Source organism: Heloderma suspectum, chromosome 4, assembly GCF_057233095.1.
Source record: "Heloderma suspectum isolate Gila_16-S chromosome 4, 16-S_ref, whole genome shotgun sequence".
Taxonomy (NCBI): Eukaryota; Metazoa; Chordata; class Lepidosauria; order Squamata; family Helodermatidae; genus Heloderma; species Heloderma suspectum.
In genome coordinates, this window is record NC_139461.1 from 211086010 (window position 1) to 211627270 (window position 541261).

The 541261-nt window shown below is 43.4% G+C and overlaps 2 protein-coding genes across 2 annotated transcripts; one reads left to right on the forward strand and one right to left on the reverse strand.

Moving 5' to 3' along the window:
• Positions 1 to 56206: 56206 nt before the first annotated feature.
• Positions 56207 to 472360, reverse strand: ST6GALNAC3 (ST6 N-acetylgalactosaminide alpha-2,6-sialyltransferase 3). The gene is made up of 5 exons (XM_084852184.1): positions 472146 to 472360; positions 292916 to 293110; positions 211925 to 212334; positions 61500 to 61607; positions 56207 to 58709 (listed from the first exon to the last, which is right to left on the reverse strand). Exons 1-5 carry the CDS (start codon positions 472161 to 472163, stop codon positions 58523 to 58525), a joined length of 918 nt encoding a protein of 305 aa, XP_084708310.1. The 5' UTR covers positions 472164 to 472360; the 3' UTR covers positions 56207 to 58522.
• Positions 184716 to 206572, forward strand: LOC146348028 (uncharacterized). The gene is made up of 3 exons (XM_084852186.1): positions 184716 to 184957; positions 186134 to 186296; positions 202176 to 206572. The coding sequence occupies exons 1-3, from the start codon at positions 184726 to 184728 to the stop codon at positions 202183 to 202185; spliced, it is 405 nt and encodes a 134-aa protein (XP_084708312.1). The 5' UTR covers positions 184716 to 184725; the 3' UTR covers positions 202186 to 206572.
• Positions 472361 to 541261: the final 68901 nt, after the last annotated feature.

Sequence of the window (541261 nt, forward strand, 5' to 3'; positions counted from 1 at the left end):
TGCACATAAATATGTATTCTAAATAAACATAACTGCAGCATGAAACACACACAACAGTACAGATACATAAAGTGGAATCAAACCCTACCACTCTTAACAACACTGTATGCAGATTATGGAAGTGTGGCGGGTAGCTGGCCAGTTAAACCATTCTGTACAGAAAATTAAATACTGAATGTCTAATTTCTGTTAATGTGTTTTATGAACAACCTTCACACAAATGCTGAGCTCTTAATATCGAGTCATGGACAGACAGAAGACCTCTGCAGACATTACATAAGAGAGCAATTCTAGGGTCCCTAGGCAGCATCTGGGGTGCCATAGGAAGCTGCGGATCACCTTCTTCATGCCTGTGGACAGAGCACAGAGGAGGAGATTTGATGGTGGATCTTCCCTCTCCCACCCGTTTCCAGCTGCTATGGGAAGCTTCTATTATGAGGTCACAACTGAGACCTCGTAAGAGAAGTTGGAGAGATAGTAAAGGGGGTGTGCTGGTGGTGTGGAGGGGAGGGGACACAATGCACAATATCCTATGTTCTCTCCAGTCCTCTCCCCACCCTCTGAAAGGTAAGTCAGCTAGACAGGCTGAAGGTCTATCTAGCTGCTTTTTGCATTTTAAACAGAGGAACAGAGGTGAAATCACCTTCATCCTCTTCTCGCCTTGCCTGGCTGTTGCTAGAAGGGCTTAGGATAGGTGGATGGCTCTGAACCATAGCCCTCTGTTTGTCAGGAGCACAATGCGTAGGATTGCAATCTTAATGTATGAAGGAGAAGCCGTTTCACATGTGTTCATTATAAGGTCTGAAAAAGCCCAAAGGGACAAGTATACAAGTGATGGAGTGGAACTCTCTGCATCTGATTGGGAACCCTGCTACTCCTTTTCAGATGTTCAAAGCAGGTTTAACAAACACACCAGGAGCGGGGGGAATGGCAGCTGGCTCTACCCTGATCTATATGCATCCATTTCACATTTGGAAGGAATTCTAAACTGCATTTGCATAGACACAGCTAAAGTGAATTGTGGCCATGTCCCATTGAAAACAAAGTTGGGCTTTGGTGGCATCCAGTAGGGCTCCTTTTTGTTCCTATGTTCTTCACAAGTGTTTATCTGGCTAAGAACCGCTTCCATTTTCTGCTATTGGTTTGCATAGGTACTTTGCTCCTTCCCCTTTCTAAACTAGATTGCCTTCCTATTTTGCCCTCTTGCTTCAGATTTCATTTGCACAATCTGCAACATATAAATGCTGGATGGAAAACTCCTAGAAAAAGCCTTTAGCCTTTTGCATTCATTACCAAGGCAAGCTGCGAACAGATATGAATTTAAGTAGAAATTATCTGAGCTGTTTCACATCAGTGATATTAGTTCTCATGATTTCATCACTTTCTCCAGAGAGCCATGACAAATTTAGAAAAAGAGAGAAAGAGAGAGAGAGAGAAATAGTCAAAAGATTCTACAAAACTTGTAAATGAACCTTCAAAACCATTCATTCATGACACTACTGGTTGTGAAGAAGGCCATAAACCTCAGGATGTTCTCATCTTTATTTTGAGACAAAATGTTCTGAAAGGAAGGTTCAGGACACACATTTGCCCTGATAGTGAAGCTGAGACACCATTTTGGGGGGCAAAAAGCGGTTTTCCAAGGTCACAAAAGTAGCCTGAGAGGACTTTGTAGAGGTAAAAATATCTCTGTTTGAAGCCTTGGGATAAGCCTAGACATATCACCATTTTATTTGGGTATGCAGAGTGGAGGAAACATTTACCACCAGCTTCTAAATGGGCCTTAGTATGTGGACCTCTTTGTCAGTTCAGGAATATTACTGTCAGGGTCTGGATACAAAAGAAAGAAGTGAGATGGGATACTAACTAAACAGAGAGGAAAATTATAAGTAGGTTGTTGTTTTTTAAGATTCAGGAAACATGAAAGAATGGTTGAAAGCTAAAGAAAAAAAGTACAGATGCTGAAAGCAAGAATGAGGAAAGAATAAACAAGAAGGAAATGGAGGTGAGAAGACATGATGCAAGGGGTCAATGAATAATAATATTTAATACATAGTAACAACAATATCAACCATGAAAGATATTAATAAGAATAGATTTATTTGCCACAGTCACAGACAGTATGTGGCATAAACTGCAACTCCACTACTTGGTGTTAAATGTGCTTTTTAATTCCTTCTGATGTTTGTAAGCTGTTTCCAGTCCTCTGACATTTTTAAATGCAAAGGTTTTTCTTTATGTTTAAATAGCACAAGGAAATGATGGAAGTTATCTAAATTACAACCACCCAAATGTGCGATTCTATTACCTACCATGTCAACTCTTTCCCTTAGGTTGAGGAATAGTCTTGAAAATTGAATCTAACACTTGGCATTCTGATGAGAGACAGGAGCTGTTCATTCGTCCTTGGGGTGGCTGCGAAGAAACACGAGTGTGAGTGTGTGCGTGCGAAGAAACGTGAGTGTGAGTGTGTGCGTGCGTCTGTGCGTGTTAAAGTTTAGAACAATTCTGTTGTATCTTATCTGGAGCTTTAGAAGTCAGGTGAGAAACCCAGATGTTTATAAGAGGGTTAAAAACTATCCTTCTTCTGTAACAATACATACAGAGCTATCAGGAATTATAGCCTACAGGGTCAAAGTAAATGGTTTGTATTAAGAAAAAAATGGGCGAACACACTTTGTGAATGCAAATAATAATCAGACGTTACATTCGCTAACTCTGCATCAGCTTCCACCTGAATCAGTTCCTTAATCCCTGGGTGTTCCTTTTATGAAGACTCACATGTACTCCAAACTTTTGTAGGCATTAGCAAGGGTGTTTATTGCATGGCTTTGCCAAATAGTGCCTTAACATAAGAGCTGTATAAATGCATCCTTCACCCTTAATCTTTGCCAATGAGGATGTGTTTTGTCCTCCAAATTTCCTTCAGCAACTATGTGATGATATCCATAAAGGTTTCCCAGAATGGTTCCTGCTGTAGCCAAACTTCAGCAATTTGAGAAAGGCTAACTGCCTTTTTAATGTAACAAATTAAAATGAGAATGATGGATCTTGTACTCTCTATATTTTATGTGGGCATGCCCTCACTTTACTTTTATGAGAGGGCCAGGATTGACTAGCTACAGATAGATTATTTTATTAACTCATTTATTAGGCAGAATTCTCTTTGAAAGTAAAGCTCCACGTTAGCCTAATTTTAATCAGACTCTCATTAAGGTTGGGTCACAATAGTAATGATTAGGGATGGGTGAGAATGTCATTTGGTTCACATTTTGATGCAAACACACCTAATTTGCACTTTCCGAACCAAAACATGAACCCGAACACAATTGCATTCTGAACTCTGCACTTTCCTGAGTGTTGAGCTCAAGTTTGGTAATTAAAAGTATGCACCAAAAAAGCATATATTAAGAAAATGTGAACACAAATGCACATATTAGGGAAAAATATGCATAAATTCACATTAGTGTATGGGAGGAAATGTATACATTTAAAAAAATGCACATAAATGTATACATTTAGCAAATTGCATACAAAAATGTGCGTATTTGGAGAAATGTGCGTGAGAACATGTACACATTTTCATGTGGATTTATTTTTTCTAGCATAGTGAGAAATTGATTCAGCTGAATATTTGTGAAATTGACCCAGTAATTCAAGAAGAAATGGTTTTGTGAAATGGCCCTTCCCCAACTCTGTTTCTCCAAATCATTGTCTTGATTCTTCAGCCTGTTTACTTATATTTATTGGAAGTAAGATTTACTTGTCCCACTGAACTCAGGGGTTCACTTCTGATAACATGCATAGGATTGCATTGTTGATCTCATATTCCGCTCCCTGAAAAAAACAGCATGGGACACCTTTTAAACCTTTGGGTGTGTTTTTGAATAAACATAAAAATACATTCTTTTCCTCAGTAATTCAGCTGTAAAAATAGGGTTGAATGTAATGGCACACTATGAGTTTATATATTTTTAAAGAAACCTTCTTCAATCACTGCTCTTTCTTTGGAGGAGTATTTAACTGTACAGCACCGCTTAAATAAAATGAGCTGCTGCAGGAACAATTTGCCCACTCCGTAAAAGCACGTGTTTTTCTATACATATTCAACAGCTGCCCACAATAATGGCATTCCCAGCGAGTGATAAATGAGGCAGCCATTTTTTTATGGAGGCAGCCATTTTCCAAAACTGAAAAAGCACCTCAAAACATAGTTTTCTGGAACAAAAACAAAGTGGCAGATTCTCTTCTTTTCACAAAAAAATTTCACCTCACTCCTAAAATGTAGCAAAAGAAAACAGCTGAATTTGAGGTAGGTGGAATGACTGAGAAATGGCCTTGGCAACTTGGTTCAGCCCTAAAATTCTTCTTGCCATCTGGATCTAGGATCAGCAAGTGATTCTGAATACATAAAATTCAGCAAGCTGTAGCTTGTTCCAGATTACAGGACTTGAGTGCAATTTGTGGGTTTTCATGCCATTCGTACTTGGGAATAGTTGGCATGAGCATGACACATCAGGATTTGGGGCAATGTGATCTGTTTTGACTGTTAACACTTTCCCTTGAGTATGCATACTTATACTACCGAACGATAATAGTCAAGTTTATTTATAGTATGACTTTAAAGGTCATCACAACAACATATTACATTATATCAAACCCTTTAAAAGTCTTATACAGAGGATCTACTGTACCAAAATTAATACATGTAAATAATACAAAATTCCAAAGTAATCTTAGATAAGAACATAAGAGCCATGCTGGATCAGACCAAGGGTCCAATGCTGTTATAGCAACACTGATGAAAGTTGTTAAAACAGAAAGGCTCCATATTATTAGAGCTTTTCTACATGAGGCTGTTAATCCTTTGTATATTTTTGTTTCATTGCAGAATTGAGATCCAAGCTCTATATAAAGAGCTTTTCCTTTCCTACTTTCCCACTACATAACTTCTAGATGTCACTGTGCTATAGTGGAATATTGCAATTAGACAAGTAGGAAAATATGGGTTTCTTTCACTTTCACAAATAATACTCCATTTCCCCCACTCTTAAAAAAACTGGGGAAGCATTCATAAAAAACACAAGGGTCATGATCTTGTCTAAAGAATCCATGAACAACCATGAGTGAGGAATGGGTGCACAATAAATGCCTCATGTAGAAAAGCTCTTAGAAACAAAGAACTATGCTAATGACTATAAACAAAATGCTCATCTTAAGTGCCTTTATACCTTTCTTAAAATATTTCTGTTATTGTTACGCTAAAAAATCTACTATTCTAAACCAACAAACATGTACCAAGCCTAACAAGATATTTAGCTTGTCTCAGAATCCTGAACAACATTGCAAGAGGCATAAAATGGATCATTTTGTTACCATGACTGTAACTAACACCAGTAGCTAGATCATTTTTACCATGCAGATGAAAGCCCAGCAAATTTAACATGGGAAAAGATAAATCAAAGCCCTCAAAAAGCCATTAAGCTATAAGTGTTAATTTCTTTGGTTAAATCTTTGCTCTGTCACCTTGTTATATATGAATCATTACCTAAACTTAAGAAAGTGGTGTTTTAGAAATATTAGAGTCATACCATTATGTCTTCCTGAATAGGTCAGCTTCTTATGCTTTCAGTAAAAGCTGCCTAAATGCAGTTGCTATCTTAGGAATGGCTAAAAAAAGACAACCATACAGCCAAAGGGAGGGGGAAGACAGGATAGGAGAGGGATTATTTGGAAATCAAAAATCCCAACGTATTTCAAATGGATGTCATTGACTTCTTAGAAACAATTTGAACAATTGCTGTGGCCACTGGGGTACCATAATGATATACCCCCATTATAAAATGTAGCGCTAAGTAAATGTAGGAGTGGAAATTTAACAATTGGTCGTTTAATGGCTGCAATTATGGCAAAAGAATAATGAACCTATTAGAGAAGAGAACTGGCAATTACTCTAAGGCTTATTGCAATACAGCTGTGGAAAAAAGGAATACAGAAGCATGCTTAAAAATGGTTATTAAAGAGGGATAATGCATTCTGTTTACCTGACAGAAGGGATTTTTCTTCTTTTTGCTTTTCAGAAATGAAATGGGGCTTTTTGATGATCAGACATAGAAGTTTAGAAGTGATGAATCCTACTATTTAAAGGTAATATATTTTCAAATGTTCCTTTCCGGGTTTAAAATATCCTTGCCCTATAAAAGGGCAAGATTTACAAGCAAATATAGATGGCAAAGATGTACAGGCAGTGGCAAAAGCCACCAAACAAATAGTGTGCAGAAATTCAGGGATTTTTTTTTCAAATGGGCTATATAGCTATGGTTCATTCACAAAAATGTTAGATGTTGTCAGCTTCTCATCTCAAACAAAGATAAATAAGAACCCCAAAAGCATTATGAAGCCTACCAATGTTCCAAATTAGTGATCCAAATATAAGTTTTATTTAGTCTATTAAATATATGAATGAGATTTGTGTCCTGCTCTTAAGACCTGCAGTGACAGCAAATATGTACTTAGAACAGGCACAAGAATTTAGGAATTGTTTTGCTGGATTAGACCAAAGTCTCTGGCAAGGGCATGTGGGCAAACTCCAGTGCTGTCTTCAGCTGCCATGTGCCCCTGCAGTCCCCCTTTCCCAGGTTCTATCTCCCTCCTCACTCTTCCTTTTGCCACCATTTTCTCCTCTCTCCATCTACCTCCACCTCTGTCTCTTACAATCACTCTCCTCTTGTCCTCCCCCTGGCTTCCTCCATGGACTATTAAAATGGCCCCAATATTAGAGCCCAATGCGGTCATCCCATGAAGCTGACTGGTGGGAGATTCAGGGTAGATGAAAGAAAGTTCTTCACACAGCGCATAGTTAAACGATGGAATTTGCTACCACAGGATGTAGTTGCAGCCACCAATTTGGATGGTTTTAAAAGGTGATTGGACAAATTCATGGAGGAGAAGGCTATCAATGGCTACTAGCCCTGTTGGCTATATGCTACCTATGTGCACCAGTTGCTGGGGAACATGAGTGGGATGGTGCTACATGAGTGGGATGGTGCTATTGCATTCATGTCCTGCTTGTGGGTTTCCCACAGGCAGCTGGTTGGCTACTGTGTGAGCAGAATGGAGGAAGAGATGGACCCTTGGTCTGATCCAGCATGGCTCTTATGTTTTTATGTTCTTATGTTATGTTCTGCTGCCCCTATTAGCTGTCAGTCCAGACAGTGAGCACATAGCACCCACATGTGACATCATCAACAGGCACCGCAGTTCAGGCCAGCCTGACCTGCAGCTGGTTATAGGTATGACATTCTGGCAAGCCTCTGCAGCCTGCTATATGCAAAGGGAATGTACACTTTGCATATAGTCTTAACATGGCATATAGGTGCTTAAAGCCAGGGCCTGCAGGCTCGCCTGATTAAAGGCAGCCGCCGGCGAGATCACATCACTCCAGTGCTGAAGGAGTTGCGCTGGTTACCAGTTGTTTTCCGGGCCAAATTCAAGGTGTTGGTTTTGACCTTTAAAACCCTATATGGTTCCGGCCCAGCCTATCTTAAGGAGCGCCTCCAGCAACACCAGACAGGCCGCTTAACAAGGTCAGCCTCAGATGGCCTTCTCTCTGTCCCATCAGCCAGGACAGCTAGACTGGTGGGGACGAGGGAGAGGGCCTTCTCTGTGGTGGCCCCCACTCTGTGGAACTCCCTCCCTAGGGAACTCCGTCATGCCCCCTCTTTAATGAGCTTCCGTCGTGCATTAAAAACGTGGTTGTTCAGGCAGGCATTTGGGGTGGGTTAGGGTATTTTTTTTTAAAAAAAAAATTATGGTAAAATTTTATTGTTTTAAATTGTTTATGGTGGGTTGTACATCGCCCAGAGTGGCTGGGTGACCAGCCAGATGGGCGATTAATAAATTTAATAAATAAATAAATAAATAAATTAAAAATATGCATATTGTACAGCTACACTGAAATCACTGGAGCTGGCTGTGACTCCCTGTTGAATGTAGCATGGAGGTTGGATCCACCATGGAGTGGCGAATCCAAGTTTGTTACTATGTAATGTGTGAAACAACCTTTAGTCTCCTGGCACAAGTGACAATGTTGCCTTCGTGTCCATCTTTAAAGCATGATATGCTCATGTTTATGCTGCCAGTTTGAACCTAAACACTTGTTTTTTCTGGAAGGATACATCCTTTTTACAGATTCAGGATACGTTTGTCTGTTTGGAGACATAGGCCTGAGTATACTTAAGGGGCATAACCTGTTTGATTAGAAATGATGTGTGCATCAGAAACCAGCAACAAACAGAAAATCCAGGAGGGTGATTAATAAGGTAAAGTGAAAAGAAACTATGCCATGAAAATTTCCATTAAGGCAGGATGTTAGCCTCTGTTGTCGTCTGCTGGGAATAGATTTGTGCTCAAAGCAGTAAATAAACATAGCCTCAGGTTCTCAGCTTTGAAATCAGAGCTGTCAAAAGAAAAAAGAGAGAGAGCATTGCTGCTGTGATCAGGTTTAGGCTATCTACTTATTTATCGCTAATAAAGAGTATTAGTTAAATATCTCTTGAAGGAATGATTTATAGTATTCAGGGAAAGGAATCATTCCAAGAGACCCCCTCAAACCTGCTGCTTTCCCAGAGCTGAAGCGTGTTATGGAGATTAGAGAGGAATAAGTGTTGTCTTTGAAGTAGCATTTATATGCAGCACCATTTAAAAAATGTTTTAATGGCGAGGATTCAGCTATGGAATTAACAGGAATTCTAGCAATGGAAAACAAATATGAACATTCAGATTCCCCCCCCCCTTTGGATTTCTGTGCAGTATTTATCTCAACAGATGATAGAAAAAGAACTGGGATAGGATATCTGTGACACCTGAAACTCCTGGGACAGTTGGGGTCAGAAGAGCATAGGGGCAGATTAGGAGCCAACCAGGAAAGACAAGGGGTTGTATAGAATGAAGAGGCCACTGAACACTAGAACAATTAGTCAATACTCCTCTGCTCTGACAAATGATAAAAGAGGGTGCAGTTACAACGGCTATGCTCCATCATTTCCTTGACTGTGTTCATAATGGGTTTCGAAAAAGTTGCTATTCCCTTACAAGACTAACAAAACATGTCTGAAGATCTGCATTTTGTATGCCACAGCACCAATAATTCAAATTCATAAAACACACTTTTTATGTAATTTTAGTGATGTCTGATGCCAGATATACATCATTTTAAATAAATTTGGTAATGGTAAAAAATAACCCATTACAAAAGACTACAACAGACTCTCTATTCTATGCTCAACTGGAGACCTTTCTTGGTGTATTGGAGCCGCACTGATTTATATGAATTTCTTTAAAATGATGTATTGTGTGGTATCAAATTATCATTAAATTCTATTATTGAGCCTCCCTAAGCCATCTGTCTGGCTGCTGTTGGCAAATCAAATATGCTGCTGAGAGAAGAACCACTGACTAAAGAGACACTCACCCAGTCTGCATGATTGCTGGCACCCACTATGGCTTAAAAAAGCTATGGTGGGTTACAGCGTGTGCAGGCCACCATTGTGAATATTAAAGCCACGGTGGGTGGTCACCACGGCTTATCATAATGTCCAAACCTGGGCTGCAGTAGGGTTCTGGGGTGGCTTGTTAATAATGGCAACAAGCCACCCTTCCTAGGTTTGCATGTCATGATAAGCTGCGGCAATCGCCCTCTGCAGCTTGAATTTTCACAATGGTTGCTGGCACACGCCACAGACTGCTGTGGCTTATTTAAGCCATGGTGTGCACGAGCAATCATGCAAACCAGCGCACTATGACCTATTCCATACATACGAGTGGCAATTTCTCCCCTGAATTATGGAGAAATGATCATAGGAACCAGGGATTACACAGAGATGTCTACAGCCATTTCTATTGTTGAGGCAGCACCTTCTCCAGCTGTTTTGATCATGTGTGAGAACTGACTTTATAAAGGGATATTCTTTAGTTATTCAGCTCAGAGCAAGATTTCTGGAGAATATATACTTTGAGATAGACTGAAGATCTTAGGAGACATGGTCAACAACTTCTCTTAGTTGACAGCATGAATAATTTAAGAAGCAATTATAAGAAGTTACAATGGAAGCCTTTAGGTATAAAACAGGAGACTAATTAGAACTATGAGTCCAGAATGTATTTATCAATGTATAAGTTTGTCAATTAATGAGTGTTACAGCAGTTTTTCTGAACAATGCTAGGACTCGAGCAGACTATGAGAGTTAAATTCCCCAAAGATGCCACTTCAAAAGTTCACTGATAGAGTGTCTGAATATGAATGGCAGTTGCTGTTTTTGCTGCTTCTTTCTAATGGTCATGCATAGACACATACTTCAGAACAAGCCATACTAGTTTACAACAATCAGGAGGAAATAAAAATTCATATAGAACAACAAAGTTTCCATCCATCAGTATTCATCTTGCTTGCTCCGCTTCTCTGTTTTTGAATATTTCAGAATAATACTTTCCTCTGCAGAAACAGAGATAAATGGAAGTTGTCACGCCCATTTCTAGAGCAGTAGCAAAACTGATCTGAAACATTTATCTAGACAAGCTGGTTTCAAGGTTCAAGATCAGGACTCAGGTTGTCTGGTGCATCACTGATACGCTGTTCAAAGAAATAGTTGGTGTTGCTCAAGGCACTTTCCCTAGATGACAGTAAAGCAGATTAATTTTCATAACAAGCATCAGTTGTGACTCTTCTAGCTGGCTTGTAAGCATCTTTAGGCTTTCCTATTCTCATGTTACCAAGACACTCATGTTACTAACCTTCTTGACTGTGAATATATTACTCAAATATGTTGCGTATTTAGGTAATCTGCTGATACCTACATCCCCTGGTATCTACTACTAACTTGTACAGTAATCATCACAAAGGCTACAACTGGTTTGTCTGGCATAAACAACAATGCTTCCTCCCCATCCACCAGAAATTACTACTGGGATATTGTTAATCACAGCAATAAGAAAACTCTAATCTACTGAATATCAGAACATTTTGATGGAAAGCTACACATTTATGGCATGTGACCTTTGTAATGTTTTCCATGCTATAACGTAGCCTTTCCTAACCTGGTGCCCGCCAGATGATTTGGACTTCAACTCCTATCAGTCCAAGATAGCATAAACAGTGGTCAGGAATGTTGGGAGTTGTAATCTAAAACACCTAGAGGGCACCAGGTTGGGGAAGGTTGCTATAATAGTACAGAGTGCTAATGTAATGTAGTGAAAATAACATTAGGCTCAGGCTGGGGTTCAAATCCCTCCTAAGCCATTAAGCTCACTAAGTGACTTTGGGTCAGTCACTGTATCTCAGCCTAAGTCCACAGTTGGGAAACCAACTACTTCAGATGGAGGTTTACAACTGGTCTTAGATGGGGTTGCACGCCCCCTGAAAGACCAAGTGCTCAGTCTGTGAGTCCTCCTGGACTCTGAGCTAACTGGGGAAGCCTAGGTGACTGTGGTGTCCAGGAGTGCATTTTACCAGCTTAGGCTGGTATGCCAGCTGTGGCCCTATCTGGAGAAGACAGACCTTGCCTCAGTTATCCACATACTAGTGACATCCATGCTAGACTATTGTAATGCACTGTACATGGTGCTGCCTTTGAAGACAGTTCAGAAACTTCAGCTGGTGCAGAATGCAACCGCCCGAGTATTGGTGGGGGTGAAGCAATTCAATCACATAATGCCTATACTGTGCCAGCTGCACTGATTATCGGTGTCTTTCCAAGACCAATTTAAAGTGCTGGTTTAGACCTTTAAAGCCGTAAATGGTTTGGGATCAAGTTAATTGAAAGACTGCCTTCACCCATATCAGCCTGCCCAGACTTTAAGATCAGAAAGAGAGAACCTTCTCATTTGCCCACCTGTGAGAGCAGCCTAAGCTAGTAAAGTGGACCAGACTACCCAACCACTTTTGGATGAGTATTCCCTCCCCCACTCCCAAGATTGCCAAAGACGCTAATATTTGTTTGTTTGTTTGTTTATTTAATTTATTAATCGCCCATCTGGCCGGTCACCCAGCCACTCTGGGTGATGTACAACAATAAAAACAGTTTACAAAATAAAATTCAACATTAAAAACATCACATTTCTAAAATTACCCTAGCCCACCCCAAATGCCTGCCTGAACAACCATGTTTTTAATGCATGGCAGAAGCTCATTAAAGAGGGGGCATGGCAGAGTTCCCTAGGGAGGGAGATCTACAGAGTGGGGGCCACCACAGAGAAGGCCCACTCCCTCGTCCTCACCAGCCTAGCTGTCCTGGCTGATGGGACAGAGAGAAGGCCATCCGAGGCTGATCTTGTTGAGCGGCCTGTCTGGTGTTGCTGGAGGTGCTCCTTGAAATAGGCTGGGCTGGAGCTGTATAGGGTTTTAAAGGTCAAAACCAACACCTTGAATTTGGCCCAGAAAACAACTGGTAGCCAGTGCAGCTCCTTCAGCACTGGAGTGATGTGATCTCGCCAGCGGCTGCCTTTAATCAGGCGAGCTGCCGCGTTCTGTACCAGCAGCAGCTTCAGAACCGTCTTCAAGGATAACCCCACGTACAGCGCATTACAGTAGTCTAAACGAGAGGAGACCAGGGCATGTACTACCGATGGGAGCAGATGGTTGGGAAGGAAGGGGTGCAGCCACCGTATCAGATGGAGTTGGTACAGCGCTGTCCGGCTCACAGCTGACACCTGAGCCTCCATGGACAGCTGGGAGTCTAAGATGACCCCCAAGCTGCGGACCTGGACTTTCAAGGGTACCCGTACCCCATTCAACACTTTATTATATTGCAATAAAGCTTGTTGGATCTCTCCAGCTTGTTTTATTTTTTACTATAATATTCCTATGGCAATAAAGCTACAATAGGAATATTATAGTAAAAAATAAAACAAGCTGGAGAGATCCAACAAGCAGGAGGTTGTTGGATGCTAGACTAACTGTTTAGATGGTGTATTTAGGACACGTTTCTTGGAATACCATGCTGGAACGTAAGTTTCTTTAGAAGCATCCAATCAAGAATTATATCTACAGAAGACAAAAAGCAAGAAACTAGTGTTATCATTTACCTGACAGATGAAGCACCCTGCAAGGGAAGCATTTATTTAGCATATGACTAATAGTAATATGACTAATAGTAAAGCGTCCACAGCTGAAGGAACAGAACCACATTGTGAAGCTCCTGTGGCACTAAATGAAATTCAATTAGGCACTAATTAAAAATACAAATAATAGATACATTTCCATGCAGTCCACTATTATGTGTGTTTATTCAGAAACAATCCCACTGAGTACAATTAGATTTATTGCCAAACAAGCGTACATAGGACCAGTTCACATGCAACAACCATTCAGCCAGGGTTTTTTTTTAAAACCCTGGACTGTCATGAATGAGCCACAGTGCTGGTCACTGCAGCTCAATCACTCTTGCTTGGTTCTTCCTGCCAGTGGGAGTGGCTAAACAACCCAGAGATGCTGTGTCCCTGGGTTGTTTACCGTGATGTCTAAACCTGGAATTCTGACTTGTTTCTCCCTAGGTTCCAACTCTAGCTTGTTCAGGGGAGAGACAAGCCAAAGTTCTAGCTTTAGATGTCACAGAAAACAACTCTGGGACGGTATGTTCCTGGGTTGTCATTGTGTGCAAACTGGGCTTATTGCAGCCTTAGATTCTTAAATCTGACAGCCTCATATTACTGTAGGCTGTATACATCAGAATATCAAATGGTGGCTCCAGTGGAGATGGTTGTTTTGTTTCAAGTATGCAGTTTTCGGTTGTACATTTATAAATGTAGTAAACCACTTTGAGGACCATAGTTGAAAAGCAGAATTTAACAGCGCAATCCTATATATGTCTACTCAGACGTAAGTCCCACTGTTACTTCTATGTACAGTTGTATAGGATTGCATTCTAAATCTACAACAACAACAACAACAACAATACAAACACATATTTCAGTCTTCATTCTGTCAGTTATGAAGTGATCCCCAGAGAGGGGAAAGGAGCAAGAGAATGATTCCTATCAAACATAGATGCACCTTAAAAACAGGTGCAAAATTGTATGACTTCATGAAAAATATATCTAGTAAAATAACCCCCTGAACACACTACTGCTGGCATCCTTGTATTTTTTTTAAGAGTTGACTTTGAAGCCTATTTCAGATTGTATGCTGAAGAATAATGCAATTTGAATATAAAAGCTACAGAGCATTTGCTCTTCAGCTTTGCACAAAATAAACACATCACTTTTAGAAATGCTGATCCATTCAAAGTACAAAGGTGATTGTGATGAAGTGACACTATTATGATTTAATGCCAGGAAGTAGGTGGAACAATGCCGATTCCAGAAAACTCAACCCACAGTTCTCTTCCTGTTCTCTACCCCTCAAGAGTCACAGTGGCCAAAGAATCATTATTTTGAAATAAGGTATCAGCTTCTCTATTATCTCATGCCTACAATAGTTCAAGGCCCATTATTTTTCTTTTCATAGACTGCTAAAGGTGCAATCCTATGCATGTTTGGATAGAAAAAAGTCCTACAACCTCCAGCATTCCCCAGCCAGTCATGCTGGCTGGGAAACGCTGGGAATGTTTTTCTAAGCATACATAGGATTGCATCTTAATGCTACAATTCTTCTTATGTGCACTTACTCAGAAGTAAGTCTCATTGAGCTCAATGGGACTTACTGCCGTGTGTGTGTGTGTGTGTGTGTGTGTATATATATATATATATATATATATATATATATATATATATATACTGAGAGCCAGTGTGGTGTAGTGGCTAGAGTGTTGGACGGGGAGTTAGGATTTGCGTCCCTGCCTTTTGCTGTGATAGGCTACGTAAATGTATACGTGGCCTATCACGGCTATCGCAGGGACACAAATGGCGGCCGCTACACCATTTGCGTCCCTGCGTTAGCCGTGATAGGCTACATATATATATTTACGTAGCCTATCACGGCAAAACCCCTTCATGGATCACTGCCTTGTTGTGGCGAAGGGGCTTGCGTAACTCAGTGAAGCCATAAGCTATGCCGTGCAGGGCCACCCAAGACGGACAGGTCATGGCGGAGAGTTCTGACAAAATGTGGTCCACTGGAGAAGGAAATGGCAACCCACTCCAGTATTCTTGCCAAGAAAACCCCATGGAACGTATCACAAGGCTAAAAGATATGACGCCGGAAGATGAGCCCCTCAGGTTGGAAGGTGTCCAATATGCTACTGGGGAAGAGCAGAGGGTATTTCCAAGTAGTGCCAGAAAGAGTGAAGCGGCTGGGCCAAAGCCGAAAGGACACTCAGCTGTGGATGTGTCTGGTGGTGAAAAGAAAATCTGATGCTGTAAAGAACAATATTGTTTAGGAACCTGGAATGTCAGATCAATGAATCAAGGTAAGCTGGAGGTGGTCAAACATGAGATGGCAAGATTGAACATCGACATCTTGGGAATCAGCGAACTCAAATGGACAGGCATGGGCGAATTTAATTCAGGTGACCATCATATCTACTATTGTGGGCAAGAATCCCTTAGAAGAAATGGAGTAGCACTCATAGTCAACAAAAGGGTGGGAAAAGCAGTACTGGGGTACAATCTTAGAAATGATAGAATGATCTCAGTACGAATCCAAGGCAAACCATTCAACATCACAGTAATTCAAGTCTATGCCCCAACCACTGATGCCGAAGAAGCTGAGGTTGATCGGTTCTATGAAGACCTACAACACCTTCTAGAACTAACACCAAAAAAAGATGTCCTCTTCATCATAGGGGATTGGAATGCTAAAGTAGGAAGTCAAGAAATCACCGGGATAACAGGCAGGCATGGCCTTGGTGTACAAAATGAAGCAGGACAAAAGCTAATAGAGTTTTGCCAAGAGAACATGCTGATCATAGCAAACACTCTTTTCCAACAGCACAAGAGGCGACTCTACACATGGACGTCACCAGATGGTCAATATCGAAATCAGATTGATTATGTCCTTTGCAGCCAAAGATGGAGAAGCTCCATACAGTCAGTAAAAACAAGACCTGGAGCTGACTGTGGCTCAGATCATGAGCTGCTTCTTGCAAAATTTTGGCTTAAATTGAAGAACGTCGGGAAAACCACTAAACTGTTCAGGTATGACCTAAATCATATCCCTGATGAATATACAGTGGAGGTGAGGAATAGATTTCAGGGATTAGACCTGATAGACAGAGTGCCTGAGGAACTATGGACGGAGGTCCGTAACATTGTTCAGGAGGCAGCAACGAAATCCGTCCCAAAGAAAAAGAAATTCAAGAAAGCCAAGTGGCTGTCTGATGAGGCTTTACAAGTAGCTCACGAAAGAAGGGAAGCGAAAAGCAAGGGAGAAAGGGGAAGATATACCCAACTGAATGCAGAGTTCCAGAGAATAGCAAGGAGAGACAAGAAGGCCTTCTTAAATGAACAATGCAAAGAAATCGAGGAAAACAACAGAATGGGAAAGACTAGAGATCTCTTCAAGAAAATTGGAGATCTCAAGGGAACGTTTTGTGCAAAGACGGGCATGATAAAGGACAAAGAAGGCAGGGACCTAACAGAAGCAGATGAGATTAAGAAGAGGTGGCAAGAATACACAGAAGAACTATACAGGAAAGATCTGAATGTCCCTGATAGCCATGATAGTGCGGTCACTGAACTTGAGCCGGACATCCTAGAAAGTGAAGTCAAGTGGGCCTTAGGAAGCATTAGTAACAACAAAGCCAGTGGAGATGACAGTATTCCAGCCGAGCTATTTAAAATCCTAAAAGATGATGCTGTTAAAGTGCTGCATTCAATATGCCAACAAATCTGGAACACTCAACAGTGGCCACAAGACTGGAAAAGGTCAGTTTACATTCCAATTCCAAAGAAGGGCAACGCCAAAGAGTGTTCAAACTACCGCACAATTGCGCTCATTTCACATGCCAGCAAGGTGATGCTCAAAATCCTACAAGCTAGGCTTCAGCACTATGCGAACCGAGAACTACCGGAAGTACAAGCTGGGTTTCGAAGAGGCAGAGGAACTAGAGATCAAATCGCCAACATTCGCTGCATCATGGAGAAAGCAAGAGAATTCCAGAAAAACGTCTATTTCTGCTTCATTGACTACGCTAAAGCCTTTGATTGTGTGGATCACAACAAACTGTGGCAAATTCTTAAAGTGAAGGGAGTACCAGACCACCTTACCTGTCTCCTGAGAAACCTGTACAAGGGTCAAGAAGCAACAGTCAGAACCAGACATGGAACAACCGATTGGTTCAAAATTGGGAAAGCAGTACGACAAGGCTGCATATTGTCACCCTGCTTATTTAACTTATATGCAGAGTACACCATGAGAAATGCCGGGTTGGAAGAATCAGAGGTCGGAATTAAGATTGCCGGGAGAATTATCAACAACCTCCGATATGCAGACGATACCACCCTAATGGCAGAAAGCGAAGAGGATCTCAAGAGCCTCTTGTTGAGGGTGAAAGAGGAGAGTGCAAAAGCTGGTTTGAAACTCAACATTAAAAAAACGAAGATCATGGCATCTGGCCCTATCACTTCCTGGCATATAGAAGGGGAAGAAATGGAAGCAGTGACAGATTTTACTTTCTTGGGCTCCAAGATCACCGCAGATGGTGACTGTAGCCACGAAATTAAAAGACGCTTGCTCCTTGGGAGGAAAGCTGTGGCACACCTAGACAGCATAGTAAGAAGCAGAGACATCACCTTGCCGACAAAGGTCCGTCTAATCAAAGCTATGGTTTTCCCAGTAGTAATGTATGGCTGTGAGAGCTGGACTATAAGGAAGGCTGAGCGCCGAAGAATTGATGCTTTCGAACTGTGGTGCTGGAGAAGACTCTTACGAGTCCCCTGGACTGCAAGGAGGTCAAATCAGTCCATCCTAAAGGAAATCAACCCTGACTGCTCATTGGAAGGACAGATACTGAAGCTGAAGCTCCAATATTTTGGCCACCTAATGTGAAGAGAAAACTCCCTGGAAAAGACCCTGATGCTGGGAAAGACTGAAGGCAAAAGGAGAAGGGGACGGCAGAGGATGAGATGGCTAGATAGCATCACGGATGCAATGAATATGAACTTGAGCACGCTCCGGGAGAGAGCGCAGGACAGGAAGGCCTGGCGTGCTATGGTCCATGGGGTCACGAAGAGTCGGACACGACTGAACGACTGAACAACAACAATCACGGCAAAAGGCAGGGATGCAAATGGCATGGCGGCTGCCATTTGCATCCTTGCTCTTTGCCGTGATAGGCTACATAAATATATACATAGCCTATCACGGCTAACGCAGGGATGCAAATGGAGGCCACAGCCCAGCAGCAGATGGAGGTCCAGCTGCGGGCGGCCCTGGCCAGCAGCTCTGCGGACTTGCCGTGGAGCAGAGCCGGCCGGGGAGGATTCCGGGGGGAGGGACGGATCGCCTCCCCCCCACCATGAAAGCCCCGGACCGGAATGGAGTGAGTAGTCCGTACACCCCTAGTCCCCACTCAGCCATGGAAGCTCACTGGGTGACTTTGGGCCAGTCACAGGCTCTCAGCCCAAGCCATCTCATAGGGTTGTTGTTGTGAGCATAAAATGGAGGACTATGTACTTGGGTTCCTTAAGGAGGAAAAAAGGCGGGATATAAATGTAATCAATCAATCAGTTTGGGCTGTCCATATGCTTGAGTAAATCTGTACTTCACTTCAGCAGAGGCTTGCTAGTTTACATGAGCTGAGGAACTAGCCTTCTATTTTTCAAAAGTACTGTACCAAAGTTAAAAAAAGAAAAGGTTTGTCTCCCGATTAATTTAAAAGCCTGTTATAGTTAGGCAACATTTTTCACTTTGAAAAATGGATGTGCTTAGGAGACATACAGTCCAACAAAATGAGCTTTCCATCATTCTCTAGGCTTAACAAATTTTGTCTCAGTCTCCATGGACCAATGAAGTGTGCAAAGTCAAATGCCTTCACTACCCATTGCTCTCAGTGTGTTTTCCTCATGTGCAGCCTTCCCTGGATTCTCCTGATAAACATACTAAAATTTCAGAGTGCAAAGGACCAGTTTCATATTTAATAACACCGAGTTTTCATTTCATAGCACAGTTCCTTCCCTTGAGATATTACTGACACCCAAAATGTAATTTTCCAACTCCTTTCTTCAAGCATCAAGTATTTAACTGGCAGAATAAATGCTCTGTCAGCTGGATCTCTGAGTCACACTGCTGATATTTAGTAGCTGATTGGAGAGGTCTTAACGCTACATCTCATTTGGATTTCCCTTGAGTGCATCCCAACCTAGCATATTCTACACAATAGGCCGTAACCCAGATAAATTCAAAGTTTCATTCTATTTGTCATTTCACAACGTCCTTTTCCTCCTTATTGTTTTGATAGCTTTGTACACGTTTGGGGCTTTCAATGTTTTTTCTGCTTTGCACCCTTGGGTTCAGACAGAACCTGTGCAAACCTTTCTACCACAGGAAGGATATATGCTCCCTTTGTCTATCTTCTTCCACCCACCCAAAAATTGTTTTGTGGGCTGTCATCGTCATCATCATCAATGTATATCTTGCTGTTCCCTTAGAAAGGAAGCTCAAAGAGGCTAACAACATCATGCAAAATACAATAGTATCAAATAAAATACCAAAAGACAATATGAAAAATTATCTAAAAATAAAAACACTACAATAAACTTATACATAACCTTTCAATTCAAAACTTATACATCAAGTCAATTAATAAATACAAAATGCATAAATATATTAAGCAAAAAAAGGAGATAATAAAATATAACCCATGTTTTAACCAAAAATACACATTTAGACCCCACTCCAGGAACCAAAGTTGTAAACTGTGTGGAGAAAGCATTAAAAGAAACAACACTCCCCAACCCCTGAAACCAGAAGGAAAAAAACCCCCTAAGCACAACCAATTAATACAATAAATATTAAGGATGGCGGAGAAATCTGCCATGGACACCAATGAGGCCGGATTCTGTGGCGGAATGGAATACCCCCCACTGCCACCCCGAAATCCCCCCAGGATGGAACCTACCTGCCGCCGGCCAGTGGGGTCCATTCGCTGCCACCATCTGCTGCTCCGCTGCAAATGGCGTCCAGCATAGTGGATGCCATTTGCGTCCCTGCTTTAGCCATGATAGGCTACATAAATATTTACATAGCCTATCATGGCAAAGAGCAGGGATGCAAATGGTGTCTGCTATGCCATTTGTGTCGCTGTTCTTTCCAGTTAATAGGCTACGTAAAGATTTATGTAGCCTATTACTGCAAAGAACAGGGATGCAAATGGCGTCCGCTATGCGGACACCATTTGTGTCCCAGTGGCTGGAGCCGGCTGGCAGCTCCACAGACTCACTGCAGAGTGGAGCTGGCCGGGGCCGGCAAGGATTCCGGGGGGGAGGAACGGATTGCCTCCCCCCCCCGTGGACTCCCGCGGACCAAAGGTAAGGGGGTTTCGTACACCCCTAATAAATATAGAAAATATTAAAAACTACCATACCCTGAAAACTCCACATGTCAACTCTACCCTCTCACTGCAAGTTAATACCAAGTGAGAAAAAGGGAAGGCAGTCAAGAATACTTTCATACTGAAGACAGGTGGTAGTCACTTTATAGCACAGAAAGTGCTGATGATACTTTCTTCAGGTTGGAGGGTGGCCACAATAGTCTTAGCTACTCACCAGGCATGATGTTCCAGACAGGTCTACTTGACAGTCAGCTGGTCTCCTCAAAAGCAGAGAAGTCGGGGTTGGTGGGGGGAGGTAGATGCAATAGGGCTTCATCACACAAGTCTGAAATCCTGCATCCTTACTAGGGCTTTCTGCTTCCGGATTCTTTATGGGATTAAGATTGTCTCCTTTACACAGGTAGGGATGTACGAAAGTTCCGCCACGGATCTCAGGGAGGCCAAATGCGCATTTGGCCCCCCGAAATCGGTGGCGGAATGGCCCCCTGCCCCCCCGCTGCCCCGGGACGGGACTTACCTTAGGCGGATCTTCCTGGCGGCAGCGGCTCCGGTGGCGGTTCCGGTGGCGGTGCGGCGGCGGCGGCAGCTGGTCTTCCGACCGGCTGCCGCCGTCGCCATTTCCAGGTAAAACAAAAACAAAAACAAAAAAACGTGATAGGCTATGTAAAGATTTACGTAGCCTAGCACGGCTAGATTTTAAAAAAACACCATGATAGGCTACGTAAACGTTTACGTAGCCTATCACGGCTGATTAAAACAAACAAACAAACAAAACGCGCGTATGCAAATGGCGGCACCCATGGGCGCCGCCATTTGCGTTCCTTATTTTGGCACGTCTTAGTCTACGTAAACATTTACGTCTACGCTATTTGCGTTCCCCTTATTTTCACCGTCTTAGTCTACGTAAATGTTTACGTAGACTAAGACGTGCCAAAATAAGGAACGCAAATGGCGGCGCCCATGGGCGCTGCCATTTGCGTACGCGGTTTTTTTTGTTTTTGTTTTAATCAGCCATGATAGGCTACGTAAACATTTACGTAGCCTATCACGGCTGACTGCACGGATGCAAACAGCGGTGGCTACGGCCGCCGCCATTTGTGTCCCTGCTAGCCAGCGGCTGGATGTCCGGCTGCTGGCGGAGCCGGCCGGTGGCTCTGCAGAATCCCTGCAGAGTGGATCCGGCCGGCCAGGATTCTGGGGGGGTGGAACAGAGCGCCTCCCCCCCCGGCCAGGATTCTGGGGGGAGGGATGGAACGCCTCCCCCCCAGCATCACCATAATCCACGGAAAGGTAAGTACCTTTCATACATCCCTATACACAGGTGGACACGTGTTTTGAATTGAGGACTTCCTTTCTCGGCAAGTTCTATATATTTATATATGTTTAATTTTACAGCCACTAGATGGCCCTGTGGTTGTAGCGCAATGCTGTCATTACACACAGCTGATAGATTGGATTAACGTCCCTTATCGTGTTATCTCCGATCTTTTAAAAAGCAGGATAAAGGTCATAAATCCCAGGAGGGGCCCTGGAGGTTGACGACATTGTGTAAAGGAGCTGTAAAGTTCCCTGAGCAACCAATCTTGATTGCATGATATAAGCTCCATGTGGAGAAGCTCACAGTCCTTCACCCCACTGCTCTGCTACCATTGCTGCTGCTGCTGTGTATCCTTCTTTTCAGAACATGACCTTCATTTCAATGCATTTTTTTCATTTCTATACAGCCCAATAGCCAAAGCTCTCTGGGCAATTCACAAAAAATACACATCACAATACAAGATAATACAAATTTAATATAAGGTCTCTAACATACAAAATTTTAAAGAATTTAGGGTACAAGAGAAGAGGCCTAAAACTCCTAGCATTCCCCAGGCTGGCTGGGGCATGCTGGGAGTTGTAGGCCTTTTCTCTGTCTAAACATGCATAGGATTGCGTCCTTAAACAGCTAAACATTTACAATAAGCTACTGGATCTGATAGAAACAACTGACATAAATGCTCTCCATCATATGCCATCAAATGCCAGGGAGTAGAGGAGAATCTTCATCACTCTCATATGCCATCCCTCTAATATCCCCATGCCATACCCAAATGCTTGCACTAGTATCTGCTGGATATTAAGCATTGTATATGAAGGTCAGTATTAAACTCTAGGTAATGGCTGTTTCCTGTATGGGCATCCAATCAGAATATACATTTACATTTTAAAAATCCTTAACTTGTACAAACATTGCATTTGGAAAGGTTGACCAGCATTTTGATGAAACTTGTCTAATTTAAATATACAATCTAATGACCCTATGTAATCATATTACAATACTGGTTTGGAACATTTTGGCAACAATTCCCTGCAGTTCACTCCTACAAACATCTACATGGATATAAGCTCCTTTGGGTTCAATGAGACTTACTCTCAGATACATTTGTATAGGATTGAAACTCTAATTTACTTTGTCTTCGGTTAATGCAGGTGTTGACAGTTGCACAATAATATGGGCTTGTCTGTAACATGTAATAAATGGAAATATATGTATAATGTAATGGTATATTTGTCTGAAACCTATTTTCATAAAGGTACATACTTTCTCCTTGTTCACAGAAACTTGACATCTGTAGCATTTTTCATGACTTTCATATAATAATTTATTGTTTTAAAATTATAAGAATCCAAGGGCCAACCTACAAATGACTTTAGTCATGTAGCTCTGCTCTTAAGTGCAGGAATGTTTATTTTAGAAATTGCCAGTGTGGAGGGCCTGATCTGGATTGGGACCCTAGTGTGAGGGTTTGGGAGACTTTAATTCTTTAACCCCCAGTGTGGTTCCTATCTGGATCAGCCCCCTCCAACACCCCTGCAATTTACATTGTCAAAAAAAGTCCCATTGAGACGTAGGACCTTTTTTGGAAATGCAAATTGCAGGTGTCAGGAGGGGTAATCCGTATCAGGACTGTGGTGGGAAGGAAGGGGGTTAATGCCTTCTACCCCAGTGCAAGGCTACCAATCTGGATTGGAGCCCCCTTGCTGGAACTTAAGGGCAGAACTGTGTGACTAATCTCATGTGTAGTTTGGCCCTTACTTGTATAGATATAACTTTGAAAATGCCTATTTAAATCTGCCATTGAGTCAATTCTACTAAAGTTTTTTCTCGGCTACAAAAGACAAAACAATTCTGTTTGTCTGGGCATAAATTGATCATAAAAAGTGATAAACACATTCAATCTGGCCTTCAAAGCAAATGATGCCAGCTACTGCAGTCAGGAACAATACCCAGAAACACTCATGAGTTTTAATGACAGAAATAATTTGAATATAATTTGCTTGCACCAGTTTGAGGCCTTCAGAGTAACAAACCATGTTGCTCATTGCAGTCAGTATAATTCTTGGAAGTATTCATGATGGTTACTCAGAGAAATAATTTTGAATGTAATGAATCTACGCCACATGTTTTATGGCACGTCCTGTACATGAAACCCAAAGTTAGCCTCCTTTAAAACATGGCATTCCACAAATGAGAATTTTCAAATATTAGGACAGTCTAACTAATAGTTTAGGGATGAGTTAGCTCCCCAGTATGTGCTGGAATTAAATTGGATCGCCCAGAATAATCCTAGATGTGACACCAGCTTGGAGACATCTGGGCCCCTGTAACTAGGACCTACATTTGGGCTTAGAGGCTTCTGATGCTATTGCACTCTTCTTACATGGAGAAGCCTCTCCCTTCTACTCCAGCTGTCTCCTGTGGTCATATTTTAGGGTGGCTCCCTTAATGAAGACGTTTGGGAGCTAATGACACAGGGAGACTCCATTTACTTGCAAAAAAACAGCAACCCAGGGGCAGAAACTGCCGTTTGTTACCAAATTTGTTATGGTGCTTTCAGTGCTTTCTTAGTGCTTCCAATGAGTTGTCAGTGGAACAGAATACAGTTGGGACAGTGTGCACAAGACAGTTGTATTTCATTAGAACACTGTTTCTCACACATTGTATCCTTTATTGACTTCCATACATCTGAGTCATTAGATTTCACTTTGTAAAATGAGCACTAGCCATAGGGATGTACGAAAGTCCCTTACCTTTCACGAAACTTGATTCGCGGTGGGGGGGAGGCGCTCCGTCCTTCCCCCGGAAATTCTGGCCTGGGGAGAGGCGCCCCGTCCCTCCCACCGCGAATCCTTGCTGGCCGTAGCAGCCACCGTTTGCGTCCCTGCAGTCAGCCGTGATAGGCTACGTAAATGTTTACATAGCCTATCACGGCTGAGTGAGAAAAAAAAACCCGCGCGTACACAAATGGGCGCCGCCATTTGCGTACGCGCGGGTTTCCCCCCCCACTCAGCTGTGATAGGCTACGTAAACATTTACGTAGCCTATCACGGTATTTTTTAAAAATCTAGCTGTGATAGGCTACGTAAATGTTTATGTAGCCTATCACGTTTTTTTGGTTGTTGTTTTTTTTACTGGAAATGGCGGTGGCGGCAGCCGGTCGGAAGAATGCCAGCGCATTCGGCCCCCCGAAATTGGTGGCAAAACGGTATGCCACCCCCCCGCCAATCCCCCGGGACGGGACTTACCTTGTGCGAATGTCCCTGGCAGTGGCGGCTCCGGCGGCGGCGGGGCGGCGGCGGGGCGGCAGCGCGGCTTAATCCAGGAATTGCTGGGGATGAGTGAAGCGACGAGCACACTCTTTGTTTCTGCTTTCATTTAACAACCCAGGAACGGTCCATTCCTAGGTTGTTTCGTGATGTGCGAACCTGGAAGCTCTGGGTTTTACAGGATATGGGTTGATATGACAACAGGACATCCTTCAGATACCTTTGTCCCAAGCCATTTAGGGCTTTATAGGTTGAAAACAGTATTTTGAATTGTATTGGAAACAAAATGGAAGCCAGCGTAGAACTTTCAGTAAAGGTGAAATATGTTCAGTTTGGAAAAGACCTGTTAACAATCTGGGTGCCATATTCTGAACCAGTTGAAATTTCTGGTTGTGTTAAAAGACAGTCCCATATGCAGCACATTAATGTAATATAATCTAGACCAGAGGTAGGCAACCTGGTGCCCTCCATATGTTTTGGACTACAATTCGCTTAATCCTTAACCACTGGCCATACTGGCTGGGGTGGTGGGATTGTACGGCAAAATATCTGGAGGGCCACAAATTGCCCACTCCGGATCTGGACATTACTAGAGCATGAATTTACTACTCATGAAATAATATAAATTTAGACATTGTCAGAGCATGGATCTACAACTGATGGAGCTCACTTATCATCTTACCATGTTGAAAGGTATAACAAATTTGCCAACAAGATCCTATCTTTAATTGAGAAGGCATCTGGATGAACTCTAGCAACATAAAATGAAAATGTTAATCTGTGGTCCCTTTGGCTATGTGTTCTTTTAACAAAAGTTCTTTTAGCAAACGCTCATAGAAGTGACAAGATGCTCAGCCCCTATAAAATCTAGACCAAATATAAATGATCTACCATTAAATATAATGCCACATGTTCTACAGCTGTCTACTTCACCTGAGATCTTTCCTGGGAAGAATGTAATGTGCTAACGCCTTCAGAAAGTGAAGATTTCCCAAGTTATTCAACATGAGGCTCCCAAGTTTTCCATATCGGTAAGTTATTCCTAGGAAACCTGGCAACTGCCCCCCCAAATCACCTGTAATCATGAACAACCAGTAAAAATAATTCAAGGAATTCTTATTTGTAGATACCACTGTTTCGAGTCAGCCAGAGCCTTGGAAATGATATCCTTATTAACTCAAACATTTTCGGATTAAGAGATTTTAGTACCCTCGTTAACATCTATAGTGTGGAAGAAAAATCTTTCATTAAGATGATATTCAGTAACTGAGTGAAGAAGGCTCTAGAGAGGAAGATTCTCAAAGTTCAATGGCTACAAACCCATGTGATCTTCCAAACCTCGTTAAAGAAAAATTTGCCATTTTAAAAACAGTATCCAGTGCTCCAGTTCAATAAAACAGGATCTTCAGTCAGAGTCAGATGTGAAGATATCTTGAGTCACAGCTGATAGTGCCAAGGATATGTGGATGTTGCATGAGCAATGCGACCTACTGTTGTACACTGAGACTTACCGTTGGCACCTTACCTCTGTCCTGGCCAGTGGTATAGTGGAGCCAGGACTCGCAGGGGTGGAGTGTTGGCACTTTTGGATTAGCAGGGATGCTGACATCATCTGCCACCCCACTCAGAAGGCCCTTGAGAGAACTAGCTGCTAGCTATGGCTAGATCTACACTACTGCTTTTTGTTGGTATTGAATAACTGTTGGGGCACATCACTCATGCCGTATACCACTTTTTTAGCTTTATTTCCCACTTTTTGTCCCATATTATCCAAAATGCTGCAACAGATGTCATTGTGTGTGCTGCGATGCATAAATGCGCAAGAGGGGTATAGCATCACCGTGATGGGATCATATCAATAGGACACGAGGTGTAGATCTGGTCTCTCAAGTAATGTGGAGTGGGGCTGCTGGGCTTGAGGGGGCTCTCGGTGCTACCCTGGCTCCTCCAAAGCTGCTGGCCTATTTTGCCAGCCTGCTCCTGTTGCCCAGCAGCATTCTCTTGCTCCCGCATTGCTCTGGTCACTCTGTTCTCCCCTCCTTCCCACAACTTAGCAAGTGGCATTAGGAAGGGGTCCATTTTTCTTGTTGTTGCTTTAAAAAAACCAAGCGGCAGGTGGTCATGGCATGTAGAGCAGCCTGGGCTGGTGCTTCACTGAGCAGCACAACTGTTTTTGTGGGAACTGTTTGCATGGAGCTTTTATCCTGTGACTGAGATTGCTCCTTCATGGAAGTTTGTGGGCTCTTTCCATGATGCCGTAAACCTCCAAGGCGTCTCCTGCACTAAATGCCCTTTGTTCGGTTTTTAAATAGATCGCAGATGATGAGCTATCAAATCACCCTGTTGTGTTCCGCTTGAGTTCCCTCCGGGAAAAGAGGAAAAGCAACAAGAAGGGGAGTGAGATCAATGAAAGATAATGGAGGACTCGGATACGGGGAGAAGGGGAGCGCATGTAAAGGCAGCCAGTTGTGATCCTGCATTTAAAACAGAAGCAGAAAGCCCTGTTTTAAATGCAGGATTTTAGGCTGGTGTAGAGACACCCACTGTCTGGTAAACTGTGCATGGGGGGGATGGGGATGGTGGAGCAGATGCTGGGGCTGCCCTGGTTGCACTCCATTTCGTCCCTCCCAGTTTACTAGGCAGTTGTCTGGTAAGCTGCAGAGGGGCTTCAGTGGTCAGGCAAATGCTGGGACCACCCTGGTCACTCTGCTCTTCTCTTGCTCCTGGCCCCGCTAACCAGATGGCATTGGGAATTAGTACATTTTCTTTTTCTTTTAAAAAGACTGTGGAAGCAGCATGTGGGACCCAGAGGCACTCTGGGAAATGATGATAGTGGAAGGCACGGGTACTGTGGGCTCAGCAAATGCTTCACTGAGCCTTTTGCCTGTGACTGTGGGCATTTCTTTTTAAGGGATACTGCTGCCTGTCTCTTGCAGTTGTTTGGAGTCCCCCTGGCTGCAGGGCTCTGGACTTCTGTCCTGAACTCCATGGTTAAGGGTACCACTGGTAATGAGTAGTTTAACCCTCAGGTAGAGGGTTACACGGTCATCCATTGTGGCACAGGAATGCTCGATACTACTACTACAACAAAAAGGATGTTCTAGTACCCTGACCATTATTAGGTTAAATGTATTATTATGGTCTGGAGCGAGATTCCACCCTTACACCTTTCTTTCCAGTTCTAATGTTATTGCAGTAAACAGTCTGTTTTGTTAGCCTGCAAATAAGGTGAGTATGAGTTCAATTTATATATAAAAAGGTATTATATACAAAAGTTATATATGCTGGTGCTAATTTTTTTTAAAAAATATTATTTGAAGTCTTTGTACCTCCCCACTCTCTCATACATATCTCCCTTAAAAAAAAAAAAGGTAGCAAAGACTATCCCTTTATAATGGGGCTACCTTTCCCCTTCCCATCATAAAGTGCATGGGAAGAGAATATTGTGGCACTGGTCTTGATCAAGACTATAATGCTAAGAGTTTGGCAGGAAAGTCCTTTTGCTTTAGCGTGAGCAAATGATATGTTCAGGTTCCTTTTCAAGAAGTATCTTTATTAACTTTCTTCTTCCTGGTGATTTTTTTTTTTTTTTGAAGATGGCATGCAGAAAGATGCACAGACAAACTTCAAACCATCAAAGAGGTGAGGAGAAAAGACAACTTTAATCTTTCTTTGATGTTTTCCTGTAAGATTACAGGGAAGACACCCCCACCAAATGGGACAGATGGGGTATTTCCCCCAAGTATCCTGCTGACTGTTCTCTGCATACATATGCAGGCTTGTTTTTTTTAATGGGCTCACTCAGAGGTGTGGCATTAGGGAGATTAAGCTGTTTCTTTTATGTCTGTTCAGCAAATACCTTTTATCTGGTGAGCTTCCAGAATGATTGCAAGAAGGGAGTATTAATACTTAAGTGATGGTGGAATACCAATGCCGTCAGCTGCTCAAAAGAAGAGTAGATTATGTTGAGAGAGTTGCTCCTGTTTAATTATGCATTTTGTTTCGTGATGCATATAATCAGTCACCCCCTTCCACAAATTCAAGATTTCCCTCATGGCAAAAGTGTTAAAGATGGGATTTTTTTATTGCTTTCCTTCCTTATCAAAATGGAAGCACAGAGAACAGTGATTTCAGCAGCAAATAGCCTGGGAAACATAATTGAGGTCTGAGCATGCTTTCCCTCAAATTATACAGCTGCATGTAGGAAATAGTTTACCTTCACAAATTGGCACCAGATTGGCTGCCTGGTGGCTAATCTTGTACCTTCCAAGTGTAGTACGAAAAGGGCAGCAGTATAGCTATTGGATGGGGGTGGATTCTTTAGAACAATGTATGAGGCTTTGCTTCTTGGATCTCAAACTCCCCAAAGCTGCTCCAGGTTTTGTGCACCAGCCACATCGACCTCACTGCATCACAACAAGCATCCATGGAGCCAATGTTCAGCTGGGAGGGACAAAACTGTCCCTGCTGGTAGAAAGCCTTGCCCTCTTAAAACATCCATGACTAAGCTTAATAAACTCCATAGACTGAAGGAAGAAGAAGAAAGAAACCAAATCCAAACCACAGTGTCCTCAACATCATCATCATCATCATCATTATTATTATTATTAAAATGGACAGTTTAGAGCTTTTGTAACATCTGCTCTTCCAAATACTCAGTGTTCCACAATACAGGTCCTGGAGATATCTTTATTACTAACGTAGATATTTGTCTAAAAGCACTTTAAAGAGAATGAGACTCCTTTTGCAAGTTAGTGAAATATTTTATCAGGACTTGTGTCTTCTCTGTAGCTTTTGTTTTTGTTTTCCTTCCCCACCCCACCCCACCCCACCCCACCCCTATCTCCTGTTTCCATGTTTTTAATGATATTTGATAGTAGTTTAAGTATGATTTTTATTACTTTATGTAAAATATTCTGAAGGCTCACTTGAGTCAAAATGGAATAAATAAGTGTTTTCAAAGTTCTTCTATAGCATCTTGATTGGTTTTGATTAGATGTTCTAATGCAGCCACTAGTCCAAAGCATGGGAGCTCTGAATTTCTATGAATTTCTATGCAGGGTACACCCATCTGCATTCAATTACACACTATTCAGTTCAATGGAGCGCACTGTTTCAGGCAAGTAGTGGGCACATGGAATGGTCTTTTCCTTTGCAATGAATAGAGCAAGCTCATTCACATGAATGCTCTATAATGTGCATACAGAGCTCTTGATCACAATGAGAATGGATGTGTTAGAATAGCTTCATTAAAATTTCAATTATCTTTTCAATATTTGGTGTCATAATGCGAAAAAAGCAGAGTGATCTTTACAGATCTTTTTCTGTGTACCCTTTTAATTCTGTGTTGCAGCATGTGGATGGCACATCCAACTTGGCCACTGCTGCGATGAAAGATTGTTGTCTCACCAAAATCTCATACAAAGGAATACACCTGAAAAGATTTTTCAGTGTTTCCTGTATCTGTTGTATGACCTGGTAGTGCAGCCCTATGCAGGTCTACTCAAAAGTAAGCCCAATCTAATTTAATGGGACTTACTTCCAGGTAAATATGCGTAGGATTGCAGCCGTAAAGAACTTAAATAGTTTTTAAAATTCTAATTTTCTAAGAAAACTTATCTGTTTAGAAATGCTGTCTTAGAAAAAGTATTTTTTTAAACTACTGCCAGAGCAGATACAGATTCCATATTAGCTTGCTACCATATATTGAAAATCAGCAACTGCTATATTATACTCAAGGTAAAAACAAACAAACAAAAAACTAGTGTGTGTAAAATGTGAAAAAATATGTTTACCAGTTTTGTTTCTTTTACAATTTTAATGATGTTTTCCATTTCATATGTTTACAAGCCTCTTTCGATGAATGCCTTGGATCCAAAAATATCTCCAATTACAGTTGGCATTGGCATAATGCAGAAATTTAAATCCTTCTATAGGTTGCAGTTGGGCCATTATGAAAGTTAACAACTTGTTTTTAGTTGTATGTTGTTTGTGTATATGTCTGTGTGCTTTGATGTAAATGGCTTTTAAACTTTGTATATAGTATTTTAATGTTTTAATTTCTGTAAACCGCCCAGAGAGCTTCGGTTATGGGGTGGTATAGAAATGTTAACAACAACAACAACAACAACAACAACCATGCTCAAAAAATAATTATATAGAACTTCTGACATTAGTTCTATCCATACGGACTATGATGCTGTCACTAATATAGTTCTTCAGCATCTAGCCTGAGGATTATATAGAATTCAGGGACTGATATTTAATTCAGTTAGAAATATGCTTAGAAAGCCTATTAAACTGAGTTAAAGGTCAAATATCCATTTGGATAATTATATTACTTCCAGGCTATGGCAACTGATTTAAGTCTCTTTTGTTCTACGATTCTTATTTCTTTAACTCATCCTGATTGATGCTTCCTTCCCATGACATTTGGGTAATCACAGTTCTTAGTCCATGACCTCTCTTACCCATTTCCCCTGATAAAGGCATCAACAATGCTGGCAAGCTTGTTTCTTTGTTGTTTGCTATTGGGAAGAATACCAGCTGAGAGAACAAAACATATACTTATTTAAATTGAATTGCACAACTTTGCCTTGAAGATACATGATTTAATACAATAGCTGAGATATGACTCAGACAGAATACTTCATAAGTCTGCCCCCAAATGAACAGCTATTTAAATAAAACAGGTCTAAAACACAAACACAGAAACAATGACATTTAAATACTGTGCCATCTATCCACCTTATTATTCTGATTCCATTCCACAAATCTAAAAACCACACAAAAAAGTAATGAGCGGTATTTCCTTAAAACACATTAAATAACACTGTCAAAATGCATAATTCTTCATTAAGAATAAATGAGAGTGTTAAATATTCATGAATTGTTGCTCACGATATATAATTAATCCCATGGTCTGCATGTCCAAAAGTATTTAGAAGATAAAGAGTTGAGAAAATGCTGCTGTGGAATGATAATACTTTAAAAGATGTTGTTGAAAGCAAAGGAAAGAAGCTCTTTAGATCCTAAACTATTTCAGCTGTTTATAATGTCAGTATAATATCTTTCCAGTATGTATGTACATGCCAAGGTGTGCATCCTGCATCCTTGCTGTATGTAGTCCATCCAAGGGAATCCAGAAAAGCTTAACTATGGTAGATATTGAAGAAAAATCTTAGTACCAGAACATGCACTAAATTGATTGTAATGGCTTCACTTTTAATCTCCTGATATACATACAACTATTTTTCTTGCAAGAGTTAAAATGCTAGCAGTATACCACTGATGTTTACTTTTGTGAGACATATATAATCTACTAAGCATTGCAATAAGCTATCATTGGACTTGGACCAAGGAAACCTGGGTTCAAATCTCCACTCAGCATGAAACTTAGGGGTCATGGCACCGCTTTTAATTAGGGATGTATGAAAGTTCCGCCACGGATCTTGGGGAGGCTGAATGCCAGCGCATTCGGCCCCCCGAAATCGGTGGCGGAACGGCCCCCTGCCCCCCCCCGGGATGGGACTTACCTTAGGCAGATCTTCCTGGTGGCGGCGGCGGCTGGTCTTCCGACCGGCTGCCGCCGCCGCCATTTCCAGGTAAAACAAAAACAAAAACAAAGAAAGTGTTTTTTTTTGTTAGATTTTAAAAAAACACCGTGTTTTGTTAGATTTTGGCTAGATTTTAAAAAAAACACCGTGACAGGCTACGTAAATCTTTACGTAGCCTATCACGGCTGATTAAAAAAACCCCCACAAACGTATGTACGCAAATGGCGGCGCCCATGGGCGCCGCCATTTGCGTACACGCTTTTTTTTTTTAAAATCAGCCGTGATTTAAACATTTACGTAGCCTATCACGGCTGACTGCAGGGACGCAAACGGCGGCGGCTACGGCCGCTGCCATTTGCGTCCCTGCTAGCCAGTGGCTGGATGTCTGGCTGCTGGCGGAGCCAGCTGGCGGCTCCGCAGAATCCCTGCGGAGCAGAGCCGGCCGGCCAGGATTCCGGGGGGGAGGAACAGAGCGCCTCCCCCCCAGCCAGGATTCTGGTGGGAGGGATGGAACGCCTCCCCCCCAGCATCAGCATAATCCGCGGAAAGGTAAGTACCTTTCGTACATCCCTACTTTTAATGTTCACTCTGTCGTAACTGCGCAGCATTGCAGCTGTGAATTTCTTCTGCTGTGGTACACACACGATTTACTGCGGACTTCTCCAACCCAAGAATCCTCTGTGGCCTGACACATGGCCATTTAAGAGAAGTAAACTGTGGCAGTCCTGATGCTCTTTTATTTTACCATTATATTTAAATGCACAGCTGCACAGCCATGTGAGGCCGGGGATGTGACACTTTGGGTTTTAGTGGCTGATTTGTATTTTAGGGGTTATTTTGTGTCTGTCCATTCCTCTTTGGTGATATGTGGGTAGTCTGCTCCTTTGTTACCATGCCAACTGTTTGGCATGGTAACTCTCGCGATGGTTCGCACATGTGAAGGGGCGTGCCCACGTGAGAGGTACATGCCTACCCATCATTCCAAAATGGATACCTCTCTGTTCCTGCACAGCTGCAAAGGAACAGGGAGGAACAGGGAGGCGTGAAAAGGTGTCACAGAGTGATGCAATCACTAAGCATGCCTACCCCACACCCACTGCAGTCTATGAAGTCACTTCGAGGAAGGGATAGACAGCTCAGTAACCGTGGTAAACCTGCAGCAAGCTTAAAAGTCACAGAAAAACGCCTCTGTGGAAATCCGCATTTTCCCTGTGAAACCCATGGTTAAGCTGCAAAGTGGCAACTATGTCATATGTCCCAAAGGTCCTCGGATCGCAGCAGCCCCGGCATAAATGGCTCATGTAGATGGGGCCTTAGTCACCATTTCCAAGCTAAACAGGTCTGTTTTGACTGTAAAGTGGGAAATCCCCATTTATGTAACCCTGAGCTCCTTGAAGGATAGACAGTATGTAATTGGATAGCTGAATTTTTAAATATTGGAATGCATGGTGGACAAGAGTAGCTCTATATGCACAACCAAACATTCGTGGTGTTACACCATCTCTGTGATTAATCCTATAAGGAAGAGAGTCCACAATTATTGCCTCCGAGTACCATTGGTGGTAAAATTAGTACTTTGTGTGAGTTAAAGCAATAACTCTTTAATGGGTCTGTTTGCATGACAGGACAGCCCACCATGGCTTAATTTTCCCATGTTATGTCATGCTGGGTGCCCACAGGTGCCTGGCTTGCCGTATAGTGCGACTCCAGGTGGCAGGGGTTATTTGAGGGTTACACATCCCTCAAATAACCGTAAAACAAGCCATGGGTTATTTGAGGGTTGCCTGTCCCTCAAACAATCCTTGCCGCCTGGGTCTGCATGACACAAGAAGCCATGGCAAGCCAGGTGCCATGCAAAAATGGTGCCTGCAGGTGCCCTACAGAACACAACAGCCCACATGGTAAATTAAGCCATGGTGGGCTCTCATGTCAGGTCAGTAACTCTTTAATTTGTACCTCTGGAAATACATTCATAACCAGTGGAGATATATCACCATCATCATCAACAACAACTTCTTACCATTCATGAATTTTGATTTAGCATCTTGATGGAGACTACACTTTCCTCAGCAATCATATTCACATGCAGTATTTTGACTAGTTTTTCTTGCTATAGGTAGCAATAAGCTGACCTTCATATAAACTGGAGATGGGCAACTTGTGGCTCTCCAGACATTTTGGCCTACAACTCCCATCATGCCTAACCATTGGCTGGAAGGTCACAGTTTGTCCACCCCTGATATAAACCCATTCAGGGCTAATGCTCACAATGTGAAGAACCAAGGCAGAAGTGGTACTCTTTGCAGGAGCAGAGCCCCACAAAAACGAAGGAATTTCTGCACAGATCTAGGCAGGCCCAACATCAGTGGTCCACAGTATGATAGCTAATAATAACAATCCATAAACAGAGCCAGGAAGATGTGAAAAATCTGGACAAGGGGTTGAATAAAGCACAGAGCAGACTTCAACATAGAGTTAAGGCAGCGATAGGCCAGCATACTTGCAGCTTCTTCTTACTGCAGGAGAGTAAGCCCAATAGGGTAGAGCTGGGCCTCGTTGCCATGGCAGCTGTTCCAGAGGGTCCTGACAAAGTTGGTTCTTTGAAGCATCTTTTCAAACTGAGTTGCTTCATTTGTCAAAGCAGTTGGAAAACTAGCACACCAGCCCTTTCCTGTCATGTGTATGGTATGATGAACACGTGTAGGGGAGGGAGTGCTTGCAGGCTTTATGTCTACGACATAATGTCAGCAGACATGAATTCATCGTGTCATTTTCATGTCAGCAGACATGAATTCATCATATTGCCTGAAAAGCCTCCTACATGCACAGCTGTACCCGCAAAGGGCTGTTCTCCATGTGCTTGGGAAGCCTAGAAGAGCAGGGCTCCCAAATGTGGAGAAAACCATATGCATGTACTGTTATCGATATAGAAGTCTTTTCAGACAGTACTATACCATGCACACATCAGGAGTGGAATCTATTGTGATGATCTCTCCCCCCGATGTGCATAAATTACATGTGTGTTATTTTATTATATTTTATATTATTTGTATTGTTGTTGTTAGCCACCTTGAATGCCTAAAAACAAAAACAAAAAAACAAAAACAAAAAACCCAGTTACAATCAGAGAAGCTGAGTAATTAAATATTGACCTCAAAATAATACATAGTTCTAAACCCATATGTGCTGGAACTACACGAATTATATAATTTCTCCTGCAAACAGGAGTTGGCCAGGGGAGATGCAGTGGAAGAGGAGACAAAGGAGACAAAGGCAAAGAGGTAAGTGGGCTGGAGTAAGCCCAGGGGGCCGTCCTTTCCCTTCTGAGTGGCTGTGAGCTCACCAGGTGCTCCTGAGAGCTCCAACTGAATTGAGGGGGTGTGGCCCGAGTACTCCCAGCAGCTGTGTGGGCAGGAAGTTTCAGTCTGTTTCCCGCGTCCTAGCTGAGCAGAGCAGAGCAGAGCAAGCTGCTCTAGCTGGTCTAGGGACTATACAAGGAAGCAAGTTCCCAGAGTGCGAGTGATCAGAGCGAGTAAACAGGGAGAACAAACAGGAGTTGACCAGGGGAGTTTGGCAGGGGAGGTTAAGGGGGAGGCCTCTAAGGTTTTCCCCCCTGTTTTTTTTTACATTTCTTTTTCTTGTAACACACACGTCCATACCAGTGGGACTCTGTTTTTAACTTCAAGCGAGTAGAGGACCAAGCACAGGCTACTCTAGAACAATCAGAAAGCTAGACACAAAAAGGGAAAAGAGACTATGGAAGGACAAGACTCTCCAGTGGTGGTGACCTGCAAGGTGTGTACAATGTTTGTTTTCTTGCCTGAGAATATCATGGTCTACATGTGCAACAAGTGCAAGTTGATCACACTGCTGGTAGGGATGTACAAAAATCACTTACCCGTTCGCAGATTATGTTTATGGTGGGGGGGGAGGCGTTCCATCCCTCCCCCCGGAATCCTGGACGGGGGGGAGGCGCTCCGTTCCTCCCCACCGGAATCCTCCGCGGCTGGCTGTGCTCCGCGGCAGCTCCGCGAAGCAGCAGGCCAGGCCCAGCCAGGCCAGAGCCGTCTGTACCCGGATTTCTGGCCGTGAAGGGCTCTGGGGAAAAAAAGGAAAAAAAAAATGCGTACGCAAATGGCGGCGGCTATGGCTGCTGCCATTTGCGTTCCTTATTTTTGATGTCTTAATCTACGTAAATATTTACGTAGACTAAGACGGCGAAAATATGGGGAACGCAAATAGCGTAGCCGCCGCCATTTGTGTATGCCTTTTTTTTTTTTACCCAGTTGTTTTAGGCTACGTAAAAACTTACGTAGCCTATCACGTGTGTGTAAAAAAACCCAAAACCTGCAAATGGCAGTGGCGGCAGCCGGTCGGAAGACCAGCTGCCTCAGCCGCTGCTGCCACCACCACCACCGCCGCCGGAGCTGCCACCGCCACCCAAAAGATCCGCCCCAGGTAAGTCTCGTCCTGGGGGGATCCGCGGGGAGGGGGCAGGGGGTGGCAGGCCATTCCGCCACAGATTTCGGGGGGCCGAATGCACTGGCATTTGGCCTCCCCGAGATCCGTGGCAGAATTCTCTGCCATCCCTAACTGCTGGAAGAAAAAGTAAGAGGACTGGAGCGGCAACTGTTGACCCTCCAGGGATTAAGAGAACATGAAGAGTTTTTGGACAGAACAGTGGAACTACAGCAGCAAACTGAAGAACAGAAGCTTGAAGGGCAACAGCAAGCTGAGGCAGAAGAGGAAAATATTGAGGTGAGGAAAAATGAAGTAGAAGATACTCCTTGGAAAAGGGTGACAGTTAGGAGCAGAACAACTAGAAGCCACCTTGCACCAGTGGAAGCAGTGGAGCTATGGAAATTTTTCCAGGTACTTGAGGATGAGACTGGAGAACAGCTTGCAGAGGAAGAATTACAGGGGAACCTGCATGAGAGCAAGCAAGAGGCTGAAGGTCAGTCAAGCAGAGGTGATGAAACCAAGGCCTACAACAACAAGAAGAGTAGTAGTAGTGGGAGACTTCTTGCTGCATGGGATTGAAACCCAAGTATGTCGTGAAGACCTGTGGACTCGCCAACTATGCTGTCTTCTGGGAGGACGGATCAGAGACGTGACTGAAGGGTTGCTTGCACTCATAAAGCCTACTGACAGGTATCCCTTTCTTCTCATCCATGTGGGAACAAATGATACCGCCAAGCAGAGCTACGAAGAAATCACATCAGACTTTGAAGATTTGGGAAGGAAACTCAAGAACTTTGGGGCCCAGATAGTTTTCTCATCCATCCTTCCAGTAGTTAGAAGAGGGATAGAAAGGGAAAGAAAAATAGTGTGGGTGAATGACTGGCTATGAAGGTGGTTCCGATGAGAGAGATTTGGATTCTGGGACCACGGGCTATACTTCCTGGAAGATGGACTGTTGGCAATGGACAAGCTGCACCTCACAAAGGCTGGGAAGAATGTGTTTGGCCACAGCATGAAGAACTTTATCAGGAGGGCTTTAAACTGAATTCTACGGGGAAGGGAGACATAAACTTGGGGGTAACAATGGATGAAGGCTCATGCACTGCAACGGAGGGAACAGCTCTAATAGCGCCCAATAATAGTCTTCACAAACATGTAGGAAGAAAGCCAGACTATGAAGCACATGGTCTTCAATGTCTATATACTAATGCCCAGAGTATGGGAAACAAACAGAACGAACTTGAACTCTTAATACAGGAGGGAAATTATGACTTGATAGGTGTAACTGAGACTTGGTGGGATGACTGTCATGACTGGAATACAGCAATTGAAGGATATAACTTGTTCAAAAGGAACAGGAAGAACAGAAAGGGAGGTGAGGTTGTACTGTATTTTAAAAATTCATATCTCTGCACAGAAATACAGGAGGATGAGCTTGGTAGCCCCATCGAGAGCATTTGGGTTAAAATAAATGGAGCAAAGAATAAAAGGAACATGGTGGTTGGAATCTACTATCGGCCACCCAATCAGGGAGAAGATGAGGATGAAACTTTTGAAAAGCAAATAGCCAATGTTTTAAGGAAGCATGATGTAGTAGTAATGGGGGACTTCAATTTCCCAGATATTTGTTGGGAGACAAATTCTGCAAACATGGCCCCTCCAAGAAATTCCTGACTTGTGTTGCGGTTAACTTCCTCCTACAGAAAGTAGAGGAAGGAACTAGAGGATCGGCTATCCTTGACTTGATCCTAACCAACAGGGATGACTTAGTGGATCAAGTAGCAGTTACAGGAACTCTGGGGAAAGAGACCATGTTATACTTGAGTTCTTGGTTGTAAAGGATGCAAAAGCCGAATGTAGCCAAATGCGTACGCTGGATTTTAGGAAAGCCAATTTTAATAAATTCAGAACAATGATCAGTGAGGTCCCATGGCAAGCAGCTCTAACGAGAGAAGGAGTCCAAGATGGGTGGGAGTTTTTAAAAAAGGAAATTTTCAAGGCACAATTACAAACAATTCCAACAAGAAAAAAAGGTGGAAGACAGCAGAAGAAGCCAATGTGGCTTCACAAAAAGCTAAGAGATGACCTGAAAAGAAAAAAGCACACATATAGGAAGTGGAAGGAAGGCCAAGCAACAAAGGAAGAGTACAGGCAGGTAGCACAGAATTGCAGGGATGGAGTCAAGAAGGCTAAAGCTGAGAATGAGCTGAGGTTAACGAGGTATGCTAAAAGCAACAAAAAGGCTTCCTTCAGCTACATCCATAGTAAAAGACAGAGGAAAGAAATGTTGGTTCAACTATTAACTAAGGATGGCAAAATGATAACAGATGACAAATAAAAGGCAGAGGTGCTCAATTCCTACTTTGGCTCAGTCTTCTCCCAAAAGAAGGTCTATGACCCCGCTGGCAAAGGTGAAGTACAGGCTGAAGGGGCAGGATTGCAGCTTGAGATTGATAGGCATATGGTCAAGGAGCACCTAATTACTTTGAATGAGTTCAAATCTCCAGGGCCAGATGAACTGCATCCTAGAGTAATAAAGGAACTGGCAGAAGAACTCTCAGAACTGATGTCTATTCTCTTTGAGAAATCATGGAGGATGGGCGAAGTGCCAGATGAATGGAGGAGGGCTAATATTGCCCCTATCTTCAAAAAGGAGGAACCTGGGAATTACAGACCAGTCAGTCTGACATCAATCCCTGGGAAAATTCTGGAGCAGATGATAAAGCAATCCATCTGTAAGTAGGGATGTCAGAGAATTCCGCCACGGATCTCGGTAAGGCCGAATGCCAGTGCATTCGGCCCCCAGAAATCTGTGGCAGAATGGCCTGCCACCCCCCCGCCCCCTGCGGATCCCCCCCCGGGACGGGACTTACCTGGGGCGGATCTTCCAGGAGGCGGTGGCAGCGGCTGGTCTTCCGACCGGCTGCTGCTGCTGCCATTTCCAGGCTTGTGAAAAAAAAAAAAAAAGACTGTGATAGGCTACGTAAAGATTTATGTAGCCTATCATGGCTAGGTTTAAAAAAAAAGGAAAAAAAAGACATGATAGGCTACGTAAATCTTTACGTAGCCTATCAAGGTTGGGGGTGGGTTTAAAAAAAACAAACGCGTATGCAAATGGCGGCGGCTACGGCCGCTGCCATTTGCATTCCTTCTTTTTACCGTCTTAATCTATGGAAATATTTACGTAGACTATGATGGCGAAAATAAAGGGGAACGCAAATAGTGTAGCGGGCGCTATTTGCGTCCTCTTTTCATTCACCGTTTTAGCCTACGTAAATATTTACGTAGATTAAGATGGCTAAAAAGAAGGAACGCAAATGGCGGCGGCCGTAGCCGCCGCCATTTGCGTACGCGGTGTTTTTTGTTTTTTGTTTTACCCAGAGCCCTCTGCGGCCAGAAATCCGGCTGCGGATGGCTCTGGCCTGGCTGGGCCGGGCCTGGCCGGCTGCTCCGCAGAGCTGCCGTGGAGCACAGCTGGCCGTTCGAGGATTCCAGGGGGAGGAACGGAGTGCCTCCGCCCCTGACCAGGGTTCTGGGGGGAGGGACGGAATGCCTCCCCCCCCACCATCAACATAATCCACGAAAGGTAAGTCACTTTCGTACATCCCTATCTGTAAGCACCTTGAAAACAATGCAGTGATTACTCGAAGCCAACATGGATTTGTCAAGAACAAATCCTGCCAGATGAATCTGATCTCATTTTTTTATCAGGTAACCTCCCTTGTGGACTCTGGGAATGCTGTGGACATAATATACCTCAACTTCAGCAAAGCTTTCGACAAAGTGCCCCATGATATCCTGATGAGCAAACTAGCTCAAAGTGGGCTAGATGAAACAACTATCAGGTGAATCCACAGTTGGCTACAGAACTGGACTCAAAGACTGCTTATCAATGGGATCTTCTCCAACTGGGGAGAGGTAACAAGCAGGGTACCGCAGGGCTCAGTCCTGGGCCCAGTGCTCCTCAACATTTGTATGAATGACTTGGAGGAGGAGGTGCAGGGAATGCTGATCAAATGTGCAGATGACACAAAATTGGGTGGGATAGCTAATTCCTTGGAAGACAGAAACAAAATTCAATGTGATCTGGATAGACTGGTGTGCTGGGCAGAAAACAACAGAATGACATTTAATAGGGACAAATGCCAAGTTCTGCACCTAGGAAAAAGAAACTATATGCTCAGTTTCAAGATGGGGGATACTTGGCTCAACAATACTACAAGTGAGAAGGATCTTGGAATTGTTGTCCATTACAAGCTGAATATGAACCAACAATGTGATGTGGCTGCAAAAAAGGCCAATGCTCTTTTGGGCTGCATTAATAGAAGTATAGCTTCCAAATCCCAGGAAGTACTCGTTCCCCTCTACTCAGCACTGGTTAGCTGAAGGGGGTTCAGAGGAGGGCAACAAAGATGATCAGAGGACTGGAAACAAAGCACTATGAAGCAAGACTGCAAGAACTGGGCATGTTTAGCCTCAAGAAGAGAAGACTGAAGGGAGATATGATAGCGCTCTTCAAGTACTTGAAAGGTTGTCACAGAGAGGAAGGCCAGGATCTCTTCTTGATCATCCCAGAGTGCAGGGCACGGAATAATGGGCTCAAGTGACAGGAAGCCGGATTCCGGCTGAACATCAGGAAAAGCTTCCTGACTGTTAGAGCAATACGACAATGGAACCAATTACCTAGGGTGGTGGTGGGCTCTCCCACACTGGAGGCCTTCAAGATGAGGCTGGACAGCCATTTGTCAGGGATGCTGTGACTTGGATTCCTGCATTGAGCAGGGGGTTGGACTCAATGGTCTTATAGGCCCCTTCCAACCATACTATTCTATGATTCTCCCATGAGAACACTTCCCATTGAAAACAAATTATTGCAAAAAAAGCTCTCCCGCTGTAGTGGTTACAGTCCTCTTCCCCAACCTGGAGCTTTTTCTCTCCTTACAGTGAAGTTCAAGGAATTAGAGCCAATCCTGCAAAAATGCAACCCAAGTATCAAACTCAAACAATGGAATTGTGTAAATTCTTTGGAAGATAAACAGTTCTTTTTTCTTCATTTTCAGCCTCAGCATTTGTGCCTTCAGTTATGGTCCAGGAATAAACTTCAGTAAAATATATCAGTGCTGTCTGGATTTCTGTATATGCACAGTTTACAGGATAAGAGATAAGGGTGAAAAGAAACGTGCTCAAATTCCTGAATAGCATGAAAATGTTCAAAACCAACGTTCAGCAATAGGTGCTTTAAAGAGTTGCTGTTATGTATGCACAGGAACCTCTGCACATGCTTGTATAAGGCTTGCACAGTATGAAATAGTTTAAATAATTAAGCTTTATTACATAAATAACAGGTAGATCCATAGTGTGGAATAAAATTTAGACTGCTGCTGTACAGGAAGAGTACAAATGAAGAATAACATACCAAATTTACTGATCAGCATGGAAATAGGGATTTACCCAGAAGACTTTATCATGCTATTAGCATTCGTGCCTGCATACACTGTAATGACCCTGAAGAGAACATAAAGAAAAACATTTGAAAAGCAACAGATATTCTTAACAGATCCCTTGGCTAGATGTAGTTTGAAGGATCCTCAGAGCTGTAGTAATACACAAGATTGCCTAGAGAGTGGCTTGCATTGAATCAGAGCAGGCTGAAGATTGTTATGTTGTACTTATCTGACGTTTTGTATGGAACCTTGGCTTATTTAAAGGAACAGATGAAGAGATGCAGTTAGTCAGCTGGGCTCCTTAAAAGCTGTATGCTACATTTTCTCTCTAAGAACTGCTTCTTACAGACATGAGCACCAGGGCCGTGTTTCCACGACAATGGAAGGAGAAGCGAATGGAGGAGTAGCAGATTTTTTTTTAAAGGAATCAGCTTTGCTGCACTTTGGTCCATGCAGGGCTCCAACAGCAGGTTCTCCGCACTAGTAAAAATCACTTCATAGAACATATTTCCTGGTGGTGGTGGTGGTGGTGTTGAAGTGAACATCATCTGACCGGCAGGGGCTGCTCAACTAATAAGAGAGGCTTCCCCCCTTGCCCCACTTTTCTCCTTTCCCCTGAAAGTCCAGATGCACCTGCATTTCAGGAGCAAGCTTTATTGAGCACAATGGGAGTTACTTCCGAGCAGACACACATATGCTTGTGCTAGGAAAGGGTGGAGGGAGAACACAAAGACAGGAAACCAGCCCCCATTTGAATCCGCAGGATCTGTATAACGAAGGGTCGAAGTAATTACTTCCTAAGTCAATAAACCAAACAAAGGAGAATCGGAGCCTTGACATTGTGCTTTACTGCACTTAGGGAACTGGGCTTTAAACTGTGCCATGTCAATTGAGGGGGATCTCTGTAAGTTATGATGTTGGCATTCAGAGGGCAAGCCTCATTTACTTCTGAGGAGACAATAATGGGTTTGTGCAGGGATGGGAAACACACAGGAAATACCCCTTGACCGGGGTCACGGTGAAAGGCACACCCCTGGGCACGGCTAGCATACCTGAGGTCAAGGTGGGGGTTGAGGCACACAGCACTATACTGAGGAGAACCTGACTTGAGGAAAAGAATCGGACGTTAAGCAGTTTCAGAAAATCTGGTTTTTCCCTGATAAGCTCCAGGGTCGCTGATGGATGGTCACGATGTCATGTACCCCTAACGACTTCAACATGCAGCCAGCTCAGAGTAAATTGCTGGTGGAAACACCCCCCAGGAATGGCCACCGTGTTGACTTGAACTGCAGCTGTAACATGTAGTGCCTGCCCTGGTCATGATTTTTTTCTTCTGTCGAATATGAACAGTTTCTATTCTAAATGGGTGGAAATTGTCCACATGGACTGTAAAAATCACATGCTGACCAGTGCTGCACATTATGGTGGGAACATGGGAAAGCTAATAAGCCATCTGGAGGAAGACTTCCCAGCTTCCTCTGTATGATAAATGTAACATGTAGAAAGATCCTTTTGAGTACAGTAATCCTATTGTTTTGCAAACTATCATGTACATTAACACTTAAACTACAATTTTTGTGAACGGCCCAGAGAGCTTCGGCTATTGGGCGGTACAGAAATGAAATAAATAAAAATAAAAATAAAATAAATGCCTGCAAAAAATGTTGCATAATGTTCTTGATTTAAAGAATACAAACAGAAAATCTGGGGGGGAAGCCCTATACATTTATTGTTTAAGCTTTAAAATATCCCAAGCACATTTTTTTCAAATACAAATAAAGCAAATAAAACTAAAATCCCCATAAAATGTTGAAATGGAAAATGAAAGGCAAAATAACTTACAGTTAGAAAACAGACAAATGGCAAAATGTCAAAAGTACATTTTAAAATGCCGATGGTAAAAGTGATTCCAAACTCTAGAGGGAAATCTATTATGCGTACATCTGTCAGCCTTGCAAAACTTCAAAGAAATGTAGGAACATAATTGAGACTTGTAAATAATTTCTGTTAACAATGCATATTAGCAATTTAAAAACACACAAACTGGATTGGATATATAATATATACAAACACAAATAAAAAGGAAGAAAAAGAAGCAATAAAACCTAATCCTGGAAAGTAATGAGTGAGAAAATTCCTATTACACAGTGTGGCTAACAGGGTAATCCTATCCTAAACATGTTTACTCCAAAGTAAGGATTTCAATGGGACCTACTCCCATGTAAGTGTGGATAGGATTGTGGCATATGTCAGTGAAACAGTACAGTAGAGTCCCCCCCCCCGCCCCTCGGCTCCCCCATCTCGGTTATCTTGAATGCCTGTTGAGCTCAATTCACATTGGCCCCAATTAGTTCCTTCATGTTAACCCTGGAAATTCAGAATTCCAAACCACTGGAGAACCATGGATGGAAGAGGCTCTCCACTTCAGAAAGTCTCCCTCCACATGTAGAGGGTGACAAAATGGAGAGGGAGGGGGGCTATCATGCTCCCTCTCCTTATATGTTTAGTAAACTCCTGGGTTGAACGCCTCTCTCTCAATCTTGCAGACAAGCCTGTTTATGATATAGGCCTGTGCTGGAGTCTTTATGACCTGTTGACCACAAGCAATCTGTAGGCTATACTGTAAGTGTCACAAACATTCAAGCAGGATTGAGCCAAGTACTGCTCTGCAAGCACAGCTATGCTCACTTGATCTCTGTCACTGCTGCTTCTCTCCCATATTCTGATCCCAAGCCCAAGAACCTACCTTTGGGGCAGAGGAAGGGTAAAGCAAAGTAAGTGGCAGGCATTCCCAGTACCCCACCAGAGCATGTTTCACAATAAGGATGGGCGTGGCACTGATATAGCACATGGACTAGTCTGAGAGAAAGGTATCTAGGGCTGGACCTTTTAAAGACTGAGTTGGAGTGTACTTTGATGATTGTAAAGCCTAGGGCAATTGCTCCCACTGTCCTCCCCCGAAAATGGCCTTGTCTGGAGTGATGGTTTGCCACGAGATAAGGCAGGGAAGAAGGGATTTTTTGGCTCCATAATTTCAGTTAAAATCAGACATAGATGAATAGGGCCGAAATCCCCCACTTTTTTGTGGGATACTGTTGCAGGAAAGGGCAATGCCACCCCACGGCAGGATAGGTGTTTGGTAACAACCAACCACAAAGTATATTCCCCCTAGGAAAACATCATGTAAATAGTACAGATACTGCCATTCCTACTCCAGCTGCTGCTTCATATTTATTTCATACAATGTTGGAAACAGTGAAGCAACTCTAAGACAGATGGGAGAAAGATAAAAGGAGGCAACAGAGCTTCATAGAGCATCAAGGATGGGACAGGAAGCAAACAGAGTTAAGCTATTTATTCATCAAGAGATTCTTCAAAAGTCACTTCAGCTTTGCGTCCTTCAAGAAATAAAAGATCAGAAACAGCTAGATCTGCTGAAAAGGCAATGCTTCCTAGTCTGAAGTCAAATAAGGGGGGCAGGGGAAGAACCCTTTTTAAAATAGGTGTATGTAGCGATGCCCAAGTAACCTTTTACTTGCTTTGTGGGGCAACAAACACAAAATTCTATCCAGTGCTATCAGGCTGAGAACCATCAAAGAACGAGAACATTTTTCGCATCAACAGCATTCTATTTATGAGGTACCATCAGAAACTATTTTAGACCGCGGACTAGTTTTATAAAGTTCCTTTGATATTTATCTTCTTCAGGATATACACATCTATAATTCATGGGAGGCTCCCCCACCCCACAACTTTAAAGGACATTTCTCTTTGATGAGCATCTGTACCCTCACATCATTTATTTTATAGTCTTCCTGCATTTCTTCCTGACTTCTTTCAGGCCACAGTCCAATGTGGATTGCAATAAATGGGCTTATTTGTCTGTGTTGCATTGTGGCCTAAGTTACCTGAAATGTGGCTGGAATCCTAAGCACCCTTACCTGGGAGTGACAGTGCAATCCTAGGCAAGTTAACTCAGAAGTAAGTGCCAGTATTCAGATGCATTTGAATACTAGAGGTTGGGGGACAAGTAACAGAGTGTTGCCCCTGAGTCTTGCGAGGCAATTGGCTGGCCGCTCTTGGAAAGCGGAAGCTACATTAAATGGAGACAAGTGACTTGCCCAAGCTCACAAACTAGATACAAAGCAGAAATGAGCTTCTAAGCCCCAAACACTAAACTATGCATTTGCCTCCAAATTTGCTGCTGCAATATCCAGAAAGCCAACTAGTGGGGCTGATAGACAAGACTCATCCCACAGACCTAGTCCAAGGCAGAGGTGGAGTTTGAGCTCCAAGCATCAAATACTCCCGAATAATTTCCTCTTCAACTCTGCCTCCCCATGCACTCCCCTCCCCACCATTTCAATATTCCCCACCAAATGAACTCCCAAATTAATTTAACTTAAAACACTTATTTTTCTCCAGATCTGTCTAAATCAATTCCCTTTCAATTAATATACCTTGAAACACTAATTTCTCCTCAGATCCCTCTAAATCAATTCCTAGCCAATTAATTTCCCTTCCAAATCAATTTCCCACCCAGATCCCCACAAATCAAGTTCCCTTCCATTAATGTATGCTCAAAACAGTCATTTCCTCTCTGCTGCCCACAAAAGAAAGAAAAATTCTAATTGTTCTTTTATTCATTTTATTTTTTTATTTATGGCTCTCCAGAATTGTTCTTCGGGGCAGCTCACTCCTAATAGAAGAAGCCCGATCATAAGGTTGCAAAAGAGATCCAGTTACAACAGAAAGAAGCTTGATAATCTGTTTGTCTGCCTCGAGCTTAAAGGGGTGGAACACAGAGCAGAAAAAAAGGCACAAAATTTAGACAGCAGCTGTTTTATCAGTATCTGCCAGGCTTGTCCATCTAGCAAAAGGTCAGGCACCAGTGTAACCATTCTCCTTCCACCACAAGAGCAGGCAAAGAGTGCTTTTTATGCTTTTTATGCTCCTCAGCCAGCACACTGGTACAGAAACCTTGGAGCATTACAATTCCTGCCATCTTAAGGGCAAAAGAAGATGCGACCAGCTGTGTTTTTCTCCTTCAGAGGAAGGTTTGGTGTCCTCTGTGCTCTTTATAAGGAGCCACAGGTGACAATAACTGTGTGAAACTTGCAATTCCTGGGTGTATCATTCTCATTTGCCATACAGTATTCATCCCCAGAATGGATTAAACCATATGCCCCAATATTCTTGGAATAGGGAACTGTGCCTGTGGGAATGCCTAGGCATGTGCCTTCCATATGCAAGCCATATGCATAAATAGAGTATGCAAGGCTGACTAGGTGAGTCTTCCCAGGATAGATAGGCAATAAAAGCCTCTACTGCAATCACATGATGTTACTCTATTCCATATACAGCCTCTAATTAATAACATCCCCCCCCACACACACAAAGCAATTGTTTTATTAAATAATTTTGCACACATGCACAACAGTGTTCCTTGTTCAGGTAATATGAATCATGCAAATCTATATTGAGTTTATGCTAAAGTCTGGCTAATTTAAATAAGGGCTCACATTCTTCCCTGTGAATGTGGCTTGGTGCAATGTTTCTAAATGTGGTTTTCCTTCAACCAATACACCAAGGAGCCTATGGGAAGCCAGCAACATTCATTTCACAGTTTTAATGATGTGCACAGCTCAACTGCTACTCTTTCCCCCAGGTCTTTCCATACAGCTATTAAAGAAAACGTTGCATCAGGATCTGTTTGGTAACTGGTTATGACAATGACACTTCCATGCAGCATGCCCATCTATCAGAAAGGCCTAAATGATTCAAAACATTCTATACTTAATCAATTCTTTTTTCAAAAAGATTGTCTTAGAATGTTTTGAAACAAACATACGGTGTATTCTTTAATTATGTTATAACTGGCTACTGTAGAATACTACAACATCTCTCAATCAGTCATTGCTAACATCAATCAGACCTCCGTACGATATGTTACCATACCTTAAAGACAGCAGTCAAATTCAAAGCTACAATCTGGGACCCAATATATCTCATCCAAATGCAAAGCCCATGTCTAAGACTGCTTTTCATATATGAGGATTCCACCAGGATATTTTCTAAGATGCTTATTATTTCAGTTTACCCCAATATTATTATATCCCTCAGCTTAAGTCAATTGCATCTTTTCCTAGCTTGAATAGTCATGAAAAACAATCACATAGCATCCTTTTTAGAATAGCCTTTTAAATATATGACAACTTCTTTCAGTTTTGTTCGTAGCATTGCAAACTCTTAATCATCCTTGTGATTCAGTTGAGAGTCTTGCCAATTGTTAACAACTTTAACAGAAATCATGGCCAAAGGTGCTAGATGGGATGCATTTTTTTTTTGTCAGTTTTGTTACATAGGGATGTCAGAGAATTCCGCCATGGATCTCAGTGAGGCCGAATGCCAGTGCATTCAGCCCCCCTAAATCCGTGGCGGAATGAAGCCCCCCGGCCCTGTGAAAGGCACGTGAAACGGGACACCTATCTGCTGCCATTCGCGCTGCTTTGCAAATGGCGGCCGTGTCCGCGGCCGCCATTCGCTTCTTCATTATAGCTGTGATAGGCTACGTAAATACTTACGTAGCCTATCACGGCTAATGCAGGGACGCCATTTGCGTCCCTGTGGAAGCCGTGATAGGCTGTGTAAGTATTTACGTAGCCTATCATGGCAAAAAAAAAGGAATGCAAATGGCGGCTGCCGTAGCCGCCGTCATTTGCGTTCGCTGGTTTGTTTGTTTTTTGCTGTGATAGGCTACGTAAATATTTACATAGCCTAATGCGGCAAAATACAGGGACGCAAATGGCGGCGGCTATGGCCGCCGCCATTTGCGTCCCTGTGCAGGCTGCCCAGCGGCCAGATGTCCGGCTGCGGGTGGCCCCAGCCAGCGGCTCTGTGGAATTGCTGCGGAGTGGAGCTGGCCAGAGAGAATTTTGGGGGGAGGGATGGAGTGCCTCCCCCCACCACGACTGTCACCCTTCAAAAAGGTAAGTGACTTTTGTACATCACTAGTTTTGTATTAGAGACTAAGGGCACAACCCTATCCAGATAGGCAGCTGCCTCCGAACTCGGAGGCGACCAGCTATCCAAAGCAGGGCAGGAGAAGCACGGAGGGGATTGTTCCCTCTGCATTTCTCCTGCCCTACATTTTTGGCTAGACAGCCACAAAGCAGGAGGGCTGTGCAGGAGAAGAGGCTGCTGTACGACACATAGAATGCGTCCAACAGGCATTTCTGCCCTCTCTGCCCAGAACGCCCCCAGAAATGCCCCCTTTCAGCTGCTCCACACTTCTCTTGTGAGTACGGAGGATGGGGCTGTTCCGTGCTGCCTCAGAGGCAGCGCGGAAGTGGGGGGAGGTCAGTTCCCGCAAAATAACATATCCTATGGTTGTCTAGCCGCTGTCTAGCAGCCATAGAATTGCTCCCTAAGGCTTGGATTCCAACTTGTTCTCGCTGATGGGCGCATCCCCTAACAGGATTCCACCTGCTGCCCCCCCCCCCCCCGCAGCCCTGTGCACCCTCTGAAAATATGCTCTGAAGGGTTCGGGAACCCTCTTAAACAGTGGAGGCTGAGAGGGGAGGGGGGAATTAACAAAGATTACCTCCCCTCCCCTTTTGCCAGCGGGATCCTCTACCGGATCAAATGCCTTCTGTGGATGGAAGGAGTCCTTCAGTTTATGTATGACTAACTTAAGTTCCAAGTCTATGTATTGTAAACTGTCACATATAATGACGAATAACAAAAAGGAAACAAATAGTTATATACAGGAACACCCATAAAGAGTATTTAAATAATGGACATTTCCCATCAATCCTATTGTGATAGGACAGGTTGCCAAATATCTGGAAATATCCTTATTGAAAATTTCATAAATGTCTATAATAGATTATTTCATTTATAAGCATAATATGTGAACCTTTTCCTAGTTACTTTTCCAATGTAGGCAATGGGTCTAAAGGTGCTCTCCTGGATGTGTCATAGAAGATGAGAAACACTCATTCTAGGATGAGTGTTTTATACCTCACCCTAGAAAGTTGCAATGGAAAAGTGAAACTTAATTGATATCCTTCTACGCACATGAGTCTGTGCAACCTCTTGCAGAAGAGTGAGAGCACAATATGAACTGTTGTGCAAGCTTTCAAGTGTTTGTGGAACAGCACTAGAAGCTATTTTCCTTCTGCTCATGCTTATTTGGATCCAGCTGATTATCTTTTCTTACTAATATCTGGTAACTTAATTTCCCCATTATTATAAGGTAGGAATGTGTGCATACTAGAATTGTATGTTCTTTCTCTCATTATTCCTAAAGTGTCCTAACAGAATAATGAATGAACCATGACTATTTCATTAGCATTTATTTATTTTTTATGTTATACAGCACAATTCAAAGCCTATTTACTCAGAAGTAAGTTCCACTGTGTCCAGTGGTAGCTACTCCCAGTTAAATGTGCATAGGATTGCAGGCTTAATATATTTTTGGATTACAGGCTTAATATATATATTTGGTGGCATAATTATGATGCTACCAAATATATCTCAAATCAGCATTACCGTTTTTACAACACCAGGATCTATATAACCATCTTATCTGAAGGGAAACATTTTGTAGTCATAATCCTGATGCGTAAATACTGGAGGAGATCTTACATGTCTATATCATTGATCTTACATGTCTATATCTGTATCTGTATCTATACCTGTATGTAGATATAGTATTAGATCCAAAGCTTTGTTCCATGAAAAAGAAGGAGCCTCCATGAGCAGAACTCTTCTTCCATGAATAGAAACTCTTCCATTCATGGAGCAAAATCTTTGGACACAACCGATATGGTTGGATCCAGACTCAGTCATATTTAGAGCAGTTGCATTGATTTCAGTGGGTCTAATATAAGTATGACTAAGTCTGGATCCAACCCATAGTTTTGCTAGGAAATATCTTTCCCATTTGCTAAAGTCACTTAGGGTGCAGTCCTATGCCCACTTTTCGCCTGCTCTGCACTGCACTTACAAACATGGAGGTGGGGATGAACCATGCCGCCTATGAGGTGGCAGGGGCAGGGAGTGAGGTTTCTGGGAACCGAAAAATCCTATGGCCATCTAGACACTGTCTAGCAGCCATAGGATTGCTCCCTTAAGTAACTCGACTCCCGATAATGCATTTTTGAGGCCAATTGTGACCATAATAGTGACCGTTCTTGTCTAGAAGTATTGTGTACCTTTATTGTGGTGTGGAATAATGTTAATACTCATTCAAAATGGTTTGATATTGCTCCTACTTGCCTATCTAGACTCATGAAGTTAAATTATGTCTATGGGCTTCTCTACACGAGGGTAAAATCTCACACCCTTAATGGGGCTTCTGCTTCCGGATTCTTTGTGGGATTATGATCAGCTCCTTTACACGGGCTGACATGGTCTATTTTTCGAGGATTTTCTTTCTTTGCAAGTTCTATATGTTTCATTATGTAGCCACTAGATGGTGCTGTGGTATAGCAGAATTACTCTTTTTCACAAGGCTTCTATGGTGGGATATAGTGGGAGAGAGAGAAAATGCTAGACTTTCCTCATCATGAAAAACACACACGCAATAATGGTTACAAAGAGCAGGAGAGGCCCTGCAGGATGACGATGTAATGTAAAGGACCTGCAAATGTCCATGAGTAATGAATCTTGATTGCAGGATAAAAGCCCCATGTGGAGAAGCCCTATATATTGGTACTGAATACATCAATGGTGCATCAAATGGAGGGCTGCTAGCACTGCCAGTAAAAAAGGTAGCAGATATTCCATCTTTTCGTCCTTCATGAATTTTTTGTGGAAAGAAAAAATTCACTGATTCTTATGCAAGAGTGGGCCCAGAGTATTATTCATTAATTTAACTCCTTCCTTGACAATACTACCTCCAGGTACTCAAGACAATTTTCTCACTTGGCATATTCCACATGAGTGTCCTCCATTTTCATTGGAAGACCCACATGTATTGCTAAGAACTGTAACTTCCCTTGATTAACTTTATAGCTGAATTATTTAACTGATCTTGCAGGGTTCATGGGAGTGGGGAAAGGATATTATCAATACACAGTGCCAATTTATTTCTTTCATGCCCTGTGCCAAACCCTTTGTTGATAAATTAGCTAACAAAGGAGACAGTTGGCGACTTTGTCTGACTCCACATTTAGGAGAGATTTTCTCTGGCAGTTTGCTATTATCTTCATAGATGGCAGTCTAAACATTAAATTAATCAATGTATGGAAGTTTATCCCTAAACCAAATGCCTTCAGTACTTCCTTTAAGAAACCCAACTCATTTATATCAAATGCTTTCTCAGCATACACAAACCATGTAAGTAATTTATTAGGATTTTGCTAAGTCTTTTTTCCTAGATAGGTATCAAGTTCTTTGGTCTATAGGATTCTGCTTGTTCAAAGTATATTTGTTTTAGTAATCAAAGTAATTTTAGTATCTGTTTGAGGAATTAGTTTCCTCCTTGAATAAACATTAAACAAATCTATCAGTTTTAGTGTCAACTCTGCCTGAAAGTAAACATTTTGTAAACTTACCTGGTCCCTGAGATTTACTGCATTTTAAATTATCTATCACCTCTTTGATTTCTTTTGTTATTGCTTCCTCAAGCCCAGATTTACACTCCTCACACAATGTGGCACCTCCAATTTGGATAAAAAGTTTTCAACATCTTTGTGTATTAATTTCTGGAGGGTAGCTGTGTTAATCTATTGCAGCAAAAAGAACAAAGACTCTTGTGGCACCTTAAAGAGCATGCTTTCAGAATAAGCTTAATTTTTTTAGTCTAACTAGATAGGTGGCCACCTCCGAACTCGGAGGCGACCGCCTATCCAAAGCAAGGCAGAAGAGGCATGGGGAGGATCGTTCCCTCCGTGCCTCTCCTGCCTTGCTACTTTTTGCTAGACAGCTGTTTCCGGCTGTCTAGCAGTGGGGGGGCCGACCGGGAGAGGAGGCTGCTGTACGACATACTGGATGTGCCATACATGCAGCTCCACTCTCCCTGCCCCAGAACGCCCCCCCAGAATGCCCCTTTTCAGCCGCTCCGCTCTCCTCTTCTGAGCGCGGAGGACAGGGCTTTTCTGCACTGCCTCCGAGGTAGCATGGACAAGGGGGGAGGTCAGTTTTCCAGGAACTGACCTTGCAGGACGGGCTCTGAGGTTGGTTCCCGGAAATGAGCGTATCCTATGGCCCCCTAGACAGCGTCTAGTGGCCATAGGATTGCTCCCTCTGATGCCACAAGTCTTTTTGTGTTTTTTGTGTATTAGAAGGACTACCACAGTTACATAATTTAGGCTGCAATCCTATACATACTTACCTGGCAATAAATTCTATTGAATGGAATTAGGCTTACTTCTGAGTAGACATCTATAGGATTGCACTGTTAGTGTAATAGGACTTCTGAGCAATTTTTTTTTATCTCATAAACTGTCCATTCTGTTTCCTGTTACATGCTATAAATGTATATTGTCCCACTGAACCTACCAATTGAGCTAATCATTTTTCAGGCATTTCATTTAAATACTTGTTTTAAGTATAACCCTAACTTCACTGTACATATCAGTTAGTTTCAGATTAGCCTTGGTCAGATAGTTAATGTTTAAAGTCTCTTCTAATGTCTTCATTATGTATCTTTTCCAGTTCCTGTATTTCTACTTTGTTTCTCCAGTTTTGTTTCTCTCTCTCTCTCCCTTTAGTGTGCCCTTGCACTTACAAATTGCCCTGTCATTTAAGCTTTAAAAGTGTCCCCAAATACTGCCAAATTACTTTCGGATGACTTATGGATAGAGAAGGAAAAACCAATTTCCCATGTTAATTTTTCTATTAGTCTACTTTTTTTTTGTCCAACTATTGAGTTTCCAGTTTAGCCCCCTACATCTTTATTTTATTCTGAATAAAGTGGGGGCATCATTAGTGGACTGTTGTGACTCACTTACTTCATCTACGACTACTGAAGAAACAAAATAAAACAATCATTGAGTACATTTTGTACCTCCCTAAATACAACATATAATCTTGTTATGTGCTGTGGGCTCTGAAGTAAGTACCAAGCAGCCATGTAATGGAACCCCCTCCCCCTTGGCAGTTGGTGACCTGTACTTTTTATAAGAGGAGCTCCTCACCTTCTTTGCTTTTCCTAAAAGCTACTTGTAAGACATATCTTGATCCAGTATAAGAATTCTGTCCCCACCCCCCAGATTTCCTGTGTCATATCTAATGTAAATGTAAAGAAAATGAGAACATTTTGAAAACCATCTATTCACTTTTAAAAAATAATATGGTTAAGTGGTTTCACTGAAACCTATTTTCAATTAAGTATGCTAAGGATGCAATCCTATGCCCACTTTACCTGGAAGTAAGCCCCATTGAACTCAGAACCCTTACTTCTGAGGAGCTGTGCATAGGATTGCTCTGTTAAAATTCTAAAGTCAGGTTTTGACCCCAAACACATGTACTTGGAAGTCAACTTTGCTACAATCAATGGGAGTGGAATTAGGTTCTTCATTACAAATATCTGAGTTATTGAAACTTTCATTTACAATTTGTGTTACAAATACTATGCCTACCAGAGACGGCATTGCATATTATAGACACCACAGGAGGAACAAATTCATTCACAGAATTTGGGGGTACAAATACCAGGCCAAAAAAGTTACTTTCTACTGGGGATATCACCCCCCACCCCCTGATCTAAGCTCAAATGGAGATATTGAGATGGACAAAGAAACCAAGGAAGCAGGTAAATGAAAAAAAAAAATGTTTTTCTCCTTATGATAAAAATAGTAGGTATGATAAATTATTGCGCCTTAGGATAATTAGTCATGGAGCTGGCAAGATGAAAGGTGACTTTTAAGTTTGATATCATACTGACAGGTATCTGGGAGCATTGACCAGAACACTATAAAGGTCCAATTCATTCCCTCAGGGGTAATCTGTAGAGGGCTTCATGCCAGTCATCAACAGGGCTGAAGGCAGCAGAGAGCAGGGTCAGGCCAAAAGTGGGCAGGGCCACCTCTCTCTCTCTCTCTCTCTCTCTCTCTCTCTCTCTCTCTCTCTCACAAACACACACACACTCCCTCTCCCCCACTCTCTCTCTCCTTTTTCCACCCTGGGTAAGGGAAAGATCACTCTTGCCAGAGCTCTAAACTGATTGCTTACAGAAGGCTTTTGAAATCAGTCTGAGGGCCACAGGGCCGCAAATTACTCACCCATGAATTAGGTCAAATAGCAGACCAGGAAACTAGTAAAATGGGAGAAATTTGCAGAGTAAAAATGCGGGGTGGCTGAATAAAATATAGCACTCCTTTTTGCAGGTACCTACGATTGCACTTTTTGTTGAATGCTAAAATGTCCAACTAGCACTTTGGAAAGCTGCTTGTCTGGACATATTCTACCGATTTCATGGCCTATCCTCCCTATGGACTTAAAAATGATTTAACCATCAGTGACCTGGTTTGCACAATCAAAATAGTCCATGGTGGGCCGTTCAATTGTGCAATCTGGCCCATTCTGTCATCTCAAGGAACCCTGGTACTGCAAAGATGGATAGAGATCTCTAGCAGAGTATTCTTTGCACTCTCACTAATTATAATTCTGAAGGTTCTTTCAGGGAAGCCATACCCCCAAACTGGTATAAAATGGATATATGTTTGTACTATACATTTACTCATAGTTTCCTACATTCCAGCTTAGTATTTTAACAGAATTCTCATAATGCTATGCCTGTCACGTACAATACATACCTATATGGAGCTGTACAAAGAATAAAAAGCAAAATACTATGCTTTTTAAAAGATAGAACAATTCTAATAATCAGCAAGCAAGGACACAGTCACAGGAGAAAGAAAAACAGTGAGACTAATAAGTAGAACAGCAACAACAAAAAAGTAAGGTACTCAAGAGCACTGCTGGTGAATTATGTTTTCCTTACAAGGTTTGTGTACACATTCTGTTATAACCCTTGATTGCTGGACCAAGATAAACCTTTTGTATTTACTGTGAGGTAGTTACAAGCCCACAAATAAAGCAGAGGCTTGAGGTAATTTACTAGAGGTAAGTGAGAATCTATCTGGGGGTGGGGAAGAGAGCTTACCTCTAGTATACCGTGGGGAAAGAAGACAACTGTCCAAGGGTAAAATCACACAACAGTATGATGTACACAAATTCCCAGTGTAAGAGGGTGGCACTTTATAATGGTGATGATGGAATGAGAATGTATCCACTGTGGACATATAAAATATAGACCTCTATATACAAATATACAATAGGAAATACAATCCTTTTACAAATACTTGCATGTAAAAATATCACTTTGCTACTGCCTTTTCATGATTCAGCAAGGCAATACAAAATGTCTGGTGGTTTCAATGCTTAAGCTCTTTGAGAGTATTACATGTGTAAGGGTCAATAAACCACTTTTCAAGTTTTAGCAGTATTATTACAGTGTTGTAGTTCAGGTATTCTGCCATTTTTAGGGAATCGTTTGAAATGGTATGGAATATAAAATGTAATTTAAATAGTTAAAAGCAAACAAAACCTTATTTTGGTGTAAATTGAAATAGTTCCATAATGGGACATTGTACTGTAGAAACCTCATTATCCAAACTTTGAGTCAATGTTTGTCCCATCCTAATCCCTTACTTTTTAGATCCTTGTCTCTGTTATAAACCAATGTAACTACTCTTGTTGACCTAATTATCTAACACCTTTATGTTCCCCATGCCAGTGGATAAATTAGGGTGTGCTGTAGGGTGTACCAATTAGAAATGGGCAAGTACTAAACATTCCAGAGCTCTACCCTGTTAAAGGGATAATTTTGTGAGAAGAACCTTTAGAAGAAGTCAGTACACACTGAGAGATTGTAATAGGAATAATAGTAGTGAAGATGCTCCAAATTTCACAGTACTGATTTCACATCTTGGGTTCCATATTCCTCAAGTACCAAACACAGAGAAATGTGTGCCAAAGTCCAAATTGCAAAGTCCAAAGTGTGCCAAGTGGGTAGGTAAAAGAAATACACATAAAGCATAACTTACTGAAAAAAGCATTGTAGATGCATTCAGTTATTTTCACAACATCCTCATGAGGTAGCTATTATCCCCATTTTAAAACATGGAGAATTTGAGGCAGAGAGTTGAGCCAAAGTGCTCAAGATCACAAAGGATTCACTGTCCAAAACCATATTAGAGGTATAAGATCCTGGGCCTCTATTTCCACACTTGGACTTTCTTTCTCATACAGCAACTATAGACGTTCTGCTCTAAAAAGGGAATATAACTGAGAGCAGAACAAAGCTGCGTAAATCCGTGTCAGGAAAAATTGAGGCAATGTCCAGAAAACCTGGATTGTTGACTGCTATGGAAACAGGTTGTCATTCACAGCATATGATTTACCCTAGGATTCAGACATATACAATCCTCATGTGTAGAAATTAAGTGGAGTTCAGGAATCTTTTTTAGCCCATCTCTAATTTTCTTATATACAGTGAATTTGTAGCCATGTATATGTCTTAAAACCTCACATACATAGCTGGCTCTTAATAATTTGATTGTGCCTAAGACATAGATAGGGTTGCCTTAATAATGAAAAAACCTACAATCTAAATTCAAGTATTTATAGAAATTATCCCAAACATCCAGAATATAGAGATTGCATGGAATTGTGTATTTCCCTCCTTAAGAACATTATCATTTTGAAACCAAACTGCTGCCATGTTGAACGTTTTAAAAATCCAGTTAAAAAGTAAAGTGCATTATTCTGTCTTGACCCTAAGAGACAGAATAAGCATCTTGTATGTCTTCCACAGATTGGTAGGTTCCCCCACCCCACTTGTACCATGGTGGAACCATCTTGTTTATCTTTGATGCCACTACCTAAGTTGAGAAGATCCAGTCAGTTGCAAATATCACTGTAAACCAAGGCGTATAGGGAACATTATGCTACCAGTGGAAGACTGTGAGAACCAGCATCAAGACAATGTCCAGTTAGGGTGTGTAAATATTATTGTGTGCTTCTTAGCCCACTCAGCAAATACTTTCTTTTCTGTGATAAACCTGTGGCCTCCATAAGGTGCATTTTCATGCAGGAAGTACTCATCACATTCATCTCTTCCAGGTTCATAGTAGTGATAAGGAACCTTCCTAAAGCCTTCTGACCTAGAACAAAGACAAAACATGGAAGTCCATGAAATAATTTTCTGTACAACTTAAATGAATTCACCATAATGAACGAATTCATGAATGACTGAATGAATTCACCATAATGAATGAATTCATGAATGAATGAATGAATTCACCATAATTTTCTGTACAACTTAAATGAATTCACCAAATGAATTCACCAGTGAAAGCTAATGGACCAAAAAAAGAAAAAGAAAAAAAGGAGAAGATCTCATTATGGAACATACAGAACAAAGTATGCATTGTCAAAAAGTCAACAGAAACATTAACATGTCTTAGGGTGCAATCCTAGGCATGTTTAGACAGAAAAAAGGTCTATAATGGCTTGGGAATGCTGCGAGTGTTAGGACTTTTTTCTGTCTAAAAATGCATAGGATTGTCCCTTCAATAATGAAGCTTAAGTTTATAAACTGCTTCCACAGTCACAGGGCTGTTTTATCTTCTAGGTTTGTCATACCTAAAATGTTTTCTCTGTAAACCAGAGCATGTAAAATTTAAATACAGCAAACACAATTTTCACCTAGGTATGTCCATCAAGTTTCTTGCCATGTAATATGCAAGATTCCATAGGATTTTATAAGGCTGGGAGAAAGACTCCAAATTTCAACATGAGCGCACAGCGCATGGCTATTGCCACATTGTTTCTTGCCACATTGGCTCTGCTTGCTTCCCCACAAACAGACAATTATTTCACTGTAGTTTGAATAGTGGCTGTGCATTGTGTCATCCATGAATATTAAAAGGATCATGTGACTAGGCTCTGAGTAAGCAATTGCACTGCAGAAAAAGCTGGTGCCAACATGAATTTCCTTATGGCTGTGGCCTAATTAAATCTGATCCTAGGAATACTACTGAACTGGCAAACACCAGAAGTGTAATGCTGCCAAGAACCTTGCAAGAAAAACATTCACAATACTTCTGCAGGTGCTTCTGACATTGTCTCCATTTTCTGTTATTGTGCTTGAGAACACTGACACTCCTAAAAACATCTAGATAGTATGTTCTGTTATGCCTGTAGCAACACTACAAAAGCAGTGTTGGCACTAGATTTCTAACAGAAAGAATTTATACCACACAAATGTTTACAAAACTCAGCCAATTTATTTCACTGGGTTGGATCCAGCTTTAAGCACATGCAACTGGGCTGATGGAAGCAGACTTGCCCACTCCTCCTCCCCACAGCAGCTTCTCCAGTCCCTTGAAAATGTTACTCAGAGGGCCTGGGACTCTGCTGAATGGGGTGAGCTGTGGTATGGGGGGGGGATCCACAAAGATTGGGTGGAGGCACCTTCCAAGAGTGGAGCCCTTCTGTCTATGGAAGGCAGATCTTGGATCCAATTCATTCTGTCTAATACCAGACATGGTGGTCTAATGGTGGTCAGTGAAATGGAGCCATATACAGACAAGACAGGAATTTCTGCATACTTAGGGAATGCCCCAAGTATGCGGAAAAATATTCATCTATAAATTTAAAGGAGAAAGGAAAAAGCCCCACACCCAACAAATAGCCTGGAAAAGGATACATGCTCAGTGGCTTCCAAGACCTACAGAATGTTTCAGGCGGGGGGAGGAAAATGAAGAGGATTTGGCTTGCCCTAGAGGGGGTGATAAGTCTCTGAGGATGTGCACCATGAAGCTAAAAAACCTCTGACCCTTTCCACCCTATATGAGGAGGCTTCAGGATGAGGAAAATGCACATTAAAAAAAATATCCCTACTCCCACATTATAGCAACAAAGCCTTCAGGCTGGGGGATGACAGCAGTTCTAAACTTGAATTCTTTACTGCTATACAGCATGGCAGGGGAAAGGTTTTAGAAGGCTGGAAAAGAAGAAAAGAGTGTATTTTTTCCTTTTCCATCCTCACCTGAAACCTCCCCACTACAAATCTACTGGACCCCTACTGGACCCACTACAAATCTACTGGACCCCTGGCTAACTGGCACCTTCCAATGGAGCACTCCTGTTAGTACATCCCCATATTTTACTGTGGGTACCTCCATGTTACTATCTAATTGCAAACATCCCCCTTCTCTCTGCTATGTTATATCCAAAGAGTGGTACTTTAAATACATTTTTATCCTTTATTCTTGGTGAAATATAATTTCAAGTAACTATCCTTAGATAATTGCTCTGGTTCACCCCTAGCACTGTTTTCAAAGGTATTTAGTTACCCATGACTAGCTGAGTTGGAATTTTGAATGCATCCAGTTGAAAGCAATGCAATGCAAAAAGAAAGCACTCACACTTAGCCTGTATATTCTAATGCGCATTTTAATGTGCATCTGATTCATGCCTGTGGTCCCTGATCCAGTAAGTGATAGGTATACGCAAGCCTGCTCGTACGGATGCATCTCCTGAGCTGGATCAGGGCAAATCAGGTCATATTATTCCCAATAGCTTGCCGGATTCTGGGAGAGAATAGATTTGTGCTTCTTACACTGTACTGTCTTCCAGTACAAAAGCTGTAAAAAGCAAACAGAAATGTTTCCTGTTTTCCCAGTTTCATTTTGATTTGGCAGAAAGTCTTTGATTGTAAAACTTCTTCATGGCATTTGACATTAAACTTTTGTAAATGCTTTTATTTAATCAATACCACATGCCATATGGGGACTAAATACACTGACAATAAAGTGCCACATCAATACAGGCTGCTGGGGGATGCCTGCCTAATCCATTTCTTGGATTTATGGTATTAAAACGAATTGTGAAATTTTGACAAGGCATCAGAATTGTAGATGCATGAAAATAATTTCCTGTGATCTTACTTGCAGTAGGTGTCATTTATCATCCCATAGACATGTATTCTGTAGCAAGCATCCATAGCCAGAATTAAGGTAAACCAACCAGTGCTGAGATAGGATCCTGACTGGATTCTGTAAAAGATACAACACACAACAGAACACATTGAGAAATTGCTAACACTTTTTCAAAGACATATAATCTATTACATGACACAAAGGACATTCAGCAACTTGACAAACTGACAAAATATCTAATTTCTTTTAGCTATTTATCGTTGTCCTGTCTGTCTGATATGCTTGGGCTCTCTGGGTTAGCCTGCAAAAGAAGTGCTATGTGCGAAAGCTGCACTCTTTTGTATGCTCGCCTGGGAGTAAGTCCCACTCAGCATAGATGGACTTACTTTTGAGTAAGCATCCATAAGATTGGGCTATATATTTATGAAATCGGGAAATGTAACATTGTGCAATGTAGAAAGCTATGTATTTACAACATGGATGCAGAACTTTCAGCATAATCCAACCTGTGTATGCTCTGCCTCTGGCCCACAGATCCTCCTTGGGTTCCTCCAAGAAGTGGAGTGTGGCCTCCAAGCCCCATCCCATCCTGGAAGAATCTCTGCTGTTATCGCCACTCTCAAATTGGAGCTAACAGTGGGGATGTGGGCAGTTAGTGACCAGTGCTAGGGGGAGGGGCCACTCTTCCCAGTGCTGGCCATGTTTTTTTTGCACAGTGCATAGCGGCCCCATGACTGCTCTTCCCAATGCTGTCGAGGTCCTTTTGTGTGGCACACAGCTCCCTCATGGGGATGTTGCATGCTGCATGAACCTAGGGACTCAGCTAGTGCTGATGCCAGCCAAGTCCCTTTTTCTATGCTGAAAGAGGCAAGGACGTTCATGCTTCTTTCAGCACAGAGAAAGGCAAAATGGGTGGGGGCAGGGCAATGATGTCAGTGGGCATGGCCACATCGAATGATATCAACCAGCCCATGGAGAGCCTGGTTGGGGGGAGCGGGAGGGATTCAGCCTGCTCCAACCAAAAATTGTTCGGCACCCTGATTTACAAGTTTTTGGCAAATAGGTAGAAACAGAGTGTGGCTTCAGCACTTTGATGATGTAACTGAATATTAAAATGACAAACATACATACTCCCTCACCTCCAAACTTGGAATGGCTGGGATGCCTTTCCACAACAATTAATATGACTCCACTCCTGCTAGCCAATTCCCATTTCACACCACCTTGTTCAGGAACCAGCAGAAACACACTGGGCTTGCCCCAACCCCTGAATGCTGTTGTGGACACTGTCTACACTCCTAGCCAGTGTTTGATCAGCATCAGTCTAAAGATGGGCCTTCTGTGCACACAGAGCTTCCTCTATGGGGACAGAAAGCCTGGTCTATCAATGTTCTCAGTGGCCCCTTCACGTGATCTATACCCATGGGCACAGAATGATTGAACAGGATGTCTGTCTCCTGCACACCTTGGCTGCAAACGCAGATTTACTGCATAAAGCATGGAATGGCCCAAATCCACCAAAGCATCATATCTAGCTCAAATACACTGGATTTGTAGCTTTCCTGCTCACCAGCATCTTCTTTATTTGGTTTTTCTTTATTTGTTTTCATCGTATTTGTTACTTTTCATAAAAATATGTATTTACTATAATAAATATTTATTATTGTTATTGATATGATGATGATGGATCTTGCTTTAATATGAGGCTCATTGTGGTCTCTCATCCATAGGACTGATCACACCTGCTTAGCTTCAGAATCAGGTGTCCCCAGACCATTTACTGGGCCTGTCTTCTACGTTTCTTAACATCAAGTGGTCACTTATTTTTTCATGCCCATTATATTTGAGAAGAATGTGAACTAATATTTAGATGGGCAATGAATTTGCTACTCCTGCAAAAGTGCTGTCCCCTGCCATAAACAACGACCACAGATAATTTTGTACTTATTCTCATGTTAGTCCTATTTGGGCCCTCACTAATGCAATTAACAATCCCATTCACAATCCCACCTGCTACTCTGCCCCCACTGGGTCCACTCTTCTCATCCACACATTGGAAAAAAGTCTGTAGGTGGGAGCCTGCTGTGTGTCCATCGGCTCCCTGTGATCATACAGGGTTACAATCACAGGGGAGCCTATGCATTTATGCCAGCCTTCCCTCTACAGACAGTTCCCCCCATCGCATGGGCAGTGGGGAGGGGGGACACCATGCCAAGGTGGACACACCCTGCTCTCCACATCCACATGATTGCTAATTGTGTGAGCAAATGCCTGAATAGGGTTATTATGGTCCCACATGGGGGGCTGCTAGAGGACTTCTCCATGGTGATGTCTCTGTTGAAGGGTCATGGGCTTCTATCCAGTGCAATGCAAGCACAAGGATGCTCATGCAAAGACCCCCTGACCCTTCCTCCCTTCTGCAGTCCCCTCTGCGTCTGCCTCCCTTTTAGGAAATGAACTTGTGCAAAGCAGCCATGTTTATTCATCAGGACGAGCTTGTTTATATGTATGTATTTGAATGATTATTATCATTACATTTATATCCTGTCTTTTTTCCTCTTGCAAGGATCCTCCTCCTCCTCTTCAGGTAGGTTAGGATGAGAGTCAACAACTGGCCCAAAGTCACCCAGTGAGTTTCATGGCTGAGTGGGGATGAGAACCCGGATCTCCCAAGTCCCAGTCCAACACTCTCACCGCTACACCACACTGGCCCTTGCAAGGTGGTTTACATAAAAATAAAACTACAACCCACAATTTCAATACAATGCCATAATTTAACCTCCTACACATTGTTATTGATAGCCCATGTGTTATTACCACATTCCCTGTTTAATCCTAACTATTGATATTTGTCTCTTTATTTCCTTCTCTTCCTCTGAAACAAATGGTATTCCTTCATTCTCTGCTCTTTTGAGATTTATGCAGGCTACAATCCTAAAAACTCAAAGAACTAAGTCCCACTGAACTCAGTGGGACCTGCTTCCAAGCAAACCTGCTAGAAATTAGGCTGTAAATGTCCTTAAGTTTGATGTGAGAACTACTAATACAGCCAGGAGGCTGAGCTTTTTCTTACTGCTTGCAGCTGCCAGCTTTGTACCATTCTCTCAGTCTTTCTCTTTATTTATTCTCCAAATTTCTCTAGCCACTCAGAAAAACATTCTGTCCAGCCACCTGGAATACTTACTGCTAACTACACTCACTGTTCTCAACCAAATCCTGGAGAGAGAACGTAAAACAGTTAGTCTGACACAACCTTATTTAGCTGCATTCTCTTTAACCAGCTTCCTGTCTTAGCCGCAGAAACATGCTACCTTGGGCTTTTAAAGCTACCAATTTAGGATGATAATAGCCATTTCACCAAAGTACTATGAAGAAAGAATTCTTCTGATAATGGAGGTTTATTGGAAAGTACTATATTGACAGTAGCATCTAAAAACCTCTATACTCAGGAGCAAAAGGGAATTTAAAAAAAGAATTAATCAATATTTCATGTCTTGTTTTAACACCATTGGACTTTAGTCTTCTCATCAATATACTCCACTGGTAAGATAAATAAAAACAGACAAGTAAATTCTCAGATATCTTCCTTGGGAGATGGAAGGCATGACAGAATACAGATTCTTTTTAAAGCAAAACTCCACTTTTTACTTTTTTCTTTCTCCTGAAGATATTCAGTTAATGAAGGAATACAACAATGGATGATTTGTAACACCTTAGAATTCAATCTGATACAGTAAACATATTTATGACAAATTAATGAAGGTTGTGAAAAGCATTTCAAAATTTCCCCGAAAGGTCATCAGCCTCTAAATATCATTGACAATATCCTCTGAAAACATATTGTAGAATGGGGACGCAATAGCTATGCCTCTTTTCTAAGCTGTAGTAGTAGTAGTAGTAGTAGTAGTAGTAGTAATAATAATAATAATAATAATAATAACTGTCTCCTTTGCACAAGTTGATTTCCTAAAAGGAAGTCACATCTTTCTGAAAAATAGTGTGAAATCCACTTGAAGTTCATGCCGTATAACAAAATGCACGTGTATCTATTTTTCTGAGTGAATTCATCACACATGATAAATTACATGCGGGGTGTATCCAATTGCCTACATGGAAATTTGATGTTCTGTGAAGGAGCCCTAACACTGTGCAGTGAACTTGTTTTTCCAGAGATGTCCTCTCATGAAGTATATGCATAATGTGACAGAAAACATTGCTCAGGTTGCTATGATCATTTCCCAGTTGGTGGAGAAAAGGTAAAATGCAGCATCAACTCTACATGAACTATGTTACCAGCTGGTTTTGCATATGAGGGCAGGAACTTCAATCTACATCTGCTCAGGTCAACTCTTGGTTTGTAGTTTGTGCAGCCATTCTGCTGGATAAACTTTGGGAGGAAAATGGTGACGGACAGGGCAAGGGTGGCATGCATCACCATTCCACTAATTAAGTCATCATTTTCAGCTATTCAATTGCTGAAACCAGACATCATGGCCTGATCTATTCACAGGAGGTCATATGTGGCCTATTTATGTTTTCTGAGCCTTCCTCAAACTCTCTGCTCATTTCCAAGTTGTTCCACACAACCATAAGATCTAGAACCATGGTAATTTTAAAAGTAAAATCTGAGAGCCTGAGAATGCCAAATTCTGTATTACAGATTAATCTCCCTGCTAGTTTACCAAATCTACTGATGTATGGAACGCCTACATAATAGTACATATATTATAACATAAAACAAGGAAAGAAAGGAGCATAGCTTAGTGGTAGAGCACATGTTATATGAGGTTCAATCATTGTCATCTCCAGTTAACTGGGGCCAGATCTACACCAGTTCTACTGTAGCCTGAAGGTGATAGTGTCAAGATGACGCGTGCCCTTCTCTGTAGCCAGCATGCTGTTTCTAGCTCAAAAATCTGTTGTTTCTGAAACTGCTTTTCTGATGGATTATCCTGTCATGGCACTTTCATGGTGCTTTTGGGGTCTGTGTGAGCTGAACTGCCCTCTCTGCGGACTGCTGGAGCAGCACTGATTGGCAGAAGGGAAAGTGGTGGTGGTGGGAGCATGGGGAGAGCAGAGTCATGTCTACTTGGAAGTAACTTCAAATTGCACTTTGCTGAGTACAGGAGCAGAGAGGTCAAGAGAATTCCTCTGCCTGTTGTTACAATCTTCACTGAGCATGGCAGTGGGGAGGGAGGGTGGTAGAGAGCAAGCCTCACTATGTATCCCTACTTCGAAGTAGCTCGTCTTCTTTTGCAGTTCACCACTCATGGGTGGAGAGGTGGAGGGGAGAGGTGGAGAGCAAGCATCAAACAGAGGGAGAGGGAAGGAATGGAAGGAGTTAACCTTCAGCTTCTCACTATTGGGGGCTTGGAAATGCATATCTGTATCTGTACACCTTCAAATATGAATGGGGCTGGTTCTCTCCTTTCTCCCTTTTAATTTCTTTGCCTCAAGAAACAATGAGCTGGCATGGACAACCATGTCTACTCATAAGTAAATCACATTTTTTTCTAACGGGGCTTACTCCTGAGAAAGTCAGCAGGTTGCTTTTGGTTTCCCTTTGTAAAAATATAATAATCTCCAAGCAACATCATAGTTTTACAGTCATTCTTGCATTGAAGAATGACTTCCCCTCCCCCCTTTTCAATTATCAGGAGGGATGTACGAAAGCCTTACCTGGCTCCACGCCGGGCAATCTGTGGTGGAGGGGAGGCGCTCTGTCCCTCTCCCCGGAATCCTCCCCGGCCAGCTCCACTCGGTGGCGACTCTACGGAGCTGCCAGCCAGTGCCAGCCACAGCCAGAGTTCCAGCTTTGGCTGGGCTGCCACGGCCGCAAATAGTAGCCGTTGTAGCAGCCACCATTTGCGTGCTTGCAGTCAGCCGTGATAGGCTATGTAAGTATTTACGTAGCCTATCATGGTAAAGGCAGCCACGCAAATGGCGGCCGCTATGACATTTGCATAGCTGTCTTTACCGTGATAGGCTACATAAATACTTACGTAGCCTATCATGGCAAAGAGCAGGGGCACAAATGGCGTAGCGGCTGTCATTTGCGTCCCTGCTCTTTGCCGTGATAGGCTACATAAATACTTACGTAGCCTATCATGGTTGACTGCAAGCATGCAAATGGCGGCCGCTACAATGGCCGCCATTTGCGGCCGCAGCAGTCCGGTCGTGGCCGGCCGGGTGACCAGCTGGAGCCGCCGCCGCTGCTGCTGCTGCAGCATCTGCCGCCAGATAAGCTCCGTCTCGGGGGGGATTCTGCGGGGTGGCAGGGGAGAGAGGCCGTTCTGCCATGGATTCTGAGGGCCCAGATTCTAAAGAATCCGGCCTCACTGGAGTCCATGGCAGAATTCTCTGACATCCCTAATCTCAGGTATGCAGAGCTTTATTGATTTTAAGAGCTGATGGCCCCCAAATGACCCCTAATCCCACCAGGATCACTATTATTATTAGTAGCGCTGCTGCTGTTCAGTCATTCACAATATCGCTTTTCTGGAGGAGCATTGTTGCACACCTTTGCATTATTTCACCAGGGCTTAGAGGTGCCGCCGCCACTGGAAAGAGAGAGAAGGAAGAGAGAATGCCTGCATGTCTACTCAGAAGTAACTCCTCCACTGCACACAGGCAAGGGAGGGAAAGCCTGTTGATTCAGAGCTGCATGGCAGTGAGGGTGGGGAGCAGAGGGCTAAAAAATGGAGATACACAGGTATGCAGAGCTTTATTGATTTTAAGAGCTGATGGTTCAAATATGTGCATATACGGGAGTGCGGAACTACGCATTTGTACAAGCTCAAAAAGTGATTGTCCCCAACCCCCCTCATTCTCATCCATTTCACTTGACTGAACATGGAAAGGAGAACAGGGGTGAAAGTAAGTCGGTGTCTTCTATTGCCTTAACAAAGCACGGAGTGCAGAGAAGGGGAGGGGGAAGCAAGCCTGTCTGTCCACATGTCCACACAATTTAATTCAAGTACTTTAATTCACCCCGACTTCCCCTGAGAAAGGGAGCACATGAGGGGAGGTGCCTACTTGGAAGTAAGCCATGTGTGTCCATTGTACTTGACTGAGCCATTTCATTCACAAAGGGGAAGGAGAAGGGGTGGCCAGTAACGGGAGTCTGCAGCCGCAGTATTTCACAGTATCATTACTGTGATACACTGAAAACTATGTAAAGAATACACCGCAGAGGGGAAGGAGATGGGCAGCCAGTAGTGGGAGCACGGATAGGGCGGGGAAGAAGCTTCTCTCATTCGCTGAGCAGTGTTTCTGCGGTTGATGACGTTCACTTCAACTGGTGGGACTCTGTCCAACCTCAAAGTAAGGTGATTTAAAGTGCTCTTGTGTGATTTATGAAAGCAGGTTTTTAGGTGGTTTATACTTCTTGCTTCGTGTACTGCTGACAGACCAAAGCCAATTTCATGAAAATCTGGATGAAGCCATTAAGCTCTTCACATTCCATTTCCATGTAGATTGGGCGTGAGTATCAGACAATGGGAAAGATCTTTATCAGAGGCTTTGGAGAGCATCTGCCAGCCAGAGTAGACAATACTGGGCTAGGTGGGCATCTGACCTGGTATAAGGCAGCTTCCTATATTTCTAAAGGAGTTGTGATGATCCTGAGTATGCTTGGCAAGGCTGCTGTCATTTTACATTAACAAAACTCCACTTTGGAAAGCCAGCAAAGCAGACTTTGGATGATATACTATGTTGCATTTCCTTCATGTAATCCTATTTGCCTCACATAGTGAATGGCTTGTCATAATTTTTCCCCTTGCCAGGCCTTCCTGGGAACTCAACTGCATATTCTGTTTAGGGTACCTTTCCCACTTGCAATTCCCAAGTTAAATGTTAATACATATTGTTACTTAGGGCGTCTCTACATTAAAGAAAAAAATCAGCAGTCCTACCATTGTGGAGCCTTTCCATGTTTACCTCAGGCTCCCAGACGGCGACCACGTGTTTTCTGAGAGAGGAAGTTTTTAATTTTCCATGTTCTATAGATCCTGATGAAACAGCACCATCCAGTGGCTGTTTAATAGTGGCACAAGGAATGTACACAGTAGGGAAAATCCAGGATATTTAAATTATCTCTGGATCTTTTTAACATGGAATAACTGGGAAATACCCCTGGATGTGCCCTGGAGGTTGATAACATTGTGAAAAGGACCCACAAACTTCTGTGAGTGACCCACCATGAGTGCCCAATAAAAGCCTTGTGTGATGGCGCCCTTAGTGGAGGTGTGGTTAATCAGCTTGGCACTTGATATCATTCATGACCTGCCCAGCTCTAACTGACCTATGGCCCTGGGGGTCTGATTAGATGGACTACTGTAGGCATAAAAAGAGACAGGACTGAAAAAGCTCTTTCTTTCTGCTGGATTCTACATGATGGCTACATAGGAGAAAGGTGAACCTAGGGACCCTGAGGTCAGTGCCATTTTGGACACTGAAAAGGACTTTCAGAATCTGAATGCTTTGAGCCTTGGTAGGCGAACCGATTTTAGCCAAGTGATGGGAAAGACATCAAGCCCAACTAATCCTTTATTTGCTAATTCTACCTCTCCTCTTCACTACAGTAAAAAAAAACACATTTTTTTTCTAATAGATTCTGTCTAAATGGATATCTGTTTGCATTTACATTTTATGCAACAGACTGCCAAACTCTCTTAGTGGGGAAGCCTGAATATGTTCACATTCTCAATAGCGCATGATTGTTCCAGGCTTTCAGAGTTGCCTCTTATTTAGGATTGTTAATTTTCTTTATATAATTAGACATAGGCTGTGGTGGCAATTAAGAAATAGTCCTTGCCAGCAAGCTGTAACCCTGTATTGGCTCAACCTGAGTATTTTTTTTTCTGGGCGAACACTGCAAAGTAAAACACAGGTAAGATGTGAGAAAAACCATGACAGGAAGAGCAAACTCTAACAATGAAGAAAATATGGATTTGTCAAGATTAATTTGCCAAAAATCCATAGGCAAAGCTGTCAAAATATATGCTAGCATTTTACCAGTAACAATAGTTTAGAGTTTGAGAGCAGAGATAGTCTGTTCTGAAATAAATGAAACTCGATATTTGTTGGAGAGAGTATCAACACAACAAAAGAAAATGGTGTATCCTTTTTCAAAGGCATACTTTTTCTATTCTCTTGAGATTTAGAACTCCACAAAGAAATGAATAGGCGAATTTAGTTAAATCTCTAAAGCCTTTCCTTTAGCAAAATGCATAAGGCACCTCCCCCAAAGCAAAAGAATCAGTATCATCACCTCAGAAAACCAGATCTTGTGAACAACCTACAGAGACAGCTATGGCTATGTTCAAGTGCTTTACTTCAGAGAAACATGTTAAAAAGTCAACAGCATACAACACAGCAAATGGTCAAAAAGCTGCAATGTTGTGACTTGATTTAAAACAATGAGGGCTGTTTTAAATGTTCAGTTACTAATACAGTAGTCCCCTTATGGAATTGTTCTGCCTCAGTTTTTAACACAAGGGGTTCTGGGTTGCTTGTTTGAAAGCACTGCCATGTGAAAATTGTGCCCCAGGAATCAAGCTAATCATTTCAGGTCTTCAGTCTGGGATGGCTTCAACATGGGTTTACTCCCCATTTTACCAGTTCCATATGAGTGACACAAATGCTATTGCCAGGCTTTGGCAGATATTTATTCAGAATTGTACCCTTCCTTATTTGAGATCAGCTTGTAGATCAGTAAGTGTCCATAAAAAATCTGAAATAAGAAATAAATCAATTACTTGTCTAGTGCTTCTTTACCAGCAGTTCTGCTCTGCAGGTGCTACATAAAATCTCATATTGCATTAGTTTTATGATACAGACAAAAATCTTACACTTCTCAACCCCCCCTTTTAAAAAGAGGAATACATTATTGCTGAATAAAGAATGATCCAGCTATGTGCTTAATTGTCCCATGGAAATGAATGGCCATGTGCTTAAGTTTAATGTATGCAAAATGTCAAATGTTTGCAGGTGACAGTAGCAGTTTGGGGAGCTTTCGGGAAAGGCCTTCAGAGGTGCATTTGGTGGCGACATGAAAGATGGCCTTCTCAGTGGCCGCTCCCTGGCTGTGGCACTCCCTGTTGAGGGAGGCTAGCATGGCTCCCTCTCTGATGTCCTTCTGCCTGCAGGTAAAGACACTTCTATTCAAGCAGGCCTATGGCATGTAAGTGGGTCTGTTGTGCTGGATTCCATTTTTATTGTTATTGTTGTCTTTTTAATTGTGTTTTAATGCAGTTTTATTATTGTTTTAATCAAGGTTTATTTATGATTATAAGCCATTTTGAGTGCTTTTTTGTGGGGGTAGAAAGACAGGGTACAAATCAAATCAAATCACATCAAATCAATCAATAAATGCCTCTCAGAAAACTTTTCTCCCCATTTTGTTGCTTATGGCTGTTTGCAGCCACTGTGTTAACTCTCGCTGCTGTTCAGCGCCATAAAGAACATTATGACATCAAAGTGCCACATAGCCAACCACATTTGGCTCTGTCATGGCGTCACTGAGGGTAAAGGAAAATGCATTGCTCCCACTGGAGGGGAATGGGATCATGTTGTTGAAATGAAACCGCTGCAGTGGAGTGCAGCAAAACACAGAGTGTCAGTCTGGTTGCTATGGCAGTAGGGAGGCATTCCGACTCTGTCCCCACATAATATAGAAACAGTTGTGCAGCCCCCATGTAATACCCCCATGTAAAGACTGGCCAAAAGCAGGGGTGCTTTTTCAGGAGGGGCAAAGATCTTCATGAGTAAGGGGCAAACTTGATGGAGGTGTCTAACATTATGCATTTGTAGAGAAAGAGGATAGGGATATGTTTTTCTCCTTCTCTTGTAATACTAGAACTTGGGGTCATTCCAGAAAGCTGATTGGTGGGTGACTCAGGATAGACAAAAGGAAGTACTTCTTCACACAGCACATAGTTAAACCATGGAACTGACTACCACAGTTGTAGTGATGGCCATCAACTTGGATGGCTTTGAAAGGGGATTGTTGTTGTTGTTGTTGTTCAGTCGTTCAGTCGTGTCCGACTCTTCGTGACCCCATGGACCATAGCACGCCAGGCCTTCCTGTCCTGCGCTCTCTCCCGGAGCGTGCTCAAGTTCATATTCATTGCATCCGTGATGCTATCTAGCCATCTCATCCTCTGCCGTCCCCTTCTCCTTTTGCCTTCAGTCTTTCCCAGCATCAGGGTCTTTTCCAGGGAGTTTTCTCTTCGCATTAGGTGGCCAAAATATTTGAGCTTCAGCTACATTATCTGTCCTTCCAAAGAGCAGTCAGGGTTGATTTCCTTTAGGATGGACTGATTTGACCTCCTTGCAGTCCAGGGGACTCGTAAGAGTCTTCTCCAGCATCACAGTTCGAAAGCATCAATTCTTCGGCGCTCAGCCTTCCTTATAGTCCAGCTCTCACAGCCATACATTACTACTGGGAAAACCATAGCTTTGATTAGACGGACCTTTGTCGGCAAGGTGATGTCTCTGCTTCTTACTATGCTGTCTAGGTGTGCCACAGCTTTCCTCCCAAGGAGCAAGCGTCTTTTAATTTCATGGCTACAGTCACCGTCTGCGGTGATCTTGGAGCCCAAGAAAGTAAAATCTGTCACTGCTTCCATTTCTTCCCCTTCTATATGCCAGGAAGTGATAGGGCCAGATGCCATGATCTTCGTTTTTTTAATGTTGAGTTTCAAACCAGCTTTTGCACTCTCCTCTTTCACCCTCAACAAGAGGCTCTTGAGATCCTCTTCGCTTTCTGCCATTAGGGTGGTATTGTCTGCATATCGGAGGTTGTTGATAATTCTCCCGGCAATCTTAATTCCGATCTCTGATTCATCCAACCCGGCATTTCTCATGATGTACTCTGCATATAAATTAAATAAGCAGGGTGACAATATGCAGCCTTGTCGTACTCCTTTTCCAATTCATAAAGGAGAAGGCTACAAATGGCTAGCTATGATGGCTATACAGTATCGGAGGCAATATGCCTCTCAACACCAACTGCTGGGGAACATGAGCAGGATGCTGCTATTGCACTCATGTCCTGTTTGTGGACTTCCCGAAGGTATCTGGTTGGCCACTGTGTGAACAGAATGCTGGACTACATAGGGCTTTTGCCTGATCCAGCATGGCTCTTCTTATTTTTGGCTCAGTTTTACAAAAGAAGCATCAATCCTTTTTGTAACTTGGGTTATATAGGCTAAATAATGTTAATACTGTAACTACAGATCCTGGAAGGAACACATCAAATGTTATTTAGTTATTGGAACTGAAAGAGTCCATATGAGGTAAAACTGCTTCACCTAAATTCAGTTTCTAAGAGTCACAATTCCTTGGCCTTGTCAAAGCTGAATTCAGGATTCAATGCTTTTTTCCCTTCCATTTCCCAATGTGTCTTTCTCAGTACTATTAAGTAGGTACATTACAGACATTCTGAAAATATATCATTGATATATCTCTGAGAAGCCAAACAGCTTCTCTATGAACTTTCAAAAAGTACCTGGGAAAAATTTACAGCAACTAAACAGATACCATCCATTCAAGAACATATTTAAATATTTAAATATTCCATTGCATTTTTGCATATATACATGCCACGATTCTTCTGTACTGTCATTTTTCTCAGTTCTATTTATGTCTTAAATACAACATCCTCCCTCCCCACCAGGCTATATAGCAAAGGAGGGGGAGGGAGAAACCCCCCTCAAAGCAGCCACAAATCCAGGTCAAAGAACTGGCTCCTACTTTGTATAGTTTCCCCATTTCTTATTCTTTGACCTGACTTTGCTGCATTCCTGCTTATTCATGAACTCAAGTGACAAGAGAACATGGTTATTTCATCCAAGTGAGCAGGGCTGCTTAAAAGGACTGCATTGCACTCAGAGAGAAGTAAACAATCTTGTTTACCAAGAGCAGCCACAGAGGCCTGGGTTTAAAACCACAAGACAAAGAAAGGAAGACTTAAATATATCTTAGAAGGCTGCCATGCCATTAATACAAGTCCATATTTTCATTGGGAACACTGTGAACTTATTACAGAGCAAAATATAGGTTGCGGTTCAGGCATCCACTTCATCCTCAGAAGCTTCTTACTACAGTTGTCATTCTTTTGGCATTTTCAAATATAAATACTGAAACAACAACAATCACATTCTAAAAGCAAAGGAACTTCAGGTTTTAGCTTACAAAAACTGCCCATCCAAAGTCTGTGTTTATTTCTACAATGTGGGAGACTTTGATTCTAGGCAGTTTTCACAGAAGCAATCTCTCTTTCTCTCTCTCTCTCTCTCTGGCAGACTCCATCATGAGAAGACTGTTATCATGTGAACGCCTACACAGCAATCCCATGCATATTTACGCTGAAGTAGGTTCCTCTGTGTTCAGAAGGCTTATTCCAAGTTATGTGTGAGTGGGACTGCAGCTTTGGGGTGCAATGTTAAGCCTACTTACTAGAGAGTAAGTCCCATTGAATGTTCTGGGTTTTACTTCTGAGTAAATCTGCAGAAGATTGCACTGTTTGTGAATGAAGTGCAAAGGTCTAAGTGATATGCAGTACACTATAGATGCACAATAATTGCCACAAAACGGCTCCTTATTCCAAACAAAAATTGGTAACGATTTATCATAGATGGGAATGAATAAAAGTATTCCCAAGGGCATCCACCTCTTGTATCAGATACATTTGGTGCTGCTGAGGTGAGCACAGAGGTAGGAAGCAGAATGGGAATTTCCCGGGCAAGGGTTGGGGAAGACGTGTGTGTGTGTGTGTGTGTGTGTAAAATGCATGGGAGAGCATAAAGAGAAGGTAGAGAGGAGCCAGGGCCTGGGGAAAGAAAAGTGAGAATCCGGATGGTGGGGGGATGTCAAGAAAAATGAGGACCCAGAAAGGAGAGGCAAGAAAACTGAGAATCCAGAGGAGGAGTAAGAAAAGTGAGAATCCAGAGAGCGGGTACTAACCCTTTACACACCCTATGGTAATTTGTGGCGCAGCCTAGTACACTTTTTTGAAATGTTAGATGTGCTGTGGACCTGAAAAGGTTCCCTACCCATGAGTTAAAAGTATATGGAATAGTAGTGGTGTAAGAAAATGCTCTCCATGTTTTCAAATTACTTGATGATCTTGGCTATGATTCCTATGAAGGATAAAGCACGGTAAAGTTAGCTTAAATCTCAGTTATGATGGAGGGTAAGGAGAAAATGAGAATAGTATATTTGGTTACGTTCTTGTGGAGTTTGTATTTTAATCTAATGTTTATAATGAGTCAAAAGCATCATGGGACTGAGTTTGGGCTGATCCATACATACATATTCATAATTGGATCACTACTGCATCAGGGGTAACTTGCTTGTATAAATGAGCCATATCAGATCTATTGCCATATACTGTATAGAACTTCCACACCACTCAGGCTATGCTTCAACTGACTCAGTTCATGCACTGATGAGGTGAGAATCATCAAGAGTTGAGTAATGTAGTGGTGTGCATATTTGTGTGAACTGTCACTTCATAGTGTTCTACCATGCAAATAGAGAAACTGAGGAAAATGAGTATGTAGGGACCATGCATGGATAGATCCATTTGCATGTTGTCTGCGGTCTCCACCCAAAAATCTGGATAACACTGCAGGCAAGACAGGTATAACCTCAGTGACAGAATGAGCTGGAGAATTTTAAGACATGGCAATAATCATTCCCATCCAAAAAACTGGGAACAAGGAAAAGCAGGTTGTGTGAACAAGTCCTCAAATGAAAAATAAAAATACAAAACTCCTGCACTACATTGCCTCAGTACTGGTGCATTTGGATTATTTTGTATGTCTAGCATAATGTTTTTTTTAAATGTTTAAGGAAAAGCCATGTATATTCTTCAAATAATTTTTGTAACAAATATATAAAACAGAGTCTCAGTTCAAAATTATATTCAGATGAGAAAGAATCTGATAAACAACGACATGTAGTACTTTATCCAAATATACATTCTAATCAATACTTGCGTTTTTGGGTGAATTGTTGAGAATGTAAACTAAACAGAGCTCAGGTTAATCCAGAATCCCCTGAGAGAATTAATTAGGCAGCTTTCCTCACCTCTTTCACTCTTCTTTTCCTCTTCAAAATTAGAAGTACATTCACTATACAGCTGCTAGCAGCATATTTTATTGAAATATATGGTAGGTGAACACAGGAGAAATGTCAAGTCTAGCCACTGAAAAGGGTATAGTCTCATGAGTGGAAACCAGGGATTGTAGCCATCCATTTTTTCCCTATGAAGTACTCTAATTAAATAAGTGAACAAATGAACAGGAAAGATATAAATTTCTAAGGGTTTGTTTTATATATAGCAGCCTTCCCCAACCAGTTCCCCTTCAGATGGATTGGACTACAACTCCCAACATCCCCAGCCAGTACAACCATATTATTACCCACACTATTGCCACAATATTATTATTTGCATATTATAGATGAAGGAGAGGTGGCTAAGGCTGGGAGAATTGTGTCTTGCTTAATGTTACCTAGGGAGTCTCTGGAAGAGATAGAAAATTTAAAGTGGGAACTTTCCTGGCTCATTGTCCAGAGCAGAATGGAAAGGAGCAGTCTTGCACAGTGGTGCTGCTAGGTTTGAGGAGGCCTTGGGCAAGATGCCCTCTTTCCTCCCGACACTGCTGTCTCCCCCCTCCCGCACCATCCTCATTGATAACATGCGCCCCCCACTGAAAAAAAGAAAAATTGACCCCTTCATGACCCAAAAGAGATCAAATGGATTTTTTCTATTTTCAAAACATTTTACAGTGGTTGTTCAATGTGGTGGTTCCACCACAGAGCCCGCATGCCTGGCAAACTCTGCGAAAAGTTTTGAAACAATAAAAAGGGGCCCATTCTATCCCTCCTCACAATGCCACCCACCCTCCGTGCTTAGCAGGTAGCAGCATCAGCAGCAGCAGCGTGACATCTTTCCTTATTTTTCTTTTGAATAAGCTTTTGTGATGTTCCAGCCAGTTGTGCCCACCTTCTCTAAGAGGGTGGGCCCAGAGGCACTGGGAAAGATGGTGAGGTCAACTGCCTGGCCCTTCACTCCACAGGAGCACACTTGCTCTATATCATGTTTTCTAAAAAGGAAAGCAAAGAAACTGTGGCAACTGCTGCTTACAGGACACTGCAGTTTGGAAGCCCTCAAGGCTGTGGGGCCTCAGACTTGTGCACAGAAGTCCGGACTCAGCGGTGCCACTAGCTCAGCATCTCCTTCCCCTTGGTAATGACTAATGTAACAAATGTCACATTTTGTTGTTACCTCAGGAGTTTCTCCTCATGTGCCCTGCTTCTTTGGCTGCTACTTGTGAGGATAGAGAATTTCTCAGTCTGATCATGTTGTGTCATATGTTTTGTTAGGAGACAGCACTGGGGGAAAGGGGAGGAGGAAATGCAGGGCTGATACCTTCTGTTACAGCCACATCTTCTCCCATCTCTGTCAGGAGCGCCCTAGCTGCCTCTTACAGTCCCCTCCAATAGCCAACTCAAGACACAGATGAAAAGGATTCTTTCCAAGGCTTTATTCCTTTACACCTTAATGACTCTTACACATGCTAATCACCAGAGACTAAGCAAGGAACTGCACTGGGGTAGTTAGCAGAGTAGCCTAAGCTCCAGGTAAGGCAGTTGGTCCCCATTTGAAGGAGAAGAGCGGGAAATCTCTGAACTTATGGGCTATGGAGAGGTCCTCCCTCTTACCTGTAGGTCCTCGGGACGCGACCATTGTTTTAGCGCCAAGCGGGCAGAGCGCCTCCTCTCAGCGCCCTCCATCTGGTGCCACTCCCTGCATCTGCGCCGAGCATCCAGCAAGACCCCATCCCCCACTCTCTCGCTGCCAGGGTCACTATCTCTCTCAGGAATGCAGGCAGAAGGAATCTCCCTGCCGCTGTGCCTGTGAGCAATGAGCGGGCTCCTCTCCCACGGGTTGTTGCTCTTCCTCAGAATCAGAACTGCTCTGGGGCTCTATGGGCTCAGTTTCCACCCTGACAATCTCATCCAGTTCCCTCCATAGCTTCTTAGGCACTACAGTCCTTTTCAGGACATTTCCTCACATATAGACTGAACAAGTAGAGCGGAAAAGCAGGTTTGCACCCACAGGCCCTGCTCTCTGACCTTGTGTGTCCTTCCTGAGATCTGAAAGGGGCTTCTACATGAGCCACACTCTTACTTTATGTACATGTTTGTAAAAGTATGCTTAGGGCACAATCCTATGCATGTTTAGACAGAGAAAAGGCCTACAATTCCCAGGATTCCCCAGCCAGCTGGCTGGGGAATGCTGGGAATTGTAGGCCTTTTCTCTGTCTAAACATGCATAGGATTGCGCCCTTAGAAGAGGAAACTTTCTTTTTTTCAGAAAAAAACCTTCAGAGGGCAATAGTGGGGAGGTGGTGGTGGGGAGATTTTTGATGGAAATATAGCACAGGAGAGGGTTAACCCCCCACCCCCTCCATGTGCTGCAGTCCCAATTTTTCTGAAAATGTCTATGCTTAATGTAGTGTGTAGTTTGGCCCTTAGATAAATGGAAATGTGCCTGACTTAGGTCAAGGTTATGCTGGCAGCCATTCTGTGGAAACATACATAGAAATAGAATAACTAATGACTAGAATTCCAAAAACCATATTAAGGCAATACCTTTATTAGGCTGACCAAAATGTCACAAAAATAGTGTGCAAGTTCTTGAGTTCTCCAGAACACTTCATCAGGTGATGCACGAGTGGGGTGCATAGGAGAAAAGCTGGCTGAGGCTGAAGTGATGGAATCTGCATTTAATCAGAGTCTTAAGATAAGACAGAATGTGGAAGGCTTTATTATAAAGAAGTTACGCACTACTATAGTTTCCCCCCCCTATTGTATAATATGACTCTGCAGGGTAAAACTATATTTTGCTGCTGACAACGAACCGGTGGTGGTGGTCAAAGTGTTTACATTGGACAGACCTAGATCAAACTATTCTGTTTTGTTTTGCTTTGATTGTCATGTTGTATTGTATCTAGTGGGAGGAGAGAAGATTTATTTGGGCATGGCACCTTTCTCCTGTCCAAATGTATACATCAGAAGGAGGCTGTGCATTTTCAAATCCAAAGTTAAACCACTACAGCTTTTGTCGAGCACTCAAATCAAAAAGCTTGCGTTGGCTTCAGAGTCCTTACTTATCTACACAGGGAAAGAGATGAAAGGAAACCTCTTGTGTCATATAGGGTTTGGGAAAAGGAATAGGCAACTCATTTAGGACAGGAAAGCCACTGGCTATTGGTAAACGTTAACGGCTGTTGTGAATGGGAGACACAGAGCAGGTAAGTAATAGAAGCATCAGTCATGCATTCCGTAGTTACTCTGTACTCATGTACATAAGCAGTAAGGGAAATCCATGTGGATAGATAGGCTTCCATATGTGCAGAAGTATTTGGACCTCATTGCAAGAGGCTCATCAGCACTGTGATGATTTTTTTTCTTAAATGCAGATACCCATCTGAAATCCACTAGCTTGTGCACAATTAGCTTGACTGTGGCTATAAGGCCTCGTACTGGTCACTAATAGAGGGGATATGCTAGGCTAGGTGAACCATGGTGTGGTTACACTTGACTGACAGCACAATCCTACACAGATCTACTCAGAAATAAGCCCCTTTGAGTCCAGCTGGGCTTACGCCCAGGTAAATGGATACAGGATTGCACCCTGATTCACGCCTTGATACACTGATATTATTACTCATTTTAATTTAATTCTTCATTGAGGAGTTAAAAGGAAGTTTACTCCTTATTTTTTAGAATGAAAGCAATACTACCTTGAAAGGACAGTTATGTTGTAATGTTGCTTAGATTAGGGGTGGGAATCTAACGCTTGCAAATCAATTCCTTATACAACTAGATCTGCATAACAATTGTGTTATAAACCTAAAAAATGAACATATTTGAATCCAATTCAAAGAAGACTGCTTTTTCTATGCATTCCTTTATGTGCATAATTTTAAAGTTTTTTAAAAAAAAACTGGATTAACAATTAATTTTTAAGAATAGTGAGTTGAAATCAGGATAGATGATTCTGATATGAGAGAGGCAGAAACAGAACTTGCATGAATCCTAATTCAGAAATTGAGAGCTTTAATGCAAATCATCAGTCACTCCCTTCAGAGGAGCCACGGACTCAATTAGCATAGATGCGACCTTGCATCTTTTCTGCTTCTATAACTTTCTTCAGATGAATTTCCTTTTTTTAAAAAAAGAATAAAAAGAATTAGAAGATAGAATAAAGTTTCTGAAGTGTTTGTAACTGAGTTTCTAAATGTCATTTCTTAACAGGAGACCTTCATTTATCATCATGACAGAAATCATAAAGTTAGCTGTAATCACTGTTTCTTATTGCCAATTCAAACATACACAGAGAAAAAAAAGATAAAGCCCTCCTGGGACTGTACCGCTTGAAATTGCAGAACTGCATATTTTAGTTCTGCTCCATGTCAATGACTCCCTGTATGTGGAAATACAGACCATCCTGTAAGGGAAATTACACGTAACCCATTCTCATATCATGTCATAGCAACCCATTCATTCATTCTCTCTCATACATCTCCCTGCTCACACAGGGCAAAAATTGTTATAAGAATGCATTTAACATCTGCTTTTTCCTTTAACAATAGCAGCTGTGTAGTGTGGGGAGGGAAGCAGGCTTAAGAGGACCATAGTGTGTAGCAAGGTTTTAAAATCTCTTTTAGGTGTACCATGGTCCAGCCAAATGTTCCCTGCTGAAGCTGCTATTAGCCTTAGGAGGGAAGATACGCAAGGATGGGTGGGGGGACAGGATTTTAAAAAAAATCCTTCCTGCTATTGTTAAAGGGGAAAAAACAGATATGTTTAATGCATTCATGCATTTAATGCCGCATGTTTTGGCTCCTAGTCCTTCAGATGTGAGGCAGACAAAGTTACTTCAGACAAAGGCTCCTTTCTTTCCTCAGACAAGCAGCCAGAGCAAGGCATGTCTTGTGCGTTAACCAGATATCCTCCTGTGCAATGGCTGAAATTCTTCATGGGCACATCATGTTTATTTTTTTCATAGTTTACGTCTCTTTATCCCTTTTGACTTTTGCAAAGGTGTGCCAGAGAAAAACATTAGAAAGCGGCGGGGGGGGGGGGAGCATTGATAAGCAAAGGATTAGTGATTTTTTTTTTTTTTTGCCAAGGGTTGTCACACAGCACATCTTCAAATGCAGTCCAGTTTCCATGGTATGTAGCACAGAGGAAGTATTTTGATGAAAAGCCACTTTTTGAATCATGTCACTTTCTAGAGTAATATGAAGTCATATGAGTTCAAGGACTGCAATGCTGTTTTCACCTATGTTTCTTCTCAATGGAGAAAAGATAAATAGCTATTTTTCCTTAGGGATGTCAGAGAATTTCGCCACGAATCTCGGGGAGGCCGAATGCCAGCGCATTCGGCCCCCCGAAATCGGTGGCGGAACGGTCTGCCCCCCCACCCCACCCGGGACGGGACTTACCTTGGGCGGATCTTCCTGGCGGCGGCGGCTGCGGCGGTGGTTCGGCAGCGGTTCAGCAGCCGGTCTTCCGACAGGCTGCCGCCGCCGCCATTTCCAGTAAAACAAAAACAAAACAAAAAAAAGTGATAGGCTACGTAAAGATTTACGTAGCCTATCGCGGCTAGATTTTTAAAAAACACCGTGATAGGCTACGTAAATGTTTACGTAGCCTATCACGGCTGATTTAAAAGAAAAAAAAAACACGCGCGTACGCAAATGGCGGCGCCCATGGGCGCCGCTATTTGCGTTCCTTATTTTGGCACGTCTTAGTCTACGTAAACATTTACGTAGACTAAGACGGTGAAAATAAGGGGAATGCAAGTAGCATAGACGCTACGCTATTTGCGTTCGCCTTATTTTCGCCGTCTTAGTCTACGTAAATGTTTACGTAGACTAAGACATGCCAAAATAAGGAACGCAAATGGCGGTGCCCATGGGTGCCGCCATTTGCGTACGCGCGTTTTTTTTCTTTTAAATCAGCCGTGATAGGCTACGTAAACATTTATGTAGCCTATCACGGCTGACTGCAGGGACGCAAACAGCGGCGGCTATGGCCGCCGCCATTTGCGTCCCTGCTAGCCAGCAGCTGGATGTCTGGCCGCTGGCCGTGCTGGCCGGCGGCTCCGCAGAATCCCTGCGGAGCGGAGCCAGCCAGCCAGAATTTCGGCAGGGAGGGATGGAGCGCCTCCCCCCCCGCCAGAATTTTGGGGGGAGGGACGGAGCACCTCCCCCCCACCACGAATGTCACCCTTCGAAAAGGTAAGTGACTTTCGTACATCCCTATTTTTCCTACAGTCTTTTCTGGCTGCTTAGGAGTAGTACCACTATTACTTCCTGAAGACAGGCTTGCCTCATGTTCAGGTCCTGTCTATTATTTGTTGTTGTTCAGTCGATAAGTTGTGTCTGACTCTTCGTGACCCCATGGACCATAGCACGCCAGGCCTTCCTGTCCTCCGCTCTGTCCTGGAGTGTGCTCAAGTTCATACTCATTGCATCAGTGATGCTATCTAGCCATCTCATCCTACTCGCTCATGAATTTGACCTGCCCTAGAAAAGAATACTGACTTTATGGCTGGTAGATTGCTCACACTATGGGCTTCTCCACATGGAGCTTTTATCCGGCTATTGAGATTGGTTACTCATGAAAGTTTGCGGGTCCTTTAGATGATGTCATGAACCTCCAGGGTGTCTCCCACACTAAATGACCTTTATTCCATTTTTTAAAAGATCGGAGATAATGAGCTATCAAATTACAGCACTCGAGTTCCACTTGAGTTTCCTCGTGAAAAGAGGAAAACTCACAATAAGAGGAGCTAGACCACAGTGCTGTCTAGCAGCTGTATAATGAAACATGTCGGACTCAAATAAGGGGGGAAAGTAGGTGGAAAAGGGGGGAAGAAAGCATGTGTAAAAGGAGTCTGTTGTGATCCTGCATTGAAAATGGAAGCAGAAAGCCCCGTTTTAAATGTGGGATTATAGGCTGGTGAAGAGATGCTCTATATCTGCGGGGGAACAATAATGGAAGCCTTCATACTACACTTTGTGTAACAAATGTTTGTTGTCAAGTCTTATGGAATGGGTCTAGAATGCAACTTTATTTAAATAAATGGATTTTGGGACACCAAAAATATTACAGTATTCTTTCAAACAAGAATCCAATTTTAGAAACATGTAGAATGACAGTTGGCTTTTTCAGGGATGTACAACATACATAAAAACATGAAAATTGCCTTACTGGGTTATGCCAAAGGCCTATCTAGAGTCTACTCATTTGGATGTAATGCTAATATGTGGTTTAATGTTATGTGAATGAGCCTCAGGCTATTGTACTACTAGATGTAATAGAGCCTCCCACAGAGGAGACATAAGCTAGGCATCTACATGTGGCTGCCCAGACAATTGGGAGCACAGTATTTGCCCTGAAAGTCATTTATATTCCCACTCTTTCCAATAGTTGGGTCCAGAATTATCAAGGAGACAATCTTTCATGAGCCCTGTCAGACAAAGCCAATTATTTTGCCAAATCCATCAATGAATTTGTTTAATTGGCTCAATATTTCAAATAATTGAAAGGCATTAGAACATAATGATGTAACAGTGTACGTTAATATAATAATGGCAGGGGGGCAGGAAACTCCTTTCTTCTTCTGCATATTACATTCCATGGACGCAGGTTTCAGTTATCCAAAGAACCCTGCACAGGACAATACACACATATGTTCTCTGTTGGTTCTGTTTTTTTATGCTCTCTGTTTTTATCATGTGATGTTTTGTTATGTATTTTGTATCGTTAATTATTGAAAGCCACCTTGGGGTCCAATGTGGTCAAAAGGTGGAATACAGATTCATAGATAGATAGATAGATAGATAGGGCTGTCTAAGTAAATAGTCACTACACATAATTCAGAAGTGTGCTTTTGTGCAAATTCTACTTATATCTTTTTAACTCTGTTTACTGATTGTTCTTAACAATGAGAAGCAATAAACACAATGTCTTGGATCCTAAATTGCTCCTCTGTTCATGTAAGGGGGCTTCTGCAAACTTCTCCTGTATCTTCAGCCCCCTGCACAATATCCTATTCCATTCCAAATTATCACCCCAGCTCTAAGGAGCAGATGTGGGGTCTAGGAAGGTGCAGAGAAAAGGGGGAGAAAGGTGATCTGTGAATGTGCGCTTTCTTCTGATCACTGAGGGAAAGTTAAGATCCAAGCCAATAACTGATTGTACATTAAGCATTCCATAGGTAAAGGAAATACATTCCTGACTCTTCAAAAGGTCTTGGTTTAGGAGGTGTTCATGCAAATTGTGCCCACAATTTATTTGGTATTATAACTGCAATATTGTTCAAACTGTTACTGGTTGTGCTGCAGAATTGCTGGCCATGAAATTGAATTAGGATGCTGAATTTTACTGGAAAAAAAATAAAGTTGGTTCAGGAAGTCCACTCCCCCCCGTTTTAATTGTAATGCAGGTTCCTGCTTTTAAACAGAATATTTTTTGGTATAAAGAAATAATGTTCGGCCTTTGTGAAATATCTTCAGACGTCTTCTCAACTGCAGCCAAGTGTGTTGAATTCAAAAGTGGTAACTATTGTCCCAATAATTCATTATCCCATCTTGTTGCTGGGAAGCAAAGGTAAGCACTAATGGAGACACCAGATTAAATATTAACAATTCAGTCACACAGGATACCAGAAAGAACATCACAATTGACATTACGTAACTGCATTATGGTTTAGGAAGCTTTTTCGTGGCTTCCAAATCCTGCTTGTCTGATAAGCTTGTGCCAACAAAGGGATTGTGATAATTACAATTTACTACACAAACTGGGACAACTGATAAATGATTTACTGATTTCACCTTGCTGAAATAATCCTTCAATTTGTGTCCTAAAGAGACATTTAAAGAAAACAATACATGGAAGTGCTAGATCAGACCACAGCCATTTTTGAGATCCCTGTTAACAACACACAGATGCATTTCATCTGTTACCAAAACATTTATTTAAAACAGCAACAACTGGAGAGTGTAAGGGTAAAAATCTTTTATGGGTTTAAATAACTTTGAAATTATTTGATGCTCATAAAATCTAGCTGGCACTGAACAAATATTCAGTAGAAAGAAAGAAAGAAAGAAAGAAAGAAGAGGCCACTCACACATTACAAAACGGATGGGAGATTTAACTTGATGTGATATGATATATTACATATGGACAAACTGGAACCTGGCAGGGGGAGGATGTCTCCATCTATACGAGTAGGTCCTTAGATCTATTAAAATCTGTCTGGGTGCAGACTTTACTGAAATAATGGACTCCAATCTAGTGGTAATTAGTAATGTCAGCAAACTTCTCTTGAACCTGGCTTGGAAATGAACTTCAGGGATTCTTAAAGGTCTACCTCAAAGGAGAGGGAAGCTTAAGCTTCTTCCCCTGATCCCTGTTCTGGCCTGGATCAAACTCTGAGCTGGAGAAGGATTCCCAGCTCCCCCTCCCCCATCCCTATGAACCATCTCCCACCCCTCAAAGCTAGGGATGGACGAAAGTCCCTTACCTGTTCTCGAAGCTTGCTTCACGGTGGGGGGGAGGCGCTTCGGTTCTCCTCCTGAAGTTTAGGCGAGGGGGGGGAGGCGCCCCGCCTTGTCCGGCCGAAATTCAGGCCGGGGAGGAGGCGCCCCATCCCTCGCCAGCGAAATTCAGGATGGGTAGGAGCGCCCCGTCTACCCGGCCGCGAAAAAAAAGTAAAACACACACACACACACCCGTGATAGGCTACGTAACGATTTACGTAGCCTATCACGGCTAGATTTCCAAAGTCAGCTGTGATAGGCTATGTAAATCATCACGTAGCCTATCACAGGTGACTTTGAAAAAAAAAAAAAGCGCGTACGCAAATGGCGGCTCCCATGGGGACCGCCATTTGCGTTCCTTATTTTGACACGTCTAGTCTACGTAAAGATTTATGTAGACTACGGCGAAAATAAGGGCAATGCAAATAGTGTTCCCTTATTTTCGCCACAGTCTACGTAAATGTTTACATAGACTAGATGTGCCAAAATAAGGAACGCAAATGGCGGCGCCCACGGGCCACCGCCATTTGCATACGCGCTTTTTTTTTTCTCTTCAAAGTCACCCGTGATAGGCTACGTGACGATTTACATAGCCTATCATGGCTGACTTTGGAAATCTAGCCATGATAGGCTACGTAAATCGTTATGTAGCCTATCACGGGTGTGTGTGTGTTTTTTTAATTTACTTTTTTTTTTTGCAATGGCGGCGGTGGCAGCCGGTCGGGAGACCGGCCGCTGCCCCCGCCCCCGCCGAACCGCCACTGAACCACCGCCGGGACCCACCGCCGAGAGGGACATTCGGCCACGGTAAGTCCCATCCCGGGACCAACTTTTCCCCCGCTTGCAAATAAGTGAAGAGAAATGTGAGAAGGGTGCTTTGTGGGTTAGGGTGTGGGGCTGGTGAGGAGAGAAGGTATTTTAATTTTCTGAGCCTGTAGGTTTGGTTGAGAAAATTTGTTGTGAATTTGGTGGAAAGAAATTGGTTCATTTCCAGGTCAGGAGGAGAGGCAGAGGGGTATCGACCCAACTCGAATAATAATACTGCACACATTTAGCCAGGCAGTTAACAGTTTACTAAAGTGATAATAATGCTTTAAGCTATTTTATTCCTTATTGTAAATTATGCACTTTCAGCATATATATCTCTATCTCTATCTCTATCTCTATATCTGTGTGTGTGTGTGTGTTTTGTATACTTACATAATATACTTTCATAATCACCTGGTTCACAAGATCATGCTGGAGAAATATGCTACTGCGGATTATTTCCTCTGGCCACATGTGCTGGGATTAACATAATTACCCCTGGCAGCACGGCTTGTTGTGTCATATGAACTCGGGCAGGGTGGCTTGTTGCTGTGGGTAACAAGCCACCCAGAGTCCTACAGCATGACATCATCTCTTGGCCTATATTTTCCTCCACTTGAACTGTCTCTCTAGATAAAGCCCCTTTCCTTTGTCCCGTAGAACTCAAACTGTAGAACTCTCATGTTTCTGTGAGGAAGAACAGATGAGAAATTGAATATGCACTCTCACTAAGGTTGGTGTAACAATTCACACTGCAGACTGATTTGCGGAAAAGTCAATTTAAGCCTCACATGTGTAAATGCACTTAACACTTATAAAGAGGTTCTGAATAACATCAGACCTACCTGGCAAGCTGCACTGTGGCTTTGGAGTCGGAAGGAGACCAAAGCAGATAAAACATGTTGCTATATGATTATTTTTTTCTGACTTTTGTGTTGACCTCTATTTATGAGGTATGATTGTTTTTTTCCAACTGAATAAATTAAGTAAGTATAGTAACCTGCTTTATCTCTAACCTTCATACAAACAGACTTCTTCAACCTGGTCTCCTCCAGATGTTTCAGACTACAACTGTCATCCTCCTCCACCATTGACCATGGTGGCTATGGCTGATGGGATTCATAGTCCAAAACATCTGGAGAGTGCCAGCTTGGGAAAGGCTGCTTTAGGGTGCAATCCTATGCATATTTAGACAGAAAGAAGTCCTACAATTCCTAGAATGCCCCACCCAACTATGGGGAGTTGTAGGATTTTTTTTGTCTAAACATGCAGAGGACTGTGCCCTTAGTCTAACAAAACCTTGTCATGATTTAACTCCTGTCCTATTTTTAGAGATCATGAGAGCCACAAGCCCACCTCTTATTTGTTAATCAGTTGCAGCCTGATCTTTTGGGAGATCCTAGCAGGTTTTTTAATCAAGACTTTCAGCTTGTGGGGCTGCTAGTTTTAAGTCTATAGGCTACTTTTGTTCATCTAGATCTGCATTAGTGCCTTCTCCCTGCATGCTCCCTTACCTGTTTACCTATATTGGGACAAAAGATGATGTGACAGCAGTAGATCCATGCATTTAAACATTAATCTGCCCCCCCCCCAATCATGTTGAAGACCAGGGAATTGTAGTGTGTTTGTGACTTGAATGTGATAGGAGCATGCAAATGAGCTTTTACAAGTCTAGCACATTTCTGATATTGGATCTTGATTAAAGAGCAAAGCAGCCAGGAGGGAAGCCAAACTGTGGGTCGCTAAGCCATGGTTGTGGAGAATGGATCTGCATCCCTTTGGCTGTTAAAAATGGACCCCAGACCCTCTTTCTATATGACTGGGATAGAAACACATGCTGCTATCATCTCTGGATTGTTTCTTGGAGAGACAGAACCACATCCTATAATCTGCTGTCTGAAGTTTCCAAGAAATCATGCTGTAATGACAGTTAGAACCGGTGCTGGTGGGCTTGCCTAACAGCTCCATTCTAGGATGACGTCTGTCTCATGGCTCTGGGCTGGAGTTTTGCCAGCATGCCTTTACAGGCATAGACTGCTGAATAACTCTAACAGAAACATGTCCATTTGAAAAAAACTACAGTGCACAGGTGGGGAACTTGCAACCCTCCAGATGTTGTTGGGCTGGTGAGGGATCGTGGGAGCTGTAGTCCAACAACATCTGGAGGGCCATATATTCCCCACTCCTACTACACATAGTATATTGTTGTGCCACTTTACAGCTACCTCTCTTTCTACCTCTATAATCAGAATGTAACTATAGGACAGATAAACAATATCAACAGGATATTGAAGGAGTGCCTCTTCCCAAACCAGCCTCCCCATATCTTAAGATCTTCTGTTGAGGACCAACTCCAAGTACCTTCATTATTGGAAGTGTGCTATGTAATCATGAACGAGAGAGCTTTCTCAGTGGTGGCACTCCAGCTTTGGAATGCTCTCCCTAAAGAAAAGGACATAGTGCCTATTTTACAATCTTTTTGGCACCAGGTTAAGGGCACAATCCTATGGGGATCAGAGGCGACCACCTATCCAATGCAGGAGAAGCACAGAGGGGATCAGCCGATTTTGGCTGTCTAGCTGAGGGAAGGCAGAGCAGGGGAGGAGGCTGCCAGATGGCACATAGGATGTGTCATACTGGCATTCCGCCTTCCCCGCCCTGGAATGTCCCCCAGAATGCCCCATTTTGGCCACTCCATGCTCCTCTTCCGAGCATGGATTGCGGGGCCATTCCGTGCTGCCTTGCAGGCAGCACAGAAGGGGGGGAAATCAGTTCTCCAGGAACCAACCTCAGAGTGCAGGCTCCAAGATTGGTTCCCAGAAAACCAGATATCCTATGGCCATCTAGCTGCTGACTAGTGGCCATAGGATTGCTCCCTCTAATGTTTTAATTTATCCAGGGCAGCACTGTAATTTGTATGACTGCTCAATCTACCTTGTAATTTTTATTTGCTATCTTTTATTATGGTTGTTTAATGTCAGCGTTGTAGTGTATTGTATTAGGTTTTGAAATATTATATGACATTGTTGTACACTGCCCTGGAATCTGATTTGATGAAGAGTGGTATAGTGATGCTTCAAATGAATGAACAAACAAACAAACAAACAAATAAATAAAAGCTGTGGTAATAAACATAGTAGTCATTTTTTACTAACTAGATGTGGTGCCATTTGTTTTGTTTTGTTGAATTTATAAAAACAAACAAACAAGATGTGGTGCCAGCTTTCAAACAGGATGCTGTGAGCACTCGGCTTTTCAACCACTTTAAGTTTTGTCAGGCAGGAATATAACTTTACGCTGAAAAATAGGATAACAATTTTTGCTTGCGGTTCACAAGCCGGCATTATCTGAATAGGTCTCCTTCCCGTGGCTTCTTCAGCAATCAGACAGAGTGGAAAATATTTCCAATAATAATCCACAAAAATCAATCTCTGTATCTGGTGGTTGGTGTGCATCTAACAGAAATCTTTTCATTTTTGTGGTAAAATATTCTTCGTTCTACAAGCTGACTGCTGGCTGACACACAATCTAACCTAAAGGCTATGGATCAGCAAGTAAATGCTGAAATTCTATTAGTTTTCAGACCTGGAGTGTACGCCTTTCATTTCAAATAAAATCAAAAACCCACACATGAATAGGTAAAGCATGGCATACAGATTCTTTCCTAAAACCATCCGGCTACTTATTAATGGAGCACTAAGAAGAAAGCCATTTTGGCATTTTGCAGATAGTGTATTTCCTCTGCTCAATGACTGCCAAGGAGAGTAAATAGAAAACATAAAAGAGATCCAGTTGGAGGAGAAATTAAAACCATGATGAGTGCTATGCAAAAAATGAAACCTTGCAGAAGTACAAAGACAGACAGACTCCAATTGCGTTTTAATATTAAAACAATATATGGAGCATGTAGAAATCTGAATTCTTTATGTACAGCTGCCTTTAGAAGAACAGGCAAACCTATTTTAGACTTGACGCTTTGGCATTTATCACCAGAATAAGGAAGTAGATACACTAGCTAACTATTGAACCCTTCAAAATGCCCAGAATGTTTAAGAAAACAATGACTGTTTACCCAGGAAAATCCTTAAAAAACAGTGAGGCAACAGTCACATTTAATTCTGCAAAATAAGAAGTGTAGATAGGCGTGTATGTTCATCATAAGATTCCATACTATGGAATTTTTAAAAATAAACCAATAAGACTCCTGTAGTACATTATGGAACCTTCAGCCCATCTCAATGGAAATTAGGCTGCCTCTTTTTTCTTTAAATAAGAAAACATGATAATCTTATGGTGAGATGGGAGGTAACTATTTATTTCATGTATATTCCACTATTCTCTTTGTAATGGAACCAAGGGAAGTCTATCCTTTACTTATCTCAAATATTTTAGTCTCGTGACAACCATGAGAGGTAGGTTAGGCTCAAAAACAGTGATTTGCCATGGGCTACTCAATGAGCTCCATAATTTATTTGGGATTGGAACCTGGGCCTCCCATATCCAAACTCAACTCCCGGGCTGTACACATTCTGTGCCTCAGGTATGTGCTGGGAGCTGCTAGGGCTAGAAACAGGAATCTTCAGATCTGTGCTTTGTTGCCTCATCTGATAAGTCACCTGGGCTGCATGTCAAAAAAGTTGCCCTGGGCTATCATGTTCCCTTTGGCTCTAGAGTGAGCCCATCTAACCAGGCAGCCCATTGTCTTCCTTTGACCGGAAAGGGCTACAAACACTTCCAGGTCAGACTTGGCCTTTTTCTGAGCAGCAGTCAATCTTAAATATGCCCATCTGCTGCATGCATTGGTTCATCTGTCCTTACTGCATGCATTGGACCTTGCTCTGTTACCTCCCTTCCTGATGGATTTTCCATAACACTTTGGTCCTAAGGCCTCATGCCTTCCACTTTCTGCCCTGCCAAATCTTTAACATTGCCTAAGGCTCAGTCTGGCCCTAAATTTTGCTAAGCAATCTTTGCCACAAACTCAGCCCAGCTGCTAGTGTGCCAGTGAATGTACACAGCAGGACATCCCTACATGGCATGATGTTCTGGTGATTTGGGACTTTATGTCATTGAAAGGTGTGTTATGGAGTTGGAAGAGCCAACTGGGAATGGCCAACTGCCAGAAAAGCTATGGAAAATTGGCATTGTGAGATGGTGGTGGGATGAGCCAGGATGAAGCATTTTAAAACAGCATACTCTAACGATGTGCTTCAAAGTGTTGTACATTAGCTTTGTATATGCAATACCTTCCACCTTGAAAGACACAGAGCAATTTTGCTAGCTAGTAGTTAAGTACAGGAATGGTGTCACTGTTAGCCACTGTCCTAATGCTTTCAGCTTAAAAGCTGAAACATGCAAACTGTTTGTCATTATAGCAATGCAATATGATGTGGCATGTTAGGAAATTAAGGAGGACACTGTAGTCATTTGAGGCTCCCATTGCCATGCTGGGTGACTGGTTCAGTGCTGACTTAAAACAAATGTCACCTATTGAACTGTTTCCAAAGGGCATCCTGCATTTCTCTTGAGGATCTCTTATCCAAGTATTGACCAGACTTGAAATGCTTTGCTTGCAAGATCTGATGAGATATGTACTAAAGGTGAAGAGCTGCAAGCTTGTGATAAGGGTATTACCTAAAAGAAACTTGACAGTATGTAAACGGAAGAAACAATTGAGTAATAAACACAATAATTATACAGAACATCTAACTGTGTGCAAAAGGCATACAGATGTTCTAAAGTATGCCAGATGTCATTTGAACACATATTCTCTGCCTTGAGAACAAATGCATTGGGATGTAGATAATGTATATTTGAACCACTTCTCCCACACCTAAAAATGTCTCTCTGGATTCACCCCTAGTAATTCCTAGGAGAACCCTACAAGTTAACCAGTATTATCATCATTGTGCAGATGGAAGCTTGTGACATATGGGTGAATGGGTGTTTGAATAAAGCATTTCCAGCTCAAATGTGGATCTACACTATACTACACAATCTTCCAGTCTGGCACACAGTTGCTATGTTTGGATGTAACACTAAACTATGGTTTACTGTTACAAGAATAACCTAGACAAGCCCTGGGCTTGCCTACCCCCTCCCCTTTCCCCTCCAGCATGGCGTGAGGGGATCAGAAGTTTTTGATTGATCAGTGTTTAGTATTAGGATAAAATCCTAAACTATGGTTAAACTTAACTATAGTTTATTGAAACAAGCCAGCTTCATAACTGAAAGTTTCAGTTGGCTTGTTTCAACTAGGGATGTGTGAACACACCACTGTCCGGGTTCTCCGGATGCCTGCCCCACCCCTGCCCCTGCTCACTGGTCCCTGGACCGTGCTTGAGCCCCTCCCATGCTCAGCAAGCAGCCTGCACTCACCCCAGTGGCCTTTTTAAGATCCGCGGTTGCCATTTAAAAATAAAATAAAATGGCCATCACAAAAGTGTGCACGCTTTTTATGCGTGAAAATGCACATTTTTGCAAATGCACATATTCTCATGGGCAAAATGCGCATTTTTGTGAAGGCACACAGTGTGCGTGCAAAAATGCATTTTTGGGAAATGCGCATTTTTACACATGCGCAAATATGAGCATTCACAAAAATTCGCATGTTCACATGTGTTCAAATATGCACATTTTTGTGACCACCATTTTATTTCTCAAAAAATGGAGACAGCAAAGCTTGATGATGCTGCCAGGGTGAGTGCAGGCCATTCGCTGAGTGCGGGCAGGGGCGAGCAGGGGCAGGGGCTTGGAGAACGGGGCTCAGGGATGTGGGCAGGAGTGGGTCCACCAGATTCCGGGATTGAATTGGGTGCCTGCACCATCCCTAGTTTCAAGAAACCATAGTTAAGAATAGGTATGCCACTGAAACTTGAAATTAGATGGTTTGTTGGTAGGATCTATTATGTTCATAATTGTCAAGGGCTCCTTGGAGGGCTCTCTCAGTCTAATCCAGTCGCCAAATCCAGACACAGACAAAGGGATTCTTTTCAAAGCTTTATTCTTCTTTTACAACTTAATAACTCTACAGGTAGCAACTAGATCTGAGCAGCAGCATCTCTATGCCCTAAGTTGGAACAGTTGGTCCCCGTTTGAAAGGCAATTACTGGCAGACCCCTGAATATAAGGACAAGGGAGAATCCCTCCCCTTTTCCCTTGGATCCTCTGGGTGCAACCGTTCTTTGAGCGCGAACCATTTGGCGCCGCCCTCTGCGTCTGCGCTGCGCATCCCCCCCAGTCTGCTATCTGTGCTGAGTCACTCCCTGGACTGCTTTCTAAACTAGGAATGTGGGTGGGAGGAATCTCCGTCAGCTGTTGGTCCTGGGAAAAAAGGAGCGCGCTCCTCTCCCGAAGGAGCGACTGCTCTTCCTCAGCATCAGAACTACTCTGGGATTCTATGGGCTCAGTGTCCACCCTGACAATAATGTCTGTATGTGTACCAAGCCTGGGTGGCTATTTAAAAACTTTAGTATTTTTGTTATTCAAACCAAGATTGATCATGAGTTGATATCTAAGTTCTGCAACTGTGACATCTGCATGACTAAGCTTGTAATCTCTGTCATTTCTCCTCATGTCCTGATGTTGGTTTGTTGAAGCCTTTATTTTCTGGAGGAAACATCACATTTTCAGTGCTCATGCTCATGGAACGATGTCATGTTAACCTGTTACTAACTGTTTTACAAACCAATCAGTGTAAATGTTTGGATCTGAAATTCTTCAACGAACTGATCATGTTTGTAGAAACAGCCATGTAGGTTAGTATCCAACCCATGTTCAACATTTCTTTTTCACTCGTGGCCTGGTTTGATTCTGTATTCAGCTGGTCAACTGAGGCCATTTCTCTTGAGTATCAGACAGATTTTTTTTTTCTTGTTTGGTTTAGTTTAGACCTGGGTGCTGGTAGGTGGCACTGTGAGGGGATACTGGAAAGGGAATCTAAGCAGGAGGAGATCAGGGGAGTGGCGCAGGCCATGGCAGCTGGCAGATGAGGAGATCTGGGCTTCGGCAGTTGGAGGTACCTCTTCTGCAGCTTCTACATGCACCACTTGCACCAGCTCCAGTGACCCCAAACCAGCTGCAGGATTGGTATGGGTACATGAGTAGGAAACATGAAAAACAGCCAATTGTTGCAGAACCCAGAGTCAGAGAGACCACGGTGTGAAGGAAAAAGAGATTCTTTACTTAACGCGCGGGCTTAAGGCTGGAATCATTTCCAAAGAGCCAGAAGCCCCGATTTACATTAGCACATTGTTTTTATAGACATTGTGACACATATGAAACGGCTTCTCCTCCCCCTCCCGCGTGGGGTTGCAGTCCTCAACATTTCTTCTCTTAGCACTATTGTTTATAATACAAGAACTGGGTTATAGGGTAGCCATGATAAGGAGAGAACAGAAGAGAACAGCAGAGAACAAGATATACAGTTGTATGACCTTTGGCAAGATAAGGAATTCCTGTGTCTCGTCAGCTTACAACAATATATTCAAGGGAGAAAGAGCTCAGCAAGAACATGAAGCATGAGACTGCATGAGGCTACTTAGTCTGACCCCCGATATGGCTGCTACAGAGAGGGGAACATAATGTAGCAATACATGACATCATGGTGCATAACATAATGCCATAATACAGTCCACAAGATGCACTTTTGTTGATGTGCATGCACAAGAATTCATATAAACACAACAATTATATCTCAAAAGAATGGAGAACTTTCATCTAAGACTGGACTGAGGAATTCGTAACTTGACAAGCAAATTATGATTTTTGTTGGGATAAGTTCTCCCATCACTAGCTGAGATCAACTACAGTTTGTGAAGGTTTGGACATGATGCTAAACTGTGGTAAGTAAGCCAAAAATAAGAGTGAAGCTTCTGATCTCCTTGCAGTCATGAGAGAGGAGGAGAGGGGAGGGGGAGCATTTGAGCCCAAGGCTCATTCTCATAACTATGACCCATTGTGGCATCCAAATTAAAGACTAACAAATCTTTTATAACAGAACCTTCTGATGCATGCCCAGTTGTCAGCTGTATATACAAATGGGTACAGAAGAAGAAAAAGTAACAGTTTAAAAACACTCTTTTTGATCTTGCTAAAGGCCAAACCTACCTATAACTGAAATATGCTACCATAGATAAATATAGGGCAATGGTACGGGTTACATGTGATATGTCTACATTTAATCTATTGGTTAATGCCTGGCCAGTTTATTAATGACATAATCACTGACCCTCCACCCCCAAACAGTCCAGATACAATTATGATAACATAAGAGCTTCTAGAATTCCATGCTACTCTCTAATACTCCTTTTGCACTATGAAACTGGAAGCACAGGTTCGCTAATCAAATTATTCTTTCAGAATAACCTACGTGTGAGTTTAGTCTTACTTGTTATAATTGTTTACAGAGGAAATAGGCATTTTCAGTAGAAGAAATTATGTGGCTGTATCTCTAGTTAAACCACCTTGGGCCAGCGTCTATAAAAATATGGAACCACTTACAAATTATAGGGAGTTCTCAGCTAAGGTGAAAAAGCCCTGCTAACATGTTGTTGTTGTTGTTGTTCAGTCGTTCAGTCGTGTCCGACTCTTCGTGACCCCATGGACCATAGCACGCCAGGCCTTCCTGTCCTGCGTTCTCTCCCGGAGCGTGCTCAAGTTCATATTCATTGCATCCGTGATGCTATCTAGCCATCTCATCCTCTGCCGTCCCCTTCTCCTTTTGCCTTCAGTCTTTCCCAGCATCAGGGTCTTTTTCAGGGAGTTTTCTCTTCGCATTAGGTGGCCAAAATATTGGAGCTTCAGCTTCATTATCTGTCCTTCCAATGAGCAGTCAGGGTTGATTTCCTTTAGGATGGACTGATTTGACCTCCTTGCAGTCCAGGGGACTCGTAAGAGTCTTCTCCAGCACCACAGTTCGAAAGCATCAATTCTTCAGCGCTCAGCCTTCCTTATAGTCCAGCTCTCACAGCCATACATTACTACTGGGAAAACCATAGCTTTGATTAGACGGACCTTTGTCGGCAAGGTGATGTCTCTGCTTCTTACTATGCTGTCTAGGTTTGCCATAGCTTTCCTCCCAAGGAGGAAGCGTCTTTTAATTTCATGGCTACAGTCACCGTCTGCGGTGATCTTGGAGCCCAAGAAAGTAAAATCTGTCACTGCTTCCATTTCTTCCCCTTCTATATGCCAGGAAGTGATAGGGCCAGATGACATGATCTTAGTTTTTTTAATGTTGAGTTTCAAACCAGCTTTTGCACTCTCCTCTTTCACCCTCAACAAGAGGCTGTTGAGATCCTCTTCGCTTTCTGCCATTAGGGTGGTATCGTCTGCATATCGGAGGTTGTTGATAATTCTCCCGGCAATCTTAATTCCGACCTCTGATTCATCCAACCCGGCATTTCTCATGATGTACTCTGCATATAAGTTAAATAAGCAGGGTGACAATATGCAGCCTTGTCGTACTCCTTTCCCAATTTTGAACCAATCGGTTGTTCCATCTCTGGTTCTTACTGTTGCTTCTTGACCCTCGTACAGGTTTCTCAGGAGACAGGTAAGGTGGTCTGGTACTCCCATCACTTTAAGAATTTGCCACAGTTTGTTGTGATCCACACAATCAAAGGCTTGAGCGTAGTCAATGAAGCAGAAATAGACGTTTTTCTGGAATTCTCTTGCTTTCTCCATGATGCAGCGAATGTTGGCGATTTGATCTCTAGTTCCTCTGCCTCTTCAAAACCCAGCTTGTACTTCCGGTAGTTCTCGGTTCGCATACTGCTGAAGCCTAGCTTGTAGGATTTTGAGCATCACCTTGCTGGCATGTGAAATGAGCGCAATTGTGCGGTAGTTTGAACACTCTTTGGCGTTGCCCTTCTTTGGAATTGGAATGTAAACTGACCTTTTCCAGTCTTGTGGCCACTGTTGAGTGTTCCAGATTTGTTGGCATATTGAATGCAGCACTTTAACAGCATCATCTTTTAGGATTTTAAATAGCTCGGCTGGAAGACTGTCATCTCTGCTAGCTTTGTTGTTAATAATGCTTCCTAAGGCCCACTTGACTTCACTCTCGAGGATGTCCGGCTCAAGTTCAGTGACCGCACTATCATGGCTATCAGGGACATTCAGATCTTTCCTGTATAGTTCTTCTGTGTATTCTTGCCACCTCTTCTTAATCTCATCTGCTTCTGTTAGGTCCCTGCCTTCTTTGTCCTTTATCATGCCCGTCTTTGCACAAAACGTTCCCTTGAGATCTCCAATTTTCTTGAAGAGATCTCTAGTCTTTCCCATTCTGTTGTTTTCCTCGATTTCTTTGCATTGTTCATTTAAGAAGGCCTTCTTGTCTCTCCTTGCTATTCTCTGGAACTCTGCATTCAGTTGGGTATATCTTCCCCTTTCTCCCTTGCTTTTCGCTTCCCTTCTTTCGTGAGCTACTTGTAAAGCCTCATCAGACAGCCACTTGGCTTTCTTGCATTTCTTTTTCTTTGGGACGGATTTCGTTGCTGCCTCCTGAACAATGTTACGGACCTCCGTCCATAGTTCCTCAGGCACTCTGTCTATCAGGTCTAATCCCTGAAATCTATTCCTCACCTCCACTGTATATTCATCAGGGATATGATTTAGGTCATACCTGAACGGTTTAGTGGTTTTCCCGACGTTCTTCAATTTAAGCCGAAATTTTGCAAGAAGCAGCTCATGATCTGAGCCACAGTCAGCTCCAGGTCTTGTTTTTACTGACTGTATGGAGCTTCTCCATCTTTGGCTGCAAAGGACATAATCAATCTGATTTCGATATTGACCATCTGGTGACGTCCATGTGTAGAGTCGCCTCTTGTGCTGTTGGAAAAGAGTGTTTGCTATGATCAGCATGTTCTCTTGGCAAAACTCTATTAGCTTTTGTCCTGCTTCATTTTGTACACCAAGGCCATGCCTGCCTGTTATCCCGGTGATTTCTTGACTTCCTACTTTAGCATTCCAATCCCCTATGATGAAGAGGACATCTTTTTTTGGTGTTAGTTCTAGAAGGTGTTGTAGGTCTTCATAGAACCGATCAACCTCAGCTTCTTCGGCCTCAGTGGTTGGGGCATAGACTTGAATTACTGTGATGTTGAATGGTTTGCCTTGGATTCGTACTGAGATCATTCTGTCATTTTTAAGATTGTACCCCAGTACTGCTTTTCCCACCCTTTTGTTGACTATGAGTGCTACTCCATTTCTTCTAAGGGATTCTTGCCCACAATAGTAGATATGATGGTCACCTGAATTAAATTCGCCCATGCCTGTCCATTTTAGTTCGCTGATTCCCAAGATGTCGATGTTCAATATTGCCATCTCATGTTTGACCACCTCCAGCTTACCTTGATTCATTGATCTGACATTCCAGGTTCCTAAACAATACTGTTCTTTACAGCATCGGATTTTCTTTTCACCGCCAGACACATCCACAGCTGAGTGTCCTTTCGGGTTTGGCCCAGCCGCTTCACTCTTTCTGGCGCTACTTGGAAATACCCTCTGCTCTTCCCCAGTAGCATATTGGACACCTTCCGACCTGAGGGGCTCATCTTCTGGCGTCATATCTTTTAGCCTTGTGATACGTTCCATGGGGTTTTCTTGGCAAGAATACTGGAGTGGGTTGCCATTTCCTTCTCCAGTGGACCACATTTTGTCAGAACTCTCTGCCATGACCTGTCCGTCTTGGGTGGCCCTGCACGGCATAGCTTATGGCTTCACTGAGTTACGCAAGCCCCTTTGCCACAACAAGGCAGTGATCCATGAAGGGGTGCTAACATGTACATGTAAATAAATCCAGCTTTTGTGAGCTTGCAAAATGTGCAAGAATTGTGTGGAGTGAAAAAGCCCCGCTCCTTAACTGAGATTCTTACGAGCATGGACAAAGACATATCCTACGACTGTGGATATGCAGATATCTAAGTAATCCCACCGCCTCTTTCCTATTCAACCATATGCACAGCTTTCTTTATTTTCTTCCACTGATCTCAGCATGAGTGCCACACCTTCTTTTCTACTAATATCTTATCAGTTAAAGTGGATATTTAAATGTATGCAAATTATTGACAAAATCTGAACATTTGCTAACAACTTTGTTTAAGTCTGAGTAGAAATTATTTTGTGAATATGAGTAGCTAGCTATGTGGTGTACAGTTGTTCTGTGGGGACAACAGAAAATTTCCTGCACACTCTTTGCTATCCAAATGTAATATGGAATATGTTGTGCAGATTCCACAGTACAGAATTTAGGACACAATGAGATACTAGTATATCCTCTTTCATTGAGCTTCACTGAAATGCAGCTAACTAGCCATCCAGAGAGACCTAGTGCTCAAGTCTGTCTGAATGCAAGTTTGAAATATGAGGAGGTTGTTCACTCAGAATAGTGTGTTTTATTTGACTCCTATTCTTTCGGTCTGTTTTCTCAGTCATACATGTGCAAGGGTCCCACTGACATTATTTATTTGTGTCTCTTCTTGAAAATAAACTTCAGAACAGTTGTCATCATGTCAATGAGCTAAGAGATGGAAAAGGCCAATTAGGCTGATCCCTGGTCCTTTGCTCAAGTCAATCTTCCCGCTCTAGCATATTCCCCAATGCTCTGTCCAGTTAATACTTCATGTCCTCTGACTTTTCAGAAAGTTCCTTCTTCATAAAATGAAGGTAACAAAACAAAACAAAACAAAAAAAATCACAGCAGCCTAAATCAATAGCTGTAGCAAAGAGAAGTGTCTGATTTCCAAGGTCTAAAAGGAAATGGAACATTTTTCATTATATGATTGTATCTATGAAATTTTAATGTTTTAATTTTAGCCAACATAGTATGAATTAGTTATCTGTGGTTTCTTTCAGTCCTCCTTGTCAGATGTGAAGTCCCTTTGAGAGGGCAACGATCACACGCTTACATTTCCTGTGCCATTTAAAAGGGAAGATTTATTGCCAAAGCAAGTGAAAGGTAATGTAATAATGCCGACATTTCTTGGACCTCAAGCAGAAGTTCTTCAGGACCTTTGCTATTAACGGAAACACTTTTTTTGGGCAAGCAGTCTGGGGAAGAAATTCAACTGAGCATCTCCCCTTCTGCACAAGTCTAACATAAAGGAATGCAAACTTGGAGAATTATACCTGTAAAAAGCCATTCAATTGCTATCGTTCTTGCAGCCTAAAAAAGGATAATGATCATAACAAGTCTAAAAATATCGAGGTGTATAAAGTGGATGAGAGTTAGACTGATCAAATTTCCCCTTCTGGTAGGGGCTGGGTTTTTTCTCTCTCTTCCATTTGAAAACCAGATAATATATCTGTGACTGAGCCTTCTCCTGGGTTACCTCTCAGTAAGACTCCTGTCACCCACCTTGACCCTTCTTGTTAACCCATTCCCAGGGCTTTCCTTAAAGGGAATAAGTTACTTACTCAAATGGACAAGTAGGTGTATCTTTGTGTCTGTGATGGTGCGTGGCTGGGACCCAGTAAGTTCCCTGACAGACTAGGCTGGGGCAAAGGATTAACATGAACAAGGGCGGGGGACACACAACATTTTATTTACAGGCTTCTATTCCTCACAAGAACAGACTCCCACACATTTTAACTTGGTTACATTTGTATCAGTTCTTGATCCACCCACACAACCTGTGGCATTGTGAGCCAAGCTGGAGTGTTCTGTTGATGCCATGATGCTTCCAACAGCTTCTATTACCAGATGCGGCAGTGACATTGCTCAAAGTGATTGTAGATCAGCAAGTGAGCAGCATTACATGATTAGAATAGCTATGCTATGTAGCTTCCTAAACATGGCAAGCTGGTGTAGCTCAAGATGTAGAAGGGCACTGAATGACATGCACCATAAAAGCTGCAAAAGCACTCTGAGTGAGTAAGTGGGGCAGATATGATTTATGACGTAGCCTGTCAGTTGAGATCCTGTGCCTCTACTATCGATATTTCAGGTGAGTATGGGCCGCCGTTCATTCATTCCCCCCACCCATTCTCTAGAGCAGCCTTCCCAACCAGGTGCCCTACAACTGCCACCAGCACCCACCAACAGAGCCAATGGGAAGGGATGATGAGAGATGTAGTCCAAAACACCTGGAAGGCACCAGGTTGAGGAAGGCTGCTCTCACCACTCTTCACCCATTTAAGCATTTGCGTCTGATGGAGATGAACCATGTAAGAGCAACAGGCTGGTGCAGTGGAATATGTTGGGTTACTGCACCAGCATCTCTTATATTTGGATGGCACCTTACAGCTATCAGAGCAGGATATATTTTCTAGTATGCTTTTGCAAGCCAGTCTGATTGTCATCATAGCTTCAGATAGGTATAGAATCCTGGTGTATACCATTTGATTGGAGGGTAAGGGGAGACATGATAGAGGTGCACAAAATTATGTGTGGTGTGGAGAATGTGGATAGGGAGACGTTCTAGTATCTCTCAAAATACTAGAACCTGGGGTCATCCCATGAAGCTGATTGGTGGGAGATTCAGGACAGATTAAAGGAAGTACTTCTTCACACAGCGCATAGTCAAACTATGGAATTCGCTACCACAGGATGTAGTGATGGCCAGCAATTTGGATGGCCTTAAAAGGGGGCTAGACAAATGCCTTGAGGAGAAGGCTATCAATGGCTACTAGTCTTGATGACTATGTGCTACCTCCAGTACCAGAGGCAGTGAGCCTATGTACACCAGTTGCTGGGGAACATGGGTGGGAGGGTGCTGTTGTGCTCATGCCCTGCTTGTGAGTTCCTGGTCAACAGCTGGTTGGCCACTGTGTGAACAGAATGCCGGACTAGATGGACCCTTGGTCTGATCCAGCATGGCTCTTCTTATGTTCTGATGTTCTTAGGGTCATACTCATTTTGTTTGTCTCACGATCTTGGGAATTTCCACATTCCTCTACAGCTTGGGATACTTGCTTCCTAAGTTATCTTTGAAACATTTGATTAATTAGCTACCTGTCAAACTGCTCAGCCTTTCTTTCATAATGCTTCACAATTCCCTGTCATTATCTGATTTAGCCTGAATTACATGCATTTAATTTAACATGGAGCTATGTTCTAGGATGTGCTGGAAGGCTATTCATGGAATATTATTTTTCTTGGCTTTAGATTTGTTTGGTACAGAGGCTCTCAATAGCACCCAAGGACATTGTAAAACCTATATTTCTACAACAATTTATTAAACTAGGTATAGCTGGAAAAAAGTTCCCGAACATTCTGCACTATTATTAACTTGATTTTGAAGAAGTGGAAGATTATCCTCAAATGGCTGGGAGACCATTGAATAAAAATAAATAGTGGGTAGGAACAGATTAAAGTGATGCAGCACAGGTTTCACTGAGCCATTCTACTTGGCACCTGCCAATGCACACACCTTGGGGGTCTTCACTGAACTGCCAGCTGCACTTCATGGCATAATTGATACCTTCTTATGACACTTGCTCTGGCTGTATTTTCAATTAGTGGAAATTCAGTTCCAGCTAGAGCTTGTCACACTGAATGTAGAGCTGATCTGGGGCTATTATGCGCTGAAACCATTTATCCTCTTTAACCATTTATGGCTGTAATCCTATGCCCATGTAGGGGCATGAACTCAATGGGGCTTTCTTCGCAGTAGATATGTATAGGATTGCCCTGTTGATCATTCAACATTTTCTGAGATGGTAAATGTGGTCCTGCAGATATACTTTTGACTCTTGGAGACCAGGGTCCAATCTACATGGAGGCATCATCTGACACTGATGCAGTTTAAAAACGCATTTTCTTGAATTCGCATCTACTCCTCCCGTGGCACACACAGCCAATTAACGCAGGGTAGACTTGATATAAACCTCACTTTCATGAGGCAAATGTAATCTTAAACCACATTAATTTGGCTATGTAGGCAGAGTCTTGGGACATCAACAAGTTTCCTTCCCCTTTTTTACATTCATTATGCAAAAAGAGTGCAAAAAAGTGGAGATGATTATTATTATTTTTTAAAAGGTCATCCCAAAAGCAACATGCTGACTTTCTCAGGAGTAAGTCTCATTGAAGAGAATGTGATTTACATCTGTGGAGACATGTTTATCAATGCGTTTTCAGCTAGTTTTTTCCTTAAGGCAAAGAAATAAAGAGGACAAAGAAGGGAATGTGTCTCATTCATTAAGCTATTTCAAAGGTGTGATGATGCGCAGGTACGCAGCCAACAGGAAGGATTAACTCCTTCCATTCCTGTCGGGTCCACCCTTAGCTGACACAAGGTGAAACAACTCCTCCTCCCCCCAGAGTAGTACCGCAAGTTTAGGACACACTGAGTCCCAAAACACATGGAAGTTGCGGTAACGGGGAAATCCATCACAAAAGGACTTTACGAAAGTGAGGTTTTTACTGCAAGAAAATCCAGGACTGATACAGATTGGGGGTAATGTCATGTGTCACATCTGTGTGTGAGGTGCAGTAGCACCACAGTAAATTTCCCATGTAGATTGGGCCCTACTTTATATTCCTGCTCACCATTTACCTAGGGCTTCAGCATCACGTTACATTTTCAGCCACTGGCCAGGGTTCCCTGCCACATGTCGACATCTTTCAAAAAATGCACCTGTAGTTTCTACAAGGCATGAACTGGCCCTTACAGGGGACCCTTAGAAAAGCAATTTCTTGGCTTCAGTTCCTCAAGTTAATAAAAATATACAATTCTGCCTCATCAAAAGGAGCTTATGTGTGGACAAAGAATGTTCTCAATTCTCCATGTTGATGACGATGATTAAATGATGCCCAGAGACACTTTAGTGGTTGCTGAATTTTTATCAAAGGGCTAGTGCTTTTGGATGGAAGGAAATGGCCTAGAGCAGTTCTATGCCCCCCCCCCCCCCGGGGTAGCCAATGTCAGTTTTATATCTTATACAAGCAGCCTATAAAGCAGCAGAGGATACATTCTAAATAGGGTTTATGGATTAGGCTTTAAGGGTGCAATTTATTTATGCATGTTTAGACAGGAAAAAGTCCTACAATTCCCGGCATTCCCCAGCCAGAATGGAATTCTGGGAGTTGTAGGTCTTTTTTCTGCCTAACCATGCATAGGATTGCACCATAAGCCAGTCATGCCAAATATTTCATGAAACGAATATTTCTATTTTCCTGGAAAGTTCTTCACTTACACAAAAGTGCATGGCCAGATAGTCTAACAGCAGCAGGGAAAGGAAAAATAATAATAATTAGAGGTCAGTAAGAAGTAATTACTTTTACAAAGAACACTTCAAAGAAAAGATGTACTCACCAATCTATACTCAGTCACCCCAAAAGCCTGGGGTCTTTTTATTTTTCTGTGATGTCTATATTGTAATCACACCTGACACAACATAACACTCCTAAGGCTGACAACCTATGCATACTTCCTTGGGCTGAACTGGCACCAAGCAATCTAGTGAGAAAACACTAAAGTCTCTAGTAAAGGAAACAAGCTTCTTCTTACAGGTAGAAAAGAAGATCCATTCTGGATGTTACACTTATCACTTATACAACTCTGTTTTCATGTATGTTTGTAATGTCTATCATGTCCACTTTTCACCTCACAAATCTGCTTCCCTAATGTCATGGTAATTTGGCATAGTATTCCCTGTGGTATTATGTTTTCTCACTGTGTTCATGTGAGACATAGCTGCAAGAAACATAGCCTTCCTCAACCTGGTACCCTCTAGATGTGTTGCAGTCCAAGTGTCCAACACATCTGGAGGGTACCAGGTTGGGAAGGCTGATTTTCTATAGCTGTGCTTGAAAGAACTGGCATGAACAAATCCTTTCCTTTGTGAGGGTGTCCTTACACTTTACAGAGCAGATAATGTGTGGTCTGCATAAGCTCTGAAAGTGATATCTATATCTATATGGAAGAGAACCCCTTCTGTTCTGTGCAAAGATCTCCATCGCTGGATTGTCTTGACAGCACAATCCTACATACAACTATGCAGAAATAAGTGCCACTGAGTTCAGTGGAGCTTATTCCCAGGAAAATGGGTATGGGATTGCAGCATTACAGTGAAATCCTATGCATATTTACTCAGAAGTAACTCTGACTTCAATGGAACTTACTTCCAGAAAAGTGTGCTTAGGATTGCAGCCACTCTTTTTTTCTTTTCTTTTTTTTAGGAGAACCAAAACAATCCAAGGACACATTCAACATATTGAATTGTGATAATAGCGTAATCCTAATTACCTTCATCCAATTAAAAAAAAAGATGGGAGTCAAATAATGAGATGCTACACTAAACTATGGAAGGAAAAATCCCCGACAAAATGGGGGTGAAAAGCAGAACTTTAAACCTTTATATTTAGACATGAAGGTGCCATTTTGAATACAGGCACAAACTTTGGAAACATCTTCAGCAACTTCCCTTAGCCAAAGTCTTGTGGGACATGATCAGGGTTGCTGTCTTCTAGTTCTCCAAGTCTGGGTGGCCTAATTTGCATATTTTGTGAATTATTTTCTAATTAGACAAATCATGAGATGGATTGAGAAAGGGTTAAGCACTCCACTCCCTCCCCTGCTGATTTCACACTCCAAAGTAACCCTGAATTAGCTTGGCTAGATGCAAAAGAGGATGGGGCTTTTGTACCTTTAATAGTTGCATAGAAGAGGAATTTCAGAACTGGGGTTGGACTTGATGGTCTTATAGGCCCCTTCCAACCCTACTGTTCTATGATTCAGCACTGTAGCTTGCAATTCCTTCTTCTACACATTATTAAATGTGCAGCATCCCTGTCATCTTCTGCATTGGGCCATCTTATGCCTCATTTCAATTGCAAAGGCTGCAGTATCCTTCCTTTTCTTATCCATGGAAATTCCTTACATCTTCCTCTCTGTATGTAGTTTGGCGGTTGCTTTTTTGTCAGTCTTAACACTTTTAGCTGGCATTTTTTATCTCTGACTCTGATACTAATGCCATTGTCATACAAAAACAAAAAACATTAACAGCACAAGGCTCTACATGTCTACTCAGAAGTAGGTCCCATGTATTTAATGGGGCTTACTCCCAAATAAATGGGTAAAAAGATTGCAGCCTTTGGCTATACAGTGTAATGTGTAGCATATGTGCTTACCTGGGAGTAAGTCGCATTAAACACATGGGACTTCTGAATAGACATGCATAGGATTGCACTATTAGTTACTAACCTTTATGCAGACTTTCCACTTGCTCTTTCAGAACATGAACTATTATTCTTCTTTGCATGCTGTACTTAAGCATTGGGAGTTAGGGGCAGCATAGAGGGGTGGTGGTAGTGAGAGCAGGGTTTAAGAGGGAAGGGAAAAGAGTAGGCTTGGGGATTGTCATGGGGGTGGTGGAAATAATGGGATCTGGGGTTAGGAGAGGGAGATGGAAAGTATAGGGTTGACAGCCACAGGCTTATCTCAGGCATCTGAAAGAGTAGAGTACTTTGGAGACTCATAAGAGACATATCTCCCTTCCCTTCCTAGCTTCTTCTAACTCCATCTAAAGACCTTAACCAAAAGACAAGGCTGCACATTTGAACAACCTTTTTTTGTAAGTCCTGCAACATAAACATTTGGTTTTGACAAAGCGATGAAACATGTTACAGTCAGAAGATCTTGTCAACAAACAACTGTCATCATTCCACTTACCACAACAACTGTAAGAACTGTTTTTATAACAAGTGCATTTATATTATAATTGTACCCACTGTATCATCATATGGTTCCTTTGGATTTTTTTGGTCTTGTTTGTATTTTAAGACCCTTCTCCTTTGTGTTACTTGGTTCTGCAACATATACAGTCACAGAAGGGAACTATTCACAACCCCAAACAAATTGGCAAGTAATGTCTACAGGGAAAAAAAAGGTACTTTCTCCATACCCGTGAGTCAACAAAGATTAGTTTGCACCATTTGGTGATAGTACAAATATTCACTTTTAAAGTAACTTGACAAATACAACAGGTATGAAATCAATTTTTTTCCTTTGGGCTGTACTTCCTGCTCACTGTATGGGCATTCATTTTTGTCTTCCTCCCGTTTACAAAAAAGTGTGCTTGAAAGATTACAACCCAAGGGGGACTCCTTCTGGCCTTGTCCCCCAATAGTACTCAAATGTGAATGGACAGTTCATATGAAAAGTAATCACAACACAAAGCTTTACTTTACAAAGATTACTATAATATATATAATAACTAGCTGAAATAATTTCCACTGCTTCTATTGGAAATGAAGGACTGTTGTAGCAATATGCAGTACGTGCCAAAGTAAGTGACATGGGGAAACTTGTTTTTAGTAATGTTTTCCTGGTTTGCTGTTGCTGAAATGTACAGTTACATTAACAGGTGTATTTTGTTTAGTTAAAGACCAAAGGAGAAATTGAAATGCAAGTCCATTTTTGATTAAAGGAGTTATAACAGAGCTGTTTAGAAACAGCATTCACTATTTGGGGAAACTATTAGTGGCTGTGAAAATGTAGCCGTAAACCTGAATATAATAGCAGAACAGAATGTCAGTTCTGAAGCAAATGACAAAGGAAGTCTCCCTTTCTTCTCGGCTCAATGCTGTGGCATAACAAGTAATTCTGAAAAAATTGACAGTAGAGGAAAAAATGTGCATTAAGGCATATCCATGTGTCCTCTCCCAACATTTGCAAGTAAAATTTAGCAGCATATTTCCTCACAGGAAAACACATTTGAATTGGTGTGGCAAATAAATATTGCTAGTTTGGGAAATATCTGGGGTGCCATGGGGGTGCGGAGACAAAGTTCCCACGCTTTTTTCAGAATATGTGATTACACGTCAGGAGCGCCACATCTCTAACCAGCTCACTGGTTCTACACAGCCGGTTTTGTCAGTGCCAGGTCCAGGTTTTTAAGGGCCCTTGGGCAAGACACCCTCAATGAGCCCCCTCCCTTAATGAGCCTCCCTTCTCACTGGAGTGTACTGCCATTGTCACCAGCTGCTATTGCTCCTCACCCTCTTTCTCATCATTGCTACCACTTGCTCACTTGACAGGAAGATTGCCAGTGAACAAGTTGGCAGTGGCATCTACTGCTCCTTCTTTTCATCACTACTGTTATCTGGGCCAGAGCAAGAGGCAAATGAACAAGCAGGTCACAATGGCGAAGAGGAGGAGCAACTTCAGGGGGTTCTTGTTAGTGGGCCTCTGCTGGCGTACGGGTCCTTGGCAGTTGCCCAACCATGCTTACTCTTGATGCTGGCCCTGACTGTTGTTGTGATCAATTATACAATGTTGTTGTAAACAAGTATATAAGCCTAAGTATTAGGAATGCACACCAGAAGCAAAAAATCCCCATATTTTAATAAAAATCTGTCTGTCTGTTCTGCTTTCTAATGCTGCTGTAAAGAATTGTGTTTGTGCCTTGAATGTTAAAAGAGCAGGCTGAATCTCAACCCTTACAGAAATGGTGTCCCTGGGAAGTGCTAGAGAATTCTTGATTGGGGCTCCAGCTGTCCCTTCATCTTCCAGACCTTACTTGAGTAGCAGCTGTTAGAAAAAAAAAGGAGACTCCATAACCGTTGGCGTCTCAAGTTACGTAAGAGCCCGAGTGGCGGGAAAATATAGGCGGAGCAAAAAGGGCATCATACTGACGCGCTCATGACTAACAGCTTGGTAAGCTGATAGTGACTGCTTATTGGATATTGACTTAGTGAGCCGATGTACTAACTGTTTCATTGGTTACTGGTAAGAACAATAGAAGCGATATGATATAAAGGGCTTTTGCACACGTGTCTCGGGGTCCAGACTGCTCTGCACCCGTTTTGCAAAACGTTCAATAAAATAGTGTTGGATCCACTGCTGCCTGCCTGGCATCCTTTTCTTCTAAACCAAAAGCAAGGACTTTTTATCTAACAATTTGGTGCCGTGACTCGGATCCTGCTTCGGGGCGCGTCCCCTTCGCGCTGAGCCGAGGGGCCGCGGAGGAGAAGTGGCCACAGGCGGTTGTTTTACACTGCCTTCTCCTCACGACGGTGGCGGCAGAGGCACCTGGGGACCAATGCCAGAGGAAGAGGGAGACGTGATCACTCCTTTTAGGCACCAGCAGTGGATCAATAAGCAGCTGGACGCAGCTGTGGGCGGGACAGAAGAGGCTTTTGGGGTAAGTGAAACAGCTTACATTAGGGGATAAACGTGGGACGGTGGTGTGTTTGTGATTGTGTGAGACGCCTACGGGCGAAGCGAGTGGGGAGCCCCGATCTGCATTTCCTTACCCCGGAGATGGGCTAGGTCAGAGGAGGGCGAAGCGCAAGAATTGCTGATTGAAATGCCCACCGTCATGGGCGGGTCCCAATCTAAGTCTGCGAAGAAGTCCCATACGCCCTTGGAGTGTTGTTTGCGCAATTGGTCACGTTTTAAGCAGGATTATGGAACTAAGATGACAAAGGATCGTCTTGTCTTTTTTTGCACCTGGGAATGGCCAATATTAGAACCCAAATGGCCACCCGAGGGGTCTTTTGACCCAACCTTGGTATCTGATGTGCGAACAATAGTAGCACAGAGGGGAAGTTGGGACCAGTTCCCTTATATTGATTCGTGGGCAACTTGTGTGCCCCTTGGCGGCAGGCCCGCTCCGTGGGTTGTAAAATGCATGTCCCTTGCCCTTCCCATGGTGGTCAAAAGGAAACCGCCAAAATAAGGACCACCCAGGGTCGTGGCCACGGCACCGGAGGACCTACTGCTTCCTCCTCCCTACGGGACAGCCGTCGCAGGGCGACCACACCTGTTGCAACCACCACCCTCTCCTGAGGGGCCCGCCCAGCGGTTAGATGCCCCCAAGAAGGACCCCTCTCACGAAATAGTACCAGAGGACCCCACCCCTCTAGTTGAACACCGGGACACTCTCCAAGATCGTCTATATTCCCTAGAGGAAAGATTGGAGGTCCTACAGAGAGAAGCAAAAGGGGGACCTAACTACAACCTGCGAAAGGACCCCCAACCACTGGTGAAGTTCACCTTCCCCATCAGAGAAGTCCCCGACCCTACCACCCAACATCCTCAAGGGACAATGTTTGTTTATGTCCCATTCACAACATCTGATTTGTATAATTGGAAACAATTTAACCCCTCCTTTGAAGAGGATCCCGGGCCACTCCTGTCTCTGATGGAGAATGTGAGGCTTACTCACAACCCCACATGGGACGATACACAAATGCTATTGAACACTTGTTTTCTCAGCCAAAAGCCAACCATCCTTGCGGGGGCACGAGCCAAATATAGGGAGGAAAATCCCCAGGCAACTGAGGAGGAGACGGCGGAGGTTCTGCCCACAGGGCGACCCAATTGGGGGGTGGCCACAGCGGCACATAGACGCTTACATGCTGACTATTTTCGACTCATTTTAGCAGGCATGACGCAAGCCGCGAGAAGGGCCCCCAATTTGCAAAAAGTCCTGACTCTAAAGCAAGACAAAAACGAACCTCCTGCTGTGTTCCTCCAAAGGCTGAGGGAAGCCTTCGCTAAATATACTGACATTGACTTGAATGATCCAAATAATTTAAGGATCCCCACGACTCAGTTCGTGGGAAATAGCTGCCAGGACATCAGAAAGAAGTTGCAAAAAGTTGAAGGAGGGTTGGCAGCTGACCTAGGAGTTTTAGTTGAAGTAGCTCAAAAGGTTTATGAGAGGCGAGAAGAAGAAGGAAAAGAAAAAGACAAGAGGCAGGCCAAGCTCCTTGCTGCGGTTCTTAAACCTGACAAAGAGGGAGCTAGAAAGGGGAGGAAAGGGGGAAGGAAAGGATCTCCCCTGGGGAAAGATCAATGTGCCTTTTGTAAGAAAATGGGGCACTGGAAGCGTGACTGTGAGGCTTTGAAGCAGAAAGAGAGAGGGGAAAATACGGGAGGAGCAGAGAGAGTTCTGTATGAACAGGAAAGAGATTAGGACAGACCGGGGCCCGGCCCCCTCTTAGCCGTCTCTGAGGCAAGACGGGACCCCATGGTCAAAATAAAGGTTGGGGGCCGCTCCTACAAAGCCCTTGTGGACACAGGGGCCGCCCTGTCCATCCTCCCCCTCAGTGAGCCCCCAACGGGAGGTGGGGGGTTCACCACCATAATGGGGGTCGAGGGAAGGGCAACCCAAGTGCCCCTCTCTCGTCCCCTGTTCACCAAGGTTGGGAAAACACACCTAGAACATGCATTTGTCTGTACCCCCTCCTGTCTGGTGGCATTGCTAGGGAGGGACTTATTGACTAAACTCCAAATTGAGATTGCTTTTACTCCTGATGGAAGGATGGAGATACGGCTCCCTAAACAGCAGAGTAGTAACTACCAAATGGCCCTTTTGAAGGTTGCAGAAGAATCCACCCCAGAGGCCACCGAGGACTGGAGCCTAATAGAAAACAGAGTCAACCCTCTAGCTTGGGCCGGGATTGGAGGGGCCTCTCATGCCAAGTCGGCAGCACCATACCAAATTCCCCTCAAGGAGGGAGCAAGGCCTGTTCATGTGAAACAGTATCCCCTTTCCCGTCAAGGAAAGGAGGGCCTACAACCAGTAATAACAAAGCTCCGAGAAGAAGGCCAGCTCATTGAGATAATGTCCCCCTATAACACGCCCATCATCGCTGTGCCAAAAAGGGGAGGGGGGGCAAGGGCTACCGCTTAGTGCAAGACCTCCGGCTCATTAATCAGCAGATCGAGGCCCCCCATCCTGTGGTCCCCAACCCACACACCCTCCTTGTAGGAATTCCGGAAGAGCACGCCTGGTTCACTGTCATAGACCTAAAAGATGCCTTTTTCAGCATCCCCCTCCACCCTGATTCAAGGCCTTTGTTCGCCTTTGAATGGGAAAGCCCAGAGGGGGGGTCAAAAGTTCAATTAGCATGGACAGTCATCCCTCAGGGGCTCAATCTCTCACCGGTCATCTTTGGCCAGCAGCTCCAAAAGGATCTCGAACCCTGGGTCCAGCAGCACTCAGAGGTGCATCTCCTCCAGTACTGTGACGACCTCCTGATTTCAGCCAAGGCCAAGAATGCGTGCCTGAGTGGGACGGTTTCCCTCCTCAACTATCTAGCGGGGGGGGGGGTATAAAGTGTCAAAAGAAAAAGTACAGTTGGCCCAACCAACTGTAACATTCCTAGGCTACCACTTAACTAAAGGGACTCAGAGCCTAGGGCAAGAAAGAGTCGAAGTCATCCGTGACACTCCTGTCCCTAAGTCCCCCCGCGAATTGAGGGCCTACCTGGGGTTGACCGGATTCTGCCGACTATGGATAGCAAACTATGGGGAGACAGCGCGGCCACTGTATGAGGCGCTGCAGAAAGATAGACTGGATAAATGGAAATGGACTAAGGAAATGAATAAGTCTTTCCTCAGTCTTAAAGCTGCTCTTGTGTCACCACCTGCTCTAGCCATACCAAATCCCAGCCGGCCATTTAGACTTTATGTGCATGAAAATAAGGGCATAGCTTCGGGAGTGCTTTGCCAGCGAAAAGGGCCCTCTTGGAGACCAGTGGGATATTATTCCAAGGTCCTAGATGTCGTAGCACGAGGATGGCCAAGTTGCCTGAGGGCAGTAGCGGCAACAGCTCTGATCTGTACCGAAGCCGAGAAAATGAAGATGGGAGGACCCATTGAAGTTTGGGTGCCGCATGGAGTGCCACAAATTTTGGGATCAGGAGGAGGAAGCAAATTTCTCAACCCAGCCCGGCATTCCCAATATGAAATAGGTTTACTAACAAACGAAAACCTCACTTTTAAGGCTTGCTCTAGCTTTAATATCGCCACACTACTGCCAACATTACTGGGCACAAACGGATCAGGACTCCCAGATCATGACTGCCTTGAAGTATTAGACCTAGACACCAAAGGCCGACCGGACCTTGAGGATGAACCAATAGAGGGAGCCAGAGATCTGTTTGTAGATGGATCTAGCTATATGCTGGATGGAAGGCGCTATACAGGAGCGGCCGTCGTTACTCTAGACGAGAGTGTGCGCGAGGAAAGGCTGCCTCCTCATTTCTCCACCCAATCCGCTGAACTGGTAGCCCTGACAAGAGCCCTGCAAGCCAGCAAGGGAAAGCGAGTAAATATTTATACCGATAGCAAAAATGCCTTCGCCATTGTGCATGCTCATGGGTAACTGTGGAAAGAGAGGGGATTCCTTACAGCAAACGGATCTCCAGTGGCTAATGGCGGCCTAATAGTGGATCTTCTGGATGCCCTCCAGCTACCCTCACAAGTAGCTGTTGTCCACGTCCGAGCCCATGGGAAAGAAAAAGAGGAAAAATGGAGACAGGGAAACCAGAAGGCAGATGAGGCCGCAAAAAGAGCAGCCAGAGAGGGAATCTCTGCTGTAAAAGGATTGGCTGAGCAGCTAGATGCCACCAGCCAAATGGCTTGGGAAAATCGACGTGTTCTTGATATGATGTTAGCAGAAAAAGGAGGGGTTTGTGTCATGCTAGGTGGATGGTGTTGCACCTTCATCCCTAACAACACTGCCCCAGATGGCACGGTAACAAGGGCTTTGCAGGGCCTCACCGCCTTGTCTGAAGAATTAGCCGAGAATTCAGGGATTAACAACCCCGTGACTGCCTGGTTAGAGAGATGGTTTGGAAAATGGAAACACCTAGCAGCCTCAATCCTTATTTCGCTTGTAGTGATGATAGGAGTTTTAGTGTTATTTGGTTGTTGCATTATCCCCTGCGCTAGAGGCTTATCCCAGCGGTTAATTGAAACTGCTCTGTCAAAACAGATGCTCTTGCTTTATTGTGCTGATAAAGAAACTCCGTTTTAAATGCTTTGAGACGTGAATAAAGACTTAAAGGAGGGAATTGTTAGAAAAAAAAAGGAGACTCCATAACCGTTGGCGTCTCAAGTTACGTAAGAGCCCAAGTGGCGGGAAAATATAGGCGGAGCAAAAAGGGAATCATACTGACGCACTCATGACTAACAGCTTGGTAAGCTGATAGTGACTGTTTATTAGGGATGGTGGAGAATTTCTCCCTGAAACTTCGGGGGGCCGAGCGCCAACGTGTTCGGCCCCCGAACAAGTTTCGGGGAGAAATCCTCCGCACCCCCCCACCCCCCGCACCCCCCCCGGGACGGGACTTACCTTCACCGAATGTCCCTCCCGGTGGCTGGTCCGGCCGGCGGTTCGGCGGGTGTTCGAGCGAGGCGGGAGCGGCAGCCGGTCTTTCGACCGGCTGCCGCCGCCGCCATTGCAATGAAAGAAAAAAAAACAGAAACGCCCCCTGATAGGCTACGTGAATCGTCACGTAGCCTATCACGGCTGACTTTGCAGATCTAGCCGTGATAGGCTATGTGAATCGTCACGTAGCCTATCAGGGGGCGTTTTTTTTTTTTTACTTTCGCGTTCGCGGCCGGGCGAGGCGAGGCGCCTCCTCCCCGGCCTGAATTTCGGCCGGGCGAGGCGGGAAGCCTCCCCCCCCCGGCCTGAAATTCGCGGGGGGAGCAGCGAAGCACCTCCCCCCCACCGCGAACGGCCTTCGACGACAGGTAAGTGACTTTCGTCCACCCCTACTGTTTATTGGATATTGACTTAGTGAGCCGATGTACTAACTGTTTCATTGGTTACTGGTAAGAACAATAGAAGTGATATGATATAAAGGGCTTTTGCACACGTGTCTCGGGGTCCAGACTGCTCTGCACCCGTTTTGCAAAACGTTCAATAAAATAGTGTTGGATCCACTGCTGCCTGCCTGGCATCCTTTTCTTCTAAACCGAAAGCAAGGACTTTTTATCTAACACAGCCATACACCAATGCTGCTGCTGCCACAATGGTATGACTCTCTTGTATGCTTACAATAAGGACTAAAGGTACACATGTCTAGCAAGAGCACTGAGTGTTGGGGTTTCGCACAGTCCAGCACCAGCTCCAACTTTTGGGGCGGCAAGATGCTCTCAGTGGGGGCTCCTGTCTGAGTGGGCCCATCTCCTCCTTGCCTTCTTCCTTGGGGTCCAATTCACACAACCACCCAGAAGGAGAGTGCAGGGCTAGAGGAAGATACTGCTCCACTTCCTCACTCTGGTGATTGTTTGCATGCTTGGAGAAGACAGATGACTAGGCTGTGACAGCAAGGCTCAAAGAGTCAGCAGTTGTTCCCCTGCAGAATCGTAGGCCTCATGAGATGCCCAGCAATGCCAACCCTGATGCCTGCCTGGGCTCAGTACCAGAGTGGTTGGTTTGCATGGTTCAGATCTCCGATTCAGTACTCAACATACGTAGTTAGAAAGCAGGTGGGAAAATTCCTCTGCTTAAGAGCCTGGGGGGCACCAGTCAATTGGAACTGATAGTCTGGGTCTAGGTTCTCCCATGTGGTGCCCATGAGCACCAGTGTGCCCACAGACACTCCTCTTGGCACCTGACAGGTTCCCTCCCCTTTTCATTCTATTTTTAAAGATGTTTAATTTTTTATTATTCTTTTAATTGGGAGGCCTGGAATGGTGCAAAGGGAAGAACTGGGCATTTCCAGCTCTGAGCCCCAGATACATTCTTAGAAAATAAAAATGGTGGGCCCTGTTTTGGCATGGTGTGTGTTTTGCCTGCCTCTCTCTCTCTCTCTCTCTCTCTCTCTGTGTGTGTGTGTGTGTGTGTGTGTGTGTGACCTTCTAAGTCTCATCAGTTTACCTTCTGTGAAATGGGTATTTTGTTGTGCATTGTGGGGGCAAATATATGATCTGGCTTTTGGGGTTCAAACTCCCACCTCTGCCTTGTACTCAGTTCCTCAGCAAAACTTCTCATCTCTGAGCCTGATCAGTTTGCCTTCTGTGCAATGGATGTTGAAGCTGAAAGCTGTGTATTCAAAAGAGCGGTTTTGTGTTCTGAAGCTCAGACACACACACACCTGCCCCGTACCTCTGCCTTCTATTTAGTTTCTTGGGCAAATTACTTTTCTTTTAGTATTACCAGTTTGTCTTCAAGGAAATAAATGTTTTGTGACTGGCCATGTTCACCATGGCAACCATTTTGTGAATGGGCAACCCCTCCTCCCAGCCATGGCAGAGTGCCTACAGTATGTCAAAATTCCAAATGTGCCCACCAACCCCAAAAGGGGTCCCCTGGTCTGATGTAATTAAAGGTTTCTCCACACAGAGCTTTTATGCTGCTATTGAGATTGGTTAATGAAAGTTTATGGGTCCTTTGGATGATAACGCCAGCCTCCAGTGCGTCCCCCGCACTAAATGACCTTTATTTCATTTTTAAAAAGATTGGAGACAATGAGCTATCAAATTACAGTGCTTGAGTTCCACTTGAGTTCCCTCATGAAAAGAGGAAAACCCGGTATAAGAGGAGCTAGACCACAGTGCCATCTAGTGGCTATATAATGAAACATATCAAAGACTCTGATAGGAAAGGAAGGGAAAAACTGGGGGGAAAGGAAGCACGTGTAAAGCCCCATTTTAAATGCGGGATTTTGGGCTTGCGTAGAGATGCTCTAAGTCTGGCTCAGTAGAAGGCAGCTCTATATAACCCAGATGCGGTAGTGGTGCAAGTAGGATCCTTTGTCAGGGCTCTTCAGGATCCTTTGTCAGGGCTGTCAAATTTCTCACTTGCACAGAACCTCTAACCACTTGTTCAAATGTTTGTGTACAGGACAACCAAGAGAATGCAAATCCATCCTGCAACAATGATGATCATAGAATGAAAAAAGTCTAGCATTTTTTCAAATGAACGCCTGCAAATTAAGGCTAAAATCATTAACCATTGCTGATCAAATGAGTTAACCCATAATCACATAAGGTTTTACATGCATTAACTGAGGTTGCTTCTTGAAGAAATGGTTTAGGGTAGATGCTATACTTTTAGGAACAATCTAAGACAGTCTGATGAAAAATAAATGATTTGTTTGGTTTATTTAGTTTGAAAACATCCTCAAAATAGCAACTGTATTGATATTAATGGTTTAATAAAGCAATTAATCAGTTAAAAAGTAATTAATCAACTAAACCCACACTGAAATAGGATAACTTTACTTGAAAGCGCTATTATTCTGGCCACTGCAGTAACCTTTTATTAAAGTCAACATTTTTCTGTAGCCAATTACACTTTCCACGGATTTTAGAGGTCTTCAAGTTAGGAAGTTTTAGTCCAACTGCTGGATGCATTTAAATAGATTCTATTTCAGTTCTGCTTGAATAAACTGTCTGAAAGATTCATTACTCATAGTTCAAACCTCTGAACAAATCTGTATTAACTTAGGTAGTTCATTTTCCTAGGACAGATGTAGCTTTTTTTTGCACCTAGTTTTAATTTAAACGTATCACTGATAAGAATGTTTTGATTTGAATGGATTACAAAGGATACTAGAAAACGATAAAGCCTTTATTAGATCTACTCTACCAATTTTTCTAAAAAAATACAAAATGTCTAAAAGCAGATCAATGTCCCAGCATCCTTGCCTGTGTGATTTAGGTAGAAGAGAACCCTGAAAGGGTTGCTGCTTTGTTCTTATGATGTTTTCCTGTGCAGTGGTTTAAGGAAGTGGTCTCCAGCCTGGTGCCCTCCAGATGACTTGGACTACAACTCCCACAATCCCCATTGGCCACGCTGTCTGGGATGAAGGGAGCTGTAGTCCATCACATCTGGAGGACATCAAGGGGTTGTATCCAATGTTGGTATTCCACTGATGGAACCACTTCTGTCAGTGAAACTGGGAGGGCAGCAATGCTGCCTCTCCCTGCAGCCCTTTGTGCACCATCAAAGTCTACCCCAGAGGGCTGGGAAACCCTCCAGAGCAGGTTTTGGGGGCAGTATGGAGGGCTGTGGGGTGGGGTGGGGGAGAAGGAGAAAATCTCATTTAGTGGATTTCCACTAGCGTGACACTGAATTCAGCCCCAGGTGGTAGAAGGCTGGTTCAAGTTAAGAGATATTTTTGTCTTCTAATGCTCGTTTTGGTTTCCATAGACCCTCACACGCAGCAGCAAGGTGTATACATACTCTGAGCAAGGATCTCTGCTTCCTTACTGGGTTGACAGTCCCAAGAAAGTGGAATAATAAGTTCAGAGGAGGGTCCCTAAATACCAAATGTTTAAGAAACACTGGTTTAGGATTGCAATTTTTGATGCTAGTGGTACATATGCTAATGTACTGTATTACATTACATTAATAATGTAATGTAATTTAAGTAGATTTTAAGAATCTACTTAAAATAAGGGCTAAAACAGACATTACTTTAAATCGATATCTAGCAGCTACGGCCACCCCCCCTTCTTACTAAAGTAGGTGCAGGGGGCCTGATCCAGATAAGGACCCTAGTACGTGGGGTAGGAGGGCTTTTAAGATTCAGATTGGGGGGCCCTGTACATACTCTAGAGTAAAAATTAAAAGAAGACATAGCTGCTAGCTAGTGATTTAAAGTAATGTCTGTTTTGGCCCACACTGAATACTTGTTATAGACCAGGGGTTCACAACCTTTTTGGACCTGTGGGCACATTTGAGAACTTGAGAAACTGCTGTGGGCACCACCACAAAATGGCTCCCACAGAGGATGTGACTAGCTGCAGCTAGTGATGGCTGCTGTGAGGACCTGGCTAGTCAAAACAGAGCTGCTGAGGTGGAGGGAGGAAGAAATAGCTAGGCAAAGGGGTAAAGAAAGAGCAAGGCCTGGCTAGTCAAAAGAGGTGGTGGTGGGGAGAGAAACAGCGAGGCTAGAGGCTGGGAGGGCAGAGGAAACAGCGGGGCAAAGGGGTAGAGAATGAGCAAGGCTAGAGACTAGAAAGGGAGAGAAAGAAGACAGTCCTCACATTTACCAAGGTTTTTATTAGAAAATAGTTTTTGAAGGGAGCAGGGACAGAAGAGCTTTGTGGGCACTGTCAGAGCTTCCTGAGGACACCATGGCACCCCATGGGTGCTGCTCTGGAGGTCCCTGATGTAGACTGATATAGCTGCTGGGGAATACTGGTGCTAGACACACAGATGAAGCCGATCATCTGCACATTCTCAAGGTGCAGCACCTTTGGGATTTTAAATATTCCAGTCAAGGTGTCCTGACTGCCATCTCCTTGTGGATTCCCTGAGAGGTTCAGGAGACAACCCTCCTGAGCAAACTCCTCACTCTAGGTGGATAACAGAAGCAATTTTCTCAACAGAAGCAATTCTCTGAAGACCCAATAGAGCCACCACAGCAGCTTGAGCCTGAAAACATAACCACAAAGTGCATACAGAAGCTATCCAGGTCTGAACGGGTGATCGGTATTGCCCCTTTCAGTCTAACAAGCCAGGAATGGCTCTGCAGCAAGCCTCCTTCAAACGAAAGAGCTTGCATTGGCCCAGGCTTTTGCTTCTGTACTGTATCAGCTTCCTAGCAATCTGGGGCCTCCTGAGGGCCCCAAACCAGACACTTGTTTGTCAAACACTCTTCACCAGTTCAGCTATAAAGGTGGTTGCCGAGGGGTTAAGTTAGCACTAAGGGGAGTGCAAGGGGGATGGGAGAAAACCTCACCCCCTCCCCTGACTTACCTCTCCACACTAGGGTGGCCAAGTGTCCTAGTTTACAGAGGATAGTCCTCTATTTCAGTGGTGGGCAGAAGGTAGGTTTCCAGCTGTTTTGGACGTCAACTCCCAGAAGCCCCTGCCAGCATGGCTAATAGCCAGCAATGCTGGGAGTTGAAGTCCAAAGCAGTCTATTGGAAGGCTTGTCCAGTCCAAGTCTGGTTTAAAGATAAAGAACCCTAAGAAGAGAGAGCAAAGGCCTTGATGTTGCCAATTACCAGCATCAGGGTCATAGTCTTCCCCACTCTGGTCAGATTTATTGTATTTCTGCTTAAATGGTAGTAATTATTTCAAATTTGTCATCTACACATGGCCATTAGCATATGCAATTTTTTATGCAAATCTTTCCCCTCTGTTGTCTTCTCTTTTGATGATGTACGTCCTCTTTTTCTGCAATGTGTAAATGGCTCCACACACAACTGCTCTAAGATATTTTCCCTCAGCTCACTTCTGATATTGGAGACCGGCTGGGGGAAAAGGTGTTAAAGCAGTGGAGCATGGGGAGGGAAGGAGGGAAGGGAGTGAACTTAGCTCCCATCCCTCGTGCATCCCTTTTAGTGTTGGAACTTAACGGTACCACATCCAGCGTTACAGCTGAACAAGCAAATGTGTGTTTAATAAACAGGTGCATCTCTGGCTTGGCTCTGGATTTCTAAGTTTCCTTCTCCTTATACAAACATAGAAAATTGTCTTACACTCATGCCCAGCACCAGTATGCAGCCTATTCAGGCAAATCCTTGAGGCCCCAGCTGGGCCCACTGTCATGGCTGCTGGGCTGCTGCCACTACTGCATAACTCAGATGGGTGGCAGCGGTGACTGCGGAGATAGCTGGGCCAACAACACTCTGATGGTGCCAGTCTTTGAATTACAGTAGACCAGCTCCAAGCATGCACAGAGAACATTGGCTATTGGGTGGATTAGAAACGTAATAAATTAATAACTAACTAACACGTTGGGCCCAGGGCCATTCAGATGATGGAGCCCACAAGTTCAGGTACATGAGCAGGGAGCTGTGCTTAGCACCACACTGCCACTTGGCCACCGCACCCACTCCCTCCCTGAACATCAAGGATGGCCGCAGCAGCAGTGACCACTGGGCATGGGTGTGGCTGTCACTGAAGGGAATGCCACGGTGTTGTCCACCAAGGACAGGTTGCCCAGGGCCCCCAAAACCTAGAGTTGGGCCTACTTGCAGCAGGTCAGACTATTTGTCTGTCTAGCCCAGTATTGTCTACTTAGACTGAGAGTGGCTCCCCAGAGTTTCAAGCAGACATCTTTCCCATCGCTTATCATCAGGTCCTTTTTTAACTGGATATTCCAGATGTCGAACCTGGAACTTCTGGCATGCAAAGCATCTGCTCTTTTGGCATGCAAAGCTATGGCCCCTCCTCCTTCTGGTCTGAATGCACAACTTTGGCACTCATCCTTCAGCTGTTGATTTTACAGCCATTTTGAAGTGATGGACGTCAGCTGTGTTTGCACGGGGGGGGAGGCACACTATTCAAACCCTGGTCTCTCTGACTGCTATGCCATGGTAACACTATGGGCTGCTGCACAGGACATTCCTCAGCAATGGACTGGCCTTTGACACTAAGGGAGTGTGGAACATCTTTCAGTCTGAGGGCCAAACACAGTTTTGGAGAAGCTCTCAGAGGCCATGTTCCAGTGGTGGGTAGGGGCAAAAGCACAAAAAACACCAGCATATTGTAGCTTAAAGCTTTTACTGCCAGTAACTAAGTCCTAAGAGAGGCATTTAAACCTTTTAGAATGGGGAAAATGGCAAAAACTGGGAAACTACCAAACAATAGGCAGTCAGGGGAAAGGTGCTGGGGGAAGGGGCGTGGCCATCTTGGGAACCCCAGAGGTCTGGACCCCAGGTGTGTTGGATTTGACTTGCAGGCCTGATGTTCCTCATCCCCTGCATCCTGCAATACACCCAATGATTTGCTATTTCTGGTGCAAAATGGATTATAACATATCCTCTAGCCAAAAAAATAACATAAACAGTTGTGGAAAAATAGTTTAATGACAAAGCTACTAAATGTGTTTCTCATACATTGGGTTTTTAGGTTTTAAGTAATCTGAAGAGTTGATACCAGCTTTTAGTTATCAGCTCTGTAACTCACACAGCCATATTACTACAGAGGTTGTGCTTGTCCAAACTGACATTAATAAAGCACCCTTTCAAAAAAGAAAAAGAGGGGAAAGAGCATTAGCATGCTTTTGTTTTGAACTTGTCGTTTTGATTTGCTTTAGAGCCTCCTTTTGATATCCTGATGGTAGGGAAGGCGGGAGATCCCTTGCCAAAAGCTGACTGCAGTGGGATACCTTGTCACATAAAGACGTCGTCTGACCTTTCACTCAGCTTGCAGTGACCTGTCATGCTTTGGTTGTCTCACTTGCTTGCTTAAGCTGTTTTAAAGCTAATATTCAGCGGGATTCCCCTCTCCGCCACTTTTCCCATTTGTGTTAAACTAGGTTATGGTACACAGACCAGACACAGCTTGTCAAAGTACAGGCAAGCAACTCAAATAATAAATAAAATAAAGGGGGGGGGGAATCTGCCGTCTAGTTTTCCCCTTTCAGTTCAAGTAACTGTCTTGGTTTTGTGCATCTAAGAGTGGCATGGGGCTGCAACCATTTCAAAAGAGAGGCTGCTTGATAAACTCATGGCAAACTGTTATTTTATACAGCAAGTTGCAGGGATGATCTCTGTCTGACTAGCAGCACTCATTAAAAGAACATCAGCTGGCTTAAGGAAAAGTCTTGTTTAGGACTGAAGCAAGCCAGGGTCCCTTGGGGCTTTTAAGGGTATTTGTTATACAAACACTACCTTGGCTTGTCCATCACACACACACACACACACACACACACACCAGTGGAGGCTGGTGGCTCCAATGTCAGTGGGGTTTCAGTCCGAAGGGGGAACATAAAGAGCATGACAGCAAGTTGGGAAATCCAGTAGAAAATAACACAGAGCTATGTTACTTAAGTCTAGTTCTCACCAGTGGCGTGGTGCTAAACTGAGCTCTGGGTTTCAGTCAGAACCAGTCAGAACTCTAAAGGAGCAATCCAAGGTGCAAAGCAGCCTCCACACATACACACGATTTTAACATGTAAATATTTTGGCCAGGAGGCTTGAGCAGTTCTCTCAGTTCACCCTGCTTCGATGAAAGCCACAGCAGCACTATCAGCAGGCCTGGGATCTGAAGTAATGGCTCATTAATGCAGCTACACACTAAGGCCTAGTTGCTGAGGTGGTCAGCGCTGGATCACTTTACACTGAGGTGGCCATGGAGACTGTCATGATGAGCGACTGCACTACAAAATTTAGCACTACATCAGTGGTGAGAACTAGACCTAAGTAACATAGCTCTGTGTCATTTTCTACTGGATTTCCCAACTTGCTGTCATGCTCTTCATGTTCCCCCTTTTGGGTGGGTGGGTGGGGGTGGTGGAATAATGCCTCTACTCATCTTATAATTCTATTTGCTTGCAAACTGTCCCCATCAGCTTAGAACAACTGAATATTGTGTGTTGTAGCTGTGTGAGTTTGATATATACAGAGTGACTTGAAGGACTCTAATGATATGAGTTTGCCTTCCTGGAGAGAGATCCAAATTATGGTGTAGTTTCAGCAAGTTTATAGACATTGTTCATGCTGGGCTGGAGATGGACTGAGCAACAGAGTACACAAAACAGAGGTGCGCTCTTAATACAGCATGTTTCCACTGAATTCTACCTGATTAAACATACCTTAGAGGCATTTTTACACTATCCATCAATATACTGCAACCACACTGTAGCCTTTGCACATTACCCTTGCAAGTTCATTTTCAGTAACAATAGTACAAATAGGGATGTTGGAGAAATCCGCAACAGAATGAAATGAGTTCAGATTTCTATGAATCCGACCTGCAGATTCTGCAGTGGACTGGCTTTTCCCATGTCACACAGATTCTGCAGACTTGTGGATCAGTATTTTTACTTTCCAGAATTTTATGCCCATGTAGTCACAGAAAAGTATGTAAAATTAAAAAACACTGGCCGGAAATGTGCATTGTCACCATAGGCTAAAGCATGAACATGCACAATTTGGGGAGGATTTGTACATTGGGAGAGGGATATACACATTTTTGCAAGTGCAAATTTGTACAAATGCAAATTTGCACAAATCTGAATTTAACCAAATTTGAGAAATTGAAAAAATCAGATTACGCCAATGAGCGGACAATGGAATGAAAGGCACCTGACAATCTGTGAAACACAGACAGAATGGGTTTTACAAAGTATAGTACTCCAGTAACATTCAGGAGAGGGGCTAGCCTTGTTTTGTAGGATATCTGTATTGCTCCCCGCCCCCATATATAGCAATTGGCAAAACAGGGAAAAATATATGTTCTTTAATTTCTATCAAATGTTTCAGCTTCCGCCTTCATCAGTGAGAGTTAGTATAAGAGCTAAAACACCTCCCCCGCCCTGGGGGTGACAGTTATAGAATGTTAAGTGCTGTGGATGGAATTCCCAGGTTGCAAGAGAAGTCCAAGAGGTGGTCTTAAGTAACCTCCATGTTCAGACCATTTGTAGTCAAAGTGTCCAGTCTATAAACCCAAAAGTTTCCCCTTGTTTCAAGGACTGCCCAATTAGATGGTTGTTCAACTGGAAATATTACCATGTCTGAAAGGCTGTGGCCATCAGAATTAAAGGGTTTCGCCTGGGCTATGCTTAACTGTTTACTTTCAGCCCACACCACGTGACAAGTTTGACAACTCATTATACAAACAACTTACTGTGAAGTTAGGTGTCTACACGATTATGCTTTCTGGCAGGAATCATATTGGTGGGATTACATATGGAGCAGCCCCTAGAGATCATATTTATGAAGATCCCATTCCTGTCCCTATTGTATTTGCAGTACCAACAAGCTGTGGGTTAGGTTCATGGCACAGTACATATCTCTCAAGTTTGGCATGCATTAAGGTACATTAAATGTGTGCTGGACTTGTGGATTTGTGGTTCTACATGTTCTTCTTGAGCTCTCCAAGCACAACTGGGCTTACATATTCCATGCAGCTTGATTGTGCACAGGATTAGAAGGTACATAAATGTTATTTAAATTATTTTAGGGTGCAATCTGGGTTGTGCCCTCATTGGATGGAAGCCTCTGTTAGACTTTTAAGATGTTCACTGCAAATGTTTAGTGCTGGTTAGTGTAATATTTTCACACACACAAAGAGGAAGAAAGAAGTTGCATCCCAAAGAGGCAAGCTCAATTATTCCAATTTTATCTCCTTTTAGCAAGCACAAGGCATCAATATGATTTACTTTTGCTAGGTCTGTAACGTTGATAAAAATCATCTTTGCAATATTGAAAAAAGAGGGTTTCCTCTGTATTTGTTTTTGTCTTTCTTTCACTTAACAAACAGCATAATATTAAGGCGAATGTTTTTGACAATGTCATTAATGGAGTTGGCACTAATTTTGCTTGCATCGTTTGCTTACACTGCCTTGTGCTTTCTAAAACAAAAACACAAAAATGGGCTTCTGATTTAATTATGTAGCAGATTATCAACTACTTCATCAAAACCTTTCCGGTTGTTTTATAAATAATACATATTCAAAATATGTAAATAATGCAGAAATATGCACAATTGTTCTCTGGCAAGCTGATCCAGCAAATGCAGTTTGCATGTAAATAGGCTTCTACACAGGGCGCATGGGACAACAGACTGCACCTAATGTTGCATAATCCCTGCAGAAATGTATGCATTGCCCCCTACACAGCCCAGAGGTGCAATGGAGCACATGTCACCAGCTGCTGCTTCTGTGAGTCCCTGGACTGGGACATATTTGTCCGAATAGGTGTTTGCTCTCATATGCATCTTCATCCCTGGATGACTGCATCACCAAGTGATTATGTCTGTGTGAATGATATTGGCAGATATTGAACACAGATATTGACGTTCTGGTTGTGGTGTTATATCTTCTTGTGTCAGATCAAAATGAAATCCTTTTCAGTGGTGTCAATTCACAGCCATTAAGGGGAACAGAACTCAAGTGTTGCTTCGGCATGTGTGAATTGGGCTTTAGGATGTCACATGCTGTTTATATAGTATATGTTAGGGATGTTAGGATTCGGCATAGTTGGGCACTTGCCAAGGGTCCACACCCCTGCAGGAGCCCACTGATAAGAGCTCCCTGGAGTTGTTCCTCCTCTTCACCACTGCAACTTGCTTGTTCACCTGCCTTTCTCTGGCTTAGTGGGGAGAAGGAGGAGTAGCAGATGCCAACGCCTACTTGTTTTCTGGGTCTCTGCCTGTCAAGCAAGCAAGTGGTAGCAATTATTAGAGAGAGGAGGAGGAGCAACAGCAGCTGGTGACAATGTTGATGGTGAGATGGTAGACTCAATGAGGGAGGGGCCCATTGAGCGCATCTTGCCTAAGGGCTCTCAAAAACCGGGAACTGGCACTGATTAGCGGCACTCGAAAAGTGTTTGAATGCTCACAAGCAAGGCCCTGCTCACCTGTGCTCTGTGGGTTCCTGCCACTTCCCACTTCCCCAACAACCCAGTCAACTACTTTGGGGAGAGGAGGAAGACTAGTGGTGGCAAGTATTCCAGGGGCCCCATAAGAGCATGTTTCTGCACCGGGAATGAGACTCAGACCTGAAGTATCATCATCCTCAGCAGGAAACATTTGCGCCACTTTCCTGCTGGAAATGATGAGGTAGTCCCAGCCTCACCCCTGATGTGGAAAAACCCTTGCCTTCCTTTGGCCTAAGGCAAGGGTTTTTGGGATTGGGGTAGGTGGAAGGCACTTTCAGCACCTGCAAGCCTTTTGCAAGCACCTGATTCAGGTAGCTTTCATAACACATTCAGGTTGTTCATGCATCCCAAGTAAAACTACTTCCAACATCAATACCTTTTTGAAAATCATGTGTTTCATCAGAGTGGATTTCATAGGTACGCAATATTGTAAATGTAAATTCCAGACAGTGGCCATTTTAGTCTCTCTCTCTCTCTCTCTCTCTCTCTCTCTCTCTCTCTGTGGGTTCCTATTGCTGGCTGTTGCTGGTGAAGCTCCCCATATGCACAGGGCTTCTCCTGGGTATATAGCTGACAGTGAGAAAACTGCTTGTGAACCATAGAGAAACTAGCATTACAGGGGAGGGAGATTGTCTTGCTGACACAGCAGCTTCTTTGTGTGGGACATTTTTTTTTTCATGGATGACCATTCAGTAAGTGAGCCACCACCTGCAGTCAAAGGGTACAACTAAGATACAAGCTTACACCTTAGTGAGAACTAGGGTTCAGTCTGGGTTCTTCTTTCCATGCAAACCCACCAACATTTACAACATAAGAGAATTCAGTCAGAAGCTCTCACAGTACCTATCTGATTTGGATTTAGAGGGGAACAGGGAAGTGTAGACTAAGTTGAATCTCCTTCTTATCTCATAATCCCATCATACACTGAGAAAGGCTTCTATTATCCCATACTGGACAGTCTTCAGACATAGCAATGGCTATGTAGTTTCCTGTAGTTCTTTTAATTCTCTGAGGGCACAATCCTATGCATATTTAGACAGAAAGAAGTCCTACAACTCCCAGCCTGGCTGGCTGGGGCATGCTGGAAATTGTAGGACTTTTTTTTCCTGTCTAAACGTGCATAAGATTGTGCCCTAAATCAGGCCAGTGTTGTTGTTGTTTTGGCCATACCTCGCATTTAAAAATTATTTACTGGCTTACAAACCTGGAGCTTGAGGACTTGTTGTTCCAGATCATATCCTTCGGTATTGAACTTGCCTGTTGGTATATACTAAGCAGGGGCAATTTGAAAGAAAAGAGAAGAGAAGAGGAGGCATGCATCTATTGATCTAATTTTGTCTATTGTTCAAAGTGCAGTTTGTTTCCCTCTCTATAAACAGAGCACAAAAGCCTGCTCTGAGACTGACGGGTGCTGAACTGGAGAAGAAATAGATTGATTTCCTATTTGTAGCCAAACACAGCACTGTTGGTTGTATTATATTATTTAGGAACACTTGTTAAATGTTTAATAGATGGAAGACGAAGACGAAGACGAAGACGAAGAAGAAGAAGATCAGTTGTCTGTCTATAAGGTAAACACTGATTCTTCTGGCTGGGAAGGGGTCATATTCTGATTATGCAAAACGTCCAGATTATTAATATCAGCCCTTCTGTGTTCTGAAGAGGAAACATTGGTAAAAATTCAGCAAATCAGTTTTGTTTGATTGTTCATGGAAAATCCACATCACCTAGAAGAGAAATGCTCTTCTAGGTGATGTGGGTTGTCATTTTTTTCCTCCTTGCACCTGTTGTTGCCACTTCTAGTTCCCCTTCTTCATCCCCCACCCCTCCTAACAGTAACTTGCTCACTCTGGCCACATTGTTTGTGGTGGTAGATCCCTAAGCACTGGCACAGGAAGGATATAAGAGCGCTTGAAGTACGTTCAAGGAATGGTGACTTGATTTGGCCTTTGGGGGAAACACTTGCTCAATGTTTAATGGGATTTTCAAGACAAAAACTGGGGTTTGCCTAGACCATAAATGACGGTTCAGTTTGGTGGGAGGTGAACCCTGCTGCTGGGAAAGACTATTCTGAGTGGGAAAAGGGTTGGTAAAAAAAAAAGGGTTAAGCTTTCCCTACCCCATCCATCCTTGCTCAATATCCAGTTTCCTAAGATGGCTTTGCATTAAGGAAAAAAATATATCTGGAAGAAAATTACATTTAATGTCTTGTTTGGCCATAAGTGGCTAAACAAAAGGCTAAACAATTAACAGTGGTAGGCTTAAGGCACAACCCTATGCATGTTTAGACAGGACATGCTGGGGCATGTCAGGAGTTGTAGGCCTTTTTTCTGTCTAAACATGCATATGGTTGCACCCTTAGTTTTCTTTAGCCTTTTAATATCAGTTGGTTGGCTCCAACCTACACAAGCTCTACAGTCTGTTCCACTGCCCACACTATACTCTTGGGGTTTATAGTCCGCTCCTTCCCATTAAACTACCATTGTAGGTATATATATCAAGTCACCCAGCCTCTACATATGTGGTCTTGTTCATTTGTTCAAATTCATTGTGAAGACTATGTCAAACCACATAGTAGGTAATATAAATCACAATCATATTTCAATAACATGATACCAATAAAACAACGTGTCATTTTTCATCAGTGTGACAGTCAGGTGTGTTGACGTACCTAAGTACTTTGGTGAAGTTCTGCAAAACTACTTGTGATTCAAGCAGTTTACAGAGGGTGGCAATGGATCAGTCTAGGAGCTTTGCAGGCTGCCAGCCCAGCATGATATATTAGAAGCATTTGAGTAAATGGGCTCAGCTGCTGGATCCAGTAAATGGATTGGAACCAAAAGGCACTGGTGGGTCCTCGTTCTAAAATGTTTGGAAGCAGACATTGCACTACTTGCTAAGAGATAGATCAAGAAGTTCAGCCACCCCCAACCTTGTCCCTTCCAGATGTTTTGGACTACAACTCCCATCAGGCCCAGCTAGCATGGCCAAAGGTCAGGGATGATGGGAGTTGTGGCTCAAAACATCTGGAGGGCATACCAAGTAGGGGAAGGCTGATGTCGATCAACCTTTGCTGCATTGAGGAAAACAGTGCTGGGGAGAGCACTATGGGACCTAGACAGTGTTTGGGGGGGGCATAGGATAGTTCGGATTCCTGGATCCGAGGTCGGAGATAGCACTCTGACCTCAGACCCAGGAGTCTGAGCTCCCTGTGACCCCCCTTCCCCTTGCAGTCAGCGTGCAGAGAACCATGCCAGCTGCCTCTGTGAGCTTGCAAACATGAGCTCAGAGCGGAGGGAAAGGGGTGGTTCTGTATGCAGGGAGGGGAGAAGACCGGGCTGGCTGGCTTACGAACAATCCTCTGGCTGCCCCAGCCTCCTTCCCTCCTGCTCTGCAGAGCCCCAGCTAGATGGACGAAAATGCCCATCTAGCAAAAATGCAGAGCAGGCGGTGCAGAGGCGATGATCACCTCTGCGCTCCTTCTGCTCTGCATAGGAGGCCTGAGGTCAGAGGCTGATGGGCCTCCAGATAAGATTGCACCCTTAAGCTGCTACTACTTAATCAGGACAGAACCAGCTGGCTAATGGTTGCACCAGCTCATAAAGGTCCTCAGTTACTGTGGCTGTACTGGTGAATGTGTCCTTACGTGGGATTGGTACCCTTACTCCAGGTCTACAGATGTAGGATAGGCTTTAACAAATCTTGTCATGATCAAGAATAATGAAATCAAAGCAGTCTTTATGCTGAGGAATGTTTTAATTCCCATTTTATCTTAGATCTCCATAAAAATGGATTTATAAAGAACAAATATTACTGAAAAAATATGTCTGAATTAAAAGGCTGATAATACAATTCTAAGCCACATGTACTAGGGAGTGATACCAACTGAACTGAATGGGGCTGAGTAAACATGCTTGCAATTGTGCTATAATATAGGAAGCAATATTCTGCAACCAACAGCTAAGGAGTAGAAATTTTAGCCCTTTTATTTGTATTCTACCATATCAGATTTGCATCTTGCTTTCAAGGGAAATCGCTGAATTTCAGCAGCAAATTTGGCAGTGCAGTGGAGTGTCCCCTGGCTGATGTACGGGGAATGGGGAGGGAGGGGGAATTGGCTCTTGGAGCCTTGGACGTTGCCTACCCTTGACCTAGAATATATATCCAATAGTGTTGTGGCCCATAAAAGATTAACACATTTATTATGGCATGAGGACAAGAGCCCACTTTGTCAGATGTACAAAGTATTATTATCAACTGGCAGCTAAATACATAGGTACAGAGGAAACAAATTGTAATCAGAAGTCCCAAAATGCTATGAAACGCGAATTGTTTCAATTTTTCAATCAACTTTGCCTCAATTCATACACGGGAACATTCCTGTTGGGAAACAGGCTCTTTTTATGTGGTTGGGGAAACTGGAATCATACCTGTTGCCTCCACTCGTCTCCTCCATGCCCTGCCCTGCCCTGCCCTCCCATCCTTCATCAGTGCTATGTGTGGACAGAGCCAACAGATGAATGGAGGTCAGGATTGGGACAGCAGGCACAATCCTGCTCTCTCTCCACATGTAGAGCCTACATGGTTCCTGACCATGTGAAAAAGACTAGTCATTGCCCCATGTGAACCAACATAGTACACTATAATCTGACAGGGATTCCTTGAACAGAGATCAAAAACCACTGGCATACAGTGCAATGAACACAAATGCATAAGATAGACTTAGAATGCAATCCTATGCAGGTTTACTCAGACATAAGTCCCATTCTGTTACCTGAGCTTACCCCCAGGTCGTTGTGCACAGGACTGCAGCCTTAATGTACAATGCAGAAGTCAACAAGTCTTATTATTGCTTTTGCTATAAGATTCTATCTTGATATTCTGATATACATATATTACTCCTAGAGGATCAGACTGCTCCATTTGCTTCAGCCAGAAGAAAGAGGTGGAAGCTGTCAGGGATAACGGCCTGCTTTCCGCCATAAGATCGGGTCAGGCTGTCAGACTGGATGGAACCACCTGGAATTGTTTGTAATCTAGAGGCTCCTTGGCCCTTTACCCAAGGCCAGATGCAGCCCCTACTAACTAGAAAGTGCCAACAGCTGGAGGTGGTGGGGAGTTCCAGCCTCTTGGAGACCAGGGTGGTCCCCCAAAAGACTGAGCCAGTGATTGGTTGAGGCAAAATCTGCCCTGGGTTGCCAGGGCTTTGAAAGTGGGCTGAGGTCAAGGCATGGGGTCTCTCTTGATCCTGGTGGTTCTAGACCTGCAGACGGCTGGTTGCTATCCGAGGAAATCCATGCTTAGGTATGTAATGAAAGGCCAGTTTTGGCCAGTCCTGTTTTTGGGGAGGGGGTCCCGGGATTGGGTCCTGGGCGGTCCTCCCTCGCAGGGAGGTTGGGGCCAGTCTTGGCGGTGGGGATCCTCCTTCCCTGACAGAAGCCCATGTTCTAAGTGTGATATTTAGTTCTGACAATAAAAGAAAACCTTGTTATCCCCTGTCCTTCCAGAGTTTCATCCCAGTGGCTGCATTCCAGGCCCCTCAGCACACTCATAATAAGGACATTTTTCATTTTCCATGTGAAGCGTTGCTTGCTGATAGAAGCCTTGTAGAGAAAGCATCAATTTCAGGGGAGCTTAAATCAGTTTGTTTGCTAGTTTGTGCAAGCAAGCCATGCTGTGGAAACTGCTACCAGTTAGGGGTGCTCTTGCCATAGAAGACTAGCTGGAATTCCCTACTATGCCCATGGATCTTATATATGCAGACAGACCCCATTTGGGATCTAGCCTCTATAACAGCCTTCTGAAATCTAGTGCCCTCCAGATGTGTTGGACTTCCACTCCCATCAGCCCCAGCCAGCATAGCCAATGGTCAGGAATACTGAGGGTTGTAGTCTAAAAATTTGGGAGGGCACTAGGTTGGGGAAAGCTGCTATGTAATCTCAACTCAGTTAAAAAAAAATAGTACAAAGAATCAATTTAAGAAGCTAAATTAGTTCCAAATTGAACTGAATTAAAAGTGCAGAATACTAAAATATGCTGATTTAGCTGATAAATGAAAGCAGTAGGTGAAATAATGCAAAACAGAAGAATAAAAAGTGGCTGCCTAGCATATTAATTTCTTTCCTTGCACAATCCTCATAAAACAATGTAAAGTGAGTGATTATATTTTGCGTGCTACTTGTCTGTATTTCTGAATTTCACAATTTCCGATGATTCAGACGCTGATGTGGAAGAAGTCATTGATCTCATTCGGGCTGAAATCCTATACATGCTTCCTGGGAGTAAGTTCTATTGAATTCAGTAGGGTTTATTGCTGAGATGTGTATAGGATTGAAGTGTTAGTGATTGCTCCACCACGCCAGAGATAACCCATCATTGTCACATGTAAACTATTCATGAGACGTCAATAATACTTTTAAAGTCATAAACAATGCTGGATATCATTGGTCAACAAAAAGGTAGGTTTTTAAAATGTAGACTTTTCAGTATTATGAAATACATGCTCAGTTATCCTGAAGGCCTAGTAGGAAAAATACATATGTCCCCATGTTAGTAGGAAAAAATCATGGGTTGGATCCCGATTCACACTGGGGCATCTCTATACCAGCCTAAAATCCTGCATTTAAAATGGGACTTTCTGCTTCCGTTTTAAATGGAGGATCACAACAACTCCATTTTTCACCCGCTTCCTTCCCGCCTCCCCTTTCCCCCTCCTCCTCCCCCTTATCTGAGTCATCCATTATCTTTCAATGATCTCGCTCCTCTTCTTGCCGCTTTTCCTCTTTTCATGGAGGGAACTCAAGTGGAACACAACAGGGTAATTTGATAGCTCATTATCTGCAATCTATTTAAAAATGGAACAAAGGGCATTTAGTGCAGGAGGCACCTTGGAAGTTCATGGCATCATGTAAAGAGCCCGCAAACTTCTGTGAAAGAGACATCTCAATCGCAGGATAAAAGCTCTGTGTGAAGAAAGCCCATGTCAATTGCATTGATGGAAGGGGAGTTCCCTAACCCACCTTTGCACAGCAGTCCCTCCAGCCCCCTGAAAATGGTACACAGAAAGCCAGGAGACCCTGCTGAATGGAATGAACTGTGGCGTGTGTGTGCAGGGAGGGGGGATACTAAAAAATTGGGCAGAGGGACATTCCACAAGTGCAGCCCTTTCTCTTGTGGAAGGTCCAGAGTGGCTGGGTGACCAGCCAGATGGGCGATTAATAAATGTAATAAATAAATAAATTTAATAATAAATAAATAAATAAATAAATAAATAATTGTCCCTTCTTCTTGCAGAACACAGATCCTGGATCCAATCCCATACATCCGCATGTTTATTGTCTTGTGTTGAGGAAACATCTGTAAATAGTATTGTCTCTCTCTGATTATCCAGATTATACTGATATGCAATCAGGCCAATCATGTAACTGAGTAATTTATATGACACCCTTCTTTACTTATCCACTTATCTATGTAATCATGTCAAAATGACAAAGAACCATAGGCCCTGGCACTTTATTTATTTCAATTGTTCCTGAAATGCTAACGTTTCAGATAAAAATGAAATATAGGGTAAAATAGCAGGGCATAATCCAGCCAAATTTAAGTGCTATGAAGCGCAATTCTATATTGTTAATTCAGAAGTCGCTCCTGTTGTATTCAGTGGGGTGTACTCCCTAGCAAGTGTGTTTAGGACTGCAGCCTTAAAGCCCTACTGATTTGAACAGGAGAATTTAAGCATGTTTTTAACTCGTTCAGTGAAGTCAATGAACCTTAAAGTACTTAACTCGGGCCAAATTATTCACATACACACATACATAGAGATGTAAAATTTCTGGAAATTTTGAAGCCATGAAGAAAAACCATTTGTTCCTGTTTTTCCCCTGGGAAAACAGGGAATTTTGGGAAAAATTGAAAAATAAGCAATTCTTATTTTTGCAGCACTCTTTACAGATCTAAAGTCACTTTGTTGCTTTAGGACAACCTTCCCCAACCTGGTGCCCCCCAAATATTTTGGACTTCACCTCCCAGCCAGCCCCAGGCAGGATGGCCAATGGTCAGGAATATTGACCATTGTAGTCCAAAACATCTGGAGGGCACCAGGTTAAGGAAGTCTGCTTTAGGAATGTAAAGCAGCCTTTATGTTCCTAAAGTTATATTATGTATAACTTGGTTTGCTCATAAAATTATCATTATATTGGAAAACTTCAAAAAATGAACTCATTTAGTAACTCTGTAATTCTTGCCTGAATAAACTATACTTATTTTTTTTTCATATCAAACATCATTAATTTTATGAGCAAACCATGTTATGCACCACATATTTTAGGTTTATAGTTTATGTCTGTCCAGAGGGACCTTCAGCAAGTAGTCCCTGAAACATCTGAATCATCCTAGAAGACAGAAGAAGCAGGAAGAACTGGAGGCAGAGGAAGGCAAGTCCACACAGAAAGGACTCTGTAGAACAAAACCCAAACTGTCAAGAATGCACATTTTCTTCCATATTATGATATGGTGGCTCTATTCACATGCTGAAAAACCAAGCATGACTCAGAGCATCCCAAACTGTCTATCAGTGAAAGATAAATTAGAGCAATAGTTTTAATAAGAAATAGAAGAAATAATTATGCAATCCTCTCTCACAGACAGGATTTTTTTGTCCTCATGGCTTCATTATTTCCTGATATTTTACATCTCTAGTCTTTTTATAAAGGTCTTCTTATTACATAGTTTTAGGGGGAGTAAAGGCTTGGCAACAATATATAAACATCCTGTCTTAAAATATAAAAGAAAATATTTCATAATCTAAAGCTGTTCAATTTTTCCAGTTTTTCAGAAAAAAACAAAAATGGTGAAAAAAACAGGACAAAAACTTTTTTCCCCTACATTTTTCCATCCCCCCTGGGCCCGGGAGCTTTTGCATTTCTACACATACACTCACACACTTTAGCCTTATGCAGGCATTCAGCTGCTTGCGTGTAGGGCTAAAGTGAGTAGGGGGACGTAAGACCCACCCTCAGCATCCCCATGAACTTGGTACCCAAGGTCTGAAGGGGGTTCTGTAAATGCATTCAGTTGAACACATTTACCGAACCCTCTTCAGACCTTTGGGCCTAATGTGCAAAGGTCTACACAGAAGCTGAGGATGCAGGGTTGCTGGGGTGAGGGATTACATGTATGCCTACATCCCCTCCACATTTCAGCCCTACACGTGATCAGGCAAATGCCTGCATAAGACTTCTGTCACGTTTGTATCCTGCTCTTCTTCTGCAAAGTTCAAAGTCATATGCGTGGAGTTACCTCATTTTATTATCAGAAGAACTCTGTGGAGGAGGGTTATGCTGAAAGAGATAGACTTGACTGACTTGAGCTTCATGATTGAGTAGGAATTTGACACTAGTTCTTCCTATTTTTTTTTTAACCAAATTCAAATTAATTAGCCCAATATTTCCTTAACCTTTGCTGTCCAATAAAAAGCCATCATAAATAGTTTTGTGGTGCTCTGTAATTTTTTTGTGTCTGCATTCTGGTAATTTTGGCCAAAATATAAATAAAAACAGCCTCTCTCTCTGACCCTGTCATTTATAGACTTGAACATGGAGGGCCCCCGCAATGGATGTTAGAGATAATGAAATGTAAAAAAAGAAGAAATGGACCAAGGTTCTTTGCTATTAATGATTTGATATGTTATGCCTTCTATTATGCCAGTAAGCTATAGAGATCCATTGCATAATCTATATCAGCCTTCTCCAATCCGGTGCTCTCCACTACTTCTCATGTGCCTCTTTAGTGTGGGAATGAAAGTTAGGGACAATAATCCGCTAGCTGGAGAAAACTGTTTTGTGTGAATGCACCTTTTCTATTGTGCCTGTCCTCTCCTTGCACACCAGCTGAGATAAATAACCTTTATCAGAGGAATGTGGTTAGAAAAGCAAGGCTTTTCTATTCTTGTAAATATGTGGACAATCAATCAGAGTGTCATTTTAATGGGACTGGAATTGTAAAACTTTGCTCAACTGTAGCAATAGGTTTCTTAAAACTGATACATATGCTCCCTTTTCTGAGCCTGTAGGGGCGAGCCCAAACTATTCAATGTATTTCAGGCAGTGTATTAACACTGTATTTTGGCAGTGTTAAACAGCACTCCTCTGTTGTAGTGGAAACACGGAAGACAACTGTTATTTTGAGGAGTTTAGTGGTGTACAACAAATTGCTCCTTCCCGTGTCTAGACTTCCAGTTGGGCCTGTTGCTTTTAGTGGTTAGCTATGCTTATTCTTCCCAGGGCCAATTATGTGTTTGAGACTGTACAGCTCAAGAGGGTAGCAGGTAAGCCTCTGGCGAGATCTCAAGGCTAGACAGAGTAGCTGGGATAAGGTTATCTATGCTGGGTTACTGCCAAACATTCTCAAAGCAATTGGACTATATCCAGAATAGAGGTGGGGTTACTATGAGCATAATAGTATATATGAATCCCTGAGACACTCCCAGGGTGGGGATCTCGACGGAGGCAGATTCAGAAAGATGCTGCATTCCAGGCCAGTCTTGGAGTCATGTCCGGTGGGGTCCCCTGGGAAACGTAGGGACATAAGCTTATAATTTTGCTCTGTAGTGCTTTGCTTTCTTTTGCTTTATTAATTTGCTCCTGCTTAATAAAATCTTTAGCCTTCACCCATGAGCGTGTTCATTGTATTCTGAATCCTAAAAAAGAACTGTTGCCTCTTGACAACACATCTCTTTCAACAGCATTCCAACCATTTCTATGAAAATGTATGTCTGCTCATGTCGTGGCCCACCAGCACCAGCATTATCTCACTCTCTGGCTGCCTTTTGTTGACAAGCCTTCTGGACATGCACTCTGTCCCTTTGCTCTGTTTGCATGAGTGGACAAACAAGCCAGAAGATCTTGCATTAACTACTTTCCTGTTTCATACAAAGTGGGAAGCTATGGTTAATGGCTTTGGAACAAGCCAGGATATGAAGCTATGACTTCAAGTTGGCTTAATATCTTGCCTTGTTCAGAAGCTGTTAACCACAGTTTCCCGATTTGAAGAGTTCCTCGTTTGTTCACCTCTGCTGCAAAAGGAAAGAGAAGGAGCTGTGTGCTCATTCATATATAAGTTTATTAAACTGAGATTTGATCATCTGAACCAACCCAGTGCCTTTCTCTTGACATGAGTGAACTCATTACATTGCCAAATTTGACAGGATAGTTAGTGATGTCCTCTCATCCCATTTACTAAGTGAGCTTTCATTAGCTTGGGTTGCATATGTGACTAATCAAGGAAAGAAGCAGTAACTATAGGGGAAATGCATCAGCAGATAGGAGAAACCACAGCAGCAAGCAGAATCAGAAAAAAGGAGAATATTCTTACAATTAAATGGTTTTGAGGAGAAAATGTTTCTATCTCATACCTGAAAGCACTGCTTTAGGGCCAAAAATTGAAATGGAATAGTAATTGGTGAAGACCCAAATATGACCAGGTTTATAAAACCACTCCAATGTGTAGTTTTTCATTTTTTAAAATGAAAAGAAAAACAGAACTTGCATAAATCTCTTCACAAAATAATTTGCTGTTGTTATAGCGAGCACCCATTAAACCCTATTACAATTTAGTGTTCCCACTGGAAATCAAAGTTTTAGGAAATGCTGCAAGTTCAAATGACAAACGCAAAATTAATCCCAGCCATCCGCATGTGTAAATCTAGTTGTCTTCAGCACTTTTATATGATTTCCCTCTGGTCCTGGTCCAATAAGGAAATTAGTAATATTTCAAGATCTAGTGAGATGTGCTCTAAATACAACTCCTGTTTGTGAACAGCGAAAAGATGTGGAAGTATTACTGTGACCAATGGCTTGTGAATTTTGTCTCAAGGCACATAAAAATACATTATAAGCAGGCATACATGGGTACTTACAACCCAGTGAAGGTAAGCAGAACTATTTTGTCATTTCCAGATTGTTTTTGTAGCTCCATGCTTATTATCATGGAGTTTGCAGCTCTCTTTCATCTTAGCAGATGCACTGAAGTAGGTTTTACTACCTGCCACTCTCCGATAAGAGACCCCAACACTTTTCTAGCTCACATTTGAATTCTTGTAAAATTTCCTGTCTGCACTCACAGTAAAGACAAAGTACAGAATGAAAAGCAATGACTTTCTGCAATATGAATCCCAGATAAGTGCATTACAAATACACACAGAGATAGATAGATATTCTGACATGCTGGGATAGCAGGCAGAATTGAGTAGGCATTTGTGAAAGTATTTTTTTTAAAAAAACACAAAGTAGTAATCGATACAGCTGCCACATTACATTTGAAGAAGAGGTATACTGCACTCCAAGGATGACTTGTAGTGCAAAATTAACTGAATTACATACGTCTACAAATATGATGTTGTAACCAAGAGTGCAACTGTCTGTCAGGTTCAAAAGAAAATATTGTTATTTGAACAGGCCTCAAGAATAATAATTTCATATTTGTAAAAGCACCTAAAATATACTAGGCACCATGCATCTATTAAAAAAAAACAAAAACACAGGTCCCTGGCTGGAGGCTCACAATCTAAATAATTAAAAAATGATACAGAAGGAAAGAGGGCTTGCAGGGGAGAGGAAAACTTTCTGTTTGAGGTTGAGGTTAGAGAGAAAAATGGAATTACTGGACTTTCTACATGAGGAAGAGTTTCACACATCAGGCACCACGAGAAAGCATGCATACATTAAATAGCACTGGGCAGTGGAGGTTTAGTAAGAAGAGGAACATTTGCTGAATGGAAAGAATGGAGAAGAGAGAGAGAGAGAGAGAGAAGGCAATGGAAGATGGGGGGGGGGAGGCCATAGAAAGACTTAAAAGAAGTTTTAATTTACCATCAATTATTGTGGTGGTAAAATGCTGCTAGGATCCTGATTAGGCCGGCTATTTTGTGGATACTGTTTTTACTTTGTATCATTTAACAGAAGTTGAGAGAACTATGGCAATAAGTTGAACAAGGGTGACAAAAAGGTGATATAGCTGGGGATTATTTTTATTATTGGAAGGTAATGGATTCTTCTTCTCCATACCATTATTAGAAACATTTCAGCATGAAGGAAAAGCTCTTAAAGTATGCAAGTAAATAAGTACATAAATGGGCCATGATAAAATTCTGTACATATTCGTAGGCATAGGGGTGTGTGTAGGTGTGTGTGTGTTTTGCTTTGGAAGAGAAATGTGTCTCTTTGTTTGCTATTCTGTGTCCATGTGTGTGCATTAAATATTTATTTATTTATTACATGTGTATACCATCTAATAGCCGAAGCTCTTACATGCATGCGTACTAAAACAAGGATGTATTTGCTCTTCACTTCAGAGCTTTAAACATCAAGAAACCCAGGGAAGAGCGTCGAAGCCTGAAGAACTGTCATGCACCTGTGTGTAGTGTAATGAAAGTTTTGAAAGGCATTCCCAAGGTATTCTTAAAAGGCAAAATAGAGAATGTTTTCCCAATAGGGTCTGTACTTCCCTTGTAAATAAGGACCTATTACATTGTGTGGTGAATGACTTAGCTTTGAGTACTGTTTGGAAGCCTCAGTGATGCAAAGATCATTCTTTGGCATGAAGATGCACACAAACATTGTATAGTAATGAGGTTATTCATACTGTTGTGCAGTCCAACAGAAATTAAAAGCGAAGTTAACTTTTTCGATGGCCTTTTCCATCAGTTAAGCTAAAGGAACTGCATGCTGTGAAGCATGCATACTATTGCATTCCCCGACAGAATGATACTCTGTTGAGGAAATAGGAAGAAGCACAGAGTTTTCACTCTGTTCCTGAAGGTATATGTACAAAAACACACTGGCCCAGCCTTCCCCAACCTGATGTCCCCCAGATGTTTTGGACCACAACTCCCAGGTTTCCTGACCATTGGCTATGCTGATTGGGAGTTGAAGACCAAAACATCTGGATGTCACCAAGTTAGGAAAGAGGCTCTACTAGCCTCTCCAAACATGTGCCTGAAACCCTTCTCTGGGGAAAAGTGGCTTGGGAAGAATGATTTGGAGCAGAGAAGCAACAGGCAGGGAAAGGGTTACAGCAGAAGGGGGAACAATTCCCCCATCATTTCCTCAGAGGTAATCTGTTGGGGGCTACACGTGTGACTCTGAAAATGATCACCACCCCACACTGCACCCCCTCTCACACACAAAAAAGTGCTGATTGATTTTGAAAGCATGGATCCAGCTGGCTCTGCTCTTCGAGTCCAAGGCAGGCAAGAAGCTGCCCCCTTCCCAACCAGTCACAGGCGCCTTGTTCCCACCAGTCACCTGTTCCTCACCAATCAGATAATTCATGGGGAACAGGTAAACCATGGGGAAGAGGGGACTGTGGAGCAGTGGGGCTCTGCAACAATGCCTCCTTTTCCCCACTCCTCAGCTGATCAATGGGAGGGGATGATGTGGTTTGCATAAAATTAGGCCAAAGTTCCAGATCCACCTCCTGAGTTGATTTCCCCCAGTAAATCTCATTGCATTTTTCAGTTCCCTACCATGACCTGAGTGGCTACTTGTTCAAAAATTTGCAAAGCCTACAATAGCTCACACATTCACTATCAGAAGTGTTACTGTCTTCAGAGTGTGCTTTCTCTTGATAGACTAATGGATCAGATGTTACTTGGTATATTTGTGAGGCATGCTAAGAAGCTCAAAAGTGAGGCATGAGAATTTAAATACTGGAGGCTGAAATACAAAAGGCAATGAATAATTTAGGTCCAATAGATTTTTTAAACTAGATATGAATTACAGTAAAATATTAGAAAAGTTGGGTTTATAGAAATGGGCTCTTGAGAGAAGATCATTAAGTGATTAAGGAAAACAACAGGAAGAAGATTTGCTAGCTTTGGGATAAGATGTCCAGCTGAAGAGGGAGTTATTAACAGACAAAACTGAGTATAAATGAGAATTAAGGGGGCAATATTAACACAATTTTAAAAGCTGAGGAATGCTCTCAGATGGTGAAAACGCTGAGGATAGTATAAAAATGATATTGCTTAAGGAAAAGTTTCTTGGAGTCGTTTTTCAAAACTCCTTCATGTGAGTACAAAACTATCGTATCAGTTGCTGCCTCCAGAGCTAGATCTGTGAATAAGTTTGCTAAATGTTTATGACTGTGACACATATTTCTGCATAGGTCAATTGACTTCACCTTTATTCAGTTAAGGCCTATTCTGAAGTCTCCCTCACATGTTGGATGAATGCGTGAGGGAGGTGGGCCCCCCCACACCAGCTCCAGCCCCTGCATCACACATGCCAACTAGCCCCACCCTCTGGCACCCATGCATACAGTATAAGCATCTGGAGGGTGGAAGTCTTCACATGTACAGCTCTACATGTGAAAGCTTCTACATAATCTGGAAGGGGTTCCATATCATATGGAAGTCTTCATATGTACAGTTGTATGTGTGAAATCTCCAGGGGTGGGGCTAGTCATTGTGTGAGGTACTGGCAGTGCAGCCAATCATAGGACTGGGCCTTAAGTCCTAGTTAGAGTTATCTTTCCTGTATGATTGCACCCTGGGAGAAATCAGGACTGGACATTAGGATACTGTGACCTTATATTTTATTTATTTATTTATTACATTTCTATACTGCCCAATTGCCAAAGCTCTTTGGGCAGTTCACAACAATTAAAACCACAAAATCCAACACAATAAAATATAATACAAAAAAATAAAAATAAAACTACAGTGTAAAATAAAAATAAAAACCAAAGTAAATCCTAGGAGCAGTGCAAATATTTAAAATACAGTAACAGCTTTACAAAAACAGATACTGAAAGACTAAAATGCCTGGGAAAATAAGATCTTTATCTGGTGCCAAAGAGATCACAATGTAGGCACCAGGCATAGGTTTCTTCCTTTCCTCCCCAACTACTCTCAGCATGGAGAAAACTGAACAACTATTCTAGGAGAGAATTTCGTCTTGTGGGGTCATGTAAATATGGTGGTCTTTTTTTTTGGTTGTTCACCTCTCACTGCAGCAAAACAGCAGGGAAGAAAGTGAAAAAGCTTGCTGATGACTCTTGCTGATCTCTTTGCAAGGGAAAATACTATCTGGGCAGGTTCTAAGATTGACAAGGATATTTTCCACAAAATGACAAAACAATCTTGTGGTGGGGAAAAAAAAAAAGACTCATGTGTATCTCCACTAGGGAGATGCCACCTATAATAGATTTTGAAATCTACCCATAATAGGGTTGTTGTTGTTTTAAAACCCTCTCTGTATTAAGTCTGAGACCTTTCCTTTATAGGTCTGTGTTTGCAGCCCAACCCTATAATAAGAAAGAATTCTTTTCAAGAAGCCAATTAATTTCCCTAAATTATGTTCTTCCTGTAGAGTCAAGTCATTCCCTTTATTCATCCTCCTGTATTCCTCGTGACCGGGAAATAATAGATCTTCTTGGAATCCTTGGTGTGAAGCACCAATATATTTATGTTGAAAAGAAAGCTCTGGGGCTGAAGCATTATTACAATAGAAGCAGAGCAACAGGCTCTAAATGCAATTGTCTGTGAAACAGAAATATATTCTGTTCTATGCTTATATCCAATGATCTTTATGTGCCAAATGTAATGCTGTTATCGCATCTACTGGAATTTGCTCTCAGCTAAAGAACAAAAGCAAGAACTCCTTTTAAAAAAATCACGTGGGTATTATAGGGGTTGCTAGATGACAGAAGACTACCGTTTTTGTTAAAGGATGATGCTTTGAGAAAGGAAGTGAGGGTGGCAAGATGCTCCTTACTTCAACAGAATCCAGATGTAGAACACCATGAATGTTGCTGGCATGGGGGAACCAAAGGCCAAGCTGAGAGCTCTTTTCTCCTCATAAAGAGTGCTCTGCCCTAGCAACAGCACATCAGTGTTAGGTGACCAAAGCTGCCTATAGATGGGATATATTCGGCACGTGGCCTGGATTTCTTGATCACGTTGGGGGCAAAAAATGACATGTGGGAGCTGCTGCTTGATGCAGCATTTATTGTGTCGTTATAAATTCTGCTGGGTGTCGGAAATGCTACATTCCATATCTATGCCATTTCCATCTTATGTACCTAAACAAGGTGGAGCTCCTAGCATATCATGCTTTTTCTTGACAAGCATTTTCTATACTTTTATGTCAGAAACCCATGCCAGGCTTTGACCTCAAGATATAGCAATGGCCACCAACTCGGAAAGCTTTAAAATGGGATTACATAAATTCCTGGAAGATAAGGCTATCAATGGCTACCCATCATGATGGCTACAGATTAACTCCAGTGTCAGGGGCAGGTTGCCTCTGTATGCCGGTTGCTGGGAACACAAGTGGGAGGATGTTATTGCACTCATGAACTGTTTGTGGGCTTCCCATGGGTTTCTGGTTGGCCACTGTCAAACAGAATGCTGGACTAAATAGGCAGCATGGCTCTTCTTATGAGGGGGATATGAATTTAGCAATTTTTTATTGATCTCACTTTGCCAGCTCCCTATGTACATTGTTATGCTCCAAGCACTTTATAGCCTCTAAGCCAGGGATGCAGAATCTCAGGCCCAGGGGCCAAACCCAGCTCAATCTCAATCTCGGGCCTCAATCTGGCCCTTCAGATGGCCATGTCCTTTCCCCCAACCACCAATTGTTTGGTAGCTTCCTGGCTTCTGTGCAGTTTTTATCCCATTCTAAAAGGTTCTAAAAGGTTGAAGAGCCTTAAACTAAAATATCCTGGCATTTTTGGTATTTTGGGCTCTTTTGGGCTCTTCTCCAGCTGCACTGGCTGCCGGTCCATTTCCGGGCCCGATTCAAAGTGCTGGTGTTAACATTCAAAGCCCTTAACGGCTTGGGGCCAGGTTACCTGAAGGATCGCCTCCTCCCATATGTGCCTGCCCGGACCTTAAGATCATCATCATCAGCCCTTCTCCGTGAGCCCCTGCCAAAGGAAGTGAGGCGGGTGGCTACTAGGAGGAGGGCTTTTTCTGTTGTGGCACCCCGGCTCTGGAATGAGCTCCCTAGTGAGGTTCACCTGGCGCCTACATTGTACTCCTTTCGGCGCCAGGTGAAGACCTTTTTATTTTCCCAGGCATTTTAGCTTTCTAAATTTTTATCTTTGCTGTTTTAAATCTGTATTTTAAACTCCTGTACTGCTGCTAGGTTTTATTGTGGTTGTATTGTTATATTGTGGTTTTAATGTTCTATATATTTTAAATTGTTTTATTGTGTGCTGTTTGGTTTTAGTTTTTGTGAACCGCCCAGAGAGCTTCGGCTATTGGGCGGTATAGAAATAAATAAATAAATAAATAAATAAATAAATAAAATAAAATAAATTTTGCCTTCAGCCCTACCCACCACTGGTATGCACCTCCTCCCTTCCATTTCAGCATCTCTGAAATGGAATTCAGCCCTTTGGGCCTAAAGAGTTCAACACCCCTGCTCTAAGCACTTGGACCTGGTTGTGGTATGCAGTGTGGTTGTGGTTCTTCCTATTCCCATTACTGTTCTGTGCTTCTCTCTTCTGCCATTACAAATATTTTTGTGGTGAGCTTTGCACACTGGGCCACCAGGACCTGAAAGAGACGCATAGTGTATGTTTTCCACGATGCACTAAGCATCTGTCCCAGTCAATTTGGCAATAATGTTGGTGTCAGTGGATGCCCTAGGACAATCTCCATCGTTTGCAAGTACAGATTTGAGGCCTTCATTCTCTTAATGTTGAATCAGGTCCCCAGTGGGCATCCATAGCATACTGGTTCAAAATATTCCAGCTTCATAGCACTCTCTGGACCAGTTAACATGCAATGATGGTGCATCCAGGTATCATCCCACCTTACTCTTTGCAGGAGACAAAAGAACTCCGAAACTTTCCCCCACCCCCTCAAAAACTAGCATGTGGTGCCCACGGTCTACCATTTTCCATACTTCTTAACAGGGCATAGGGAAACATTTAAATAATACTTGAACAGCCCTTCAGATGGACATGATTTATTTTAACAAAAAGGGAGGGCAGGGTAAAAGTAACAATGTATAAACATACTATGAAGGTAAGCCTAATCATCAAAGGGGATATGGAGTCCCATTATAGCAGCTATAGTATATTTACATATAGCATATCCAACAGTTGTGCCTGCTGCTGTTACTGCTGCCATGCTAGGCAGATAGTATCAACGGATCCCAGTTCTCAGGGGCAATGTCTGTTAAAGGTGTTGGCAGTGGCTGCACAAGCTCTCCCACTGCCTAAGGCAGGAGAGTGTATGTTCACCACCGCCCCCCATTGCCACCCCTTCAGCCCCCTGCTGCTGCCAGATGCCACAGTGGGAGAGCGGCCGGCTCCTTCAGCCCCAGATGCCACAACGGGGGAATGGCTGGTGGGGCTCTCCAGAGCACCTGGCAGTGTGGGGCACTGCTGGGGGGGGGGTAGGGCAAGCACACAATTTGCTGCTCTCCCCATGCCACTGCCTGAGACAGGAGATTCACCTGACCTCATGAGAGAGCCGGCCCTGGGTATTGGCAAGAGAGAGAGGTATAAAGACCTCCCCCCAATTGGTTATTGGTGCTGGCCAAGAAAGGGTCTGGGGGCAGAAATTCTTCAGAGTGGTCTTCCCAGTCCAACTGTTCCTGCTGCTGCTGCTGCTGCTCTAGACAGATGTACTCTTGGTATGATCCAGTAGGCCTCTTCTTATTTTCATCTCTCTCTCTCTCTCTCTCTATCTGAGGGTTCCCTCTTCCATATAGGAAAAACATCATATGTGGAACAACCTCACTCTGTCCATTCAGAATCACTGCTTTCAAAATTATAACATTTCCTATTATAGGGCTGAGGCTTGTCATTAAACACTTGACCTGAGGCATAGCTGACAGATTCTGAGCGAGCCCTGGATTAGCTGAAGCTTTGTTAACAGGTAAATCCCAGCCTTTGTTCCAGTATGCAACTGTCCTAATTAAATTATGTTTATATGGATCAAGGTAGATCAAATGGAGACTAACTCAAACCTGGTGGATGTCAGCCTTCTTAAGCAAATGGTGAACACTGCTCCTATTTTAACATGCAAGGAATATGCCAGAATACACAAGTTTTATCACAGCTATTAATAAAATGCGATGTCATAAACAATAAAGTTTAATTAGTAACTGAAGTGTCTACAGCAATTAAATATGAAGGAAGTGTGCTGGAACACTGCAGGAGGGCTTATACTTATCAACAATTTAAATTGCAAATCAAGTTTGCCGGAAGTTTACTGAAGAAACTTATTTTGGGAATAATGAGATGCCACCCCTCCCGCCACAAACCAAATGGAAGGTGTTACATGGATTGACAGTTCAGAGGGTTCAAATGGGCATCTAGTTTACTATGCTATGACAAGGCAGAACTATCTACTTCACAGCTCCTCTTCCACTATCAATTAGCCTATCGAATCTAGACCAGCCTTCCCCAGCCTGGTGTTTCCCAGATATGTTGGACTACAACTCCCAGCATTCCTGACCATTGGCCATGCTGGTTGTAGCTGATGGGAGCTGAAGTCCAAAACATTTGGAGGACACCAGGTTGAGGAAGCCTGATCTAGACCATGATATGCATTACACTGAGAACATGTACATTACAAAAAAGTGCCTGTAGAGCAAAAGAGCTCTGGATGAGTCAAGTAGGTGAGCCATGTGAGAAGCAACACCAAAGCAAAGCAAACAACAAAAGACCCAGGGATGTTAGCCAAGCTGATGTGATGCCAAGTTTGGTGGTATTTGCAAGCAAAATCCATCCATCAAGTTTTCCCCATCCAAGTGCAACTTTACTCAAGCACAACTCCACACCTTCCAATATCCTTTCTGTATGGTAGTCTTTAATGTTCCACAACAGTGCCTTTCAAATGGTGTACTGTGGAACATGGGGGTTCTTGAGAGTCTTCCCTCAATATGCAATGTCACATAAGCTTCCTTTAAGATTGCTCTCCCCACTACTCTCAAATTCGTTTTACAATGTAATTGGTAAATGTTCTGTGCGTTCTGTGCTGTACAATCAATTCACATGGGATAATAATAAGGCTCAACAGGTCTGGCCTGTGCCCTGCATGGTGAGTATTTACCCTAAAAGAAGCCATGAAGTTCCATGGAGATCCAGAGGCGCTCCTTGGCAAATAAGTTGAATTGGAAAGGCTTTCCTAAGGGTAGAAAGTTTGAAAACCTATAAGATTTTTATTATCTGTGGAGGGATCCACTGAGACATAACAGACAGCAGAATTTTAAAAATGCACAATTGACTGTATAAATATATCCCACTGCATCTCTTGAAACCAATGAGCTTCTTTTGTCCCACAACTCCTTGAAGAACAAATGGTTTGGATTAACCTGAAAGCCTCATCTGGACTTGCTTACAGAACTAATGGAAACTGCCAACAAACTTAGTGAACTGCACTGAGGGACAATTTGAATCATCCTGAAAAAGCATGTGGCCATCTCATACCTGGACTTTACCACCTCAGAATCACATCTGAATGCTGCTCAGCTGTGTCACAAACTCCCTGCATGAGAAATGCTAGCATGCAAGGATGTAGGGTTCTAGCATACATATGGTCCATGTGCAAGAACAGAATAGAGAAGACTAAAAGGAAACGAGGAGTAAAATCACTTAAACACATTCTGATGAAATGTTCAAGTGCTTTGCTTTGTTTGTGCTTATATGAGAAAGGAAAGGACTAAGATGTTTCCCTTTTTCTCCCAATTTAAATAACTAACAAAATCAGGGGTAGACAGTTTATTTGCTTGATCTGGAATTGGAAGTTATCCTTCTTAGTCCCAGATTTCTCTGAATTTTGTGATGAAGATTTTGGCTTAAAAACATACCAAAATTCATAGAAGCATGTGTATTTTACCATATAATGCATATAAAATGCATATAAAATGCATACAGATCTTCATGCTGATTTTCCCCCAAACAAAAATGCCATGGAACCAGACAGAACAGACTTATGAATGAACATATGTGAAACTGACATGGGCCAAAAATAGTCTGATCTGTCAATCCCTACCTGTGGGTCACTTTTTAAGGATCTCTGAGGGCTTCTTCTGAACAAAAAAACCTTTCTTCTCATTCTCCTCGTTTGAATGACTGGCTCATGGCTGGGGTACCACACAACACAAGGTAATGTGGAGCATATAAGCTTTGACGGGCCCGAAGGTGAGCCATATACTACTTGTCTACAAGATGTATAATGGATAGATTTTCCAGTAATTTATTATAAGTGACCAACAGAGGTTTTCCTGAAGATCAGAATGTGAAGTTCCTGGGCAGAGAATACAGCTTATTACAGTACTGCTTTTTAACTTGTTATTTGTATTGAGAAATATGCCATTAAAAATGCCAAAACAATGCAGTTCTTCTCCAGTTAAAATTGATCTTGACTTGAGTCACATTGAAAGCAATGAGAATTAAATTTGGCATGACTATTGTGGTCCAATGATTGCAGAGGGAATAAATGAATGGCTAATTTTCTCCTGACTAGGGTCCCTATCAGTAATATTTTCTGATATTATATTACAACTGTTTGCTGTTCCTCTTTCTGTCACTGTTGGCTTTTCAGCCCAGAGACAGAAAGAATTTCGTGGTTTGTGTTTTTCTTTCTGTCCCCATTGGCTTTCCAATCTGATTTGTGTATATTGTCATATTTTAGACATGGTGACCTTCCCAAGAATCTGGCATGAACTCACGTAACTCGTAATATAAATCATTTGTTTTATTGACCTCTTTGTACTTCATGGAGAACTTGCTGTTCTCATTCTATTTGCACTTTATCTAGACATCAAGATTTTCCCCTAGTTTCTTTTTTGTTATGTCTCTGTAGTTTTAAGAAAGGTAAGTTAAAGAGTATAATTTTCTCTCTTTTCTAGATCAGTGGCTTTACTTCTACGGGTCTCTTTAATTGGTTATTGACCTGTTGCTCCACAGCCATTCATCAATTGTGTACTTGACTGTAACCAGATGACTGACTCTAAGACTCTCTATAAAGGGCTCTCCTGTTATGTCATCTTAGGTTCACCTACAGAGAAATTAGGGTTAATACTGCTGAGTAAACCTTACGGGTAGGTCTGAAGGCTGAAGAATTACTTTCAACCTACAGCTAATGAGAGAACTAAGAAAGGAAGAGGAGCCTGTGAAGGCAAGGTCAAAGAGGCAAGCTGGGTCTAGAGAATTAGCTCAGTAGCATGAGGAGTATCGACTTTTCCATATAAACATGTCTATCCCCCACCAACAGAAATATTCAGTTTCTGGACTGATTTTTTTAAGTACTGTTTTTCTGAAACATCTGTGATGTCCTTCAATTTGTTTTATCTGTTGTTTTTGGTTCTGGTTTTATAGGTATTGTTTTGATTGTAAATTTTAAGATCTGATTTGTATGCTATTTGGGGAAACGTGCTGGAAATGCAACATATAAATCATGTAATCACAATGTTAATCTCTCCCTTGAAACTGGCCATCTATAGCAGGCATCAGACCTTGTCAAATGTTGCAGGTAAAGGTAGAACATACCAGGGCTGTACCAAATTGGCAAGGGCCATTTTTTAGCCATTTCACCCATCTTGAAATCAGCTGTATTATTTTGACTACATTCTGGGGCTGAGGTGAAATTCAAGGTAGGGGTGGGAGAAAATTGGAGTGGTTGCCATTTTTGTTTTTCCCAGAGGTATTCTGAGATGCTTTTTGAATTTTGGGAAATTCAAAATGGCTGCTGCTTTTGTCACTCACTGTGGACCACCATGATGGTGGAGAGCAGCTGAATATTTACAGAAAACCACACAATCTACAAAGTGGGCAGATTGTTCTTGCAGCAGCAGATTTTATTTAAGAGGTTGCAGGGTTAAATACCCCCTCCAAAGAAAGGGTGGCAACTGAAGCAACTTTGTTTTAAAAAATTCACAGTTTGTTATTCCATGTAACCCCATTTTTAAACCTGAAGTACAAGGAACAACGTTTTTATGTTTGTATTTTATTAAGAGCATTTTGCAACCCCCCACCCCAAAATGCTTTATTTGAAAGCTGATCCAAAGGAGTAAAAGGCATCCCATGTGGAAGTTTTTTTTGGGGGGGGGATAATGGTGGGGGTAGGGGAGGAGGGAATCAGAGATGAACAGCCTGTCTGACACAACAGCATTTTTATTGAGTAATATGTCAACTGTTTAGACTGTAAGCATGCCATTTGGGACTTTACTGAGATAGTTTGTTAGCCATTGAAAAACTGTTTCTCTGTAGTCTGGTTCCACATTTCCTCAATATCCTATGGAAGTTCCATCCACATGAGTCATCCTGATTGTATCATTACTTCACACGAACAAGAAATCCAGCCACTGAGGTTGGGCATTTTGGAGAGGAAATTAAAGACAATCAAGGTGGCCTAATATATTGCTGGATGTGAACACACACATGAAAACAATGTGCGTGCGCGTGCGTGTGTGTCAGTCATGCCAATTTAGGGCACAATCTTATTCATGTTTAGACAGAAAAATGTCCTGCAACTACCAGCCTTCCTCAGCCAGCATGGCTTCATGGGGAATTCTGGGAGTTGTAGGACTTATTTGTTTTTTGTCTAAACATGCATGGGATTGTGCCCTTAGTTGTCAATGTGTAATCTGGAATGGAGACCTGCCAGTCAAGTGACTAAATTAAGATTATCTAAATTACCTTACCCCAAAGCACTTTGACCAGTGCCTGATTTTCAACTGAGATATCTTGGAGCTCAAAATGAAGGCAAATCAGGTTTTGAACATTTGATGGTCCTCTGTCTGTTGCTGCAGTGTAAAGAACAATTTTGTTTAGGCACCTGGAATGTCAGATCAATGAATCAAGGTAAGTTGGAGGTGGTCAAACATGAGATGGCAAGATTGAACATTGACATCTTGGGAATCAGCGATCTCAAATGGACAGGCATGGGCGAATTTAATTCAGGTGTCCATCATATCTACTATTGTGGGCAAGAATCCCTTAGAAGAAATGGAGTAGCACTCATAGTCAACAAAAGGGTGGGAAAAGCAGTACTGGGGTACAATCTTAAAAACGATAGAATGATCTCAGTACGAATCCAAGGCAAACCATTCAACATCACAGTAATTCAAGTCTATGCCCCAACCACTGAGGCCAAAGAAGCTGAGGTTGATCAGTTCTATGAAGACCTACAACACCTTCTAGAACTAACACCAAAAAAAGATGTCCTCTTCATCATAGGGGATTGGAATGCTAAAGTAGGAAGTCAAGAAATCACCGGGATAACAGGCAAGCATGGCCTTGGTGTACAAAATGAAGCAGGACAAAGGCTAATAGAGTTTTGCCAAGAGAACACGCTGATCATAGCAAACACTCTTTTCCAACAGCACAAGAGACGACTCTACACATGGACATCACCAGATGGTCAATATCGAAATCAGATTGATTATGTCCTTTGCAGCCAAAGATGGAGAAGCTCTATACAGTCAGTCAAAACAAGACCTGGAGCTGACTGTGGCTCAGATCATGAGCTTCTTGTTGCAAAATTTCGGCTTAAATTGAAGAATGTAGGGAAAACCACTAAACCATTCAGGTATTACCTAAATCATATCCCTTATGAATACACAGTGGAGGTGAGGAATAGATTTCAGGGATTAGACCTGATAGACAGAGTGCCTGAGGAACTATGGATGGAGGTCCGTAACATTGTTCAGGAGGCAGCAATGAAATCCATCCCAAAGAAAAAGAAATGCAAGAAAGCCAAGTGGCTGTCTGATGAGGCTTTACAAGTAGCTGAGGAAAGAAGGGAAGCGAAAAGCAAGGGAGAAAGGGGAAGATATATCCAACTGAATGCAGAGTTCCAGAGAATAGCAAGGAGAGACAAGAAGGCCTTCTTAAATGAACAATGCAAAGAAATCGAGGAAAACAACAGAATGGGAAAGACTAGAGATCTCTTCAAGAAAATCGGAGATGTCAAGGGAACGTTTTGTGCAAAGACAGGCATGATCAAGGACAAAGAAGGCAGGGACCTAACAGAAGCAGATGAGATTAAGAAGAGGTGGAAAGAATACACAGAAGAACTATACAGGAAAGATCTGAATGTCCCTGATAGCCATGATAGTGCGGTCACTGAACTTGAGCCGGACATCCTAGAAAGTGAAGTCAAGTGGGCCTTAGGAAGCATTACTAACAACAAAGCCAGCGGAGATGACAGTATTCCAGCTGAGCTATTTAAAATCCTAAAAAATGATGCTGTTAAAGTGCTGCATTCAATATGCCAACACATTTGGAACACTCAACAGTGGCCACAAGACTGGAAAAGGTCAGTTTACATTCCAATTCCAAAGAAGGGCAACGCCAAAGAGTGTTCAAACTACCGCACAATTGCGCTCATTTCACATGCCAGCAAGGTGATGCTCAAAATCCTACAAGCTAGGCTTCAGCAGTATGCGAACCGAGAACTACCGGAAGTACAAGCTGGGTTTCGAAGAGGCAGAGGAACTAGAGATCAAATCGCCAACATTCGCTGCATCATGGAGAAAGCAAGAGAATTCCAGAAAAACGTCTATTTCTGCTTCATTGACTACGCTAAAGCCTTTGGTTGTGTGGATCACAACAAACTGTGGCAAATTCTTAAAGTGATGGGAGTACCAGACCACCTTACCTGTCTCCTGAGAAACCTGTACGAGGGTCAAGAAGCAACAGTAAGAACCAGACATGGAACAACCGATTGGTTCAAAATTGGGAAAGGAGTACGACAAGGCTGCATATTGTCACCCTGCTTATTTAACTTATATGCAGAGTAAAAAGGTAAAGGTGTCCCCAACCAGTCGTGTCCGACTCTAGGGTGCGGTGCTCATCCCTGTTTCTAAGCCGAAGAGCCAGCGCTGTCCGAAGACGCTTCCGTGGTCATGTGGCTGGCATGACTGAACACCGAGGTGCATGGAACGAGTATGCAGAGTACATCATGAGAAATGCCGGGTTGGATGAATCAGAGGTCGGAATTAAGATTGCTGGGAGAATTATCAACAACCTCCAATATGCAGACAATACCACCCTAATGGCAGAAAGCGAAGAGGATCTCAAGAGCCTCTTGTTGAGGGTGAAAGAGGAGAGTGCAAAAGCTGGTTTGAAACTCCACATTAAAAAAACGAAGATCATGGCATCTGGCCCCATCACTTCCTGGCATATAGAAGGGGAAGAAATGGAAGCAATGACAGATTTTACTTTCTTGGGCTCCAAGATCACCACAGACGGTGACTGTAGCCATGAAATTAAAAGACGCTTGCTCCTTGGGAGGAAAGCTATGGCAAACCTAGACAGCATAGTAAGAAGCAGAGACATCACCTTGCCGACAAAGGTCCGTCTAGTCAAAGCTATGGTTTTCCCAGTAGTAATGTATGCTGTGAGAGCTGGACTATAAGGAAAGCTGAGCGCTGAAGAATTGATGCTTTCGAACTGTGGTGCTGGAGAAGACTCTTACGAGTCCCCTGGACTGCAAGGAGGTCAAATCAGTCCATACTAAAGGAAATCAACCCTGAGTGCTCATTGGAAGGACAGATACTGAAGCTGAAGCTCCAATATTTTGGCCACCTAATGCGAAGAGAAAACTCTCTGGAAAAGACCCTGATGCTGGGAAAGACTGAAGGCAAAAGGAGAAGGGGACGGCAGAGGATGAGATGGCTAGATAGCATCACCGATGCAATTAATATGAACTTGAGCACGCTCTGGGAGAGAGCACAGGACAGGAAGGCCTGGCGTGCTGTGGTCCATGGGGTCACGAAGAGTCGGACACGACTGAACGACAACAACAACTCTTGCTGTCTCTTCCAAAGCACATCTGTATCACAGCATTTGGGGCTGATTCACATATCCAGGAAGCTGTGAGGTGACCACTTCACAGCCTGCCACCTGGAGGCAGCTTGGCATGGTGAGCCATTTGTCGCAGAGAACCGTCGATTTTGTCACGCCACTGAAAGCCCTCCTAGATGTGGCTTTCCTGATGGTGTGGAGAAAATTAGAGTTTTAACCTCTTTCTCCTTCCACTTAAATCGGTGGGTAAACATTGGCAGAGAAGCTAATACACAGAAGGTCAGGCCCTGCTCCTCCGCTGCTGTCTGCTGGAAGACAGACCATGAAGACAAGTGCTGGTACCTGAACTTGGCATTACTCTAAAATGCAGCCTCCTCCCCAGCAGTTTCCATCTCACATGTCATCTACCCCTTTTAAAAGGGGCTTTATGGTTTTAAAGCCATGTGGAAGGTGAAAGATTAATAACTGTGGCATATAATTCCCTCTATCTTTAGATCCACTTCCAGTATGTTATTAACTTATCCACAGCCTCTTGATGTAATGTGCAGCACTGCAGCGGAGGCAGAACTCTGCCAAGCTGGCAGGATCAGCTTCTCAAGGGATGCAAGAGTAATTCAGCTTCCAGGTTTATGGAAGACTCTTGGGAGCAAAACCTGCTCATGGAGCCAAAGTTGCCAAAATATGTAGTGCATAGTACATGCAGAACATTAGCTCTGGTTAACATTAGCAATTTAACTATACGTTATACAGCAAAAGCAAGTTGTATAGCTTGGGGGATGTCTAAAATGCTTGGCTAATCAGACCTTAACAGCACAATCCTGTTGCGTGTCTACTCAGAAGTAAGCCCCATTGCGTTCACTGGGACTTCATTCACTGGTGAGTGGGTATAGGATTGCAGGCCCAGAGAGACAGGAATGTATTTACATACGTAATAATGGGGATACCACAGGATAGAGTGCAGATCGATAGTGAGGATTTGGGGGGTATATGCTGGGATTAGGGATGTCAGAAAAATCTGCAATGGATTCAAATGAGTTTTGATTTCTATGAATTCAACCTGTGGATTCTGCAGCAGACTGGCTTTTTCCAAGTCTCATGGGTTCCGTGGACCTGTGAACCACTTTTTCACTTTGGGGGGAATTTGTGCTAATTCGCATTAGCACACGTAGAATGAAATTCTGGTAAAAAAAATCTGATTCTGTCATTGAGCGGATGATAGAACGAAAGACACCTGACAATCTGCAAAACACAGACAGAATGGATTTAACAAAATCCATTCATCCTTAGCTGGGATACATTCTGAACTCAGGTTCTGCCAATGTTCAAATAAGTCCTTGCTCCACTGTTACTTATAGCTTGGGAGATTGTCTGTACTAGCCTTCCCCAACCTGGTTCCCTCCAGATGTTTTGGACTACAACTTCCAGGATTCCTGACCATTGACTATGCTGGCTAGAGTTCATCTGTCCAAAACATCTGGAGGGTACCAGGTTGGGGAAGGCTGGTATACATTACCTTGAAATGGCTTATCGATGGTGGTTTGTCCCAGTTGCTGTACTTTTGTATGAGGTTCTCGTATGGAGCATTTCCATTCTAGTGTTGTATAATATGACATTTTCCGGGACTAGTTTTAAACTGATGTCATAAGTGTCCCAGAAAAGTCTGAAGCTATTCCAGAAAGGAAACCATGTTGCAGCCAGGGATCTAGGTGGCACCCTGATGCAAATCCTTGTCTGCTTGTGCAGTTGACATCTGCATAGGATGTACAGGGGCATCTGAGCAATGTCACTGCCCCTCAATGAAGGTCCAAGTCCCATCTCTTTGTTTCTGCTGTGATAAAGCTGGATCCAAGTTGGCGAATCCCATTATAGGAAAGCGTTTTTCAAATAATTCCAGTGTCAAACCATAGCACATATCTGTTTGGCTTATGTTGGTGCTAAGATGCATATGTAGTTATATGTTACACCTTCCCCCTGCCCTTATAGATGGTGGAGCTCAAGGAACTCAGGGGTGGACCCATACTAGCTACTGTCATAGGAGGTCCATAGACCAGGCATGGCCATGGGGGGTGTTAGATGGTCTTAATCAAGCCTTTATATTCTTAAAGGGCTACTGGATTAATCCTATTTACCCTCCCCCATGGCCATGCCTGATCTATGGACCTCCTATGACTGTGGCTACTTGGATTCACCCCTTAGCTCCACATCTACATGGCAAGAGAAAAGTGTGATATATAACTAAATACACATTTTAGCACCACATAAGCCAAAAAGAGATGTGTAGTGATTTGATACTGGAAGCATCTGAAAATGTTTTCCTATAATGGGATTGGTCAACTGGAATCAGCCACTTGCCCCAATTTTACAAGCACTCTGCATCAGCCCACATATCCTACCCAGATTACAAACCGAGTGTCTGGTGTTCTCCTAGGGCTAGGGGTCTCCCCACCTCTGCCATCAGAAATAATGCCTTGTGTACTGCTTAAATGCATTGTAAGGGACTACATCAGACCAGATAGACTCTCCAAATGCCGCAACAGGACACCTTCAAGGCCTCTGTATCAGTGCAGAAGCATCTGGAAGGGCGTAGTTGAATTCAGAGCTGACAGAGGCTTGGCTGGGCAGTTCCTGATACCCCGGATTAGATTAACTGGCCATCTTGTTCTATGAATTTCCTCTGACTGTAGTTGGTTAATCTGTGTTGACTCCATGTTGTGGAAAGTGGAATGCATCATTCATGACTACTTTCAAATGGTATCAAAGTAGGACTGGGAATTTATCCCTCAAGCATTCTCCAGGGATTACACTGCATGGCTGCAACCCAGCTCTGTTTGACCTATATTACAATTTGAAGAGTAACCAAAGTCTTAAAGCTGTTTCATATCTTTGCACTTCCAAGCTGTTGAAAATTTGGTGCATTCCAGAATCTCAGCAACACAGCGTGAATAATTTTGCTTCTTTTGCTCGAGTTTCTCATCAGTATTAGTATCAGTGGAGTGACACTATGCAACAGACATATGGAAGCGTTATTTGTTTCTCATTTAGCAAACAGATAAGAATATGGAAATAGTTTCAGTCCATTTGTTTGATGAGCTTCCTAAGCCAGTAATAAACAAATCAATACAATTAGTTTTGGCTCATCATCATTTAGAAACCTTCACTACTGGGACACAATTTAATTATACCTCTTGCACTACAGCAGCAGAAAACCGTTGAAAATGGGCTACTTTACCATTTATTGAACCAAAGAGGAGGAGTGGAGGGGACACATCAGAGACAACATTTATCTTCTAATAGGGTGTGCAAGATAGGAAGCATATTGTGTAGTACCACTTTCCTGATTGAAATGATAACATATTCGTACCATAAAGGGCTCCTGAACAACTCAGTGTAAACCCAGCTGTATAGAGGAAGAAGCGTGTGACATCTGACACGCTGCATGCGAATGGTGCAATTAATACAGGATACATCAATCTCACTTGGAATTGATTACAAAGTACACTGATTTTACTAGATTAATTAAGCTTCAAAATGACATCCTGTGTTATAGGTGGGAGAAAAATGCCATGTTTGCATTTCACTGGCAAGACGAATGCTGTAGCTCTTCTTTTTCAATGGAGCATCTCTCTTGGCTAATATGAGGGGCTGCCATAATAGAACACCCTGCATCACATCCTTTTGACACAGGTCAAAGCTGCTTGCTTCGAAGGCTTTTCCTCAACCAATTGCTTTTAATTTATTGGGGGGGGGGGAAGGGAGGATTGAACATTGAATCTGGATTTTTGCACCTGTACCGGTCTCACCCTTGGAGCTGTATTACAAAACAAGATGGAAGCAAGGCAATTCAGGCAAGATACATGCACTTCATATCCCAATATCCCCATCAGCTTTAAAGTAGTGGTGGCCAACTTTATTTCCCCTTTTAGCAAGTGTGCCACTTTAGCAAGTCAAATCCAAAGTACAAAACTATCTACAGTTCACATGCATCCCTCCCCACATCTGCCTTGGGGAGCTTTTCTGTTTCCTCTACCAGGAAACAGGTAGTAGTAGTGAAGTAGTATAGTGTGGGAGATGAAAGAAGGTGTACAAGTATGATTCTATATGCTAGCAATGGCCTGAAATCCCAGCTGTTCCTGTCCAGACATGCTGAAACACCCATGTCACGCTTGTGGTTCAAGTTGGCTACAAAGGCTTTCAAGCTTTTTCTGGATCAAAGGCCTAATTGGCTCTGGAGAAGCACATTGGGAGGCTGCATGCCAGCAGTGGACAGAGCCACAGCTCAAAGTAGGTGGAGCCACTCCACTGCTGGCATGTGGCCCTGGCATGCTTGTCTAGAACCAATAACTCACATGCACACAACACATGTTGTGTGCATGTCTTTGCATTTCCACTGGGGAGAAGAAACATCGTGCGGGTGGGTGGGGGAAGGCTCTAATTATGTGTTTGAGTTGATTTGCGTTGGGTGAAAAGGAAGGAGGGAGAGAGACTGTAATGGGTGAGCAGCAGCAGCAAAAGTGAGGCCATCTGCAGCCCCTGTGTGCACGATTTGCCTTGGGTCAGGAGGAAAAGAGTGGCTGTGTTCAATGCTGAGCACCGGCAGTATCAGGAGGTGTGGAGGTGGAGGGAGGAATGGGGAGATTCAAAGTGGGTTACACTACCTATGGCATGTGGGAGAGGTTGTGCCGCTTTTGCACAGCTCTGGCAATGGCAGGATGGGATCAAGAGGAGGAGTCAGCTTGGTGGGGAGACCTAAAACACACACCGGACATTAGGAGTTGGGCTGGAAAAGAGGTTGTACTGCTTACCACTGGCAAGAGGAGAAGACAGATGGGGACTTAAAAACTGGACCATGTTGTAGCGCTCATTTATTTGCACCCTCCTGTCCCTTCACCAGCATGTCCATCACAGGTAATGTGTGCTGCCTGCATGTTTGTCAGGCAGGAAATGGTCCAAAGATGTACAGAGCATGTCGCTTCGTTGCTGTGCTCTTTACACATTTGCTAAATCTTGCAATGAATGAGGGAGGTAATGATTAAAATTTGGGTATATAGCAGAGAGGTTTCTGTTCACTTGGTTCCTGCACCCCTGCCGCCTCTCCTCTTTCCTGTGCCCCGAGAGCACATAATCTTCCCTAAAAATGTTCACTCCAAAGTGAGTTCTGCTGAGTTCAATGGGAGTTACTCCCAAGCAAGTGTGTGGAGGACTGCGGCCAATGTCCTCCGTGAACAGGAATATTTTGTACCAGTGAATAATTTGCAAGGAATCTGCAACTTGATGAACTTCATGTTGTTTCTGTTTGTTTAATATGCATGGTGCTGCATCTGGTTGGGCCCCGCAAACCAGGGTTACAGAACCACTTTCAGCCTGAGGGCCAAATTCCATTTTGGAGAAGCTCTCAGGGGCCACATTCCAGTGGCGGCTACAGCTGAAGGCAAAAGGGGAGGGGCCGAAATACCAAAAATACCAGCATATCTTAGCTTAAAGCTCTTACTGCCAGTAACTGAGCCTTAGGAGAGGCTCCTTTCAACCTTTTAGAGTGGGGAAAAACTGCACAAACCCTGGGAAAACATCCAACCATCGGTGGTTGTGTGAAAAGGGGTGTGGCCTTCTGGTATCCTGAGTCTGTGGTTCTGGACACTTGCCTTAACCAGTCCAAGGGGGAGTCTCCATGAATGATTTACTGCAAGCTTGCTGCATTTGCATTCAGGGCACATGACATCATGGCCATCCCGCAGCCACCCCAGAGTTTTGTGCCAAAAAAAAAAATAGTTTTTCCGAGACTACTTTTAGTCTGATCGTTTCCCTTAATTTGGCTTGTCTGTGCTTCTGTTGCAGTGTGCACCAACCCTCTGCATTTACTCTGGCATGATAGCCCTGCCCAGGGATGTGTTTTTCACCTGGCTGAGACCTCACTCACCGTTGTCAAGGAGTGTTTCCCCAGTGGTTTCCCCGCCTTTGTTTTCCCAATGTTTCTGCCATTTTGTGCATTGAACTACAGCACTATAGCACTACAACACTTTCATGAAATAGCACATTTGAACAGGAGTAGCTACACCTGCTATAACACTATCGTGAAATAGCACATCTGAAGTGGCTATACCTGCTATTGCGCTACTGTGGTTTTAGAGGGACAGTAATTAAAAAAAATGAGGGGAATTGGGCATAGGTTGTGGAGGCAGGCACTAACACACACTGGCCAGAGAAAGCAGAAAAGGTGGCACAAGGCAGGAGTGGGAGGGAGTGGGTGGAAGGGAACAGGCTCTCTAGGTGATGACATGGATGAGACTCCACCCAGTGGCCAGCCAAACAAGTTGTGGTAAGCTGCTGTATGACCTGCCGAGAGCCCCAGGCTAGCTTTGGGATAATCGAGGCATTCAAGCCCTGTGTGTCCCCAGACGGAGCAGATTTGACTCCAGTAAAATCCACAGCAAAATGGAGAGAGAACTAAACCCGTTGCCTTAGAGATCCCACTCCCCCAAGGCAGAACACCCCCTGAGTCCATTACTTTGCATCCTAGGCATCTTCCAGGTCCAGGCATCAAAGTGTCAGGTTGCCAGCACCACTATAAAAGCACCATGTTTTGCCCACACTATCTAGCAGGGAAGGACAGAGATTTTGTTGTTCTTAAGCATTCAAACCTAATTTGTTATTGAGTTACTACTAAAACATTTTTCCAAACCAACGGCCAGAGAGTTTCAGTGATGAGCACTCCAATTTTATGCCTACTTACTTAAGGAGTCCAGACTCCTATTCTTTACCAGGTGGTGTTTTCATGGTCAATGTGCTGCAAGCTGGCTCCGTTTTGAGGTTGTTTGGGGCACATGACCTTATGGCCATCCCGCAGCCACCCTGGAGCTTTTCGCGGAATAACTGGATTTCCTGGGCCTACTTTAAGTCTGATTCTTTTCCTTAAGTTGGGTTCTCCACAGTATAGTTGTTGTGTGCCCCAACCCCCACATTTACCTTGGGTATGCTAGTGCTCCCCAGGGCTGTGACTTTCACCGTGACCTTGGTCAAGGGGTGTTTCTTGTCCCTGTGTTTCCCATCCCTGTGTTTCCCAGCACAAACCAATTAGTGTCTACTAAGAAGTAACTCCCATTGTAGTCAATGAGGTTTGTCCCCTGAATGCGCACTTCAGAATTTATGCAATCCCCCTCAATCAAAATAGTGCATTTTAAAGCACTAATTCCTTAAAGGCTGTAAAGTGCTATCTCAAAGCGGTGATTCTCCATTGTTTGGTTTATTGCCATTTGGAAGTAACTCATTTGCACCTTCGACCCTGCGCTGCATCAGGTTAGAAAGGAGGCTGGTTTTCCATCCCTGTGTTTCCCAGCACAAACATATGTGTGTCTACTCAGAAGTAACTCTCATTATGGTCAATGAGACTTGTTTCTGAAATGCACACTCCAGAAGTTACCAAGATTCCCTTGCATCAAAATAACGCATTTAGGAGCCTTAATGTTTAAGCTGCATGTCTTTGATGTTTGCTTCCTTGTTTTTTGGAAACAATGAATTTGCCACTTCAACCCTTTGCAGCATCGGGATCTTTGGTGGAAAGGAGAAACGGGATTAGAAAGGGGGCTGGTTGGAGCCACAGTGCTTCAAGTATTCAGAGGGTTAACTCTCCTAAAGGCTGTGAAGCACTATGTTGAAGCTGCTTTCTCAGCTGTAATGGAGTAATTAATGCAAAGCTTTGATTGTTCGCAGCATCGGGAGCTTCAGGGGAGAAAGAAGGCTGCACCTGAAGCTTCAAAGCTTTGATTGTTCACAGGTTTGTCAGCTGTAAGGAAGGATGGAAAGCCTCTCACATTGGAGTGGGGGAAGCCTCTCGCATTGGTTGATCAGCCCCTGCCAGTCTGATGACGGTCACTCCAATTCCCCTACCTGGTTGTGGAGCCCTGTGAGGACCAAACCTAGCTCCTTGAAAAATCCGGGTAAGCCACCATTGGCTTCTCCTTCTGTTGTCGTGGAGACAACCCCAAGAAAAAACAAATATCTTATTGTTACAGAAGTATTGTGGTGAGATTAGATGTCATAGCTGGCTAGTGGAAAATAATGGTTGGCTACCATGCTCTGGCACAATTTGTTGGCTGCCTGATGATATATTCTGTATGCGCACGCATGCGCACGCATCCCTCAATGACAGTGCCAGTGTGGTGTTGTGCACTTTGGAAAAGCGAGCATGTATGTCAATCTTTGACCCATTATTTAAAACATGCCCATAACTTTGAGTTCAGATATGTGAGGAGCTTCAAGCCATGCCAGCCACAAGCCCTGGGAAGGGTTAGCACGGGACCAGTGATGGATATACAGCACCAAGCTATTATTTTTAGCTGTCAATGGGGGTATTCGGTGGCAATGGAATCAACTGTTTCTCTGCTTTGTGTTGTGCACTGCAGCACCCAACTAGGGTTCCATAATATTTTGGAAATCCTTGAAAGCTTGCCCCATCATCACTACCCGTTTTGACATTTTACCCTTGCTATCTAATTATGCAGAGGAATTTAACATCACAGGTAGGTTTCACAAGGATGGTTTTGGATTGCATACCTTGCAGAAAATGTGTGGCATTTGTTTCCTCTAAGGTTTCTGCTTTGAAAGCAAAGAGGGGTGGAAAGAAGCTTATGATTACAAATCTGTGTCATTGTGAAGGCTTTTAAAATACTAGTTCACACTGCAGTAGGAGAGGAAGAATTGCCCTAAGCCACCTCAGCAATGCCTGTGACATCGCCAGAAAGACAACCCCAGGGAGAGCAACTGAAGATTTTCCTACAACAATAGGGTTTTAGTGAAAAGCCCCTAACAACGCCCCTTTACATTTCACATAGCAAAGTCTGCAAAATAATGAAGCCTCGTTCATGTCTGTCCATAGTTACGCTTTAATTGATGGGATGTTGTGGCAATTCTAGCGTGCTTTAAAATTAGATAAGAATTATAAGGCACTTTGTACATTGGATGTGCTACAGAAATGAAATATGCATGGTTAAGTTTCCCGTGCTCTGGAAAACACACAGAAATGTGAGGGAGCACAAATTGTGCCTGATGCTGGGGATGGGGAGACACAGAGAGGAACAGGCCAAAATGGTGGGTGGTGTAGCCACTTGAAGTGTGACTGTAGGCTAGCCTGATGGCTATATTGCCTGCTAAGGACAGGCAGCTTCTTAGCCACCCTGCTAGCTTAGCACTAAGAAAATAAGAACATAGGAAGAACCATGCTGGATAAAACCAAAGGCCTCTCTAACCCAGCATTCTGTTCACACAGTGGCCACCCAGCTGGCTGTGGGAAGCCCACAAGTGTGCAGTTGCACTGTCCTGCTCGTGTTCCCCAGCATACTGCCTCCGATACTGCCTCCAGTGGCTAGTAGCCATTGGTAGACTTATCCTCTATGAGCACTAGGTAGCTGGGGCAGGGAAACAGGGACTGTATTATCAAGGCAGAGCAAAACAGATTATCAATGTGCCACAGTCAATGCTTGACATTTATAAAGGCCCACCAAATATGTCCTTTACCTTTGCTGGGGTGAGAGCCCTGGAGTGCTGAGCAGCAGCAGCATCACCAGCAACTATGATGAGAGGAAGGAAGGAAGGAAGGAAGGAAGGAAGGAAGGAAGGAAGGAAGGAAGGAAAGTGTTGGAAGCAGCTTTGGGTACCTCAGCAGGGATGATGAGCTGCAGGGGAAAGGGCTACTACTACATTTTGAAAAAGAGTGCAGAAGTTATTGGGAGCTTATATCCTCTGGCCAGAGTTAAGCATTTGGAGCCAGGTTGGTTCTCCAGACATGGCAGCCAACTGTTTTGCCTTACATGGACACCAATTTATTAGGCATGGGGGAGAGTTGCCAAGGAATGGGTGGTTTGGAGTGGGGCCAAAAGCATCCAGATATAGCAGCCATTTTCTCATCCACACTGACATGAAATGAATGACAGTACACCATTTTGGGCTCTCCCACACATAAAGTGCAGTTTTTCAGGCAGGGATCAGCTCCAGGGCTTCTGGAGGTAGGGCCTCTGTGGGAGGCACAGAGGGAGATGAGCCACTCTCATCTGTGGGAGATGAGCATGCCTCAGGCATATCCCTCCCAGGAAGTCTTTAGTACCCTACAGTATATTCATTACCATCTACAGGAGATTCTAGCCTTGATACCTTGTGGCTGGCTGATGGGATGGGCAACTTGTTACTGGAGCCATTGTTCAGTCAAACACTGCCACAATCAAGTTGCTGCTAGGCAATCAAGCTGCTGCTAGGCAATCAAGCCCATGCATCAGGGTAGGTAATCAAATTTGGAGGCTGGACATAATTTAATTAAGTTTGCTGTGGGGTAGTAACTTAATCAAAACATTTTACAGGGCAAACTCCACGGGGATAGCTGTGTAGTCGAACGCAGCAGAAAACCATGAAGAATCTTGTGGCACCCTAAAGAACTACAGATATATTCTGGCACAATATTTCATAGGCTAGAACGCACTTTGTCAGATGCATGAAGTGCTATCCTCAATTAGCATATATTTGTGTGTGCATGTGCGTGCACACACACACTGGTACATAGAAAAAAAAGCACATTAAATAGTGGGGCCAGAGACCATGAAGTGCAAGAGGTCCAGCAGGTTGTGACATTTCTATGCCAAGGGTCCACAAAGCTTTGGGTCAGCAGGCACATTTGGAATTTTGAGAGCAGGTTGTGAGCACTCTCACAAAATGGCTATCATGATGGCACTTGCCCATTCACAAAATGACTACCTTGCTGGACATGACCAGTCACAAAATACTCATTTCCTAGGGGCAACCTGGCACCCATCTACATGGGTGGTTTTCTCCAATGCTGCTGTGGTGTAAAGTCGTTAGGGACACATGATGTCATAGCCATTCTGCAACCATCCTGGAGTTTACCCATCGGGAAGCCACATTTTTACAGAGTACTTTCACTCCATTGTTTTTCTTTAACTCAGCTCCCCTGTGGTTGTTGTGTGCCCATCCCTCTGCTTTACATTTGGTATGATCAGGGCATTCCTAGGGGGTGTGTCTTTCACCTGGCTGTGCCCTTGGTAACCTAGGTAACTAAATTAACTCACCTGCCTTTCCAGCACATCAAAGTCCTAGAGTGCTCCTGCAAGCCTTCAGAATCACCCTGTACTTCCTTTTTTGTCAGTGGGACTAATTAGCCTCTGTGATGATGCACTTCTCTGATGTTTACATTACTTAGCTTTTGTGCTGTTGTGTGAAGTCACTTCTCTGATGTTGTGTGATGTCTCATAACTTTGCTTCTCTGTGATGCTTGCAATAAGGGCTTAATGGTGTAAGCCCTTATGCGAATGAGGGTTTTATCACTGTAGCAATCTAGTGAGGTCTTGGGAATATTGTTGAGAAGCCTGTCATTGCGAGCAGGGAGAAATGGCCAAGGAAGAAGAAAGGGGGGTTGGAAGCTATAACTCCATGACAGTTTGCTGGAATGGGGCAAAATTGGGAGGGTGGAATGCTGTCATGGGGAACCTTCAGATCCTGCACTGGAGAATCAGGGATTTTGGCTTCTTCAATGAAAAGTGCGCACATTGGGGAAAGGAGGAGCAATAACTCCATGACAGTTTGCTGGAATGGGGTGGAATTGCGGTGGTGGGCTGCTCTCATAGGAAGCCTTCAGATGCTGTACTGGATAACTGGGTTGTTTCTAGCTATCAGAATTGTGAATTAGCTACTCTCCATTCATAATAATGTAGTAGCAGGGGGAAGCCTGGACATGGGCCGGGAAACAAGCCTCTCTCATTGGCTGAGCAGCTCCTGCCCAGCTGATAACATTCATTCTACTCCCGCCACCCAACCCGGAAGTATGGTCCTTTCGAGCACCGTATAACCTGTGCAAATCAGATTTTAAAGGTACGGTACACTCAGCTTTTCTTGCTTCGTGTGTCCCTGATGGACCAAAGCCAATTCCATGAACATCCAGATAATACACCAATGCGCTTCTTATTCTATTGTTGTGAAGATCCTCCCTGGTGAGGCTAAAAGAAAAAATAACTTGCCCAAGAACCTAAGTACAAGGCAGAGGTGGATGTCTGAGTCCCAAAGCATAAAACTACTCTCTTGAACCCACAGTTTTCTGTTCCAACACCCATTTCACCGAAGCAAAACCAATCAAGCTCAGAGACAAGAAACAGAGTACAAGATGGAGGTGTGATCTGAGCTACAAATGCCAAATCACAAAATATGCATTTCACAGAAGGCAAACTGATGATGCTCAGAGAAACTCACACGCACAGGCAAAACAACAACCCAGAGATCACCTACACAAACATCAAAACAACAACCGGCAAACATGCACACACCACACACATGCACACACCCCAAAAAACAAATAGGCAAAACATGCATCACAAACAAACTAGCTAACACACACACACACACACACACACCACACCACACCACACCACACCACACCACACCACACCCAACATAGGCAAAACATCCCCCTTGCTCCCCAATACCCCTTTAGCCCCTTAGTATGCTCACTTCCATGACCCAGCTTAATTTTTTCTCTTTTCTAGACAGCTGGGTGTGCTTCAAAATAAAGCACTGAGTGGCAACCACCCACCATTTTTATTTTCTAAGGATGCCTCTGGGGCCCTCATGGGGCCCTCAAGGGGCTCAGAGGCATTCTTGGAAATACAGATGGGGTGGTGCTGGTGGATTGCACTTTGCTTTGCAGCATACCAGCCTCCTGGTTAGTTGTTTTTTTTTTTAATTAAAAACAAATCCAAAAAGTTTTTACAATCAGGAGAGACAAGGAGCTCGTTGGGTGTCTCAAGGCACATTGGTACCCACAGGCAACAGAATCGGGAACCCAGTACTATGTAAAGCTGAAACATATACAAGATAAGTACGATAGAAAAAAAGGATGATAATATCATTTAGGATTTTTTAAAATGTTTTTAGTGAGGTTCTGTTATCCATCACAAATTACTGCTGTTGTGCGTTCTCACTGTTCTTATGCTCATTTAAGCTTGAATAGAAATGTCACAGATCTACTGGCCGTATTGCATTACCATGGCCTTTTGTCCTGCTGTTTATATACTTTCCCCCCTCTGCACTCATTATATCTATTTCTATATTTGTGCCAGCTGAGGATAACATTTTATTTATTTATTTGGCACATTGGACTTTCTAGCCACTGTGGTGTAGTGGCAAGAGAGTTGGACTGGGAGCCGGGAGATCCGGGTTCTAGTCCCCACTCGGCCATGGAAGCTCACTGGGTGACTCTGGGCCAGTCACAGACTCTCAGCCCAACCCACCTCACAGGGTTGTTGTTGCTGTGAGGATAAAATGGAGAGGAGGAGGAGGACCATGTACGCCGCCTTGGGTTTCTTGCAGGAGGAAAAAAGGCGGGATATAAATGCAATAAATAAAATAAATAAATGCACCACACTGGCTCTGACAATGCGGGCTCTAGTCGAAGAAAGCGTATGCCAAAATAAATCTGTTAGGCTTTAAAGTGCCACCACACTTTTTATTGACCAGTTGGCTAATCCGCCGGTTGCCAGATAGTTGTGTTGGTGACAGCTGGTTGCTTGTCAATGGTTTCTAATCAAGCAAACTTCCATGTACTTCCATGTACCTGTTTCTGAATGGTTTAAAAGGGCTGATTTGTTATCATTGCATTGAGGGTGTTGCTGCTGCTGCTACTGCTGCAGCAATTCATTGAGGGGTGATCTCTTTGGAGCAATTACGGAAAGGGTAATCTAGTTTTGAGAAAGTAAACTTGCTGGTTTTAATTGAACCGTGGTAATGCCTCCTAAAAGGATCAAGGATTTTACCTATGAAAGCTGAAAGACGTGGGCTAGGGGGTGGGGCTGTAGACCCAGATTTGAGGAATCCAGCACGAGTGCATCCCTGGATGGGCAGCCTGAACAGGGTGGTTGCAGAACTGCCAACCCTGAAAGAGCATTTGGGAAAGGATGGTGTAGGCAAGCGCGATTGAACCCAGGTCCAAGAGAACCAAACGACCAAGCCACACAATTTCCAAAGGTTCCAGCAGCGAAAAGCAAATGGAAAGAAGGTGCCCAAGAACAGGAAAGGATATAGCAGGGTGAACTCTGAGAAGCATAGGCACAGGGATGAATCAGACTGCATTGATTCTTCTTCTGTGGGAAGAACATCTGGCAGTCAATAATGGAAGGTTCCAGAACCTTTCTCAGAAGAACTGTGGGTCTTTAAGAATGAACCATAATGAGAGCCATTACATCATTCAGGTCATGTTTAGCCTACATAGCGGCCAATCCCAGTATCGTTTGTGCTGCTGCACCTGGTATGCCATGGCTATACTACGGCCACGATTACCTTCTTCAGCAAAGCCAATGAATTTCCAGACCTATGAACATCCATCCTTGGTAGCTCTGAAGAGGGCCTTGTTCACCAGTTATGAAATGGTGCTATTCCAGACCACCTTTTCTTTTACCTTAGGTTCATTGCAGGTAGGTGTGCTGGTGGTTTTTCTTGCCATCATACTCCTGTTGCTGGGCCTTGGCTCTCAAGAATGTGCAACTGGCTGGGGTGAGCTAACCTTGCTTATCTTACAATCCAAGATGGATCAATACAGCTGGGAGTTGACATCCACCTGCAGGTGTCCCAAGAGGCCCCCATGTCCTATCTGGGGCGTCTTGCCTACGTTGCCCTCTGCCCAAATGCTGGGAGTCTCTTGTTAATCCAGGTTTCCCCTTACTGGCTACTAATTCTTTACTGTGTTGCAAGCTGGGATAACCTCCTTGGAATCCCTGGGTTGTATCTAGTGTTACTCCTAATTGGAGTACAGCCATTGAAATGAATGGGACTTAAGTCAGACTAATATTGGATACAACCCATTGATTCAGGACTAGAGCTACCATGTCTGCTGCTACATGTAGAATGTCTTTAACCAGTATTGGGGAAATGGCCTTCTGCTCACAAAAGATACATTTACCTACAGCTGGCTGCCTTTTTAAATTTATTTATTTATTAAAAATTTTAATCACCCATCTGGCTGGTCACCCAGCCACTCTGAGCAATGTACAACAGTACAACAGTTTAAAACAGTAAAATTACACATTAAAACATCGTATTTCTAAAAATACCCTAACCCACCCCAAATGCCCGCCTGAAGAGCCATGTTTTCAATGTGCGGCAGAAGCTCATTAAAGAGGGGGCATGGCGGAGTTCCCTAGGGAGGGAGTTCCACAGAGTGGGGACCACCACAGAGAAAGCCCTCTCCCTCATCCTCACCAGCCTAGCTGTCCTGGCTGATGGGACAGAGAGAAGCCTCATGCTAACTCCATTTCTGTGTACTTCCAGCCTTGGGTTTGAACTTCAAGGAAGGGTGTAACTAGGAGAATTTCTAAAATTAATTGCAGAGTAGGAGGATGCACAGTTTGCCATAGCTTTCAGTTCCCTCAGTCCATTTGCATCTTCCCTACCCTATCCTCTGTGTTACTAATATGCATGTGTACAGTGCCATTTTTGCAGTGTGTTAGCAAACTTGATGTGATGGTTGTTGTGTGACAATTTCCAAAAATAATACACACGAATTTCTGTGCACTGCTAAACCACCACACACGCACGCACGCACACACGCACTGCTTTCTGTTGTGGGAATCATTTAGAGCAGGCTTCCCAAACCTGGCCCCCTCCAGATGCTTTGGACTACAAATCCCATCAGCCCCAGCCAACATGACAACCGATCATGAGTGATGGGAATAGTAGTCCAAAACATTTGGAGGGTGCCATGTTGGGAAAGGCTGATCTAGAGCAACACTGAAAATCTCCCCCCCCACACGCACACTTTCACCCCATTTTCAGCAGTCAGCTTGAATGTGGCTGTTTGCTGGAGATGCTGGTATAGGATTGACAGCCATAGAGACAGAAAAAAAAAATACAAGAGTTACATAGGCCTTACTTCAGACACCCCTTTGAAAGTGTCATTTGGGTGGAAGGTCTGTAACACAGACAGGAGGAATTATTCTATCCTTGCCTCTCTATGGGGCAATGCCCTATTTGCTTGGTATTGGTTGCCATGCAAACAACTAATAAGAAGTGCTGAACAGACTGCACAAGGACATACCCGCCCACTCTTTTGACAGCACGCTTATCTGAGGTCTACTAGTCTACTGAAGGAAAGGTGAATGTTGTCTGTTTTGTGTAACAAAAGCCCAGAGCAGGAGGAGAGGTGACAAGCTGCTATTACAGCTGGGGCCAACCTTTTCAGCGAGTGTGCCATATGTAGAGATCAAAATATCAGAGAGTGCCACTTTTTATTTCATTGTATTAATTTAAATTTATTTTAGGCTGTCTTTAAGTGTGGAACCCTCTCAACTATACTGCAAACTATAGCGCGCACACACACACACACACATATATATATATATACACCCACACACATACACACACATACACACACATCCCCATAACAAGGTGAGGTTTTGCCTCAAGTCTACCAGGCAGCAGTGCAGTGTGGGAGAGAAATCAGGACAGGAGTAGATCCTTGCTGTATCCAGGCTTGGAGATGTGGCTGCTCCTGTGCTGTACAAATCACTGCTGTGTTTGCCATTTGTAGCATATATGCCAAGTCTCAGCTATTGTCAGGGTGCCTCTGAGCATAGGCAGTGGCAGAGTAGCTCAGAGTCCGAAGAGCAGCCACAAAACGTGGGGGAGAAACTTTCCTAGACTCTTCCAGACAGGGAGGGACAGACTCCTCAGGTTTCAATAGTCCCGCTGGACAGAGAGAGCCTCTCTTCATCCCGCCACCCGTGAGAGACAGTGAACAGGGAGAGGTGGGGCTTGGAGAGCTTGAATTCTTAGACGCCAGGCACAGATGCAGGACCAAGAGAGAGTTGGCAGGAGCGGAGCTTAGGCGATCTGCCCGACTGGCCCGGAGGGAACAGCTACGCATAGATTTCTCTCAAGACAGAGGGAGATCCCCACCCACCCCTTAAGTTAGGGAAGCGCGCCCGCCTTTTCTCAAACAGTAGGCAACTTCCAATCTTCCTGGGTACCCTTTGAAGTCCCTGAAGGCTTTTCCTTTGTAGACTGTGAGTTACTGACAATTAGCATCTGTACGACCCACTGAAGTAAAAGGATTAAAGAGTCATGGATAGAAGCCTCTTGTCTGTGTTTTGATTTGGCTATTGGAGTTCAGTGGGGACAAAAGGGAGACCTGACAGCTATCCCTGCACTGTATACTAAGGATACTTTTACGCACACAGCCCTGCAGAATGGGAATTGCTTCAGTGTGGTGCAATCTCATGTTGCAGATGGGCATGTGTGAACAGTGCAACAATGTGGGTATCAGTTGTGTTGGTCTTTCCCACAGAATTGTCACACCGCTTGGGATTGCAAAATATTGAAAGAGTGCCCTGCAGTGTGGGATAGCATTACGCTAAAGACCCTCTGAGGAGGATGGGCCTTACTATCTAGGCATGTGTGTGTGAAGTAAACCTGATTAACTCTTGATGTTATGCATCTAGGATAGCCTGGATTTTCATAGATAACGAACATGACAGTAAAACCTTGAAATTGTAGGCTATTCAGTGTGAGCAAACTAGCGCATTGAGAAGAGGTGCTTTATTCAAATGCCACAGGTGCTGATTCCAGGTAACTTTGTACATTTTGTATATACATTGGATTAGTACTAATAATACTGCATATGCACTTTAAAAGGGACTGTACTGGAAGTAACTTTAAATATCTTTACTTATAGGCTGTTAAAAAAAATTCAACCATAGTGTTACATCTACATAACTTCTTGCATTTAATATATGGTATTAATTCAGTTTGTCTCTTGAAAAGAACTGGAGATGAGATAAGGTGAGCAACGCATAACAATGCCACCTAATCGAAATCCCCAGTAACTATCATAATCTTGATTTGCAAGAAAAATAAAAACTTTCAAATGATAACTCAAAATTCTAATTTCTCTGTATAAAACGGAATTCCAAATAATTGAGAATAGCAATTCTTGTGCAAACCTATTTTAGTTCAGCTGCTGCATGTTAATTCTTGCCTTAATGAAAAACAAATTTTCACAATGCTTTCTACCTCCCTTCTGTGCTTAATATAAACTGGTGGCACAAATGGCCAACATCACAAAGACTTGCTTTAGGGATTATTTTCTTCTTTTTAATTTTAAATGTCACATTTTATCAACAGAAACTTAAGTGTGACAGTCATTCTAGTGTCTTCAATATTCAGCCATAGAATTGCTAGATATATCCTTAATATTTATTTTTTTGTTAGCCTTTATTTATTGGATGTCTAGTCTAGTACCCTTCTAAGAACAGGACTTGGGGGGGGGGTGAAATTGTGGCTAACTCAATCCAGTATCCTTTCAGATAGTACCTTTGTAAAATATCCCACAATATTCCAATCCGTAATCACTTCTACTGCCCACAGCAGGAAGTGTCTAAACTTGAGACTCTAAGAGCACAGTCCTATGGGTTGTGCTCCCGATTGACAGAGAACTCTGAGTTTGGAGCCCTCTGCCTTATCCTAAGCCCTGCTAGCAAGAGCCAGACAAGGTGAGAGGAAGATGGAAGCAATTTCACCTCCGTTCCTTTGTTTAAAATGCAAAAAGTAGCTAAACGAGCCTCTGAGCCCGTCTAGGTGACTTAGTTTTTGGTGGGTGGGGAGGGGACTAGGAAGCCCAGAAGTTATTGGATATGGTGGCCTCTCCCCTCCCCTCTCGCCAGCACACATCCTTTTTTCCATCTCCGACTTCTCTTATGAGGTCACAGTTGTGACCTCATAAGAGAAGCTTTCTGTGGCAGCTGGGAGGGGGGAGGGGGGAGAAGAGGGAAGGTCCACATCGGATCTCCTCCTCCATGCTCATAGCTCTGTCCACAGGTGTGGAGGAGGTGATCTACAGCTTCCTATGGCACCCCAGATGCTGTCTAGGGGCCATAGGGTTGTTCTCTAGAGCTTTTACTGTTGAAAGTCAGCATGAGTATGATGATATATGCACTGATCTGGTAAAATGTATTTGGTATGATTTACTCTATGCAGTTAGCTATGGGTGAAATGATTTTATACAATATAAACAGTGAGTTAACTAACTGTTCTGGAGGATGGAAAGAGATGATTTTCCATTCTTGAAAGTATCTTCAAGAGTTTTGAAGTCTTTAGCCACTTAAAGGCATCAAGAAGGCATCTGTAGCCACCAACATTGTGGTAAGCCCAGTGTTACCACTCCAACATCCCCTGATTTCCAGCAACAGATGGTAATGCAAGACATGACATGTGGCTGGAGCCTACAGTTGTAGCTCTAACACACTGTGCTTTTAAACATCTGCTCAATGGTTCTTCCTAGTTTTTTCTTCCCTGATGGAATCAACAATGTGAAATTTGAACAAAGGCATCATAACTGGGACATGGTGCTGCCCACCTCTATAATATACTTAAACAGTATTTTCAATAATCTCAAGGGATAAATAATAGTAGAGTTAGTCCCATCATCCTAATCAGACATTGCAAACTCAAACATTTGTGACCCTAGAAATGTTAAGGAAATAAAAGCTCATCATAGAAGGATATCAGTTACAGTATTTGACTTTATGATCCTAGAAATAACAAGGTACTTTACACAAGAATATTTGTCCCAGCTATTTCCTCCTAATCTCTATTTTAATGATGAGAACTTTCCTTGTTCAGTGCTATTGTATATTGCTGAGTTTCAGTTCCAGAAATGGCTGCATTTTATCATAGAATATAACTTCTGTGTAAGTACTAATGCTAATGATTTGATTTTGGCCTTATTTAGAAGGAAAGACATGCAAACTCAATACTAAAACAACATACCATAAAGCTTCAAGTACTTCCATTTGATTTCTCAATAGATCCATTCCCTTGCTCTCTCTTCCACAAAATCAAATGGAGTTTTCTTACCAGAAGAAGCCTTACAATTGTTCATTCAACTAAAATTACATTTTGGGGGTCAAAAATATCAATTGCTTGCAATAAATGCAAGCATAAAATGACTTGGAGATGCCAACAAATTATTTCTAGAGCTGCTGGAAAGACATGTGGTCTTCAGATCAATGAAAGCAATGCTGAAGCATATTCCCATTACTTCTGCTATGTGAAAATTCAATCTGTGTAGGAACAGGAGGAATCTAACTCATATTGACAAAAGAAAAAAGCACAGGTGGGCCCAACTTTCTTAATAGTAACAGAATCTAGGATGCTGTTTACTACTTTAAATAAAATACAACTTAATTTAATTTCTTCAGGCAGCAGCCTGATCTATGAGGCTAAAATATCCTCTGTGGAAAAGATCAACTATAAACTATTCCAGTTCCCTGTCCTTAGAATCTACCTCTTGGTTCAATATAAAACTCGAAGTGAGGGATGCATTGTTAGTGAATTGATCTGATTTGCACTTTCCAGACTAATATGTGGACCGGAACACACTTATGCATCAGTTTTCACACTTCTCTGAATTTTGTGATACTGTACTCTGCTCAAAAAAGTTCCAAAATGCTTATGAAATGCTTATTTTAGGTTAAAACGCAACAAAAAAGCATACCTTAGGATAATATATGCATTTGTAGTTGCTGTGGTGTTGTTTTTTTTAAAGATTTGCAGATTGATGTGGAAATGGGATGGAACACACTTATGAAATGAACACACGCAGAAGTGACATGGCCCAGAAAAAAGACTCACCTGTCCATCCCAACAGACAGCCATAAAAAATATAACATCTTTGCATGATATCCTTAGTTTGCATCTAGTGAATATAGGATTTTGCTTTATCAGCACTGATCAAAGTTGTCTGGTTATGGAAACAATCCAAGCAGTTGCTTGAGGTGGCATACCCCCGACCTGCAGAGGCATCAATGAAGTACCCTGTGAACACAGGTCCATTTGCCGTGTTACGACTCTTGGGAGTGTGTGTAGCTATATGCGATCTGAAAGTTGGGCCCAGTATCCTCTGCATCATTTCAAGCATAGTGCTCATGTCTTTGTGTCATCCTTGCAGACTTCCCATGAGTATCTGGTTGGCTGCTCTGGGAAACAGGATGCTGGACTAAAACCCCTTTGGTCTGATTCAGCAGGGTTCTTCTTATGTACTTATGGACCTGGTTCACATGTAATGACAAACATGGTTTAATTAACCATGGTTGCTTGAATCATGGGTTATTATGTGCAAACCTGGAACTATGGGTTAACTATGGGTTGTTAACCATGAACAACCCACAAAGAGAGCCCATGGTTTATTGTTGGGTTGTGATCTGTCGGTTGTTTAAACTATGAGTTGATGTTACGTGCAAACCCTAAATCATGGGTTGTTCATGGGTTGTTTTGCCAGGCTACAAAGACAACAGGCGAAAGCAGTAAAAAAAACCTCAGCCTCTTTACATGCCAGTACTGCAGTGCTGCAAAAATAGTTGGGATTCAAGGAGAGAGCAGGTGAAGGAGGAGGGAAACAAAGAATCCAGGGACTGAGAAAACAAACCATGGTTTATTCGATCATCTGTCAGACAAACCCTGGGTAGGGCAACAAAACATGGTTTAAATAAACCATGGGTTAGTGTTACATGCAAACCATGCCATGCTCTGACAGCATGATGCCACCAGGTAATGGTTTCGCAATGGCCCTGAAGCCCTTAACTTGTATCTTAAACATTTCTGTGTTAGTGCAACAGTATATAAGACCAAGTCTTATAATTGCTCTGGCAGTCAAAATTGAAATTGGATTTGCATTATTGGCACAGCTTCCCTATGCTAGTTTTTTCCCCTTTAAATGTAACATTTTACTTAGGTATCTATACTTTATATTCAAAATTATAAATATACTATGCAAGTTGCTGAACTTCACTTATTTCAGTCCCATAGAGAGAGCTCTGGGTTTTCGGGGGCTCGCCTTTGGCAATGCTAATGCATTTTACATTAATGCTCAGTGTCAAAAATTCATAACCTATGACATTAAAATGGCCTAAGCATTTTGTGCTAGTTTTTTCTAGCCCTGAAATGAAAGCCACTAGAGCAAGCGTAATTTATCATAACACAGTGCAGAGAGTTTGCTATAGAATAGTCCTCTGGTATCAAATATACGTACATCCACCACCATGTTTTAAATATATATCACCATTAGCTGCAAATTCTTACAAACCACAGTTAAGTGTCCCTTGACCTAGTACCACTCTCCCCTGTCTTTGTTGAAATGATGCCACACAAGAAGTTTCCATTGCTTGCAATTCTATGCACAAATCCAGTTCCCTGCTTACCAGGGAGCCACCATTGTGAGCACGCACAGATCCTGTGGTGGGAAAGGAATGGAGCTAGCGAGAGCCTCCCCTCGGCATGAGCACCAAACCAATCAAAAGGCTGGTTGTCTCCACTGGTGGGAACAGCAGCAGGCAGTTCCCTCTCTCGGCGGTCTGAGGCTCATAAAAGAGTGAGGACTCATGTGTTGGCTGGCGCCTTTGCTGTTGCCAGCTTCCCTACCCACCCACACCTGGTAATAGCAGATCTTGCAATGGACAGAAGTCAGTCACCAGTAACAGGGCTGGGAAGGAATTTTACCTGCCTTCTAATTGGCAAGAAAGGAGGGCAGGTTCTTCACCTTCCTCATTGCAGGCGTAGTCGGTATTTAGATAAGTTGAACTATTTGAGTGCTTTCTTGGTAGAATTGTATTGGTTATGTCACAACTTTGTGGGGTGTGATAGGCATTGGGCTGGATCAATTTGGGAGGGAGAGCGGGATTGGGCTCCCTGTTTCTCTGCAGTGGGATCCCCTTAAGGGGTCTGGGTGGGTGTGGCACCAAGACCAGGCCAACGTCGTGGCTGCAAGCGTGTCACATCCAGGGTGGAGGGAAAGGGTTCATGTTAGCAGTCTGCGCTGTGGTGGGTCTCTGACCCTTCCACCCATCACCAACACTCCTGGCAGGTGGGCCAGGAAGGAAGATCGGGCTGCCTGATGGGGGATCCATGCCCTATGTCTCCGCCAATCCTATTCAAATCAATAAAGTTGTGGCCAATGTAATAACCCATTTAAGTTGGTGTCCATGGTTCTGGTTCTTTCATCCACCACAAGGACACAATTAGACGCTGTGCCACACAATATATACAGTGATTTGCTTCACTAAAACATAAAACATGGTTGGGTACGTGCAGCGGGATGAACGCTTCACATATAGCCCTGTGAACTGAGATGAATAATTTTTTGTGCACAGGTCAAGCTATATGTTAGTTCAGGAATAAATAACATTCAGGTTTAATTTTTTGCTGATGGCAGCTCCTTTTGTGCTTCTCCCTATTCTTCTACTAATGAACTGAAAAAGAATTGTATAGGGATGCTAATATTTTGTGTTAGTCTTTTCTGCTCACTGCTTGTGTCATCTGAAGCTACTTGCTCTGCAGGGAGTTTAGCCTGGCTGGGTTCTGCGTGGTTGGCATGTTAGGATCCAGACTTTGTTTCAGTAGATAATGTATGGAGGGTGTGAGCTTGGAGGAAGAATTGGCCTGATGGCCTTCTAGGGCTCTTCCAGACATATGACTGCATTCCATTACAAGATGGAATAGAAATGCAAATAAATCAACAACAAAGCACACTCTTCCTGGGAACACCTTCTCCAGTATGAACCTCCCTGTTGCAAGATGGAGGTGCTGCCCTGGGAGTCCCTCCAGTAGATAATATGGGTAATAATAATATATAAAATATAATATAAAATGGGTAATAGGTGGGCCTTTTCCATGGTGGTAGTGCATTTTTGGGCTCCTTCCCAAGAAAGGCTCAACATGTGGTGTATCAGGAAACTTTGAGCTGCCAATAGCGCTACTGCTGGATTGAGTGCTACCTTGTTTCGTAATTGTTTTAATAACTTTCTATGTGTGATAGTTTTAATTGTTTTGGTTATATTATTTTTGTGATCTAACTTATTGAGGACTGGGCAGAACATAAGGCATAAATCGTAATCAATTCATCAGATAGGCAAGAGTGGCCACTTACCAGGATTTGAGCCATTTTCAGAAGTGCTTTTCCATGCTGGCCTTACTCCCCATGTTCCTGCCTCCCAAAGTACTAATGACTGCTATAGACTGATGGTTTACAGCAGCTGGTATACACCACCCCTGCCCCAATATCTCAATATCTCTGCCATCTCCGCCCCTGACCTCCCTGAGCCAAACCTTTTTAAAACAATGTTAATATCTAGTGTGGTGATAGTGGTTAGAGTGTTGGTGTAGTAGTTAGAGTGTTGGACAGGGACGTGGGAGATCTGAGTTCTAGTCCCCACTTGGCCATGAAGCTCACTGGGTGACTTTGGTCCAGTCACTAACTTTCAGCCTAACCTCCCTCACAGGGGTAATATGAAGAGGAGGGGGACAATGTGAGCCGCCTTAGGTTCCTTGCAAGAGGAAAAAAAGGCGGGGTATAAATGTAATAATAAAATAAAATATCTAGAGCAGCCTAGCCTAATCTGGTGCCCTCCAGTTGTGTTGGACTTCAGTTCCCATAACCCCCCAGCCAGCACAGCACAAGTGGCTACGGATTATGGGAGTTGTATTGCAACACATCTGGAGGGCACCAGGTTGGGGTAGGCTGATCTAGAAAATTAAACTTTATGTTCCAACTGCAATAACTGCAATAATGATTATACACTAGGGCTCCCAATCACATGGGAGAGGATACATGTGTACAGCGTATGCTCACAGACTTCCCGTTCAGACCTTCTGCTGAATGTGTGGAAGTAGAGGGCTGAGCAGCAGGGGCGTTGACAGATAAGGTACAGGGCTACCATACAGCACTGGTATCTAGGTCTAAAAAGTTCTTTCTGTTATTGAAGTGTGTTAAGTAATAAGCAGAAGAAGCACTGAATTCTAATTCTCAAGATATTAGCATTGTTTTAAAAAGTTTTATCTGAGGCCAGTGTTGCCATAATGTATAACAAAGAAAAAGGATTAGATATGAAACTTCTTTTCTGTATTATTCTTCATACACAGAATCATAAAAATACATTGATATACAAGCTAATGGTCCCTGTAGAATTCTGTGTTGTTGTCCCCCCCCCCGCACCAAGGTTTGCTTAAGTTGTGATGAAAAATAGGTTATTTTATTTCCCATCAGATAACTGCCAATTTTTTTCTGCAATCACATCAGAGAACCCACTGCCAGAGCATCAGAGAATACAAAAGGTTCATGTCATTATGATTTATCACCTTTTTTGCGCTGTTTTCATAATGGAATCAGGGAGACAGAGAGGAATACAGAGAAAAACTGTATGCTTGTTATTAAGAGAAACTTTGTGATTCAGGCAATCCAAGCCAGGCAATTTTGTAACTGATTCATTTTAACAGGAAAAAAGGGCTTAACCATTTTTCTTGGTCTGCAAGTCAGAAGACTCCTTCAGCAACAGACAGATATGACTTTCTACAGTGTAAAGTTGTAAGACAATTTTAAGTTTGATTGGATTGCAAACATCCACAACTCCCCCAGGAACTGCAAAAATCAATGATTGCGTATTGGATACCTCAGATATTGCTTTCATCTGAGTCTTTAACATTTGAAACCAATAAGGCTGCTCCTTCACATAAAACTCTAGGCTTTATAACCCTACATGTAAACAACATTTTGAGGCTGATGTTCAAATATTTACATTATATACTGGTGTAATACGGTATGCCAGTGACTCTCTCAGCCACTTCTGTACAGCTCATTCCTTTTGCAGATTGGCAGAATCCAATGCAGACTTTGTGTGCATGGCCAGCCCCACCAATTCTGGTCTGCAAGTGGCCCCTACCACTTACGGAATGGAAATTAAGTGCTTCTGGAGGCAAGCTGAAATGAGCGGAAATGTTTGTTTCTGGAAGGGGGCAGGTCGGCAGAGCTTGCATAAGGGAGCTCCGCTGACCTGCCCATTTCTGCACATTTCAGGACTTGCCTCCCAAAGCATTAAAGTGTTCTGCAAGTGGTAGGGGCAGCTTGCGGACCACAATTGGCGAGGCTGGCTGCGTGCGAACCAGAATCAGTGGCCACCTCTGCTAGCAGAAAGGCAGAACTGGATTTTGCCCAGCGGTTCAAACTGATTGTGGCTGTGTGTTCCATAGGAAACATTTTGAAACACTAGTAGATACTATAATGGTTTCATTACAGTACTGAATGGTGAGTCTCTTCCCATGAGAGAATTACGGTCAAATTCAGACTACATCAAGCACTGTCATTTAAGGGTTTTAGCAATCCCTAGAGAAAGTTTACTCATAAAGATACAGCATGCTTTAGCCTAAACAGCAGTCTTTACCTACGGAAGAAACAGTTGTTTTCTGTTCAAAAATTGCTGCACACTGACAGACCAGAAAGAAGTAAGTTACAGAATCAACTTAGCATTTCATCTCTGGCTATAGGTGATGGTTATGCTATTGTTTCTGCAGAAACTATGTATTTCAATGTATAATTATAATTTTTATTATTCTGAACCTGAAAATGCAGCACACTGGAGATCCATAATGGTAGCAAAGCTGTTATCCCTGGATGGCAGTCTGCCTGCGTGAGATAGTCTTACTACACATCAAGTAGACAGGTGCATCCACATCACAGAGCTACAATTCCACGGATAATAGCTTTTTTGAAAACCTTAGCAGAGGTCAAGGCATACAGATACCGAGGTCCTTGAGGCAATCTATCCTATCTAATGTTCCTGCTCTGGATATTAATGCACCTATCTCACTGGTATATTAGTCTAAAATCTTTCTAGCTGGGTAGGTGGGATATGCTTGTAATACATGGTAGGGCTTGCCTTCTCATTTGGGGGCATATATGGGGCATGATCAGTCTTCCTGATAGTGAATCACATATTGTAAATATGGTGTGTTGCCTCCATTGAAAAAATATTGTCCTCACATTTATTTCCATTGTATCGTTGTGAAGTGAGATTTGTATTAAAATGTGTGACACAAGGACTTTATAACTGAGATATGCAAACAGGTATATCTTGAGTCTTGTAGGCTACTGCACAAACAGAGCACAACTATTTTTCTAGGGTCAGTCCTATAACTCCAGGTTCAGTATAAAGTCTGGGATAGATTACAGAGCACACAGGGCTGGACCTTTCATTAGGCAGAGTGAGGCAGCTGTTGAAGTCTGATTCAGCTACCATTCTGCTCAGATTCTGAACATGGAATCAGGGGAAGGTGCCATCTTGTCCTTTGCTTCAGGCAGAAAAAATGTCTTGGTTGACTATGCAGCAGTTTCTGTTCAGCAGGTTAAGCATAAGCTGACAGTGCAAAAAGGAAACAAAGTCACATCTTCACCCATGACATTCCCCAGATAAATATTATGGAGTGGTCCTTTGAAGGGCTCCAACTGGGGGCCACCAACCTTTAAAGCCTCTACAAAACTGGGCTGCAAGGGCTGAATATGCACTGGGTGAATGTCTGAGGGCAGGGACTTTTGGATCGTATTTATTTTATTTATGTCATTTATATCCCACCTTTTTTCCTCTTGCAAGGAACCCAAGGCGGCTTACATTATCCCCCTCCTTGTAAGTCTGAGGAGCCTTTTTTCAGCTAAAGAATGGGGTAAAGATTCTTTAAATAAACAAACAAGTAAATCTGCCTTCCTTCTTTTTCATCTTCTGTGTAGATACACTCCTAGGCCTAGTGCACACAGACTGCAGATGACCTGGAGAACACCTTTGGAGATCCTTCTCGTGTGCCTGCCTGTAAGATCATTTAGGTTGGCAGGCATGAGGGATAGTGCTTTTTCATTGGTGGCCCCCTGCTCATGGAACTCTGTTCCTATTGAAGAATGCATGGCTCCATCATACAGGCCTTTAAGCAGGTTCTAAAGATTCACTTGTTTACAACTGCTTTCTCATGCTGTGCTGTCATCTGTTATGGTGCTGCAATAGTTTTAATTTTGATTCAATGTTATTGTTCTTACTGGGGTTGTTGTGATTAGTGATCGTACTGGGACCCATTCCAGAAGACTACTGTGATCACAAGGAAGGTGACAGTATTGTATGATGTTTCCCCCTTGTTCAAATCTCCATGCCTGAGTCTTCCCTTTCATTCATCCTCTGTGCCTGAACTTTCTCCTGAGCCCTAAGGGAAGAGTTTAGAGAGGATGTTCAAGGCAAGATAGCCAGGTGTAACAGATGGACTAACCAGGGATACCAGTTATACGTAACAACAGATTGCTCATGATTGATGCATTCCATAGATAGTCTGCCAGGTTTGTTAGAATGTAGCCTAATCACAGCTGTGGTTGATAGTGAATAAGTAATGTAAGCACGAGTTGGCAGAATGTATTGGGACCTATGGGAAAAATACAATATTAAAAGCCCCAAGGGAGCTCATAATGATGAACCTCTCCATGGGCAAGGATCACACCAAGGCTGACTGGCTATGGAGCATGTCTGTTACTGCGATGGGGTTCTGGGTAACTGAAGGCCTGTAAGTTTTCTGTATTTGCCTGTTCCTTTCAGTGTTTTTCTCTGCTGTTAATTTCTCGCCTCTCCCTCTAAATAAAATCTGGGAAAAGAAGCACCTGGTGTGATTATTGCCTTGTTCAAATCCTAAAGAACCTCTGTTCCTGGCAGAACAGTGATATTGCAGGTTTTCGGTATTTGATCATTGTTTTATTTTTCCAATTTTTTATGTGTGTAAATGATTTATATCCCACCCTTCTACACAAGGAGCCCAAGGTGGTTTATGACCCATATAAGACAGTACAACATATAAACACCACTAAAATCATCTCTAAAATTACAAACATAACAAAATACAAAAAACCATCACCCCAAAAGATAACCCATTTCTCTATACCCCCAACATTACAATTCTAATTAGAATTCTGTAATTCTGAACTTCTAATTACATGTTTGAGTTTCCATGGAGTGAAAGGAATATAGCAATGGTTGAAAAGTAATAAGCCATGTTTTTTATTCAAAGTTGATTAAGGTTTTCAAGGTTAGATACACCAGCACCTTTGTTGCTAAGTATTAATTTATTAATTGATTCTCTTGTTTCCCTCTTCTTCAGTCTTTCCCAGTTTGGGGCTTAGATACACAGCAAGAGTTCTTGTTGTGGCGAAGGGGCTTGAGTAACTCAGTGAAGCCATAAGCTATGCCATGCAGGGCCACCCAAGTCAGACAGGCCATGGCAGAGAGTTCTGACAAAATGTGGTCCACTGGAGAAGGAAATGGCAACCCACTCCAGTATTCTTGCCAAGAAAACCCCATGGAACGTATCACAAGGCTAAAAGAGATGACGCCGGAAGATGAGCCCCTTAGGTCGGAAGGTGTCCAATATACTACTGGGGAAGAGCAGAGGGTATTTCCAAGTAGCGTCAGAAAGAGTGAAGCGGCTGGGCCAAAGCCGAAAGGACACTCAGCTGCGGATGCATCTGGTGGTGAAAAGAAAATCCGATGCTGTAAAGAACAATATTGTTTAGGAACCTGGAATGTAAGATCAAGTAACGAAAGAAGGCCAAGTAACAAAGGCAGGTAGCACAGAATTGCAGGGATGGCGTCAGGAAGGCTAAAGCTGAGAGCGAGCTGAGGTTAGCAAGGGATGCTAAAAGCAACAAAAAAGCTTTCTTCAGCTACGTGCATAGTAAAAGACAGAGGAAAGAAATGGTGGTTCAGCTATTAAATAAGGATGGCAAAACAATAATAGATGACAAAGAAAAGGCAGAGGTGCTCAATTCCTACTTTGGCTCAGTCTTCTACCAAAAGAGGGTCTATGACCCCCCTGGCAAAGGTGAAGTACAGGCTGAAGGGGCAGGAGTGCAGCTTGAGATCGATAGCCATATGGTCAAGGAACACCTAATTACTTTGAATGAGTTCAAATCTCCAGGGCCAGATGAACTGCATCCTAGTGCATCCTAGTCCATAAAGGAACTGGCAGAAGAACTCTCAGAAATGCCCTACCTGGTGCCAGCTTGTCTGGCTGAAAGGGGGGGGGCATTGCGGGCGGGTGGGGTGATAAGACGTATGGGCCTCTGATTGGTGCACCCCAGTTGCACCACCAGTTGGGGAGGAGCAGGCCGAATTGTCTTAAACTTGACCCCCCTCCTTATCTCAGCTCTTTGGTGCGATGCAGCTAAAGACACGACGAGGGACTTTGGCCTGCTGGAGAATGGCTTCGTCCTCGTTCCAGCCGCCTGGACCCAGCGTGCTTCTGCACGCCAAAATCTTCGCTTCACACAGCTATCGAGTTGCCGACACTCGCGGCGGGCCTTGCGCACTCCGGCGCGGCTCCCTCTTGGACGGCGCCTGCTGGCCTCGGGAGAACCAATGTTGCTGCCTCCGGGGCTCCGGAGTTATTGGTGATTTCGTTCAGCCTCCCTCCCTCCCTCCCTCCCTCGCCGGCTCCTTTCCCCCCCGCCCGCCCGCCCGTCCGTTCTCCCCTCATTTACTTGCCCGCTCTCCCGCCCGCTTGCTCAACCCGCCCGCTCGCTCAATTGCCCACCCACCCGCCGTCCCGCCCGCTCGCTCGCTCAATCGCCCGCCCGCCCGCTCACCCACTTGCTCGCCTGACCGGCCCGCCGGCCGCCGGGCCGGCTCACAGCCCGCATGCCGGCCGGCCTGTCTATCTGGCCGCCGGCCTCGCCGGCCTCGCCGGCCTCATCCTCCTTGCCTTGCCGGCCTCCCGCCAGTGCCACCTCGGCCCCTGAGGTGTTGCTCCCGGCAGGGAGCGTCGGCGGGCGGGTGAGCGCGGTGCCGGTGTTTGCCAGCGGCAGCGCTCCAAGCGGTGGTCTGCCTGCCCCCCCCACTCGTCAACCGAGTCTGCCTGTTGGGAGGGGCGCCTGGCTGCTGAGCCAGAGTCGGGGCATGTATATCACAGCCCTGATTGGTCGCCTCCCAGGGGCTTGGGACGTCTCCCCCCCACCCACCCCCAAAATTAAATTACAATTATTAATTAAATATTTAATTAATAAAATTGTGTAACAGCGGCGGCTGCCTGTTTGGCGCCTCCCGAGACAGGGTGCTCTCGGCTGAGGGTGCCCGTGCTCAAACGCAGCTCCATCACCTCTGGCCCTTGGCTGCGCCTCTTGAAATCTGATTTTCTATCTAAACGGTAGTGCAGCGCTCCCATCTTCATCCCCAGGCCTCTCTGTCTTGGTCTGGAACTCGCACCCGCAGATCTTAAGACTGTGGGGTGCCTGCCTATTGTCCGGGGTGCCCAGCGGCTTTCTTAATTCTTTGATAACAGCTAGGTTAATTCACCTCCTGCATCATGCCTCCCAAGAAGGGCCAGGGTGGTAAGGAAGGGAAGGGGAAGGCCCCTCCCCTCCTCCCCAAAAGACCACTGCCAAGGCCCGATTCTGACTCTGATGAGGACGCAGACCCGGTATTGGCATCAATTCTTTCTTGTTTGGAAGCTGCTGAGCGTTCCTTGGGGATCCCTCCTCCTTCCTGGGCCAGGCACAAAAAATCCTCAGTGGTCCAGCGCAAGCGAACGCGACAGCAGACCCAACGCTCGTTGCTCCTTTCTATTTCAGATTGCCTGGACGCTATTGAGGCATCCACCTCCTCTTCCTCGGCTCTTCCAGAAGGCTCACCGCCTTCAGCGGAGCTCCTCCCTTCTGCGGCCTTATCTTCCTTGGGCGCACAAGCAACAAGTTTTTCCAGCTGGGGATCAGAGCATGCCCACGATTGGTACAGGTGAGACTGCTTTGGCACCTCAATTCGCCTGGCCGGGTATGGGGCAAATCAACCCCTGGGGTTGGGTGCCATGGGTTACCTTTCAAGGCGGCCCAGTCCCCCCTCATCCACTTTCTTCAGTTATTTCAGCCCCCGCAGCTAGTACTCCTCAGCCCGTTGCCTCGGCCTCAACTCCTAGTTCAGCTGCTCCATTGGCCAGCCCTCCCAGTTCTTTGGGGCCTGACGCTTCATTCCCCTTACTACTACCGGCAGGAGACGCCACCGCGCCTGCCCCGCCATTAGTCCAGCCTCATCCGCTTAACATCGCCTCCGCCAGTGTTTGGCAGGGGCCCGCCGGTTCGGTTAGTGACCCCCTAGCTTCCCTATCTCCTTCCCTGCTAGCCCCACAGTTGTCGTCGATTGACCCATGCGCCAACCTGAGTCGTGGATCTATGCCCACTGGTGCTACGTCCTCCCCTATTGGTTTTCACTTAACCATTGCCACTAGACAAAAGATATTGCGGGGTGAATTTATCGATGTCTTTGCCCTGCTCTTTTGTGAGCCCGAACCCAGCGACAAAGATAGGATCCGTGACCGGGATCCTGAGCGGAGCAAAGCTCACAAGGTGCCTCGCACCTGGGTGAACTGGTTGCCAGGCTTTTTAATTTACGCTGGCATCCTCCAACAGAGGTTCCCTGGGAGGGCTTGGGTTCTCAACAAGTACCTCAACATAATATACAGGGCTTACTCCGAATATGAGGGGAGCGCATGGCTGGCTTACGATGAGGCCTTCCGAAGGAGGGCCGCCATCGACCCCTCCATGCGCTGGGATCTGAAGGACCAGGACCTTTGGCTCCAATTCATGACCCCTTCTAGGCCAGGCTTTGGCGACAGGTCCGACAGCGGCCACATCCTGGCCAAGCTGTCGTCCGCAATAACCGCCAAGACTATTGCGGGTCCAGGGGTTCAACACCGCTGGCTGTGCTGGGAGTTCAACTCCAAAGGTTCCTGCTCCCATAACCCATGCCGCTTCCGGCACGAGTGCTCCCTTTGTGGCGGTCAACACTCCTGCTCCTCTTGCCCGAGAGCCAGAGGTTGGAGAGGTCCCCCAAAGGATGGCTGGGGTGGCAGAAAACAGGGCGGTGGGCATCCTCCCCCTCCCAAAGGGCCCCAGCCCAGTTAAGATTGTTCCACTCCTTCAACTTCTAGGTCGTTACCCAAATCGGCGGGCAGCGATCTACTTGGAACGCGGCTTTACATTGGGTTTCAGGATCCCCTTTACGGGCCTGCGCAGGCCATATTTGACCGGTAACCACCGGTCTGTTCTTAGCATGCGGCGCTTGGTGCAAGATAAGATTAACAAAGAAGTTCAGTCAGGTCGGGTCATCGGCGCTTTTTCCTCGCCCCCGCTACCCAACCTGAGGATTTCCCCTTTGGGAATTATACCCAAGAAATCGCCCAGTGAATTCAGGTTGATTCATGACCTCTCTTTCCCCAAGGGCCAGTTGGTTAACAATGAAATTCCAGATTACCTACTCCGTGCGTTATACATCCTTTGACGCTGCAGTAGCCATGATAAGAGCTCTGGGCCGTGGGGCATTGATGGGCAAGTGTGATATCAAATCCGCTTTTCGCATTTTGCCTATCAATCCTCTGGATTTTGATTTGCTGGGATTTTCCTTCCAGAACAAATTTTACATTGACCGTGCCCTCCCTATGGGATGCTCCATCTCTTGCACCATGTTTGAAACATTTAGTACCTTTCTGGAATGGGCCATACAGGACAAGACGGGCTGCAGCGATGTGGTCCATTATTTGGATGACTTCCTGTTTGCTGGACCCGGGGACGGCAGTCAATGCTCTGACCTGATTAGGGCATTCATATCCCTTTCCTCAGACTTGGGTGTCCCTTTGGCACACGAGAAGACAGAGGGCCCAGCTGTTACTTTGACGTTCTTGGGGATCGAGCTCGATACCCGCGCACAGTGTTCTTGTCTCCCTCACGATAATTTGCTGGTACTTAAAAACAAGCTCCAGTCCATCTTGCACCTTCATAAAGTCTCCCTTAGAGCACTACAGGAAGTAGTTGGCCATCTGAACTTCGCTTGTAGGGTGGTTGCCCCCGGCCGCGCATTCCTGCGACGGCTCTGCTGGGCAATGCGGGGTCTTCAACTCCCGCATCATCGCACCAGAGTCACCTCTGCTATGCGCATGGACCTGCGGGTATGGCTTAAATTCCTGAGGGACTTTAATGGCATCTCCTTTTGGAGACGTGAATTACTTCTGCGAGCTGACATGCAGATCCATTCGGACGCGGCTGGCACCTTTGGTTTTGGGCTAATTTGGTGAGACTGGTGGTGCCTGGGCCAGTGGCCAGAGACCTGGGCTGCCGGCGGTATCTGTCGGGACCTCACCTTTCTGGAATTCTTCCCCATTTATGTGGCTGTACATATTTGGGCAGACTTGATGGCCAACTCTGTCACCCTTTTTTGGTGCGACAACTTGGCTGTAGTGCATGTCATTAATACATTATCCTCTAGAAACCAAAGGGTCATGGAGTTAGTTAGAGCAATTACCCTCCAATGCCTACGCCACAAAATATGGTTCCGCGCCCGCCATGTGCTGGGTCTGGGGAACCCTGTAGCTGATGCTTTGTCATGAAACCAGATCGACAGGTTCCGTGCGTTGGCTCCGTGGGCACGTCCACTGCCAGACCCCATACCAGACGAACTGTGGGAGATTGGCGCTCTCAAGTCGTACACGCTGTCCTGAATTCTATAGCCCCCAGCACTAGAGCTGCCTATGAGAGAGCAGGTAGGGAGTTTGGCACCTTCAGGTGCGGGCTTCAGTTGCAGGATGTGTGGCCCTTACCTGTGGACCACTTGTTACAATTTTGCGTACATCTGCATAACAAGGGACTATCTGCTAGGACCATTTTGGGGAAGCTCGCCTCTTTGGCCTTCTGGGCCAAAGTGCGAGGGGTAGAGGACTCCACCTCAGATTTCCGAATTAGGAGGGCTGTGCAAGGCTGGGAACGGATGTTTCCTGCCCCGCCAGACTCCAGGCACCCTTTGTCGCCAGTTATTCTCACAGGGCTTCGGGCATTATGGCCCTCCCTTTGCTCTTCTCCATACGAAGCTTCCCTCTTTCACGCTGCAGCTTTAACAGCCTTTTTTGGGGCCCTCAGGATTTCAGAACTGGTCTGGGCCTCCAAATCTGACACCACCGGGAGGGCCTTGAGGTATTCAGATATCCAGATCCAGCTTAGCCTGATTCACCTCCATATTCGATGTTCAATATTTGATACCAGCAGCTTTCGATACCATCGACCATAGTATCCTTCTGGATAGGTTGTCTGGGTTGGGAGTTGGAGGCACTGCACTACAGTGGTTCCGCTCCTACTTGGATGGCCGATTCCAGAAGGTGGCGCTGGGGGATTATTGCTCTGTGCCATGGCAATTGTGCCATGGGGTTCCACAGGGCTCTATTTTATCCCCCATGCTGTTTAACATCTACATGAAACCACTGGGGGAGGTTATCCGGAGGTGTGGGCTGAGGTGCCATCAATATGCGGATGACACCCAGCTCTACCTCTCTTTCTCATCAAAACCAGGTGAGGCAGTGGCTGTTCTGAACCAGTGCCTGGGCACGGTAATGGACTGGATGAGGGCTAATAAACTGAAACTTAATCCAGACAAGACAGAGGTACTGTTAGTGGGTGGTTCGTCTGCCCGGCTAGGTGATATTCAACCTGTTCTGGAGGGGGTTGCACTCCGCCTAAAGGATCAGGTTCGTAGTTTGGGGGTGCTCTTGGATCCAGAACTGTCACTTGAGGCACAGGTGAACTAAGTGGCACGGAGCACTTTTTATCAGCTTAGGTTGGTATACCAATTATGCCCTTATCTGGACAGAGATAGCCTAGCTACAGTTATCCATGCTCTGATAACTTCTCGTCTGGATTACTGCAATGCGTTATATGTGGGGCTGCCTTTGAAAACGGTCCGGAAACTTCAGCTGGTCCAAAATAGGGCAGCAAGATTGTTAACAGGGACTGGCCTGCGAGCTCATATTACGCCAGTACTTTTCCAGCTGCACTGGCTGCCAGTCCATTTCCGGGCCCGATTCAAAGTGCTGGTGTTAACATTCAAAGCCCTTAACGGCTTGGGGCCAGGTTACCTGAAGGATCGCCTCCTCCCATATGTGCCTGCCCAGACCTTAAGATCATCATCAGCGGCCCTTCTCCGTGAGCCCCTGCCAAAGGAAGTGAGGCGGGTGGCTACTAGGAGGAGGGCTTTTTCTGTTGTGGCACCCCGGCTCTGGAATGAGCTCCCTAGTGAGGTTTGCCTGGCGCCTACATTGTACTCCTTTCGGCGCCAGGTGAAGACCTTTTTATTTTCCCAGGCATTTTAGCTTTCTAAATTTTTATCTTTGCTGTTTTAAATCTGTATTTTAAACTCCTGTACTGCTGCTAGGTTTTATTGTGGTTGTATTGTTATATTGTGGTTTTTAATGTTCTATATATTTTAAATTGTTTTATTGTGTGTTGTTTGGTTTTAATTTTTGTGAACCGCCCAGAGAGCTTCGGCTATTGGGCGGTATAGAAATGAAATAAATAAATAAATAAATAAATAAATAAATTCAAAAACCGATCAGGCAGGCAAAGGAGCATTGGTTACCCTTAACCAGGCCCAGGCTGACGGGTTATGCCCGGTCAGGGCCTTGCGGGCTTTCATTGAGCACCGCGGGGCAAGTGAGGGTCCCCTATTTTGCCATGCGATGGTTCACCACTGACAAAGTTCCAATTTTGGGCAGTCACTAAGTTAGCCTTGACCACACTGGGTCTGGGGCATTATCGTTTCGGGACTCACTCATTTTGTATTGGGGCGGCCTCTACGGCAGCTGCCATAGGTTTTTCATCCAAGCAAGTGAAAGCGGTAGGGAGATGGCGCTCCAGGGCCTTCCGCTCTTACATTCGCAAGTTGCCTGATGCTTCTTGATGATTCTCTTCGCCTTCCCCAATGTTTTATTTAGATGGGATTCGACCGACGCTGGTACGGGTGCTCATTTGTGGGCACAGTATGGTTTTTGGGGCTGCCCGCAGAGCTTCTACGTCAGCCTTCGGATCACGGCTGCAGTTTCCCCAACACGTGGCGATACAATGGCTCGGCCGATGGGGTATGCGATGGGACGGTCTTCTCCCCACACTCTTTCAACGAGGTTTGGTCAGTTTCCCTCCACAGGTCCTGGTGTTACACCTTGGAGGGAATGACCTGGGCTACAAGCCTGGAAAGGACTTGATTGAGCAGGCGTTGGCCGATCTGCGGCTGATCCGACATCGCTGGCCGGGGGTGACCATATTATGGTCCTCAATGCTCCCAAGAATCATGTGGAGGGTGCAGAGCAATGCGGCCATGGAAAGGGCCCGGCGCAAGGTGAATAGAGAACTGGCATGTGGGTTGTCAGAGCATGGTGACGGTTGCATCAACCACCAAGGAATTCATTGGACTAGGAGGGAGCTTTACAGGCAGGACGGCGTCCACCTGTCAGACATAGGCAATGACTTATTTTTGGCCGATCTGCAAAGGGGCCTGCGGGAAGTTCTTCTGCGCAGGTGGGGGGAGTTTCACAGGCAATAGGCCTGTGACTCCTGTGGCGGCTAGGACGGGCAAAACTGGAAAGGGAGTAGGGATGGTGTGCACGCAGAGGCACCTTATGGTGACAGGTGACGCCTGAGGCCCCCTGAACGGGTTGTGTGGCTCAGCGGGGGGATAAGGGTTGCCTGGGAGACCAACCCTACTCAGTCACCCAGGTGTTGTGTGGCACCGGGTTGGGGGTGACACCGGAAGGTCTACCTCCCCCAGAAGGGGCAGTCCGGAGGGATGGCGAGATCACCGCCACCCCTCAGGCCGGGTGTGTTTTCGCCCATGAAGTGTCAGCTAGCCGCTGACACAATTAGATGCCCGTCCTAGCTACCCCTTTGCAAATATTTCAATAAAATGTGGCCCAATTTTCGATCCAAGCTTGTTGTCTGCGTCTTCTTTGACCCATCTCCGCTCGCAACTGCTGTCTATTCTCTTTGAGAAATCATGGAGGACGGGTGAAGTGCCAGATGACTGGAGGAGGGCCAATGTTGTCCCTATCTTCAAAAAGGGTAAAAAGGAGGAACCTGGGAACTACAGACCAGTCAGTCTGACATCAATCCCTGGGAAAATTCTGGAGCAGATGATAAAGCAATCCATCTGCAAGCACCTTGACAACAATGCCGTGATTACTCGACACCAACATGGATTTGTCAAATACAAGTCCTGCCAGACGAATCTAATCTCATTTTTTGATCACGTAACCTCCCTTGTGGATTGTGGGAATGCTGTAGATATAATATACCTCGACTTCAGCAAAGCTTTCGACAAAGTGCCCCATGATATCCTGATGAGCAAACTAGCTCAAAGTGGGCTAGATGAAACAACGATCCGGTGGATCCACAGTTGGCTACAGAATCGGACTCAAAGAGTGCTTATCAATGGGACCTTCTCAAACTGGGGAGAGGTAATGAGTGGGGTACCGCAGGGCTCAGTCCTGGGCCCAGTGATCTTCAACATTTTTATGAATGACTTGGAGGAGGAGGTGCAGGGAATGCTGATCAAATGTGCAGATGACACAAAATTGGGCGGGATACTACTTTGGATGACAGAAACAAAATTCAAAGTGATCTTGATAGACTGGAGCGCTGGGCTGAAAACAACAGAATGACATTTAATAGGGATAAATGCCAAGTTCTGTACCTAGGAAAAAGAAACCAAATGCACAGTTACAAGATGGGGGATACGTGGCTCAGTAACACTACAAGCGAGAAGGATCTTGGAATTGTTATCGATCACAAGCTGAATATGAGTCAACAATGTGAGGTGGCTGCAAAAAAGGCCAATGCTATTTTGGGCTGCATTAATAGAAGCATAGCTTCCAAATCCCAGGAAGTACTAGTTCCCCTCTACTCAGCACTGGTTAGGCCTCATCTGCAGTACTGTGTCCAGTTCTAGGCACCACACTTTAAGAAGGATGCAGACAAACTGGAGAGGGTTCAGAGGAGGGCAACAAAGATGAACAGGGGACTGGAAACAAAGCCCTATGAAGAGAGACTGCAAGAACTGGGCATGTTTAGCCTTGAGAAGAGAAGACTGAGGGGAGATATGATAGCGCTCTTCAAGTACTTGAAAGGTTGTCACAAAGAGGAAGGCCAGGATCTCTTCTCGATCATCCCAGAGTGCAGGACATGGAATAATGGGCTCAGGTGACAGGAAGCCAGATTCTGTCTGAACATCAGGAAAAGCTTCCTGTTAGAGCAATACGACAATGGAACGAATTACCTAGGGAGGTGGTGGGCTCTCCCACACTGGTGACGTTCAAGACGAGGCTGGACAGCCATCTGTCAGGGATGCTCTGACTTGGATTCCTGCATTGAGCAGGGGGATGGACTCGATGGCCTTGTAGGCCCATTCCAACCCTACTATTCTATGATTCTATCAATGAATCAAGGTAAGCTGGAGGTGGTCAAACATGAGATGGCAAGATTGAACATCGACATCTTGGGAATCGGCGAACTCAAATGGACAAGCATGGGCAAATTTAATTCAGGTGACCATCATATCTACTACTGTGGGCAAGAATCCCTTAGAAGAAATGGAGTAGCACTCATAGTCAACAAAAGGGTGGGAAAAGCAGTACTGGGGTACAATCTCAAAAATGATAGAATGATCAGTACGAATCCAAGGCAAACCATTCAACATCACAGTAATTCAAGTCTATGCCCCAACCACTGAGGCCGAAGAAGCTGAGGTTGATCTATGAAGACCTACAACACCTTCTGGAACTAACACCAAAAAAAGATGTCCTTTTCATCATAGGGGTTTTTGGAATGCCAAAGTAGGAAGTCAAGAAATAACCAGGATCACAGGCAAGCATGGCCTTGGTATACAAAATGAAGCAGGACAAAGGCTAATAGAGTTTTGCCAAGAGAACAGGCTGATCATAGCAAGCACGCTTTTCCAACAGCACAAGAGGCGACTCTACACATGGACATCGCCAGATGGTCAATATCGAAACCAGATTGATTATGTCCTTTGCAGCCAAAGATGGAGAAGCTCTATACAGTCAGTCAAAACAAGACCTGGAGCTGACTGTGGCTCAGATCATGAGCTGCTTCTTGCAAAATTTCAGCTTAAATTGAAGAACGTAGGGAAAACCACTAAACCATTCAGGTATGACCTAAACGATATCCCTGATGAATATACAGAGGAGGTGAGGAATAGATTTCAGGGATTAGACCTGGTAGACAGAGTGCCTGAGGAACTATGGACGGAGGTCCGTAACATTGTTCAGGAGGCAGCAACTCAATCCATCCCAAAGAAAAAGAAATGCAGGAAAACAAAGTGGCTGTCTGAGGAGGCTTTACAAGTAGCTGAGGAAAGAAGGGAAGCAAGAAGCAAGGGAGAAAGGGGAAGATATACCCAACTGAATGCAGAGTTCCAGAGAATAGCGAGGAGAGACAAGAAGGCCTTTTTAAATGAACAATGCAAAGAAATCGAGGAAAACAATAGAATGGGAAAGACTAGAGATCTTTTCAAGAAAATTGGAGATATCAAGGGAATGTTTTGTGCAAAACCGGGCATGATAAAGAACAAAGAAGGCAGGGACCTAACAGAAGCAGATGAGATTAAGAAGAGGTGGCAAGAATACACAGAAGAACTATACAGGAAAGATCTGAATGTCCCTGATAGCCATGATAGTGTGGTCACTGAACTTGAGCCGGACATCCTCGAGAGTGAAGTCAAGTGGGCCTTAGGAAGCACTACTAACAACAAAGCTAGTGGAGATGACAGTATTCCAGCTGAGCTATTTAAAATCTTAAGAGATGATGCTGTTAAAGTGCTGCACTCAATATGCCAACAAATTTGGAACACTGAACAGTGGCCACAAGATTGGAAAAGCTCAGTTTACATTCCAGTTCCAAAGAAGGGCAATGCCAGAGTTTTCAAACTACTGTACAATTGCGCTCATTTCACATGCCAGCAAGGTTATGCTCAAAATCCTACAAGCTAGGCTTCAGCAGCATGTGAACCGAGAACTACCGGAAGTACAAGCTGGGTTTCGAAGAGGCAGAGGAACTAGAGATCAAATCGCCCACATTCGCTGGATCATGGAGAAAGAGAATTCCAGAAAAACGTCTATTTCTGCTTCATTGACTACACTAAGGCCTTTGATTGTGTGGATCACAACAAACTGTGGCAAATTCTTAAAGAGATGGGAGTACCAGACCACCTTACCTGTCTCCTGAGAAACCTGTACGAGGGTCAAGAAGCAACAGTAAGAACCAGACATGGAACAACCAATTGGTTCAAAATTGGGAAAGGAGTATGACAAGGCTGCATATTGTCGCCCTGCTTATTTAACTTATATGCAGTGTACATCATGAGAAATGCTGGATTGGATGAATCACAGGTGGGAATTAAGATTGCCGGGAGAATTATCAACAACCTCCGATACGCAGACGATACCACCCTAATGGCAGAAAGCGAAGAGGATCTCAAGAGCCTCTTGTTGAGGGTGAAAGTGGAGAGTGCAAAAGCTGGTTTGAAGCTCAACATTAAAAAAACTATGATCATGGCATCTGGCCCTATCACTTTCTGGCATACAGAAGGGGAAGAAATGGAAGCAGTGACATTTTATTTTCATGGGCTCCATGATCACCGCAGACGGTGACTGTAGCCATGAAATTAAAAGACGCTTGCTCCTTGGAAGGAAAGCTATGGCAAACCTAGACAGCTTAGTGAAAAGCAGAGACATCACCTTGCCGACAAAGTCCATATAATCAAAGCTATGGTTTTCCCAGTAGTAATGTATGGCTGTGAGAGCTGGACTATAAGGAAGGCTGAGCGCCGAAGAATTGATGCTTTCAAACTGTGGTGCTGGAGAAGACTCTTACGAGTCCCCTGGACTGCAAGGAGGTCAAATCAGGCCATCCTAAAGGAAATCAACCTGACTGCTCATTGGAAGGACAGATACTGAAGCTGAAGCTAAAATATTTTGGCCACCTAATGCGAAGAGAAGACTCCCTGGAAAAGACCCTGATGCTGGGAAAGATTGATGGCAAAAGGAGAAGGGGACGGCAGAGGATGAGATGGCTAGGTAGCATCACCGATGCAATGAATATGACCTTGAGCACACTCTGGGAGAGAGCGGAGGACAGGAAGGCCTGGCGTGCTATGGTCCATGGGGTCACAAAGAGTCGGACACGACTGAACGACTGAACAACAAGAATTCTTTTTCAGAGACTACTCTTGTGTGTCTTGTTTGATTTTTTTTAAAGCCTCAGTTATTGATTATTGATGAAAATACATTTAATTTATATGTTGGAAATGTAAATCAGATTCATATAAATCAAAACATTAAAATATGTATAAAACATACACATTAAATTACTATATTTAGGATCAGAGAGTCCTAAAAGGAAGCATATAAATATTTTAACTAATTAAAAAAATACTTCATACTGCAGATGTGGAGAGCTGTGGGTGAATGCTTCTCATTATTTAAAAATAAGCTTTATACTTATTTATAAGTATTTAGGGAGAAATAGCTTTATATGTGAAGGGTATGTCCCTTCCCCCACACACACTTGCAGTCTTAAGTGGAACAGTCCAGTGTGGTTAAGAGTATTGGACTAGGGCTGGGGAGACAAGGGTTCAGGTCCTACCTCTGTATTGAAGCCCACTGGGTGACTTAGGGCCAGTCACTGACCTACCTCATAGGGTTGCTGTAAGGATAAAATGGAGAGGACAATCATGTACACCACCTTGGGCTCCTTGGAGGAAAAGGTGGGATAGAAACGGAACAAACAACTAACAGTCCAAGAACAGGATTAAGGCTATCAATGACTACTAATTATGATGGCTCTTTATTACCTTCCAATATCACTGAACTGCAGACTGGAAGGTCAGCAGGACAGCAGTTCGAGACCCGAGTGCTGCGTGACGGAGTGAGCTCCCGTCTTCAGTCCCAGCTCCTGCCAACCTAGCAGTTTGAAAGCAAGAAATTGCAAGTAGATAAATAGGTACCGCCTCGGCGGGAAAGGTAGCAGCGTTCCGTGCACCTCGGTGTTCAGTCACGCCGGCCACATGACCATGGAAGCGTCTTCGGACAGCGCTGGCTCTTCGGCTTAGAAACGGGGATGAGCACCGCACCCTAGAGTCAGACATGACTGGTTGGGGACACCTTTACCTTTTTATCAGTTGTAGTACGCCTCTGAACTCTAGTTCCTGAGGAACACAAGTAGGAGGGTGCTATTACGTTCATGTCCCATTTATGAGCTTCCCATAGGTATTAGGTTGGATCTTGTGGGAACAGAATGCTTGACTAGACAGGCCTTTGATCTGATCTAGCAGGGCTTTCTTATGTTCTTTACCACCTCATCTACAGTACTTGTGTGTGAGGGAGGAAAGATGTGTGCGTGTGTGCACGTGTGGGTGGCAGGGAGAGAATGGGTGTTAGTGTATGGTTCTTAAGATCTTCAGGAGATACCCTTCTTTCAAGACCACCACTTTCAGAGACACGTTTGGTGACAACGCAAAAGAAGGCCTTCTTGGTGGCACCCAGGCCTTGGAACTTCCTCCCAAGGGAGGCTATGTTGGTTCCCTCTCTGCTGTCCTTCTGCCAGCTGGCAAAGACTGCTTTATTCAAGTGGGCCTTTGGTGTGTAAGCGGGTCTGTTGAGCTGGATGCTGTTGTTGTTGTTGTTGTTGTTGTGTTTTAATGGTTTTTTTAAAATTGTGTTTTAATGTATTTGCTTATTCTTGTTTTTATCAGTAATTGTAAGCCACCTTGGGTGCCATTTTTGGTAGAAAGGTGGGGTACAAATCTGATAAATAAATAAATCCCTGTGTGATTGAATGTATGTTTAGTGTGTGTGTGTGTGTGTGTGTGTGTGCAAGTGTGAGAGGAGACAAGGGGGATGCCAGCCCTGGCCCCACATACTGCCAGGTCCAGCCCTGCTCACTGGCATACTGCCTCTGGCTGACTGCCCAGTGCCACATGTGACCCTTGATGACAGAAAGCTTGCCCACCCCTTCATTAGTGAATCAATTATTAAAAATATGAACAATAGTTCAATGCAGATACTTCCAACCAGGAAGCCTCAGAGATTAACCCTACAGTTCCAACTGCCTCTACAGCCAATACGTCTGTGCATTCCTCCTGTGTATTCATAGCTAGTTTGGGGAAAGCAACAAAGAGTAAGGAACTGGCAGAGCTAACACCACTCACATGCACAAACAGTGCAATGAGCTAAAACCATGTCAATATTTAGAAGCAATATTTAGAAGCAATATTTAGAAGCAAGAAAATGGCCAAAATACAGCATGAGCACCCAGCATCTTTATCTGTAAACAAAAGGAGGAAGAAAAACACATTTTTTCTGACATTCACTATTTTGTTTTTATTTATATATTACAGTTCTATCCCACCCATCAGCCAAAGCTCTACCACATTTGGGACCCAGACCTCCAATATCCAACATTATTGTAATATGAATCCTCTTCAGTTAACATGTTACGGTGCAATCCTGTGCATGTTTAGGCAGAAACTAAACTCCCAGCATTCCCTAGCCAGCATGAAGAAAGAACAGGCATAGGATGTCTAAAAGCTCTTCCTTCCACAGATGGGTGAAAAAAAGCAAGTATAGTGATAGGTTCCTCCGACCAATGACTCAGCAGAACAGGGAAGCCTATTTTAAATAGAAACACACCTTGCCTGTTCTACCCAGTGACAGCTTAACAACATTTCTTTGCTTGAACTATCCATTCTACAGAAGTGAGGGAAACTCTAAGGTGTTTTTTTTAATGGCTTTTATGTTTATGGATGAAATCAATGTATAGAAGGGGAGAGACTACTGCTAAGATCCAACAGGGGCAATCAGTAAGTATGAAATTGGGTTCTTTGCATGGATTGCCCTTCAGAATGTGGTCAGCAGCATGGGGAAAAAGCCTTTGAACAGCCAGCTTTGATGGGTACTCTTCTCCCAAGTGATCAGTGCCATCAAAATGGACAGCACCAATTACTGATTATGCAGGGGTGGTTCTTGCACATCCAGAATCCCATTGCTGGGTTAAGAGGATCTCTTTATCCAGGCCTGCGATTCTATGATTTAAAAAAAAAAACATTTTCTTTCTAAAAATTCAGCTCAGAAAAAACAAAAGATACTGATAATATCCCTGATTGCATAGTCAGCCATTTACCTTGATAAATGTATTTGCCATCTACCTCAGAGGGGAAAAAAAAATGTCCATAGTTCATTTGGATCTGTAATTTCATTTGAATGTATGGGTAGTTAAAACTGTCCACTGACTGTCACTGAAGCTCTGAATTTTATAAGTGAGCATTTTCTGAAGTTGATGTAATTACTGTTAGAAAATGTGGGTATTCAACCAAATTGGCTTTTGACGTTTCTTCCCTCCAGTGGTAGTTTTTTGTTTGTTTGTTTTAATAAGCCTTCATTTAACTTCAGTACATGTTGTTTTTCAAAAGTAGAGAAGCAGCAGGAGCCAAGTAATGGGGAAGAGGTGGGGGGCGGAAGGAGGGATGAAACTACTATATTTCCCTCTCCCAATAAGGAGGAGAAATATCCTGTTCAATGGAGACTTCACAGTTTAAATTTCAAAGTATATCAGCTTTCCAGCATGCGGTGCATGGCACAATATGTTTGCTACTCTAGATCTTTCAGAGTTCCTGCTGTTTTCAATATGCTGAACTTGAAATGGTCCTACAACATACTATGAGAGATTCCCCTCCCTTCCCCATTGCCATCACTGTAGCCATTTAGCTATCCTAACGCATTTGCAAAGAAATAGCCCTAGTCTTGTCTTCCAAGTATTCTGGTGGAACAACGACCGGGGCCAGACGCCTCACAAAGGTGGTCTCTGAGGCAGCTCCATTTAAATCTGGATTTTCATGAATTTGGGTTTACTCCTCTGGCAGCATATATAGCCAGTAAAACAATGTATACATTAAAAAAAAACCCCACCACTTTCATGGAGCAAACAGCACCTGACACTGCATTAGTTCAGGGTTGGGTGGGTGGAGTCCCATGAGTAGAACTGAATGTCATAAACTGCGTAGGTGCAGGGCAGGGAATGAGCAGAAGCTTGCTCCCGCTCCCATACTCAGTGAAGTGCAACTGGAGACAATGAGTTACTTCTGAATTGACATGTTTAGCCAACACATCTCCTCGTGCTCAAGTCCACCCTTTCCCAGTGGGAATAAGGGTCATTTGTGGGCGATCAGCTTTTGAAATCATTAAAGTTATGCTGATCTTCACTCTTCTGTAAGAGCGGAGATTTAAAACAACAGGCTTGTTCCCTGCCCCTCTCCTTGCTCATGTGCTTAGTGAAGTGCAATGGAAGGCAACGACCTACTTCTGAGTAGACATGTTTAGCCAACACCTCGCTTTGTGTCCACCCTTTCATAATGCAACTTTCCATTCTGCCTATCAGCGCGGCTTCCCCCAGCCTGTGCCAAAGCCAATTGAGGCCATACAGACTCCCAAACTGTGCTAAAGCCACCATGATGGGGAAATCAGGCTTTTTCACGACTCTGTGAAAAAGTGGCTTTTTGGGCAAAAACATCCGTGCTTGATGCAGAGTGGGGGTAACATCATCTGTCATGATGGTCTGTGAGGCACAGTAGAACCAGAGTAAATCTCACATGTAGATGGGGCCCATAGAAGTAAGCAGTGGATTTGGATTGCTGGAATGCTTTAAGAATCAGAGCACAATGGCGTCATTATTATTATTAAACATTTTGGTTCAACATGATTGGAATAGTGATGGAGAGAATGAAGGGAGGGGAGAGACTACACAGCCAAAAGTTATTCCATTGGTTTTAGGAAAAATTGCTTAACCACACAGATTGTCATTGTCTTCAGTGCTGTATCTGAAGCATCTGAAAAGGATAAAGCCTCATGAGGATCCAGACCTATTGCCTTGTATAAGAATTAGAGATTGTTCTGTAAAGCAATTCATTTTTCTTTTTTTAAAAAACAAAAACAGCATTTTGTTTTGTTTTTTTCGGGGGTGGGGGGTTTGGTTAGAAAATAACAGCCACCATTCTATCCCTCTCCAAATTATAGCAAAATGTCTGGTTTCTACAAAGCCCACTCCGTCATGCTGCATTAACTTTTAAAAGAATCAATGTTGTAATGTGTAGCTAAGGTGTACGACAATCATAATCATCACAGGGAAATCAGTTCTTCCCATTACCAGGGAGGCCATTAGAGCACTATAAGCTACAGTGCACATACCTGACTAATAAACTATTCATTATTTATTCAAATATTTCCATTAGTTATTCTGATACTAAACAGTAACTGTTCCAACATACAGAGAGTGTTATAAGATGCTCCTCCTGATCCAGAGAACAAAATCTACACATTGGAACAGCTTTTCAAACACAGATCAGTTATGCAGGCATACAACAGGGCACGCATCCAGCAATCTGGTAATATATGAGTGGAGTGGATGGATACATACTAGGCACTAGGCACCTGGAGGCACAATGGACAGCATGCAGCCTTATTCTGCTCCCACTGCTTTTTGGATTTTGCAAGTGCCCATTCTGGACAGAAAGGAGGGATATCTCAGAGGTCTTTGATAATGTTGACCATGGTATCCTTCTGGATTGCCTATGTGGGCAAGGAATTGGAGAAGCTGCACTGCAGTGTGTTCTGTTACTACCTCATAGGTAGGCCATTGTTTCTTTCCACAAGATCAGTCCTATGAAATTCCAAATGTTTCTATTTTGTCTTTCACATGGCTTAATATATTAATCAAGCTGTTGCATGCATCTTTTCTTCAGATCCAGCTAAGGCAGTGGATTCCCTAAACAAGAGACTGAAACCAGTCACAGTTCTGGATGAAGTCAAATAAAGTTGAGCTCAATCCAGATAAGATGGAGATGTTGATAGTGATAATGAGAGATGGGGGAGCTCTCCTCGGATTGGTTTGAGAATTTTCTCAGAAAAATGAAAGCGAAACCTTAGAAAAAAATCTTTAAGCCTACTCGAGAACCCAGAAAACTGTCACAGAGTGCAGGAGTTTGACTGCAAGCAGGCAGGTATGAGATATCTGGTATGATGTATGCATTGGCATTTATCATGTTGATAGTTCCCTATCTCAGAAGCAAACTTGGGGCTTGTATGGGATCTGGTTATTGAAGAGTACTTTTACAAACAAGGCTAGAGAACCGTTGGCCAAGACATCTGAATGCTTCATCAATTAATGCCCCCTTGTTGGCACCATCTGACTCCTGAAGAATGATTTGCAATCAACACCAGAGCTCAGTGGCTGTTTCAGAATGACAGGGCATAGTAATGATAGCACAAATTATTGTGCAATTTCTATTTCTCATTTATTCAGGGACTTCACATCAACATAATTTCAAGTACATTTAATGGATTTGTCCTGAGTGAATGCATTTCCAATTCATTTAATGGAAAAGAATCAGTTACAGTTGATTATGAAATGGTCACATTTCTGAATATGTAAAAAATGGGAGTTGAGAGACACTCCTTATGAATGCACTATTCTGTGCTAAAGATTGCCTTTCGATGAAGCAGCCTTTGGTAATGTTGTTCAATTTAATTAGATATAATCTTTTGAGTTTTTGTTAGCTATTAACATTATGTAAAGATAAACTTAAGCATAATGAGTCCTTTCATTATCACATAATTGTTATTTTAATGATTACATTATGAGCAATATAATACTGTACATATTTCTACTTTTTCACATTAGTGGGCAATTATTTCTAAAGCCTCCTGTAATAATCCACCCACCCACAGAGGCCAAATTATTAATGCTTCTACATGGCCCCAGTATGTGTGTGTCAATAATATGGACACAGAAGGAGATTTGATTTAACAAGCTAGACCATGTTTATAACTGGAGCAAATACTATCTGGGTACAAACAAACAGGATGAGAGAGAATTGAATTAGGCAGACAAGTGACTGATAACTTCAAGATGAATTTAAGCCTGATCTAGTTTAAAATAATTTAAAGGATGAAAATGGTAGACTCCATTTATGCATGAGTTATCACACATACTTCTTTTTAATCATGAAGAACTGTTATGTCATCATATAACTGATAGGACCATTTATACTGAGTTAATCTAGTAGAATGGTAATACTAATATTGAGGAAATTAAGTATTAACAGTATGTGTCAGGAGCGCCCTGGCGGCTTCTTTCAGTCTATTCTAATAGCCAACTCAAGACACAGACGAAAGGATTCTTTTCAAGGCTTTAATCCGTTTACAATTTAATGACTCTATCAGATGCTAATCACCAGCGACTAAGCAAGGAGCAGCAGAGTGGCCTATGCTCCGAGCAGGCAGTTGATCCCCGTTTGAAGGACAGTCACTTGAAGACCCTGAACTTATGGGTAGGGAGAGATCCTCCCTCTTTCCCTTGGGTCCACGGGAGGCGGCCGTTGCCTGCGCGCCAAACGGGCGCTACGCCTCCTTTCTGCGCCCTCCATTGCTCGTCGCTCCCTGCGTCGGTGTCAAGTGTCTAGCAAGCCCCATTCCCACACTTTCTCACTGCTAGGATCACTATCTATCTCAGGAATGCCGGCAGGAGGAATCTCTGCCAGCTGCTGTGCCTGTGAGGGATGAGCTGGCTCCTCTCCCACGGATTGCTGATCTTTCTCAGAATCAGAACTGCTCTGGGGTTCTATCGGCTCAGTTTCTACCCTGACAGTATGGTCCATGGGGTCACGAAGAGTCGGACACGACTTAACGACTGAACAACAACAACAACAACAACAAGTATAACTGAAATATTAGGTGACTGGTGGGTAGAGTATGGCTACATACAAGCCTAACGCAGCTACAGTATATATGAAATTTTGATCTAATATTCTCTGTCCCAGTTTATTTTACAATAGTGAAGGAGTCTTAACTCTCCTGCAATCTGTGGACTTGTGTAGCACACTTCAAATCAACACTAGTTGTCCCAGGATATCCATTAACCAATTTTGCATGCTTGCAGACTGCACGCAGAACAAGCAGTGCAGGACTTACCTGTGAGTAAGTGCTCTAGCCTGCTACATCATGAACATTTACAACCAGAGCCTCTGTGTATTGCTTTAAAAGAAAGAGAAAAAAAAGAACACACACACACACACAGAGATTTACTTTTTTTAAGGAAAGCTTATGACATACAGAGTAATACACTTCAAACCCTGAAGTGCCCTTTTCTGGGGCATAGTTGCCAACTTAATGAGAGAACACATACAGTCATGACTTTCCACATCTCTCCCCACCTGTACTGCTCTCAGAACAGGGTCCTTCCTTCTGGCAATCAGCAGAAGAGGAGCAGCTGTCAAGCGTGCGGCTAGCACGTGCCTACTCTTCTTTGCTTTTCATTCCTATCACAAAAAGATCCCTGGGTGCCATCATACCTCTTCCTGCTGAACCTTTAGTAGGAAAGCAATATACCCCAAATGCCTTTAAAAGTGATAAAATTTCTTTCAAAGCATGTGCAGATGCTGCATACATACTCTAATTCAGGGGTAGGGAACCTGTTGTTGTGGACTACAACCCCCATAATCTCTGACCATTGGCAATGCTGGTGGGGGCTGATGGAGCTGGAGTCCAACAACATCTGGAGGACCACAGGTACATTACTCCTGCTTAATACAAAGCCTCCTCTTTCCCCAAAGAGAGACAGTCTTTGCTGTTTGACAGCGACAACTCCCATGCTCAAGGGCCTGCACAATGCAAATGTCTACACCCCAGTGCCCGGCATTCTACTCTTACATCATCCTATGACATAGCTATATACCATCCTGGGCATAGCTATTTATCACACAATTCTCTGAACAAAACCAAACAATTCTCCATGCATCCAAATTCTAGTTATCCAGGGGTGGGGTGGGGGTGGGGATATCTTTTGAAAGAACATCTGCAGAAGAACTGTGGAATTTCAGGCACTGTTTTGCAATCTGTGATTCTAGGATGTTGTTGTTGTTGTTGTTGTTATTATTGGTGTAGCACAGATCTATGACCCAACAACCCAAACTCAACCCATCAGCCATAGATGGCAATTGGCCAACCAGGATTTTGATGAACCTGCTTTTTTACAACTTGCCAGAGACTGCTAAAACAGAGGGGAGGGATTATTGTCAATCACATTAATGGCTGCTATATATGGCTGCTGGACTGCCTTCAGTGGATGAGTCAGAAGTTGTGGGGGTTGTTCTAACAGATCTAGTTATAGGCTTTCTTGGGCTCTGTGTATTTTCTGTAGGCTCTGCAATCTGTCATGTCCATCAATGGTCTTTTCCCTGCACATAATATATCTTTCTCTGTACCCATAGACAACCTGATGAGGAAACTGCCACATTTACTCTGAGGGTTGGACAGATCCATTGTTAAACTGGTCACTACTGTATAGCCAAGGGCAAATTTGAGATGTTCTTTCTCATCATATAGTTCTCCCTGCCTTCAGTTTATATGTTGTGTGGTTTGCTTGCTCAGACCTTTCATTTTATTATGAATACATTCCCTGATCTTAGCTGATATTCCAGAGTACTCTGAGGAATTGTAGGCTTATCCACTCTAGATTTTATACTGGGCTAAAAAGTCAAGAGGAACTCCAGGAATAATTACTGAGTGACTTGTCTGTATGTACATGATATAAAAATATAAGAAAAGCCCAGCTGGTTCAGCCCATTTTGTTCAGTGGGGCTTACTCCCAGGTAAGTGTGCATAGGACTGCAGCCTTGGGTTTATATATGGAAACACAATCCAGACTTGGCCAGATGTTTTAATCATAGAACATGGATCAAGTATGTATTACAAAGATGTTATTTTCAATGTTAATTTCTGCACCAAGAGCTATGCTTATCCAAAACATCCATACATTTCCTAGCATGTAAGTGAATAGAATTCCATCTGCCTCATAGAGGTAATTGTTTATATTCATTAAAAGCTGCTTCATAAAGAAATATAAATGCACTCAATAATAAACTGCTAGGATTCAGTGTAGCCCATTCCTGGACTAAGTACATCATCAGTTAATTCTGGACTCCTAGTAGAATGTGCACCCAGCTATCAGCCATATTGCTGGCATCCAAAAGTGATACAGGATGAGGCTTAAGTGTTTTATAATGAAAAATCTATTTATTTCATTAACATTTTGTGCTTTATACCCTTTGTTTTTTCAACCAATAAAGAACTCTTAACTGACAATGAGACTATTAGTCATTCTGTGAATGAAGATGGACAAAACCATTAACCTTTTCCGAAGGAATTGCTTTATAAAAAGAAAGAACAGAGATGGCCACTGAATAGCTCAGGGAATGCTCACAGTAACTGTTTGAGGATACTTCCAGTTTATAAAGTGGAACTTGGCCAAGTTATGAAGTCATGAGTGTAATGCACACTTCCTTCAAAACAGTGTTTATTCTGGAATACACATTGATATTAACCATATTCAGGAGTTCTGAAAGTCTATCTGTGGAGAGGTTACAGGGCCATGCATACTGGCCCTACCCCCTCCACCTCTGCCCTTCTCACACTGGGACTGTTCACACAACATGCTAATCCACACTCAGTGTGGGTATCAGTTGTTGTTGAACCATGGGTTGTTTGTTGAAATGTGGGGTAGCATGTTGTCTGAACCCAGGACATTTTCCACAGGGTGGCTTGTTAACCGTGCAGTGTGGCTTGTTAACCACCCTGAACAACCCAACAAGCCACAGGTTCTCAAAGTGGCTTGTTTGAGAAAAATAAACCACACTGTATGGTTAACTAATCACCCTGTGGAAAATGTCCTGGGTTCAGACAACATGTTAGGCTGCAGTTCAACAAACTACCCATGGTTCAGCAATCCACACAGCCAAATCATTGAGTGAAATGGTCTGACAGGAGAGACTTGGTTCTCACATAATACTAAGCATGGTGTGGTTTGTTGAACTCTGCCTTGTGTCTGAACCCAACCCAGCAAACAAATCATGGTTGTTAACCAGCTACAAACCACAAATAGAAGCCATGGTTTGTTGTTGCCTGGCTTATAAAGTTTGGATTGTTTAAACCATGTCTGACCCTAGAACTGTGGCTTATCCCTGGTTTGTTTGTGCTGCTGTCTGCCCTGAAACAGAGGCGCCCAGCAAGAGCGGCCTGAAAATAAACTATTTTGAATGCTGGCAAAATGGGGGGGAGTGAAACAAACCAGAAACAGGGAAAGAAGAAATTTATGAATTTTTGTGAGTTCGTATAAAACAACAACAAACCAAGCAATTCTCCCCCATCCCTACTTTGGAATAAGCAGTCTGATGTCCTGGATTTCTTTGTTCAATGCTCATATGTGAATTGTCATGGTAACAAACCAATTACACTAATGTAGATGACCAAAATATCAGGTTCAGCAAACCAGATCCTTGAAACCTGACTTAGAAGTCAGTGAACAGCATGATACATCTCTCTGCCTCAAATGATAAAACATCTCTTTCAAAGCCAAATATGCTGCACCATCTGGTACACATACCAGGGAGACTAAGGACTCTGTGATGTGAAGCTCAAAAGCAATTTGTTGTCTTAGGAGCTATCTAAAATGCTAAATACCTTTCAAATTAGGTAACTTGTTCTGTGGATTGCTGGGTTCATTTTGGCCATTTCTCATTCCCAAAGATAGGCTAAGTGTCTTACACAAAATACTAATATTTTCATACAGATATTGCATTTCTTGGATTATCCTGGACCCAGCAGTGAGAAACATTACTTATATCCTGAGGAAACTAGCGACATAGCATAACTGAAAACAATGGAAGTTTATGCATGGGAGGGACAGAACAGGAGTGTAGTTGATAAACCTCTCTTCTACTATGAAGACTATAGTGATGGGGCTGATCACAGATAAAATATAATATATGAAAAAGTGATCCCAGGAGTTTCCACCATGAGAAGTGACTCAAATATTGACCCAGAAGTAATGACATAAGGAAACTTACATGCCCTATGTGAAACAGTACCCCATTTTAAGGAGGAGTAGATCATGAACACCCTTATGAAAGGTGCATTGTCAGGCCTGAACCTGAAACTAGTAACTCAGTCTGCCTGAGTGAACAGCTTGAACTTTATTAAGGAATCAACTCACCAACCCATTAACCAAGCAACCAGACAACCAACCAAGAAAGACACCATTTTGAACAGAGACACATTAGTCAAGGCGTTGGCCCTGACCACAGATTGCCAAGTAGCGTTTGCTTTAAGCACTGCAAAATGTGTACGACTGTGAGCTGTAATGTGCAGGATAAACAATGCAAGCTGGCTCAAATTGGACTGGCTGAGCAGAGAGCAGTAGTGCTTGGTGCTCATTTTTAGCATCAGTTCTGTGAAAGTGGCTTCTTTTAGAAAGGGCAAATAGTTTTCAAACCAAGCCTTGCAACCAAACCACTCCCTTTCTCTACATCCCTTTCTCATAAGGCTGTGGAGTATGGTAGCATTGATCTCTTTGCTCCTAACCTTCATTAATTTTACGCATCCCTGAAGGTGGAGAAGCTTTGGTGCCAGCTAATTAAATGCTATTTAGAGTTGCTCTCAGTGCATTTTATCAGACCAGAATGGACTCTCTTGTTTTAATGGAATCTACAAAGATTTTTCCCCCACAGCTATTACTAATTAAATGATGCTGTAAGATTTTTTTTATTATGTTTTTAAACTTCATGGTAATTCTATGGCACAACAGAATTCAGATAAACACTCAAAAGGAGTGAAAACATCCTTTTTCACAAACATCCTTTTCACATTTGGTTACTGGTTGGCATCCCTTTAAATATAGTTTAAATTCTCCGTTCATCTGACTCTACATACATAATACAGCTCTGAAAAGTGCTAATGAAGTACTGGAAGAAGCTGTCAGCTTTAGAGTACCTCCAAGATCATACAAACTAAAAGATATTAGTATGAAAGTGTGAGTGTCTGCCAAAGTATATTATTTATGCACAACAATTATTCAGAAAGAGTTCACACTGTCTTAGACACATAAATATTTTGCTAATGAAGGTCTCCAGAAAGAGCAAACCTGCCTTCACATTCACACTATTATGGTGTCAAGAACAACCATCAGCTTTTGGCAGCCCACTTTGGAAGGTATTTTGTGCTATGGATAAGATAAACATGGGATCTGCTTTGGAATCTGAATGGTGGATGGTCATTAGCTTCTCAAGATTGCCTGGCTTTGACTCTTCCAACAACTAATATTAATGACTGAATTTTAAAAGCTGAAGTTATTTGCATCACAGAAGTGGCTAGAGCACATGTCTATTAACTATTCATCACCAACAGGCAGGGCAAAATATAGACACACGTGTGATGGGAATATTTAGTTTCTCAAGATCATTTCACATCGAAGTGTCATAGAAAACTTGATAAAGGCTTGACAGAAATCTGTTACAATATTACCATACATTGGCAGTGTGTAGCATATGCACAGTTAATATTTTAGGAATAAATATCCCAAAATACCAACTCGAGCTGTACATTTTTCTATCATATAAGTGGCATTTGGCTTCTTGGCTCTAACTTTGTTTGCATCAAAATCAGAGCACTGTTTAAATCAACAATGGAAGCAAAAGTTTCTATTTCTCCAAGGAACTAGAAAAATATTTGGCTTAAGTAACCGAGTAAGAGAAACTGAGACAGGAACTGAGCGGGTGACCAATTGTCTAATGGTTTGGCAAGGTGCATGTAGCCATTTTCCTCACATATGGAGCTCTCTTACTCTTTGACAGTTCAGCCAATGGCTCAGATACAAAACACCCTTCACTGTCACACACAGACTCCTCAGTGGAGTGTGGACTGGAAATGTAGCATATGGAACATGGCAAAAGAGTCAACATGGCTCAATGGACAACTTCAGTCTAAAAACCATAAGTTTGAATTCTGCCTCTGCAATGGCCTCACTAGGTGGTCTGTGGAAAATTGCTATATCTAATCCTCAGCTCTCCTATCTATAAATGGAGACATTATCAACCTGCTTGAGAGGTGTTGTGAGTGATAATAGAATTAAAGCTTGATGCTGTGCTTCTGCTTTAGCTGTAACAGTGCAAATAGAGGTTGCTGCATGCAAAGGGCAATTAGGCGCACAAAAAGATATATCCTTCCCTGCAATGTTCTGCAACATTGCCTTGATTCTTTTAAGGCAGGGACTTTACACAGCCACACAAGAGGGCCTGAAGCAGCTCCAGTGTTCTCCATGGATCCTTTCATGGTACAGCTGTATTGCAGCACCAGATGCTGCATAGGGGCAAACTTACACATTACATAAAGCTGCATGTAATAAAAACCCAACACTGATTTTCTATCATGAAAAGCAAGCTCAGTAAGGGCAAAATTTGAGAGGAGAAATGGTGTGAGTGTGTATGCTTAACCTTATTCTTGCCAGCTGCCTTTCCACTCCAAACCATGTTGACCTAAGTCTTCTGTAGTTCCACGGTGTTCAGTTTTAGATTGTGATCTCCCTGAGGAAGGGAACTGTCCTCTTACTCTCTGTAAAGCACCATGCAAACTGATGGTACTAAATAAATAAATAACAAATATCCTCCCCACAAAATTGCTCCCTCTGTGTGGAACCCAATGCATGGAAGCTTTTTTGGTGGTGGTGGTGGTGGTGGAGATCTGGAGCAGACAAATAGCTGAGAGGGAAAGGGTTAAACACTTTCCTTCTTTTTTTCCCCTACTCTTCTTCACTAAAAAACAAACCATCTCAAAGCTCCTTTTCTTTATAGAAAAATGGCACTGAGGTTTGGTTTCTTACATTTGGGTGCAAAATGTGGTGCATTGCCCCACAGGCCTGATAAGACAGTGAAACATGTTCTACTACATCTGGAATAGAACACAGCAGTACTTCCTAAACTGGCCCAACAACTAGTTGCTGAAGCCATTTTCCAGTCTTCAGGTACTGATCTGCAAAGCCAAACATAAAAAATAAAAATAGCCAGCCCAGCTTGGGTTGCTGATTGGTCCATGCTTACAAAAACACTGTGTAAGGTTTGCAAACTTGCAAAAACCTTCAACAAATTGCCAATTTAAAATGACTTTGTCTCTTCATGTGTACGACCAACACAGTTGCAGTACCCTGACATGGTCAATTCCAGCTCAACCATCCCAGCAGGTGCCATGAAGGCAACCTGTCCACTTATTTTCAGCCTTCTCTGTAAGTAAGAGGGTTAACAATATGCTGTTAAAATAATACTACTGATTATGAACTGCTACTCCTCTTTGTGTAAAATGCCACCTTAATCAACAGTAAATTGAGCTGAAATATAACACAGTGTGCTGAAAATGCTTCAGGAAAGCTTCTAGTGTTGTTTGGGACCCGAGCCAACAAAAATGGATAGAACAGACAGCAATGGAGGTGGGGAAATGGTGCCTGGCTGATGCCTCATCAAGTGCTCACAGCAGTCAAAAAGCCTATAATAATCCATTTAAAATGCTGGTCTGGGGGATTCTCTTAATAGTTGGCATGTACAGATCAGACATGCAACACAACTGTCTCTTCTTTATGCTATATATGTTCAATCTGCAAGACAGGACTTACCGATCTTTCCCTGTTTCCCTTTTAAAGACTTCATCACAGTAACTCATCCGCTTTTCTGTGGTCACGTAGATTTTGGCCCCAGGGTAGCTGTCCACAGCCTTCTTCAGCATGTTGTACACAATGCCATTGCCATCTTTCCTCATGTTTCGAAAAGGTCCCCAGATGACATAGACTGTGCTGTTGGTTTCCTTGAAAAAATATTCGGGATTCTTAAGCAGGAGGGGGACACTGGTATGGGAGACAACTCTCACCGTAGTCCTCTTCCCCACATCATCTTCATAGCCCTTGGTGGGAGCATTGTTCATCCTCCATATACAGGAGGACTGGTCAATTTCAAATCCTACTTTCTGATCTGTCATCTGACCTGAATTTGAGATAATGGCGCAGAGGTCACAGTCCAGCTGTAAAGGCTATGAAAGAAGAAGAGAACAAAATGAGCTTTTCTCATGACCAGATCAGTAAACATCAGCAGAAGAAATGGAAGCTCAACCCTGATTGGAGGGCAGGACATTCCAAGAGACTTGTCCAGCGTCAGCTTGTCTTGTCACTGGAAGAGTACCAGCAGTAGAGGGACTGAGTAGAAGATCGTGCATGGCCATTCCAGGATGCTTTGCTGACTGCACATTCTGCTTGCTCCTTGTGGAGCTTACATATGGATATTACCACTGGAACTATTGGCTGCTAAAACATACCAAGTGAGAGAGGAATCCTGCTAATACATTCGGACATTCAGTAATGTATGTACCACTCTTTTATAGCCACATATTCTCTTCTCAATGGTTAAAGATTGGCAAAAGGTGTATTTGAGGGCCCAAACAGACATTACTTTAAATCTATATCTAGCAGCTCCTTTTTTCGCTTTTACCCTACAGTTGGCACAGGGCCCCAGTCTGGATTGGGACCCTAATGTGTGTGTATGGGCTTTTATGATCTGGATTGGCCCTCAACACATAAAGAGTGAAAGGGGGGGCTTAGCTGCTAGATCCAGATTTAAAGTAACATCTGTTTTAGCCCAAAAGTTATTAAATATGGATTGTTGGGAATTATACATTACCTCAAATGTTGTACATTCTTCTTACAAATGCCTACTTATCCCACATAAACACTAGAAACCATTTGCTGCTGATCATAATGCAAGTACTGCAGCATACACAGGTGTTGATTTTGAAAATCTGACAGAGGATGGAAGGAACAGCAGCACAGCAGAAACATGAGTCTGCTAAAATTGGGGAGGAGGGAGTAGCTGAGACAGAAGAGGAGCAAACCTAGAGTGGGGAGAGGAACAGAAAAAGACAGGCCAATTAAATAGTGGTGGAACTATGAAAAACATGGAAAAAAACCTATGAAAAAAGACAAGAAGGGGGCCTATTGGATTTCTTTCAGGAGCATGTGTCACTCATGGGCTTGAAGACAGTGAGGAAAGTTTGAACAACGATAGAAAGGCGGGGTGAATGTGAGTGCTCTGGAAGCTCAACGCTTGTAGAAATATATACTGAGGCAATGGAATCGGGCAAAACAATTCCTCTTAGCCTGTTTCAATACAGACATTATTATTAGACTAAAATTATTACATGCTGTTTTTAGATAATATGTGTTTGCACTGGTGGTGTCTAGCTGGAAGAGTGCTGTAAAGAAAATAAAAAGAAAGGTACAACTAAGTGGCAGCAGGAAAAAAGGGAGTCAACTCCCACAGGGGAGAGCTGTTTAATAACAGGATGACAACAACACCCTCAGGTAGATTTTTCTCCTACCAACATTATCACTGAACATTGTATAAGATGTATACTCTACTCTGTGATTTTAACTCAACCAGATAATGATTGTTTGCATTCTACTTCACAATTTATCTCTCCATTCCAAAAAAGACTTGAAATTAATACACGTAAATGGTCTAGATAGAGATGTTGTACTCTGGTCAGTGTGGTCTCCATAAAAACAGTTTTTGTTTGCCATGGAAACTTGGGACAATATCAATAAAAATAATGGATTTACAAAATCTAACATATTCTGGAGATATAAAAGCTATTTATTACTAAATGGGTAAGGAATGGGTTCATGAGAAATGCCGGGTTGGATGAATCAGAGGTTGGAATTAAGATTGCTGGGAGAATTATCAACAACCTCCGATATGCAGACAATACCACCCTAATGGCAGAAAGCAAAGAGGATCTAAAGAGCCTCTTGTTGAGGGTGAAACAGGAGAGTGCAAAAGCTGGTTTGAAACTCAACATTAAAAAAACTAAGATCATGGCATCTGGCCCCATCACTTCCTGGCATATAGAAGGGGAAGAAATGGAAGCAGTGACAGATTTTACTTTCTTGGGCTCCAAGATCACCGCAGACGGTGACTGTAGCCATGAAATTAAAAGACGCTTCCTCCTTGGGAGGAAAGCTATGGCAAACCTAGACAGCATAGTAAGAAGCAGAGACATCCCCTTGCCGACAAAGGTCCGTCTAATCAAAGCTATGGTTTTCCCAGTAGTAATGTATGGCTGTGAGAGCTGGACTATAAGGAAGGCTGAGCGCCGAAGAATTGATGCTTTCGAACTGTGGTGCTGGAGAAGACTCTTACGAGTCCCCTGGACTGCAAGGAGGTCAAATCAGTCCATCCTAAAGGAAATCAACCCTGAGTGTTCCTTGGAAGGACAGATACTGAAGCTGAAGCTCCAATATTTTGGCCACCTAATGCGAAGAGAAAACTCCCTGGAAAAGACCCCGATGCTGGGAAAGACTGAAGGCAAAAGGAGAAGGGGACGGCAGAGGATGAGATGGCTAGATAGCATCACGGATGCAATGAATATGAACTTGAGCACACTCCGGGAGAGAGCGCAGGACAGGAAGTCCTGGCGTGCTATGGTCCATGGGGTCACGAAGAGTCGGACACGACTGAACGACTGAACAACAACAAAGGAATGGGTATATGAACATTAGGATCTTTAATAATAAATTGGAAAAAAATAATTGATTTTTGGAATAATCATGAACTAATGCAGGGGTAGGAAATGTGGTGCTCTCTAGGGGCAGTATCCATTTTGACACAACTGCTAATGTAAATTATGTTGTGCTAGCACGAGCAATCTCTAGTGCAATGCCAATAGCATTTGCTGGCATGGGTTTTCTGAGGAAACTGGTCACAGCCAAGGTCACGTACATTAGCACAACATAGTTTACGTTAGTGGCAGTGTTGACTTGGATACTGCCCCAGGTGTTTTGGGCTACAACTCCCATAATCCCCACTAGCATAGCCAATTGTAAGGGATTATGGGAGCTGTCATCCAAAATATCTGGAGGGCACTGGGAGAGATCTTCACGACAATGGAATGAAAAGCACATTGGAGTTTTATTTGGATTTTCATGGAATCAGCTTTGGTCTGTCAGGGACACACAAAGCACGAAAAGCCAAGTGTACCGTACCTTTAAAATGTAGTTTTTATGGGTCACACAGTGTTTGAAGGGAACATACTTCCAAGTTGGCTAGTGGGAAGTAGAATTGAATGTTATCAACCTGGCAAGGGCTGCTGAACCAATGACAGAGGCTTGTCTCCTGCCCCTGTCCAGGCTCCCCCCTGCATCTACATTATTATGAATGGAGAGTAACTCCATTCCATTCCAGCAAACTGTCACAGAGTTAGAGCCCCCACTTTCCCCAATGTGTGCACTTTTGCATGAAAAAGCCAAAATCTCCAATTCTCCAGTGCAGTATCTGAAGGCTCCCTATGAGAGCACCCCCAACCCCAATTTCACCTCATTCCAGCAAACAGGAGTGGAGTTATAGCTTCCAACCCCTCTTCCTCCTTCCCTGGGCACTTTGCCCTGCTTGCAATGACAGGCTTCTCTGTTCCCAAGACCACGCTAGATTGCTACAGCAATAAAGCTCTTATTTGCATTAGAGAAGTGAAGTCATGAGTCGTCAGAGAAGTGACTTAACACAACATCGGAGAAGCGACTTAACAGAACATCAGAGAAGTGAAGAAATGCAAACATCAGAGACGTGCATAATCGCAGAGGCTTAGTTACTCCCATTGGTGAAAAGGAAGTACATTGTGATTCTGAAGGCTTAAAAGACTGCCCTAGTGTTTTGATGTGTTGGAAAGGCAGGCTCTAATATCTAGGTTACTGAGGGCATGGCCAGGTGAAAGACTCACCCCTAGGAATGCCGTGATCATACCAAATTTAAAGCAGAGGGATGGGCACAAAGCAGCTGAACCACAGGGGAGCTGAATTAAAGAAAAAAATAATTGAGTAAAAGTACTCTGCAAAAATGTGGCTTCCCCACAGGTAAACTCCAGTGTGGCTGTGGACTGACCACGATGTCATGTGGTGCAAAAGACCTCCAAACAGTCTCAGTCTGCAGCAAATCACCCATGAAGATAGGCCCCAGGTTGCCTACACCTGACCTCCTGTTACCAAGGTAGGTCTTGTCAATATTGTAAGCTCTGTGTGAATTTAAATATTTTATACTGATATAGAAAGTATAATTATTCATAATACACTTGAAAAAACAGATTTTGACAGTTATTTGAATGCATTGCTGAGCCATTTAGAGTTAACCGGCTCCCACTCATTTCTTCCTTTCTGAAACTCCAGATGTGCTTCAGTATAGACTTAAAACTCTTGCATACACCAATCATCCCAGATCATTTCAACATGAGCAAAAGAATCATATGTACAGAGGAAATTTAGTTAAGGCAGCAGTCCCTGCATTTTATGACCATATAAAATGGCTGGATAAAGGCAATTGTTGCAGCTGGTGGTGTGGCTGGTCCTTGTCATCTTTGTGGGGTTATAACATTAATTCTCCTGTGGAAAAATATGTTCACATTGTCCTAAGATGATACACAAGAGTTAAACTAGGGAACACTCAGGCCACAAGTCAATCAGTTTTATGGGAATTTATCTGCTCTGTATTCAACCTAGAAGTAATAGAGAGATAGCCTTCAGACCATATATCATTAAGTGAATACTTGGCATCAACATTTAAGTGATGAGCATCAGTATGGCGATCCCATTTGGCAGGTACAGCCTTTGGGTGTATTCATAAGTAATGTCTTTAATGTGATGGTCTCAACTATCCCATGATAATCTACTTGTATGGAATTTCCATCATGTTCTATTGATTGCACCTTCACTTCATGCAACACCCAATAATATTAAGAAAAGGCTCAGATGAGCCATAGTAGATAGGATTATAAATCTAAATGAATAAATAAATGTAGAAGGCTTATTAAACATCACTTCATAAATAGGGCATATTAATCCACGCAGAGTCTGAAATCCTCAAGCTGCTGTTCCAGTTCTGTCCCACTAGTGCTGCCGCATTGAGAACTGCATTCTTAGGAAGGGATCAAAGGCATTCCAAATCTGCTCTGGGACAACAGACAGTGACAGCATAAAGTCAAAATACTGACAAACAAGCCTAAAGGGGATCAAATAAAAACACTGACATCAGATCCTGTTCCATGCAACATAGATTTAAGATGGCAAAAGCTTCAATCTAGTAGCATTCTAAATTATTTGGATTGCCAATAGTAAAGGCTCGAACTGAACTGATTTTTATGGAGATGGCTATTCTTTAAAAACAAGTACCCTCCCTTTGATCTGGTTAAAGATGTTTGGCACTACACTATGCACAAATGTCAATAGTGCTTTCTTTGCATGGTGTGGTACGTTTAGGCAGTCTTTTTAATTTGTCCAGTGTGCTGTTTTTGAAACATAATGGGTTGAATCCCAGAAGAGCCAACTGAATAAGACCGGCCTTTCTCCTTAGGTGCAGAAATGATAACATTACATAAATGTTTTAAAATAAAGTTAGCTTATAGTTAGTAACTTTGGCATTAAGACAGATTTTGTTGGTTGCGTTATGCCCAAATGGACAATGATGTCTAGTAGAGAAGAGTTGCTAAGAAAACTATTTTCAAGCATTCAGTGCTATGAATGTCATCATTTTGGCATCAGGCAAAGACATACTTATTTTCCCAGGCATTTGGAGATTAGTGTCAGCATAGAAACTGAGCCGATAGAACCCCAGAGCAGTTCTGATTCTGAGGAGGAACAGCAGTATGTGGAAGAGGAGTGCGTTCATCTCTCACAGGCACAGCAGCTGGCAGAGATTCCTCCTGCCAGCATTCCTGAGATAGATAGTGACCCTGGCAGTGAGAAAGTGCTGGAGGGGGGCTTGCTGGACGCTGGACGCCGATGCCGGGAGCGACGACAGTTGGAGGGCGCGGAAAGGAGGCGTAGCACTCGTTTGGCACGCAAACAACCACGTCCCAAGGACCCAAGAAAAAAAGGGAGGATCTCTTCCTAGCCCATAAGTTCAGGGTCTTCCCTGAGTGATTCTCCTTCAGACAGGGACCAACTGCCTAACCTGGAGCATAGGCTAATCTGCTATTAAGTTGTAAAAGGATTAAAGCCTTGAAAAGAATCCTTTTGTCTGTGTCTTGAGTTAGCTATTGGAGTAGACTGAAAGAGGCAGCTAGGGCGCTCCTGACAATTAGTTATGTTCCAATTGGTGAGGACTGCTTTTGTGGTGTTCATTCTAGGCTGTGAGCAGGGGAGGATTTTGTGATTGGTGGATGAATGCTTTTCAGATTATATTGTTTTTAGATTATGTTTTTATAGTATTTAGTTGTATTTGTATTATTGTGCTGATTATGGTTTATACTGATTGTTGTGTTTTGTTTAGTACCCTCCCCCCTTATATCAATTATGGATTTCTGTATTGTGTGTGTGTAAGTCACTTTGAGACTGCTTTATGTGGTGGGAAATGACACATCAATTTAATTAAATAATGAATTATAATGCAAATATCCTATTTCCTTCTCAGAAAAATAATACCATCAGCAACTATGGGCCAGAGTCTGGTAGTCTTACTCATGTGAGGTAATGCCTAAGGGCCAGTATACAAAATATGACCAGCATGTGGAGACCACTGTGATTGCTGTCCCCATGCAGTAAGCCATTGTGTACACGGGCTTGCTTGAATTGCTCTTACAGAAATAGACATGGGTTTGTGTGTATAACTACAAACCAAAGCCAGCGTCAAAATTAGGCATGGTTGGACAACAGCCAAGAGCCCACACCCCAGAAGGGGACCACTGATGAGAACACCCTGGAGTTGCTCCTCCTCTTCACCATTACAACCTGCTCATTCACCTGTCTCTTGCACTGGCCCAGACAACGGTCTGATCACTTGTTCAGTGGATTTCTGCCTGTCAAGCATGTAAATGGTAGCAATGATGAGAAAGACGATGAGAAGCAAGGGCAGCTGGTGACAATGGTGGTGGGAAGGTAGAATCCACTGAGGGAAGGGCCTATTGCGGGTGTCTTGCCCAAGGGCCCTCAAAAACCTGGAGTCGGTGCTGCTACAAACACACCTCTCAACCAGACAGCTCAGCATAGTTCATGTTATTCTTCCTGTCTTTGGTGATACAAAACCTAGCAGCCAACCCTGCAAGAGTTAAATCCCCACCCCACCCCTGATCCTCTACATAGGTATTGCCAACTGCTCAAGTGCTGTAACACTAAGATACCAGAGTTGTCTTTGAATGTCTTCCTTCCAGTCCTTTTCTTTGATTGTAGAACTGTGCTTCTAAGCAGATCTACTTAAGACACTGTGACTCTGATTGACTCTGGGTACGTAATCGAAAAGACCCATCTTTTCTTAACGTCATATGTGACACTTGCAGAGAACTTTACATTTTAATCAGTAATGTACAATGAAATGTTTGACCTTTCCATTTTCTACAAAGGCTTACGGTCAATAGAAAGCATAATTAAAACTGTGAATTAGGTCTTGAAAAACAATGTGGTTTCTCTTGCAAAGAGATAGCAATGTAATAAAGGTCACTTATCAAGCAGTCCCAATTATTAAATCTTTGCATTTAGCACTCTAGTGGCTTCACAGAACCAAAGGTTACACTATTAAATAATGAAAGAGATGAAGCTGGAAAAGGTTATTCACGAGACCAACTAGTGCTTTCTAATAGCACCTATGTGTTTACTCATGTGTGTGGCCAGAGGTATTGCTTTAAATGCACGTGATTCCCATTTTCAGGGAGGGGGAACAATGAATTTGGTCCAAAAGATTAGCAGGGATCAGGGGCATTGCTAGGCCAGGACCCATGGGGCTTCGGCCCCGAATTTATTTCCCGCATCCCTGGATCTACTCCCCAGAGACCCAAGTGTCCATTATTGCCAATGGAAAGGTTTGTTTCTACCCTTAGCTTAGTTAATTGCCATGCAGGGGGCAATTTTCAAGGGGGAGTGCAGCTGTGGAGGAAAGGGTTTATCTCCCCCCCACTGCTATGTTCCCCAGAACCCCCTTGCATGGCAATTAAGCTTAGAAAAAAAATATTTCCATTGGTGCCAATGGGAAATTTTTCCTAAACTTAGCTGCCATGCTGGGGGGAGGATTTCTAGGGGTGTCAGAGTTGGGGAGGGAAGCATTACCCTCCCTTCTCTGTGCCCCAACATGGCAATTAAACTTAGGAAAAAAACCTTCCATTGATACCAATTGAAAGAATGGGTCCCAAATCTTTTGAGCGCCCAGCAACACCCCTGGCAGGGATCTGCCTCACTCGCATTTCCTTGATAGCAGAGCTTTCCATCCTCATTCTGGGTTTTACATATGAGTCTCACAATAAGATAATCATGGAAATTCAAAATTAAACCAGTTCAGCTGCTATCTGAAATGATGAGAATGTAATTTTTATAATTTAGAAACAATGCACTATTAAACCTTTTAATGTCTGAGAGGGGCAATTATTAACAACTCACACCACACATTAATTTACTCCTTTAATTTGAGCTTCTCTTGTAATTATCCAATTTGCCTGAATCCTAACAAAGCAGGTACCAATGCTCTAGAGATGCATACTTCATTTTAGTACTATTTATTCTCCAGCTCTTCCAGAACACCATCAGAGTTTTTTGTTTTTGAGAATACAACATGTTTAATGATACCAGCTGGGAATAGCATTTGCCTTGATTTTTCCTGATGTTCTTTTGAGGTCTCTCGAATGAAAGGTACAAAGGAGGCATTAACTGTCTGGCATCACTTTTATGGCTTTTCTGTGTTTTATACGCAAACAAAAAATGTATTTTAATTTTCTTGCATTTCAGGAATAATTAACCAAGCTGTTTTCATCCAAACATAGTAACTTTCCACATACCTCAACCTGAGAGCAAAGACTTTGCAGGGGAGAAAACTCAGCACATTTAAAAAGGGAAAGAAAAGGCAATGTTGTATCATTGCGTGTTCACAAACAAACCAGACATTCCAATTTTAATGCAGCTCTTAGGAGCACTATATATAAATCAAAACCTATAACCAACATGAAACACACGCACAAAGCTGGATCTGACTATTTATGTGTGAATTTCAATCCTCTGTTCCTCTTACATTTTTAAGCTATAGCAAACGAGTTGGCTGAGGTCCTTATGGTGCAGAAAACATTGCCGTCTTCATAAAATTTAATGTTCAGATTCATCAAAATTTTAACATTTGAAAATTATTTAACAATAAGCAAATTGTAAACATGGGTCTCAATTTCCAAAACCAGTGCAACACGGCAGTCCTTTGCAAGGCAGTTCTGACAAATGATCAGAACATGCATTGTTGCTGGGAAAGCAAAAGGAGAACTTCATCTCAATTGGTATTAGATGACAGCAGAAATAGAATTTCAATTAAGCATAAGTTCCATAAAGCTTTTGTTTAGTTTACTTAAGATTTGTACCCCACTTTTCTATTAAAATCATAACCAAAGTGGCTTACAATAAAAAATAGTTCAGTATAACAAAGTAAAGCAATAAGATTACACGTTCAATTAAAGAGGCAGCAGTAGAATAAGGTCAGCGGAAACAGCATAAAACAGTAGGACATTGATTAAAAGTTAGCCTGAAGAGAAGCCTTTTCCATCTGTCATATAGGACAGGAAGAGAGAGAGCCTGATGAATCTCCACCTAGAGGGAGTTCCATAAGTATCATGCCACCACCACCAAAAAGGCCCACCTGCCTGACATCACATTGGGGGTGGGGGTGGGGATGTTATGGACCAGGTGAACAAGAAAAAGATCAGCCAAGGGATGGTTGCCTGGCTGATGTTAGTACAGTTCAAAATGTAAATATTGTAAAATGACTTGCTCCACTTAGAAGGGCCCATGATAAAGGTAAATATTTAGATAATCTGATTTTCCCAGCAGAAAGGCATGTGTTTGTTGAGTTGTGTTTCTATGTGATGCCTTCAGCTGTGGTGGAAGGATGCTGCCCTTGGAGCGGCAATTGTACCAGAAATGCCCACATCAGTTTGAAGATTTGGTGCACATTGAAATGTCCCTTGTTCAGTGGCATTGGAGTTAATTTGATAGCTGGCATCTCATGAATTTGCTGGACATGTAGAAATTGTTTATTATCAGCTGTCATGTCTGGATGTGACAACTATAGATCAGGGGTGGACAACTTTGGGGGTCATTTCCACCCTCCCCACAAACCACCATGGACCACACTGTGTTGCACCACTGAATTTTGCAGCAGTAGCAAAGAAAGAAAGAAAGAAAGAAAGAAAGAAAGAAAGAAAGAAAGACAGCAAAAAAACAGTGACTGCTACAGAGGGTTAGAAGTGACAAATTTAGTTTGTTTTCTATTTTTGTGCGGAGGGGTTTGCCACCACTGTGCTGCTGAATTTTGGTGTTGTGATGGCATCGAGGCTGCACTAGAGCCTGGGGGGCTGCATGTGGACGCCGGGACACATGTTGCCCACCCCTGCATAGAGTATCGATGTTTGCACTATCAGCAAAGAAAATCAGAACCAGCTTTGTTGGTATGTTGGAGGAACCTGGGGCTTATGGTCCACACTGTACCATATACACGTTCCTCTTTCCCCTCCTTTTTTCTTTCCCAGTTGTGTGTGTGCACGCACACGTGCGTGTGCGCCATGACCTTTGAAATGTGTGAATGGTGATATTGGCTAGATGTCACAGAAGAATGTGACAAAGCAGGGCCTCCAAAGCCAGTTTTAAAGGCCGAGCATGTAAACTGATGAATAAACATATCAGATGACTATTCAGGGTTGAATCCAATGGTTGTACAAGTAGAAGGCAGCTCACACAATCAATCTTTCTCATCCCCTCCCCCTTGCAGACACTTGTGCCCCTCGAAAGCCCTCTGCAGAAGGTCAAGGCTCCTCATGAACAGTGGAAGTCTGGAGCTGCAGTGCAAGGGGAGAATTGCTTGAAATTGGGTGGAGGGATCATAGAATCATAGAATCATAGAATAGTAGGGTTGGAAGGGGCCTACAAGGCCATCGAGTCCAACCCCCTGCTCAATGCAGGAATCCAAGTCAGAGCATCCCTGACAAATGGCTGTCCAGCCTTGTCTTGAAGGCCTCCAGTGTGGGAGAGCCCACCACCTCCCCAGGTAATTGGTTCCATTGTCGTATTGCTCTGATACTTAGGAAGTTTTTCCTGATGTTCAGCCGGAATCTGGCTTCCTGTAACTTGAGCCCATTATTCCGTGTCCTGCACTCTGGGATGATCAAGAAGAGATCCTGGCCTTCTTCTCTGTGACAACCTTTCAAGTACTTGAAGAGTGCTATCATATCTCCCCTGAGTCTTCTCTTCTCAAGGCTAAACATGCCCAGTTCTTTCAGTCTCTCTTCATAGGGCTTTGTGGATCTTGTGCCAGAGGGGTGACTGAGGGGAGGAAGGGAAGAGAGACACAAGCTGCCTTCTACTCACACAACCATTGCCTATAAGTATAACCCTCAGGCCACTTTGGAGCAAGAGTGTTGATGATGTCAGCTCATGTTGAAGGACGGGATTACATTGTAGGGCAAAATCCAACATAAATCCTACTTAAAGTAGACCTATTGAAATAAATGGAACTTAAGTTTATCATTCATGACCAACTTAAGCCTCATCCATTTCAGTGAGTTTACTCTAAGTAAGGCTTATGTTGGATTTTGCCCATAGACTCCTAAGTTTAATAATATGCTATTTTATGTATATCGGGAAAGGCATGCAGTTACCTGGCAAATGTGTTTACTGGAAATATTTTGGCAGAGAAAATACAAGTTAAATTATCAGTGTTTCATTGTAAGTGGATATATCATAGAGAAAGTATATGCCTTTGAAATGGCCTGTCTCAGCTGTCATTTTCTTCAATTAAACATCTCAGTCTAACATAAAAACATAGGCTGGATTATAGTCAAACTAGACAGGACATTTGATATGTCTTTGTATTTAATCTGCATCTTTAATATGCAAGTAGCAGCACCCAAATGAGCAATATTTATCAGGATCACAGTAGACGGGGGGGGGGGTCGTTAATCTTTTCCTCCCCTGCTGTGGTCCTGATGAAAATCGTGCCTTTGAAGCTGCTATTTGCATTGGAAGGAAATGCCCCGTTGGCAACTTCAGAGGAATGATTTTCATCAGGCCCACAGGAGGGGAGGAAAGAGTTAACTTTTCCTACCCCACCTGCTGTGATCCTGATAATTATCAGTCCCCCAGTGGAGGCTATTTGCATTTTTTAAAATGACACATTTAATGTCACATCTAGTTCGGCCCTTGGTGTTTTGCTGAAACAATAAAATTCAGGATACAGTATACAAGCCTGTGTACAGTATACACAAGGCATAAATAAGTATCTGATGCATGCAGCATCAAGTACCTATTTGTGTCCTGACCAAACTCCCAATTTCCATCCTTGGTAACCCACACACAGACTAAGTGTGGAAACGAGGTATATATTGTATTAGTTTATCCCTTGTGATGTTAAAGAAACCCATCAAGTTCTTATGAACTTCATTTGTATTGACTTCTCCCTAAACCGTAGCAAAATAAAACCATTTCATAATCCGGACAGAGCATTCTAGTTGTGTAGACTATCTGTTCATAGCTGCTGGGACGACCATGCAGTTGGGAGACGACCTTTTTTAAAAAAATTCCCACAACTTGTTTCTCTCCCAAAATTTAGCAAATTGATTTTCTAGAATGTCCCTAATTTCATTAGAATGCCCTGGCTAACTGATGGAAACAAGCAAAGAGATTGTCCAAGTCATGTGCAAAAAACGACGACAGCATTTGGATAACTCTTGGGTTGCACAGTATTAGTTCAAGAACTGGGAGTCGTTCCAAACAAATGCTGCATGTTGAAGCCAAGAGGCCATTCATCTTAAAAACCACCATGTTGTTCACCTGCCATTCATTAGCATTGCACGGCTGTTTGGGCAAAGCCAACAATAATACACCATTTGAGCGAGAAGCAGTTCCATCAAATTGCACTAAGTAGGCTAAACAAAACATCATCAGCCTTCAATATGGGACATCCAACATCCAAAAAACTACTTAAAGCTTTTTAGCCACTTTCTTTAATTTGTTTGCAAGAATTTAGCTCCAAAGTACTTAGTGCCACTTAGCCACGGCATGCTGGGTCCAGTTAGCAATTAGCTGAGCAATTTTTAGGTAGCCTTTTAAGATTGTCCTATTACAAGAGCCTTGCCTTACAGCTTTTCGTGTGATTATTGGTAGCAGAATTAAATATGCTTTAGAAATCATGCAAGGGGAAAGATTCTTTCCTCTCTGTGCCAGGCGTATTAGGTTGACAAACAGCCAAAAACACCAGGAGGTAAAATGTCAGTTGCTGCTGAAGGGTGAATGGTGAGAAGGAACATACTGTTAGTACATGGCCTGAATTGCGAACGGTTCTCAACAGGAGAGGACCGAAATAGTTTCTCACTTCTAATATCTCACAGTGCAGCACAATATGTTTCCAACATACACCATGTAAACCTTGCTTAGACGGTATGTTACACAATGAAGACCCAACGCCAGGCTGAATTCCCTTTGCCTTCCCTGAACAATAGCCAGCTAGATTTAAACAGTGCAAAGAATGAAAGTGATGCTGCCATGTGCAACAAAACACAGAAGAAACCCCCACATGGACCACACATCAATTATTCAGAACTCCCGATTGCTTTAATCTGCTTTGCATTCCCTACTTGACCTCAGGGTGGCGTCACCCAGCAAGTGTGTTCAGCCTTCCTCAACCGGGTCCCCTCTAGATGTGTTGGGCAGCAACTATTACCATCTACTGACAGATGGGATTGTGCAGACATTATGAACATGGCTACTGAATGCATAGAGAGAGAGGAGGGCAGCATGCCCACTATCTTCTCCAACGTGTTCAAGCATAACCACTGAAAGAGCCTACGTGAAGCACATAAACCATACATGTGATCAGGAACCCCTCAGAGCACTTCCCAATCACATGTGCTCTTTGTATGCTTGCATAGTTTGTATTTGAGTAAGCTCAAGTCATGCTGAATGCATTTAGGGGCAGGGACAACAGGCATGATCCCACTGCCCTTTCCATGTGCATTCAGTAACCATGCTCATACAGTCTGCATAGTCAAAGTACTAATATTGCCATTAACCCACATTAAGTGATAGTAATTGTTCACTCTGTTCTAGGAGAGGCAATATAAGGTCCCCTTTTCCTTATATTGCCACCTATTTGCAGGGGAATGTTCATCCCAGGGAGAAAGAAGATTGACCCATCAGTCAACACTGTTTCTGCCCTTTTAAATAGCAGTAAGTGAGATATAGTTACCATTTGCAATGCAATCTTAATTATCAAATTGTGGGGTGGGTATACAAAAGGGTTAGATCAGCCCTCCCAAACTTGGTACCTTTCAGATGTGTTGGGCTGCAAATTCCAGAGACATTTGAGAAAGAACAAGCATCTTGCCTTCTCAACTTTTTGTCCACTGGGACTCAAAGCAAGCAAAATACCCAGACCAAAGAGCCAGCAAATCTGAGGGGCTCTGGGTATGCCTCCATATTACTGCTGCTTTGATAAAACCATAGTGTTGGAAGGGAACATGAGGTCATATAATTCTACTCTTGCCACCATGTAGGTCCCTCCGACTCACAGATCAGTCCATTCAGTCCAAAGCGCAGTATGCCATAACACACACACACATGCACACAGCTTCCAGCCTGGCATTCTTTGGGGCAGGTTACTTGTCCTTTGTGACTAGCCACACCTCCCATGACAGCTATTTTGTGTTGGTGCCCATAACAGCTTCTGAAATTGCCAAATGTGTCCACAGCCTCAAATACATTGCCTATCCTTCTTGTAATGGGTGTATTGAAACTATGAGAGGATTTGTAAACTGTGCCTACAGAACAAGTAGCATCAGAAGTCTTCATTAAATGAGCCCAGGTCACTGCTGTCTAATGAAAACTTCTTTCTGTTTTCAAATTCCTAATTTGAGTATCAGCAAACCCCATCCAGCAAAGCTCTCTGTGGGAACCCTTGTTGGTGTACAACTTCACACCACCCTACCATGCTCTGTGTAGGAACTTATCAGATTGACCTCTAGGTAACAGAAGCCTATCTGCCTTCCCCAAATTGATGCCCTCCAGATGTGTTGGATTACAACTCCCATCATCCCCAGTCAGCATGGCCCATGAAATCCAACATGCCTATAGGGGAAAGCTGACTTACATCAATGTGAATAGAATTTTTCCAGCAGAAATAAATCACTTGAATGTTTTCAAAGTAAAGTCTGCCTTTGGCTTCAGATCAATTTATTTGTGCTCTGATCTGAGAAAGCAATATTATATTAAGAAACAAAGCTTCACAAAGGAATTAAATTGCATAGCTAGCTATTAAAGCCAAAGGTGGGGAATACAGACCCACAAAAACTCAAGTGAGCCAGCTGGAAAGTGTAACCTTTAATTCACTTGAATTCTATTGCTGTCTAGACCCATTATTTAATTTAGTCATTCTTGGAAGGCCAACTAACAAATTGTTTTGTATGCATGGACAGAAAGTGATAAGCTAAAATGTTAATTATTCATTTTTTCTGAAATGAAATTAATCCATGTCAAGAATAACAATAAGGATTATTACAATATTATGCCTGTAGTGTTTTTTTTAAAATATATTTTACCCCTGCCCCCCAAAAGCAAACTTGCTGAGGTCCTGTTTTTAATCACTAGACATTTTATCAAGTAAACATATGCACACCTCTGGCCATGTACTTTTCTGTTTCCTTCAGTGTCATACTGGGACTGTTTATAGTCCCATGCAATGGCTGTACAGAGCTTTAAAATCATCCTTTTCACAGATGCTTAAGAACTTGCTGCAAAATTTAGCTTCAGGATAAACCTCTGTTTATACTCCAGACCCAAGAGTTAACCTGCTTTTAAAAGTTTGAATCTAAAGCCTGTCATCGTTACAAAAAATTGAGATCTTGGTGGTATCCCCCCACCCCCAAATCTGAGTCCTTCAACATCCCAGTGATGTCTGTTACAGGGTTGGGGAACCTTCTTGGTATATTTGTTTAGTATTCAGTTAAATTAAAGATTTACAATAGAAAGATACTGTCCACTCTAGCACCCCTCACCCATAAGATTCCCCTAGGCTTAGTATAGTCCTGTGCTTTGCCCTCATCCTGCCTATATATGTGAAGGACTGGGAATGGGAGGCCTGTGTGTGCTTTCTACGTACGTCTCACCCTTCCCTCTCACATGAATACAATTGGCAGAGGATAGTCTATTGCAGGTGTACAGAATCTCTTTCAGTCCCAGGGCCAGATTCCACTTCAGAGGAGCTCTTCAGGGCTGCATTTCAGCAGTGGGCAGGGCTGGAGGCAAAAGCGGTGGACAAAAATGCCAAAAATTCCAGTGTATGTTAGCTTTAGGCTGTAACCTCATAGCGTTAAAATAGCCTAGTAAGTGAAAAGGTAAACAGGAGAGCAATCCTATGGCCACTAGACAGTGGCTAGACGGCCATAAGATTGTTTGGTTCTGGGAGCCGACCTTGGAGCCCGCGCTCCGAGGTTGGTTCCCAGAAAACTGCCTCCCCACCTCTGCCACCTTGTAGGTGGTGCAGTTCACCCTGGCTCCGCATTCGGAAGAGCAATGTGGAGCAGGTCAAAAGGGGGCATTCCTGGGGGAGGGGCAAGAAGTGCAGAAGTGCTGGTATGACGCTTCCTATGCATTGTCCGCTCCCCCAGTCCGAAGTCCCATGGCTAGTCAGCTGAAATCGGCCAACTAGCCATGAATGCAGGGCAGCCAGAGCACGGAGGAGAGGTTCCCCTCTGCGCTCCGCCCAGCCTGCATTGGATAGTCGGTCGCCTTTGAGTTCAGAGGCGGCCAACTATCTGCATAAGATTGCACTCTAAGAAGATAAACATGCACACACATTTTACAATCCAAGTTTATTTAGGTTGAAATGCATTTGGTTTTGCTTGGCACTGGTTACTCCTGGTATTTTTGGATATTACAGCACAACAATTTCCTTTGTTGTCTTTTAATGTATGTTTTTAGCCTGCATAGATAAAACAGTATTACCAGATATTTCTGTATATTATTTATCTTCATCAGTTTGCCTATCCCAATTGTTTTATCACTATTTAGTTCAGAGTGGTAGGCGGCAGTATTGCAACTGAAACTCTCCCCACGACCTGAGTTCGATCCCAGTGGAAGCTGAGTCCCAGGTAGCTGGCTCAGGTCAACTCAGCCTTCCATCCTTCCGAGGTCGGTAAAATGAGTACCCAGCTTTCTGGGGGCAAAGGTAGTCACGACTGGGGAAGGCAATGGCAAACCACCTCGCTATAGTCTGCCATGAAAATGCCAGTGTAAGCGGCGTCCCTCTAGGGGTCAGTAATGACCCAGTGCTTGCACAGGAGGAACCTTTCCTTTCCTAGGATACATTTCCTCTTTTGTTTGGTGTAATCTTATACCTACTTAGCTGGAAGGGGCTAAGAGAAGGGGGCGTGGCCTTCTGGGGAACCCTGGAGAGCCAGATTTGGCCCCCAGGCCTGAGGTTCTGTACCCCTGGTCTACTGCAGCAAAAGCAACATAGACTCTTGTAGCATCTTAAAGAGTCTTCTGGCTCCTTACATTTGTTCATATTTAAGGTGCCACAAGACACTTTGCTGACACTGATGCAAATTATTCATGCTCCAGAGCACAAATAATTTGCCCCAAACCTGTGTGGTTGGGGAAAAGAACTGAAAAGGGTTGTTGTTGTTGTTGTTGTTGTTCAGTCGTTCAGTCGTGTCCGACTCTCCGTGACCCCATGGACCATAGCACGCCAGGCCTTCCTGTCCTGCGCTCTCTCCCGGAGCGTGCTCAAGTTCATGACAAGGGTTGTGCGAGGCCACAGAAACCTCCCATTCATCCTAATGGGCTCCTCATGTTGCCTGGACAAAGCTCAGGAAACAATACTAAATAAATGTATGTGCACTTATCAGTTCACACACGTATGTGAGTACATGTGCATACATAAGGCCATCCCATACCACTATTTATTTATGTGTTACGTTTATATCCCACCTTTCCTCCAGGGAGCCCAAGGCAGTGTACACGATCCTCCTCCTCTACATTTTATCCTCACAACAACCCTGTGAGGCAAGTTAGGTTGAGAGCCAGTGATGACCCAAAGTCACCCAGTGAGCTTCATGGCGGAGTGAGGACTAGAACCCAGATCTCCCCAGTCCTAGCCCAGCACTCCAACCAGTATGCCACACTGGCTCTCCAGTGTAAAAACTAGGCACAGTGTAAAAGCTAAAATTACAGTCTGAAGATGAGCTCAGTAAAACTTTGTACCGGGTACTATGGACAATATCCAACAGGCCCGCTGTACTTACACAATTGACATAGTAGCATAAGTGACCTTTACTGCAACGCCAATAGCATCAGCTGGATACTGCCCCATGACTGGTTTGATACTGCCCTATGACTGGTTTCCAGCACCAGCCAGCCAATAAAATTAGGAATGACTGCCAGTTGCCATGGAGTGATGGTAAAGGGGGAGGGGCTTCCCACTGATCCTTATAGGCACTAGAAATAGGCAGTGGGGGCAAGGTGTCATCAGCATTGTGCTAGCACATGGTTGCTGCGTAGGTGGGCACCCCAGTGATGTCAGGAGCTGGAGCAACCTCTCGCTCTGCAACCATTCAGCTGGCTGAGGCACCCCACACCTCAACCACTGCCTCCTGGCACTTACGTTCACAGGAAGAAGGACACTTCCCCTCTATCACATCATCTAGCAAACCACCTCACCAGCTGCCACTGCCAGCTTCCTATTTATTGCCTTATTTATTTTAATACTGATCAAGCACCTTTCTAAGAAAAAGAATGCCTTTCTAAGAAAAAATGTCACTCAAGGTAGCTCATACTTATAACAATAACATTCAACATTAAGATGTATTTGTTTGTTTCTTTGTTTAAAAGATTTTTTACTTTGCACTTCAGACGGAAAGGCTCCCAGAGCAGCTCCCAGAAGACTGTAACTGCCCTCAGGCTTACAATCTAAAAAGACACAACACAAAAGGAAAAAGGGATGAAGAGGGAAAAGGTGAAGAAGAAAATGCAGACACCGATTCTTAAGGTTATAAGAATAACATTAAACGTATAACATTTGCCTTATCTGTATTTATCCCTTGTTACAGGTCTCTATAGTTTTCCCATAATAAACTATGAAATTAAATGCAAACTTATTCGAGACAAAATGTTGGTCTGTTCACAGTCTCTGCTTTAATCTCACCAGTAAATGTTAACAGAGTCTCCTTCAAATCAGACTCCTTGAGCTTCTACATTTGGATGGGAGGATCTATGTTGTGCCACAATGCCCCCATGGACTTCTGAGTAGCTGTAGTGAGCAAAAAGGTGACAACCATGAAGTCCTAAATTTATTTATTTATTTATTGCATTTATACCCCGCCTTTCTCCCTCTCGCAAGGAACTCAAGGCGGCTTACATTATCCTCCTCCTCACCGTTGTATCCTCACAACAACAACCCTGTGAAGTAGGTTGGGCTGAGAGTCTGTGACTGGCCCAAAGTCACCCAGTGAGCTTCCATGGCCAAGTGGGGACTAGAACCCGGATCTCCCGGCTCCCAGTCCGTCACTCTCACCACTACACTACACTGGCTCTCTTTGAAATGAGTGCTGATTTGTTATAAATAATGAAGCAAAAATAATTTCACCCTGAAGTTAGGCAAAATGCCAAAAGGAATCTGTAGGAGGTTGATTTGAAAGGACAATAAACAACCCAAACAGTAGGCACTTAAAAATGATTATGTTGTTGGTTTGTTATTGGGTTTTTGCCAGTTATGTTTCCTCTTATCTTCCTCACTACTAAAATGGGGGAAAAACAGGAAACACGGGAAAAGTGCGCACACAAAAGTGGTTCCTTACTAAGGGCTTCATCACACGGCGCTTTTATCCTGCGATTGAGATTCCTCCTTCACAGAAGTTTGTGGGCTCTTTACATGATGCTGTGACCCTGCCGTGACCCTCCTGCACTAAATGCCCTTTGTTCCATTTTTAAATAGATTGCAGATAATGAGTTATCAAATTAGCCCGTTGCATTCCGCTTCAGTTTCCTCCATCAAAGGAGTTAAAGCAGCAAGAAGAGGAGGGAGATCTATGAAAGATAATGGAAGCCTTGTGATCCTGCTTTTAAAACAGAAGCAGAAAGCCCCGTTTTAAATGCAGGATTTTAGGCTGGTGTAGAGATGCCCTAAGAAACCTCTTGCTGAAATTCAAGCTTGAATGTGGTTCACATACATGTGGAGATCTAAATGGTATAGAAAAGAACGTGTAGATATTACAGGTGTGTGCTTGGGTAATACTATAAATTGTTTGTATTCCATGCACTATGGCAAAGAATCTTGTAGATGACAATTATTTGTGTTGGCTCTTCCTGTGACAACCAAATCAGTCTCTGGTCCAAATGTTCCTGCCACACAATCAATAGTGAAGCCATCAGCAGTGAAGCCATCAGCATGTCTAAGAAGTCATAACAGTTTCTAAGGGTTAAAAACTTCAAGTAAAACTTGTTTTTTTCGCCAGAAAGGAAAATTAAAATGTAAATTCATCTGATAAGCTTAAGGCTGTTTCTATCAAGCAACTAAACAAATGTAATATTTGAGTTTGGAAGTATATTACCGAGCTGGGTGATATTTTGAACTCCAGCCTTGCTCCCCCTGGACACTTCTTAAATGTGCACAAGAGTTAATGAAACCAAAGCATGTGTTTCGTGTTTATTCTTGTGCTTTACAAGTTACTTTAATGGTTGCCAGCACCAAACATGAACGACAGGGGAGAGAGAATCCAAACATGAAGCATGTGGGGGAAAGGACTCAAATCTGAGAGCAGGATGAAGATTTTGCTGGATATGAACATGTTCCCACAGAACCCTAGTCTGAAAACTTGGTAGCGTTGAAATCGTGTTTGCCTGCTTGCTTTCAGCTTTGGAGAATTACTCACTTAAAATATATGTGAGAAGCTGCATTTCACAAAGGTGCAATCCTATGCATGTTTAGACAGAAAAAAGACCAACAACTCCCAGCATTCCCCAGCCAGCCTGGGTCTCAACATGCATAGGATTTTATTTATTTATTTATGCCCAAAGTTATGTTGCTGGTTAAAACATTATTCTCTGTAGTTCTGTAGTGTGATAAGCAGCTGTATTCTCAGAATGTGCAAGGTATGTTATATAAAGTCGTAGTGCTCTGTTATGAATGATGGGGTCAGGCCTCTCCTTGCTGATGAGGCCAAATGATACCATGCTAAAATATAAATGATTTGGCACTAGGGAAGGCTGTATTGGTAAAACACATTGCTAAGGGCCATACGCGATGTGTAGAATTCCCCTGAATGTGTCTTTTTATTGTTGTTAAGCAGCATCTGTGTTGGGAGGGGGCAGATCAGCCCAGGACCATTGTGCAGAGGGAGGGGTTTAAACTTTTTACACACACACACACACACACACACACTCTCGCTCACTCACTCACTCACTCACACCACCGTTCTGACAAAGATCACCCCCTGAAGATGCTATTTGCTTCAGGAGCAAAACTGCTAGTGGTGCCAATAACATATCACTCCTGCAGTAGTGCAGCACTAGTATAGTGGTTAGAGTATCAGATTAGAACCAGGAATACCCAGGCTCAAATCCCCACTCAGCCATGAAGCTTCCTGGATGATCTTGGGCCAGTCAATATGACTCAGCCTAACCTATCTTACAGAGTTGTGAGGATAACATGGAGGGAAGATCCATGTATGCTGCCTTGAGCTTCAGAATAATTAACAAATGTAATAAATGAATAATAAACAAGTAACAGCTTGGGGGATTTTTGTTGCAGTTGTGATATGGAGGCAAACAGGTTATCATGCTGGGGTCCTGATCCTGATCTCCTTTCACAGCTGCCATTTAACAAAAACAAACAAGCCAGACATGTTGAATGCAACCATACCTTTAAAGTATCTTGTAATTTAGCGATAAGTAATCACAATGATGGCCAAAGTGAAAAAGATGCATTTTGGAAGTATTCTAGTATTCTTTAGTTGTAAATGTGAAAAGTCAATGGTCGCTGTCTCAAGTACCGATTTCCAACCAAAGCTGTATTATTGCACAGCTAGGAGTGAGGAGCTCTGTCTATATAAAAACCAAACGTCAATGAAACCACTCCATAGCCATCTATCATAAAGGCAGGCACCTAGCTAGGGAATGGGGAGTCATGGTTAAAAGGATGTGTTCAGTACAAAATCAGGACATGGTGTGTATTACATTGTGGGAAGATAAAATATATATTTCACACAATCAGAACAGTGAAGCTACAACTGTAACATAGTAGCTTGTTATGGAAGATTGTGAAAAAGAATAGATCCTGGAAAATATATTGCAAATAAAAACTGTGCTTGTTTATCCCACTCTCCCTACTAGCAAGCACACTCTAGTAGTAGGAATATTACAAATTCTGTCACACATCCTTACAGCCACCTTTTCCTTTCTTCCCTTTTTTCTCTCTCCAAAAGAGCAATAATGAAAAAAATAAAGTCCTGTGGTGCTTTCCCTCTGTTGGGCCTACTTACAAATTCATAGCACAGCGTGAAGGTTATTAAAATCCCATATGTGAGAACCACACATAGCATGAAGAGATATGAATTGGCATTCCATAGAGATAATGCTATCTAATGGCCAAAACAAGTAGTGTGGTTTCATTCTTATTCAGAGTACATTTGAAAAGGGCAAAGCACCCAGCAGCTGCTCTCAGGAACCTGATCAGTCAAAGGCCTCCTTCTCTGCTTTACCTATGCATGATTAAGCTAAATGCAGAGAGCATGTTCCTTATCTTGCCAGGCCTGGTTATTCCCATGATACTGTTCACTTGTACCCATTTGACATGAACTGGATTAAATGTTGTTTAGGCTACACAGATAGGGTGACAAATGATTCACCATGTTGCTTTTCTATTCCCACTCATTCGTACGTATGTAGTTCAAATAAAAATGTGATTAGCTGTGGTTATCACCGGTGTGTTTCAGCAAGTTTACAACAGAGTATGTCACATTTGAAAAAGACAATCATTGCCATAATTATTTATCATCCATTTTACAATTGAAACAAAACCGGTTAAATGACTTCCTTTGCTTTATTAAAAACAATTTTCTCAAGCTGGGCGGGTGATAGCTGAAGAGAACAGGGAGAGTCACAGACAATATTACCAGTTGTTTCAAGGTGGAAAAAAACACTGCTTTTAAGAATTATGGTTTCATCCGGTATTAAAAAAAAGTGATTCAAGAACTCTGAAGTCTCTGAAATTTCACAACCCCTGGCATGGTGCCATCATCAGGAGCAAATCCAGGTGTGACATGGAGGCGTCATTGCACTAGGTTTGCACCAGGGCAGGAAAGAAAAAATGGCATTGAGGACTGGAAGGTATCAACAGGCACTAGGACTCAAGGGAAGCAAGCAGAACAATGCACCATAGCAACAGTAAATGCAGTCAAGAAGTAGGATATTTGTCACAGTGCCAAATGCTGAGGGAAAGAACAAGATAACAGCAACTGTGTTAAAGCTATGAAAAGCAGTCAAGGAAAGGGCCAGAGCAGCTCTTTTCTGTTAAGAATGGTAGGTGTCAAAGGATGGCAAATGGATGTGGCAGGCCTGTGTCCTTCCTGAGATCTTTTCTCTTGACCAGAGTTGGGTGATGGGACACAGGCTAAGTGCCCATCCAACTAGTCTCAGGTCCAAGGCCTGCTGTGGACTTTAGTCCTGCCATCTGCTGAACTATCTCTTTGTGCCTTCAAGTATAAAATCAATCTATATATTGCCCCAAGTTTCTTTTTGAAAACTACATATTTATTAACATTTTAACATTCAAGGGTAACAAACAACAGAAGAGAGCACTATGTGCAAATAATACACCACATGTAGCATTTTCACAATCAGCAAGAAGATAAGAAACCAACACAGTAGTCCATTGCCATAAGAACATAAGAAGGTCCATCCACAGCAGCCTACCTCCCACAGCAGCCAATCAGGGGCCTCTGAGAAGTAGGATGTTAAGGAAGCCTCCTCTCCCATTGTTGCTCCTCAGGAACTGGCCCTAAGAGGTATACTGCCTCTGAAAGTGCATATAACCATCATGCCTACTAGCCATTGATAGTCCATGCATTTGTCTAATGCAGAGGTTTTAAGGCCTCATCAGATGGGTCCCTGGCCCTGACCAAACAATGGTCAAACAATGCCCAGACACAATAAAATAATGTTATGTTTACTGTGTGTGGTGCCAAGTGGTGCTCAGTCCTCTGTGTCAAGTCCCTGTATTAGCTTTCCAGATCACTCTCTCTTCCATTTTCCAGGCATACATAGTAAAACACCAAACTGGTAGCCATCTCCTCTTCCTCTCTGAGAGCACGTTTTGTCCATCCAGCAGCAGCAGCCATTTCCAAGACGATGGAGAAATTAAAATTCATTTTTGTTGACCACCAGTGTGCAGAGTGTGTGAGTGAATGTTTTTGTTTTTTAAGCTTTGTGTATGTGTATGAGTGTGACTGAGTGTGGATGGAGCCTCCAGCTGAAATTCAACTCCTTTGGGGGGTTTTTGGGGGGAGGAATCTCTGTTGCTTGGGCAATTACTCCTGAGCAATCCAGTCCTTCTTACTTGTGAGTAGAGATACATAAACTGGATTTTTGTACTGTGCTGCTTCTCACTGTTACTTCTGGGATTTGGAGATGGGTAGCTGTAGGGATATTCCGTGAAAGAGATGGATTTTGGATGCTTTTCCTGAGGATACCATTATGATTATCATCTCTCAGTATCTCCTTTTGCAATGGGCTGCTCCTGGGTTCCAAAGATTGCTTTTCTGTGTAGTTGCTATGAGGATATTATTATTGTTATTATTATTACAATAATAACAATATTATTGTTATTATTGTAATAATAATAACAATTATTATCTGGAGGAGGGCTAACGTTGTCCCTATCTTCAAAAAGGGTAAAAAGGAGGAACCTGGGAACTACAGACCAGTCAGTCTGACATCAATCCCTGGGAAAATTCTGGAGCAGATCATAAAGCAATCCATCTGGAAGCACCTTGACAACAATGCCGTGATTACTCGAAGCCAACATGGATTTGTCAAAAACAAGTCCTGCCAGACAAATCTGATCTCATTTTTTGATCAAGTCACCTCCCTTGTAGACCGTGGGAATGCTGTAGACATCATATACCTCGACTTCAGCAAAGCTTTCGACAAAGTGCCCCATGATATCCTGATGAGCAAACTTGCTCGAAGTGGGCTAGATGAAACAACGATCCGGTGGATCCACAGTTGGCTACAGAATCGGACTCAAAGAGTGCTTATCAATGGGACCTTCTCAAGCTGGGGAGAGGTAACGAGTGGGGTACCGCAGGGCTCAGTCCTGGGCCCAGTGCTCTTCAACATTTTTATTAATGACTTGGAGGAGGAGGTGCAGGGAATGCTGATCAAATTTGCAGATGACACAAAATTGGGAGGGATAGCTAATACTTTGGAAGACAGAAACAAAATTCAAAGTGATCTGGATAGACTGGAGTGCTGGGCAGAAAACAACAGAATGACATTTAATAGGGACAAATGCCAAGTTCTGCACCTAGGAAAAAGAAACCAAATGCACAGTTACAAGATGGGGGATACGTGGCTCAACCACACTACGAGCGAGAAGGATCTTGGAATTGTTGTCGATCACAAGCTGAATATGAGCCAACAATGTGATGTGGCTGCAAAAAAGGCAAATGCTATTTTGGGCTGCATTCATAGAAGCATCGCTTCCAAATCCCGGGAAGTACTAGTTCCCCTCTACTCAGCACTGGTTAGGCCTCATCTGGAGTACTGTGTCCAGTTCTGGGCACCACACTTTAAGAAGGATGCAGACAAGCTGGAGAGGGTTCAAAGGAGGGCAACAAAGATGATCAGGGGACTGGAAACAAAGCCCTATGAAGAGAGACTGAAAGAACTGGGCATGTTTAGCCTTGAGAAGAGAAGACTGAGGGGAGATATGATAGCACTCTTCAAGTACTTGAAAGGTTGTCACAGAGAAGAAGGCCAGGATCTCTTCTTGATCATCCCAGAGTGCAGGACACGGAATAATGGGCTCAAGTTACAGGAAGCCAGATTCCGACTGAACATCAGGAAAAACTTCCTGAGTGTCAGAGCAATACGGCAATGGAACCAATTACCTGGGGAGGTGGTGGGCTCTCCCACACTGGAGGCCTTCAAGACGAGGCTGGACAGCCATTTGTCAGGGATACTCTGACTTGGATTCCTGCATTGAGCAGGGGGTTGGACTCGATGGCCTTGTAGGCCCCTTCCAACCCTACTATTCTATGATTCTATGCAAAAGGGTGGATTTTGGATGCTCTCAGAACTTGCTGCTGGGTTCCAAAGACTGCTTTTCTGTGTGGCTCTGAGGATATCATTATCATCATTACCTGTGTGGCTGCGTGGATTCCCCCCACCCCCTACATACACACACTGTTTTGCACTCATGATCTTAAAGTAACTTGATTCTCTGTGCAATGGGAGCTGTTGGAGGAACAGGAGAATGTGTGTCCAAAGAAGTGCTTTTGTGTGGCTGTGTGAATTCACTCCCTTCCCTTGAATGAACAAAAAGTAAAAGTGGGTCCATGTTGCAGGTTGGGAATCAGAGGTCAGTCTTGGTCTGGATAGGTTGCAGAAAGAAAGAAAGGTTCCTCCTGTGCAAGCACCAAGTCATTGCTGACTCCTACAGGGATGCCGCTTTTGCTGGCATTTTCATGGCAGACTATAGCGGGGTGGTTTGCCATTGCCCTCCCCAGTCATGACTACCTTTCACCAAGCAAGCTGGGTACTCATTTTACCACCTCGGAAGGATGGAAGGCTGAGTTGACCTGAGCCGGCTACCTGAGACCCAGCTTCTGCTGGGATCGAACTCAGGTTGTGGGGAGAGTTTCGGTTGCAATAATCCCCGTTTAAGGGATCTAAGCTAGTGGCGTTCACCACATCTTGTGGTAGCAAATTCCAGATGAAGTGGCAATGTCTAACAACTCTAACAGAGGATTAGATAAATGAATGGATGGAAAAGCCATCAGTGGCTACTGGCTATTATGGCTATATGCCATTGTCATCTTCATCCCATCTATGGATCCACACAGTATTTCCATGTACTTGATCATTAAGGCACACCAAACATGTCACTATTTGGTATTACTGTCATTATTTGGTGGTGTTTATATTTCAAATGATTTGCCTTTACTTTTGTCAGTGAAATATCTGAAATTAGATAATTTAATATTGTGAATTGTTGTTGTTCAGTCGTTAAGTCGTTAAGTCGTTAAGTCGTTAAGTCGTGTCCGACTCTTCGTGACCCCATGGACCATAGCACGCCAGGCCTTCCTGTCCTCCGCTCTCTTCCAGAGTGTGCTCAAATTCATATTAATTGCATTGGTGATGCTATCTAGCCATTTCATCCTCTGCCATCCCCTTCTCCTTTTGCCATCAATCTTTCCCAGCATCAGGGTCTTTTCCAGGGAGTTTTCTCTTTGCATTAGGTGGCCAAAATATTTGAGCTTCAGCTTCAGTGTCTGTCCTTCCAAGGAACACTCAGGATTGATTTCCTTTAGGATTGGCTGATTTGACCTCCTTGCAGTCCAGGGGACTCGTAAGCGTCTTCTCCAGCACCACAGTTCAAAGGCATCAATTCTTCGGCGCTCACCCTTCTTTTTAGTCCATCTCTCACAGCCATACGTTGCTACTGGGAAAACCATAGCTTTGATTATACGAATCTTTGTCGGCAAGGTGATGTCTCTGCTTCTTACTATGCTGCCTAGGTTTGCCATAGCTTTCCTCCCAAGGAGCAAGCGTCTTTTAATTTCATAGCTACAGTCACCATCTGCGGTGATCTTGGAGCCCAAGAAAATAAAATCTGACACTGCTTCCATTTCTTCGCCTTCTATATGCCAGGAAGTGATGGGGCCAGATGCCATGATCTTCGTTTTTTTAATGTTGAGTTTCAAACCAGCTTTTGCACTCTCCTCTTTCACCCTCAACAAGAGGCTCTTGAGATCCTCTTCGCTTTCTGCCATTAGGGTGGTATCGTCTGCATATCAGAGGTTGTTGATAATTCTCCCCGCAATCTTAATTCCGACCTGTGATTCATCCAACCCGGCGTTTCTCATGATGTACTCTGCATATAAATTAAATATGCACATATTTAAGAGAGCCAGTGTGGTGTAGTGGCAAGAGTGTTGGACTAAGAGCCGGGAGATCCGGGTTCTAGTCCCCACTCGGACATAGAAGCTCACTGGGTGACTTTGGGCCAGTCACAGACTCTCAGCCCGACCCACCTCACAGGGTTGTTGTTGTGAGGATAAAATGGAAAGGAGGAGGATAATGTAAGCCGCCTTGGGTTCCTTGCAAGAGGAAAAAAGGCGGGGTATAAATGCAATAAATAAATAAAATAAATAAATAAGCAGGGTGACAATATACAGCCTTGTCGTACTCTTTTCCCAATTTTGAACCAATCGGTTGTTCCATGTCCGGTTCCTACTGTTGCTTCTTGCCCCTTGTACAGGTTTCTCAGGAGACAGGTAAGGTGGTCTGGTACTCCCATCTCTTTCAGAATTTGCCACAGTTGGTTGTGGTCCACACAATCAAAGGCTTTAGCGTAGTCAATGAAGCAGAAATAGACTTTTTCTGGAATTCTCTTGCTTTCTCCATGATCCAGCTGGCGATTTGATCTCTAGTTCCTCTGCCTCTTCGAAACCCATCTTGTACTTCTGGTAGTTCTCGGTTCACATGCTGCTGAAGCCTAGTTTGTAGGATTTTGAGCATAATCTTGCTGGCATGTGAAATGAGCGCAATTGTACAGTAGTTTGAACACTCTTTGGCATTGCCCTTCTTTGGAATTGGAAGGTAAACTGACCTTTTCCAGTCTTGTGGCCACTGCTGAGTGTTCCAAATGTGTTGGCATATTTGAGTGCAGCACTTTAACAGCATAATCTTTTAGGATTTTAAATAGCTCAGCTGGAATACTGTCATCTCCGCTAGCTTTGTTATTAGTAATACTTCCTAAGGCCCACTTCACTTCACTCTCTAGGATGTCTGGCTCAAGTTCAGTGAATGCAACATCATAAATAAAACTGTCATGCACTGAAAAAAATACTGTAATCTATAGAATGGGGATCGGGTCTTTTTTGCAGGGTGGGGGGTATCAACTCCAAATAAGGCTTTATATAGGTGAACTTTGTTGGACTCCTGTTTGAACAAGTCTGTTCTGAGGTTGGCAGTCAATCACCAGCCATTTTTTAGAAGATGCTAATATGTGCCTTGTGCTAATGACCACAGCTGCCACCATGGCCATGTGATACCCTTTAGTTCTGAAATGTCTCTGATCCTGCGGAATAAGAGCAGTCATTTTCTTTTGTGTGTGTATGTCTGTGATTTCCTTATTTGAACTTTTTTTTACTTCAGTCAAAGCTTAGAAGCTTCAATCTTCTCTGAAAATAAAAGCCTTCCCTCCACCCACCTTGCCCCCAATGTTCTCTCCTTGATTGATATAAATAGTTTATAAAACATGAGGAATCTGTTTAAAAGTTCCCTGCTAACTTTTGCTTTAAAACACATGAAGTGGTTGCTATGTCTATCACACCTAGGGATGGCGGAGAATTTCTCCACAAATCTCAGGGAGGCCGAATGCCAACGCATTCGGCCCCCCGAAATTGTTGGTGAAATTCTCCGCCACCCCCCCGGGATGGGACTTACCTCCCTCGAATGTCCCTCTTGGCAGCGGGTCCTGGCAGGAGTTTGGAGGCGGTTTGTCAGGGGTGGGGGCGGCGACTGGTCTTCCGACTGGCTGCCGCTACCGCCATTACAAAATAAAGTAAAAAAAAAACAAAACACCCGTGATAGGCTACGTAACGATTTACGTAGCCTATCACGGTTGACTTTGGAAATCTAGCCATGATAGGCTACGTAAATCATTACGTAGCCTATCACGGGTGTTTTTTGTTTTTTTCCCCACTTTTTTATTTCATGGCTGGGGAGACGGGGCACTTCTCCCCGGCCTGAATTTCAGCTGGGCAAGGCGGGGCGCCTCCCTCCCCGGCCTGAACTTCGGGGGGAGAACCGAAGCGCCTCCCCCCCACCGCGAAGCAAGCTGCAGGACCAGGTAAGTGCCTTTCGTACATCCCTAACACACCACGCACAAGAATCAAACACATGGGATATAATAACACATGTTTTAGAAAACATTTCTTCAGGTTCTCCCGCATTCTCTTGTTTGAATCACATAAGAAAATAACACTCCAAGGTATGTGGAACACCTAACTCTCATGATTATTGTAACAATTTGGGCAGTTTGAGCATCGGGCACTGTAATATAAATTCAGACAAAGTCAGAAATGATAGGCCTGTCAATGGGTATTAGCTATGGTAGCTAGATGGAACATCCCTGTTCAGAGATAATAATACTTCTGAGGACCGGATGATGGAAACAAGCAGCAAGACAGGGCTACTGCCTTCCTTCCTTCTAAACTTCCCAGAAGCATCCAGCTAGTAGAAACAGAATGCTGGACTAGATGGAGCTTTGTTTCATCCAGAAGAACTGTAGAACAGTTCTTGGGAATTTTAGGACTCACAAGCCCTGTTCAGGAATTATGCCTGAATAGGGTATATTGACGAATGTAAGGGGCCCAGGGCTGCACACACTGGCCCTGCTCCCAAGACTGGGAAGCCTGCACTCAAGCAAATGTGAATAGAAAGCCCTATCAAACCTTCCCCCTCAACATAGGAAGGTCCTTTTTTGCTATGTTCCTGCATAAAATATGCACCACTTACTAGCAGACGGTTCTCTGTAGCACTGAGCAGGTTAACATTCAGTTGCCAACATACTCTCCCATCTGCTTATACCCTCCAGCCCAGAATAATCCCTCCATCAAAGTGAAATTATGATTCTATAATACAGTTCTGAATGTGACCTTTGTTTTCTTCACCACCTGTCAGAAAATATTTTTCTGTTCTCTTTGCTGAGTGGCATAACAGGGTTGCCAACTTTTTGTCTGGCAGAACTCCTGAACACAGGAGGAGAAGCTATTCCTGTTACTGCATCTCTATCTTGGGGAAAGCATCAGCTGCTGAATTACTTCCTGAAACAAAGCTCTTAAAGGCACAGAAACCCTGCCACAGAGAATGTGAGACCTACCACTTGTGTGCTGGACCCTTGCCCTTCCTGGCTGAGGGACTGGCTGAGTGGTTAGGGGTAGTGGTGAATGCCTCTTTACAGCAAGGTGTGATGCTGTCTTGCCTAAAAGAGGCAGTGGTAAGATCTTTGTTAAAACAAACAAACAAACAAACAAACAAACCTCCCCGAACCCCACTCTATTGGATAATTTCTGGCCAGTCCCTAATATTCCATTCTTGGGCAAGGGGCTGGACTGTGTGGTAGCTTCTCAGGTCCAGAAATGTGTGGATGAGGTGGATTATCTAAATCCATTTCAGTCTGGCTTTAGTCCTTGTTATGTGACAGACTACCTTGGTTGCCTTGGTGGATGACCTATGCTGGGAATTGGACAGGGGGAGTGTGTCCTTGTTGGTTTTGCTGGACCACTCAGTGGCTTTCTATCGACCATGGTATCCTTCTGGCAGGTCTGTCTGAGATGGGACTGGGAGACACTGTTATGTGGTGGCTCCAATCCTTCTTGGAAGGGCAATCTCAGAAAGTGGTTCTAGGGGATTCCTGTTCAACACTGTGGCCGGTGCCTGTGGTGTCTCTCATAGTTTCATCTTATTCCGCATGCTGTTTAACATATACATGAAACCACTGCGAGAGGTAGTCCAGGGTTTGGGGGTTCGGTATGCTGATGACACCCAACTCTATCTCTCCTTTCCATCCAAATCCAAGGAAGTAGTTCTGGTTCTAGATCGGTATCTAATATTGGTAATGGACTGGCTGAGGGTAAACAAATTGAAGCTTAATCCAGACAACGCAGAGATGGTCCTGGCTAGTTCAAAGGCAGATCAGGGAATAGGGATTCAATCTGTGCTGGATGGGGTTACACTCCTCCTGAAGACTCAGGCTCACAGTTTGGGTGTACTCTCGGACTCAGCCCTGAACCTGGATGCCTAGATCTCGGTGGTGGTCAGGAGTGTGTTTGGGCAACTGAGGCTAGTGTGCCAACTGTGCCCATTCCTAGAGATGTCTGATATGGCCATGGTCCCACATGCCTTAGTTACATCACATTTAGACTACACGTGCTCTTTGTGGGGCTGCCTTCAAAAACTGTTCAGAAACTTCAGCTGGTTTAGAATGCTGTGGCCAGAGTACTGACCAGGATCAGTTACAGGGTGCTTGTGACTCCCTTATTACAACAGCTTCACTGGCTACCAGTCTGTTTCTGGGCAGAATTCAAAGTCCTGGTTATATAAAGCCCTATATGGCTTGAGACCAGGCTACCTGAAAGACTGCCTTCTCTCATACAAGCCTACCTGGCTTTTAAGATCTTTCGAGACCTTCAGAGGCATTTTTTTGGTGACGACGTGACGTGGGAGAGGGTCTTCTCAGTGGCTGTTCCCAGGCTGTGGAACTCCTTGCCGTGGGAGGCTAGGTTCACTCCCTCCCTGCTGTCCTTCCACTGGCAGGCAAATACCTCTTTATTCAAGTAGGCCTTTAGCAAATAAGAAGGTCTGTTGGGTTGGATGCTGCTTTTATTCTGATATTGTATTTTTAATTGTGTTTTAATGCATTTGTTTTATTATTGTTGTAATCAAGTTGTATTTATGATTGTCCTTGAGTGCCATTTTTTCTTGGTAGAAAGGCAGAGTACAAATCAAATAATTTTTTTAAATTTTTCCACTGCATTTAATGGTACAAACCTATCCTTAAGTATATGACTACAACTAATTTCCTGTAATGTTTACTCATTAATTTCATTCGATTTATATCCCACCCTTCCAAAACACACACACAAAAAAACCCAAACAAAAAACAAACCATAACTCGTTTGTCCAAGTTAGGAGAGTGTAGTGCCATTATGACTGCATGACCTTAGCTCATGCTCTGCCATCATAATAATGGGGGCATAAGAGGTGTGTGTGGAAGGGACAAATTATGGGTATAGTGGGGAAGGATCAGAGAAGTGACCAGATTACATTTGCATCCTATCCTCACCCAAGGCTAAGTTGCACCTCCCCACTCCTATGGGAGTGCAAATACAGTCTCACAGAAATTAATAGGGAGTCCAGGATAATTATATTCCCACACCCACTACACTGGAAGATAGGATACTGACTAACTTAGGAGCCAATCACAGCACAACACCAGGCATGTGTAAGCCCTGGCAAAGGCATGCAGGTCAAATATATCAAGATATGTGGCATGGGTAACTTGGTTGAAAGAGCATGTTGCACAAAGGACAGCCAAACAGTATAACATATATCGGATTAACACATCTTCACAGAACCCTTACAGTTACTCTTCCTCAGGACTCCAGACAAATACTCACCATAAATAGCAGGTCCACTGTTGCAACTGGACATCAACTCCACTGTTGCAACTGGAGCTGTAAGGTCAAAGAAATGCTCACAGGTACACAAGGGAGGGGACACAACAGTACCTCAGAACAGGACCCCAACACCTCCTCCATTGTCACTGTTTCTTTTCCCCCACAAGAAAAGAGATGGGTGAGCTCAAAATCTGTGATACTATTACATATGCAGTAATATGGAAGGCAAAATTTGGGAGAAGCAACACTCACCACATCCCACCCTATGGCTTCTGGCTCACAGCTCCCATGGCTTCTGGCTCGCAGCTGCCATTTTGTTTTTCTCCCTAAGCTACAGGGAGCGATGCTTGATGCTATCTGATGATGTCGCATCACTTGGGGCTGGGGGCAGCCTTTTGGTAGAAACAAAATGGGGTACACTTCTTGGCAGCTGCTGGGAGGAGTTGCAGTAGTAGATGGGGGATTCCACCAACCCAAAATTTCACACACACCTAAAAAAACTGGCAGAAAAACGCACCCAATACATATGGCCAAAGAGCATCTTCCTCTCCGCTGTGCAGTTAGGGGAAATGATGTACTCCAGTCTTCCCAAACCTGATGCCCTCCAGATATTTTGGACTACAGTTCCTTGGACTCATGATCATTGGTCATCCTGTCTGATGCTAATGGGAGTTGAAGTCCACAACATCTGGAAGGCACCAGGTTGGGGAAGGTTGGTGCACTGACTTAACAGCCCTTCTTTAATCAATAAGTACCAACAGTGCCCCCATGCAAAGAGCACTGGATAAGCATGATGTTCATAAGAAATGGAGCTCTGTTGGCCATAAAGCCCCAGATGCAGTCCCCACCATCTCCTGCAAAAGGCTATGGGTACTTCTGACCAAACATGTGCCTCTAATACATTATTTTATTAGAATTATTTAAACATTTCACATTACAGACTTGTCAAGGTGATGTATAATACAACATTTTAAAACACTAAATACAAAATTTTAAAAAACAAAATCTTAAACTGAGAGAAACATAAAATGGAGCAACACGCTGCATTCTGCCTTGGAGAATAAGAGCCAGGAGAGACGCAGTGGAACAAGCAGTTGCTTGCAACTCCCTGCAGTGGATGGGTGGGTCCTGTTCTGTCAGCAGCATTTTCCCATGTACAGAGATATCAGTGGGACTTCCACATGAGTGCACACCCTATGGGAGAAAGGGGAACTGGGCTGAGGCATGCAGAATGGGAAGGCATGGAGATAGCAACACCCTTTCACACTTACTCATTCAAGTCCTAATGAGCACCATCATAGGAACCATCTGTTGTAGCAGCAACCCATTACTCATTACCATTCCTGAGTTTCTCTTGTCACTCTACAGCCAAATGTGCATTCTCAACACTGAAGCAAGATCTTCATGCCATGAAGACTGCCAGCAAGGCCTCCAGCAGCAGCTGTGAGCAGCAGGAAGCCAGCTGTGTACCTCTCTGGCTTGCCACCTTTTTCTTATATGATAATACGTGACTCCAATGAAGAGCATTGTGTTTGAAGTGAAGTGATATAAAAGCACCGTCCATGGTATTTGATCTTATGGCTAAGGACCAAACAGACATTACTTTACATCTCTGTGTGTAGCTTTTTGTTATTTTTTACTGTAGAGTAGGTGCAGGGCCCCAGATCCAAATCTTACCCCACCCACCCACCCACCCAACTTGCTAAAGTTTCAATCCAGATCAGGGACCCTGTTTCTACTTTAAGGTAAAAATGAAGAAGAAAAGACATAGCTGCTAGACACAGAATGAAAATAATGTCTGTTTTGGCCCTAATCCAAACCTGGAAGCCCCGATTTGATGGTGCAGCCATTGTGTGATGAACATACAGTTGTGAACCAACTCACAGAATGCCACAACCGAAGAGCACCAGGGGCCACGTGTTAGGTGTGAAGAAAGGCATTTCTGCTTTATGAACAAATGTATGAGCAGCACAGTCAAACACTACCACTGAAATATTTAAGAGCAGCTTTATCATTGCACACTGAGGCCCCAAACAGATATTACTTTAAATCTGTATGTAGCAGCTATGTCTTTTATTCATTTTTATGTTAGACCAGGCGTGGGGGCCCTTATCTAGATTAGAACCATTTAATGGGGGGTAGGTTGGTTTTTAAGTTTTGGATCAGGCCCCTACAACTACCCTAGAGTAAAAATGAAAAAAAAGAAGACATAGGTGCTAGGTACGGATTTAAAACAATGTCTGTTTTGGCCCTAATACTAATGCACTTGATTCTCCCATTTTGAATGCAGATGTTGTATCTTTCTGTGTGATCAAAGCATAGCAGGGATGGGGAACATCTGGCCCATCAGTCAGGGGCAACCCACAAGGCCACAGGTCCCATGGTCTTCCCTCTCAGCCCTGTCTACTGCACAGAGCTTTTACAAAGCCTCCATAATCACTGTGTGGCCAATGTGTGCATGTGCACATCTGGATAAAGAAGGGTAACTCTGACCCCAAAACCAGTCCAGCAATTTGACTTTGAAAAAGGCTATGATCTGCATGGGAAGTGATGAGGATGAGAAACAGCTGGGGAAGGAAGGGGGCGGAGAGAGAGATGGAAGGGGAAGAGAAGGGAGAATGAGAGAGAGAAGGAGAGAGAGAAGGAGGTGACACAAGGGAGAATGAGAGAGAGAAGGGGGAGAGAGAAGGGAGAATGAGAAAGAGAAGGGGATTGACAAGGGAGAATGGAAGGGGGAGAAACAAGGGAGAATGGGAGAGAGAAGGGAACAAAGAGTGAGCAGGAGAAAGGTGGGGAGAGAGATTTAAATGAATGGAAGAGGAGTATGAATGAGTGTGTGTGTGTGTGTGTGTGTGTGTGTGAGAGAGAGAGAGAGAGAGAGAGAGAGAGAGAGAGAGAGAGAGGTTGTTTTTGTGAAAAAGAGCACATGAGTGGCACTAGTCCCTCCTACTTTCGGTACTGTCTCCACTCATGTTTGGTACCAGCCCTACTCAGTGCTGACATGCGGTCCTGGAAGGTTTCCCACAAGGAAAGGTTCACCACATCTGCTGTATGTAATCACAACATAGGCCTAAGTATAAGTACATAAGAAAAATACATGAATCGACATCTGCATGTGTAAAAGTTATTCTGTTCTTGCAAAGAGTTTCTGAAAAGTCTACAGTGAAACATTTGGTCCTGTGTCCAAATATTTGATTCTGTGTATGTCTATATTTTCCATTTATTTGTAATAAGGGAGATTTTTGCTATATTTCTTTCCACATCCACTTACTTGGACCATGAAAATAATAGTGGCAAAATTGATCCAATGTTATTAATTGCTTATGGAAAATGGAGTCATAAAGGTCACTGTTCAACATTTTTGAATGTGGAATGTCAGCCGGTGCATTACATCTACTTAGTGGGATTCTCTTAAAATGTTAACTATGTGTTTACTTTCTAACAGGGCAGTATAGGTATCTGTCAAATAGGAAACGTCATTTGGCAGCCAAAATATCAATTGTCTTTAATATACAACTATGCAGCTTTGAGCCTTTTAATATCACCGGGTAACTGTGCTACTTGACCTACAAAATGTTGATCAATATTACATTTGGATATCATGCATTGTTTGCTTTCAGGAAGGGATGTACGAAAGTCACTTACCTTTTCAAAGGGTGACATTTGCGGTGGGGGGGAGGCGCTCTGTCCCTCCCTCTGAAATTCTCTCTGGCCGGCTCCGCTCCGCGGCAATTCCATGGAGCCGCTGGCCGGGGCTGCCTGCAGCCGGACAACCGGCCGCTGGGCAGCCTGCAGGGACGCAAATGGCGGCAGCCATAGCCACCGCCACTTGTGTCCCTGTATTTTGCCGTGATAGGCTACGTAAACATTTAGCCTATCACAGCAAAAAACAACAACAGCGAACGCAAACGGCGGCAGCTACGGCGGCCGCCATTTGCGTTCCATTTTTGGGGGGCCATGATAGGCTACGTAAATATTTACGTAGCCTATTATGGCAAAAGAGGTGGGCGCAAATGGCGGCCACTATGCCATTTGCACCCCTCTCTTTTGCCGTAATAGCCTACGTAAATATTTACATAGGCTATCACAGCAAAAAAAAAAAAGGGAACGCAAATGACGGCCGCCATAGCCACTGCCATTTGCGTTCCCTTTTTTTTGCCATGATAGGCTATGTAAATACTTATGCAGCCTATCACGGCTTCTGCAGGGACGCAAATGGCTAAGTATTTACGTAGCCTATCACGGCTATAGTGAAGAAGCAAATGGCGGCTGTGGATGCGGCCACCATTCGCAACGCAGCGCGAACGGCAGCAGGTAGGTGTCCCGTTTCGCACGCCTTTCACGGGGGTGTGTGTTTCGTTCCGCCATGGATTTCGGGGGGCCGAATGCACTGGCATTCGGCCTCACCGAGATCCGTGGCGGAATTCTCTGACATCCCTACTTTCAGGCTCTTGAAAGCAAAATCAGTACATTGTTGCACACTGAAATAAATAAAGATGCCATTAAACTGGATATGGAAATGTTCAGGTGTACCAAGAGCAGAAAATTATGAGGGTATTCTGGAAAGTAATAGCAAATATTTATTAAATGCTGTGACTATGCAACATACCTTTGTATTTTCTACCTATTCCAGATTATTTTGCTACTTACTCCATAAAATCCTTTAGGGGGTTCCATGGAATTTGAAAATATAGATGCCATCTCCAAGAGCACTTATTATGGAATTCTTAAATATCTGTAAGTTAAGTGCTTCCACTATAACAGAACTTGAGCATCAAAGACTAGAATGTGGCACCAGCCCTTCTACAACAGTGTAAATGAATGTACACATTTGTGTCTATCATCTTCTTTCCACAATTAGATTCACAATAAAGCAACCACCTTGGCAGCCAAAGAAATCTCCCCCACCTCCAAAAGAGTAACCTTTTTTCTGCTTCACAGGTAGGAAGTAAACAACTCAAACCTTGGTGCCCTCCATATGTTTTGGACTACAACTCCCATCACCCAGAATGGCCAATGGTCAGGGGTGATTAGAGTTGTAGTCTAAAACATCTGGAAGGCATCTGGTTGGGAACAGCTGCTAAATAGAGCAAGCTTAATAGTCTTGCCATCAGTCAAAATTATCAAGTAGTACATATTTTAAGCTCTAAATGAAACGTAGAGAATGAAACTTCTTATTGCTGGCAAGCATAGCTGAAAAACATTTTGTAATTCCACTGGCCCAGTTTCGACTAGAAAATTCTGGCTCATTAAGCCAGGATATGCATGAGCTTGCGGCACTGACACACAGCCTCTTTGTACTCTCTTGGTCCTCCCCATTGGGCAAGTGAAGGAACAAGCCAGGAATGTCCAAGTTAATAATAGTGTCCCAATTGGGACATAACCGGAATGCCTTCCAAACAAGCCAGGATATGAAGCCATGGTTTAAAGATGGCCTCTAAATCTTGGCTTGTTTAGAACCCATTAACCAAAGTTCCCAATTTGGGTATAAAAGGGAGCTATGTGGCTTCCTGGCTTTTTGTTCCACTCACATGGAGGGAGGAGCAAAGCAGGATGAAAGAGGCTGCGCGCGAATGCATGAAGCCTGTGCATACATATCCTGACTTATTAAGCTAGGATATTATTTATTATTTATTGCATTTATACCCTGCCTTTTTTCCTCTTGCAAGGAACCCAAGGTGGCTGACATTATCCTCCTCTCCATTTTATCCTCACAACAACAACCCTGTGAGGTGGGTTGGGCTGAGAGTCTGTGACTGGCCCAGAGTCACCCAGTGAGCTTCCATGGCTGAGTGGGGACTAGAACCTGGATCTCCCAGCTCCCAGTCCAACACTCTTGCCACTACACCACGCTGGCTCTCACCACACTGGACACGATCATTCAAACATAGGCATTCTGTCAGATTTTAATATTTTAACTGAAGTATAGTCTTTTAACTGAAGTATATTCTTCTTCTTAACGTTGGCACTTATGAGTGCAGAGTTTGGGTGGTTACACATGAACATCTGTCACAGCGAGGCTGCTTTCCTTTGTCTGGAGCAGAGCACTCTTTTCTCACAGATGCACATTTAGATGTATTTGTACTGGCTTTTCTAGGCTCCTCCACCCAGTGGGAGACTGCTCCAGACAAATAAGGACATCATAATAAATCTGCACAAAACAGAGATGCTGTCGCCCCCCACCCCCTACTTCTCTGGTTGCCATTGTGCCATTATCAATCCTCAAGTCCCTTCCAGGTTGGAATGTTACTTTTTTGTTGTTGTTGCACAGGGATATTCCAAAATTCTGTTCTGTAGCCAGCAAATTGGCATAAGAAGTGATGGGCGATCTTTAGCAGGGGGTGGGAGAAAACTTTAAAAATCATTAGCTCTCCTCCTCTAGTCAAACCTGGATAGTTGGCAAATCTTCAAAAACTTTGTATTTACTTGTTTCTGTGATTTAAATGTAATCTTACTATAGGCCTACCTGCACAACAGAGGGTTGTTGTTGTTGTTTTTTTACAAGATCAGGGTACTCCCAAGGTTCATACTTAGCAAAATCAGTTGAAAGCTCCGCTTCAGGGCACTTTATCTTTGAAACAGTAGCTAAATTCTGGCCTGTTTTTAATGCTGTATTTAGCCTTGGAAACATCTATAGCGTCAGAGAGTTGCTCACATTCCATTTGAAACAATGCATTCAAACTAGAGCTGGGTCAGAGCAAATATTTATTATTGCATTAGTCTTGCATTAATAAATATGCAAAGGCACTTATTTACAGGTTTTGAAAAGTGAAATGCACACCGTAAGTGCAGAACTGCAAAGTGCTTTTAAAAAAAATGAGCGTGCCAGAAAACACATTATGAACTTTTAATTCCCATAATAGCTTCCATAAAGAATCAGGAATTTAAGCAGAGCTGGAGCTGTCAGATTTCAAAACAATCAGTAGTCTTGGCAATGCTTGCAGTCACATAGTATGTGTTTTTCTTGTGCTGTAGAAGTGAGAAGTGAGACATCTATGCAGTTTGTAAAAACAAGATCTGGAGCTGATTGTAGTTCAGATCACGAACTTCTTATTGCACGATTTAGAATCAGACTAAAGAGAATAGGGAAGACCCACAGATCAGTTAGATATGAGCTCACTATCCTAATGAATATGCAGTGGAGGTGAAGAATAGATTTAAGGGACTAGATTTAGTTGATAGGGTTCCGGAAGAACTATGGACAGAAGTTCACAGCATTGTTCAGGAGGCGGCAACAAAAAACGTCCCAAAGAAAAAGAAAACCAAGAAGGCGAGATGGCTGTCTGCTGAGACACTGGAAGCAGCCCAAGAAAGAAGGAAAGCAAAAGGCAACAGTGATAGGGGGAGATATGCCCAATTAAATGCAAAATTACAGAGGTTAGCCAGAAGAGATAAGGGATTATTTTTAAACAAGCAATGCGCGGAAGCGGAAGATGATAATAGGAAGGACAAGAGACCTCTTCCAGAAAATTAGAAACTTCGGAGGTAAATTTCAGGCAAAAATGGGTATGATCAAAAACAAAGATGGCAAGGACCTAACTGAAGCAGAAGTGATCAAGAAAAGGTGGCAAGAATATACGGAAGATCTGTATAGGAAGGATAATAATATCGGGGGGAGATTTGATGGTGTGATCAGTGAGCTAGAGCCAGACATCCTGAAGAGTGAGGTTGAATGGGCCTTAAGAAGCATTGCTAATAACAAGGAGGAGATGACGGTATCCCAGCTGAACTGTTTAAAATCTTGCAAGATGATGCTGTCAAGGTGATGCATGCCATACGCCAGCAAATTTGGAAAACACAAGAATGGCCAACAGATTGGAAAAAATCAACTTATATCCCCATACCAAAAAAGGGAAGCACCAAAGAATGTTCAAACTATCGAACAGTGGCACTTATTTCACATGCCAGTAAGGTAATGCTCAAGATCTTGCAAGGTAGACTCCAGCAATTCATGGAACGAGAATTGCCATATGTACAAGCTGGGTTTAGAAAAGGCAGAGGTACTAGAGAACAAATTGCCAATATCTGCTGGATAATGGAGAAAGCCAGGGAGTTTCAGAAAAACGTCTATTTCTGTTTTATTGACTATTCTAAAGTCTTTGACTGTGTGGATCATAACAAATTGTGGCAAGTTCTTGGTGGGATGGGGATACCAAGTCATCTTGTCCGCCTCCTGAGGAATCTGTATAACGACCAAGTAGCAACAGTAAGAACAGACCATGGAACAATGGACTGGTTTAAGATTGGGAAAGGAGTACGGCAGGGTTGTATACTCTCACCCTGCCTATTCAACCTGTACGCAGAACACATCATGCAACATGCTGGGCTTGATGAAGCCAAGGCTGGAGTTAAAATTGCTGGAAAAAACATTAACAATCTCCAATATGCAGATGATACCACTTTGATGGCTGAAAGCAAGGAGGAGCTGAGGAACCTCATGATGAAGGTGAAAGAAGAAAGTGCAAAAGCTGGGTTGCAGTTAAACCTAAAAAAACCCAAGATTATGGCAACCAGCTTGATTGATAACTGGCAAATCGAGGGAGAAAACGTGGCGGCAGTGACAGACTTTGTCTTTCTAGGCGCAAAGATTACTGCAGACGCTGACTGCAGCCAGGAAATCAGAAGACATTTACTTCTTGGGAGGACAGCAATGACAAACCTTGATAAAATAGTGAAGAGCAGAGACATCACACTGACAACAAAGGTCCGCATAGTTAAAGCAATGGTATTCCCCATAGTAACCTATGGCTGCGAGAGCTGGACCATAAGGAAGGCTGAGCGAAGGAAGATAGATGCTTTTGAACTGTGGTGCTGGAGGAAATTTCTGAGAGTGCCTTGGACTGCAAGAAGATCAAACCAGTCCATACTCCAGGAAATAAAGCCAGACTGCACGCTTGAGGGAATGATATTAAAGGCAAAACTGAAGTACTTTGGTCACATAATGAGAAGACAGGATACCCTGGAGAAGATGCTGATGCTAGGGAAAGTGGAAGGCAAAAGGAAGAGGGGCCGACCAAGGGCAAGATGGATGGATGATATTCTGGAGGTGACGGACTCGACCTTTGGGGAGCTGGGGGTGGTAACAGCCGACAGGAAGCTCTGGCGTGGGCTGGTCCATGAAGTCACGAAGAGTCGGAAGCGACTGACCGAATAAACAACAACAAGAAGTGAGAATCTGTGTGTGTGCCTGTCATGTGTACACCTGCAGTTTTAATGCTTTAACAAGTCTAATAGTATATCAGTACAAAGGAATGTAAGTCTGTTAAAATCTACTGTATAATAACCATCCTTATTAATTTTAGCAGGATTACTCATATGAAAAATATCAAGATATAGAATGCTGATATATCTGTAAGGCTACAATTCTATAGCAACTTACCTGGCAGTAAGCCCCATTGAACTCAGTGGAGGTTACTTCTAAGTAAACATGTATCAGATTGTGTTTCAAGAGTCTTTTAGGGCATAATCCTATCTAGATAGGCGGCCGCCTCCGAACTCGGAGGCAACCGCCTATCCAAACCAAGGCAGGAGAAGCACAGGGGGATCGTTCTCTCCGTGCCTCTCCAACCCTGCTTTTTCTGCTAGACAGCTGATTGCGGCTGTCTAGCCCTGGTGGGGGGGCGAGTAGGGGAGGAGACACATGTACGACACATAGGATGTGTCGTACAGGCAGCTACGCTCTCCGCACCCCAGAATGCCCCCAGCCCTGCCCCTTTTCAGCTTTCATGATTTTCCCCCACGTGGAAATGCAGGGTTGGATCCAACCCTCGCATGAGTGGAAGTCTGCTCACACAATGGGACTTTTGCTCACACAACAGGACTTCACCTTCACCTTCTTCCCCCCTGCAGCCCCCCACACCTTCCCCAAATGCTCTGGAGCAGACTTGAGGGGCACATGGGGCATGCAGGGAGGAAGGGAAAAAAAATTCTGCCATTGGTTCCCTTCCACTGGTGGAACGACACCAGTGGCTATGACCCATTCAAAGAAAACTCATAATATTTGAAATGGTACTTAGACATGATAGGATATTAAGGGACAGACTCAATAGTATACACAGTTTTCCTAGAACAATTCTATCAACAAAAGGCCTGGCTTGTTGGATCAGAACAAAGGCCTATCTAGTTCAAGGAGAAGTCTCTGTGAAGGTGATAAGCAGAACATAAACACAACTATTGGGAAAGATGTACACAGTATTATCCATCTTTGAATAGGCTTAAGATGAGGCTATGGAGAATCAAGCCACACACGACACAGAATAGCGCTTCTCTGTGCACATTGTACAGTGATTATGCTGAGGGATTTATGTCATAGTTGGTTCGGTAAGAGAGCACATTTCCCCCTCCTTCCCTGTTTTTCTAAAGCAGTGAGAAAGTCAAGGTGGAAACTGACCTTCATACATGGATTCTTGGAGAAATAGTTCTGCCTTCAATTGCTTCAGTAAGCTCTCTAACAGTGTCAGCACTATTGAAAAGTGTTTCTTTTATACAAGCTGCCCTGTGGCCTAAGAGAATCCATATGGTTGTCCAATCTAAAAAGCAAAAGACAAAGTGTATTTTTCACTTTCTTAGCCAGGGCAGAGCTGGTGTACCGTGTGAAAGGTAAAAAGGAGGGCTTGAATTGCAAGCAATGGTGTCCCTCAAAGACCGGCACCATTTTAGATTTCAGGTGGGGGAGGGGCAGGACGAACAAAGGCATTTCACAGGACAGAATCAAAATAATGGATCATGGTTAGATATATTCAAGATTAAATTGAAAAAAGCAGCATATTTTAATGCTGTATATCTGCAGATTTATTCTTGTTGTATCTTGTTGTTCCAGGAAAGGGACATAATTCAGTGGTAGAGCAGATGTTTTGCATGCTGACGGGCTCAAGTTCAATTGCTGGGAACTCCAGGTAGGGCTGGGAAAGACCCCTGTCTGAAACCCTGGAGAGACACTGCTAGGCAGTTTAGACCAGTAGTTAGGCAACTTTGTGCCTCCAAATGTTTTGGACTACAACTCCCATAATCCCTGACCCTTGGCCATGTTGACTGGGACTGATGGGACTGTAGTCCAAAACATCTGGAGTGCACCAGGTTGACTACCCCTGGTGTAGATAATGCTGAGTAGGATGAATCAATGGTCTGACTCACTACAAGGCAGTTTCCTATCTTCTTATGTTATTTTAACTAAATATTGCATAAGCCACCCTGAAAACAAATTATTTGAAGTGAGAGATACCTTTATTAATAAATAAGTAATTTTAAAGACTTTTCTGACATAGGACAGGTGCCTTTTTTGAAACATAGGAATGTATGTCTTTTGCATGCATATCCAATACATGAACCCATTCACCTGTTTTTAACAATATTTAGTAAGTAGAACCAATGATCATGGATTCTGAAACTTGCAGTGGGGAAGGTGCACTCCCCAGCCCCCTTGTTTTTTTAATCTGGAATCCCTGCAACTGATTTGCATAGATATGATAACTGAATAAGTATTCTCCTTCATCATGACTTTGCTGAGATTTCTGTATCTGCCCATAGAACACTCATCGAAGTGGGACACAGTCAGTTGCAACGGTGACTGTGATGGGTGCATTTGTGGATCCTATATATTGCATGCACACATTACATTTTTAGGAGTACATGGAGAATAATTTTTATGTGCAAATCTTAAAAATGTGATTTGCGAAGCAGAATTCAAGCCACTGAGATTAACTTTAGGAAAGTCCTGGTATTCCAGCTGGAATGGGTATATAGTTCTTATGCCAGTCCAGATTATTCCTGTTTGAGGAACTGTTAAGTAACTATTAACAGGTAGTTAAATATGTGATGATGCTGTAGCATTATCCTATTAACAAGTAGTTAAATATGGGATAATGCTGTAGCACTATTCTGGGATTAAGAACTAGAACGTAACTGAGATAACCTATTACAAGACTTGTGTGTGTTTAAAATCACAGCTAGGGTAGATCTTAATGGTAGAAGCATTTTAAACTCAGGGCCAATATAACATGGAGGCTACCATATTTCTCTGTGGTGGCACTCAGAGCATTGGACCAAATGTGTGCAATATCTCCATGGCAGCGCTGCACATGGCATAGCAACCTTAACATAGCCATGCATATACAGCACATAGGAAAAGGCTTTTGAACATATCCACCATGTGATGCCACCATGGCTAAGTGTCCCTTGCTGATCTCCACATGCCTTTTCTAAGAGGAAGGGATCTTCCATGAGAGGAAGGGCTCTGCTCATGGAAGGTCCCTCCAGCTAATTTTTGGGAATCCCTCTCCTTTCCACAGCATAAGTCACCCCATTCAGGAGGGTCACCTGACTCTCTGTGTAGTATTTTCAGGAGGCTGGAGGGGCAGCCATGGGAAGGAGGGGGCAGTGAAGTCCACTTCCATCAGTGCAGTTGATCCAGCATAAATCTGGATCCAACCCAAAGGTTATATAACATTTCAGTTGACTGTTAGCTTGGCCAACCTGTTGTTTGTGAAAGTAGCTCTTATAGAGTGTTCAAAAATGACAGAAATGAGAGTTTAAAAACAGAATGAACCTCACACACATTCTGAACTGTTCCCTCCTGTGGACCACAATGTGAGGATGCCAGCTAGAGGAGGGGACTGAAGGTGGTCCTGGATGAAGCAGAAATTATTGAGGAGGAGAACCTAGGCCCATGATGGGCCTACTGCAGGGCAAGTGCAGAGGTTAGGCTAGGGTTAAAAGAAGAAACCAGCAAAGGGTGAGGGTGGAGTCAATGGCTGCAGAGTATAATGGAAAAAGCAAAGCAGGAAGAGGATGAGGGGATCTGATTCTGCTCTTTGTGAGGTGTGTGGAGTGGATGAAATTACAGATCATCTTCTCTGGGACTCTGATACAGAACAGGGCTTTCTTATTAATGAGCTCCAGAGGTTGAATGCTTTTCTCTGGAGTCTGTTCTCCGACTTAAGAATCTTAGAAGAGCAATCCTCAAACTGCTATGGAGATTCATTAAAGTTACAGGCATCTATGCTCACTTGTTAAGAATTAGTTGTGGTTTTTTCTGGTTTCCAGCATGTGATAGTCATGGGGCCTTTTTGACCTTGATCCACCATTAAATATCAAAAGATGAACAAGAAGGAGGAGGAAGAGGAAGAGGAAGAAGTCCAGAGAGACAATGCTGAGAGACTGAAGGAAACCGAATAGTGGGAAAGAGAGCATGATGGAGTGCATGCCAGAATGTGGAGGCTGCAATTAGCTGGCCCCGTAAAGAAGCTGAAGGTTGTGAGAAAAGTAGTGGGTGCAACAATTGCCAAGTTTGGGGCAGGAAAATAAGCCACTGAAGCTTATTTCCTGCCCCACACGTGCTGGTTGCGTACCATGTCATTATAATTACCCTCAGTGGGTGCAGTTTGTCATGCTATCAAAACCCAGAGAGAGTGCACAGCAGGGGTGGGTTACAAACCACCCTGCAACCCTAGAACAAGCCATGGGTTGTGTGGTGGTTTGTAAACCCCACCCGCCATACACTCTCACCAGGTTTGGCTGACACAACAAATCATGCCCAGGGAGGGTAATTATGGTAATGACGCAGTGCGAGACCAGCATGCGCAGGGTGGGAAAATAAGCTACAATGGCTTATTTTTCTTCCCCAACCATGCGAACCCACTCAGTGTCTGGATTGGGAACCAACAAAATAATGGTGAATGTTAAGAAGTATAGCAGCAAATAGCAAGGGAACTGTGAGGGCAACACTGTTCTGAGTGCTATTCTGCAAGAAGCAGTAGTGGGGAGAGGGATATGGGTGAAGTTAACCCAAACCCTGTATGCATTCAATTTTATTATTTGTTTATTTGCTTGCTTGTTTATTTATTATATATTTAATCCGCCCAGTAACGAATGTTCTCTGGCCAGATTATAGACAGTTAAAAGAATAAAATACAATGAATAGTTCAAAGAATACAGAGCAGTACTGTACAATACAATACAAATTAAACCACAGTTTATGTTTGAAGTGCATTACCTGGAGTGTTCTATTTACCAAGATGTCTTCCTAATATGAAATCATATGATCCAGAGCAGCTTTTCATGCTCTCCATATGTCTTGGACTATAACTCCCAGCATCCCTATCCAGCCATGGTGGCTAGGGGTGTTGGGAACTGTAGTCCAGCACATCTGGAATGCACCAGACTGGGGTAGGCTGAGGTAGAGTTACCCCTGGGTAGTTCTCATTACCTGCATATTGTAGAGGTTGCTGCCAATTTCACCCATTCTAGTGCCCTTCGTTCTGAGACACAGTCATATCAGATTGTCTTTCTTAGACAGATTTCTGATTGCAAAATTTCAGTCATCAGTTGTCAAGATGATAAAGCATTATGGTATTGGTGAACAGTTAAGGGTCAGTGAGAATAGGTTACTTAAAGGGAGATTGTGTATGACAAATTTGCTGGATTTCTTGAGTGCATTGCCAAACTGGTAGAAGAGTGGACATAATTTATCTGCATTTCTAGAAAGGATTTTATACTGTTTCACCCACCCGATTGATTTATAATGAAAGAAAGCATGGCATTGAGGAAGAGGCCAAGCAGAATGCACCATAAATCATCTCACAAAATGAAGAAACTGAGGCTGTCTGAAAAAAACAAAACGCTTCAAGGTCTGAACACAAAAATAAGTTGCAGCACAAGGATCCTGGTATAACCACTTAATTTCAAATGGTGTTATTATTTTAAAGGAAGAAAACATGAAAGCATTTTACTTAAATATCTCAGTCACACAAACTGTAGGAGAAAATGGTGGTCTGTTAACTGCTTTTTAATACAGAAAACAGCAATCTTCTGTATAGGTTCAAAAGGTCTGCATTTGTTGGTTTTTTTTTTAGGATACTATTCAATAATTTCCAGCAAGCTCTACCTGGTACTTATATTGTTGTTTACATTTCACATGCACTTTAGAAGAGTGGCAATTGCATCAGGTTAAATGTGATACTTTATAACATTGTACAATGTGAAGCACATAGAGCCTTATTAGCATCCTACACAGTCTTGATATAATGGTTAAAAAAAATTCCTTTCATAGAGCGGGAAATCTGTGGATTGTTATCCAGTATTCAGGTGGTCAGCCATCACATAATGACAGTACACCATTTTAAAATAATGTCATAGGCCATAGTTCAGTGGGGCCATAGCTCAGTGATGGAGCACATTCAGAAGGTCCTAGGTTCAATCCCCAGCTTCTCCAGGTCGGGCTGGAAAAGCACCTGCCTGAAACCCTGGAGTGCTGCTGCCAGTCAGTGTCGACAATACTGGTCTAGATGGGCCAATGGTCTGACTCACTAAGCCAGCTTACTATGTTTCCTCAAACAAATATAGCAGCCATTCCCAACCTGGTGCCCTCCAGACGTTTTAGAGTACAACCCCCATCAGTCCCAGCCAGCATGGCCAATGCCAGGGCTGATGGAATATGTTTTCCTAACCTGGTACCTTCTAGATGTTTTGGAATATATATTCCATCAGCCTTGGCATTGGCCATGCTGGCTGGGATTGATAAGACCTGTAGTCTAAAATGTCTGGAGGGCACCAGGTTGTAGAAAACTGGAATAGAGGAACTTTGGAATGCTACAAATACCAGAAACGGTAGATGTACTTAAGCCTATTGAAATCAAGAGGTTAAAGCTTCAATCCTATACCCACTTATCTGGGAATAAGCTCCACTGGACTTAGTGGGACTTACTTCTGAATAGACATGTAAGTGTGCTTAACTCTGTGTTGAAGTCTTTTGAAGTTGCTTTGCTATGAGTCACACAGAGGTGGCTTATGAATATAGCACATTATGTTTTATCTGTGAAGTTCTTTACCTGCCTCAATATTCCTTATTGTGTTTAGTAATGAGATCTGTGAAGGATTTTTGTATTTACAGTGGCTGTACAGAAACAGAATCTAGTAAGGATTATTGCAGTTTTACAGAGATAACTTGAAATAACTATTCTGGGTGAATGCAAATTAGTGAGAGGACTGTATCTGCTGAATGCCAGGTAAGTGAACTATTCATGGTGACGTTTCTCTTACTGAAGTTCCAGGAGCAGGTATATTTCTATACAAATGCTTCTTCCCAAAGGGAACACTGCAAGCAAAGCAGGCATCTGTTGAGTAAAAAGATTATCAGCTGGATACAGACTTCCGCTTACAGAAGGGCTCAAGATATAGCGGAGGCTCCTACTGAAGGAAGCAAGGAAGCAAATTTTTCAGATTCCTCCTTCCACCTGCAGCTCCCAGCACCACCTGCCCCACTTCTCTGGGGGATCCCCAGGCCATCCAGAGCAGCTTTTCAGGGGATGGGGAAGGGCTGATCAGGAAAGGCAGCATCGATGAAAGTCACCTCCTCCTTCTGCCTGCCAAAATGCACAGTGAGAGGAGTTCCGCTCTGCACAAGTCTGGATCCAACCCATTATATTTCAAAACAGGTAAAGAGAAATCCTGAAACCCCAACCCTTCACTGGCTTAAATTGACTTGCCCTCAAGCTGCCAGCCCAGATAAGAAAACTCCACAGTGTCTCTGAAAGATGCTCAGGTTTCAAGGAGACTCCACGAGAACAATCAACAGCAACACCTATCTGTGTACCCTATCTTGATCTTAAGAGGGTATTCTGAGTGTACCTTGAAGAACGCAATAGGAAATGGGGAGCAAGTACTTTGGTCCATGCCATTTATATTGAAACCGGTACTTTAAATTGTGGCCAGGCAACAGTCAGCAGCTACAACAGACACTGGAGTGCCCATATAATATACCCCCTGCATCAGGAGGTGAGCTGCATAATTCTGCATCAGCGGAAGCTTGCAGACTTGTATGCATCCTCTGCATCCCACCAGTATGAGACATACACTATGGTGGGATGTGGGAGAGGGCCTTCTCTGCTGTGGCACCCCGGTTGTGGAATGCCCTCCCTTTGGGGGCCCAATTGGCACAGACATTGGTCTCATTTTAGCACCAGATAAAAACATGGCTTTTTACCAAAGCCTTTGAGGGGAAAATGTATTCCCTGGCACATTGTTTTAACTGTTTCATTGTTTTAAGTTTTAACTGGTTTTAGCTTGTTTAACAGTTTTAGGCGTTTATATTATTTATTGTTTTATACTGTTTAAATTGATTTTATCTGTATGCCACCCTGAGATCTTAATGATATAGGGCAGATAGAAATGTTTTAAATTAATAAATAAATAAAATAAATGTGTGAGAGGAAGACCTGTACATGTGGGTGGAGGCAGGAGTAATAAGAGTATCCCTGGACAAGAAGGAAGGCTTTCAGAGTGTTGCCCACTGTGTTTTTACTGTTGATGTCCATCTCCTCATGGTCTTATGGACTAAGCAGTCCATGGTACTTAAATAATCAATATAAAATCAGAATGGAAGCAGCTTCCAGTTACTCTGTACAGGCACAATGTGCAATTCCAGGTGAAATATTCTACTCAAGGCAATGATCTTATGGACTCACACCCTATTGGGCTCTTTCCTCAAATTAACACATATAGCTACAGGTGCCTTTCCTGCGCTTCAGTGACCTATTCCACAAATTAAAATCTAGACCACAGTACAGCTCTGCACAACCATCAATCTCTCCACTAATACCTTCTAAGCTGCAGCCCTCCCTCTGAAATCCAATATGTAAAATGTGCTTCTTACATAGCACTCATTTCTAAATTACATGTGTCGGTGTGCCAAGCTGGGATATAGAAAAGCACAGCACTTTGGTAGACATAACTCATGTCTTAATAAATGACTTTTGTAGAGCAATATAGAAGATTGTAAGCAAGTCAGAGGGGCAATAACAATCATATAAGCTAAAACATGAAAAAGAAAGGATGAACAATAGAGTGCCCTTAGCAGTGGGAAGATTCAGGAGCGATCATGAATTATATATCAAAACCATCTGCACAATGCTTTATACATTAAAAAACCATCTGTACAATGTATCTTTAGCAGAAGGGAGTCTAACTTTCAAAGGCATGACCAGGAACTCCACTCAGGAATTCGTGTCATATGTAATTTCATCCCATGGTTAGGGAGAAGTCAACCCAAATGATATAGGGTCTTGCATTGGGAATAACTTATGATGAATTTAAGCAAAATGAAACATTTGCCCCCTTCTCTTATGAATTAAAGTTCAGATTCAACAAAGCACCTATGCACATAAACATTGGCTTCTGAAATAGTGTCACAAAAGAGAGAGGGAGGGAGGACAGATGTATCCCATCCAAAACTGAGTTGTGCTGGAAGGGTCCTGTCAGTTCTCAGAGGTAATTAAAAGGCAAACAAAGGTATAGCTGCTTGGCTTAGCCTGGAGGAATAGCTAGTCACTCAAGTGCCAGAGTCTCCAATGTATCTAACCAGGGAGGCGCTCTCAGAATATATTTTTTTTTACCTGCATCTAAAGCAAGCCAGGCTGCCTGGTAGAGCCCTGAGATAAGGATGAATAGATTATTTAAGACACAATCCTATGGGGATAGTCGGACACCTCTGAACTTGGAGGCTGGAGGAGGGGGAGGCCAGATGGCGCATAGGAAGCATCGTAACAGTGCTTCCACCATCCCCTCCCCCCTCCCCTCCCCCATTTTGACCGCTCTGCACTGCTCCTGCGAGCATGGAGCCGAGGACAAACTGTGCCGCCTACAAGGTGGTGGGGGAGGCGAGTCAGTTTTCTGAGAACCACGTCGGTTCTCAGAAAATGAAAAATCCTATGGCTGTCTACAGGCTGTCTGGTGGCCATAGGATTGCGCCCTAAGAGAAAGTCATCTTACATGACTGAACCTGGGACAAAAGTTTGGTGGGTAGCCAGGACTGGGCCCTCAAGAACGTTCATTCTCCTGTCTTATGATAGTTAACTAAATTTAAACATGTATGGACATTGGTACTCACCAAAGCATTCAAGTAGATATCTGAATATTTTAATAAGATCAATGGGATATAATTTTAAATCTCACATGAAACAACTTGGCTTGGTTGCAAAGGGGCTCATGCACACAACTGCGGTGGTGGTGGTGGAGGTCTGAAGGATCCCCAACATTTGGGAACATCTTTGGGGGTCAGGGATAATGTAATAGGAGCCTACACCTATTAACAGATAGGTCCCAAGACATGGTCTGAAGGCACATGAGGTAGCCACCTTGCTGAAGCTAAGCAGGTTTGGGTCTGGTGAGTGCTTGGAGAGGAGACCAACTGGGAACCACAAGTAGCCACCTTGAGTTCCACAATGGAAGAAAGGTGGGATATAAGTGTAATAAATAAATACAATAAAAATAAACAGAAATATTGACATGGGCAGTGCTACCAGTCCAATACTGCTAACAATGTTGTGCTAATAGAAATGAAGGCAACCACAATGGGGAGGTAGTGCAAACAGGGCAAGTCAGCAGAGGTCCCTTCGGGAAGTGCTAATTTGGGCTACTTTAGGAACATAGGAAGCTGCTGTATACTGAGTCAGACCGTTGATCCATCTAGCCCAGTATTGTCGACACTGAGCGGCAACGGCTCTCCAGGGTTTCAGGCAGGATTCTTTCCTAGCCCTCCTAACTGGAGATGGTGGGGATTGAACCTAGGACCTTCTGCATGCAATGCATGTGCTCTACCACTGAGCTACAGCTAGGGATGGTCCAGGCACCCGATTCAGTCCGGGAACCCAGTGGACCCTCTCCTGCCCTCACCCCCGAGCCCTGCTTGCCGAGCCCCTGCCCCTGCTCGGCGAATGGCCTGCACTCACCCTGGTGGCCTCATTGAGCTTTGCGGTCTCCATTTTCGGAGAAAGAAAATGGTGATTGCAAAAATGTGCATATTTTTGCACACGCAAAAATACACATTTCCCCCAAAATGCACATTTTCATGCATACTAATGTGCGCCTTCACAAAAATATGCATTTTGCACATGAGAATATGTGCATTTGCAAAAATGTGCATTTTTGCGCATACAAAACATGCACATTTTTGCAATCGCCATTTTATTTTTTTTAAAAACGGCAACCACGGAGCTCGAAGAGGCCGCTGGAGTGAGTGAGGACTGTTTGCCGAGCATGGGAGGGGCTCAAGCACAGTCTGGGGACCAGCAGTCCGGGGACCAGCGAGCAGGGGCTGGGTGGGCATCCGGGGAACCTGGGTGGAGGTGAGTTCGCACATCCATAGCTACAGCCCCTCCCTAGTTTCTGGTTGCAGTAGCACTATTCACTGCACTAGCGTTCATTTCTGCTAGTGCTGTGGCAGCACTGGATACTGCCCTGTGCATCCCTTTGCATCCTAGTCAGGATCTAGATTCCAAAAAACTGAAAAGAGGCGAATGTTTCCAATTTGTGCAATGAATGCTTGAGTCATAAAAGGGGTTCTGAGATTCCAATACTAGTCTGCAGGTTAACAAAGGCTTCTTCTGTGCTCTTTTGTTCCTTTTACTATCAAGTTTCCTGCCAGCTGGACATCTCTATGTGGTATTTCAACACATTTCGAATTCTAATTCACATAAACAGCATGTTACATGAATGTGTGAGCCCATCAATCCCTCATAGCTATAAAAGCAGGGTGGGAGACATGAGCCCAAAATAATACTGCGACATATATCAAAATAATAGAGCAAGTGAAAAGCTTCCGAAGCCCACATTTTACTCTAAGGTTGTCAGAACCTGTATCAATGCAATCCTGGAAAAAACAGATTGCACAGTGCTAACGTTTCATACTTCATGAGAGATAAAACAATAATTTTGAGAGACACCATAACGTAATTTATTGTGATGTGATTTCAATCCAGTGTCAAATCCTTTCCAAAGTTAAGCACATGCCTTTAAAAAAAAAACTGCCATAACAGAGCTAAAAACAGGAATCAAAAGAATCAATGTAACATCATCATCATCATCATCATTATGTTGCCATCCATTTTCTCTGCCTACAAGTATCTTGCAGAGGTATGCATGTTTCAGACTCATGAAATGAACGGTATTCCTAAGTGACAAATAATTAATAGCAAGTTCAGCTGAAAGAGACCCAAAGCAAAGCAAAATAGATTTTAAATTAATTACATTAAAAATACGTTGTCAGGTTATTCTTCATCACTTTAGAAAGTATTTTATCCTTAATTGGTTAATTACTCCATTGAAATGGAATCTGCTTAGTCATGTGAAGCTGGGGACTTCGCTTTTTCCCACCCTACCCCTAAAAAGACCTGAAATTATTTTGAGACTACATTTGCTTGGGACACAATCCATGCAAGGTATTTATAAATGTTAAGCACACTGATGAACTTGATAATGCTTTTGGTCCACTCAGTAAAAGAACCAGGTGTACAAGGTACACAAGGACGTAGTGCAGTTGGGGTGGAGAGACAGGGACGACTGCTCTTGGCATAAGCTGGATAGCGCTACAAAACAGGCATCAAGGATCATGTAAGATATTGACAGCTTGTTGTTGTTGTTTATTCGGTCAGTCGCTTCCGACTCTTCGTGACTTCATGGACCAGCCCACGCCACAGCTTCCTGTCGGCCGTCGCCACCCCCAGCTCCCCCAAGGTCGAGTCCGTCACCTCCAGAATATCATCCATCCACCTTGCCCTTGGTCGGCCCCTCTTCCTTTTGCCTTCCACTTTCCTTAGCATCAGCATCTTCTCCAGGGTGTCCTGTCTTCTCATTATGTGGCCAAAGTACTTCAGTTTTGCCTAGGGATGTACGAAAGTCACTTACCTTATGATGAAATTGATTCGCAGTGGGGGGGAGGCGCTCCGTCCCTCCCCCCGAAATTCTGGCTGGGGGGGAGACACCCCATCAGTGGGGGGGAGGCACCCCCCGAAATTCTGGCTGGGGGGGAGGAGCCCCGTCCCTCCCGCCACGAATCCTGGCTGGCCGGGAACGCAAATGGTGGCGGCTGTAGCCACTGCCATTTGCGTCCCTGCAGTCAGCCCTGATAGGCTACGTAAATGTTTACGTAGCCTATCACGGCTGAGTAAAAAAAAACCCCAAAATCCCTGCGCGTACGCAAATGGCGGCACCCATGGGCACCGCCATTTGCGTTCCTTATTTTGGCACGTCTAGTCTACGTAAACATTTACGTAGACTACGGCGAAAATAAGGGGAACGCAAATAGCGTAGCCCATGGGCACCGCCATTTGCGTACGCACGGTTTTTTTGTTTTGTTTTACTCAGCCATGATAGGCTATGTAAACATTTTTAATTTTACGTAAACATTTTTTAAAAATCTAGACATGATAGGCTACATAAATCTTTACGTAGCCTATCACATTTTTTTTTTTGTACTGGAAATGGCGGTGGCGGCAGCTGGTCGGAAGACCGGCCACCGCCGCCGCCGAACCACCGCCGGAGCCACCGCCGCCGCCAGGGAGATTTGCCCAAGGTAAGTCCCATCCTGGGGGGCGGGTGGGGGGGCAGACCGTTTTGCCACCGATTTCGGGGGGCCGAATGCACTGGCATTCGGCCTCCCCGAGATTCGTGGCGAAATTCTCTGACATCCCTAGTTTTGCCAGAATAATATTAAATTATGAAATCCTTTCAGTTTCAAACAACTCAGCATGTTTTCAAGACAGTAGGTAGCAGGTCTTCATTTTCTTAGAAGCTTAGTGCCCTACAGAGTGGACTACGGCTGTTTTTCGATCCTCCTGTGCCTGCAGTGTAACACAGTGAAACACATTCAGCCACTGAATGTTACTAGTGAAAGAAGAGCAACTTCCATGCAATCTGATGTGTCTACTCAGAAGTAAGCCCCATTGAGGTCAGTGGGAGTTGCTCCCAGGTCAATAAGCACAGGATTGCAGTCTGAAAGATATCTAACACTGCATAGCAGCACCCATCAGGGTTTTTGCATACCAGCTTCTGAGCAGGAGAAGCAGTCTAGGTGATGATAACTTGGGGATTTCAGCAGCAGTATCCTTAGGAACATAGAACGGTCAGACTGTTTGTCCATCTGCCTCTGTAATGTAGTTTTCCAGGTAGTTCTCCAGGGCTTCAGACAGAGGCTCTTGCTCCCTGAGCCCTTGAACTGAAGATGTCAGGGATTGAACCTGGGATTTTCTGTAGGAAGGCGGATGCTCTACCTCCGAGCTATGGTACCTCCAAGGTACCCTTAAAGAATCACACCAATTCTCAGTTCTTCCTTCTGCTGGTTCCTTTGTGTGTAGAGAAGGCATGGAGAACGTCTGGCTCATGCACCAGGTGCAGCCTGCAAGGATTCCCCATCCAGCCCACCAGCTTCTTCCCTTGGCCCGGCCCCCTCTTCCCAGGCAGGGACACACTCTTCTCTCTGATCAGCTGTTAATAAGAGCTTTCCCCCACTGATCTCCCATTCCCACCACGGCACACTCCCAAGCATGCCACAATGGGGATGAAAGTCCCCCCGCCCTCCTCAACTGATCTGCTGAGGAGGGAGCTGAGAATTTCCCCTTCCTCAGTTGATCTGCATGGATCAGCTGAGGGGGTTGCTAGGAGTGTGGATGTGTGGATGGAGAGAGAGAGAGGGTGTGTGTGTGTGTGTGTGTGAACTGTGTATGAATGGTATGCATAGTGTGTGCATGTCTGTGTGAATGGTGTGTGAGAGTGTGGGGTGGTTATGCCGATTGCTGGCATGCTGCCCGCAGGAGGTTTCTTGGATGGCAATCCAGCCCTTGGGCTGAAAAAGTGTCCCTAACCCTGATGCAGAGCATAAATGTGTGTGGGGAGTGGGGTGCTCCTGGACCATAGAAATGACTAATAATGGCACTGTTAGTCATGAGGTGGCTAAGAGCGGCATGCCCTTGAACAGTAGATGCATTCATTTGAAGGGCACAACCCTATGTATGTTTAGACAGAAAGGGTGCAATCCTATGCATGGCTGGCTGGGGAATACTGGGAGTTGTAGGACTTTCTTCAGTCTAAACATGTATAGGATTGCACCCTAAATAGAAAAACGCATTCCAGCTGACATGGGTTATTTTCAGATTAGCCAGAGGAAAGAATATTCTGATTATATTGCCATCATCTTCCCAAGAAGTAACCCAGGTCACCTGGAGCCTATTCTGGTGAAAGGGGGGTGATTATTGGGGTGGGTACCAGATTTCTATAATCTGCTCCAGCTTACTTTCAGATGACCAGATTTTGTCATTGCATGGTAACATCTGCAGTCAGCATGTGTGAGACAATCTATGTGGCACTCTCACCTGAATGGGGCAAACCCAGTAAATTGGGGTGACTGCAAAACTGAGTACATGGTGTAAATCTGGTTCTCTGGATCCAGTCTTCAAGCTTCCCTTTTGTTCCTAACATTCATCATTTATGCTTCTTCTGAATACCATTATTAACAGTCCTCTATTCAATTGTATTGATCTCATTCTGCAAGCAAATTTTAGTATGGGTATCAGGTTCTGCATTATAAATAGTATACCACTGATTCTATAAGTTGTTCCTGCAATAGTACAAGCTCCAGAGGGCATATGCCAACACAGCTACCTTTGCTTTTTAGAAAATACTAAACTAGCCATTCAGCAGTGGGATCCTACAGTGGAGGAAGAGGATTTTTATGCCACCTGAAGCTGGGATTTATTCTCTGATGGGTACATCTCTTCCAACTACTAAGTAAAGCTACCCAATTTGACTTCTGTTTACCTTTTTACCTAGCATACCACCTAAAATTATCTCCAGCTTTGTTAATATAAAAATGTTGAGTTTCTCTTTACTTCTGTTTTCCACCTATCAAGAAATCTGCTTTTTATGCCTAGGAATGGAGACAATTCTGACTAACAACTGGATTTTATATTTTCCAAAATTGGGAATCAACCATGGTTTGTTTGTTTGGTTTCTTCATCCCAGCAGTCCTAGAAACAGTCCAAGGTGCAACCTGAAACCATCATAGCACCTGCTAAAGCCTAGTTTGAATGTTTACAACAATCTTGTCTAATCAGGTGCTCTCCAGATGTATTGGCCTACAACTCCCAGCATTTCTGACCATTGGCCATGCTGGCTAGAGCTGCTGGGAGCTGGTCCAAAACATCTGGAGAGCACCAGGCTGGGAAAGGCTGGTCTGCAACCTCCCATCATATTCCATCTTAAGACTGCAACTAAATACATGGCTTCAGCATTTTCTCCCCGCTCTTTTTTTTTTTTTTTTTTGCTTTGTTCCATCTAGCTTCTGGAGAACTTGAAGCTTGCACACCCTTTTGTAACCTTTGAGTTGGCTTAATAAAGGTATTACCCAATAAGGGTCTTAATTATTTTGTTACCTTCAGCAAATGTGTAAAGTAGGGATGGGGTCCCAGTCTGGCCCTCCAGGGTTCCCCAGATGGCCATGCCCCCCTTCCCCTTCCCCTTCCCCTGGCCCCAATCCCCTTTCCTCCAACCACAAATCATTTGGTAGCTTTCTAGATTTTGCGTGGTTCCCCCCCCCCACTGTAAAAGGTTGAAATGCGTCTCCTAAGCTTAGTTACTTGCAAGCAGAGCTTCAAGCTACAACATACTGCCATTTTTTGTATTCTTGGCCTCACCCCTTTTGTCTTTGGCCCCTTTGCCTTCAGCCCCACCCACTACTAGAATGCAGCCCCCGAGAGCTTCTCTGAAATGGAATTCAGCCCTCTGGATGAAAAAGGTTCCCCACCCTGGTGTAAAGTGTAGCAACAATACACACATGGTCACACATTTATTTTTAAACACATGTGTGGATAAAAACACTGAGTGGGGCAGTGCTCTCCCACAGACCCTTGGATGCTCTCCCACAGACTCTAGACTTGCCCTTAGGAATTTCTAGGCCCTTTGGGTATTTTTGGCATTTTAAGATCTGTTAAATTTTTGATGCTGCTGTGAGCTTTGTCTTGATTTTATCTACTGTTGCTGATTTTATGCTGTATTCAATTTTATTGCTCTATGGTCATCTTTTTTGTGTGTGTTTAATTGTTCTAATTTTTATTGTAAGCTGCCAGGGGACTTATGTTATTTGGCAGCATATAAACATTGTAAAGAAATAAATAAAAACAATTTGCATAATTGAAGGTGGAACATTCCAGGGAGGAAATCATTCTCTCTACAGACTTGACTGGTAGAGTATCTTTTGACAGCACTGTAAACATCTTAGATTTTTCTTATATAAGAAAGTTAGCAGAGCAATGATTTTGACCTCTTGGCCATTCACCTTCAGAGAATACAGAAAAGAAGGTGGAGATACTTCCATAAGACTGCACATGAAATTGCTGAAGCACTGGCTTTGGGTCTACAAGGTACTGTATATCCAAAATTAGCCCAGTTCCTGCATACATTCACATTCTGTGATGCTGTCTCAAATGATTTTGCTACACAATTTCCATAGGCACAATAATAAGTGGCAAGATTTGAGGCTGACGGACACTGTGTGTGCTACAGATGTTGCTGAGGATATATGGACATCTTAGAAATTTAATATAGGAAATTCCAAAGATCATTGTATTTCCCGCATTTTCTTCTAGAAATTTAGTAGAAAATAGATCCATTTGGCTACTCAAGAGTATTAAAGTGGCCACCCATACTGCCAGGGAAATATAATTAACTTGGCAACAAAAGCTTCTATGTATTGATTGTTGTCATTTTAGATCTTCGCTGAAGGGCCAACTGCAAAAACATATCTATAATCAGCAAAATCCTCCTCTGCTGACTGGTTATTTTCTCCATTTATGCTGCGAAATGTATTAAACCTAGAAGAGTGGTATTTCCTTTCAGCTTTGCATAGCAGTGTGTACAAATAAAAATGTTAACTGCCAGCACATAATTTTCAGCCTGCTTGTCTTATTTGAGATGTGTGTCTTCTTTTTGCTGCACAGCTGTTCGTGTTTCTGAACACCAGCCATGCTGTTGTAAATATCTTATCCGCTGAGGTCTAGATATTTGAATCACTGCACAGAGAGCAACATGTCAAAGTAGTATTCGTGCTGATTTGCCTTTCTGGGTATTGAAATCTATTTACACCCATGAAAGCCAGAGAAAATTCATAGATACATTTTTGCTTGAAATACCATATTTATATCCTTTACTGATTTACACACATACAGTAAGTACACATAGGCATACATGTTTCAAAATAAATAAACAAACCATTCATATGATACTACTCCATACACTAAACACGTCACCCAGTCACACACCCAGCATAGCAGATCAGTGCTCCCTTCTTACTTCTGGGCTCACCCTCTCACTGAGCTACCAGTGTAAGTGCTGGCAGTCTAAGTCATTTTCAGCTAAAGTATTGTTCAGCATTTTGTTTTCATGAATATGGCTTATTACATTTAAAACTGCTCAGTCTTGCTGTTTGGAGCACGGTAAAATGAAAAATCAAAGAAGCGCACTGAAGTTTGGTGGGTGGGGGTGGTATCAAGTGTAATACCAACAAACAAACAAACCTTACTTGGTTGCTATGGAAAAAATGCAAAAACATGTGAGTATGTTTGTTGTGTTTAAATCCAATTATCTTCTCTATTACAAAAATAATTCATGCAACTGAAAGCACTCCACAGCTGTCAGCACCAATACCTCATTGCTGGAATATCCAAGAAGTGCATTCTGTACTGTGAGGTGAGTCACGTCCTATGCCCATGATACAATGGAGTCATGTTCTTAGAATCTTTTACCCTCAGACCAGACATTCAGCCATGGTCATTTCTGTCCATCATTATGACCTTTCATATACTTTGGCCGTTCTTTTGTTTTTTGGAGCATATGCAGTTTTGTGTCAGAGTATGAGAAGCAGATCATTTCTTGGACACTTTCTATTATGTCTGTCTAAAAGGTACCCATTCTGGGCAGTCAGAGATTAGATGGCCTAAATATCCAAACAAACATTTGTCTTTTGGTACTGGACCCTTTCATTGATTTCCATTCCACGGATTTTGGAATGGAATTAAAAATCATAAGAACGGATAAACATGGTATTTAGACATTATGAATGTCTTTCATTCTAATCCTTCAAACTTCTCTGTGAGACCATGGGACTAGATTCCCTTCCACCCACCCAATAACAACAAAATCAAAACAGGTATCTAACAAGAGGAGACTCAGGCTGAACAAAACTGCCTCAGAAATGTTGCATACAGGCTTTTCTTTTACTTGAGATATGTGGATGAACAGACAGATGGATAAACAGACACTGGACAGAGAGCATAACTCTGCACAACAGGCAGAAAGACACACAATTAAGTGATAGATAATATGGTGCTTTGATGACTTTGTCACATTGGACTCAAAAGAAAAATAGGGTGTTTTATGTGGTAGATAAATAGGAATAGAAATATACAAAATAGAAGATTTATTACAATGTGAGGGACTGAAAATGAAGGAAGTACACAGGTGGGTGGTACAAATACCTGTCATGTGCCATTAACAGATTAAGATGTGGTTCCTGTGCAATGTACATGAACTGCCCCTCCAGCTTAGACTCATGATTTCTAAGAAGGACATCTTATAACACTGAATCAGGTCTACATTAATATCACAATTATCTTGGATAATGAAATAAATAGCAAATGTGATCTTTCACAGATAGAACATGTTTTTTCATGAGACTTCATCTTAATGATATGGGAACATTTAATAGCAAAGTAATTCAGCAAGATATTAGTGCATTTCATAATAAAACCATTTAATTGCCTTCAGATGTGTTAAGATCAAATGCAAGACAGGTTGAATTTCTAGACAGCTGCTAGTGTACTAGCTTCTCAGATTAAAATTCCACTGAAAGTGACACAGAGTAAGCCTTCAGGAAGCTATTATACAAGGATCAAAGCTCACGCCAAGCTTATTCTGAGGTTTAAAATTAAACTGGGCATCAAATAGCACTGGAGGATCTACATTAATATTACTGATTAACTTGAATAATCAGGAGATAAATAGAGAATTTCAAAGGCCACATGTAAATGTGACTACAATTCAAATGAATGTCCCCTCATCTTGTTACCTAATCCAAAACATGCAGAATCACAAGCTTAGCTGGGTCATGAAACGACTAACTGACATTAATGGGATTTTGGACATGCAACTGATGAAGCCCAGTGCCTTAATCCAGCTTCCATTCATATATCCCAAGCTGAATGGGAACTGCAAGCAAGAGGGTGATGCACATAAGATTTCACAGCCCAATCTAACATCTGGAGCTACATGAGTACAGTCCTTTACAGAAAAGTTGGAACCCTGCCAATAAGCTGCTGGGAGACAAAGACAGGGTGGATTCAGTGCAATGCCCCATGCTTTCCTCTCTCCACCAAACATCTACTTTCCTCCTGCATTTCAGAGCACACATGCCCACTCCCAGCTGTTGATCAGGCTCTAAATGTATTCAGCAGAAACAGAGACCTTCCAAGACTGATCTGAAAAGCTGTTGCTGTTGAACTGGCAAATTCTACGTTTCAAGAACTATAGGATGCTGGTGTAAATTAATGAAGCAGAAAGTAAGCCAAGGGAGTTGCAGCCTTTTACTGAAAAGACAAACGTCTAGAATAATCACACGATAAAAGAATATTCACACAACAAAATGCATGAAAACCAGGGGCCAACTCCATGGAGACACAGGATTTCTAATATTCTCCACAATAATAATTGCCTATTAACACCTAATGTAAGGAAGCCTGCCAATATATGCCAGCAGCAGAAATTACAACTATGTTTATAGTAATAAATAGTATGCCAGAAATCTTTCAGTACAGAAATTAGCAGAAGAGAATAAAGCAAGACATTTATTATTTATCATTATGTGTCTCTGTATCATAGAAAGTTAAGAACATAAGGGTCTTGCTGGATATGCTCAAAGGCCTAGTTCAGCATCTTGTTTCCCACAGTGGCCAACCAGATGCCTATGGGAAGAGTCTCCTGCTCTTATTCCACCGTAACTGGTACTCAGAGGCACCTGGTTGTATAAAGCCATACTGAGTAGTAGCCATGACAATCTTATCCTCCATGAATTTGTCTCATCCCCCTTAAAGCCATCTAAGTTGGTGGCCATTGCCACATCTTGAAGAAGCAAAATCCATTGTTTAACTATGCACTGTGTGAAGTACTTCATTTCTTCAGTCATGAATCTCCCACCAATCAGTTTCATGGGATGACACCAGGTTCTAGTATTATGAGAAAGGGAGAAGACTCTTCTCTGTCCACTTTCTCCATATCACGCATACATGTATAAACCCCCATGCTATGCATAATTTTAATTGTCCCCACCTCCTACTCACCCTTTTTCTGAATGTAACAGCCCCCAACATCACAAAATTTCCTTGTAAGGGAGTTGCTCCAGCCCCCTGATCATTTGAGTTGCCCCTTTCTGCACTTTTAACAGCTCTAAAATGTCCTTTAAGTGATGGGGCAACCAGAATTCTACACAGCATTTCAAGTGTGGCCAAACCATAGATTTGTACCAGAGAACATTTTTTTTCACCAGAAACAAAGTGTGCTCTTCATGCACACATGAAATATGATAGTCATAAAGGCATGATGCACTGAGAAGTGGCATACCTATGTATGCCTTACCCAAAACACTTGCTTGCCTAGAGAAAGTTTTGGCCCTTATTCTTTTTTCAATTGAACTCAATGATGGAAAAATGACACCAATTACATCTCTTACATCTAAGAACTCTCATTTATGGCTGCTGCTTCTCCCTCCTTGAAAGCCACCACAACTTCCTCTCACTACTGGCACTTCACTTTCATCCTATTCAAGAAGGGCAGCTTATGCAGCCAAATGCATCAGCACCATCTTCACCTTCTCCTCTTCCTCCTGTCCCCAAAGAAGGGGAAAATTGGAAAGGAACATCATCGGTGACAAGTACAATTTACTCTCTTGAGGTGTTTCTTTGTAGATTGGATGTTAGCCACAGTTACACTTTAAAACACAAGTGACGCCCACATCACCAATTGGTTGTCCCCAGTACCCATAGTTGTTTGGCAACTATTTTATATGTAGAAAGCACCACCACAGTTGTGCAAACTTTAGGATTGAACGTGCAAGTGCACTTAAGGGAGCATGTAGACTCTTTGAAAAGGTACTCTGACCCATGCGGAGCTGGAGAATACTGGAAACTTTTATTAAGGCCTTGCATTATTTTCATGGTCATGTTTATAAAATACATTCCCTAACTGAACAACCTCGTGCAAGGTCATTCCTTTGCTAGCAAATGGAAAAGAGGGTAACTAACACTGAACTGGAATAAGTACAAAGCATTAAACAGCAATCTGAAGGAGAACTGTGATGCTAGTTCCCAGACCATAATCAACAAACTGCACACTACAAGTATTTCAGCTTTTACTGACATTTAGCTTGCGTTCTGCCATGCAGCAGAGAACCATCATTTTGAGTGTGATACAATATCACTTTTACTGACTGCTGGGAATAGGGCTTAAGATGCTTTAGTTTTGTCACTTTCCCCATACTAATGCTCCAATATCACCAATCTTCACAACTATATAAAGCTGCTTTCTCCTCCTTTACAATTGCAACTCTACCCTGACTGCGCTCAGTCCCTATCTGTCAAACAAGCAGTGACCACACACCAAACTTAAATGATTGATACAGATCATTACATTATCATCCTACTATCATGATGCAAAGATGAGGAGATAATCTCAGAGTATGTAGTTCGTGCTAATTAGGCCAATGTTTTTTTCCATCTTGGAACATATATGAATTTATGGCAGACTGGTGATGTGGAGCAGAGGCAGCAGTACAATCCTCTGGGAATGTTTCCTGTACACTGAAACAGACTGGAGACACACAAGAGCACGGATGTTGACTGCCAGTAGCCTCTTTCCAGTATCAGACACTGAATATCCTTTTGGAATATCCTTTTGGGTACCATTTTGTGAATTCCCCTCATGAGAGACTCCACAAGGCTCTGTCTTTATTCCCCTCTTAGTTACGGATTATAAGAGACCATTAGGAAGAGGATTAACAACAGTGTTAATTGTTAATTCTTCTGGGAAGAAAAATTGTTCCTCTTCACATTCTCCTGTTACATGAAATAAACCTTGTACTTGAGCCTGATACAAAGACAAGGGAAACATGTCCAAAATGTCAATATTTAAAAATTGCCTCAGAAGAGTCATGTGAGTTCTGTTCCTTGTTCCCTTAAATTATTTTATAGGGTAATTGCTACATTTTAATCTTTACTTATACAGTCCTGTACTAACCTCTTCTTGGATTTCATTCTCAAAACAGATGCAATTACACTCTATGGGGTTTACTACTTGATGGGAAGTTTCAAGCTTATTGCAGAGTGGTTTGAACTCCACTGAGCTTGACAGGCTAATTTACTCTTAAATTAAACATCTCCAGGGTTATTTATTAAGACTCGCTATGCAACATGCACTACACTTTGCTTCCCCTCACCCCATATATACACAACTCATGAAGCATTCACAGGACTACATTTAGTGCAACGCTGTACAACGTACACTTCTGTCTCAATTATAATAATACGGAGATTTCTGAAGATAAAGAAACGTGACAGATGAACAATGCAGACTAGAGAGATGCCTTAGGGATGGGAGGTTAAATTATGAAAGATAATAAATTATGAAAGATGATTTTCCACTTCAGCAAAAATGCGTGAGATTTCTTAAAGAGCAACAGATATAAAAATGTTATAAGAAAGGGAGTGATTGATGTCAGCAAAGTGTTCCAGGTAGTATTATTCAGCCTTCCCTAATAGCAAGCTAAGCACATGTTTGTATTGATTATATAAAATGTCTAAAGAGCCTGCCCTTCTCAATTACACAACTGCATATGAAAAGTTGTTCCAATAAAGTCACCTTGAGTTACATGTAAAACAGACCATCATGTTTCAGTTTAACTAATCTTGATCTTTAACTGCCTCTCTGGAATCTACCTTGCGCACTGATGCACATTGATATTACAAACCATTATTATGATTGTCAGTAGTAGAAATCATTTTCTACGCAACCATTTGACAAGATGGCTATACACAACCTCCAGGTTCAAAGGCAGCATGTCTCCAAGTACCACTTGCTGGGAAGCAGCAACAGGAGAAGGATGTTGTTTTCACATGCCCCTGCTTGTAGGCGCCCTACCTGGCTGGCCACTGCATGGGGCCACCCCTACTATTAGGCAGAGTGATGCAGCCATCTCAGGCAACTGATTTGGATGTTGTGAAAAGGCATTCAAATGTTCATTATTTAAATCATTATTACTGCATTTTTTTTTTACTGCCAGGGATGGGGAGAGGTGGTTGTGGGATTTTCTGCTTCAAGTGCCAAAATAATTTGTCCAGCTGTAGGTATTATATATCTTGAATTAGGGCATGGTGTGTGTGTGTGTGTGTGTGTGTGTGTGTGTAGGGGCGGGGCATTGTGCTGTTTTGCATTAGACAGCAGAATATTGTGAGCCTGCCACTGCCCTGGGGAAAACAGAATGCTGGACTAGATGTGTCCTGTTTAGCTCACTGTGCAAACACACACAGCTAATTGCAATGGAGGAATCAATTAAGCAGGCCATGATTGAAGCAGAGTTTTTGCCAGCAAACAAGGATTTTCCAGAGATAAGTCAGGGACAGAGCCAAGGTCAAGCACACAGGATAGCAGGAAAGTATAATCAGAACTCAGAGGCAGTGTCAGGCAGAAGGCCAAGGTCGATAATACAGAGGTCCAAACATGAACTAAGATCCGTATACATGGAGTGGGTCAGGATGCAGTAAGACTGGAGCTGAGAACCAGTGTTGTTTTCAGCAAAGTCCCAACAGAAAATGCAGGCTTATATTCCCAGTGCCTCCTGAGCCCCACCCACAGCTCAGCTGCTATATGTTACAATCCTTTCTCCTGAGGAGTTCTTCTTTGGAGTCAGGTACTTCATCTTAAAGGAGTCTTAACTGTTCTGTCTCTTAAGGTGATGGCACTCTCTGGGACTTCAGCTCAGCCTGCTGAAGTACAACTCCCCTCTTCTGGCAGGGCCAGACTGTGGTCTTCTCCCCTGAGAGCCCAGGCTCCCCCATGTCTCCTGATATGGCTCCATGGCTTCATCAGTCTCAGAGAGTTCTAGTTCCTCAGAAGAGGAGGAGGATCCCTCCAGCAGGAGCATGACAAGACAGTCCTTTGGACTGATCTAGCAGAGCTCTTTGTATGTGCCCACCAGTGCACATACAAAGAGTGGGCAGTTAACAACCCTTATGACACTGTCCAGTCCATTGATTATTTCTTCCTTACCTAACAGAGCAATCCTATGGAGGTTGGAGGGAGTGGCAGGCAAGTATAATCAAGATACAGGATAGCAGGGAAGTATAATCGGAATCCATAGGCAGTGTCAGGCAGAAATCCAAGGTCAATAACAGAGTTCCAACTACAAGCTAAGGTCAGGATACAACAACCTGGAGCTAAGAACCAGTGTTGTTTTCAGAGAAGTCTAAACTGAAAATGCAGGCTTATATTCCAGGGCCTCCTGACCCCACCAACAGCTCAGCTGCTGTAGGTTACAATCCTTAATCCTGAGGAGTTCTTCCCTGGAGTCGAATACTTCACCTTAAAGGAGCCCTACTGATCTGCCTCTAGGGATGTATGAGCCCCACAACTTCCAGCCTGGGCGGGGTCTGCAGTGGGGAAATCCAGGCCACTTGGGCCCCCACAGATTTCCCTGGAGCCTTACTGGGTCCGTCGGATTTTGCAGAGCAGCTCTCCTCCATTCTAAATCACAGGAAAAATATCGCTGCAAATTGCATAGTTTATGGCATTTGCAGCCATAAAGCATAGAAGAAAGTGCTTTATGGCTGCAACTGCCGTAAACTACGCATTTTGAGGCCGTATTTTTCCTGCAATTGGCTAATGGCAGCTGCCATGAGCTGATCATACCATTTGGAATGGAGGAGAGCCACCCTGTGGGAAATCCAATGGACCCGGAGGTGAGAGGGGCCGGTCCACAGGTTGGATTCTTGAGAATCCAGCCTTATTTGAATCTGTAGTGGATTTCTCCACCATCCCTATCTGCCTCTTAAGGTGATGGCGCTCTCTGGGAATGGGAGGACACTCAGCCTCTTCCTCTGAAGAAGAGCTCCCCTCTTCTGCCAGGGCCAGACCTGTGGTCTTCTCCCCTGAGGGCCCAGGCTCCCCCATGTTTGACATGGCTCCATGGCTTCATCGGTCTCAGGGAGCTCTAGCTTGTCAGGAGGAGGATTCGTCCAGCTGGGGCATAACAAGATGCTCCTTTGGACTCATCCAGCAGAGCTCTTCTGATGTGCCTACCAGTGTTCCATCTCAAGGAGATGTGAGGGAAGATCAGACGCAAGTGAACAGATCTGTAGGTTTAAGGGAGATTTGGCAAGTGAAAGAAAAAGGACTAGGATGGTGCAATGAAGAATCACACCTAATGACTAGAAGTGGCGGACATATCTAGACCCTCCTATACATTTGGCATAAACTGCTTATTTGCATCTTTCATCTCCGTAATTTTGAGAGCAATACATTTGTTTTAAGGAAAAAAACTGAAATAATCACTCTATTAATTCCATGCTAGAAAGCCTGCATAGTGTATGATAACCAGTGTGGTGTAGCGAATAAAGTTGATGCTCTAAATACTTTTCAAAAAAAGTAATGTGTTTCATCTGTCCTTGTGTTTCATATTAACTATGCTGAATTTTCAAAGCTAGGACAGAAATTAAATTTACATACATATATACATACATAAATTCGGTTGACATTGGAAGTTTAAAATGCCAGTACAAATTCCAGCAATCTTCCATATTTCTCTTATAGATAATTTTTAGCTAGCTTCCTTTATGCATCTTCCTGTGTATCTGCAGGCAGAAAAAAGCCTGCCTTTAAGGGGCAAGTACTTTCAGATGGCACATGTCTGGCCTATATCAATGCCAGGTCTACTGTAAGGAGATCCTGGATATTTTCTTCATATCTATTCTCAAGAGCACTTTAGACAGGATGGGAGGGCAATTAACAATGCTTATGACACTGTCCAGTCCATTGAGCAGTGTCTGGTGTGTAACAGGGTTGAATGCTGTCCATTCAGTGATGGAATTGCCAAAGTAAATGCCCAGGAACAACAACTTCCCGCTAATTATTTCTTCCTTACCTAACTGACAGAGCAATCCTATGGAGTTTGGAGGGAATGGTAGAGTCTGTGTTGGAGGAACCACCACTTCTGGAGAAATGCAGAGCAGAAGGTGTGGGGTGGTTTTGCTGCAGGGCTGAAAGGGTTTGGATCTGCTGGATTCAAAGCCTTCCCCAAGCTACCTTCAACATACTCCAGAACACCCCCTTTTTGCATTCGCTTGCCACAGAGCATCACTAGCAGGGCAGCCATGGTGGTGGAGCTTTCTGCCATTGGTCAAGAGACCTATGCAGTAAACTGCCCTTTCCAGTTGTGGAGGGGGAAATCTGGAGCTTCCTGTGCCCAATATGATATTCTCCCAAGTTATTCTCCCATAGGATTTCAGCCTAATTTACTCTCTAAATTTTCTGATAATCCAATCCAGTCTGTTAGTTCCACATTGTTTCTGTATGTCTGCAGCACGTAGACACACAGCAAGATGCTATGCATTTTTACCCTGAAGGTACTTCAGTATGATTTACTCCAAAATAAGTATGCCTAGGATTACACCATAAACTGCAATCACATATCTGAGAGTGAGTCTAATTGAACTCAATGGCCTGGTTTCCATGTCACACTTACCTATGGTTTATTTAAACCATGGTTTGTTGCCTGATTGATTGATTGATTGATTTTATTCACATCATTTATATACTGCTCCACATCTAAATACCTGGGGTTTGATTGGCAGATGATTGAACAAACCATGGTTTGTTTTCTCAATGTTCCCATTCTCCTTCACCTGCTCCCTCCCTGTATCCCAGATGCCTTTGTGGCACTGCAATCCTTTGTGGCATGTAAAGAGGCTGGGGTTTTTTTTTACTCTGTAGACTGTCAAAACAACTCATAAACAACCCACAATTCTGAGTTTGCACATAATGACAATCCATAGTTTAAAAACCTTTGGTTCACAACCCAGGAACAAACCATGGGTTCTCTTCATGTGTTGTTCATGGTTAACAACCCATAGTCAACCTATAGTTCCAGGTTTACATGTAATGACAACCCATGATTCTACAAACCATGGTTTGTGATTATGTGTGAACCAGGTCAATGACACTTACTTCCAAGTAGACATGAAGAAGGTGTATGTTTAAATTTAAATGCAAAACACCTATTCATTATAGTGTTAATAATAATTCTTTTTCCGAAGTTCTACATAAAAAATAAAATTAAAGACTGATCTTGCCAACAAGCTTAAAATCATGGAAGTGTTTAGGGACAGGTACAGTACATCTACTTCTTTATTTTGAACAGCAGTAAACAAGTTTATGTGGGCCAGAGTGATCACCAATGTCCAATGAGGATACAGCACAGAAAGAAGAAGACAGTATAAAATGAAACAAATTTGAGGAAAATTAACATTAAAAAACAGGGGAGACAACTGTGTCTTCAAACTCTGTTTAAAAACCCAAAGTGATGGAGATGTTCTAATATCTGAAGCAGAGCATTTCAGAGATAAGGAATAGCAAGAGGAAAAGGGTGCAAAGAAGAACATATGAGATTTAGAGTTTGACAAGAAGTAAAGTACCATTAGAACATAAAAAAACAAGCGGGAGCATAAAGAAATAAATAAAGATAAAGATAACAAAGAGGCAGAGCGTGGAAGCCTTTATAAGCTAACAAAATACATTTAAACATGAATGTTAGAGGGAAATGGAAGCCAGTATAGAGCACTAAGAGAAGAGGAAACACAAGTAAAATCAGAAACAAGAAAAAAAGTGAACTACAGAATTTAAAAGAGGGAAAAGTAGTTGAAGATAATAAATATGAAGGTTAGATAAAAGAGCATTATAATATCTATAGTATTTCCTTTAAGGAAGTGCAAATTATCTTTCCATACCCACAATTGCGGAGTTCCAAATACCTGTGCTCTATTTCTACTCCTCTGGGATCTTAAAGTAAGGCCTAGAAGTTATATTTTTCTTTGTCTTTGTTCTGTGCTCCCTCTGAAGAAGCATAATGATGTAGAAATCCTAGAAGCTACTGTGTCATCTGGCGCATCAGACAATTGGAAAGTGTAGATGAAATCGTCAGGCAGTGCAAACATTGCACAAAAGGCAAGCCCAAGCTGTGTGTGTGAGAATAGCTCCTTAGGGCCCATTCATATTGCTGGAAATCTAGAAACCAAAAACACACAGCAGAGTGCAGGACCATGTGCACGTATATCACTGCATGTAGAAGCTAATATATGCATGTGTGTCATGTGCACAATTTCTGTGAACCTCTTAGCCTTTTTCAGACATGGGAGAACTTCAGGAGGTAGAGTACACATATGTGCACCATATCATACGTATATCTCACATCTGTAATGAGCAGTGACACATGCACACCAGGAACCACATGCCCCAGTATGTACAGTAGCATGTATAGACTTTTTTCTTTTTTGAGCCTCCACACCTGAACTGTGGGAGCCTGGTTTAGGGGTGTACGAAACCCCGCTTACTTGGCTCCACCGGGTTCTGCAGGTGGGGGGAGGCGCTCCATCCCTCCCCCCGGAATCCTGGCTGGCTGGCTTCGCTCCGCAGCCAAGCCGCGGAGCCGCCAGCCGGCTCTGGCCGCTCAAAGCTGGACATCCGGCCGCTGGGCAGCCCTGCAGGGACGCAAATGGCGGCTGTTGTAGCCACCATCATTTGCGTCCCTGTAGTGAGCCGTGATAGGTTACGTAAATATTTACATAGCCTATCATGGCAGGGGGAAAACCCCAGCGTATGCAAATGGCGGTAGCTGCCGCCATTTGCGTACACTGGGTTTTTTTCCCCCTTGCCACACGGCTACGTAAATATTTACGTAGCCTATCACGGCAGGAGGGAAAAAACCCCAGCGTACGCAAATGGCGGCAGCTACCGCCATTTGTGTATGCTGGGGTTCCCCCCCCCCCGCCGTGATAGGCTACATAAATACTTATGTAGTCTATCACGGCCTCCACAGGGACGCAAATGGCGTCCCTGTGTTAGCCGTGATAGGCTACATAAGTATTTACGTAGCCTATCACAGCTGAAGGAGGAAGCAAATGGTGGCCGCAGGACGGCCGCCATTCGCACAACAACATGGACGGGAGCAGGTAAGTGCTCCGTTTCGCGCGCCTTTCGTGGGGTGGGGGCGGCGGGCACTTCATCCCGTGCACCTGTCGTGGGTTGGGGGGGCAGGGGCTTCATTTCACGACAGTTTACGGGGGCATTTGGCCTCACCGAGATCCGTCGCAGAATTCTCTGACATCCCTAGCCCTGTTACCTTTGAGTGGCTAGATTTCTAGCCTTACACTGAGGTTATCAAACCATTCTGCTGACATAAACCACTTTTAACTTGGAGTGAAAATTACCAAATGGTTAGAAAATAAGGCATTGATTCACAGTGCTATATTCAATAAATCAGCACCTCAGTGTGGCTCTATGTTTCACCCTCTTAAGTGCTACATATATCTTACGGAAGATATACAATCTCCAGGCAAGTACTAAGTGTTACACAATTATTTATTAGGCATCTGTGAATTATAAATACTGTTGTTGATGGAAGATGTTAGGGTTCACAACCCAATCAACAAATGCTCTCCCATATACTAGTAACTGGCATAGCTGAAGGAATGGTGTTTGCCTGGAAGTCTCCTACAACTCCCACAGTGACAACAGTTTAAATCATGGGCTAAGATATGGGGAGTGCTCTCTCATACTGGACCCCAAATGTGTGGCCTTTTATCTAAGTCAGCGTTTCAGTGATGTGAGTGGATTAAAGAACCTAAGTATGTAAAAAGAGTCCTGCTGTATCAGATCAAAGGTCCATCTTCTCCAGCATCCTGCTTTCCTCACTAGCCAACCAGATGCCTCCAGGGAGCTCACTAGCAGGGTTGGTTCTACCATTCTCAGGCCTAGTCCCCCCCCCTTTTTGCATTACAGTAATGGGCCAACAGTTTGAATGAACTGTTGTGAGCTTGAGATGGCTCTCTTCCTACTTCCTGGCCCCCTTAGCTTTTCAATCAAAGAGCTTGTTTGAAGAGCTTAAGAATGGAGAGCTGGAAGAAGGGCTCTACTTATGGTGGCCATTTAAGCATCACCAAAAAAGAGGGCAAACGAGGATACCAATTTGCATAATATTTGCTTATGCTAATTTATATCAATAGATGCACATTTAGAAATAATTACTATAATTTAAATAGAAATACAGTACATCTCGCCATAGTGGGGAAGACTGTGACCAGGTGAGCTGTGTGCCTGCTCAGTCTGCTGTCCAGGTACTAACTGTTGATGAGCAACTTCAAGGCCCCTGCTGTCCACCCTTCTTATGGTTCTTTATCTTAAAACTGGACTTAGACTGGACAGCCCTTCAAATAGAGGACACCTTCAAACAGAAGTCTGTCCTCTGGCAGCCCACCAAACAGAGGCCTCTCCTCTGTAAAGTAGACATCTGGCCATTCTAGCTCTTCTCCTAATTATTCCATATTCCTCTACTTTGCCCAGCCCTGCCCCTTATTCATATTGTGTTGCTTCACTGAAGAACTAAGATGTGAGGAAAGAGAGTTCCTGAGACTTCCATATCCAGTGGCTCTTCAAATAAACAGTGGCAGTGGTGCTCTCTTTGTGTCCATGGAGGAAAGACAACCTCAGGGAACCATTCAAGGTGGCAGATATTGTCTGTACTGAATACTGCAATGTGCATGGGTCAGGGAATACATCCCAGATGTTTAGCATGACCAAAAGATGGAAATACCACATTGCATGGGGATAATTCCAAGATTCATCTACCGGATGCAACATATTACAGCCCTATTCAGGTATTCTACATCTCGGTACAATAAACGTGTAAGGTGAGGGGGTATGGTAACCCTGCCCCCCTCCTCCCATTTTTCTGTTGCCCTCTATTCATGGAGAGTGACTTTCTGAAAAGGAGAGACTCCTGTATCCATAGAGGATCTCCATGCAATCCGGAATGCTATAAAATCAATGATCAAAATTGCGTGGAGAGGATTCTAAAGAACAGCATTCTTCAAGTGAGGATCATTTTGTTTTATTTAAATTAACATTTGCCATCAGAATGAAGAAAAGACAAATAGTGAGGGACACATTTACTTTCAGGATGGGCTCAAAACGTTAAGATTCAAACTCAAAGTAGCAAAAGGAGTCTTCTGGCACCTGGAAACGAACAGATATCTTGTGCATAATCAAAGTTATAGGAGATAAACCCTATACCTTATAGTATAAGGTGAGATCAATCATTCCTCATAAAATGCTAGCTAATTTGGCACACATACTGCATTTGTAGGGAGTGGTGAAATTATTTCTAGACTTTTTCTTTTTTTCTCACTCTTTAGAGCAGGGGCAACATGTGGCCCTCCAGATATTTTGGGCTACAATTCCCATCATGCTTCACCATTGGCTATGCTGGCTAGGGCTGATGGGAGTTGTAGGCCAAAATATCTGGAGGGCCACAAGTTGCCCACCCCTACTTTACAGAATACGCAAAAAAGTGACAATTTGTCTTTCTCCTTTGTCTGGGAAGACAATTTCATTTCTGTCCCAAAGTTATACAACTATAAAGGAGTGATAGAGGCAGAATTATCCAGGGTTTCATGTGGTAGGAAATCTTCTGCTGTTGCAAAAGCATCCCCTCAAAAGTTAAAATATGAGACACAGGAATTCCACCTCATTGCAAACTGTGCTGGGCAGTGGGAAAACTGGGGAGAGGGGGATAGATCAGTGATCAAGACTGATCAAAGTAGAGACAATAAAGCGGGATTAAAAGCAAAACCAATGAGGAAAGACTGAGGGGGGATGGTCTGTTCAGCAAGGAAAAAGGACATAGAGGGGCAGGATAATAATCTATCAAATATATCAAACAATGTCAGGAAGTGGGGAAAACACATTTGTTCACCTTATCCTTTGTGAACATGTCAAGCAGCCATGGAATTACATTACAGGTCTATATATTTAAGCAAAATATTACAAAATCTGGTAACTGAGTATAATTCCTTTCTGCTCTTGTTGATTTAAAAGGGAGGCATGCAGAATTGATCTCAATTACAGAACTGACATCTCTGCAGCTTCAGACTTAATAATTGACATACCCTACCCCACCAAGCCCAAAGAAGCACTTTCAATGGCCACTTATTTTCAGCCAAAGCAGTAAGGACAGGAATGTTTTCCTATTCCTACACAGCTATACACATTCATCTCCAAAATACACACCAAATCCAGATGTGCTGGATCTATTTGTGAATCCACAATTTTGCCAAGGCATGGTCCAAAGGCCCGTCATGCAGTAACCTTGGTCTGGATCTGGTCAGTTCCTGGAAGGAAAACCACTTTGGAACCTCATGTGTATGTCACCTTAGTTCCATAATGGAAGAAAGTTGGATTATATATGTACTTAAATAAATAAATAATTTTCAAATTTTCCCAGAATAGTTCAATATTTAGATAATCCATATGATCTGCAACACTCATTTTCCAGCATTCTGAATCACATGGAGAATGCTCCCTTCTTCATAAAGTCACCCTCCATGTGAGGACGGCAATGAAAGTGATGACGTAGGGGGCAGAGCTAGCACGTGCCCCCTCCTCACATGCTTACTGTCGTCCTTTTCATAGTGCGTGAATAGGGCTCCTGTGTAAACAATAACTACTCTGCTTTGGTAGAATTATTTGAAAAATCAACATCACAGGAGGGTGAACCAGTTCGCCTCTGCAAAGTAATTTTTTAAAAGCCCTTGAATAGCTCCTTCAAGTGAAAACATTTTTGTATTTTAATTTCTTTTCAGTGTACCCATTTAGTCCATATACAATCCAACGCAATTAATAGGACACTCTTTCAGCACATCTGTTAAATTTTTATCATCAGAACATCATAACTGCACCCTTGAAAAAGCCTATTCCTAACTTCGAGATTAGAGTTGCAATCCTATACATACTTAACTGGGAGTAAGTATCATTGAACTCAGTGAAACTGACTTCTTAGCAGATATGTATCGGAATGTACTCTTTAAAAATGTATGCTAGCTCATGCTAGGAGGTCTTAACAAATTAAATATAATACAACTCTGACATTACCCTGGATTCCAACATACAGAACCCCCAAATTAGGGGAGGATTCTCATAAGCATTCCTAGATAAAACTTTTTTTTTATATACCTGTTACTATAGTTACGACTCTAAGAGGGCCATAGCAACAGCATTGTATCATGAATAGCTTTAATCAAAGTTAGCAAAGATAGGCTTTTTCTCTGCAGTTTATACAAAGTATGAAATGAGAACATTTTAATTGTATTTCATTAAGAAGAGGTTGTGCAAGGGCCACAGTAAACATTTGGCTAATCATGCATAGCTCTGCTATCACACTAATCATGCATAGTAGAGCCTTGCGTGATTAGCCAAATGCTTAGTTTGGCCCTGAGAGAAGTATTCGCAAGAAAGTTCACCTTCCCCAACTAAGTCAGCCTTTCCCACAGGCCATGCTGGCTGGGAATGATGGGAGTTGTAGTCTAACACATCTGGAGGGCACCAGGTTGGGCAAGGCTACTCCAAATGATCCCCTTCATGGATCACTTCCTTGTTGTGGTGAAGGGGCTTGCGTAGCTCAGTGAAGCCATAAGCTATGCCGTGCAGGGCCACCCAAGACGGATAGGTCATGGTGGAGAATTCTGACAAAATGTGATCCATTGGAGAAGGAAATGGCAACCCACTCCAGTATTCTTGCCAAGAAAACCCCATGGAATGTATCACAAGGCTAAAAGATATGACGCGAGAAGATGAGCCCCTCAGGTCGGAAGGTGTCCAATATACTACTGGGGAAGAGCAGAGGGAATTTCCAAGTAGCGCCAGAAAGAGTGAAGCGGCTGGGCCAAAGCCAGAAGGACACTCAGCTATGGATGTGTCTGGTGGTGAAAAGAAACTCCAATGCTGTAAAGAACAATATTGTTTAGGAACCTGGAATGTAAGATCAATGAATCAAGATAAGCTGGAGGTGGTCAAACATGAGATGGCAAGATTGAACATCGACACCTTGGGAATCAGAGAACTAAAATGGACAAGCAAGGGCGAATTTAATTCAGGTGACCATTATATGGGCAAGAATCCCTTAGAAGAAATGGAGTAGCACTCATAGTCATTAAAATACTGTGGGCAAGAATCCCTTAGAAGAAATGGAGTAGCACTCATAGTTAATAAAAGGGTGAGAAAAGCAGTACTGGGGTACAATCTCAAAAACGATAGAATGATCTCAGTATGAATCCAAGGCAAACCATTCAGCATCAAAGTAATTCAGCTCTATGCCCCAACCACTGAGGCTGAAGAAGCTGAGATTGATCGGTTCTATGAAGACCTACAACGCCTTCTAGAACTAACACCAAAAAAAGATGTCCTCTTCATCATAGGGGATTGGAATGCTAAAGTAGGAAGTCAAGAAATAACTGGGATAACAGGCAAGCATGGCCTTGGTGTACAAAATGAAGCAGGACAAAGGCTAATAGAGTTTTGCCAAGAGAACACGCTGATCATAGCAAACACTCTTTTCCAACAGCACAAGAGGCGACTCTACACATGGACATCACCAGATGGTCAATATCAGAATCAGATTGATTATGTACTTTGCAGCCAAAGATGGGGAAGCTCCATACAGTCAGTCAAAACAAGACCTGGAGCTGACTGTGGCTCAGATCATGAGCTGCTTCTTGCAAAATTTTGGCTGAAATTGAAGAACGTAGGGAAAACCACTAAACCATTCAGGTATGACCTAAATCATATCCCTTATAAATACACAGTGGAGGTGAGGAATAGATTTCAGGGATTAGACCTGATAGACAGAGTGCCTGAGGAACTATGGACGGAGGTCCATAACATTGTTCAGGAGGCAGCAACTCAATCCATCCCAAAGAAAAAGAAATGCAAGAAAGCCAAGTGGCTGTCTGATGAGGCTTTACAAGTAGCTGAGGAAAGAAGGGAAGCAAAAAGCAAGGGAGAAAGGGGAAGATATAGCCAACTGAATGCAGAGTTCCAGAGAATAGCAAGGAGAGACAAGAAGGCCTTCTTAGATGAACAATGCAAAGAAACCGAGGAAAACAATAGAATGGGAAAGACTAGAGATCTTTTCAAGAAAATCGGAGATGTCAAGGGAACGTTTTGTGCAAAGACAGCCATGATAAAGGACAAAGAAGGCAGGGACCTAACAGAAGCAGATGAGATTAAGAAGAGGTGGAAAGAATACACAGGAGAACTATACAGGAAAGATCTGAATGTCCCTGGTAGCCATGATAGTGCAGTCACTGAACTTGAGCCGGACATCCTAGAGAGTGAAGTCAAGTGGCCTTAGGAAGCATTAGTAACAACAAAGCTAGCAGAGATGACAGTATTCCAGCTGAGCTATTTAAAATCCTAAAAGATGATGCTGTTAAAGTGCTGCACTCAATATGCCAACACATTTGGAACACTCAACAGTGGCCACAAGACTGGAAAAGGTCAGTTTACATTCCAATTCCAAAGAAGGGCAATGCCAAAGAGTGTTCAAACTACTGTACAATTGTGCTCATTTCACATGCCAGCAAGGTTATGCTCAAAATCCTACAAGGTAGGCTACAGCAGTATGTGAACCAAGAACTACCAGAAGTACAAGATGGGCTCGAAGAGGCAGAGGAACTAGAAATCAAATCGCCAATATTCGCTGCATCATGGAGAAAGCAAGAGAATTCCAGAAAAACGTCTATTTCCGCTTCATTGACTACGCTAAAGCATTTGATTGTATGGATCACAACAAACTGTGGCAAATTCTGAAAGAGATGCGAGTACCAGACCACCTTACCTGTCTCCTGAGAAACCTGTATGAGGGTCAAGAAGCAACAGTAAGAACCGGACAGGGAACAACCAATTGGTTCAAAATTGGGAAAGGAGTACGACAAGGCTGTATATTGTCACCCTGCTTATTTAACTTATATGCAGAGTACATCATGAGAAACACCGGCTTGGATGCATCACAGGTCAGAATTAAGATTGCCGGGAGAATTATCAACAGCCTCAGATACGCAGACGATACCACCCTAATGGCAGAAAGCGAAGAGGACCTAAAGAGCCTCTTGTTGAGGGTGAAAGTGGAGAGTGCAAAAGCTGCTTTGAAACTCAACATTAAAAAAACTAAGATCATGGCATCTGGCCCCATCACTTCCTGGCATATAGAAGGGGAAGAAATGGAAGCAGTGACAGATTTTATTTTCTTGGGCTCCAAGATCACCGCAGATGGTGACTGTAGCCATGAAATTAAAAGACGCTTGCTCCTTGGGAGGAAAGCTATGGCAAACCTAGACAGCTTAGTAAGAAGCAGAGACATCACCTTGCTGACAAAGATTCATATAATCAAAGCTATGGTTTTCCCAGTAGTAACGTATGGCTGTGACAGCTGGACTATACGGAATGCTGAGCACTGAAGAATTGATGCTTTTGAACTGTGGTGCTGGAGAAGACTCTTATGAGTCCTCTGGACTGCAAGGAGGTAAATCAGTCCATCCTAAAGGAAATCAACCCTGAGTGCTCATTGGAAGGACAGATACTGAAGCTTAAGCTCCAATATTTTGGCCACCTAATGCGAAGAGAAAACTCCCTGGAAAAGACCCTGATGCTGGGAAAGATTGAAGGCCAAAGGAGAAGGGGATGGCCGAGGATGAAATGGCTAGATAGCATCACTGTGGCAATGAATATGAACTTGAGCACACTCCAGGAGAGAGCGCAGGACAGGAAGGCTTGGCATGCTGTGGTCCATGGGGTCATGAAGAGTTGGACACGACTTAATGACTGAACAACAACAACAACCCCAAATGATATACTAATGCTTTTGGAAAGACAAATAGTTGGTTTGCTGTTTGAAGGGATTTGAGATTATTTGGTCTTAACTCACTTATTCCTGTTGTTGTTCAGTGAAAATAGCTTAGGCCGCAATCCTAAACACACTAACTAAGGAATAAGCCCTACTGAACAAAGGTAGAGCTCTCTTTAAAACCTCAGGTATGGACCATATTTATTAGTCACCTTTTTTTAAAGCAGCTATTGTCACTTTTCACTGGCAAGACAAAATAAGGATATTCAGGCATTATTTTCTTTTATATTAATCATTAGCTTTATTGATAATATAATGTATTGTCTACATTAAAGGTGCTCTAATATGAATTCTTACCTCTTGTGTTCTCACATTAATATATCCATAGTGTGTCCTTTGAGGTCGTCTTTGTGTATAAGAGAATGGCATCCATTTGACACTGGTTTGTCCAAAGCAGTTGAGTATCAGAGGAAAGTTGACTTCATTCGTAAGGCGGGCAATAATCAGGAGCAAGAATGCTGCCACAAAACCTACCACAATAATAGCCTTGCGCTGCAAATAGGAGAGAAAGGAAAAAAAATTGAACTAGAAATAAGCATTTTTTCAGCTTTTGAGGTGGCGATACCTGAACCTTAATTCAGTGTTCTGTATGTACTTTGACACTCTAGTGCAACTGGAGACTCCCTTTCCCTATGCATTTCGGTAGAGGAAATCGGTCTGTATACACAAAGTAATGATTAATCCCACCACCACCATACACGCATTGTATAGGGAAGCCATTCCAGATGGGGGAACTTCATGCAGACATTTGAGTCAGTCAAATATTCATGAGGGTTTCCTAAATTCAGAAAGTGGTAGCAGTTTTTGAAACTATACGGTTACAGAGATGGGGATCTGAATACATTTCCATTAATAAATTTGTTTCAAAAGTTTGGGGAGCAGGATTTTGTGAAAGCGATTTCCCTTATCCTTTCTTGTTCATTTTTTACATTTATTTGTTTGTTTGTTTATTTCATTTCTATACTGCCCAATAGCCAGAGCTCTCTGGGCGGTTCACAAAAATTAAAACCAAAGAGCACACAATAAAACAATACAAAATATATAAAACATTAAAACCACAGTAAACAATACAACCAGAATAAAACTAGAATAAAACCTAGCAGCAATGCAGTGATTTAAAATACAGATTTAAAACAGCAAAGCTAAAAGTCTAAAGAGCTAAAATGCCTGGGAAAATAAAAAGGTCTTCACCTGGTGCCGGAAATAATACAGCGTAGGTGCCAGGCGAACCTCACTAGGGAGCACAGCTGGGGTGCCACAGCAGAAAAAGCCCTCCTCCTAGTAGCCACCCCCCTCCTTTCTTTGGCAGGGGCTCACGGAGAAGGGCCGCTGAGGATGATCTTAAGGTCCGGGCAGGCACATATTTTAATTTTTAAAAAAGGTTTTTAATAGTTAAAATTACGTTAATGCTAACTCCTTTTTTCTAGTATTGTTATACAGATGGGATGAATAGCTTCTTTCAGGGTCTTCAAATCCACCCTGAGCATGCTGAGTTTGTACTGTGTATGTACAAATGACTATAGATTGCAAATAGTGTTTCTTTTCAAACTAGCACCAGCAGTTTCCCATCCATCCTCCTACATCGTCATGGCTAGGGGAATCACTTGTTAAGAAGAAGTGGATTCTTTCTTTTAATGACTGTGTCCCAAGGGGACTGCTGGTTGAGAGCTTCTCATTCCCTTCTCTGAAGCTGGCTCATGATAAGACAGAGACCCTATGGGTGGGCAGTTCCTCAGGTCCAGGAATTGGGTTCTTTCCTGTTCTGGATGGGGTTGCACTTCCTCTGAATGTACAGGTCCATAGTCTGGGGGTGCTCCTGGATCCATCTTTGTCACTGGAGGCCCAAGTGGCCTCTGTGGCTTGGAGCACCCACTACCAACTTCAGTTGGCACCTCTTCTTAGATAGAGATAGCCAAGCTACTGTGATTCACAGACTGGTAACCTCCCGACTAGACTGCTGTAATGCACTCTTTGTGGAGCTGCCCTTGCACTTGGTTTGGAAACTGCAGCTAGTGCAGAATGCAGCAGATAGGATACTCAGTGGAGCACCTAACTATACACATACACCTGTGTTAAAAGAACTGCAATGGCTGCCTATTAGCTGCTGAGCCATGTTCAAGGTTCTGCTATTAAAATACAAAACCCTAAAAAAAACAACTTGGGATCAGGATACTTAGCAGAGCGACTTCCCCTGTATACACCCAGCCAACCTCAGAGATCTTCTGAGGAGGCTTTTCCAGTCATTCCACATCCAATAAATGTCACCAGGTAACAACACATAAGCAGGCCTTCTCAGTAGCGGCACGTACAATCTGGACCACTCTCCACTCTTACGGCTTGAGAAGCAGAAACTGTGGTAACTTTCAAATGCCTCTTGAAAACATATATATTCACATAAGCTTTCCCTGAACTGTAAGGGATTGTGTCACTGACCAGTTTTATTGTAATTCTTGCTGTAAAAGTTTTAAATTATTTATTATTTTATATTGTTTTTATATTGTATATAAATCTTAATATGAATCACTTGGGATTTTTAAAATAGTAAGCAGTATAGAAGTATCAAAAATAAATAAATAAATATGGAGTAGTGGGGACTATATAGAGAGGACGGTGCCCATATAATGTGGGTTTAGGATGATGTGCGAAGAAAGCCATGAGAGACACCAAGAGGACAAGGAATGTAGGGTTGTAATACTGAGAGCTGCAGGAGAGTTGAGTTGATGTGGGAACGAAGTGATATTGGGTGGCAGAGTGAGAATGCAAAGGGAGAGGTGTAAATTAGATCTGTCTATTTTTCATGTCTGGGTCAGTTGGCGTCCCTCCTCTTACTGCAATATTACATTGCCCGCTATTTAATCATTATACTGAAAGCAATTCCATGATTGCAAACAGCAGTAGAAAAGGAGCTGCAGTAAGAGAAAACAAATTAATGAGTTTGGAAAATCCTGATGTTCTTTAAAGTGAGTAGTATTGGGCCTTAATGATGGCTTTCGAAGCTTGAACTTCAGCCACTGCATGCATTACCACCAAAGCCGGGGTATACTGTGTCCAGCACATCCTCAGTTAGTAGCTTTGGGAGAAGAATGAAAGGACAGAATGACCCAGCTGGGAGACAATGCCAGGTGTTTTGGTGCCTAAACATGTCATGGAGCTGTTGTTGTTGTTGTTCAGTCGTTCAGTCGTGTCCGACTCTTCGTGACCCCATGGACCATAGCACGGACAGGCCTTCCTGTCCTGCGCTCTCTCCCGGAGCGTGCTCAAGTTCATATTCATTGCATCCGTGATGCTATCTAGCCATCTCATCCTCTGCCGTCCCCTTCTCCTTTTGCCTTCAGTCTTTCCCAGCATCAGGGTCTTTTCCAGAGAGTTTTCTCTTCGCATTAGGTGGCCAAAATATTGGAGCTTCAGCTTCAGTATCTGTCCTTCCAATGAGCACTCAGGGTTGATTTCCTTTAGGATGGACTGATTTGACCTCCTTGCAGTCCAGGGGACTCGTAAGAGTCTTCTCCAGCACCACAGTTCGAAAGCATCAATTCTTCGGCGCTCAGCCTTCCGTATAGTCCAGCTCTCACAGCCATACATTACTACTGGGAAAACCATAGCTTTGATTAGACGGACCTTTGTCGGCAAGGTGATGTCTCTGCTTCTTACTATGCTGTCTAGGTTTGCCATAGCTTTCCTCCCAAGGAGCAAGCGTCTTTTAATTTCATGGCTACAGTCACCGTCTGTGGTGATCTTGGAGCCCAAGAAAGTAAAATCTGTCACTGCTTCCATTTCTTCCCCTTCTATATGCCAGGAAGTGATAGGGCCAGATGCCATGATCTTCGTTTTTTTAATGTTGAGTTTCAAACCAGCTTTTGCACTCTCCTCTTTCACCCTCAACAAGAGGCTCTTGAGATCCTCTTCGCTTTCTGCCATTAGGGTGGTATCGTCTGCATATCGGAGGTTGTTGATAATTCTCCCGGCAATCTTAATTCCGACCTCTGATTCATCCAACCCGGCATTTCTCATGATGTACTCTGCATATAAGTTAAATAAGCAGGGTGACAATATGCAGCCTTGTCGTACTCCTTTCCCAATTTTGAACCAATCGGTTGTTCCATCTCTGGTTCTTACTGTTGCTTCTTGACCCTCGTACAGGTTTCTCAGGAGACAGGTAAGGTGGTCTGGTACTCCCATCACTTTAAGAATTTGCCACAGTTTGTTGTGATCCACACAATCAAAGGCTTTAGCGTAGTCAATGAAGCAGAAATAGACGTTTTTCTGGAATTCTCTTGCTTTCTCCATGATGCAGCGAATGTTGGCAATTTGATCTCTAGTTTCTCTGCCTCTTCTAAACCCAGCTTGTACTTCCGGTAGTTCTTGGTTCACATACTGCTGAAGCCTAGTTTGTAGGATTTTGAGCATCACCTTGCCGGCATGTGAAATGAGCGCAATTGTGCGGTAGTTTGAACACTCTTTGGCGTTGCCCTTCTTTGGAATTGGAATGTAAACTGACCTTTTCCAGTCTTGTGGCCACTGTTGAGTGTTCCAGATTTGTTGGCATATTGAATGCAGCACTTTAACAGCATCATCTTTTAGGATTTTAAATAGCTCAGCTAGAATACTGTCATCTCCGCTAGCTTTGTTGTTACTAATGCTTCCTAAGGCCCACTTGACTTCACTCTCGAGGATGTCCGGCTCAAGTTCAGTGACCGCACTATCATGGCTATCAGGGACATTCAGATCTTTCCTGTATAGTTCTTCTGTGTATTCTTGCCACCTCTTCTTAATCTCATCTGCTTCTGTTAGGTCCCTGCCTTCTTTGTCCTTTATCATGCCCGTCTTTGCACAAAACGTTCCCTTGAGATCTCCAATTTTCTTGAAGAGATCTCTAGTCTTTCCCATTCTGTTGTTTTCCTCGATTTCTTTGCATTGTTCATTTAAGAAGGCCTTCTTGTCTCTCCTTGCTATTCTCTGGAACTCTGCATTCAGTTGGGTATATCTTCCCCTTTCTCCCTTGCTTTTCGCTTCCCTTCTTTCGTGAGCTACTTGTAAAGCCTCATCAGACAGCCACTTGGCTTTCTTGCATTTCTTTTTCTTTGGGACGGATTTCGTTGCTGCCTCCTGAACAATGTTATGGACCTCCGTCCATAGTTCCTCAGGCACTCTGTCTATCAGGTCTAATCTCTGAAATCTATTCCTCACCTCCACTGTATATTCATCAGGGATATGATTTAGGTCATACCTGAACGGTTTAGTGGTTTTCCCGACGTTCTTCAATTTAAGCCGAAATTTTGCAAGAAGCAGCTCATGATCTGAGCCACAGTCAGCTCCAGGTCTTGTTTTGACTGACTGTATGGAGCTTCTCCATCTTTGGCTGCAAAGGACATAATCAATCTGATTTCGATATTGACCATCTGGTGACGTCCATGTGTAGAGTCGCCTCTTGTGCTGTTGGAAAAGAGTGTTTGCTATGATCAGCGTGTTCTCTTGGCAAAACTCTATTATCTTTTGTCCTGCTTCATTTTGTACACCAAGGCCATGCCTGCCTGTTATCCCGGTGATTTCTTGACTTCCTACTTTAGCATTCCAATCCCCTATGATGAAGAGGACATCTTTTTTGGGTGTTAGTTCTAGAAGGTGTTGTAGGTCTTCATAGAACTGATCAACCTCAGCTTCTTCGGCCTCAGTGGTTGGGGCATAGGCTTGAATTACTGTGATGTTGAATGGTTTGCCTTGGATTCGTACTGAGATCATTCTATCATTTTTAAGATTGTACCCCAGTACTGCTTTTCCCACCCTTTTGTTGACTATGAGTCAATCCCTTCTTCTAAGGGATTCTTGCCCACAATAGTAGATATGATGGTCACCTGAATTAAATTCGCCCATGCCTGTCCATTTTAGTTCGCTCATTCCCAAGATGTCGATGTTCAATCTTGCCATCTCATGTTTGACCACCTCCAGCTTACCTTGATTCATTGATCTGACATTCCAGGTTCCTAAACAATATTGTTCTTTACAGCATCGGATTTTCTTTTCACCGCCAGACACATCCACAGCTGAGTGTCCTTTCGGGTTTGGCCCAGCCGCTTCACTCTTTCTGGCGCTACTTGGAAATACCCTCTGCTCTTCCCCAGTAGCATATTGGACACCTTCCGACCTGAGGGGCTCATCTTCCGGCGTTATATCTTTTAGCCTTGTGATACGTTCCATGGGGTTTTCTTGGCAAGAATACTGGAGTGGGTTGCCATTTCCTTCTCCAGTGGACCACATTTTGTCAGAACTCTCTGCCATGACCTGTCCGTCTTGGGTGGCCCTGCACGGCATAGCTTATGGCTTCACTGAGTTATGCAAGCCCCTTCGCCACAACAAGGCAGTGATCCATGAAGGGGAGTGAAGCTACATGGAGCTGTAGGTACTTCTTTATATGGACACACCAGGCAGGATGTGAAACATATTGGTTGGATCCAGGGCCGGCATCAAGGGCAGGCACCTGCTCAGGACCTGCCCTCTGAGAAGAGCCCCTCTGAGTTGCTCCTCCTCTCTACTACTGCAACTTGCTTGTTCACTTTTCTCTCACTCTGGCCCAGATAACAGTGGTGGTGAGAAGGAGAAAGAGATGCCCCTGCCTACTTGCTCACTGGCTCTCTGCCTGTCAAGCAAGCAAGTGTTAACAATAATGAGAAAGAAGATGAGGAGCAACAGCAGTTAGCTGCAATGGGGGTGAGAAGGTAGACTTACAGAGGGTGGTGGCCCATTATTATTATTATTATTATTATTATTATTATTATTATTATTATTATCATACATTAACAATTTCTATACTGCCCAATACCCAAAGCTCCCTGGGCAGTTTAGAAAATATTAAAAACTTAAAAATACAATATAAACCATACTATAAAAACCATCACAAACAAAATACTCAACAATAAAAATCCTGGAACCGATTAAAACGTTATTGTATGCTGTCAAATGACAGGGAGTAGAAGAAAGTTGTAACCTGGCACCAAAAGGTGCCAGGCAGACTTCAGTGGGGCAGGTATTCCACAATTGGGATGGGGGAACCACTGAGAAGGCCCTCTCCCTTTTTGCCATCATCCGAACCTCCCTCAGAGGAGGCACCTGGAGGAAGGCTTCAGATGAGGATCGTAGTGTATGGGTATATTCATGTTGGGAGAGGCACTCCATTAGGTATTTTGGTCCCCACCATTGAGGATGTGTTTCCCAAGGGCCCCAAAAAACCTGGAACCTGCAGTGGTTGGATCCTAAGATGCACAAGTGAAGTTTACATGACTACATCTCTAAGCTTAAAATTAGAAATCAATCCAATGGTGCTGAAAAAAGGAATATTGTTGTTCAACGAGCCTCAGTGGAAATGTTTGTATCTTACTTCTTGAATGTTTATTGCTCAAAGTTGACATCTACGTATTGATGAAATATACATGTTGCTCCCATTTAATAAAGGATACTTTATCAATGCATATTTATGTCACTGTGCAATGTTAGTCTGAAGAATGGGTGCATAAAGATCCAAAAAAGAAATCATTTGGAACATTGCAAGTTGAATTTGTGTTTGCTAAAGGGAAAGAAACCTCAGCCAGTTTTTGGATGAACAAAAACTGCATAGCTCACTAGGGTCACCAGCTTTAATGTGCCATTAAAATAACTGGAAGATGTACAACAGCATAGCTTGGACAGGACACACAGGTGGACATTAAACATGATGCATCTAACATTCATTTCAATGGAGCTTTATACAGGGAAAGCTCTCGGTGAATTGTGCCATATTTTGTAAAACCAAAGCTGCTAAGAAATACAGTAAAATCCCTCATAGACATTTCTTTCAACAGATTTATAGCTCAAAGTCTTGCACATTATAATAATAATTTTCATATGCTCTGGTTCCTTAACATACATCACCATTCAACCTGTTAAAAGAAAATTATTATATTTAGAGATGAACTGCAGTTCTTTGCTTAACTTTACTGAATAACTGAAGCAGACATTAATTCAGAATTGCTATGTCTAATCTGTTCCATAAGGTAAAATTGGAGGAACATAAAGTTATTTAATATACACTATGCAATAACCTACAGGCATATCTAGTATGACTTGGTAATCCGTGTGGGATTCATATTTTTCTAGCAATTTTAAAAATTCAGTCTCAATAATAAGATAACCCTGATTCTTGTCTCACTTAGTTCTAAGCAATCAGAATCATTCTGCCTGGCGCGTATATCAAAATCAATAAGCAGCAGACATGATGAATCACTCTTTTTAGGATTAAATTTATGTGTGCTGAAGACAAAGAACAAGGTTGTCTAAAATCTGACCTACGATTATGCTGGTAGTTTTGCAGGGAAAACTGAGTAAAATTGACAATTGCGTGGGCACAGTTTAATCAATGCGAAAGGTTTGTGATCACATGACACACTTTATCGCTTCTTTTGAGCCAACATGATTTTTTTAATTGATGCAGATGGAGCTCACAATAAAACATAACAATAACACTTCCAGTCTCCAACTGATTCCCTGTCAACCCACAGACCGTTCTAATCACCACAGCAGAGCTGACAACGGAACATACCATTCTACTGCTCTCCCTCTCAATCACTGTGTGAGCAGGTTCACATATCACGCTAATGTAACCTGCGAATAAGCCACACTGGGTTGTTTGTTTGCAGAACAACCCCCAGTACCCCCAGTGGGCGATCGGGCTCTCACCGTGGCTTGTTCTCCCCCTCCTTCCTCCTCAGTCCTCCAGCCTGCTCCAGCATGTATCCCTGGGGACTTTGCAGCAAAACCCATCTTGTCTTCCCCTCCCCATTCCAATTGCTACCCCTTTTCATTCCCTGGCTTTTTTCCCCCCGGTGCCTCAAAAATGCACAATTCAGGTTGCAATTAAAAAAAAATTAAAACAATATTGTTTGTCTTTCGCAAGTGAGCTCTTATAGCTGTCCATGTGAAGCCTTGCCCAGTTAATTTCCTTGTAAGTTTCAGCTATCAAAGGCAGCAGTGAAGTGGAGTAGGTAACATACAAGCGGATTGACAAGATGAGGCTGCATATAGGCTAATTTGCATACAGTTGCAAAGGACCAGGTGAGAAAGAACACTAAGGGAAAGGAGAGACCCGGTGCGGCGATTCAGAAGCAACGAAAATGGGACTTCCGGCTGGGACCGATGTCGCTTTGGCAGTTTCCCACGGATCTCTGTGGGAGCTTTCTCAAACAGCTTTTTAAAAGGTTGAAAAACCTTTTCATCTCTCCCCTGGAATTGAAAGGGGGGGCAAGGCAGCTCTGGACAACATCTTGGAGAAAAATAACCCCCACAAGATAGTGGGGGGGGGGCTGGATTCCAGGATTATCTTCTCAGAGCTTTACCAATGCAAAAAGGTGTACTGAGACTCCTATTTTATAGGAGAAAACAGGGCTGACGTGTTCCATAATAATATATGCTTTAAGAAGTATCAACAACCTCTGAAGGATGATTTTAGAAACGTTAACAATATTTGAGAACATCTGAGGACCTGTAAGATCTGTTTGAGAGAAACATGTCTGTGCTGAGGAGAAGAAGGGAGCTGGCATCTACTCCCCCCGCATCCTCTGTGTCAAAAGTGTCGAAAACAGAAGATATAGGGGAATTATTTACGCTGATAAAGACTTTATCTTCACAATTTACAGAACAAGTCAAAAGGTTGGATTTAATCCAAAATTTCATCACCGCCCTGCAAGGAGCTGTAGATTTAATTAATGCATCAGGGCAAAAAATGGGGATGAAAATTAATGAGCTTGAGACCGAGTGGCAGGAAATGAAACTATGACACAAATTTGTTTTTAAAATATCTCTGATAGAATCTCTCAACTGGAGGCCTTCACAAAAAGATCCAATGTACATATTATTGGGATTAAAAATCTGCCTAATGATGTAAAATTGCCTATTTTTGTGGATAAACATTTGCATGAGATACTCCCTATTCCATCTGATTATTTACTTGATATTGAGCAGGCATTTTGTGTGCCAAATGCTAAAGGGACTGATTACACGATCATAGCTCAATTTGCAAAGGTCTCCACAAAGAATTATATCCTGCGTTTGGCAAGGGAGGCTGGAAGCCTTTCCTGGAAACAAGATAAAATTATGTTATTTCCAGACTACATCAAAGAGGTGGCGAATAAAAGAAGGCAATTTATCAAAGCAAAGAATATGGCAAAACAAATTAACTTACAATATTACTTAAAATATCCTGCTACACTTTGTATTGTGTCTGAAGGTCAGATGAAGAAGTTTCTAAATCATGAAATGGCAGAGGCATGGCTTAATGTAAAAATGCGTGAGAATTCTGTTACAACCCTATGAACTGGAATCTTTAACCAAGCTTTGTTAACTGTTTGTGTTTAGTCTACATGATCCAGGCTAATTTAGAAGATAAATGATTATATTTATATTGGTTTACTCTCTTTCATCTTTTATTTTTTCTTGCTTTTCTTTATATTTTTTATTTTAAAATAGGTAATATATCTAGTATAAAATATATTACTGATGGTTGAAGGTGTATATATATATATATATATATATATATATATATATATAAAGGTAAAGGTAAAGGTGTCCCCAATGAGTCGTGTCCAACTCTAGGGTGTGGTGCTCATCTCCATTTCTAAGCTGAAGAGCCAGCGCTGTCCAAAGACGCTTCTGTAGTCATGTGGCCGGCATGACTGAACACCGAGGTGCACGGAACACTGTTACCTTTCCCACCGAAGCGGTACCCATTTATCTACTTGCAATTTCTTGCTTTTGAACTGCTAGGTTGGCAGAAGCTGGGACTGAAGCTGGGAGCTCACTCCGTCACCCAGCACTCGGGTCTCGAACTGCTGTCCTGCTGACCTTCCGGTCTGCAATTCAGCATCTTAACCACTAAGCCACTGCGGCCCCTTTATATTTATATATATATATATATATATATATATATATATATATATATATATATATTTACCTATAATATAGGCTTTTGAGAATGAATTGTAGACCTGTTTCTTTGATATAAGATTGATGATATGATATAGAAATGTAACGTTGTTTATTAAACTGTAAGATTGTTAAGGTTATAGATATAGTTTTAGGGATGTTGGAGAATTCTGCCATGGACTCCAGTGAGGCCAGATTCTTTATAATCTCCCCCTCGCTCCAGAACAGACCTACCTGGTGGCGGCTCCGGCGGCAGCTCCGGGTCATCTTCCGGACTGCTGCGGCTGCAAATGCCATCCTGCGTAGCAGCCGCCATTTGCGTCCTGCTTTTGCCGGGATAGGCTATGTAAATATATACGTAGCCTATCATGGCCTAGCGTAGGGACGTAAATGGCGTCCCCTACACAGGACGCCATTTGTGTCCGCAGCAGCCCGGCAGTGGATGGAGGCCCTGCTGCAGATCAGCCCAGCCGGCGGCTCCGCGGACTGGATGAGCAGCGGAGCCGGCCAGACAGGATTCCAGGGGGCAGGACCGGATCACCTTCCCCCCGTCGAGGATTCCGGGGGGAGGACCAGATCGCCTCCCCCCCACTGCGGAACCTGGCGGAGCCAGGTAAGTGGGGTTTCGTACACCTTTATATAGTTTTTAAAATAGAATGGCATCAGAGGCAAGTGGGAGTTGGAGTTTAAACTCAATTCTTTTGGGGGAGGGAAGGGGAGGGAATTTTTCCTTTTTCTTCACTTCCTTTCCTCCTCCCTTCCCCCCTTTTTTGTTTTCTTTTGTTTTTTCTCTCTCTCTCTCTCTCTTTGTTATTGTGGTGTCCTCATCAGAATATTGTACTGTTGGGAAATTGAAGTTGTTGTTCAGTTGTTCAGTCGTGTCCAACTCTTCGTGACCCCATGGACCATAGCACGCCAGGCCTTCCTGTCCTGCACTCTCTCCCGGAGCGTGCTCAAGTCCATATTCATTGCATCAGTGATGCTATCTAGCCATCTCATCCTCTGCCGTCCCCTTCTCCTTTTGCCTTCAGTCTTTCCCAGCATCAGGGTCTTTTCCAGAGAGTTTTCTCTTTGCATTCGGTGGCCAAAATATTTGAGCTTCAGCTTCAGTATGTGTCCTTCCAATGAGCACTCAGGGTTGATTTCCTTTAGGATGGACTGATTTGACCTCCTTGCAGTCCAGGGGACTCATAAGAGTCTTCTCCAGCACCACAGTTCGAAAGCATCAATTCTTCGGCACTCAGCCTTCCTTATAGTCCAGCTCTCACAGCCATACGTTACTACTTGGAAAACCATAGCTTTGATTAGACGGACCTTTGTTGGCAAGGGGATGTCTCTGCTTCTTACTATGCTGTCTAGGTTTGCCATAGCTTTCCTCCCAAGGAGCAAGCATCTTTTAATTTAATGGCTACAGTCACCATCTGCGGTGATCTTGGAGCCCAAGAAAATAAAATCTGTCACTGCTTCCATTTCTTCCCCTTCCATATGCCAGGAAGTGATGGGGCCAGATGCCATGATCTGAGTTTTTTTAATGTTGAGTTTCAAACCAGCTTTTGCACTCTCCTCTTTCACCCTCAACAAGAGGCTCTTGAGATCCTCTTCAATGCTTTCTGCCATTAGGGTGCTATCATCTGCATATCTGAGGTTGTTGATAATTCTCCCGGCAATCTTAATTCCGACCTGTGATTCATCCAACCTGGCATTTCTCATGATGTACTCTGCATATAAGTTAAATAAGCAGGGCGACAATATGCAGCCTTGTTGTACTCCTTTCCCAATTTGGAACCAATCGGTTGTTCCATGTCTGGTTCTTACTGTTGCTTCTTGACCCTCGTACCGGTTTCTCAGGAGACAGGTAAGGTGGTCTGCTACCCCCATCTAGGGATGGCGGAGAATTTCTCCACGAATCTCCGGCTATTTGCGTTGCCCTTATTTTCGCCATAGTCTACATAAATCTTTATGTAGACTACCCCTGCCCAAACAAGGGACACAAATGGCGGCGCCCATGGGCGCCACCATTTGCGTACGTGCTTTTTTTTTTTTTTAAGTCACCCGTGATAGGCTACATAAAGGTTTACGTAGCCTATCACAGCTGACTTTGAAAATCTAGCCGTGATAGGCTATGTAAATCGTTACGTAGCCTATCATGTGGGTTTTTTTACTTTACTTTTTTTATTTCATGGCCGGGGAGACGGGGCGCTTCGCCCCGGCCTGAATTTCGGCGGCGAGGGATGGGGCGCCTCCCCCTGACCTGAATTTTGGCCGGGTGGGGTGGGGCGCCTCCCCCCAGCCAAGAACTTCGGGGGGGAACCGAAGCGGCTCCCCCCCACCGCGAAGCAAGCTGCGGGACCAGGTAAGGGACTTTCGTCCATCCTTACCGCCATCTCTTTCAGAATTTGCCAGAGTTTGTTGTCATCCACACAATCAAAGGCTTTAGCATAGTCAATGAAGCAGAAATAGACGCTTTTCTGGAATTCTCTCGCTTTCTCCATGATCCAGCGAAAGTTGGCGATTTGATCTCTAGTTCCTCTGCCTCTTCGAAACCCAGCTTGTACTTCCGGTAGTTCTTGGTTTGCATACTGCTGAAGCCTAGCTTGTAGGATTTTGAGCATAACCTTGCTGGCGTGTGAAATGAGCGCAATTGTACGAAATGAAAATTGTACGAAATGAAATTTCAATTGAAATTGAAGTATTGATTAGATTATTGGTAATTTTGATATTGTTTATTTCATTTATAAAAATAAAATAAATAAAAATATATTCAAAAAGAAGCACCGAAAATGGGTAGGTGGGGAGAGCCAGAGGAGTAGGTGCACCAAAAGGGGGGGTAATCTCTTCCCCTTGGTGATGTGATCCTCTTGATTTTAAGTGTTGGACCTTTTCAGCCTTTTCAACACTGACTCTCCAGCTATTCCAGAAAGGTGGGATATTAAATCCCTTTTTTTTGAAGCTCCTTTTCAATGTGTGAGTTTCAATTAAACAGGCTTCTTCCAATTAAAAAAATGTAATTGAATTCTTTTAAACAAATTAACTTTGTATCTATCATAAACCATCCATTCGTTTCATTTCTGGGGTGGAAACAATGGTGGTTTGAATTACTGAATTATCAGTCTTTCAAGACTTGTTATATGCTACAAATGACAATTATATTTTTTCAATGTTCACATTTACGGCAGGTTTTCTCTAAAACAACTGTATTTCAGTTTGTGCAGAACACTGTGGCAACAATTCAAAGGTCTCTGCAGAAACTAAGCACCTTCAGTATGGCAAAACAATCTCACCGGTGTGGCAGATGTTGTTGAGATCAGTAATAAATATATGTTGCATGGAGAAATTAATGGTCTCTTGCACTGACTTGCAGTGCCAACAGTGTACCTACAGCAAGATAAGCTGTAGCAAGGAAATGGCAGCTGAGGGTTATATCCAATGTTAGTCCTCCTTAGAGTAGACCCATTGAAAGGAATAGGACTTAGGTTAGACTAACATTGGATACAGTTCTGAGTCACCTTTTTATTATGTGCCCAAATAGTTCCATAAACTAACTGTAGTCTTGAATATAGAACTATTGATTCTATCTGAACGCCCTGCCAAGGTATTTTGATCAGGAAACCACTAGTTCAAATCCAGTAGAGGCTGGTGGCTCTGATTTCGGTGGGTTGATAAAGCCATTCCGGGTTTCAGTCAGAACCAGCAAGAACTCTAATGGAGCTATTGAACCCTATCCCAAAATATGTACAGCACCTTGGATAGCTCCTTTAGAGTTCTGGCTGATTCTGACTGAAACCTGAAATAGATTCACAGCCCCATCAAAATCAGAGCCACCAGCCTCCCCTGTTCAAATCTTGGCTTTGCCATGAACTCAGGTGCCCTTAGACAAGCCAGGTTTTACCATTTACCCCTCCATCTTCACCCGCAACAAGGCTGGGAAAGGCACTTGCCTGGAACCCTGGAGAGCTGCTCTAGACCATACTGAGCTAGATGGATCAACAATCAGACTTCTGTGCTACTTCCTATACTTCCAATGTTCCCAGTATGGAAATAAGAATGATGAGCTCCTTTTCTTGGGGTTGTTGGAGATTGCTGATATGAAATGCATATGTGAAATGGTTTGAGCATTATGAAGGACAGTTAGGAGTTCTAGCTAACCATAACTGAGGTGATAGGGCAGGGGTAGGCAAACTGTTACCCTCCAGGTGCTTTGGACTACAACTCTCATAGGTCCCAGCCAGCATGACCAATGGCCAGGGATTATGCAAGCTGCAGTCTAAAACCTCTGGAGGGCACCAGGTTCCCTACCCCCATCATAGGGGTTCTACTGTCTAAAGGAAAACATCATATGATACTTCTAAAGCAATAGTAAATGTATACTTCCAGGGGGAGCGGGAGGCGGAATAGTTTCTTATACACCAGTTTACTGAAATATTAACATTTTAAAATGGCCCTTTTCTTAACTTAGTGGATACAATAAATAATAGGCAAATGCCCGCCCCTCCGAAAAAAAATGCAGCCTATTTTGCAGTTAGGTGAAATCAGTAAGAACAGGGCCGCAGAAGGTGGGGGGAAGAATATCATTTCAGATATAGAATGGTTTCTAAGAAGTGCTGTTGGTAGCCTTCTTTTTTCCATTAAATGCCAACTATGACCTGGGCAAAATGGAAGCAGTTACAGCCCCAACAAGCAGCTTAACATGCAATGCAGCTATTACTGGTGTTGGAAGCGTGTTGCACACACAGAAAAAATGTGCTGGCTTTTATGGGTCTTATTTTATCTGCTATTTTCCTGGATATATGATAACAGCAAACCTAGAAGGACAATTCAAAGGTAAAGATTAATGCAAAAATGTTTGAGTCTCTTGGATGACATGATATGGTGTAATATTGTACTGGTTTCACAATATCTATTTTTATGACTGTAATGAAGAACTCAATCACTTTTTAATACTCCTGCACATTATAGTACTTTTATGATCAAACTGGTGCAGGTTTTCAGGCTTCATTTGATTTTTACTCATGTGTAATATCCACTGAAAACAATAATGGCTGCACTTAGTAAATTTGTTTCATTTCAAGAACTACTGTATGTAAAACCTTGTTTTATTTAATTTTGTCCTTTGGAGTTGTCTCACCCAAATGCTACCACTGATCACAAAAAGATGGAATAAAAAAAAAAGTGTGAAATGAAATGCCTTCATAAAGAGACATTTTACCTCAACCCTACTAATTTTCATTTTGTGGATCATCTTTAAATGTTCAGATATTCAAATGGAAAGACTACTGTATTCTGACTTGGAGGAAGAGTAAAGCGGGGAGGCATAAACCAAGCCATACTGAATATAATTTCATCTTATTAAAAGAGCATTGGCATTTCCCTACCCTTTGCCAACTTAACTCTAGGCCTGAAGACCTTCAGCCCGGTACTCAAACTGGTGTTGGGCTGAAGAATTGGCACAGACCTTTTCTAGAATTTTTTTTTTTTTTGGAGGGGGCGGAGGAACAGCCCCTGAAGATGTTTGCAATCTTTGGGTGTTCGGAGCACTTTCTCATATTTTTCAGGAGGGTCTTTCCATGACAGATGTGGCAAAGTGTTGCAGTCTGTCTTTTCTTTTTTTACTGGTAAAAAAGAAGAAGCTTTACTGCCACTTCAAACAGAAGAAGAGATGCCATAAGAAACAGAAGCCCAGTGTTATTCCTCATGAAGAATGGCCCAGTGAGAATGTCACTACATTCACAATGGCAACACTTTGGGGGCTTCTTCACACAGAGCTTTTATTCTGCTATAGAGATTGGTTACTCATGGAAGTTTGTGGGTTCTTTAGATGACGCTGTCAACCTCCAGGGCATCTCCCATGCTAAACAACCCTTATTCCATTTTCTAAAAGATCAGAGATAATGAGCTGTCGACTTACAGCACTTGAGTTCTGCTTGAGTTCCTTCAGCAGAAAAGGAAAAGCTGCAATAAGAGGAGCTAGACCACAGCGCCATCTAGCAGCTGTATAATGAAACATATGAAAGATTCAGATAAGGGGGGGAAAGGATGGAAGGAAGGAAGCACATGTAAAGGGAGTCCGTGATCCTGCATTTAAAATGCAAGCAGAAAGCCCCATTTCAAATGTGGGATTTTAGGCTGGTATAGAGCTGTTCTTTCTGTTCATAAAAGAAACACTGACTGCAGTCCTCTGACACCTTATCTATCATGGTAAGCTCTCCTTCTCCAAAAATGAATAATGTATTCCCCCCACCCCAAAGTCTCTGAAATTTTATTCATTCATTGATTCATTCATTCATTTCATTTCTATACCGCCCAATAGCTGAAGTTCTCTGGGCGGTCCCACACACACACCCAACACACACTTTTGCAAGAGACAAATAGTCTCAGAAAAGTGGGGGCAGCATTTTCAGCCTAGCCTGAGCTCAAACACATACAACAATCCCAGTCCTTTCAACAAACCCCAAAGCTGCTCGGTGTTAGACCAGTCTCAGCAGAGGGAACTCTATAACTTCAAGGACTCAGGGAATGCATCTCTTCACAGCCGCAGTGTCTGAATCTGCACACATATGGTATCTTAAAGGGCCAGAGGTGAGGTGGGATATCTGCAAGTGGCTCTCTTGATGACTTAAAAAAGCAAACATTCAGATTTGACTGGATTTAGCAGCATTGAGAGAGGTGCTTCATCCCACGTCATTTTCCTGAACTAAATAGTGCCTCTAAAGATGCTATTAACTCCTCGGGGGGGGGGCAATATAGCTCTTCCCTACATCTGCTTAAAGGGTTTTTTTTAATGTCAGGAGATGCAGCCGTGGGCTTCATGCATCATGTCTCATTTTTCCCTTAGAGGATGTCCTCAGTGGATCTCAGATGGAATGAGATGGTATGTTGGAACAAACCATTTGGGCTTTACAGGTTTTTAAAATACAGCTCCTGGAATTATGCTTGAACGAGAACACCTTTCTCTTGGTCATGTGCTTCTGTACGCACCTTAAATCAACAGCATATATAATATTACTTTTCTTTTTTTTCTCTTCCTTCAGTCCATAATGGGAGTTGTTCTCTTCTGATTTAGAAAATCAACATAAGGGGCATTCTAGAACATGAGAAGAAACTGTGTCCAGGTATCATGCCCCTTAGCTGTTCCAAGTATAGTGAGAAAATACATGTGGGTGACGAAGCACCTTTTGATGGCGTCTGGTTTGTACTTCCTGGGGAAATGGTAAGAAAAGAAAGTGAAGAAAAGCAGAACTCTCCAGCAAGTGAAATTCAATTGCCTATTGCCAGCTGGACACGATTGCTTTTCCTTTAAATATTCTGGATACACTTACGGGCAGACATGTCTGATTTATAGCTAACAATAGAAACCAGCTTCCCAACTCTTTTTTTTTTCCTTTTAAAAGCCACTCAGGAATAAGGACTTTCACAGCCTTTTGTTTGGCAAATTACTGGTATACACTTTCCCTCCCCTGCCCCTCACAAAAAAGGAGAAGCAACGACAAGCAAACCCCCCCAGTGCCCATCCCAATTTTGAGAAGCCAGGACTTGCGGAAGTGAATTATGTCAGTTTGCACAATTGTCAGCCAGAAATCCTGTATGTATGGTTGTTAGCCAGCTTATAACCAGGCTCCTGCAACAACACATACAGTGCCATCTTTGAAGTCAGTATACTGGTATACATGCATATGTGTAATTTGCATGATATTGTTCCCTTAAAAGAGTGCATCAGGGCCTCTGTACACACAATGAGCCTGTTGGCACAATCATGGAAGGAGAAATAAGCCGCGGTGGCTTATTTCCCCTGCTGTATGTACCAGTTGCATGCTGGGGGATTTGCATTATTACCCTCACCAGTACACCCTGTGGTGTCATGCAAAGCCGGTAAGGGTGGCTTGTTGCCATAGGTTCTGCGGCTTGAGTATATGTGCATATACCAAGTGTCGTGCTGTGCTACAAACGGGTGTGTAGATGTGCACTGCGTGCACGGGTAGTAGTGTGAGCTAAGCATGGATGTGCACTGCGTGCACGGGTAGTAGTGTGAGCTAAGCATGGATGTGCACTGCGTGCATGGGTAGTAGTGTGAGCTAAGCATGGATGTGCACTGCGTGCACGGGTAGTAGTGTGAGCTAAGCATGGATGTGCACTGCGTGCACGGGTAGTAGTGTGAGCTAAGCATGGATGTGCACTGCGTGCACGGGTAGTAGTGTGAGCTAAGCATGGATGTGCACTGCGTGCACGGGTAGTAGTGTGAGCTAAGCATGGATGGATCAGACTCCTGATCTGTGCCACTTTTGCAGGTGTTCATTCATACGTGCTTTCTATCCTGTTTCCGCATCTATCTGTGGCTGAATTATTTTTAAACCGTACAAAAATCACACTGTTTTTGAACTTATTTTGAACTAAAAAAAAAATGCACATCTTTGTATGCATTTTACCCTAAAATGTGCATTTTTATATGCATCTTGGCACTTTTTTGAGGTGAGAGCAGAATCACAAAATCGGATGAGAGCTGCATCACAAAATTTGGAGAAGTGCAAAGCCCAAAGGATAACTGCATTCCAATCCATGTATTGGCCTGGGATGTGAGGATCAGGTCAATCGGCTTAAAGATGTGTACTGACTGAAATCCTCAGCAACCCTAGTGGGGGCACATGAGGGTCTGATGCTCCACTACACGGTATGTGTGTGGTAATCAGCACTGAGAAGGAATAGCATCAGGTACTCTCTCTCTCTCTCTCTCTCTCTTTCTTATGACTCTCATATCCCTCAGTCAACACCACCCCTGCTAAAAAGGGTTTCGAGTGTCCATCAGATTAGCAGGCCAAGAGAAACGGGCTATTTCAGCAGCACCCATGACTTGAAAGAAGAAATAAAACAAAAAGATTATTATGGCTTCAAGAAGAATTGGCAGAGCCATATTTCTCTGACAGACAACCAGATTTAGTAGACGTTCGAGGATAAAAACTGCCATATTTTGCTTGAAATATAGACACTCTCTTTCATTCTCTTTCTCTTCTCCCCCTCCCTTCCCGTGTGCACACACACAAACACACACACACATCCAAGGACATTTCATCTCTCCTGGCCTGACAGCATTACCACTTCTGGTCCATCTGCTAAAGTCATAATTTGCAGCTTGTACAAAGAGGGTATTTATAGCGAAACTCTAAGTGAAGCTGCTGTTCATGCAGGATTTGTATTTTTCATGCTATTTGCCACCCTAACATGCATAAGCTTTGTAAGAAATAAACAAATGAATGGTAAAACTTCATCATTTACTTTTTAAATTTGGAATGTTCCCTGCACGTTAGGACTGTAAGGCTGCAATTCTATGCACGCTTACTTGGAAGTAAGCCCATTGAACACACCGGGATTTATCTCTGAGCAACTATCCATAGGATTACACTGTGAAACTCAGATTGATATAAAACAAAAAACAAACCCGCCAGAATCATTTCAACTACTATCAGTGGAGGCTGGTGGCTCCGATGTCAGTGGGGCAGTGAATACATTCTGGATTTCAGTCAGAACTAATCAGAACTCTCAAGTTGCTATCCAAGGTGTGAAGCAGCCTCCACTGACTATTATAACCATTTAGGAATGAGAGCTGTTTAACTGTTTCACAGAAGTACCACACAATAGCCCACAGGGACTACAAAAGGGAAAAGAGTCTTACCAAAATGGGTCAGGATTTCAGATCCTTGGGAAGCTTATGCGTGTAGGCCAGTCTTTCCCACATCTAGAAGTTTGGTGGTTTCTAGAAGCTTTGGACTGCAACTCCCAGCATTTCTGAATACTGGCCATGCTAGCTAGGGCTGATGGGAGCTGAAGTCCAAAACATCTCAGGGCACCAGGCTGGGGAAGGCTGGTGTAGGCTTTTCTTCTACAGACATCCAGTCAAAAGTGGTCCTGCTGCTCCTTGATCTCCTGAACATTCCTTCATGCAAATAACACACAGAGAGGGCTCTAATTCCAGCTTTTGAACCTCCTGGGACTTTTTCTGCAGGCACCATGAGGAGATTAGGAGCAGCATCCCATGCCGCTGTCTGCTAGTGCAACGAGAAATCGCAGTTTCAGAAACATCAGGAAACAAGTTGCAATGCTTGTTTATGGTAGGGGGCAGGTCAGCAGAGCTCACAGAACAGTGCCCTACTGACTGCTCATTTTTGGAATATCTAATTCAGAACTGAATTAATCTTATGGCCACCCCCAATCCGCGGCTAAGTGTATGACATAACCAGTGATGTGGGTGCATTTACAACCATATTCAAATATAGTTGATTTGTACGGTGCTTCCCCCTAAAAAGGAGATGGGAATAATCACAGGCATCAAGCATACATGTAGATGTCCTGCATCATATTATGTTAAATGTTGTAGTATACAGCAGGTACATGTTTGATGTGCAGCACTGGTGTATGAGGAACCAAAGCTCTAGTATAGAGACGGAATTTCCAGCTGGTGATTGCATGAACTGGCCCAAATACTGAAGACACTGTCTCTGAGGATCCCAAATGGAGCACACCTGACATTTGGGGACACAGACACCTTGAAAAGGAGACATATATGAATTAAAGACCCACTGTTTGAGGCCATCTGTTAAATTGTATCTGCAGGCAGTTACCTTTTGCTGTACAGCATCCACTAACACTTTGTCCTGGACTGGCAGCATTGAGAAAACCACTTACTGAATCACCATTTCCTGAAGCTTCTACAAGTTCCCTGGAGGTTGGCTGTTATGTACTGACATGGCCTGACCTCCTTAACTTGTAATAGCTGATATATTCACAACAGCAGGAAGCCATAATGGTAAGAGTGCAAAGCATCGTTTTCTGCCTGTTGTGCACGCCATTCCTTTTGCATTTAAATATCTACTCATAATTCGTCTCAGAGGATTTTGATCTAAAGGTTATCGCTGGTTGCCTCAAGAAAGACTCTCCACAGATTTTTTTTTTTTGGGGGGGGGAATGCAGTATTATAGCACTTTAATGCTACTATCCTAACTGTGCTGTAGCATTAGTTCTGGGAGAAGCCCAACAGTGCACAGAAACATCACACAAGTCTTTTTTGAGGTGGAGGTTGAGAGCCAAAGCTACATCCTGTGCAAGGCACATGCCTCTTAACATCCCATCAAGTCCCTTGCTACCCTTCTATGCTGATGTTGCACTGCTATTATGGACATGGCTCTTGGGATACCTCGCCCTCATCCCCAAAAGTCTCTTGCACAGTGCTCCTACACCATGTAGGGCAGTTTCCGCCAGGTGTTTTGGACTTCAACTCCCATCAGAACCAGCCAACATGGCCAATGGTAGAGAATACTGGGAGCTGTAGTTGAAAATATCTGAAGGGCACCAGGTTGGGGAAGGCTGATGTAACAGCCTTTCCCCCGTGCCATTAAAGACACTGGCTGGGTTCACACGGTGGGGGAAGGAAAAGAAGCCATCGTAGCTTATTTTACAGCACCGTGTCATTACCATAATTACCCTTGCTGGGTGCCGTTTGCCATGTTACCTGAACCTGGTGAAGCTGCATGGCAGGGGTGGGTTACAAAATACCCCACAACCCTAGAATGAGCCATGGGTTGTGGGGTGGTTTGTAAATGCCACCACTGCGCACCCTTTGGATGACACAACAAACCATGCCCAGTTTTTATGGTAATTAATTATGGTAATGACATAGTGCAGTAAAATAAGCTACGATGGCCTCTTTTCCTTCCCCCATTGTGCAAAGCCAGTCAGTGTGTGCTCCTGCAGCTTCTGCCTAAAAGCAGGGCATGTTCCTGGAATGGGGGAATGGGTTGGCCCTTTACTAAGTCCAGCTTGAGATTCAAGATTTATTTAACAATTGCTTCATACAAAGTAGGCGATATCAGAAACTGGGGTGGGGTGGGGGCAGCACATGTACGTAAACTCCCTTGCCATGGAACAGCATAAAACTTATCTACCAGGTTTATATGCATCCATCCACACAGCTCTGATTTCTGCTTTTTTTTCCCATGAAAAAAATAACTGTTTTTTTCCATGGCTTCAAAATTTCTGGGAAATGTTATCTCTTTCTACACAAACATGTAGTGGTACATATTGACGTATAGGTGCTCAGTCATGGCAGTCCCCATAGCCATGCCCCCAAGGTGCAAAATGCAGGCAGTTGTGTTGCTCTATATCAACATGTCACTTCTACCAGTTTTCATCCCTGCCAGAAGCAGGTCTTTTGTAATGCTAATAGGTTTGAATTGCCAATTCAAGACCAAGCATCCCAAAATGTTTTGCATTTCAACAGGGGTAGCTCATAACAATATACCCTTAGTGGAAAAATCCATTTTCCACCAGCTACTGTGAGGATTGCAGAAAGGCTCAGAAGGAACAGGGAATTCTGATGGAGGGTGGCAGATCATGTTATTATCCCTGCTAATCAAAAACTCCCAACGCTTTGACCCTACAAGCCCTGGCTCCACTTCACCACTGGACAGGCATTCCCATTTAGAGTGCATGCAGTCAAACTGCCTGTACCTTCCATCTGGCTGTTCTGAAGGGCAACTAATTCTTATAAGGGTGAGAGGGAATCTTTACAGCCTCTACTTCAATTCCCCCAGCAACTACTTCTACCATAAGTTCTATCCATATACTTTCACAGAACCTGAATAAAGGTGTTTTACTGTGATGTATGTTTCTGTGTATAAGAACAGCTTTGGACATCACAAAATATGAGAGAGATTTCCACTACCTCCTTCCCCAGTTCCTATGTAAGTTTGAAACAGATCTTGCATCTACCCTCTGCCTCCAAGGCATGCATATGTCTCCAGATGTGGAGGCAGCTCATGCATTTCACTGGACTGGGGAGGAAGAAGATGTCCAAGTTCAGCTTTAGGACACATTTTCCATGCTTGGAAAGTGGAACATAGGTAGCTACCTTATACTGAGTCAGAACATTTGTCCACTTAACTCAGTATTGTCTCAACCAGCCTTCCCCAACCTGGTGCCCTCCCGATGTTTTGGATGACAACTCTCATACAAGCCTCAGCCAGTATGACCAATGGTGAAGGGTGGTGGGAGTTATAGTCCAAACATTCTGGAGGACACCAACTTGGGGAACTCTCTACACTTGGGGAACTCTCTACACTTACCATCAAAAGATCTCTAAGGTTTAAAGCCTACTTGAAAATGCCAGGGATTGAACTTCTGATCTTCTGTATGCAGACCATGTTCTCTACCACCAAACCATGCCCTTTCCCCCTTAACTGGAAGGTGCCCCCATGAGACTTGAACCCAAGGAAGGCACACTGGGAACAAATGGAAGCATTACTCCTCTAAAAGAAAATCTTCCACAATAGGTAACGAGGTAGGAGTACCAGCCTGACAGACAATATCTGGATCTCTTTCAGAAAATATCTTAATTACACCTTCAGAAATATTCTAAATTGCTTGTTTTCTTCACTTAGCTTTATTTGCGCTATGTCAATAACTGGTTAGTAAGAGCTGCAGCTGGTTTTGCCAGCATGAAATGCAGTAAAATTTGGCACGTACAGCCAGAGTCCATATTCTCATTTGTTTTAATAGGCGATATATAAGCATATTTTCCTCCATTATTATTTATTAGTTTATATGTTTTCAAAATAACGAGCCTGAAGGCCCAAATCAAATTCAAGATGCCAACATGTTAAGAAAAGCGCAAACACGGTTTCCTTATTTCTCATAATGATTTCCGTAGAACAAGAGAAAATTCAACATTTAATAGAGTTTTCCCAGAGAAACTCCTGGAGGTAGTGACGGCTAATCTCTCACTGTTTCTGACAGAGCAGTAGAGGACTGTAACATATATATCCCACCTAAACACATATTTGATCATCATATCACACCACTATCCTTCTGGGTGAGCTAACTGAATTGAACTTGACCTTCAAAGCCCTTGGAATGCAACAAAACATCTCTGTTTCCTGACATTTATGGGTGGCTTTTCTGCATGGCTGCCTTTATTGCCTTGAAAATAATGGTGAAAGCTGTGTGTACAAACCTGCTATAAACTCTGACAAATCACGCAAAGGAAGACAGATTTATTCAGCGTGGGTTACAGTAGAACTAATCTAATCAGATACAAGATTTACATTTACATTTTCCAAAGAAGATCACAACTTCCTGAGATGTTTCTCTTCATAGCATACAGCAGACTTGCTCTGGGATTTTATTTTAACTGAAATCGCAAATAACAAAAGGCAACTCGTTTCACCTGGGCAGAGCCAGCACCTGTTCTCCCTGCTGCCCACCTTCTTCCACTCACCACAGCTACAGCTTCTTCTGAAACACTGGGTACAGCAACATTCAGAACAAATAACCCCCCAACCCAGCTACATTTTGCTTGGGGTTTTAGCAACCAAAAGATATTTTGTCAATTCTGTGGTTTGGTCATACTGACCAACTTTCAGTTTGCCCAAGTAATGGAGGTGCTGTGCTATCTTACTCTCTACATGGCTCTATTACCTTTCCTTGCAGGCTATTAGCTCAGAGAACAGTTCCCTGTACCAGTTTAGAACAGCCTTCCCCAACCTGGGCCCCTGTAGACTTGACCACTGGCCAAGCTGGCTTGGGCTGATGGGAGCTGTAGGTGAAAACATCTGGAGTTGGCGGAGGCTGTTTTAAAACATTAGTACCCTGTATTTATTTGCTAGTAAACAGACCCAGCTTCGCACAGGTTGGGAAGAGCCCCCAACTTGATACAACAAGCTTTACACAACCCTTAGAGTTGGATACATTGTGCCTGCTCCATCTGAGTGAGGCCCTCCCCCGCCCCCGCCATGGAGTTACCTGTGTATTATATTTATATTACTTTTAGCCAATTTCAGTTTTTGTTTACTAAATGCTATTAATTTTAGCATTTAAAATTTAAATTTAAATTTAGCATATAAAAAATACTAATTTTTTAAAAGGCCACAGTAGCTTAGTGGTTAAGACGCTGAATTGCAGACCGGAAGGTCAGCAGGACAGCAGTTTGAGACCCAAGTGCCGCGTGACGGAGTGAGCTTCTGTCTTCAGTCCCAGTTTCTGCCAACCTAGCACTTCGAAAGCAAGAAATTGCAAGTAGATAAATAGGCACTGCTTCGGCGGGAAAGGTGACAGCGTTCCATGCACCTCGGTGTTCAGTCATGCCGGCCACATGACCACGGAAGCGTCTTCGGACAGCGCTGGCTCTTCGGCTTAGAAATGGAGATGAGCACCACACCCTAGAATCAGACACAACTGGTTGGGGACACCTTTACCTTTTTAAAAAATTAATTTTATAGTGCTTTTTGCATGATTACAATTTGCTTGCTGCAATGCTGAAGCGTCATGCCAAGTTTGGTTGAAATCGATCATATGGGATTGCAGCTATAAATATTTTAAAAGAGCCAGGGCCTGCAGGAGAAGCCACCACCACCACCGGGGAAGAGGCATGCCTGCTGCTGCTGTCATCACCAACACCAGTCCTCCCTGTGGACTTCTGCCTGGTGGACCGCCAGTCCCTGCAGGACCAGACCCCCTGGTACTGAGCCAGCTGTGCTGACTGTTCCATCTGCCCCTTCCTGGAGTCCTGCCTGGCAGTATTTTTAAAGGGGATTTTTAAATTGTTTTTAAATTTTGGGCGGAGTATGTTGTGTTTTTAGGGGTGGGTAGCCTGCCTGATAGGTGAAAGCAAGGGGCATGTGTCCACCTGATGGAGGCATTGCGGGGAATGTTGGGGGCCAGAACATACCGAGACTGGGCGGCAAGTGCTAGCAGAGCACTAGGGGCAGGCCATGCCAGGTAAGGGGAACAAGGGAGAGATGTGCAGTATCTGTCCCTGCTCCAGGCCTGTCCAGAGCCAAAGGATGGCTGGGGGAGGTGTGACTCCATCTTCTGGCCTTCGTTTGGCTCTGCAATGCCAGGTCTGTTACCCAGAAAACCTCCTTCATCCATGACATGATCCTGGATGAGGATGCAGACCTGGCATGTATTACGGAGACCTGGCTGGCCGAGACCACTGCTCCAACTCTTGTGGCCATGTGTCCAGCCGGATTTTTGTATGCACAGCAGCCAAGGGCTGGGGATTGGGGAGGGGGAGTGGCTGTTATCTATCGAGAGTCCTTGGTCTTCACCAGACCCCCTCTCGGGGAGACCAAGGTTGCTGAGTGCATGTACTGGAGGTTGGGCCTGAAGGGCAGTCTGGGGATTCTGCTCGTGTACCGTCCACCCCGCTGCACAACTGACTCCCTGGCTGAGGTGCTTGAGGTGGTCTCTGATGTGCGTGTGCAGTCCCCTAACTTATTGGTGTTGGGGGACTTCAATGTACATTCGGGGGCCATCCTCACAGGGGCACATCGGGACTTCATGGAGACCATGGCTTCCTGGGAGCTGCACCATATTCCAACTGGGCCCACGCATGTAGCCGGTCATGCACTAGACCTTGTGTTTGTTTCTGGAGAAGCGGAGAGTGATCTGGAAGTCAGGCGTATATCCACCACCCCCTTGTCAAGGTCAGATCACTGTCTGGTGACATTGGACTTCTCGGTTCCACAACCCTTCCGCAGGGGTGGAGGACCCATTAAAATGGTCTGCCCCAGGCATCTTATGGATCCGAATGGATTCCTGAACGCGCTTGGAGCGTTCGCTGGAGCACGCCAACGGCCACTCGGTCGAGACCCTGGTGGGTGGCTGGAATGCTGCAATCACTGGGGCATTAGATCGGGTGGCTCCGAAACGCCCTCTCCCCCTGAACAGGGGTCGGACTGCACCATGGTTCAATCCGCGGTTACGAGCTCTGAAACAGGAGGTGAGACAGCTAGAGCACCGGTGGCGGAAGTCTCACTCCAAAGGTGATCAGACACGGGCTAGAGCTGTATCTTCACGTGGCGGTGAGGGTAGCAAAAAAGGACTATTATGCTGCCTCTATAGCGTCTGCAGAGTGCCGTCCCAGGAGGCTGTTCCAAGTGGTCCGGAGCCTAGTCGGTCCAGTTGCTCCGGAACTGCTGGAGCATTCTAAGCCCTCCTGTGAGGCCTTGGCAAGGCACTTTGCAGATAAAATTGATCGGATTAGGAGTGTTATCCCGTGCACTGTGGATACAGTTAGTGAGCGGTCTGTGGCACACTGGTTTTGTGGGATCGGTTCCAGCTTCTTCCTTCTGATGAAGTGGACAAGGTGCTTTCATCTGTAAGGTCAACCCTAGGGATGTCAGAGAATTCCGCCACAGATCTCAGTGAGGCTGAATGCCAGTGCATTTGGCCCCCCGAAATCCATGGCGGAACGAAGCCCCCTGCTCCCCCCACGAAAGGCGCGCGAAACGGAGCACTTACCTGCTGCCGTCCACGCTGACTTGTGAATGGAGGCCGCGTCTGTGGCCGCCATTCGCTTCCTCATTATAGCAGTGATAGGCTACGTAAATAATTACGTAGCCTATCACGGCTAATGCAGGGACGCTATTTGCATTCCTTTTTTTTTGCCGTTTTAGCCTACGTAAATATTTACATAGGCTATTATGGCAGGGGAAAAAAAGGGAATGTAAATGGCATAGTGGCCACCATTTGTGTTCCCCCCCCCCTTTTTTTTTTTTTGCTGTTTTAGCCTACGTAAATATTTACGTAGGCTAAAACAGCAAAAAAAAAAAAAGGGAACGCAAATGGCGGCCGCCATAGCCGCCGCCATTTGCGTCCGCTGTTTTGTTTTCTTTTTTGCCATGATAGGCTACATAAATATTTACGTAGCCTATCACGGCAAAATACAGGAACGCAAATGGCGGCGGCTACGGCAGCCGCCATTTGCGTCTCTGCAGGCTGCCCAGCGGCCGGATGTCCGGCTGCGGGTGGCCCCGGCCAGCAGCTCCATGGAATGTCCGTGGAGCGGAGCCAGCCCGAGATAATTTCGGGGGGGGGGACGGAGCGCCTCCCCTCTACCGCGAATGTCACCCTTTGAAAAGGTAAGTGACTTTCATACATCCCTACCGACCATCTGCTTACTTGATCCTTGCCCATCTTGGCTCATTATGAGCTGCAGAGAGAGGCTGGGTGAGGGGATCAAGGTGGTGGTGAATGCCTCCCTTGAGGAGGGAATGATGCCATCAGCACTCAAAGAGGCAGTGATAAGACCGCTTATTAAAAAGCCCTCCTTGGATCCCCAAGTTCTGAACAACAGTCTCGAATCTGCCTTTTTTGGGCAAGGTGATTGAGTGGGTGGTGGCGATGCAGTTGAAGGCACACTTGGAAGAAGCTGATTGTCTAGATGCATTTCAGTCGGGCTTCAGGCCTGGGCATGGGACAGAAACGGCCTTGGTGGATGATATGAGGAGGGCTCTGGATAGGGGCGAACGCTCCTTCCTTGTTCTCCTCGACCTCTCAGCAGCTTTTGATACCGTTGACCACAGCATCCTCCTGGACCGCCTGGAGGGGTTGGGCATTGGAGACACCGTATTACGGTGGTTCCGGTCCTTCCTCTCTGGCAGGTACCAGAGGGTAGCACTGGAAGAGGAGGTTTCAGACCCGTGGCCACTCACTTGTGGGGTGCCACAGGGTTCCATCCTCTCCCTGATGCTATTTAACATCTATGTGAAGCTGCTGGGGGCTATCATCAGGAGGTTTGGGGTGCGGTGTCATCAGTATGCGGATGACACACAGCTCTACCTCTCATTCAAATCTTCACCAAGGTTGGCCATAGAATGCCTGTCCAAATGTCTGGAGATGGTGAGTGGCTGGATGGGGAGGAACCAGCTGAAGCTGAACCCTGACAAGACCGAAGTACATTTGGTGGGAGACAAGAGGAGGTTGGGGGATGTTGACCTGGTGTTGAATGGGGTACAGCTACCCTTGAAAGACCAGGTCTGCAGCTTGGGGGTCATCTTAGACTCCCAGCTGTCCATGGAGGCTCAGGTGTCAGCTGTGAGCCAGACAGCGTTGTACCAACTCCATCTGATACGGCAGCTGCGCCCCTACCTTCCCGACCATCTACTCCCATCAGTAGTACATGCCCTGGTCTCCTCTTGTCTAGACTACTGTAATGAGCTCTATGTGGGATTACCCTTGAAGATGGTTCGGAAGCTGCAGCTGGTACAGAATGCAGCGGCTCGCCTGATAAAAGGCAGCCACCGGCGAGATTACATCATTCCAGTGCTGAAGGAGCTGCACTGGCTACCAGTTGTTTTCCAGGCCAAATTCAAGGTGTTGGTTTTGACCTTTAAAACCCTATATGGTTCCGGCCCAGCCTATCTCAAGGAGCGCCTCCAGTAACACCAGATAGGCCACTCAACAAGATCAGCCTCGGATGGCCCTCTCTCTGCCCCATCAGCCAGGACAGCTAGGCTGGTGAGGACAAGGGAGAGGGCCTTCTCTGTGGTGGCCCCCTAGTGCTCTGCTAGCACTTGCCGCCCAGTCTCGGTATGTTCTGGCCCCCAACATTCCCCGCAATGCCTCCATCAGGTGGACACATGCCCCTTGCTTCCACCTCCTCCCTAGGGAACTCCACCACGCTCCCTCTTTAATGAGCTTCCGCCATGCATTAAAAACATGGTTGTTCAGGCAGGCATTTGAGGTGGGCTAGGGTAATTTTAGAAATGTGATGTTTTTAATGTTGAATTTTATTGTATAAACTGTTTTTATTGCTGTACATCACCCAGAGAGGCTGGGTGACCGGCCAGATGGGCAATTAATAAATTTAATAAATAAAAATAAAAATTTTGATTGGCTGCCATTCTGTTTCAAGAAGGCGGAAGCAATCTCGCATGGTTAAAATCTTCTCATTTTTGTGCTGAATCATGAGGCGAAGTTTAGCTGAAACTGATCAAATGGTACTGAAGCAGTAAATTTGTAAAAAAAAATTGATTGGACGCCATTTTGTTTCAAGATGGCAGTTGAAATTTTCTCTGTGCCTAAAACCATCAGTTTGATACAGCAAAGCCTTCAAGCAAACGTACACAGCTGCCAGAGTTGGACGCATTATGCCTGCCCTAGGCAGAGCCCCTGCCATGGTGACCCCCATAGCTCTTTGAGGGAGGGGCCTGTCCACTTCATTCCCCTGAGGGTGAGGCTGCCCAACAGAATTGCAGAGGGGGCAGCCATATAACTCTTTCCCTCAGACTACTTCCTCCTGGCTTCGAACTGTACAAACTGCAAAACTTTCTTCTGGTTAAGAAAGTCTGCCACATAGTAAGTGAATATGGTACTGCAGGCTTCAACCTCACAGACACATTTAAAGTAATAATTATTAATACATTTTCTTTAAAAAGAAACAAACAAATAACTCTGAGGTGTACACCTGTAAGGTCTGCTGCTTAGTCTGCTTGGCAAGTTTCAGGTGCCTAGATTTCACAGAACTGGAGCTTCTGGTATCTAGGTTTCATGGTCTTGGAGGACATACAAACCAACACTAAATCATTTAAAAATTTGATTTTGAAACACCATTTTGTTTCAAGATGGCAGACCAGATTTTCACTATGCCTAAAATCATCTGAGACAGAGGTATAAAAAATCCTTAAAAATGTCATAACTTATGTTGATACATTAAAGCCTTCAAGCAAACTTACACAGCTATCAGAGTTGGAGACATTGTGCCTGCCCCATCTGAGTGAAGCCACGCCCACTGACACCCCCAGGCATAGCCCCTGACATGGTGCACACCTATACTCCCCTGAATGAAGGGTCTGAGGGGGGCTGCCCCACAGCAGGGGGAGGGTCAGGCGTATGACTGTGTCCCTCAACCTACTAATCTGTTGCAGTTTGAAACTGTATGGAGCGCAAAGCTATGTGCTACTTAGTGAAGTCTGTCCCTGGTGGCTGAAAATGTAACTACAGGCTTCAACCATATGGACACACTTAAATTAATTTAAATTAATGCATCTTAAAAGCAAAATAACCCTGAAGCACACAAGTCTTTGGCTTGGACAATGTCTGTGCAATAGTCACATGGTTGCCGACCCAGCCCCCATGGCTCAAGGTTTCAACCAACCAGGTTGGTGCTCTGTAAATCCCTTTGCTAAGCATATACTTGTTTGCATTTTGCCTTGTAAAATTCAGCTGCGTTTCAAGTGAAAATTTGGCTCAAAATTTAGAAACAGATTCAACGTGCATAATTCCAGCAACAGACCATGATGCATGATAAACCTTTTATGGTCTTTAAATCATGGATGGGCAACGTGTGTCCCTCCTGAGGTCTTTGGACCGCAACTCCCATAGCCTCTCACTATTGGCTATGCTGGCTAGGGCTGATGGAAGCTGCAGTCCAATAACATCTGGAGAACTACAAGTCACCCACCTCTGCTTTAAAATGTTTATCCGATCCATCATTGCAATAACTCATCAGTATTAGCAAAACAAGAGTTATGTCAATCTCACACATCAAACTGATGCTTTAGTTCACTGAATGGAGTTAATGCAGAATCACAGGGCTGCTAAAAACATGTTAGTTTACTCTCAGCCTAATCATATGAAGCTGCCTCATACAGCAGCTCAGTAGCTCAGTTGTCTTCAGCCTTTTCAGACCTGGAACCCACCCTTAGTCCAAACATGCATTTGGGGACAATTTCTTTTTGTCCATAAATTTGTATGGTAGCAGTGCTGATGTTGCAACTCTCCTTAGGCCAGGCTGAGACCCAATAGTAGGTTCAGACCAAAATCACCAGTTGAAAAACAACGATCTAGCCCAGGAGAAGGCAACCTGTTGCCTTGAAGATCCTTTGGACTACAACTCCCATAATCCCTGACCATTGGCCATGGTGTTTAGTGCTTATGGAAGCTGTAGTCAAAAACATCTGGAGAGCAGATTGCATCCTTAGAACTTTTATTCTCCTTTTTAAAAAAACCAATGTCTTCATTTTTTATCTGATCGTTATCACCGTTACCATCCTGCTGCTGAAGCAGAAGTTCCAGATAAGAAAATAAATCTTAATAGGAAAGCGGGCTCTTTAACCTCCTGTGAACACAGGTATTAGCAATTTACCGCATTCAATTCTGTTGTCAAATTATTAAGATTTCAAATGAGTTTGCACACTCATTACCAGTTACAGAAGTGTTTAATGGTCAGATTCTATCACCACAAATCTTCAAAAACTACCTTCGGGGCCTAAAAAATAGTAGCGAAGATTTCCTTTGTGGGTCTGGAAGTCTCTTCTTAGTCATAAATCTCAACAAATAACACTGTTTATTTAATTTAAGACTACTCCCCTGGGAGAGATTAATGAGAGAAGTTGTCCACTAGTCAAGGGAAAGAACACAAGATCTATCCTATCTTATTTCATCACCAGGTTTAATCATTGTAACTGTTATGTAATGTGACATTCACACATTATTAGAGGAGTTAGAGAACAAATTGCATATCACTCATCAGCCGATCATTTTTCATTTACTTGCAAACTTCCAAAATTAATGAGGCCCTTCCTTTTTCATTAGATCTATCTTTTTAGCTTGAAATTGAATATGTTGGCAATCAGGATCTCTTTTTGTGCAATTTTCTTGCTTTCATATATGCAACAAACCCCGACAGAAGTAGAAGATAAGCTTACGTAGTGACCATATTTTCAACAAATTCTCATATTTTTAATTTCTAAAATAGTGTTCAAATTAGCATTTTTAATCCTTTAAAGAAGCAAAATTTAATATTTGCTACTACAGATATTGGACATTTGGGTAGTTATTTTATCCCCAAATATTATCAACTTTTATATGCTCATCCTAGGGCACACAATTCAATTAAAGTTAAGCACATTTAAGTCCCATTGATTTCAGTGGAAAATAACTGAGCAAGAGCTTAACTTTGGTTGAATGGTGTGCCTAGGACAATCATAATAACAGTAACATTTGTACATTACATGCTCATTTTAAAAAGCTGAAGTGGATCTTATCAGTCAAGGAAAATGCAACAACACCCAGCACTGCAGCTGCCTTTTACAGTGCCTAGTCTGTGGAATACAGACTGCACAGATACAAAATCAGCATGTGTTTGTAATATTCTTGGTTAAATTTACAAGCAGAGGACCATTTTCAGGTGTGAGAGTACTCATTCATACACTGCAAGCTAGGTAATTTGCAGTTCAACCTCAATGTATTTTCAGACATCAGCAGCATCACTAGCCATTTATGCACACACTTCCCCATTCAGGTTGGAATTAGGGATGGCAGAGAATTCCGCCACGGATCTCGGTGAGGCCGAATGCCAGTGCATTCGGCCCCCTGAAATCTATGGCAGAACGGCCTGCCACCCCCCTGCCCCCCATGGATCCCCCCCGGGATGAGACTTACCTGGGGCGGATCTTCCGGGCTGTGGCGGCTGCAGCGGCAGCAGCTGCAGCGGCTGGTCTTCTGACTGGCTGCTGCCGCCGCCATTTGCAGTCTTGTCGGGATTGTGTTTTTTTTTTAACAAGATGTGATAGGCTACAGAAGTCTTTACGTAGCCTATCACGTCTGGCTTAAAAAAAAAACGCGTACGCAAATGGCGGCGGCTATGGCCGCCGCCATTTACGTTCCTTATTTTTGGCCATCTTAGTCTATGTAAATATTACGTAGACTAAGATGGCGAAAATAAGGGGAACGCAAATAGCTTAGCGGACGTAAATATTTACGTAGACTAAGACGGCCAAAAATAAGGACTGCAAATGGCAGCAGCTGTAGCCGCCGCCATTTGCGTATGCATGTTTTTTTGTTTTTTTTAAGCCAGACGTGATAGGCTATGTAAGTCTTTATGTAGCCTATCATGGCTGACTACAGGGACACAAACAGCGGCGGCTACGGCTGCCGCCATTTGCGTCCCTGCTAGTCAGTGGCCGGATGTTCGGCTGCTGGCAGAGCCGGCCGGTGGCTCTGCGGAATCCCCGCAGAGTGGAGCCGGACGGCGAGGATTCCAGGGGGAGGGACGGAGCGCCTCCCCCCCCAGCGGAACCTGGCAGAGCCAGGTAAGGGGAGTTTCGTACATCCCTAGTTGGAATGTATGCATGGAAATCAATTTCTGAATGGGTAGGACTAGGGATGGTGGAGAGATCCCCACTGGATTCAAATGAGTTCAGATTTCTATGAATACATCCTGCAGATTCCTCAATGGACCAGCTTTTTCTGAGTTACACAGATTCCGTAGACTTGCGGACTGCCCCCCCCCCCCAATTTTGGGGTGGAGTGGGGATTTGATCTAATTTGCATTGGAGCTAATCCACATTAGTGCTAATCTACATTAAATAATGCACATCGGTGCAAGTGCACATAGTGCTAATGAACACTTGTGTTAATGCACTAATGCAAATTAGCGCTAATGCAAATTAGCACAAGTAAAACAAAATTCTGGTTTAAAAAAATCTCATTCCATCAATGAGCAGAGGACAGAGCAATCCCTGAAACACAGATGGAACAGTTTTAACAACGTCCCTAAGTAGGACCTATATCTGGGTTAGAATTTAACCAAATAGAAACACAAGTTGCTTTAGAACTTTCTCAGGCTTGGGCAACCATGGGTTGGATCCAGTTTGGGCCTTGCACACACGGCTGCTAAGCCAGCCTAGTGGATAAAGTAAAGTGCGCCACCGTCAGGACCATTGGCAGTGAACCTATGGGCTTCCAAGTCAAAACCTTGGAGGAGGTCTTGTGTCAGAGGAGATCTGCGTCTGCTCTTCTGTTACACAAAGATTGTGCCACACAGTGTGAATCAACCAGGTCACAGTCTTGTCCTGTGTTATAATGTAGATACAATGGCATATACCTCAAATCTCTAGAAGAGATGGAAGTTTATCATCAAAATAAATTCAAACTCCATATATCTTTGGGTACCATCAACAGAAACACCAGTGAAGAAAGGATAAGTGTGTGTAGGCAGGCAGACAGAAAATGTCTGTAAGTAAGGAAGCAGGTCCAAAGCACACACATGGCAACATGTTTTTGGACCTTCTGCACCATGGGAACCTGCCACAATTTTCTGGCCATTTACCCACACACATTTTCAGAATACAGTTGGGCTGACAGCAGTCCTGTGCTGGTACTGAACAGGGACCATTTCATTTGTTTTGGATGGGTGCTATGGTTATTTGTGTCTTCATAAAAGTGAGCTGAGACTGACAGTACATTATAATATTGCATGACTCTACATCATATCATTCTGGTTAGAGAAGTATATTCAAATTACATCTCAGCTGGGTATTAAAAACTACTTTGATGGAATGGTAATTACGTTAAAATCTCATTCCAGTGAAGTTGGAAGGTTTATATTTAGGGAAGAGACATTAAAGATGAATGGCTCTCATGCCATTAATTACCAGGGAATATCATAATTAAAGCATTGTTCATACTTTAATTCAGCCTTGAAAAAAAGAGTTGAGGGTAAGGTTGCCAACTTCTTCTTTTTTTTCTTTTCCTGGCAGGGTTTAACACTTGCTTGACAAAGGAAAAATTCATCAAGTGAAGAGTTTCTGGCCTGCAGTTGCAAAGGTGAGAAAAGCTTCACCTCCTGGATTTCTGCAACTAGAAGTACAGGAGAAAGTGTTGGCAATCCTACTTGGAGAACAACCATCCACTTCTGTTGTAGTTTCCTGATTTTCTGAAGAACTCTTAGAGAAGTGCGTGTTTATCATGTGAATTCAGTGTTGCACAGTGAGAAGAGAAAGCAAAGTGAGATGAGATGAAGGGGTGTTCATATGACCCCTCCTCCAATTAGGGTGGCCAGGGGGTCCTACTTTACAGAGGACAGTCCTCCATTTGAAGGGCTGTCCAGTCCAAGTCTGGGTTAAAGATAAAGAACCATAAGAAGGGTGAGCAGGGGCCCTGAAGTTGCCCATCAACAGTCAGCACTCAGAACAGACTGACCAGCTCACCTGGTCACATCCACTATGGCAAGATGTATTTCTATTTAAATTATAGTAATTGTTTCTAAATTTTCATCTGTAGATATAAATTAGCATATGCAAATGTTATGCAAAATGGTGTCCTCTTTTTTTTGGTGATATATGAGTAGCCAGCCAACTTCCAGTGCCTGGAGGGAGAAGCAGAACTGTATCCACCATCTCCATCTCCAACACTGACGTCCCTCTTGGTACTGCCATCCCTACTTGAACCTAGATCATCCAAAAGCAAGGAGAACAAAGCAGAGCGAGCACACAATGCAAGAAGCTCCTTGCTGAGCTGAGAACTCCAGAAGAATTAAGATGAAATTGTTTGAATGGGGGAGATGGCCAGAATGCCTGTAACCACAGGACCCTACTGCAACAGCAAAGAGGTGGAGGAGGAAGAGGAGGAGGGTCATGGGGCTCTGTGGGTCAGTAGTAGGACCTCTGCTGGGAGGTGGGCCTGAGCAGGTCCCTGACAATACCTACCCCTGACCCCAATCCTGTGGGCATCTGCCCAAATCCTATTCACAATGCTGAGGATGAAACACAAGACATGTTGTAAATGTGGAAGATGAATGCTACTAAGCTGTGAGAGAGAAAAGGAATTGTGGTAAGAATTAAATCACCCTTGGTCTAACTGTGTCAGGAGTGGTTAAAATACCAATGAATTAAAATGAGAAACTTTCTCAGTCAGTTTAATCATCATCCCCACCACCACAATACCAATAATAATACATGATGCCATCAATGGGACATTAGTTACATAGCCTAAAAGAAAAATCCCTGTTCTAATGAGCTTACTACCTACATGCCAGCGGTGGGTAAGATAAAAGAGGAGAGCAAATTTCCTAAGTACAGGCCTTCAGCCAGCAGGAACATAGGGTTGAATCCAGACATAGCAGTACTATGAACTGTTAGTCATGACTAACTAGAGATGGATGAATCTATCAGATTAGGTTTCTCTCTGCTTCTCATTTTTCCAGTCTTAAGTTCAGTTCACCTCTGGTCTTAAGTTTCAACTTTTTTTTTAAAAAAAGAAAAGTTCACATGAAAATTCATAAGTGGTTTTGTGCACATTTCTCCTACTACATGCATTGTTGCCTAATATGCTTTTTTTTTTTTGCAAGCAATATTTTTCCTAATGAATTTTTGAATGTGATTTCCCCTAATATATGCATTAATTTCTAATAAAATGTGTGTGTGTATAGAGGGTGCAATTTAAAATGCAGCAGGGTGGGACAGATTGAACCCTTTCATCAACCAAGCTTCCTTTCCCTGAAATTGCTTCTTCTATAAGAAGAACGAAACACACAAACGGGCAGAATGTTGGCTGAATATTCTCCTGGCTCATTCACTTTATAGTGTGTTTTATGATACATGGTGCATAATTTGATGGGGGGGGGTTATGTTATTAGAAGGCTGGGTTTTGTAAGCCACCTTGAATTCAACGGGTAAAAAAAAGGAGCAGAGTATACGTTTTCTAGACAAAGAATAAAATAAATACATAATTTGGCATCCCCTTTTTGCTACCCATGCTGTGTTTTAAATCTTACCAGCTCCAACTGATGGGGCTGTGGCTCAGTGGAAGGGGCCATGGCTCATTGGTAGAGCATGCAGGAAGTCCAAACTTCAATCCATGGCATCTCCAGCTAGGGCAGGAATTGGAAAAGCTCCTGCCTGAAACCCCGGAGAGCCACTGTCAGTCAGCATTGACAGTACAGGGCTAGATGGATCAAGGGACTGACTCAGCTATAAGGTGGTTTCCTGTGTGCCTATGATCTTGCTCTACAAATACTCTTTATTGGGGTCGTTTAGACCCATTCCGGTTAAAATACAAAGACAAATGCACAAATACCAGGACACAGGCTACAGTTTCTTCAATTTAGCTAATACAGTCAACCAGCTGCTGCATGGTGATTACAAAGAAATTAGCCACCTGTTCAGCAATATGTGGGACCTTATCTGAAAGACAACTGGTTAGCAATCTTTCATCTGGATGCCCTGGGAAGTTAGTCAGAAGAGGATAAATTATACAGCATCTCAAATCAAAGTATAAGAGTACACGTGTCAGAGTTTCAGGGACTCTTGCTTTACATGGACCCACCTGCTTTGAAGTGGGATTTTCAGAAATCTGCCCTGGAGTACTACTTTTGGTAGAACATTATGTCTTGTAAGTATGAATGTTCTGCGAGCTTGTATATTCCTAAGAGATATCAGATAAGAAGGTGAGTTACTATAATTCAGCAGAATCCCATGGGAGAACAAGTTCTGATAGGCAAAGGGTACACATCCTATGATCTTGCTCTAGTGTTAGTTTACAAAATGGTGCTGGGACCATATGCTCTGGCCTGAAAGCTCTGATTCTTTTAACTTAGCAGCACACTGTGATCACTTGGTGATTAGGGAAATGCACACTGCACAAACCCAGAAGTGCTTTCTTCTCCTTCTCCTTCTTCTCCTCCTCCTCCTTCTCCTTCTTCCAGGACTAAGATGTGACATCAATAATCATTTTCTACAAGTAGAGTCCTGGGACAAATTAAATATTTTCTTTCTCATGTGATTCCACATCTGTGTATTCAAAGCCCACTTATTTGGAACACCCATAAAAACAGATAGAAAAAGGTTCAGAATGGATATATGATCTCATTTGTTTTAATACAGAAAATAAAATCTTGAGTTGCAAAACTTTTATGAAGTGTTTATGGGCATTTTAACAGGATTCTTTCTTCTGTAAAGCAATCAGAATCCAGGATGCATATAAGCAATACTTGAAATTTTGAACCTACTTTTAAAAAAAAATCTTTTGGCCACTGCGGCTTCCATTGTGACCAAAACAAAAAGCATAAAAAGGGAATGTGTAATATGCAGTAAAATAGCAACATCACACCAGTCTGTCAAATTGAAGAATTAGTTCAGTGTATCAGTTGTTTAGTTTTGCAGCTCTTCCCACTTTCTGGTGACCCGATTCTGGGCTGCAACCCATGGTTCAAGAATCTTGGCCCAAGGCTCAGTTTTAATTCTGACCCCCAGGACAGCATGATGCTAAGCACGCTGTTTTGGCTTCCACTGCCCTTAAAGGGCTTGGGGGACAACTACACAGATAATTATTTTTAAAACAGAAAACCCCAACAGATGTCTAACGTTACAAAAAATAATGCAACTGCATCGTTCATTACACCATATTTTCTCTAGCAAAAGTACATATATCAATGTCAATCTGACAAAGGATATATGGGATTTACTTAACAGAAGTGAAATGGTGGGATAACAGCATGGGAACTGTATAAATATTCACTGTACTGAGAGCTAATGGCTAAGAAAAAATACCCCCCAAAAATCATTTGATTTCATTCTGATGTGCAATGCACACCCTCCCCACACCATCCAGTTGTCTTCTTTTTACACTTAATTAACAAACTACGAACCCTGATTTATATCCATGTTTCAGCTGGAATGAATGGGATCAGAGTCCACTGGTCCACCTAGGTCAGTATTGAGTAAGCTGTTTTTTTTAAAAAAAGAAATCTGGCTTACCATGAGCACACCATGGCTTGATTGCTCCTCCCTGGTTCCTCCTGCCAGTGGGAGCAGTTAAACAAGCCAGGAACTCTTCATCTTGGATTATGACTTTGGCTTGTCAGGGGAGAGATAAGCCAACATTCCTGGTTCAGATGTCACACTAACCAAGCAAGGGATGGAGAGTCCCTGGCTTGTTTAGCCACTCCCCCTGGTAGGAGGAGCCAAGTGGGAATGATCAAGTTGTGTGCACTAGCATGTTGGCTCACTCATAGTTTTTTCTATGATTACATAGAATCTAACATACATTTAAAACACCTGAAGTCTTCTGAAATTAATGCAGAACCGGGTAAGGAAAATGGTGTGATATGCTGCTGATATAAATAAGTTCTTCTCTGAAATGAGATGAAGAAAGGCAAGGGGAAGCAGTCTGAAATAAAAGGCAAGGGGAAGCAGTCTGAAATAAAAGACTGTGTAAAAAGCAAGCTTATTTCTCTGAAATTAAATGTAGAGCTTGGGGATGATGGTGAATACTCTGAAAGAAGAAGTCTCTTTTAAAAAAACAACTTTATGCATGTTCAAAGGGTAGTATGCGCCTTGACTTTTCTTATATGTGGAATTGGAGGGTTGGTATTTGGTGCTGTGCTTCAGGCTGCAAAATATCTTGAGTGGGCACTGTCTATGGATGCTTCCAGACGGATAGCTATGGATGCTTCCAGATGGATGACTCCTAGTGTTAACTGTCAGAATATATTGTACAGCTATTTCATCCTTCCCTCCTTTTCTTACCATTTTTTGTGGTAAGTAAAAATATGGGGAAATGGTGGGAAAACATGAGAGGGTCACAAATGGAAGATGACAATGTCTGAACCCCTTTAAAATTCAGTGAATGAGGCAGGGCAAAAAGGCTTCTAGACAAAAGCCTTCTCTGAAAGCACCCTATGAATCAGGCTATGCTGCTGTGGTTCCCAAATGATGTGCAGGGGTATATTGTGTAACTGAAGAGAACTGCTAGTGTGACACAAGAAATAAAGGCTCTGGGAGATGTATGAATATAAAACATTAACTTAGGGCACAATCCTATGCAGATAGGCAGCCACTTCCGAACTCAGAGGCTGCCTATCCAATGCAGGGCAGGAGAAGCACGGAGGGGATTGTTCCCTCCGTGCTTCTCCTGCCCTGCATTTTTGGCTAGACAGCTGATTGCGACTGTCTAGCTGCGGGAGGGCTGAGCAGGGGAGGAGGCTGCTGTATGACACATTGGATGTGTTGTACAGGCATTTCTGCACCCCCCGCCCCAGAACGCCCCATTTTGGCCGCTCCGTGCTTCTCTTGCGGGTGCAGGACATGGGGCTTTTCTGTGCTGCCTTTGAGGCAGCACAGAAGTGGGTGAAGGTCAGTTCTCCAGGAACCGACCTCAGAGCACAGGTTCCGAGGTCGGTTCCAGGAAAACCAGCTATCCTATGGCCGTCTAGCTGCTGTCTGGCAGCCATAGGATTGCTCCCTTAATTGGATACCGAACATGCTTCCCTAATCTCCTCCATGTTTATCTTTCAGGCTGCCATTCCCTTCCAACTGAAATCAAGTAAACATGGTGAAGATCAAATGATGGCCTTGTAGGCCCCTTCCAACCCTACTATTCTATGATTCTATGAATAACTTTATCAAAATTCATGTCACACTTTTCTTCTCCAAAGTAAATCTTTTCAGATGTAAAGAGTGAAGTGTGATTCCACTTTTCATTCAGAAAAATAGTGTACCTCAATTATCATAACTTTGAGAAACTGCTAGAGATAACATATTTTGGCTGTGATTGCAATTGTCATTTGGAGGTAGTCCATTGACATCAATGGGACAATTGGTTTAGGATTTAGAGCAAGGGTGGGCAACTCATTGCCCTCCAGATGTTTTGGCCTACAAATCCCATCATCCCTCACTGTTGGCTATACTGGATAGGACTGATGGGAATTGTAGGCCAAAACATCTGGAGGATCACATGTTCCTCATCCCTGATTTAGAGATTCTAATTAGAGGAATGTAACAGCAAACATACTGGGTCCAAACATGAATTGTGGCACATTTTCAAGATGCTTTAGAAACTTTTAAGTAGGACATGTTCCTAAAGGAGTATACTACACCTGTATACTACTACAGTAAGATTGCTAGAATATGGACTCTAAATATGAAGAACTGTATTAATCATTACTATTGTGCATCAAACCTAGCAATAATTTAGCTCCTCAATTCTAATCATGTTTACATGAGTGCATGGTATTGATTTCAGTGAAACTTTACTATCATATAAGTGTATCTAGGGATATTGTTGTAAAACATTTATTACTAGAAAAACTCTTCTTGTTTTTAATCCTGAATTTAGGGCTAAGCAAACACACATTGACCATTCCCACAAATGTTCAAATCCATTTTCAAAGCAATAATGTGTTTACAAATGCCTGGTGCATTAAAATGTTTTGAGAATGGTAGCTGATCTAATTCAAACAAGGGAGAAATGAGAACACTACAACTGTAGACTATTGAATTAATGAAAGAAAAACAGTGTCAATTCACCAGGGGCAACTATTGTGTATTACCCAGCTTCGACTAGTAGGTTTCTTAAATGCTCCCACTGTTAAGACTAATTTAAAGAGAATGAAATGGGAACAGTAGAGCCTGATGCACTTCAGTTAGCATTTGAGTGTAGAATGTTTACAGCAAACTATTGGAACTGCAGGACTGAAATTTTATGCAGTGGAAGGCATGCACTTGCAATCGGGCTGGGCATGTTCTCGAAAGCCTGGCTGATTATACCTGTGCCCAGAAGATTGAGAAAGCTGTCTTAAAGGATTACATCCTGCAGGCATACATTTCCGATTTGTACAACTGCTGAAGGGCATCGAGAAAAAACATTTTGTGAAGATACAGTACAGTATATGAATCTCAAGTGCCGCTTCTCAGCATGTATGAAAGCAGGACACCAGCCTTAGTGTATAACAAACCAGGGACAAGAGTCTTTTAAGAAAAGAAAACACTTTTCTATACCCTGAATGAAAAAAAAAGCCATCCCATTCTTCAGGAACTGAACAGCTTGTTTTGATAAAAGAACCTGATTGATAACCATGCTGGCCCTCTGAAGACCATAACACTGAGACTCACAGATGGTGAAGATAACTTCAACAAAATTCGCTAAAAGGACCCTTTTCTGCTTTAGAAAGAATGCTGCACTTCAGTTTCTGATTACACACATCTTTTTCTGCTACAGAGAGGAATGTGTTCTGCCTTGAAGAGTCGGGGTATTTTTATCTGGACAGTTCTACCCTTGGTTTATATACTAATGCCAGGTTTTGTCAGCATGAGTAAGATGATGGGAGATGAGTTAAAATAATAAGCAGCTTAGTAATTGCCTGAATTAGGAGTCTGTTCTAGTAACTGCATGTAAATATTTTATTTATTTATTTATTTCATTTCTATACCGCCCAATAGCCGAAGCTCTCTGGGCAGTTCACAAAAATTAAAACCAAACACACAATAAAACAATTTAAAATATATAGAACATTAAAACCACAATATAACAATACAACCACAATAAAATCTAGCAGCAGTGCAGGAGTTTAAAATACAGATTTAAAACAGCAAAGATAAAAATTTAGAAAGCTAAAATGCCTGGGAAAATAAAAAGGTCTTCACCTGGCGCCGAAAGGAATACAATGTAGGCGCCAGGCAAACCTCACTAGAGAGCTCATTCCAGAGCCGGGGTGCCACAGCAGAAAAAGCCCTCCTCCTAGTAGCCACCTGCCTCACTTCCTTTGGCAGGGGCTCACGGAGAAGGGCCGCTGAGGATGATCTTAAGGTCCGGGCAGGCACATATGGGAGGAGGCGATCCTTCAGGTAACCTAGCCCCAAGCCGTTAAGGGCTTTAAATGTTAATACCAGCACTTTGAATCGGGCCCGGAAATGGACTGGCAGCCAGTGCAGCTGGAAAAGTACTGGCGTAATATGAGCTCACAGGCCAGTCCCTGTTAACAATCTTGCTGCCCTATTTTGGACCAGCTGAAGTTTCCGGACCGTTTTCAAAGGCAGCCCCATGTATAACGCATATAAAATATCAATACCATATATTGAATAATAAGGCTAGTATCACTTACACTGTGTCATTCAGTGCCAAGCTAGAATAATTGACATCAACTGCTTCCATAACAGATCCATGGAGTGAAATGGTCATGATCTCTAGTAACATAAATTGCATACTGCTATACTGACTTATTAAATAAAGAAAGAAAGTCCAATATTGTCATCATCCACATGATTTTTCCCTAACATTTGTGAGAGATAATTCACCAAGATGATCCAGTAAGTCTAAATCTTGTTCTAAAACTCTGCATTTATAGGTCTCTCTTCATTTTAAGCATGAAAACTGTGTACTATGGCAAGACCTTTGCAGTAGATTTCCTAAATTAAGTCAACCACAAGTGAAGCTATGTCCTCTTCCTCTTCCTGGCCAAAGTTTCCTTGAAACCATGGGAAGCCTCAGGAATCTCTACCACCAGAGCAGTATCTAAGAGTTGGCAAGAAGGATATGAGCCATACAAGAAGAGATCTTGCAGCACCTTAAAGACTAACAAATTTATTATGGCATAAGCTTTCATGGATTACAGTCCACGTCATCAGATGTATGAAATGTTTCCTGAGTTACCTATATACAGACATATGGTGGGGTGGGGTGGGGTGGGGGAAAGTAAACAGTGAGTTCAGATTAAGAAATGCAGAAAGTGCAGACAGTGACAATTACCGCAACATATTTTAATTCCCTATGGCCTGTTTACTGTCTCCCCCACCCTACCCCCACAACCATGTGTATATATACTGGTAATTCAGGAAACACGTCATGGATCTGAGGAGGTGGACTTCAAATTGTCTGATCTAAGACAGTTCCCTAGTGCAGCAGTGCCCAGTGTCTGTGCAACATCATTCTTTAGTAGAAGGCTAAAAGACCTTTGCCCTCCTCCAGTGACTTCCTTGCTAGTCAGCACAGGCAGTCACTGTCAGGATTGAGTCTGAGAGTATGGAGATAGCTAGCAGTTCAGATTCAGAAGTGGAACAGCAAGAACCGGGGGAGGCATATTCCCCAGCCAGTTCATATATAGATAGGTGTGCTTCTCAGGATGCTAGCACCCAGATGGCTGGGCCTGAAGCCCCCCCCCCATGAGAATCCAGGAGGAGGAGAGCGTAGGGTGTGACCTGAGGGATGCTAGACTGCGATGCAGAGTGAAGCTCTACCTCTCATTCAAATCTTCACCAGGGTTGGCCATGGAATCCCTGTCTAAATGTCTGGAGACGGTGAGTGGCTGGATGGGGAGGAATAAGCTGAAGCTGAACCCTGACAAGACTGAGGTACTTCTGGTGGGAGACAAGAGGAGGCTGGGGGATGTTGACCTGGTGTTGAATGGGGTACGGCTACCCTTGAAAGACCAGGTCTGCAGCCTGGGGGTCATTTTAGACTCCCAGCTGTCCATGGAGGCTCAGGTGTCAGCTGTGAGCCAGGCAGCATTGTACCAACTCCATCTGATACGGCAGCTGTGCCCCTACCTTCCCAACCACCTGCTTCCATTGGTAGTACATGCCCTGGTCTCCTCTCATCTATACTGTAATGTGCTCTATGTGGGGTTACCCTTGAAGACAGTTCAGAAGCTGCAGCTGGTGCAGAATGCAGCGGCTTGGCTGATTAAAGGCAGTCGCCGGCGTGATCACATCACTCCGGTGCTGAAGGAGTTGAACTGGTTACCAGTTGTTTTCTAGGCCAAATTCAAGGTGTTGGTTTTGACCTTTAAAACCCTATGCGGTTCCGGCCCAGCCTATCTCAAGGAGCGCCTCCAGCAACACTAGACAGGCTGCTTAACAAGATCGGCCTCAGATGTCCTTCTCTCTGCCCCATCAGCCAGGACAGCTAGATGGATAAGGGAGAGGGCCTTCTCTGTGGTGGCCCCCACTCTGTGGAACTCCCTCCCTAGGGAACTCCACCATGCCCTCTCTTTAATGAGCTTCTGCCATGCACTGAAAACTTGGTTGTTCAGGCAGGCATTTGGGGTGGGTTAGGGTATTTTTAAATAATGTTTTAAAGTATAATTTTACTGTTTAAAATTGTACCATTGTACATTGTCCACAGTGGCCACCAGGCAACCAGTCAGATGGGTGATTAAGAAATTTAATAAATAAAAAAATAAATAAAATAAGCAGGAAAAGTTAGAGGTGGAGCTCAGACGGTCAACTGGGTTGGCGATGCGTGAGGGTCAACATAGGGGAGCATCACTGGATGGGAGGGGTTTCCCTCCCTAAGTTATTCTAGCCAGCAAGTTCTTGTTTCAAACTGCTGGCAACATAGTGGCTCCCATTTGGATCCCCTGCTGTTATTCCTTTGTAGCCTGAGAGTCTTTGGGGATTTGCATCTGTAATGAACCTGTTGAGAGTGAATTAAAGACTTGAGACTGAAGCCTCTCTTCTTGTGTGTGTGCATGAGGAAAGCGGGGGCCAAGGGAACGTGACAGTCCCTTCCCTGCTGAACCAACTCAAGAGTCCAAGCACACAACCCAAGAGGTAAGAATCAGCAGTGGTACTGGCACCCAAGAGATCCAAGTGTCCATGTGTGTGCAACTGAGTCCTGGCGCCCAAGGAACAGAGGTGTGTGTGTGTTGGGGGTGCGCATGTGTGTGAGGCAGGGGCAGTGGCAACAATGGGAATTAGCACGCGTATGTGACAACATGCATACATAGACACATAGCACTTCAAGGTCCAAGTTGATGCACAACTAGCCTTGCTCCATCGCCAGACATTGCACCACCGTCGGAATGTGCTATCAGCATGACACTCTTGCCACTCAGAGCCAGCTCTCCCGTGAATCCCCCACCTCAGGTGGCAGACCAGGAGGAATGATGAATTGCACACTCTCCCTACCCCATCAGGAGGGGCCGCCACGGTGGGTGCTTTGGAGAGCCTCACCGGATGCTCTCCCGCCATAGAATTGGCACAGCAGGAGAGTAGTGTTGGCAGGGCTCTCCACAGTACAGGCAATCTCCTTGGTCACCCCTCCCACAATGCTTGGCTCTGAGGAAGGACCTCCACAGAGCCAGGCATTTTGTCCTGCCTCTCTCTCTCTCTGAAGAGCCATGTCAGCCACTCTCTCCAGCTGATGAAGTTCTCCAGAGGGCAGGCAGTGACAAAGGGTGGAGTGGGGGCCATGATGCAGGGGGAGGCAACAGCAAGGGGGTAGGGGGGTATGCAGTGGCAGCAGCATGGACATGCTTTCCCACCTCAGAGCTTGTGGTGGTGCTGCGAGTCCCACTTGCCACTCTAGGCAGTGACTTTAGAGCTGGTGTAGCGCGTCAGCTAAGAGAGCGAGCTATGAATCAGAAAGTCCCCTGTTTGAATGTCACTTCTGCCATGAACTCACTAGATGGCCTTAGCAAGCCACACTCTCATCCTCAGTCTTTCATCAACAATAATACTCACAGGGTTGTTGTAAGTATTACAACTAGATTGTGCATGTTGAGCACTTCAAACACAAATGTGGACTGTTGCTGTGATTTTTGTTTTTGAGCTGGCTCTGCCCTCAGCACGTCAAAGAAACGGGGGGCGGGGACCCCTTTCTCAGAATGCCTCAGTTTGCAATTCTATATAAAAATAAATGTTGCTGCCCAAACTATGGGTATTCTGATCTGCCTTTCCAATCTTCTACATTGTAATCAAAATGAACAGCTTCTCTGAGAAGAAAGACTAAAGAATTTGGGATTTTGTAGTTTAAGGGAGGTGAGAGGTATCACAAGGGTGATAATTGCAGTTGATAAAACTATGAATGCTGCGGAGGGATAATTTCTTTTATTCTTAATTTGGGGTCTCTGAATGCAATTCATTGTCAGTATGCTCAGGACAAATACACAAATGCATTGTGTTTGAAAACAGAGAATTAATATAGGGAACTCAGCACCCCAGGGTTTGATGGCCACTACATTTTTTTAAAGATCGGACAAATTCATGGAGAGTAGATCTTTAAAACCTTTGCTGGCTATTCTAGCTAAATGGAACCCCCATTTAGTATACCTCTGAACACCAGATGCTGGAAACAAACACGAGGGGAGGACTGTTGCCTTCATATCCAGCATGTCCGTATCTCAGAGCCATCTGGCTGGCCATTCTTGGAAACCAAACACTGGGCTAGGCAGGCATTTTGGCTGATCAAGCTGATCAAGTTCAGTCCTTTGTATATGCCTACGTTCTAAGCTCAGGGCTCATCTTGGAGAACTCCATCCCTCTTTCTTCACACTCAAAACTATAAGAGGGATGGAAACACATTGTAGGACAAGGAATGGTTCATGATGGCACAATGAGATTTAAGCCTAGTAAGTGTATGGGACTGCAGCCTGAGACTGACCCATCTCCAGACTTTGGTATTTCCAGGTTCCATGGGGCTTGTACAGGTTAAACATTTCTTTAAAGGCCAGCGGTTGGATGTTGTTGCTTTTGTTTTATACACCCAAGGAGCAAACATGTGTCATGCTATTCATGCCTCAGTGATTTCATCTCCTGGAAGACATTCTATACTGTTTTTATTATGGTAAATAATGAAGAATAATCTTCCTGAAACACATCTTCAGGCTTAACACTGCCAAATCCTATTTTTCTACATTTTTGTCAACGGTTGGTTATTTGCTTTCAGAGTACACTGAAATGCATATAGAGTCCTGCAATAAAAATCTCACGAGGTGGCCCTGCTAGTTCGGAGAATATCAATGGAAAGAAACATGAATAGCAGGATGTGAAAAGGAGTCACAGCAAGAGGTAGCCAACTTAGGACTCTTTTTTTATTCAGGATTTGAATCTTGTACATTATTTATTGTCACCATCAAACGTTCTAATCCTTAAGGCATCATTCTCCATACAGTCCCCTTGTCCTCTTTGAAAGCATATAGCACCCCAGGTAGCTTAATTCCAATAGAACCACATAAATTTTTAACTTTTTCATCTCCAAATATGACATGCATTGCCTTGAGCCCAAAAGTTTGCATTCCTCAGTAACTTATAGACTCAGTGTCTTTTCAGGAGCGGTGCTAAGGGACATTCCCTTTGAAGAACACACAGGAAAAAAGTGATTTTGTAAACTGGAAGCAAATCTGTAAAAAATAAAATCTTCAGATAAATTACCTGATGCATGTACATTTCTGGTCTTGTCATATGGCTATATTTATGAACCCTTTCTGCTCCACTTGATAGATCACACACACACGCAGATACAAAAATGCACATATACACAACTAACTGTAATATGTCTAGAGATTTGTTTACTTTCATAAAACAAAGCCTAGATGTTGATAAATCCCTCACAAAATATCAATACATGAAAGATTCCCTTCTGAAATTAATTTCCTCACTATCATATCGGGTGTTCTGTAAAGGACTAATAACCATTCCTGCCCAACCCCAACCATCCATAACTTTCACTTATCATTTCTCAGCTACTAGGCATATTTAAAGTCAAGTCCCCATTTTCTTTTATTTACTTGACACATTTCAATCCTGTTTTTTAACCCAGATGTGTCCACAAACAAACCTTACCAACCAAATAACAAAGACCAAACCACAAACCACAAATGCCAGCAGCTAAATAAAACACCAAAACTCAGTTGTTCCAGAACTTGACCTGCAGCCTAAAAACAAAGATTTAATGCAGATCTTCTTGGGGAACATTTTCCCCAATTCTGAGCTGCCACTGAGAAGCTGCTGTCATATATAGTCACTCTGTGCACCTCAGATAGGGGACAGCCATAAAGCAGGGGCCTTCTCAGGACCAGCCCTGTCATTAAGCAAAGTGAGATAGCCACCTCAGGCAGAAGATGTTGGGAGAGGAGTGGAAAGTAATGGCAAAGTGGTGGAGGATACAGCAGTGTGTGCCAAATGACTTGCCCTGCAGTCCCTAAGGTAACCTGCTACCCTCAGGGGCAGAGGAAAACATCACTGTCCTTTTACCAATGTTGAAGTATGATTCAGCTGTAAGTGGAAGTGGGTTTCCATCAGTGGAAGGAGGGGCACCATCTTGTGCTTTGTCTCAGGCAGCAAAATGTCTTGGGCCAGCCCTGGGTTCCCAACATAACCTAAATGTATGGGTAGGCTCATACAGGACAAAGTGGTTCTTGAGGTACCCTGGTCCCAAACCATTAAAAAAAAAAAAGGCACAATGCAGACAACCTATTTAACTATGTGAAGCACTATTTATGGTTTGTTGCCTTATCTCAGGTTAAATGAAACCATGGTTTTGCTTACCGAGCTTAAGCCTTGTCCCTGGAAATGGAAAGTATGTGTAGAGACACCAGTCACCTTGTAAGTAGAGAGGCTAACCAGGCAAGGGTGGGGTTTTTTTAAAAACATGGTTTGCTCAGTGGTACATATGTAAACACTTAGCTATGGTTTATGAAATCAGTTCAAACCATGGTTACACATTCTGATTTAGAGCCAGTCCTTAATCATGGTATCCAGATGTAATGCATACAAGTGATTAAGGAAAGCAAACCACCTCAATTGATGGGGTGACTAATGTACCCCATTACTAATGTTACTTGTGCATTTTTATGGTAAAGTGGCATACATTTTTAAAATAAACAACATTGGGGGCTATTTCTTCTATCTGAAAAACAAACAAACAGTAAAGGTGCAATCCCAAGTATGTTTAGACATAAAAAAGTCCTACTACCCCCAGCATTCCCCAACAAGCATGATTGGCTGGTCATTGCTGGGAGTTGTAGGATGTTTTCTGTCTAAACTTGCTTAGGATTGTGTCCTAACCATGCCTATAGATATTTACTCAGTTAAATTGGACTTACTCCAATGTAAATGTGTATAGGATTGCAGCCCAAAACAAAGTAAAGTGTTTATGTGCTACTGGCAGAATTATTTTTCATTCTCCTTTTGCCCTCATCAGTCAGATAGATGTTATTATGAGTATCTTAACTGAGAACAAGGGGTTCCAGTGAAACTCTGGATTTATTATTTTTAATTATCTTTCTGCTTCACCTTTTACAGCAAGCCTCTATCCTGTACACTCTTCCTGTGCTGACCAGACAGCAGCTCTGGTTCTAAAAGTTGCTGATCTTATCTTTTCCCCAAAAAGGGGCCTGATGCTAGAAGCAGAAAATCAGCAGACAAGGTTTTATCCTTCCTACACGCCAAAAGATATGAAAAGTATCACCTGCTGAATTTCTGCCTACTTCACAGTAGTAGCCCCTGACAGAGAAAACCTGACAATCCAATACTTTTATACTGAAACATCACCTTTTTGTCCTTTATACACCTCTTCTCATTAATTTATAAAATATTTGTCTTGATTTCCATCATTAGAAATATGAAGCTCTTTTCCTCTCTCATATGTTGCCTCTGGGGGTTCCTTCTGATTATTTTCAGTCCTTAAAAGAGAACATTGCTTTGCCTTTTCTGGGCTCTTTATTCTCTGTCTTGGTTTTGCTCATTATATGCCTGACAGTTCTTTTATTACAAGATTTCATTCTGAATCTGGTTTTCTCCCTATCTCATTATGTGCTCTGTGAGCTCTGTGTCTCGGAATTGTTCTCTTTCCCTTTTCCTGTCTGACAATTCCCTTATTAGTAGATTTGATTCTACTTTTGTTATATGTTTTCTGGCCTTTTCCCAGCACCTCTTTTGGTCTGTCACCTTTTTTTCCTCTTTTGTTTTCAAATCCTAGATCCTCTCTCAAATAGCGGGCATTTTGATCCTGCTTACCAACAGCTTGCTTGTCATTCTAGAGGAGGTTGATGATTGGATACACCATGCTGGAAAGGTTTGTTTTTAATTATATAAATCTGCACTGTCAGTCACTTTTATATCACTTTTAGGGTGCAATGCTATATATGTTTAGAAAGAAAAAAGTCTTACAACTCCCAGCATGTCCCAGTCAGCCACGCTGGCTGGGGTATGCTGGAAGTTGTAGGACTTTTTTCTGTCTAAACTTGCATAGGACTGCACCCTTAGTTTGCAAAATTCTTACCACATTTACTCCCTTCTGAGGCAAATGTTTTAAAATTTTATTTTACTGATCAGGAAGTGAGATAATCAAAGGCACCCAACAAATTTGTAGGTGAGTTGGGAAATATGCCACTGATATTTCATCTTTCCCTCTTTTTCCCATTATTGGTGTCTTCCTTCTTTTTGTTTCTCTATACATAATGGGTTGGATCCAGCCTAAGACACTTGAACTTCATTCCCATTGAAATCAATGTGACAAGTTAGTCATGAACTAACTTAGTTGGGATCCAACCCAATAGAAGTGTTCACACGTCTATTTCCCAGGAAAGAGAAGCATCTTCTGGACCAGTTCCCAGAGTTAAAATGGATACATATCTTCTCCAAGGCCCAGTGCATAAATGGAAGTAGTCATCTGTGTGGGTACTTGAAATACCACCAGGTGGAGGTTGGTCCACATAACAAGCCATTAATATGAAGTTACCTCAAATCATCTTTTTTCTCCCCTGAAATCACATGCTGAGGAACTGCTAGAACAGCATGGAGCAGCCTCTGCACAACTGTGTGTGTTGCAGACTGCATCTACACCTTTCTTGCATGTATGAATCAGAACTGTCCTGCCTCTGCTATGTTACATTTCTGTGCACCATAACACATGGAATGGATCTTCAGAAAAAATAAATAAAAAGCAGTTTTTAATCTAGATTTTTTCTGTTGCTTCTAACTTTTCAAGGTTTTTCTATTACGTTTTATTGTATTTTATGGTTTGGGGTCTTGTTTTGTGAACTGTCAGAAAGCTCTGGCAATAAATAAAGTCAGGGCATGCTGGAAGGGTGGAGCAGACTAGGGAAGCATGCTCCTGTTCCCCTGACATACCCCCAATAAGGGAAGATGACTACATCAGCCTTGGAGCTGGTGTAGTTAATTTTCCTCCCATTGGAAGCAGTGGGAGGATAAATTTTTAAAATTAACAAATGGGGAAGGAGAAAGGGGGAAAAGGCACCATACTCACCTTCTGACCTGGCTGGCGCAAGCCCAGCAGGACCCATGAAGTGGTGGTAGCTCTCCCACAGATTTTCCCTGACCCAACCCCATAGGATTGCTCTGCCAGGCATTTTAACAGAAGCTTACTCCAATGTTCAGAGGCAATGTACCTGTGAATATCAGATGCTGGAGAAAAACAGCAATGGGGGGCTACTTCTGTCATGGCTTGCTTATGAGTTTCCAGGAGGCAGCATCTGGTAGGAATTAGATAAACAATTAAGGATGAAATCCTATGCATGTTTATACAGAAAAAAGTTGTGGGACTTTTTCTGCCTAAATATGCATATTGCACCCTGTGGTCTAATCCAACAGCGTTCTTGTTGTTTGTAATGATATATATATATATATATATATATATATATATATATATATATTTTAATCATACTAGTGGTTGGTTGGTTGGTTGGTTGGTTATACAGCCATTAGATAAGGCTCTTGAAAGGCTCCATGTTTCAAAATATCCAAAACATGGTGCTGGCCACTGTGCCTACCATCTAGTTTCACTCTGATCTCTTCCATCATCAGAACTTTTGATTTGTTTTTTTAAAAATGTCCTTCTTACAGGGCCTTCCTCGAAACTCTCAGATGCTCAGTGAAAATTACCGGTTTGGTTCAGGTGTTATCTCTGTGTGTATTTTCTTGTAAAGTGGGAATTAAGACAGCATTCACAGAGCTTGGGAGGGAAAGACAGAGAGGGCTTTCAGCTGATTGAATGGAAGCCAGTGTCACAGTCCTGAGCAATAATGATCTTTTAAAGAGTGCCAAGTCAATACTTTCTTTGCTGGATTGCAGCATCTGTATTCACCGCGACAACCATCAGTGCTAGCCAATACAAGCTTTGCAGTGTAATGAATGTATATATTAAGCATAGGTTACTCACGCACAGTCCTGCCACATAATGGAGTCAAGTGCTAGAATATATAGAATCATAGAATAGTAGGGTTGGGAGGGGCCTTCAAGACCATCGAGTCCAACCCCCTGATCAATGCAGGAATCCAAGTCAGAGCATCCCTGACAGATGGCTGTCCAGCCTCGTCTTGAATGCCTCCAGTGTGGGAGAGCCCACTACCTCCTAGGTAATTGGTTCCAATGTCATATTGCTCTAACAGTCAGGAAGCTTTTCCGGATGTTCAGCTGGAATCTGGCTTCCTGTCACTTGAGTCCATTATTCCATGTCCTGCACTCTGGGATGATTGAGAAGAGATCCTGGCCTTCCTCTCTGTGACCACCTTTCAAGTACTTGAAAAGTGCTATCATATCTCCCCTCAGTCTTCTCTTCTCAAGGCTAAACATGCCCAGGTCTTTCACTCTCACTTCATAGGGCTTTGTTTCCAGTCCCCTGATCATCTTTGTTGCCCTTCTCTGAACCCTCTCCAGTTTGTCTGCATCCTTCTTAAAGTGTGGTGCCCAGAACTGGACACAGTACTCCAGATGAGGCCTAACCAGTGCTGAGTAGAGGGGAACTAGTACTTCCCGGGATTTGGAAGCTATGCTTCTATTAATGCAGCCCAAAAGAGCATTTGCCTTTTTTGCAGCCACATCACATTGTTGGCTCATATTCAGCTTGTGATCAACAACAATTCCAAGATCCTTCTCACTTGTAGTGTTGTTGAGCCACGTATATTCATCTTGTAAACATGTATTTGGTTCTTTTTCCTAGGTGCAGAACTTGGCATTTGTCCCTATTAAATTTCATTCTGTTGTTTTCTGCCCAGCACTCCAGTCTATCCAGATCACTTTGAATTTTGTTTCTGTCTTCCAAAGTATTAGCTATCCCGCCCAATTTTGTGTCATCTGCACATTTGATCAGCATTCCCTGCACCTCCTCCTCCAAGTCATTCATAAAAATGTTGAAGAGCACTGGGCCCAGGACTGAGCCCTGCAGTACCCCGCTCATTACCTCTCCCAGGTTTGAGAAGATCCCATTGATAAGCATTCTTTGAGTCCGATTCTGTAGCCAACTGTGGATCCATTGGATTGTTGTTTCATCTAGCCCACTTTGAGCTAGTTTGCTCAACAGGATATCATGGGGCATTTTGTTGAAAGCTTTGCTGAAGTCAAGGTATATTATGTCTACAGCATTGCCACAGTCCACAAGGAAGGTGACCTGATCAAAAAATGAGATCAGATTCATCTGGCAGGATTTGTTCTTGACAAATCCATGTTGGCTTCAAGTAATCACTGCATTGTTTTCAAGGTGCTTACAGATGGATTGCTTTATCATCTGCTCCAGAATTTTCCCAGGGATTGATGTCAGACTGACTGGTCTATAGTTCCCATGTTCCTCCTTTTTACCCCTTTTTGAAGAAGGGTATGTAAAACTGATGAATTGCACTCATTTCTCATGCCAGCAAGGTTATCCTCAAAATCCTACAAGCTAGGCTTCAGCAGTATGTGAACCGAGAACTACCGGAAGTACAAGCTGGGTTCCGAAGAGGCAGAGGAACTAGAGATCAAATCGCCAACTTTCGCTGGATCATGGAGAAAGCAAGAGAATTCCAGAAAAACGTCTATTTCTGTTTCATTGACTACGCTAAGGCCTTTGATTGTGTGGATCACAACAAACTGTGGCAAATTCTTAAAGAGATGGGAGTACCAGGCCACCTTACCTGTCTCCTGAGAAACTTGTATGAGGGTCAAGAAGCAACAGTAAGAACCGGACATGGAACAACCAATTGGTTCAAAATTGGGAAAGGAGTATGACAAGGCTGCATATTGTCGCCCTGTTTATTTAATTTATATGCAGAGTACATCATGAGAAATGCCGGGTTGGATGAATCACAGGTCGGAATTAAGATTGCCGGGAGAATTATCAACAACCTCCGATACGCAGACGATACCACCCCAATGGCAGAAAGCGAAGAGGATCTAAAGAGCCTCTTGTTGAGGGTGAAAGCGGAGAGTGCAAAAGCTGGTTTGAAACTCCACAGTAAAAAAACGAAGATCATGGCATCTGGCCCCATCACTTCCTGGCATATAGAAGGGGAAGAAATGGAAGCAGTGACAGATTTTATTTTCTTGGGCTTGCTCCTTGGGAGGAAAGCTATGGCAAACCTAGACAGCTTAGTAAAAACCAGAGACATCACCTTGCCAACAAAGGTCCATATAATCAAAGCTATGGTTTTCCCAGTAGTAATGTTATGTATGGCTGTGAGAGCTGGACTATAAGGAAAGAACTGATGCTTTCGAACTGTGGTGCTGGAGAAGACTCTTACGAGTCCCCTGGACTGCAAGGAGGTCAAATCAGTCAATCCTAAAGGAAATCAACTGAGTGCTCATTGGAAGGACAGATACTGAAGCTGAAGCTTAAATATTTTGGCCACCTAATGCGAAGAGAAAAGTCACTGGAAAAGACCCTGAAGCTGGGAAAGATTGAAGGCAAAAGGGGAAGGGGACAGCAGAGGATGAGATGGCTAGATAGCATCACCGATGCAATGAATATGAACTTGAGCACACTCCGGGAGAGAGCGGAGGACAGGAAGGTGTGCTATGGTCCATGGGGTCACGAAGAGTCGGACACGACTTAACAACTGAACAACAACAATGTCAAACTGATGGTACACGGGCACTGAAAGGGCTATAAAAAGAAACTTTGTTATTTATATTTAGTTTTAAAAAGGTGTACAAAACATTTGAGAATTCAGCTTACATCACGGAATTCACATTAAGATCATTTCAAGCAAGATGCCATATATTTAACCTTAAAGAATAATCCTGAATAGAATCTTTTCTTTTCGTTTTTTAAACTCACAATTGTTTGGTGGGGAAAATAACAACTCCTAGCCCACACATGCACTCTTCACCACAAGTTTCTTTTTTCTGGATAAACCAGCACAGCTTAGGCAGAGATAAAGCATCTATGAAGCAGAAAAATGCTTCGTTGCAATACCAAATATTACATTGCTCATGCTCTAATCCATGATAGAGCATCACAGCTACAGTATCAACAGCTACTAGCTATGTCAGGTCCTTGGAACCTTCATGTTTAGAGGTAAAAGAACGCTGCATACCAGATGCTGTGGAAACAAACAAGCAACCAGTGGAAGTAATCGGCTTCATGCCGTGCTTGTAAGCTGCCAGAGACATCTGCTTTGCCACTATTGGAAACAGAACACTAGATTAAATGGAACTTGATCTGATGCAGCGAAACAATACCAATATTATTATAAATCTGGTCTATTCTTCCTTCCAATCTCATGTCCTGCAGACAAAACAAAAAATCTATAAATAACTGGGTGAGGACTAGCAGGGATAGATGACTTTGGGGTGGAGCAGGAACACTGATGTAGAGGGGTAGCTAGAAGATAGCAAAGGATTAGATCAGCTGAGGAAGGGCTAAAGTGAGGAAGACCATTTCCAAGGGACAGGTTTTTGTGGAGAAACTGGGGCACTGAAGGGTTAACAAAGGAAGAAAGGAAAGGGGGGGGTTCTGACTCCAGGAGGGTGTGGCAGTGAGAGAGGAGGATAGAGAAAGGAAGGAGGACAAGAAGTGGGCCCAGGAGGCGCAGGAGGTGGAAAGGGAATGAGATGGTCTCAAAGCTAAGGAGTAGGATTGCTGGAGAGGCATAGATGGTACTGCCGGCCACACCCACGCCCAAAGTTGGAGGTGGAAGGAGGAGGCCTAGCTAATGTTCTGCTTTGGGTGTGAGTCGACCCAGTGAAGTGGTGATCCTGCAGTGGAAGAAATATGATGCTGCGTTGCTCAAGGCCTTCACAAGTGACACTGAGCACAACCTCGAAGAACAGCATGAGAAGGAATAGGGTCCCAGGATCCCACCACTGCTCGTAAGTGCAATGAAGAAATCATTTTGTTATAACATACATCAAGTAGTGCTGTGTTTGGGAAACACATGGAGAAAGTATAGAACTGCATAATGTAGGGTTTGCCCCTGCTAGCCCTGAGGCAACAATGGGGCAATACATACTAATGGTGTCATTTCAATAACCTTTCCATAATAAGCATCATCTTTCTGACCAGAATCAGTTAAAAGGGAAATTAGGGAAGCCAAGAATTCTCAACGAGACATTATGTAAGTTTTGCCGAATCCTGAAGTTTGGTTTCCCAACATTCCCACAATGTATGGTTTGGATAAATAATCCAAATACAAAGAACAGAAGATACAACTGCTATAATAGTAATTTGTGAACCAAAATGTTAGACAACTATGGTAAAAGTCAGTTTTCTGGTTCTGCTTATGAAGCACCTTTGCCTGTGAAACACGATCCTTTGTTTTGAAGCTGGTTGCCAAACCAAAAATCCTTAGGTCACCCTGTCCAATACTCACTTGTGCTGTCAATGCTGAGAAATCACAGATGATTGGGTAAGAAGGGACACAAATACAGACACTAACACCCTCACACAAAAATACTGCACCATGCAGTTGAATCACCTGTGTCTATTGCTAACCTTTTATGCCTTTCAATCTAGGGATGCTTGAAGATTTCATCTGGTCCATATTTTTAAGTAAACGTACCTTATTCACACTTCCTAGACTTGTACACAGATCAGAAAGCAGTTATCTGATTTTCACACTTCTCCAATGTTGCGGTACATTTCTCAGCTCACACAGCATACCAAACTTACTTACTTACTTACTTATTTAATATCCCACCTTTCTATCACAAATGGCATTCAAGGAAGCTAACAATAATAACATACAAAATCTTAATTAAAACATAACATAAAAGCAGATACATTACAACACAGTAAAAAAACAGCAACAAAAGAAATAGACAGCGCCCAGCTTAAAACCCACTTCAGCAGCAGGCCACCTTGCATGCCACCTTGCATGCCAAACGCTTGCCTGAATAAGAATATATTGCCTGCTGGCAGAAGGACAACAGAGAGGGAGCCAACCTAGCCAGTTGTTGTGGAACATGGGCAGGAGGGTGCTGTTGTACTCGTGTTGTGCTTGTGGGTTTCCTGTCAACAGCTGGTTGGCCACCATGTGAACTGAATGCTGGTCTAGATGGACTCTTGGTCTGATCCAGCAGGACTCTTCTTATATTCTTAGCCTCCCTTTGCAGGGAGTTTCAGAGCCTGGGAGCAGCCACCAAGAAGGCATATATACATGCATATTTTAGGTTAAAGTGAGTATAAAAATACATATTTTAGGGGAAATGCATGTTCAAATGCATATTTTAGGGTAAAGTGCATCTGAAAATTTGTATATTGTGGGGATTTTCTTTCAAAAATACTTTTTTGCTGCAGTTTTAAGGAAATCACAGATTGGTATGGAAACAAGACATAATGGACTTATGAATAAACATGCAAAACTGACTGGACATGGACTGATCCATCCACCCCTATTTCGGCCACTGAGTTTGGCCTTAAGTCTGTAACAATCATACATTCAAGCTACTGCATCTTTCTAGGCATTCTCCTCAGTTGTTTTTCCACAATAAAGAAAACATGTTTATAAGGATTTGCGTTTGCCATGGCCAAGAATAGCTGGTTTTGTGGCAATATCACTGAGCTGTGAACAAACAATTAAAAAAAAGGAGGGAAATCTATCATGCACAGAAATATTCCTCTCATAAATATTTAAGATGCACTCAACCAGCAAGTGAGAAGCAGCCAAGGGTGTTAGAGGAGCGCTTGAGAAGCAACAGTGGATGCTCCTGCCAAATTAAAGGACACAAATGTGGAAAAGCATTTAGTAAACATACATAACTTCAGTCATATTGGTAAACCTTCTCAGGGACTTGTCACACCCCAAAACTGGGCATTATATTAAGAGGCCCCTAAGGAAGGTTTGTGTTTTCACTTCCAGTTCAAATATTTCAATAAATGTAAAGCCTGAAGTAACGTTGATTAATTTCCCCTCCCACTTGATATTCAAAAGCATCTTGGGGCCAAACTACATGTTTGTTGTTGTTGTTCAGTCGTTCAGTCGTGTCCGACTCTTCGTGGCCCCATGGACCACAGCACGCCAGGCCTTCCTGTCCTGCGCTCTCTCCCAGAGCGTGCTCAAGTCCATATTCATTGCATCAGTGATGCTATCTAGCCATCTCATCCTCTGCCGTCCCCTTTTCCTTTTGCCTTCAGTCTTTCCCAGCCAATATATATGGCCAATATATATGGCAATTTATATGCCAGGAAGTGATGGGGCCAGATGCCATGATCTTCGTTTTTTTAATGTGGAGTTTCAAACCAGCTTTGCACTCTCCTCTTTCACCCCCAACAAGAGGCTCTTGAGATCCTCTTCGCTTTCTGCCATTAGGGTGGTATCATCTGCGTATCTGAGGTTGGTGATAATTCTCCCAGCAATCTTAATTCCCACCTGTGATTCATCCAACCCGGCGTTTCTCATGATGTACTCTGCATATAAGTTAAATAAGCAGGGCGACAATATGCAGCCTTGTCATACTCCTTTCCCAATTTTGAACCAATTGGTTGTTCCATGTCTGGTTCTTACTGTTGCTTCTTGACCCTCGTACAGGTTTCTCAGGAGACAGGTAAGGTGGTCTGGTACCCCCATCTCTTTCAGAATTTGCCACAGTTTGTTGTGATCCACACAATCAAAGGCTTTAGCGTAGTCAATGAAGCAGAAATAGACTTTTTTCTGGAATTCTCTTGCTTTCTCCATGATCCAGCGAAAGTTGGCGATTTGATCTCTAGTTCCTCTGCCTCTTCAAAACCCAGCTTGTACTTCCGGTAGTTCTCGGTTCGCATACTGCTGAAGCCTAGGTTGTAGGATTTTGAGCATCACCTTGCTGGCATGTGAAATGAGCGCAATTGTATGGTAGTCTGAACACTCTTTGGCGTTGCCCTTCTTTGGAATTGGAATGTAAACTGACCTTTTCCAGTCTTGTGGCCACTGTTGAGTGTTCCAAATGTGTTAGCATATTGAATGCAGCACTTTAACAGCATCATCTTTTAGGATTTTAAATAGCTCAGCTGGAAGACTGTCATCTCCGCTAGCTTTGTTGTTACTAATGCTTCCTAAGGCCCACTTGACTTCACTCTCGAGGATGTCCGGCTCAAGTTCAGTGACCGCACTATCATGGCTACCAGGGACATTCAGATCTTTTCTATATAGTTCTTCTGTGTATTCTTGCCACCTCTTCTTAATCTCATCTGCTTCTGTTAGGTCCCTGCCTTCTTTGTCCCTTATCATGCCTGTCTTTGCACAAAACGTTCCCTTGAGATCTCCGATTTTCTTGAAGAGATCTCTAGTCTTTCCCATTCTGTTGTTTTCCTCGATTTCTTTGCATTGTTCATCTAAGAAGGCCTTCTTGTCTCTCCTTCCTATTCTCTGGAACTCTGCATTCAGTTGGATATATCTTCCCCTTTCTCCCTTGCTTTTCGCTTCCCTTCTTTCCTCAGCTACTTGTAAAGCCTCATCAGACAGCCACTTGGCTTTCTTGCATTTCTTTTTCTTTAGGATGGATTGAGTTGCTGCCTCCTGAACAATGTTACGGACCTCCGTCCATAGTTCCTCAGGCACGCTGTCTATCAGGTCTAATCTCTGAAATCTATTCCTCACCTCCACTGTATATTCATAAGGGATATGATTTAGGTCATACCTGAATGGTTTAGTGGTTTTCCCGACGTTCTTCAATTTAAGCCGAAATTTTGCAAGAAACAGCTCATGATCTGAGCCACAGTCAGCTCCAGGTCTTGTTTTGACTGACTGTATAGAGCTTCTCCATCTTTGGCTGCGAAGTACATAATCCATCTGATTTTGATATTGACCATCTGGTGATGTCCATGTGTAGAGTCGCCTCTTGTGCTGTTGGAAAAGAGTGTTTGCTATGATCAGCATGTTCTCTTGGCAAAACGCTATTAGCTATCTTTGTCCTGCTTGATTTTGTACACCAAGGCCATGCTTGCCTGTTATCCCGGTGATTTCTTGACTTCCTACTTTAGCATTCCAATCCCCTATGATGAAGAGGACATCTTTTTTTGGTGTTAGTTCTAGAAGGTGTTGCAGGTCTTCATAGAACCGATCAACCTCAGCTTCTTCGGCATCAATGGTTGGGGCATAGGCTTGAATTACTGTGATGTTGAATGGTTTGCCTTGGATTCGTACTGAGATCATTCTATCGTTTTTAAGACTGTACCCCAGTACTGCTTTTCCCACCCTTTTGTTGACAGTGAGTGCTACTCCATTTCTTCTAAGGAATTCTTGCCCACGGTAGTAGATATAATGGTCACCTGAATTAAATTCACCCATGCATGTCCATTTTAGTTTGCTGATTCCCAAGATGTCGATGTTCAATCTTGCCATCTCATGTTTGACCACCTCCAGGTTATCTTGATTCATTGATCTTACATTCCAGGTTCCTAAACAATATTGTTCTTTACAGCATTGGATTTTCTTTTCACCACCAGACACATCCACAGCTGAGTGTCCTTTTGGCTTTGGCCCAGCCGCTTCACTCTTTCTGGTGCTACTTGGAAATTCCCTCTGCTCTTCCCCAGTAGTATATTGGACACCTTCCGACCTGCTCATCTTCCGGCGTCATCTCTTTTAGCCTTGTGATATGTTCCATGGGGTTTTCTTGGCATGAATGCTGGAGTGGGTTGCCATTTCCTTCTCCAGTGGACCACATTTTGTCAGAACTCTCTGCCATGACCTGTCCATCTTGGGTGGCCCTGCACGGCATAGCTTATGGCTTCACTGAGTTACGCAAGCCTCTTTGCCACAACAAGGCAGTGATCCAAGGCATGCTTATACTGGCCACTTTTATTTTGAAGAAAAAGCAGCCATGAAGCTCTGATTTGGAATGTGCTCCTGATCCAAATCAGAGCTCACCACTTCTTTCCCACTGAAACAGTGGAAAACAGGTGGAAAAAGCACCTTCAGGGGCAATTAGAAGGTGGCTAGGGAGGTAATTTTCAACAGGAAACTAGTGTGGACCCCAATCTAGAATAGGAACATGTTCCAGGTTAGGGCCCTGTGGCTGCTTTTTCTTCAAAATAAAAGGGGCCAGTTTAAGCATTCTTTCTAAAACGTGTGAATAATCTGGGCCTTGAGCATAGGTGATTGGCTGACTGAAGACATCCTCTCTTCTTAAAGGCTTCACCATGAGAAAAGAAAAATGTATGTGTGAAATGCTCACAATTGTGCTAAATACACATCTGTTTCACCATATGTATACATGCTGGAATGAGGTGACCAGCTATGAGGTCCTAGCATGTACACTCACAGTGAAATAGGTACATTCATGACGTATGGCAAGATCTCACGTATGCAGTGCTTTTCCTTACCCAATAGTGACATTGATGTAGGGCAGCAGGGACACACATTCCGGTACTGCCTCCTCCACCTCTGACCTCCCCATGTTGACAGGAAAGGTCTGCAAGGGAGCTGTAACCCCATCTGGCTGAATGCAGTTACAGAGCTCCGCATATCAGGACCTCTGCCTTATCAGGCTTCTCGATCTTGCGGAGATCTGTAACTGTATTCAGCCAAATCCAGTTACAGCTCCCCTGCAGACTTAGCAGGGAGATTAGCTCTGTACTAATCTGCATACACAGCTTTGCCATATCATGAAACAGAATACAACAAACAGAAGAAACAACAGCCATCTCCCCAGCTATGCTGTTCAACACTGGCGCACAAAATCAGTTCCTCATTCCACTGGGCAAAAGTTATACCAGAGCTGAATAGAGAAATAGCAGCTTCCCAAAGTGCCAAGCGCTAATCAGGTCAAGGTGCTAGCAGTGGGAAAGCACACATATCAACTCCAATTAATACGAGAGTCTATTTTTAAAGCTGCAATCAAGCCATTCACTACCTAATCTCACAGATTAATTGATTAGTGCTTTCAGCCCAGGTTTCTGGCTACTGGACTATTTCCATATCTAATTAGGTGATGCCCATAAATACAACTGATCATCGTCGCTACTACTATTTATACTAGTAGTACTACTAGAACTACTGCTAGTAGTACAATAACAACACCTTAAATAAACATCTTCAGTTAAGAACTTGAACAAAAATTGTTTCATTTGTTACCCTTAATAAGGTCTATTTTATTATGACTCATGGCTAAAACACATATAATTCTAAAAACCTGGTATAAGTTCTATTAGAACTTATCTATTCACATTTTGATTTCCCCGCTGTCTCCCTCATAAACGAACTCCGAACATGTAAAAGCTCCATAGAATAAAAGAAGAGTGAAATATTCATTAATTATAAATTGGATACTTGGGTGGGGAACTATTATTTTCAATTTTTTTACCAGGCAGTGACATTTTTATTCTTGGAAAATAACATAAAAGTCTAGTTGTTTATTACATACACTTATTTTGATCATTTTTAAAAACAGTGATTGAATTTTGTACAAACTGCCTCCTGGTAGATTTTACAGGCAATCTTCTTCTATTAGAGATTGCTTATGATACTGTATTATTCAAAATCTAATTTCAAACTGAATGCAGTCTGTGAAACTATTTATGAATTACATTAAGATTTCCTACTGTAATTCAAGTGAGAATTGGAGTGAAAGATAACTCCAGACATTTTCTGCCTTTACAATAATGTAGATGAGGGGTAGGTGAAATCTAGAAAACGGTCCACTGGTGAGCCACTAGTCCATTTCTGGTGAGCCACCTAGAGCCTGCTGGTTGCTGGGCTTCTTGGAAAGAATTCTGGACTTTGGTCTGATCCTGCAAAGTACTTCTTAGGTTTTTAATAAGAGTGCATACTTTTCTTAGATTCTTACATTAGAATCACATGGCATGGAGTAGTTTGGCCTTTAAGAGATCATGTGTGCATTCAGCCATTGCACATTTAAACCTCAGTGGTTAACTACAGGGATCTAGTAAGAAAATATATCACACAGGACTGAAATCAGGTCATTCTTGATGCAGATGGTCTTTAAATTGTCCTTAATGCCAGTTCCAGGATTTCAATTGCTACACAAAGTTCATCTGCTTTGTTGTGCCGTTCTCCACAAAATCTAACACAGGAGATATATATGTCTCATTTATGCAGGTGTTTAGATCAATGGGTCTGTAGATTTTTGAGCTGATGGCAGTGACATCCATGTACAGGAAGAAAACTCCAGGGCTGAATTTATAAATGAAAGAAAGGTGAAGAAAAATAAGAAGGATGGCAGGAGGATCTTCAACGGGAGGTGGATTGATCGTGTACCTGTCAAAGAATGTCTGAAAAAGTGCAAGTAGACCCAGGAGCTGGGTTTAAGGTGGGGAAGGCATTCTAACGTTTCACAGATAATACCAAGATCAACACTATGGATGGCTCTGACAACATTGTCCCATTATTTGTCCACTGCAGATTGCTAATAATACTTATTGCTTCCTATTCCTGAGCAAGTGCATTGCACAAGTGTTTACCAGATATGGAGGTCAACACAAAATATTGAAAAAGAAACATTAAAAATCTTTTATGTAGTGCTTTTCCTAGATGATCAAAGCACTTAGGAACGTAGGAAGCTGCCTTAGATAGAGGCAGACCACTGGTCCACTTAGCTCAATACTGTCTACTACGCTGACTGGCAGCATCTCTCCAGGGTTTCCAAATATGAGGCTTTTCCTACCTGGAGATGCCAGAGATTGAACCTGGGACCTTTTGCATACAAAGTATGTGCTCTGCCACTAAGCTACAGTCTTCCGCCTTCACATAGATTATTTCAGAAACACTGTGACAACACTATGAGACAAGTCTATAAGAACTGCTGTCTCAATATTAGGAAAGGAAGGGCTGAGCTGGAGGAATAATGGGACAGAAACAGCTTTGGGCACCTTGTTGGATGACCTACACCGGGAACTAGTCAGGGGGAGTGTATCCCAGTTGGTTCTGCTGGACTTCTCAGCAGCTTTCGATACCATCGACCATGGTATCCTTTTGGGTTGCCTCTCTGGGATGGCACTTGGAGGCACTGTTTTACAGTGGTTCCATTCCTCCTTGGAGAGACAGACCCAGAAGGTGGTGCTGGGGGACTTAGGTTCGACTCCCTGGCCATTGGCCTGTGGAGTTCCTCAGGGTTCCGTTTTGTCCCCCATGCTATTTAACATATACGTGAAACCATTGGGAGAGGTTGTCCGGAGTTTTGGGGTTTTGTTTCACCAGTACGCTGATGACACCCAACTCTACTTTTCCTTTCCATCTCATTCCAAGGAAGCTGTTATGGTGCTAAACTGGTCTCTGTCAGCAGTAATGGACTGGATGAGGGCAAATAAATTGAGCTTTATCCAGACAAGATAGAGGTTCTCCTGGTCAGTCAAAAGGCAGATCAGGGAATAGGGATTCAGCTTGTGCTGGAGGGGGTTGCACTCACCCTGAAGACACAGGTTCGCAGCTTGGGTTTACTTCTTGATGGCCAGGTTTCAGAGGTGGCCAGGAGTGCATTTGCACAGTTAAAGCTAGTGCACCAGCTGCGCCCATTCCTCGAGATGTTTGATAAGGCAAGTCTTGATGTTTGATGTTTGGCAACATACTCTTTTAGGACTCCTTCCTCCCTGACCTCTCTGTGTCTCCCTCCCTCCCATCCCAATGCCAGATGCGACAAAATGCTTGAGGTTCTCAGTTCTGCTACTGTCAGAGCTGGGGTCCAAAACAGACATTGCTTTAAATGTCTTCTTCTCATTTTTACTCTGGAGTAGGTGCAGGGCCACTGATCTAGATCTTAAAAGCCCCCCTACCCATAGTACCCATATGAACTCTATATGGAGTTCAGTGCCACCAATATGCTGATGACGCCCAGCTCTACTACTCCTTTCCACCAGATTCCAAGGAAGCTGTTTCTGTCCTTAACCAGTGTTTGGCATCAGTAATGGACTGGATGAGGGAGAACAAATTGAAACTTAATCCAGACAAGACAGAGGTGCTCCTGGTCAGTCGAAAGGCAGATCAGGGAATAGGGATTCAGCCTGTGTTGGACGGGGTTACACTCCCCCTGAAGACTCAGGTTCGCAGTTTGGGAGTGCTCCTGGATTCAGCCCTAAGGCTGGATGCTCAGGTTTCAGCAGTGGCCAGGAGTGCTTTTGCACAGTTAAAACCAGTGTGCCAACTGTGCCCGTTCCTGGAGATGTCTGATCTGGCCACGGTGACACATGTCTTAGTTACATCCCATTTGGATTACTGCAACGCGCTCTACGTGGGGCTGCCTATGAAGAGTGTTTGGAAACTGAAGTTGGTTCAAAGAGCTGCTGCTAGACTGTTGACTGGGGCTGCTTACAGGGAGCATATAACTCCCTTGTTAAAACAGCTTCACTGGCTTCCAGTCTGTTTCCGGGCACAATTCAAAGTGCTGGCTATGACCTATAAAGCCCTATACAGCTCCAGTCCAGGTTATCTGAAAGACCTTATCCTCCCTTATGAACCTGCCCATGTCCTGAGATTTTCTGGGGAGGCCCTTTTCTCAGTCCCACCATTGTCACACTGGCACGTTTGGTGGGAACCCGAGAGAAGGCCTTCTCAGTGGCTGCCCCACGGCTGTGGAACACCCTTCCCAGGGAGGCTAGGACGGCTCCCTCCTTGATGTGTTTCCGGAGGCAGACTAAAACATTCTTGTTCCAGCAGGCCTTTGGGACATAGCTGGAACCTGGGGGTAAGCTGCTAAAATGCCAGTTTTAAAATGCTTTTTAATTTTAATATAATTTTAATTGTATTATTGTTTAATTTATATTTTTTGTATATTTTCATATGCTTTAATTGTATATGTTTTAATTTTTGTAAGCCACCTTGTGTCCCAGTACTGGGGAAAAGGCAGGTTATAAATATAATAATAATAATAATAATAATAATAATAATAATAATAGGGTCCCAATCCAGATCCCCCCTGACACAAGGCAAATACATGCTCGGACTGCAAGTTCTGCAATTAGCCTTGTTTTCGGCTTCTCTGCAGCTAAGTGCCAGACACAGCTTCTTCTTCCTGACCTAATGCAAATGCCGCCATTGAAGGCCAGGTCTTATGCATAATTAAGCATTCCTGGCCCATTGTCATCAACTAGTCTCAGGGGCTTCTAAGTTGCTAGTCAAAAACAGATGCTTTTCTCTGGCGACAAGGTGTGGGCCATTGTCAAAGGCTACTCATGCTATCTGTAGGATACCAGATATCTTAGTAATGCTTTAAATTTCCCTTGTTCCGTATGATCAACAGTCCCAGAGTAAACTTGACGTTCTTATGAAAATTATCCTTGCTTCCATGGACTCAGAAGATTACTTATTACACAGTGGTGCCACTCAGTCACAAGATTCTACTTGCATGTCTACTTGCAACAGTTCCCCATGTGATTTAGAACCTGTGACTGAGAAAGCACAAGGGATGTGCACATTTTCTTTTTTGGTGTTTCTAGCATAACGTGTACTTCAGGAACTTATGCATCTCCCCCATGGGGAGTTGCATGAACTTTGCTCACATCTGAAACACATGACCATTGTCACGGGAAGATGCAGAAGTTCCCTCTCATGCTCAATGGAATATATTATGAGTTATTCTCATTCCTTCTTCTCTTGTCAGTTCTCCACACCCTGAGATGCAATGCTTAGTTTTCACTATCATCTGTTCTATTGATCGTGCATTGAGGCTCCTCCGTTACTTCGAACTTTGTTTTTCATACTATAAGCTTTATGAATTGTTATTGTTATCCATCTTTAAGGTTAAATTTTAAAAGATGCATCTGTTTGATGTAGCTTGTTAATTACATAATTGTATCTGGGTTTTGTTTTTGTTTTGTATTGGCTAGATATGTCCTTAATGGATTGGGCTCCAATGTATTCTTTTGAATTATAAATGTGATTGACTTAACATTGTGACATATGTTATTCCATTCACACAGTGCTGTTGGGATTAAAGGAATGAAGAAATTATTGATTGATTGATTGATAAATGGATCTTGTGATACATACCTCACACTGAGCTAACTCACTCCTTTGAAGGTGCAAATCAAGTGATTCTTTTACAAATGTACAAATGTATTCTAGAAGTATAATAGAAAATTCAATTCTGAGATATAGGAAATTACAGGTGTTTGTGGCAGAAGTGCTGCTAAGTCATCTTTCAAAAGACAGAATATCACGAAGGCAGAACCTCACCGAGCAAAGCCACAACTTTTGCAAAAGTTGCCTCTACAGAGCACTATGATATTAAAAGAACAGTAGCTTTAGCTTCTCATGACAGTACAGGGGAGCAAAAGGTTAAAAAAAAAAGACAGGGTAATTTATAAGGCTGCAGTTTCCAACCTAACAATGGAACTGCCTTTGTGGTGAACACAGAGGAGGGAACAACACTTAAAAGAGAAAACCCAACTACCAGCTGTGCTAATCTAATTCCATATATTCACATATTTAGTACTAGGATAGAGCCACATTTACAGGTGAGCCACATGAAGTGGGCATCTTTGTCATGTGTGGCAATGAACAAAATCCACAGAATATAGTTATGCCTTATCAAGACTGTACTAGGCTCCCCACATGGCAGGGGGAATGGAAAATATTGTGGACACTACTTTTGGATGACTCCGCTAAGCAAGGCTAGAGCCGATTTGTCAGATGCATGAAGTGGTCACTTAGGTGGGCAAGTATAGATGCTCCCTGAGTACAGAGGGAAGGGGAAAAAACATGACTTGTTTTCTGTTTACAAACAGAGCCCAAAATATCAAACAACAATGCAAGACACAGCAGTGTCACAATACAGTGCAGAGCATATGTTTATCCAGAATCCATTCAAATTCATAGAAAATCCAGTCAGTATGTGTATGACCTGACCCCAGCTAGTGGCCACTACTCGCGATGAACAAGTATAGCAAGATCAATAGTCTAAACATGCACCTAAAGAATCACTCTTACTTAGCCCAGACATGAGCAACTTGTGGCCCTGCAGATGTCGTTCGACTCCAACTCCCATCAGCCCTAGCCAGCAGAGCCAATAGTGAGAGACAGTCCAACAGTGGCCTGGGAGTTGCAGTCCAACAACATCTGGAGTGCCACATGTTGCCTCTGTCTGGGTCTTAGCCACTCCCCAAACTTGTTGAGATCCAGTTCCACCATGTCAAATTTGCTTTTCAGTTTTAACTTAATGGCAATTTTACATCCAGTCTCCCTTTGAATGTTTTTTATTGCATGTCATGGTCCCCGGCTCAGACATGCTCTCATGTTCTCTGAGGAGGTGACAGAGTGGGGGATGGAGTTTCATACAGCACTTACCCTGGATATTCCCGCTTCCTCAGAAGCCTGAGAGCATGAGAGGCCCATCTTGCAACCACCTCTCTGGCATGAGGAGGTCACACTGCCTTCCTCAAATCTGAGGACTTGACCCTAAAAACCACAACGGAGCCACAGTCTCCCCAGTGCCGCCAGAACCAATGGTTGCTAATAGCAGGCAAGATCCTTTTAACTACCAGTGGCTTCTCCCAGCAGAGGCAGAAGTAGCCACCCAGACGAAGATGCAGGCCTGTTTATGTTTTAGTCTAGGGTTTCCTAATGCTGAAGCAACAATTAAGGCTTCTTGTGGAAGTCTCCAGCCTGAGCGGTCCATTTGGAGCTGTCCAGGGTGCTGCCTTGAACTGAACTCCTGCTGGAACCCCCACTTGGGCTGGAACTCCCACCTCTTTAGAAGATTGTGTGACTATATTACACCCACTCACATAGGACCAAAGAAGGCTTGGTGTGGGCAGAGTGGTAAAACTCTCCCCCTGACAGTCCCAATCTGGCTGAGGTCCATTATTTGTGTTTTTTAAAAGTCATACACGCTGATGCTAAGCAGGTGACTAATATCATAACTAGTTTGGCCCGTAGTCAATCACTTCGGGCATCTGATAGGGTCAGATGCCTGATCTGAAATCAACGGGACTTGAGTTAATCTATGCTAACTCTGGATACAACTCTATGTGTGGAAGGTAGAGCTTCCCTTTAATAACCTGCTGCTGGTTCAAAATATAACAGCTCACTTCCCAATATGGTTGGGTTAATGTAAGTACACCACATTGGTTCTCTGCCACAGCCTTCCCCAACCTGGTTCCCTCCAGATGTTTTGGCCTACAACATCCAGCATTCTTGATCATTGGCCATGCTGGCTGGGTCTGATGGGAGTTGAAGTCCAAATAATCTGGAGGGCACCAGGGCAAGGAATTCTGCTCAATCCTCTGCATTGGTTTCTTTTGACCTTTTCTCATATCTCCCACTGTGATGCCTACAATCCAGCAGGGCTTCTTGTTTTTTTAATCTGTATGTAACAGCAGCATGTAGATAAGTGTTGTGAAGCTCCCTTTCCATGGAAGATCACTGAAGTATAAAGCTGGGTGTTGAAATAATGAAAGGCTGAATCTGTACATTCTTTTATTCCAATGCAACAGGGTAAATTTTACATCTAAATGCTGAGTCAGCATGGCAAAGGAAGTCTAGTGGTATCATCACTCTGGATTATATACAGACTAATGCAGCTGTTGAGCCAGAGATTATACTAATCTATCTGTGCAGACACCATGGTTTAGGTTCACGTTATTTTTACTGTTTATTATAGCATTTAGCTGTTTCTTTTCATATATCAGGATTTCAGCAAAGGTTTCAGGGGTTTAGCCTTCTCTGGGGAAGGAGTAAAACCTAGTGTCGGTTTTTCCATTTTCACATTTTCATATTGTGGTTACCTGCTCTGAGCTAACATTAAAAACCTAAGTTCAGCCTTCAATCAAAAATCCAGAAATAACTCCAATTAGAGGTGTGGCTTAGCTATTAATTGTTCAAATAGAAGAAACTACTATGAAAGATAATTTAATATTCTTAGAGAAATTAAAAAGAGAGGAAGAAAATCGGAATCTCAGTGCTCCTGGCATGCAGAGAACACTAATGAAAATCTACTTCCAGCAGTAAAGGTTCCCATGTACTATGGAAGCACTCAGCTAAGCTGACACAATCCAGAACATCTCACTGATTAGAAAAGAAGGATTCAATTGTTAGCATGAAGATAGACAGACATTTAAGTGTGGTGGAAATTATTTGAACACACATTTTCTGCCTTTAAAACAAATCTCTTGGAATACAGTGGATCTGTTGAAATTACTTTCTAATCCATTTAAGGTGAAATTCCATGCATGCTTAGACAGAAAAAGTCCTACAGCTCCCAGCATTCCCCAGCCAGCCAAGCTAGTTGGAGAATGCTGGGAGTTGTAGGACTTTTCTTCTGTCTAAACACACATAGGATTGTGCCCTTAGGCTGCAATGCTATCCACACTTACCTGGGAGTAAGTGCCATTGAATTAAATGGGGCTTATGTCTGAGTAGACATGCATAGAATTGGACTGTTAAAAGGTTACATTGATCTTCAACCTTACATTGTTGGGAAGAAAATAGTTCCAGTGTGCTGCCGTCTAGCTCCACACACACATTCAATACAACCAATTTCAGGGAAGATTTGTTGTGATGCCTTCCTGGCACCACTGTACTGTAGAGGCACAACTGTACTGCAGCAAATGCTTAGTTTTAAATTTAGCTAGTAAGCCAAGATAAAATAATCTGTACTAAATAAAAATGCTGGGGCAAACTATTCTTTGATCCTTGTATCCTGTCTCCAGTACTGGATACTACCAATTTCTTTAATTGCTGAGAAGACAGAAGGCAGTTATGGAATGACTGATCTATATGTTATGACACATATCATCATAGACAATGCATCAGTGAAGTGGAACAAAGTCAAGGATGTACCATGAATCCTATTAAAATAAATGGCAAATTGGATTCCAACTAAAGGCTGTCAGAAAAGATGAAACATCCATCTGCACAAGTATGATCAACCCATAACACACTTGGAGTTGCCAGGTCTTCAGGTTTAATCTGAAGTTTCTAGCATTTAGCATCCTTCTCAAAGTTTCCAAGGCAAGGAGCATAATCTCAGTGTCAGGAACCAGTAGGAAAGAAGCTGGGTATTTTCTCCAGGGCCCATCCCCAGCCACCTTCTCCAAGAATATCTAAAGAATAGGAAAAGAGAACTAAGAGATTTTTCTGTTGACTTCACACCCTGAATGTCCTCTCCAGACCTCAGCAAGCTCATATCCAACAGGCCTCCGACCCTTCAAATGCCATCAGTTCCCACCAACTGATACTAGAAACAACTATCTGACCCATCATGTGTACCAGATTGGACCCCAATTTATAAAGCTATGACATTCATACAGGAGGAGGAGATTTCTCAGATACTCTGGCCCCAAGCCATTTAGGGCTTTATAGGTAAGAACCAGCATCTAGGATTGGGCTTAGAAGCAAACAGGAAGCTAGCAAAGCTGTTTCAAGACTGGTGTGATATAGTCTATAAAATGCATACCAGACAGATGTCTGGCTGCCATGGTTTACACTAGCTGTAGTCTCCAAACATGGTTCAAGGACAGTCCTATGTAGAGCATGTTACAATAATCTAAAAACAAAGTAACTAAAACATAGACCACTGTGGCCAGATCTGCCTTCCCCAGAAAGGGACGCAGCTATCACACCAGCCAAAGCTATGCCAAGGCACTCTGGGCAACACCACCAGAGGAATGGATCCAAGAGCACCCCCAAATAGCATACCTGACCCTCCAGAGGGTGTGAAGCCCCATCTTCAGTTCTGTACTCCCAGTTCCAGATTGGCCTGTTTATTGAACAACAGGTCCTCTACCTTATCGGGACTGAGCCTTGCCTTATTCACCCACAACCAGTGCCTCACTGAATCCAGGCAATACTTCAAGACTTCCACAACCTTCTAGGCATTTAGGAAAACAAAGTATGCAATGATCAAAACTAAGTCTGTTTAAATTCCCATTTAATTGTGTTGTCTGACTGATGAACAGGATTATGAATTTTATTTATTTAAACATATTTGTAGACTGCCTTTAGGGGCAAAACATGAAAACATGTGAAAAATAATCTATGTCAAAAGAGAAAGCTGTTCGCTTGCTTCCAGATCCGATATAGTTTGTTTGTTTGTTTGTTTGTTTATTTACAACCATTTGTATGCCACCCCGTAACATACAAGTTATCTGGGCAACATACAATAAACAAGGCTAAAAACAATTTAAAAACAAAATCAAGCATAAAACTATAAAATACAACAACAAAACAAAACAAAACTCACAGCACTAGGTTAGGAGCAGTAGATGTAGCAGCAGGTTAAGGCAATCTTATGTAAAAAAATCTGCCTCTAATGCATTTGGTCTGAATTTATTTATTTGGTGGAAGATAACTCAGCAGAATTTGATCATTGCTTTGAACTCAATGATTCACTATCAGCAGCCATTGAGAAGATTTCTATAGCCCTGTGATTGCATTGCTGTTGATCAAGCAGCCCTTTTAATGGCTCTTCTCTCAAATAGATAACCCATATTGTTAACATCCAAAACAACCATCTGTGTCCCTAACATTGCCACATTTGGGGCCATAGAATACCACCATGAGCAGAAGAAGTAGATATCTGCTTTCAGCTAATTCTAACTCACTGCGCAACCAGTTCATATGGAGTATCAGGGAAACTATATTGTTTGTGTAACCATTTTCCTTCTTATTCCTCTTATCCCTAGGGAGATTCTCCCTTCAGTAATACGTACATGGATGCAGGAATATATTGGAGCAAGGAGCTGCAGCTGGTTTGTTAAGTACTTAGCACATTTACAGTGCAATCCTAAACACATTTACACAGACATACGTCCCACGCGGGCAATTGGGCTTACTACCAGGTAAATAGGTATAGGGTTGCAGCTTAGCATGTCTCAGACAGCAGATAGAAAATCACATCCATTTTAAGCCTTCAGGGCAACACAAGAAGACAGAATGCATGCTACAATATTCTGATAATACTCCAAATACATAGAGGTTTATTCTTCAGTTCTGGTTCTCCTTGTTGTTTGTTGGCTTTGGGATATTAATTGCCACTTTGTGTATTTTTGTTGATATTGTTTATATTTTTGTTTGTATTTTTATCTTGCTGTTGTTGCTTTGGTTGCTTTATGTTGCTTTTATATTTTGTTAGTCACCCATGGCATCTCCATTTTGGAAGGGAAAACCAGATACAAATCTACAGATAAATAAACACCCTTGGTACCAATGGCCGCTCCACTGGGCAAGATATAATTCAGTTCCTTGCTTAAGTTTCTGTGAATGTCTTTGTTTTGAACACAGTGATGCACCAAGTGAAACCCCAGTGAAGTCAGTGATGGCATTAGTTGACATTAGTCAACTGAATGCACTTTTCACTTTGCCCTAGTCTTATGACAGTGAGAAAGAGCGGGCCTCAAGTCATAAGGTCGATGTTTTGCTCACATCACTGAAAAGCTAATTACTAACTCTCCTTCTTTTCCTGCAAAGACATTCATTGGGCTTTTAGTCTGGTGCTTTTAAGAAAAGGTTTACCCCATTGATCTTTGTCTCACAGCAGATTCATGTGTTGCTTCTGTTCTTTCCCACTCTTATCACAAAAAAGAGTACATTTTCTGAATTGTAATGTCTCAATGTATTCACTGACATTTAGCAAAGAGCTTTACTACTCTGGCCTTTGCTATTTTTTCCTTCCTTTTTTAATTTCAACTAGCCGGTCATCTTTCCTTTTTCCCACAGGTCAGCAATGTTACAGATGAGAAGACTGTCAAATAATTCCTTGAACTAGAGGAACAAGTATTTTTTAATTTTCTTAGCAAAAATTATTTTCTTGAAATACATTTTATGAACAACATAGGAAGGCCTCATATAAGAATTCACCCTGCTAAACTTCCAGTAAATAATTAAACTTTCTGGTCTAATTTAGGAAGGTCTGGAAACCTCAATAGAACATAAAAAATAGTCTTGCTGGATCGGGCCAAAGACCCATATGGTCCAAAACTATTTTTCTAACAGCCTCTGAAATCTCACAAGCACAACCAGAGGGTGACAGTTTCCTATGTTTATCCACAGCATTTGCAACTCTGAACTATATCACCGCCAAACATGCAAGTCCCATTTAGCTATGATGACTACTAGTGCTCACCAGACCTCTCCTCTACAAATGTTTCTAAGTTAGTGGCCATCACCATATCTTGTGATAATGAATTCCATAATGAATTATTTTATGTTATTTTGTTTGTTCGATTGATTCTTATCCCCCCCCCTTCCTCACAATGGGCAGTATGCAATGGGGCTGCTCTGCTTCCACTAGTTCTGTAGCACTCGCAGGGTGATTGCTTGCACAACTGGGCTTTCACACTTCTAAAAATAACTCTGGAAACCAGCGGAAATGCTCATTTCCAGATGGGGGCTGGGCAGCAGAGCCCACTTCTGCGAGTTCTGCTGACCTGCCTCTGCTGACCTGTTTCCACTCCTTCCAGGTTATTTTTAGAAGCACAAAAGCCCTGTTGCATGAGCAGCCACTCCCATGAAGGTTGGGCCCAAAGGATACTAGCTGAATTGCCCAGTGCAGCTTACAGCCTACATAAAACACATAATTGTTGTGATTGCCCAGACAGCTTCGGCTATTGGGTGGTATAGAAATATAATTAATTAATTAATTAATTAATAAACAATATTAACATCATAACTTTAAAATCACAAATATATAATTGAATGCAATAAAATCATTAATACAATCAATCAATCAATCAATAAAACAAAAAACAAATAGAACGCTTGCCTATGTGTTTTTACCTGGCACCTAAATGACAACAGCATTTTTAACCTATTTTCAATTTCCTTAGGTGACCCTGAGATCTAGCATTATCTGTGCTGTTCAACTTAAAACAACAACACAGACCTCTATGCAAGTCCTACATATCAGACACTGGCTCCCTGCACTATCAAGGCTAGTGGTTGGAGGAAGGAACTGCAGTCAGTTCCATCTGCCACCCTCTCAAAAGTCCCAAATCCTCATGGCCTGTCAGTGTCAGCTTTGCTGCTTTTGATCTCCCTGCCCAAGGTACTTGGCTGACCTAGGACCTCAGCACCGGACAATGCCAGCAGCGCAGCTTAGCTGCTCTGGGTTTCCTAAGGACCAAGTGCTTTCTTATATCACAAAATCAGCCCAAAGCAGGTCACTGGAGAAAAAGGGAGGTAGCTAACTATATTGTATCAGAAGATAATTTTGACACCAGCTTTTTAAAAAAGTTCTAAACATGGTTAAGGTCACCATGGGGGTGGCAAAAGGGACACACATTTCTTGAAGCTCTAACAATTGGATCGTACTTTGACACCCTAGGTGAAATGTCAACATTTTTCTTACTTGAATTCCTTCAGTATATATTAGAATCTATATTTTCCTGATTCATACAGTCCTATGTTCCTCACCCTTAGCCTGAGGTTTGCCACCACCAGCAGCTAGGATGGTCGTGTGTCCTCCTTTACTGAGCACAGTCCTCAAGTTGAAGGGTTACCAGAGGGCTGTCCTCTATTGTGAAGGCATCCTTTATTTGCAGGGCTGTCAGTCCATGCCCAATTTAAAGAAAATTATCATCAGAAGGAAGAGCTGGGCCTTGAAGGTCCCCAACAACAGCACTTGGACAGCAGACCGAGCAAAGCACACAGGTCACCTGGGCAAAGTCTTCCACAATGTGGTGAGATGTAATGTATTTGTATTTAAATTACAATAAATTTGCATCTATATATCTAAATTAGCATGCACAAATATTATGCACGTTGTCCTCTTTTTTGGTGATGTGTCCTCCTTTTTTGGTGATCCATAAGTAGCCATCCTACCAGCCGCCCTGCACCTTGGGAACAATGTTGGGAACAACTCAGTGGTAGAAGCAGGATAGGCCTTGCTGGTGGCAGGTCCCAGCTATCATAGCAAACTGGTTCCAGCCCAGGCATAAGCTATCATATGCCAATTTCTGCTTTGGTACACCTGTGCAAATGCACAAAAAGCCAATAAGAACAGGAGAGTAACCAAAGTCTTCCTAATGTCCATTCAATCCAGTGCAGCAGAGCAGGGAATAAAAACTTAGTGGGCCATCAAATGTTCCCTTGGTGTTTGCTGTTCCAATGTATGAAGAAAAAAACCCTCACCACAAGTCACATGTATAGCAGCTGGAGGGAACACCATGACCTCAAGGGATGGGCTCCATTCCTGATTTTAACATTCATCCATAATTGCAGTTTTACCTCATTCTAGAAAACAATCCCCCTCAGAACAAACAAATTACATATGTTTTAAATATATGTGTATTTATGTGCATTTCCTTTACACAAAGGACTTAAAGAATTTGTTGTAAGTGTTTTGGAATAGTAAATCATTATAATGACGGCTTTTGATGTAGCTTCACAGTTGGACAACATTTCTTTAAAAACCCTTCTGGGAAATATCAGGAGACTAGTGAAACCAAATAGATGGATTGACATTGAAAACCACTATTGTGCACAAACAAAAAACATTTGAATAGATTTGGAAGAAATGCCTTGAAATCTAGCTTTGGCAAACTACTTAGCAATATGCTTTCTCCATGCCTTCTAATCATAGAAATTTAGGCCTGCATAGCAACATGTATATTTTTATATGCTTCTTAATTTTCTCCTTGTTTCATAAGCATCTTCAGTTAAGGATTACTTTTTGAAAGAGCCATATTGATACATGGTAGGTTGAGGATCTATTGTAAAGATCAATTAATTCAGCTTACACTAAATCTCAACATAGGCACAGCTGTTACTAGCACGTAAATCTTTTAGTGTCAGTGGTTCTATTCTGTGCTAGTTATCAGAAAGGCGGTATTCAAACGTTTAACAGAGTTAATTTACACAGAAGATGACAATATGCTGGAGTTCTATATGACCTGTTGACCCAACGATAAGATTGCCAGATCCTCACATGGAAATATTGTGTTGACTTTTAAAATCAAAGGATGGAGCAAAACTATATCCAGTCTTTCCATTTACCTACTGGGAAGAGTTCATATGTCAGAAGACCAGTGGAGGACTGGTGTGGGAGGTGAACCAGCTTCAGCCTCAGTCAGTATCTTGATACATTTGCAGCTATAGACACTGGCTCTGATCCATCTGAAGTTAGTTCAACTTCAGTTTCATTGAAATCAATGGATAATGAAGTCATCATAACCAACTTATACTGCACTGATTTAAATGCGATTTAATGCAACTAATTTTAATTGGACCAAGTTCACTGTTGTTGTTGTTGTTCAGTCGTTCAGTCATGTCCGACTCTTCGTGACCCCATGGACCATAGCACGCCAGGCCTTCCTGTCCTGCGCTCTCTCCCGGAGTGTGCTCAAGTTCATATTCATTGCATCGGTGATGCTATCTAGCCATCTCATCCTCTGTCGTCCCCTTCTCCTTTTGCCTTCAGTCTTTCCCAGCATCAGGGTCTTTTCCAGAGAGTTTTCTCTTCACATTAGGTGGCCAAAATATTTGAGCTTCAGCTTCAGTAACTGTCCTTCCAATGAGCACTCAGGGTTGATTTCCTTTAGGATGGACTGATTTGACCTCCTTGCAGTCCAGGGGACTCGTAAGAGTCTTCTCCAGCACCACAGTTCGAAAGCATCAATTCTTCGGCGCTCAGCCTTCCTTACAGTCCAACTCTCACAGCCATTCGTTACTACAGGGAAAATCATAGCTTTGATTATGCGAACCTTTGTCGACAAGGTGATATCTCCGCTTCTTACTATGCTGTCTAGGTTTGCCATAGCTTTCCTCCCAAGGAGCAAGCGTCTTTTAATTTCATGGCTACAGTCACCGTCTGCGGTGATCTTGGAGCCCAAGAAAATAAAATCTGTCACTGCTTCCATTTCTTCCCCTTCTATATGCCAGGAAGTGATGGGGCCAGATGCCATGATCTTCGTTTTTTTAATGTGGAGTTTCAAACCAGCTTTGCACTCTCCTCTTTCACCCTCAACAAGAGGCTCTTTAGATCCTCTTCGCTTTCTGCCATTAGGGTGGTATCATCTGCGTATCTGAGGTTGGTGATAATTCTCCCAGCAATCTTAATTCCCACCTGTGATTCATCCAACCCGGCATTTCTCATGATGTACTCTGCATATAAGTTAAATAAGCAGGGTGACAATATGCAGCCTTGTCGTACTCCTTTCCCAATTTTGAGCCAATCAGTTGTTCCATGTCTGGTTCTTACTGTTGCTTCTTGACCCTCGTACAGGTTTCTCAGGAGACAGGTAAGGTGGTCTGGTACTCCCATCACTTTCAGAATTTGCCACAGTTTGTTGTGATCCACACAATCAAAGGCTTTAGCGTAGTCAATGAAGTAGAAATAGACGTTTTTCTGGAATTCTCTTGCTTTCTCCATTATCCAGCGAACGTTGGAGATTTGATCTTTAGTTCCTCTGCCTCTTCAAAACCCAGCTTGTACTTCTGGTAGTTCTCGGTTCGCATACTGCTGAAGCCTAGGTTGTAGGATTTTGAGCATCACCTTGCTGGCATGTGAAATGAGCGCAATTGTGCGGTAGTTTGAACACTCTTTGGCGTTGCCCTTCTTTGGAATTGGAATGTAAACTGACCTTTTCCAGTCTTGTGGCCACTGTTGAGTGTTCCAGATTTGTTGGCATATTGAGTGCAGCACTTTAACAGCATCATCTTTTAGGATTTTAAATAGCTCAGCTGGAATGCTGTCATCTCCACTAGCTTTGTTGTTACTAATGCTTCCTAAGGCCCACTTGACTTCACTCTCGAGGATGTCCGGCTCAAGTTCAGTGACCGGGATAACAGGCAAGCATGGCCTGGGTGTACAAAATGAAGCAGGACAAAAGCTAATAGAGTTTTGCCAAGAGAACACACTGATCATAGCAAACACTCTTTTCCAACAGCACAAGAGACGACTCTACACATGGACATCACCAGATGGTCAATATCGAAATCAGATTGATTATGTCCTTTGCAGTCAAAGATGGAGAAGTTCTATACAGTCAGTAAAAACAAGACCTGGAGCTGACTGTGGCTCAGATCATGAGCTTCTTGTTGCAAAATTTCAGCTTAAATTGAAGAATGTAGGGAAAACCACTAAACCATTCAGGTATGACCTAAATCATATCCCTGATGAATATACAGTGGAGGTGACGAATAGATTTAAGGGATTAGACCTGATAGACAGAGTGCCTGAGGAACTATGGACAGAGGTCCGTAACATAGTTCAGGAGGCAGCAACTCAATCCATCCCAAAGAAAAAGAAATGCAAGAAAGCCAAGTGGCTGTCTGATGAGGCTTTACAAGTAGCTGAAGAAAGAAGGGAAGCGAAAAGCAAGGGAGAAAGGGGAAGATATATCCAACTGAATGCAGAGTTCCAGAGACTAGCAAGGAGAGACAAGAAGGTCTTCTTAAATGAACAATGCAAAGAAATCGAGGAAAACAACAGAATGGGAAAGACTAGAGATCTCTTCAAGAAAATCGGAGATCTCAAGGGAACGTTTTGTGCAAAGACAGGCATGATAAAGGACAAAGAAGGCAGGGTCCTAACAGAAGCAGATGAGATTAAGAAGAGGTGGAAAGAGTGCACAGAAGAACTATACAGTTCACTGTTACAAACCAGCAATGCCCTGTTTTGTGAGCAGAAGGGAAAGCATGCAAAATAGCGTGACCCCACTTCTTTTGCCTTTCGCTTCCTGGGGCATTTTCCACTACCATCAGGTAGAAAACTTTTTTTCTCTGGCTGCTTCCACCAAACCAGCCTTAAAACTCTCTGGCTCTCAAGTATCTACTTTAGGTAGTGTGGGGTTGACTATTAGACATAGGGTGGGTAACCTGAAAGAGAAATAGATCATAACGTTTTGAAAAACAAGGATTAAATGTTATTGAAGAAAAATGTTGGTAGAAAAAAAGCTTAAAGAACTGAATTGATATACACCCCCCCCGACACACACACAGACAACACCCCCCCCATATGAACAACAGGATAATACAATATCCAAGGATAAACACATCTGGCTAACCTAACTAGACTGTGTCCTTATGTTATCCAAGTGCCTTATCCAAGCAATATCTTATAGTCATAAGTCCAGAACTCTCAGTTCTCCAGTTCCAGAAGCTCTGATTCTTTCTGGCCTTCTTTCCTTCATTCTCTCTGTGTTTCTCTTTGATCCTCTGTTTCTTCCATAAGCTTTTATAGCTTAAAATTAGTTTTTCCCCTCCCAACTGAAACCAATTAGGAGAATAGTTTCTTGTTCACTTTTGCAACCTACATTTCTGCTTCCTGATCTTCTGTTGAACCTCCTGAAAACTCCCTTTTTTTCTTCCTCTGACCTTCAGTTGAGCCTTTCACCAACCTTTGGCATCCTGAGTAGACATCCTGACTCCTCTAATTTAATGAAACATTTGACCTTTTGTTTGAATCTGACATGCATGCACACACACACACACACACACACACGTGATTTAACCCCATAGTATCCATAAATGAAACTAAATACGAAAAGGAAGATCGTTCTTTTCCTTCACAGTCACTATCTCTAGGTAAGAATCTCAAAGAGCCAACGTTCACTTTTCAGGTAACTTACCAAGATAGCAAATTACTAGTTCATTTGAAAATACTGTTCCTTTAGTAAGACATATCCAGTGGATGGAGTATTCACACAGAATTACTCTCAATAATAGCTCCATCTGGCTGTGATGGAGGGGAGATAGTTCAGTGAAAAAAGAATGTATTAGTGAACAGAGTGTAAGTTGTTTTAAACAGAGAAACCCTTAGAAATGTGTCATTCTTATTGAATACCTAAGCTTTGCATCTGTCACAAAAATCCTCTGTATTTGATCCTAAGGTTAATGCTTCTTGGGGGCGGGAGAAGGAGAAATCCCATTAAGTCAAATTTAAAATTATTTTAACATCTCCATTGCCTGCCAGAGTGGGAGTAAATACCCTATTGCGGCATTTTACACCATTAGTCTTGTGTACATGATTTACTTCCATTGAAATAATTCAGCTATCACGGTTGAAAACATAAATGTCAGGGCAGCTGTAATATATTTGCACCAATAAAGTCATCTATTCTGCTTTTATACCAGCAAACAGAAAGGGAACTTGATTAGCCTTTCACAAGGAATATAGATGCCCAGACATTGAGACAATTAGATACACTTGTGTGGCTTCAGTGGGCAAACAGAAGGGTTTTTACCTGTCTTGGAAATGATGCCACACCTCCATGTGGAGAGTGTTCCCATCAGGGTGACCAAGGCTAGTTGGGTACCAAAACCAGGCCTAAAACCAGGTTGAAATGGATCCAGATAACCTGTCATACCAAAGTGCCTAGAGTTGATCCACCACCTTATATAACTGTTGGTTTGGGCTTTATGCCTTGCCCTGGCATCTCCCTACCCCTGCCTTTGGAACATGACCATCTTCATAAGCTTGACTTCACACCCGCATGTGGTCCAGTAGGGCCCTGACATTGTCAGGTGCAGAACAGCAGTATGGCAGCATGTTACTCCAATTATGCAAACATTTCAGTGGAGAATGGGAATTTGCCACAGGTCAAATTCACATGACCAAGTGGAAAGAGGCCACATGAATTGGACCTTCGTCTGTTTAGTACAGAGACCTAAAAAGCTTGGGTCAGTCCATTCCACATGAAACCTCAATCAAGGCAGCCATATATGACAAAGACTCAGGTTGCAGAATGGAAGATACAATGAGGTTGGATCCAGGCTGGCCATTCTGCAAATGAAAGGGCTTCTTCTATTCACAGAAGGCAGTGGGATCCAGTGGGATCCAGCTCCCTATTGGAGGACAGAGGCAGGGAGGTGATCTTTGCTGATGCACCCTTCCCCTTGTCTCAGCTCTCCTGCTACTCTGGAGGGTCACCCAGCCCTCCAGAGTAGCTTTTCAGAAGGAACATGTCTTTGATTTCCTGCCCCTCTTCCTCCTGTGCAAACAGAACTGTACTGTGCCACTCTCTATACATGTGTATACAACCCAATATTCTGAAAAAAACAACAAATCATGCAGTGAGAATTTTCACCTGAAGCTCTGTTAGTGCTATCATAAGATGACAGAAAGTACCTACCAAAACAAGGGCCATCTTGCATGGGACAACCCAGCACCAATGCTGTACCTGTCACATTGTGGGCACCAACAGCACAACTGAATCAGCTGGGATGCTCATTCTACAATGCAGACTGCACAAATTGATTGTGCAACTGATGCACTGCATAGCAGACCCAAATCCAAAGCATAACTGATCTATGGTTCTGTAACCATGCCCAATAGATAGTTACACAAACATTAAGTTGCAAACCGCAACAAGTGTCTCTTGAGAAAACTCCAGAGAACTTCAGTTGCTCTTCATTCTAACTGTGGAAGTGCTGATCTAATCAACCTGGGCTGGTGAAAACAACTGGTGAAACAGCGTTATGAGATACCTCACAGCTTATACCAGACCAATCTTTCTTCCTTTGAAATCAATCAGAACATTGCCATTAATTTTAGCTGGGGCAAGTTAAGGACCCACAATTTCTTTTTCGGGAACACTATCCGTCATTTCTGACACACAACATCAGGAAGGGTTTTCTTTCCGTTTCATGGAAGACCACACAAAAAGTTTGGCTTCTATAAAATGACTGATGTTTGGATGAGAAGAAGAGGGGTGGGGAAAGGAGGGGGTACTGCTAACAGTAAAGTATGATGAACAGAGGATATTTCAAGTTTTTTAAAAATCTTCCTGAAAATATAATCCAGTCAGAAGAAGATTGCAGTGCTGATTAGGCTATTATTTTAATTGGTACAACGTGGGGCAAGAATGGCATATTGCACTCAGGCTAGAGAATTGGTGGGAATATACAATTTATAGAAGTCATATTGACAATCAAAGGAAAGTACTGCAGTATGCTGGATTTATGAGAGCTCAAATGTGATCAGCAAGAGAGCCTCATAATAAAGCCTATTCTGTTCAGGTTTCCCTTTTCTCCCTTCTTAGTTTGCCACCTCCTCCAGTGCTGATCAATTTACAAGACAACACAAGGCTACGTTACAAGAGCAAAACACATCTTTTCCCATGAGGGCATATGCCACAGCAGTGGTGGGGAACATGCAGTCCTCGAGATACTGTTGGACTGCAACATCCATCAGCCCTAGCCTAGGGATGCCAGAGAACTCTGCAATGGAATCAAATGAGTTGAGATTTCTATGAATCCAATCCACGGATTCCACAGAAGACCGGCTTTTGCTGAGTCACCCAGGTTCCATGGATTTGCAGACCAACCGTTTTTTTTCCTTTCCAGAATTTTATGCAAATTTAGTCACAGAAAAATATTTAAAATTAAAAACACCACCCATAAGTGCTATAGCATTAAAAAAAAATGCATCTTGGGGGATTTGCGCATCTTGGGGGATTTGTGCATTTTTGCAAGTGCAAATTTGGGGGAAAATCTGATACCATCCATGAGTGGCTGATGGAACAGAAGGCACCAATCCGCAAAATGCAGACTAATGAATGTTACAAAATCCGTACCTCCATACTCTGGCCAGCCTAGCCCATGGTGAAAAGCTGCAGTCCAACAAGCCCTGTTGGGCCATACATTCCCCATTGCTGTGCTAGAAAATTCAGGAGCTTCACCTTGCCAAGACCTGCAACATGTACCTTTACACTGGAGAGCCAGTGTAGTGTAGTGGTGAGAGTGATGGACTGGGAGCCGGGAGATCCGGGTTCTAGTCCCCACTTGGCCATGGAAGCTCACTGGGTGACTTTGGGCCAGTCACAGACTCTCAGCCCAACCTACCTCACAGGGTTGTTGTTGTGAGGATACAACGGTGAGGAGGAGGATAATGTAAGCCGCCTTGAGTTCCTTGCGAGAGGGAGAAAGGCGGGGTATAAATGCAATAAATAAATAAATAAATAAATAAATAAATATCTGGAGCCCCACTCCAGGACATCATGGCATTTAAAAAGCTGAAGAGCTGTTAACACAGTGTTATGGATGTCTGACAAACATTGGTTACCTAGAAATGGAAAGCCTGGAAAGGCTACTAAAAAGGGGGCTTTGGTCTTATACATGGCACTCAGAGGGTCATATATTCTTTTTAGTTTTTATTCTACCCCTAAAGCAACAAGACTTTAAACAAACATTAGTGTCCAGCTATAATGTCTCTATGTATCAGGCCCTCCGTGCTGCAAATAATCAGTCTCCTGCTAGTAATTAGCTACATTACTACAGAACAACAAAATATTTGTATAGCTTCCATCGTTATCGCAGAAGCCAACCCTACCAGAGGCATGAGGTAAGCTATTATAAAATCATAAACCTAAAGAAAATGTCATTAAATTAGAGAGGAGAAATGAATAATTGGACATGAGCCACCCAAGAGAAGCAGTTGCTGGGCACAGACAAATAGATTAATTTTTTCAATAATTATAGAGTGGGGACATTTTAGGGACCATCTTATGCCACAGAATTTACACCTATAGCTTCTATCGGTACAGCTTGCAGTAAGTGGCCACAACTTGTCACACACATCAGTGCTACAATATTGCAGTTCAGACTTCAGAATGTTTTTTTTAAAAAACTGTTCTCATTACTGCAGGTTTGTTAAAAGAGTCAAGAACAAGAACTGTTCAGATTAGCTCATGATATATACATGTAAATCAACTGACATATGCAAACCAACATTTTTTTTTTCTCCCATGGACAAGACAGACATCCCATTTCTTCATCAAAGCCAAATACTTCTTAACTAGGGCTGTGCAGGGACCCCCAGATCTGGTGCAGAAGCCGCTTTGCGGTTCTGAGTCAGGCCCGATCCAGCTCGGGCAGATTCGGGGGGCCTCGACCCGTCTTGGCCCCGAACCCGAAACAGGTCCCCCCCCGATGCCCCCACACAACCCCCCAGCTCCTTACCTGGGTTGCTACCGCTTCCCCTGCTGCTGCTGCTGCCACTCACTGCTGCTGCCACCTCCTCCTGAGGCCTGGACACACGGTGACTGGTCTTCTTCCAGGGAGTCGCGGCGGCGCAGCAGAGGCAGTGGCGGAGCAGCAGAGGTGGTGCAGCAGTGGTGGTGCAGCAGTGGTGGCAACAAGGGGAAGGCGGCTCAAGTAAGGCCCAGGAGGAGCGGGGGGGGGGGGCTGGGCCAGGGCTCGAAGCGCACTGAGCCCCCGACCTGGTCTGGGCCGCTTCGTGCCCCCTCCGCTTCACCTCGGAAGGGGCACAAAGTGCCCCAAAGCAGCTCGCTTCGACTCGGGGTTTGGGCCGTGGGCCGAAGCGGTGCACAGCCCTATTCTTAACTGCACTGTCCTTTTCACAATTTCACTCCATTTCACATGCTTTACTAAAGACAAGTTATAACATTACTCCTCAATAGTCACCATGGGATCATCTATATCCATTATCACTAATGTATCTGCTGCGGTAATCTCATAAAAGTATGAAAAAACCCACCACGAATGTCACCCTTCAAAAAGGTAAGTGACTTTCGTACATCCCTCCTTCAAATGCAATGCTTTCAAGTATATATTTGCTCTATTTTAATATTTTAAGGATGCAACCCTATACAATCGGATTGGGAAGGCAAGTGGAGTGTAGGAGATCCCCTCATTGTCTGCAATTGGAAATAACATGGGGATTCCTCTGCCCTGCCTCCTCCCCAAGCCAGAAGGTGGGGCTTGGTGAGGGGGAGGGGCTTGAAGAAGTGAAGCAGAGGGACTCACAGAGAGTGCCCAACTCTCCACAGGCCAGACCGGGCACCTCCACAGGCTGGATTAAGCCCACAGGCTGGAGATTGTCCTCAATGGGGCTTACTTATGCGTAGACATCTATTGAATTGCACTATAAATCAAATGCTATGGCAAATGGTCAAAATGTGGAAATTGTAGGCAGTAAACTAGGGTTTAACTGCAGTGGCATTGGAATCATAAAATTCTACCCCATGGGATATCTTCCAGGCCCCCCCTTCCCATTTTTGGGTGGGCTCTGAAAATAGTTTTCTACCAAACAGCTTTTAATTATTGATTCTTTATTGTTTTTACTGTTTTTACGGTGTCTGGATTTCTGTGTTGTTGTTTTACACTTGTTTTGATATTTGATAGATTTAAATTATTGTTCTTGTTATTCTTGTGATTTTGTAAGCTGCTTTAGTTTTTTTTGTAAAAAGATCATTCTTGTTATTGTTGTTGTTGTTATCATCATCAACAACAACAACCCATAAAATAGCCAAGCCATGACAAGAAGCTGGCTTATTTCTAATGAGAATAAACTACAGAAAGACTTTTCTATTACCAAATACGCTTAAAAGGCAGAAAGGAACAATTCAGTTTCTGAGTTTCAAGGGCTGAATACAGAGAGGGAGACGGGCTACAAGCACCACAAATTTCCTTAATTTAGAACTATTCAAGATGTTAGGAGGGCTTCATCCTATTGTGTATCATTTGGCTCCCTGCCCAACAAAGTCCCTTTCCAACAGCCAGGGAGACGAAAAAATCTGTCTTCTCAAGCAAAGCTGAAAGCTTCATTATGACAGGAACATGGTCCCTTACTCCCTAAAAGTTAATAAGCTCCTCTCTTGCTTTCTCTGGGCTTGATCAGAACAGGGAGAAAAACACTTATAGTGACATTTTTCACCAGGGTCATGGGAGGTTTGGGGAGTGACAAGAACTCCAAGGAAGCAATGATTCATAAGGCACAGTTCCCACTAGTAATCAGGGGCTCACACAGCTATCCAGTCTGCCCTTATCAAGGTTGTAAATACTGGTACGACAGGAAGAGAACTGTGTCAGGAACTGAGGCACTTTTCCAGTTTTTCCTACAATAGGTCAGTTTTTGTTTCCATATGTTTGGTCAGGTGGAATTTTTCCTTATGTCTCTTACTTCTATTCCAATTGCAACTGGCTCTGTGTTTACTACACACACAAAGCAGACGTGTTCTTGTTGATCTTCTTAGATTTAGCAGCATTATTGTGGTTTGGGGCAGTTTTAAAGGTCAGCAGACATAAAGCATTTGTCTCAATGGTGACCACAGTATTTATCTAAAAACCATTGCTTGCTTTCACATCTTTTTAGAACTTCAAAACATCGTGACATATAAATCACCATAAAATATACCTTTGTATATCACCACTAGCCATATTAGGTTTTGTAAACATACTGGCTCCAATCCAGAGACTCTCAAGTATAGCTACAAGCTGTGTGCACGCTGATAACTGTGAGGACTTTCCTTACTAAACAGATTATTGATGCTGTTAGCACTGAGACTGCCCAGCCACACTTAGGAGGACGAATGTGCCCTTAACTCTCCAAGCAGGTGATTGGCACTATCAGAGTTGAACACATGAAAAGTGCACTTTTGTATATATTTATTTATTATATTTATATTCCACTCTTCTTTCATGATTAACTCAAGGCAACGTATGTCTGATTCCCACTCAGGCAGATCGTCTTAGCTTCTATAAGGTTGCTGCATTATGTGCCTTCAGACCATGCACCCAATTGCCCACACCTGTTCAGATACTGAAGACTTCTGGAAGGCATTGGTGTGTCAAATAGTTCTGGCCTAAAGAAGGAAGGATTAGACCGCCCTTGGAGATTAAGCCCACAAAAGTTACCAGTCCATATGTACGTACACAAAGTACTAGTCTACTCACCCACACATGCCTGTCATGATGGTCTAGGGGGGAAAGAGGATCAACTTTCTTCCAGTCAACAATTGCTGCCCTGCCTCATTGCTCAGAGACAATTATTACTTGCCACAGACAAGTAAAAAATTCAGTGGGATGTGGCCACATGTTACAGACCAGTCTTAGAGTGGATTCCATAAATGGCTATGTGGAAGTCCACAGAGTTCTACCCATGCTGGCTGAGGATGACTGGAGTTGGAGTCCGACACATCTCGAAGCCACCAGGTTGGGGACAGCTGCTTTAAACAACCTTGCTCAGTAATACTGTATTTGATTAAAGCAAATTATGTTTCCTTGGAAATTCCAAGGAAACTGCAAGACAGTTCTTCTTTCTTCTCCTGGTAGGTTTTTATAGCTGAATCTCTCCATGCCCATTCTGCCTGATGGAAAGCTAGTGAAATTATAAATGCTGCGTGCTCTTTTCCCAAGAAAATATGGTCCAAAATCTTGGCATACCTATTTTGTATCTGTTGCACATTATGAAACAAAGAAATTAGCTCATATGGCTAGCTCAAAACTAGCTCATGCAGTCACACAACCTTAAGTCTGCCCTGGCTTCATATGAGTAGAAGATGACCACGGGTACTATGAGATATCAAAGTGTATTAGCTAAAAAGGGCAGGTGCCTGAGCAGTAGAGAATAAATTATATAATATAATCAGCTCTGCTTTTATATGAGACATCCGGCAACTTTATTCAAAACTTTAATGCGCAATAATACAGACATTTGTGGTTCTAATCTACTTTAGAATCCCTTGTGCTTAATCTGTCACTCACCCCACATAGATTTAGGTCTTACTGAGAGTATTAATTCTCTACTCTTTCAAGCATAAAATACATCATGATTGGACATTAAAGAAATGTTCCTTTTATAAGCTTTTCCCCTCCCATAGTGATTTAATTTGAAATTTGAACTAATAACTTTGCCTCTCTCCATCACAGAACAGTTTTTCTTTAAAACTTTTGCCATTTTTGTGGAGGAAGTAGTCCTACTTTTTGGAAAATCCCAAATCATCTTGCTGTTCAGTGGTATTGAGCAACCTTCCCTGTGAACATTGATTTTAAAATCCTAAACTATGAAGACTAGGGATGGCGGAGAAATCCGCCACAGACTCCAATCAGGCCAGATTCTAAAGAATCCGGCCCTGTGGAGTCCATGGTAGAACGGACTACTCCATCCCCCACCCCACCCCCTGAAATTCTCCCTGGACAGACCCTACCTGCTGCCGGTCAGTCCGGGTCCGTCCGCTGCCATCCGTCCACTGCCCTGGACTGCAGACGCAAACGGCGTCCAGCGTAACTGATGCCATTTGCGTTCCTGCTCTTTTCAGTGCTAGGCTACGTAAATATTTATGTAGCCTATCACAGCAAAGAGCAGGAACGCAAATGGCGTAGTGGATGCCATTTGCGTCGCTACTCTTTTCGTAATAGACTACGCAAATATTTACGTAGCCTAGGCATGGCGAAGAATTCCGCCATGGATCTCACTGAGGCCGAATGCCAGCGCATTTGGTCCCCCAAAATCCATGGTGCAACGAAGCCCCCTGCCGCCCCACCCTGCGAAATGGGCCCAGAACGGAGCCTACCTTGGTCAGCCGTTCCGGTGCTCCTCGAATGGCGGCCGCGTCTGCAGCTGCCATTCGCGTCTTTGGAATGGCCATGATAGGCTACATAAATAGCCATTTGTGTCCCTGCGGAGGCTGTGATAGGCTACGTAAGTATTTACGTAGTCTATCACGGCAAAAAAAGGGAACGCAAATGGCGGCTACAGCGGCATTCCCTTTTTCACCGTGATAGGCTACGTAGCCGCCACCATTTGCGTTCCCTTTTTTTTTGCCATGATAGGCTACATAAATATTTACGTAGCCTATCATGAGCCGGCATAGGGACACAAATGGCGTCCCCTACACAGGATGCCATTTGCGTTTGCACCAGTCCGGCAGCGGCTGGAGGCCCCGCTGCAGGTTGGCGGGTTGGCCCCGCCGGAGCGGAGCCAGCCGGGCAGGATTCCGGGGGGGAGGAACGGATCGCCTCCCCCCCCCGTCAAGGATTCCAAGGGGAGAAATGGATTGCCTCCCCCCACCTGCAGAACCCGGCGGAGCCAGGTAAGTGGGGGTTTGTACACCCCTAACATAGCCTATCACGAAAAGAGCAGGGACGCAAATGGCGTCCGCTATGCCAGACATCATTTGCGTCCACAGCCTAGCAGTGGATGGAAATCCAGCTGCGGATGGGCCCGGCCGGCAGCTTTGCGGACTTGCCGCAAAGCGGAGCCAGCCGGGGAGGATCGTCTCCTCCCACCCTGCGGATGCCCAAACCGGAATGGGGTATTTCGTACACCCCTAATGAGGACCTTTCTTCCAGTGTGTAAGGGGAGGGAATCAAAACTTTCCCTCAGATTCATTTTCACTGAAGTTTATTTATGAATTACATTGTACTCTTTCTCCAACACACTCAAAGTTGGTTGAGTCATTTTATCATTGCAACATACGCACCACTACAGTGGATCACACAACAAACATCATGACTGAGCAGCATTTTAACAGGGGGCCATCTACATGAGCCTTTTACTCTAGGGTGGGTGCGAGTTGAGGTCCTTTTGATTAGACAATGAAGTTGCTACTTTGCAGCCATCCGTGGTTTTCTCTTGGAAAATGCGGATTTCCAAGGAGGTGTTTTGCTGCGAAGTCTTTGCTGCAGGTTTCCCGCAGTTGTGAGCCATCTGTCCCTTCCCCAAACCAACTTTGCATTTTGTGGTGGGCATGCTGTAGGCGTGCGCAGTGCTTGTATCGCTCTGTGATGCCCCTTTACTCCCTTCATCCCTTCGCAGCTGTGCAATTACAGAGGCACAGAGGCACGTTTTCATCTATTTAATCACACTTTCACACATTTCTGCAGCTTCATATCTTCGCAATGATTGCTTTTGGACTCAGGGCCCAAGGCAGGGGGGGGGTCTTGGGAAAGGACTGACATCGCTTCAGCCACCATTTCGGAGTGATGGGTAGGCACGTACCGCTCATGCTTCTGAGTGCGAACTATTGTGAGAGTCTCAGGCTGGTGAACTGACAAACAGATGGCGTGGAAATGAAGGAGCACAAAACACTCACTTTTTACCTAATGAGGGACAGAAAGACACAGCAGAGCCCCTAAAATACAAAACAGTTCCACTGAAGTGTTGCACCCCCACACTCACGGGACTGCACAGCTGTGCATTTAACTATAATGGCAAAAAAAAGGGCACGGCAGAGTCTGTTAGGGAAGCGCACAGTAAACTACGAGTTTACCACCAGAAGCTACTTTGAAGCTGAAAAGAGAGGAACTTAGACTTACTTTGGGGTAGATGTGCCTGCAGTTGTGACAGGGTGGGGAATGAAAGTGGTGCCATGTAGATGGGGCCCAGGTCTCTCTGATCCAAGTCCAGTTCTCTCTCCACTGCACTATACCATGTCATATCTAGGATCATAGGATGTTGCCTTATATTAGACTATTTGTCCATCTAGCCCACTGTAGTCTACTCTGGCAACATCTATCCAGGGTCTCAGGCAGAGAAGGGTCTTTCCCATCACCTGTTACTTGAATCTTTTAACTGGAGATGCCAGAGATCAACCTGAGTCCTTCTGAAAGTAAAATGTGTGCCCTACCACTGAGTTATAGTCCATCCCCAGACTACACCACACTGGTTGAAAATCCACTCAGGGCTGGCACCAAAAGGAGGCATACTTGGGCACTTGCCAAGGGCCCACACCCTAGCAAGCCCATTGACAAGAGCCTCCTGGAGTTGCTCCTCCTCTTCACCATTGCAACCTGCTTGTTCACCTTCCCCTCACCCTGGTTCAGACAACACTGGTGGTGAAAAGGAGCAGATTCCACTGTCTACTTGTTGACTGGTTCTCTGCCTGTCAAGTAAGCAAGTGGTAGCAATGATGAGAAAGAGGATGAGGAGCAACAGCAGCTGGTGAAAGTGACAGTGAGAAGGTGGACTCAGAGAGGGAGGGGTCCCATTGAAGATGTCTTACGCAAGGGCCCTCAAAAACCTGGAGCTGGCACTGAACCCACTGAAAAAGGAAAATGTTCCACATATGTGAACAACATTCAACATTCAGAACTGCCATTCTTCTCCAACCCACGCCATATCTATCTGTACACATAAATGATAAAAATGCCAAGTTTCATCCTCCTAGCCTGTCTGCATTATGGCTAGAATTTAGGTATATCTTCTATTTAGATTATTTCTATTCTATATAAGGATGGAGCAGTGACTTGCTTATTCTATTTATTACATGTATATTCCACCTTTTTTCTCTTGCAAGGAACCCAAGGCAGCTTACATGATCCTCCTCCTCTCCATTTTATCCCCATAACAACCCTGTGAGGTAGGTTAGGCTGACAGACAGTGACTGGCCCAAAGTCACCCAGTGAGCTTCATGACCAAATGGGGACTAGAACCCGGATCTCCTGAATCCCAGTCCAACACTCCACCACCTATAGCACTACCCAGCATTTATACAGTCTTCAAAGCACATTGCATACATTACCTCGGTCATTCTTACAGTAACTTTTATTTATTTACTTTAATTACAAACCATACAGCTATAATACATAATTCCTTAAAGTCTTTACACTATGAACCCACACACACACAATTATTCACAACAAAGAAAAAGAAAAAAGGTTTCATAGCATCCTGAAAATTATTATTCCAATATGCTAGAGACAGAACCTGCTTTCTCATAAATCCCTCAGTATCACTCCCCCTTTGATTTCTCAAATAATATGTCATTTTAGGCATGACATATCTTTAAATACCATTCTGAAATAGGGGGAGCGTTACTTATTTCCGCTTACTAGCTATACATATTTTAGCTGCCATCAATACCTTAATTACTAACTTCAAGTCAGATTGTGGCATGATATTATTTAAGTAACATAGTAACATTCTAAGGCAGACCAGCTTTATTATTCCTATGTTACAGATGGGGGATTTGGCCACAATCCTATGCACATTTATCTGGGCATAATCTCCAGTTAACAAAGTGGGGCTTAGGTCCAAGTAAACATGCATGGGATTCCACAGTTAAAGTGGCTTGCCTACAGTCACTTATGCACCAATCCTACTGCCTGATGCGGAGTGTTCAATGTCTGAGCCTCTGCAGCGTCCAAAGCCTTTCCAGATTCATGCTGGGAAGGAGGAAATAAGGGAGGAGTGTCATTCTCCCCTCTTCGTTCCTGTTTTGGGGGTGGGGGAGGTATGACCTATTTGCAAATGATGGAGAGAAATTATTTATGCCAGGGTCAAGGCTAATGTAAATTTACCCCTGTGTTGCAGGGGAGTGATTGGGGGCTGGGAAAGGTTTGGATCCTGTGGGTCCAAAGCCTTCCCTTATCCAATCATGCTATGCTCCAAACCATCCCCTTTTAATTTTCCTGAGATCAGAGCTCTGATGTTGAGCTGGTAAGTGATGCAGAAGTTTCTACAGGGCCGCGAGGGGGTTCTGAGGTTAGATCTCCCCCTGCAAGGGCAGACCACTCTCTCCACCCTTGGAGGGGAAATCCAAGCAATCCCATGACCCCTGGGATGCCTTCCTAGGGGCAATAGGATTGTGGCTTTAGGCTGTAATCCTACGCAGAGAGGAACTTAGTTAGACTTACTTTGGGGTAGATGTGCCTGCAGTGGAATTTAGTTCATCAGTTCATATGCCCTATTGAACACACACCTATGCAGCCCAATCCTATGCAGATTTACTTGGAAGGGTGTATTTGATTTATTGAAGGAAGTCCCACAATGTTCAATAGGAGCTATTCCAAAGTAAGCATCAACAGGACCGCAGCGTGCATTCCACCAGCTCTCATATTTATGGGATGAAGTTAAAGGATTTCTTTAATTTGTCAAGGAACAGAAAAACTGTACGGACCAAAGCTTTCCATTCTGCCTGCCCTGCAGTGTATTTATTGTGTTGCAAACAATGAATGTACTAATAGCCATGGAAACAGATTTGATCTACAGCCAAGCTTCAATGTAGCGAGATCCCAGATTTTTGTTTCAAAAAAAGCAGGCCAGGAGCAGCACTGTTGATAACCAGCTGGAGCACCTGTTTGACAATGAGGAGATGGTCTATGGGCAAGGTGTTTTCTGACAAGGCCTTGTGGCTCTGTAATAATTTCCCTTTGTCAGGCATTGAGAGAAAATGGGTATTTTGTGGAGAAGTAGACAAGCATTCTGCTTTCTTTTGCTGGCCTGGATGGTAGTACGATTTGTTATGGTAGCAACTGATGGAGACAGTTTTAATTACTACCGCAGCTTTCTCAGCACAGTATGGGCACCCATTAATTGGAATGGCAGCTCTTTTACTGAAGTAATGTGTGTGTGTGTGTGTGTATATACGTGTGAGTGTGTGTGTATAGACACTCACACCAGAAAAGGTACTCCCTTATGTCTCCTCACATGCTATTATTCTGTCCAGAATGTTTGCTCTCAGCTGCTTTCAGAAATGACAGCCGTTAATTGTCTTCTGGCTTCAGTTCCAGCAAATGATAACCACTAGGGATGTACGAAAGTGACTTACCTTTCACGGATTATGTTGATGGTGGGGGGGGAGGCATTCCGTCCCTCCCCCCAGAATCCTGGCCAGGGGGGAGGCACTCCGTTCCTCCCCCCCGGAATCCTCGAATGGCTGGCTGTGCTCCACGGCAGCTCCGCGGAGCAACCGGCCAGGCCCAGCCCGGCCCGGCCAGGCCAGAGCTGTCCGCAGCCAGATTTCCAGCCACGGAGGGCTCTGGGTAAAAAAACAAAAACAAAACACGTACGCAAATGGCGGCAGCTACGGCCACCGCCATTTGCGTTCCTTATTTTTGGCCATCTTAGTCTACGTAAATATTTACGTAGACTATGATGGCAAAAATCAAGGGGAACGCAAATAGCGTAGTGGGCACCATTTGCGTCCCCTTTTGATTCCCCGTTTTAGCCTACGTAAATATTTACATAGGCTAAAACGGTGAATGAAAAAGGGACGCAAATAGCGCCCGCTACGCTATTTACGTTCCCCTTGATTTTCGCCGTCATAGTCTACATAATATTTACGTAGATTAAGACGGCCAAAAGGAAGGAACGCAAATGGTGGCAGCCGTAGCCGCTGCCATTTGCATACGCATTTTTTTTTAAACCCACCGCCAACCATGATAGGCTACGTAAAGATTTACGTAGCCTATCACGTCTTTTTTTTTTCCCCACAAGCCTGGAAATGGCGGCGGCGGCAGCCGATTGGAAGACCGGCCGCTGCCTCCACCAGAGCTGGAGCCGCTGCCGGAGCCACCGCCGCCCGGAAGATCCACCCCAGGTAAGTCTTGTCCCGAGGGGGATCCGCAGGGGGGCGGGCCGTTCCGCCACAGATTTCGGGGGGCCGAATGCACTGGCATTCGGCCTCACCGAGATCCGTGGCAGAATTCTCTGACATCCCTAATAACCACACCATGATTGCAGTGGCTTTTATGACTCTTCTAGGCATAGTGGTATGATAAAGGCATAGGGATATATGGATTGTGTAAAATCCGTTCCATCTGCGTTTCACAGTTTGTCAGGTGCATTTTGTTCTATCGTCCACCCATCGAAGGAATTGGAATTTTTTTCTGAATTTGCACAAATTCACATGTGCAAAAATGCACAAATCTCCACAAAATGCACAAATCCCCCCAAGATGCTCATTTCACACTTTAGCCTATGAGGGAAATGCGCATTTTCGGCTGGTGTGTGTGTGTGTGTGTTTCTACGCTGAAATTTGCACAAAAGTAGCAAAGCTTAGAAAAACAGTCTGCAAGTCTACTAAATCTTCCCAACAGGGGAAAAGTCTGCTGCAGAATCCATGGGTCAGATTCATAAAAATCCAAACTCATTTGGTTCTGTTGCAGATTTCTCTGACATCCCTATAAAGGCAGGCAACTTGCTGAAGCATTTATTATAGTGCTATCACTCAGGTTAGGACAATCAGTCTAGAGTTCACTCTGGTGGTGGGTTCTATTTGGAGAGGAGGAGATTTGACAAACCCAGGATAAATGTCCCCAATGTATTGGAGTTGCTTAGGAATCAACTCACAAAGACATATAACTATGAATGCTCCCCAACCATCATCACCCTTAAATGTGACAAACAGCCCTGCCAATCAGGAAGCATTACCTGCTAACTATGGGTGGGATTACCTTCCCATTGAATATGCCACACACAAAAATGGCTACTTAGTGGAGATGATGGAGCTGCTACTGCTGCCACCTCCAGAATTCAAATTTAGGTAAAGAGAGGGTATAAAAGCTTCACAGGAAAGACAGCAGGAACAACCTGAAGTCTGTCTTTGTATAAGGAGAGGAGGGCTTTGCAGGGACAAAAGGTAGCCTTACTAGACAAGTGTGTAAGATCTGTTAATACACCTGATCAGACCCATCCAAACCATACATATCTGGGATCCATAATTAATACGTAGCTAATTAATTTGATCTCTGGTAGATCTTAAAAAAGAATATGTAAGTGAGAATTGGAGGTTATGTTTGAAATGGGTGCTTAATGTAATATTGGCTAATGAAATGTTAGTTACTGTATTTTGTTATTTTGTAATAAAAAAAAACTTCAAATAAAGTATTTAAGAAATTAATAATGAATGCATGTGGGAGATTCAGACTATCAAAGAAACCCAGGGGAAAGTAACCTTGCTAACAATCATGCTGCTTCTAATAGTCTTCTAATGATCCTCCTCTATGAGTGTCACATACTGGATTCATCTAAAGAATCCACACAGAAAAGATTAATCCTACAGAACGTTGCATTGCGCTCCAAGAGTGTGTGAGTGTGTGTGTGTACATACACATACATGTGTGCACACACTACTTTGAATATACTCCCCCCTTTCTGTGCAACAGGTGTGGATAGGGATGTACGAAAATCACTTACCTCTCGGGGATTATGCTAATGGTTGGGGGGGAGGCGTTCCGTCCCTCCCCCTGGAATCCTTGACGGGGGGGGGAGGTGCTCCTTTCCTCCCCCCCCCCCCGGAATCCTGGCCGGCCGCTCTGCTCCGCAGTGATTCTGCAGAGCCACCAGCTGGCTCCACCAGCAGCTGGACCTCCAGCCGCTGGCTAGCAGGGACGCAAATGGCAGCGGCTGTAGCTGCCGCCGTTTGCGTCCCTGCAGTCAGCTGTGATAGGCTACGTAAATGTTTACATAGCCTATCACGGCTGATTTAAAAGGAAAAAATAACAACGCACGTACGCAAATGGCGGCGCCCATGAGCGCCGCCATTTGCGTTCCTTATTTTGGCACGTCTTAGTCTACGTAAACATTTACGTAGACTAAGACGGCGAAAATAAGGGGAACGCAACTAGAGTAGATGCTATGCTATTTGCGTTCCCCTTATTTTCGCCGTCTTAGTCTACGTAAATGTTTACGTAGACTAAGATGCGCCAAAATAAGAAATGCAAATGGCGGCGCCCATGGGCGCCGCCATTTGCGTACGCGCGTTGTTGTTGTTGTTTTTTAAGTCAGCCGTGATAGGCTATGTAAAGATTTACGTAGCCTACCACAGTGTTTTTTAAAAATCTAGCCGTGATAGGCTACATAAATCTTTACATAGCTTATCACGTTTTTTTGTTTTTGTTTTTTTTAACTGGAAATGGCGGCGGCGGCAGCTGGTCGGAAGACTGGCCGTCGCCGCTGCCGCCGCCGAACCACCACCACCAGGAAGATCTGCCCAAGGTAAGTCCCGTCCTGGGGGTGGCGGGGGGGTGGCAGACCGTTCCGCCACCTATTTCGGGGGGCCGAATGCGCTGGCATTCGGCCTTCCCAAGATCCATGGTGGAATTCTCCGACATCCCTAGGTGTGGACAACTTGTTTGCCTCCAGATGTTTTGGCCTGCAACTTCCGTCAGCCCTTGCCAATGCTAAAGTATCATGGGAGTTGTAGGCCGAAACATCTGGAGGGCCTCAAGTTGCCTACCTCTGCTATGCAAACTAGTCCCTGAAGGCAGAGCCAGTCTCCTCTCCTTCCTGTTCTCTGATCTTCTGGACATGTCATGAAAAGTCTGTTTGACTGAGAGGTAGGACACAGCATTTTTGGAGGAAGGAAGCAGATCTATGATGACTCTCAATGGACCTCCTAATTAGGGTTTAGGCTTACATCCACTTGTTCTACTTATCTACCCCCAATGCCATGTATGGGTCTTGTGAGGAGATGGTACAATGAAATGGTCATGAGATACAAGAAGATGGTGGGGAAAAGACATTACAGACCGACAACAGGTAGCAGTATACAGTGAAGATGCTTGATTTCTGGGGCTGACAGTCTAATGCTACTACGAAATGGCCGCTATCACGGTAAAGGCAGCCACGTAGTGGCCGCCATTTGCGTGGCTGCCTTTACCGTGATAGGCTACATAAATACTTACGTAGCCTATCACGGAAAGAGCAGGGGCGCAAACGGCGTAGCAACCACCGTTTGTGTCCCTGCTCTTTGCCGTGATAGGCTACATACTTATGTAGCCTATCTTGGCAGCCTGGCAGGATGCATTTGCGGCCACAGCAGCCGGCCAAAAGACCAGCTGCCACTGCCGGAGCCGCTGCCGGAACCACTGCTGGAGCTGCTGCCGCCGCCGCCCCAGGTAAGCTTCATCCCGGGGGGATTCCGTGGGGGGGGGGAACCGTTCTGCCACGGGTTTCGGCGGGCCAAATGCTAGTGCATTCGGCCTCACTGAAATCCATGGTAGAATTCTCCACCATCCCTACTTGCATGGGAAAACACAAATGGCCATAACTTTTTCAGTTTTCATGATACATACATGAAATTTGGGGAACTCTCAGCTCCCTGAAGAAAATCCCACCTGCCAAATTTCAGACAGTTTGGCCCAGTAAGTTTTGTGCTAGGTGCAGGTAAAACTTGATTTCTTGAACAAAAACTCTCAAAGCAAAGAGCTATAACTTTTTACTGATTGCACAGAAGTGCATGATATTTGGGGAAGTCTCAGCCCTCCTGGATCCCACCTGCCAAATTTTAGACAGTTTGGCCTGGTAGTTTTTGTGCTAGGCACAGGTAAAATGTGCTGTTCTCAGAAACTCCAACCAAACTCAGAAGGGATAATAATCAGAGAAGTTAGGTTTTGAAGCTGAGGAGGTCACTATCCCTAATCTCTGCTGCAGATTTCTTTGAAGTGCAAACAACCCCTTTCCCCTAGTACTTTCCTATTCAGAATCACAGTCATGACCTCAGGCTCTCAGTTGTCTTGTCAGACAGAGGCAACAAGACACAGCAAGCTACCCTACCAGGAGGGCACATCAAGTCGAACTATGGAAACCTCCACCTTGTGGACCCATACTCCCCCCACCCCATATCCTCCATGGTGGCCTTTCTAAGCCTCTTGGGGGTGAGAGACAGAGAGTTTTCAGGAGTTCTGGCACTACCAGCCTTCTGCCTGTCCCTGCTGCCTACCTGCTGGGACGTGGGGGCCTCTTCCCCGAGCTAGACCGATTGGTGCTGCCTCCTTAAGTGCAGGAGCAGGCTGCTGGCGGTGTAGTGCCCTGGCTGTTTCCCCCTGCTCAGAGACACCTTGCAGTGGTGGCAGACAGCAGTGCTGGGATCCACTCCCACCTCAAAGTGGTCCCACACGATGCTACCCTGATGTTTCTGTGGAGCCTTGAGTCTCAGGGGTCACCACAGGAGCAGGGTGAACAATGGAAGAGGGGTCGGGTGCTGGAGCCTCTGCCTGCTGCTCGTCCTCCCCCACACCCTGGAGGATCTCCTCGTCTTGACCCTCCGCCATGCTGAGGACATCAGATATCTCTGATGTAACGTCCCTCAGTGGGCTCCCCTCTTCCACTACAGAAGGAGATGGTGCTCCTTTGGCAATAGTGCTACTGCTGCTGCCTGCAGCAGCCTCCTCAAACAGTGACCTCTGGGCACTGCGACTTGCCTCTGCACTCTGCGGCCCTGCTACACCAGAACACACTATCCGGACTGGGGGAGAGCCAGCTTGCCTACTAGTGCTGCTAGTCCCAATGGCGCCTTGCCCACCTCTGCCACTGCCAACAACACCCCAAAGATGCCTCATATTGCACTTGCTTCTTTTGCCACAGAGTGTAGCATTCTATTATTTAAATAATAGCTGTTAATGTGTGCACAGTGCTTTGCCCACTCTTTCTTGAAATATGGCCTGTGTACTGCTTTGCCACATGCTGTTTGCTTGTCCACACAGCATGCACACACACAGAAACACAGACACACAAGAGTAAAAGAAAAGCGAACACTGAACTACTGACTAACTATAATCCTAACAGAAAAGGTTTTTTTATTATTGCTTTTTTAGGGAAAAGAGTTCAATGAGAAGGGAAGGAATATAGGAATTGAGAGGAGGGGATGGAGGGGAGGCAAGGACAAGAAAGTTCTATCTATCTATCTATCTATCTATCTATCTATCTTCTAGACAGAATCAAAGTAAGGGCAAACAAATGGTTGAGAGAGAATTGAAAAGGTGGCAGGGGAGAAGCTAAGCAAGTGAAGTGAAATTCTCTGGTTTTTAAAATGGACAAACAAGAATGAAAGGTAAAACCTATTACAGAAGGGTGGGGTGAAGGGAGAGACCCAGGGAGGAAACTCAAAGTAGGTACTAAATGTTTGGTTTTTAAAGAAACAGAATATCTCAGTTGAGACACACACACACACACATCTCTAGCCAAATAACTTCAAAGGGAGCCCTCTAACACCACCAGAATGATCTTTCTCGCAATGAGAAAATGCAGCCATACAGATTGAAGGCGGGGGCGGGGGGAGAGCTAAGCAACTAAAGTGAAATGTTCTGGTTTTTAAAATGAACAAACAAGAAGAACGAAAGGTAAAAAAAACTATTACAGAAGAGTGGGGTTGGGTGAAACAAAGAACAGGGAGGAAACTCAAACTCAGTACTAAATGTTTGGGATTTTAAATAAAGAATCTACAAAAGAAAGCAAGAGAATAATTGAATTCAGATTGGGAATAAAGTAAGACACACAAAGATGCACACACAGGGTCTCTAACAACAAAACCACCACCTAACCACCACGCGCCCTCTCACACAATGAAACAAAAGCAAGCAAGCAGGCTGATCTCTCTACTCCAGTATTCCCTCCCCTCCTCCACCACTGTCACGGATTGGAGACTGCTGGGTTACATTCAGCCCTAATTTGGCAACTAGAGTTGCTATTCACCAAAGCTCACTCCCTCCTTCTGCTCCTTCTCTCCTCTCCTCTCCCCTTCCCAACTCCCTCCTCCTCTTCTCCCCTCCCTCCTCCCTCACAAGTTGATACATTTGGTGCCAGGCTGTTTGGGCTGCTCAGAATGCGCCATAAGAGTTCCGAATCACTGAGACGGATCGAGGCACCTCATATAGGAGCTGCTTCACTTTGGGGCACCTCGGTGCTGTTCTGATCCTCCTTGTATCATGCCGAGGCACCTCCGAATCAGCCCACTTCACCTCATTATTCAGGCTTTGGACCAAAGCGGTGCACAGCCCGACTTTACATCCCATTGAAAATGGGGCTATTGCTACCCTACAGACAATAGATCATTGGATGTGGACCAGGGACACTAGTATTGTAATCCCACTTGGCATTAAAACTCATTGGATGACCTTGGATCAATCATTTTCTCTCAGCCTAAGTAACCTCCTAGAGTTATTATAAGGGTAAAATGAGACACATACTCAGAGGAAGTCCTCTGACCTTGGAGGAAGGGTAGAATACTCATATGATAATAATAACTACAACCACCATGACATAACTGCAAACTAAAGCTACCCAATAAATGCTCTCTGCAAATGCTTTTTGGAAGAATAGCATTTGTCAGATCATCATGCGCCCCTATCAAATGACACACACTTTCCATCAGTGGAACAAGAGATACATTTCAAAAAGCGGGGGGGGGGGGAACAATTATGCAAAGCAGAAATCCACACTGTACACCATCTCCTCATTGCCTCCCACCTATTCTATGACACAGAGCACTTTGTTTGAATGGGAAGGGTGGATAGTGAGTCAATTCCCAGTCACTTCATCATGTACCCTTCTTTTTTAAAAAGAAGAAAAACATGGAATTTAAATCACAGTGGAAGGAGAAGATTTCTGCAAGAGCTTCTTGTTAAAATATTGGCAGGATGTTGTTGACCATATGGCAACTCTAGAACTAAAGTCATTTTCAAAGATCACTCCTACAATCTGGCGTTTCATTTGACAGTGCAATTTACCTCAGATGTTTAATTGTGCTGTTACTTGTTGCTTGTTTCCAAGTAGTTCAAAATAAGGGCTGCAGTTTATAAGATGTATAATTATTATAACATTTGACATAAAGCTTTGATCATTCCATTTTGAATGCTGTGACCTACAAAAAGTAAGATTTGCATGATAGAGATTTGCCCAATTAACCTTAAACTTCAGTGGCAAGGTCAGTATCCAAAAATACTTCTGTTAGCTTTTTGTATCAATTGAATATTTGCCAAAACCACTTCTGACCTAGTATATTACAAATATTGGTGCATTTCTATATGTGCCAATACAACTATTAAACCTGTGCCACCATCACCAAATTAAATGTGCATATGATTCCTGTACTCAGGTGCAGGCCTATGATGGGCTGGTCAGAAATAGAGTGCCCAAGATGGGCACTCTTGATTTACCTATTTAAATTTACCTATTTAAATATTTAGATACATGTATCTCAGCAGGGCAGTGTGTCTCCAAGGACAGAAGTGGACTGCAGTCCTCCACTATGATCCATGGGTTCTCCAGTGGCCAAGACAGTGCCCCAGTTTATGGGGCACAAGAGTCCTTTATCAGTGATATACCTACCTCACACCCATATGTTCATGGATATATTCCTTTCAATGCTGCTCAGTTAATTTTGCTATACTCATTTAAGTTCAGAGTTGGCCCTTACTGTGGACTAGTTGTTGAGACTAGAAGAGGATTTTCCAAGCACTTTTGATTGGTCTTGACAGATGAATTGGGCAAAACTTTTTCCTGAGTTTACAAAGTTGCAGGCTGTTTCTTTTCCAAAGCTGTGATCCCCCTCTGTGGTCCTTCCAGTTCCGCTCTACCATAAAGCTGTCTGTGCACCATCCAAACAGGTACATTGGAAGTGATATATTTACACAATATTTCTGCCAAAAAGAAGATACATGGGATGACAGATGAAAAACCAAATTAAAAAGCCTCCTTGGTCTGAAGGTCATCACTTCAGATACTTGACTTAAGAAGTCAGTATTTAACTCACTTTATGAAAGAGAGCTGCAGAAGATAGCAATTGAATATGAAGTATACGTAATATGTCCAACACAGAATGGCTCCTGCCATGCTGTAGTAAAGAAGAACTTTCAATCTTGCATTAATTTACTTGTTCAGCATTGATATTCCCTGTCAGGAGAGGTACTTACCCTAACATACAGTCAGGGCAAGAAATATTGGAACAAGGATAACTGTTTTGGCAGTTGGCCTCTGTACACCACCACACTGAAGTTGAAAGGAAATACACCCAGATGGGAGCCAAGTCAGGACTTGCAGCCGTTATTCAAGGGGTTTGACAAAAGTAGGGCACTAACCATTCAGGAAGGACAGCCAGTGGCATACACACACCCATCATTGGTGGCTCATAAGTAATGGAACAAACCAACATCATTTCAAACTTAAGGGTCACCTTTAATACCTGGATGAAAATCCTTTGCAGTCAATGACTGCCTGAAGTCTAGAACTCACGGACATGACCAAATGCTGAGTTTCCTCCCTTGAGATGCTTTGCCAGGCCTTTACTGCCGCTGCCTTCAGCTGCTGCTTGTTTGTGGGTCTTTTTGCCTTCAGTCTTGTCTTCAATAAGTGAAAAGCATGACTGTAGGTCCATAGTTTGTTTCAGGAATAAAATCTACATTAAAATATCTGTATCATACCAATGTAGCATGGTGTAGTGGATAGCATGTTGAAGCTGGACCTACATTCAAGTCCCTCCTCAGCCCTGAAGCACTCTGTAACTTTGGGACAATCACCATCTTTCACTGTGGCCTGCCTCACAGGATTGTTGTGCGGCTGAAGTGGGATTACCCACTAGTACTCTACACTGAGCATATTGCAAGAAGGGTGGAAAAGCTTTAGACCTTTGGAGGAAAGTGGCTGAGGTGCTGCAAGGCAGACGTTAAGGAGGGAAATCCCTGTTTGCCCCATATTTCTGCAAACCCATATAGGGGGCACTCATGAGGAGGGGCAAAATCATTCCTCAAAGTATGACCCTGGAATAATCCATAGCCAGCTGCCAGGTAGGTCCTATTTCATTCATTTTTCATTTTTTGCCCCAAGTTTGGCTGTGTGTAAACCACTGATGATGGCGTGGCTTTCAGATAATGGCATTATTTTGTATTAGTGGCCATACAACTAGAGTAAGTGATTTTACTGACCATACATTTAGTCATCTGGGGCCATGGCTCAGTGGTAGCACACCTGCTTTGCCTGCAGAGGGTCCCAGGTTCAATCCCCAGCATCTCCAGGTAGGGCTGGGAAAACTCCTGCCTAAAACCCTAGATAGCCACTGCTAGTCAGTGTCGACAATACTGGGCTAAATGAACCGAGGGTCTGACCCAAGATAAGGCTGCTTCCTTGGTTGCTAGAGGAGCTTGCTTTTCTAGAAAACACCAGTAACATAACTGACATAAACAAACTTTTCATTACTTAAACCTCCCTTTGGCTGGCTGTGCTGCTGCTAGAATACACATAGAAGCACTGCCAGGCTTCCCCTTTATGGAGCTTATTCTACAACAAACATTATAAAAAGTGCCTTTTGCGGAAATTTCAGAGTCACCTTTAGAGGAAAACCCGGAGGATCAATAGATAAAAGTTTTAAGTTTCCTGTGCATCTGGTTAAAGTTTGAATAGTAACTTAAGTACTATGTTTGAAAACCACTGGCTGTGGTGTAATTGTTTACTCTAAGCTGATAAACATTGTGTCATTTACTACCCTTTTTAAAAAAAATAACCCAATATAGAGCATTCACATTTAAGGGAGCAAACCATAAATGACATGTTTCACAGAAATCCAATCCGGAAGTCTATTCAGACCCCAATACAGCACAATTAACTGAACAATTGATCTCTCTCCTGATAGTTACTAAAAGCATTATTAATTGTGCTGCTTTAAATCCAAAACTAAAACACGCAGCATGACGCTTTTTTCAAAAGTCTCACAGATGGATACAAAGGGAACAATTACAGAACAAGTGCCTGGAAAACAGTCATAGTATTTTAGTTAACAAAGATGAGAATTTAGTAGTATAAAAGAGACTCATCTGCCGTTTGTTATAATGCAAACGATAAGTCCAGCACTATTCAATCCCAAGCCATTTTCGGTGCATAGCAGCCATTGCAAAGGTATCCAAATCATCTTTAGAAGACTGTAATTTGCTAGAAAGGACAGCTGGAACATCAACAAGAGTAAGATATATATATTCTATGATGAAGCAATGCTGTTTCCTTCCAAATGAATTAACTCAGTTTGTCCTTTTTTTAAAAAAAAAACAACAACTATGATTTTCATTGTTTATATTCAACAACTGTGACTTTTCTTTCCTGCATGAAAGTAAACAAGAATGACCAAAAACCTAAAATCTGATCTCCAGTGTTCTTTTGAAAACAATGATGTTTCACAGATGGTTGAGAGGATATCAGTCTAGGCTGGAACTTCAAGGAAGATAGTTTCTGTATGCTTCTGTGTTGAGACTACAGAATTACTAGGGTGGCCACTTAAGCATCGCCGAAAAAGAGGACAAAACAGGACAGTGATATACGTAAAATTTTCATATGCTAATTTATAATGTATAGATACAAATGTAGAAATTATTATAATTTAAATAGAAATATGGTACATCTCACAATAGTGTGGAAGACTGTGACTTGGGGGGTGTCTCCATAAGCGATTTACTCCAAGCTGGCTGTGTCTGGAGGTCGTTAGGGATACATGACCTCATGGCCATCCAGCAGCTACCCCAGAGTTTATCAGGGAAAAACAAGTCCGATTCTTTTCCTCAAGTCGGGTTCTCCCTGGTATAGTTGCTGTGTGCCCCAACCCGCGCATTTACCCTGGGTATGCTAGTCCTGCCCAGGGGTGTGCCTCTCATCGTGACCCTGGTCAAGGGGTGTTTCCTGTGTGTTTCCCATCCCTGCACAAACCAATTACTGTCTACTCAGAAGTAACTCTGATTGTGCTCAGTGAATGCCCACATCAGAAATTTCAGAGATCCCCCTCAATTGAAATGGCACAGTTTAAAGCCCAATTCCCTAAGTGCTGTGTAAAGCATGAGCTTGAGGCTCCGATTCTCCATTGTTTGGTTTATTGCTATATGGCTATCACGGCTATATGGAAGAAACGAATGGCGGCCGCGTCTGCACAATACAGCGTGGACGGCAACAGGTAGGTGCTCCGTTCCGGGCCCATTTCGCAGGGGGGCGGGACGCCATGGATTTCAGGGGGCCAAATGTACTGGCATTCGGCCTCATCGAGATCCGTGGAGGAATTATGTGAAGCATTTTTTACTGGTGTGGAGCACTTGCTCATGGACCAAAGTGCAGCAAAACTGATTCCTTTTAAGAAATGCAGTACTCCTCCATTCGCTTCTCTTTCCGTTGGTGTGGACATACAGCCCAAGTGACCGGTGCTGTCTGCCTGTCCAGGTGCTACGTGTTGGTGGGCAACAGTTCTTTATCTTTAGACCAGATTTGGATAAGGCAACCCTTCAAATAAAGGGCAGCTTCAAACAGAGGGTGCAATCAGATAGGCTGAATTAGAAATCTTAGGATGCTACAATATCATACAAATATGTATAAAAAGTGAAATATGGGTGACGTGTTTTTTTTTCTTTTGCGCTTCCTGTGTGGCAATCAAAGAAGGAACTTGTGTGCCTGCCTGGCAGATATGCATGTGCTGCATATAAACATGTGCACCACATGCATATCGCTGCAGATGTGTGATAGTTCCAAGTTCACACATAACACAAGAAATGCGACTTACTTATACTTCCTCTGGTAGAACATATGCAACATCTGAAACTGTTGCCAGTACATCAGATTCCTCCTACGTAGAACCTGTCACAACAATTTCCCCAAATTTGGGATATCTTCAGATGTGGTCATACTGACAAAGTGTTTTACTGAACTCGGTCCAAATGCCTAATTCTGGTATCAATAGAACTGAAAGACCAATTCCAAGATGAATCAAATGTTTAGCCTCATACCATCACTTGGGCAGTAACGGTAAACAAAGAGAAAGGAGATGGCTTTCCCATTTTTTAATTGTTGTTTTGTTGCCATTGTCACATAGAGAATATCTAGTGAAATACCCTCTGAGGAAGTCTAGTAGATCAGATCAAGAGCTATATCTCACCAAAGCATATTAAGGGTGACATGAGTTATCATCCAGTGTATTTATTGCATGATATATAGTGGCAGAGTAATCACACTAAGTGCACTGCAAGTGGTTGTCTCCACCATAAAACATGCTACAACTTAGAATGCTTTGGATTTTTCATTTTTAGTAGTGAGCCAGGACCAAGTATTTAGCTGAGCCTATAAGCCCATAAAGATGGCAGTATTCCAAGCATAAAAATGGGGACTTCAACCTTTAATCAGTTTAATTCCCAGATCAACTAACTAAAACTTTACATTTGTAAGCTTAAATCTGATAATATCGGCATGGCACTGAAGAAAGCTTTCTATAGTTATGGCACCTGGTTGGTGACATACCTGGTTGCCGGGACAAGCTGATTATCAACTATATATAAGAGAATTGAAATATCAAGGTCAAGCTGATTCAAAATAACCCCCATTCCTGCAGGTCCCCTGTTGTACAAACCCAGGTTCTCTTCTATCTGGCCATTTGCCTTGTGGCTATTGTGTGTATTGCAAGTTATAAATAAGTTTCACTATGGTGACAGCGTGGCTCTCAAAACTAGAGACCTTCAGCTGAAGTACTGGGTCAATGAACCTACCAGTCAGAAGAGGGAAATGCAGGTGATTTAAGCCAGGATGAAAGTATCACAGAACTTTTTTTTTTCTGACCACACAGAGAACCAATCCTAACTGCCACCTGCTATGTAGTTCCTCGGCCTGCTGCACTGTCCCCCTCAGAGTGGGTAACTTCACTTGACCATTACCGGAGGAGAGAGTTCTGCTACCTCCTGTTTATCATCTAGGTCAGAGCTTGTTTCATGCTGTTCCTACTAACACCTGGAACTGAGAATTAGCCTTGCTTCCCTGATGCTTTTTAAAAGGCCATGCTCTACTGCTGGTCTAACTAGCAAGGTCAGAGAGTGTCTCACTTTGTTTTTGTTGACAATGGAAACATTAATCATTTTTATACTGGTGTTTTATTATATATTTGGTATAAAATTGTTCTGATGGTTCTTTAATGTGTATAGGACTGTGTCATTTTTTCTTAATGCATTGTTGAGAGCCACTTTCATCATCCTGTATGGAAAAGCGGTATATAAATGAAGTGATTGATTGATCGATTAAAATGATTTATCATTGCTGAAGGAAGCTACCAGACCACTCCTCTGAGCTTCCCAATGATTTCCCTCTCTTTTATCTGCCTTTCTTTCCCTACTATTTATTTATCTTATTTAAATTACTTACATACTGTTTGGTATCATAAGATATCTAAGGGCGCAATCCTATGGGGATAGGCGGCTACCTCTGAACTCGGAGGCGACCACCTATCCAATGCAGGGCAGGAGAAGCACAGAGGGGATCATCTCCTTTGTGCATCTCCTGCCCTGCATTCACGGCTAGACAGCCAATTTGGGCTGTCTAGCCACAGGAAGTCGAAGTGGGGGTGGCAGCAGCTCGACAACACATAGGATGTATCATACTGGCATTTCCACCCTCCCTGCCCCGGAACACCCCCGGGAACACCCTTTTTATGCCACTCCATGCTGCTCTTACAACCACAGAGGACGGGGCCATTCCGCACCGCCTATGAGGCAGCACGGGAGGGTAGGAAGGTCGGTTCTCAGGGAACTGACCTTGAGGCGCGGGCTCCTAGATCAGTTCCTGGAAACCGACGTATCCTATGGCCGTCCAGCTGCTGACTAGCGGCCACAGGATTGCTCCCTCTGTGCTTTACATAAAATACAATATAAAAACCAATGTAAAACCAATAATATAAATATTACAAAAACTGTTAGAGCACTGTGATTTTAAGTCATGGAAAGCATGAGTAAACAGATGCCTCTTCAAGAGATGTCTAAAGCTCACCACAGTTTCCGCCTCTTGGGCCACATGTGGGAGAGCATTCCAGAGAGTGGGTGCCACTATTGAGAAGGCCCACTTACATGCTGTTACTTTACAACACATAGCACATAGTTAAACTATGGAATCTGCTACCACAAGGTGCAGTAATAGCCACCAATTTGAATGTCTTTAAAAGGGGATTAGACAAATTCATGAAGGATAAGGCTATCAATGGCTACTAGTCCTCCTGGCTATATGCTAGGGATATACGAATTGTGTACCTTCGGTGCCGCTTGACTTCCACAGTTTGTAGCCAGTGCTCCGTTCTGCTGTTCACAAGCCCCCAAAATTCTCCTTTTTTTTCCACTCTGAAAATTACGAAGCTAAATCCGTACCGACAACTGTAATTCCAGTGCCCAGCTGTCTCCATGAGTCTGCATAACTTCCATAAGAATTGCTATTTTTCGTAGATATTTACATATTTTTCCTCTGCCCTGACATGCAGTAATTATTTTCAGCCAAAACACTTCCTTTTCCTTGTAGGGGCTTCCCAAAAGAAGGCTGTCCTAGGTGTGCCTGAGCGATGCACTCTTTGTTTAAAGCAACGCTGTTTTAAAGAAAGAAAAAACCTTTTAAAATTACCATGCCTGTTCTGGAGCCCTGCATGAGGTATTATTCTCCCCACTAAGCTTTATATTTCCACATCCAGCATTGTTGTTGACGTTGCAAGGCTAAAATGCAGAGGAGAACCAACTCTGTGCGTGTCTACTCAGAAGTAAGTCTTACTGAGTTGAATGTGACTTACTCCTACACATGTCAGCACCCCACTTGCCCCCAGCTCAGCTTTGTATTTCCACATCCAGCTCATTATCAAACCTCCTGTTAGCTATCTCAGAAGACCCGTGGGTGAATGAGGGGGAGGGGTTTCCAGGGAAACAGCTGGATTGGGGGAGAAGCTCCCCTCACAGACACACACACACAATGGAAGAATATAGTTCTTCATATTCCCTGGTATGTTTATTCCTCATTTTGTCCATTCCCTGGGCATGTGCAGAGTGCGCTTTTTATTCAAACAAAGAGAAGGTTGCTGATCTTTCCGTTCATGCTGCATTTGTACAAGTGAAGTGTGACTGCTTCAGAAAGAACTTTCCATTATACTGTCTCTCTTTCATGAGTTTCATAACAGTAGTGTGGTGTAGTGGTTAGAGACCAGCCCGAAGTCACCCAGTGCGATAACTAACAGGAGGTTTGATAATGAGCTGGATGTGGAAATACAAAGCTGAGCTGGGGGCAAGTGGGGTGCTGACATGTGTAGGAGTCAGTCGCATTGAACTCAATAAGACTTACTTCTGAGTAGACATGCACAGAGTTGGTTCTCCTCTCCATTTTAGCCTCACAGCATCAACAACAATGCTGGATGTGGAAATATAAAGCTTAGCGGGGAGAATAATATCTCGTGCAGGGATCCAGAACTGGCACAGTCATTTTAAAAGGTTTTTTCTTTCTTTAAAACAGCATTGCTTTAAACAAAGAGCGCATCGCCCAGGCACATCTAGGACAGCCTTCTTTTGGGAAGCCCCTAGGAGGAGGAAGTGTTTTGGCTGAAAGTAAACGGAGACAGAGGATGGGATTTCAATTTTAAAAGGACACCCACAAACAAGGCGGTGAGCACAATTCATTTTTTTAAAAAAAAACTTGTGTATTTATTATCAGAATATACTACACTGTATTTTTGAAAATTTAACGAATCTTTGCGGACAACGAAAAAAAAGCTGCATGACTGCAGGCTCTGCAGGACCTCGTGGTGCCGTTTCACAGAGGATTCCGTGGCACAAACTGAAGGGAATTCGATCCCATTTCAGTCCGTGGCGGAATTCTCTGACTATATGCTAGGGGTGTACGAAACCCCGCTTACCTGGCTCCACCGGGTTCTGCTGGGGGGGGGGAGGCGCTCCATCCCTCCCCCCGGAATCCTGGCCGGCTGGCTCCGCTCTGCGGGGATTCCGCGGAGCCGCCGGCCAGCTCCACCAGCAGCTGCACATCCGGCCACTGGCTAGCAGGGACGCAAATGGCGGCGGCCATAGCTGCCGCCGTTTGCGTCCCTGTATTCAGCCATGATAGGCTACGTAAAGACTTACATAGCCTATCACGTCTGGGTTAAAAAAAAAAAAAAGCGTACGCAAATGGTGGCGGCTACGGCCACCGCCATTTGCATTCCTTATTTTTGGCCATCTTAGTCTACGTAAATATTTACTTAGACTAAGACGGTGAAAATAAAGGGGAACGCAAATAGCGTCCGCTACGCTATTTGTGTTCCCCCTTATTTTCGCTGTCTTAGTCTACGTAAATATTTACGTAGGCTAAGATGGCCAAAAATAAGGAACGCAAATTGCGGCGGCCATAGCCGCCGCCATTTGTGTACGCGTTTTTTTTTTAAACCCAGACGTGATAGGCTACGTAAGTCTTTACATAGCCTATCACGAATGGGGGGGGGGGAACAGACTGCAAATGGCGGCGGCCGTTCGGAAGACCAGCCGCCGCCGCCGAAGCCGCCACTGGAGCCACTGCCATCCGGAACATCCACCCCAGGTAAGTCTCGTCCTGGGGGGGATCTGCAGGGGGCGGAGGGGTGGCAGGCCGTTCCACCACGGAGTTTGGGGGGCCGAATGCACTGGCATTCGGCCTCACCGAGATCTGTGGCGGAATTCTCTGACATCTCTACTATATGCTACTTCCTGCATCAGAGGACTCTGTCTACCAGCTGCTGGGGAATACGACCATAAGGGTGATATTGCACTCATGGCCTACTTGTGGGTTTCCTGTGCGTATCCTGGTTGGCCACTGTGTGAACAGAATTCTGGACAAGATGGACCCGTAGTATGATCCAGCATGACGCTTCTTACGTTCTTACAGTCGACCAATAAAATTTCAAGGGTTGACTTGGTTCCTGGTTCTCTACTCTGCTGTGTCCTTCAACTCCAACAACTATGAGTTTGGCTTCGCCACCCATCTGACATCCTCTGCTTTTAGGTAGCCCCAGCCTCTGGCCCTATTAGCATAGAGGTCTAACAGAAAAGACTATATTTCCTTCCCTGTATTTTAAATCATCTTTAGGCAATATAAGAATTGCTCAGCTAACTTAAGTTTATGCCAAACCATCACTGATGTGTCACAAAAGAATATTGCCTTCATGTACATAATTATTACTAATATTACCCTGTATTTATGCTGTTTCTGCCAAGGCTAGGTAACCTTTTTATCCCTGCTGAGCCAACCCTAGATGGAACAAAGCTCTTAATACTAAAATTCTATTCAGTAACCAAGGTGGTATTCACATTTCAAAGGTTAATTTTCATCTCCTCTCTCCGTATAAAAAAAGTGACTGACATTTCAGCTTCCAGAATAATAGCACTTTATCCATTCAAAGTGCTGTTCAAAATTTAACTAATCAACCCACACAATACCAGCGTAATGCTACAGTGAGCCTTCTTTTAAAAACACACACATACTTGGGCAAATTAGAGAGAAATGAGCTATTCAAGGTCATACAGGAAATGTGTGGAACAGTCCCTGTTGCTATTCAGTAGCACAAAGGGCAACCCCCCTGCTGTAGCTTGCAATGCTGTAGGGAGGGGGCACCTGTTCAAACCTCCTTTCAAAGATGAGGCAAAGGAGGCTGATACATCTTTGCATATGATTTACATTTTGCACTGCTAGAAATTATGGGGGCTTCCTGGTATGATTTGAATGTCAGTACAAAGGTATAGGGTGCTGGGGTGGAAATTGGATAGGTGTGTTTTTTTAAGTATCAAGTTAGCCAAACTCATCTTGTCAGGACTACATTTTACATAGTTGTTTTTTTAAAAAAAAATTGTATTTCCAGTGGGTAATAAAATGCATACCGGGTCCCTTTCCCATATTTGTCATCCTGTTAGTTAAGCAATGCTAATTCAGCTAAGAGTCCTATCTGTACTTTCAGAGGAACTTCCTGCATCCTATGGAAGGGGTGAGCAGAAAGTAGATCTCCAGATGTTTTGGACTTCAACTCCCAGCATTCCTGACCATTGGCCATGCTGGCAGGGGCTTATGGGAGTCTGACATGTGCTGTCTGCCACCCTTGCATTATGGAGTGTGTGTGTGTGTGTGTGCGCGCGCGCGCGCGTATGGGTGTGACATCTACCATACCAAATGGGTCACTGCTTGAAGGGTGTTTAGTTCAGTTTCCTGCTTAGAATGAAGTAATCTCCTCTGATTGGCTGTATAACCCTGGCCCTATTTAGCTATGGGCAACATAGGTTAGCCAAAATCCAAAAAGGGGACTCTGACATTCCCTATGAGGTCACTTCTGACTATAAAGCAGCAGACCCAAGAAACGAAATAGAACTTTTTCTTTGTCTAGATGGGAGTGCTATGGTCCACCATAGAGTTTCCTACTTCTTTTTTACTCTTTGTTCTTAGAAAATATTGGCTGACTCTATTTCAAATAGGATTTCAAGTACATTTTCAAAGCATTCTCCTAGCCATAAACCATTTAAGGCTATGCAAAGTAACAAGCTTTTTGCCTTACTTATTGTGTATTTTCTATTTTCATCCCCTTTTAGAAGCTTTTTCTAAACATGCCATGTCAATTCTGATTTATTTAAATTAATGCAAGTTTAAATTATAATTCTGTGCCTTGGCTCTCTTCACACACTGCCCAACCATACCACTCTGGTCATGTGCTTCCAGTCATCCACCTGCACGATCCTAACAAAATTATTTATTTATTTGAAATATTTTTATGCCACTCCTTAACCAAAAAGATTTTCAGAGCAGCTTACATTTAATCAATCACACAAGACAGTCTCTGCCTGCAGGCTTACAATCTAAAAAGACATGACACACAAAGAAAAAGGAATGGGGAGGGAGGGAGGGGGGAGGGAGGAAGGAAGGAAGGAAGGAAAAAAATTAACTGGAAAAAATGGAAGTTGCCTTTGTAATGTAGTACCTCCCAATATGGCCGAAAGGTGATCTATAAATGCTTTAACTTTTAAATAAAATAAATAAATCCAATATTATTTTCCCAGTTTCATCTCAATAGGTGTGTGCACAAATGTGCATGCTACCAAGTGTTTTTTTTTTTTTTAATGGTGCATAAGTATCAGAAAAGTGGCTCAATAATGTACAATACTGCCATCCTTTTGTATATTCTGTGAGAATTATACTACATATCTGGAATGGATAGTGGGTTTTTTTTTTAACAAACCTAACTCTGCCCAAATCGCGGTATGTCATTTACTTGGAGCCATATTGGAGCTTGGAGCCATATTGGGAGTTAGGAGGTAATCAAACAGTGTGGTTCAACTGCAGAACCATCCTGAAATGCAAGCTACTGTCTCACTGATTGAGACTGATGCCAGATACCATTCTTCCAAAGACTGGTCAGATTTTGTCTAAATTTGCTGAAAATAAAAGTTTTCAGATTTGCTTGTTTAAAAAAAATGCATTTTTCTATGCTTTGTCATACATTTGTTTTCGCTCGTATAAGAGGTCCTTTCACATATGGAGGGGCAGTTTTGTGTCATATCTGTTATGATTCATACATGTAATGCATCACATGGAATCCCACAAAATCAATGGGCAGTATCCAGTGGTGCCCATGTGCCACCACTGCCACAGGAAGCTAGCTCTTCCTAAAGGAACTGGGAATGAGCCAAACAGAACTGGGAATGAGCCAAACAGAACCGAACAGGCCAGCGGAGCTCCCTTCTGGGAGCTCTGCTGTCTGTTCAGTTACTGAAATGAGTGTTTTCTTTCATTTCTGGGGTTGCTCTATTAAGCTTTAGCTTTCTGTTGCGACAGCATTGAGTCCAACTGGAACAACGTGATTGGTGAAGGTGCAGGGACAACCTTGGATACTTCCCAATGAGTACTTGCTTCATGTGTTACTAGGTCCCTGTGTTTGCATGCACACTTTGAAATACCATACAGTTCAAAGAATCACAAATATAACATATCACCCACCTAGTGTGTGTGTGTGTGTGTGTGTGTTTTCTCCAACTAACAAGACAGTAATTAAATATATTCTCTTCCAATGTTTATTTTTAATTATGTTTTTGATCTGCCCACTAGCAACCATTCTCTGGGCAGATATCTTAGAAGTGATTAGGAGTAATATGCACAGACAAACACATCACAGCTCCTGTGTGTTAGGATTTACCCATTAATTTCAAGGAGGAAGGAAGCTTCGCACACACAGGTGCGTACATTACTGTGTCAACTACTGGAATGAAAATCAAAAGCCTTGCAACTCTAAGAGTACAGGATCAGAGATGGGCAAGCAGACTGATTTTCACCCCACAGATTATTCCAGCTTGTTAAACGAAGAATCTAGAGTGATCCATAATTCCTATAATGAGACACCACTGAGTTATTTGCAGTAGTATAGTCCACAAAGTGAAGTTGTGGGTATTATCCCTGTGTGAGTGGATATAATGTGTCCACACATTTAGAAGATAGAGAATGAGCTGTGATTTGATTCAAAGTATCCCAAAATTGCTAATTCATAGGGTTCCACACTATGTGCATGCAGACTGAATGGTAGTTGAAGTGGAAACACTAGAGGGAAAAATCAAGCCATTTCCTTCCTTCAGTGGACTTCTGGAGTTAAAAGGCAAATTGTGATCAGTCCCTCAGTGAAATTGAATTTGACACCTCTTTTCTATTGAGATTAGGAATTATCTTGCAAACCTATACTTTGGGGCATCAGTGTCAACCTGTCTGGAATATAGTTTAGATTCCCCCTCCCCCCAGTAACAAAATGCTGCCTCTTCTCCAGTCATTAGTGGCTGGCATAAATAGCTGACAGAATTATAAATGAAGGTGCCGACAGTTTGCAAGACACATCCAATATTTCACCATTAGCTCTGAACCTTTCTGTCAAAGCAAAGGGGGGATCTTAACCACTGTCATACATTTTTATAACCAACATTTATATCTCTTCTCTTTTTTTCTTTTCTGTTTTTTTTTTAAATCAAACTATTTCAGAAGAACAGTTGCAAAGTCCAGCACTGTATTAAAAATGTGGAAAAGAGTGTGCTCAAACAGATAGCAGCAACCGCTTGGTGATAAGCCTCAAAGGAAAGAAATGATGCAGTGCCTTTAGAAGTAACATGGTCCAAGTAGCCTGTTTGAATTAAAGCATAAAAGTCAGGAGCTCTGTTGCCTATTTAGCCCATGCATTTACTTATGTTTTCTTCCTGAGGAGGAAACACCCAAAACCTTAAAGTCAATTCCAAAGATATGACCACAGGATAGGACTACAGGAAACTGCCTTATACTGAGTCAGACACTTGGACCATCTATCCCAGTATTGTTGACACTGACTGGCGGTGGCTCCCCAAGGTTGCAGGCAAGAGTTTTTCCAGCCCTACTTATTTATTATTATTTATTATCTTTTTATACTGCCCAATAGCTGAGGCTCTCTGGGCAGTTCACAATTAAAACCATAAACTACAACTTGAAAAAACATAATATAAAATGTTTAAAAATTTAAAAATACCAGATAAAACCTAGATAAAACCCAGCAGCAGTTACAACCCAGGGAAAGCTTGTGTGAAAAGGTGTGTTTTCAAGAGATGTTTTAAAAATGTCACATTTTCTGCCTCCCGAACTGCACGGGGGAGGGTTTTCCACAGGCTGGGTGCCTTTACAGAGAAGGCCTGCCATCAAGGCTAGGGATGTACGAAAGTGACTTACCTTTCCGTGGATTATGTTGATGGTGGGGGGGAGGTGTTCTGTCCCTCCCCCCAGAATCTTGGCCGGGGGGAGAGGCGCTCCCTTCCTCCCCCCCAAAATCCTGGCCAGCCGGCTGTGCTCCGCAGCGATTCTGCGGAGCCACCGGCCAGCTCCGCCAGCAGCCGCACATCTGGCCGCTGGCTAGCAGGGATGCAAATGGCGGCGGCCGTAGCTGCCGCCGTTTGCGTCCCTGCAGTCAGCCGTGATAGGCTACGTAAATGTTTACGTGGCCTATCACGGCTGATTTTTAAAAAAACAAAAACGCGCATACGCAAATGGCGGTAGCCATTTGCATTCTTTATTTTGGCACGTCTTAGTCTACGTAAACATTTACGTTGACTAAGACAGCGAAAATAAGGGGAACGCAAATAGCGTAGCGTCTACGGTATTTGCATTCCCCTTATTTTCGCTGTCTTAGTCTACGTAAATGTTTATGTAGACTAAGACGTGTCAAAATAAGGAACGCAAATGGTGGCGGCCATGGCCGCCGCCATTTGCGTACGCGTGTTGTTGTTGTTGTTGTTTTTTAAGTCAGCCGTGATAGGCTACATAAAGATTTACGTAGCCTATCACAGTGTTTTTTTTAAATCTAGCCGTGATAGGCTACGTAAATCTTTATGTAGCCTATCACGTTTTTGTTTTTTTTTAACCTGGAAATGGTGGTGGTGGCAGCCGGTCGGAAGACCGGCCGCAGCAGCCGCTGTCACCGAACCGCCTCCGCCGCAGCCGCCTCCACCGAGAAGATCTGCCCAAGGTAAGTCTCGTCCCGGGGGGGGGGGAGGGAAGGCCATTCCACCACCGATTTCGGGGGGCCGAATGCGCTGGCATTCGGCCTCCCCGAGATCCGTGGCGGAACTTTCGTACATCCCTAATCAAGGCACTTCATGGTGACCTTCCGTTTGTTTTGGAATTACCAGCAGGACCTCCTCTGAAGATCTTAAACATCATCTGGCTATATGTAAGGGAAGGCGGTCTGCTAGGTATCCTGGTCCCAAGTTGTTTACTTGGAGAGACCAGAGATTGAACCTGGGACCTTTGGCATGCAAAGCAGGTGCTCTTCCACTGAGCTACAGAGCAGAGGTGGAGCCAGCCTCTAGGATGTGGTATAAGAATTGCAGTAACTGATAGCCACCAAACATTCTGAATGGTTCATGTGTCATGGTAGTCACCTGCTACCTTATCTCCCTCCCAGAAGGACCAAAGAAACCACACCTCAGCTCGCCATTGGCAGAGGTCTCCAACAAAGATGGGGGAGGCCTAGTGGGTCTCCTTCTGTGAAGTAACACTGCCAGTGACATTTTCTGCCAGGGATCCTGAGGCTTGTCGTTCACCCTCTATGAAATATTTACGTAGGCTAAAACGGCGAATCAAAAAGGAACGCAAATAGCGCCCACTACGCTATTTGCATTCCCCTTTATTTTCGCCGTAATAGTCTACATAAATATTTACGTAGACTAAGATGGCGAAAAATAAGGAACACAAATGGCGCCCGCCGTAGCCGCCGCCATTTGCGTATGCATTTTTTGGGGGGGGGGGTTAAACCCAGACGTGATAGGCTATGTAAGTCTTTACGTAGCCTATCACGGTTGAATACAAGGATGCAAACGGTGGCGGCTATGGCCGCCAACATTTGCGTCCCTGCTACCCAGCGGCTGGATGTCCGGCTGCTGGCGGAGCCGGCCAGCGGCTCCACAGAATCCCCGTGGAGCGGAGCCAGCCGGGCAGGGCTCCGGGGGGAGGGACGGAGCACCTCCCCCCCATCGAGGATTCCGGGGGGAGGGACGGAGCGCCTCCCCCACCACCATGAAGCAGATCCGTGAAACGGTAAGTAACTTTCGGACATCCCTAATGATCCCTAATGGATAAAGATGCTGCCAGCTTCACTTTCCTGAAGGAAGAGGTGCCATTTCACGTAGGGTGGCAAGTGTCTTCTTCTACAGAGGACAGTCATGTATCTGAAGGCCTGCCAGAGCACCATCCTCTCTATTTGAAGGGCTGCCCTGCCCAATTCTGGTTTGAAGATAAAGAACCATAAGAACTCTCACCCATCGACACTTCACACCTGGACAGCAGGCTGAACAAGAAGACACACAGGTCACAATCTACCACAGTATCGTGAGATGTACTGTATTTCTATTTAAGTTATAATTATTTCTAAATTTGCATCCATACATATAAATCAGCATATGCAAATCATAGTCCTCTTTTGTCCTCTTGTTTTGGTGGTGCATTTCCCCTTTTTTTGGTGACTCATAAGCGATTCTGACTCCCATCTTTGTCAAAGCTCTCTGCTGTCCCTTTCCCCAAGTATTTTTCGGCGCACGGTGGTAGCAAGTGGCAGAGGGCTGGCATTAACCGGGCCCTATGAGTGTTCCTTTCAAACACAAAAAAACCCTCTAGCTTGAAAATATTCAAGCATTCAACAGGGCCACTCAAAGAACCCAAGTTGTTTGTGGGGTGGACATCACTCTGCTTGCACATCCATAATCTCAGCTGTTTCTTGCCTCTAAAGAAGCAGCACTGAGGCCAAAACAGTCATTAGTTTAAATCTGTGTTTAGCAGTATCTTCTCACTCCCTCATTTTTACTTTAGAGTAGGTGTGGGGGTGGGGGCTGAGGTGTATTGGGACCATAGTGTGGTGTTGCGTGTGTGCGGGGAGGGCGGTTAAGATCCAGGTCAGGTGGGCCTTCACCTACTCTAGAGTAAAAATGGATGTAGCCGCTAGATACAGATTCAAAGTAATATCCATTTTGGCCCTGAGCTCAAGATCAAGAACCTTCCCTGATCATGCTGAAGCTGAAGCTGCCAGCAGCGATCTCTCCTCACCAGCTGCAGCTCAGATGGGTTGCAACAGGCTTCCAAGGAGACAAGCTTCCACGTTCATGGAATACGGCTCTAAGATCCCATTTAGAGTATGAAACTACAAGCAACATGTAGTTCTGCCTGTGGACAGGCACCGCAGCTGTCAGCAGTATTGTTGCAATGAGGCAACTGAGCTACCTGTAGGGGGGCGAGGGGAAATACGGCCTGACAGCGTTCAGCATGCAATTCAATTTCTCATCAATTTCATGCCACCAGTGGACTGTGCTTGTTAGGCAGCTGTTTGCAAAAGGCTAAAGAACCTGAGGCTAATGTTCCCTCAGGCACAGCGAGAAAGCTTGCGTGAGAATTGCTGCAAAAAGGGGAGACTTTGGCTATCCCAACAGGTATTGAAACAAAAGAGGAAGTAAAGTGTATTTCATGTGTGTATGCATCAATGCTGCTGCCCTTTTTCTTCTGAAGCATTCAGAAAATGACTCCGCATATGATAGATGTGATCCTTAATGCATCCCATCACTGGCATGTGAATGCCTCCCATGTCAAGTAGCACTGAATGGTCACCACAAGGCCTTCACTTAGAATATGTTTTGCAACCCAGGACAAGAAGAAAGCTGTGTCCACCATGCTGACCCACAACTACCATGAAAAAAAGCAAGGAATAGAAAATGTAACATCCAGACACATCATCAGCTGAAATAGCTGACAGTTTTCCCTGTTCAGATGTGGTATTTGTAAACAGATGCTTTCCCTTAACAAAGTTCGAAAAGAAAAGAACAGCTGCTCCAGTGCAAAAGAAAAGAAAAGAAAAGAAAGGTTCAACATCTTTGAGAAGTTCACATGGCTTGAAGTACCTACTATTATTTACCCATGTCAAACAAAAGTAATGCCAAAAGAATCAGTTCAGCTTGTCTCCATAGCATTAAGCAAGGCTAAACCGGATCCAGCAAATTGTTTTGTCTTAATATTGTGTTTAAAGTTACAAGAGCGCCCTCTGGTGTGAACAAATGCCATTATATCTCACCTACAAGGATGCTGTAACGTTTGTAGTAAAATAGTGACATTGCTCTCTGCATGTCACTTCGTATTTCACATCTTCACCTGCTTCTGACATGCTATTCTAGCTGATTTTCTGGGTTTGTTCCAGTGTATTTTCGCATTCCCACAAATGTGAATGAATTACAGGAAGAGGTCAGAGCAAATGACTGTGGAAGCATTCATTCTGTATTATTTCTCCTTCATGATAGCGGAAGACTTCATCAACGTGCTCCAGTCAAATTCAGCGCTATGGGAGTCATCCTTCCCATATATAACAGTGAGATGTGCCAGGTCTCAGTAAACAGCAAAGCAAATCTTTTTTGCACACAGGAAATATCTTAGGCAATAGAAATAAACTGAAAAGCTTCTTTGCTCTTTGCTGCCCATCTTAGGCTCAGACAGGTTTCAGTGGGTGATTTCCAGAGGATAATGGCCTATTTACTCAGGGATGTCTGAAGAGAGCATCATTTGGCACAAAGGAAAATGAAAACTGAAAGGCTCAGCAGCACTAGCCCTGAGGTAACATATTGACTAATGCCATGGATTTCGAAACTGCAGGTGCTCATTAGCCCTCACAACTGTTACCAGCACAAGCAAAGCCAGATTTACAGAGGCAGGTGCACATATTTCAGTGGAAGCAACCATAATTACACAGGCAGAATGACCGAAAAGGAAGATATCCAGGGAAAACCATTCTTAAATCAGTACAGAAACCCTAAAAGTTTCTAAAATCCAAAACGATCTAATATAAAATAATAAAATAGAAAACATTACAGAGAACAGTAACAGAATTATATCCAGCAAACATCTGAACAGACAGGCAGTAGCCACTAATAGCTAACTATATAAACCAATTTATAGTAATTCAGCAGTAACTTGCATTACAATCTAAGTATTTAATCCAATACATCTACTTAAAATTTTGGAACATCCTATTTTGAAATGGAATGCTAGCACAGCTAGCTGAAACCCTAATCTAAGAATTTATTGACTGAAGGTCAAACTACATGTTACCTTAAAGATGTAGCTACCAGCTATGTCTTTTTTTTTCTTCCTTACTCTAAAGTAAGCACAGAGAACCTGATCCAGATTTGAATCCTGGAATAGGGGGTAGGGGGGGCTTTAATCCAGTTCAGGAGGGTGCACCTGCAATTTACATTGCAGAAGTGTGACCTATTGAGAAAATGCAACCAAAAACTGTAGGCATGGAATTGTGCTGGCAAATCTTTAGTCATTCCCTGCTAAGGTGGCCACTTATGAACTGTCAGAAAGAGAGCATACATGTGCTAATTTATATGTATGGATGCAAATTTAGGAATAATCATTGTAATTGAAATAGAAGTACAGAACATCTCACCATACTGTGGTGGACTGTGAACAGGTCACCTGTTTGCCTATTTGTTCAGCCTGCTCTTCAGGTGCGAAGTGCTGATGGGTTATGGGGTTTTTTTAATCTTTAAACCAGAATTGGACAGGTCAGTCCTTCAAATATCAGACCCCTTCAAATAGAGGGCAGTCCTCTGTAAAAGAGGACACACGGCTACCTTACTTCAATTTCTTACACCACAATTCAGGCCTCGTGAGGGTTTCCCACCAGCAGCGAGATCACTTACACCAAAAACACTGTAGTTACCTTTGAAAAACAGTATGAGGATGGAAGCTTCCTATACTTAAAAAAAGAAAGGAAGAGTGAACTGAATTTAATAAAAGAGTTTTGCATCACTGATGGAAAAACAAAACAATCAGCTTGCTAAGTTACCTGATTCTGAGCCTTATGACAAAAATGACAACAAGAAAATGAAATAATAATAATATTTCTATCATAAAAGATACACGTAGGGTTTAAACAGAGAATAGCTTAGCTCGGCCCAGCTATCAGTCTCTGCCAGAAAAATCTAGGTCAGTACAAGCATATGGAATTTTGAGGATGCCAAAAATAAGACATTTGGTTGTTAAGACCTAAAGAAGAGCTTAAGATGAGGTCAGAAGCAGAGGTCATATTAAAGCTACCAAGGATAATCACAATGTAGTCATAAAAAGAATGCCCAAAGTGTCATAGTTACTGTTTCTCTTGAAGGCTTAAATACAGGGGAACAAGTCATTTTATAAAACAAACACACATTTGAACAGTGTGGGAGATATAATCAATAGAACACATAAGGCTTCATCAATCGTTCTGGCAACGCTAACACGGTATTTGTTAGGGGCACAGTATATTACGTCCACTGGGCTGACTTAGTTCTATATCCATTTTTCAAATGGTCATAACAATACACAATTCATGCTGCCTAACCCATGTATCCATTGAATACCAATCATCAATTGAGAAGGACTTGATAGGAAACGGGGAGGGCTGTTTCCTGCCACATTAGGTTTACACCCATGTATTGCAAACTGCAGATCTCAAAGTGTGTCATGGTATCACCTTTCTTGTTGTTTCAATGAGGATACACAATATTAGGAGAACTGTATTCAAGTACCTAATTGACAGGCCATCAGAGTGTGGTAAGTCACAAGTATTGTCCCATATATACATTCCATTTTCCAGACATGTTTGAAGAAAGTCGCCTTTTTAAATAGGTTACAATGGTCTGTAGGGATTCAAATTGTCTGTATCAGGGGTGGGAAATCTCAGGCCAGGGGGCCAAATCTGGACCTCCTGGGGTCCCAGTTCAGCCTTCCAGGGTTCCCCAGAGGGCCACACCCCCCGTCCCTAGCCCCTCCCCTGTCAGGAATGAATCTGAGTGTGTGGAGATGTCTGGCAGCTCAGATTCAGAATCAGAATGGGAACAGCCAGAACAGAGGTACCCTCCCTAGTGAGCCGATATATGGTGAGACCTTCTTCCTAAGACCTTAACACAGAGATGACCCAGGCTGAATTGCTCCCCCATTCCTCCCCCATGAGAACTCAAGTTTCAGAAGGAGAGGAGGAGGAGGGCGAGGGGCATAACTTGAGGGATGCTAGGGTCCGTCACAGAGTGAAGCAGGAAAAGTTTGGGGCAAGGCTCAGACACTCCACCGGGTTGTCCACTTGTGGAAGCCAATGTAGGAGGCCACCTTAAGGGGCACCCTGCAAAGCAAGTCTGGCCGTGAAGTTCATGCCCAGACTGCTGGCAGCTTCTCTAACTTCCACTTCGTATCCTCTATTGATATTCACAGATCTGTGGATTAGCTGGTTCTATGCAGTCTGAGAGTTCCCCAGAATTTGCATTTGTAAAGAAGCTTTGTTGTTTAGTCGTTAAGTCGTGTCTGACTCTTCATGACCCCATGGACCATAGCACGCCAGGCCTTTTTTTCCTGGAGTGTGTTACCTTCAAAGGGGGAGGATGAAGGAACGTGACAGCCCTTTTCTCCCAATCACCAGTTGTTTGGTTTCCCGGATTTTGTACAGTTTTCCCATTCTAAAAGGTTGAAATACCTCTCCTAAAGCTTTGTTGCCAAGAGTAAGATCTTTAAATTAAAGTATGCTGGTATTTTTGGCCCCAACCTTTTTGGCTTCGACTCTGCCCACCACTGGAATGCGGCCCCCAAAAGCTTCTCCAGAATTGAATTCGGCCTGTGGGCTGAAAGAGGTTCCCCACCCCTGGTCTATCTCATCAGAGAAATGCTGAAATTTTCCAAGCTCATGAAGGCAGCTCATGTCACATCAACCAGACATACAGTAGTTGCAGTGGGGTCTCTTTTTAGAATGGATCTATTTCTTCACACAGCACATAGTTAAACTACAGAATTTGCTACCACAGGATGTAGTGATGGTCACCAATTTGGATGGCTTTAAAAGGGGTTAGATAAATCCCTGGAGGAAAAGGCTATCAACGGCTACCAGACTTGATGGCTATTTACTACCTCCAGTACCAGAGCCAGTGAGCCTATGTACACCAGTTGCTGGGGAACATGGGTGAGAGGGTGCTGTTGTGCTCATGCCCTGCTTGTGGGTTCCCAGTTGACAGCTGGTTGGCCACTGTGTGAACAAAATCGTGGACTACATGGACCCTTGATCTCATCCAGCATGGCTCTTCTTATGTTCTAAAAAGACTAGGCCAGCTTAACTGAGAGGTGGACTGAATCTACTAGGGTTGCCATCTCTAAACCAATGACATGTTCCTATAACTCTCTAGCCTGAGAAAAATCCAGGTTTCCTGCATTCCTCCTAACAGTATACAGTTCAGAGTAGCTGCCTTTCCCCAGTCTTAGCCAATAAGATATACAGTCAGGACCAGAAATATTGGAACAAGGATAACTGTTTTGGCAGTTGGCCTCTGTACACCACCACATCGAAGTTGAAAGGAAACACACCCAGATGGGAGCGAAGTCAGGACTTTCAGCTGTAATTCAAGGGGTTTGGCAAAAGTGGGGCACTAGCCATTCAGGAAGGACAGCCAGTGGCATACACCCCCCCATTGTTGGGGGCTCATAAGTAATGGAACAAACCAACATCATTTCAAACTTAAGGATCACCTTTAATACCTGGAGGAAAATGCTTTGCAGTCAATGACTGCCTGAAGACTGGAACCCATGGACATGACCAAATGCTGAGTTTCCTCCCTCAAGATGCTTTGCCTGGCCTTTACTGCAGCTGCTGCTTGTTTGTGGGTCTTTCTGCCTTCAGTCTTGTCTTCAGTAAGTGAAAAGCATGCTCTGTTGGGTTGAGATCAGGTGACTGACTTGGCCATTGAAGAACATCCCACTTCTTTGCCGTGAGAAACTCTTGGGTAGCTTTTGCTGTATGTTTTGAGTCATTATCCATCTGCAATATGAAGTGGTGTCCTATCAGTTTGGCAGCATTCGGCTGAATCTGAGCAGAAAGAATAGCCCTTTCACTTCAGGGCTATTTAAGGTAACATGTAGTTTGACACTTCAGAATTCATCCTGCTGTTATCAGCAGTCAGGTCATCAATAAACACCAGTGACCCAGTTCCATTGGCAGCCATACATGCCCATGCCATAACACTGCCTCCACCATGTTTGACAGTTGCTGTGGTATGCTTTGGATTATAAGCTGTTCCTTTCCTTCTCCATACTTTTCTCTTCCCATAGTTCTGGTACAAGTTAATCTTGGTTTCATCAGTCCAAAGAATCTTATTCCAGAACTGGGCAGGCTTTTTTAGGTGTTTGCTGGCAAAGGCTAATCTGGCCTTTCGGTTCTTGAGAGTTACCAGTGGTTTGCACCTTGTTGTGAAGCCTCTCTTTTACATTCATAAAGCCATCTCTTGCCTGTAGATGTTTACAATGACATGCCTACCTCCTCAAGAGCGTTCTTGACCTGGCTAGATGTTGTGAAAGGGTTCCTCTTCACCATGAGCAGAATTCTGCAGTCATCCACTTTAGTTGTCTTCTGTGGTCTGCCAGGCCTTTTGCTGTTGCTGAGCTTGCCAGTTAATTCCTTCTTTTTCAGGATGTTTCAAACTGTTGTACTGGCCACTCCCACTGTTTTTGCTATCTCTCTGATGGGTTTATTTTGTTTCCTCAGCCTAATGATGGCCTCCTTCACTTGCACGGACGCCTCTTTGGACCTCATGTTGGGAGTTCCAGTGAACAGCTACCAAATGCAAATGTAACACTCAGAACCATCTCCAGGCCTTTTATCTGCTTGATGGGTCATGGAGTACCCAGGAAACAGGCCACACCTGGCCATGCAGCTGCTTGTCAGCTATTTGTTCCATTACTTATGAGCCACCAACGATGGGTGTGTGTGCATGCCACTGGCTGTACTTCCTGAATGGTTAGTGCCCCACTTTTGTCACATCCCTTGAATTACAGCTGACAGTCCTGACTTCGCTCCCATCTGGGTGTGTTTCCTTTCAACTTCAATGTGGTGTTGTATGGAGGCCAACTGCCAAAACAGTTATCCTTGTTCCAATATTTCTGGCCCTGACTGTATAAGACCAGGTGCAAAAGCTGAAAAATCTGAAAGACGGCCTCTTCCTGTATCAGCCTTCCTATGTCTGGCTGAATCTCTTCTCCAAGTGCTTTCTTTGACAGAAATGTGTGATGTAACCATAAAGGAGAGAGCTTTTTTCATTAGTGGTGTCCTGATTATGGAACATCTTGGCACCTGCATCGCAATCCTTTCGGTGCCAGGTCAATATATTTTTCCAAGCCATTTTAAGTTGTGCAATGCCTGTATTGTTCTGGGATTCTGAACAGAGACTCCCAGGAAAAAAGGTAGTTAAATATAACAAATGTTATTTCTTACAAAACAAGGCCTTCTGGCCTGCTGCATAGTCCTCTACATTCTAGCCAGCCACTCCCAAAAGTCAGCTTTCCAAGGGCTGGCCCCCTGGGTCAGACCTGTCCCTCTCAAAGGGACCACACACTAGATATTCAGTCTAGCCTCCTGTAGGTTCTTTTAGCTGCCTCCTAATATTATTGTTAATCTTATGGTATTGTATATTTGAATGTGTTATGATATAAATGATTAATTAAACTTGTTGTTCACCGCCCTGTAATCTATACGAATAGTTTTGAAGGGCAGTAGACAGAGAGAGACAGAGACAGAGAGAGACAGAGACACATGAGGGGATGGGTAGTCATTTCATATCCCTAGCAGGGGAGAAAATAATAGAAGTGGCAAACTTAGTGAACAGTTTGCCATACTGTTCTATCTATTTTCATCATTACTGAAATTGAAAACTCTGAAAACAAAAAGGAGGTGAGGGTTGAAGTAGTGCCGGACATCACTAGAATCAGAAGGTGAGCTTACCATATTCACAAGCCATGTTCACAACCTTTTCAGCCCTGAGGGCCATGTGTGATGCTAGCTCGGGGGTCAGGATCACATGCACACACACACACACACACACACACACATGTGTGTGCACACATACATAAGCCCATACACACATATACACATATAGATACATGAATAAACATACACAAACAAACACATCCCAGCAATCTGGATACAGATTGCTCTTTCCTTGTTACTAAGCAGGGGCAGGGAACAAGCAATCTATATGAGGATTTCTGGGGCAGGAATTGGAGAGTAAAGATGGCGGGGAACTTGGTGTATGTGGGCAGTGGAGGCTGATGGCTCCAATGTCAGTGGGGCAGTGAATCTGCTCTGGGTTTCAGTCAGAACTCTATAGGAGCTATCCAAGGTGTACCTTGGATAGCTCCTTTACAGTTCTGGCTGGTTCTGACTGAAACCCAGAGCAAATTCACTGCCCCACTGACATCAGAGCCACCAGCCTCCATTGTGTGTGTGGGACATTGGTGGGAGCAGGACACCAATGTGGGGGGCATAGTAATGGCCTGTGGATTATGCACCTATACAATTATGCACCTATACGGTTGCATAAATGACTCCTAAAAATGATCTGCGTCTCTGAATCAGGATTTACAATGAAGGCAAGATTGTTTGAAAGACGTATCTGAACAGGTAAGCAATTCTTCTCTCTCTTGCCACTGGCATTTAGAGCAATTAATTCTTTCCTATCAGAGACTCATTTTAATAAACAAAACAAATTCACCTATTCTATCCTTCGCACAGGTTCTTAAAATTGGTTTTAAATTGAGAAGAATCTTTGAGTGCCCTGTCACCCCCATAGTTTCTTTTCCCTCTCTCATTTCAAGCCACCAGATTAGGAGAAATTGGCTGGTTAGGGGCTCTGGTGGCCTAATAGTGGCAAATATAAAAGGAACATTGGTCAAGACAGATGATACAATGGCCTAATTTTTCACAAGGAGGATGAGCCAATAACATTACGTTCAACTTCCCCTCACATAAAGAGAGACAGAGAGAGAAACTTAGAGGGAGAGTAGGGTAGGACTGCTTGAGAGTTAGTGGCTTGGGAACTAGAGAGCTTCGGCTATTGGGCAGTATAGAAATGAAATAAATGAAATAAATAAATAAAAGGTGATGACTTAGTTCACATGTAACAAGAAACCATGGTTTGGCATGATTTGAGCAAGGCTTGTGCTTGTGGGCTTCTTCTGCCCTCCCTTCACATGTTCCAGTTCCCTCTCACACTTCTTGTTTTTCAAAGAACCACAGTTTGCTACTATAGTATGTCCTGTTTGGATGTAACAGCAAGCCACAGGAAATGGAGTGCAGAACAGGAAAGTGGCGAGAGAAGAGGGAATGTGCAAGTGAGCCCAAAGCTCACTCATGTAACACCACACCATGGTTTGGCCTTATATGTGAACTCAGCAGGAGTTGTAACATAGTTCAGTCCAAATTAACCCCCACCCAAAAACTGAGGGGGATTTCCCTTCTATTCTCTCCTATGATTATGCCCAAAGGTGCTGCAAACAGCTAGATGATAAGTCCTGCAAATTGCACGAGCGGGAGGGGAGGATTTTTAGCAGGAAAACAGCGTGTGTGGGGGGTGGGAGTTAAGTCTCACTCCCCCATCCCTTGCCATGGTTCCAATCCAGATTGTGCCACTCAGAGCTGCTTGTTTAAAGAACATGCTTACAGTGTAGTTGGGCCCTCTGAAGGTTCAGCAGTGGAATTGGGGGATCTTTAGGGGAAGACAACACTGTGGGGCCTTTTTGAGATTTGAATTCCAAGCAACATAAAACCTGTGTTAGATCCTAACAGGTGTTTTAACATGGTGTCTGTGTAGCAGTGGGAAATGTCTTATTTGCAGAAAGGTAGTACATGGATGGAAACGTAAAATATGAAGTGGTAATGTCTTTTTAAAGAAGGGTTATGTTTATATGTGTTTCGGGGGGGGGGGGCTCAATGAACATATAAATGCCATTTCCTACCTACGTGGTCAACAGAAATTCTTCAAAGTTTTTCCAAAGTTCTTCTAATCTTGTAAATCCTGGCTACAGCTCTGAATCACAGCTTGTAAATTGCAAGAGAGAAAGTTATGGCAAGGTGTCCTGCAGTTCTTCCCTAGCCATCTGATTAATGGGTTGTGAAGCTGGGGAGCATATCAGGACTGACCTACCTAGCTTTAACCTGACACCCTGGAGGGAGAATAGTGAGACAGAACACATTCCGATCCGGCAGTCTCTGGAATCAATTAGGAGTCAATATCCCTCAGTTAAAGAGACTGTGGGGACCTGATTCCGTTTGTGCAAGGAGGAAAAAAGTGTGGATGTTAGGCTATTGACTTCAAAAGTCCCAAGACCATTAAGAAACACACCAGGGGTTTGGAGGCTTCAATGCTATTCCTTCAAACCCCATTTTTGTGAAGTTGCTCACTTCAAAATCAGCCATTTAGATGGTAACACACTGCAGGTGTTAGGAAACATACACTTCCCATCCCAGAAATAGCAGCACAGGGTTTAGTGCATACCAAGATCATTTGGAGGATACAATAATACAGTCCAGGCAGAATTGTATTCTCTCCCTCCCTCCCTCCCTCCCTTTCTTTCTTTCTTTCTCTTTCTTTCTACAAAGGGGAAAATATCTAAAAGCCTGAAGGAGTATGGTCATCTATGAACTTTCAAACAACAGCAACAGATAACAAGTATTTTGCATTACAAGAAAATCACCTGGAAAGGCATAAGAAATTCTCAACATCATGCCAATACTAAGTGACAGTAAGGGGCAGACCTTCTCTGCAGATGAGCCTACCTCTCTGATAGCAACATCATGTTTTAATTTAGACCAAGGTGAGCATAGTCGCTACCTTCCTTCCACTTCTAATTACTCATTCCTACTTCATTTTGAGCACTTTTCTAAGGCTGTTATCATATCACTAATAAATAAATTCAAGTGACCCCCCCAGCTCTCACTGTACCATAGTCTCATTGAAATGTAAGATAACTCTACTGCAAATATTCCAAGGTTCATACAACCATATGTACTTTAGGGATAACCAAATAATGAATGCTAAAGAGCTGTTCATAAACAAGCACTTTTAGATGATGCACAGCAAATTGCCTAGCACTGTGCTAGTAATTTCCAAAGTATTTGTAATATCAATCACTTCTAGAAATGCATTATTTTAAAGACAACACATCTCTCTAAAATGGCTTTATTGATGTTCAATAAGACACTTATAATGAAGTAGACAGCCCTTTGAATTTTAGTGAATGCCATAAATGCATTTGTAAAGCAGTTATTGATCAATTGCTTAATGAAGCATTCATAAAACAGACTGCATATATTATACTGTATATATACAGTTCCATTCTTAGGCAATTGTTTATTATGGAAATAGCTAACTTTAAAAAAAAAACTACTGCAGGTATGCCTCTAAACATTACTAACCTGACTGTGTAGTTAAGCCTGGTACACAATTACATATTTATTCTGAAGTAAAACCCTTTTTTGCTGTGAATAGTTCATACATATTCCTTTAAAAACAGCCCTTTGCTCTTCTTTCTCTGAATTCTGTCCCTTAGTGGCCTCATCAAATCCCATGGCTTTCAGTACCACCTATACATCATTGATATCCAGCTCTGTTACTCTAACCCAGAACCTCCTCCCTCTATCCGGCCCTGCATCTACAACTGCCTCTCTGATATTTCCACTCAACATGCAAGCTCAGTATGTCCAAAACCGACCTTCTCATCTTTCCTCCCAAGCCCTCCTCTCCTTATCCATTGACAATGTCCCCACCTCCCTGCTGAACAGGCACATCACTTTGGCTTTATCCTTGCCTCCACTCTCTCTTTTGTTCTCCATTTTCAGTCCCTTGCCAATTAATGTCACTTCTCCTGGTACAGGAGTGAAAAGGGAAGATGCACTGTGGACTAACAACAAAGGAGCGGGGGGGGGGGGCAGGCTCCAGTGCTCTCCTCTACAGACCTGCAGTTTGTTCTAACTGTGGTTAATGAACCAGGATATCAAATTACTGTTTGCTCCTGGTCTGTTTAACTAACCAGAGTTACAACAAATCACAGTTCTGTAATTTTGGACATAATGGGGAACTGTGGTTAGTTCAAAAACAAAGCAAAACCTTTCTGTCTCCTCCTTACACATGTGGGAGAGCAGGAGGAAAGGGAAAACATGTGAGCCTGAGGTTCATTCATGCAGGCTTGTTCTCATAAGACAAACCTGGCCATGGTAGATTTCATCCCCTCTCACCTCTACAACTCGCCTCTTCTATCTACAGTGGTGTAGTGGTAACTTTTGAAGTGCAAGAGATGCAGCACAGCCATGCCCCCAAGGAGATTCCAAAACAGCAGGCAGTCATGTTGATCCGTATCAGCAAAGCAGTTCTAGGAGTCTCCATCTCCACCAGGGACAAGTATTTTGTAGAGTTAATGGGTCTTAAATGTCCACTCAAGACTAAGGGCTTCTCCACACCAGGCTTTTTATCCTGCAACTTTACTGGGGCTTCTGCTTCCGGATTCTTCATGGGATTAAGATTGGCTCCTTCCCACGCACTTCCTCTTTTTTCCTCTGGGGACTGCCTTTATCTGCAAGTTCTATATGTTTCATTATACAGCCACTTGATGGTGCTACTGTTATAGCACAACTGTCTCTTTACACGGACAAATTCAAATCGTGTTTTTTAATTAGCTCATTATTTCCTTTCAAATAAAGCTCCAGAAGTGGTCGGAAATCATGGGAGAGGACCTGGAGGGTGACAACGTCATGTAAAGGACCCGCAAACTTCCATGAGTAACCAATCTCGGTCCCAGGATAAAAACCCTGTGTGGAGAAGCCCCAAGACACCCCAGAATACTTTGTATTACAACAGGGAACAATATTTTGTGGGGAAAATTCCCCCCCCCCCCGTGAGAACTGCAGCTAAGCTCAGAGGGAAAAGGAAATTCTGAGGGGAGTGACTGATGACATCAGTGTATCTGCTAATAAAAGAGTACTGGTGCTACATCCCTGTGAGCCCTGGCTCTCCTACACCACTATCTATCCAACTGTGCTTTCTCCCAGTTATCCCCCCCTTCTCATATTCATCGCTTTAGGGCACAATCCTATGCATGTTTAGATGGAGAAAAGGCCTACAACTCCCAGCATGTCCCAGCCAGCATGGCTGGCTGGGGCATGCTGGGAATTGTAGGCCTTTTTTGCCATCTAAACATGCATAGGATTGCACCCTTAACCTCTTTTCCTCTCAGTCCTCTGGTCACTTTGTTAGCCTGCTGCCTCTTCCTTTCCTAGTCTCCTGCTTCTTTCACCCATTTTCTCTAGGCCTTTTTGCCTGCTCTGACTCTCCGTGACACTGAAACAACTCAGTCAGCCATCACTACCACAAAATCCACTAGTCCTTTACCATATTCACTGGGGTTTCAGCAATGTCTGCCTTTGCTCTAGCATTTGCGCTGCCAGTATGCCAGCAAGTATAATCCCAAATTGGACCCTCCCTATCCAGCCACAGAGAATTTAAGGCCCTGTCTCTTGTTAAAAGGCTCTATTTGTGGCCTGTTTTATACCACTGAAATGTGTTCTAGTTTATATAAATCTCCCCAGACAGTTTGCAAAAACCTCCACGCAGAGCTAGGGCAATCTGTTCTGAATGCCAAAACACTCCCGCTCCAGTTTGTGCATATCCCCTGAACTATCTTCTTTTGTTTCCATTTAAATTGGATTTTTTTCCCTGAGAGCAAGTTGTATTTTAAAAAGGAACACGGGTACATCAAATACCTCCTAACTCTTTCATGGCTGGTACAATACAAAAAAGCAAAATGGTGTCTCTAGGCTGGGTTCATCCATCGCGTGGCAATGGAAGAGAAGCATATTTTACATGCCTGTCCTGAAAAGCAACTGCTGAGCTCTTTTTGAAGTACAACATTCCCTGTCCATGAATAATTTTGCATAGCCATTTCCAGTTATTGTAGCTTTCTTTCCCTTTACTATAAAGACAATTATTTTTGAATAGAAGTGTGCGGGTGTGTGTGTGGGGGGGGGGGGCAGACTATTCTGTATTATACTGCTGCCAGGAAAGGAATATTTATTCTGCCAGAAATAGGATACTCTCTTACATGCAGGGAATGCTAAGTCTCACAGAACAGGCTAATTAATTCCATGTGAACTAAAGCTAACCTTAACAAATGTGTGTGTCCGTGCGTGTGTATGTGCATGCGTGCGCGCGCGCACGTGCAGGTCATGAAAAAATAATACCCAGGGACCTGGGGAATATCTAGAGCTCAGTAGTAGAGCAAACTGCTAGATTAAAATCCTGACATAGCCATCTGAAATGATCTCAGGTAGCAGGACCAGGAAAGAGCTCTGCCAAAGACACCCAAGGTACTGCCACCCCCAGAGTAGACAATACTGGGCTAGGTGGAGCAGTCATCTGATTCAGCACAAGGCGGTTTAAAATGTTTGCTATTCAAAGACATCCAACCATTTGGGATAGGGAGGTCCCGTATGACAACCATCCCCAGACCTGTTACCCTCCAGATGTTTTGGATGACAACTCTCAGACTTTCTGACCATTAGCCATGATGGCTGGGGCTGATGGGACTTAAAATCCAAAACATCTGGAGGGCACCAGGATGGGGTAGGCTGCCATATACTTTCCAGACAGAATTTGCGGGGATGATCTTTGTGTCTGTGAGCCACCTGTCAACTGTTGGCTATGTCAAGAAGTTGTGGATTGCTGTGCTTGGGGCTTTTCATTTTCTCTATACTGAAACAATCAGAATGCTTTCAATGTGTGTTGAGCTATATGCACATAAGTCTTACAAGACCATCACACTTTTCCAATTTTTGCTTTCTGTTTCTTTTTCCCATGCGATGTAAGACAACCAAAAACAAGACTTGTGATTAATCTTTTATTAAGGCTTGTTATCAACTTAGTATTTTGTACATGTACCAGACCCCTTTATGGATCACTGCCTTGTTGTGGCGAAGGGGCTTGCGTAACTCAGTGAAGCCATAAGCTATGCCGTGCAGGGCCACCCAAGACGGACAGGTCATGGCAGAGAGTTCTGACAAAATGTGGTCCACTGGAGAAGGAAATGGCAACCCACTCCAGTATTCTTGCCAAGAAAACCCCATGGAACGTATCACAAGGCTAAAAGATATGACGCCGGAAGATGAGCCCCTCAGGTTGGAAGGTGTCCAATATACTACTGGGGAAGAGCAGACGGAATTTCCAAGTAGCGCCAGAAAGAGTGAAGCGGCTGGGCCAAAGCCAAAAGGACACTCAGCTGTGGATGTATATTGTCTGGTGGTGAAAAGAAAGTCCGATGCTGTAAAGAACAATATTGTTTAGGAACCTGGAATGTAAGATCAATGAATCAAGGTAAGCTGGAGGTGGTCAAACATGAGATGGCAAGATTGAACATCGACATCTTGGGAATCAGCGAGCTAAAATGGACAAGCATGGGCAAATTTAATTCAGGTGACCATCGTATCTACTACTGTGGGAAAGAATCCCTTAGAAGAAATGGAGTAGCACTCATAGTCAACAAAAGGGTGGGAAAAGCAGTACTGGGGTACAATCTCAAAAATGACAGAATGATCTCAGTACAAATCCAAGGCAAACCATTCAACATCACAGTAATTCAAGTCTATGCCCCAACCACTGAGGCCGAAGAAGCTGAGGTTGATCGGTTCTATGAAGACCTACAACACCTTCTAGACCTAACACCAAAAAAAGATGTCCTCTTCATCATAGGGGTTTGGAATGCTAAAGTAGGAAGTCAAGAAATCACCGGGAGAACAGGCGCGCTTGGCATTGGTGTACAAAATCAAGCAGGACAAAGGCTAATCGAGTTTTGCCAAGAGAACACGCTGATCATAGCAAACCCTCTTTTCCAACAGCACAAGAGGCGACTCTACACATGGACATCACCAGATGGTCAATATCGAAATCAGATTGATTATGTCCTTTGCAGCCAAAGATGGAGAAGCTCCATACAGTCAGTAAAAACAAGACCTGGAGCTGACTGTGGCTCAGATCATGAGCTTCTTGTTGCAAAATTTCAGCTTAAATTGAAGAACGTAGGGAAAACCACTAAACCATTCAGGTATGACCTCAATTATGTCCCTTATGAATATACAGTGGAGGTGGTGTATAAATTTCAGGGATTAACCTGATAGACAGAGTGCCTGAGGAACTATGGACGGAGGTCCGTAACATTGTTCAGGAGGCAGCAACTCAATCCATCCCAAAGAAAAAGAAATGCAAGAAAGCAAAGTGGCTGTCTGATGAGGCTTTAAAAGTAGCTGAGGAAAGAAGGGAAGTGAAAAGCAGGGGAGAAAGGGGAAGATATACCCAACTGAATGCAGAGTTCCAGAGAATAGCAAGGAGAGACAAGAAGGCCTTCTTAAATGAACAATGCAAAGAAATCGAGGAAAACAATAGAATGGAAAGACTAGAGATCTTCATACATTTAAATATCAGAAAATGCACACATATCCATCTACAATTATTTATTAGTTCTGTGACTATGGCCATCAAAAACGACGACAACAACAACATTATTCCATGTGAGTTTGTGAGTTTCCTTTAAGGAATGCAGGAAGATTAGGGGAAATAGAAAGGAGAGGTATGGATAATGAAGCAAACACAACAAAGAGCATAACAAATTTAATACACCACAAACTCTTGTGAACCAATACATTTGTTAGTCTTTAAGGCGCCACAAGATTCTTTGTTATGTTTGCTGCAACAGACTAACATAGGCTTCCACTCCAGAAGGTGAAAATGAAGCATTTGTGCTTTGATCCAAGAGTGGAAGAAACAGAACTTTGGCACACATCATGGTGACTCAACCAATAAAGTCACATATATTCAATTTACAGAATTGCATGATAGGCTGTATCAGTTTATTTATTTAAAATGTATAATCTACTTTTCAACCAAAACTCAGTGCTAGAGCACCTGCAAAAGGTCCCAGGTTCAGTTCCTGGGATCTCCAGGTAGGGATGGGAAAGACTCCTGTCAAAGCACTGCCAAACACTTTCTCCCTATACCATGCACAAACACTGACATGGCTCCAGTGAGTACTGACATGGCATAGGCATTTGAGAGGACTGTTACACATCAGAAATTAGACATCCAAATTAGCCCAGAGTGTGATTTGTTCTGAATCACTCATTTGGCCCAGCTTCATCTGTAACAGTTTTTCCTATACAGAGATCATCACCACGCAGAAAGATGTTCCGTATGTTTGAAGCAGCCTTGTAACTTTGGCTGAGAAGATATTGAACTTTGTCTCCTTCAATCAAGTCCACCACTCCATTCCACCAAGCTGGCTCAGCAGAAGGCCATAGAAATTTACCATAACAGTTGTGGGTGCTTTGCCCTGACCTTTCGTCAGTATTCTAGTAAATTATTCTACTGGCATCATTATTTTCATATACAGCCAATTAAAAGCCAACATCGGTGAATACGAATAAAGTTCTGCAAGAGATGTCATCATGTTGCTTCTAAAACCCAGAGAGAAGGATTGGTATTTACTGCTAATTTAAAACATGGGGGCAGGGGGCTGTTACATGTAATGACATCTAGCAAGAATAAGCTAGCTACTAGATTTCAGGACACAAAGTAAATATTTTCATACTGAGGCAACATCTCCATTTAATGCCAAGGTTTCAGGAAAGAAAACTCAGTTTCTGGCAACTGGAGTCCTATTTCAATTCTGCAGCATACAAGAAGTATGTGTTTGAAGATTCTGTAATAAAGCCCCGAGTACAAGTGGCTTGCTGGAAATCCCTCTCCAAATTATTACCTTGGATGCTAGCACACTGAACAGCTTTCTGCCATTCAGTCCACTGTGCCATGATGAGCCATTGATTGGGAAATGGGATTAGGAGACTCACTGCTACTCTGCTGGAGAGTATTGCCACAACATTCCCTCTGTCATATTCAAGTCTTGTAAGTTATTATCAATGTTGCACTGCCAAGCAAGGTCCAGCTCAGTTCATAAACTCTCAGGCTTCAAATTGTGCTTGCCTTACAGATGGAGACAGAATGGCCAAGCTGAACTGAGACATGCCAAACTTTGCTATGGAGAGATGGAGCCAGAGTTTGGCTAGTCACATTCACAGTGCAGCTTGCTAGTTCAGATGGATTCCCAGCTTAGTAAGGATGGCTCTCACTCTGTGGGTGAGTTCACACATCACACTGAGCCACCCTGCAAATAAGCCATGGGGGAGTTGGTTGTTCACGGAACAACCCATAGTAGGCTCAACAGATGATTGAGCTTGCCATGGCTTGTTCTCCTTCCCCCTCAGTCCTCCAGACGGCTCTGGCACACAACCCAGGGGACTTTGCGACAAAACCCATCTTGTCTCCCCTTTCCTGTTCCGATCGCTACGCCTTTTCATTCCCCACATTTTAAAAAAATTCACTGCCTCAATATACAATTAGGGACGCTCCAGTCACTACCCGTTTTCGTACACTGGCTTAAAAAAAATCAGTGCCTTAAAAATGTATAATGGAACAACACTTACATCCATACATTTAAATAAAGAAAATGTATAACTATCCATCTAGAATAGTTTACTAGTTCTGTGACTAATCTTGCTGGCTTCCCCACTGCCCCTTGGCTCTTCCTGCAGTTTTCTGTGGAGTCTTTCTGGGATGAAGGAGGGCTGAAAGGCCACCAACCCCCCTCCACATTATTCCATTGTGAGTTTCCTTTAGGGAATACAGGAAAATTAGGAAGAAAGGAGAGATACAATTTTTAAATTGTTTTTTAATTGGTCTTTTGCAAGTGCATGCTTATAGCTATCTAATTTGTGTAGTCTTGCCTAGTCAATTTTGTTGTATGTTTCAGCTGTCAAAGGGAGCAGCCATGGGGAGTAGGTAACCTACCAGGAATTGACAAGAGGCTGCATATAGGCTAATTTGCACACAGTTGCAAAGGACTGGGGGAGAAGTAACACTAAGGGAAAGGAGGGACCCAGTAGCGCAATTCTGAAGCACCAAAAATGGCGGGGGGGAGCCAAAGCAGTACATGCACCAAAGGGGCGGGGGAATATCTACCCCTTGGTGACATGATCCTCTCAATTTTAAGTGTTGGACTGACACTTCTCAGTGTCCCCCACCTTTTCAACACTTCCCCGAGTCTCCAACTACTCCAGAAAGGGGAGATATTAACTCTCCTGTCCGCTTTTCACAGCACCTTTTCAGAACCGTTACTGCGATCACCGCAACCCATGATAAAATTGGTCTCCCAGGTTCAGATGACACAACAACCCATCATGGGTGAAAATAACCCTACAACAAGCCATGGGTTCTCAGTGCAGCTTCTTCCCGAAAAATGAGCCACCCCATGGGAAGCACTCCAGATTCGAATGACACGACAACCAACCATGGCTGGTTGCCCATGATGTGTTGCAGTGTCATGCGGACCCTGTGTGTGTGTGTGTGTGTGTGTGTGTGTGCATGTGGGGCTCTAGGGAGTAGAACACAAGAGACAGAGGGACACCATTCAGAGCCTAGCGTATGTAATTGTAGGTGAACATGGATTTCGATCTGTGCGTGAGGAGGAAGTTACCTTCCACTGTAGTACATGGTTGTTGAGCCATCTGGAACAGTTTGCTCAGTAAAACAACAACAAACCTAGATTTGTGATGCATCTGAACTCTGTTTGCAGAGTGCTAGTGACTGAATTGTGTAGATTTCTATGGAGCACAAACCTGTGGAGGATTGGTAATGGGGTTGGGGGCTGAACTATGGCCTTTGGGACTTTTTGATCTCTGTGATTCTTCTAAAGTTTGATTGATTTACATCAAGGCAATATAAATTAGCAACTACAACTTAGATCATGTTTCCCCATTGGCACTTCAGACATTTCCTCAGTAATTACACATACCAACCAGTTGTTCCACTAGAACATGTTATTTTACAACTAGAGCACTTAGACAGTTGGGGAGAGTATATGTTGTATAATTTTACTATGTATATATAAATAATATTTTTACTAATACTAGAAAATGTTTCATGGTACGCTGCTTATTTAATAATTTCCAGAGAGGATAGATAGCTTTGCTCATTATACATGTCATTCTGCAGTGTATTAAAAATTTAACTACAAGTAAATCTCACCCTCTTGCTCAATCTCTCACCTGCGCCCTGCCCCCACCCCTGCACATACACACACCCCAGCACATATCAAACAACTTTAAATGTTACATAAATGTTTTACATATATAACAGTTCCCTAACTTCCCTAGGGTGTCCTTAAAACTCTTACAGAGAGTATGTATTCATAATCTGAGAAGTAAGCAAACTTCAGAGCTCACAGCACCATCCTATACTTGTCTACTCATAAGTAAATCCTACTGAGTTCAATAGGACTTGCTCCCAGGAAGGCGAATGAAGGATTACAGCTTCCAAAAGTTAAAGAGCATAAGAATGGGAGTAGATAAGATCACCCAGATGTCACAGTGGACTCCTGGAGCCAGGGGCTAGATCCCAGTCCCTGTAACAACTTGCTAGTCCCTGGCACTATAACAATGTTGTATATTATCTATTGTGCCAGATTTATAATGCTTGATGACAAAGGATCTATTTCCCCCCATGGTTTTTTTTAAACCAACCTAGAGAAGCAGCACATTTAACTCAAAGGGTTGGATCCAGACGCATACTTAGAGTAGACCCACTGAAATCAATGGAACTTACATTAGTCATGGCTAACATAAGTCCCATTGATTTCAGTGGGTCTACTCTACATGTGACTATGTCTGGATCCAACCCAATATGTTTGGTACAAAGGGCCACTAACTACAGGTTTATGTTTTATATGCCTGGATTTATCAGGAGATTTTTTTAAAGAAGAAAATTACAGTATTTAAAATATTGTACAAAAAAGCAAGATCTGCTGTTTGGTTTAAATCACTGGTTTTTATCCAGCCTGGGGTTCACTCTTAGCAACTCAGAACTTTCCAAACCGAGGAGTCAGTTGAATTTGTTTCACCTAGGATTGGCTATTACAGCTTATAGGTTTACCCTATATATTGTCAAGTACAACCTGAACCTGCCTTGCTTTTATCAGAAAAGGCCCATTCACTTATCCATATGACAGCTTTAAGACAAGGCACTGACATAACATGATGGAAATGTGCCAACAAATACCTGAAACTGCCAGTCAAGTACGTGGGTTGTTTCCAGTGTAAAATGGCTTGCAACTGGCAAACATTGCTCTAGCGTAACTTGCCTTACAGGCAAAACTCAACAGGGCTTAAATATATACTTGCAAAAGCTGAACTAGAATTATTTAAGAAAAGGGAGCGGGGGGGGGGGGAATTGTCTCAGACTTTGCAAGATCATAGGCAGAGCTTCCAGCAGCGAGAGACAGCTGGATCCAATCACCCTAGTTCATTATGTTCGGTTCTAATAAAGATCTTATTCATAAATTATTCCCTTATCCATTGCCTTATAGTTAAGAAACATCATGGAAATGGTCTATCAGTAATGAGCTACACACCTCCCTCATGCAAAGTCCCTGTTGCATAATTTCACAAAGCCATATTCTTTCTATGAGAAAGTTAATCAACCTGAATATGGACCTTAAATAGGGCCTGGGGGGAAATCAATGCAGCGTATGGCTACAAATCAGTCAGCTGATTCAAAAAAGAAAAGAAAAAGAAAAAGGGAAGGTATTCTCTATGCTCATGAGGTTCCATCACTCCATTTCAGAAAGAGAAGCAGTTCAGGGATGAGTTGGCTTCGTGCCCAGCAAACAGAACATGATGTTAATTCAAAGTTTTGAACGGATAAACTGCAACAGCTTTCCCCTAGTTCTTAAATAATCATGTATATCTAGAACTGTGGAACAGAAGATGAGCTGCAGTGAAGGCAGCACACCAACTTATACTTGCAGTGAATAGAGCTGCTGGAGATGGAGTCAGGATAAAACCTACCTGCTAACTTAAAAAAAGGGGAATCTGCAAGTCTAAGCAATGGTTCAGAGCCATGAAAAGTAGCTCCATTAAGTAAATTCTTTGAGTTTCTTTTTTGCCCTAACCTAAGGATTATGGGGAGATTATAGTACCACAATCTCATTTCATCCTCACAACCATCGTGTAGGATAGGGTGAGCCAAGACAGAGAGTTGTCCTGGGCCACCCACAGAGCATCATGGGAGAGCAGGAATTGGACACTGCTCATATCCAAACTCAGCGCTGCCAACTGCACCACACTGATTCCCTGCTTTGGTGCTTATTAAGCCAGTACAGTATTTACAGTCACAAATGAGTTTTCATAGTTCATTTTATAATAGCTGCAGAGATACACAATGTCATTCAGGGATAGTGTAATTGCTTTAGGTTTTACAAAGCTGCTGCCTTCCCATGGCAGATAAACATCACATAATAGGGTTGCATCCCCCCCCCCCCAGTTCCCCAAGTGGAAAGAGGTACCTAGGGCAGCACTTAATTAACAGGGTTTGGCTTCCTTTGGTGGGGAGATCAACTGCATACTTGTGGCGTCTTTGTAATATGTGATTTATTTACAAATATGCAGAAGAAGCAAGAAGAGCCATGCTGGATCAGGCCAAAGTCCCATATAGGGTTTTTCTGATAAGTCTTTCACTGTGACTCTCGCATGTTTCCCCACCCTTCTTCTGTCTTACTGCAAAAAATCCACTAAAGAGGAAAAGATGGAATAGTTGTACAATGCCTTTTCATTGGCAACGCTACGAGCTGTCTGTTTGGAAGCACCCATTGTCCAGGGCCAGATCTACACCTCGTGTCACACCACTACGATCCTATCATGGTGCCGCTATATCCCTCATGCACATTTATACCTCGTAGCACACACAATGACATCTGTTGCGGTATTTTGGATAATATGGAATAAAAAGCGGGAAATAGTGCTAGAAAAGCGGTATCTGGAATGCGTATTGTGCCCCAACAGTTACCAGTGTACTTCAGTACCAATAAAAAACACGAGTGTAGATCTAGCCCAGTATTCTGTTCCCACAGAGGCCTATGGGAAACTCACAAGTCGGACATGAATGCAATAAAGCAAAGGTGGGAGGAAGCAGTATAGTGCTCATAGCACGACAGAGCCACTACCCTACCCGGATCTCCAGGGAGAGATGCCTATGCCCTGAAGTTGTCCCAGAGTGCAAAACTTGCTTCTCCCTCTAACTGTCTGAGTCTACCACTAAATAAACTGCAGTTTCTTTTCGTTCATTCATATCTACAGACCACAAGACTCATCCCCAGCTGGGTGTGGGGCAAAGATGAGTCACCCACCATAGCTTTTACATTCCAGGGAGATCTCTGTGCATCCCATCAGTTGCCACAAAGATATATTCCTTGATCATTAAGGAACATTACCTGGCAATTTGCCTAAAAAAATATAAGCCAGCATTCATAACATCACTGTCTACAGCATTTTATGAATAACTGTATTTTGGCAACTTATAAAAACAGCACCTAAGTTCCACTTTGGACACGATAAACAACAGAATACCACATCCTGATGTTTGCTCTACTCAATTTTAACCACACAGTGAACTTCTTCCCTGTCGGAAAATAGTGAATCAACCTTGAGAGTTTTGTGCCCCAAGACGTATATGGGCTGTTCACACAACACACTAACCCATGCTCAGTGGCTGAGTGGGGGTTGTTATTGAACCATGGGTTAGCCTGTTGTCTGAACCCAGGACATTTTCCACAGGGTGAACATGCAGTTAATCATGCAGTGTGACTTGTTAACCTCCCCGAACAACCTAGGAACAAACCATGAGTTCTCAAGGTGGCTTGTTCAAGAAAAATAAGCCACACTGCATGGTTAACAAGCCTGCCTGCGGAAACACACTACCCATGGATCAAAACCAACCCAAGGTTAAACAACAACCCACACTCAACCACCGAGTGTGAGTTAGTGTGTTGTGTGAACAGCCCCATACTGTGCAGACTACTTAAGGCAATGGCCAGGTTCAAACAATCATTGCCACCCACAGTGATTTAAATAAGCAACCATGGTTTGCAGCATGTACTGGACCCCTGCAGGTGCCTGTTCCATAAACCAATCCCCTATTGTACGTTGTTATGTTGTCCGAACCAATGGGCTGTTTTGGGGTTCTGCATGGTTTGTTAGCCATGCCAATATCCTTTGCTGGGTTCAGGCAACATGACAACCTGGGGGGGGGGCTAGTTGGGTTACAGAATGGGCAACTGGCATGTACCCCAAACCATGGTGGCTTGTTTAAGCTACCGTGGGTGGCAACAAACATCTGAACCTGGTCAATGTGTCAGGGGGTCCCTATATAAACTAAACTACAATCCTGAGATCTACATCCAAGTTATCTATGGACTTTTACTTTATTTTGAAATAAAGTTAAAAAGAGAGGAAACAAAAAGAGAGCACACATGTAACAATACAACAAAATCACTAAAGAAATAAACTCACTGATTATACTTACAATATGGATATGCTTGTGGAACAGCTACAGTAAAATAGTCTAATGTAGGGGTAGGCAAATGCAGGAGATCCAGGGGCCATTTTTACCCTCTGGACACCCCCCTCCATGGGCCACACTCTGTAGGGCACTACACAGTGCATGCCCCCCCCCCAACTTAAAACATGGCAATTTGCTGCTGAAACTCTGTGGCGCTATGGAGCACGTCAAGGGTTACATTTAACTTGTTTGCAATCTACAGTTTTGCCCTTTCGTGCTCTATAGTGGCTATGCAACACTAAAAGGGTCAAATTTAGCTTGCAAACAAGCACGCCATACCAGTTTTAGCACTCCATACCAGTAAAAGTGCCAAATTTGTTTTGTAATTTTTTCCTTGTCATGCCGAATTTCGCAGCAGGAGGGACATGTCCAGCTCACCCCTGGCCTCAGGAGAAGCTCAATATCTAATAAAAAATTGGATAATACGTTTTATACCATATTACAAGGAGTGTGTCTGTGTTTGTGTGTCTGTGCATGCGTATCCCCTCCCCGGGGGTGTGTGGGGCTGATTTCCCATGCCTGGTTTCTTCTTGCAAGCCTCCTTAAGTAGTGATGTCAGAGAATTCCACCATGGATCTCGGTGAGGCTGAATGCCAATGCATTCGGTCCCCTGAAATCTGAGGCGGAACAAAGCCCCCCCACCCCCCCTGCAAAATGGGCCCAGAATGGAGCACCTACCTGCTGCCATCTGCAGCCGCCATTCGCTTCTTCCATATAGCCGTGATAGGCTACATAAAGACTTACATAGCTTATCATGGCTAATGCAGGGACGCCATTTGCGTAGCCTATCATGGCAAAACTAAGGGAACGCAAATGGCAGCGGCTACGGCGGCCACCATTTGCATTCCCTTTTCTCCCACCGTGATAGGCTACCTAAATATTTACGTAGCGTATCATGGCAAATCAGAGGGGTGCAAATGGCATAGTGGATACCATTTGCGCCCCTTTGTTTTGCCGTAATAAGCTACGTAAATATTTACGTAGCCTATCACAGTGGGAAAAAAAGGGAATGCAAATGGCAGCCGCCGTAGCCACCGCCATTTGCATTTGCTGTTTGTTTTGTTTGTTTTGCCGTGATAGACTACATAAATATTTATATAGCCTATCACGGCAAAATACAGGGACGCAAAGGGCGGCAGCTACAGCGGCCGCCATTTGCGTCCCTGTGCAGGCTGCCCAGCAGCCGGATGTCCGGCTGCGGGCGGCCCCAGTGGGCGGCTCCGCGGAGTTGCTGCGGAGCAGAGCTGGCTGGGTTAGGATTTCGGGGGGGGGGTGCGGAGCACCTCCCCCCACACCGCGAATCACCCCGTCAAAAATGTAAGTGACTTTCGTAATCCCTATCCTTAAGACAGTCAACTTGTTGGAACTGGGCCAAGTAGTTACCCTCCTTAATTAGCAGTTGTCCCCTTTCTCATTCCAGCCTTTGCGCATTCCTTGGGTACGTGACTTGCCTGATTGGTATTGGTACCTGATTGGTGAGTCAGGAGCGGAAGAGCAAGACGCCTTTGCTCTCTCCCCTTGGCTAGCCCTGATAAAAGAATGTGGAGCTCTTGCTCCTTTGGGACTGGGAGGTCCGTACAGCCTAGATAGCTTAAGGGCTGAGGTTTGCTTTTGTTTCATTTGTCCTCTGTTCTCCTTCTTTCTCTGTAAAAGCTGGAGAATAAATGTAATTTTTCTTCTTCTAATTTGGATGGGAAATGTATGAATGAGATTTCTGACCAAGACCCCACGGAGAGGGGTTTCTCTCCCCCACATGACCTAACCACTCAGATACACTACTGAGGCATTTGATATGGGCCCTGGAAAGGGGGAGTTGCTGCATAAAAGGGCTCGAGTAATCTCTAGCTCCGTCGCACCACCCCAACTCCCTTCCTAATTATTTTTTTGCCTTTACCATTAGAAAAAAAAGATAGGAGCCAATGGACACAGCCTGGCATGAAAGCCATTCTTGCTTTCATGAAACTCCTCCATAGTACTTAGCACATTTCAAGTGATCAGAGTGCTTCATGTATATTAATGCAGCAATCCTGGCAACAGCCCTTTGGATTCAGTACTATTATTCTCGTACGGGGTGGGTGGGGGGCTGCTGAGACAGATGGAGGCATCTCGTGCAGTATAGTCCTGATCACATTTACTCAGGAGGACAACCAGGATACTGAGGGGTCTGGAAACCAAGTCCTATGAGGAATGGTTGAAAGAGCTGTGTATGTTTAAACTGGAGAAGAGAAGATTAAAGGGAGACATGAAAGCAGTCCTCAAATATCTGAAAGGCTGTCATGCAAAAAATGGGGCAAAGTTGTTACAGAAGGCAGGGCTAGAACCAATGGATGGAAAGTGCAGGGAAGCAGATTTCAGCTAAACAGTCGGGGAAACTTCCTAATGGTAAGAGCTCTCCAATGGTGGAACAGAGTGTCTCAGGAGGTGGTGGGTTCTCCTTTGCTGGAGATATTTAAGCAGATGCTGGATGGCCATCCGCCAAGGATGTGTAGATGGCCTGTAGAGCCTGCACTGAGCAGGGAGCTAGAATAGATGACCTCCAAGGTCCATTCTAACTATGATTCTATGATGCAGGTCCTGTTGAGTTCAATAGAGTTTACTTCCTTGTAGTATAGTTAGGATTACAGCCTAAAGCTACCTTGTGAGATGAGATTTGAACCAGTGACTTCCCAGCTCAGATGGAGCCACAGTACTACACCAGATTTGGTGGCTATTTCAAATAGTTCCATCTATTCATTCTAGGGCTGTGTAGAAAATTTCTCCCACATTTCTTTCAACCGTTCTCAATGAATTTAATAGAAGAGAAATTGCTTCTGAAAAGAAATTCAATACTGAAGAAATTTTGGAGAAATTCTCAAGGGTTGGGTTTCAGTTTCTTGGGCTTACCTTACTTAGGAGGTGGCGGAGAAACGAGTACAAGTGTCCTGTCTTTCATTGTCTCTCTGGCAGCCTACATTTCAATTAAAATCCAGTGGAAGGCAACATGAAGTAATTCTTCCCACAGGGCTTTTTCAGCTCAGGAAGTGCAGGCAGCCTGGGAGGCTAGCTGTGATTAGGTGTGCTCAAAAATACCACAAAAAATAAATTATAAAACACCCTGAGAATGAGGCAGAACAATGGAAGCCCCTTTCATGGGAAAGAAATCTTTCTGGAAGTTGGAGGACAGATTTTGGCAAAGCACTAACTCCACCTCATCCCCGGAGCTTGACACAACACTGCCCCCATCTCACACCTGCATTGTAGTGGATGCAAAATGGGAGCTAGCTTGCCAACACAGCTGATGCTGTTGCAGCATGAAAAGCCGAAAAACCTTTACCAAAAAAGAAAGAAGCAGTGCTACAAGGCAGAGAACAGCAGAATGAAATTTAATAGGGATAAATGCCAAGTTCTGCACCTAGGAAAAAGAAACCAAAGGCACAGTTACAAGATGGGGGATACTTGGCTCAACAATACTGCAAGTAAGAAGGATCTTGGAACTGTTCTCGATCACAAGCTGAATTTGTTTTGCAGCCAACAATGTGATGTGGCTGCAAAAAAGGCAAATGCTATTTTGGGCTGCATTAATAGAAGCATCGCTTCCAAATCCCGGGCAGTACTAGTTCCCGTCTACTCAGCACTGCTTAGGTCTCATCTGGAGTACTGTGTCCAGTCTGGGCACCACACTTTAAGAAGGATGCAGACAAACTGGAGAGGGTTCAGAGGAGGGCAACAAAGATGATCAGGGGACTGGAAACAAAGCCCTGTGAAGAGAGACTGCAAGAACTGGGCATGTTTAGCCTTGAGAAGAGAAGAGTGAGGGGAGATATGATAGCGCTCTTCAAGTACTTGAAAGGTTGTCACAGAGAGGAAGGCCAGGAGCTCTTCTTGATCATCCCAGAATGCAGGACACGGGATAATGGGCTCAAGTGACAGGAAGCCAGATTCCAGCTGAACATCAGGAAAAACTTGGTTGGTACAGCTTAAGGACATTAACAAGGTGCTTGGACAGGTTCGTGCAACCACTTCCATACTGGATCCTTACCTCCCTTGGCTGATAAAAACTAGCAGGGAAGGAACAGCTGGCTGGGCCAGGGAGGTGATTAATGCCTCCTTGCAAGAGGGAGTGGTCCCGGGCCACCTCAAAGAGGCAGTAGTGAGACCACTCCTAAAGAAACCCTCCCTGGATCTGGAAAACCTTAGTAATTTTAGGCCGGTGGCAAATGTTCCTTCCCTGGGCAAGGTTCCTGACCGGGCGGTTGCCAACCAGCTCCAGAACCTGTCCAAGCCAAGCACCTTGTTAATGTCCTTGAGCTGTACCAGCTGAAACTCAACCAGGAGAACAGGACAAGGCTGTGCTCTGGATACCTCACCAGATTCACCTGCTATAACACTGGAGTCTAAGTCCTGGCGGATGCAAGAGATCTTATCCTGGAAGTTCCTATCAAATGCATTACAGCGGGCCTCAAAGGGATCTACAGGGTCCTTAGGGCCGGCACTCTAGATCCATTTCAGGCCAGGTTTTGGCACGGAAATAGCCTTGGTCGCCCTGTATGATGATCTTGATCTCTCAGCAGCTTTTGGTACTATCAACCATGGTGTACTTCTGGGACGATTGTCTGAGCTGGGAGTGGGAGGCACTGCATTGCAGTGGTTTCGCTCCTACTTGGATGGTCAGCTCCAGAAGGTGGTGCCTGGGGAATATTGCTCGGCCCTGTGGATTTTCCAGTATGGGGTTCCACACGGGTCAGTTCTGTCCCCCATGCTATTTAACATCTACATGAAACCAGTGAGTGCGGTCATCTTGAGTTTTGGGGTGCGCTGTCATCAGTATGCTGATGACATGCAGCTCTATTTCTCCTTTTCATCTTCTTCAGGTGAGGCTGTGGATGTGCTAAATTGATGCCTGGCTGCAACAATGGACTGGATGAGGGCTACTAAACTCAAACTCAATCCAGACAAGACTGACATGCTGTTGGTGGGTGGGTCTTCTGACCGGATAGAGGGTGTTCAACCTGTATCAGGATCAGGCTGCACTCCCCCTGAAGGAGCAGTTTCATAGCTTGGGGGCTCTCCTGGAGCCATCTTTGTCACTTGAGGCTCAGGTGGCCTCAGTGGCACAGATTGCCTCCTACCAACTTTGGTTGGTGGCCCAGCTATGCCCCTATCTGGACAGGGATAACCTGGCTTTGATTGTCTATGCTCTGGTAATCTCCACATTAAATTACTGCAACGCACTCTATGTGGGGCTGCCTTTGAAGATGGTTCAGAAGTTGCCGCTCGTGCAAAATGTGGTGGCCAGATTGATAACGGGGACCAGAAGGTCTGAACATATAAGACTGACTCTGGCCTGCTTGCACTGGCTGCCTGTATGTTTCCAAGCCTGATTCGAGGCGCTGGTTTTAACCTATAAAGTCTTACACAGCGTGGGACCACAATACCTGACGGAGCTTCTCTCCCGACACGAACCTACCTGTATACTACGCTTGACATCTAAGGCCCTCCTCTGGCTGCCTCCATCAAGGGAAGCTCGGAAGACGGCGACAAGGGAGAGGGCCTTCTCGGTGCTGGCCCCCAAATTATGGAATGGGATCTCCCCAACAAGGCCTGCCTGGCACCAACATTGTTATCTTTTCGGTGCCAGGTTAAGACCTTTCTCTTCTCCCACGTATTCCGCAGGATAAGATAAGTTTTAATTGATCCTGGGATGTCTTATGGTTATGGTGGTTTGCTTTTGAGATTGTTTGTTTGAAGTTGTTTTAGATACATGTTTCTTTTGTGTATACAGAAAACAGAATATTGTCTGTTCATGTGTTTTTACATAAATGGTTTTTAATCTCTGTATATTGCATTTTTAATGTTTTTAATCTTTGTAAAGAGAGCTTCAGCTATTGGGCGGTATAGAAATGATAATGATAATGATGATGATGATGATGATAATAATAAGGCATATTCTAAGGTACATGCTCAATTCATATCCTGCGACAACTAAGACCAAAAACACCTCAACAGGGCACTGTGGTCTAGAATGCACTCAAAAATCCTCCACATCACACAAGGATTCCAAGTCAGACAAGTCAATTTGGAGACAATTTCCCTAAGGGGTAGGAAGCTGAATTCTATTGCTCTAAGCAAAGATTTGGACCAGCTGTCTTTCAAAGCCTGCAAGTTTAAAGAAAAAAAATAGACTGAGACTATACTCATTGTTTTATAGCAGTACATCTTGGCTAAGAAGCCAAGGAAGAGAGAGATAAAACAAATCTCTCTGTTGAGATTCATGACTTCTTAAGCCACTCCTATGCTGAATATTTGTAAGGTCAATATTAGATTCATAATTGACATTTGTGCAGCACAGATTTATGATGAAAAGCATACCTCCCTGCAATATAACTATGTCGTGAAGAAGCTCTGAAATCCAGAGATCATAATGCAAATGATAAGGGTGTTTCATGTTCAATCTACACACAAGAGAAAAAGCCATACGTTTTCCTGTTTACTGCAGAATCAGAACTAGTTTAGGCTCTTCATATCATGTTGACTGAAGTTCTGAAGTCTCTACCATTTTAGGAAGCACAAAATATCTTTGCACCTGTCAAGCAGCAGTTTCTAAGTAACAGCCATTTGTTTTCCTACTGATTAGTGCAGTTTCTCCAGCCTTCTAAATGTGAAAACTGATCTACTCCAGATGCTAAAGATGCTCCATATAATAGGATTCTTCTAGGAGAGCACCTCCAGGAGGACATTATTCAGACTCTTAATTCTGAAACAGATGACAGGAATAAAGTTAAAGCAATGATTGCTCATCTGCTTTATCATCTTGAGATAAAAATATGTAACAAGTCAGGAAATGGAAGTAGCAGGTGAAACCCATTATAAGCATCAGTATAAACCTAGAGACCTCATAGAGACTGACTGGAGAGGCATTCCAGTAGTTTAAAAAAATATAAATTAAACTCAGGCTTTGAACTCCATTATCTGTTCTTAAAGAGACTCAAAAAGGAACTTTTAGCCACAAGCCACTTCTTTAAAAATGTGGTATTAATTATGGATTTTTGAAGCCAGACTTTCAAAACATATGTTGCTTTAAACTCATGTTGCTGCAGTGCTTTGAACCTGCTATTACACTTCAAAGAAACATCAGCTAAATTAAATTACTTCCTCCTGTATTTTCAGACATAGAATGACACCTATTATACTGCATTACCTCCTTTTGTGACATGCATGGGAAAGGCTGAGCTTAAAAGGAGAGCAATTATGAGAGAGCACAACCACAGAGTAATCTGCTCTACATGTATGTGAACATAAGTGCATTAATGAATGAGCACCTATAGCGGTGATCTTGAAACGGAGGGGCCCTCCAGTTTGAAAGTCACTACTCGCCGTGCTGAAAGATACATGCTACAGAGGGGGGCCCTGCTACTGTAGGTATTCACAAGTACAGAAACTATAGGCAACAGTTATTGAGTGGCTATGAAGTTGAAGGAAGGAAGTACTGAACAAAACCTCAACAGTAATGAATGCTCTGACCTCAGCTATCAGTGCTGGTACTGGACAGAGATACAAATCAGCTCACACTGTGCCATATGAATTAGCCGGGGGGGGGGGGGGAGAGACCCATAGACAGGCTGTGAAAGAAGGGATAAAGGGGTATGTCAGGATTATACCAGGTAGTGTAGTGATCAGGGTGACAGACAACGATCAGGGAGATCAAGGTTAAATCCCCAGTTAGCTATGAAGTTTACTGGTGGTTTGGGGCCAGCCTAACCTACTTCACAGTGGTGTTAGGAGGATAAAATGGTGAGGCAGCACCATGTATGCCACCTTGAGCTCCATGGAGGAGAGGTGGGATATACATGTGATGATAGCTAGCTAGCGATGGATGGACAGACGGACAGACAGACAGATATTACATTAATCCTTAAAGGGAACAAGGCCATGACTTTCTGACTTTATGCTTGTACTTTGGGCAGGGGGGGCTGTGTATGCTTGCACCCAAAAAAACAAACTGCCATGCAGTGGAGGCTGGTAGCTCCAGTTCTGGAGGGGCAGTAATTCCATTCTGGGTTTTAGTTAGAACCAGACAGGGCTCCAAAGGTGCTATCCAAGGTGCTGATCCCTGTCCCCAAAATGGGCTCAGTACCTTGGATAGCACCTTTAGAGTTCTGGCTGGTTCTAACTTAAACCCAGAACAGTATCACCACCCCTCCGAAACTGGAGCCACCAGCCTCCACTACTGCCAAGTTAACCTAAATCCTGAATTCTTTATACAAGGTAAGTCCCATCTGCATTTATTTGCCCCATAATACACTGACAGTCATGATAGGCATTTTATGTACAGTTTTCTATGTAGCCTCCACAGAGTATTTGAAATAGTTTGCAAAATTTACTAAACAATGCAGGACACTAATAGTTGATCCTGGACCAACTCAAATCCTGTTTGGCTTCCCCTGTGTCTCTCTGCTTGCCAGTTACTGAGATTGCCAGGGATTGTCCACATACTTTCAAACCTAATGAGAGCTACACTTTTTAAAACGTTTAATGAAAGTGAAGAATCTGTTCCCCATGCCAATTTTCACACTGGTGAGAAGCCATCGCAAATTACACCCATTACACACATCAGCAGCTGCAAAAACATACTCCCCACCTTCCTGAAATGTCACTACTGTCAAGATCAGTTTTGTTTGCAGCCTGATCTATGCATACTGTGATTAAGCCCCTCTGAGGGTGCTTCCAGATGAGGCATTTATTTGATTTAAATGGTGCTCAAGGTGACTCACAATAAGAAGGACCAATTTTAACAAATAAAAATAAAAAGCTGGGTAAAAAAATAATAAAACAAATGCATTAAACACAATTTAAAAACACAGCAATAAAAGAATAAAAGCAGCACCCAATCCAACTGTCCCGCTTACACTCCAAAGGCCTGCTTGAATACAAGCTTCTTTGCCTGCTGGTGGAAGACTCCGCCACTTCTTCCATCTTTCCTCTTACTGGAGAAAACCTGAATTCTTCTGAAAACCTGTCCCATGTTTAGGAAGACAAACAGCGCAAGTTTGCTCAGAAGTAAGCTTGCTCAGAAGTAAGTCCCATTGCATTCTCATACTTAGTCCTTAGAAAGTATGCTTAGGATTGCAGGGAGAAGGACAATTAGAACTTCAAGTAAACATGCATAAGAACTGCAAGTAAACATGCATAAGATTGCACTGTTAAAAAGCAATGTTCACTTACACAAGCTATACAACTTCTCCTAGCATTAGAAAATACTTGGGGGTCAGGGGGTTAATCTACAAATACTCTGTGCAATAATTGGGTAACTCCAGTGTGTTTTGTTACTCTCTGTACAAGACCTTTCCTGAGTGCCACCTGAACTATTGATGCGCTTTCCATTTGCCTCCCTCTAGGGGGATACATATTTTCATAAATGGATGGAACTTCCCCATGGAGTGCTCTCTGGCTCCATTCATGCAATGCCTCACAAGGCACTTTTCAGATAAAGCTGGTATGATAAGTGTTAATAGGGCCATTAGGCAGGAATGGCCAGTCACACTCCCTTGCATCCCTGGGACGCAACACTGGCATGGACAAGGAGGGAAGACTGTTGCCAGGCTTTGGAAAGAGATGGGGAAAAAGACAAACTCCTTCATTTTCTCTTTCTGCTTTTATTGTCAATATTTTCATGCTGTTCTTGAAGGCGGCCACACTCCACTTCCCGAGGTCCATGACCTACTGGGCACACAGGGTGACAGAGTTCACTCATCACCACAGGGATTGTTTCCTCATTTTGTTTTGAGACTGCCAAGGGTTTTGTTTTGTTTTTTAGAATGGAAGATGAATGAAACAGTGAGAGATTTGGCTAACCGCTCATATTCAAAAATATTCATATTCAAAATGGAATTATAAAGTGCAGTCCGTATTCAAGATGGATATCCCACATTCAAAATGGAACGACTGAAGCTTTTTTGCACAAACCACAAATGGTTTGTCTGTATATGCAGGCGTGTGTGCATGCGAGCGCACATGAGCACATGAGAGAGAAAGAGAGAGCGAGATTCAGGTAAATAGACAAGTGTGATGCCCACAAAGGGGCAAACAATTTTCTGGATGATTAGCAAGTTCATCAGGCCAAGCAAAAGATAATCATAGGTGCAAAGTACATAACCAAAGCAGAATGCATGTCAGTTAAATTGCCTCAGGTTGAGTGCATGCTGCAGAAAACTAGATCTTGATTTCTCCAATAAACTCTCCTATCTAGTGGCCTAATTAACTATAAGACTGTTAGCACTAATTTTAGAGATTGCCATTTCAGTTTCATACTTGTTCTCTGAGCACATTTTGTTCCTAGCTACCTGCATAAACCACGTTGCAATGTAACGCTGAAGACTGGTTATACGACTATAAAAAATGAGAACCTAATATACAGCTGTCACGTCTAAGTTTTAACCCAGTGAGGTCCTATCGACCTAGATAATATGGAATGTGAGCATGAGAAAGAATGAAATTGGAAAGTATGCACAGCCTTAACCAATGGACATAGATCCAATAAAAACTATTAGCTTATCTAATACTGCATCTCATTCTCTGAACTACTAACATGGCAGCAGTACTGCAAAACAACACACTCCATCTAACAGGCATTCAGCATCAGTCTTCCAGGCAACATTTCCTTTCTGTTGAGAGTTCACTACATTTTCCAGCCCACATGTGAAGGATTCATGTTAAAAACACAACAGGCTGAATCTACACATCGCATTTATACCGTTATCATAACTATTGGTACACATGACACCAATGGGCACCAATGGTTATGAAAACGGTATGATAACAGTATAACTGCTATGTGTAGATTCAGCCCAGGTCTAATATCTGAACCTAAAAAAAAGTCATGACTCCCAGAAAGAGAAGCTCACACCATTCAAAATTAAGGCATTCCAACAAATAAAACTGCTAGTGTTGCTACCTTTTACCTGGCAAATTGAGAAGAGTTCAAACAACCCCTGTCAATAGGACACAGTGACCACGTTCGGATGTCATGTTAACCCGTGGTGGCTTAATAAACTACTCACAGTACCTTATTTTTGAAATAGTCCACAATGCCCCACCACACCATCAGGCTAATAAGCTACCATGAATACTTTATTAAGCTACTGTGTGTAATCTGAGTCATTCCCCCCACCCCCTGTCCCACTGCAGTCCTTCTGCCCAAGCAATGGTACCGTTTCACCCACTGACAACCTTCTACAATATCCCAATGAGAGGGGAGAGGTGTGGGGTGAAGTACAAGGGCTTAATTCAGCACTTCCTGCATCACTCTGACAACGGGGTGGTGGCTCTAATGCACTGGAAGTTTGCATGATCAGGACCAAACTTCATACACAGCCTCCCCTACTTTGGAGGCACCCGACACACCATCAAAACCCTGCACAATTACTCACAGTGGAGCGGAAATCCCATCTGCACCAAAAAGAGAGTGGCAGCTATAAAACCTTGGAGGTTTGCAGGATCGGGACCAAACTTGACACACAGCCTCTCCTAGTTAGCAGGCACCTGATGCACCATCAAAACCCTGTGCAATTACCCCAGAGGAGGGAAAATCCCAGATGCAACAAAAAAGGGGTAGCAGAAATAAACTGGGGGGGGGGGCTTTGCAGGTTCAGGACAAAACTCTTAATTGCGCATTTTCCCCCCTAGCCATTGCTGGCATAGATGTCTTTATTGTCCAAAATCAATGACAATAAAGTGGAGTTGTGTATTTCACCTCCCTTCCCAGACATTGCTGGCATTCTATTTGCTATAGCAGTTTGCCCCAAAAGCAAAATTGCGCATTCTCCCCCACCCCTAGCCATTAGCTATAACTCCCTGACAGTTAGCTGAAATGGGGCAAAATTGCACAAGTGGGGTGCCCTCATGGGGATCCTCCAGATGCTGTAGTGGATTGTTGCAGAACTGCACTTCTTCATGGAAAAGGGAATAGTTCTTTCCATTCCCCTATTTTCCCCTATTTCCCAAGTTGCACAGTTTCAAAGTAGTGATCAGGGAAGCCTGTCATTGTGTAACTTAGCTGTAGCGGGGTAGCGCAATAGCATGAGGCTGTCAATGTACTTGGGGAATTGTGTCATTTTGTAACTGTAGCAAGGTATCAAGGAAGGCTGTGCTTGTTTGGCTGTGGTTGACCTTTGGCTGTTTGTCAGATCTTGGAAAAAGAGCTGTGCAGACTGGAGCAGGGCAGCCACAATGGTTTTCATTGCTCTTGCCAGGTGATTCTGTCAGTGATCAGAATAGGCCACGGTGAGCACCATATGACACAATAACCCATGGTGGGTTAAATAACCCTTACTGCAGACCATGGGTTATCAGAGTGGCTTATTTTGGTCAAATAAACTATTGTGGATTTAAAAATTCCTGACAGGCAACACAATAACCAATGATGGGTTAAATTGTTGCAGAACTCAGAGTCAGAGAGACCACGGAGTGAAGGAAAAGGAGATTATTTAACGCGCGGGCTTAAGGCTGGAATCATTTCTAAAGAGCCAGAATCCCCGATTTATATTAGCACATTGTTTTTATAGATATTGTGACACATAGGAAACGGCTCCTCCTCTCCCTCCCATGTGGGGTTGCAGTCCTCAACATTTCTTCTCCTAGCACCATTGTTTATAATACAAGAAATGGGTTATAGGGTAGCCGTGATAAGCAGAGAACAGAAGAGAACAGCAGAGAACAAGATATACAATTGTATGACCTTTGACAAGATAAGGAATTCCTGTGTCTCGTCAGCTTACAACAATATATTTAAGGGAGAAAGAGCTCAGCAAGAACATGAAGCATGAGACTGCATGAGGCTACTTAGTCTGACCCCCGATATGGCTGCTACAAAATAAGCCATGGTGGCTTATTTAACCCATCGTGGGTTATTGGGTCATCCGAACCCAGTCAGTGAAACAGGTATCAAAAGGCTCATTGCAATAGCAGTATGATTATGTGAGTCTAGTCTTGTCCAACTTGGTGTCCTCCAGATGTTTTGGACTACAACTCCCTGGATTCCTGACCTTTGATCATGCTGGGCCAAAACATCTGGAGGACATGAGGTTGGGGGAAGGCTGGAGCAGACTAATCATACTGCTGCTGCAATGAACCTTTTGACACCAGACCCACTGTGGGTACAATCCTATATCCATTTACCTGGGAATAAGGCCCACTAAATTGAATGGGACATACTTCTGAGTAGAGATTCATTCATTCATTCAATTTATATCCTGCCTTTCCTCCTTGCCTTTCCTGGTCAGGCAACAAGGAAGTCAACACTTCCCAAATGGATCTTCCCAAGGGCAGGAGGAAAAGCAAGATGTCTAAATAGGGATGAAGCAGATGTGTCATCAGTCAGGAGACCAAGCCCCAAATCCATTCCAATAAGGCAATCCAAACAGCAGCGCAAAGTGGAGTAATGAACGGAGCTGACACAGACCACAGAGAGGTCTAGTAAGGCAAGATGAGGTGAGGTCTGGCCTAAACTCAGAAGGAGTACCTGGGGTGGATGGTGGAGCAAGGTAGAAGATTGGTGAAGCTATTTGAACCCAAGGACATATCTGGCTTTTCAATAGAGGAACAGCAAGTGGTTCCAGGAACAGTGTTCCAGTTCAGGTCCAAAAGGGGACTGGCTTGTAAACTTGATGTTTTTGTTTTAGATAACATCTGCTTCCACCAGAAGTCCTCCTTTATCCCAAATATATATTTTGAAATTGAAGGCAAAATTAATTGATGTTTCTTCAGAGAGACTATTTGAACTTCACCCAAATAAATAAATAAAGGACAATCTCTATCCATAACAGGTGTTATACTTTCTATTCACAAAGCTCCAGAATACAAACCACCTATAAAAAATGTAGATGACAGAATTTCTTATACCAGGGATGGGGAACATGTGGCCCTCCAGATGCTGGATTGTGACTCCCATCATTCCTCACCCTTGGCTATGATGGGTAGAGCTGATGGGAGCTGCAGTTCACCAACGTCTGGAAGGCCACACGTTCCCCATTCCTGTCTTATACAGTGGCCTTACAGAGCAAACCTATCCTTGCCTACTTAGAAGTAAGGCCCACTCAAATGGGGTTTCCTCCCAGACAGGTGTATATAGGATTGCAGTTTAAGGATGCAGTTCTATGCATATTTAGACAGAAAAATCTGTTTTGAATATGGAGTGGTATACAAATATTTAAAATAACTAAATAAATAAATAAATAGGTCCTACAACTCCCAGCATGCCCCATCAATAGGTGGCTGGGGCATGCTGGGAGTACTACAACTTTTTTCTGTCTAAAATTGCATAGGATTGTGCCCCAAAACACTCAACTGAAAAGCAATATAGGGTTATATTCCCTTTTCTTATTCTTTAGGGCATTTAGGCCTATACACATTTAGCGCATGGGCTATATGTGGGTGTATGAGTCTGTATGAAATCTGGGATTCTCATATATTTTAAGTAACACCAGATGCTAGGAATTTAAATGAAAATAAATGGGAGTTTGTGACAGTTATTTTTATGTATTTAGTTATACAGCACCGAGGGTTGTACTTGGCATGATACAATAAAAGAAACCGACAGGTCCTGTGGTTGGCAGGACAGAATATCATTTGCCTCCTATTCTAGACTACCCTTCCCATATTTATTTGCAGACAGCTTTAAACTATAATGTGAAAATCAGTATGGATTGAGGGAAATGAAAGTGTGTTGTACAAATTATTTTGCTTCTCATAATTGCTGAAGAGCTCTTAAGCTGGAGACAGGTTTGCTTGTTCATTTCTTTGAGAGGGAGAGTTTAAGGTGGTATAAGAACTGGCACTGTTGCTCATAGTGGATACATTGTTCCCACACTTATCTCTATTAAACAGGTGCTCTTTGTAGTGCTTTCACTACAAAACAGTAGTGATATTAGGAAAAAAAGAAATGAGCGCATGCATCATGGATAACAATGCTTCTGTCTTGCCACCTTCAATTCTCTTTAATACTATTTTCTATCTCCAACATACAAACTGACATGGTTTCAATCACATATAATAATAGTTACCCTCCTATTAGAGAGAGGAACACAGGACTGTTATTCCAGAAACAAGGGTTATGAGCCATTATCTAGCTTTCTGGAGAAGAGTCAGGAACCCTGAGAGGAGTCATGAGACCCATTTTCACTTAATTTCTATCCCCTCATTCTTTCTTCCAACTAACGCATATTCTTCAGGAGAGGTGAGTCCCTTGAGACTGCAGACTGGTTTCTTCTCCTTCTCCTTCTCTATCATAAATACAATGATAGCATGAGATAATAAAAAGGCCCTTTCTCTTTGCAGAGGGAATGATGGAGTTTAAAGTCACCAGATATGCAGAAAGAAAAATACCCTCTCATAGTTTCACACATCACAAAAATATAATAGACATTATTATTATTAAAAATACTCAGGAGTGATTTTATGGGCCTATTAATATATGCCTTGGGAGGCTTCACATTCCTATTAGAAAGTACAATAATGAGCCAATAAAATGTACTCTGTCACTTCTTGATGCTGTATTATCTTGGTAATGAAATGCTCTTAAATTTAAATATACTACAGAGATAGAAGCATGTAGAAGTGTATGGTTAATTGATTGGGCAGTGGCAAAAAGCATGCTGAGGTCTGGTTCTCATTTTTTGGTGTGTCTGTGTGTGTGTTTTAATTAACGGGCAGAGAATTGCCAACAAAGGAAGCAGGCTTTGACTTCAACCAGCATACAAGGGCATTCACTTAATTGATTCAGATCTGACTGAGAGGCTTCTGGAATTATAGAACTGGAGTACAAGGTCAGCAAGTAGATTTCCTGGAGAGCCACTTTGAAAAGGGATGTGAAGGATCGTGGACCACCTTCCAACCTAACTTCCTCCCTTCCAGCATCCATGAAACATATTACGGCTGTACCAAACAGTCCGAGGATACATTTTCTAGCACATTCGTAACAGGGGGAGCTAAAAGGGATAGAGGGAAAAGGTGGGGGTAGGGAACGTCTAAAGACTTTGGGGATAGGAGACTTACATTTTAATATTTTAGCAGTCAGAGACAGTAGCACAGTCAGGGTCTTCTTCTTTTAAAACGTCCCCCCCCCCTTCTTGCCTCCTCTAAACTATTTTGCCACCACTTCCTGTGGTGTTGGTGGTCCTCCCCCATCAGGGGCCATCTCATACCACAGTGCATTGGAGGTAAGATTACTATGTTGTGCAGCATCCTTCATTAGATGCATTGTAGAGTAAGATGTCCCCTGATGGAGAAGGAATGCTGCTGCTGTGAGGTTGGGAACAGCAGCAAAAACTGTTTTCAAAAAAGAAAGGGAAGAAAAGTTTTAAAAGATGAAGCCTCTAATTTGCTGTCTTGGACAGCTAAAAATATAAGTTCCCCACCTGCAAGTAATCTGAAATGCAAAGGGGCTGCCACCACCACAGGAAAACAGCAGCAAAAATGGCGAAAGAAAGAAAGAAAGAAAGAAAGAAAGAAAGAAAGAAAACATTTTAAAAGAAGAAGTCTCTGTGCCACGGTCTCTGAGTGCTAAAAATGCAAGTCCATCACCTGAAAAAGTAATCAGAATTTCTCCAGCCCACCCTCAAATGTGTAGAAATTTCCTCTCCCCGTTCACACCCCAAATATGGGGATGAGAAAATGGGGAGGCACTTTTTAACCAGCCCCCAAATGTATTTAGTAAGACAAGAGTATTGTTATATTTACAATGAAATAAACACACTATGATAAATCGATAAAGAGAGTAGATACCGTAAGTTCCCAGGAAATGAACCTAGACCCACCACGCTTCACGTTATGTCTCTCACTCAGGACAGGCAGGTTTCAACCAATATAATAAACCAACACTGAACTGAAATACTGCCTTACTAGACTAGGCTTCTGCACATCTAGTCAAACAAATGGGTTATGATATAACCAAATGAATATAAACACATTTTAATACAATATTATAGACAATCACTATAGAAGCAATCTATCATAGTAAAAGAAGTTTGTGTCTGTCAGTGCCATTGCTCCAAGTCCACGAAACTTACACACCTGATACTTGGCATGTATACTAAGATCGTAAGGATGTGCAACATGGGGTTGTTCGGTTCATTCATTAATTTAAATTAATATAGATGTACCCGTGTGTTTGAAGCCTGAGGTATCATCTTCAGTCATTAGGTGGCAGAATTCCCTAACCAGTGCATAGTTTTGCAGTTAGGGATGGACGAAAGTCGCTTACCTGATCCCGACGCTTGCTTCGCGGTGGGGGGGAGGCGCTCCATTCCTCCCCCCAAAGTTCTGGGTGGGGGGGAGGCGCCCCGTCCCTCCCTGCCGAAATTCTGGGTGGGGGGGAGGCGCCCCATCCCTCCCTGCCGAAATTCTGGCCGGGGGGGAGAGCCCCGCCTCTCCGGCTGCAAAAGTTCTTCTGCCGGGAAGAAGTAAAAAAAAAAAAAGTGATAGGCTACGTAACAGTTTACGTAGCCTATCACGGCTGACTTTGGGGGGGGGGAAACGCGTACGCAAATGGCGGTGCCCATGGGCGCCGCCATTTGCGTTCCTTATTTGGGCACCTCTAGTCTACGTAAATATTTACATAGACTACGGCGAAAATAAGGGCAACACTATTTGCGTTGCCCTTATTTTTGCCGTAGTCTACGTAAATATTTACGTAGACTAGACGTGCCCAAATAAGGAACACAAATGGCGGCGCCCATGGGCGCCGCCATTTGCATACGTGCTTTTTTTTTTTTCAAAGTCAGCTGTGATAGGCTACGTAAAAGTTTACGTAGCCTATCACAGTGTTTTTTGAAAATCTAGCCGTGATAGGCTACGTAAATCTTTACGTAGCCTATCACGTTTGTTGGTGTGTGTTTTTTTCACTTGGAAATGGCCGCGGCGGCAGCCGGTCAGAAGACCGGCCGCCGCCACGCCGCTGGTAGCCGCCGCCACGAGGGACATTCGCCGAAGGTTAATCCCATCCCGGGGGGGGCGGACCGTTTCTCCACCAGTTTCAGGGGCTGAATGCGTTGGCATTCGCCACCCCCCCCCCCAGAGATTCGTGGAGAAATTCTGTGACATCCCTATTTGCAGTCCATAGTTTGAAGCCAGGAGGGAGCAGTCCAAGGGAGAGGGTTATATGGCTGCCCTCTCCCCCTTTCTGTGGGGCAGCACTCCTCAGGGGAGTTGAGGTGGCAGACCCCTCCCTCACGCTAAAGGGGTGTACCATGGCAGGGGCCATGTCTAGGGGTACCAGTGGCTGTAGCTTCACTCAAACAGGCCTTGAAGGGTTCAATTTGCACACCTGTGAGAGCAGTTAGGTTGGTGACCACACATGAGAGGGCCTTCTCTACAATGGCCCCACAGCTATGGAACAAGTTGCCATCGAAGTTACGCCATGCTCTGTCATTGCAGACTTTTAAGAAGGCCTTGAAAACATATTATTTTACTGTGGCCTTCTCTTGATATAACTGCTGTTGTTGCTGTTATTGCTGTTGTTGTTGCTACTGGTTTTATTGTAGGCATTTATTGTTGCTTTTATTGATATTTTATTGTGTTTATGTTTTTATTGCTTTTAATGTTTTAACTGTTTTTATTTATTTTATTGCTGTGAGCTGCCTTGGGAGGTCTTCTGTCCTGAATGGCTGCCAAGAAAATTTTAAAATAAGTAATAATTAAAATAAAATAAATAAATACAAACTCTAGACCTGCATCAGCAATTCTAAAGCAGATTGAAATAAAAAGTGTTTACAGCCCATTTAAAAGCAACTAAAGCAGATAAAATATACATCCTGTGAGAGACCCACAAAAATGGGGCCACCACTGAATCAGCCCTTTCTCTTGTGCCTGCCAGTCTAATTGATGGTGGGATGTGAGAAGGGCCTCCATAGCCAATCTTAGCACCCAACAAATTCATACAGCTCTAATCTTCACCAGCAGAAAAGTAGGACGTTAGTCCTGTGATGTGCATGTGTGAGAGAGGGCATGGGGAGAGTTAATTGTGTTGGTGAAAAGCAATCAAATTGTGCTCACTCCCTTCCATCAACACTGGGAATTGCCAGGTGAGACAGCTTGGTAAAGACTGTCCCTGCATCCTGAACACTTTTCAAATACGCCACCTGCCTCCCTGGGTCTCCTTGCTTACTAGTTCCCTAAAGCCACTGAGCAATAGGTTTCCCTTGGTGACAAACTGGGGCTGTCACTTAGGGTGGCGACTTATGAATGGCCCAAAAAAAGAGGAAATGCATCACCAGAAAAGAGGAGCCACAGATGCACAGAATTTGCATATGCTAATTTATATGTATAGATGTAAATTTAGACATAATTATTATGACTTAAATAGAAATACAGTACATCTCACTATTGTGCAGAAGTCTGTGACCAGGTAACCTGTGTGGCTGCCTGTTCAGTCTGCTGTTGAGGTGCTAACTGGTGATCGGCAACAGCTCTTGGGGAGGGGAGAGGTTAGCTTTAAACTAGAATTGGGCAGGACAGCCACTCAAATAGATGATGGTCCTCTGGCCCTTCAAATACAGGACTGTCTTCTGTAAAAGAGGACCCTGCACTGCCTGCTGGATCCCAAACGCAAAGAGCTACCAGGTAGTACGTTAAGCAGTATCCTAGCATCTCCTGGGATGTGGTGTCTCTCTCCCCATGGTCTTCTCGCCCTTGCAGTCACTGGGATTCTTGTGTACAGGGGATGAAAGAAACTCAGAAAGGAGGAACAGGGATGGAAAGATGCTCTACAAACATATCCTTAGAGACCAATTTCCTTAGTGTCTAGTTTCCTCTCTCTCCAAAACAATTGTTTCCGGGGCAAATGGCAGCTACCTCTTTGCTACTGAAGGGATTGTGGGGGTGGGAGAGGACTTGGGCTCAGAGGATGTGTTTCCCCCAAGCCCACCCCCATCCCCGATGATTTTGGTAATGAAGGGATGCTCTCCCTTTACTTATTTGCTACAGAAATTATCACAAGATGTGCAGTGCATTAGTCCCATTTCCTAAGTCAATTTTTGTAGGTGCCCACTGGTCCTTTTTAAAAAGCCATCTAGGCTAGTCTACCACCTGTCTAAACTATGACATTTTGTGGCAATTAATTTCACTAGTTACGCAATGTGTGAAAAATCAACTAATTTACATTGCAATTAAATTTCCAATGTAACTGCTCCTAATCCTGAGTGTGACTACACACCTGCCACATGAAGTCATTTTATTTAGTCCGTAAAAAGAAGCTTTTATGGGTTTTTATAGTGTTTAAGATCTCCTGCTTGTGAATTTCTGCTGTTATTGATTTGATTGATTGATTCCCTATTCTTGTTGTTCTTTGTTTATTTGCTATATTTGCATTTTAAAGCTTGGATTGTATTTAATGTTTTTATTGTAAGCTACTCAGAGAACTCTGATTATGGATGGCATATCAATGTTGTTATTAAATAAACACATTAAGTGAAACAAAAGCAATTATAATGGACTATAAACTTGCATGAAACCTCTGTCAAGAAAAAACAGAGTTGATAAATGAGTGACTGGACTGCAATCCAATGGGAATAAGTCACTGTTACTCAAGGTTTTTCATTTGAATAACCATCACAAGCACCAGTTTTCAAATACCAAGAACTAGGCACCAACCACTGTATGCCACCAACTGTTTAATGACATCACACACATAGGTCAAAATCTAAAAGGTGATGAAAACATATTTCTGGATTCTCAGTTTAGCCAAAACCTACATCATTGTCCAATATCAGAAACTCATTTTCACACATAGTCCTGTGCTGTATTTATATGAAAGACTGACATTAAGAGAACAAGAAATGTGATTTAGAAAAGAAAATGCTAGCCTTGGAAAAGGAAATGCATAATCTATGAAAAATGCCCTCATTATATCTAGACAATACCATGCCAGCTGGGTGTCTTTATCACATAAGTACCATGGTTAACTTCGGCCAAACCCATTTCCAGCCACTAAGAGCAACACAAACAAGTTTTTATCAACATTTTGTGCTTTAAAAAAAAAAAAAAAAAGCATCTGCTTTTCTTAAAGCAGTACTCTGACCAGGCTCTTAGTTAAACAAAAAGAAAAGCATCAGTGCCCATAAACAAACTCCAACATTTGTAAGCCATACTGCTTCTCACTAAAAAGGCTACCCTTTCATTTAGGCATGGGTGGTCTGCGCAAAAGGAGAATTAACACAACTAAACAAAGAAAATTATTTGTGCTGGGAAGAATCAAAAAATGTTAAGTGGAGGGATTCTAGTTTCATCTTGGTTGTAAAGACAGCTACAAACACAAAATGCCTATCTGTACAAGCACCTGCTATATACCAGGCCTTCTCAAGTACCTACCATCTCCACAACCATCTATGGTAGCCATCCAGAGGTCTGGTAAGTCACCTGTTTTTACCACCTATCTGGGATTTTGCAAGAAAAGATAGTGGTGGTTGATGTTGTCAAGCATTTGTCAGAACACATTGACCTGGTTCACACAATAACTGCAACCCAGCAATGTTTATTAGCCATGGTGGGTTGCGGCACCAAGTTGCCAATCCAAGCCCCTGCCGCTATGGCTCCTCATTACATGTGAACCCGTAGTGTATGAATTGCTGGGATGGTTGACAAGGGCTGTTTTAGGGTTGTAGGTGGCTTGTCAACCACCCAGCAACCCACCCTTGCCAGGTTTGCATGTAACAAGAAGCTATGCCATGGCCTGAATATTTAAAATGTAGGCTTCAGCAGCAGCAACAGACCCCATGGGGAAATTCACCCATGGTGGCTTCTCATTACATGTGAACTGGGCCAATATATGGCAGAATAGGCTGTTTTTGCATTGTGAGGCACAGCCAGTTGAAGCCTAGTGTATATAGTATTTGCTAGCCTGAATGTTCTGGATAAGAAAATACAGGGTAAAGGCCTTCTCACCAATTGATGGAAGGACAAACTGCCTTGAGACCTATGTAGAGTGGCATGAACTTGAAGCATACCCTAGAACTCAGTAACTCAGAAATGGATTCATATTACTTAGAAATGCACTGGCCGCATTTGGACAATTCTCAGCAGATGTCAGGGTTGGATCGGAGCCCATAGAGCCCCAAAGCAGTTCTGATTCTAAGGAAGAGATAGAAACCGTGGGAGAGGAACCCACGCGCTGTTCAGAGGTGCCAGAGAGAGAGTCCCTCCCTGCTCACTTACATGAGAGTGGTAGCAACCCTGGCATGCAGGGGGATGGACAATTGGAGCTTTGGGACACTAGGCGCCGGCGAATGGACAAGCAGGAGAAGGAGGGCGCCGAGAGGAGGCGCTCAGCCCACTTGGCACGTCAACAGCTGCACCCCGATGCCCCACGGGAAAGGGGTGGACTTTCACCTCCTAGCCCTTAAATCCAGAGGTTTCCCACCTCTGTCCTCCAAATGGAGATCAACTGATTTCACTAAGGCTAGAAACCTCTGGTAGGCAGCTCTCTAAAGTTTCCCTCATTAGGCTCATGCAATTAGCATCTGTAAGCATCATTAGGTTGAATGGAAAAAAAGCCTTGGAAAAGAGCCCTATCGTCTGTGTGTTGATTCTGGCTACTTGAGGATTTCAGAAGGCAGCAAGGGTGCTCCTGACAGCAGCTTCATAAGTCATGGTATAAGAAGCTGTGGACCAGTGCTGAGGCTGTGCAGCCCCTCCCTTCCTCCCTTTCAGAGTGGAGTTCCTGGCTTGCATTAAGCCAGAGTGCCCCATTATGTCCAAACTGGGGAACTCCAGCTTAATGTCAATTAACAGACAAGGATAATAAGCCAGGATCTGATCCAGGAAAATAAATCAGCACACAATAGGAAGAGGGGAGGTTGAGAGAAGAGCACAAAGCCACAGCACTCGCCCATGGCTTCACAAACCACTAATGAAGCCACTGTGTGGCATGCTTCAGAGGGAGGGAGGCGTCTCGTCTTCAGCCTCTGTTCATGTGGGCAAATTCAACATTATTACCCCTTCACATCCTCAGATGTCCAAGCAGCTACAGACAACTGCTAACCTACTCTTAAATGCAGGGTCAGTGGCTACCTAAGCCTATCTCTTCTAATGGTTTCAGGGCCCTAAAATGATCTTTTCAAATGGCCATGTGGCTTCCACAAAATCTGTTGGAACAACAAGAAAAACTATTTCCACGTATGTCCATTTATATTGTCCTCCTCCCATAAACCTCAAAAGCGAACTGTACACTTAGCAACAGATGTTAACTGTCAGGACAGGGTGAGTCAGATCCTTTATAACTCACCAGTTGCCTGAGTGCACCCTGTCATTATGCGAAGGGTCAATTTTGTCATTGCAGTTTTCCCCACTTGCATTTTGAAAAAGGAGTTTACTTGGGGAGCTGGCCACGAATGCATATATTTAGAATGTTTAGAGATCAAGGTCAAACAATGGAGACCTACAATTGTTGTCTCAGAATGCTTCAGATGTTATAAAACTGGCATCTGGGCTTGTAGTGTGTAGACTTGACCCAAAATGGTAAACTGGTGAACTGGTTTGGGGAGTTTTTGTCATTTTTTCAAAAGTCTACAAAACCTGTTCTGCCATAGAAGACAATGGACAAAGGGCATGCATATGTATCAAGGGCAACAAAGTACTTCTAGTTCTACCATGTTCACTCATACCATGCTCAGACTATTGTTATCTCCTTCCCGAGATATGTGAACAGAGAGGAACATTATGTGAGAGGGAATTTTTGTTTTTAACAAGTTACACGCGTCAAACCAAAATTTGACCCATTGTACATCTACAGCCATTTTCCTACAGAAATTTACAGAATGCAATTGAAGGAACCTAACTTTGGAAGCTGCCTGTACCTTAGCTTGCTTCCTGAGCACAGAATAATGTAGGCACAAATGTAAACACCATTGTGCAGTATGCACAGGTGAAGAACCTGCATTCACATGTATTCACAGTGGAAAGGTATTAAACAAGTATTCGATATATGGAGCAGGTTCAAATGGCCATTCCACAGACTAGAAGGTATGAGAGATTCTTATGTCAAATATTTTTCACTGTGGTCATAACTGGAAGAAAAAACATGGAGACAACTGTATTTCCAGCGAACTGGTCAACTCATTGTGTACAATCTAGAGAAAGGTGAGTAGGCATGGATCCAAATAAAATAACCACAATGCAAGCACATAAAAGCATGCTTCAGTTCCATTATATCGACAGTATATCAATATGCCTAGCTTTCTTTGTACAGAACAAATAAATACTCAACAGCTTGGATACAGTATCTACAGTGTGCTGGCTGCTGACCACAGATATGTCACAGGAGCAAACCTCTGGCACTTCTTGCGAGACACATCACCAGATCATCGTAGGGCCAAGTGTAACGTTCTTCTAATCATACATAGTGGAGCTATGTGTGATTGTTTTCTCTACCCTCCTGCAAGCATGCATGACCCCGATTTCATTTAGGACCATGGCGCTTTGGGAGAGGAGGATTTAAGCTTCCTCCCTTACCCATTTTTGCCCTGAAATCCCACCCACCCTGGGGCGGGGGGTTGTTCTTTAACCTGGTTAAAGAAAACAGCCTCCATTGATTCTAACAGAGACTTTTGTTCTTCTTTAACCCCCCGCCCTCCATAGGGGGTGGAATTTCAAGAAGAAAAAAATGGGTGAGGGAGGAGGCTTAAATCCCCCCTCCCGAAGTGCCACAGTCTGGATTTGAATTGGGGCTTCATGCACTTGCAGGACAGTAAGGAAAACAATCAGACATAGCTCCACTATGTGTGACTACAGGAACGTTCAGTTAGGCCCTTAGAAGGCTATAGCGACCTTCTTGGATACCACTCCACACTTCTCAGCCACAACGTCCAAAGGGAGATAAGGGCCATGAAAATGTTTGCACTCCAACTCTTCCCATTCCCACTTCATTGGTTTGTTACACCCTAGGAATTGATTTTATGTCAACAGGCTTATCTCAAAGCTGAAATTTTCATGGAGATACAAAAGTAAGCAATTATACCCCAGTGTTGTCCATGTCTTTCAGTTACAATCTGCAAAGAAACCAAAAACAACTATCAGATAGACCATAAATGTCACTGAAAAACTTAGCTGGAGATCAATTTTGGTAGGACTCCCTCTTCAGTAGGGAAATAAGCCTAATAAAATGTATTCAGTCTATAATAAATGTTGAACAGCAAAAGCCTACCCAATAAAACACATGTAAATGTAATAATGATTTGGAGGCAGTCTGTCCTTAACCATTACATTTTTGTAAACATTTGAGATTGTCAGAACATCTTAATACAAACACCAGTTATCTACAATAAAGAATCTTGTGGCACCTTAAAGGTGAACAAATTTATTTTATCCTAAGCTTTCATATACACTGCCTACCATCAGATGCATCACCTGTTAATCTCACACTGGCAGATCTATATACACATGGTGTGGGGTAGGGGAGGTGGAGAGAAAGATATCTAAACTGTGTTGTCAGAAGGAACTGAAATGCAAAAAGTTCATACAGTGATATTACCTTAACAGTTGCCATTCACAAAACGTTGTTGACTGATAACACAGACAGCATTGCAATTGTGAGCCGATTAATATATTTAGTGTGATTTTTTTTAAATGAAAACTTTTCCTTGTTCAAACCACAGGAAATAGAGTTGAATCTCTTTATTGAACTGTACTTCAATTGCTGAAGTACAATTCATCAAGGGATTCAACTCTATTTACTGTAGTTTGAATAAGGACAAAGGTGGTTTTTTGTTAATGTTTATCACTCACCATTGCAGTGGTGTCAGTGTTATCACATAACAACGTTTTCTGAATGGTAACTCTTAAGGTAATCATCACTGTCTATACTTTTTGTATTTCAATTCCTTCTCAAAACACAGTTTAGATCCTCACACACACCACCACCAACTACAACCATGTGTATATAGATCTGCCAAAGTGAGGTTAATACTTTATGCATCTAACGGTGGGCAGCATCTATGAAAGCTTAGGATAAATTTGTTTGTCTTTAAGGTGCCACAAGACTCTGTTTTTTGCTGCCTGCAACAGACTAACACAGCTACTGCTCTGGGAAAAGTTATCTAGTTATTGGAGATTGTTTCCCTGTGAGATGGTTAGCTGGAATAGTGTAGCTTGCCTTATGGTGTGACTAATCTCCCCCTATCTCTTACTCTTTTTATCCTCAGACTTTCCTGCATTAACAGGATTAAGCATTAGCATGGCCAATACTGTTTTGGTTACACAATACCTACTTGTTTGTCTTTTTCAACAGTGAAGGAAAGTAATAGAGCAGAACACTTGGGAAAGGGCAGTACTGCAATGGTACCTTAAACAAATGAAAGGAAGGAAGGAAGGAAGGAAGGAAGGAAGGAAGGAAGGAAGGGACTTGTAATTTATGAGATTTTCAGAACATCTCTTAATGAACTCTTAATACAAGAGGGAAATTATGACTTGATAGGTGATTCCGACCACCATTACTCGAAGCCAACATGGATTTGTCAAGAACAAATCCTGCCAGACAAATCTGATCTCATTTTTTGATCAAGTAACCTCCCTTGTGGACCAAGGGAATGCTGTAGACATAATATACCTCGACTTCAGCAAAGCTTTCAACAAAGTGCCCCATGATATCCTGATGAGCAAACTTGCTCGAAGTGGGCTAGATGAAACAACGATCATGTGGATCCACAGTTGGCTACAGAATCGGACTCAAAGAGTGCTTATCAATGGGACCTTCTCAAGCTGGGGAGAGGTAACGAGTGGGGTACCGCAGGGCTCAGTCCTGGGCCCAGTGCTCTTCAACATTTTTATGAATGACTTGGAGGAGGAGGTGCAGGGAATGCTGATCAAATTTGCAGATGACACAAAATTGGGCGGGATAGCTAATACTTTGGAAGACAGAAACAAAATTCAAAGTGATCTTGATAGACTGGAGCGCTGGGCAGAAAACAGAATGAAATTTAAAAGGGATAATTGCCAAGTTCTGCACCTAGGAAAAAGAAACCAAATGCACAGTTACAAGATGGGGGGTACGTGGCTCAACAACACTACAAACGAGAAGGATCTTAGAATTCTTGTCGATCACAAGCTGAATATGAGCCAACAATGTGATGTGGCTGCAAAAAAGGCCAATGCTATTTTGGGTTACATTAATAGAAGCAGAGGTTCCAAATCCCCCGAAGTACTAGTTCCCCTCTACTCAGCACTGGTTAGGCCTCATCTGGAGTACTGTGTTCAGTTCTGGGCACCGCACTTTAAGAAGGATACAGACAAGCTGGAGAGGGTTCAGAGGAGGGCAACAAAGATGATCAGGGGACTGGAAACTAACCCTATGAGGAGAGACTGCAAGAACTGGGCATGTTTAGCCTTGAGAAGAGAAGACTGAGGGAAGATATGATAGCGCTCTTCAAGTACTTGAAAGGTGGTCACAGAGAGGAAGGCCAGGATCTCTTCTTGATCATCCCAGAGTGCAGGACACGGAATAATGGGCTCAAGTGACAGGAAGCCAGATTCTGGCTGAACATCAGGAAAAACTTCCTCACTGTTAGAGCAATACGACAATGGAACCAATTACCTAGGGAGGTGGTGAGCTCTCCCACACTGGAGGCCTTCAAGACGAGGCTGGACAGCCATCTGTCAGGGATGCTCTGACTTGGATTCCTGCATTGAGCAGGGGGTTAGACTCGATGGCCTTGTAGGCCCCTATGATTCTATGAACATCTATTCCAAAAGTGACATATAAAAAAATAGGGAAGAACACTTAACTTCCTCCCTTGTAAGACTCTTTTGGATTGCTATAAGAAGTTGCCCATTCACCATCAAAGGTACTTATGTCTATTTTAACCAGTTTCCAGAACATTTATAAAAATTTTATAGCAACGCAGTGTCTACTCATGGTGCTTTCCGGCAAAACTCTCCACTTCTTTTACAACAGCTTAAAATCACACCAGAGCAGGAATGCAGTAAGCAAGGGATTAGCTAATTCAGGCTGATTTAGTGATGCCTGAACATTGCCTCTGGCAATGGGGATAGGAAGAAGGAAAAAGTCTAAATGCCTAAATTGTGAGAAAAATCCAGAAAGGTGGTGGCTTACGTAGCCTTCTGGGTTATGGGGTAGGGTTAGTAGCAATTCAGAGAACAGATAACTAGTCTTCTATTTGTAAATACAAAACCATAAAGAATATGCCTCTGTTGCTTCAAAATACACAATTTGGACAGCTCAAGTTCAACACTGTTTGTCAATGATTTGTTTCTACATTCCTTGTTCCTGTGGGCCTGGTGGGTCAGTGAGTCGGGGTCCCTTCCTATTAACCCCAAGTTTGCTTTGGGGAAGGGCCATACACAGTTATCGCGCACATGCTTTGCATGCAGGAAGTCCCAGTTTCATGTCCTGCTAGGGCCATGGGAAACCCTGCCTGAAGAGCCATTGCCAGTCAGTGCAGATAACACTGAGCTAAATGGATCACTGCCTTGTTGTGGCGAAGGGGCTTGCGTAACTCAGTGAAGCCATAAGCTATGCCATGCAGGGCCACCCAAGACGGACAGGTCATGGCAGAGAGTTCTGACAAAATGTGGTCCACTGGAGAAGGAAATGGCAACCCACTCCAGTATTCTTGCCAAGAAAACCCCATGGAAAGTATCACAAGGCTAAAAGAGATGACGCCGGAAGATGAGCCCCTCAGGTCGGAAGGTGTCCAATATACTACTGGGGAAGAGCAGAGGGTATCTCCAAGTAGCGCCAGAAAGAGTGAAGCGGCTGGGCCAAAGCCGAAAGGACACTCAGCTGTGGATGTGTCTGGTGGTGAAAAGAAAATCCGATGCTGTAAAGAACAATATTGTTTAGGAACCTGGAATGTCAGATCAATGAATCAAGGTCAGCTGGAGGTGGTCAAACATGAGATGGCAAGATTGAACATCGACATCTTGGGAATCAGCGAACTAAAATGGACAGGCATGGGCGAATTTAATTCAGGTGACCATCATATCTACTATTGTGGGCAAGAATCCCTTAGAAGAAATGGAGTAGCACTCATAGTCAACAAAAGGGTGGGAAAAGCAGTATTGGGGTACAATCTTAAAAATGATAGAATGATCTCAGTACGAATCCAAGGCAAACCATTCAACATCACAGTAATTCAAGTCTATGCCCCAACCACTGAGGCCGAAGAAGCTGAGGTTGATCGGTTCTATGAAGACCTACAACACCTTCTCGAACTAACACCAAAAAAAGATGTCCTCTTCATCATAGGGGATTGGAATGCTAAAGTAGGAAGTCAAGAAATCACCGGGATAACAGGCAGGCATGGCCTTGGTGTACAAAATGAAGCAGGACAAAAGCTAATAGAGTTTTGCCAAGAGAACATGCTGATCATAGCAAACACTCTTTTCCAACAGCACAAGAGGCGACTCTACACATGGACGTCACCAGATGGTCAATATCGAAATCAGATTGATTATGTCCTTTGCAGCCAAAGATGGAGAAGCTCCATACAGTCAGTCAAAACAAGACCTGGAGCTGACTGTGGCTCAGATCATGAGCTGCTTCTTGCAAAATTTCGGCTTAAATTGAAGAACGTCGGGAAAACCACTAAACCGTTCAGGTATGACCTAAATCATATCCCTGATGAATATACAGTGGAGGTGAGGAATAGATTTCAGGGATTAGACCTGATAGACAGAGTGCCTGAGGAGCTATGGACGGAGGTCCGTAACATTGTTCAGGAGGCAGCAACGAAATCCATCCCAAAGAAAAAGAAATGCAAGAAAGCCAAGTGGCGGTCTGATGAGGCTTTACAAGTAGCTCACGAAAGAAGGGAAGCGAAAAGCAAGGGAGAAAGGGGAAGATATACCCAACTGAATGCAGAGTTCCAGAGAATAGCAAGGAGAGACAAGAAGGCCTTCTTAAATGAACAATGCAAAGAAATCGAGGAAAACAACAGAATGGGAAAGACTAGAGATCTCTTCAAGAAAATTGGAGATCTCAAGGGAACGTTTTGTGCAAAGACGGGCATGATAAAGGACAAAGAAGGCAGGGACCTAACAGAAGCAGATGAGATTAAGAAGAGGTGGCAAGAATACACAGAAGAACTATACAGGAAAGATCTGAATGTCCCTGATAGCCATGATAGTGCGGTCACTGAACTTGAGCCAGACATCCTCGAGAGTGAAGTCAAGTGGGCCTTAGGAAGCATTAGTAACAACAAAGCTAGCGGAGATGACAGTCTTCCAGCTGAGCTATTTAAAATCCTAAAAGATGATGCTGTTAAAGTGCTGCATTCAATATGCCAACAAATCTGGAACACTCAACAGTGGCCACAAGACTGGAAAAGGTCAGTTTACATTCCAATTCCAAAGAAGGGCAACGCCAAAGAGTGTTCAAACTACCGCACAATTGCGCTCATTTCACATGCCAGCAAGGTGATGCTCAAAATCCTACAAGCTAGGCTTCAGCAGTATGTGAACCGAGAACTACCGGAAGTACAAGCTGGGTTTAGAAGAGGCAGAGGAACTAGAGATCAAATCGCCAACATTCGCTGCATCATGGAGAAAGCAAGAGAATTCCAGAAAAACGTCTATTTCTGCTTCATTGACTACGCTAAAGCCTTTGATTGTGTGGATCACAACAAACTGTGGCAAATTCTTAAAGTGATGGGAGTACCAGACCACCTTACCTGTCTCCTGAGAAACCTGTACGAGGGTCAAGAAGCAACAGTCAGAACCAGACATGGAACAACCGATTGGTTCAAAATTGGGAAAGGAGTACGACAAGGCTGCATATTGTCACCCTGCTTATTTAACTTATATGCAGAGTACATCATGAGAAATGCCGGGTTGGATGAATCAGAGGTTGGAATTAAGATTGCTGGGAGAATTATCAACAACCTCCGATATGCAGACGATACCACCCTAATGGCAGAAAGCGAAGAGGATCTCAAGAGCCTCTTGTTGAGGGTGAAAGAGGAGAGTGCAAAAGCTGGTTTGAAACTCAACATTAAAAAAACTAAGATCATGGCATCTGGCCCCATCACTTCCTGGCATATAGAAGGGGAAGAAATGGAAGCAGTGACAGATTTTACTTTCTTGGGCTCCAAGATCACCACAGACTGTGACTGTAGCCATGAAATTAAAAGACGCTTGCTCCTTGGGAGGAAAGCTATGGCCAACCTAGACAGCATAGTAAGAAGCAGAGACATCACCTTGCCGACAAAGGTCCGTCTAATCAAAGCTATGGTTTTCCCAGTAGTAATGTATGGCTGTGAGAGCTGGACTATAAGGAAGGCTGAGCGCCGAAGAATTGATGCTTTCGAACTGTGGTGCTGGAGAAGACTCTTACGAGTCCCCTGGACTGCAAGGAGGTCAAATCAGTCCATCCTAAAGGAAATCAACCCTGAGTGCTCATTGGAAGGACAGATAATGAAGCTGAAGCTCCAATATTTTGGCCACCTAATGCAAAGAGAAAACTCCCTGGAAAAGACCCTGATGCTGGGAAAGACTGAAGGCAAAAGGAGAAGGGGACGGCAGAGGATGAGATGGCTAGATAGCATCACGGATGCAATGAATATGAACTTGAGCACGCTCCGGGAGAGAGCGCAGGACAGGAAGGCCTGGCGTGCTATGGTCCATGGGGTCACGAAGAGTCAGACACGACTGAACGACTGAACAACAACAACAACAACAAATGGACCCATGGTCTGACTCAGTATAAGGCAGCTTCCTATAGTGTAGTTACGGCCATAACCAGAGCAGCATTTATTAAAAAGACAGCTTCATCGAAGCAGCCGTCCAGACATATGTAGTACTAATAGCAATCTCAGTTCTGCGAGGGATGGTCTTTGCGTCGTCAAAACGGTACCATCCACACAAGAGGGAGGTGCCTGTCAGCTTAGGGGAACCCCAAGGTTTTCAAAAGTACATGGGGAGAAAAACTCTAATGATTGGAACTCCCCCACACGGCCCAATGAGGAGTGTCTCAGCGGACACAGAATGTTGACTGTTGAGAGAGAATGGAAAACAGAGAATGTAATGGAGTGGCCAGAGCCCTCTGGTGCGCCACACTAGTGGGGCCTGGTGGCTCTGATCTCAGTGGGGCGGTAAATCCACTCCAGGTTTCAGTCAGAACTCTAAAGGCTCCTTTAGGGTACAATCCTATGCATGTTTAGACAGAAAGAAGTCCTACAACTCCCAGCAGTTCCCAGGCAGCATGACTTTTTTCTGTCTAAACATGCATAGGATTGCACCCTTAGAGTTCTGACTGTAACTTGGAGTGGATTCACTCCACTGACACTGGAGCCACCAACGTTCACTGCTCTGCACTGCAACATTTTGTTACAGGGTCCACTTGTATATACTAAGGACTGCCATAAGGTGGGCAGACCTTCACCCTACGGCAGAAGGTGAAAAACAGGGCATTGCAAAGCCGTGCAAAACAATCACAGCAATATAGTTGCCAGCAAAACATATAGTCTAGTGTTTTCATGCCTGGAGAGTGCTTTAAGATTTTTGGACTTCAGCCCACCTTGCAGATATTTCAGCAGGAAACTCTGCTGAGCTCAACCACTCAGAGTCAGGAATCCCTGGGACTGATAAGAGGTCTGTTTTGAGTCAGAGGAAAGGGTTTGCCAAATCAGTCCAGCATGTTGCCTAAGGGCTGTACATTCATTTAGAGGCAAAGCCAAAGGAGAGGAGAAGCTAGAAAGTTGGTGCTTGGTAGCCCTCGGTCTTAGCTGCTGCATCTTGTCAGTGTGGTCTCTGCAAGAACTGAAATGAGTGTCTCAAGCGCCGGTGACAACAGTGTTGGGAAGATCGGCTCTGCCCACACTTCCGCCTCCTCCCACCTGGTTCAAATACTTCTCTGGTGCTAATGTACCGCTGATACATTTGCACGTACTTTTTCAGTATTATTGTTATCATCATCATCTAAGGGTGTTAAATGAGCGGATGGGTTAAAGCTGTTACTGAAAGGATCTCGTTAGTGCAGAGAGGGAGGAAGCAGCCAGGGGGCGTTTTGTCGAGTGGAGTTAGGCGGTCTCAAATGAATTAAGGGCACCTTTGGCGCTGCTGAGAAGTCAGAAAGGGGGTGAGTGGAGAGGGTGGGCAGCGCGTGTGCGTGCTTATGGAGCAACTTGTATGGCTTTCGCCAATCTGAAAGCAGATTAAATTCTGCCCCGGTAGGTTCCAAAGGGGGAGAAAATATGGGGGGGGGGAATACGGGGGGGGGAGAAAATACGGGGGGGGAGATGGCTCCAATTTTCTTATCTCGTGTGCAGTTCACGCTCCCCATTGTGGATCCTACAGGAATTCCGCCGAAACAAAAAGTCAGGGAGGAATCGCCCGGCACTTCCCTCCTTCTCTCCCCTTCCCTGCCTTGTCTCTTATGCTCCACACAGTCCTTTTTCCTCCCCTTCCCCATACCCAGGAGCTGATCGCCTGCAGCTCCGACAATGCAGGAAAGAGAAGGCGAACCGCGGCTCTACGTTTTAGAATCTCTCGGCATTCATTTTTCCAGAAGGAAAATGCGGGGGGGGGGGGATCAATGCCCCGAAACACAATTGCGATTAAGATGCAGCAAAACCACATTGTCTCCATGCTCAGAGGAGCAACCGAGGCTCTCCTTTTTTCTGGGTTTCTTTTTCCTTTTTTCTTTTTAACAATCCATTCAAGCAACAGATAGAGATTTACCTTCAAAATGCAGGCCATGTTCTATCCTCCCTACCCCCAAAGCAGCAGGAATCTGCTTTGTGAGTAACAGATCCAGTCTCTGAGGCAGAAGGTTGGAAGAGCTGCAGAAATGCCAGTGCCTACATTCCTGGAGATCCAAATAAGGAACCACAATTCTAAGATCCGTTAGTCATGTTAGTCTTTTCATGCCCTGTTCGTTCCACCCATCAGCTTCTGCCACTGGCTAGAAGCCAGCACCGTACCTCCCCTCCGTCACATGACCCAGTTTGATTCATGGCTCTCTGGCTGGGGTTATTACGTTTTTTAAAAGACCTTTAAAAAAAAAAAGGCTTTGGATGCTTTCTGTCCTAACGATATGCTAAGTAAATCTATAGTGTGCAGATGTTTTATTATCTAAATGTGAGAGAGGAGGGAGAGAGAGAATGTTGCGCCTTTGACTGTATTTCCTAACATTCCAGTTAGAAAACTAATAAGGAATATTACTCTGTCGCGCTGGTCACTCTGAGTTTGTCTCTTGTTAAGATTTCTCTCTCTCTCTCACTCACTCACACACACACACACACACACACACACTCCAAACAGATATCGAATGCCGCGCTGTAGACTTCAATCGCCTAGAGAACAAACTTTCCTTTGTCCGAAGACCTGGAACTGCCTGTGGAGAAAAGGAAGAGACTCGCCACCATAACACCACACACGCCCTGCAGTTTTGACCTGCTTGGTCCTCTCCTTGGATTATGTGCTTCTGTTATCAGAAGGAAGGGGAAATAAAGTCCAGTTGCTCAGGCACATCACGTTTGGAGCTTCCTGGAACTGCAGAGTAACGAGACACGTTATCCCACAACTTGCTTGTGTCATCACCTGCCATTGCTGAGGTTACATTTGGTTACAAGGAGTTCAAGCTGCTCTCAGCTAAATTTACAAGGCTTTTTAGGTTACACTGCCCTCCCTCAAAGTATTTCATTTTCACATTGCCTGGGTTATATTTTTATTTGCGTCCTTTCTGTTGTTTTAAAACGGCACCGGTCTAGGGTGATTTTTACAACATGGCTTGTTGAGAGCTCTCACCCACAAACATGTAGGTGTGTTTGTCTGTTCTAAAGTCTTTGCCATGCTCAGTGCTGATTCCTCCCAACCACACCACCACCACTTTGATCTGCCAAACCCATGCCATATTACAAGCCGCTTTTCCAAGTCCCCTCAGTTTAAAAGCCGTTTGCTATCTAATCAAGAACCAGAAGCCTAGAGTTTCCTCAGCCACACAGAACTAGTAGCATGGTGCTTTGGATATACCAGTCATTGTTTCACTCATCATCATCTGCTACACACACCCACAGGAGATGGGGCAGGGGGAACGCCGGTTCTGACATGACTCAGCCTTTAAGAATCATGTAAAGAAATTAGAAGAGAAGGGACAAAAGGACAGGTCCCTTGGAATGGCCATATACTAATGTTCAGTTTCTTTCAATGAAGAAAAACTATCATATTCATACCTGTTAGAAACACAAAAGGAACCCAGCACACGGTAGAATCAATCCATATTCTACACAAGTTTGCCTGTCTGCTTGCACTAGAAAAAAAGGGGTCCAGTTCAGTTGAGATCCTATTATTTAGCATAAATAGTGTGTCACTTCTTTGTATGACACTGCTCTGTTTTACCATTTGTTTTTGCTGAACTGTTTTTAGTTACTATTTAATATAGTTTTATATCTTGTATTACATATGTCTTTTAGTGTAAACCACATAGCGATTTTATGATATTCAGTGGTATATAAGTATTACAAATAAAAAAAAGAATCTAAAAGTCTAACAAATTTATTGTAGCATAAAATTTAAATAAACTGTTATCCCTAATTGGCAGATATATATTAAGGGTGAGGTGAGTTGAATGGTTAATATGCATTAACAACTGGCCATTGTGCATATTCACCATGCCTCATGGAGAATATACACAACATCTTTCCATGAAGACGGAATTGTGCCCATTTCCTGGTCAAAATACATACTTATGCAATCTGCCATTGAACTCACATTACGTATGGGAGAGGTGTCACAGTACCTTGCACAGCACAAATGAAAATGAGATCTAGTAAAATGAGTAAAAGATCCTATCAGATAGGATACGAGCCACTCCCAGATGGCCAGGAACTGGCAAAGCAAGATGAACAGTTCAAATAAACACCTAAAGAGAGGCAATTATTTTCTGAAGCAGGAAAATACTTTCTGTAGTGGGCCACACCCACTCTGATTGGATCAGGTGCATTAAGTATTATCCTCACTGGGCAGATTATTGACATAGATAAGGATATAACCAGCTGACTGATTTAAGTGTGCTTAACTTGGCTGCTTTTATTTTGAAGAAAAATAAAAGCCAGGGGACCACAATCAGGAACACAGGTCCATGCCAGTTTCCTGCTGAAAACCATCCCTTCCCTGACCACTTTTTGTCCCCAGTTTGCTGGAGAGTTCGGCACTGTCTTCACTGGACCATAACACCACATTGGAACTAACATAGGAAGTTGCCTTATAGCCAGTTAGATTATTTCTCCATCTAGCCCAATATTGTCTATCCTGATGCTCACCAGGCTCTCTGGCATCATCTGCTACCTGATCCTTTTAACTGGAGATGCTATGGATTGAACCAGAGACCTTCGGCATGCGGAGCATGTGTTTTACCACTGAGCTGTGGCATCTCCCCCTTCTAACATGCTGAATGGGCTCCAGTTGTACCTTTGTGTAAGTACTGTCATTTGCATCAACCAGACAAGAGCAGAAATTATGGGCCTAATACATTACAAAAACCCAAACAAATTGTGGCTCCCTATAAAGTGCATAAAAAGCTATACTGTTATCTAATTTACATGGAGGGTGCAGAAACAGTATAAGAACACATAGCAATAAACCCTCATATGCATGTAAATCACAGCAGTCCCACAAGAACCAGTCAAAACTGGTTTTATTCACTGGTTCAATCAGAGTGGTGCTACTCAGACAACACCACCATTGTCCATCCTCCCTGATAATTTTTCTTTAATTAAAAAAGCAACTCTATAAAGCTCTTCAGGGTGCCATAGATCCTAATAGGGTTTTTTTTTTACTCTCCATAAACACTAATGGAAAGTATTTGTAGCTTTATTAGTGTCCCTTTACTGAAATTTAATAAGATCCCTCAAGCCATTGCAGGCCAGACTACCTGCCTAGAAACTCATTACCACTTTTTACAAAATCAAAATAAAACAAACAGTTGTATCCCCCAGATACAACTGCTGACAACATATGGATAGTAAATTAGGAGCCTTTTGCCACCCTTAGCACATTTCCAAAACGCGCACTGTACATTTGGTTTTTCATTTCGTAATTTAATTATTTTCATTACGCTCTGAATTAACTTTAAAGATTGCGTATTAGTCTTTCTCTTTTCCCTGTCTGTCTCTCTCTCTCTTTTCTCCCTCTCTCCCTTTGTGTGTTTAGACAAAAGCAAGCAGAACGTGCTTTCTCATATGTGTGGATATTTGTGCCTCCAGGGGCCTATTGTGCAGAGGTGAACGTCTTTATTACACATTTAACCTATGTTATGTCCATGCTGATTCATTATATGCTAATATTTAATCTTTGCCTACAACATCCCACGTAAACTAGAGCCTATGACTGCTACATTACAGTGATAAGAAAACGTTTCTGAACCCTAATGATAATTATGGAAATTCCATAGTTTTACCATGATAGCCTTCATGTATCAAAACCAGTCCTTTCCTAAATATCCAATACAGTTTATAGTAACCAATTCCATGTCTCGTAAAATAAAACGATGTATAAATTAGGCAAACAATGAGTACTGAAGAGTCAGGCACAGGGTGTGTGCAAAAGTAAGGGAGCCCCGGTTGCATCAGCTCAGTTAAAGGGAATAATTAGAATCAGATGTTTAATTAGGTAGATCTTCAGGGTGAGTTTGGGAGGACCCACCCTGTAAAAGGATCAGAAACTTTATGAGTTTGGACTTCACCATACAGTTGTGTAGAAACACGTCACACCATGACCAAAAGACATCTCTGGGACCTCCGAAAAGCAGTTATTGCTGCTTGTAAGTCTAGAAAGGGGTATAAAACCATTTCTAAGGGTTTGGGTCTCCACCAATCCACTGTCAGATGGATAGTCTACAAATGGAGAAGGTTCAAGACACAGTCACTCGACCCAGGAGCAGTCATCCAAAATCTCTCCAAGAACAAACCGGCGCATCATCCAGGAAGCCAAAAAGAAGCGCAGAGTAACATCCAAAGAGCTATAGGCCACTTCGCCTTGGCTAAGGTGAGTGTTCATGACTCAACAATCCGAAAAAGACTGAACAAGAATGGTGTTCATGGGAGGATAGCCAGGAGGAAACCATTGCTCTCTAACAAGAACAATGCTGCCGTCGGACGTTTGCTAAAGATCACATATATGATCCCCAAGACTTCTGGAACAATGTTCTCTGGACAGATGAGTCAAAGGCAGAACTTTTTGGCCTTAATGAGAAATGTTATTGTGAAGGTTTGAGGCCTACAGAGGCAAGGAAGGTCAGGCCTAGAGGCCAGGAGTTTTTTTGTTGGGAGGGGGTATCCCTGAGAGGAGAGGTTAAATTTCTCTGGTTTCATTTCCCCAGTTAAGTTTCATTTCTTCAGGTCTGAAACAGTACTTTTGGTTTTGAAGGAGGAGGATATAAAAAGAGAGACTCGGGGCATTTCTACACCAGTCTAAAATCCTGCATTTAAGATGCAGCTTTCTGCTTCCATTTTAAATGCAGGATAACAACTGACTCCCTTTACATGTGCTTTCTTTTTCCCTTCCCTTTTTCCCTTGCCCCCCCATCTGACTCTTCCATTATCTGTCATTGATCTCGCGCCTCTTCTTGCCGCTTTAACTCTTTTGACAGAGGAAACTGAAGCGGAACACAATGGGGTAATTTGATAGCTCATTATCTGCGATCTATTTAAAAATGGAACAAAGGGTATCTAGTACAGGAGGGTCACGGCAGGATTACTGTGTCATGTAAACAGCCCACAAACTTCCGTGTAGGAGCAATCTCAACTGCAGGATAAAAGCCCAGTCTGAAGGTGCCCTCAGAAAGACCAGAGAGTACGAGCAGAGTCAGAAAGAGGAGAGCAGGAAAAAGGAGCAGGATGAAGCGGCCTGAAGAAGTCTAAGTGCAGATAGGGTAGAGGTACTTGTGTTTTTGCAGCTTTTAATTTCTTTTAGTGCCTTTTGTGTCATTCAGCTCTATTGTGTAAATACCTTTAGTTGTGATTTGCTTGCTTTAATTTACTAGTAAACTGTTGTGGTTAAACCCTGTGTCTACAGTGTTAATCACCCCACGCCTACAGCCTACATGTTATTGGAAAGTGGACAGTAAAAGACGAAAGGTGGGACTCTTAAGGAGGCAAGAGATCCTTAAGGAGTTGTTCAGGGGGTCCAAGTAATAAGAAATGATTACTTGAAGTCATTGCTGCTCAAGGGAGTACCACCAGGTACTGAATCTGAACGTTCACATACAACATTCAGCATCCATGTGTGGAAAAAGTATCAGCTGTGGATAAATCAATGTTGAAAACGCATCATGTTTGTGTGTCTTTCATTTAATCAGGTTATCTGTTGTTGTTTTTATCTAGGACTATGGAGTTAGATTATGAGCTAATAGCATTTTAGGTTGGAAATACGTGACAATCCTGAGGGGTTCCCAAACTTTTTCTCACAACTGTAGCTCTAGAGCATGTCATGATTCACTATAGCATCCTAATGAACATCTGTGGGTTAAACACAACACTTACTTTCAATCACATGATATATCTTTAAATTCTATGTATTTTCTTGGCTACATTGCTCAGAATCAGTAATCCTCTTTGCCTACCCTCAAGTTACATTTGTTATGCAAGTATTAGTTCTGTTTTCAAATGTCCTTTCTCACATGCAAGTGCCTTCCCCTGCGTTACAATATTACTTTTACAATACAGTATTATTTTTCACCATGATAATGCAAAGGGCTGCAGCTCTCTATGTATCCCATTCCCATTTATTCTTCATGGTTATGAACTCATAGTATTATATTGGATCACATGGAGAGCAATGTGGCCATTCTCATGTGTAAACCAATCAATACAAGAGCTAATTGTGTGCATTTTGAGAGATGAGCCTTGTCCAGACCAGAATGAGAACATTAGAGGTTCATGCTCATACATTACTTTCATAATACAGGCTCTCGCCTCCAATAAGCTTGACTGTATAATGATTGCATGTCTCATGTCATTTTTTTATTGCATGGCTGATTCATAGAATCATAGAATAGTAAGGTTGGAAGGGGCCTACAAGATCATCGAGTCTAACCCCCTGCTCAGTGCAGGAATCCAGGATTCATCCCCTTCATGCTCCCCAAAAGGTGATCAGCAGTGTCAAAGCTGATTATCTATTAGTCTGTATCTAGTATTATGGGGTTAGATTAAGATCTAATAACATTTTAGGTTGGAAATATGTGACAGTCCTAAGGGGTTCATAAGCTTTTTCTCCCCTTGGTATATACTTGGCTTTGTATCTGAATGGAAAAGCCTGAACTTTTGGATGGACAACACCACCCATCTCTTCCATAACAGAAGCCTAAAGCCCAGCTCAGAAATGCATGTTCATCACTTGGACAAGTTCATGCTTCTTGTACATCGCATGTTCTCTCAAAGTGGGGGACCTTCCAACATTACTTATGCAGCATGGCTTCTTCCTGCACCACTCTGGTACTCTGCCCAAACTCCAAAAAATATGAATGGAACCCACAACGTGGCTCTTTCCCACACCAGTATTCCTTCAGCTGAGCTCCCAGAAGGGGAGATACTGATGTGTGAGGAAAACATGAGTACCAAAAGGGCTCTTTCTGCAGCAGCCACTACTACACAGCTAAGTAGCTCAGTCAAGCAAACAGACAATTCATTTCCATTCCATCATCTCTCACTATAAAATAAGCTACCACTCACAGTGGTTGGAGGCATGAGGGAGACCAAAAGAGCAAAAGGCAATGGGGTAAGCAAAAGGAGAATTTTATTCCAAAGAAGAGGAACTATCCCAATGCATTTTGGACAACATATAGGACCCTCTTCAGGGAAATCTACAGAACAGTATACATAATTTATGTTGTAGGAATTAAACATGCCCATGTATACTTATACTCTAGCCATGGGTATCCAACATGGCTAAAACAATACAACTGCTTATAAAAATTGAAAATCTAGTAAAGGAAGGTTCAAAGTTCCAAACATAATTTCCTTATGAACTATACATAACCATAACATATATTTCATAACAACATCCCCCGGGAATGAATAAACTTACTCTATGTAACCAAATTTGCTAGTATTTGCTCTTCAATCTCCAGTCTTCCATACTCTGATGGAACAAAGAGAGGAAGCCAAGTTGATATGTGTTCAAATCCTGATTAGATACAGCTGTATTTCAGCGTATCATCACAAGGTCAAGACACTAATTAAGGCTAAAGGGAGTCATTGTATTTAGCTTCAAAAACCACTTGGCTTCTTTCTCCAAAAGAACCTTATCTATCTGTTTATAACTTGTCTGTATTGCCCAGAAAGAAAGATCTCCTACTCTATGGGATTTGTCTTCCCAGTATTGTACAAATAGTGTTCCCACATTTTGATGTCTAATATTACTGATATTTTCCCCTATTCTGATTTTAAGATTTTTTGTAGTTTTGCCTATATACATTTTACTTTGTATACTTTGCAGGGACAAAGTATGGCATATACCACAAATCTACTGTTAGCTGTTGTGAAATCACTCAGCATATATTTCTTCCCAAAAGCTGGTTTTTCAAACTATTTCAGTTTTAAAAAATGTTCACAATATTTGCAATGTCCACAGGGAAAATTTCCTGTTGGAGGACTTGATCCTAGCAAGAGAAATGGTTTGTGAGTGTGTGTGTTTTCCTCAAAGGTGGTATATTTGTATATGATAAGGTGACATCTAAAGTTATCAGTATATCATTAGAACGAATATTGTCCAACCTCACAAGTATCTCCATAAAGTCTGTGGAATTGCTTATATACAATTTTAATACAACAAAAGGAGCCCAAAAGAACCTTACCTATTGGATAAGGGTTCCAGGACAGAATCACTGCCCAAGACTATGGGTTTCACAAGAGGTGGACTAATTCCCTTGTGAATGTTGCATAATATATGGGGAGAGAGGCAAAGAGTAATGAGTATTATTTTGCTTTCTGTAGCATTATCTGTGGACATGCTATGGATATAGGAACACTTTTATATTTCAATATAACAATTATTAATTTATTGTGAGGAAACAATCTGATGTGTGTTTAAAATGTCACTTCCTATATATCCGTGTTTATTTATTATTTGCATTTATATCCTGCCCTTCACTATAAAAAGTCTCAGGGAGGGTAACAACAACATTAAAAAAATCCAACAATAAAGTAATAAAAAATAAAACTCTAACCAAACCAGTTAGTCAAAAGCAGCACTAATCACTCATAAATGCCTGGATGAACAAATGGGTTTTAGCTCAGTACTGAAATGATGCTAAAGTTTGTACAAGTGTGCCTCTTGTAGGAGGCCATTACATAGTCCACATGCCACCACAGAGATGGCCCTGTTGTATTTACATCAGAAATAACACTATGCCCATGCTATGTTCAAGGGATAGGTCATATATTGTGTAGGATTTCACAGTTTTATGAGCCATCCCTCCATTGGCTTGGGGCCAGGCGACCTCCTATATATACCTGCCCAAACCCTAAGATCATTTTCAGAGGCTCTTCTCAGGGTACCCCTGTCAAATGAACTGAGGTGGGTGGCTACTAAGGAGACAGGCTTTTCAGTGGTGGCACCTAGTTGTGGAATACCCTCCCCAAAGAGACTCATCTGGCACCTATGTTGTGGTCTTTTCAGCGCCAGGTGAAGACCTTTAAAAAAAAACCCAGGTATTTTAGTTCTTCAATTTTGTTTTTAAGGGTGCAATACTATGCATGTTTAGACAGAAAAAAAGTCTTATAGCATTAACAATCCATGCCTAGCTAAGGAAGGCTGGGAGTTGTAGGACTTTTTTCTGCTTAAACATGCATAGGACTGTGCCCTAAATGTGTCATGGTGTTTTTAGATTTTTACACTGCTCCTAGCTCTTACTCTGGTTTTTACTTTGGTTTTATTCTGTTTTAAACTTTTAAAGGTTTTTTATTTTACGCTGTTGTATTTGGGGGGTTTAACTTTTGTGAACCACCCAGAGTGCTTTGGCTATTGGGTGGTATAGAAATGTAGAAAATAAAATAAATTGTTTGTATACAAAGGGAAAATATAAACACACAAACCAGGGACTGAGAGATCTATGCCAGTTCTTAGTTCCAAAACAAATACAGGAATTCATGAATAGGATAATGTCCCTAATTGACATAAATTTAATTTTATCTGTATTCCACCTTTATTCTGAAAGAGCTTGCAGTAACATGCATGAGATTCCCAGGCAAGTAATTCATGCAGGTATTGGCAAGAGCTATTACTTAACTTTGGGTATGCAAATATAGCATTGCTGTCTGTATCTCAAAAACCTGTACAAAACACAACACTTGATGCCAACCTAACATTTCATAGAATCATAGAATAGTAGGGTTGGAGGCGGCCTATAAGACCATCAAGTCCAACCCCCTGCTCAGTGCAGGAATCCAAATCAGAGCATCCCTGACAGATGGCTGTCCAGCTTCATCTTGAAGGCCTCCAGCATGGGAGAGCCCACTACCTCCCCAGGTAATTGGTTTCATTGTCATATTGCTATAACAGTCCGGATGTTTTTCCTGATGTTCAGCTGGAATCTGGCTTCCTGGTCACTTGAGCCCATTATTCTGTGTCCTGCACTCTGGGATGATTGAGAAGAGATCCTGGCCTTCCTCTCTGTGACAACCTTTCAAGTACTTGAAGAGCTCTATCATATCTCCCCTCAGTCTTCTCTTCTCAAGGCTAAGCATGCCCAGTTCTTGCACTTTCTCTTCATAGCGCTTTGTTTCCAGTCCCCTGATCATCTTTCTTGCCCTCCTCTGAACCCTCTCCAGCTTGTCTGCATCCTTCTTAAAGTCCGGTGCCCAGAACTGGACACAGTACTCCAGATGAGACCTAAGCAGTGCTGAGTAGGGGGGAACTAGTACTTCTTGGGATTTGGAACCTCTGCTTCTATTAATGCAGCCCAAAATAGCATTGGCCTTTTTTGCAGCCACATTACATTGTTGGCTCATATTCAGCTTGTGATCAATTCTGAGATCCTTCTTGCTTGTAGTATTGTTGAGCCAAGTATTGCCTATCTTGTAACTGTGCCTTTGGTTTCTTTTTCCTAGGTGCAGAACTTGGCATTTATCCCTATTAAATGTCATTCTGTTGTTTTCTGCCCAGCGCTCCAGTCTATCAAGATCACTTTGAATTTTGTTTCTGTCTTCCAAGGTATTAGGAATGCAGATTTTTGACAATTTTGTGTCATCTGCACATTTGATCAGCATTCCCTGCACTTCCTCCTCCAAGTCATTCATAAAAATGTTGAAGAGCACTGGGCCCAGGACTGAGCCCTGCGGTACCCCACTCGTTACCTCTCCCCAGTTTGAGAAGATCCCATTGATAAGCACTATTTGAGTCCAATTCTGTAGCCAACTGTGGATCCACCTGATAGTTGTTTCATCTAGCCCACTTTGAGCTAGTTTGCTATTCAGGATATCATGGGGCACTTTGTTGAAAGGTTTGCTGAAGTTGAGATATATGATGTCCACAGCATTCCCACAGTCCACAAGGGAGGAGACCTGATCAAAAAATGAGATCAGATTTGTCTGGCAGGATTTGTTCTTGACAAATCCATGTTGGCTTCAAGTAATCACCACATTGTTTTCAAGGTGCTTACAGATGGATTGCTTTATCATCTGCTCCAGAATTTTCCCAGGGATTGATGTCAGACTGACTGGTCTGTAGTTCCCAGGTTCCTCCATTTTACCCTTTTTGAGGATAGGGACATCATTAGCCCTCCTCCAGTCATCTGGTACTTCACCCGTCCTCCATGATTTCTCAAAGAGAATAGACAGTGGTCCTGAGAGCTCTTCTGCCAGTTCCTTTATTACTCTAGGATGGCGTTCATCTGGCCCTGGAGATCTGAAGTCATTCAAAGTAATTAAGTGTTCCTTGACCATATGCCTATCAGTCTCAAGCTGCAATCCTGCCCCTTCAGCCTGTACTTCGCCTTTGCCCAGGGGGCGTCATAGACCCTCTTTTGGGAGAAGACTGAGCCAAAGTAGGAATTGAGCACCTGCCTTTTCTTTGTCATCTGTTATCATGTTATCATCCTTATTTAATAGTTGAACCACCATTTCTTTCCTCTGTCTTTTACTACGCATCTATCTGAAGAAAGCCTTTTTGTTGCTTTTGGCATCTCTCGGTAACCTCAGCTCATTCTCAGCTTTAGCGTTTCTGATGCCATCCCTGCAATTCTGTGCTACCTGCCTGTACACTTCCTTTGTTGCTTGGCCTTCCTTCCACTTCCTATGTGTGTGCTTTTTTTGTTTTCAGGTAGTCTCTAAGCTTTTTGTGAAGCCACATTGGCTTCTTCTGTTGTCTTCCACCTTTTCTTCTTGTTGGAATTGTTTGTAATTGTGCCTTGCAAATTTCCTTTTTTAAAAACTCCCACCCATCTTGGACTCCTTTTCTCGTTAGAGTTGCTTGCCATGGGACCTTACTGATCATTGTTCTGAGTTTATTAAAATCGGATTTCCTAAAATCCAGGGTACCCGTTTGGCTACACTTGGCTTTTGCTTCCTTTAGAACATGAACTCAAGTATAACATGGCCGCTTTCGCCCAGAGATCCTGTACCTGCTACTTTATCCACTAAGTCATCTCTGTTGGTTAGGATCAAGTCAAGGATAGCCGATCCTCTAGTTCCTTCCTCTACTTTCTGTAGGAGGAAGTTAACTGCAACACAAGTCAGGAATTTCTGGGAGGGGCCATGTTTTGCAGAATTTGTCTCCCAACAAATATCGGGGAAATTGAAGTCCCCATCACTACTACATCATGCTTCCTTGAAACATTGACTATTTGCTTTTCAAAAGTTTCATCCTTGTCTTCTCCTTGATTGGGTGGCCGGTAGTATACTCCGACCACCAGGTTCCTTTTATTCTTTGCTCCATTTATTTTAACCCATATGCTCTCAATGGGGCTACCAAGCTCATCCTCCTGTATTTCTGTGCAGAGATATGTATTTTTCACATACAGTGCAACCCCACCTCCCTTTCTGTTTCTTCTTTTTGAACAAGATACATCCTTCAATTGTTGTATTCCAGTCATGGGAGTCATCCCACCAAGTCTCAGTTACACCTATCAAGTCATAATTTCCCATAATTTAAGGCAGTTGAATTGCAATATGTATGTCAGGATTCCTTTAGTCCCCACTTTATTTCAACGCCACAGACAAACACAGACGAGAGGCTTCAGTATACAACTTTTAATCCATTACTTCACAGGGTCATACAGATACAAAGTCTCCGTGACTCTCAGTCTACAAAGGAATGCCTTCAGCGGAATTCAAAAGGTAGTTAAGAGAGTTGCCTGGCATTTGAAGAGGAAGGTGGGCTCGCTAGCCTAATTTAAGGGGGGGGAGGACCTTCTGTCTCGTGAGGCCTCTGAGCGCAGCTTCTCACACAAGGCCAATTGGGTAGACCATCTAAGTTCTGCCCCTGCCTTCTCTCTCTTTGATCTGCACCTGCCTCTGGCATCTATTAGATCAGACTCCCTAAACCCCACCTCCGGCTGAAGAGGGACCCTCATCCTCAGCCAGCTGGACATTTGTAACCTGAGAAGCCGGCCCAGTCATGTCTGGACTACCCTGGGAAAACACCTCCCTCATGTCTGGCAGTTCTTCAGAATTTGAACTATCCCACTCCCTGCACTTGGAAACAACCCTGACATCATCCCCGCTTCCATGAGGCATCCCCTCTGCTCCCGCTGTGGGGCCCCAGGCTTGTGGTGGTATTGCTGGTGGAAACGGTGTAGCAGCGTAGGGGCATGCAAATGTTCTGCCGATTCCCAGGAAAATTCATCTGGCCCATACCCCTCCCAGTCCACCAAGTATTGCAGTTGCCCCCAGGAAAGGCGCGAGTCCAGGATGTCAACGACTTCAAACTACTCCTCCCCCTCCAACACCGGAGGCGGGGGGAGAGCAGTCAAAGTGATGGGGGTCACCAGAGACCAGTGGGGAGAGCAAGGAGTGATGGAAAACAGGATGCACCTTCACGGAGGGGGGGGGGAGCCAGCAAAAACCGACAGGGTTAATCTGTGCCATAATCTGGATAGGGCCCATCTGTCAGTCTGCAAGCTTCTTAGTGGGGGGGGGTGGAAGGTATCGGGTGGACAACCACACCCAGTCCCCAACCTGCAGGGGCGGGATGGGCTGGCGACACTGGTCTGCAGTTGCTTTATACGCTGCTTTAGCTTGCTTGATGTTGTCCCATAAGAGGTGGTGCACAGAGCGCAATTCTCTAAAAATTCATGGGCAGTGGGCACTGAGGCAGGGCCAAGCGAGGAGAGGAAGGCCTTGGTATGGTACCCAAAATTGGCAAAGAAAAGAGTTTGGTACGTGGAGGCATGGCACGATGTCAGGGTGGAAACTGAGCCGATAGAACCCCAGAGCAGTTCTGATTCTGAGGAGGATCAGCAATCCGTGGGAGAGGAGCCAGCTCATCCCTCACAGGCACAGCAGCTGGCAGAGATTCCTCCTGCCAGCATTCCTGAGATAGATAGTGATCCTAGCAGTGAGAAAGTGTGGGAGGGGGGCTTGCTAGATGCTCGACGCAGACGCAGGGAGCGACGAGCAATGGAGGGTGCAGAAAGGAGGCGTAGCACCCATTTGGCGTGCAAGCTACGGCCGCCTCCCGTGGACTCAAGGGAAAGAGGGAGGATCTCTCCCTAGCCCATAAGTTCAGGGTCTTCAAGTGATTCTCCTTCAAACAGGGATCAACTGCCTACTCGGAGCATAGGCTACTCTGCTGTTCATTGCTTAGTCGCTGGTGATTAGCATCTGAAAGAGTCATTAAGTTGTAAAAGGATTAAAGCCTTGAAAAGAATCCTTTTGTCTGTGTCTTGAGTTGGCTATTGGAGTGTACTGAAAGAGGTCGCAAGGGCGCTCCTGACACATGCATTGTTATAAGCAAATTCTGCCAGAGGCAGCAGGGAGAACCAATTGTCCTGGTGGTAGTTTCCATAACAGCGTAAGTACTGCTCCAGCATGGCATTGGTGCGTTTGGTCTGCCCATCCGTCTGGGGGTGGTGAGTGGAGGAAAGCCGGAGTGTCACATTTAGCAGCTCAAGCAACGCCTGCCAGAAACAAGGCGTGAATTGGGACCCCCGATCCAAAACAAGCCCCTCAGGCCAGCCATGCAGCCGGAAAACATGTGTCAAAAGAGTTCTGCTGTGTCCCTGGCCGACCGTGGGCAGCCCTGAGCACGGGATAAAGTGGGCCATCTTAGAAAATAAGTCCACCACCACAAGAATGGAGGTCTTACCTTGTGAGCATGGCAAGTCGGTGATGAAATCAAGGGAGAGCAGCTTCCAGGGGCCAGAGGGTGTAGGCAGGGGATGGAGCAAGCCAGTGGGTTTGCCCATGGGGCCTTCGCTTGTTGACAGGTATCACAGGAGGTGACATAGGTCTTGGCATCCCGACACACTCAGGGCCACCAAAAGTCCCGTGTAACGCCATATAAGGTCTTCATGAAGCCAAAATGCCCAGTGGTGGAGGAGTCGTGGCACTGATGGAGGACTTTTTCTCAGAGGCGTTTGGAAGGCACATAGACCCCACATGAGTGGTAAAGCAGCCCACCTTGCAATGAGAAGGGGGTAGACTTGGAGGCGCCAGCTGCCTGTCCCAATTCCACCACCTTATCGTGCACAAAGGGAAAGTGTTGAATAGACCCTTGCCTCACCCATAACTTTTGCCACTAGTCTATTGGATCCTTGGACCAAAGTGTCAGGATTCCTTTAGCCCCCACTTCATTTCAATGCCGAAGACCAACACAGACAAGAGGCTTCAGTATACAGCCTTTAATCCATTACTTCACAGAGTCATACAAATTCTGCAATGCAAATTCTCAGTGACTCTCAGTCTACAAAGGAATGCCTTCAGGGGAATTAAAAAGGAAGTTAAGAGAGTTGCCCGCCATTTGAAGAGGAAGGTGGGCTCAGTAGCCTAACTTAAGGGTGAGAGGACTCTCTGTCTTGTGAGGCCTCTGAGTGCAGCTTCTCATGCAAGGCCAATCGGGTAAACTGTCTAAGTTCTGCCCCTGCCTTCTCTCTCTTTGATCTCCGCCTGCGTCTAGCATCTATTAGATGAGATTCCCCAAACCCCGCCTTCTTCTGTACGCTGTCTCTCACGGGGGAGGGTGTGTGTGAAGAGGGACCCTCATCCTCAGCCAGTTGGACGTTTGTAACCTGAGAAGCTGGCCCAGTCATGTCTGGACTAGCCTGGGAAAACACCTCCCCCATGTCTGGCGGGTCTCCTTCAGAATCTGAACTGCTATCCCATTCCCTGCGCTCAGAAACAACCCTGACAATGTACAAAGCAAATTATGTCCAAGTAATCAGATATTTCAAGCTGTTTTGAAAGTAGATCAGCTTTACTTGCGGCAATTTTTAGCCCAGTGGCAGAAAGATTATTTTTGGAGCCAAGGAAACAGCTCTTTGTATCTAATGTCAATATCATGTTAATCATGCCGGTTGCATTATCATGGAAATTCAGTCCACACCAGATCATATTGGGGCTGACATAGCTCATAATTAAATTTCTTTATTACTCTCTGAAAACAAAGGAAGATGTTTAAGCTGCAACCAGCTATCCTTTATTCATATAAAAGAAGCATGTCATCATTTTGAAGATATATTCTCCGAGGCCTAAAATTTCAGAGAAACTTTGAAGCAAATAGGCTGTAGGGATAGACATTTAATCAAAAGCAGCAGCTGGCCAAACAGAAAAATTCCCAGAATTCCTTGTATGCCTCGTGTCTGTTCACAAGTGCAAATCCCAGATAGAATCTTCAGACCATATTTTATTTGCGATGCTGGTTAGTATCATCCAGTTCAGGAAGGTATCAGGCTAACTGGCTTATTTTTCTTCTTTAGTTGTTTTTGCTGTGTTAACCTGTGGTTTTATTTTGTTTACTGAATATTACATGTATTTTAACATGATTTTTAAATGTCTGGAGAGCCTTTCTGGCTGACTGGTGGGAAAACTTTTAGGGTAAATAAAATAAATTATTAAAGTCAAGATAGGCTGTGCATAGTAAGGGTATGTTCAATGGGGCTAAATCCCAGGCTTCCTTTACATTAAAGTAAAACCCCGCAGTCCTCCAGTTGTGCAGCCTTTCCACGTTTACAGTGGCTTCCAGATGGAGGGGAAGCTTTTAATTTTCAAGGTTCCATAGAACTCAATGAAACAGTGCCATCTAGTGGCTGTTTTGATCACATAATGTTCCGACTTAAAATAAATAGTTAATTATTTCTGGATCTTTTTGAGATGGAATAACCAGGAAATACTTCTGGATGTGCCCTGGAGGTTGACGGCATCATGAAAAGGACCTGCAAACTTCCATGAGTGAGCTGCATCCAGCAATCTCTATAGCTGGATAAAAGCTCCATGTCAAGTTGCCCCGTTAAGTGTGGATGCAGCTTTTGATTCCTTAAACACTGTTATAAGATAAGGAGTGAGACTGAATGATCTCGCAAGCTCCATCCAACCCAGAATTTCTTGATTCTAAGAGTGCTTCCAGACAGAAGGCCCATAGCCCTAAAAAGGCATTGTGCAGCAATTCCATCTTTTTTTCTTAATAGATTTTTTTTTTCTGTTAAGAAAAAAGACAGAAGAAGCTGTGGGAAAGCACGGGAGGGTTACAAACAGAAGATGATGTCTGGACCTCCCTTAAAATTCCCTGAATGAGGCAGTGCAATTGCACAGTAAAAGCCTCATCTACGAGAGAATATTAATGGGACTGAACCCTGCCAGAAGGGTCTGGCCCAGGCATATCCAGTGTTGGGTAAATTAGAGGTGAAATGTTTCTAAGAACAAAGTTCCTTTGTGTCACATCAAAAATCTTAAAGGTGGTATAATATATGGAAATATTAGCTGTTATGGTGACAGACTGGCAACAGAAAAGCAGTACAGTAAATTATTGTAACTGGAGACAAGGAGTGCTTTCAGATGGAGAACTCCTAGCACTACCATTCAAAAGACATTGATCCAGTTTGCATGTAATGAGTAACTGTGGGTTAAACAACCCATAGTTAGTTGCAGGTGCATTGGAATGAGTGCTTCCCATCTCCTCGCCGCTTCCATTTTGCATCCACTTTTGTAAACTACCCAGTAATGCCCCATTCTTGGATTGTTCATTGTGATGTGCAAACACTGAACTCTGGGTTGTTGAGGGAGAAACAACCCGGAGTTTTAACTCATGGTTTGTCATTGGGTTAAAACTATGGGTTGTACCTCCCTCAACAACCCAGAGTTCCAGGTTCACACTTCCTGGGTTGTTTAGCAAGGCAGAAGTAGTGAACACACAGGAGGCAGCACGCTGGCTTGCTCTGGCCTGGCCCCGGCTAACTGTAAGTAGTTTAACCCATAGTTAGTTAAACCCATTGTTAAACAGTCCACATGGATTGTTTAACCCATAGTTAGTCATTATGTGTAGCTATTCCATCTTTTCTTCCTTAACAAACAAACAAAATGTGTGGAAACAAAACAGATGGAAGATGTGGTGGGAAAACACGGGAGGATTATAAAATGAAGACAAGGACATCTGGATCCTCCGTAAATTTCTGCGAATGAGGCAGGGTGATTGCGTGACAAAAGCCTCATCTGGAAGCACCGTAGGAATACCTTTATTTTGCAAAACCAAAGTGTGTTACCAAGACTTAAGCAGGAAACTGGTCTTTTTCTTTATGCTAATTCTGTCTCAGGTGTTGATTTGACACTTGTTTGGGATATACCCAAGGAACATATGAGGCAACAGCTTATTGGTGAAGGCTTCCTTGAAAAAACCTTGAGATAATATTGGTTAATATAGTAAAATGGGAGAAATTGCATAAAAAAATATAAAGCTAATGAATCCACATAGCATGGCAAAAATATATTTTTGTCTAAATGGCAGTTATCTGAATATGGACACAGGCCAAGAAAATGATTACTAAGGTTAAATCTTTTAGACAATAACTCTCATTTCAATACATCATATTAGGAAAGAAATGGGAGAGTAAGCTTGTGTAGAGCAGGAGATGGCATGGTTTTGCACATAGAAATTACAGGGAAATAAATGGTGCTTAAGTGCATCTTGAACTTTACCCCTTTTCAAACAATACATCTGTGTTGGAGAGCAGCCGTAGCACAGTGGCCAAGGACGTGTTTTGCATGCAAAAGGTCTTAGGTTCAATCCCTGGCATCTCCAGGTAGGGCTAGGAAAGAATCCTGCTTGAAACACTGGAGAGCTGCTGCCATTCAGTGTCAACAATACTGGGCTAGATGGACCAGTGGGCAGATTCCTATGTTGACTGACAAGGAATGCGGGGTGGGGAGAGCAGGATTTTCAGGGAAGGCCCTCTCCTGACCTATACACATTCAATAGACTGGTAAGCAAACCCCAAAAAGCAGTGCTCCTGAGCATAGGCTCTGTGCACAGTGTACTGTACATGCACAAGTCAGGGATATGGCCTACCACTGTGATCCAGTACACTCACTCACCCACAGATGTGTCCAGCTGGGTTTTGGCAGCCCTGGGTTGGGGAGAGGGAAGGGGGCCACTAGAATATGTGTCCCCCTCTTTTTTAAAATAGGTGATCCGACTCTCTGTCAGAGCTGACAGCATCACCAGTCAGTTTGAACTGGAGTCCCTATCATAAGCACTCTAATGCACACATTCCATTAAAATAAATGGGTTAGATTCAGATGTAGCCCTAATTAGAGTAGACCCATGGAAATCAATGGGATTTAAGTTGGTCATAACTAACTGAAGTCCCATTGATTTAATGGGTCTGCTCTTAATAGGATTAAGTCTGGATCCAGCCCATAGACACTTTCTCATGTTTGGATGTGTGGAATTAGAAACTTGGACTATTAATGCAATAAGGTGAGAATACAGTTCTACTGGAAAAAAGAATAATTTCCACCCATAACTGGCAGGATTAAGGTCCCCAATTATTTCCACACTCCAACCTCATGCATTATTATTTAAATCAGTTACCCAAAGTTGCTTCATAAATAAGCTGGAAACTATTAAATGTAAGTTTAAAAATAGCCTGTAAGTTTCTGTAGGCACTGAAGTAAAGCTAAATAAGCTGCTCTTATTATTTTTTTAAACTTCCCACTATTTCTCTTATCAAGATCTGACATTAGTTTGCTTAACCATATTTTTTGCACTTCTGTACAACATAAGGAATAACACATTTTATAGTTTGAGAAGTACCTTTAGATCATTAGAATTACTGTGATTTTTTTTAAAAAAAACCCTTTAAAATGCTTATTATTATTATTACATTTTTATTTTTAACTTTGTACATTTCATTTTATTTTTTAAATGGCATTTGGGGAAGCATCACATCTCCAGAATCTACCTGCCTAACAAAATTAAGAGAAATGCTGTTTGAAACACAGCTACCCAACCTGATGTAGAGAACTTTCCTGTGGCTTTTAAATCTTTAGGGAAGTGAGGCAGTGTGTACTGTCCACCTTCAGTACTTACATATTCTATTCCCATCCATCGTAGCCAGCATCCAACTGCTGCACATGGTATTTTGTGCACACATGGTGACTTTTCAGCTCCATCTTAAAGGGACATTATCCTAGTATCCCTTGAAATGTCTTTCAGTGGTCAGGGGCGCCTCATGAGCACAAGGTTTGCTGCTGAAAGAAAAAAACAGTCTCGGGACAGAAGCAAATGTTAACACACAATGTACAGTATCCGACTGTGTCACTCTGTTAGTGCAAATGATGTTGTGCCAGTGGAAACCAGCTTCTGAACTCTGCACAAGAAAAGAATCCAACAAAAGTTATGTTTGTGCAACCACAGTTGCACAAGTGGTTGCCCATTATGCTTGCGCAACCCATTGTGCAGCCACTTGCACCTAACTGTTGTGTAACCTGTTGTGCAACCAGTTGCACAGCTGCTTGCACAATCAGTTACGCAAGCATAATGGCCAACCGCCTGCACAACAGAAAAGATTCAGCGGAGCTCTGCTGGAGATATTTCAGTTTGTGGAATGACACTTTTGGATACTGTCCCATAGATACTGCCCCATGAGTCTCTGTGGGTTCTGGTCTCTCTGTCTTGATGCTGCTGAAGGGGGCATAGGCATACCTATACCGCTGAAGGGGGCAATGGTATACCATGTGCTTCCTAGAGCAGATGGTATACCACTGAAGTCATTGTCAGGGGCTCTCCCTTGGTTCCCTCAATACAGGAAGTCTGCCACTAGGGGCAGGACCTTCTCTGTGGTTGTGGGATAGCAGCCTTAAAGATTCACTAGTGAATGACAGATTTACTTCTGATTCCTGCAGGAGATGTGGTCATCATCTTTCCTCCTGAGTCTCAGATGCTCAGGCAAGATCAGCTTGTTATCAAAGGCCTCTGGGTAATTTTATAGTGACCAGGCATGGTGTGCCTTTCTGTTCTTGTTTGTTTTTTCAGTTTTACCCACTACTGTTTCCGGGTTTTAACCTGATGTTATTGGCTGGGATGCTAAGAAAAGAAAGCTTATGGAAGGAATATTTTCTGTCCCCTCCTCTTCCCTGGAGCTCACTGGGCCCTCTGAAAAACTGGAGGATCAGGATGTATGAGGCTGCTGTGGGAGGGAAGAATCAGCCGAAATTGGACTTGGATCCTACAGTACATTTAAGTTAACGGAAGGAAAGCTTCCCATCTCCTCCCTCCTTCCCGCAGGCACCCTCCAGAAAGACATTTGAATGGAGCACAGGTGGCTGAAGGGGGGTGGGAAACTTTCCTTACACAAGTAACTTATCCAAGTTATCTAAGATGTTTAATCTATTTTGTAATATTTTGTAACTTATGTTGTAAGATGCCTTGAGTAGTTGTACACATAGATCAGAAAATTCTGAATAAATTAATGAAAAGAAAGTCAAATAAATGAGCCATTTGAGCACAAGGATGAGGAATATAGTTTTAGTTTTACTATCACTTCTTCTAATAGTGAACTCAGATGGTGCGTGCCAACAGGATTGTAGCCGAAACTCGGCCACTGAGATACAAGAGAGACATATTGGCATACTCTGGGGAACTCTTGAGTTTTGCAGAAGCACAATCTTTTTAAAAAAACTTTCCCCCCAAGTAATAATAATTTTTAAAAATCAGCCCAATGAGGACTGAGCATGCTCAGTAGCCATGGAAGGTGGTTCCAGATGGAGGTTTCCTATCGTTACGAATCAGAAGGCATCATGCAGCTGTTTTCTTTCTTTTTCTCCTTAATTCTCCTTAAAAGACAAAGAAGTGGTAAGAAAACAGGAGGGTCACAAGTAGAAGACAATGTCATCTGGTCACACATGCCCCCCCCCCCAATCCATGAGTGAGGTAGGGCGATGGTGCCATAAAAGCCTTGTCTGGAAGCGCCCAGAACGTAAACTGGTGAAAAAGAAACATGGAACACAAGTGGGGAGAGAGGAATGCCCTGCTTGGAGTTAATGGCTATCTTGAACCCTAAACAGGACTCATTTTAGGAGAGAGGATACACTGCAACATTTTGTTGCAGTTGCCACATGTTATATATATTTGACAACTACTAACATTTTTTTAAAGCCCTGTTAAACCAGACTCCAGAGAGAGAGAGAGAGAGAGAGAGAGAGAGAGAGAGAGAGAGGTGTGTAGCCCCAGGCAATAATAGCTCTACATATTGCCTTTAAGTGTCAGGAAAACTATGGTCTCTGAAATAACACTGCCTGACTTATTATGTTGGACAGAGCTTTGCTTCAGGCAATCTCTTCAAGGACTTTACGGTCTCATCTATGTGTTGAGTGCATTTGTGCACTTACTTCTTGCAATTGTGTCCATGATGTTAACCTGAATTCAGACATGTATAGTAGTAAGAATATGGAGGACAACTGCAATATTTCAAGAAACATGATACAGTACCAAAGTCACACATGAGCATCTTTCCACTTCGGTGTGTTGCACCTTGTTGTGACAATTCACTTTATATACTAGAAAAGTTGATTAACAGCCACACACACAAAAAGATGTGATCAAGAACCAACTCTATGGGCTCAGAAGTAACACCAAACCATGTTTTGGCACAATTTGAACTCGGTTTGCAGTCTTGCTTTGTGGAGAACTTACAGTTGCTCAATTCATAATCTGTCCAGTTTAGACAGAATGGCAAACTACAGTTTGCTGCTAAACTATAAGTGAAGGAGGAAATCAGAATGCATGAGGGAGGGAGGACAGCATGGGGCTGATTCACATTGTATCAAAGCTTTGTTTGGCATTAGACTGTGATCACATCACTCCAATACTGAAAGATCTGCATTGGCTGCCAGTTGTTTTCTGGGCTCAATTCAAGTTGTTGGTTTTTACCTTTAAAGCTCTAAGGGCGCAATCCTATGCATGTTTAGACAGAAAAGATCTCCAACAACTACCAGCATTCCCCAGCCAGCCATGCTTCCTGGGGAATGCTGGGAGCTGTAGAATGTTTTTCTGTCTAAACATGCATAGGATTGCACCCTAATAGCTTAGGGCCTGACTATCTGAAGAAATAGCTATTTTAGCATGAATCTGCCAGGTTACTAAGATCAGCAGGGGAAGCCCTTTTTGAGACAGCCTTGCTTGCAGAGGCCCACTTGTGGAGCATGCGGGAAAGGGCTTTGCCTTTCTCCCAAAGGCAAAGGGTGTTGCTCCCAAACTCTGGAATCCACTCTCTCTGGAGTTACGACAGGCTCAAGCTCTCCATTCAGGAGAGGGGTCAAGACACATCTTTTTAATTTGGCTTTTCAAATTATCATGTTTTTAAAGGTTTTATTTGTAATGTTTTATTATGTCTGTATTTGTTTCTGTCATCTGCTTTCTGAACTTTTGTAAACTGCCTTGGTTGGTTCCAGAAAGGCAGGATAGAAATGCAACAAACAAAACACAAACGAAATATATCCGAACCAATCCACTGTGACTACCTCTCTGCAGTGGGAAGGTTTTTTGTTCTGTCTTGCAAGGAGCCTTTTAAGAGTCTCAGAATAATCCAAGAAAATGAGGGCACAATGAGGCATTAGAGAAAATGGTAACAATATGAATGAGTTTAACCACCATTTAATTTTGATTTATGTTCCATCAGTTTTTGTCCCATTTAAAAAAAAAAAAAGTTCAAAGGATGAGCACAGCGTCAACAGCTTCTCCAAGGAAAAGCTGGCTTCCAGTTGGAAAGGTAAACAGCACACAGAGGGACTGGCTGACTGACATTGAATTCAACCAGAACAGCATCAAGGTGGGAACTGGTAGTTGAAAAGCCACCACATTTCTGTCCAACCACATTTGCAAATGGAGACAAAAATGGCAGGCCTTTGGAAGGTGCAATGTTGTTGCTTTCAATGCCACCTGTAGAGAAGGTTCCTGAGGAAGCGGAATGCAGACCTGTGAATATTCAGAGCCGACTTGCTGGCCCATGCGTGGCTTCAGTGTCATTTACATTTCTGCTTTATTTCTGTTTGTTTTTCACAATGAGCTTTTCATTTGAACTATTCAGAGTATTTTATCTACCCAGTATAAATACCATTACACACACACTAAGCTTGCAGCCAAGAGAGGAGAAGTTTATGTCTAACAATTCAGACTTTACGATTATTATTATTTTCACACACAACACTTTCTGCACACAACAAGCAACCTAAACTGTCACTGGAGACAGGAATGCTTTTGGAGGTGCCAGAGAAGGCGTGTGCAACATGAAAAGTGTTTGTCAGGGCCCAGGAGCATCAGAGGCAAAAGGCATGGTCCAAATAGGGCTGTGGTCAGATTCCAAACCAGGGAGATGAGGATCTGATGGGTGAGAGGCAGAAGACATTATGAAAGATGGGCTGGTGGTCATATTTCATTTCATTTCTTATATTTCTATACCACCCCATAGCTGAAGCTCTCTGGGCGGTTCACAAAAATTAAAAACCATTATAATACATTATATAACATATAAAAACCATTCACATAATGGCATAAAACAAATAACACACAACAACAACATATACCTAAAAAAATTTAAAATAATCAGCCAGAGACTCATTATACGCTGCCAAATGCCTGAGAGAAGAGGGCAGTTTTAACCTGGCACCAAAAAGATGACAATGTTGGCACCAGGCAGGCCTCGTCAGGGAGATTATTCCACAAATGGGGAGCCACCACCGAAAAGGCCCTCTCCCTTGTTGCCACCCTCTGAGCCTCTCTCGGAGGAGGCTCCCAGAGGAGGACCTTGGATGCAGAGCATAGTGTATGAGTTGGTTCATGCCGGGAGAGGCATTCTGTCAGGTACTGTGTGTCAGGGGTGTTTCTGAGCGCAGGGAGTGGGATAGCATTTCAGATTCTGAAGGAGAACCACCAGACATGGGGGAGGTGTTTTCCCAGGCTAGTCCAGACATGACTGGGCCAGCTTCTTGGGTTATAAACATCCAGCTGGCTGAGGATGAGGGTCCCTCTTCACCCCACCCCCTCTGTGAGAGACAGCGAACAGAAGGAGGCGGGGTTTGGGGAGTCTGATCTAATAGATGTCAGATGCAGGCGGAGATCAAAGAGAGAGAAGGCAGGGGCGGAACTTAGACAGTCTACCTGACTGGCCTTGTGTAAAAGCTGTGCTCCGATGCCTCACGAGAGAGAGGGTCCTCCCCCCCTTAAGTTAGGCTAGTGAGCCCACCTTCCTCTTCAAATGGCGGACAACTCTCTTAACTTCCTTTTTAATTCCCCTGAAGGCATTCCTTTGTAGACTGAGAGTCACTGAGAATTTGCATTGCAGAATTTGTATGACTCTGTGAAGTAATGGATTAAAGGCTGTATACTGAAGCCTCTCGTCTGTGTTTGTTTTCAGCGTTGAAATAAAGTGGAGGCTAAAGGAATCCTGACACTTTGGTCCAAGGATCCAATTAGGGATGGCAGAGAATTCCGCCACGGATTCCAGTGAGGCCGGATTCTTTAGAATCCAGGCCCCCAGAATCCGTGGCGGAATGGCCTCCTGCCCACCCAGCCACCCACCCACAGGATGGAACTTACCTGGGGCAGATGCGGCGGTTCCGGTGGCGGCGGTTCCGGTGGCTGCGGCTGGTCTCCTGGCTGGCTGAGGCTGGGCTGCTGCGGCTGCCACTGCCACTGCCATCCTTGCAGCTGTGATAGGCTACGTAAGAATTTGCGTAGCCTATCATGGCTAACCCCCCCCCCCAAGAAAAACCAGTGTACGCAAATGGCGGCGGCTACGGTGGCCGCTGCCATTTGCGTTCCCTATTTTTCGCCGTTCTAGCCTACGTAAATATTTACATAGGCTTTTACGGTGAAAAAAAAAGAAACATAAATAGCATCCACTACACTATTTGCGGTTCCCTTTTTTTTCGCCATAATTGCCTACATAAATATTTACGTAGGCTAGAACGGCGAAAAATAGGGAACGCAAATGGCGGCCACCGTAACTGCCGCCATTTGCGTACACCGTTTTTTGGGGGGGCATGCCGTGATAGGCTACGTAAATACTTACGTAGCCTATCACGGCAGCTTGAAAGGATGCAAATGGTGGCCGCTACGGCGGCCACCATTTGCGTCCTCAGCAGCCCGTCAGCGGCCGGAAGTCCGGCTGCGGATGGCCCTGGCCGGCTGCTCTGCGGAGCCACCGCGGAGCAAAGCCAGCCAGGCAGGATTCCGGGGGGGAGGGACGGAGCGCCTCCCCCCCCCCAGCGGATGCCCCGACCAGAACCAGGTAAGGGATTCGTACATCCCTAGATCCAATGGACTAGTGGCAAGAGTTATGGGTGAGGCAAGGGTCTATTCAACACTTTCTCTTGCAGACACTTTCTCTCCTCCAGATGGAACAATGTTTTGTACCAAATGAAGTTTCCAAACTGTTTTCAAAGGCAGCCCCACACACAATGCATTGCAGTAATCAAAATGGGAGGTTACCAGGGCATGGATCACTGTAGCCAGGCTATCACTATTCAGGGAGGATTGTAGCTGGCATACCAGCCTATGCTGGAAAATGGCATTCCATGCCACAGAAGACACTTAGGCCTTTAGTGACAAAGATGGATCCATAAGCAACCCCAAACTATAGTGCAGGGGTGGGGAACCTGTTTCAGCCCATGGGTGGAACTAAATTTTAAAGAAGCTCTCAGGGGCCACATTCCAGCAGTGGGTGGGGCTGAAAGCAAAGGTGCTGGGGCAAAATGCAAAAGGAGTGGTGGGGCCGAAAAACAAAAATTACCAGCATACTGCTGCTTGAAGCTTGTACTGCCAATAGCTAAGCCTTAGGAGAGGCTTCCCAACATTTTAGAATGGGGGGAAAGCTGAACAAAACCTGGGAAACCACTAAATGATTGGTGGTTGGGGGGAAGGGGTGGAGCTAGGGAAAGGGGGCAGGGCCATCTGGGGAACCTCAGAGGGCCAGATCTGGCTGCCAAGCCCAAGGTTTCCCACCCCTGCTTTAGGAGGAGTGCAAGCCCTTCCAGTACTGGCTGAACACTATTATCCTGGAAAGATGAACCACCCACCAACAGTACCTCCACCTGATCTGGAATGAGTTTCAGTTTACTTTATTGGCCCTCATCTAGGCCATCACCATAGCCAGGCATTGTTGCATTCTCAGCATTTTCTCTATTGCTTCTTTGTGCAACATTGCCTTCAGGGGAAGCATCCTATACTGCCAACCACTGGCAAAACTGACTGCTAGCACAATGAGAAATCGCAGTTTCAGAAACCTAGTGGCAACACTAGTTTCTGGAACAGGGCAGGTCAGCAGACCTCAATGAAGGGAGCTCTGCTGACCTGCTTTGTTCCAAAAATGGAATATGCCACTTGTTTCCAGGAGAATTTATGGAAGCGCTGGTTGCTGTTACACAAGTGGTCAGTTCCACTTGTGCAAGAAAACTGGCGGAGGTGCAGCGGCAGTAGAGGGTACTGCCCAGGATTTGGGGAGATGATTTTGCGCCCAGACATAATATTACCGCAGTTGTAAACTGATTCAACAGTCATGCCCTCTTTACTGGGAACTCTGAGGATTGTAGTTTTGTGAGAGTTCTCAGCACCATCATCAAACTATAAACCATAGGATTGTGTTTTTTTAAGGGGTAGGGTAGCAATGATAGTTATTGGAATAAAACCAATTTAAGTAGTTTGTAGTTGAGATATGCCCTTAGACTTTTGGAAAGGACAGTCAAAGAATACAGCAATGTCCTTTCAATTAAGTATGTATATAATTAGCACCTTTAGGAAGCATACCCATCAAGCAGATTTTCAAAGTTTTCATTAACTCATTATAAACTACTTTGCATTCCATTAAGAAGGCACCATCGAGTGTGAAAGTTTTGCTTTGAAGACTCCTCTAGTTTGATTCTTTTCAGCCTTGGTTAACTGAGCAAGCCTGCACAGCATGTCGCATCCTTCAATGGGGCCCCCAGAGACACTGCAGAGAAGCTTCATTTGCATTAAGAAAAATGGGGAAAGGGCACTGCTAAAAATTCCAACAGCTAATTCATTCTGAATCAGCTTCACTGGCAATGTTTCCAAAGTCTCAAGGCATTCAGTTGCTATCACTGAAGGTCTCACTGCAGATGTTCTTTGAAGGTAAATTCTGAGCTTCTTGTTCATTTAAGCAACACCAGGAGTTATTTGGTTGGACTTTCACAGTTAAGGTTGTGCAGAATTGTGGAATAAGCATATTTGGACACTGCAATCAGAAACTCTAAGCACAGGCACCATCCAATTTACGTTAATGAGGATAGAGCTGTTTTGATTTGCTTAACGTTTTAACCAAACCCTCTCTGTAAACAAGAGTGCAAGATGGATTCAACATGTGTTGCATCTTGGTCAGCCCTTCCAATAGCAATGCTCAAAATCCAAATGTTGCTTGTCTCAAACCCATCACTTTGAAAGAATCGTATTCATGCACACCTTAAGAACATAAGAAGAGCCATGCTGGATCAGACCAAAGGTCCATCTAGTCCAGCATTCTGTTCACACAGTGGCCAACCAGCTGTTGACTGGGAACTCACAAGTAGGACACAAGAACAACAGCACCCTCCCGCCCATGTTCTCCAGCAACTGGTCTACATATGCATACTGCCTCTGATACTGGAGGTAACATACAGCTATCAGGACTAGCAGCCATTGATAGCCTTCTGCTCCATGTATTTGTCCAACCCCCTTTTAAAGCCATCCAAATTGGTGGCCATCACTACATCCTGTGGTAGCGAGTTCTATAGTTTGACTATGCGCTGTGTGAAGAAGTACTTCCTTTTATCTGTCCTGAATCTCCCACCAATCAGCTTAATGGGATGACCCTGGGTTCTAGTTTTTTGAGAGAGGGAGAAAAATGTCTCCCTATCCACATTCTCCACACCATGCATGATTTTGTACACCTCTATCATGTCTCCCCTTACCCTTCTTTTTTCCAAGCTAAACAATCCCAGCTGTTGTAACCTTCCTTCATAGGGGAGATGCTCCAGCCCCTTGATCATTTTAGCTTCCCTTTTTCCAGGTCAACAGTATCTTTTTTTAGGTGTGGTGACCAGAACTGTACACAGTGGCAGAATCTACACATAGCAGTTATACCGTTATCATACCATTATCATCACTATTGGTACACATGACACAAATGGGCATCAATAGTTATGATAACAGTATGATAACAGTATAACTGCTATGTGTAGATTCAGCCAGTATTCCAAGTGTGGCTGCACCATAGATTTGTCTAAAGGCAGTATGATATTGGCAGTTCTCAATTTTCAGTTCTCTCCCTAATTATGTCTATCATGGAGTTTGCCTTTTTTACAGCAGCCGCCCACCTTCCCACATCAAATATAGCTTAGTGTGTGAACAGTGCTTCCACAGCTGGTTACCCAATCAATAGGTACTCCAGAGGACTTACTCCTAAGTAGACATGCATAGGGTTACACTGCATGGTTCTGATAAACCCCAATTCTGATAAATCACTGAGATTGGTCATTTCTGTTATTTTAATAACTCATTACAGCTTCTATCAATTTCATCATTCCACAGGATATATTGAGCACCATGATTCCGTTATTGTAGTTCGAACTCTGCTCTTAAAAGCTAACCTTCCGATCAGCACTGCTGATTTTCAACAATATCTGCAAGGACAAACTTCAGCCACTACAGCATAGTCACTTGCCAACAATATAAAGGCTGGGCTGAGAAAGTGGGAGAAGTACACCATCACAAGAGGGCAGGCTATGCAACTAGCAGAGAGAGTAAAGTTTTGGTCCACGGGCTACTTGCTTGAGAGTGAGTTGCACACTAGGAGCTTTATACCCCAGGAGCAACTTAACACTCTTTTGCAGCATAGAGTGAAACCTAAACTGTCATGTGCTCAACCGCAGACAGCTTTCCTTTCCAGAAAGCAGCCTTCCTCTTTGGTTATTACACTGCTGGGCTGTGTGATTTCACTACCTGATACTATTTAATTTCTGCTTTCATTTTCATGAAAAGAGAATGTCCGATGGATTCATATAACAAGAGTGAAAAGCAAGTGTTAGTCACAACCCCACATGCATTTCTAGAAGGCTCTTCCCTTGAGTGCTAGTGACAGACAGATAAGCTTTTCCCGCAGGGTGGCTGTTTGAAGTTGCTGTTATGGCTAAACTAAAGCTGGAGACAGAATATAGGTTTTTCTCCCCTGGTGAGTTGACTTGACAGCAGCTTGGAAGACGGACTGCAAATAGTGATGTGCATATGCATCATACTTTTGCCTCTGGTAAACAGGATTTCCAATCTTTTATAAGTTTGTTTCAAACCTCTGCAAAACTTGCCAAAGGCAAATGTGGAGGCAAAAGAGATATGTGAATACCACAGGAAGTGGTGCCTTTCTCAAACCGTAATAACTCTTTAAAAAACGAACATGTACAGCCCAACATATGAAGCATCCATAAACTGAGTCAGACAGACCTTCAGTTCATCTAGCCCAGTATTCCCTACTTTGGTTGGCAAAGGCTCACCAAAGCAGAGAAAGGAGAACCAGTAGTTTGATGAAGATATAAGACACTTTTTTATCCAGCAGAACTGGATACTCAACCTGGGACCATCTGCATACACAGGATAGGACAGGGGTAGACAACCAGGTTCTCGCCAGATGTGTTGGACCACAGCTCCCATAATCCCTGAGCATTGGCTGGGGCTGATGGAAGATGTAATCTGACACATCTGGAGAACACCAGGTTGCTCAACCCTGGTACAGACATCACCACTGAACTCCAGATCTTCCCCATTGCCTGCCTCCAACCTAAGTCTTTGTGCACACCTTAGAGCAAGTAGATTGGGAACCCTTCAAATATAGTGGCCCATCACACAAAATATCTGCTTTTCAGGGAGGGGCCACAATTTCAGTTGGCACACTCACCATAGTGAGTGTTCCCTCAATCCTCAGTGACAGTGACAAGGGGAGTCCTGATCTTCCTTTTCATCTTGGAGCCAGGGAGGGGGAGGGAAATCCCACCACAGTTGCTTGGAGCTGGAGAGGAAGGATGGTGCTTGCTGTTTTGGCACTGGGCAGCTGGGGTGCCCCAAGTGTTCCCCTCTGCAACTCCAGAAGTGGAAATAAACCTCCTCCTGACACACCCTAGTCTGTCCCGCCACTTAGGGAGTTTCTGAGCCCTATTGCCAAGGAGCCCTTCCTTGAGCCCAGCCCTAGGAAATAAATAGAAAGGTGCTTTTTAAAACAATGCAGCTGTATGTGTGTATTTATGTGGCGGGGAAAAGGGGGGGGGAACAAGGGAAGGCAATAATCAAACACACACACACAGCGAGAGAGAGAGAGAGTGAGTGAGAGAGAGAGAGAGAGAGAGAGAGAGAGAATTCCTAATCCTGTAAAATCAACAATTCCATCTAACTTTGGGTGCAACCCTATGCATGTTTAGACAGAAAAAAGTTCTATAATTCCCAGCATGCCACAGCCAGCCACACATAGCTGGAGCATGCTGGGAGTTGTTTTCTGACTAAATATTTATTTATTTATTTATTAAATTTCTTAATCGCCCATCTGGCTGTTCACCCGGACACTCTGGGCGATGTACAACAGTACAATTTAAAACAGTAAAATTACACACTGAAACATCATTTAAAAATACGCTAACCCACCCCAAATGCCTGCCTGAACAACCACGTTTTCAGTGTGTGGTGGAAGCTCATTAAAGAGGGGGCATAACGGAGTGCCCTAGAGAGGGAGTTCCACAGAGTGGGGGCCACCACAGAGAAAGCCCTCTCCCCTGTCCTCACCAGTCTAGCTGTCCTGGCTGATGGGACAGAGAGAAGGCCATCCGAAGCTGATCTTGTTGAGCAGCCTGTCTGGTGTTGCTGGAGGCGCTCCTTAAGATAGGCTGGGCCGGAACCATATAGGGTTTTAAAGGTCAAAACGAACACCTTGAATTTGTCCCGGAAACAACTGGTAACCAGTGCAACTCCTTCAGCACTGGAATGATGTAATCTCGCCGGTGGCTGCCTTTAATCAGCCGAGCCACCGCATTCTGCACCAGCTGCAGCTTCTGAACCGTCTTCAAGGGTAATCCCACATAGAGTTCATTACAGTAGTCTAGACGAGAGGAGACCTGGGCTTGTACTACCGATGGGAGCAGATGGTCAGGAAGGTAGGGGTGCAGCCGCCGTATCAGATGGAGTTGGCACAATGCTGTCCTGCCCACAGCTGACACCTGAGCCTCAATGGACAGCTGGGAGTTTAAAATGATCCCCAGACTGCAGACCTGGTCTTTCAAGGGTAGCCGTACCCCATTCAACACTAAGTCAGCATCCCTCAACCTCCTCTTGTCTCCCACCAAAAATACCTCAGTCTTGTCAGGGTTCAGCTTCAGCTTGCCCTTGCCATCCAGCCACTCACCGTCTCCAGACATTTGGACAGGGATTCTACAGCCAACCTTGGTGAAGATTTTAACGAGAGGTAGAGCTGCATGTCATCCACATATTGATAAAAGCATTGGGGAAAGGATGGAAGCTTCTCAAGTGAGCGGCCATGGGTCTGACACCTCCTCTCCCAGTGCTACCCTCTGGTACCTGCAAGAGAGGAAGGACCAGAAACACCGTAATACGATGTCTCCAATGCCAACTCTCCAGGCAGTCCAGGAGGATACCGTGGTCAATGGTATCAAAAGCTGCTGAGAGGTCAAGGAGAACAAGGAAGGAGCATTCACCCCTATCCAAAACCCCCCTCATATCATCCACCAAAGCGACAAAGGGCATTTCTGTCCCATGCCCAGGCCTGAAGCCCGATTGAAATGTATCTAGATGATTGACTTCTTCCAAGTGTGCCTTTAACTGAATCGCCACCACCTGCTCAATGATCTTGCTAGGGATGGTGGAGAATTCCACCACGGATTTCAGTGAGGCTGAATGCACTGGCATTCGGCCCCCTGAAATCCGTGGCGGAATGGTCTCCCCCCCCCCCCGCAGATTCCCCCTGGGACGAGGCTTACCTGGGGCGGATGTTCCGGATGGCGGCAGGTCTGGCGGCGGGTCCGGCGGTGGCTGGTCTTTCGACCGGCTGCCATGGCCGCCATTTGCATCCTGGTCTTTGCCAAGATAGGTCTTTGCCATATCCCAGCATGGTGCCACTTTAACAGATGGGCAGGAGGGCACTGTTGAGAGACAACGAAGTATAGGAGTTTGTCACAATCCCTGTATTTCACCCTTTTCAGACTTTGGTGACAAGGGGGACAGTCTGTGGTATAATGGATAAAAATGCCCGATTTGAATAATAATACACTGCTGCACACTAACAGCTCATCCTGTGGTGATAACTACCAGATGGAGCAATTTAAAATGATCCCCACATGGTGTCCAAAATATGTGCACTTGTCTAAAAACTCCTTGAATGCAATTCCCCTTACAATTTATTTTCACAGGTTTAAGCAAGCGATATTGATAGCCACTGCCCAAAATTAAGATTATGTCTCATTATTACTATTGTTGTCCTCTTGTTCTTGAGTTAATTTAATACAAGAATGTTCTAACTACTGTGTAGGCCTGACCCAGCCAAGCAGGACATCCTAGCTTGAATCTTGTCTTTGCCATGAACTCACTAGTTGGCCTTCAGCAAGCCTTTTGACCCAGTTCACATGATTGCGGCTGGGGAAATACTCCATGGTGGCTTATTTCCCCTGCTGCTCATGCCAGGGGTATTATAATAATTACTCTTAGCAGCATGGGTTGTCGTGTCATGTGAACTCAGCCAGGGAGGTTTGTTGCCATGGGTAACAAGCCATCCAGAATCCTACAACAACCCATGAGTTCCAGGTGGCTTGTTACCACCAAGCCACCCTAGCTGAGTTTGCATGACATGACAAGCTGCCCTGCTGACAGTAACTATTCTAATCCCCTGGCATGCGACCGCACACACAGGGAGGGGAAATAAGCCACCATGGCTTATTAACCACCCTGCAATTGTGTGAACTTTCTCAGCCTTGCCTTGCAATATGGGGGATAATAATTCAGACTTACCTAGGGTTGCAGGAAGGATTACAACTAAACAGGGTACAGGAAGTACTTTGAAGGCACTATAGAAATGTGAAGCAGTATTACAATAAATTGTGCATGTGTTAATAATAAATCAGTAATTATTCTGTTGACTATATAGTGGGAAATGAATCAGAAAAAGAAACAGATGAATCAGGGGAATAAAATCACGTAGCTGGGAAAACATTAATGGTTATTACAGTTTAAGTGGATTCTGCTCGTGTACCGTCCACCCCGCTGCACGACTGACTCCCTGGCCGAGGTGCTTGAGGTGGTCTCTGATGTGCGTGTACAGTCCCCTAACTTACTGGTGTTGGGGGACTTCAATGTACATTCGGAGGCCATCCTTACAGGAGCACCTCGGGACTTCATGGAGACCATGGCCTCCTGGGAGCTGCACCATATTCTAACTGGGCCCACCCATGTAGCCGGTCATGCACTAGACCTTGTGTTTGTTTCTGGAGAAGCGGGGTGTGATCTGGAAGTCGGGGGTATATCCACCACCCCCTTGTCATGGTCAGATCACTATCTGGTGATGTTGGATTTCTCGGTTACACAACCCCTCCGCAGGGGTGGAGGACCCATTAAAATGGTCCACCCCAGGCGTCTTATGGATCCAAATGGATTCCTGAACGCGCTTGGGGATTCTCTGGGGCATGCCAACGGCCACTCGGTCGAGACCCTGGTGGGTGGCTGGAATGCCGCAATTACTGGGGCATTAGATCGGGTGGCTCCAAAACGCCCTCTCCCCCTGAACAGGGCTCGGACTGCACTATGGTTCAATCCGCGGTTACGAGCTCTGAAACAGGAGGTGAGACGGCTAGAGCGCCGGTGGCGGAAGTCTCGCTCCAAAGACGATCAGACATGGGCTAGAGCTATATCTTCAGCCTATCACGTGGTGGTGAAGGCAGCAAAAAAGGAATATTATGCTGCCTCCATCGCGTCTGCAGAGTGCTGCCCCAGGAGGCTGTTCCAAGTGGTCCGGAGCCTGGTCGGTCCTGTGGCTCTGGAACCACTGGAGCATTCTAAGGCCTCCTGTGAGGCTTTGGCAAGGCACTTTGCAGATAAAATTGATCAGATAAGGTGTGTTACTCTGCACACTGTGGATACAGTTAGTGAGCAAGAGGCGGCCTGTGGCAAACCGGTTTTGTGGGTTCGGTTCCAGCTTCTTCTTCCTGACGAAGTGGACAAGGTGCTTTCATCTGTAAGGCCGACCACCTGCTTACTTGATCCTTGCCCATCTTGGCTCATTATGAGCTGCAGAGAGAGACTGGGTGAGGGGATCAAGGCGGTGGTGAACGCCTCCCTTGAGGAGGGAGTGATGCCATCAGCCCTCAAGGAGGCAGTGATAAGACCGCTCTTAAAGAAGCCCTCCTTGGATCCTCAAGTTCTGAACAACTTTCGCCCAGTCTCAAATCTGCCATTTTGGGGCAAGGTGATTGAGCGGGTGGTGGCGGTGCAGTTGAAGGCACACTTGGAAGAAACTGATTATCTAGACCCATTTCAGTCGGGCTTCAGGCCTGGGCATGGGACAGAAACGGCCTTGGTCGCCTTGGTGGATGATATGAGGAGGGCTCTGGATAGGGGTGAATGCTCCTTCCTTGTTCTCCTCGACCTCTCAGCGGCTTTTGATACCGTTGACCACGGTATCCTCCTGGACCGCCTGGAGGGGTTGGGCATTGGAGACACTATATTGCGGTGGTTCCGGTCCTTCCTCTCCGGCAGGTACCAGAGGGTAGCACTGGGAGAGGAGGTTTCGGACCCGTGGCCACTTACTTGTGGGGTGCCACAGGGTTCCATCCTCTCCCCGATGCTATTTAACATCTATGTGAAGCCACTGGGGGCTATCATCAGGAGGTTTGGGGTGCAGTGTCATCAATATGCGGATGACACGCAGCTCTACCTCTCATTCAAATCTTCACCAAGGTTGGCCGTAGAATCCCTGTCCAAATGTCTGGAGACGGTGAGTGGCTGGATGGGGAGGAATAAGCTGAAGCTCAACCCTGACAAGACCGAGGTACTTTTGGTGGGAGACAAGAGGAGGCTGGGGGATGTTGACCTGGTGTTGAATGGGGTACGGCTACCCTTGAAAGACCAGGTCCGCAGCCTGGGGGTCATTTTGGACTCCCAGCTGTCCATGGAGGCTCAGGTGTCAGCTGTGAGCCGGACAGCGCTGTATCAACTCCATCTGATACGGCGGCTGCGCCCCTTCCTTCCCGACCATCTGCTCCCATCGGTAGTACATGCCCTGGTCTCCTCTCGTTTAGACTACTGTAATGCGTTCTACGTGGGGTTACCCTTGAAGACGGTTCGGAAGCTGCAGCTGGTACAGAACGCGGCGGCTCGCCTGATTAAAGGCAGCCGCCGGCGAGATCACATCACTCCAGTGCTGAAGGAGTTGCACTGGTTACCAGTTGTTTTCCAGGCCAAATTCAAGGTGTTGGTTTTGACCTTTAAAACCCTATATGGTTCCGGCCCAGCCTATCTTAAGGAGCGCCTCCAGCAACACCAGACAGGCCGCTTAACAAGATCAGCCTCGGATGGCCTTCTCTCTGTCCCATCAGCCAGGACAGCTAGACTGGTGGGGACGAGGGAGAGGGCCTTCTCTGTGGTGGCCCCCACTCTGTGGAACTCCCTCCCTAGGGAACTCCGTCATGCCCCCTCTTTAATGAGCTTCCGTCGTGCATTAAAAACGTGGTTGTTCAGGCAGGCATTTGGGGTGGGTTAGGGTATTTTAAAAAAAAAAATTATGGTAAAATTTTATTGTTTTAAATTGTTTTATGGTGGGTTGTACATCGCCCAGAGTGGCTGGGTGACCAGTCAGATGGGCGATTAATAAATTTAATAAATAAATAATAAATAAATAAGTGGTTGAGCTTAAAAGTTTTAAACACTTCTAAAACATTGGCAAGAATAAATTACTTCCCCTTCAAAGATCTTCCACATGTTTCCCTTGCATCAACGTAAACATTTATGATTTGCTTCTAATGCCTTGTGTCTTTCAAACCACCCTTAAAAAATAAAATAAAAGCAGAAAATGACTGGATCCATATAATAAAGTATCAAAGTGTGACTGAACCTGGTTGAGGGCAGACTTTTGCTAATAGACATTTCTAGCTTGAAAGATGAAGCTGGACTAGCCAAGCAAAACGTATGGTTTCTATAACTGAGATCATGTGGAAGACACACACTATTGACTGGAGTCTGTGGGGCTTTGGCTCCCAAGAGGTAATGAATAAAAGTTGGACTCAGGCAAAGCGTTTTTTTTCCCCTTCAATAACCAAAGTGAGATTGAAGCTCCACTTTTAGAGTGTTGTGGTTTTCCCCTTGAAATTCCCATGTAGGCTTTTCCTTCTCACATGAGAAAGCAGGAATGTAGCCTTTCTGATCAGATTTAGCTTTGACAGTTTGAGAGATTCCCTCTTGGCTTTCAAAGATTCTGGGGACCTGATGCCTCCCTCCCACCACTCATCCCCTCATATTGCACAGTTTTCAGTCTCTCTGCTTTTCTCCCTATATTCTTCTCCTGCCCTCTTCAGTAGCCTTGCTGTTAGCTCTTCTTACTATACCCTATTTATATCCACAACATAGTTTGTTCTACTATGTATAAAAAGCAGTTGATAAAAAAAACATTGGGTTGGATCCAGACTAAGTTAGCTGAACTAAGTTGTCCATTGAAATCAATGGGACTTAAGTCATTACTAACATTTGGCACTGATTTCAATGGGACCTAAATACAACTAACCTTGTCTGGATCCAACCTATCAAATTTCACTGTGTCCACACACATGGTTTGTCAGTGTTTTTTGCAGCAAAGTCTGTCCACTTCAAAAATAATCAGGTCAGCCTCCAAGTTGTCAGCATTATTTCTTAAGCCATCTTTTCCTGGATAGCACCCAAAAAAAGTCAGGGGGGGGGGGGAGTCAGGGAAGTCCCTTCTCTCAGCCTCACTATTTAAGCCATCTTTCTTCATATCCCTCAAATTCTCATGGGACATCTCAATAGAAATTTCATATCATAGCTTTTTAAAGAAGGTACCGGAATACAAACATTTGTACAAGACAATCTAAACATCTTAAGTAACTAAATAGTAGGGGGTTGGATGATTCAATATTAACAGAATGCTTATTATTGTAAACAGAGATAGCTAACATTTATGTATAGCAATTTTGTGGTACAGTGGTTGTGAACTGGATATCCCCCAAATGCACTGCTAGGAAAGTGGATGTATAGATGGCTCACATTCAAATCAGGAAATGAGCAGGAGAGGAAGACATTCAGGTCAAAATTTGAAGTGTGTCGTGAATGGGATAGCACAATCCCTTGGGTCAATAACTTATCAAGTGATTCTAGGCTGTGTCCGTAAGTAGAACACTAGCAATCAGTGGCTGCAATCCTAGGTTTTCTTACCTTGAAGTAAATACAATTGAACTCAGTTTGGGCGGCATATTCCCTGCATGGTCCAAGTAGAATCTTCCCAGCTGCCCTGTACCTGCCTATACAACCTCCATCCTCCATTGCTTGCCACACTAATTTGGTAATATAGATGAGGCCATTTTACACATGCAGAAGAAAAGCCAGGTTTGCCACTGAGTGTATACTTGAAGGAGAGCTGCAGCCAATCACAGCACTCTGATGAATGTACGAATATGATAGGTGGGTTTGCAAACAAGTATTTGTTGCATCAACACTTTTTCATTTTTAGATGTACAATTAAAAATGTACTGGGTGAAGTAGCCCTTATTGTCATCATTTGATCTGAAAAACCACACTGGAGCCATTACTTATGAGAAGCAGCTGCTTCTACTACTATTGGAGGATGGCAATGGCTACTGCTACTAAGCATTTCTGTGTTGCTTTAGAATGTTAATGCTTCACATACATTATTTTAGGAAAGTTAGTCAGTGTTGTTATCCCCACATTACAGATGGAACAGCTGAGGCTGAAATAATAGCTTGTCTAAAACAACCTATTGAGGCAAGACTCAAACCAGGGACAGTAGCCTTAGCCACTACACTCTACTCACTGTTTGTGTGAAACCCTTATGGGGCTGTGATGTTCTCAATCAATCCAACCCAAAGCCTTGTTGGGGGAAGGGGGATAAAGTAGCTATAATAGAAATCTTCCAAAAGCCACAGGGAACTACTTTACACACATATCTTCCCATGCAGAGCTGCACCTACACTTTTATCCAAACCATGCTGCAAAGTGATGGTGTATCTTGCTTCTCAAGCAGTAGACTTCCTCCCTGTTCCTAGCCACTCCAATATTTCTTCTACAGATCATGAGGATTTTGGTTCTGTCTAACATTTTGTTCCATTGCAGCTATGGTGATTCTCTCCCCAGTTTATATTCTGAACAAGAATTTTGTTTTTCTATCAATGCACCAAGCCTGGATATCACATAATGGTCACCATAACAGGACAATCTCCCAGTAAGCAACTCTTGTTAGCACACGCAATTTGGAGTGTTTCTGTTTATTTCAGCAATCCTATCACATCTGTATTGTTGGCAGCTTGTTCACAAATGAATGAGCATGGTGGTTAAGAAGCAGGCATGGTAAGGTTTCATGCTGGTTACCACTGTTATTTATTATATTTGCCCATTATTCACATAAAGTCCCTATCGGGGGAGGGGGAGGAGAAAAATAGTCTCACACCAAGTATGCATTTTTCATGCACTCTCTCCAAAAATAATCATGGTCTTATAAGCAAATGTGAGTTTCTTTTGTAATCCTCTTATGGCATTCCAGTCCCAGAATTTATTGCTAGAATTTCTAAGTTAGCTTGACTGCAATATGACATCATTAAAGGACACAAGAAAACTTTTGTTCTGACAAAACTAATAAAGATGTCTTTCAAAAACATACACTGGGTAAATTAATGCTAGAACTAACCCATTATGAGGTATCATATATCCACCACTGAAAAAGAAGTAAACCTCTGAAGCCAAGAGGAATAGATCAGAATGAGGTAACAGGCACAACTAATAAGTATCAAAGCTGGTTTACTAGCCATAGTACTACTTGTTATGAAATACAACCAATGTCAGCTACAGATTTTAGGGGGTCGGCCTTGGGCAGTAAGTCCCCTCCCAGAGTGGGCCACCTCTCCCTCTTGGCCCGATCTGCATCACTGCAAAGACGGACAGGCAGAGTCTGCTGTTCCTTCTCTTTACTTTTGCCACTGCTTCTACACTTAGAGAGGGCAGGTGCACAGGCAGCAACAGTAAGAAGGGCAAAAAAAAGGGGGGTCTGCAGTGGGCCCCCTGTTGTTGCCCTGGGATGCTGATGCTGGCCCTGACTCCGTGTAGAGTTGTAGTCTCTTTAAGGTTTTCAGCTAGTCTCTGTCTCTGTCTGTCTATTTCTCTCTCTCTCTCTCTCTCTCTCACACACACACACACACTTGTAGCAACCTGCTCTTATCTAGTGCCTTCTTAGACACACAAGCAAAGGCTTTTCCAATCACTTCAATGGCAACAAGGTTTTTCCATTCACTTCAGTGGCAACAAGGGTGCAGTGAGTGGAGGGAGTGTTAAAATAGGAGAGATTAATCAAGCCAGAAAATTACATAGGCAAGGGCTTCCTGCATCCATAGAGAAGCTCAATTAAGTTTCAACCTGCAGGATTTTAGGGCTTTTTTTTTTATCTACCTTTTAGCTTTGAGTTGGGTTTCTGATTTCTCCTATAAGAAAAATTTCTATGATAGATTGGCTTTCTTTAGGATTTTGTATTTTAACCATCTTTTGTGTTTTTAGCTTTGCTTTGCTCTTACTCTGCAGAGTAAGGTTGTACTCTGGGACAGTGCCAAATTTATAGACATGCATACATTTGTTTCCCTGTTCAAAACCACTTCCTGGTCATGTCCTTAGTCCTCTCTTTATACCTACTTACAGTGCAATCCTATGCATCATTTACTCAGAAGTAAGTTCCACTTCATTGGGGCTTACTTCTTAGTTAGTCTGATTGGGACTGCAGCCGTAATATATCAACAGGAGTGAAGCCCATGCAAATTCAGGTTTTCAACCCAAACCTGTAGAGCTTCTGTTAGTGCCCAGGTAGCTTGTGACAGATAGTTCAGCAATAATGAGTGAAACCAGAATACATATAAACTAGCAGCAGGGCACAAGAACTGTACACATTAGGAGACAAGCTTTAGAAGTGTGCTTATACACAGTCCTATTTCAAAAGCTGCCAAGTGGCCACTCATTTCAATAGGAAAAATGGGCAAATCATAAAAATGTGTGCCTAGTTCCAAGACTATTTGTACCTTCTCCAGGGAATAAAAGTTCTAGTTGCTGTTTGGAAGGAAGGCACTAACATCTGGACCATTATTCAGAGGAAGACAAGCTCCACAGATAAAATATCTAATCATAAAGAAACCACAAATGTGTCTGAGGGAAAAGGAGCTGTCCTGAAATTTCTTGCACCTTCAAAGTTGTGTATGTTTCATAGTCCTAAAAGGGGACTACACAATCTTGCAATTTGTGGAAAAGCTTAACATGCCATTGTTGAGATCCCCTATTGCCACTACAGCCTAATTTCTCTTTGGGATTTGGAGCACAGGCCTCATTTTTGCACTTCAGATCTTCAAATCCAATTCTGTCAGCATAATTCTTCAGTCTCCAGCAGTCATGAAGATTTCTCTGTTACAGAGGTTCATCTCCAGTTCACCATGGTGACCTCAGGGAACATATTCAATATTTCATTGTTAGCTTCATTTTAGACTGTAAGCTAGGAAACTCAATTTGACAGCAGTGAGCTGAACTAGTTGCAGGCAGCACTATATATACAGTAGTCAAACCTTACAGGTAACCTTGAGCTTTCTGGGAAAGTGAAGAAGTCCAACATTTTTCTGCTATATTTTGTTTGCCTCAGAATCAGCTCAAATGCAAAAACAATTATCTGTATATAGCCTTTCACAATGAATTTCTGCAATGTATTATAGAACACATATTGTACATTCTGAGGCTTAGGGCCAATGAGAGTGGTTTTAGAATATTTCAGTAGCAAAGTCTGAAAGCAGCTTTGGATGTTGCAAGCAACGGGATGTACTGACAGAGTATCCACAAATGCAAGAATTGCTCCGCTGAGTCAGAACAAAGCACCAGCTAGTCTAGCAATCTGTTCCTAGTAATAACCAGGCAAATCCTACGGGGACTTTGCTGACAAAATTAGCCAGCCAGTATTGTCTGTTCCTAATATCAGGTAATCAAATGTACTCTGTCTCTGAATATGGACATTCTTCTGTTTCTGGCTAACAACCATTGAAAGGGCCACCTACCGTTCAATCAAGGTTGCCTATAAGCCCAACCATTGTGAAGATGGTATTAAAACTGTTTAACCCTCCCTTCCTCTAGCACTGCCCTCCCAAGCCTCCAGATGTGTTGGGCTACAGCTCCCAGAATTCCTGACCATAGGCCATGCTCGCTGGGGGTGATGGCAGTTGAAGTCCAAAACATCTGGAAGGCACCAGGTTGGGGAAGGTTGCTCTAACAGCCATTCAGACAGCAATCCTGAATATTTCCTACACAAGACATTCCATCTGCCTCACCCAGTCCCAAACACCAAGCTGAGGCATTGTTCCAAAGCTCATTGCAGTCAGCACTATGAAATAATCTCATAACCATTGCACTGTCTGCTCAAAGAAATATTGCATTTCATTTAACTGAACTTTGTTTTGTGTGTGCTCAAGGTACAGCTTCAAGAGCAGCTCAGTAAAGAATTTAACCCTGAATGATCACTCCTAATAAAAGTGGGGACAGTAATAAAAAGTAAACACCTCACTTTTTTTTTTAAAGTCAAATATATAGGGAACTATCATTTTTCTCACCCAGGGGTGCTCCCAGACAGAGGGCTCCTGGTCCTAACACTCAAATGGCATTGTGCAGATATTGGTTTTTTCCTTAACAGATTTTTTTTTTTCTGGTAAGAAAAAAGGCAAAAGAAGTGGTGGGAAAAGATGGGAGGGCTACAAATGAATACAATATCATCTGGACTCCCTGTAAAACTCTCTGAATACAGTACAATTGCACAGTAAAAGCCTCACCTGGAAGCATCCTTAACTGCTCAAAGGATGTTGCTTTTACATCATTGTGAAGGTGTGGAATGTTATTACCCCTGCCCCTAGCCCAAGATGTCTTATTTAGAATTCCACAGAATGGCATCATGTCTCCTCCTCTTACTTTTTGCTCATATTACATGATGATGGGATTGCAAATTTTACAGAAAATCAGAGATAACCCTGATTGCCAGCTGAGCTTACACCATCAACTGCCTTAGATGGAAGTAATGAATGCTACAGTCTTTTTAAAAAATCCAAGATAATCCTTCATTTTCAGTTAAACTGAATCAACAGTGCTTTTAATCTGTTCCCAGATTGGTTCCATTAAGGTTGTATCACATATAATGAAATATTTCTTACATGAAGTCACCTGCTGTGGCATAATAGACACATGTTCATTTGTTACATGTGGGGAGTTAATGAATTCCATTTCCTACAAAGGATTCACTTCTATGAAGGAAATCCATCTTGTGAAAAGCATCTTTAAGTCAGAAGGTAGAAACAGCACAGCACAAAATAATGATACTAAAGGTTTACTTTTATGTATTCTCTAGGCTATTGCAGAGACAGTACAGTACACAAATGTTCACAGAGGACTCTGGTGCCCTCTTTCTGCTCTGTGGAAACTTGCAGATTGATTAAATGGACTGCATCATAAGATTTGTAATAAAATGCAGTATTTGTGCATGCTAGTTAGGCAGTCATTTCTGTGGTAGATAAATTGCTTTCATCCGCGCTTGCACACATATCATAGAAAGACATTGCTGTAGATATAACCCTGAACTAGAGGACATGGTAGGACATAAGGGAATTTTGGCCAGATATGTTATCAAACAATGACAAATGTAATATGAGAATGCTAAAAAAGAAACTATCCAGGGCTCATAAATCTGGAGGAAGATAACCCAAAGTGTCAAATTTAACTGGTCTTTTGATTTGGGAGACAGGGAAGACCTTGCATTTTGTGTTCTTGTGGATGGCAGTGTGTCCAAAAGCACATTGGATATACCATCTCTGTGAGGAGTGCTAACAGAGGCCAATCAAGAAAGAAGGCTTTCATATTATGGGTGGAGAAGGGAATGGTAATTGCTTTAAACTACAATACAAGAACAGATGCCAAACTTAGATGTTCCTGACTCAAGACATTAGTCCAGTAGTATGAAGAGTATATCTCTTGCAGTAATCTTCATTTGCCTTCTTGGAGACCAAAGCTCTGTAGGACCTATCCACATCTCAAACATTCCAGAACATTTCACAAAGCTATCTACTCTCTACTAGAGTTTATTCCTGAGAGAGACAACTCCTTCCTACAAGTCCTCATAGAAACAAATGAAGTTGCCTTACAGTTGCCTGAGTCAGACCCTTGATCCATCTAGCCCATTTCAGTCGGGGTTCAGGCCTGGTTTTGGCACATGATGACCTATGTCGGGAGAAAGACTGGGGAGTGTGACCCTGTTGATTCTCCTTGATCTCAGCGGCTTATGATACCATCAACCATGGTATCCTTCTGGGATGGCCCTCTGAGTTGGGAGTGGGAGACACTGCATTGTAGCAGTTTCGCTCCTACTTGTAGGGTTGCCTCCAGAAGGTGGTGCTTGGGAAACACTGCTTGGCCGTGTGGATTCTCCAATATGGGGTTCCACAGGGGTCAGTTTTGTCCCCACGCTGTTCAACACCTACATGAAACCGCTGAGTGCAGTCATCTGGAGTTTTGGAGTGCATTGTCATCAGTATGTTGATAACATGCAGCTCTATTTCTCCTTTTCATCTACTTCAGGTGAGGCTGTGGTTGTGCTGAATCAGTGCCTGTCTACGACAATGGACTGGATGAGGGCTAATAAACTGAAACTCAATCCAGACAAGACTGAGATGCTGTTGGTGGGTGGTTCTTCCGACCGCATGGAGGGTGTTCAACCTGTTCTGAATGAGGTTGCACTTGCCCTGAAGGAGCAGGTCTGTAGCTTAGGGGTCCTCCTGGAACCAGACGGTCCGAACATATAAGACTGACTCTGGCCCGCTTGCACTGGCTGCATATATGCTTCCAAGCTTGATTCAAGGTGCTGGCTTTAACCTATAAAGCCTACATGGCTTGGACCTCAATACCTGATGGCACGCCTCTCCCGAAACAAACCTACCCATACACCACATTCAGCATCTAAGGCCCTCCTTCCTCCAATGGAAGCTCGGAAGGCAGCAATGAGGGGGAAGGCCTTCTCAGTGGTTGCCCCCCATCTGTGGAACAAGCTCCCTGATGAGGTCTGCCTGGTGCCAACATTATTTTTTAGGCACCAGGTTAAGACCTATCTCTTTTCCCAGGCATTTGGCAGCACATGATGAGTTTTAATTGGTCCTGGATGTGTCTTTAATTATGACTAAAGTTAGTTAGTTCAATGTTCTTTTAGTTATATGTTGTTTGTGTATATTGTCTGTGTGCTTTTATGTGCTTTTTTGTAAATGGCTTTTAAACTTTTTATAGTGTATTTAATGTTTTAACTTCTGTAAACCTCCCAGAGAGCTTCGGCTATGGGGCGGTATAGAAATGCAATAAATAAATAAATACATACATACATACATACATACATAAAATATTGCCAACCCTGATTGGAAGCAGCTCTTCAGGATTTCAGGCAGGAGTTTTGTCAGATTTATCTGCAGATGCTGGGGACTGAATTTGGGACATTCTGCATGTAAAGCATGTGTACCTCTATTGAGCTACAGCCCTTCCTCACATCCCACTTTCCTCTTTCCTCTTCCTTGAAGCCTGACTTCTGGACATCATTTCCTTTGCTAATCTATGCTAGAAGGTCTTTGGAAGCATCTACTCCAGGCTCAGGGGCCTATTGTTGTTGCTGTTGTTATTGTTGTTGTTGTTGTTGTTATTATTATTAAATCCTTGGCCACCTTTCAGGGCAGAAGCCCTCCCAAGGTGGCTCACAGCAATAAAATACATAAAAACAGTTGAAATATTAACAGTGATAAAAACATAAACACAATAAAACAGCGATAAAAGCAACAATAAAAGCTGACAATAAAACCAACAACAGCAATCATATTAAGACAAGACCACAGTAAAATACTATGTTTTCAAGGCCTTCTTAAAAGCCTGCAATGACAGAGCATGGCAACTTGTTCCAAAGGTGTGGGGCCACTGCAGAGAAGGCCCTCTCACGTGTGGTTACCCAAATGGCCAAATCCATCCCTCTCGGGGTCCTATTCTGACCTTCTGGGGTTTCCCAGATGGCCACACCCCCTTTCTTCCAACCACCAATTGTTTGGTGGTTTGCCAGATTTTGTGCAGTTTTTTCCCTATTATAAAAGTTTGAGATGCCTCTCCTAAGGCTTAGTTACTGGCTGTCAAGTTAATTTGTCCTCTCTCTCTTTGCAATCAATACACGCTAAGATACCAGGCTTCAGGCCCACTACTTTATTAATTAATGACCAGGTTCTTTACAGATGCAAATTCTAGGAAATTCTCTGGCTACAGAGGAAACAGCTACTTTACACAATTATGAATACCAATAGAGGAGCCAAAGTGGAAGTTAGAGAGGTTGCTGGGAGTTTGAACAAGAACTTCTTGGCCAGACTAGCTTAGGCGGGACCCCCTCCCTTACAGTTGCTCCCCCCTACAATGGCTGTCAAGCATAGCCAACCTGGAAGAATGCCTGAGCTCCGCCTCTATTTGTTTGTTTGTTCGTTCGTTCGTTCTTTCATTTCATTTCATTTCATTTCTATACTGCCCAATAGCTGAAGCTCTCTGGGCGGTTCACGAAAATTAAAACCAAATGGCACACAATAAAACAATATAAAATATATAGAACATTAAAACCACAATATAACAATACAACCACAATAAAACCTAGCAGCAGTGCAGGAGTTTAAAATACATATTTAAAACAGCAAAGCTAAAAGTCTAGAAAGCTAAAATGCTAAAATGCCTGGGAAAATAAAAAGGTCTTCACCTGGCACCGAAAATAATACAATGTAGGTGCCAGGCGAACCTCACTAGGGAGCTCATTTTACAGCCGGGGTGCCACAGCAGAAAAAGCCCTCCTTCTAGTAGCCACCTGCCTCACTTCCTTTGGCAGGGGCTCACAGATAGGGATGTACGAAAGTCACTTACTGTTTCATGGATCTGCTTCGCGGTGGGGGGGAGGCGCTCCATCCCTCCCACCAGAATCCTCGACGGGGGGGAGGCGCTCCGTCCCTCCCCCCGAAATCCTGCCCGGCCGGCTCCACTCCGCGGGGATTCTGCGGAGCCGCCGGCCAGCTCCTCCACAGCCAGACATCCGGCCGCTGGGCAGCAGGTACGCAAATGGCGGCGGCTGTAGCCGCTGCCGTTTGCATTTATTTATTTATTACATTTATACCCCGCCTTTTTTCCTCTTGCAAGGAACCCAAGACGGCTTACATTATCCTCCTCCTATTTTATCCTCTCTATTTTATCCTCACAACAACAACCCTGTGAGGTGAGTTGGGCTGAGAGTCTGTGACTGGCCCAAAGTCACTCAGTGAGCTTCCATGGCTGAGTGGGGACTAGAACCCAGATCTCCCAGCTCCTAGTCCAACACTCTTGCCACTACACCACACTGGCTCTCCAGTGTTAAGTTTGCATCCCTGTACTTAACCATGATAGGCTACGTAAATATTTACGTAGCTTATCACGGCAAAGTGGCTATGGCAGCTGCCATTTGCGTTCGCTATTTACCGCCGTTCTAGCCTACGTAAATATTTATGTAGGCTAGAACTAAAAATAGCAAACGCAAACGGCGGCCACCGCATTTGCGTACGCTGCACCCAGCCGCAGCCGGCCAGGAGACCAGCCGCCCCCACCGCCACCCCCCGCCACCCCCCCTGCCACCCCTGCTGCCTCCAGCGCACCTGCCGCCCCCACCGCCGCTGCACCTTCCGCCGCCGCCGCACCTTCCGCTGCTCTTACGTGAGTTGTCCGAATTGCCATTTGTCAGGACTCTGTTCCCTTCCCTGGGTCTCTCGAAGTTAAATTGCTGACTGTGGGGATGGGGGAGGGATTAATCTAGACTCTAGTGCACATGGATGTAAATGCACATGCAAAAACACTAAGGAACCATGTTGCACATAGCCCACCATTTCGTATACTGCAGAAGCTGAAATATATATTGAACTGTTGAAAACACACTGTAGGATAATTCAATTTTTTCTTTAACCTGAAGTGTATCATAAACTCAAGGAACAAACACCCCCTTTGCTGTTAAATCAGTACACTCAGAGTACATGAATAATACATGGGGTGGGGTGAAGTGGGAGGAAATTGTTTTGATAGTTATCCTTGGTGTGATAGAATGGGTATTAACAACTGTGTCCCTATTTCCAATTGTGAAATGTTGGACAGTATTCTATAAGACTGTCAGCAATGCTAACTATTTACAATCAGTTTTAGTTGATGATACACACTCAGTTGTTGCACCAAAAATCAGACACTTGAATTGAATACCTCTGAAGCAAAAGTAAGTTTAGGAAAGGGGTAACATAATGGGAAATAATGGGTAAAATAAAAGATGGGGGTGAAGAGAGAGAACCCAACCAAAGTAAATGAAATATTTCTTCTTCTTCTTCCCTGTTCGCACCACTGAAGAGTAAAGCTCAGTACTTTTATAAATGCATATTGAGAGAGGAAAATTATGAGCTCTGTTAACATGCTTAGACATCATTTTGAGAAGTTGGAAAGACATTTTACTGAGAGCAGTGGGGCCCATATATACAAATAGAAAATTTTAAAAATAAGTCTGATCCAATATATATGAGTTTTTATGGACATATGGTTGGATATAAACATTATTTTAGCAGCCCTGCTACTTAGCTATTTCCATACTTGCTTAAATGTCATAAAGAATTTTACTATGAATGATTTTCTGTTTCGTGGCCATAAATATGACATTATATTGCAGAGTCTTGATTAGATGGGATTCCAAGCCCCAGCATGTGACATAGATGAATAACTATCTGGCTACTGGTGATTACAGCTTTGGTAAAGGAAGTCAGCAGCAGCAGCTTAACCTTAACAACATTGTCTGAGTTTTATTTACCATATTTATACGGATGCCCATCAACATATGTCCTCTGGGCAGCTTACAGAAAATCACCTTAGTTCCTGATGTCTTCTGCAGGAAAGAGTAGTTGTGCATCATAAATCACTTGTATTTATGTAGTGTAAAATCTTCCAAATAACAAAATATAATAAATTAATTATTTCTATTGCAAAGACTCTTGAATGAAGAAAATGCCTCTTTCAAGCCTTCTTCAAAGAGTTGGGATGCCCCCAACTCTTAGCCCACACATGGTTTCTGTGTCTTTCCCAAGGCCTTCAGCAAGCCCATGTGGACTTGGGAAAACACAGTCACTACCATCACAAGCCTATTTCTTTGGCTTCTGGACTGAATCTGACCCTGCCAAATAAATGGTTTGCTAGAGCTGGCAAGAATCTTTACCTAGACTAAGTGTGCGCATTAGCCCTGAGGACCAAGCGGCAGCAACTGAAAATATCATATTTTTCTGAAATCACCTGACATACAAAATTTTTCATTAATGAATAAGGCTGAAGACCTGCTACTGCCAGCTGCTTTTTAAATGACTTGCACCTGAATGTACCATGAATCACTGGCATAGGCTCTCTTCACACCTGGCATTTTATCCCACTAAGACCGGTCCTTTTGATTCCTGATCCTTTCTGGGATTTAGACTGGCCTTTTATACAGGCATGACTCATAGCGCTTCCCTCCACTGTATTCCTTTTCATGGCTGCATGGGAAAAATCCAGATAGAACATGGCTGCTGGCCCCTTGTCCCCACCTCCGTTGATCATTGGTTCCTGTAACATGATTGATGGCTCCGCCTGTCCCTCCTGCCCCCTCCCCCCCCCACACTGTGCTTGCTCTTTCCCCCTTATTCTGGCTTCCCATCAACTGGCTTGCTTCCCCCCTCCAGGTTGTTGTTGGTCTTCCCCCTAATTCTATCTGCCCAACAACCCTGTAAGGTGGGCTAAAAGAGATAGTGTCTGGCTTTCTTCCAGCACCCCCTCCTCTCTTGTTGTTCTTCCCCCTTATTCTGGCTTCCAATTGACTAGCTTCCCCCCCCCCATGCTGCTGTTGCTTTTTCCTCTTATTCTATCTTTCCAACAACACTGTAAAGTGTGCAGATGTGCAGGCCCATTTGGCCACCCAAGATGGGATTAGGCCACCTTGTTATCCCATCCCACATCCACAAAGTCAGGCCATGCTGGGCCTTCAATGTAGTGTACATGCAATGTACAGCCGCTCCGCACACCCCTGCACAGTAGCAAGGCATTAACCATCCCAAGCCTCTTCTCTTGTCCTTCTCTTTTTTGTGCATTTTCTGGCATCTTTGGTTCTGTGGTCAGTAGGGAGATTTGGATTGTGTGTAATCCAGTCCATGTTTTCAGTTCTACCCTTCCATTCACAAAGCCAGGAGCGCTACTTTGCCTGTGCCTGCATCTTTTCAAGGAGGGAAGGAAAGCCCCTTGGAAGCAAATTGACTTTAAGGTTTCTTTCTGATGTGGAGGCGATGGAGACCACCCACTTCAGCATTACTGCCTTATCTAAAACAACTCCATTTAAAAAAAGGAAAACATTAAAAATGACCATTCCAAGCTCTACAGGATGAATTTATTCAGGGGAGGAGAAAAGGCACCTTTAACACCCATTGAAATCCCACCTGTCAAGCCTTTCTCCTTTGTGGCTGGGAAGGGAGACCCCTCATCAACCCTGGGAGGGAAAAAAGTCCATCAAACTGGTGAGCAAAAGGGAGAAGAAGCAGTCGGTGACATCAATGGGAGGGGATGGGAGACCTTAAGACTGCTACTCTAAGTAGACTTACAGGGTACTCCTATGCAAGCCTATTCAGAAGCAAGCCACACAGTTTTCAATGGCACTTACTCCCAGGAAAGGAAAGGGTCAGTTGGAATGAGAGAGAGAAGCGGTCGTGGTCAGTGACCTGCCCCCCCTCCCACCGATTTGTTGTCATGACAATGCTATGCAACACCACCTAGCAACACCCCCCAGCACACGGCCACACAAAGCAGGACAAAGTGCTAAGATGGGGAGGAAATTGTGGTTTCAAACGCAAGCACAGAAAATGGTGAGTTTTCCCATTCTCAGATAACATGGGAAGAGGGAGGGGAAGATATAAGATAGCGGCGGGAGAGCAGCAGCATTGTTTAAAGCAGGTGGGAAAATCTGTGAGTAAAGAAGATTGCACTAAAAACCCAATGTGTAAGGTGGCCACCGTCTACTATGCATCCCATATAATGGCCTGTTTGGTGTTCCACTTCTACATTTTTAAACTTCTTTTAAAACTAAAGCAGGTCACAGTCCTATTATTTATACAAACTTGTTTGGACAGACACGTTATAATGTTCCTCATCCCAACTCTTAACCGAATGCTCCTCCTCTATCATTATCAGAACTTTACCCCCATCTTGCTAAATTAAATGTCAGCTTTGCTTGGGCACCATTTTCCTGTCCTATCTTACACTATGTACAATATTCTGTGTTGGTCCATATGTCGCTCCATATGTCTGGAACTTAATATGCCTGATGTTCTTGTGTGGCATTGTCCTAACAACACAAACAAACAAAAAACACAAATTTCCTTTCTGAAATGCCTTGCAAACCACTGAACAATCTCACATCATGTTCCAGAAGGATTTGGCTGTCACTCATTGGGGAGAACTAGCCAGGTGCATTACCAGGGACTGACCCCTCCTGCTCTGAGTAATCAAAGCCCTGCCAAACAAGAGCCAAGTCTCAAACTCAGTGCTTTAATGCAGTGTGGCAGTTCTTTTGCCCTGCCTGTTGTTTCTGTCGAAAGGCTTTTCAAAAACCTTGATAATTCCAAATTCCCTCAAACGTCTCTGTCAAAAAAAATGTGCATGGCATACAACTTTATTCTGCACTCCTGGCATTTCCCATTTACTTGTCTTACCCATGCATCTGCACAGCTCCAGGTGTATGTCACACTCTCTGGAAGGCCATGAAGGAGCCCAGTGACAGGCAGACAAGCAACATTCTGCTGCAGGAGGTAGCTGTGGGCCTTATTAATGGAAAACATCTGGTGCACAGGGATAGTAGGGAGCAGGTTGGATTTTATATATTAGCTTGGTGCAAATTGCCAGCTCAGTGCAAGAAACAGAGTCAATCAAATATGCTGTCCCTAGGAATTTCTGGCACATGGATAGGTAATGGGTATTTAATGTTCAGTAGCTATGGAGCATGAAACTAAATATTATGACCCTATCGAGGCACCATTTTATGTTCTCTCTCTTTCCCTATCAGCCTGCACACACACACATGCAACAACAGATACAGATACATACCTTTATCTTACATGAAAGATAATGCTGAAGCGGAGCATATCTTTTTGCTTTTAGTGCTCTTGCCCTGTCATCGGAAGCATAGCTTCTAACTGTACTACGTGATAGGTAGCCAGAGCCATGCCCTCCAAAGTTCCATCTTTGTCACCATAAATACCTGTGCAGATATGTATGAAATACCTAATATGCAGGCCTGCCTTTCCATACAGCAGGATGAAGCAACCTGCATCAGGTGGCACCATGAGGGGGAGGCGCAATAGATGAATGCAAAAACTAATGTCTTAATGGTGCAGCAAGTTTTTTTTTTTTTTTTAAGTTGCCCCTAGCAAGGTTTTTTGCTTGTTTGTTTTGGCCATTTGGGCTTCATTTAAAGCGGAAAAACACCTTGGGCTGGCACTGCTACTATTACTGCATCTAATACTAAAGCTTACTTGTCAACTGTACAGACTAGGCCAGCACTACATTATTTCATGCTCTACCTCTCCACCTTGTAATTGGTAGGAAGTTGCACTCATTTCACATGCCAGCAAGGTTATGCTCAAAATCCTACAAGCTAGGCTTCAGCAGTATGCGAACCAAGAACTACCGGAAGTACAAGCTTGGTTTCGAAGAGGCAGAGGAACTAGAGATCAAATCGCCAACATCCGCTGGATCATGGAGAAAGCAAGAGAATTCCAGAAAAACGTCTATTTCTGCTTCATTGACTACGCTAAAGCCTTTGATTGTGTGGATCACAACAAACTGTGGCAAATTCTTAAAGTGATGGGAGTACCAGACCACCTTACCTGTCTCCTGAGAAACCTGTATGAGGGTCAAGAAGCAACAGTAAGAACCAGACATGGAACAGCTGAGTGGTTCAAAATTGGGAAAGGAGTACGACAAGGCTGCATATTGTCGCCCTGCTTATTTAACTTATATGCAGAGTACATCATGAGAAACGCCGGGTTGGATGAATCACAGGTCGGAATTAAGATTGCTGGGAGAATTATCAACAACCTCCGATATGCAGACGATACCACCCTAATGGAAAGGATCTAAAGAAAGTGAAGAGGATCTAAAGAGCCTCTTGTTGAGGGTGAAAGAGGAGAGTGCAAAAGCTGGTTTGAAACTCCACATTAAAAAAACGAAGATCATGGCATCTGGCCCCATCACTTCCTGGCATATAGAAGGGGAAGAAATGGAAGCAGTGACAGATTTTACTTTCTTGGGCTCCAAGATCACCGCAGACGGTGACTGTAGCCATGAAATTAAAAGACGCTTGCTCCTTGGGAGGAAAGCTATGGCAAACGTAGACAGCATAGTAAGAAGCAGAGACATCACCTTGCCGACAAAGGTCCGTCTAATCAAAGCTATGGTTTTCCCAGTAGTAATGTATGGCTGTGAGAGCTGGACTATAAGGAAGGCTGAGCGCCGAAGAATTGATGCTTTTGAACTGTGGTGCTGGAGAAGACTCCTACGAGTCCCCTGGACTGCAAGGAGGTCAAATCAGTCCATCCTAAAGGAAATCAACCTGACTGCTCATTGGAAGGACAGATCCTGAAGCTGAAGCTCCAATATTTTGGCCACCTACCTAATGCGAAGAGAAAACTCTCTGGAAAAGACCTTGATGCTGGGAAAGACTGAAGGCAAAAGGAGAAGGGGACGGCAGAGGATGAGATGGCTAGATAGCATCACCGATGCAATGAATATGAACTTGAGCACACTCCGGGAGAGAGCGCAGGACAGGAAGGCCTGGCATGCTATTGTCCATGGGGTCACGAAGAGTCGGACATGACTGAACAACTGAACAACAACAACAACAACTACAGTTGCCTGTAACATCTTCAATGACAACAATGACAACATCTTTGAAGGAGAGCCTGATCCAATATATGAGTTTCTGATCCAAAATATATGAAAATAAAAGATGTAAAGATGCCTTGTCTTCTAAGCAATATGTGATACTTAAAAAATTATAAGGCCAAGATCCAAGTCTGTCCATGTACCAGTGGGATCCATTGCTAACGCAACAGGGAGCTAGTGGTTAAAAAAGCAACCAGAAATTAGTGGAAATGCTAATTTCTCAAATGGAGAAAATCAGCAGAGCTTGCAGTAGGTAGCTCTGCTGACCTGCCCCAATCCAGAAACAAATGTTTCTGTGGTTGCTTTTTGAACCACTAGCTTTCTGTTATGCGAGCAATGGGCCCCATTTGTGCAGTGGACTCAGCAGCAGTATTGGATACTGCCCTAAGTTCTCACATTTAAAGAAAAAAATATTAATTAGTTAAGGGTGCAATCCTATGCAGATAGGCAGCTGCCTCTGAACTTGGAGACAACCGCCTATCCAATGCAGAGCAGGAGAAGCATGGAGGGGATCATTCCTTCTGAGTGTCTCCTGCCCTGCATTTGCAGCTAGGCGGCCAATTTCGGCTGTCTAGCCATGAGAGGGTGGAGTGGAGGAGGCGGCTGCTGGACGACACATAGGATGTCTTGTACCAGCATTTCCACCTTCCCCACCCCGGAATGCCCCCTGGAATACCCTAATTTGGCCACTCCGTACTCCTCTTGCAAGTGCGGAGCATGGGGCTGTTCCGCGCTGCCTGGTAGGCAGTGCAGAACGGGGGGAAGGTCAGTTTTCCAGGAACCAACCCCAGAGCGCGGGGTCCGAGGTTGGTTCCTGGAAAACCAGATATCCTATGGTCATCTAGCTGCTGACTAGCAGCCATAGGATTGCTCCCTAACCGTCTTAATTCATAATTTGGAATGATACTTAAAATCAACTACTTGGATTCAAAGAAACTGCTTGGCATATAGAACACACCTGCTTCATGTATGGGAATGAATAGCTGTAGAGGCTTGCCTGGGCTTATGGAAAGTAAGATTAACCAAATAGAAGTCTCTATAACCATTATTTTTAAACAGCCAAACCCAGTTGGAAAATTATCACTCTTTCAATGTGCTTTGCTCAAAAATCCAATTTCTGAGATTAACATCTGCATAAATGGTGGCCAGAGAACATATAGAAATAGAATAAAGTCTGAATATCTTATGAAATCTAGGAGCCCAGTCCTTGCAATTCTGTAACTTCTCATAACAATTTTAAAAGATATCTATCTGAAGAATGTTTCAGTTTTTAAGAAAATGGTTAATGACAGCATTATGTACTCAAGCCACAATTGATGGAATAGAACAGGCTCTTTGGATCTAAGGCAGTATTTTCAGACTTCTTAGACTCTTCATACAAGCTTAATATAACAAAGTATACATATCAAATATTTATTTTTTCCCAAACATTTCAAGCCTAATCAAAACACACTGGAACTTGCAACTTGAGCTTCACTATGTTTACCTGGGGAAGTGATTGAAAAGGAATGTATTTCCACAGAAGTACATTTGGGATTGCAGCCTTAAGAAATGAGTGACTTAAGCAGAGGAGCAGCAGCTGATAAATAATTAGAGCAAATAATTCTGGCCAGTCTCTGCATGATTAGATAATTAAAGCACTCCCCAATACAGATACACAATAGTATTTGCTGTCCTCAGAGAAGGCTGATTTGAAGAAAGTATACAATACCTAGAGTCTCAGCACACAAAAATCAAAGGAACATTACACGAAAACAAAAAGAGCCTGAAATTATTAAGGCTTCAATCCTATACCCACTTACCTGGGAGTTAGCTTCGTTGAAATCAATGTGAGTTACTTCTGAGTAGACATGCATAGGATTGTGCTGTTAATTGAGTTGTCATGACACCCCAGTAGTTCTATTGTGTTATGCTAGTATGCCCCAGCACTCCATTTGGGAATTACTAGCCTAAATCTAGAACTAGTTTTACATTAGGGTAGTTCCCTTGAGTAGATAGCCAGAATATTCCATGATTAGTCTGTTCAACTTTATGAAAGTATTGAACTATGATCACATCTGAAATCCTTTTCTGTGAATGCTTTTGACCCTGTATTATATCTCAAGACAGCTTTAGAAGATATTTGAAGGGCAAAGACATTAAAATTTGATTATCATTTCTTCTGACAATACTGTTACTTGAACATATTTTTTAAAGGCAACTGGGACAGTCAATTTTTCATTGTTTGGTGACCTTGCAATTTTTTTATGACCTCATTGGGTACAAGGTACATTGAATAGATTCTCTGTCAAAAGCAATATGTTCCTTTTGTAACAGGAGATGGTACTGAAATCATTTGTCCCTTGGATAATTGTATCCTTGTAATCAAGAGGAGCATGGATACCATTTGTCAAAGCAATTTTCTTTTGAAGAGATAAACACAATTTTAAGCACTAAGGCAACAACTTCAAATGTGCTGAAGAGGTGAAATTGTACGATTTCATAAAGTGTCCATTTTTCTTTATGGGCTATACCTGGTTATATCTATGTGTTTCCATCCAAAACTATGAAATGCACAGATCTGTTATACTTTGTCTTGACTTCTTTTTAAGTAAACAGAAGGTAAACAAGAAACATGTTACATGTCTCTCATGTAACTCATATCGTTTTTTGAACCAGTTCTAAATAATCTGCAATGACAAATCTGACAATCTTCGCTATCTGTTGTGTGCTCTGCATATTGTCTCAGTGCAGTTATTGGAGTGGTGTGCATAGCCCCGGGCATGGAGATTCATCCACAGATACTTCATGTGCAGAATCCGCTTGCAAGTACCGTTCTCAAGCTAGCTAGAAATCTGTGCACAGAAGCTTTCAAGACATGTGCATAATGATTCACCTCAACTGATTTGCAATATTGTGCAATATTTGACTTTCTATTTCCTCGTCCTAAAAGGCAGCTGCATAGCTATGTAAAACGTATAACAAGTACACTCATATCTTTCTTTGAACCAACTTTAAAAAGTACTGAAAGTCAGTTTTGGAGTCATGTCAGCTGCCTTTTAGGACAAGGAAACAAAAAGTTAAATATACTTATTAATGGAAATAAGGATACTTAACAGAAAACTATATAAACTAGCTATGTAAAACATCAGCCTTCCAAATGAAATATCAATGTTTTATTCAGTTTATATTTAAGCCTAAACCTAAAACTGATTCTGCCTGACTTCAAAACTGACTTCAAAACTGACAGTATATGTTTAAAAGATGATTCAAAGAATTTACTTGTTACATGTTTTACATACCTATGTCAGCTGCCTTTTAGGAAAAGGGAACAAAGTCAAATATTACACGCACATCCCAATCTGTTGAGGGGAATCTTTATGCACATGTCCTGAAAGCTTCTGTGCATAGATTCCCAGCTAGCTTGAGAACTGTACTTGCAAATGGATGATGTGCATGAAGTACTTGTGGATGAATCTCTATGCTGCGGGGCTGTGCTCACCATTCCAATAATTGCACTGGGACTTTATACACAGCACACAACAGATAGTGGACGCTGTCAGCTTTGGCACTGCTGATTACATTTGCGGGGGCATGAAGGGGTTGAATCAACCATGCAATAAAACCGTCACATGAGACATGCAATCATTATACAATCAAGCTTTTTGTGGGAGAGAGCCTGTATTATGAAAGTCATGTACGAGCATGAACCTCTAACGTTCTCATTCTGGTCTGGACAAGGCTCATCTATCAATATGCACACAATTAGCTCTTACACTGATTGGTTTACACATGAAAATGGCCACACTGCTCTCCATGTGATCCAATACGATACTATGAGTTCATAACCATGAAGAATAAATGGGAACGGGATACACAAAGAGAGCTGCAGCCCTTTTCATTAAAGAAATATTGTAAAGTGGGGGGAAGCCACTTGCTTGTGAGATATGGCTCTTAAAAATAGAATAATTGCAGAACAAATGTAACTTGAGGGTATGAAAAGAAGATTACTGATTCTGAACAATGCAGCCAAGAAAATACATAGAATTTATAGATATATCATGTGACTGAAAGTAAGTGTCCTGTTTAACACAGAGATGTACATAGAATCATAGAATAGTAGGGTTGGAAGGGGCCTACAAGGCCATCGAGTCCAACCCACTCCTCAATGCAGGAATCCAAGTCAGAGCATCCCTGACAGATGGCTGTCCAGCCTCGTCTTGAATGCCTCCAGTGTGGGAGAGCCCACTACCTCCCTTGGTCACTGGTTCCATTGTCGTATTGCTCTAACCGTCAGGAGGTTTTTCCGGATGTTCAGCCGGAATCTGGCTTCCTGTAACTTCAGCCCATTATTCCGTGTCCTGCATTCTGGGATAACTGAGAAGAGATCCCGGCCTTCCTCTCTGTGACCACCTTTCAAGTACTTGAAGAGCGCTATCATATCCCCCCTCAGTCTTCTCTTCTCAAGGCTAAACAGGCCCAGTTCTTGCAATCTCTCTTCATAGGGCTTTGTTTCCAGTCCCCTGTCATCTTTGTTGCCCTCCTCTGAACCTTATCCAGCTTGTCTGCATCCTTCTTAAAGTGTGGTGCCCAGAACTGGACACAGTACTCCAGATGAGGCCTAACCAGTGCTGAGTAGAGGGGAACTAGTACTTCCCGGGATTTGGAAGCTATGCTTCTATTAATGCAGCCCAAAAGAGCATTGGCCTTTTTTGCAGCCACATCACATTGTTGGCTCATATTCAGCTTGTGATCAACAACAATTCCAAGATCCTTCTTACTTGTAGTATTGTTGAGCCAAGTATCCCCCATCTTGTAACTGTGCCTTTGGTTTCTTTTTCCTAGGTGCAGAACTTGGCATTTATCCCTATTAAATGTCATTCAGCCCAGCACTCTAGTCTATCAAGATCACTTTGAATTTGTTTCTGTCTTCCAAGGTATTAGCTATCCCGCCCAATTTTGTGTCATCTGCACATTTGATCAGAATTCCCTGTACCTCCTCTTCCAGTCATTAATAAAAATGTTGAAGAGCACTGGACCCAGGACTGAGCCCTGCGGTACCTCGCTCGTTACCTCTCCCCAGTTTGAGAAAATCCCATTAATAAGCACTCTTTGAGTCCGATTCTGTAGCCAACTGTAGATCTACCTGATAGTTGTTTCATCTAGCCCACTTTGAGCTAGTTTGCTCATCAGGATATCATGGGGCACTTTGCTGAAAGCTTTGCTGAAGTCGAGGTATATGATGTCCACAGCATTCCCACGGTCCACAAGGGAGGTGACCTGATTAAAAAATGAGATCAGATTCGTCTGGCAGGATTTGTTCTTGACAAAACCATGTTGGCTTCGAGTAATCACTGCATTGTTTTCAAGGTGCTTACAGACAGATTGTTTTATCATCTGCTACAGAATTTTCCCAGGGATTGACGTCAGACTGACTGGTCTGTAGTTCCCAGGTTACTCCATTTTACCCTTTTTGAAGATAGGGACAACATTAGCCCTCCTCCAGTCATCTGGCACTTCACCCGTCCTCCATGATTGCTCAAAGAGAATAGACAGTGGTTCTGAGAGCTCTTCTGCTAGTTCCTTTATTACTCTAGGATGCAGTTCATCTGGCCCTGGAGATTTGAACTCATTCAAAGTAATTAAGTGTTCCTTGACCATATGCCTATAGATCTCAAGCTGCAATCCTGGCCCTTCAGCCTGTACTTCGCCTTTGCCAGGGGGGTCATAGACCCTCTTTTGGGAGAAGACTGAGCCAAAATAGGAATTGAGCCAAAATAGGAATTGAGCACTTCTGCCTTTTTTTGGTCATCTGTTATCATTTTGCCATCCTTACATAATAGTTGAACCACCATTTCTTTCCTCTGTCTTTTACTATGCATGTACCTTCTTGTTGCTTTTAGCATCCCTCACTAACCTCAGCTCATTCTCAGCTTTAGCCTTCCTGACACCATCCCTGCAATTCTGTGCTACCTGCCTGTACTCTTCCTTTGTTGCTTGGCCTTCTTTCCACTTCCTATATGTGTCCTTTTTTGTTGTCAGGTCATCTCTAAGCTTTTTGTGAAGCCCGTTTGGCTTCTTCTGTTGTCTTCCACTTTTTCTTCTTGTTGGAATTGTTTGTAATTGTGCCTTGCGAATTTCCTTTTTTAAAAGCTCCCACCCATCTTGAACTCCTTTTCTCGTTAGAGTCACTTGCCATGGGACCTTACTGATCATTGTTCTGAGTTTATTAAAATCAGCTTTCCTAAAATCCAGTGTACGTATTTGACTACACGCGGCTTTTGCTTCCCTTAGAACCAAGAACGTAAGTATAACATGGTCACTTTCCCCCAGAGTTCCTGTACCTGCTACTTTATCCACTAAGTCATCTCTGTTGGTTAGGAACAAGTCAAGGATAGCCAATCCTCTAGTTCTTTCCTCTACTTTCTGTAGGAGGAAGTTATCCGCCACACAAGTCAGGAATTTCCTGGAGGGGCCACGTTTTGCAGAATTTGTCTCCCAACAAATATCGGGGAAATTGAAGTCCCCCATCATGCTTCCTTGAAACATTTGACTATTTGCTTTTCAAAAGTTTCATCCTCGTCTTCTCCTTGATTGGGTGGCCGGTAGTAGACTCCGACCACCAGGTTCCTTTTATTCTTTGCTCCATTTATTTTGATCCAGATGCTCTCAATGGGGCTACCAAGCTCATCCTCCTGTATTTCTGTGCAGGGATATGTATTTTAAACATATAGTGCAACCCCTCCTCCCTTTCTGTTCCTCCTGTTCTTTTTGAACAAATTATATCCTTCAATTGCTGTATTCCAGTCATGAGAGTCATCGTACCAAGCCTCAGTTACACCTATCAAGTCATAATTTCCCACCTGTATAAAGAGTTCAAGTTCATTCTGTTTGTTTCCCATACTCTGGGCATTAGTATATAGACATTGAAGACCATGTGCTTCATAGTCTGGCTTTCTTCCTATATGTGTCTGAAGACTATTATTGGGCACTATTAGAGCTGTTCTCTCCGTTGCAGTGCATGAGCCTTTGTCCATTTTTATCCCCAACTTTACATCTCCCTTCCCTGTAGGATTCAGTTTAAAGCCCTCCTGATGAAGTTCTTCATGCTGTAGCCAGATTCTTCCCATCCTTTGTGAGGTGCAACCCGTCCCTTGACAACAGCCCATCTTCCAGGAACTATAGCCCGTGGTCCCAGAATCAAAACCTCTCGTGCCAGCACCACCTTCACAGCCAGTCATTAGGATGCTATAGTGAATCATGACATGCACTAGAGATGAGCCATATCTAGCCATATTACTATATGGTTGATATAAGCACGATAAATGTCAAGTAAGTTATATCTCCTCTATCTACAGTAAACAATTTAAAACAGCATAAAAGCAAGTGTAATATGCCTATTTAGGATTATTTTTCTAACTAGGAAAATTAATTATACCAGGAAAATAAATACTTGGTAAAAATTTAGTTGTCAAAATACACACACAAATACTAGATCCTGGTAATCTGTAATAGAAGCAAGCATGAAATAATGAGACCCATAATGAGCTAATTGAAATTCTGGGCTTTTAAATATAATCATGAACAATTTACATCCTTTCACATACTAATACCACAATCACTTATGTTTAGTAGTACAAGACAATTCACTGTCACGCAGCAGCTTAATAGCAAATGAGCACATACCAATGTCAGTAGGAAGGATGGCCATTATTAGATTTCATTGCCATGTTCTTATAATGCCACATCATGTCATCAGTTCAGCCAGGGATTTGTTTGATCTGTTTAGGAAGCATCTGATTCATGGTCACATCCCTATTAAAATGCAGGAACAACAATGAAATTTCTCTCCTCTCCTCTTCACTATAGTAGCCCTGAGTTGCTCTAAAGGCTAATAAGGCATTGTTTTTAAAATGGTTATAAAGATGTCACCTTGAAATTTAAAGTAAAAAATGAAGCACAAAGGGCTATACTGTGAAATGGGATAATGGAGGATAAGGCTATCAATGGCTACTAGTCATGATGGCTATATATTTCTTTTTATTCATTCATTTATTTACATCATTTGTATGCCATTCCACATCTATGATAGATTCCAGAGTGATGAACAGAAGACATAAAATAGTAAAAAAAAAAAAAAAAAAAGTTAAAAACCCCATATTGAAATTATTATTTTAAAAAACTGAATGCCAATAAAAACTGTGGCTGGTCAGTTAAGGAATGCTTCCTGGAATAGAACTGTTTTCAGGAGGCACTGGAAGCAACACAGTGTTGACACCTGCCTAACCCCCAGGGGCAGGGAGTTCCAAAGGAAGGTGGCCACCACACTGAAGGTTCTTCTCCAGGTGGAACCACCAGGACCATCCCCTCTGATCTGTGTGACTGGATGAGTTGGTAAGGGAGATGGCGCTCTCTCAGGTATCCTGGTCCTAAATTGTTTAGGGCTTTGTATACTAGTACCAAAACCTTAAACCTGGCCTGGTAGCAAATGGGCAGCCAGTGCAGTTCCCTCAGCAAAGGAGTTGCATGCTGAAAAGGGGCAGCTTCTGACAACAGCCAAGCTGCTGTGTTCTGCACTAGCTCCAAGCTTCTGAAGCAGCCTTAGGGGCAGCCCCACACCGAGTGCATTGCAGTAATCCAGTCTTGAGGTTACTAACACTTGTACCACTGTGGCCAAGCTATCCCTGCCCAGGAGAGACCATAGGTGGTGAACCAGCTGAAACTGGTAAAAGGCACTCCGAGCTGCCGTGGCCACTTGGGCCTCCATACTCCAGATGGATCTAGGAGTACCGCCAATCTGATGTTTTACAAGGAGTGCAACCCCATCCAGAACAGGCAATGAGCCTATCTCCCAGACTTGGGAACCACTCACCTGCAGAATTAACAGCATTGCACTCCCCCTGCTCCTCTATCAATAAATGACATCCATCAGAGTGATCAAGGCTGATTCAGTCTCGTAACCAGGTCAAAACCCAGATTGGAATCGGTCTAGATAATTAGTTTCTTCCAAGAGTGCCTGCAGTTGTTCTGCTATGACCCTCTCCAGTATCTTCCCTAAGGGGTATTTGCAACCGGGTGGTAGTTGTCTAAAACCATTGGGTCCAGAGTGGACTTCTTCAGGAATGGTCATACTACTGCCTCCTTAAGGACAGTGGGACCACCCCTTCCTGTACAGAAGTATTCACAACACCCTAAACCCACCCAGTCATACTAGTTTTTATTAGCCAGAAGGGGCAAAGAGCAAGAGGGCACATGGGCACTTGTCCACGTCATCAGGCCGCAGCAACTGAAACTGATCCCACAAAATTGCGCAGATGGTGGCGTCAGACACTTCAACTGGAACTGTGCTAACAACAGCATCAAATTTGCTGGGGCAACCAGTGATTTTGTCCTCAAAGTGTGATGAAAAAAGGTCACAGCTTGTCCTTGAGTGGATCATTACCTCCAGGATCAGAAGTAGCATACTTCTGTATACCAGTTGCTGGGGAACATGAGTGGGAGGGTGCTAACAGACTGTCGGACTAGATAGGCCTCTGGTCTGTTCCAGCATGGCTCTTACGTTATGAAATGAACTCCCAATGAATTTGTTGTTGTTGTTCAGTTGTTCAGTCGTGTCCAACTCTTCGTGACCCCATGGACCATACCACGCCAGGCCTTCCTGTCCTGCGCTCTCTCCCGGAGTGTGCTCAAGTCCATATTCATTGCATCGGTGATGCTATCTAGCCATCTCATCCTCTGCCGTCCCCTTCTCCTTTTGCCTTCAATCTTTCCCAGCATCAGGGTCTTTTCCAGGGAGTTTTCTCTTCACATTAGGTGGCCAAAATATTGGAGCTTCAGCTTCAGGATCTGTCCTTCCAATGAGCAGTCAGGTGGATTTCCTTTAGGATGGACTGATTTGACCTCCTTGCAGTCCAGGGTGTATTTTGGCGTCGCCAAGATCCTGCATGGAGTGACTAGGGATTTTTGGTGGCCTCGTGTGTGTCAGGATGTCAGGTCCTATGTCACCTCCTGCCCAACCTGCCAGCGAGTGAAGGCCCCCTCAGGCAAGCCCACAGACTTGCTTCACCCCCTGCCTACCCCCTCAGGACCTTGGAAGCTGCTCTCCCTTGACTTCATCACTGACTTGCCTCGCTCACACGGTAAGACCACTATTCTGGTGGTGGTGGATTTGTTTTCTAAGATGGCCCATTTCATCCCCTGCTCGGGGTTGCCCACAGCCAGGGAGACGGCGGAGCTGTTCGTGACACATGTTTTCCGCCTCCACGGATGGCCCGAAGGCCTCGTTTCCAATAGGGGGGCCCAATTCACTACCCATTTCTGGAGGGAGCTACTGGTGTTGCTCCATGTGACGCTCCGTCTTTCCTCCGCCCACCATCCACAGACGGACGGTCAGACCGAGCGCACCAATGCTACTCTGGAACAATATCTGCGCTGTTATGTCAATTACCAGCAAGATGACTGGGTTTCCTTGCTGCCTCTCGCAGAATTTGCTTATAACAATGCCTGCCATGCTTCCACCCACCAAACTCCATTTTTTGCCAGTTTTGGTTACCACCCCAAGGCCTTCCCGTCCACCCTAGCTCCCTCTTCGGTGCCAGCGGCCCAGGACTTTTTAGAGGAGTTGCAAGCGGTACACCACCTCTTACGGGATTCCCTCGAGCAAGCCAAGACAGCCTACAAGGCCTCGGCAGACCAGCGGCGCCAGCCGGGTCCGTCTCTGCAACCGGGGGACTGCGTTTGGTTGTCCACCCAATACCTCCCCTCTCACTCGCCCGCACGGAAGCTCACGCCTCACCGCACGGGGCCTTTCCAGGTTACGGCCCAGATTAACCCTGTTGCTTTTCGCCTGGGTCTCCCCCCCTCCATGAAGATCCATCCTGTTTTTCACCGGTCCTTGCTGTCCCCCCTGGTTTCTGGCGATCCTCACCGCTCATTCGGCTCCCCCCCACCGCCAATGCTGGTGGAGGGGGAGGAGGAGTTTGAGATCACGGAGATTCTGGACTCCCGCCTTTCTCGTGGCCGCTTGCAATATCTGGTTGACTGGAAGGGGTACGGGCCTGATGAACGATCCTGGGAACCCGCAGAAAATGTGCATGCTCCGTTGCTGCTGCGGCGCTTCCACCAGCTGTACCCGGGGCACCAGGGGAGGAGCACGAAGGGGGGGCCTCATGGGAGCGGGGATGATGTCAGGGTGGACACTGAGCCCATAGAATCCCAGAGTAGTTCTGATTCAGAGGAAGAGCAGTCGCTCCTGGGAGAGGAGCACGCCCCTTTTTCCCAGGGCCCGCAGCTGACAGAGATTCCTCCCACCCACATTCCTAGATTAGAAAGCAGTCCAGGGAGTGACCCAGCACCGATAGCAGACTGGTTGGATGTGCGGCGCAGACGCAGAGAGCGGCGCCAAATGGAGAGCGCGGAAAGGAGGCGTAGCGCCTGGTTGGCACTCAAAGAACGGTTGCACCCAGATGATCCAAGGGGAAAGGGGAGGGATTCTCCCTAGTCCTTATATTCAGGGGTCTGCTAGTAATTGCTTTTCGAACGGGGACCAACTGTTCTAACTTAGGGCATAGGGATGCTGCTGCTCAGATCTAATTGCTACCTGTAGAGCTGTTAAGTTGTAAAAGAAGAATAAAGCTTTGAAAAGAGTCCCTTTGTCTGTGCCTGGACTTGGCTACTGGATTAGACTGAGAGCCCTCCAAGGAGCCCTTGACATTTTTGAGATTGTACCCCAATACTGCTTTTCCCACCCTTTTGTTGACTATGAGTGCTACTCCATTTCTTCTAAGGGATTCTTGCCCACAGTAGTAGATATAATGGTCACCTGAATTAAATTCGCCCATGCTTGTCCATTTTAGTTCACTGATTCCCAAGATGTCGATGTTCAATCTTGCCATCTCATGTTTGACCACCTCTAGCTTACCTTGATTCATTGATCTTACATTCCAGGTACCTAAACAATATTGTTCTTTACAGCATCGGACTTTCTTTTCACCATCAGATACATCCACAGCTGAGTGTCCTTTTGGCTTTGGCCCAGCCGCTTCAGTCTTTCTGGCGCTACTTGGAAATTCCGTCTGCTCTTCCCCAGTAGTATATTGGACACCTTCCGACCTGAGGGGCTCATCTTCCAGCATCATATCTTTTAGCCTTATGATACGTTCCATGGGGTTTTCTTGGCATGAATGCTGGAGTGGGTTGCCATTTCCTTCTCCAGTGGGCCACATTTTGTCAGAACTCTCCACCATGACTTGTCCATCTTGGGTGGCCTTGTACGGCATAGCTTATGGCTTCACTGAGTTACGCAAGCCCCTTCGCCACAACAAGGCAGTGATCCATGAAGGAGTTCCAATGAATACATAATCGCAATCTGTAGAAGTGTCAGAACAGTCTTATTTATAAAATAAGCTTCTAAGGGAGCAATCCTATGGCCCCTAGTCAGCATCTGGGATGGGGGCGGGAGCAAAGGATACTTCAGATTCCCAGATCCAAGGAATCTGTGCTCCTTGCCTCCCCTCCCCCCAGCACAGAGAGAACTGCGCCAGCTGCCTTTCCAAGGTCACAAAAGTGGCCTCGGGGAGTGGGTAGAGTGGTTGTTCCAGTGGGGAGGGGAGGGGACTGAAGAGGCCAGGATACGAGCTATCCCAAGGCCTCTTCAGCCTTCTTCCTTCCCCCTTCAATGCGCCCTAAGTAGATGGATAAAAAAGTCTGTCTAGCTAAAATCCAGAGCAAGAGGAGCAGTGGAGGCGACTATCACCTCCACTGCTGCTCCCACTCTGCACTGGATGCTCATAAGCCACCAAGTTTGGAGGATTATGAGCATCAGGTGTAGAAGTAATAGGATTGTGCCCTAACCATAAATATATAATTTGTCACAAAATTTCTGTTTTTTAGGTTTTTCATTGTGTACGTCATTGTCCTTAATAAACCAAGTCACTAAACAGTGCCAACAGGTCTAGCTGATTTTTCCCCTTATGAGCTCAGAAACCAAACTTTTAAGAATTGGGCCTAAAAATCCTAAATTCATTGTCACTGTACATGTTTAATTACACAGAGTATAACTTTCTGATGCATTTTCTATTCTAAATTATGACTCTATAATGATACAGGTAATGTAGTTGGAATTTACCGTAAAGAACAGCAATTGTCTATATCCTTTCAGAGAATTAAGTCCCTATGTATAAAATACCATTGGCTAAAAGCTCCTTGAAATCAGAACAATTTTTGTAATAAACAGCTCACTTGCTTGGATACATATTGATAGAGATACCTCTGTTATAATAACTAGGGGGCAATTACCATGTAGTAATTTTCACCAAGTTATTTCTGAATATTGCTTCATGATATTGACAACCACAGCAAGATAGAGTACAATGTTGTAATGTGTCATGGAAGAGTGCCCCCATCATCCGGAGAGCACAGCCACCTTTCCGCATCCTGAATCAACAAACCCATGAAACAAACTTTCAAGTGGTACTTTAAAAAAATAGGCGGATAGGTCATTTGAAGCATGGGAAAAAGGGTAAAGCTGACGTCAGAGCTACTGCTCTTTTCACTGTTGTGTATGTATGTCATTTCAATAGCAAAAATGGAAGGAAATCAGGTTCCTCCCTTGCTCACAGCCAAGTTTCACATTACTTCTTTCTTACTTTACTTTAAAATAAGCACAAGGGCTCCAACCCTAGTGTGTTGGAGTATGGGGCTTTAATCCTTTGGCCCCCACTGTGGTTCCAATCTAGATCAGGTCCCCTGAGCCTGTACTTTTCAGTGCCAAAAAATTGATCAAAGTAGGTGATAAAAACACTTACTTAAGAGTAAAAAGGAAAGACACTGCCAGCTTTGTCTTCAAAGTAACATGTAGTGTGGGTTTCAGGGACTGCTGTGAGCTCTCTTTATATTATGTTGATCTTCACTTCAAAGTAGCTCAGACTATTATGGAAAAGATGTTTCTTTAAAAACAACTGTAACCTCAAGCATGTTATTGTGAACCAGGCATCAAACGAGAGTGGCTGTGAAAAGCCATGGTATTGACTGGAATTGCTGCACTGGCATCTTGACATCCCTGGCATCTTAGTTGCTACTTTGGAGGCATACAAATTAAGAATAATAGTAAATACAAGTGGGGCCCTGCCAAAAAATGTTATAGTGTGGAGTACTTGTCTGCTGTTCATGGATCCAGGCACTCCATTCTACCCCCACCAAGTTTTCCTTTTTCCTCTTCCAACAGTCAGTCAGCATTCTGTGCCCACTTGTAGGTTCCCACACTCCATTTTGTTTTCCTCCACCTCTATTTTGGGGTTTGGGTACAAGTGTGTTGGACAAACTGGTGCTCAATCCCACCTATGTTTTTCCATTGATCTCTATGGGCAGCTATCACTTTCATCCTTGGGGACATTTTAAAACAGCTTCTCAGTATATAGGAGGAAATTACCTATCCCAAATAAGCTAGTTTATTTTATATTTTTATATCTATATTTCTTTTCCTTCCTCTTCTCTTTCCAGCCATCCCCTCCCCGCAATTGTCATGTTTTTTTTTTCTACATAGCTAACATTCCATGTCATTGAGTCCTATGAAGCTGTTTTTTGAGGGGGGGTGTCTAAAGTTTTCTGAGCATCTGCAAACCTCGCAGTTACTCTAAGACTCCGGATACCTACGTGTTGTGTGTGAACGGTACCGTTTTGACTACACCTGTGACCTCCATGAGCACAGGAATATTTGTATACTCTTAGCTTAGCAACTATCTAGATTGAGGAATTTCATACATTTACCAGTCAGACAAATTCACATTCTGCAACATCACTTGGAGACTATGCATATTGACCAACTATTACATGAAAAACTGGTTCATACTGTCAATTTCAGTATATTTCCCATGCCTTCATGTGAATGTGTACAATTGCTCATATTTCTGTACATTCCCCATTCAACATACACCAATCCCAATTTTTTTATTCAAAATTTATTTTGAATAATAAATTTATTCAAAATTTATACACTTTGAATAAATTCCTTCAAAGTGGATGATTTTTAAAACCAGCCTTTCATTGTTAGGCAACATTGTTGTGCAAAACAAAGGCAAAAAGAAACAGAACCACTCTTTTCTACTGAAAATGGAATATATATG

Coding starts and splice junctions, on each gene's coding strand:
- LOC146348028 (XM_084852186.1), top strand. CDS start 184,726: ATGCAGCTAAAGACACGACGAGGGACTTTGGCCTGCTGGAGAATGGCT. Junction 184,958..186,133: donor CCGGGGCTCCGGAGTTATTG/GTGATTTCGTTC, acceptor TTTCTATTTCAG/ATTGCCTGGACGCTATTGAG.
- ST6GALNAC3 (XM_084852184.1), bottom strand. Junction 61,608..211,924: donor AGGGAAACAGGGAAAGATCG/GTAAGTCCTGTC, acceptor TATCTTTTACAG/AATCCAGTCAGGATCCTATC. Junction 58,710..61,499: donor ATAAATGACACCTACTGCAA/GTAAGATCACAG, acceptor TCTTTGTTCTAG/GTCAGAAGGCTTTAGGAAGG.